Genomic DNA, 576,716 nt, shown 5'->3' with positions numbered 1-576,716 from the left:
TGACCAATCGGTGCCATTTTTGTTGTCCACCGAGATGCACTGATCCTACATCTACCTACCAAGTTTCATTTCTCTATGACTTACGGTTTAGGCTGCACAACTGTTTTTTCAGGAGAAAAAGAATAATAATAATAAGAAGAAGAAGAAAAATCTTAGCAAAAACAATGGGGTTCTACGCACCTTCGGTGCTTGAACCCTAAAAATACCTACATTACATATACATGTCTTACACATGTATTGACCATATTTGTTTTATGACAAAAAGGAAGGGCATCTTTGTTTACTTTGTGTAAGAACTTAAAGCATGACAGCAGATCCATTAATATATTGTCCAAATTGCATACTAATTACTAATACAAACTAGTCTTTATATATAAAGGTTTGTAGTATATAGTATACATACGTGTCAAACTTGATTGTACTTAAATATTCAAGATACCTACTGAGAACTTGTCAGTTATTTGAGTGTGGTTACGATAGAACAACTATTCGAAAAACTAGTGGATAACGATGTAAGTGCAGCAGCAATTAAGATCTTTGATGAGTCAATTATTAAAATATTGTTACTGAAGAGTTTTTATTAATTTGACTTTTTATCATACACTGTATACCACTGTCATGCTAAGCCAGAGTCACAGGGTGGACAATTTTAGTGAAAACTGGCATTTGATGAATACATGGGAGTCCATGAGTTGCAGACATTTTGAATTGTATATTTTAATTTTACCATAAATGTTTTACCTAAGTTTTCTAAAGGGACATTAATCCAAACATTAAAGGGTGGACAGCAAATTCTTGGATACATTTAAATAGCTTGATATTTTTATAAAAATAAATAATTAAAATGTCTAGATGATGTTAAAAAAAATACTTACCAATACTTAAATACCAACAATATCAATATTTAAATTAATCACATAAAAAAATATGCGTTAAATACTGATTAATTCAACATATTAAATCACAGACCCTACTAATCTAACCAGCACAGTGGCATCCATCTATTATTAACACATCATATCGACCCACAGACCCTAATAGTATAACCAGCACAGTGCTGTTATATACCCAAAATGTTGGGTTAGCATAGCTAGCTACTTAATGATCCGTGAACACAGCAGTTAATTACTGTTGACTGTATTTGCTTTTATTACTACACAACCATAAACCAGAAATTCAGAAGCTAAAAAATCTAACACAAATTCTATTTCACAAATGTGCATGTGAAATAAAAGTGGATATTACAGGTCTTAATTTTCTAATTTAAATAGTTTTCACCATTTGTTTGTAAGATAAAAACAGAAGCTAATTTTAGCACACAATAGGACTGCTCCAAAACAACAACAAAAAAAATCTTTTTACATTTTGGACTTCCTGAAAAGCCCAAAATAATGACATGTCCAACAACTTTAAGTTGAATTAAATTCTGAGTTGCACTAAATTCTGAGTTGATTCTGACTTGTTACCTATAATAATGTTCTATACAGTGATCTGGATGTTTAGTGTGTTGAGAATAGTGAATTGGACATGGTTTTATACACAGCAATGATGTGAGTGAATTGAATATCCAAGGGCTACTCCTGCCTTGTACTTATAGATTCCACAGAGGTCAGCACGCACCATGACCCTGACCAGTACAAAGCGGCTTAAGAGAACAGAATATGAATAAATAAATGGATGGATGAAAATGTGGAGTTTTTATTTTTGTTTAGCTACAGAGGCTGAGTTTACTACCTCTCAATTCTTCCACAGAGAATACAATGTTGTAAAGTATCTGAATGCTTTAAAATTGCTTTTTATTTGCCCAATTTAACAGGTTGGGGAAAAATAAATGCTATGGGGCATTGTGTGTTTTTTTCCAAATGTATTTTTTCAGCAAATAGTTATCACATTTAAGATTGTTTCTTGTGGTGGAAGTATACAAAAACATAATTTAAACGGGGGTGTCCAACTTTAGGACCATATAATAAAGGCCTGCTCCTGTCACTGTATAAACACAACAGCTTTTTGAGGCAAGGTGAAGGATTCTGGGGTTTTAGAACAGAAAGTCATGCAGAAATAATAATTAAAAAATAATCTTACTTTCCTCTCTGTGAGATTCTGTCAGACCTTTTTGGTCTTTTTTTAAGTACGTGTGTGCAGCTGAAGTGCAGCACTGAGACACAGAAGAGCAGGACTAAAAGCTCTGTATGTTTCACTCCTGATTGTTCTGCGTTTCTCCCCTCTGAGTGGTAATAAGTGTACTTCTGAGCGTGCTTGTTGTTCAGCACGATAGCCTTGAGTGCGTTCATTTTTTAGTCTGCGCTGTTGAAGTGCTGCTGTCTCACTAACAGCGCTCTGCATCATCTACCTGCCGTGTTCTTCACCCTGCATTGTGTCTACTGAAATATTAATCATGTTTACTTTAGGGTGGCAGAGCGTATGGGAGGAGGAGAAGAGCAGTATAGATTTCCTCCTCCTCCTTATCTTCCTCTCTGTGTCTCTCTCTTCCTGACTCTTCTCTCACACAACAGAAATGTACATCATCAAAGTTAAGCGTCAGTCTAAAAACCTTCACATCTCTTATCAGAATGGCATTTTCCTACCCAGTGGTTTCATTCACAGCTGAATGGAGTGAGCAATGAAGCCTGTTTGACTGGTAAGAATGAATATGGGTGATTCTTTAGCTGGGGCTTTTACAGCCTCTTAAAAAATATAACTTGCAATAATGTAGTGTTTATATTAGGGCTGTCAACATTATTGCATACTGTTCAGAATGTAGATTTACATTTTATTTATGCTAAAGTGTATGAACAACAGCTGATGTCCTGTTTCCTCTTGTCAAGCTGTTGAGTGTGGAATATGAAGCTACACTAGTGTTTATTTTCTCCAATAAAACACTCAGTTGAACTTAGTAACTTAACACATCACAAAATTCTAGTTTAAAAAGCCTTGAAAATACCCTGAGATTTTATAATACAGTACAAAAGGTCTAGTTTGCCAGGTGTATATCAAACTACACCATTATTGAGTCACAAAAATACAGTTAATTACCAGCATTTAAAAATAAATTTCACCCATGATTTAGTCACAAAATATTGTTATGATTAATACAATATTTTTTAAGGGATTGGTACCAATAATACAAATCAAAATGTTTATAACATTAATTATGTTATTCTTTATTTTTTATTATTTAAATTATTTTTTCGTAAGAAAAAGGGTGATTATTTGTGTTAATCACATAATTCTACTGTGATTAATTATATATTTTTAATCGACTGGAATCATTATTTTAAATGCTTTATAGTTAAGACTCATTAATGGACAAAACAAAGCATATATAGAAATTAAAAGGTAAATTTCTTTAGCTGGTGCTATGGGGTAGCTTGACTTTTTTTAGTGAGGGTGCTAATCAATACAGTTCAAATTTTCCTGCAACACTGATAAACACTCATACCCACTACCTGCTCTGCAACAGTTACAATGCCAGTCTGTGTAAAACACAAGGTGTATTATCAAGCTCGTGAGATATTGATGTATGGTTCACAGACTAGCTTACATAAGACCTAAATATAAAACCAAGGTTTGCACGTTTTGCAAGCAACAGACACAAATTCGTGCAAATTTAAACCACATATTCTGAAAACACAAACTCACCCTTTATGTTATCAACACCTTAACTAATTAATTAACATTGTTCAGTTCAATACACCCAGTGCTGTTAAAATCCAACTCTCGCGACCAGCTGGTCCTCCAGAAAAAAACAATAAGCTAACCAACCAGCATATTTTTTTCTGAATGAGCTGAATGAGTCCTCAGCTAGATTTTTTTTAGCTGGGTGATGATAAAAAATGCTATTGTTTGCCTCAAATGCGTTCTATTCATAAAAACAACATAAAAAATCATGTACTTACAATTAGACATCTTGAGGTTTAGCCAGCATGTTATGCTATTTTGGAGCCGCTTGTTTGCTCCGTCCTCTGGGTTTTCTGGGTCCAGGTCAGCATGTCTCCTTTACAGACCTTTTAACTTCACCTGAAGCCTCATGCAGGTTCTTCATCACTGTTCTTTCCTTTAGTCCAAGTCTCTGCATGTTTATTTAGTAAAAAAGCTACATTACGATATTAATAATTCTTGGCACACGCGAACACACAAAACGCGCTCAGGTTAACAGGAAATGAATGTAAGGTCAAAAGTTCAACACGTGCTGCACCAATTAAAATCACCTGTGTTTAAGTTTTTTTTTTTTTTTTTTTAAATATAACCGGGTAGTTTTGTGAATGCATTGATTAAAACATTTTGGTATTTACATACTACAAATAATATACAGCTCTGGAAAAAATGTGCTTAATAAAAAATGTGTAATTTGGAGCATTTATCTGCAAAAAATGAGAAATGGCTGAAATAACAAAAAATATGCAGAGCTTTCAGACCTCAAATAATGCAGATAAAACGAATTCATATTCATATAGTTTTACCAGTTCAGAAATCAATATTTGGTGGAATAACCCTGTTTTTTTTTAGGGAAATCACAGTTTTCATGCATCTTTTTTTTTAATCCGATTTTACCCTACTAAAAATCAAACTAAAGATGATAAAGAAATGGTTAAAAACTAGTTCTTATTTAATTTGTTTTCACTTAAAATGTCCCCTTTGTGGTTAAAGTGCAACCAGAAACAAGCAAAAAAAAACTATTGTAAACAATGAGAACATCCAGTAACTTTTAGAAAGCTTTCTCCAACATAGTTTAGGTACTGACACAATGCACCCTCAAACTTAAAAAAAAAAAAAAAACACAGCCTTAAAAACAAATAGAAAGAAATAAAATGGTGACCTTTTTGATAAACGGAGGGAGGGAGGGTTGGATAAACTCAGAGAAATTCGATTTTCATAAAACACATCGTCCTTAACTGTAAATTCGAATTAATTGATAAAATCGATTAATCACCCAGCTCTAATATATATATATACAGAATTTTACATTTTCTTGGGGTACTGTGGGGGTGCTATTGATATCCTAGGGGCGCCATTCATGAATTAAACTGTTTTATATTTACAAAGCGAGAAATCAATGTCATTTCAAAGGGTTCATTTACTTTGTCATGTTTCTTTACCTTTCCTGTATTTTCTAGAGCTCTCAACTGATGTCTCATGACACTACTGACTGACAAAGTATTGTGAAGTTTTATTTTTTTCTACAAGGAATGGACAAGCCATGTGTGCATTTGCACAGCTGTTTTTAGCAATGGGTGCTAAATCTAAAAGTAGCTGATTGCTTTCATTACATATTCTAAGACATATCCTTCCTGCTAAAACAAATCCAACTGGTCATCCAGAAAAAAACATACCATATGCTGGTCAAGAGCTAGTTAGCGAGCTAGCCTAACAGAGCATAGTGCATGATTTTTTTTTTTCCTGGTTGACCAGCTGGTCTTGAACTGGAATTTATAGCAAGGGGGGTGTATATAGAGAAATGTATATGCTTAAATTGGTTTTGTGATGATTACTATGTATTTTATAGCTTAAGAGTTAGGAAGAACTTCATAATCTTGTTTAGCTTTGGAATTAAAACTTGCCTATTACAGAGGGAACTGGCAGGCCTTCCCTCTCATTTCGCACAGAGGTCTAGGCCTCGGCATACTTCATGCGGAGACGACGTTCGCGTGGCTCTAGCGAACAATGTGACGTAATTGCGGAGAAAACGAACAGGCGCGGACGTCGCACAGGGGCTTCGTTCGCCGTGTCGTGCACATGGAAGCTGGGCGAACTCCACGGCCGAAGACACAACGCGACAAAGGCTGTGATTGGTCGTTAAAAAAGAGGCGTGCCAAGAAAACAAACATGGACGATTTTGAAGAAAGGCTGGCTGAGCAGGTACAGCGGTACCCTCACCTTTACGATTCACACGTTTTATAGTATTTCACACGTTGCCATACCGGAGCTTGTGTAGACAGAGCGCGTTGGCTTTCCGGTAACAGCAGCACCTGCAGTTGTGGAGCATGCGAGACAGGCAAAGCGAAGCCGCAGAAAGTATGCCAGCTCAAAAGCTTGCGAAAGCGCGCTTGACTTCGTGCAATGCTCACGAAATTCGTTTCGCTGGAAGTATGCCGAGGCCTTTAACCGCGCTGTATCCTACACGCTGTGTGAAATACGGTTAAACCCGAGACGTGACTAAGCTTTGTGAATGGCTTGTATTTCTGTATCAGACACAACAGCTGCTGTTTTATACAGCGTTAAACGCACAGCGTGTTTAGAGCTTTTTTTTTAAAGGTGTCGTTTTATGATCGGGATTCCGACTACAAACAGCAGAACTTCTGCTTCGTTTTGACTTACTTTGTAATTATAAATCAATGGCTTATTCTCTCGTGAACGCGGCGCGAGGAACGTGCGGCTCTTTCATATCTGCACAAAGCGAAGCCGCAGTGTGAAGGAGCGCCGCCCGCCTCGCGAGCTCAGTATCGAAGGCCGCGTTTACCGGAGGAACCATACGGCGGCTGCGGAGGTGTGTGCGCGTGCGTGCGCGCGCGAGCGATCTGCTAATTGACGAGACGCGGCGTTTGACACATATAGATGCACTATGCTTAAAACACACACGTATTATTCATATAAACACACACGCATTTCACTCTCGGTATAAGATTGATGGGTTTTTCTTTCTGCTGCCCCGTCTGCCTGAATAAATGTTACTAAGAGCACATTCATCACTCACACACACTCACACACTGGTTTTGCTATTCTTGTGAGGAACTTCCATTCACATAATAACTGTAGCTGATGTATACTAAACCTAACCATAACCTCAGCGACCAAAAGGTATTTAGTTTTATTCTTTTAGATTTTCTATTTTTTTTTTTTTTTTTTGTAAGAAGGCCAAACCAACAAAAATTATGACATTCCACTGTTTTTTTTCAGGACATTTTGGTAGTTTGTCTTTTTTTTTGTTTTACCAAAAATTAATTATTTCACTCTTAAATGTTCTAATTTAAGTTGTTTGGTCAGAAAGTCGTTCAAAAAAGTGTTCAAAAACTAACAAATTATGATATTCCACTGTATTTGTCAGCACATTTTGGTAGTTTGGCTTAAAAAAAAATAAAATAATAAAAATAATAATAAAAACAACTTTAATACTATACCTACACCTAACCTAAACCTTGATGACCAAAAGTTAATTATTTCGCTCTTTAAAATTTTCTAATTAAAGTTTTTTTGTGAGAAAGCCAAACCACCAAAATGTGTTCAAAAACAAAATAATGATATTCCGCTGTAATTTTGGTAGTTTGGCTAACCCTACCCTTTACCTCGGTGACCAAATGTAAATTATTTCACTTTATTAGATTATTAGATTTTCTAAATATATAATTTTTTTGTAACAAGCCACACTATCAAAATGTCCTCACAAACCAACAAATTATTACATTCCACTGTATTTGTCGTGACATTTTGGTAGTTTTTTTTTTTTTTTTTACAAAAAAAAAAAACTTTAATACTAGACCTACACATAACCCTAATGTTAACCTTGGTGACCAAAAGTTAAATTATTTCACTCTTTTAGATTTTTTAATTAAAGCTTTTTTCAGAGAAAGCCAAACCACCAAAATGTCCTCACAAAATTATGATCTTCCACTATGGTTGAGCTGGTCCTCAAAAAGGTAAAAAACGTGCATACACACACACATATACACACACAAGGTTGTCCATGTTAATGCATGCCCCGGTGTGTAAATGTGGCCTGTGAGGGCCTTTGACTATTTTAATATGACACACTCTATTTGTAGCTCATGTATGTAAATGTCATGCAGGGACTGAATGCTGGTTTGTCTCTTTTATAATGTGCTTGTACCCTGTATATGTGTGTGATTGAAAGGACAGGTTGTGAGTGTGTGTGTTTGTGTGTTTGCTCCTGTAAGAGCAGACAGCGTTTGAGTGCTCTCCCCTCACCCAGCTCGATTTTGTTTTATTTTATTTTTATTTTGAGTGTTTAATGTATTAAAAGGGCCGGGGTAATGAATTATAATCTTTAATGCAGCGGCCGATCGATACTCGCACAAAATAAATCAGCTTTTTACTGAGAGCGTCAAAGCCTTTAATACACTAGGGGCGAAACAGGGGGAGGGAGGGAAGTAGCGAAGGAGGAAAGGAAGTGAAGGGAGGGGTGGGTGACAAGAATTGGTGATGGAGGAAGGAGAGAGAGAGGAAAGCAAGGGGGTAGATGAGAGTGCCTGAGATGGATAATATTATTGGTGATTCTATTTAAGAGCAAGACCTCAGAGACCATATATATATTTATAATGAATATGCAAGAGGTCAGAAGGTCAGAACTCATCAGGCACGGTTAGCAGCCGTGTCACTCTCTCCTCACCCACGGCCTGCTCTGGCTTTTCAAGGACCAAATACAACACCCCATTGCCAGAGCCACAAACAACCCCCCCTGCTCTCATTTCAGGCTCAGCCAAGGCCCTTTCAACAGTAACAGTAGTAATAGGTTACCAAAGGAAACTAGTTTTTAGGGCCTTTTCTTGCATCTTACAAAGCAGCATAACCCTGAGAACAACATTAGTACAGTTTGATTTCAGTGCAATCTTCTGGCAATGTGTTAATGTAGCCTACAAACTCCGAGAAGTGTAACATTCTTTGAAACGCATTACTTTTGACTCAGTTTCGACTGCAGGCCAACAGAATGACAGCTCCTGATTGTCACTGAATTGTCAGGCACAGTATATTATCAATTCATAAACAAAGTGGTTTGCACACTGATGCATTTTGATTAATGTCACCATGACAACTGCATAATTCATGAATTGTATTAGCGTTCCATTTGTCATGTCTGAGTTATGATTCAGCCCAGGGATTGTCAAAAAATAAAACAACACAAACCCTCTTTCCTCGCACCCGGAGTGTTTTAAGACCCCCGCCTCCCCTTCTCCGCTCACTCCCCTCCCAAATGTCAGAGTCTCTAAAGTGTCAGCTGCTGCGGTGCGAGGAAGCCAGAATTAATTTGCCCTCATAAATATGTTGTTTGCATCACTTTGGGTGAGAGACAATCATATTCATATTCACTGTGCTGACACACATCCATATACAGAGAGGTGCCATGTTCACCAGCAAGCTAACAGCAGAGCATCCTGCTGCCACCTAGTGGTGACAGATTGGGATCTATTACTATTTATTATTGCATTACATTAGCTTTGACATTAAGATACAGCATGTTAATCATTGACGTTTATGCACAGAAAACAAAATGCAAAAGAAATGTACAAAAAAATATTTATTCAAGCTTTACTTAAAATACATCTGTTTTAATTTATAGTGCAAACAAGACTGTGGCAAAACCCAGCAATGCACTGGACAGTGCTCATATACGCCCATAAAATAGCCAATGTACATCATATAAATGCTGAATAAAAACAGTCAAAAAAAGTAAATAAAAAATAATTATTACTACAGTCGTACGTATCTTCTTCTTGTTCCTAATCCATGGGTTTGTCAAAGCTGGAATGGAAATCTGAAGAGGGACAGAAAAAAGTGTCTGTAATGTTAATCAGAACAGCCTGTGATCTAGAGGGGAGTTATTTATGAGCAGCAGTGTGTGGAAATCTCTGAGAGACATCTACTAACCTTCAGCTCCAGAGGAGACACGGCTAACGTCTGAGTGCTCAAGCGTAAGATTCTCTTCACTCTCACCTGAAACACCTGATTTTGATGTGGAGAAGAAATATATGTATTAATACTATATGAATTCTACTATAATGTTTATATACTGTTGATGTAGTATGCTGTCATATGTTATCTACATACATAAACTTTTTTAATTATTTCAACTAAGAAAATACTGCACTAATTTGCCAGTTTATTTAAAACTCATATTATTACAGTATTATCATCGCATATGTGCAGAAGTCACATTTCCAATATGACAAATTAAACCATACGTCATTTTTTTGGTCCTTAATACTAAAGTAAAATTTGCATTGTTCTAATTTTCCATTTCCACCAGAGCCCCAACATATCCGTTTTAAAATCATTAGGAGAACTGATAAAGTTATGTAGTTATGTATCTGTATAATATACTTGTTGTAAAATTATTTTAAGAAACACAATTCTGCTTCTTCGTTCCTCCATCCCTCGATACTGCATTTTACTGCATTTTATCAAGCAGATGTGTTTATCAATTTCACACAAAATACACAAATCAATCCAAATGTGGCTTTATTTTGTCAATATCTAGGTTTTCGTATTATATATTATTTGTGTGAACTTTCTGTACACATAAAATAAATTACATTTTTATAGTACATTCTTATTATGTCCTCTACTGCCTACCTCTCTTATCACCTCACTCTCCTCTACCCCTCCTTTTTTCTCTCCGCTATGTTTTTCTCACCTCTACCCTCCTCACTGGGTGAAGGGCTGCTGTCCTTCTCCTTCTCCCACAGTGCGGAGGACGGTGTGCGGAAGCGGCCGCGGGGCAGGGGACGCTGGTCTCCTGGACTGAAGGACTGGGACACGGCCCCCTCTCTGCCCCGGCTCATCCCCCAACCGTGTCTGGAGCCCAGCTTACGACGCGCTGACCGAACCACCACTTTGGGCTGTTCTTCTGTATCTCCCTGAGAGGACACCCTCCGCAGGGGTGTGGGGGAAACTGGTGCACTGCGGGGGTCTACCTCATGAACTAAAAGGAACAAAAGAACAGGGCACTGAAGGACATTTCTCTGAAGGGTACAAATCGTAAATAATAAAAAAGCACAATCAATACACAAATGTGACTGTAGAACTGTGCAGATAATTAAAAAACAATACATCAACCTTTTTTGGGCATTTTAATCAAATCACATATTCTTTGCTAAATATTATTACAATAGATTAAACTTTAGGGTAAATGTAACTTAAAAAAGTTTACTTTTCAAAGGTTTTATTGATTCATGTGTAATAAAAAATTTACACAGTGTAAAAGGCAGCTGGGATTTACTTTGGAATGGTTTGTGAATAACATTAACACCTGCACTGTGAAGTAGGTCACGATCATATTGAAACTAACTTGATCAAAGGGCCAGTTATGAGATATTATTTTTTTCTGCTTAGGGATTCACAATTGATTTCCATAGCTCAGTAAAGAAATTACTGTTCGCTATGGTGGCCAACCATGAATACATCTGGTCCAAGAATTCAAGTCCAATAATTAAAATTATGAGACTACTTTTAAATGCAAGCCTCTTACTGTAACAGGCTTTGTAGTATTTTATGTACTTTTACAGAGTCTGTAGTTGCCTGTTTACTGTCTGTGCTGCTCTGTGTGTGCTCTAACAGGGTTGCTGTCTCTCACTGTGCGCTGGAGAGGAGGGTGGTGCATCTCCGATGTCTGCCAGGTTCTCTATGCTGCCGGCAGCGATGAATTTGGCCTGACCTTCTCTGATTCCTTTAGGCTTTATTAGCTTCTTCATACGATCCGCAATCCAGTTGGATTTTCTGTGAGAACCAGAGACAAGTTCAAGTTGAGAGCAGAAGAAAAGAGCAAGACAACTGGGTAAAAGTTAAATGAGAAATGAGGTTAGTGGCATGTGGAAGAGTGGAAAAAGTGATGAAACAGGTTTAGATGAAATGCCCTGTAGGAACTGGTACAGCAGAGCACAGCTTTAAAACACACTCACTTGACTTGTTTGGGTGCAGGCACGCCAGGCTCCAGAACCCGATACTGATCCATTATCTTTTCTACTAACTTCTGCTTCTCCCGGCGGAGCTCATTCAATTTATCACTGAAAGACAGAGGAGGGTGAACTATTATGTGCAACAAGTGTGTTCACTGCAGAAAAAATAAGTGAGGCCTACAAAATTTGAATAGGATATTACTTTGTGGTCCTGTGTTATTACTTTATGAAGGCAAACAGGTCTGCACAGTGATTGGTAGTGATTGGTTTAAGTGTCTGATTTGAATACCTTTATTACTAAGAACTGATTTATACTGATGCCTTGTTTTGCCAACATTATTTACATAGTCATATAAACATATTGTGACCACTTCTGTGTTTCTGTTTTCCACTCATTTTTCAGCTCTATTAACCATAAAGAAGCACTTTGCAGATGCACTGGTATGAGTAGACCAGACACAGCAGTGCTGCTGGAGTTTTTAAACACCTTACTGTCACCGCTGGAAAGAAAATAGTCCACCAACCAGAAATATCCAGCCATCAGACATCCTGTGTGCAGCGTCCTGTGACCACTGATGATGGAGAGAGGGATGACTAACCAAATTCATGCAGCAACAGATGAGCTTCTGTCTCTAACACTACCAGGTAGTAGTGTCTAGTGGACCGTGAGTGGACACAGTGTTTAAAAACTCCAGCAGCACTGCTGTGTCTGATCCACTTATACAAGCACATCACACACTAACACACCTCCACCATGTCAGTTTCACTGCAGTGCTGAGAATGATGGCTATAAAATACCTGCTCTGTTTTGAACAAGGTGGTGATAAAGTGTGCAGAGAAACAAATGGACTACAGTCTGTAATTACAAAACTAGATCTCCTTTGGGGTCAGCGGAGCTGATACAATAAATGTTGTAAGCGTAAAACTCAGTGGTCTTAATATTCTATGACTGTGTACATGCCAGAGTGATAAACAGCTCTGGAGGAGAAATGAAAAAAGTGAGCATGAGTGAAAGTATTCATGTATTTGTATGACACGTACAGATACTCTCTCTGTTGGTTGTGGTGTTGATCTCTGCTCTCCAGGCTGCGCTCCATTAAGGCCCTGTTCTCTTTAGCCAGAGCCTGGTTCTGCTCCACCAGGTGCTTGTTCTCCTCTTCCATATTCCCCTTTAACTGAGTAAGAAGCTGAGACACACACACACACACACACACACACACATCCATCTTCATAATCTGCATGCATTTACATGCATATAATTATTACCATAATGTGCATAATGTCTTGGTTTTATTACCATAATGCACATTACAATCCATGTGTCACAGCATGGGGACATTTTAATGGCGTTGTTCCTAACACCTGTCACTGCTATTAATCATATAATTGGTTTTGTTTTACACCCAGTAAGATTCCTTGTCTTAGTGTCAAAGCAACACATATAACTCAGAATTCAATTTGTGCAAATGAACACGACTGCCTCATATACATTTGCTGCAACTAAAAGTTGAAAGAGTCACATGGCTTTTATAGGTTTAAGACTGCTTCATACAATCAGAACTCTAAGATGTATTAAATATATTGTAATGTATGTAAAATTGATAACTGCCTCTGTAAAGTCAGACCTGGTATTGGCTGTTGAGGCGGACGTTGTTAAGGTCCAGCTGCTGGTTCTGCTCTTTCAGTTTGCTGAGTTCACCCTCCAATCTGGTCCGCTCTAGCTGGACTGAGCTCATGTCACCGCGCAGGACTGATATCTGGGCCAATAACTCTGACTGCACCTGCTCCTTCTGCAAGTTCACATACCTGAGGAAAATCCATAACAATCAATCAGTCTCACAGTTACTCCATCTGTTGCCAAACTGAATTGCAAAAACAATCATAGGATATTAAGGATATTAAGAAGCCTACAGCATACATCAGTGTTCAACTCTTTTAAAAATAATTTGCCTTTTCTATTAAATCTAATGCTTTTCCTTATGTTTTACAGCTTAACTAATAATCACTGAGTGATTTATTGTAACTAAAAATATGGCATTTTCTTTAATGATGTAGCCAATTATGGCTAATTAAGAAGCCATTATGTCCTTGTTAGTATTTTTTTCTATGATGTAATCATAAGCTGTAATTCTGCAGACAGATAAATTATCTGAAGCTTTTAGGCTAAATATATAATGTTAGTGAATAACATGACAGCTTAAAAGCAACATGCGTGCATTGTTACATTGGACTATTATGTAGTATTATGGAATGTCACAATAAATTAAATAAGTGCATAATTACTATAAACAGTACTTGGGGAATATATATAGGAGATTTTCACAGTCTGGTAAAAATCTAAGGTTCATACAAATGAAACAAAGGAAGTCCAGTACATGTGATCTGCTCTCTGAAAGAGTACAATGTGTGGATGGTAACAATCTTTAAGGGGGTCTGTGTAGAATTGATATTAACATTATAAACTATTTGGTACAATGTTTCTTCCTGTATTTAAAGCTTGGAATACTGTCATTATTCAAAATCACTCAAAGGTTGATTCAATGTTAAATGCCATGTGCTACGCTCTTTGTGTTTCGTGTCCAAGGAATGAGCGTGTACATGTATATATTTATGTATATAACATGTATATCTTATATATTTTCTTATTTTTATTAATTAATTCATGTATTATTTACTTATATGATGGCATGATCTTTTTATTTTTCATGTTATTCAATTAATTCATTTATTTTGTGATGTGTATGTGTGCATTTTATATTCTGTTAATGTGAGCAATGGAAAAATCAAAATAATTACTCTGTCCCCCCATGTTGTTCACTAATAAAGCAAAACAAACAATAAAAAGATTTATTCAAAAATAAAAAAAGAAAGAAAGAACATTAGCCCAGTGGCTCTAGTATAGTAATTATTTAGTATATATGGTAATATGTGTTAACAAAATAATACAAGAGTATAGTATGAATCTATATCACTCATTTGCAGCCATAACTGCTTCCAAAATATCTGTGTGTCTCTGGGGCTCCTATTATGTATCATACTTTGTAACTGAATTCAAATCAGACAATTACGTTTACTGCAATAATCCTTGGTCCAAATTACATTGTTAATATTAAATACAGTGTAAACATAAGGGATGAATACATTTCCAAGGCACTATGTTTTAGTTTTCTGTTCGGTATCCAGTACAAAGCCTCAAAAGGGAAGAACTAGCCCATGACTCAGTTTCCAGTCACAGGAAACACCCCTGGCTTCCATGCTGCAGACCTGTGAGCTGCTAACCTGGGTCATGGGTTTCTCTGTGGCTATTTGCATCACATCCTGTCTTTTTTGTCTTCCTGGTAACAAAACAACTGCTCACCACACTGTGTTTATTAATGAGTTCACACTTGCCTGTCGTTCTCCATTTTCAGCCGCTCCAGATCTTTCTCTCTCTCCGCCCGCTCTTGCATTGCTCTTTCCATCCTCTCTCTCTCCAATTGTATCGCTCTGTCTGCCTCCTCCAGCTGTGCTTTGCTCTCCATCAGCTCTTTATGCCTGGACATGGACAGCACAATTAGGCAGACAGAAAGGGACAGCTTATTACAAAAGCACATTCATCCATATTCATACGCTTTTATTTCCCTGACTCCTATAAAGGGTATAATGATGGAGCTATCAGGACGTACAGCCTGAACAGTGAATTCATTAAAAGAAAGTATGCATGTTTACTTGCTTTGCCAGAGTTTGTTTTTTATATTTGCCATACCTTTTATGTATTTGCATATCCACATTGCATAAGCATATGCAAAACATGGAGATTTCTAATTGCTACTATATTGTCTAATTCTGTATAACAGGGTTAGATGTTCTCTCAGCTTTGTTATCACTCTATAATGTACAAAGAGTAGAAACAAGTGAAAATATACACTAAATAACTACAATATTAACACCACCAGCCTAATATTGTGAAGGCCCTCCTTGTGCTGCAAAAACAGCTCAGACATGGTTTAGATATTCCAAGACCTCTGTAGGTGTCCTGCTATTCGGAACCAAATTATTAGCAGCAGATCATTTAATCCTGCAAGTTGTGGGGTGGGGCCTTCATTGATTGGACTTGTTTGTCTAACACATTCCATAGGTGCTCAGTCACACTGTAATATGTGGAATTTGGAGGCTCTTTGCCATGTTCTTCAAGACACTTTCTAATCCAGCTTTGTCTAACCTTGAAATATTTGTTATGAATAAATGCGAATAAATAAATATTGTGATTATATGATGATATCATTTATTAATTGTCTGACAAAGAGAACAGCAATACTGATAAGGAAGAAGTAATAATTTATTAAAATATTTTTAAATCTCTCTCCACTCATGCTTGTACATTAGAGATGACATGGTTTTGATTTGTGTGCATGTTTTAATTTCCTCATTATTAGCAGGTCTGTAGATAACTTCCCCACCGTATTATAAGCCTTACCTGGCCTCAAGGTCCTTGTACTGTGCCTCCATACTCCGGCTGCTGCTCTTTAGCTTGCTGTATTTGTCCAGTTGTTCATCTAGCTCCGCCTCTTGTCTCTGCTGCAAAGCTGTCAATCTCTCATGGTCCCGCCTTAAAGCCTCAACCCGCACAAATGACTCTTCCCTCTCCTTCTGCCAAACTTTAGACTCCGCCTCCAGAGTGGCACAGCGCACCTCACTCTCTCTGCACCGTGCCAGCACAGAGGCATGCTGGGAGCTTAGAGAAGCCTGTTCTACCTAAAAAAGAAAGACCAAGACATGTAGAGAATGCTACAAACCAGGGGAGAGTTTAGTAAATTGCAACTGCATTGTTCTAATTTAAAAGGAATCACTGTTTCTTGTTATTTTTTAACTACCTGGAGCTTTAAAAATGGATATTGTTTTATTTTATTTTTATTTATTTTTTTACTTTTTTAATAATATATTATTAAATAAGGTGTTAATTGCATATTGTAAAGTTTTTCATGTTTTTATGTCAGTATTTTACATACTTATTGGTTATTAATATTGATATTTTTGTGTAAAATTAAGAAAATGTAAATTGGTAGTTCAGTGTCAGATCTACAGGACAGGCCAGACATGCACAGATGTAAAAATACAATGGATTTTAATGTCAGAGATGATAAACAACTGGTACAACTTAGTTAAACCTACACAACAGCAACAGGATGGCAAAATCAGACATAAGAGACACACATATACTGTAAATATTTTTTCTAACAGGTTGTAGTTGTTCTAGCAATGAAATTACCACGAAACTTTACACAAATATTTGCGAAATATATGATGTCATATGGGCCACACCTAATGATTCCTAATTCCTAATTAGAAAGACAAACTTTAACTGCCATATACAAAAATATAGGCAAGTGACATTTCAGTATTTTTAGTATTTCAATGGCCACTATTTGACAGTATTACATAGAATAACTCCTATTTCCCTATTTAAATGTAATAAAACAAGAACTCCTTACTTATACTATCAGCTTCTGCTATCAAATACAAAAAGCTCAATTAATAAAAGCTGCAAGGCAAGTCTCTGCATGCACCACACAGGAAGAGACTCTAAAAAACCTTACCTGCAGTTTTGTGTTGAGGTCCTGTAGTTTGGTGCAGTTCTCCTGCAGACAGATGGAGTGACGCTGCACTGTGTGCAGCTGTTCTCGCAGTTGAGAGCAGGCTGTTTGAGACTGGGCCAGCTGTGAAAGCAACACGTCCCGCTCTCGCAGTAGCATCCCATTCTGAGATACAACACATGGACAGGTGTCAGTATTTCACACACTGTGAAAAAAACAATTTGCTGTAGTAATAAATTTAAAATAAGAGCGCTGTCTTGGATATATATTTTAAAGTTTCCTTTAAAGTTCACAAATCAGTGGTAGTTGTATCACTGGTTGTCTAAGATTGTGCCATTCAACATACAGTTTAAAATATAACCAATATATCAATACATTATCATATCAATTTTATATATAAATGTACAAACATTTGTAAACTGGGCCTATAGTATATCCAAATGAATTGACATTACAAAAAAATCTGAAATTTGTGCAGATGTTTTCAAACTTCTTCTAAACTTCTTCCAGATCACAATAAATATGGTGTAGATGATTGGTGTGTAGGGTTGGGGCGCCTGGTTGACATAATTTGTGTCAAAGATTATGAACACATGATTTGCACAATGTGTGTCAACATGCCACAAAATGGCTGTGTCCACATAAACCAGGGGCTGTGTCTCAAATAGTGTTTTGAAAAACAGTGTACTTCCATTAAAAAGACTTGTAGTAAGGGAAGTGTAGAAAAAAGTGGTTTGAAACAACATAATGAATTTAACCAGAGCATGCTGTGCTACCACTGCTACACACAAGCATAGCAGTTTGTCAAGACAAATCCTAAAAATAATCATTGGGTGCAGCACCACTGGTGTGTAATATAGGTCAGATCTAATCATTTGTCTGATACTAAACATGTCTTAGCAACATATGCTAAATATAATTAGATAATTATAATGCAACTAGTAAAATAGTTTAGTATTTTTATCAGTTTTATCATCATTCTGTTCATCGTTCACATGATTCATGTGTTATGCAACACACCAGTTACTGCAGAGCCAGATACAAATCAAAAACACATTTTTCATATAAAAGCATATAAAATCTAAATCTAGAGCATTTTAAATGTGGTGCTTGTACTGTCATGCTAAATTTCTATCCAAATTATAAGAAGAAAAGTAATTCTATAAGATACCCCATGCAATCTTGAGTATGTATTAGATGTAAGGCAAATCACACAGATACACAGGCACACACCTCTTTCTCCAGGGTTATCAGTCTCTCACTGACAGGCTCCTGTCCCTCTCTGTTGGTATCAGCACTCTGAGGTTTCTCCATAGAGGTTTTTAAGTCCTCTGAAGCACAGAGAGAGTTGTGTCTGTCTGAGATCTGATTCACAGAGCAGATATTCGCCTCCTCATTGCTTTCTTTCTTTGGAGTTGGAGACTGCCTGTTTGGTCTAGATTCTTCTACCGTCTCTGTGGCTACATTGGATGTGGAGGAAGTTGCCTCAGACATTTCTCTGGAAAGCTTAGTTTGCAGCTGAAGTTGTGAGGTGGCCTCTTTAAGCTTGGCATCCATCTCTTTAAGAGACTGATTCAGATTGGCAATCTGATTGGACAACTGCTGGGACTGGACTCTCTCAGTGGCTAGCTCCTAAAAAAAGGGGAACATAATTAAGGGAGCTAACATTAACAGACCCATTTTTTACCATATTTTTTAATGTCATCAATGTTAATGTATGCAGGTTAGAAGCTGTAAATATAAGATATACTGCTGCTAAAAGCAGAGACAGATGAGTTTGTAAATCCAAAACAACACATATCTGCATGCACACCACCTCAGCCCCAACCCCAAAGCACATACTCCACAGACCTGTGTTATTGAGGTGATTTGTGTGTTCCTGTCAGCATTTAGGGCATTTAGCTGTTGGTTCTCCTTTTGCAGTTCCTCCAGTTTAGAGCAGGTCTCTTTAAGCTGGCTGAGTTCCTGACAGACTCGTCTACAGAAACATGAGGTGAGGGAGTTAACGACAGCGTTTAACAGTTCAGCACTACAGTGGTGCACTAAGCCCCTTATTTATTTAAGTCATGAGCATATACTGCAGTACTTGTTCAGCAAAAAACTGTTTCGCTGAGACATTATGTATGCACATAATTACGGGTCTTTTTACTCCTGAGAAGAATGTACAGTATGTAGCACTGGGAGAAAAACGTTGCTTAAATTTGACCCTTTGCAAAATTTTACTGCTTAATAAGGCTGTACATTGTAAAATATTCAGATGGGTACGTTTCACAGAGCAATTTGCTCAGCAAATTCTGCTTCTGTCAGCAATAGCGTATATAGTACCTCAAAATCATATAGCCAAACATACAACTTTTTATATTGTAAACTGCAAATTACCACTAATTACTATATGAATTTCCTGAGGCTTAATTATAAGCAGTACTTATTTATTATATTATGATACACTTTTTGTACAGTAGGCATACTGTTCAGCAAATCTAAAATAGTTTAGGCTGTAAATGACTAGGTAGGCGTAGCATCATCGACCTGATTCTTAGCTCTAAAAAGTCCCTAAAGAAAAGTCTTATCACTCTGCAGCCGACTTTGCAATGTTGCTGGGCAGTTATAAGACCAGGCTCTTATCTCTATGAATGGGGAGAAAATACATTACTCATTTAAAAAACATTTTTAAATCACTGAAAAAATCTGGAAAATTCATCCTAAACAGACTGCAGCATTTGACGTAACTACGCACACAAATATGCTTTTTTTGTTCCAGTTATGCTAATGGATGGCTTTTTTCACAACCACATCAACTCTTCTCCACCTCAAGTCAAGTCAGGTAGTTTTATTGTCAATGCTGCATATGTATAGGACATACAAAGAATTAAAATTACTTTACTCTCCTTCTCAAATGTCACGGCAAGTACAGCAAGTTAAAAATATCAACATAAAAGACTGAGAGACACTAAATGTATGAAACAACAAGGTCACAAATATAGATATACATGAGACAGGAAACACAAGACAACAGTGCAATAGTGATGAGGAGATTAAAGAGGGAATGACAGTACCATGGTAAACTGAACCTGTATAAACATTAGTGCAATATAATGGTATAAAACCTTAAGGCTGGTAAAGTGAATGAGTGCATACAGTTCTTTACATTTCACAGATTTATGGGAAATATCTATGATAAAACCAAAAAGCTGATTACTTTTTGTTAAAGGACAGGACTTTATCAATAAACAGACATTTTGTTGAGCATTACAAGAACTGCCATTCATATTTTAGGCAGTAGTCAGCATCCTCGTGTATACTAAGAAATATTGCACACACCACCATCAATTTTATCCAAAATATCAATTCTTTGCTTTGGCTTGATCTCTACCTGTGCTGGAGCTCCAGGCTGCAGGCCCTCTGGTTACCATGTTCCAGGGCTGAGGCAGTGCTCTCCAGCTGCTGTCTGAGTCTGGCCATCTCTCGCTCCCTCTGTCTCTGCTCACGCCGCTGGCTGTCCAGTTCAGACTGACACGCTTCCTTCTCTTGCTCCAACCTTGTGACCTCCAGCATGGCCTGATCGTGCCTTCTGTTCAGAGACTCTACTTCAAGACCAGACTCCTTTAGTTCAGCCTCTAACTCCTCTTCTCTTCGGCGGGCAGATTCTAAGCTCCGCCCTAAACGCTCAAGCTCAGATTTAAGAGTCTGATTGGTCAACTCCAGCTGATCACCCTTAAAGATGACAAAATATTGAAAAACATTAAGTTTTTTTATAGTTAAAGTCTTTTGGGTCCTATGTACAGAAAGATTCATGTTACATAATGTTGAGACTATTAATTAGCATCAAATGTTAGTCCTACTATCAGATATTAATTAGATGTTAATATGCATAGTTTTTAGTTTAAAAGCCATATTGAATAAAGCTGTAATGGTAAGTAATCCCACCTTGCGCACTGTGGCCCTGAGACAATCTATGGTAGCCTTGAGAGTCTCTCTTTCTCTCTCTAGTTTAGCTCTCTCGCCCTCTAACTGAGGAATTACTGCAGCCTCCATCTTCTGCAGCTCTACCTGACTGCGGAGACGCATCAGGTCCTCCTCCTGGTGCATAGATTCACACTGCAAACTCTAACACACAGACAAGCAAAGAAATGAAATCAATTATTTTAGAAATAATGGTTCACACTCTTTCTTAATTGCCTGTTTATCAGAAAAAAATGTTTGATATCTTGATTTCTAAAATCAGTAGAAAAAGAGTCCAAAGAGTAGTTTCCTATGGAGGCCCATCTTCTGATATGCTTAAGAGAAATGTTGACATAAAACACGACACACAAGCAAATGTTCTAGATTTTAATAAGGCAAAAAATCCTAAATACACATTTTTTTCAAACTAAATTGATCAACCAAATCGTGTCGTCTCCAAATTATTTCTATATAATTCTTGTTAAGATGACTGGAAGCTATAGAAGTTTATTATTCAGCAATTAACATAATCTAAACTAAATACTAAAATCTTCCTGTAGGTCTCTAAGTAATCATAAACACAGCTGCCTGGAGGCCTACATATTGAATGTTTTTATATAACAGCAACAGAACATAAATGCTTCACTTTAATACACTGTAACAAACAAAAAACAACTTCAGACACCAAACACATCTCAGATGATTTCTGCTTAGAGGAAAATTGTGCAAATGAGATGTGCTTAACTGGCTGAATACAAGATTTTTTATTTTCCTTTGGCCAAAATAAGTCTCACATTTCCTGATCATGTATGACAAGTAACTAAATTAAAATGATACAATACCTCTATCTTTTTTCTAGCTTCTGTAAGGTTCTCTGATGCTTTCCTCAGTCTCTGACTCTCAGCCTCCACAAGAAGCAGTTTCTGTTCTCCCTCCTGGGTCTTCTTGATCTGCTCCCCAAGTTTGGAGTGCAGCTCCTGAACCAGAGCTGCCTGCCGGTCTGCCTCCTCCATGGCCTTCTGGAGCTGAGCAGACAGAGTCAAGGTTTCCTGTCTGAGCTTCTCATCTAGCTCTCTCACCTCTTCTTTTTGATCTTCCGTCTGTGTGGGCTGCTGTATATCTGTCTGGCTTTTATCCTTTGCTGACCTGTCTTCTGATTTTTCTTTCTGTCTCTCAATTTCTTTCTCTCCCTCTGCTTCTCCTCTTTCTTTCCTTCCCGCTTCATCTTTAGCCTCCTCTTTTCTTTCTCTGAGTCGTACCTCTTCTCCCTCTCCTTCTTCTCTCTGCGGTCTCTTAATGTCTTCTTTTCTTTCCTCTGCTCTGCCAGCCTCCTTTATCCTTGCCATGTCTTTTCCTTCACACTCTCCTCTCAGAATCACTCTCTCCACTTTTTTGGTTGACCTCTCATTCTCTCTCTCCTTCTCTTGGAGTCTCTGGACTTTCTTCAGCTCTTCAAGGCTTGTCTTCAGAGTGGTATTTTCATTCTTCATGTTCTGAAACTGACAGTTGGAAAGAAAAAGTTCTGAAAGAAGCTGGTACCTCAACTGGGACTGCAGCCCAGAAACAGATCAAACACATTAGAAACAACTGTGTAGGCTATGCATTCTGTATACCGTTTGTACTGTGTGTTGTTTAAACTTTACTGTCTCACCTCTCTGAGTGTATTCTGGTGCTCGTCCTGCAGTTGTGTGAGTCTGTCTGTCAGTCCCTGCAGAGCCTCTTTCACCTCAGGGGAATTGGCCTGTAAGGTGACCAAAAAATAAAACAGCATATAACATCATTTATTCCCTCTAGTGGATATTTTGAAAAAAAAAAAAAAACAGCTTAGAGAGCAGTTTTTTGTGACTTATGTGACACTAAAATGACATTTGTGTCAAAAACACTGGATCTGATATTTTCAGTTCAGATTTCACAATGTACAAACAATGATTTGGAAGAAAATTATTTATTATACATATAAAACCCTTAATAAATAGGCCTAAGCTGAACACCTTAGATGGCACTGCATTCAGAGCCATCATTTAACACTAGAACCATGTGGGTTAACTTTGGCAAACTTGGATCAAGCAGTACAATACACAAAAACATTAAAAAATGCCATTTAAAATGTTACTGAGCGAAACAGAGGCATTATGTTAACCATCTAAAGAAGTGGCTTTGTGCTGTTCCCATACTGTCCCAACAGATTTTAAACAACTTATTTTAACATTGGTTGTGAAAAGGGATGATCAAATATTTACAAATTTGGATTTTAAATCTGAACTGATTTTACTAGTTACTGAATACTGGTTATTTTGACTGATTTTAAACAGCTTATTATAAAACCACTTTCTAAGCAACTGGGACTAATCTAGCCGTGCAGCTCATTACCATATCACTTTCCAATGTTATTTTAGAACACTGTGCCAAACCATCTGTAATAAACCTTTTATGTTAATGATTGGAACGTTTGTTTAAATGTATTATCCATTAAGATGGAGATGATGGCAAATAACCTTCAACCTTCCAATTACAGAGCACTCTGTAATTCATATTTGGTGACTGGTCATTTATGATTAGGCTTTGAAGAGAAAGGCTGTTATCTCAGACAGCTCTGACCCTGGATTTGTAACCCCTCACCTCCTGCTCGGCCTGCAGAAGCTCCAGTCTTCTTCTAAGCTCTGCGTTTTCATTTTCAGCTCCCAGAAGTCTCAGCGAGGATGCTTCATCCACCTCGACACTCAGGGGCTTAAGGTCCACCTCTGAGAAACAGAGAACGGTGAGAATGGAAACAGGAGATTTATGAGAAGAAAGGGACAAATTATCTAACGTCAGGAAATCTAATACACAGTATGAAGTCATGGTGCTAAATCAAGCAGTGACAGTATAGCAAAGAACACAAACTGCTTATTAACCAGGAGATGGAGGGCTCTTGAACTCCTGAAGCTCTTCATCAGACCCCAGCTCTGACTGTAGGACTCGAGAGTGAGTCATACTCCGAATGACATCAGCAGAGTGAGAGTGGCGCTTCATTTCCACCTGCAGACCCATGTTCATCTCCAACAACTCATCTACCCTCTGTCTCTCCACATCCCGCTCCTAAGCAATACATAAACACACACACATACACACACAGGAAAGGTGAACATTCCTGTGTCTTAGCCGAAAAGTGCTGCATTGTATCTACATTCACACAGTTGAACACTAAATTTAATGTTTATTTTAGGCTCTTCACACTGTTTTTATGTGATGAATATCTAACATTTATCTAAACAGTTTTCGGTGTGTAACCGAAGTGCATGCACAAAACAGCAATGCTTCACGTCACAGAAGCTATTAGTTGGTTTCAGAAGTTTACAACTTGCCTTATCAAGGAGAATCAACAATAGTGTTTAAGCTCCCTGTAAAAAGAGTACATATTTCGGCCATGGCTACATCTTTATTTTAAATTCTTTGTTTGTGTCCCTGGTTCCTTAAAATATTAGTTTTTATGTGTTTTCTCCTTAACATTAAACATTTCACACCACATCACACCAAATATAAAAAAGTCTGATATATGATTGTTCCACTGCTGAATTCTTCCCTATCTACTGTCATCCATTTTCCTCTCTACTCACATTATTTTTTTCCCTTCAATTTAACATAAAATTTGCATTAATTCTGATCCTGTTGTTTGAACTAAGTTGCATTGCCACAGTTTAAATATATACCAGATTTTAATACCACATAGGTAAAAAGGCCCAAACCAGAATTGAACATGTCAGATTCAGTGTATTTTATGCTGTTTACATTGTCACACAAATGACTTGTGTATAAACTGAAACCAGCGTATGCATCTAAATCAAGAACATTCAAAGCTATATTTGTATCAGATAACTCATGAGATACATTTAGTGTCATTTCCGGATTCACTGAGTGCCATTTCCTGAAGTTGCATCTGCTAAGAAGCTGTCAAAGACAGCAGGGAATCTGAAGAGCACTCGTACCCCCTCCATATCCATGAGTTTCTGTCGTAGTAGAAGATTGTCCTTCTCCAGCTCCCGTAGAGCAGAGCACCGTGCCCGTGCATCAGCTAGCTGCTCCTCCAGGAGAGCCTTGTTCTCCTGCAGAGAGGCACAGTACTGCTGCTGCTCCTGATATGGAAGACAGAGGTGCTTATTGGCACTGTAGCTATCAAAAGCTCATGCTTTAGTTGCTTTAGAGACATTTAGAGACAGTTTAAGCTGTGTTTGTGGAATATTTTAAATAAGAAATGAAATGTACACAATTGTCTCTAACATCAAACACAGTCAATAAATATTCTGTCTCCAAAACAGTCTGAAACAAGGAGGTAGACCTTATTTGAAGCTTCCAGATTAGCCAAATTAGTCCACATTAGTACACATCAATCCCACAGCTCCAGTAGAGAACTTAAGTCTTTAATAACACAAACATTTTGATTATGTATAAACAGTCAAGGTGAAAACAGTGTTTAAAATCTTGAAACCTTGAATAAAAATTCCAATAGAATCCTATGCATTGTTCAAAAAAATAATAATACAATATGATAAAATATTTATCTCATATGCTAATAATTGTATTAATGAGGAATGCCCAATTAATAAAGTTTCCAGCCAGGTGATTCTATAATAAATGTTTAAAAGTTTAAAGGTTGTTTAGGAGTTTCTAGATTTTGTTATAGTTGACCAGTTCCTGAGACATTGACACTGTTCCAACTATAGATTGTTCAGCCTTATTAGTTATATAGATTTTTTATAGCCTTATTAGTTATATTATTACTGTTATATAGCTTTTTGACTGGATGAATTGTTTCTGCATAGCAACAACAATTTCTGCACGCTTCAAATTTAACGATCATACAAATACACACATAAAAGTACACCCAATTATCAACACAGGGTACCACAGCAAGCACTTAGTAATACCATGGCAACCACCTGAAATGCCATAGCAACTGCCTAGCAACCACATAGCAACACTATAACAAAACCATAACAAACTGTTTCAATGAATTTATTTTTAATAATGTATTTTACTGAATATACAATTTAGCATAAATTAATGATTGCCATAAAAATATTTCTACATAACAATGTGCCTATAGTAGATTACAGTTATTCTATGCAGCCGGATGTGCATGTACCTTCAGTTGAGTGCGGTAGAGCTCCATGCTGCGCAGACGATGTGTGCAGGTTTTCAGCTCTGTCTGTAGCTGCTCTGCTCTAGCTGCTCGCTCACGCAGACAGTCCAGTTCATCACGTAGCCCTCGACTAACACGAACCTCGCCCTGCAACGCCCGGTTCTGACCCCAAACACACAGGATGAGAATCATACATATATTAAACAAATATTTTAGAGATGAGATCTTTTTCTCTAAAGAATTGCAGTAATTATCCATGAAATGACACAGCAATAGAACCTAAAAGCAATGAAACTATACAAAAACCTATATTTGTCATTGCACTGAACACACCTCACACTGTAGTTTCTTTAGTTCTTCTTCCATTGTTTGCATTTCTTGCTTATAATCCAGAATTTGATCTTCTTTATCTTCCCTGAAAAGAATTTTCAGTATTTAGCACACAAGACATACATTTATTATCTGCTTAAGATTTATTGCTTATTCACACACTCAGATACACACACACATAAGTAGCCTAAAATAAACATTTTTACTTGAATTCAAAAGGGGGGCCAAATTAACATGCATACACACACATACACACTTACAGTTCCTGTTTGAGTCGACGTAATTTTGCTTTGCTGTCTGCCAGTTGTATTGACAGTCCTTCAGGAGCGTTGTCCCAGAGTCCCGAATGGGGCACTGTTGGGGATTTTCCAGATTCACGATGCTCACACAGTTCTACAATCCTCTGTAAATCACACAATAAGGTGCAAAAGTAATTAATTTCGAGTTCATTAATAACAGTTTTAGGAAAATGAACATTATCTTATATTGTGATCTCATGCTTGATTGTATTAAAAGTAATATATACATGGATACTGGGCAAAGACAAAGAGTTGAAAAATTGAGGAATGACTACACAGACTCAAGAGTGCATTTTCAGCCCAGACAGATGTTACCCTTTAATAGTGGATATTGACCTGTGATTTTATCCCCTCCACTTAAATTGTGTGTTGACAGTTGGCACAACACTCATACACTTAAAGGTTAAGATAAGTCATGAATTAATTTACATTTCATTTTCTCCTGGAAAACCTATTTTGCCCATTGTATTGTATGTGTTTTCTGTCAAAAATTCAAAATAAAACAAAAACTGGAAGTTTTTTTAAAGGTGTAAAATTGCTACCAGTGTGGTCAAAATGCATGCATGTTTATACTGCACATAGTGAAACAAATCACTGTTCTACCTCTCGTACATGGCAAATATGAAATGTCAAAGTGTTAGATAATGTATGGTACAGAATAATGTTTCCATAACAACAGACTGTTAACGAGCAGAGTGTTCTTGTGCCAGTTTGGGAAACAGTCTGTTTTAGAGGCTTCACAGTCACTATTGCAATCCTTAACCCATAACGATGTTTATTAGGACAAGACACCTTAGCCCCAAATGTTACTAATGAAGAAATGTAGAAAAAAAACAACAGAAGCTGCAGCAAGATAATGACCCTATGAACTTCTGAGTGAAGTTAGTAGTTTGGGGCATGTTTAAAACATGTATAGTAGAATGGTAACTCTCCACTTACAGATTAAGACAGTTAATAAAAGAATATTTCAGTATTTTTTTGGAGTCTAATCTTCACATTCTTGGGCTCTATTGTACAACTGAGTATAATAATCAAAAGGTTTTGTGTTTGTTTTTACCAAGTAACGAAAAAAGAATGAATTAGAAGTATCTTTTTAATCTGTGAGTAAACAAAAAATCTCACCTCAAGATGTGCATCTCTCTGAGCCAGTAGGGTCTGAATCTGTCGGGCCAGGGAACCAAGCAGAACCTGCATATCCACTCCCTCCAGCCCACACACATCCCCGTACTGCAGCGGCAGCACAGCACTGGGGTCCTGAGTCACCTGACATAACAATAAACACAAGAATCAGGGCATCGCTATACTGCATATCTATAGTCTGTTTATACTTTACCATATATCACAGTCTGTCAAATACTAGAATGTTTTTAGCTTGAGCTGTTCTCATTTGTGTTGGCTCAAAGGCTCAAATAGCACAATGGACCCCGTTCAAATTTTAATGTTTTGTAAGAAGGCAATGCATGCCAAAAAAGCATAAATACCATATGCTGCTACAAAATGACACATGTAGTGATAAAACAAATTTAGAGTGGGACACAATCCATGTGACACCATTACCAGGAAATCATAGCTCACGAGCCATTAAGATCATCAAGGCTAAACAATGAGCTTTCATTCCCAACTCAGACTGCTTGCTCATATTTATCTAATTGGTGTTAAAGTGTTTTATGAGAAAGGGGTCAGTTGCTGAAATGTCTGCATCAGTAGCTCTGAGAATGTGGTCCAGAAATAACTGTAAATAACTGTGCTTGGGGTTTTTTTTAACATCAAGAAAAAGACTACAAGTGTGAAAAAACAGACCTTTGTAATTAAACGCTGCCAAACAACAAGTTTAAGTTTAAGTCACAATCTGTCCCAGGCTTAGATAGTATGTTAGCTGAGCTAACTTTGCTTTAGCAACAGTATGTTTACCGAATACTGACTGACCTTCTCTGTGGAAAGCAGTTACCATCTAGCTAATATGAGTTTCAACATTTACCATCTAACCAAAGTCAGGAAAATCAGTTAACATCTGGTTACATCAGTTACATTTGTCAAAACTGACCTAAAATCGGGGTGCCGAGTGGTCCAGCGGTCTAAAGCACTACCACCATAAGTGGGAGGTTGCAGGTTTGAACCCCAGTTCATGCAGCTCATTTGCCATCAGCTGCCAGCGCTCAAAGGGAGCAAAAATGGCCCTGCTCCCTCCGGGTGGGTAGATGGCGCTCTCTTCCCACATCACCTCTAGGGTGATGTCCAAACCCCGAGCTCTCCCCACATCACCTCTAGGGTGATGTCCAAACCCCGAGCGTCTGTGAGCTGATGTACCAGAGCTGAGCCGCTGCGCTTTCGTCCAAGCGAGCTGGCTACTCAGCAATGCTGCATGAGCAGCAAAAAGTAGAAATAAAATTATATTTAAAAAATGACCTAAAATCAGCTATAGTATTAACATTAGGCTAACATCAGTTTCCAGGGAGGAAGTGGAGCAGCAAGCAACTAACTAACTAACAGCAATTAACATCTAGCTAACATCAGCTACAGCATGTATACTCTAGATAACAGCAGTTACAGCAGGTAATATCTAGCTAACATCAGCTACAGCAATTAACATCTAGTCAACATCAGCTACAGCCGTTAACATCCAGCTAAAATCAATTACCGAAGGTAACATCTAACCAATATCAGATACAGCAGTTAACATTCAGACAAAATTATTAATAATCTAAAGAAGGTAACATCTAGCCAACATCAGATACAGAAAGCAACATCTAGCCAACATCAGCTACAGCAGTTAACATCTAGCTAACATTAGCTTCAGCAATTAACATCTAGCTAACATCAGCTTCAGCAGTTACCATCTAGCTGACATCAGTTACAGTTGGTAACATCTAGCCATCATCAGCTACAGCAGTTTTTAAAAATGTTTTGAACCCTAAAACTAGGTTGCACAGTAAAAAGGGGTTAGCTACAGTTTATTTCTATCTCCTGATTTCAATACTTAGATTATGGAAACTGATTAATTAAAAATGATCATGTAGCACCTTTCCACATCCCTGAACGATATTACAAATTGGATGTTGTAGGAAACAGGATAAACATTGCATAAAGTTCAGTTCTAAGCTGATTTAAAGATATGCTTAGAATTAGTGATTAAAGTAGAAGAAAGAAACAAGGAAACCAAAGACTTTGAATTTGAATTTACTAATACATTTTGAGAAATGGACTACGATAATTATGAATAAGAAATCTGAACTTGACTTGAAGCTGACACTTACCTGTGTAATGCTGTCTGAAGCCAAAGGTACAGTTGGTTTAGTAATAACAGAGAATGTCACCTTTATTCATTTATTTAGACCTGCACTGAAAATTGAATTCTGTAAACTATAGTGAATGAGTGCTCAGCACAGTGAGAGTTTATAAATAACACAGAGGACAAGACCAACCACAGATGTGATAAAATCTTTAACAACTGACCTCCTGAATGCAGAGAGCAAGAGCTGCCTGGGTTTCAATGTTGAGTGACTGGATTTGCTGGATAAAGGTTTCCTTCGTCTCACACTGCAAGAAAGGAACACACAAAAAATATCTCTGAATAGGCAACTATTATACAATAGGCAACGGAAATAACACTTTATATAAGTCTGTGTATATTTGTGTGTGGTACCTGCACAGCACATCCCAGTAATAGCAGCAGCAGCCTTCTTAGTTCCTCCACAGCACCCTCTGTTGACCACACATGAAAGAGTACAAAAGTCTAAAGAACTGTATGTTCTCAAAGGAATCTTTTGTTTTTGACACCAGATACAGACCCATGGTTTAGATATCGATTCAAAACAAGATCAAAGTCAAAAACAGATACCAAATAATTTTTCAGTATTAATTCACCTGTAAGAGGGTCTCGTCCCAAAACAGCCACATTCGGAAGAGGCATCAAAACAAGTTGCTGAAGATTTTCCTATAAATAGTGAATAAAGGATAATAGAAAGGGTTCAGTTCTGCCATATCACTTAACTCATTTACTAACCAATAAAGAATGGGCAGAAAGATGGGGTAAATTCAGTCCAAATGTTTTTCTACAGTGAAAGCAGTGAAAGTTGGAACGTAACTACACTTCATACTAAAACATTTCTTTAAACAACACTTACTGACCAATGGAAAATCCCTATAAAAAATTAATGTAAAATGTAAAAGCCTGTGATGAACATATACAACATTTGATTCTTTCATTTACAATTAACTCTGTAAACATGTAATATTAGGATGTAAAAACAAGCAGCACGGTGGCAAAAAGACATGTCCTTTAAACATGGCTGTGAAAACTGTCGTTTCGCACTCTGTTAGGACACTAGAAACAAGAAGTGAAACCACTAAGAAAAAAACAACAACTAGATGACCACAGTTCCGTTCTGATCAACTACACAAATGACTAAAAAGACACTGAACTATCATCTGATTTAACCCAGTGTTTCTGTATACAATCTAACATGTGGGTGACTCTGTTACAACATTCTATGAACAAATATCTTGAGTGTAAACAAATCCTCCAATTTTTAGCCTTGGTTTCCGGAAAGGGAAGTTACACAATTTTGAAAAACATCACTAAATTGGTTGCTAGAATAGGGATGTGGGGATCTGATTTTAACTTATACTTTAGCCCTGATAAAATCATAAGTGTTCATACCTCTTTATTTTTAATTCTTTTTTATTATATACAGTGACATATGTATAAGAACTCTGTCATTACGTGCTGAAACAAACTTCAGTGTGAATTTGTAGACTACAATAAAGCTACTAAGGGCTAAATACGTATTGATTTAGGTGACAATACCGGGTTTGATAGCTGACAATATTTTTGTACTATAGTAAACTTCATCAAACAAATTGTATTGCTTTGCAAGGTAAAGTAAGATAAAATTTAAAGGAACATCTGTGGCTAACATGAAACCCTATTTTGGGTTCTATAACTGAACATCATTCTATTGTAGATAACACAGTTTCATAGCTCTGTCACCTGGTTAAAATACACTGTTAAATGTTGTTTAAAACTGAATGCCTCTAATGTGAATTAAGGTAGGTACTAAGGGACAGTTAGGCAGTGATTACTCAGTGATTGCTTGATCAATCTTCAATTATAGCACCACATTGAATAAGACTCGTTCATCCTTACATTTTCTGTGTCCTTGAAAAAAACTCTGCAGCTCTTAATCACATACACTTAACTGCATACAGCTGCCCCCATCTGGGTTTTTAGAATGAAACAGCAACTGGAAATGAAGATGAATTAGTACGACAGGTAAGCCTATTTTGTCAAGAACATTATGTGCCTAACTTGAAAGAAGGAACTCGCAAGACCAGAGGGCACCTATCACAATGCTGTTTACTTGCTATTGCTCTACAAAATGAGCTAATTTCAAATTGAGTAGCTAAAGAAGTATCAGCAAATATGTTATTGGAAACCAAAAAAACTACCCAGCTTAGCTACAACAGCAGAGTATATTAGCCTTATAACATTACAGTATGAACAATTACTGTTTGTATTTGACAATGTACTACCCATTTATTAGGTTATTTTTTTTTTCAAAAGCAGCATCAGGTGTACCATTTATTTAAATGGCAAAAAATACAAATGTCAGTGTTGTCTGCCCCAGTGTTAGCACCGAATTGGCAATGAATGCTGTGTATGTCTGCTCATTCTTGAAGACAAGTCTGATAGAACTGATTGGAGAGAATGCAAGAACAAACAAGAACACATATAAAAAAATAGCTTGTTACCTGATAGTAGGACCTGAGGTGCCGATTAAGGATGGAGAAATTCTGAACTCGGAGTATCTTATCATCATGCACATTGTGATAGATTTGCTCTACTTTTGGATTTGGGTCACTGAAAAAAAAGAAATGAACAGGTATTAAAACTAGTGTCAACCTATACCCTTAAAGTTTACCTGTGTATAACATGTTTTGCAGCTTGTGAGGCTATAATTAATCCTATTAATAAAGCCTTCATTTTCAGTTTTAATAAGATCATCAACTCTGGCAAGTTAATATCAACAATTCTGTTTATGAAAACTGCAAGTCACCCGATGAACACTGTACACAAACAAAACACATATTCTTACTCCTGGAAAATGAGCCTGATATATCAGTTTCTCTCTGTTAATCTCAGAACACTCTTAATACTCAGTTTGTATTTGTATTCGACTGTGTGAAGAAGACTGTTTACCTCTTTAACTATTAAATAGACCATAAAGGCTTCTATTTATATAACATGTAATTATAAACTGCTGGTGTTAACTGGTGGTATAAAGGTGTTATATTGATTGGTAAAAGGCTTAAAAGCTTTTAAAGCAGCTGAACCCAAAAGAGGTCATGGTGACATATGTGACACAGACACTTAAAAGAGGATGAACATTTCTAACAGCACATTGTCCTTCATTATAACACATGAAGTCTCTAAGTGACATATAGTGAACATTCTGAGTACATTACAGAAGTGTTTGAATGTGTATTTGTTCATTTGACCTTATTAAAAGAAAATAAGTAAACAAGCTTAGCGCTTGAGATGAAACTAGCTCCTTTTAAAAGTGTGTTTTAGCTTCTACAGGTCTGTTACAATATGCTTTTTTTATTAAATGTTTTAACTGACCTGATTTTTAGGATGCCCAGAGTATGAAAAAACATTAATGAGTTGCTCACTGAATTTATCTGATTCAATTCTAAATTTGGCATCAGTATTCAGAAATGGATCTGTTCTCTTAGTGGTTAAAACCAGTATGATAAGATGTAGTGTTTTAAAGTTTGCTCATTGCAAATAACAAATGAAAAGACATTAAAAAAGACTTCTCTATTTTATAGACGTTTCTATTGTTTTGTATTGTTCTTTTACTCGCCACAGGCACGTGTCTTACATGATTCTCATGACTTCATTGAGGTAGATGCCGTCGGTGAGGCGCAGATACTGCTGCACTGCATTATGGGGGTTGGAGTTCACTTCCATGTAGTCCTGGGAGAAGGGGCCGTTTCCCTCATCATCCACCATGTCTTTAAACAGATACACCTTCACAAAAGAAGACCTTAAACTTAGTTTACAAACATTTCAATTCAAGCTTTAAACTTTAAAACTAAACTAAAACAAGCTACTTTTTGCTGGTCTTTTAATTAATAGCCACCTGAGTGCTGGTATTAACTGTACTGTAAACCCACTTAAGTCTGTTTTATGTAAAATTTGATATTTCCAAGCATTACTCAACTTTGAAAACAGATATATATTCAAAAGCAAATATACCTTTAAACATATTTTGAGATCTGGCGTATGGCACAACCTATTTGCATACTGAGTGTGTCCCCAATTTCTGACACTGACCTATTATTTATTGTAATTAACTGAATGGTTCATTATGAATGTTGTACGCTATAAGAACAAGCATCATTTTCTGATCTGGTGACTCTGTGTTGGCTATGTGCTGTACTGTTCATTTCATAGCATTGTCTTTCGTCAATTAATATTTGAGTATTTTAAATCTGTATTTGATTTAAATAAAATCAAAGAGAAAACTAAATGTAAATCTATTATTTAGCTGAGCATAACATTCAAAGTAGAATTATTATGCAAAACAATTGATATAACAACAAAAATTAAACTTAAAGTTTTTAGTCTAATTAACTATATTTTTAGTAAACATTACTTAAAAAGGCAACAAGTTTTCTCAAATAATGTAAGTAAATGTAACTTAACTTATTTAGGCTTATAGTGTGCTCTTGGGGGTCAGAAATCTAGCTAACATTATTTCCTTAGTCAGGATGAGAAGAAAAAAGACTAAAAGACTAAATATAAGTAATAGGCTAATAATTGTTACTTAAATTACTGAAATAAAGTAACATGTAAGGACATTAATAACAACTGTAGTTAGATAGAAAGATAAGTTAGGTTATATTGTTTTCAAACTAAAAAAAAAGAAAATATAAAACACATATCCTAGCTTTAGCTAACAGCTAGTTTGTGAAAAGCAAAGATTTAGATGAAGACCCTTTTCACGGTTTACCTAAGTTATCTAACGGACTTAGTTTAAGAACTGGTTACACCTAGTTAACGAGCTAACTATCACACTGGTACTTAACTAACTAGTTAATACATTTAAAAAAGTTTTAATGAGACACATACCCATGTAACAAGTGCGCTTCCCATAAATTCTTCTAACATTTCCGTAAGGTTACCGTCCATCTTACCCGAGCCTCAGCAGTCGCTTAAAATCTTAATTTCCAAACTAATTTCATATATAAAAACTTTGTGTAAGTTAGTTAACTAAAGCCTGAAGTGTATCAGCTCATGGCTCGTATTATAAAGCTAATAACTTTTCTCAGACTTTCTCGGGCTGGGTTACTAAGGTAAGTTATATCCGTTAGTTAGCACTGTGGCTGCTGCCACTGCCCTTCTCCTTTTCTGTCACGTTAGCAACACAGACACTGCGTAACCACCCCGGAATCAGCAGCGCGGAATCAGCCCGGCGGTTACACCAGCGCTGTTCCCCTCACAGCTCCTGAAACAGCTCAACCACCGCAGGGTTTCAGAGAGAGAGACAGTGTGGAGTGGGTCCAGGGGAAATACCCCCATACAGCGTGTCTACTTTCCACTCCGCGCTGTGGAAACTTATCAACCACCCAGAATTTCACGTTTTGTCACTTTTTCTAACCAGAGCTCACCTACATGAGGGACATTACGCTCCAGAGCTGTCAGTTCGAGGTGTTACAGCGGGAGGTTAGATTAGGTTATAGTTAGTCTACAGCGCCGCCGCGTGGCAACCTTGAGTAGTTGCAGTAGTTATATTAACCTCAATAGCAGCAGTCTGCTCCAATGCAACTCCTGGAGATCCACCTTAACCCATTCAGACACTGTGAGCATTGCAAAGCATGGAAGCATCCCAGCTAAGTAAAAGTGTAACCCTATTGGTTTCAAAACTATTTATTATAAAGTATAAAAGTAAAAATAGTGGCATATTGTATACCCCTCTTTTAAACATTTTCCTAAAAACAATAGTGACTATACTGCCAAGTCAAAGAAAAAGTTGCCAGCAAAAAAAAGGTCTTTCCTTGAGTCTCCGCAAGACTCTGGAACGAATAGAAACTAATAGGGTGTCGGTATGGTATAAGTTTATGCTTCTCATCCACCCACAATCAAAGTACATTTGAATACTGATGTCATTCTTACTTTGGTCCTCTAGATAGTCCCTAAAAGTATAGTAAAAGTGTAGAAATATAGTATTTAGAGACTTAAAACATTCCCTTAGTGTGATCATTATTATCATCATTAAATAAAATTGAAATGAAAAACATTTTGGTAAAAATTAAATAGACTATTTAGAAATAGACAGCAATTAAGAAAACAAAAAGATTGTAGCCAGAGAGTGTGTAATCAACCGACACAATCTTGTGGTACACCCTAGAAAATGGCAGATCCTTTGAGAAAATAATATTACTGACAATGTTGAGTAAATGATCTTGTCAGATTCCTATACTGACTTTGTCCCTTTGTAGTCTATAGTCTGTGTTTTGTGTTGTTTTTGCTTATTCTGTGTAGTCCAGGTCAACTTAACCCCTGTCTATTTATTTATTGATTTGGGTTAGAGGTGGATCTCTAGGTGTTGGTGACAACTGGCCTAAAGCTGCTCAATATGCTCTTGTATGGTTAATATCAAGACAATTTAACAGTTAAAGTAAAATATATTTTTATCTAAGAGTAAAATTGTTTAACTTGATGAAAGATCTGGTGGTGAGATCTATGTGCAGTATATACTATATACTATGTCGTAGGCTATGGGTGAATGCTTTGACAGCAGTTATGGTATTATCAGAAGGATAAAGGGATTTTATGCGTCACAACATGGGACAGCCTGCCACTGTCTCTATCAATCTGACACACTAGTCGTTTATAGACTAGCCTACATAATCCAGCTCTCTCTCTCGCTCTCTCTCACTCTATCACCCATCCCACCTATTCCAAATCACACTCTCATTCTATTTTTATCCACATGAAGGGGAAGCAAAGCCTTTACAATCAATTTGTCTGTTCGATTAGCCCTGGCTGAACTTGCAATAACCATGAAAAAGTAAATAAAAGGAATGAATAGAATGAAATAAAAGCAAGACAACTCTTTTAGACCCTCTTGAGGAAGATGAAAAGGGCTGTGGAGCCTTTATAAATTGTTTTAACAAATCACAGCATTTCATTTCAAGTTTACATGCTGGAAAAATGGACCCGGTAGCATCACAAAGCAGATACAAACTCAAATCTTTATTTGTCTCACGCTTCTTTTGCAATTGCTCTATTCTGATATCTTTATAGCCACGCATGAAGCAGAAGGAAGGACTACAAACAGCATGCAGTTTCATATACACTCTCAAAATACCAATGTAAAACATTATGGTTTACTTTACATTCATCAATACATCTTCACAGATGTTTGTGATTTAAAAGTTAACATTTGATGGGCAGGAGTATATTATCAGGACTTATTGATTTTTATATTTTAAGAGGTACTTTTTCATCAAATAATGGCAAGAAAGGTGGCATTTAAGAATTATATAACACATTAGCTGGTATTTAATAATAATATAAAATAAGTAAGAGTTGTGCATATGATTTTGTCCCGAATCATACTCTGTTTTAAACTTTTTGGTCAACCAGTCTCTAGCCTTTAACTGGCTGGTGTGGCCTCCTTCTCTCCTGCCTCTTCCTCTGTTGGCTCAGCCTGGGATGGGGCAGCATCCACCTTCACTTGGTTTAAGATGTTCTTGACCTTTTCTTTCAGCTCCATGATGGTCTCCTTTACTCCCTTTTCCAGAATGTATCCCTCTGTCTCGATCTCCACGTTCTCCTGGCCCTCTACAGCCTCCATGGATGTCTGAAGGAAGCGCAGGCTGAGCAGCACAGTCATCTACATCATGGAGAAGTGGGCAAGAGGGAGTCAAATGTCAGTGCCTTATGCATATGATTAAGTGTTGAAGTGTTTTAATAAAAAAAAAGAAAAAACTTGTGTTTTTTGCAGGGAAAAACAGTGCTCCATAGCCCTACTACAAACATGTTTTTGTTTTAAAAACGCCTTTAAATTATAGCATTATTTCATTGTAAGGCTTACTTAAGTGCAATCATGCAGAATGAAGTCCAACCGGTCATGAACATTTTAGTGGTAAAAAAAAAAAACTTTTTTTTTACTGTTGCATCTGATCTGCTCCTTAGTAGACTGACGTGGATCTCTGTAAAGCTACTTTTAAACAAAGTTAGTTGTTAAAAGCTTTATACGAATACATTCAGATTTAACGACATTAAAGATATCTATAAAGGAGCCACACATCACATTCTTTGTATATTTGAAAGAGTATCTATTAAGAATATACTCTGGTGTGAATTCCTCTGTTTAATTACACAGTGGTAATCACTGAGCAGCTACAGATGGCACCTGTGAGTCAGATCATATTATCATAATAAGATGGAGACAGAGCTGCTTTCCCACTAGAGTCGATCGATAGCTGGAGAGAGATAATTGTTTGAATGGTTGAGTCAATAACGACATTCATATTAATTAACACAACTGATGAATTTACTGATATATATTTATAGCCATGCATGAAACTACAAAAACATGCATTTTCCTATAAACTATCAGCATACTAATGTAAATCATTACGGTTTCCTTCACGTTTATCAACCTTTACAGTCTTTACAGATATTTGATAAGTCAATATACAATATTGATACTTCCATACTTCAAAATACAACAAAGTTGCTGCTGATATTTAGTTTAAATAATAGTGTACCATGTTATTTGGCATAATCAGTCAACTGTTTACCTTTTTTTCTGATCTATTCTATGATTTCAAGATTTATTATGTTTCTTTGGTTTGTGTTCCAGTGCAGACATTGTGGGGCATTATATGTATTAAAAGTTATATACTGTACACATAAAATGTCCAAAATAATTAAGGCTTTCAACTTTAAACTGAACTCAACATGTTATTTTCCTAATGTTATTTTTCTAATATTGCATATTTTTCCCTCATGTTAGGTGTAATCTACATGTTTTGTACCTGAATGAGGAAGACAGACATGACTGCAGGCCCGATTGTGTTCATCAGGCTCATGTAGTAGCTGACCAGAGCCTGACGACAGCCGCGGTTGTACAGGTTCAGCTCCTCAGACTGGTACTCATAATTGAAATGGGCTGAGTTATCCAGGAGTTGGTACTGGATGCAGGGCCTCGGGGAGGCTGGATTACAGCAACTGAACGGAACTCCATCCAACAGGTAGCGACCATCCACGTTACTCCTCACACGACTGGGCAGAAGAAAAAGTGGCAAAATAAACACAGTCAGGCAGTTAATGCTAGATATGTAAACAAGCTGTGGATGTTTTCAGACCCTTATGTGCCATTCCTAACTTTGGCATTGACTACGTATTATTTAAAAAAAATGTGATCAATAAGCTTTAAGATTATTGCTTAAAAACTTAAGTAAAACGTTCTAGGCATTCACTTTATGTTGTTTTCTTGTGGTTACATATTTCACAGCAGAGATAAATTAGCACATTGTTCTTTGTATGTTCTAAATTGATTTTTGGGGAAATCCATAGTGCTTTATAGAAGTATGTGACTATTTTGAGAGAAGATCAATGTAAATCAGTCTGCGTGGCATGTTGTCATGTGACCCTTTTGATCTGCACTTTGCAAAAACAACATTTTCATTGATTTTGAAGGCAGAAATCTGGGGCTGTCAATAATGTTTACAGGAACAAGAAGAACTGCTGGGGAATCCACTGAATACTAATACTGAATTATAATGACACTGGCTCTCTTTTCGCACTCTGTCTTTTGTTTCTTTCTCTTTCTCAATTCCTCTTTCTCTGGATTCCAATGACTTACTCTTTCACTTCTTTGGAGGTAAAGTCCAGGTAACGGTTGTTGATCCACTGCACCTCAAACCAGTCCCTGTAGTTGGTGTTGCCACAGCACTGGAACTCCATCTGGAGACGGTCAATGGTCTCCTTCTGGAAGCATCGGCCTGGTGTGTCCGTATCCTGTGGAATGATTTACCAGTCATGTCATGTTTACCAAACACAATAACTCTAGAATAAGTGGAAACTCTCCTCTGAACATTGTTCTTAATCCTAGACTTTATCTGTATTTTACATTGGTCAGCACACTACTGTGTGTGACTTTATGATGACTAAGCAACTGGTTGTTTATCTTCTCTCTCACATCCCTTTGCTACACCCCAGTAAAATTATAATTAAGGTGGTTTTCTACTTGATTTTAATGTATAATGATTCAAAACCATAATTTTTGGCTTAATTCATGGCTGCATTCTTGGCTGCTAATCATAGAAGGCTGTTTGAAAGTAAGGGGCCGATGCAACCAATGTTAGGCAAGATTTTAAGGACCCTTATTTTAATCAAAAGAATACAGTCACACGTATGTAGTTTAACATACTGCATAAGCTTGTTATCAGGATTATGTTACCTACCACAGCAAATGTTATCCAAGCTAACATACATTTTAATTAGTGGTAGCTTTTTTTAAATTTTAGTAAATACTGTATCTTAAAGTTTAAATGTTTGTTAAGTTGGGTGACATCACCACACAGCCTTGATAGACTGTTATTTTCGTGTGACCAATAGAGAAATAAGTCTTCATATCACAGCACTAACAAGAAACCGCCCTACCTCGGCTGCAGCCAGGGATTGTAAAAGCCATTGTCACATCATGATAGAGATAGTATTATTATGTACAAAAATGTATTTTGGACATTTGTTGTTGTTGTTGTCAAGGCTAAATAAATTAAGTCAGAGAAAGAATGTTTCTGGGTGCTGTTCGTAAGGAATTCACCTTGTAAAAGCGGATGCCGTTCTTCAGGCCCACCTTCAGAGACTCCTCCAGGCTGGGCTGCAGGGCATAGCTCATGATCATGGCCACCAGCAGCATGGAGGTGAATAAGAAAGAAATGCAAAAGAAAGGAATGAGGATGTTCTTCCAGCGTGGAAATCGCGAGGCATCCAGCGAGTCCTGACACACTTTGCCAGCGCAGATGTTGATGCCCACAGATGCCAGACCCACCATAATCAACAGATTGGGCACAATGTGGATGTCATTATTGTGCATCACCTACAAACAACATAAAACTTTAATGAATAATGAGTTAAATACACAGTTGCATTCATATTGAAGATTTTATTTATTTTAAAATGTCAATCCTATTGATTTTGTTGCATAGAATGATAATGGTTTTGCACATCTCCCTAATTAATGGTTTTATCTAAAAACATGACAACATAAAAAAACCTTTACATGATTACCATTTAATAGCTCTTACCTGGATTTCCAGGCAAATAATCATACATACATTTACGTAATAGATCCTTTTATTGTAACATAATAAAGATTTTACACTTCAAAAAAATGTTTTTTAATACTATAAATAAGACATTTTGCATTACATTACATTTTACATTATATTTAGCAGATGCTTTTATTCAAAGCGATTTTGCATACACTGTAGGAATGTAATAACATTTAAATTGCATTTTATTACAGTGAATTGGATCATGATTAGTATGTAAGCTTGTGGTTAACTCGTGACTTTTGGTTTGTGGCTAGCGTGTTAAATAATTTTGTGTTACATTAAATTTGAAAAAATAATAAAGTAAAGGGGCTGTGAAAGTTTAAAATTCTGCTTGTGCTGACCTAGTGACTTCCTTTTCAGGGTGTTGGAGCTTATTTCCTGCTCCTTTGCCATGTGGCCTGAAGAAATCCATTACAGCCTAGTGAGGGCTGACGGATGTGACACCACAGCTGCCTTAGTTGCAGTGCTGAGTCTGCAGACACTGGCAGTTGTTCTCACCATGTTTGCACAAAAATGAGGACATGGTGCTTCTAACTTGAGAATCATATTGCACAGACTATGACTAGTTCAGATCAAGTCTTGTTTTGCAACTCAAAATCAGAAATGCACTTTAAAGGCCTGATGATTTAACATTGTTAGCCATGTATTGGAATAGACTGAATAGTAGCTTTTACGTACAGATAAAAATAATTTAGGTAAAGTTATATTTGCAATGTTCTACACATGAAAAAATGCCATTATCACAACATATTTCTCTCAGATTCTTTTTATTATTTTAGATTTTTTTCCCTTAAATATAATGCTAAACATTTCATTAAATAAGACATGGGCCCCAGTCTGCACTGTGTTAAACTCTGTTTGTTACATCTGTTGTCTACAAAACTTGATAACAAAAAAAGAATTAAGACATGGGCCCCAAGTCAATAAACATTAAATTTGAACATCTAGTGTTATTTTCAAGCTATTTATAGATTTTTTTTTCTCCTGATGTTCTTTAGATGTATGTTTACTGTTACATACTACACAATGATACATTAAATAAGACTGATTTTCTGGTCATATATGAAGCATTTAAAAATCTTTATTTCATTAAAATGTGTTGTATGTTGAGTTAGCATGAAAAGTAATTAAGGCCTAGTACCTCTTCCCTGCGGACCAGTTCCGTCTTAAGAAAGATCCCTGTGGCAAAGGTGATGACTCCAGAGAACATGGCCACCCATGACAGGAGCCAGAGGGCCTGGGCCAAACGCACTCTCCTCTGGAAGGAGAACTTTAACTTGAGGACTGTCATACTAGAAGAAGAGCATACGGTGGGGGAAGGGAGAATTAAAGGATGAGCTGGAGAAAGTGAGACAAGTGACTGTAAACAAGAGGATTAGCCATAAGTTTAAACACCAGCAACAAAATTGGAGAAAGGTGACGCAATTATGAAACTATAACATCAGTTCTATGTTCTTATTTATCACATAACTAAAGTTAATGCACTATAATTACCTAGCCTACTTCCGAGAGGTCGACGCAAAGGATGAGAGCGGGGATTTGCAGCTTTGGGATGTAAATATGTCTGCCCTACTGCGTTCCATTCGGGAATAAACAACCACTTAAACGATAGCAAATAGAATTCAATTATTTAGAATGTAACATTTAATAGCAGGAATCAACTTCAAAACAAACAATAACCCCTTAAAATTTGAAGGCCTATTTGTAGGCCAACAGAAATACAACTTACTCTAATAACTATATTACACGTCATAGTACTGGAAAAATTATTAATACATTTTCTAAAGACCTCAGATTATAAAACTAGATTTTTAAGATTCAGGGGTTGATACAACTTTCTCCAGGATTTATAAGCAATCTCTCCATTGCTATTTCACTAAAATTCAACCAATCGCGCTACATTTTATTAAATTTGACATAGATGTTCAAATAATGGATTACCTTTAAAATTGTTCAGTTCCGTTGGTTTGGGACCCAGAGCCTACAGTACACCTCCTACAGTTCCGCAGCCATTTTGGAGAGGGCTCAGAAATATAATATAGGGCATTATTATGTCTTGGGTGCCATAATCTCTTCTCCTCAAGTCCGATCCTATTAAACTAACTCCAGCCAATAGGAATCCAGGCCAATGTCCTTTGAGCACACCTGCCCTTGGACTGCAAAGCCTAAGAGAGAGAGTGGGAGGGGTCCCAGGTATAATATAGTAGGTCTAAGTGCACTAAACTGGGAGGGAAAGAAAAAGTTGGATAACACTGGAAGTAAAAATTATTGGGGTAGAGAAAGGTAGGGAGACACTTTACCATAGTAAAAGTGTAATGTATATATGGGTAAGAGCTCAAAACGACTTCTAAATATTGACCTAGAAATATATATTTAAATGAAAGCATACATTTAAAAATATGTAAACATATATAAATGTGAAAAGTAAATGTTTTTTTATCTTTTCGTTTTAAGTAAGGCAGTAAATAAATGGCAGTACAAGCTGTGGTTGTGAGCAGTGCCATTGTATACTGATATGAATTTGATTGCATGTTTTAGTAAAAATGAATTTAAAAAAAAATGTGCAGCAACTTTACTGGCTGGTGAGAGAACATGAGGGAAAATCCCTTAGTTCACATAGTAATATGTGTAAAAAAAAAAAAAAAGGACAATTACACAAGTATTTTCCACCCAGAGTAATGATATTAAGAACATATTTTACCAGGTTTATGTACAGACATTTATTAATCAACAGTAAGGAAAAGTGTCTACATACACCAAGATACAAACACCAAAATCTCAGCCACATTTTAACATTTCACTAAATATTATGTAAATAAATGTACATCTGCATTTCTACCACTTCTACCATAAAATTGTATAAACAAACTGTAATTAGGAAAAATTGTAACATAAAAATGGACTGAAATACAGGCAAGTAAGTAGCAAAGTCACACTACATAGCTTACCAGATACCTGCACAAGAAGAAAATTTAACTAGATGCAAAACCAGTGAACTTAAGAACACCAACACAATCACATGTTTATTTATTAGAAAATATAAGGTTTGTTACGATATATAAGGTAGGTTAAGACACAAAATAACCATAAAATTATCCAAACAATGTCTGCTTTTGAATTTACAACTTACTGAAACTCTAAATTCACTATTTGTCACATTGGGTTTCCTCTTAAAGACCGGGTGTTTAGACATCTTCTTTTTCCTGTACATGTCATCTTTTTGGGATGCAAAATGTGTGCCAGACTAGGACCTTTAAATTGCATTAAATTTTTTCAGCACTTTGTATTCATTTTTATAGTCACTACAAATTTGGTAGCTGCATTTAAACTGTTTCCCACCACAATGAAAATGTTCTCTATAAGGTGGTAAAATTTAAACTCTTATTTGCTTTTTTATTTTTATTTTATTATATAGGTGCAAGCTGGAATGAGTGGATGTAATTTGGTCATATAGGTTATCAGAGTCTTAGTAAATAAGCAAATAGTAATATATTCACGTTCATAAATATAGTTGCATTTGGTAAGAGTCTTATATAGTCTCTTATATTGTTTTATGACTAAAAATCAAGTTCCAAATACAAAGAATAGATCTCCATTTTAAAATGCTTTTCTAATTATAAAAACTGTAAAGACACTTAAAAGCAAATGTCACCAGAAAGTCTTGTTAAAGAAACCTCAGGCTTTCAAATAATTTTTCAGTGAGAAATGCTAAAGATTCTAACAGTGAATGAGCTGAAAGAGAATAAGCATCATAAATGAATCATGCAAAGTGTTTACTAGATTCCATTTGATATTCACTGTTTGCCACTGTTAAAACATTCAGTGGAGCTAATCTGTTATAGAATCCTAAAAGCCCTCTGCAGGCCTCCTGGCCCAGTCCCTGCCCACATGATCTCTCTCTAACGGGCCTTCCTGCACTGGGGAAGGAATCTGGCTCATAAAATCATCCAGCATCTTCTGAGCTGAAATATAGGTGACCTCATTTGAGTCCTTTCGTGAATTAACTGAACTTGTGTCTATTCTCTGCACTCCTGCTGCTCTGTTTGTGCCTGTATCCTCCAGGCTGTATGGATTAGCTGGAACATCATTTGCCCTCCACATGCTGCCAGAGTGCATGTCTGTCTCTAAACCTAAATGATGCACTGTGACCATAGAGTCTTCCCCTTTGGACTTCTCATCTGTAATCTTTCTATAGATGGCCTGGCTAATATCAGCGACAGTAAAAGGTAAGTTTGAATCCTCAGGTTTTGGATGAAGGGTGGCCTTGTGTTCATCAACTACAGTCTTCTCTGACACTGTCCACGGGTCTTGACTTTCTGTCCATGGCAAAAATGCTGTCACATGCTGCTGTCTGTCACTTAGGCCTCTCTGAGCAGAGAAAAACCAATCAGATTCTTGCTCTTCCTCTCTCCCAGCAGGTGATTTGTTGTCCCTGAGTCCTAAGGCTCTGTTTGATTGGTCAGTGTCAGACTGAGCAGGTGAGCTGGGGGAGAGTAAGAAGCTCCTCACAGCCTCCTGAGAGTCAAAATGCTTATCCAACAGCTCCTTAATCAAACAGGGAACCTGAAAGATGGAGAAAAAGACTTAATACACCAACGATGATCTCAGAAATGAATCACAAAAAACACATTGTTTATAGCAACATTTTCTATTATTTGTGAAAAATAATAAATAAACCAGCATTAATCCGTTCAGCTGTGCAGCCTGTGTGTGTGCTCACATTGATGTTTTCCAGTGAGATGATGGTATTTTTAGCTGCATCCAGCTGCTTAGTCAGTTCCATAATCCTGTGCATGTGGTATTTTCTCTCCGAGTTCATGCTGTCCACCTAAAACCGTAACAAAAATGAATTTAAATTGTCTGGTGATGCTTAGGTGTTTCATTATGTATTACATGCTAGCATTAGAGCTGCCTGCAACATATATATTGCAATCTGTGGCCTAGAGGCAATAAAAAAATGCTTCAATTAATGGACCAATGACATTACAACATATAAGTTTGGTTTGACATATAAAAGAAGAATGGATTAACATGTTTTGTATATTTTTTCTATTTTTTTTTTCAAGATTTATATAACTATTTATATTCTTTTTCTTATTCATAAGTTTATATTAGAGCACTTTCTGTATTCATGAAGTTTGTATGTGCATATGTGTGTGTCTCACCACAGACTGAAGCTTCTGCTCTATTACAATGTTGGCCTGCTGGCAGCTAGAGTAGTTCTCCTGCAGCCTGAGAGGAAGCAAATTAATTTGAGCAGTTACCTCAGGGTTAAACTGGGCCTATAAAACATCCTTTATTTGGTCTACCATAATATTGTACTGTGCTATCATATATAAATTCTAATCTACCGGCATCTCACCTAATTTCAGCAATGGAGTAGATATATTTAGGATGTACCTGCTTGCTTGGTTAAAATAAACATCTATTACAATCTATTACAAATAAGATTGGTGACTTATGCAGTAATCAAATTATAGTTTATAAGAAAATAATAAATATATTATAACACATTATTGTCTTTAGGGATTTATGTGCCACTAAAAGCACAATGTTAGCACTTTATTATCCTGTTAATTTTCAGAATATGAATAGTAAGTTACTATAGTTATCTGGCTAACAAATCTTACCTTTTGTATTTCTCTTTAAAGCTGTTTAATTCTGCTTTGCTGCACTGAAGCTCTCCCTCCATGTTTTCAATGCAAGCTACTGCCTGCAAAAGATTTTCATGCAGCTCCTTGTTGTACTGCTCCAGTAGTCTGCAAAGCATCAGGGGATTTGGAGTTTTTGTTAGATACACAAATCCAGTTACCATTTCTATATATAAAGCACCTGTTTTGTGCTGACCATAAACATTACAGTCAATAAGAAAAGGTTTAGGTTTCCTTATAAGCCTTCATACAGATAGATTACTGCAGTGCAAAGCTCTGTGCCCAATGAGAGACTGGCAAAGGAAGATCAATTTTTAGGCCGGCTGACAGAATAGAGTAGCAGGCCACACAAAAAAGAGGAATACTCTGGAATAGGCAAAATCGATAAGGTGAAATAACACATGAGAGAGGAAAACACTCACTCAGCTCTGTCCTCGATGCTCGCTGAATCCTAGGGGGTGGAAGGGCAGGGGGCATGAGGGGAGAGAAAGATAAGCAGAACATTGATTTTCCAAGTCATCCGCTTCAGGAAAGTACATTGATTCAGACTCATCCGGTTGCACCAGCTAATGAACTCGTGGGCAGAATGGGGGTTACACTTTATCCTACGGTTCAATTTTTACGGTCAAACTAATTCAGGGAAAAGATATTGTAGCTAATTGGTCACAAGTGAGAATCTTATTGCAAACAAAATTACATGTTAGAAATGTCCAGAGTGAAAACTATTTTCTTGTTTTCTTGTTTCTATTTTCTCCGTAATACTGAATTTTGCACAATATTGCATTGCAAAATTTAATCATGAACGAACCAAAACTTTCCTTAAAAAAATGTAAATAAAATATCATTACATTAACTTAAATTGAATGTTCTATTTTTTTACATTTATACGCAAGACTTTCCTTTTTTGCACATTTGTTGTCCTTCATGTCGTGGGAAAGCTTAATTAAGTATGGACCAGAAGAAATGCTGCAAAATGGCTCCAACAACAAGTTAACAAAATATAATTTAAGTAAACATGTACTATATTTTGGAACCATAACTGTATTTATAACTGTATAGTTTCCACTGTATTTAACATCTGTAACTACCACAAAGTCAGAAAGGCACATACATATTTGCAAACTGCGAATGCAGTTCTGAAAACTCACCTTTTGGGAGTTTTTGGAGTGTCTCCTGTGTCCAGGGTGTTTGTGCTTCTGGCTGTTCTCAGAGCTGGGGCTGGTGGCTGTGGAGGACTTGCCAGAATGTGACTCAGATTCCACGCCAGAGGTTCTGGCTGGAGGTGGAGAGCCCCTGTGCTCATGTACGGTATAAGGCTGCCCAGCCAGGCCACGGCCTCCGCGGTGAGGTCCTGTGTGCTTGGCGTGATGGTGCTTCTCCTGCTGCACTGGCTCGGGACTGGTGCTGGTGCCATCAGTGTGGAGTTGGTTGTATTTTCCATGCTTCTGTTTGTGGGAGGATGTGCCTCCATGTCTGTTAGCAGGGCTGCAAAATATATTTTTTATTATATATATTATATATATATATATATATATATATATATATATATAGCCACATATATGTAGCAATAAAATATTTTGTCTGCATAAAGCATTACCTCTCAGTATTGCTGGGACGCCTCTCGTAGCTATGCTGCTGGTGCTGGAGCTGCTGTGGAGGGCTGGAAGGACTGGAAGGAGTGGCAGTGTGACGGTTACGGTTGTTTTTGCTGAGTTGAGGTTTCCTGTGTGAGTGAGAGGGCGAGTTAGAATCCATTCCTTTTCTGATCTCGTCTGATCTGGTGGGTTTAGAACTGTGCTGTTTGGTTATGGACTGAGTGCGCTCCTGTCCCGCTGTGGCTGCTTTAGTGGGCTGTCTGTGTTCCTCATGGGACATTTTGGGAGACGTTTGTGTGGGGCTCCGTGTGATTCCGAATGAGCTAAGCCTGGATGGGCTGATGACCTGCATGGTGATTTCGTCCAGAAAGGCAGAAAAATCAAGCTTTCCTTTCAGGACATCTGCTTTTACTGTCTCCACTGTGCTCTGCTTGCGTTGACCAGTCACTTGCACTCTAGTGGACAGTACCTCCATAGACTTAGATTTCCGGAAATTTCCTTGCAGCTGGCCTTCATCTTTGTTCTTCAAGATGCCTTTGCTTGGCAGCTGAATGGATGACACTGCCCTTTTAGGTCCTGCCATGCCTCTTGCTGCTGCTCCTGTGGTGCTTTCGTTGAAGGCAAGGTTTTGTCCCAGGCTGGTGGTCTTGTACAGTGGGCCTGGCTCTATTGGGTGGGCTTTTCTAACTGCCCTGAGGCTCTGCTCTAGCCTCTCCTCACTTCTGCTCTGGCCTCTACGGAGTTGGGATGGCTTCTGCCTTTGTGTCAAACCCTGGCGCTGTTTTTCAGATTTGCCAATTTTTTGTGGATGTTCCTGCTGGTGACGATGGTGCGAGAAAACTGCTGAGTCACTTTGATCAAAGTCCAGATCCTCTGATTCCTCATCTTGGAACTTATGCCTGGCTTCTGGAATGTTGGAGCAGGACAGGGAATGCTGGGGTTTGTTTTGCAGGAGGTATCTCTCATTGTCTAGACTGGGCTCCGATGTCCAAGGCGACGATGAAGAGGAAGAGGAGGAAGAGAGGCTGGATGTGGATGCTCTGGAAAGAGTGTTTTGTCGGCTGTTCTGTCCTACAGAGCTTGCGTGATTCCGATGGTAAAGGGTGTGACTTGGGTAGTCGTGTTGATGGAGGCCATGAGTATCACTGAGTCTTCTGTATTCACCCAAAGGACTTGGGCTGAAAAATGAACAGAAGGGATTATATGTTAAAGTAGGGGTTTAGCTTTTGTTTTTTTTTATATTGCAGACCTATCTGAGTAGTTTTTGAACAGTCTAAGTTACCCCCACACTCTGCAACGATATTCTCCAGCTGCAACTTCAACATTTTCTGTTTAATAAATTCTAAGACTGTTGTTATAAATTAAATGAAATATAAGCATGGATAGCAACTATATTGTTTAAATAAGAAAATTAAATAACACCGTCAACTGCAATATGTGCAGTATTGTACATTGAAATAGATTGGAAACAAATTCATAAGTTATGTCCTCATTGTTCTGCCAAAATCATAACTCACAGATACTGACAGGGTCCCTTGTGTATGCTGTATAGGGTAAAAAACTATGATATATATGATATTCGTATACCTTTGGTTGTATTGAGATAAAGAAAAAAGGCTAGGAACATACCCATGTGGTCCTCTGTATTGGTTTTGGTTGGGATGGCGGTGCTGTACATGGTGATGAAGACCATGACGTTGATGTTTCTGAAGTTTAAGCTCATCTTCTGATGATCCGCACACTGGAGTAAAATACTTTTCCATCTTCCACTGACTCTCTGCTCTTCACAGTTGACTCACAGCTCAGAGATGTCCTGTCATGGTAACATTCACACTTGCCAAACCAAAAATCTAAATCAAAATCAAGATCCAAAGTATAAAAATATTTATTTTTGTACTCTTTAATAAATCCTACATCAGAGGCTCAGACTACACACTGTAGAACTGAAACTTGCCCAATGGCCTTGAAACACTCTGGTACCCAATACCCATGACACTCTGATGTAATGATGCCACATGAGCTGAATGAGAGCGTGAGACAATTGCCCTTGTGGACAGGCAATGATGGGGACAAAATCAATTGTGCTTTGGAAAAAAGAACTCTTACATAGCATGTTTGACAGCTTGCACTCTTAATTTAATCTCCTACCTTATTTCTGAATAAGATATGTGAATATGTGAAGAAACTGAGATTTTATGAATGATTTCATACTGTTTTTGTCACTGTATAGATTTACATTATTATTTTAGCACACTTTTGAATGTGCTAACACGTCAAGCAAATCCAGATCTAAGTGACTGAAATAAAACAAAATCAACATTTTTATGTAGTCTAGTCAATGTACTGACTTGAACAGGGCCTGAAATGAGCAGTTAATACCCAAATACCTTCCAGTATGTCTGAATCTTGGCAAGCCGCACAAGAATGTGAAAAGCTGACATCAATTTATATGGTATATTAAATGAAGTTGTTGCTGCTAAAGGTACTGAAAGGGAATAAATGTTATATTGGTGGCTCACTTTGCTTCATGAATAATTGAATATTACAGAATACAGAATATTACATAATATTACTTTATTTTTAATATTTAAAGTAATATTAAAAAGAGCTCTCTCTCTCTCACTCTCACTCAGCAGGGGTTTAGAATAATGTAATTGACTCTTGCAGTTTCACTCAATTCACACCTTCCAGTCAATATCCTGTTACATAATGGGCACATTTGGTGATGTGCATGTGTTACCCTTTTGCACATAGAGCTAAAATGTGGTACATCTACAGTTTGGTGAATAAAAAAGTAATTTAATAAAAAGTCCACATTTTAACACAAATTACAGTCTTCAAGCATAACCAGTAAAACTTGTAGATAAACGTGAAAAAAGACTATGAATGCACACTCATTCACATATTCATTCTCAGTGTTAATGGAAAAAATAAATATATCTAAAATATATATATATATATATATATATATATATATATATATATATAGAGAGAGAGAGAGAGAGAGAGAGAGAGAGAGAGAGAAAATAGATGTTTAAATCCTTTTCTGGTTCATAAATGGTATTTCAATAAATAAATAAAAAATACACACACACACACACACACACACAAACACACACACGACATTACATGCCGGTCTAAACTAGTTAATGCTGGTTCACGCTGGTATGGCCTGATAAAAACCAGTTTAAGACCAGCTGGTCGTCCAGAAAAAAACATATTTTATATATAACTCTTGACCAGTATAGAGTATGCTTTTTCCCTAAATGACCAGCTAAAACTAAACTAAATTAAACTGTATTTAGCAGTGTTGGTTAACAAGCAAAATAACATTTACACACTTTACATGCTGAACTTTTGTTAGTCCTGTGTTACTGTCCTTACTCTCCTAATGTAAGCCGTTTTATAATGATTTGGAATTACAGTTTGAACTTCTAATTAACTTTATTCATCACTGTGCTTTTTGCGCCCTCTTGTGTTTGAATAGATGCTCTGCTATTTACAAAACATTCTGGTACTTTCTAGTCCCCCAGTTTTAAATTACTTGCAAATGCTAATTAGAAATGACACTGTATTTGGCAGAAAGGTACACCAAAGGTAACACCAATACAGCTTCTCCAGATATTTCCTGTTGTCCTTTTCAGTTTGTTGACACAGTTTGAGAAACAGCTCCAAATTGCTGTAGGCCTACAGCAGGGGGTGGGGCACTGAGGGCTGGAGTCCAGCAGGTTTTGGGGTTTTTCCATTCTCTAACACTCCAGCTGAATCTGTTCACACTAATCAAGTCTGATCAAGTGGGTTTTAGTAGGGAAATCAACAATCTGCATTAGTTCCCTGTTATACGTTCAATGTTTTCTATTTAAAGAACGGATCTCTATCACAGGCTTAACAACAACCAACCATTTCTCTGTAGAGATTTTTTGGTATTAATGTTTATGGTTAATAAAAAAGAAAAATCCTAGTCAAAGATAAAAACATTTTTAATTTTATGTTGGGATTTAGCATGCACAATAAATGACATACTACAGCTAATATAGTGCACTAGATCTCCAATGGTAAATAAATATTCAAATTATGATCTTTTTCTAGTCGTATTATTTCTGCTCTACATAGTTAATAATCCTGTTTAGGACCAAATTACTTCATTATTTTGAAATTTAGATCACGAGATCCCTCCGATTTTCTTCTCATGCAAAATACTCTGTGTATGTAAACTAATGTATCTATTTATCATCTATTTTAGATTGTTTATTTAGTATTTTCAGATTGTAGATAAATAAAATATAAAAGTAATACCTACTCCACAGTAATATAGCTGTATTTTATATATCTTAGAAACATTTCAGGAGTTCCTTAGTGCACTTTTTTCTTTGTGTCCAAAACCTGCTAGGGAGGATTTAGAGAAATATTTCAAAAACCACCCAACTAAAAAATTCAGTTCAAGACCAGCTGGTCAACCATAACAAAGCATACCCTACACTGAAATGCTATCTTTCTTAACCAGTATATGATATGTTTTGTGTGCATGATCAGCTGAAATGTCAAGCAGGGCAGAAAAAAAACATTATTGAGATCTACTTTACTGATCCACAAACAAATATCAGAAAATACACTAATCCTTTAGATAAGTATACTGTAAGATCCAAAGAAAGGCTTGTGTTTATTTTATTTTAACCACTTTAAATTAGAGCGTTCCCTTTAAAGATTAGTTGGCACGTTTGTAGCCACGGCCTACATGCGTCCTTCGAAACAGTCATGGAGCACGTCCAAACTCCTACAACCTCTCACTCCTACAAATCCGCTGCAACTTGTTATGGTTTATATAACATTTAAAGAACAATCTGTGAATGTGATATATATATTCAGCTAATGTGATATATATATATTCCTCATAGCTATGTATAAAACAAGTGTAGTGACCTGTATTTATCTGAATAGTAGTACAGCTTTTTCATTTCAAGATTAGATGACATTTGTAAAACTGTGAAAACAATACAAGATATACAGTAATAGTTAAAATCAATACAAATATTTACTGTATATAAAAATGACCTACTGTGTTAATATACATTACATGTGTAACGACCTGTACGTAAATAACTTAACTACAAAGAGTAACCTGTTAAGTTACAGTACTATATTTTCTCTAAAGAAACAGTCCCCTTAGGTTCTGCAGTCCTCTTTGTTTACTAGAACCCCCTCCCCCACAAAGAGCTCCTTCTTGCTCTCTGGTTCAGCAAGGAATGTGCTTGTCAATACAAAGGCTATGAGGAAGACGTGGGAGACGTGTCCGGACATGACCACGCAGCTAAATAATGTAACTACGTACGTATGATACGTAGCGTTAGCTTTTACTCTGTGTGTTTGGTACACACCACACACCCACACACACCCAGAAAACAACCTAATGACATGTTTGAGTTTGGAATGTGTATCTTGTAGAGAGTTACTGACACAGTGAAATAACAATACGTACTTTATATTAAGGTGTGTATCCCCTGACGTATTCCTGACACAATACATAACCTAACTGTAACTCTAAAATCCCTGACCAAGTGACGAAACGCTTGATTTGTCGGAACTGGTGGTTGTTGGAATATTCTGGTAGTTTCCACACTAAAGCAGAAGAATGTTTTGTTGATACCACTGAATTAACGTCCCACGCATGCGCACTGCTACACTGCAGTAAAATCGTGAAGTAGCCCCGGCTATAAAACCAGTTTAAACCGGATTGCGCAAGACCTTTTCCCCGCTAACCCATATCCATCCGCACTGCGCCTGTGACGTATGTGTTGTTTTTTGAAACCTCGAGTCATCCAGCGCTGGTTCAGTGCGGGGGAGGGGATCGACACTGAGCGCGACGACATTTATCACCAATACCCACACTGTTTCACTGTTCACTCTTTGTTTTACTGAAAACTTGGATATTCATGATTTTGTAATGTCCATATTTGACTAACATAACCACAATGTGTTTCTTTCTTCGATATTAAAGTAACATTCAAACCCATCTGTGTCCACCAAGTTTATTAAATAGAGTTATCCTGCTTCTAATTTCATTAAAAACGCTTTTAGCCACCAATGATTGGTTGTTCTATATCCTACAACACATAGTGGTGCCTTTTATAGGTGTGTAAATGATATCGACAGGCTCATATTCTAAAATTTGAAGTTTTCAGTATGTTTGCGTGTGAGTGTGACTCAGGGGACCTAGTTTTTCCAACAGCGTGGAAGGATTTTGTGACGCATCACTTGAACATAAAAGGGGCAGTCCAACACCCAACGGTACACTCTCGGGCGACGCGTCTGGTAGGAAGGGAGCGCTGCGGATGATCGGGGCCGGGTTGCTGTATCGGTATTAGTTTGATTTCTGTTTTATGTAAGCTCTTTTGAGGCAGTTTTTACTATTTAAACTTGCCTTTTTTACACATAGCTACTACGTTTATTCAGAAGACAAGTACGTGATTTTTGGGCGCTGTCCGAGAGTATTAGCTTAGTTAGATTACCCTTAATGGGTAACTTAAACGTTTTGTTTGACTAAGAGTTAGCGTAGCTAACAATCTACCTCTTGTTTTGTTTGAATACTTTTTCAAACTTTTTTTTATTATTTTTTTGTGTACTATGCCCTATATCAGCTCTTAAAAAATACAAGGCAAAACATGTTTGTCATTGACCAACGCGCTAAAGCAGAGGCAGTAGATTGTGATTTGAACAGTGTATTCGGTATGCGTAGAAAGAACGTCTCGCTGATATCAGAACACTTGCAGTGCATACTTTTTTATTTTTTGTTAGATGTTTCATGAAGTCGAAGAGATTTCTAGTCTAGGCCTAAGTTAAATGCGCAGTAGATCTGTAGCAGACAAAATGGCGCTTCGGACTAAGTGGCAAGAAAAATGGCCTCGGTCCAACATAGGAGAGCAGCTCTGCCAAGCTAATTCAGTTCTAGAGGAAGGTTTTCCTTTTTTTTCATCTAGTTTATTTGGCTGCATACGCCCAAACTAGGGCAGATTAACGTATACTTTTTTTTTTTTAACGTGTTAGAGATTTAAGATGGTGACTTGGTTTCTAACCTCAGTTACAGAGTCAGTCTAACTAGCAATGACTGACCTAGCATAAAATAGTCTAAGTTACTTAACGCTAGCTAGTGCTTCAGAAATGATTGAAACTGTCAGTAGATTACAATACCAGTAACCTAATAGCTAATTAGCCAGTAACGTTACTGTTGGTATAACCGGATATTATGTCTTTAACTGCTAGCTACACCTATAACTACTTTCTTCTATTTATTTTTTTATTCAAGCAATTTAGAAGTCTTGTGCTTAACAATAAAAAAAATAGCTATCCATTACCAAAAGCACTATTAATTATTGAAATTACTATTATTGAATATAGGGTACATTTAGGAAATTAATTTCCTATGGTAAAAAAGAGGCTATTTACAATTCTTCAACAAGATTACTGAAATGTTACGTTCCTAACTAGCCTATGGTTAAAAAAGAGGCTGTTTACAACGGTTCAACAAGACCAATTATGTAAGTGTTAATTCTTAATTATAGCCTATGGTAAACTTAAAAAAGATGGGCTATTCAACAAGATTATTGAAACGTTACATTTCTAACTGTAGCCTATGGTTAAAAAAAAGGCGATTTACAATGCTTCAACAAGACATTTGTTGAAGTATTAATTCTTAGTTGTTGCCTATGGTAAAAAAAAAAGAGGTTATTTACAATGCTTCAAGATTATTTAAATGTAACATTCCTAACTAGCCAATGGGAAAAAAATAGGCTATTTACAATAGTTCAACAAGACTATTGAAAGTTACGTTTCTAACTAGCCTGTGGTTTAAAAAAGGGGGCTATTTACAACGCTTCAACAAGACAATTTAAATGTTAGTGCTTAATTATAGCCTATGGTAAACTTAAAGTAAGATGGGCAATTCAACAAGATAGCCTATGGTAAAAAAAAAAAAAAGAGAGAGGCTATTTACAATCCTTCAACAAGATTAGTAAATTATTGCATTCCAAACTATAATCTGTGGTATAAACGATAGGCTATTTACATTTATTATTATTATTATTATTGAAATGTTACAGCCTATGATTCATTAGAGAAATTAGGCTATTAGTCTCAAAGACCATCATGAAAGGGAATCATTCTTACATAGCATATGCCTATTAAGCTATTAACATTGCTTTACCAAGTATAGCCTAAGCTTCTTAAAAAAAAAAAAACATTTAGACAGTTAACATTGCTTCATTAAGAGCATTGTTGAAATGAGTTGTTCTTAAGATAAGCCTAAAGCATTTTTGTTACTTAAAGTCTCAGGCGATAGTTAGAAGAGATTTGACTTTTTTTTTTCTTCATTAAAATCTAGCCCGACTTGGCTGAACTTCGCTAATGTGAAGTCTTTTACTTTTTTTTTCATAAGATGTAGTCTTACTGCATTTTAAGATGGCCTTATTTGTTGCTTTAATGAAGAAGTCAGTTAAAAAGAGAAATAAGTTAAAAAAAAACGGAAGAAGCTTTTTCGTTGAAAAAAAAAAAAGTTTTTGTTGAAGGAAAGTAACGTGTGCTAACGTTACCTAGCTGGCTTTTATCGCATTTGGATTGGCTAGTGAGCATCCTGGACTGTGTTCAATTCTTTAAAAAAAATCAACAAAGGAGTTTTTTTTATTTTTTTTTTTTAGTTAATCGGAGATTTTTTTCTTTTGAAGAATGGACTGAGTTTATTGGTCAAGAAATGGACTTAGTTATTAGCTTTGTCTACGGAAGGAAGAAATCGGGATCAGAGGGAACAGCCATCAGGACCAGAGGGGAGCCAGGGGAGGATCAGAGATCAGGCGAGAGGCAAGCTGGGAGGAGAAGCGGTGGTCCAGAGAGGGGAGGAGACGACAGGCAGAGAGTAGCGGCAGCACCACAGTCGGCCACAAGAGGGGGCGCACAGCTGATGTAGACCAGAGCGAGCCAAAGATGGGTATCCAGCAGCGCAGAGGGAGGGAGAGGGATTGCAAACAGTATCGAAGGGCCATCGCCATAGCATCTAAAGTCGTTAGGAGAGCGTTTGGTTTGTATTAAGGGTAGAGGTATCTGTGCAATTTTCATATAGATTTTCCTAGTTTTACTTTGTAGAACAATTTCTCGCACAGCTCTGTTCTTTCTTTTCAGGCGTGATGTGTGAGTGTGTGAAATTCCCCATCGGGTCACCCGTCCTGTTGTTGACCAAGTCTGATTGCCGCTGAGATGAGTGCCAGTTTATCAACTCTACACCCGTGCTGCGTTCAGATGTAGTCTCCCAGGCGGAAAAGGCGTCCTTTTGTTCTACTTAAAATCCAATAGGTCTATCGCAAAAGGCATTCCACGTTGAAGGTTGTTTGGAGTCGAAGTTTCCTGCGTCCCTATGCTGCACAGCTACCGCTCTACTGCACATCCAAGCTGTCCATCTTGTAATCAGCCCTGAAGTTGCGGCCTGTCGTTCGCTGGTAAAATTGAGCTATTTTGAGTTGATGCATGAGTAACATTTTGAAGGGAGTAACTATTTCCTTCTGTAAACTAAACGTATATATTTTGTAAATGCAGTCTAATTGTGGTAACTTGGTTATTGATTTGTATAGCATCTGTGGTTCCTGGGGAGGGGAGGGACAAGTGCAACCTTTTTTGGAGTGCTTCCTTTCACAGGCCCAGTTTCTCATGAGCAGTATCAGCAAAGAGATCCCCAGATGTAGTGTGGACCCCAGTAGTTTCATATTGTTTACCACAAAGTAAAGAATGTAAGGCTGCAAGTGAATCCTCTACTGTTGTGGATATTAAAAGGTACAACATATTGAACTTTTAATTTGCAACAAAGTAGCTATTGTCATTTGCAATGAGTCTGTTGACTAAGCTTACACTGTCATGTACATCTTACATTTGTACTTTGAATTTGGGGAATTTTGTGGGGGGGGTGGGGGGTGCTTTTAATCGAATCTCTTCCTAGAATTCACAGTTTGCAGAGCGGATTAGGTAGACATGGCTTGGGTAGCGCTTTTGAGGACGGAGCCTCCAGTGGATGTGGCCCTTCCTGGCAGCTAGTGCAACATGTTCGTCTGGGGTGTCAAGCCGCGAGACAGCAAAGATTCCAAAGGCCTCAAAGTAAACCAAGTTGTTCTGTAAGGTGGCAAATTCTCTGGATTGTTGAATGTGTGCTTGGTTCAATTCATGGATATTGTGAGTTGTGGGGTTATGGGGCCTGGGGACTTCTTAATTTTGACTCTTGCAGATTTAAAGACCCAAAACCTCAAAACGGGTGGTCCATCTGTTTATCGGCCCTAACGGAGCAAAGCTGCTACATACAGGCATCACGTGGTTTTAAACAATTTCAAACGGCAAGTAATTGGTATTCTTGTAAATGATTGATTGGTTTATTATTGTGCAACTAACTGTACTCCCTTTTGTGTTGCTATAATGGTAAATAAAGTTTGGGACAATCTCAATATTTAGGATGGCTATAGGCTGTTCTCCATCTTTTTGTAATGTTAAGTGATGAGGTGCTTTCATGCACAAGATCTATAAAAGATCTCAACCTATTACTTGGTGTGTCTGGTTTGCTTTCGTATCAGTAAGACTGTATTGGTCATTAAATTCTGCAGCCCTAACGTAGTTAACTGTCTTAACTTGTTTGAATCTGAGTTCTGTAATCTTCTTTATTGGTTAATAAATACATAGCATATTATGATTGAAACTGTTGGTATGTATTTGTTTTTTTGGTGTTTGGGGGGGCTGTCTTGGGTATTTTTCTTTGTGCTTTTTCAGGTGTGAATGTTGAGCTTACGGCTTTAGAATACGGATGATCCCAGTGCTTGATGGCAACTGTTTTCAAGGTGGAAAGGAAGTCAGGAAAGTCCAGTCCTACTTCACGGGAAAGTCAATGAGCAAAAGGCAAAAACTTCCCATTTTCAATTTATTGAAGAAAATTTGTTTCCTACGAATTTGAAGAATAGACACTGCCATTTGATTGCAAGTATATGGAGGCCTAACTTCCTTTTAAGAAACTGAAGTACTGATATTTGCAAGCATTTCAAAAGAGTAAAGTAAGTGTTTTCAAATGCTATAAGGGGTGGGTGTAGGGCTTGTTTCCCCTTTTTGGTCTTACAGAGTCTTAAAACCCCTGAAGAAAGCTGCCCATCCAGGAAGTGTTGTCCAGGATTCATCCAGTTCCTTGAGTTCTAACAGGCAGGACATTTGATTAAATATGTAAGGGAAGACATGCTCAGCCAAAAACCTGTGCAACTGTGCGGGTATTAAATAAAACAAAACGTGCTTTGCAAATGTATAGCATAAGGCAACTGTTGCACAACTGTGCTTCAGAATTCCAATTGATTGGTTGAGCTAAGCTGTGCAACTGTGCAGCCCTTAATTGGACATTCAGTGCAGCTGTTAAATGTTATGCAGTATCTACATGTGGGATGGGGAGGGTGCTCTGCACTTGTGTTTGTCTTCTGCAGAAATCTTGCCAGCTGTCTGGTGCAAGTTATGTGGTGTCCTCATGTGGAACGCATAATAACCAGGTGTCTGCTAATCTTTTTAAACAAATTTATCTTACAATTGCTAACTAGTAACTTCTATGAATGCTCATGATATTTCTTAACATCTTTTGGCTCTATAGCATAGTTGCTTTGCCTTTAACTTTGTAGTCTTAGATTAATCTACTAGACAAATTGTGGTGGAAGTGTTTGTGTGTAGCTTCTTTGTTTCAGATCGTCTGTCAACTCGACTCATAACACCGTCTGAATGCCTAGCTGTCTGTGGGAGCTGTTGGCCAATGAATGAGTGTCCTCACTGAATGGAGATCCGACCACCTACCTGTGCGCTTGAGCTTTGTCTGAACCTCTGAAGGCCTTCAAAGTCCTTTGTTGTGTGTGGCTGTGTTCTTGTGTGTGCGCGCGCCTCTTCCTCTTTTCCTTGCGTTTTCCCAGGTTAATTTCTTTTGGGGAACAAATTTGACTTGAGTGTGCCATCTTGGACAGCCATAACTTTGGAGCGCTGGAAAATCCAGTCACTTTCTGATCTACCTCAGGCTTGTCTTGCTGCTAATTGAGCATCACTCTGCTGCTACGTGATAATAAGGAGTTAAGTAAATCTGGTTCTTTAATCTTCTCTTGGGTACATGTAGCCTTAAAACTTATGACTGCATGCACTTTACTCAAGCACTACATTTTAAAATTAAATATGGAAGGCAGTTTGCCAAAGTACATATTTTGGGAGGGGGGTGGGGTGGGAAAACTCTTTCTTTCTCTTTTGCAGACGCTCTATCTTGATCCAACTAGAACGGCCCGTAACATGAGTGGATGGATGAATGTGGTCTGAAGTTGAAAAGGTTCTGCGTACTGGAGGATTTTACCATCTGTCGTAGTACTTAAGTGCTTTAGATTACTACTATTTTTAATTATTTGGAGTTTTTAGAGGTATTTGGGGAAGGGGGGGGGTCGTCAACTTTGCCTTTTGTTTTCTCATTGCAGCTTCAAGTTTAATAACACTTTGGAAAGCCCTTGAAGAAGAAATTGATAAGTTACAAGACTAATATCTTTTAAATTATCAAAATAAATACACTTATGAAATCGCTGTGCAGGACATGTTTGGGAAGGGGAACCTGTAGATTGTGTCTAGTTGCAGGAAAAGCAATATTGCGGACCAGAGTTGAAGTCGTTCTCATGTGCCGTGTAATGCATCTGTCGTCGACCAGGAGGATTAAATGGTGGTAACTAATTCACATTGTCAATGGATTTGAATTTGGGGAGGGGGTGGGGGGGCAATAAACTTGTTCTTTTTACTTTTACTGTTGTAGGAACGTGACTTCCAAAACTGCGCAGAGCCCCTGTCGTATATTGGTCAGAAATTAAATTTAATTTGAAAATGTATTTTCAACTGTAAGTAGATGTTTCCTGGAAACTGCAAATACAGAAAGGAATTGTTTGTCGGGGGGTGTTGGGGGAAACCTGCAGTCTTCTGTGTAGTTTCAGACAGGTGCCGAAGCTGATGGAAAAGGCCAAGAGTATTGTAGAGCAGCTGGTGTGGGGTTTTTCTTTTCCTGAGGGAACAATCCTTGGATTGTTTCTTCAGGTTTTGCTTTTTAACCTCAAATAAGAACAAAAAAAAAGCAAAAGACTCCGGTGGTGGCACTCCTGGTCTCCAGGATGGGGTTCAATTCCCTGCGGTGTCTTTGCTTTGTAAAACTGCTGCTCTACAGATTGGCTTAGTTAATCAGAAGGATAGTGTTCAAGGAAATGTTTAAGACACACACATAAATATATATGTGTGTGTGTGTGTTAGTATTATTAGTAGTATTAGTGGTGTCAAAATAAGTGTATATACTTGTATGTTTGAGGGGAGATAAAAATCAATGCAGGGTGCTGGAATAAAGAATGTATGATAAATTGGACTGTAAAATTGGGGGTGTGAGAAAAGATGAGGCGTTCCTGATTACAAATTAACAGCGTGCGTTAACTCTAACGTTGACGGCCCTTATATTACTATTAGTTGCACACTAAATGTTGTATTGTCCTGTAGTTAAACATTTTGTTCCAGATACAAATAGCTAGTACATCCAGCTTTTTTTTGTTACAATTACTGTTGGGTGCATGTTTAAAATTGAGATGTAAAACTAGTGATTGGTGCAATTAATTATTTTTTTGGCCCTGGTGTTTCTCCTCCCTGTCACAGGAAGTCGCGTTCATCTGTTTTGTACATGCACACCTGTAGTATATCATGTGATGCAGTATTTGTGGTCACTGTACTTTGGTGTGAAGTCTTGTTTGTATTTTGTCTTTACCCAGTTTTTGATTTTGTTTCTGTTTTTAGACTCTTATGGTATTTGAATTACCCTTGTCTGATTTGCTTGCCTACTGTACCTTAATAAACTTGTAATTAAGTAGTTACTTTTTACTTTTGAGGGTTTTTTTAAATAAAATGTCATTATTATAGCACATTTATTATGCACTATAGTTTATTACACTTCTGGTACAATGCCTGGCAAAAGATCACCAGGTAAGAGCCTCCCGTTGGATAATTACTTACGCATCCTGTGGTTGTGGAAAAGATGTTAATCAGTGTCAAAGGGTAAAGGTATTGGCATGCATTAACCAAGGAAAACATCTAAGCAACTGTTGAAACAGGGTAAGAAGAGAGGTGTCTGAAGTAATACACCCATTATTCCTAGTGCCTAATGTACAAGCCTGTGAGGGCAGTGTTGTAATCTGGGGATGCTGCAGGAGATCATGTCTAGATTCAGCAACGTTATGTGCCCAAAGAATGACATCAGCTGACTACCTGAATATATTGAACCACCACTTGTCCCCTAATGGCCCAAGTTAGTGCTGGACGATATGGCCAAAATTTATATCACGATATATTCCTTAATTTCGGTCGATACGATATAATTTCGAAATCGATATAAATACTTTGAAGGCCTCAGAAAAACTGCTAAGAATCCCTGCAATGGAAATCTGTACACTAATGTCTGAAATTATAAATTTAATTCTTTAAAGCCTCCTCTCACAAAAAACTGTAATACTTTATAAATAAAAAATGATCAGAATAAATCAATGCTCACTTTTATTTGCATTTAGCAAAATAAAAACATGACATCCCTGTCAAACATAAACCTATAACCTATATACAAATTACCAATATAAAAAACTTTACATTACAACAGAGGCAGAGCTTCTTATTCTTTTGTAAACATATTTAACAGATCAAAACAAAAGTGCTTCAACCAGAATAGGGAATACAAAAAGCCTTCATATATAAAGGGAACATGATATCCCTGTCAAATAAACAAACCTATATAAACTTTAAATAACTTAGATACAACATAAACTACAAAAGTGTTTAAGTCAGAATAAGGAAGATGTTGTGTGTAGTGAATCTGCTTGAGGTGGATGAACGGATGTATTACTGTTGCTGGTCGGCTCCACTCTCCAGAACAATTTGGAGCAAGCTGACACCTGAAGTTTATCAAACCTTTGAACGCCGAACCACTGAATTAGACCTGCCTCCCTCAACTATGCGCTCATTCTTAATCTAAAATGTCCTGCGATGAAAACGAGCCGGTTAGGGTCGGTTTTGTTTCATCGCGGGCGGGTTTTAGGTGCGGAGCGGAGATCCGCTCGGTTAGAGTCGGTTTCGTTTCATCGCGGGTGGGTTTTAGGTGCGGAGCTGAGATCCGCTCGGTTAGGGTCAGTTTCGTTTCATCGCGGGCGGGTTTCAGGTGCGGAGAGGAGCTGAGATCCGCTCGGTTAGGGTCGGTTTCGTTTCTTCGCGGGCGGGTTTTAGGTGCGGAGCTGAGATCCGCTCGGTTAGGGTCGGTTTCGCTTCATCGCGGGTGGGTTTCAGGTGCGGAGAGGAGCGAAGCCGAGATCCGCTCGGTTTCGCTTCATCGCGGGTTGGTTTCAGGTGCGGAGAGGAGCGCAGCCGAGATCCGCGCGGTTAGGGTCGGTTTTGCTTCATCGCGGGAGATTTTAGGTGCGGAGCAGAGAGGAGGCGACCCAGGTCTAGCCTAGCCTAGCCTATCTGGCTACGTGCCTGTATAATTGCGTCATCACGCACTGACGTAGCCCGGCTATGTTCAGGGCTGCAGTGAACTGACGCCGCTAGCCCGGTCGGAACTGCGGGGACGGGTGGCAGCACTGAGCTGTGACTGAAGTGAGGATGGACAGAAGTGATGACGGATCTGGCAGTGAGCCAGACTCGTTTGGTTGTAGGAGCGGGAATAGGGCCGGTGAGGGAGGAGAATGGCAGGTTGTGCGGTCTAAGAAGAGCAGACGTTTGTCTGAGGATAGAGATTCTAGTGGCAGTGGAGTGCGTGGAGAGACTGTGAAGCGTCGTAAGGAGGAATACCTCATTTTGATCCAGTTTGAATCTGATTCTGCTGGCGTGCTGAATCCGGTCAGGTTGACATCTGAAATTAAATCAGCTCTAGGGGATGTGGCCGGAGCTAAGGTGTTGAGAGGAGGTAAGCTTCTGATAACATGTAAGGATGAGCGTCAACGGGATAAAGCACTTAAAATGAAGTTTCTAGGGGGTAAGAAAGTGATACCGAGATTGTTTAAGGATAAGCAGAGGCTGCGAGGGGTTGTCACAGGGGTGTCATTGGATGTATCTATGGATCAGCTCAAACGTAATCTGTCTGGAGGTACTGTGATTGAGGCCGTCAGGCTTAAAGGCTTCAGGAATGGAGTTAAAGGTGATAGCCTTTCTGTAATGATTCTGTTTGATGGTGACATTTTACCGGATAGGGTTTACCTGGGATATATTAGCTTTCCAGTACGGGCTTACATCCCTCCACCTATTAGATGTTTTAACTGCCAGAGGTATGGACATGTAGCTGCAGCGTGTAGAGGAAAGAAGCGGTGTGGTGTATGTGGGGGAGATCATGAGTACGGACACTGTGCAGAGGGGGTTAAACCCAAATGTTGCAATTGTGGGGGAGATCATAAGGCTGCATATGGCGGATGTGAAGTGCGGAAAAGAGCTGCTAAAGTCCAGGAAGTTCGAGTTACGCAGGGGCTAACCTATGCTGCAGCTCTAAAGGAGGTTAATACGGTTGCTCCTCCTGAAGGCAGTGCTGTAAGATCAGCGCGCACAGTTACTGATGTTCCTAGAACCGCCCTGAGCCACCAAACGCACTGTCCTATCACTCGAGATACTCTGGTAGTTGATAAGATAAAGTTTGTTATGTTTATGGCCGATGTGGTCAACTGTACTGCCCAGACTAATAGTAGGACCGAAAGAATTAAAATCATTGTTAGATCTGCAGAAAAGTTTCTGGATATTAAAAGTTTGACTTGGGAAGTGATTAGCTCGAGTCTTGCTGGGAGGGTTCAACCTTCGCAGTCTAGTGATGGCCCGTAATGGGAATTTTAATATTACAGTGGAATGCAAGGAGTTTGATTGCTAATGGACAAGATTTTAAGAAATTTGTGATTAGTAGAAAACGTGTACCTGATATTGTGTGTGTGCAAGAGACCTGGCTTAAACCCCATTTAAGTTTTACTTTGTCAGGTTATGTAGTCATTCGAAGGGATAGGGATAAGGGTAATGGTGGAGGTGTAGCTACTTTTATTAGGGAAGGAATTGGGTTTAAAGTTAAGCACTTAAGCAGTGAGTTTGAGTCATTGGTGGTGGAGGTATGGGGCACGAGTGGGAAATTCAAGATTGTCAATATGTATAACCCGTGTGATAAACTTTCTGTAGACGTTCTGTCGAAAATGGCAGGACCAGGACAGGGTAAGGCATTGTGGTGTGGAGATTTTAATGCGCACAGCTCACTATGGGGTAGTTCTGTTACTGATGGAAATGGTCTGGCTGTTGAGGAGTTTTTAATGGAAGAGGGCCTGGTATGTTTAAATGATGGTAGGGCTACTAGGTTTAGTATGAATAGTCATACCAAGTCTGCTATTGATTTAACACTAGCTTCTTCTGATTTGGCTGGCATGAGTACTTGGGATGTGGTGCATTTTACTTCTCTGGGTAGTGACCATTATCCTATTTTTTGTGAGTTGGGTACAGAGGTTGTTACAGAACCAAGAGGATACTTGCATAGGTGGAATTTTGATAAGGCTGATTGGAACAAATTCTCTGAACTGTGTGAACTTAGATTGTTGGACTGGTCTATGTCTGGAGATGTAAATAAATGTAATGAGGAGCTGTGTGGAATTCTGTATAGAGCTGCTGAGGACTCCATACCTGTAAAGAAGTTTGGTGGTAAGAAGGCAGCAGTTCCCTGGTGGACTCCAGAATGCTCTTTAGCAGTCAGAAGGCGTAATACTGCCCTCCGTGTGGTGCGAAGAACCTTGTTGGCATCTGATCTAATTATTTATAAACAAGCTCAAGCTGTGGTCAGGAAAACTGTAAAATCTTCAAAGAAGGAGTACTGGAGGTCCTTTTGTAGTAGTATTGGGACTGACATTCCTGTGACTGAAATTTGGACTATGATTAGGAAAATGAGGGGCATTAGAAAAACTGGGACGATTCCTGTTTTACAGAAGGGAGACTGGGAAGCTGTGACTGATGTGGACAAGGCAGAAGTTCTGGCTCAAGCTTTTGTACAGGTTCATGGATCTGCAAATTTAAGTAGTGAGCTGGTGGCCTGCAGGAGTAGAGTCCTTGCACAAAACCCTGAGGTATTAAATAAGAAATTGGTGTTTGATAGTGTTTTAGATAGTGATCTTACATTACTAGAACTCAAACAAGCCATAGAGAGATCTGGCCGAACATCCCCTGGTAAAGATAATATCTGTTATGATATGTTTAAACATCTCACAGACAAATCTCTTAGTATAATTTTGGACTTTTATAATGAAGTTTGGACAGCAGGGCAACTTCCGTCAGCTTGGAAATTGGCCATAGTGGTACCAGTAGGAAAGCCAGGAAAGGACTTGTCTGATACAGCTGGTTATAGGCCTATTTCTTTAACTTCACATTTAAGTAAGCTTATGGAACGCATGATAACAGAAAGGTTGTCCTACTTTCTTGAGCGTCAGAATAGCTTTTCTCCTTATCAGAGTGGTTTTCGTAGGGGCAGAATGACAATGGACTCAATCCTAGGTTTAGAAGCGGATATCAGGAGGGCTCAGCTTTATAAAGAAGTGGTTGTTGCTGTATTTTTTGATATTGAGAAGGCTTATGATATGCTGTGGCGAGAAGGTCTGCTAATTAAGCTGTCTATGCTCGGAATCGGAGGGAGGATGTACAACTGGGTAATGGATTTTTTAATGAATAGGTCCATACAGGTCAGGGTGGGTACTTCATGTTCTAAAGTGTATTCTATTGAAAATGGGACTCCGCAAGGCAGTGTCTGTAGCCCTATTTTATTTAACATTATGATCAATGATATCTTTTCTGCGGTTAGTCCTGACATAGCAAAATCTTTGTATGCAGATGATGGGGCTCTGTGGAAGAGAGGGAGGAATCTATCCTTTGTTAAGCGAAAGATGCAGGAGGCAATTGTTGGGGTTGAACACTGGGCAAATGAATGGGGATTCAAGTTATCTGTGGCTAAATCCCAGGTCATCTATTTTTCTAAGAGATCAAAAACAAATGAACTTGGGCTTAAATTGTATGGTCAGACTCTGGAACAGGTGAAGGTAATCAAGTTTCTTGGTTTGTGGATGGACTCGAAATTGACCTGGAAGCATCACATTATGAAGATCATAGACAAATGCAAAAAAGGATTAAATGTCCTTAAATGCTTGGCGGGAAGTGACTGGGGGGCTGACCGTTCCTCTCTCCTGTGCATTTATGATGCTCTAATTAGATCGGTTTTTGACTATGGCTGCATGGCCTATAGATCAGCTGCTGAGTCTAACCTAAAATTACTCGATGTAATTCAAGCACAAGCTCTGAGATTGTGTTGTGGTGCAGTTAGATCCTCCCCAGTGGCTTCTCTACAGGTTGAAACAGGAGAAATGCCTTTGCATTTAAGAAGACTTGCATTGTCTACTGTATATTGGTCCAACCTGAAGGGGCACATAGAGAGCCATCCAGCTGTGTCTGTTCTACATGATTGCAGTGCTCCTCTTCATGGTCCCTCAAGGAGTTTTGGGTGTCTCAGAAGCTCAGAAGCAGGCGAAATGGGATTGCAGGCTCGTGCTTTCAGCAGTACTGTTCCTATATCAGTGGTACCACCTTGGCTGTTCCCATTGCCTAGGGTTGATTTTTCCCTCCTTAATAAAAAATGGAGTGATGCAGGAAGTACAGCTGTTATGGTAGAACAACATCTGGCACTTAATTATTATGGTACTCTGCAGGTGTATACTGATGGGTCAAAGGATCCTACTGTGGGTTCCACATCAGCAGCGTTTTTTGTGCCAGAATTTCATGTGGTTGTTGGTAGGCGACTGTCTGATAACCTATCTGTATTTTCCTCCGAGCTTGTCGCCATTCTTTTAGCATTGCAGTGGGCTGAGGATGTTTGCCCAATGAGGATGGTGATTTGTTCAGATTCTTTGTCTGCTTTACAAAGCATCCAGTCTGGCAAATCTAAATGTAGACAAGACCTAATTTTAGAAATATCTCAGGCATTATTTCGTTTACACATGCAGACTATTTTAGTTCAGTTTTTATGGGTTCCAGCACATGTAGGGGTGGACGGTAATGAGACTGCTGACAAAGCTGCTAAACACTGCCTGAAGCAAAATAGAAGTGATCTCAATATCCCTCTTAGCAAAGCTGAGGCAAGAGTGGTTGTAAAGCAACATGTTAGAACATTATGGCAGTCTAATTGGGAACATGAACCGAAGGGGAGGCATTTGTTTGCAATACAACCGAGAGTTGGTTTTGGAGGGAGTGGAGGGTACGGTCGGAGGCAGGAAATTGTACTAACAAGGCTCCGAATAGGTCACAGTATGCTGAATGCCTCTTTGCAAATTATACAGAAACACTCTACAGGGCTTTGTCGCCACTGTCCGCAGAGGGAAACCGTGGACCATGTTCTTTTTTGTTGCAATAAATATGCTGTACAAAGGAAGATTTTGTTTTCTTCTCTTAAAGACAAGGGTCATAAAGAATTTTCTTTGACAGGATTGCTTTCTTATGGGGCAGGGATGGGGTCGGTTCATAAACTGGTTTTTCAATATTTGAAAGCTATTGGTATATTTTGCTTTATTTAGTTTTTTTTTTTTTTTTTTTTTTTTTCCTCTCTCGTTTACTTTCTTTTAGTTTTATGTACTTATTTATGAATTTCCTTTCACCTACATTTTGTTTATTATTGGCCATGTCACTTCCCGAAATCACACTTCACACTCCTGCTCAGTAGGTGGCGGTAATGCACCTTCAGTTGGTCTGCCATCCGCCATAAACCTGAAAGAAGAAGAAGAAGAAGAACTGACGCCGCTAAAAAACGCCTGTCTGTAAATAATACATATCGATATATCACAAAAATGATATCACCGTTATTGAAACATTTCTTATCGCGATAAATACCGATATCGAAATATTGTCCAGGCCTAGCCCAAGTATATTCCTAATAGGGCTGGACCCGAATATTCGGGTATTCGGATATTCGTTCGTTGAGTAGGTATTCGGTTTTTAATTTTGGTATTCGGATATTCGTTTTTTTTCTCCTTTCCAGAGTTCCACCTCACTCTAACCACTTCTGTTTTAGCGGGTCCCGTCAGAATATCTTGCGCGCGGGACAGAACTGAACTGTTATTGGCTGGAGCGGGAGTTTAATCCAGACGATGCGGGAGCAAGAAAACTGTAATAATTGTAAAAAAAAAAAAAAAACCTAAAGAAAACTCTCAACACGCAGGATGGACCGACACACACACGCACACACCGATGGTGTTTGGACTGGGGTAAGGAACGGGACCACAGTATTCAGCGCTGCTGTTTTAATAAATATATAAGTAAATTTGAAGCATTAAATGTAGTTTATTTAATTTACATTAGGAACGTGGGGCGGGAGCGGCAGAAATGTGTATGTGGCGGGCGGGCGCGGGATTAAAAGAAGCAATTTTTTTGCGGAGCGGTAACGAGACAGAAACGCGGGAGCGTGGAAGAGTGGGTTTAAAAATCAGTCTCGCGCAGACCTCTATTATACATGATAAAAAAAAAATGCAGGCTCTTCGAAACTGATTTATATAATAAAACGTAAGGGGTAATGTGGCAACAGTAGGGGCTAAATCGGTTACAAAAGCCTGGCCTACAAAAATGATGTTTGAACGAATTTCCTCTTATCTAATATAATTTAAAATGGTTTAAAAATATAAAATAATTTCTAAGCAAACGAAATATTTAATATTGAGCTTATAGCCCAAGTGCAAAAATACAAAATCAGTAATACGGCTATGCCCTGCACAATGCTTAAACCGAAATAGACCAAGTACAATAACGTCATTAACAATGACTTTCCTCTACTCTAATATAATTTAACATGGTTTAAAAATATAAAATAATTTCTAAACAAACGAAATATTTAATATTGAGCTTATAGCCCAAGTGCAAAAATACAAAATCAGTAATATGCCCTGCACAAAACCTTTAACCGAAATAGACCAAGTACAGTTTACAATGACTGTCCTCTAATAAAATTAACAATGTTTAAGAATATAAAATACTTCCTGAACAAACGTTTTTTTTGTTTGTTTTTTTAAGCAAATAGCCTAAGTGTGAAAACACAAACAGCAATTTACTGGGCTGGCTTGCGCAGCGGAGAAACCGTGCAGCAGCAGCCTCCTAGCCTGCTTACGCAGCGGATAAGCCGCGTGTGGGGCAGCAGAAATTCCGGGATGAAAACACAAAGAAATCTGAGCTAAAAACACAGAAAAAATATGGGGGATAAAAACACCAAAAATCCGGGGTGAATATGTCTCGTCGGTCAGAGCAAATTGAACATTTTTCAGTGGATTAAAGGGGCCGTGATTTGCTTTTTTATTTTTTTTTACCTCTTTTTTTAAAAACGAATATTCGAATATTCGCTTCGAATCAGTGCCGAATATCCGGAGCTCAAAAAACGCTATTCGGGCCAGCCCTAATTCCTAAATGACAAAAGCCTATTTTTATGGGGCTTAAATCATTAGAGTGCATGGTTCAGGCAGGATGAGACATCATTTTACACATTATCACTACAGATTCCAGACCTAAACCCCCTTGAGGATCTTTCAGAGGTTAATCTCCCATCATCAGTACAAGATCTTGGGGAAAATAAATGTGATCCTTGACATAAACAAATTACATCGCAGAAGCTTTTGGAAACAATGCAGTAATCAAAGCTAAAGGCGGTTCAACCAAGTGTGTGTGTGTATGTATGTATGTGTGTATGTGTTTTTTATATATATATATATATATATATATATATATATATATATATATATATATATATATATATATATATACATACACACAGACACACACACACACACATATACAGTGGTGTGATAAAGGGTTTACCCCTTCCTGATTTTTTTTTGTCACATTTAAATGTTTCGGAACATCAAACCAATTTAAATATTAGTCAAAGACAACATGGCTAAACACAATGATATTTTTAAATGAAGGTGTTTATTATTAATGAGGAAAAAAATCCAAACCTACATGGCCCTGTGTGAAAAAGTGATTGCCCCTAAACCTAATAGCTGGTCAGGCCACCCTTAGCAGCAACAACTGCAACCAAGCGTTTGCAATCACTTGCAATGAGTCTTTTACAGTGTGTAGGAATTTTGGCTCCACTCATCTTTGCAGAATTGTTGTAATTCAGCCACATTGAAGGGTTTTCGAGCATAAACAGCCTTTTTAAGGTAGCGACAGCATCTCGATCGGATTCAGGTCAGGACTTTGACTAGGCCACTCCAAAGTCTTCATTTTGTTTTTCTTCAGCCATTCAGAGGTGGACTTGCTGGTGTGTTTTGGATCATTGTCCTGCTGCAAAACCCAAGTTCGTTTCAGCTTGAGGTCACGAACAGATGGTCGGACATTCTCCTTCAGGATCTTTTTTTTAGACAGCAAAATTCATAGTTCCATTTATCACAGCAAGTCTTACAGGCCCTGACACAGCAAAACAGACCCAGACCATCACGCTACCACCACCATGTTTTACTGTTGGTATAATGTTCGTTTTTCTGAAAGGCAGTGTTTCTTTTATGCCAGATGTACTGGGACATACACCTTCCAAATAGTTAATCTTTTGTCTCATTGGTCGACAGAATATTTTCCCAAAAGTCTTGGGGATCATCAAGATGTGTTCTGGAAAAATTGAGACGAGTTTTAATGTTATTTTTGCTCAGCCGTGGTTTTTGTCTAGGAACTCTGCCATGTTGGCCATTTTTGCCCAGTCTCTTTCTGATGGTGGAGGCATGAACACTGACCTTAACTGAGGCAGGTGAGGCCTGCATGTTTTTGTGGGTGCTTCTGTGATCTCTTGGATAAGTCGTCGCTGCGCTCTTGCGGTAATTTTGGGCGGCCGGCCACTCCTAGGAAGGTTCACCACTGTTCCATGTCTTTGCCATTTGTGGACAATGGCTCTCACTGTGGTTCCCTGGATTCCCAAAGCTTTAGAAATGTCTTTATAACCCTTTCCAGACTGATAGATCTCAATTACACTCTCTTAATTGTTCCTGAATTTCTTTGGATCTCGGCATGATGTGTAGCTTTTAAGGATCTTTTGGTGGACTTCACTTTGTCAGGCAGGTCCTATTTAAGTGATGTCTTGATTGAGAACAGGTGTGGGCAATAATCAGGCCTGGGTGTGCCTAGAGACAGTGGACTCATATGTCAGAAACCACAGTGACAGTATGTTTTAACAAGGGGGCAATCACTTTTTCACACAGGGTCATGTAGGTTTGGATTTTTTTATCCCTTAATAATAAACACCTTCACCTCTTTGACTAATATTTAAATTGGTTTAGTGTATATATATATATATATATATATAAATATATATATATACAGTTAGTGCTGGATGATATGGCCACGGTTTATTCCTTAATTTCGGTTGATACAATATAATTTCGATATCGATATAAATACTTTGAAGGCCTCAGAAAACTGTTTTATAATACTTTAGAAATAAAAAATTGTCAAAATAAATCAATGCTCAATTTTATTTATATATAGCAAAATAAAAACATGACATCCTGTCAAACATATGCCTATATAACTAACTAACTAAAAATAACTTTACATTTTTTTTTTAAAGGCAGAGCGTCTTACTCTCTTGTAAACATATTTAACAGATCAAAACAGAAGTGTTTCAACTAGGATAAAGAATACAAGAAGCCTTTATATACATAAAAGGAACATGGCATCCCTGTCAAATAAGCCTATATGCTTGATTAATTATAAATAAGACCTTCTAGAGTGGAACCAAATCCTCACCACTGAATTAGACCTCCCTCCTGCAATTAATCACTTGTGGAAGCGGCAGGGGCATTAATTTTGCATCGAAAATGTCCCGCGCTGGATCCTAGCGCACCCGCGGCTGCCCGAGCGTACCCATGGCTGACCGCTGCCCGAGCGGACCCGAGGCTAGGCTAGGCTCGGCTCGGTTCCGCTCCACTTCAGCGCGGAACATTTCAGATGCGAACCTAGCCTACCCAACCCTTGAATCCGCTCGTCCCAGCTCCGTTTGGCTCCAGTGTGAGGCATTTTAGATGCGTAGAGGTGCGGACCCGAGCCTAGCCTAGCCAAATCTAACCTAGCCTAGCCTAGCCTATCTGGCTACGTGTCTGTGTGATTACGTCATCACGCACAGACATAGCCCAGCTACGGCATCTACGGAGATTGATTGTGTTCAGCTCTGGGGCGAGCTGACGCCAGTAAAAAATGCATGTCTGTGTAAATAATACATATCGATATACCAAAAAATGATATCACTGTTATTGAAACATTTCTTATCGCGATAAATACCGATATCGAATTATTGTCCAGGCCTATACACAGTCATATGAAAAAATTTGGGCACCCCTAGTAATCTTAATAATTTTTAGTTCTAAATATTTGAGTGTTTGCAACAGCCATTTCAGTTTGATATATCTAATAACTGATGGACACAGTAATATTTCAGGATTGAAAAAGGGCGAAAGTATGGGCACCCTTATCATTTTATTGATTTGAATACTCCTAACTACTTTTTACTGACTTACTGAAGCACAAAATTGGTTTGGTAACCTCATTGAGCTTTGAACTTCATAGCCAGGTGTATCCAATCATGAGAAAAGGTATTTAGGTGGCCAATTGCAAGTTCTCCTATTTGAATCTCCTCTGAAGAGTGGCATCATGGGCTCATCAAAACAACTCTCAAATGATCTAAAAACAAAGATTGTTCAACATAGTTGTTCAGGGGAAGGATACAAAAAGTTGTCTCAGAGTTTTAACCTGTCAGTTTCCACTGTGAGGAACATAGTATGGAAATGGAAGACCACAGGGACAGTTCTTGTTAAGCCCAGAAGTGGCAGGCCAAGAAAGATATCAGAAAGGCAGAGAAGAAGAATGGTGAGAACAGTCAAGGACAATCCACAGACCACCTCCAAAGAGCTGCAGCATCGACAGAGGCGACACAGAGCTGAAATTTTCCATCTATGTAATGCTGCAGACCGGAGCCCACAGTGGGCGTGACTAAAGGGCGGAGCATGTGTCAATCATTTACACATGTGTCATCAATTACTACACTTTCGTTGTCAATCACTTTTTATTAAGCCAAACGTAGCGCGATTTAAACTTCTGAACAGCAGCTGAATGTGTATTTTTATAGTATTTTACAAAATACTATATTAACAGTTTAAACACATTTATGTGCTATTGTAGTTAGTCCTACCTATATTGATGCTTTTAAACAAAAGTAACTGAATGAAAACGTTAGAAAAGCCCTGACTTCATCAAAGATTAAAATACTCGTTTTTCTGGAATGGCACTTTCGTGTTTTTTTTCCTTTATTGCAGTAATTGCATTAAATTGTGTGTGTATATATATATATATATATATATATATATATATATATATATATATATATATATATATATATATATACACAATTTTATTTTATTTATTTATTTTATTTTATTAATAAATACAATTAAATCGTGTATATTTATGTATATATACACTGCTCAAAAAAATAAAGGGAACACTCAAATAACACAATAAAACTCCAAGTAAATCAAACTTCTGTGAAATTAAACTGTCCACTTAGGAAGCAACACTGATTGACAATCAATTTCACCTGCTGTTGTGCAAATAGAATAGACAACAGGTGGAAATTATTGGCAATTAGCAACACACACTTAATAAAGGAGTGGTTCTGCAGGTGGGGACCACAGACCACTTCTCAGAACCTATGCTGTCTGGCTGATGTTTTGGTCAGTTTGGAATGTGGGTGGTGCTTTCACACTCGTGGTAGCATGAGACGGACTCTACAACCCCCACAAGTGGCTCAGGTAGTGCAGCTCATCCAGAATGGCACATCAATGCGAGCTGTGGCAAGAAGGTTTGCTGTGTCTTTGTGCAAGAAGGAACAGGAGGAGCACTGCCAGAGCCCTGCAAAATGACCTCCAGCAGGCCACAATTGTGCATGTGTCTGCACAAACGGTTAGAAACCGACTCCATGAGGATGGTATGAGGGCCCGACGTCCACAGATGGGGGTTGTGCTCACAGCCCAACACCGTGCAGGACGCTTGGCATTTGCCAGAGAACACCAGGATTGGCAAATTCGCCACTGGCGCCTTGTGCTCTTCACAGATGAAAGCAGGTTCACACTGAGCACATGACAGACGTGACAGAGTCTGGAGACGCCGTGGAGAGCGGTCTGCTGCCTGCAACATCCTTCAGCATGACCGGTTTGGCAGTGGGTCAGTAATGGTGTGGGGTGGCATTTCTTTGGAGGGCTGCACGGGCTGCATGTGCTCACCAGAGGTAGCCTGACTGCCATTAGGTACCGAGATGAGATCCTCAGACCCCTTGTGAGACCGTATGCTGGTGCGGTTGGCCCTGGGTTCCTCCTAATGCAGGACAATGCTAGACCTCATGTGGCTGGAGTGTGTCAGCAGTTCCTGCAAGATGAAGGCATTGAAGCTATGGACTGGCCCGCCCGTTCCCCAGACCTGAATCCGATTGAGCACATCTGGGACATCATGTCTCGCTCCATCCACCAACGTCACGTTGCACCACAGACTGTCCAGGAGTTGGCGGATGCTTTAGTCCAGGTCTGGGAGGAGATCCCTCAGGAGACCATCCGCCACCTCATCAGGAGCATGCCCAGGCTTTGTAGGGAGGTCATACAGGCACGTGGAGGCCACACACAATACTGAGCCTCATTTTGACTTGTTTTAAGGACATTACATTAAAGTTGGATCAGCCTGTAGTGTGTTTTTTCACTTTAATTTTGTGTGTGGCTCCAAATCCAGGCCTCCATTGGTTAATAAATTTAATTTCCATTGATGATTTTTGTGTGATTTTGTTGTCAGCACATTCAACTTTGTACAGAACAAAGTATTCAATGAGAATATTTCATTCATTCAGATCTAGGATGTGTTATTTGAGTGTTCCCTTTATTTTTTTGAGCAGTGTATATACATACATATACACGATTTAATTGTATTTATTAATTTTATTGCAGTGATTGCATTAAATCGTGTATATGTATGTATGTGTGTATATATACTGCATTTACTTGATTTCAGATCGATACCAAAATTCCTAGTATCGCCCACCTCTAGTAGACTTTAACTATATTGTATGGAACAAAGTTTCATTTAATTCCAACACCTCCTTAATGTCAACCCGCTCCCCCTACCGACGGCTTCCACCAGCGCTGCGCCGGTTCCTGTATTTGATGTATTACTGATCGAGGGAAGGATGTGGTCTTTCTTTGCAAGAGATCCTGTTAAAGACTTTAATTACGAAATTTTACCGGAAAATCAGGATAAATCGGGAATATGGACTCTGCATCGAGGAAAACGCAAGGTACGAGTTTAGCAGTCGCGTTGTTAACAAACATTATTGATCCGACTGGTGAAGGCCGCACTGTAAATCCTCGGCCTGTATTTTACCCTACCCGGTTAGCGTTCGCATTAGCCCGCGGAACATCACTTCGAACAGCCTCATCCAGTTCTCCTGTACTCCGGTGCTTTTTCTCTTTTAAACTGTTTTAATCTCTGTTATTTCGGATTTAATTCACGATTGTGGAAGTTTCTGTGAAGGGGTCTGGCATAAAATCGCTTTAACAAATAATGCTGTTAGCTATATTTGTTATTTCTAGCCACGTAGCGTTAGCTAGGTAAGTTAGCGTAGATAGCTGGTGGCTGATGAACACCTTCGCCACGTCAGTTCGTCCACACTGGCAGCAGCAAGACGAGCTGATGTTAACCAGCCTTTCTCTATTCTCCCTAGCTAAGCTAACTAACTTATATATTTTAACATCATCATAAGAGCTGTGTCTTGGTGAACACCACTGTAGAATCCCTAGTTGGAAAACCCGGCATATTTTATGGGTTCCTGCTTATCGTGGGCTAGCTGTCAGCTAACGCATTACCCTGCAAAAACCTTTCAGTCTTAGCTTAATTAACATGGGTTAGGATACTAGCTACTGAACGTTGACACTAGCTGACTTTTTATTCAGGCATAACAAATGAGTAAAGTCTAAAAATAGGTGTTCAAGGTGGTTACGTTTGTTGACCAGCTCATCTGATCCACAAACATGATATACCTAAAATAACTAACTTAATTAGACAACCAGTATGATGACCAAGCTTAACCATTCAGGTCCGTTATCATAAACTCTGTGTACAAACAGGTTTATATAATCAAGTTAAATGCAACATTCACTATGTTCATCAAGAGCTGGTTAACTAGCCAGCTTTCTTAACATCACAGATAATGTTTCCCATGGGATACCTGCTTTTCAACCACCTTAACCATCAACCATTATATGTATAAATGTAATGATATGTATATGTAAGTGATGGACAATATCAGTAAGGTGTCCAGAGTATTCCCATTCATTACCCGGGTAGACGTGTAGGTCCTAGGGTTTAAAAATACTTCTGTATAAAAAGAAACTTTTTATTCAAGTAAAAGTACTGTTTTCAAAAATACTTGAACTATAAAAGTAGTGTAAGGGGAAAATGGCATTAAGGACAAAAGCTTAGGCTGTCTAAAGCGCTGTGAGCGGGAGGTTCGAACCCCCTGCTCATGCAGCTTTGCCATCAAGCTGCAGGAACTCAGAGGGAGCAAAATTGTCCCTGCTCCCTCCAGGTGGGTAGATGATGCTCTCTCCCCACATCACTCCTAGGTTGATGTCCACAGCACAGGGCGTCTATGAGCTGATGTACTGAGTCGCTGCTCTTTCCTCCAAGAGCGCTGTGAGCTACTGGAGCTACTGGGCAGTTCAAAAAGAGGCGGTGGCTGGCATTACATGTATCTGAGAAAGCATGTTAGTCTTCACCCTCCTGGTGTGTTGGGGCATTACTAGTGATAGGGGGAGTTCTAATGAATGGGTTGTGTAAATGGCTGTGTAGATTGGGGAGAAAACAAAAAAACAAAAAAAAAAAACACATCATCTTCATACTTTAAGGTGCAATGGATCACATATAAACCAATAGGTTGTCAGAATGGTATTTATATTTCTCATCCAACCACAGTCAAATTTACTCTATATGAATGGTGCCATTTATCTATCATATTTTTAAAATTTAAGGAGCAGAAGTAAAAAAAAATGTCTAAGAAATAATTACAGATATAAGTATAGATAACCAAAATGTCTTCTCAAGAAGGGTAACTAAGTATTTGTTCTTTATTATTTGACACCTGTGGTAGTAACTGCTGCTTTGGTCTGTTTTTTATTTTTTGTTAATTTTACTGATCATGTGTCCTTTTTCTTCATCTGTAGACAACTGGGGAGCCAGTGTCAATCTTTTTGTACGAAGTGGCCCAGGGAACAGAGGAACAGACCCAACTAGCCAAAGCTGCGTTCAAACGAATGAAGACTCTGAGGCATCCAAACATCCTGTCATACGTAGATGGACTGGAGGTGAGGAGCATTGCATAGGAATAAGGTGTAATGGAAACTGCAGTTATTACAGTTAAGGCTACTTTATTTTCCTGCATGTCTCGATAAGAATTTAAGGTTAATTAAGTCAAAATGTGTACCATGATCTGAGTATAGAAAGTGTTACACAAGAGACATGAGAGAGAAGGACTATATGAGTACTATTTGCATGCACAGACCTAGACAAAGCCGTTATATATAGATTCAAATTATATGTAAATTATAAAAAGTATGCTTGCAGATTCAAATTTGATGTGGTAGAGGAACAGTGGAGTAGCTAAAAAAGATGATCTTTTGTGAACAAGCTTGACTGAAGAAAAGTCCAGTTTAATCAACAAAGTCATGGTCCATGTGGCCCTGTGATTCCTGTCCCACTCTCAGTAAGTTTCAAGGCTCAAAGTGATTTCAATTGTCTTGAAGCCTCTATCGTTAGCTCATATAAAGGTTAAGAGGCTGCCTGTTATCTGTCTGTTAAATCTGTATATAAGATAACAAAATTATGCAATTTGTACAAACAAATTCTGGTATAATTGTTATTAATATTACTAATATTTCACAGCCACCTCCATTAACAAAAATTAACATAAAAACATTAAGTACGCCCCTCAAAAATCTCAACGTACATATAGGTGGAACAATAAATCAGGGCTATATCAGGGCTGAAAACTGGATGTAATTTTATTTACAGTGTGATTTACAGAAGATTTGTAAATCGATTTATTTTCAGTTTAGATTTATTGTCAGTTTTGGGTAGCATGTCTGCTGCCAGAGAAATTTTAATTACATATCATATTAATATCACATTTCATGAGTTCAGAAGTTATATTAATTTTTTTTAATTTTTTGTTCATGGTGATGAAGGAAAGGTTCACATGTGAAAGTGATTTTTGTTAGCATCTAAGACTTCCAACTAATATAATGTATAGATCTTGAATTTGCTCTGTGCATGAAGAGCAGTGTTTTCTTTGTTTGTTTTTTTGTTTGGGTTTTACTGGCCTTTATTTCCTTCCAAGGTTTTTAGTGGATATTTTTGTCTGTGTAGAACTTGAAGTATGAATTGACTATGATTGTTGGTGGTGTTTTCTTCTTCTTCTTCTTCTTCTTCTTCTCTCCTCCTGTAATATACACTATGTAACTATTTGTGCATGGTTATGTAAGTGTGACTAGGAGGCTGCTTACATTTCAAATCCGTCATGCCTGACTTCAAACAGATGCTTTCTGCATGACCGTCACATGTGAGTGCAGTGGTTTTCACTTTCAGGCAGGAAGTCCTCAATATTGAGATGCTGAGGCTCAATAACAGCCTTATGGTATTTACATTTTTCCTGGCAAAATATAAATATCAAATTCAGATTTATTGCCTTTTGAACGCTGTATCAGGAGTACCTTTCAGTCAGCTGTTAGTTGTGCATGAGTTGTTGCTGCCTTGAACCTGTAAAAGGTTACTTTTTATGTTCATTAACAATTGGGAATTGTTCTTTCTTTCTTTTTTTGCTTTTTTTTGCTTTAATTGCAGACGGATAAAAGCTTGTACCTGGTTACAGAGCCAGTGACTCCTCTTGCTGCACACTTGAAAGCCCGGTCAGAGAGTGGTGGTTCAGGGGAGCTTGAGATTTCATGGGGCCTTCATCAAACTGTGGTAGGTAGATCGAATAGAGAACATTGATAAGGTTCACTGTAGCCTATGTTGCCTACTGTCAACACTATGTATAATCATTGTTCAATCCTGCATATCTGTATCTTTTATGTTTTCTGTGAATTACTTGAGTATTTAATTTTCCTTCCTGGTCATTTTCCATTCAGAAAGCTCTGAGTTTTTTGGTGAATGACTGCCATCTACTCCATAACAACCTGGGAACTTGGGCAATATTTGTGGACCGAGCAGGTGAATGGAAACTAGGAGGGTTGGATCATGTGACCTCAGACCAGGGTGAACCAACATCTTTACCACCAGCTAAAGTAGTGAACCCTGACCTTGAGAAGTATGACCCCCCAGAGAGCCCCAACAGTGGAGGAGAGAAATGGTGAGACTCACAATTTTGAAAGACATGATAAGTAATGTAGCTGCTGTACGCTGCAAACAAACTGTGTATGTGTGCTGTGTAACCATCTATATGCGTGTATTTGGTGTCCACTTAGGTCAGGAGATGTGTGGAGGCTGGGTTGCTTAATTTGGGAAGTGTTTAATGGACCTCTGCCTCGTGCCTCATCTCTACGATCGCTTGGCAAGGTAACAATCAGCCCAGTTAGATGTTCAAGGCAGGTAGATACAATAGATAAAGATAAATATCACTAATCACTAAAAAGATGTCTTTAGCTTCTTGTCCAGTTCTATTTTCAAATTAAAAGCAAAATGGGACATTGTGTAAAATGCTAATAAAATCACTCAAATACACTAACTGGGGTTTTGTTTTATAAATGTATGTACTAGTTTTAAAAGTAATGAAGGCAACACTCTCCGGGAGTATTGGAACAGCAATGTATTCAGCTGTGTGTTACATTTATGTTAATGACAATGCCTAGGACCTGGAGTGCAGGTTCAGTGGAGGTTTTTGGCCTTGCTCTGTAGGAGATTAAATACTTCCAAATTCAACAGATTTGTCTTTGGGGAAGATTGTTCTCAGGGAATTTTGCAGATAAATTAACCATTATTAAAGGCTGCATTTATGGCTATATTTGCATTAACAGTGTGACAGTGTGAGTTATACTGTAGAACCTTATGATCGTAAGATAGTACGAGTTGAATATATAAGAAATGACAATCTGTTTTCTAAGTTGTTCAGGGCTACAGATAAAAAAAAACAAGGTTGCCTCCTTAGCAATAACCTTGGTACCTTGGCTGTGTCCAACTCCACACTGTTGTTCTCTCATATAATAATCAAGCAATCCCCTTTTCTGTGTTCCACAGAGAGAACTTTTCTGAGTATTGCTGAGTATTTGAAACATAGTGAAAGAGACTCAATTAATAATCGAATTTGCACCCTAATTCCAATAGACAAATAATGTCCGTAATTGTGGATTAATTAGTCAGACAGCATAAAATTGGTCTATTAAAAACATTTAGACAGTTATTGAGACCAATGTTTGTTACACATATTTCACTTAACAAATGCATTATTTAGCCCTGTGTGAAGAGTCATGTGACTGGATGGCAAAGCCGGTCAAGGGAAAACACACACAAACGCATTTGCACCAACATTAATTAATCAAAAACACTGACATTACAGTAAACTTGAGGCTTGATTGAATTGCTGCCTTTCTCACCCTGGAACTTTTTGTGGCCAGCAAAAGCTCTGCTTTAATAGCGCTTCCCTAATAACCTGCATTTCTCTGTTATTAAGCGAAAAGAGCAGGGTGGCTGCTCCACCTTCCTCCCACCACACTCTTTTGTTGTTTTTTTTATAAAAGTGGCCAACACTGTTTCTTATGTAGAATCATGCAAAAGTATTTTGAAAAGTGGTCAGTCATAACAGTGCTAATCATAACAGTGCTTTTCTGATGCATCATCTTCTTCCATGGACAGATTCCAAAGCAGCTGGTACCACATTATTGCGAGCTGGTAGGAGCAAACCCAAAGGCTCGGCCCAACCCTGCCCGGTTCCTGCAGAACTGCCGCTCCTCTGGAGGCTTTCTTAGCAACAGTTTTGTGGAAAGCAACCTCTTTCTGGAGCAGATTCAGGTAGAGACACACCTGTGTACATGTTAAACCATCGCTTACTGTACATACTATTAAGCTGGGTGCAGAACACAGCAGAACTACATTTTGAAAATATTTTGGTTAAATACTGCTCTTATACTGACTAAATATCCTAATCCTACTATTAGATAGAATTAAAAACGAAAATGCTCACATAGCTGCTTTGTGCTAGCCTTTGTGCCCTAAATCATTTAATTGTACATTTATCTCCTTTTTTTCTTGTTGCTCATGTGATTTTATGACCCTTTTCAATCGGTGTGTTCAGATTAAGGAGCCAGCAGAGAAGCAGCAGTTTTTCCAGGATCTGAGTGAAAATCTTGATTCTTTTCCTGAAGATTTCTGCAAACACAAAGTTCTGCCTCAGCTTCTCACAGCTTTTGAGTTCGGCAATGCTGGGGCTGTTGTTTTGACACCACTCTTTAAGGTAATGCATTTTTAGCATGTCGTTGATGTCAACAAAAATAACTTAAACTGGTGTAGTTTTCAAAAATAAATAGGAAAAAACAAAAAAGACTGTTCTTGTTGTTTGTGTTCAGGTAGGAAAGTATTTATCTGCTGAGGAATATCAACAGAAAATCATCCCTGTTATAGTGAAGATGTTCTCCTCCACCGACAGAGCAATGAGGATACGGCTTCTGCAGCAGGTCAGCTTTCTAACTCACTAATGAGCACATAATGGCATCTATTTGGGGTTTTTTTGTGGGTTTTTTCACCTTTTTCTGTATTTTTGTGTTTCCTACACAGATGGAACAGTTTATTCAGTATTTGAACGAGGCAGCAGTCAATTCGCAGATCTTTCCTCATGTAGTTCATGGTTTTACCGACACAAATCCAGCAATTAGAGAACAAACAGTCAAGGTAAACTCTTACTTGATTGTCATTAGACATAGTTCATAGTTCATTTTCAGCACTATATTATATATATTAGTCTCATCTAGAGCTAGTATGTAATAATATTTTCTAATAACATTTACAACCTTGTTAGTTAAGATGAAATATTGTATTTGAAAGTTTAGAGGTGTCTTAAATTGAATATTTTTCCTTTGTAGTCCATGCTTCTCCTGGCTCCTAAGCTAAATGAAACCAACTTGAATCAGGAGTTGATGCGGCATTTTGCGAGACTGCAGTCAAGAGATGATCAGGGTCCTATTCGCTGCAACACCACTGTTTGCCTGGGGAAGATTGCCCCCTATCTTAATGCTGGGGTAAGTGCTATCTACACAGATCATCATGTAGCTCAGTGTAGTTAACAGTAGGTATAACATGGTATTAAAAACAATAGTTATGATATTGGCTAAATTTGCTTAATACCAATATTAGAAAAAAGATTACTCAACAAACAAACAATGTAGAGGCACACTTCTGTACTTGTTGAACCATTGCACAAGAGAAAAACAAACAATAGATGAATTAAGAAATGATAAGATTGCTTTATAATGAAGATAATCTTCAGATGGAATAGCTTCAGCTTCAGCAGCTTTCTTATTTGCTTTTAAAAATGTTAAAATGGAGAACATTTTATGTATACTCCAATTAATCAACATTTCCAACAGTACATTTCCTGTTGTGAAAATATGTCTCACAAAAAAAAGTACATTTTTGAAAATGGCTCTACTGAGCTTTGCAAATATTAGGCTATTTGAAAAGCATAAAGCTGTGGAAATAATTTGGTGACTCTCATGTTAAATTTAATATAATTTGTGCATTAGTTAACACATTTTGAAATAATATTACCCTTGGTATATGTGTTGCATCTTTATACTGACTTAATACTGATGTTTGTTCACTATGTTGAATAGTTTTGTTATTAAAATAAACTAAAAACCCACATTTTTAAAGCTCCTATTTTTGTCTCTGTGTGCTAAATCAGTTACGTCAACGGGTGTTGACCTCTGCATTTTCTCGAGCCACTAAAGACCCATTTCCTGCATCACGGGCTGCTGGTGTGCTTGGCTTTGCTGCCACACATCATTATTACAGTGTGACTGAATGTGCCGGACGCATTCTGCCAACCCTCTGCCCCCTTACCGTGGACCCTGACAAGAATGTCAGAGACCAGGTGACTAAGCACTTTCACATATAAAATATTATATAATATATTAATTTAGGTTCAAACATTATAGGTATGTTTAAGTAACGCATGATAAATAAATAATTTAATTGATGTAAACCTGAGTGAAATGTTGGTTCCTTATGATTGATATCTGTTCCACTGTGTTTTTTTCCTGTAGGCATTTAAAGCCATTAAGAGTTTTCTGACCAAGTTGGAGACCGTTTCTGACGACCCAACCAAACTAGCTGAAATAGGTATGACATCAGCTCTGGTACATTTACATCCTTTAAATTGTTTGTCAATGTCAAATAGCTGTTTAATTTCATTACATTTTACAACATGTAGTAAAAAGATCAATATTTTTAAGTGCTGGCTGAAACATTTTTTAGTAATGATGTTAAAAGTTTTTTCAAGCTGTTTCATTATTGTTCTTCCAGAAAAGGACGTGACTGCGTCCGGACAGGCTGGTGGTTCTGCAGCAACATGGGCAGGGTGGGCAGTAACAGGCGTCTCTTCTCTTACATCCAAACTCATCCGCAATGCTCCTGCAGGCAGTGAAGGAGCAACAGCTGGAAATGCTTCTGCTGGCATACCTGCATCTGCTACAGGTGCAGCAAATGCAACAGGTAAAGGTAGATTCATACACTGGCATTTGTAGATCTCATAGGGCTCCGAGTGGTCCAGTGGTCTAAGCGCTGCCACTGTAATCAGGAGATTGCCGGTTCGGGGGGGGTTGGGTCCTAATGAGTAGATTTGGTAATGGGCCTTATAAATTGGGTAGAAAATGTGAAACAAAATTAGAAATAAAATAATTTAAAAATATTTATTTCAGTGTAGACTTTATGTATTTATCAATTGTGATCAGTACTGTCTATTACTTTTAATTATTGTTCTTTAATTAATCATTATTTTTCTCCTACTCTTCCAACAGGCCCAGAGACCAAAGCTCACACACCCACTGCTCCCCCCTCAGGTATTGTTGTTAACCAGTCAGAGGCCTCACATCCTGCAGATGAAGCCGAGGAACCAGCTGGAGATCGTTGGGATGATGAAGATTGGGGTAGTCTTGAGGTGAAGGAACAGGAATAAATTAGCTAAATAACTGCAGAAGTGTTGCATGCTTAAAATGTTTAAAAAATCTTCTGTTGCTTTTCTGCTTTGTGTTGTCAGGATCCTGAGAAAGCACAGACAGATCCAGATGATTGGAATTCTGATTGGTCCGCTATGTCTTCAACCCAGAAAAAAAGCAGTGTAAGGACACTTTGCATGCATAAGCACATATTTACTGCAGTAGTGAGCTTTGCTGAATTATGCATCTATGTTGAATCAATGCAGAGTCTATATTGTGGCTTGTGAAAATGGTTCTACAGAAAATAAGCTGCTCAACCTCTAAACAAATGCATGTTATTGCAAATGCAGGTCTATTAATGTGGCTTGATTTATTTATCTTGTAGGTGGGCCGGACTTCTTCTGGAGCCATCAAAAAGCAGAGTTCTGATTGGAGTAGCTCTGGCTGGGATGCTGACGACAGCTGGTCCAATGAGAAGGATGTAGATGGTCAAGGTCAGAGCTCACCCGCAGACGAGGGATGGGGCAATGACTGGGATGACGATGGAGCTCTTGCAGAGAGCTTCACCCCAACACCACGAAGTACTACTTCTTCTACAGCCTTCATCCCTAAAAGTGACAGCTCTGGACAGGATGGCCTACGAATGGCCAGTGACTATAACTGGGACAGTGCTGGTGGGAAAGGAACAACATCTGACCTGTTCTCCAATGTGTCCCAAAGGGCCAACCCTGCTTCTGCTATGGTGAGAGAGAAGAAGGTAGAGAAGCAAAAGTAGAGAATGGAGATGCGAGAGAGATTCCCATGAATAAAGTAGAGAATGTGAATAAAGTAAAAGAACGTGGAATTTCTCAGCCTAAGGTTGACATTGCATGGTGAAACTTTCATGTGACCTCATATATGAAACTGAATTATCTTTGTGTTGCATAATGTCCAGCCCTCTGCATAACACTTGAAACACTTGATTGAACTTAAGTAGTATGTTATGAAAAGGATAGAATATTGTGTTTTAGAATTATGTTATGCCTATTAACTGGTGACTATTTATTGTATATTTCTAGGCAGCCTGTTCCAGTTTGCTTAATAATTTTTCAGTGTATGTTGTTATTCTGTTGTGTCCTGAACAGGGTGACTTTAATTGTCCAGTTTTTAATTGTCCACCTCTCTTGGTATAAAATTATGTCTTGATATGCAAATGTAGTCTAAACACAAATCTTTTTTTTTTAAAGCAAGAGTACAATATTTGCAGATTGTTTCTTTTGAAATTTTGAACAAATAAGTTGTATGAACGCTTCAGTGTGTAATTTCGTGTGTGCATTTGTTTGTAGAAGGCTGAGGATGGCTGGGGAGCTAATCCCGCAGGTGACTGGGGAGCAGAGGAGAACTGGGAGTCACTGGATGGAGATCAGGGTCAGTTTCACTGTTTTGTACACACCACCATGTGCATTAGTCTTCATATTTATTACATGACAAGTTTCCTTGTATTTGTAAAATTTTGTAAACATTTTTGACAGTTGAAAATGTATTATTACCAGTCCATAATGTTCATGGATTTCTGTAAACATCTGATTTTTAGTTTAAACCACCCAAACATCAAAAATACAAGTGTTAAAATTAAATTAAAGTTTCTACACCGATTATTCATTTATGTAGGAGCATTTTGTAGGCCTGTAATGACTGTAGTCTGTTTCTCTTTTTATTATCCTCTTTTTACTCTCTTTTATTTGTTTGGTGGGTCATTCTAAACACTAAAGTTTCACTGGCAGGGTGCTGGCATGATTGGATTAGACACAGCAGTGCTGCTGGAGTTTATTAACCCCTATGTGTCACTGCTGTACTGAGAATAGTAAACCAACAGAGTCCTGTGCCCAGCGTCCTGTGACCACTAATGAAAGACTAGAGGATCATCAAAAAACCGTGCAGCAACAGATGAGCTACTGTCTCTAACTTTATATATACGAGATGTAGCAGCTAGGTAGGAGTAATAAAATAATAAAAAGGATTTTAAATTCGATTTATGACATAGTAATGTCATATGTAATGTTCTATAACTAAAGCATATTTATTTTGCATGTTGGCACCAGTGGTACATGATGTGTTTACAGTTCATAACTAAAAGTACTTAGTTCTGTAAAGTTATAAAACCATTAAAAAGTACCTAAAGCTTAAAAGAAAAGCACTCAAAGAAATACATTTATATTGTATCATTAGATTATGATAATTGTATGAGCAGACCTTTAGTACTGTATATTGGTTGTAGTGGAACTCTTTTTAACCTATTTTGTATTTAGCTAAGCTTTATATTGTGTTAAATTAAAAATGTTGACCCTTTTTTTTGCTAAAAGACTGGTTTTGCTTCTGTTCCATTGCAGGGCTTAGTAAAGCTGAATTAGCCAAGAAGAAGCGCGAGGAAAGAAGAAAAGAGTTGGAGGCCAAACGGGCAGAGCGGAAGGCAGCCAAAGGCCCTCTTAAACTGGGTGCACGCAAACTGGACTGAGAGAAGAAGCGTTCAGACCAGGGGCGAGGCAAGTCAGGGCGGGTGGTGAATCAGCAGAAGGACAATGGTCATTGCATGGTCTTAGGGAAACATTCCATGATCCTTGATAAGTGGAGTCAGAGGAATCAAAGCTGTCTTTTCATTGGTTGCCGGATGGGGTGGGGTAAAGGTGATCTCATAATCACCCGTTACCCACATAAGTTTGAGCAATGGACAACACGCCCTCAGCTATGGCCTTTTATATGGCCTCTGCTGTCTGAATAAAAACCACGTTTTTTTTTTACACACTGATTACAGTATCAGTTTATCACGTGCATGGACACATTTGTTGGATAATGGCACTGGGAGACTTTTTTATATTAAAAAATATATGTACTTCCACTTAGATATTGTAGTATGTGTGTATGTTGAATATACACTCGATACTGAATGCTTGAGCCCTATAATATCTAATAATGATGGAGACTCAAAATGCTTGAGTATTTAGCAGTTAAAACCCTGTCACATGATCACCATCCCTGGCAGCCCTATGTAATTTCAGTGCTTGCATGAACATCAATGTACTGTTACGAAATACAAATGACAAATCACCTCTACATGCTGTCGCAGGGCTTACAACAATGCGAGGAGTTTTCTTTTTCTTTCTTTTTGTTGCTTTGTGCCTTCTTTTTCTTTCTTTTCTTTTTAGTAGAAGTAGGGTCAGGGTTAAGAGATGCATTAATATGTTAATGATATGTATATGTTCCCTTTTTAACTTTATTTTATGACATGCCTTTGGTATGAATGTCTGTTTTTATGATCTGGTGCAATATCTTGAGGAGGGTGAATCCTGTATTACACGCACTCATGAGAATACAAAATAATACAAATAATAAAAACCTATGGGAGTCTGTCTCCACAGATGTACTGTTCTGTTTTTGCCTCTTGCTCAGCCACAGTGCAATACCCTGCTATTTTTGCCAAGCATTGTGTAAGAATCAACAAAGGTCTCCTTCAAAAATCTGTGCTAAACACACTACTAACAAAGCACTATCAAATTTACCCTAAACACATGTTCTACACCTCTTTCAGTACACATTAGAAGCTTAGTAGGAAGGGGCTACTACAGAGCAGAAAACAAAAGCATGCAAGAGAATGATTAAACTTATTTATTTTAATTTAATTTACAATAATTCAGTTTAACGTATTAAACCACACAAACACATGTCAAACAAACCAATGCAAACTTTATATTATAATGTATAAGATAAATATACTCTTATTACAAATCTACAAAAAAAAAAGTGTAATTAAAACAGTAATTGGAGTTATTAGCATATAAAATGTGGATGATGTCAGACAATGTTAACAGCCAAATGGCAGTGCAGGTTTTAATGTTTTTTTTTCCTCTTGTTTCCTTTTTCTTCTCTATGTGCATTACTGTCTTCTTTTCAGATCTGCACTCTAATTGTGAATACTTAAGGGGCAGTTAACATTTGTTTGTGCACTTCTGTGTGTTCCTTGGATTCCTGGACTACTGTATTTAAACCATATGCCTGAATATTCTTATTCTTTATTTAGGCAAAAATGTTATTCTTCAATCCAGTAATTACAATAAATTCTATCAAGATCTGCAACCTCAAAGTCTGTAGCTTGCTGTTGAGACCTGCTCATACAACTGTATATACTTCAGTGTCGCTAATAGAAGTTACAAAATTGTATTTTCTTTTGTGCTTAGTTAAAACCCAATCGAAATATACTGTTAGGTCATTTCAGTGGATATGTAAATAATGCATAGAGGCTTATTTCAGTTAAAAGGCCTCAGTGACCATGTCTTCAGCTTCTAATCTTATAGTTCATTGTGTGCTCTTCTTCTCCTTGTTCTCGGAGCCAAAAATGGATGTTGCTACTGCGAGAACTCCAAAGCCAATCATAGCGGCAACACCCACACCGACTCCGACCTCTACAGCTTTCCGCACCTGCAAATTCCATAGCAAAGCTAAGATGATGTAAACATGTACAGTAAATAACAATATTTCGAAAAAATAGTGTATTGTTTTACAGCCATAATATTTAACAAAAGATATTAATGTACTCAGCGTTCATGACGCTGTTGGATATTGTTGGTCCTGTTCTAGCAGTGATGCTAGATTTTTTTTACTGCAGCAGCACTGCTGTCAGATTTGTTTATAGCAGCACAAAACAACCCCTCCATTCCATTTTTACTGTAGAGCAGAGAATGGCCCATCAAACTAAATAAATAAAATAGTTTTGGGAGAATTTGATCCCATGATTGAGTGTTTTTGCTTTCAAATATTTCTTAAAGAGAACTGCATTGTTTTATATAAATGCAGTCAAACTGCCTCTGTACCCCTTGAAAATTAATTTTGGAATTAAGCAAGAAAGTCTAAAATATATAGCTTATATTGCAAATATATAAATTAGCTACTGCAGCGCCCAATTCTAAAATGTTTTTAGGGGGTATGAAAAAATGTTGTCTGGGACAGCTCGAACCTTGAAACCAAACATATCATATGTGTGCGGTAAGAGTTTTACCTGCCGAGACTCTGCCTTCCCATATCTCAACTCGGTGGCAAAATGCTCACAGTTCCCCCTAAACACACAGTAAGGTAGCTCCCGATACAGAAGACTGTGTGCATCCCGAAGGATGTCCTGAACAGGCCGTGGCTCATATTTGTGGTCCAGCAGGTTGTTGATGGTGTACATGTCATCACCCACCACATCCCACAGCTGCTCTTTCTTCACCACTGCCTTATCACACAGCACCGACATCATGCTGTAGGCACCGGCTTGGGCATGCTCAGCTGCAGAGAGGAGATAGGAAAACGTGACGTAAAAGAAAATGTCCTTGTTTATGTTCTGCCGTTATAATTAGCAACTACTTGTGCTGGTCTTACTGGTGCTTAGCATAATGGCGTCACTCAAGGTAAAAGTGAAAGTCATTTTAAATAACAATCTTTATGGTCAACTTCGGCACACAAATGAATGCACACTCTTGTAATATTTATGAAATCCATCCAACCAAATAATAAATATGCTCTTTTAAAAAAAAAAACATTAGGATCAAATATATAAAAAAATAACTCACAAGGTGGTGCGAGGTGGATGACGTAACCGTCTCCAATGTAGATGGCCCAGTGCTGGTATGTACCCCGGTAAATTTCGATTAGGTCTCCTGGCTCTGGCTTTTTATCAAGCTGGGAAAATGTATTAAGAATAATAAAGTAAATCTTAATTATTAATGTCTTGAGTAAACACATAGTTTAAAACTACACTATTTTATTCTTTACAAACTTAATCTGACTTATTAGGCTTCATCTGATGGAATAGCTAGCAGACTGTAGTAGTGAAAATGAAGTACAGAAATGTCTTTGAGTAAAGTAAAGAACAATAGATACACAAAAGTACTTCATTTTAAATGTTACAAGTAAAACATTTGTATTCCTTGCAGCCTTAACCCTAATGGAACATGTAGCAGACAGTAGTGGTAAAAATAAACTACAGAAATGAGTAGTAAAAAAATGTAAGTACAAACAAAGAAAAATAACTACACAAAAAATAATTTTATGTATTTAAGTATTAAGGACTTAACCACAAAAGCATTCTTTACAGCCTTAACCCTGATTGAACAGGTAGCAGAGTGCAGTGGTCAAAATGAAGAACAGAAATGTATTGGAGTAAATGTTTTAAAAGTAAAAATTAAGATCCTTTGTGAAATACTAAGTAACCTTAATGTTCTAGGTCTACTGAAATAAAGAAGAAAAATAGCTACTCAAAAGAAGTAGGTTAATAAACATTTAAATATTTTAATTTTACAAGGAAAAATACTGTAATATACCGGTATAAACAGCTCTGGGGAAAAAACAAGAAACCACTTATAAATGAGTTTCTTTTTTGGAAACCTCTGGAATATAATCAAGAGGAAGATGGATGATTACAAGCCATCAAACCAAGCTGAACTGCTTGAATTTTTGCACCAGTGGCATAAAGATATCCAAAAGTAGTGCGTAAGACTGGTGGAGGAGAACATGCCAAGATGCATGAAAACTGTGTAGAGCTGTATGTTTGGTGCAAAATGGAAAAGAATATATATAAAAAATCAGTAAAACATTACTTTAAATCTACTAAATCTACTTACCTGACTAGGTGCCATCCTGGGGCTTCTATTAGTGATATTTTTCTGGTTTTGTTTACAGTCTGAATCCTTTTAGAAACAGAAGGCAGGCTATTTAGCTTCAGTAAACAAACTGTGAAACAGGTTTTCAGTAATATCCTCTCTATTATCTTTGCCCTTGTTTACTAAGCTTGTTACTGGAGCTGCCCGTGGGAAAACTGGGCTTTATTTCAAATAAACTGAACATCAACCAACATTGTTATACATACAGCAGTCAACACAACCTTTACCAACAATTCAACAAAAACCCCAGCGACCTAACATTATCAATTACTGTTAAAAACTAAGAGTACGTCATTTATAGTTAAGTAACTGAGACTAACTGAGCGACATCAACAAAGCAGGCGCCACGCATTTCCTCTCAGACAGCAGTTGCTGTTTTAAGCCGCTAAATAGGCGAGCTAATGCATAGTCTAAATCCACTAGTATATAATCGAACACTGTAAGGTAGAGTTAAAGTCTCTGAGCTGAATTCAAGTTATATATACATACAGAAGACTGTCTTACCCCAGCCGACACGGCCAGAGCTCTGGAATGGTCTGTGTCTGTCTCTGTATCTGAGAGTCCAAACATCAAGCGTTATCAGTCAGCTGAGCTCAGAGACAGAGGACCGCCCACGTGCTCTTAAAGAGACCACTACCACATCCATACAGTGAGAGCAGTGTTCCCAGGAAATACAGAAACAGCCTGTTTAACCACGCTACAACAGTATATAAGAATATTTTTCACTTTTTGCTTTTTTAAATTTATATATTTAATCAATTTCTACAAATTATGTAATGTAATTAATAAATATTCGTTGGACATGATTTCTAGTGCATTTGAAAAAAAATATTAATATAATTGAAAAGTCACTTCATTTCAGTAATTCAGTTCAAAATGTGAAGCTCATATACATATTGACAAGGATGCCATGGCTCTCCAAACCATCACTGATTTCACACTAGAAACTTCACAATAGACCTCAATCAGCCTGGATTGTGTGCTTCTTCTTTGTCAAAGTACTATATACATACATTTACAGAAGGATAGACCCACATTATGTATTTATCAAAGATGTGGTAAATTATTTCAAGTCTTCATATAGACTGTAAAACCTAGAACTTGTGCTTTAATTTAGAATTTTTGTATAAATATTCAGTTTTATAATACTAATTGCCTCTTTGTTTTTTGTTCTGGACGACTAATGCAGTGATCTTCAATCCTATTTCTGGCTTTCTCCTCTCCAAGAACACCTGATTCAATCATCAGCTCATTAACCAGCTTTTTAAGTCTGTCAGGGTCTGTCAGGACCAGAATTTACAAACACTGGACTAATGGCTGTACTACTGTTGCACAAAAATGGTCAATAAAAATAAATAAACAGCCGACCTTTTAGACCTAATATTTTTGTTATGTGCTGTGACCATTTTACATTACAGCGTTTATTTTTAGTTACTGGGGGAGCTTGCATATTATTTAATATTATAGAGTCAAAGAAAAACATTTCACAACAGAAAAGAATGCAAATTACTTTTCTTCACTGTTTGCAATTATTACAATAATGTAGAAGTGAAACAACTGCCAAGATGACTCGGTCAGGCCACCCTAGCATTTTTAGCCCAAGAGCAGACCTCAAGATGCGTCAAGAAAAATCCTAAAATGTCATCATTACATCATTAATGCAACAGTTGATTTCAAAGGTGGAGTAAGTGGGGAAGGGAAGTAAATCTTTTCTTTCTTTTTCCCCACTGTTTCGACATAAAAAACATTTCCAAAAGAATTTCCATTTTCGTTTTAAAATAATGGCGTCATTTATTTTACTGCCTAAAAACAGATTTTGTGCTAATTATTCGTGTAAGAATTGATTCTGGGGAGACAGATTCAGTGTGCCGTTATTGTGACATGTTGGAATTCCCCTTCCCATCACACTGTGCGAGGCTGCAACTAACTGTCTATTTTTGAAGGATTAGACATTACAGTATTGTGGTACACTCTTACATAATGAGAACACATGAGCAAAGTCATCGATGCAGTGGTCAGGGAGCATACATACTGCTAAGTCATGAGTTAATAATAATAATGACACTTATTCTTGTTATTATTAGTAATAATAATGTGCAATAACATATGCCATATAATACCACCACCCCCACCAATAACAACAACAATAACAATTGATTTCTTGTAGTGTCTTCATAATTAATATTTATTGCCATTTCATATTCCAAATATTCCTCAAAATAACAGGTTATTGATATCATGTCACTTAAAAATTTATTTACCATTTATACATTTTTTAAATTCTAGATTTGTACCCCAAGCTTCTATGGGTGGGTCAAAAATTACCCACATTAATTTCCTAACTAAGCTAGCTAACATTACTGTATGTACTGTATGTGTCAGTCTTGTATATTGTGTGAATTGGTATGTGTTTCTTGTCCTCATAAAAAAATCCTATTTTATAGCTTACAAAACTATATAAAAAAAACAGTATCAGTTCAGTTGGGTCAAAAATTACCCACATTAATTTCCTAACTAAGCTAGCTAACAGTACTGTATGTAACGTTACTGTATGTGTCAGTCTTGATCGCTTTATTTATTTTCTTTAAATATTTTAAATACATATAAACGTAAACTATATATTGTTTGTAATTAAAAAGGGTATATTTATTTTTTGAGCCCAAAGCCATTGCATAATCTAATCTGTTGTCCTGTGAGCTGAAAGCTGAAGGTTATATTCTCCTGACAGAGAGCGGCGCTGCTGAGCGGAGAGCGTTAGTGTAGTTTTACTGCAGCACCACTGAGAGAGCGTGTGTGAGCTTCCGCTGCTTTATGCTGGTTCTCAGTAGTTCATTTTGCGGACTATTCGCTTATTATTGTTATTATTTGTAAATCCTGTGCAGAACTGGTTTATATACAGGTTCATACTGTTGATTGCGGGTATTCAGGCTGAGCTCATGAACGATGTCTGCCATGTTTGAGGGGAACGCGGTGTCAGCGCTGCAGACTCACTGCCACACTCCGACTAACTACAGGTCTGTATCTGATCCATGTATCTAACCTTAGATTATAGTTAATTTAGTTATAAACACAGAGACTGCAGAGCCACACGATCTAAAACATAAATGTCCAATTTTCAAAGTTCCATCAGGTAACTTACTGTAGTCTCATCAATTTACCAAAATACCATCAAACGTTACAGTACTAGTGAGTAGTGTGGACACACATCTTCTCATTTAATGTGTTTTATTTCTTTTAATGATTTTTTACATTGTAAATTTAATATTGAAGACATTGAACCTATACAGGAACACGTGAAATTATTTTATAAACAAAACAGAATATGTTTTATACTTAAGATTTGTTTAATTAGCACATTTATCTTTGAGGACAGATCTGCACACTGTTGGTATTTTAATCTCAGTGTCTTCATGAAGTAGAGTCACCTGGAATTTTTTCTCAGGATCTTGAAGGAGGTTCTGGAGGTGCTTGATAATAGTTGCTGCTTTTCCTTCATGCTGTGAAGCTCCAGCTCATCCCAAATCAGTTTAGGGGTTTAGATCAGGAGATTGTGGAGGACAAACACTCTTCTTGTTTACTGCATAATTCCATATGTGACCTTTAATTTTTTTCACATGTTTAATATTAATCTTTAGTGTAGAAAATAAATTAAATGAAGAAACAAACTGTAATCCAATGTAATTTTATAAATGTAGCAGGGCTGGGAGGTTAATCAAATTTATTTGATTTTTAAAATCATATGGCATAATGGAGATTTATGTCTTTACATATATACATATGCTTCTGTCAAAAAAACGGTAAAGACCTTTTTATATGTGGCAGTGTTTTTCATATTTTACACTTTTCCTAAACTGAAATACAAGAAGGTTCTGTTTGCACTCTGTTTAATATAAAAGCTACTAAATAAAATTTAAATAAATGTGAAGGACACAATAGCTTGCACATCACTTTAAATTGTGTTGTTTGTTTACAAATTAAAAAAAAGTTGTTATTTAAGAACTAAAAAACTAAATTGTAATCAAGATTCTCTCAAATGTTATAAGAATATCAAGATTATTATTATTATTTTTTTTTTTACAATATCGCCCAGCCCTAAAATATACATTTTGGATGATGCATGTATAATACTATGAATACAGAGAAATGTATTTCAGATCCAATCTTCTTTTAAAAGTTATTATTATTACCCTTAGATACACAAGAAACTGGACCCTACACTCTTTTTAATATTACTATACATATTACATTCCTTTTAAAATTACTGTTCCAATATTAGTAAATTAACATTTTGAAATACTTAATAGTAAGTAAAGACATACAGTCAAGCTGACTAATAAAATACAACATCTTATTTTGTATACTAAATAAAATTCTATATGTAATATTTTAGATATGCTATGCTACTTCAGACTACACCTTCAGTGGTAATAGTATCAGAAGAAAAGTTACTACAATTACTGTTCTGGATGAAATATTAATATTGTTCAATATTATCTTTTAACACTGCTCCTGCATTTCTTCTCCAGCCCCCAGGAACTGGCTTTGGAAATAAAAGCATTCATCAGTGGTATTGACCAGACGCAAGGACGTAAGCTCAGCGTTCGTGATCATGCCCGCTGCGCTGTGCGTCTCCTCCGCACTGTCCCAGCATGTCGAGGGGCAGTCTTGGAGCACTTGCGGGGTGTTTACGATGAGTATGTAGCAGCTTTTTTCCAAGACCTTGAGGCAGAAAGTGACAATGGGAGTAACGCCACTACTGGAGGGTCCAACAGTAATGTGTCAAACCTGGAGGATGTGATTAAAGAGATTCATGCAGTGCTGCTGGAGTTCATTAGATTAAACCCGAAGGCATGGGCTCCACTGGTGTCTTCCTGGGCAGTAGATTTACTCGGCCAGCTCAGCAGTAAACATGCAGGCAGAAGAGCAGCCCCTCACTCCTCCAGCCTGAACGAGCTCCTTCAGCTGTGGATGTCATGTGCAGCCACTCGATCCCTCATGGAGTGCTATTCCCAGTGTCTTGCAGCAATGTTGGCCTGGTGCCCTGATGCATGTGTGGATGCATTGTTGGATACATCTGTGCAGCACTCTCCTCATTTTGACTGGGTGGTTGCTCATATTGGCTCTGCTTTCCCAGGTACCATAATTAGCAGAGTACTGGCTTGTGGACTTAAGGACTTTTATGCACATGGGTATACTTCAGGAGACAAAGGAAGTCAGCAGCCATCAATAGACAAAAGCAGTCGAGTACCCAAAATAGGGTCTGTGGTGGGCATTCTTGGGCACTTGGCCTCCAGGCACTCTGACAGCATTAAGAAAGAGCTCCTCCGGATGTTCCAGGATAGTTTGTCTCCTCCACCACAAAATGCACCTCCCTCTTCTGGGGCTGCAGGATGGGAGAGCTCCCCTCAACTCCGCAGGGCCACTGTGCCTTTCCTGCTGCAGCTAGCTGCCCTCTCACCTACACTCCTTGGGGCTGTGTCTGCTGAACTAGTGGAGTTCCTACGACCACCTGTGCTACTCCAGCTGCAGGCTCAGTTCCAGGGAGTTCCGAGGGAGGAACTGGAGAACATGCTGGGGTTGGCAGTTCATCTAATCAGTCAGAGTCCTGCAGGAGGAGCCAGAGTGCTACGCTTTCTTGCTGACACTGCCACACCAGCCTCTGTAATCATTTCCGGGCCCACACCCTCCCCACATGATGGCGTACGTGAAGCATGTGATCGCCTGCTTCAGATGCTCCTACTGCATCTTCACAAGCTAGTCTACAATAGGCCGGAAGATGATGAGGCATATCCACGATCAGCCTCAACCTCAGCCTCCTCCTCGTCCGCAGTGTCACGCGTAATCCCATTTCTTGAGGAACTACAGACACATGTTGGTGAGCTCTGTGCCGAGACCCTTAGGTTGGAGCGGAAAAGGCACCTGTGGTTGCATCAGCTCCTGTGTCTTCTTTCTGTGTATGGTGGTCCTAGTGTGGCCACAGAAGCCCTGTGCCAGCTGCTTACCCAGGCCAGGAACCCAGAGGAACTTGCATTAGCTTCGCAGCTTCACTCACCTCTCTCCTCCTCTATCCCAGGATTGCTTCCAGCAGCCGTGGCCCGTTGCGTTGCTCAGATCCACACCCAGAACCTGAATAGTAGAGAGCTAGCACAGCTCTTGAACAACCTGGCTACAGCTGTGCAGAGTCAGGAGGAGGACAGCAAAGCTGGAAGTTCACCTCACTCATCAATGGCAGCCCAGGTTGGAACTGCTGTTTCCAGCCACCTTCATGATTTCTGTCTTTTGCTCCATCATGGTGATACAATGGTATCTAGAGCGGCTGCACGCCTTCTGTCCTGCAGCCAGCTACCAAGAGCTTGCTCACCAGCCCATCTGTTGCTCATCTCACGGGCTGCAGTGTCACATTTCTTCATAGCCCTGCGGCAGCGCGGAGAAGGATTGAAAGTTGGAGGTCAGGGTGGTGGAGAGGCAGTGGGATATTCTATGCGTTTGTTATCCCGTCTGGCAGCTTACTCTTCATTGACACTCAAGGCTGTCCTGCAGCAGCTTGTGGAAGGAGCTTTACACAAAGGCAACCGAGACCTTTTTGGGGGTCATGGAGAAAGCCCTGGTGAAGATGGACCTGTTTCACCCAGTGTAGGCCCAGATTTGGGTGTGTCACTGCTGGACATTAACTGTAAGTTTGGCACCACTGTTAACTTCTCAGGTAGTGTGTGGTCTGTGTTCCACGCTGGTGTGATCGGAAAGGGACTGAAACCTCCCCGTGCTCCATTAGTGTTTGAGCCAGAGAAGGTTAACCAGAACATGCAGACTTTGCTCGCAGTGACAGTCCAGTGTTGCAGTTCTGGTGGAGGTGGGAACAGCAGTAATGGTTTAGGAACAGGTACTGGCAATGGTCGCTACAACCAGTCTGGTGAATCGGTCTCAGACGAGCCCTCCCCCATCAATGCTGAAGCTGCCAAAGTTATTGCAGTATCTCTGGTGGAGAATGTTTGTCCGGATGTTGCAAATGGTGAACTTTCATGGCCTCCTGAGGAACACGCCAAGACCACTGTTGAACGAGACATTCATATCCGTCGATGCTTTGAAGCAAATCCTGTGTTGTTTCACCTTCTTCGAGTGGTCGCTGCTGGACGCCCAGCTCTGTGCTACTGTTCTGCTGTTCTGAGGGGTCTCCTGGCCACACTGCTTGCCCACTGGGAGGCTTCACGAGAACCTTCTGTTCTAGATTCACCGTGGCACCTCCAGGCATCTTGCCTGCTAGTGTCCTGCATGGGAGAAGGCCAGCTTCTTCCCCCAGTACTGAGCAATATCCATGAGGTCTTCCATCACCTCTCCCCATTTGAAGTCAGACTGTTATTGCTGGGGGTATGGGAATACATGCGTGGAAACAGCCCTATGCCACAGAAGTTCACATTCAGTGCAGAGAAAGGAGTGTTTTTCAGAGATTTCTCCCGGGATGGGGATGTGGCACGCTACATTGCACCGATCCACAGTGTCCTTCACAAAAACATTGACCGACTAGGGCACCTGTGTTGGAGGTTTCAAATATAGCTCTCTAATCTTTTGTAACGAGTGTATATTATTCAGACCTTAGGTTAGGTTTTTTTCTCTCTTCATATTTTTTTCGGTACTGTTAGTCAGTGTTTATCTCCAAATTCTTTTCAGGAGGTATTTTTTAGAAGTGTCAAGAGTCAAAAGAAAAATTGGATTTTTGGGAAGATTTTGACCGTAAAAATTGTAAAAGCTTTTCCAGTTGATGTTTTTTTTTGTACTGGTATATATGTATCACAATTAAACATTTACTAAAAAAATTGCATATATTTTTTGTATGCTTTTCTTTTATGTGCTCTATTCTACCCAGCATCAGATATATTGAATAAAAGGTTACATAGTTGTGAAACAATATCTGCTGGAGTTAGAGTAGTTAAATAGTAACTATTAAATAGAACTTTGAATTGGTAAAGAATCATCTTCTTCTGCAAATTTAACAGGGAACCCTCTTTATGCTCATCCTTTTCTAGCTGTGATCAGACATACCTCACTCATTTACCTTGCTGTGCACCCCTGCAGGGTCTGACCCCCACTAAAAATTGCAAGACAGGAAACATGCCTGAGGCAAAGGTTTATGCATTGTGCATGCTCAGTACATAGTAACAACCTCTGACAAGAGTCTTATAAATCTTGTCTGAGGGATTTTCAAACATTCATCCTTTCAAAACCTTTAGCTCTGTGAGATAATCTAATTCTATATGACTCCAAATAAATACAGCCAAGGCAGAGAAACAAGAATAAATGACACTCCACATTGTTGACAGAAACAAATAAAGATCTACTCCTTTGTATTACTCTTTCTTTACTTATGTATGTAATTCTTAGATTTTGCAGTCTGTTCCCTATCTTACCTATCCATTCATGCATGTCAGTTGACTTACTGTGACTTAATGTCAAGATGGCAGCGCCTGCAGAACTACCTTAAAAGTACTGTGTGTAACAACCTTGATATTAATAAACTACCTGTGCACTTTCAAAGTTCTAGTTTTAAATATCAGGGCCTCAGAGTTCTACTAGCAGAAACATTTAATAATGAAAATATAGTTTGTTGGGAGCACCTTTTGACTTAAAGCATTGTGGGTGTAGAGGAGCCCCAACCATTCAAATCCTTTAGCTATGTCAGAATTTTAACACTGATGAATATTAGGCAGTGCTGCATAATATCTACTAATGTTATAACCACTAAGCATACAGATATAAATCAGAATTTTTTTGTGTTGTTATTCAGAATTGTTTTGGAAAGATCTAGCTAAATATTTTCCAAATAAAGCAAATTACATGGTAAAAATAAAATGTAAAGATGTTATGTAAGGTCTCTACTACACAAATTACAATTTGGGAAAGGTCATGTAATGTATTTCTTCCTAAATATTATTTTTTTATAGAATCTCTTTATTGTCTCAGCAACAAAAAACGGTGTCTACTATAAAGTAGTAGTGCATCTCAAATTTCAATATCATTATAAAGTTACTTTATTTCAGTAATTCGTTTCAAAATGTAAAACTCATGTATTATATAGATGTGTTACGCACATTATGATCTATTTTAAGTGTTTATTTCTTTTATAGTTTATTTTGGCTTACAGGCAATGAAAACCCAAAAATCAGTGTCTCAGAAAATGTGAATATTATATAAGACCATTTGGTACTTATGGAAGTGTGGGCAGTGTGCCAAGTCCTGCTGGCAAATGAAATCCACATCTCCATAAAAGTTGTCACCAGAGGGAAGCATGAAGTGCTGTAAGATTTTCTGGTAAACACTGCACTGACGTTGGACTTGATCAGATGACATGGCATCTCCAAACCATCAATGACCATCAGTAATTTTTGCATTTTATTTGGTAATCAAGAGACCAGAGTCTGAAAGAGGAGTGGAGAGGCACACAGTCCAGGCTGCTTGAGGTCTAGTGTGAAGTTTCTACAATCAGTGATGGTAATTTTTCAATGATATTCTGATTTTTTGAGATCCACTAGTATATGAAGCAGTTGATTTTTGAAGAAAGAAAGAATGAAATGTGTTGTCCACATAAAGATGACCTTGTTTGTATTGGAGTTATTTGTATAGGTTGTTTTGGAAATAAATATAAAAGAAAAGGCAGTGTTAAGTAAAGGTTGTTTAAATCAGGGTATAATAACTGTATGGTGGCGGGGAGCTGTTATAGGCTGTGCGGATTGGGACGCAGCCAGTCAGTAGAGGATCCTCTGCTACCCAGCAGCCTCAGAGTAAACCAGCCCAGATCCGGGGGGCGGGGCGAACAGAGCCGCTGCAAGATGGCTGCTGCCTTCAATGAAAGGTAAAAGAAAGACCCAAAGATTTCATATTTCACTGTTTATCTGGTGTACTGTAGATCTGCTCGTTTTTCTGCGGGTGTGTCGCGCTAGTGCGGCGTCCTCCTGAGCTCCCGTATTCTCCAGCGGGTCTGTGGTTCTCTGTCAGGTGTTGAGATGGAGGAAGCCGGATGAACGCGCGGCTGCGGGATTTGTTAGCGTTAGCTAAGACGACCAGTCATCCCCGCTTTAGCGAGCTAGCCGCAGCTCCATTTTACAGCCCGGTTACAGAGCTTTCTGCTGGATGCCTTAAACTACTGTTTAATCTGTAGCGGTGTTTATTCAGCCGTAGCTCTCGCTGTTTTTAGTGGATATCTTAGTTCGAGTTCTCCTGTTTCTGCAACTCCCTCGGATCCTCCTCCTCGGATTACATTATTATCAGTGATGGCTGTCTGTAGCTAACTAGAGTTACCTTAGCGTTACATTAGCACCAACGGATTTCTGCCTGCGTGGGCAGCTTTGTAAACTAGCTCATGTACAGGTGTTACTTAAAGTATTTACCTTCATTTAACGAATATGTGATTTTTTACGCCTTTAGTTTGAGCTTAAACTGTTTAGTTTTGGTGTCTTTAGGACAGTAGGTTAACCTCTTTGTCTTCTTTTGTAGGCAGCTACAAAAAAAATCTTTGTTAATCAGCAGTGTGGAAAAGCTGGACGATATATTGTTATTTTGTTGTATCGTGGTAAATTTTCTTATCGTATCGACAATAAGCTTATCTAGGATATCAGTAGGATAGGGCTGTGAGGTTAATTGTATTAATTTGATTAATTGAATAATGTTACTGTTTTAATGCGATTAAAAAAAATGAAAATGTATTATACATCTTTACATATCTAAGCTGCTAGAGTAAATATTAGTAGGTAGACAAAAAAAAACAGTACGTAGCATTATTTTAAATGGTGCTGTTTTTCACAAAGTTATGTAAGAACTGAAAATCGTAATCGAGAATGGTTTGTATGTTTAAAGATTGTGCCCAGCCCTACACCAGTACTTACCAACCCAACTGTTGTTGTAGAAAAGAAAATGAAAGGTGGGTCAACACCCACCTCTCGTCCGGGGTAACTTACAACTCCCCTACGTGTTCGTTTGATAGAGAGAGAGTCGTAGACAGGTGGAGTGAAGTTGAAAGCAAACCAAGTATTTATTACAAAGTACTGGATCCAGGAGAACATACAAAACCAATTATTAGCTGTCCCAGTATAAGTTCTGACCCCCCTCTGATCTGACTCCATGTTTATACCCCAAATGACGTGAAACCTGATGACGTGTTTGGCCTTGACTGTATCCAGCCAGACAGTGTGGTATTGTTTCAGGAATTGGACAGCGCCGTCCTCCTCCCGCTTTGGTAGGTGAAGAACTTTGCACGCACAGAGAGAGAAAGGCCGCACTGTTCGTCCCGAAGTCTCCTTTGTATCAATCCAGTTCGTACAGAGTGCACTAGCTGATGATTGATGGCCGTTAGTCAGAGACATGCAGTGAACGAAATGCCTCAAGCATGAGCTACGCAAGTCACACAATAGATTTCATATGTTATATGTGAATGTGTTAGTGGCGCGTGGTTAGTCCGCCATATAATAGATCCTATGTGTTAGTAAATGCCTTATGTATCATGTGGGTTAATTTGTCATCATAAAGTCTGTGTTAGTCACATGCCTGATCAAACAATGTTTTACTATATATGTAAAGAATATATTGTGACTATTGGTTAATCTTCTATATAAATGCGTATAGAATACACTGTGAGTAATAAAAATGATCAAATACAATGTGAGTCTTGGTTAATGCATGTAAAATACAAGGTTTCACACAATGATTATGTAATTATAGATACTAAGTTAAGTAATCATAATTGAAAGATATTTGTCAATACACCCAAGGTATAATAAACAGTTACTCTTCACTTCACATTTCATTACAGAGTTTAAAAATCTGGTTTTAATGGATGATGCATCAAAAATTAATTAAGAATCTAGTCCATTTTGTTTGCGTGTCAAAATATGACAATTACTGTGTATAAAAATGTTCTTTAATATGTGATATTTTTGACCCCTCTCTGTCAGCGCGTGATTATGTAGACCAAGTGTGGGTGCTTTTTCTGTTCATATCAATTTTGGAATTGTATTAAAAACTATACAGTAATACAGATTTTTGCCATATTGTCCAGTCCTACAGGAAGTTTAAATTAGGTGTATAAACTAGCTATAGCTTATCAACTCAATATATACTCCATATTTATATATATAATACTCTATAATAATACTCTATAAAATTATTAAAGTAATAATAAGTGAAAATGATCCCTGCTTAAACCATGTTTTCCTTTCTCTTGTTTAGGATGGGCCTCCTATTAGGGCTCTGTGTCTTTTTTCTTCTTGGTGGTGTTTGGGCTGTGGACAGAGGAAACTTTAAAACCTGCAATCAGAGTGCCTTCTGCAAGTAAGTGTTTTTTTAATAGTCAGTAGCTTCTTGTTACAGCAGAATAATCTTATTTTAGCTAATCTGTGCCTTTAAAAACAAAACAGAAACAAAATGATATGTAACATTGTGTCACCAGGCGTCAGCGAGCACTGAAGCCAGGGCAATCTTCTTATAGAGCTTTACTGGACACTCTGGAGCTGAGTGACTCCAGACTCACTCTGCAGCTCATCAATGACAACAACAAGGTCTGTATAAATTATAGGGTTCATATGATGCTTTATTTAGTAAAACGTAATTATGAGGTCGTGAGAGCAGACAGATGTGTGATTTTCAATTAAATTGCATTATCTTTTAACTCTTTGCTCATTTTGTCGTAGTAATCTGTGTGTAGTTACAGTCAGCACAGTAAAAACAATTATTCATTGAAAATATAAAAAAAGAAAATTAACAGCTAATTTAGCAAGTACATACTACATAAACAGTGTATATAAACTCTACTTGAAAAAGGTTTAAACCCATATTTTCAGTTTGGTCACAAAATTCTGGGTACATTTAAAAGATACAAAATGCCAGAGCAAAATGGACACGCTTGTCCACAGAAATGTGCCACCAAGATTTGTTACATTTAATAAATCAAGCACAGAGACCCACTCAGTGGTAAAAATTGTACACATGCTGAGCGCTAAAATAGTCTAAATTCTGTTTTACAAATCAAGGCAGTTTTAGGATCATTTCATTTATTGAACAAATTTTGCATTTAGGTGTCTATATGTATATTTTGGCTTAAGAATAGTTTAAAATGTTAAAACCTATTTGAAAGACCCCCAGAGACTTTCATATAACACATTTCACTTCTTCATAGACAAAATGTAAAACTATCATAACACAATAAATTTCAGATTTACAACCAACATCTTTCTAATTAGGCTCTGTGTTAATCACTCTCCCTGGTGGCAGGTGCACTTGTTGCTGGAGCTGTACAGGCTGCAGGGGAACATCACTCGTGTGAAAATAAATGAGCTCAAACCCCTGAAGCCTCGTTTCGAGGTGCCAGACGTGCTGATAGGGGAGCCACCTACTGAGCCGTGAGTATCACCCAGATTGCAGTTTTTGAGCTGAAAGTGCAGTCATATTAGCCACAGTGTTTTTGGATACATCTGTTTGTAAGACACATTGACAAACATTTGTGCATCTCTGTGTGTCAGTCTCTCAGTGCTGTCCAGAGATGATAATGGCTTGGTATTGTCACTGGGGGTGGAGAGCCAGAGGCTGATAGTTAGTGCTCGTCCATTCAGACTGGACATCATGGAGGGGCCTGAAGTGCTTCTGTCTCTTAACTCCCGTGGCCTGCTAGCTTTTGAACACCTGAGGCTCCGCAAGGACACGTAAGTACTCACCCTAGAGTCTGCTGCATTAATTTACAGTGCTGAGTAAATCATTGTGTAGTATAGCAGAGTTGAATACCAACAATACAATATGTTGTATTGTTACACCCTTAGTACCTGCTAGGCATGTGCAGTAGGTTTCAACAGATAATCAATTTGACCAAGAGCGTCATAGCTTCAGTTTTTTAACCTTCTTCAACCTTTTAAGCACAGTGAATTTGGTTTGTATGCAAACAGGAAGGAACAAGGCAGTGAATTTCCTGTGACTAAATGCTGGGGTGGTGATTTGAACTGAACAGTTTGGTGAATAAAGTAGTTATCTACTTTTATTTTTTAACTTAGTAAAGTAAAATGTTTGGTTGTTTCACATAATCTAATTTTTGCCAGCTTGTTCTCATAATCCTCAGTGGGTCATTTTTGTTTTGTATTCTGTGTTCTGCTCACTGAACTGTCACTTTGTTTCTCAACCCTCTCACAATGTTTTGATTTCTCTGGTCATGGCTGCCAGCTAACATTCCCCACAAACAGCAGGGTTTAGCAGAATCTACAGCAAAAGAGCCACAGCTTCACTGTCAATCTGCAGGAAAACAATTGTAGTAAAAAAAAAAAAAGACTAGTATTTGTTTGGTGGCATTTATCAATAGTATTGTGTGATAATTCTTCTTACACATCTGTGTGTGTTTGTGTGTGTGTGTGTGTGTTTTTGTGTGTGTGTGTGTGTGTGTGTGTGTGTGTGTGTGTGTGTGTGTGTGTGTGTGTGTGTGTGTGTGTGTGTCACAGGCAAGCAGACCCAGAGAGTGCAGAAGTGAAAGAGAACGTAGATGAAGCTGAAAAGCAGGATGAGGAAGAGAAGGTTGGTGTGTGTTTGAATAGAGGGAGTGTCGCTTCTCATTATGTCTCAATTTGTGTAGTTGTTTCTCCTCTAGTTTTAAAGCTTTTGTTTAACCACCCGTACTATATTTATTTTAGCGCAGTGAATAAGAATACATGCTTAAAATTGTTAGGGGCCTTACTAGATGATCATATGAAATGGCACAATATGAAATAATATCAGGGTAAGAAATCAGCCCTGACTTGATTTTCTAGTTATCGTTTTAATAAACTTTGTACAGAATTGGCTGCTGGCCTGGAAATCTAAAGCTCCTTCATTCCCCTCATTAAATTTCACTCTTTTTTTTTGCGCAACACCAGTCATTCCATCTGTCTCTGTTTCAACAGGCAGAAGGTGGCGGGAAAGATAAAGAGGAAGACGGCCTGTGGGAGGAGACATTCAAGAGTCACACAGACAGTAAACCGAATGGTGCGTTTCTCTACAGAAAGTTACACAAAGGTCCTGCTAGAGGCAAACTGTAAAGCATTAAAATGGGACATTGAAGAGTGTAGTAGTGCTCAAAGCTAATACTGTCACTTTTACACAGATGTTTTACATTAAGATTTAGATGATTAAAATTTTATATATTTACAAATATATTATCTATGGATTAAATCCACTTAGAAGGTAACCAATGATGTAAATGTTTTTTGTAGGTTTAAGCATAACTTTTTCAGGGTTTTTTTGTTGTAGATAAAATTTGCAATTGCTATATCTGTTAAATAAAATATATAACTATATTTTTTTCTGCACAGGTCCCACAGCTGTTAGTTTAGACTTTTCCTTGCCTGGAGTAGAACATGTATATGGTATACCAGAACATGCCGACAACCTTAAACTCAAAACCACTGAGTAAGTATGCATGATTGAGTTAGTAGATTACTATAAAACAAAACATAATTTTTTAAAAATTATTTCTTAGTAGTAGTAAGAGAGTGTTCAGTGATTTGTTGAAGTGTCCATTTTCATTATCCTTTTCTCTGACTTATCTCTTTTTCCATAGTGGGGGAGAACCTTACAGGCTGTACAATCTGGATGTGTTCCAGTATGAGCTTTATAATCCTATGGCCTTATATGGAGCTGTGCCTGTAATGCTGGCGCATAACACACAGAGAACCATGGGCATCTTCTGGCTCAATGCTGCTGAGACCTGGGTGGACATCAGCTCAAACACTGCTGGCAAAGTAGGAAGATGCGACTCTACCTGTTACACCTATCTGAATGATTTTTTTTAATCTGCATAGTCTTCCCACCAAGATAGGACAGAATTTTTTACCCAATTTGTTATTTGATATATTTAAAAATCATTCAGAAACTATTTTGGCAGTTTTAATTTAATGACATTCACCAATGTTTTCTTATTTGGGATTTGTTCTGTGAGCAATTCTGCAGTTTAAAAATACATTATGAATCTAATGTGGACTTTTTACTATTTAAAATGTAAGAAGATTCACATGGTTCAAAGCTTCTAATGGTAATTACTTCACTCTTGCTTGTGTAAAGCAGTTTGATCTGTTCCATCATTGCATGCTTTAACAATGTTTTTATTATGAAAATACAAAACACAATGATGACCATCTCCTTTTCTTTTTCTTTTCTTTTTTTTCTTTTTCTTTTTATGTTTATAACAGACAGTGTTTGGGAAGATGTTGGACTTTGTCCAGGGCTCTAGTGAAACTCCTCAGACTGATGTCCGTTGGATCTCTGAGAGTGGAATTATTGATGTCTTTATCATGCTCGGACCAAAACCATCTGATGTCTTCACACAGTATGCCTCACTTACAGGTACACAGAAGGACGTGTGCTTTCTCTGAAGGCATAAAGGTGGCCGCACATTGAATGTGGGAAGCCGCGATGCGACATGCTATGCGCTGCAGCACCGTGTAGAGCCTGGCATGCGTCGCTGTGTGGTGTCTGCTCCACTGTGTGCCCTTCATTAAGAATGGTGGTTTTAAATTTTTAGATCACTTCGTTCAGTGTGCAGTTACATTTTGGCTCTCCATCAGTTCCTCAGCACTTACCTAGCAGTTCTTCAGCTTTATAAAGCCCTACTCTGAGAAACAGAGCCTAATAAACAACTGTGGCATGTTGTGACTGTGAAGGTACTTATCACCTTACCTCTTCTCTCTCTCAAACCACACATTAAAGGCACCCAGTCCTTCCCTCCTCTGACTGGTCTGGCCTATCACCAGTGTCGTTGGAACTACAATGACCAGGATGATGTTAAGGCAGTGGATGAAGGCTTTGATCAGCACGACATCCCATGTGACTTTATCTGGCTGGACATTGAGCACACAGATGGCAAGCGCTACTTTACCTGGGACCCTCACAAGTTCCCCCAGCCCAAAGATATGTTGCAGGGCATCAAGGACAAGAGGCGCAAGGTCGGTCTGCACTTGTTTTATCTGTTATTTGAAATGTGAAACAGGTTATTTAACATAACACAGTAAAACATATAGTGGATCTTTGTGTTTGACTTCACCTGACCATATATTAAAATCTTCTCATTGGCAGATGGTGGCCATCGTTGATCCTCACATTAAGGTGGACAGTGGCTACAAGATCCACAACGAGATCCGTGACAAAAACTTCTATGTCAAGAATAAAGATGGTGGAGACTATGAGGGATGGTGCTGGCCAGGTGTGAATACAGTCTGCTTCATGTCATGATGTTATTTTGATGCATCACCAAATTACCTGAAGTTCTTTGTGTGCAATTGTTCTCTTTCTCTTTTATAAACTCACAGGCAACTCTGGTTACCCAGACTTTACTAATCCAGAGATGAGAGCCTGGTGGGCCAGTATGTTTGCGTATGATCAGTATGAGGTAGGAAGGAAAATTAGGAAGGAAATTAGTTTAGCATATGGTATATATCAAAAGAAATATAGCAATAGACAGACTTGCATGTAAAAAATGCTTTCTTTTAGGTAAATGGTTTGGTCTCTTTCTGCAGGGTTCAATGGAAAATCTCTACACGTGGAATGATATGAATGAACCCTCTGTGTTTAATGGCCCGGAAGTAACTATGCACAAAGATGCGATGCATGGCCATTGGGAGCACAGAGATGTCCACAATCTCTATGGCTTGTATGTGGTAAGGCCAATCATGAATTATATGTGCTATGTGTTCTAAGTACTTGAGTGTGTTAGACATTTTTTATTGATGTTTTTTTTTTGTTGTTGTTTTTTTTTTTTTTTTTTTTATGACAAACCAAATAAAGGCAGAATACCTAAAACCTGGCAACCTTTTACCTCAATTGAAACATCTACATAGTCTAAAACTGTTTTTGATGTGCTTTTTAAAGAAAATGAAATTTTAAAATTAATTTGAGAACATTTGTTGAACACATTTTAACATACCAGACAAACAACAACAGCTCAATACGAAGGAGGGAGAGTGTGGGCATGTCACTCTAACATTCCTAACATTAGTGGAAACTGCTGTATTTTGCTGATTTTTAAATTTGACATTGTTTTGTATAAATTATTCTATTACTTGTTTTACTGGTTTATCAATCATGTTTGGCAACTGAAAATGTCACACATTCTGTGCATCCCTCTTTTGCAAATTGGTACTTTTTTATGCTGTGATCTTGTGAGCCTTTTTGGCACACCTCCTCACCACATTGTTTTCTTTCTGAGCAGCACAGGGCTACAGCTGAAGGTCAGATCCAACGTTCTGGGGGAACAGAGAGGCCCTTTGTTCTTACTAGAGCCTTCTTTGCTGGTTCACAGAGATATGGTAAGTACTGCATCATCTGTAAAGACCGATATATGGCACAAATAAGAGTAATTCCTTAAAAAGCTGAATGTTTATTCTTCACATAATGACTTTGGTGATGTTTGTGTGTAGCATTTACTGTGGGGGCCAGAAATAGAATGCACTGCTCGTTTTACACATTTTTTCTGTCTGTGTGTTTGTGTATGCAGGTGCTGTGTGGACTGGAGATAACGCAGCTGAGTGGGACCATCTGAAGATATCTGTCCCTATGTGTCTAAGCCTGGGCCTGGTGGGCATCTCTCTATGTGGAGGTCAGACAAATGTTTTATTCCTTTAAATTTTCCCTTTCCCTTTAAGTGTGTTAAAATGTTTCCATTATGCACATCCAACAAACTGATTCAGTGAATTGTATGTTTTTTATTGATTTTATTGAGATATTTATTTCACATATCAAGAGAATAATGAAATGAAGTATGTTTTATTGTGCATCACTTATTTAATGCCTCATTATTTTCAAAAATTAAAGTAAACTTTACAGGTCAAAGAGCAACATTGTTAACCTTCAGTCTGACAGCTTAGTATTTTAAGTTATTCCTGACAGTGACTATAGGAGAACTACCCAAAAGCATTATCTGTCTGTTTCTCTCTTTCTATAGCTGATGTCGGTGGTTTCTTTAAGAGCCCAAGTGCTGAATTGTTGGTCCGTTGGTACCAGACTGGTGCATATCAGCCATTCTTCCGAGCTCATGCCCACCTGGATACTCCCAGACGGGAGCCCTGGCTTTTTGGCCCAGAAAACACTGCTCTCATTCGGGAAGCCATTCGCCAGCGCTATGCTCTCTTGCCTTACTGGTATCAGCAATTCTACCAGGCACACAAGACTGGTCAGCCTGTTATGAGGTCAGAAGAAGATCCTTATAGTAATCTGAAATGTAATTTTAACTTACTTGTGAAGTTTAGTTTCTTATCACATCTACATTTTTCTTTTTGTGTGTTAGGGCACTGTGGGTTGAGTATCCTAAAGACACCGCTACTTTTACTATTGATGATGAGTTCCTGATTGGTGAGTGACTGTGTTTTATCTGTGTGTGTATTTGTGGGTCAATGTAATTGTATTAAAAAGGAATTGTATAATTGTGAGTATTTGCTCTTGTCCAATTCAGGACGAGACTTGCTGGTCCACACTGTTACTGAAGAAGGGGCACGAGGGGTAACAGCCTATCTGCCTGGCCTGGGGGAGGTAGGCATTGTTTTTTACTGCAACAGAAAAATAATGAACTTGCATAGGCTAAAGTAATGCTTGTAATGCATGACGGTTAGAGTTATCAGGGTTATCACAATACCCAGATATTTTACATTGGAAACCAAAAACAACCAAATCTCCAGATGACAGCGTGGCAAAAATTGAAACTAATTCTTTTCTGACTAAATACTCAAAACCTTTAACTATTTTCAGCTTAATCTTGTCAATCTTTAATTAAACAACAATCTAGGAAAATACAATGCAGTCAAAAGAAAATGACTGCAGCTCTAGCCACAATGTTAAATTGACCAGAGTTTGGGCTGGACTTTAAAATATTATTAGCAGGTTTACAAAAGTCTCCTCTTATTCACTCAGCATTTATACCTGTCTTTCTTTATCTTTAGGTTTGGTATGATGTGCACACATTCCAGAAACACAACGGTGCTCAGAACCTCTACATCCCCGTCACAATGAGCTCTGTATGTCCTCCTAAATATTCAAATACAGTAAATTGTCCTTGGATAATGAATGTGCAGCTTGTGTAAATTCTGCTTCTGCTTTGGTTAGATCCCGGTGTTCCAGCGTGGCGGCTCAATCATTCCGAGAAAGGTCCGAGTTCGAAGGTCATCTGAATGCATGGAGAATGATCCATACACCCTGTTTGTTGCCCTCAGCCCACAGGTAAATTAAATTAAACTTAAGATAACTATACATTGTACAACACCGTTACAGGGAACAGAATTTGGCATGGTACTAAACTATTTCGAGTTCATTTCGATCAAACAGCACATTATGTTGCATAAACAATAAACAAGCTGCATCCAATTCAAACAGTGAAAATAGGTCATTGGTATTCCATAATCAGTAGGATACATCAGCACATATTCATCAAATGTTAAGGGTTACTAAATTCTATTAGACAGTTTATGAAAAGTAATGTTAGATCTTTTTTTTTTTTTTACTCGGAGATGTTTGATAAATGAGGCCCATTGTTTTGTACAATTTATTACAGTGGATTGTGGGATTATTACAGGTTACTATATTTTCCAGACACCACTACAAAATGGCGCATCCCCTATGGTATTGCATTATATGGTGTATAAAACGCAAGTTCAGACTTGGTTATGGGTATAACCAAGAAGCCATTAGAAGCTAAGTTTGAGAAGTCCTGCAATATTTGGCTATATTAATCTTTTTATCTTTCCTAGCGAGTTGCTGAAGGTGAACTCTACATAGATGATGGTCACACCTTTAACTTCCAGACAAAGAAAGAGTTCATTCACCGGGGTCTTTCCTTTGTCAATAATGTGCTTACATCCAAGTATGTCACACACATATTTTAGTCTGTTTTACTTTAAGTCCTTTTCTCTTAGCTGATTGTGAATGGTATGAACTGAAGTTTGTCTTCTTTCACTTCAGGAACTTGTGTCCAGAGTCTAACTTCTCTACTAAATCTTGGATTGAGAAGGTTCTCATATTGGGAGCCAGTAAACCCAGTAAGGTTACTCTTAAAATGGATGGTAAGTGTCACAGTTTGTGTTTTTGTTCCCCCCCCCCCCGAGTTCTTTGTTGATCATGTGCTTTACTAATTCTCTTTTCACATAATTTTTATTCTTTCCAACAGGCAAAGAGACTTCTGTTGACTTTGAGTTTGATGCCTCCATGTCTGTGCTAACCCTTCGCAAACCAGGCATGAACGCTGGTGCAGACTGGGCTGTGGTGCTGCTGTAAGGGAACAGAAGCTTGAAGCTGTAGTTGCAGGATCCAAAAGTACTTTACATTAGTGACCAAGAACTGAATGTTTTTGAAGAAAATACAGCCATGAAATACTAGACCTATAAATGCAAGACTACTTTCAAAAACAATCATGTAACTATAAATGCATACATTGTGTGCACATGAGATTAAAAAATATGAAAAACAGTACCAGATATCAAGTCATTTATGATTCAGGGACAAAAGGAAGTGTAAACTAGTGGATGTTTCAGATTTTGTAAACGGTTGTTCAGAAGTCAGACTGATGTTTTGAAGTAAGGTTTCAGGGAGGAATGAAAATGTAATGCACTTAATTGTTACTGTTTGTTTGAATCAGCCCGATTTACTACATTATTTGTGTTTTGTAATATTTCATCCATTTTAAATATTTGGATGGTTGTAGAGGAGATAATGAAGCTGGCAGCTCTTTTTGGAACAAGATCCATGGGCTTGAAATAGTTTTAGGGGACTAAACCACTGATTTAGTGGGAATATTTGTCATTTTCTTTAATGTTATTTTCTTTAACGTTTTTCCTTTCTTTGTTTCCTAGTGGTTTTTCATTTGCAGTTAATGCAGCAAAGTGATCATGGTTTTATTGCCTCTGTAAAAGATCATGTACAATATCACAAACAGGGTTTTGTTCATTCCTGCTTTACTGCTGATGTAAAAAGCACTAGATTCCTTGGTTGCTCCAGTGAAGACCAAACTGATCTTTGTTCCCAATAAATAGTTTAATTGTGACCTTGGGGAAAACTGTATTTTTGTTTTAAACTGTTTTCAAGAGATAAAATCATTCCAGCATGATGGACCCACCAGACTGACCTGATACATTAAATGATTTGATGTTTGGGTGTTTTAAGATCGAAATAAAACAGTTGTACAATTCTCAAACATGTTGTTTTGTTCTTTTTATTAGCTTACAATACATACAGTAATATATATATTTCTATCCTGTGATTTTCAGAGATTACAGTACAGAAAACAAAAAGCATTAACAGCAAAATGCTTTACTGTTGATTGAAGCATTTGATTTAATAAAATGGAATTATTTTAGAACCACATGCAGATTTAATCTAGTCTAAATACAGTTAATGTGCAGGAAACTAAACTGACTTTTGCTGAGATGCAAGTAGCTTGTCATTTAAAAACTACTTAGTAATGACACTTTTTGCTGGGATAGTTAATTCCTCTAAATCTAAATAAAATATGAAATACAAATATATCTTAATATTTTATTATTAGTAGTGGTAGTAGCTATTTTTTAGTTGTTTAGCAGTTCTGCCAACATAAATGTTTAATATTTTGATACAGAAAATGTACCAATTTTCGCAACATATAAGAATATAAGATGTTACAGTACCAAAGACATAATTTTGAAGCTTCAGCATCAGCTCACCATCCTAGCGCCTTTACTGCCTAAAACCTGTATACTGAATATAAACTGAAATATATATATATACGTTTTCTTTCTTTATTTTTTTGTTTTTAGCAAAATACTATAATATACTTACTTACATAAAAGGAATATCATGAACAGGTGGATACTTACTATTATTATTTGAGTTTTTAGCTGTTTTGTTTCTATTCACCACCATTTACTTCCTCTAGCGGTTCACGGTAATGGTCTGATTTAATGGCTGATAAAACTGCAAAATCAGTCAGTTTATGGAGAGGCTGCACTGGCAGCCTCAGTACTAAAAGGCTGTCTGTATCTCTGGTGGCCTATTTTTTCCCCTACTTTTACTTCTACTTCACTACACATTTCCATCAGTTTAATAATACTATAATATTAAAATTATTGCAATACTTATGAACAAAATAAAATTTGAATACTTTAGTACTTCGTGTGCCGTTACAAAAAAGACTGCGACTGGGCCTTTTTACACGTCTAGTTTTATTTAAAAAAATTGTAAAATGATCGGTTTCTGAAATATTTCATATTGTTCTGCATACTGGAAATTTGTATATTTTTTCAGTATAAAAAAAATAATCAAACAATAAAATACTTTTGCTCCCATTCTCCCCATTCATTCTGCACATAATCCGGCGCGCCCCCTGGTGGTCTGTAACACACCCGGCGGGTAAACCTGTCGCACGACATTGGCGTCATTTGTTGTGAATCATGGCGGCAGAAGGTACGGAAGAACTCGGCGATAACGGGCACTTCAATCAGCCCTCAGGTTTCTCCTCTAAATACACGCTTTCTATGATATTCAGTACTTTTTTAAATGCAGAAGTATTATTGTTCTACTCGCCGCTGAACTGGTTTCTCTGTTGAACTCGAGTCATGGAGTTATTTTTGTCTGTTCGCTTCACTGAGCAAATGTGGCCAATGGCGCTGCTCTTTTCTGACTTTCTGAGACACTTCCCTCTTAAATACTGGTTTAGATCTTTATCTACAGCCCTGATACACAGATTACATTGTGATTTTACTTATTTATACATTGGTTGGGTTAATTAACTTGACCAATTAGAAGAACTAATGGCAGTATTTCAGATTTCGTTCTGAACGTATTGAGTCTCGGTACATTTAGTATAACTATACACGTGAATTTGTTTGGAAACTTAAAAATCATTTCTTTCTATGGTAAAAATGCTTATTGATAATAAATCTTATACAGTTAGAAAGCCTGTTAATTTCCCTTTAAATTCGTAGGAAACATATGTTATTTGTGGGATGGGGCAGTAAAGAAGGTAAAAACTCCCTTTTAATACGATTAATTTCAGAGGACACGTTAGACGAGCAGGCTTTTGCACATTTGAGGATATCTATGTACACAGAATTCCTTAGTGACGTGAACAGAATTTGTTCAATTTGACATTACAGGGTTTGAAGCCACTGAAGATGCTGATCTTCCTAAGCAAGATGTAGGTTTTACTGAGGAGAAAGCTGGAAGCAGAACGGAGATGGCAGAACCAGCAGCTCCCTACAGTGGCCATCTGCTGGAGGGAGAGGAGGAGGAGGAGGAGGAAGGAGAACTGCCAGTAGATTTTGATAGATTATGGAAGGTGGTGAGCGACAGCCCCCAGGACTTCAGTGGCTGGACAGATTTACTTCAGTACTGTGAACAAGAGGTGAGGAGAGAAGGCATTGTTTGTAAATGTCTTTAACAGTAAAATTCTATTTAAACTTGGATCGAGCCTGTTGTGTACTCCCAACAAAACCCACAAACTCAAATGCACAAACTGTTGCAGGGTCATATGACTGCTTCTCGGCGGGCTCTGAATGCATTCCTCGCCAGGTACCCTTTGTGCTACGGGTACTGGAAGAAGTTTGCTGATTTGGAGCGACGAGCAGGCCACAATAGCAAGGCTGAAGAGGTGTGTGGGGTGTATCTCTGTAACTGTATAGACTAGTATAATTATGGTTATAAAGGTTACATTTCAGCCCATTATTGGTTTTGCTTTACAGGTTTGTGTGCGTGGACTGAAGGCTATCCCTCTCAGTGTGGATTTGTGGATACATTACATTAACCTCCTGCTTGGAACACTCAACATGAACTTGCCTGAGTCAATACATCGAATCCGCAGGTAGAATTAGCCTCTCTTATAAAAAAAAAAAAGACCAGTATTTTTACGTGTATTTTACATTTTATACTTCTGTGTAAATTTACTCCAGCACATTTGAGGAGGCTGTGGCAGCAGCAGGCATGGACTGGCATTCGGACCGGCTGTGGGACCTGTACACTGAATGGGAGAAGGAACAGGGAGACCTGAGGGCCATGACTTCGGTCTATGACAGAGTGATGAAAGTCCCCACCCAACTCTACAACACCCACTATGAGAAGTATGAAAGCCATAGCAACTTTCTGCTGTTTCTTATTGGGGGTTTTAAGGGGTTTGATTGCACACACACAAATCCGATTACACATCCGATTACAGATTTGTGAGAATTTGTGATACTTCTTCTCACTATCGTATTTTGTGATCTTTTTTCCCTCCTTCATATATAGATGCAGCTGAATTTATCACCCAAAGCCTTATTGGTAAACTGTCAAACACCTGCAATTCAGCACTACAAAAATTCAGATCTCCAAAATATCACAATTTGGTTTTTGCTTTCACAGTCCATAAGAAAATGAATGCTATGCTAGAGCAGCTCGAAACTGATGCAAGACCAATTTTGTTTCTGTTCTCTTAGACTGAAGAGTCATTTAACTTCATATGCACTTCAGGATGTACTCAGTCCTGAAGAATACACAAAGCTACAGGCTGAGTACAAGCAGATTCAGATTCAGACCAAGAAAGAAGTATCTGATACTACAGCTAAAGAAGAAGAAGAAGAAAAAGAAGAAGAGAGACCACCAGGAGAGGAGGAGCCTGCTGACAGTGGCAGAGACTCGGTAAAGAACTTGAGTTTACTACATTTTAAAATAATGCTTGACATCTGTCAAAGCTGATTTGCATATTCGTGCTATCCAATGAAAAAATGTATCCCTAAAATATTACAGGTGAGAGAGAAACTTTCTTAGCTTCTTAGCTTTCTTAGGTTAGCTTTCTTAACTTTCTTAGCTTTTTGGAGAATATCTTTTTCTTCTATTTTCTTCTTCTGATTTCATTTTATGAGATTTGTGTATTTAAAACATTTAAAAGTGGTATTTAAGTGGATTAGTTTTGAGGGTCTGTAATATAATATTGTAATGTTGTTTAATTTTTTTCCATGTAGGAAGAGGCAGTGCAGAAGATGCAGGAGCTGCTGTTGACCAGCAGAGAAGAAATGTATCTACAGAACGAGAGTGAGGTCAGGAAGAGATGGAACTATGAAGATACGGTAAGAGTTTACATATAAAATGATATATTTTATATTTTTTACTTGTTTGCATTCTTTTTAACTATTTTCATTTCCTTGCTAACCTTTCTCTCTTTTCCTCTTTCAGATTAAAAGGCCATATTTCCATGTGAAAGCTTTAGACCGGACCCAGTTGAAAGCCTGGCAGATTTACCTGGACTGGGAGATAGCCGAGGCTGAGGCAGTACAAGATGTCCCTGAAGGAATGTCAGCAGATCAGGGAGTTTCAAAGGTCCACGAGAGAGTTGCTGGGCATGAACGGGTGCTGATCTTGTTTGAGCGATGCCTCATTGCTTGTGCACTCTATGAGGAGTGCTGGGATAAGGTGAACAGGAGAAATTTAGTGCTTAATCAAACAGTAAACATTGTGCTTTGTTTTAGTTTTCAGTTTGTATTTATTGTGTGTCTGTTACAGTATGTGCATTACCTGGAACCACGCAGTCTGGAGGAAACAAGGAATGTGTACCGAAGGGCTTGTGAAATTCACCTGCCGTACAAGCACACGTTTCACTTGCAGTGGTCAGCTTTTGAGGAAAAACATGGTGAGCAATCAATTTTATAAGGAGGTAAAAAGCTTATAAGTTTGGAAATGTTACTTGGGTTAACCTGTAGCATCCAATACAAAATCAAAGGACCACAACAATTTGTCACATATGCAGCTGTGAAGAGTGCATTTAGCATTTACTGCAAGAGTATTTAAATAAAAAAAATGTTCTATTCTATTTGTATTTCTTGCTCATTTGCTTCCTCTTTTACAGGAAATATCTTAGAGGCACAGCGCATATTAGAATCTCTAGAGCTGGCCATGCCTGGCCTGGCCATGGTGCGCCTACGGCGGGCAGGGCTAGAGAGAAGATTGGGCCGGTTGGATCGATCAGAGTCATTACTCAGGGAGGCTGTGGAACAGAATAAAGATAAACCATACCTTCATGCTTTCTTCTCTATTAAACTGGCCCGGTTCCTCCTTAAATTGGGCAAGAACCCATCCAAAGCTCGTGCTGTACTACAGGAAGCCATTGAGATCAGTCCGGTAAGGAATTAAATATTGAAAATCCATTCTATATTCTCATATGTTGATTTTACTCTTTTTAATAGGGGGTGTAATTATAAACGTATTATTCACTCAGAGAATACACAGTATGCAATGCATTCATTTAACAAACACTTTTGCCACGTGGAAACTTTACGTTTTTAGCCACTAGATTAACATGGTATTGTGGGAACTGTAGTGAATTTAGGAGCATTGCTTTATTGACACACTACAAACTGAATGACTTCAGAAGGTGCTCTTAGGCACTAAAATAAGTAAACTGTAATTTGCACACCTGTCTGTCCAAATGAAATTAAACCAGGGTTAGTCTTATGCATATTTGGTTTGTTTTGGTTGTTTGTTTTGGGTTTTACATTTGCTTCACCATCCTCATTCCAAACCCATAATGTCCGGACCGTGACATAAGTGTACCAATACACCTGTACTCATTAATATATGAGTTATATGCTGAGAAGTTCTGTGCTTGCTGTGTGCACTATAGAATACTATGCCATATGACTTATTTTTTAATCTTTTCTATGTGCAGGACAACAGTAAGCTCTATCTGAACCTGCTGGAGCTGGAAGTTTCGGGGGACCTGCGGGTCAATGGAGGAGGAGTACATCAGTGTGTTAGCAAAGCTTTAGCTGCACCTCTCTCACCAAAGACCAAAATTCTCTTCTCCCAGCGAGGCCTGCAGTTTGCAGAGGACTTTGGAACTACAGTGCAAAGGTCAGTCCTTCAGGATAAGATGAAAAAATTTAATCAATGCAAAGTACAATGGCAACTGTTTCTCAATACTTGTGTAAGAGTTTCTGCCACAAGTCTAAGTTAAATGGAGTCACAAACACCGCCTTTGAAAGTCAATATTTATGTATGTGCAGTGTGTTAAGTATCAGTGAGGAGCACCAGAAGTTATTGGATGACCTTGGTGGAAAGAAGCGAGGAGCAGAAAATGGGTAGGAGGAACAATTACTGCCTAATGATTTATTTAGTTTATACAATCCTTTGTTGATTTTGTATTTATTTATTTATTTTTTGTTCTAGTGATGACGATGACCCAGAGAAAATGAGTAAATTAGATGATGGTTCTGCTGTGTCAGCTGCTCAAGGTGTTCTACCTTCTATGCCTCCTATGACAACACCACCTCCACCTGTGATGGGTGGAGACATGAGTGGGTATGGAGGATATAGCAACTGGTATCAGGTATGCAGAGTTGACTCTTTACTTCAGATGTATTACAGATTTAGATCACTACACTGAAAAAACAGAAGACTACAAGCTACAGCTCTGGACAAATCATTTATTACATATTTCTATTTCCTTTTCCTTTTGCAGCAACAGCAGTACGGGGGATATGGTGGCTACCAAACCCCATGGAATCAGTATAACCAGTATTACCCTCCCAGCTAGTCCAGAGAAGCACTGTGGAGGCCTGGAATGATGCTAGTCAATGTTCACTCTTTTATGCACATGCCTGACAAATGTTGTGGATGTTTCACTGAACAGATGCAATGAGTTAAAGGTTAATGTACAATGGTACATTTTTATGCCCAGCATCACTTCATCCTAAATAAGGTGCTATAAGGGACTTTTGTTCTTTTTACTGTGACTCACAGTGACATTAATGTCCTTTACATTAATGTCAGCCCCAACCCCATATTTTTATTTTTTATGACTTTAGCAAACTCATTTGGAGTTTCTAGGTTTATCAGCAATGTTTAAGTGATTATAGCTGTAACCTTTTGTAATATTTTTAAATCTATTTTAGCCTTAAATTTAATGCACTGCCCAGTTATACTTGGTTTTAGGCCATACCAAAAGTAAACCTGCTTTTATTGAACAAATTAATTTTATACATTTTGTGTATATAATGATGCCACATAATCTGGCAGTGTCACTTATTTGTCACAGGGTGTACTACATCTGCAAAAGCAAAGCTTGCACATTGTACTTCTTGTTCCGGTTTGGTTTTGTACTGGAGAACGCATTGCTTTTATAAGAGGATTTTATTTCTTTTCTTTTATTTTTTTAATAGAAGGCATTTCTAACCATGCCTTTTTTAATAAGACTGCTGTATTTAGTTTAATCTCTGAATCTGTTAATGCACTGTGTAAACTGCAAGCATATTGCCCCCTTTTTCCCCTTTGCTGATGACGCAACCACAAAGAACGTGCTGGATTCATGAGGTGGCTATTTGAAGGTAGAAGAGTAGTTTCTGTGCAGGACATGATTTTTTAATGCAATTTAACATATTACTGAACACCCTTATCATTTATCATCTAGAGTCATGGCAGGCATGAAGTTAGCCCAAGATCTCCTTGAGTGTCTGATGTCAGAAGCTGATATGCAGGATACAGCTATTTCAATTATTATGCCTGAAAACAAGAACAGTGACAAATAGGCCAAATAATCAAGCCTCTTAAATAACATTACATATTACACTGAAAAAGCTTCCCTGTTTGAAGTAGGGGTGTAACGGACAATTACAGTTAGATTGCATAGGTTGCAACCTGGTTTGGGACTCGCAGCTAACTATGCTAGCTAACATGAGCATGTACCATGTGTTACGTCAGACACATTTTCCTCATCCTATCGACCATCATTTTAAGAGTTGAAATCATTTAGAAGATCAGAATGTTGCGTAAATTAATTTATTTAAAACATAACAGTGAGAGATAAAGAATAAAAAGAGATAAAACAAAATAGTATGACATTTCCCACAATACCATGCAAATATTACGATTTACAGCTTAAGGTTTCGGGGTGGCATGCACATTTGTGAAATTACAGTATTTACACAAATAGCATACCGAATCAAGACCCTGTACTGTGACTGGTGTGAACATTGTTCCGTTACACCCGTAATTTATTTCACAGGTTATGCAGAAGTTTTTAAGAAAGCATTTAATTAACTTCTGCAACTGGTTTCAGATATGGAATAGCTGTGGATTATCCTAAATCTGCTAATTTATTACTGAAAAACATTTTCAGCATCATCTTTCCAACATTTGAATTTACCATTGTGGCTTTTCTCTCTACTGGACGTGCCATCCATTTATATATACCAGCTTACAACTTCCAGGTGTATTTTATAAACTTCTAGCAAATATTTTTACTTGAATAATTTGTTTTCAGATTTCCTTTTTGTGAATAAAGATCTGATTATAAATGAGATGTTTATACATGACTGTTTATTTGGTGTTTACCAAATATGATTTAGAGCTTTTTATTTATGGACATTGACCAAAGAAATAAGTTTATTCCAAATGTATTAAAAAAGAAAGAAACTACAGTATGCTGCATTGTGATCTCTTTAAGGTTCATGTAATTTGTTAACATTTCCGTTGTTATGGTTTTATTTCAGTGGTACTCATCATGGTTTGATGACTTCAGGTTCAAATTACATAGTGTAGAAAATTAAATCAGTCCAGTGAATAATCCATTTTGGCCTGTTGGTGGAAGAACATGGATAACTAGCCGTCCTTTACTTCTTTGCAACCACTAGGACAGCAGAAGGCACCAAACCTGAGGACGAGGGATAAATGCATGATTAGAGTCATGAGCTAGGATGGATTGCTATTACCTGATTAGGATACATTAAATAAGAAGTTAAAACAAGCGGTCTTAACAAGTAATTCTGGAGCGAATTTAATCAATTGTAATCAATTAGCTGAAAATTACTCCAGAATATTAAGTGACAAGACTATATAGTATGAATGTGTGATAATGGAGATTTTTTTTTCTTGTGATATTTTGTTGAATTTTTGATTTATGATAGTAAAGCAAAAATGATAGCATTCTACTCAATACTGGAATAAGATTAATTATGTTGGGCATATATAAACTGAATCTGATATATGTCACAAAAGAGGTCAAAATTTATTTTTGAAATAATGTGACCCTGCATGTCCTGCAATGTGTATTCTGCACATTTATAAGCACACCAACAAGGCTCATTATTCTCACCTAGCTCACTCAGAGGTTTCTCCATGTCGAGGTCTGTATAGACGCGGCGTGGGTAAGGAGAGAGTAGGGTAAAGTCTTGGCTCTCAGAGCTGTTCATCTGCACGTACACCCTGACTGCTGCCAGAGGCTCCTGGGCTTTAAAAACTGTCGTCAGTGCAGAACCGTCCAGGAGCCTCACCTAACACAAGAGATGGGAGGTAAGACATACAAGTGTTTCAAATTCACACAAAATTTCTGACAAAAGTTCACACAATTTGTTTGGTTAAGGAAAATAAAAACCAATTTGTTTTAACTGTTCTAAAGGTGCGTCACTGCTAATTAATACACACATATATACTTAAGATATAGCACAGTATTTTACAGATAGACTACACTGACAGTAGATTCCCAGGTATAAATACAGACACACTGTCACAGACAGATTTTGATGCATTACCTGTATCCGACATTCATCATAGTCTTTCTTGGCTGGAGGAGGACCCTGGCTCTCAGGTGGAGACTGGGGAGTGGTGTCAGAAGTGGGAGATGACAGTGATGTACTAGAAGAGCTCCCTCCAAACTGGGAACACAGACATACAACACATCAATGGTTTAACAACATAAAAGTGTAGATTTAAAAAAGGACTTAAAGATAGTGGAGGCTTGCATACACGCCCTTAATAGGAGCTATGAACTCCCTAAAATCTGCTTCAGTATCCCTGTGGTTGAGGTACTGAAACAGCAGTTTCTCTAAGATTGCTTCAAAACAAACTTTAAATAACTTCAAATGTCTTTCTAATCAAATACCTTTCGTGCTCGTTCTTCCCGGTCACGTGCAATCTTCTCTTTGACCCTCTGCCTGGAAAACAGAAGAAAAAACATAAAAAAGCATAAGAGAAGATGAAAGTTTCAGAGGATCCTTTTTTTCTGTTTGCCATGCAGTGCGTATTTTACTTAGCCATTTTGTCCTCCATTTTCTCTCTCCTCCGATCATCAGCCAGCTTCTTCATTTCATCCTCCTGAAGCTTCTGTCGGACCTGCTGCAGCTCCTGGCCTTGCTTCCTTCTCTGCTTTTCCCTGTCCACCTCGTCCTGTCGCTCCCTCTCTCTTCTCTCCTCCTGTTTCACCCTCATCAACTCTTCAAGCCTGAAAACCCAATGGTATAATTATTTTCATGTTAATGCACTTGTAATAGTGCCACGTTATATTTTTTATTCAGCTCTGTATTAAACACCTTGCACACCCACAAGAGTGGGTGTTCACCTGAGTAATAAAAAGTATTCACAACTAGTTACTTGACACCTCTGCATACCAACCTCTTAACCTGCTCCTTCTTCTCCTCCTCAGTCATTGGTCGCTTAGAATCTCCCTCTAGTATCTCCCCATCAGGAGCTGGAATTTCACATGAAGTGAAAGTGAAACCAACAGAAAATTGTAAGGAATGTTTTCATGTTGGTTTAACTCAAAATCACATTTTACACAATGTATAGTCTTTAACTGCTGTTTTATATATGTGATTATACATATATGGGATTATATTAGACAATTTGTAATAATTGTATGTATGGAAGAGGTGCATTTAGAAGTAGACATATTTGTTTCTATACAGTAATCAGCCCACACAATTCTACAACTGAAGTGATACCAAAGTCACACATACAGATAATAGGTTCTGTTGCAGGCTGGGATGGGCTCTCTTGCTCTGGTGAGCCTAGAACATTCCCTGCTGGTGGGACGTAGGGCTCGTCTATGTCTGGATCATTCTCGTGTTCCATTAGCCTGTGGATGACAATGAAAAGAACTAAAACAAAACAGCTCTGCAACATTACTGGCTTTGACACTCACCAGTCCAAACAATCAGACTCACCAGTCCATAGCTCTCTCAATGCCCTGGTTGCCAGTATGTGCTACAGCCTTCTCCCTATGGTTATAAACAAAGCAGCAGTTAGACCACTAAATAATTGCGACTGATAATTATTTCTGTTTAGTTATAAAACAATACTTACGCTCTGTTTCTGTCGAAGCCCATCTCCAGCAGGCTTTCTAACGTTGTAAACTCCGCCATGGTTCTGAAAACACAGATTTCATTTGTACTTTGTTCACAAACAGCATAAACACACGAGGCAATGCTGACACCACTACCTGTGATTTTTAAGGGAGAAAATGAACGCAGCACACAACTATCACTGGAGTAATGGTACCTTGCTAAGCTAATGTATGAACCTGCTGACCAGTGTTCTGTTGAGTTTTGCTACCCATCGATACGTGCTTTCTAAAAGCACAGCGCATGCGCTGACCTGAATTTTTGATTATTTCTCGTGTTTTTTTTTTTAATAATAAACCTATTTTTTTGTGCATTTAAAAACTTGGACTCACTATCATTGCACGAAAGTGTAAATGGGAATTAATAATAATAAAAAATATATATAAAAGCAGTTTGTAATGACCTTTCATTGCCACATTTTTACCATGATACAGTTATTTATGCTATCCAAATATACTAACGCTACATCTACTGGGACTTCTGCTGGTAATATGCTCTAATATGGTGTTTTTATTTGAGTTTTACAGTTAAACATATACTAGGGTAGCACGGTTTAACATGGGAGCACAACTCGACAGAACACCGGTTAGCATCATGGCTAACTAGCTGGAAAATTGTGCTGGAAAAAAGAATACCAGCAAAAACGGGCAATCAAGTGTCTGTATGTGTATCTGTGGCCAAACACAGTGACTTAACCCTCAAAAAATGAGTAAAAAAATGCAGCAATCCAGCGGCTCGTTTATCTGTAGCATCTCCTATTAGCCGGCTAGCTAACCAGCTACATTATGCGCTGTCAACAGACCCTCACACTCCAGCTAAAAACGATCAGCCAGTAAAAGTTATACACTCAATTCATATGAACTGAACGTAAAAAAGTTAAGCACTAGTATGTAGGTAGGAGTACACACATGTAACAGCTTTAACATCGTATTCTAAACAATTTAAAATGCTATATTAACCATGATCAGCTAGCACACACTTACAACTGGAATCTGCACGGTCTCCCCTCCACACTGCTCTACGGAAAGCACTGCAGGACAATTCGCGCAGCAGCAACTAAGGTAAACAAACTGAACTAGACATATTGAGACTTTTGTTTTTTTTTTCTTTTGTGCTTTTAGCCAGTTTATGAAATATATTACATGTACTTTGTTCTTCATTTATATAATACCAGTTCTTTATTTCTATATTTAACTTATTTTTTTAATTCCTACATTGTTTTATATTAAAGACATGAAAACAATTAAGGGGCACATATGGAATTAACAACAAAAAAAAAAGCCTCTTCAACCTCATGACCTCCTGAAGCCACTGAGAAAATTCCAAGAGTTTGCAAATCTGTCATCGAAGCTAAATGTAGCTACCTCTAATCACAAAAGAAAGAAAACACATTGAATGAGAAGCATATATTAATCTAATTAATATATATTAATTATTATTAGGGATGTAGGAAAATATCCATATATCAAAGTGTCACAATATTTTTACAGTATATTTTTATTTAAGTATTTAATTATTAGTTTACATGTTAGGATTGGTGCCAGAAGTGGTTCGTTTAATGTTGTGTCTAAATCCCACCCACCAGATAGCAGTGCTGTACTGCAGGTTTTCAAATTCCACTGTTATCACATAAAAAGTAAACTTTTCTTTTACTAAGATTTTATAAATATGATCGTGTGTTTATACTATGAACGATTTCTAAAAGTAGATTTAATCAGTTGCTACATATCTTGCTTAGAGTGTCACAGTACATCACATTGTATACCAATATGCAGGTCTGGAAAAAAAATAGAGACCACTTCAGTTTCTGAATCAGTTTCTCTGATTTTCTATTTTCTATATTTATTTTTTATTATATCTATTTATTCTATAAACTACGAACAACATTTCTCCCAAATTCCAAGTATAATTTAGAGCATTTATTTGCAGAAAATGAGAAGGAGAAATTAGAAAATCTCTTCTGAAACTCTGGGTCCTATTTCTTTTTAGATCTATCTATCTATCTATCTATCTATCTATCTATCTATCTATCTATCTATCTATCTATCTATCTATCTATCTATCTATCTGTCCGTCCGTCCGTCCGTCCGTCCGTCCGTCCGTCCGTCCGTCCAATTATAGCCCTGTCCTAAAGCATGCTGCACACCAACTGGTGCATCCTAAATCATACAGCACACCAAGTGGCTCATCCTCATCATTTTCAGCAATAAAAGATGGATGAATAGAAATGCTCCAAAATTATTTAATAAAATATTTTACATATCTTATATCTAATAGGTGGTTAACACATAGTAGCTAATTGTGCACCTAGTAACCTGTATTGGGTAAAGTTCTATTGGTATGTGCATGAGGCTTCTTTGGACATTCTATCAGTCTGAACTGAAGGCTGTTCTGCAAAGAAAAGTGGGCTAAAAATCCACTCCAGCAATGTAAAAGAGTTATAGCAAGTGTGAAGTTTTTAGGTTTATGGAGGACAATTACTTTTTTATGAATGATACAGTTGCAATTTTTTCCTCCTTTTTTGAGTTTTCTTGTGTTTTTGTTGTGTTATGAGGATCTATATTCAAGTGCCCATCCCACTCTATAGTACCTGTTACATTAGCTATAGCTCACATTAATTCTCTGTACTGTTACATTAGCTATAGCTCATTCTCTGTACTGATTTGTTCTGTTATTTGTTTGTACTGAGCGGGTCAACCCGAGTAGGATGGGTTCCTCTGACTGAGTCTTGGTTCCTTCCAAGGTTTCTTCCTCTTAAAGGGAGTTTTTCCTTGCCACTGTGTCACCATAAAATTGGCATCTCTGTGGTGCTGCTTATAAGAGGTGTGGACCTGTTTTTCTCTGTAAAGCTGCTTTGTGACAACCTTTGTTGTAAAAAACGCAATATAAATAAAATTGAATTGAATTGAATCTATGTAAGTGACATATGAAAAATATAGAAATCATAAGGGAACAAATACTGTTTCGGAGCAAAAAGATGTGAATCCAAAAAGGTTGGGGCCCTAGATATTTTATGTCAGGCTTTTGTCAACTTTTGCCTAATTTCATGTTTTAATATGCAACCATAGTATTTTAAGCCTGCAACACCAAAAAAGTGCTAGGTCTAGTTTCAAAGAAAAAAAACAACTAAATAATGATGTGATTTCAAACAGGTGAGTGTAATCATGATTTGTTACATAAGATTCGGTCTTACTAAAGCAAAGATGAGCAGAGGATCTTTTTTAAAAAAATATTTAAACATTTAACATTTAAAGAAATGTTTCTCAAAGAAAGTAAAGGACAATGACATAAAACCAAACTATACAACTGTAATCTCATCAGTCTGATGGCTCTGCATCATGAAAGATCATTCAACAATACTAGCTGAATAAACTACATGGTAAAAGGCAAAACCTTTATCAAGCACTACAATACAGAATTACAGTTTAAACAAAACACTTTGAAACAAAACCCTTATTTTACCCATGTCCAGAAGTGAAGTCAACATCTGTGGGCTCAGAGGCATCAGGGATAGACCATCGCAGAGTAGAAAACATTGTAGTCAGATAAATCAGTATGCCAGATCTGTTTTTTTAAAGAAATTATCTTAATTAAAAACAAAAAGGACCATAGGGAGTGTTATCAGCAAAAATGTCCAGGCAATGCAAGACAATGCAAAACCACATGCTACAAAGACATTGCTATGTCTTTCTTATCCTATTGAATGCCTTAAAATGTGGTTGTAGGAAGAATGGAAAAAGAAAAAGCACTGAAACACTTCATTGCTTGGTATCATTTGGTTTCATCATCCATGCCAAAATGTATTTTACGTTTTGAGAAGGAATTATAATACTACAAAACCTTGGTACTACTTTGTCTAATTTAGGGTTGAACAATCTCTTAACATATGCTGTGGACGGACTCCTGTTCTAAAAAAAATAAATTCCTTTTCCATGTCATAAATTAAAAACAATTGGAATTCTATATTTTAATAGCACCTTGGAGGCCACAGCTTTTTGTGACGTGTGCATTGTGTGTGTAATGGGTACAGGTAAGTGCACAGGTAGGTGTGTTAGAAGGCTATATACTATGGGTGGGTTTGTTACTTATTGAGCTGGAGCGTAATAATCTACCAGATGCAGTACTCAGCAAATAGACTCAGGACGCAGATGCAGTGTCCTAGCACAGATTTTATGCTCGTCTCTATCCACCAGTCAAAGGTAAATCAAAGGTAACACACTTTATTTTACTCTTTATCCCTCTCTGTCTGTCTATAGAACCTACATGGTTGTGTATTGCCTTATTTCTGCCTGAAATCTCTTAAAAAATCAGTTACATACATCTTCATTTTTGCTTTTATTTTTAGAGCATATTATTCTAATATAATTAATGTGTTTTATATTTTTTAAATTATATCAGGTGTTAGAAGTAATAACTGTAGCTAATATCACTTATGTGTGGGCAAATCTATTACCTCAAGATTTAAAAGGTTTATTTTAAAGTAAGTTATTATTATGGATTTATTAAGTTGTATAGATTATAGAGTATTAGAAAAGCACAGACCATATTTCATTGTGAATTGTTTTGAATTGTGAATTTTGCTTTCTTAAAAATATGAATCTTGAAATCTATTAGAATATGTAGACGTTGGTTAACTGGGGTCAAAGTACCCTAAGTCATAATTGTTTTATTGTTTTCAAGGAAGAGGAAAAAGTGGGTAAAGTTCAGGGTAACTCAAAGTCCTCAACACACTGAGAAGTTCAGAAGAACCGACTGAAGAATTCACGGAGAACAGGAGATCAAATGGCTGTGGTAAAATAGGAATATATGTATTTAATTGTATTTAATCTGTTAATACACTCTCTGTCTTTTATATTGGTAATGCTTTCATAAAAATGAAATGAAGTTTTAAATGAATGTGTTCCTGGTGCTCACTGGGTGTAACAGTTCCTCCATGTGGAAGATCTCTGAGTGCCAGTGGAGAAGCTGTTACTTGCAGAGGGTCACTAAGAGCTTCACTAAGATCTGCCACCAAAACTCACAGAGAGTATCGACTGGATTATGGTTTTAAGCTCCAAATATGTATAATACTTATTTATTTTATTATATTATTACTTCATTATTTTATTTCATTTATTGTCTTTGTAATCAAACATGTAATTATGTAATTAACATTTATAAGGAATTTACTAAGAAAGGTTAATTGGTTTACAATGATTAGTAAGAAGGCACAACCCATAACATGCAACATGTAAATACTAAATACTTTTAGTATTACTAGACTTTACTCTATCACGTTAATACATTCATGACCTGTTTTGGAAGGCAAATAAAGATTTTTTCATTTCATTTTCATTTCAATCAATGTACTGTAGATGAAGAGTGGAATTCTCATTTTAATGTAATACCACCGGTAGTCTTAAGGTGGCAGTATTCAACAACAGGTGAGTACAACTAGATTATTAAATGTGCTATTGTGTCTTTATTGTATATAAGTAATTAAAAAAGTCATGAAGAAGATGTGAGTTTTCACTGTAAATGCATTTGTATTTTTGTGAACCGCAAAAAGATATTTCAAAAATATAATCAGTCAGGCAATCATAAAGAGACATTATGTTGCAAATAGAATTGGACTTTTAATATAAAAGTTGATTGAAAAGTGGAAAATTGGTTAATTAAAAAAAAGGTATTAAAGCATCGTATTACAGAAAGAAAAAAGTAGCAAGCACGTTATATTCTATTTAATACATATCCTTCCCCAAATAAAATAAACCATTAATCACTCGCTTTGTTTGTTTTTTATTAATGTGTCATATCTGTATTTTTCATAAGTATGTCTTATTTATACTTATACTGTATACTTATACAGCTAACAATACAAAGACAGACTAAAATATAGACTGAAAGAGGACAAGACAACTAAAAGAAATTAAGGGTCATTATATAATTAAAACGTTAACCCAAGAGCCCAGACCCATTTCTAAATGTTGATACTATTTTTAAAACTGAATCAGATAAATTCAGTGAGCAGTTCATTCTTGTTTTTTTTTTTATTGCAGGTAGATGAAAGTAATATATATTAAAGTTAAAATCCCGATGTAACATAAATGACAATAAACAACCATTCCATAACCTGCATTTAATTTGTTAAATGGTTAGGACAGATCTGTAAAATTAAATAATACACTTTTTTTTATCTCCAGCACTAACCCAGCACAACTACACTGTGTAAATAAGGTCAAATAAATGAACATTAACTAGGGTTCAAATGTCCTGTGATGCTCTTAGGAGGTTCAGAATGTGCCACTCAGGGACTAATTGAGTTAAAACCTAAGTAACTTTAGACATATTTTAAAACGTTTGTGAAACATGAGCTCTTTTTGTTATGATTGGGGCATGTGTGATGTGATCAAAGTTCACTATTTTAGAGTCTTGAGTGCCAGCTGTACACCAGCACGGACTACTGACGTGACACGCCATTAGAGCTTCCCCAGAGTCTAAGGTCTCATATGATTGGCTCACTTCTGAGCACGTGACTAGCGCCGGGCGTCACTATTTGTGGAAAGCTAACTAGCTAACGGCTAACAGTTCAGTAGCTTTGGATAAACAGTTTTAAACTATCTGTTTTTTTACGCTCTTTCACTATTCTTTACTGTCGCTATCATTTTCACAGGGGAAGTGGTTTAATACCGCAGTCTTTATTACCACATCTCTGCGGTATCCGCCGGGTTTTACACACTCTCACAATCCGGTGGAAACAGGCCGAGCGGAACGGAAACACGGTGTTCTGTCGAGTTTTGCTACCTTGTCAAACCGTGGTACCCTACTGTATATTTAACTGTAAGAATACAACAGAAGCACCGTATTCCATTAGAGCATGTTCCCAGCTGGTCTCTTAGTAGATGTAGCTCTATTATATTTGGATTGCCTAAATCACAGTATCATTGTAAAGGTATGGCAATGAGAGGTCATTATAAACTGCCTTTTCAATTTTCTTAGAAATAATATTTATTGTATTTATAAGTATTAATAATTTCCATGTACACGTTTGTGCAATGACAGTGAGTCCAGGTTGTTAAATACACACAAAAATAGATTTATTATATAATAAAAACACGAGAAAGAATAAAGACAAAGTGTACGTCAGAGCATGCGCAGTGCCTTTAGGAAGCACGTATCGATGGGTAGCATAACTCGACAGAACACCCGCCGTTAGCCTTCGCGCTGGGCGGTGTCAGTTCAGTTCAGGGGTGGGACCGTCTCAACTTCACAGAGCAGCTCAAGCTAGCTCACTTTATCCGCCGTGTGTGAAGGACTCCGGGCGCAGAGAGCTCACCGCTTCGCTCAGCACCGCCTTTCCAACTCCGCAGGCCAGAAAAGGATCACCTCCTGCTGTTGACCATGTTTAGCTGGTCGAAGAATAACGCGAAGAAGGACCCGGAGCTCTTCCAAAACGTGTCCGAGGGTCTGAAACGCCTCTACCGTAACAAGCTCTTCCCTCTGGAGGACACCTACCGCTTCCACGACTTCCACTCGCCGGCTCTGGAAGATGCCGATTTCGACAACAAGCCCATGGTCCTGTTGGTCGGGCAGTACTCCACCGGCAAGACCACCTTCATCCGACACCTCATGGAGCAGGATTTCCCCGGGATGCGGATAGGCCCCGAGCCCACCACCGACTCCTTCATAGCGGTTATGTATGGGGAGCAGGAGGGGGTGATTCCGGGCAATGCTCTGGTGGTGGACCCAAAGAAACCCTTCAGAAAACTCAACGCCTTTGGAAACGCTTTCCTGAACAGGTAAGATAGGTAGGACTAAGTGATTATGCGCCTTATTTTAATTTTAGTTTTAGCATCCAGTATTCATAGTTACAGTGGGGATTTCGAAACGGTGCCACTCCCATTTGATTCATTTGGTTCATACACCCCTATGTATCATTCAGTTACACGGTGCCTTCTTTAAAAGTAAACAAAAGTGTTTTACAGTTAATGTTAGCTTAATACAGCTACTTCTGTTTAAAATAATCCAGTTCAAACTCAGCTCATTGGTCATCCAGATAAAGCATACAATGTGCTGGCCAAGAGCTAGTTAACGAGCTAGCCTATCAGAATAGGATATGTTTTTTCTTCTGATTGACCAGCTGGTCCTGACCAGAGATCTGAAACCAAACCAGCGTTTCCACCCTCATGTAAAAGGTTTCAAACCAAAACTCATCAGGCCCTCCATAACAACTGTAGTAAAACTTGTTCTTAGAACATTTGCCGTCTGCCAGGCTGGAAACTACACTTTTTAACAGCTGTTCTTTTCTTTGTGTAGACTATTCGTTTGTTCAAAAAAATAAAAACGAGAGACCTAATCAACAGCAATGCAGTTCAGGTGCCTTCACAAACTCATCAGAGCGAAATTACTAAACAAATAAGTTAAATACTTGAAATTGAGAGTGTGAGCTCCCTAGTTAGAAAACTAGCTAGCTACTTCCCATCTGAGTGTGAACCCCAGCTGTTCTCCACCCTGCTTGGATTCTTCTGACTTATTATGGAGTCATAGGCCTCAAAGTCATAAGTCAGCCATGACCACCAGCCGGTTCTGACTAGTATGTTTCCTCACTCCTATCTGTGTGCACGAAGTAAGTAGTACTGGAGTGTCATGTGTAGAGCATGTCTATGACCCTTGGTTCCAGGTATTAAAAGCAATACAAAATCTGTTTTGTTGACTTTACAATAGAGAGAACAATGATTATTTAAGTTCGCAATCCAAGCTCATGTCGGATCCTTCTGAATGTACACTTACACCAGTCAACAAGAAATTGAATGGAAAACGCCCATTATTTATAAGCAAATTCACACTCTCGCTCACACTCTCGCTCTCTCTCACACTCACACAAAAGGACTGTCATATGCTTTGCAGGTGTGGCTTATATATATTGCCAGACCTTTGAAAGTGTGTGTTCTAACAGCGCACATGACCGACTCATGTTACTCTCTGAAAAATGAAAGACTTGGGCAAATGGTCCTTGGAACAACCTTGAAATGGTATACAAATTATACATCACATGGATCATCTTCAGACTTCAAAACAAGTGGGTTTTTAAAAGAACCAGCAGGAATTTCTCTGTTTTACTTTGATTAGCCTTTTACACACCTTCAAATTTGAGAGCATGCTGCACTGGAGAGGTATTTGGGTTGTGAGGTGGCCTATGTGTAATCAAGGGGATTTAACTTGGCTAGGATTAGAGCTTCTGCTTCACCATATGCTGCTTTAGATTTGAAAAGTGTAAGGCTGACTAGGCAGAATTTACTTTGTGATACCCTTACTGAGACCTGCAGATACAGAACAATGTGAAATACAAGATGTTTCCTGTTTTCTTTTTTTTTTTCTTTTTAAAAAGTTTTAAGAGTATCAGCATAAACCAACTCCATAAGCAAAGCAAGGCAGCCTTGGATGTTGTTGATCTCACCGGAACACTTTTTCCGAAAAGGTTATGTGGCTAATATCCTCTTTCGTTTTATTTTTTTGTGTCACATCCAAAAAGTGTCGGAATATGATTGGTCTAAAATCTTTGTGGAAATGACGGTGCATTTTATTGCATTGGACCTTTCCGTAAAATTGTGCTGAAGTTGTTCTTTTCCAAGCAGAACAACCTTTGTGAGTGAGGCTTTCTTGTTTTGGGTGCTGAACTTTCCCTTCCCCTGACCTTGCAAGTGACAGCCACACAGAGAGAAGTCAAAGTGACAGTTAAAGCTCAAGAGAGGTTAAGAGAGGTCAGAAGGATGGGTGATATGAAGAGTTCATGGAAAATAAGGGAAAGCAGTAATTTACTTAAAGTCAGTTTATATTTTCTGTAATTATTGTTTAGTCCTCTGCCTGTTCACGTAGGTCTGCTTCTACGTTTTGTGTTTTGCTGGAAGCTTGACTGAACATGAGCTTGCAAGCCTTCTTAATGAATACTCAGGTTCAACCCTGGGAAAGGCATACTTACACACACTAAGTGAAAGTACTTTGTTCAGTGAAATATTCACAGAGTGTGAAGGGCAACTGCCGTTTTCAAATGGTCTAAAAATAACTTTAGACGGCAGTTTATTAAGCCTTGTTTTAGTAATCGGCCTATGTCCCAAACATGTATATTTGTCCAATTAATTTATGCCCATCTTAACTTTTCTTTATCACTTACTTAAATCTGGTGGTATGACTTCTTTGCAGGATGACATTTATTTGACCTTTATTTTAATTGGTCGCTCTGTTGACCTTTATTTTGATTGGTCACCCTGTGTTGCCTTAAAAACAACCTAAAAGCTAAAACAATCCTAAATCACATTAAGTGGTAGGTGACGAACTGAGCTGTTTGTGTTTTTTTTTTTTTTTTTTTTTCCTTTTTTGCCAAATGTGGTGAGCCGTTTAGGCAGAGATAAAGAAATATTTAGTGTAGTAGGTAACACCACCACCACCAACTTTCTTGTGGCTGGGATGATTCCTTCGGTCAAACAAGCGCAAACGTGCCACTTATATAAGTTAGTATAGAAGTTAAAAAAGAAAAAATAACTTTCAATTGTAGTCATTGGAAAATAATTCATGTCATCATTAGGCATTTCTTTTTGGTCCATACATCAGTAACTTTAACGCAACTTAGAGAGCAGCTGCTGAATTTACATTATGGAAAACTAAAGAAAGAGGCATGTAAGTGATGATCTACAGAATGTCTTTCTGACAGGAGTATGCAGCAGTAGTATGCTCCAAAGCCAAGGTCTGTTTTTTATATTCTGGCCTGTCAAGCACTCTTGCTGAAGTTGAAGTACAAGGAATTTCAGAATGACGTCAGGTTTTGCGAGTAACTCTCCCCTATAAACTCACCAGCACTGATCTGCAGGATAACAGCCTGGCTGTAGGGGTTCCTGCAGTTTCTGCTAAAGAATGTGCTGGCTGAGGCTCAGGTCTTGTGACCGAGATCATCTAATGCTTTGAGCATTAGTTCAAAATGAGTAAAGAGACAGAGTGGCAGACAGAAAGTGGAAAAGGGAGGGAGGAGTTTTTTAATGAAACAATCAGTTTCTTTGTACATTGAGACTGTGGGTGTCTTCTGGTAATTCGCACTTTTTCCTCACAGCCTCAGCTGTCTCTGTTTACATAACACAAGAGAATTCTTTTAGTGCAGGAATACCTTGCCTTAGCCTGGCTGCCATTCTGAACCCATCAGTGACCTTGAAAAATAAACCTTACCTGCGTTTTTTAAACACACCTAGAGAAGTTAGAGGTTTTGTGAAACTTCCTGCTTCAGTTTCCTGTTTGGGCACACTGACAGGAAATTGTTTACATTGAACAGATGGTGAATGATGTAAACACCGAACTGAGGACACTACAGATCAGGTTTTAAATATTGTTATGAGTGGGCTTTAGTTCATTATTTTTGTTCATGTGAGACACTGTCAGTCACACAAGACTTAGTTTAGACAGAGGCCCAATTTAACTTTACACAATCTGAACAAACCTGTTTTCTCTCTCTCTTTTTCTCTCTCTTTTTCTCTCTTTTTCTCTCTCTTTTTCTCTCTCTCTCTCTTTCTCTCTTTCTTTCTCTCTTTCTTTCTCTCTCTCTCTCCTTGCAGGTTCATGTGCGCTCAGTTGAAGAACGCAGTCTTGGACAGTATTAGTATCATCGATACTCCCGGCATCCTGTCGGGGGAGAAACAGCGGATCAGCCGAGGTCAGAAACCCTGGGGACTTTTTCCTCTTGCTCTCTTTCTTTTTTACTTTCGTTCTCACACTCGCTCATCCACCCCTCCCCTCCCCCTACCTCCTATTTACTACTGCTATGACTAATTACATTACTGCAAGGCAATTCTGTGCCATACTTTACTTCAGTGTGAATACAGTGCAAATTATGACTGGTCAGTCCTACTTTGTAACAGTAAAAGTGAAAATACACAATATACACAGCATGTTGTGGATGTTGTTGGTAGGTCTAGAAAATCTGCATCAAAAAAAAAAACAAAGACTGATTATGCCCTCTTGTCTGGAGCATATAAACAATAGCCACTGTGAAGTAGCTGCAGAAACTGCAGTGGCTTTAATTTTAGTTACCATTTTTTTGTGTTTGCTGTCGTTTTTGTTTGTTCCACTTTCACAAAGCTCAAAAACATGTTACTTCTTGTGTGTAATATAAGTGTCCTGAAGTATTACAATGTTATATCTTGCCCTATCCTCTGTCATAGTGCAAAGTAGTACACACATCAAGTTGATCTTCCCCTTTTCCCTCTTTGTTTGGCTGCACCACGTGGCATGTGTTTCTGCTTTTGGAGAGAGTTCATTTAGAATTTTGACACAGAGCTGCAGTATTTTCCCCTTTCCTCTTTTCTCCCACTCGGTCATACCCAAATTACATTATTTGCACCACAACTTTGCCCTGCACCAGCTGAAGAAGAGGAAGTGGTCACAGAAATAAAGCAGAACAACAAGCCCCTGAACCCCATTATGTCGCCACATAGGACCAGACTGCTTAACCACATCTGTGATACATTCCCCTACATTAACATGAGTGTGAGAGTTGTTTATGAGAAATTAGTTATTTTAAAGGGGAAAGGCTTGCTGAAGTCCACAATATTATGCCACAGCGTGTGCACTCATGCACGTGCACATGTGCCTTATATTGCACAGCTGCCGTGTATATGTTTTCTCAGTGTGGAGATGAAACATGAACATGGAAAGCTCAGGGTTCCCTTTATCCCACAGGAAGCCTGATCTTCATGAGCCACAATTTGCTGCCCTGTTCTCTCAGACTTTCCATTCTTTCATTTGTTTTTTTTATTTATTACTTAAACATATAGAATTTGGCAGACTTTCCCAGATTGACTTGACAGTTAAATCCTGTCACAGAGGTCAGAATAGTGTTAAATTCTTATTGGAATAGGACAGTGTGCTTGTCTGGGTAGAGGGATTTTTGTGTGTTATTTTGTTAAATCATGCAGTCTGATCACGTTTTACTAATATAGTTTATTAATCTCTACCAAGACTTATGCATAAAGGTTACATCCAGAAAATGCACTGTGGTAGGACTTTCACAAATTACTTTGTGATTAGTTTGTCATTAGCTTGTGATTAGTTTTTGGCATTTTGTTTGAGCTAGAAGTTGAAGTTACGGTGTACTTTAAATTCTCTTACTGGTTCCTCAACCATTTTATACGTTTGTGCTTGACTATTGACTATTTTATCTATTTAAAAAATTTTGGAATCTATCAAAATGTGCATATCTTGCTACTGTCCAGTTTAGTTTGTTGACTATATTGTAAAGAAACTTTTGATTTATTTGAATTGAGTTATAGATAAGATAGTAATTAATTTGATCAAGTCAGGAATAGTCTTGAAGGTCAAAAAAGTTTACTTCCATATGCAAACCGCTGTTAATAATTACAATCAGACAAGCCAAGTTAGACAATAACTTCTAGTTAACAACATCCTTTAGACTAATGAAACCCAGATTCAGTTGTACCATGGAAGAAAGATGAAAAGATAGAAGAGTATGAGTAAGTAAAAACAGACTCACAAGCTGATGCTTACCACATTTTTTTTCAGATGAATTATGAAGTGTACATAAGAATTATGAACTTAAAGTTTTCTTACTCAAGATGTACCTAAATGTCAGTCAGTCACCTGACCTCAACCCAATTTAGCAGCTTTGCCCTTACTGAAAACAAAACTGAAAGCAGAAAGACCCACAAACAAACAGCAGCTGATGTCAGCCACACTAAATGCCTGGAAAAACCACTCCATGGTGGAAACAAAATACATGGGGAAGTATGTGGGGTTTTCAGCTTCAGACAGTCATTCATTGCAATGGATCGGACTCCAAATATTCCAAATACTCTTTATATTTCTAATTGATATTAGGCCTGTTATGATAACTGTTTTTTTGTGGATGGAATATTGCAATAAACGATATTTATAATTTTAAGACAATTGTGCACCACTGATATAATCATTTTAAAATAGCATAGTACTACATTGACTTTTAAAGAGCAGTAAACTTTTATTTATTAAAAATGTTCAAACATTTGGGCTCATTCACGTTAAGCTTAATTTACTCACAAATTAAACATAATGAGGTACGCAAAAACTATTGAGGTCATGCTAATTTATGTACAGTAAGTGAATTATCTAAATATCATGACCAGCCTAATTGTTTTTGCCCTATTACATTTTATTAATTCCTAATTCCTCCAGTGTTTTTGTTAAGTTCCCTTAATAAAACAAGAAAGTCCACTCCTTAACCATATACTAATTGCTTAATTTTACATCTATTTGTGGTGATATACAGAAGTACATTTACAAAAATGATGTCACTGTCTATTGTCCAGTTATATACCTGACTGTATGTGACTATAACGCTCTAATAGGGGCTGTCACAACTAACTAAAAACATTAAACTAAAGGATTAAATTCTGGGTGTATATTACTTTTAATTTAACTGCTGGATCATTTGTCATATTGCACCACTGACACCAGTTTAGCAAAAGGAAGCGTTCATGGTGATTTCCTCAGTCACATGGTGTAAGGTATTTTGACCACTGATGGAGTCTCTTGGCTTGCCGGATTATTGCACTAGTAGTATTAGTAGTGATGAAACTTGCTGAACATCTCCTGTTAGAGTGCACTGTAGTCCTGTGGGAATCCAGCTGCAGCATTGCTGACACAGGCATCAGCTGACACTGTGCATAATTAATCCTAGCTTTGCTCTCTTGTCTGACTTTCATTCAAAAGGCCCTTGTGTTTTACCGCTGCCTGGAGGTCACACTGTAGTATCATGTAGTACGGGAGTGTTTTTGTTTTTTTAATGCCCTTTAATTCTTAAGCTCCTCTTCCTTCCAAACTAAAATCCAGCAAATGTTCACATCTACCAATACTCTTTGGTACTTTGTAATTTTTACACTGCTCTTTTTCTTCCTGGTTCCTCACTGCTATCTCTGTTCCTCTAGGAGGGACTGGTCTTGTAGTTTAAAGCAGAAGTTAAAACGTAAAGCCACAATTATGTTTAGGCATAGTCTGAGCCCACAAATGTTTTTTAAAATGTAATATATTAATTTATACAAAACAAATTGAGAAATGCAGTTGAGTTTGTTATTGATTTTTTTTTTTATGTATCCTGGATATGATTTGTTTGGGCAGGTGTGAATCATATAAGTAAATCATACTTGGATCTTGACCAAAGTAACCACACCCAACTTTGAGAAAAGGTGGGTTGTTTTGGGTGAGAATAAACATGATCTGACCTTGATCTGACCCAACTATCAGATGTACTCAGCAAGTTTGCGTTTTACCTGGTGTCTTACCTAAAGGGCAATTTTTTCACTGCTCTGCTCTTATCCTTTAGTTCTAGAGGACGGGAGTCTGTCCTTTCAGTCATATAGTATTTGCTTTCGGTAAAAAGAATGTGAGACATTTCCCCTCTAAAGCCCCAATTCTTGCTTCTCTTGAAAAACCCTCATGGCTTTGACTGCTTACTTTTTTTTTTTCTAATTTTTGCTTGTCATTTTCTATATCTGTCATTGTTTTGTTCTCCATGTATCCTCTTTGTTTGTATTTAGATACCTTTATTTATTTATTATTTTATTCTTTATTATTTAATGCAAGTGATTTGGTAAATCAAAGACGAAGCTTTTTAATGACCCTGTAATTTTCAGAACAGAAACACAATCGAGAGTCAGCTTGTCTCTCTCTTGCTGTCTCTTATATACTTCTGCATATTTACAGTAAATGGAATATTTGACTACGTGGCTGTGTCCTTGGCATTGAAGACCAGCTGCAGTCTTCTTGGATCAGATGACATTGCTTCTAATCAAAACCATAATTCCTTCCCTTCCTCAATTTTTTTTCCTTTTTTTTCTTTTTTACTCGCATGGCTGGCTGCCCCCACTCCTGCTGGCTTCCCATCATTGGGGAACACAGGCTGCTTTGTTTTACAGTGCTCTGTAGGTTTCTTTTATTGTAATTTATTGTAATGCTCTGAAACCCACTGTGACTTTTTGTTTTCTTTCGGTTTTGTTTTGTTTAGTTTTTCCCCCTTGTGTAAAAGTGTGAAGTGTTCATTGTTAACATAAAATTTTACGTCATATCTACAGCCCACTCTGTCCCACTGTGTTACTACTGGTTGCCATGATATATGCTCTGATTTATTCATTTAATCTTTTTATATTCAAAACCAGAAAAAACACTTGTCTGAGTGTTGTTTTAGAATCAGCCTTTAGCTTTGTGAACAGAGAGAAGCTGGCTAAGCATCAGCACTGTTGTTTGAATCATCTGTTACTGTTGTGGGTCTGATTTAACCCTTTCCTGTCTGGGTTCCTGCAGGATATGACTTCGCTGCTGTGCTAGAGTGGTTTGCTGAACGGGTGGACCGCATTATCCTGCTCTTCGATGCCCACAAGCTAGACATCTCAGATGAATTCTCTGAGGTGATCAAGGCCTTGAAAAACCATGAAGACAAGATGCGCGTGGTACTGAACAAAGCCGACCAGATCAGCACGCAGCAGCTGATGAGGGTGTACGGTGCCCTCATGTGGTCACTAGGCAAGATCATCAACACTCCCGAGGTGGTGCGGGTCTATATCGGCTCCTTCTGGGCACAGCCTCTCCTGATAGCGGACAACAGGAAGCTGTTTGAAGCAGAAGAGCAGGATCTTTTCCGAGACATTCAGAGTCTTCCACGGAACGCTGCCCTGAGAAAGCTGAATGATCTGATCAAAAGAGCTCGTCTCGCAAAGGTAAAAGAGAATATAGTGTTGGGAATTTCACTGTGGTTGAAGCGACTGTTTGTCTGCTGTTTGTGGGAAAGATGTTTGTCACTGTCTTCTTTTTTTTTTAAAACTGAGATATCAACAAGTGCCAGCATGATTGCTCAAACATTAACCGCATTTGTCACCAGGGGAGGTGAAGCATTGCAGTGTCACTCTGTACCTCACATGCTGATAATAGAAAGAGGAAGTGAGCTGTCTGATATGTTTAAGACTCTTAAAATTTGTCTCTCTCCAGGTTCATGCTTATATCATCACCTCACTGAAAAAGGAAATGCCCAGTGTGTTTGGGAAAGATTCCAAGAAGAAAGAGCTCATTTCCAACCTTGGTGCCATCTACGAGAAGATAGAAAAGGAACACAACATCTCTCCAGGTGACTTCCCCAACCTCAAGAAGATGCAGGTAAGAATATTAAGCCTTTCTCTACATCCTAAGAAGCAATGTGGGGATACGGTACCATAGTCAATTAAAACGATTTGGAAATGAAAGTAATAGTTTAACCCATAAATTAAGCAATTATTTAATTATTTTTTATTTTATTATTATTATTTTAATCCCTGTCTGGATATCTGACCCAATATGTTTAACAGTTATTCTCAAAAAACAACTAAAAACAAATTACATAATTTAAACTTAACTATTATCTGGCGAACTGGCAAAAGGAAGCCCTTTATGTATAAACAGATAAAAACAAAACAAGCTTCTACTTTAACTTTATTAAACAAACACTAGTAATATTTTCGGTTCTTCACCAAGGAAATGATAAACCCTAAAATGAGTTACAGTTGGTCATGGTTGAACCAACCTAGATATAGTACAGTCGTACTATGACTAGGCAACCAGCTCAAACACACCATGAAACAGATTAGATTTTAATCTTTTTCTAGAATGTTGTCACTCGACTTCATTTGCTCATACTTTAGTAGTCTAAAACAGATAAGCTAACTAAGCTTTGTTTACATAAACAGTGTTTTTATTGTCATAGCCATACACAAACATCTACAGTTTGTAAACAAATGTATTAGAAAGTAATTAAAATGCTCCTTAGAGAAAGACTGGAAGGGATTTGTATGATTCTTACTCTACAGTGATAAATAGTTTATCGTCCCATCTTTTTTGGAACGTGTTACAGGCTTAAAAGACAGGAATTGATGTATATTTACATATTAAATGAAACTGATCATACAAAAAATTGCTATCTTGGGTTCATACTGTTTGTAATGAAAAAAATAACTTTAGGTTACTTAAGTTACTTATAAGTTATAAGTCAAAGTAACTGTAGAAAACTATCGTTACTTTTTCTGATTGTATATTAAAATTAAAGAACAAAATTAAAGCAGACCTTTTTAAATCAGTTATAAAGTCAGTCTATGTTGGAGCATATATTAACAGAACTATATATACTTTATATCCTTCATTAATCTATTTCTTTTAGTTCAGTCAAGTTTCTCAGACTGAATCAAACCTCTGAAAACTTTTACAGTACTTACGCTAATGAATAACTGTGCAGGCCATGGTCTTGGAACATGTTAGCTATATTAAAACATGCATTTAGGAATTCATTTGGCATGAATGAGTAAATAGATCTTATTGCTGTAACTTTCGTTTTCTAAATTGAGGCACAGCTGGAAAATAACACACAGCTGCACATTTTCCTTTCCCCATAGGAACTCCTGAATGGTCAAGACTTCAACAAATTTCCTGCCTTAAAGCCCAAACTGCTGGAGAATGTGGAAGACATGTTGGCCAACGACATCGCCAAGCTCATGACCCTCGTGCGACAGGAGGAGGCTTCCATGCCCAGCCAAATTGTAAAGGGTGGTGCCTTTGATGGAGCCATGAATGGGCCATTTGGCCACGGATATGGTGAGGGTGCCGGAGAGGGCATTGATGAGCTGGAGTGGGTGGTGGGTCGTGACAAGCCATCCTACGATGAGATCTTCTACACGCTCTCTCCTGTCAACGGCAAGGTGTCTGGTGCTGCCGCCAAGAAGGAGATGCTGAAGTCCAAGCTGCCCAACACTGTGCTCGGCAAGATCTGGACCCTGGCTGACGTGGACAAAGATGGTTACCTGGACGACGAGGAGTTTGCTCTGGCCAACCATCTGATTAAAGTGAAGCTGGAGGGATACGAGCTGCCCTCTAAGCTGCCTTCCCATCTGGTGCCCCCCTCCAAGCGTGGCCAGGAGCTGCAGTAAGACGATGATGGTCTGCTCCTTCAGCTTCACAGCTGTGGCTCTCACCTCAGGCTTCCACTCCTTCAGCCATTCCATTTATTTGTTCTAAAAGAGACCTCACCAATCCTGTTCATTTCAGTATGCCTTCTTGATTGTCCAAGGTATCATTTAGAGTAGCTGTTTCAGATGATATGTATGACTTTTTTTTTGTGCTTCTTGTACGTAGCATCAATCTTTTTTCAGTATATTCTTTTTGAGTAGGTTTTGCAACTTATCTTTCACCTGGGATCAGAGTCTTCCTTTTTTTCTGTTTGGGCCCAGTGTATCTTATTTTAACAGCATTTAGCATATAGTAGCACTGGGCCACATTTTATCTATACCGGGTCTTCAAATTGACTTCTGAAGATGGAGTGTTCGAGAATGAATATCTGGAATGGCTTCGGAAATCCAGGAACTGTACTGAAAACCTGAGCTCTGGGACGTGAAACCAAAAAGATCAAATGTGCCATTGAGAGACTGTATTAGGGTTGTATGTGTAATGGGAACAGAGATGCCACTTTCAACAGAGTTGTTCAAAAAGAGACTGCAAAAGGACTTTGGTACTAAGGCAAAGGATGACCATTTAGGGGGAAGTGTTGGTGAAATTGCTATGTGTTGTTTGGGGTGACTCATGGAAAAAACAAAAATGTGAAATAACCTCACCATTCACTTGATTAGAAACACTTACCTTGTACCTCCCACTCACTGGCCTTTTTCAGATCCACCCACATTATAGGCCAGCTATATTGGTGCACAGTTACAGAATGTGGCCCATCTGTCATTCCAGTTCCTCATATTCATCGCTGGTCAGTTTCTTACCACCAGGCTGCTGATAGCAGACACTGACATGGCAGTGAGTCAGTGACATGGCTGTGTGTTTGATGAGGTTTTTTTTTTTGGTGTGGTTTTTCACTCAAAAGAGGCTCAGTGGTCAGAAACTGGCCAGTGATGAAGGATCTGAGGATGACAAGACAGGTAGATCATGACCTACAAGCTCCAGGTTTCAGGCTTCAGTCTCTAACTGTACAGCAGCAAGTTGGTCCTAGAAGGTAGGTGTTTCTGATACATTGGCTGGTGAGTGCATATGTATATGATATTCTACAATATATCTCTGATCTTTTTTGCAGACTTAATTTATTCTTCTTAAAAATCTGTATTTTTATATTTTAGGAAATTTACAGCTATGAAATTTTCTCTTGATTTATATACCTGCCTTTATTGACTGTCATTCCAGATTTCAGTCTTTTCAGAGGTGTTGGGATTTCATATACTTTAGCTCTTCTTACATAGAATTCTGATGTTAATCTGCTGAAAAATAAAAAAATGATTAATGATAGTGTATTATTGTGCCTGACTGGTGTTTTACAAGCAGAATTTATTATTGCAGTATCCAGAGCACTGCAACTATGTGATATTCACATACTACTACTGCTACTACAGTGGGACTAACTCATTGTCAGTACTTTAGCAGCTTATCCTTCCCATCTGCTGAACCGTTGATTGGAGACAGAGCTGAGTGATACAGGAAAGTGCCACGTCATCGGCATTAAACACCTCCAAGTTCACACCCGTGCTGCATCAGATTACAGAGGCCTCTGTTGTCGATTGTTAGGGCTCTGCTTTTGTCTTGACCGCCGATTCTTGGCCTGCTTTCTTTCTGTTAGGATTCCAAAATTCCAGTGGCGGAACAGGACTGCTGTGAGGAATGTGTGCAGCAACTCTACTGTCTTTTTTCACAATCTCCTCTCCACGCTCACACACTCATGTCGAGGCATGTTTAGATGCTACTCTGCTGTTGTGATTAAACTCACCTCAGTGCTCGGAGTGTTTGCTGTGTTTGGCAGCAGGGCTGAGTGTCGTGCTGAGAGAGTAGCTTTTCCCATGCTTGTAAGTTGTTTTTTTATTGTGTGTCTCTGTGTAAGAGTGTAAGGAGACTCCTCCTGAAATGTAATACAGCATTACACTGGAGTCCCCCTTTTTTCCCTTCCTTTCATTTTTACCTTGAGAGGTTGTGTGATTCTTTGTCACATGATTAACCTTTAGTGCTCCAAGCCAGTATTTGATTAATGTTACTGTCTTCATAATAAGGCTTAGTTTTTGGAGTTGAATATGTAAGTATTAGATGTGTGTGAAATCTGCATAATTTAAATGGACGTCTTTTAATGATGTACATTCAGCTCTGGGGAAAAAAATAGGAGACCACTTTAGTTTCTGAATCAGTTTCTATGTTTTGCTATTTATAGGTGTATGTTTGTGTAAAATAAACATTGTGTTATTCTATAAACTACAGACAACATTTCTCCCAAAAAAGAAATGGCTTAAATAACAAAAAAGGTGCAGAGCTTTCAGACCTCAAATAATGCAAAGAGAACAAGTTCATATTCATAAAGTTTTAAGAGTTCAGAAATGAATATTTTGTGTAATAACCCTGTTTTTTAATCTCCGTTTTTGTGCATCTTGGCATGTTCTCCTTCACCCGTCTTACACACTGCTTTTGGATAACTTTATTCCTTTACTCCTGGTGCAAAAATTCAAGCAACTCAGCTTGGCTGATGGTTGTGATCATCCACCTTCCTCTTGATTATATTCCAGAGGTTTTAGGTTTTTGATTTAGGTAAAATAAAATAAAAAATAATTTTTAGATGGTCTCTTATTTTAATTTTATTATTAAATTAGGAGTTTATGGTGTTGCTGTTGCTACTTACTGCCTTTTTGCTAGACAAACCCATTTCTCCTTTAACATGCATCTGAAAACCTCTTTATTCTTGTATTCTTTCTAACAGCAGCACATAGGTCAGTAACTTAAATACCTCCCTCTTCCCTATATAGAGCACTTTGTGAAATAGCAGCACCTCCGCCCAAACAGTACATGATCTGACATTTCTACTTGTGCATTTATTAGTTCTGCTTTACATGCAAAAATTAATATGAAGCTAATCATGGACTTCTAATAGAAAAGGTGATTTGTTTTGGGTTATTTTTAGTTCTTTTATGTATGCACAAAAAACAAACTTTAATTGAATACAATAAAATAAAGAAGAACAACACACTGCTCAAACGTATAACCACTTCTTAGGAATTTACACCCCATTCAAAGCTACAGGCTCGCTACTTATACATCAAAGAATAATTTATACTGAATAAATGCATTCTTTGGCACGTTTTAAACACAGGGTGTTGGAAATTTTTGTGCAGCACTTTCATACTGGCCAGATAGATAAAAAATCTGGCATTGTTCAGGTGGATCTTTTCATTTGTTTCAGTGACCTCAGCATGCCAGAGCGGTGAAGCCAGTAATGGGTGTTACTCAAATTCAGGCCTAAAGCAATACGAGATTAAAGCATTTTGACTGTTCTAACACTGCCAGTTCCTCTCTCTAGCTAATGATCATTCCCTTTGTGAAGTGAATTAAGTGCACTACACTGTGCAGCACTACATAAAGGAAGAGAGTCCCCGGCAGCTTGCCCAATCAGACTGAATGTTTGCATACTATAGTTTTTATGGAAATTCCCAACCGTACGTGCAAGGATGAGCTGATAATCTTATATGAAATTCTGTCAGCCACACGCATAATCTACTGAGTACTTTTTAAGTGTAATTTACATGTATGTTTAAGCACTTCCTGGGACTAATGTGTAAAAGTAGTACATTTTGAGTACACAAATATTTTATGTCAAGTTTTATTTTGTACTGCCTAATACTGCAAACTGAATAGACATATATAGTTATATACTTGTAGCTCCCTTTTAGTTTATAAAAGCACACAGTTGTAAGAATAAACACCCAGTTTATAATATCCATCCATCCATCTTCTTATTCACTTTCTCCTGGGCCATTCACACCTGGGGACAATAAGGATGACCAATTCATCTACCACATGCATTTTTGGTAGATGGGAGGAAACCAGATTACCCTGCAGAGAGATCTGTTCAGGCGCACCAATCCCCCTCACACACAGTAACCGGAGCTGTGCAACACACACCTCTGCTAGAAAATCCAGCTCAAGACCAGCTGCTCATCCAGAAAAAAACATACCCTATACTGGTCAACAGAGCATACCAGCATAGTGTATGTTTTTTCTGGATCACCAGCTGTCCTTAAGCTGGATTTTTTTTAGCCAGGGTGTGTGTGTTGCATTTGTCATGTAACTTTATGTATATATAATTACACAGCAAGAATACTTAGTTGGTACAAGCATAGGCCACATATATTCAATATTTTCTGTACATTTGTCACCATAAGTAAAGTATACTTCAGCATAATATTTCGTCAGTATATCTTTGATTAGTACAAAGAATGTGAACTGAAAGCATGATACCTCTAGAAATAATTGCAATAAACAATATTATTTTCATTTAAAGGGGATTTTATGCCCACTAGTAATGTATTAGCATTAATATGCCATTCAAAATTCTAAAGCAATGACTTTTTAATTATAATGGAATATTCAGACATAAATATGTTTCAGTTTCCTCAATAAATAAACTACAAAATGTAAAAAAAAAAAGAAATAATCACTGTATTCAAACAAATTTAAAATTTCAGCACATTCATGTTCATAGGCTTTTTTTTAGATAAGTAAACACAATGGTAAACATTGAGGTCAACAAAAAATGTTAAGGTTATGTCCATTTATTATAAGATAAATCGATAATGTAATTATTGTGAGAGGCCTAGTTAAAACCTTCTTTAATTAACTTTCTTTTTTGTAAGGGTTGAACTCTATGGCTCAGACAGGAGATTAACTTTAGTAGTACAGCTTAAGCTTAGTTTTGGTTCCAATTGAAAATCTCCATTGAAAATGCTGTGTAGTCCAAGACTTGGCTTAATCCCCATTTTAAAAATGTTCCCTATGACACTATTTAATGTTCAGGCCAAAAAACAAAATGTGTAAAAGCATCAGTTTCACTTCCTTTTTTATTTGTTTTATTTTTTTATTTATTTTTTTATTCTCTTTCTTCTTTTCAACCAAATCAAAGCCTGTAGTGTTTCACTAATAAAAATCCTATAGGCTTATGCTTAACCTAGGTATTTGAACCCCGCCCTTTAGAGTAATAATATTAATCAGGGCAGGGGAAGACGTACCATAACATAAGATTGCTACTTCACAGCAATCTGTAAAGAGCAGCTGTTTCTGCTCTCTCAGCACTTTAGTTTACTGTAATACTTGTTGACCTCTATTATCACTTTGAGCAAGTAAAGAGCATGCTCAGTCAAATAAGACCTTCAGTGGCCCTGCATTTAGAACATCCACATGACTGTTATTAGATTGCGGCAGCCTGATTCTCTGGCAGTAGGGCGCTAGAATTGGCAGTGATGTGCTAAGTGGGGAAGGGAACAGAGGAATGAGGCTCGTAGCATTATTAGACCGCATCTAAACCACCTTCTCCTAACTGAGTAACATCACACCTGAGCTCAAAGGCCCTGTCAGCCAACTGGCACACTGACCCCTGGCCCTTATATAAGGAGATGCGATTATATAAAGCGTGTGTGTAGGAGGGCGATAGATCTGTCAGGAAGGTGTAAGGCTGAAGAATGTTATTGGCTGGCAGAGATGTGCCTCAGGCCCTTGGGCATTCAATGTTGGCCAAGCTCCCGCATAAAAACACATTCGAAATAACAATTGAATAGGCTTGATCTTAGATGTGCTGGAGTTGGAAGTGCAGTTCTGTTCAATTCACATTCATTGAATAGCACTTTTTACAAAGTATTTATTAGTTTTATGTTAGTAGTACAGGCTGTAGCTTTTTGCAGCATTTTCCCATACTTAAAAGAAATTGGACAAACTAACAAAATTCTAAATAGATTTAATTCAAAACCTTTGCATTGCTTACAGAAATCTGGGACCCACAGACATCACCAAAATGATAGGTCTAGTTTCCTCACTTGAGATGCTTTGCCATGTCTTTACTCCAGCTGCAGTAAGGTACTGCTTCTGAGCAGAAAGTTAAGCTCACTTTTATACACATTTTATAATTGATTATTTCTAATAGCAATCACATCATTCAAATAAAGTGACCCAGTTCCATTGAGAACCATACATGCCCATGCTGTAACACTTCCTCCACCATGTTTGACAGGTGATAAACGTGCGGTAAGCTTTGTATTATACATCTTTCCTTCCCTTCTGCAGCATTAAAAGTTTTAACTGTTTAAATAGATCTTTTACAGGCTTTTTTTACATGTTCTGTTCTTAAGAGTTACTGAGCTGGCCGGTGCATTCTTTTTCATGAATGAAACAAATTCCCAAACTCCTAACATATCTGCTATCTCTATGATTGTATTGTTTTTTTCTGTTTAATTATGGTTTTCTTCTCTTGCACTGGCACATTTATGTGCATACTAAGATTGAATATGTGAATTTAACACTTGGAATGATCTCCAGACTTTTTATGTTTGTTAATTTGTTATAAAATAATGAGGGATCGTGCCACACCTACTCACTTAACTGCAACAATTCTATTATTCACACCTTGATTGCTTTATTTCAAATGTGGTGATTTGGTGTAAAACTGTAAAATTGGTATCACTCTTCAAAAACCTATAGACCTGTATGAAAAGATCAGTCAATTTAAAAAGTCAACTTAAGTTTCAGTATATATTTAAGAAGAAGGAAAAGTGGTATTATGTCATCTTCAGTGGCTGGTTTCTCATGATTGCTATTGACAGAACCTCATAAATGAAATAAGCTTGTAAAGACCACCCAGACGCTCAGATAAAAGGGCAGAAGGGGTTTATTTTTAGCATTCACAATAACAGTGGAGGTAGAGTACACTACTGTCATGTTCACTGTAAACATTTTCACTGTGGTATTTGGACTCAAAATGGCTCAGGCCCCTTTAGTTCACTTTCATCAGGCCTGTTATCAGGAGACAGGCGGACAGACACAAAACAGAGAACAAAGAAGGAAAATGTTTGTCATGCAGACAGGGAACCTCTTCCTCTCTCCCGCTTCCTGTGACAGCTTGCTGAAGGATATGGACATCCCAGGACCTCTCCTTTGTTCCACTGAGGTCCCACAAACTCGGAACATCACATCCACACGGCTGTGTGTCGGAGATAAGTGCTCGAGTGACATGACTCTTTAGCTGTGCTGCAACTGTTTAACTTCTGACGAGGCACATGCTGTATTGTTTCTCTCCCATCACTGTAAACCGCATGTGAAGTAGAATTTAAGAAAATATGGGACTGGGATCAATGTTCTTTGGCAGATCTGCATAGCATTTTGATGTCCAACAGGTGGAAGGGGTCAGTCTGTGATGCAGAATAATGGAGATAATGGAGATCATAGAGATGGCTGAATGGTCCCTAAAGAGGACCCTGGGCTTATCTCAGCCGAACATGTCTTGTGAGGCGTAGGTCATGTAGAGGAAGCCATCTGGGTCTCTGTGCTGGGAGTAGATCTCTGCCATGCTGGCCGTCATGCAGCACATGCTCTTTCCTGAGATGAGCAAGAACAGAGCCTGGGATGCCTCTAGCACTATTTTATTCCTGAGAGAAAGACAGAAGATAAATTAGGGACCCTTTGAAAACATATTTAATCTTTAGCACCATGTAAAGGTTCTTTGAATCGATTTTACACCTAAAAATATATTTTTTAACTGATTTTTGCAGTGTCATGTACAATACTGTGATTCCATAAATAACTTTTCAATAGATCAGGGATCATCAATTTTCTCCACAAAGGCCAGCGTGGCTGTAGTTGTTCATTCCAAACAAGCATAAGCACACCCTGTATATTTATTAATAACTAGTTGTTTAAAAAAAACAGTTGGTTAAAGACTAGTAGTAACAAGACTAAAACAAGTAAAATCAGTTGTGCTTCTGGACCTCCATTCGACCTGTATACTCTCCATGTTGTGGTCACTCATATACCCAATAAGCAGAATTAGAACCGTGGTGAGAAATATAGAGACTCAAACATAAGTTGTGAATCATCAGAACAGAACAGCATACTGTCACTGCCAGTCTGTAACACTCTGTGTTACATAACCATCAACCCAACACCACATTTAAAAAGACCAACTAGAAACATCCAGCTCATATATTTTTTTTATACTGAATATGAAAGATTATTTTACACTGCTCTAATGTCTAATGTAACTTCATACCTCAGACAAGCACTGCTTTAGAAAGAGCTGAAAAGCACTCACCTAAGCAGACACAGAAACTGACCCATTGTGAGTTCATGAGGGACCAAGAATTTTGTTTTGTCCAGTAGAGGAAGCTGTTTCTCCTGAATGTATCGCTCTACAATAACCTGAGTTTTGAAACAGAACAGAACAGAGCAGAAGTCAGTCACAGTACTGGTCTCACAGATGTTTAGATACAGTACCAAGACAGCAAGACTTACCGGTAATTTGTTGGGGAACTTAGATCGAATTGTGCAAACCTCATCTTTTCTTGTAGCTGCATTCATAAAAAGAAGCCACATTACTTACTTTTTATTTGCAAATTTCAAATATTAGAAATTAATTATACATAAAATATTGCTTGAACAAAGATTTTGACATATTTTATGTTACATTTAGCAATAGGAATTGTGCTATAAAATGTGCCGTATCCAATGTTTTGAAGAAGATTTGCTTGCTAATCTCCACTTAGAAAAAAACAATAATGCAAAAATGTAATTTGACGTGGGTTCTACAAACTTTTTCACACAGTTATATAAGACAGTATAACAGGTAATACTGGCTCTGAATGATAAAACTGTTCTGTGCTGTTTCCCAGTAAAATGACTGTAATGAATATGTATAATTACATGTATTTTGCTTTAGAAAGAATAATAGGCTAATAAATACCATCTAAAAACTATAACAAACATATGTCATGTAATGATTTATTTGAATAACTTTTCTTTAGACTATGGTAAGCAGTAACACTATGCAGCTTACCTAGACACTTCCTTTGCTTGAAAGGCATCATTTCCATGGACCTCTCGAAAGGTGGCATGTCTGCGTGTGGTTGATGGTGTGGTGGAGGCTAAAGTGCTCTGCAGCCCGGGCTGGTGGCGAGACCCCTCGGGTAGAAGTGCGCTCAAACCCCACCTAGCAGTCAGACAGGCTGGGGTTTAAAAAGGGGGGCGAGGGGCAGAGGTGCGAAAAGAAGGAGGAGGATTCAAGGCTCTAATACGTGTAAATATGTGCTTACACATAAAATACTTCACAGCTCTGTGCTGCTGAGACAGTGCTCCTCTCTAACAACTGATCTCAGACCAGCATCTGGTAACCTCCTTCCACACTGTGCCCCTCCAGAAGTAATGACACAAAAGAGTCCCTAGTGCTAAATTATCACCTAAAGAGTCCAATTCACACCAACAGAGTGTTCACTTAAATTCCAAAGCACACACTAAATCACAGTAGGTTATATTAATTAAACCCTGGGGGTGTTTCTTTATAGCTTTGTTGTAAGGCCTGAAGAGTAGGTCAGTCAGACCAAACCTTTTTCAGAAGTCAGTGCCAGAGTACATGAACTATCCTCCGTCATACACGTCCACTATTCATTGCGCAACAACATATTGCGTTATAAATAATAAACATCACTCATGGCCCCGAAGCCTTTGGGGGATGCCTCCAGGAGCTTCAAAAATGACATATTGCAGGACTGTCAGATCAGTTAAGCAGATTAACCTACTTTAAGAGTTTTTTGCTTTAGGAAATTTTCGAAGCAACATTGCATAGTCTTCTTTTAGACTTATATATATATATATAAACAATTGTCAAGCACTGAATGAGTGCATTACAACACATTCACAAATGCCACTTAAAACTTTAATGTGCAAAACAGAAACCTTTTGTTAACCATGTCCAAAAAAAGCATAAACATTACTGGGCTCAGAGTCATCTGGGATAGATCATCACACAGTCAAAGCATGTTTTTTGTTTTTTTCTGAATTATTTATTACTCTTAAGAAGTGTTTACAGAAAGAATTGGGACAAAATATCACCTGATACACTTTATCACTTGTTATCCTCTATGCCATCTGTCCTTTTGGTGTTGTGAGATGGAATGGCAACATTACAAACTACAAGCCTGAAATGTGAGAATGGATTTAATTAAGTTGATCAGATTGATACTCGGTTTATATTGCCTACCAATATATAAAAGTCAAAGTTAATGTAAGTTGTAGTATGCATCAATTGCTTTTTTTTTAATAAAGGTAGGGTTTTTAATTCCCTTTTAAATCAGGGGTGACAGAGTAGTAGGCTAAAATGAAAATGTTTCATCAGCTCAGAACATGTGAGAGATACGACACAAATAAGACCACAGAATTAGTTATGCTATCTAGGACAGTGTTCCCCTCTCAGTCTCCCTGCACTGCATTTTTGAGCACATCTCTCCTTTATTACTGAATCAGAGTGTGAAAAAGGAATCAAATATGGAAATCTAAAACACAGTTACAAGTTTTTACCTTTATACCCTATACTGTAATAATTAGAGACTAATTAATAGACCTTTCTATATGTATATATATATATATACATATATATATATATATATATATATATATATATATATATATATATATATGTATATATATATATATATATATATATATATATATATATATATGTATATATATATATATATATATATATATATATATATATATATATAACAGATGCACCTCAAAAAATTTAATATAATTGATTTCAGAAGTCAAAAGTCAGTATATCAGAAAATTTGAATATTATATAAAGGTACTTTTGGCTGTATCATCTGCTGGTGTTAGTCCACTGTGTTATATAAAGTCCAAAGTCAGCGCAGCTTCTACCAGGCGATTTTAAAGGACCTGCTTCCGTCTGCTGACAACGTTTATGGGGATGCGGATTTCTTTTCAACAGGACACACTGCCCACACTGCCAAAAGTACCAATAGGTTTTATATAATATAATTTTCTGAGACACTGAATTTTGGGTTTTCATTGGTTGTAAGCTACAATCATCAACAATAAAATGTGTGAATATTATAATGTTTAAATCAATGCATTGACAAAGCAAAGTTTAAAAAAAAAAAAAAACAGTTGATATTTATTTATGGGTGCAGCACGCATTGAACTTTTGACCTTACGTTCATTTCCTGTTAAACTGAGCGCGTTTTGTATAACTCGTATAAGCGTTCGCCAATAGTTATTAATATCATAATCTCATAGCGTTTTTACTTCTTTAAAATCCCGAGACTCAGTCTAAATGAAACAAGTGGGAACCTGCATGAGGCTTCAGGTGAAGTTACCAGGGGCCTCATGTACTAAAGGTGCGTACGCACAAAAACATTGCGTACGCCATATTTCACGCTCACGGTCTGATGTACTAAATTTGACTTGAACGTGTGAAAGTGCGTTCCCCCACGGAAGTTTTGTTTTGGGCGTACGCCTTTTTTTTGTGCGTATGTATTGTGTTTTTGTCATTTGGCGACACTTAGAGGCGATGCATTGAAATTACAACTATTAAGATATCCTTTATGCACACATTGAAGTAAGCATTATTGGGTAAAATAAAGTAAATTAATCAGACAGTTTCATTGTCTTACAGAAATAATCGTTTAACGTGTTTCCACTTAGCCTAGATCAGGTTTGCGCTGGAGTTGTTGGAGATGCAGCGTTGGCATTACTGGAAAATACTGCTAATGGCCGAATTCATTGAGCGCGCATTTTCCGTGACCATTATGTTTTTTTGGCCCATGATGATGACTGGCTTATAAGCAGTTTTAGATTTCCAAGAGCATAAGAAAACAAGCTAAGTGTGTGACGTGTCTTTTTGGTAGGCAACTCATTTAAAGCATTTAAATGAAAGCATTTATCTTAGAATAATAAAACTTAAAACATGGGTAATTATACGCTATGCGTATATAATATTATTATTATTATTATTGTTATTATTATTAATAATAACAATAATAATAACAAATATAGCCGCAAGCGGCAATCATCGGGTTCAAGCACCAACTTGCACAATGGTGCCTACTGGAGCATTGAATGGTGATGTGTAAGAAGGTCTAATATGATTGGAGATGCCCTGTCACATTTAGAAATTATCAAGTTTTTCACCTGTTATTAATGTTGAGCAGAGGCCTTTCAACCTGATCAGTGCTTAAATTCACATGTAAATCTAGTGAACTTTGTAGGATATTCATTAAGTGAGTTAGAACTAGTCAAAAGGTGTCTACATGTTATTGGTATTGATCAGGTGGCTTCAACCAGAATGTTCACAAAGTGGTATTCAGATTGACCTTTGAACCTTTGCAGAACAAGCTGAAATGTTTGACCAAACAAGTTTAAATTAACACAAAGGAGTGAATGTTCTGATATGACATGTAATTACGAAGTTATTATAAATCTAGTTCTGAATTAAATGGCGCTTCATCAAGCACCAACTAGCACAATGGTGCCTACTAGAGCATAGGATGGTGATGTGTAAGAAGGTCTAACACAATTGGAGACATTCTGTCACATTTAAAATGATCAAAAGTCTTTCACCTGTTATTAATGTTGAGAAGAGGCACAAAGGAGTGAATGTTCTGATATGACATGTAATGTCAAGTTATTCTTAATCTAGTTCTGTATTAAATGGCGCTTCATCAGAGTGATATTGTACAGAGGTCTTTAACATTGTGAGATTACAGCAAATACTGCAGAGTTACAGCAATTTAGGTTAGAAATTCCAAGGACACACAGATTGCTTGATGCCTGGAGAGTATTGTATGTGAAATTTTCACAAATGTTTTTAATGAACATTTACCTAGAGACTCTACAGTGTGCAGCAAGACTGAAATGGAGGTGATAGGCCAAATATCCAGAGAGTAGTTTCAATATAGCTATTTTCAAACAATTAGCAATTATGAATGAACAAAGCACTTTTTAAACATAGTTGTATTGAGAAATTTGTCAGAGCCACTGTACTAAATATGGCAAAAACAATTAGATGTCAAAATAGTACAGCATGATTGACATATACTCGTTTTTTTGGAACAGCGCCCCCCAGTGGGCGGATTGTTTCAGCACTTTGCAGGTCACTACAGTGTCTCCACCTGAACATAACTGCCAAATATCATCCAGATTGGGCAACATTCAGCCTGCCAAAATGTCTGCTGAATGCTGATTGGCTGATGGTGTTCAGCCATGTTGATTGATTAAGTTGCCCTTTGAACATCCTTTAGAGGCTGTATGATAGATTCTGCATGCAAAGTTTCAACTTGCTAGGTTGCACGGTTGCTGAGAAACAGTGCTCCAAATTTACCTCTTGAAGTGAATGGGGCATATATCCGGAAGGACTAATTTGCATATGGCGGCCATATTGTTTACATATTTCAACTTTTTCTTAATGAATATTGAAGCGCATGCTCTCACGAGTGTTTTGATACCAAACATGCCAGGATTGGTCAAAATTCCTAGGACTAGTTTGCAAAAGTAGGTTTTGCATATTATGCAAATTAGCAAAAAATCTATATAGACGGAAGTGCATGGTCCAAATTGGAAAGTTGTTGGTATTGACCCAAGGAATCCATCAAAAAAAGAATTTTGAATGTAGGTCTTATGGTTTTTGAGTTATTGAGAAAATTGTGAAAAATGAATTTCCTTGTTTATAGCGCCACCACTTGACCAATCGGTGCCATTTTTGTTGTCCACCGAGATGCACTGATCCTACATCTACCTACCAAGTTTCATTTCTCTATGACTTACGGTTTAGGCTGCACAACTGTTTTTTCAGGAGAAAAAGAATAATAATAATAAATATAGCCGCAAGCGGCAATCATCGGGTTCAAGCACCAACTTGCACAATGGTGCCTACTGGAGCATTGAATGGTGATGTGTAAGAAGGTCTAATATGATTGGAGATGCCCTGTCACATTTAGAAATTATCAAGTTTTTCACCTGTTATTAATGTTGAGCAGAGGCCTTTCAACCTGATCAGTGCTTAAATTCACATGTAAATCTAGTGAACTTTGTAGGATATTCATTAAGTGAGTTAGAACTAGTCAAAAGGTGTCTACATGTTATTGGTATTGATCAGGTGGCTTCAACCAGAATGTTCACAAAGTGGTATTCAGATTGACCTTTGAACCTTTGCAGAACAAGCTGAAATGTTTGACCAAACAAGTTTAAATTAACACAAAGGAGTGAATGTTCTGATATGACATGTAATTACGAAGTTATTATAAATCTAGTTCTGAATTAAATGGCGCTTCATCAAGCACCAACTAGCACAATGGTGCCTACTAGAGCATAGGATGGTGATGTGTAAGAAGGTCTAACACAATTGGAGACATTCTGTCACATTTAAAATGATCAAAAGTCTTTCACCTGTTATTAATGTTGAGCAGAGGCACAAAGGAGTGAATGTTCTGATATGACATGTAATTATAAAGTTATTCTAAATCTAGTTCTGAATTAAATGGCGCTTCATCAGAGTGATATTGTACAGAGGTCTTTAACATTGTGAGATTACAGCAAATACTGCAGAGTTACAGCAATTTAGGTTAGAAATTCCAAGGACGCACAGATTGCTTGATGCCTGGAGAGTATTGTATGTGAAATTTTCACAAATGTTTTTAATGAACATTTACCTAGAGACTCTACAGTGTGCAGCAAGACTGAAATGGAGGTGATAGGCCAAATATCCAGAGAGTAGTTTCAATATAGCTATTTTCAAACAATTAGCAATTATGAATGAACAAAGCACTTTTTAAACATAGTTGTATTGAGAAATTTGTCAGAGCCACTGTACTAAATATGGCAAAAACAATTAGATGTCAAAATAGTACAGCATGATTGACATATACTCGTTTTTTTGGAACAGCGCCCCCCAGTGGGCGGATTGTTTCAGCACTTTGCAGGTCACTACAGTGTCTCCACCTGAACATAACTGCCAAATATCATCCAGATTGGGCAACATTCAGCCTGCCAAAATGTCTGCTGAATGCTGATTGGCTGATGGTGTTCAGCCATGTTGATTGATTAAGTTGCCCTTTGAACATCCTTTAGAGGCTGTATGATAGATTCTGCATGCAAAGTTTCAACTTGCTAGGTTGCACGGTTGCTGAGAAACAGTGCTCCAAATTTACCTCTTGAAGTGAATGGGGCATATATCCGGAAGGACTAATTTGCATATGGCGGCCATATTGTTTACATATTTCAACTTTTTCTTAATGAATATTGAAGCGCATGCTCTCACGAGTGTTTTGATACCAAACATGCCAGGATTGGTCAAAATTCCTAGGACTAGTTTGCAAAAGTAGGTTTTGCATATTATGCAAATTAGCACAAAATCTATATAGACGGAAGTGCATGGTCCAAATTGGAAAGTTGTTGGGATTGACCCAAGGAATCCATCAAAAAAAGAATTTTGAATGTAGGTCTTATGGTTTTTGAGTTATTGAGAAAATTGTGAAAAATGAATTTCCTTGTTTATAGCGCCACCACTTGACCAATCGGTGCCATCTTTGTTGTCCACCGAGATGCACTGATCCTACATCTACCTACCAAGTTTCATTTCTCTATGACTTACGGTTTAGGCTGCACAACTGTTTTTACAGGAGAAAAAGAATAATAATAATAATAATAATAATAATAATAATAATAAGAAAAATCTTAGCAAAAACAATAGGGTTCTACGCACCTTCGGTGCTTGAACCCTAATAATAATAATAAGAAGAAGAAAAATCTTAGCAAAAACAATAGGGTTCTACGCACCTTCGGTGCTTGAACCCTAATAATAATAATAATAATAATATAACATTATACTCTGCGTAATTGAGGGAGGAGTCGTGGCAAGTGTGATGCTTTCGTGCATTTGCGCTTGATTTCAAGTTGATTGTGATGTACTAAGAGAAAGTACGTGGAATTCTGCCTACGCACGGTTTGATAAATCCGGATTTTTTTGTGCGTACGGAACTTTTCAGATCTGAGCGTACGGAACATTTTAGTAGGAAGTCCACGCAAGTCTTAGTACATGAGGCCCCAGGTGTTGGGGCACCTTTAGTGATAGGGGGAGTTCAAATGAGTGGGTTGGGTAATTGGCTGTGAAAATTGGGGAGAAATGGGGAAAAAAAATATATATATATATATATATATATATATAAAAAGTGTTCTAAATCACATTAAATTAATTTCAAAGCAATGGACAGGGCCAGGTATCAATGGTTTATGAACTTATTAATTGGCTGGTTCGTTCTGGTCTATTCTGATGAACAACAGCTCTCAAATAATGTTATGTGCAACAAAATATTTAAAAAGAAAGAAAATATACGCTGTTCATTGTAATGGATGCAGAGAGGGTCTGAGAGGGGTAATGTGAAACATTGATGCACTGTTGCCAGGATACCACTTTGTGTTGGAACAGCGCCACCTGCCGTCTGAATGCAGTTACCGCGGTTCCCCTCCATGCCTGTGGAATGCACGTGTCGCATAGCAGCCGGCACAAGGGGGTGGGCTATTGTTGCTAGGTGATCAAACTCAGGTGGTCGTATTTATTTGGGTTCTGTGTGTGAGTGTAAGAGAATGAGTGAGGGTTACAAATAAACATAACGCAGCTATTTAGACAAAAACAGACTACAGGCTGTGCGATTTTAGATAATTAAGAGCTAAAGCGCAGTCTTTAACCAGCGTCTGCTCTCTGTTCGAAAACTTCTCCAGCCAATCCGCATCCAGCCCTCGCTTCGAGGCCCCGCCCTCCTAACTCCTGTCTCCGCCCCTCCCCGTTTGCAGTGTGCAACGGGCTTTTTTCGCATAACTGAATCGGGCATCATGAGCGGTAATGCGATAGCTGAGGAGGACGGTGAGGCGGGTTATGATTGAAGGTGGCCGTGCAGCTCCCCTCAGCCCAATTTGGGCACTAAGCGAAGATTGGCGGATGCTCGGCAGCAGTCTACAGTCCTTCTGCCTTTTTACAGGCGCGTGTGAATGCGAAAGTTAGCTGTTGAGTTAGCCGGAAAGCGCATTTAGCGCCTGAGAAAACCCAGCCACGGACTCTGCATTGTAATTAGGGGACAGAAATAGCTCGCAATGTGTATCCCAACACCGCGGCGTTGATGCGGCACTGACAGGCGGTGGTGGTGTGGTGCGGCGGCGGCTGCTGCTTCGCACACAGGCGGACCCAGGTAGCTAAGGTTCCCCGCTTCACCCAGAAGCGGCTGCGGCTGCGCTCCTCTCGAAAGCCGATTTTAGGCACGATGACAGGGCGCAGGAGCTGCGTGAACTCGCTGTGGTCGGGCAGCGAGCGGGTCCGCATCGGTGAGCGGCTGAAAGCCACGCTGGCTGGGATCATGGAGCTGGACCTGCTGAGGGGGCGGCAGCTGGAGCTGGTGGATACGGTTCTGGATCAGAGCGGGAAAACCGTGGTGGCCGGCGTCGCTCAGCAGCAGGGGGCAAACATCGAGAGCGTGGCCGAGGATGGCGTCTCCACAGCCCCCAGGCAACAGGTCAGCGGGGACGGGGGATTGAGGTTAACACCGGGGGGCATTATGTTCCTAAATCATTTTAACTTTGCAGCATAAACGCCTGAATGAAACATTTGTCAACCCTTTTTTTATGTGACAATGACGTCAACCCATGAATAGCCTGACACGGTACCGTGACCTAGCCAGGGCACCTTTATTTACACTGGAAGGGTGTAAGTTACATACCTGGAGAGCGCCAAAACACACATCCTCCATCCAGCGTGTCAAGGTTGAGTAAGGGTATTCTGAGCCACTGAGTGCAGTGCATATTAATTTTCCCACACAGGATTAAGCAGCTTATGTGAATGATGGTAAAAAACACAGTGCTTAGCTGAGAAGAATGATTGAGAAATTACAGAAACCTTAAACTAACGTCTTAGAACATGTGGTAAGGTGAGCTCATTCCTGTTCACATATGAAGAAAGGCTTTTCACTGGAGCTGTCCTACTGTTCCAAGTTGTGTCCATATATGTGTGTGTGTGTGTGTGTGTGTGTGTGTGTGTAAGGAGAGAAGATGAGGGGGAAGTGCTTGTCTGAATTGACAATAGGTTTAAAGATGGTCTGTGACAATGTAATGGTCAGTGAGTTTCTGTGTAAATGAAACAGATGTCAGATGGCTGTAGCCAACATCAAACACCACACAATGCAATAATTTACCCATGCTGGACAAAAGCAGTGAAGAAGTTCAGTTCAGCAATAGACTTCATTTTGAATTCATGTCACAATTTGATAATCAAATATGTAGTTATATGATCAGATCGATTTTATTTGGATCTGCTTTGTATACAATGCAATTCTACAAAGTGTCAGGGTGTAGCGGTGTGCTGATGTAAGAATATCTGAAGTTTTCATGCACATGTTTGCAGAGAAAGACTTACACTCTTACATTGCTTAAATTAAGAGATGCCCTAGAAGAACAAATTCTTCTTGGCTTGTAAGCTTGTGAAGGTAGAGATGGTGGATCAGTGTTTTTGGGGCTGATCACTAATGGTCTTTCTGCTCGATTGGCCGATCGCCAATACCTACCAAAGCTAGGCATAGGATGCCACATTAACCTTTCCAGGCAAACTTTTTTTGCCTGTTATTTAGGGCTTCTCTAATGTCCTGTCCATTGTTCTTAAGTCAATCCACATTAAAACTGTAAAAGTCTGTGAATTCCCATGCAGAACTGCATTTTGTAGCTCAAAATAGAGACACAACTGCTTTTCCACAGACGAAAACCATTTTGAGCATGATTTCTTTGGTTTTCTGCCTGTTGATGGTTAGTGGTATTAACATTATTTTTGCTAGGAACGTGCCATCAGTATGTTATTTATTCAAAAAGGGAAGGTGGAGAGTGACCTCAGAGGACTTTTTAGGCTTGGGTTTTGGTGTATCTTCTTACGGTTAGATTCCAGTCCTCCCCCTCAAATCAGTGGAGTCAAGAAGGAAATATAAGGTAGTTAATTGGGAGGAGACGGGGTAGTGAAGGTTTGCGAAGACGTGATGTACAGTTGTAAATGAGATAGGAATGGCATTTATAGGATTTTAGTTTGACAGAGAGGGGGGTTCAGGCATATTTTTTAAGCAATTATAAGCCTAAAATGAATCCAGCATTTTGCATCCCTTTAATGTTAGAATGTGGTATATCATGAATCTAAGGTTAGGTTGGGAGAAGTTAAAATGTACTTTGTTTGCAAAAGAATTTGTTTTAGTTTGACTTGATAGTTGACCAGTTTATTTGTACAAATTTTAATGAAAGATTTGGCCACAGATTTGAAGTCACATCTGTGCAGTGTTTCCTGGTATAGAACATTTTATGTTTCCTTAATTTTCTCACAATACAGTGATCAAGGAAACACACAAGTTATTTCTCATATTCATAGTTTGGGGTTTAGTGAATAATCCTTACCACCAGTTAGACATCATATCCCAAAAGTGGAGTGACTCATAGCTGTAGCTCTATAAGCCAGAAACACAAATAGCCGATTGAATAATAAAACGCACCAATCTGGGGGTGGGTATGTGCTCATGATCATGACCCTTAGTTAAGAAAAAATAAAAAACAAAGTCAGGTCTGATTGATCTGTGTCATTAAAACTGTGTACAGCTGTGAAATACAGTAATATAACAAGGTGAAATGTATTAGTCATGGCTCTGTTTGCAGCCTTTCAGCCAACGCATCTGCCATTTGCATAAACAGCACATGCTGACATGTCTTTGCTGCCCGCGTCATAGATATCACCTCTTGCCTGTTAGCTGCAGAGAGAGCGAGAGGAAAAGGGGAGCTGGGCAGTGAGATGCAGGGATGGAGGTGGAGATCAGAGAAGAGCACATGGCTGCACAAGCTTTTCAATCAGTTAACCCCCTCAGAGCTACTGGCAACTGTGCTGCTATGCCAGCTCTTTTTTTTCTTGGAAACGGAATGAGATTGAAGTTAATCAATACCTTCTTGTGAGTTTTTTGGGCAAATGATGATTAAATAAAAGGGTTTTAATAGAAAAAAATCATTCATGTTATATATTTATATAGAGATTTTTTTTTCTGAATGGTTGAAATGTACCCCAAATGTAGTTGACCAATCAAGACATGTAGTGTATTATTCCTTAGATCGACCATAAAAGCATTTTTACAAATAGGACCAATTAGACCAAAATCTATTCAAATCATTCTCAGGCATCAGATTGCACATTCATATTCTGCACACTTATGTGTTCCTGATACATGTGTGAGACTGTGGATTGAAAAATGTTTAACTTATGCTAAAATGGAACTTCCCATATATCTGGCACTGGAACTATTAGGCCCAAAATCACATTGCCATGAGCACACTGGCCAGTGTTCAGCTTTTTCACAAGAGAACACCTTACAAATTAAACAGCCATCCTTTGTGGTAACGTTTTTTTATGACATAACGCCATTCCGTTCCTTTTCGCCAGATCCAGATAGTGGTAGCTGCACTCAAAGTAGCTTGTACCAAGTAAGCATGAACTGATTTACTATTCTTGGTGTAAAGGGATGGACGATATGACCCTAAAATAATGACAATATCTCATGTATGTACATTTTTATTAATTACAGATTTGGGTAAGCAGAAATCCGTGGGATTTCGTTTTTTCCTCATATGTTTCCTTTAAAAAAAACGTATCTGCTACTGTGAATCTTCTGTCTGTCCGTCCTGCCCCAGCTGTGGGTGGTGCTGGAGAAAGAATGTCCGGATCTCAATAACTGTTTCCTGACCAAATAAAGCAACAATGGCTAAATGTCCGCACACCTCCTGTGGCATTGATATGAGAGCTCGGGTAAGTGCTCTATCATTAGATAGGAGAGATCAGACTGAAGTACCTCCCACACCTCCTCCTTATTCTCATTTTCTGTCCATTTATAATCATTAGTCTTATATAACTCCCTTCCCATGTGCCAAACTGCTCCTTTGTGAATTGATTGGTGGCTGGAAATAAGCCAGTGCTCCATGTGACAGTGCTCTCAGACCTGGATCAGGTTTCTCACGCTCGGGCTCATGCCCCTGCTCCTAACATAATCAAATAAAATGTAACTGTACACTTAGATGATGCACAGCACATGAAGCTGAAATAACTAGCAACAAAAGGCAATGTTCAGCAGATTATGAATGTGCATTTGAGTGCTCTCAGCCTAACATTATAAATGCAATAAATGTTAAACTATGTAATTGACAAAATTGAAATGAAAGAATTCATATATGAAAAAAGGATAGGTCACGAAAAACAATGCATTTACGTACACCCACCTTTTTAGCCTACAGCAGTTTAGCCCCACACATTCAGAATCCATTAACATAGATTCTTTTTAGCAGTGGCAACAGTTACACACTCTCCAGCATAAAATCAACAGCTTTGTACAGCAACAGTACATAGAGTGTTGATATACAGGCAAAGAGAAATGATTTTAAGTGGCTTTAAGTTAATTTTTACACTTTTATACATTTTAAGTCACATGTAATTTAATGTAGTACTCTTAAATGCTTGTAAAGCAGATCTTGTTTCAGTTCAAAGTTTTATAATTGAGATTTTCAGACGCTTTCTGTCATTCTGGAGCTGCAGCGGGAAACACTGATATTTGCTTGTGCATGTGAAAATCAAAAATGGCAGCTTTACAGGTAAAGGAAAACCTTTCTTAACATTCAGTGGAAGTTAATGTTAAAATGAATTCCCTGTAATTTTGGAATATTTTTGTTTGTCCACCAATCATGAAATGTGGTCAGATTAGTACTATGTCAAAAAGTTACAAATTCTAACATAACTAAACTAAACATAATTAACTATGTATAATTTAAACACAGGTCCTTACATGGTCATTTGTAGTTAACATTAACCCATTGCCTTTTTTTAAGTATATAAAGTTAACTAATAATAGTTTTGTGCAGAGATGCTGCAATATGTTTGTTTTTTTGAGAGAAGAAATGTTGTTTTGCTAGCTGAGAGAGAGAGTTAAGCAATGCTGCAGATTCGGTTGTGTGGGCGAAGTGAGACAGAGCAGGGAGAGAGAGCAGCTCAACAGTATTCTGAAGTGAAGTGGGGGTGGTAGTCATATCTAGTGCTGTGTGTGTGTGTGCTGGGGGCTTAAAATGCCTCCCTCATGCTGTTTCTCTCACTAGGCAACCCATCCCCCGCTTTCTGTCTCTCTCTCTTACTTTCTCTCTCTCTTTTACTTTCTCTCACTCTTTCCTTGCTATCAATTTCTATCTGTCCCCTCACTAAGTCTTCAACCTTCATCCTTTCCCCTGCTCCTAATCTCTCGGTCTCTCTCCGCTTCTCACTCTCTTCTGTGTTTTTCTCTCAAGTATTGAGACAGGGAAAGAGAGGAATTATGGGTAAACTGCTGGTGCAGAGATAAGCCTGGTCAAAGTTTCTCTTTCAAACCTCCCTCACCCCCCCTTCTCCTTCCATTCCTTCTTCAATGTTCTTTGTTTCGTCATCTGTCGCTCTCTCCATTCTTCCTTCATGAACACTCCCATCCCCCGGGTTTAGTTCTTCAGCTCCATGAGTCACCTGCATTGTGTGTGTAGAAGTCAGATTGGAGAAGCCGAGGACTGATCATCAGAGTTACGGGAAGTGGACAGCAGGCTATTGTTTAGGAGGGTGTTGAAGGATGGATGTCCTGGCAGAAGGAAGTTTGAGGTGTGAAGTTGCAACATTCAGTGAAGAGCCCAAGGCTAAGCTTGGATTGCGAAACTTATTGTATGATAAACTCTGCTGCGACTCTAAGTTCAGCTAAAACCCCCAAGCCAGAGTCTGTTCAAACCTGTTTATCAAAAGCTGAGGCCAAAAACTTGTGTTCTGTAATTAGGGATGCATTATAATATTAGAATCTTATCAGTGAGTAAAACATAACTGCTTTATAATTGATTGACATCATACAGATGATACTTTAAACTGATCATATATTTAGAGTACTGTTCAGACATGTGGCCAAGAAAAGATTTTATAAAGAAGTGTGCAGTTTCAGGCAGCTGAGCCCATTATTAACAAACACAAGTCTCAGTAATAAGAACATTTTTAAACTTCAGATCTCACTAGAACACCAGTTTTCCTTTTGAGTAAATTAAATGAAGTAAGTTAGTTTAAAAATAACGCTTGGTTCCAGGTTTCTCCTGGACACCTCAAGCCAGTACACAGGTGCATTCAATTCCACCAATAGCTAAGTTTACATTATTGGCCCTTTTTTCAAATCAGGGCTTAATGTTTACTAAGTCTGTGCTGATATGTGGCCTTACAGATTTTTTTTCCATTTGCTGTTTGATGACATCAGATGTGTTTTTCATTTCTGTCCAGATTTCACATTTCAGTTAACAGAGTCTAACTAAATGTACAATGGTAAACTAAGTGTTTTTTATTTTTTTTGTGCGCGGAACAGCACAAATTACACTCTGTAAATGTAAAATACAAAAAATATAAAGTAAATATAAAAAATATAAGCAAATGTGACACTTGGGTCCAGTCATTGGATCCCTATGTCATTAAACCCTTTCACTGAGCGTTTTAGTGGCCTCATGTGAGGCTACCGAACCGTGCTGAAAGTCCTGGGTCCAGCTTGGTATTTAAGCATTTTAAGATGCACGGTGTCTGTGTGGGAAAACCCATCAGCACATTTACCATTGGTGCTCAGAACCCTTGATTTTCCAGACCAGATGATCAATATAAATACTGCTAGGCTTACATGAATTATAGTGTTTAGTACTACACTATGAATACTATTAAATGTGATATTATTCAGTATATGTTATGAAATGAAAGCTAGCATCTCCTTCTTCTGAGTCTGTTTAAACTGCTGCTACAATTCAACACGCTTGGAGGACAACATTAATCACTATCTGCCAACTATGTTACATCACCTACCACATGCCTGCTGGCTGCATAATGCCATGTGATTGGGGAAGAGGAAAGGCCTTTCTGCCCACCCAGAGAGTGTAAGGCCAATTGTTCTTTCAGAGACTCCCACCCACGGTTGACTGTACTAACACTGGAGATCAAACCATAGATCACCCTATGATTGGAACAACTGTCTCATCTTTGTTTTCCATTATTAAATACAAACCCCTCATTTACTACAGCTGTCACTGAAACACTATCTAGATGGTTAATAATTTTTAGCAAACAGAGCTGAAATATAGCTGTGCAGGGTGCATGAAATATGAGTTGCCCAACATACCAAAATATTAAACAAAGTGTGTCTTGCTCATTGAAAACAATAGGTGGAAAAGTGCCTTGGTCTGCAAAAATCATGTCCAGTGTGAAACCTTCCCTCAGTTATTTTGAAGAATGCCTCATTTATTGCAGCAGATGGCCTGAAGTGATGGTGTTGCCCTTGAATACAAAACTCGAAGAAGGCAGTGGTTTGCTGCTGAAGCACTATTTTGGAGCACTGTTGTGTAAACAAAACCCATCTCCAGTGTGTGCCTTGTAATTACCACACCTCACTTGTTTTAACATGTGCTGTATCCTCTGCTTGCTCCTCTCAGACTCCATCTCCAGCTGATGCTGTGTTGCCAGGCTTTGGAGCTGTGGATGGAATCAGTTCACGTTGGTCCACTCTGTCCTGGGATATCCCGTCCGAACTTCTCTCTCCTCCCACTCCAGAGCCCACTGGCACCACTTCACTGGACTGTGACTCCAGACCCAGCTCAGGTACGGCCTTTTCATTTTGAACTTCAAAAGAGTTCAAAGGACTAAGTGGAGTCTATTGTGTGTTTCTGCAAAAGAAGCTGCTGCAGAAGAAAGGGATCTGAAAATGGTCTTTGAAAATGGCTCTGTGTTCCCTCATAGTGTGTGAATTATGTTTTAGCTTACTATAAGATATATAAACATAGCCTTAACATCAGCCATAGCTGATCTCCATATTGCCAATTATATTTTTCTTACCATTGAGAGCTAATCATTGTGAATGTGCCAGTATTCAGACTGTGTTTAAACTGTATTTGGTTACTGTTTTTAAAAATGGTGTAATTGTATTATTATGCTTTTACATATTTTGTATACCAGTAGCCTGTAATAGTCGTAAAAAGACAATAATGTTGTTTAATGTTATTAGTTCTGGGACAAAACATTGTCCAACAAAGTATCATCAGTGATAATGTGATAACTAGCTTGAGGTTGTGTAAACCCAAAGTATTACCCACTGTTTATTTTCCACTTTTTTATGATCTCAACTTCTGTGTGTTTAAATCTTCTGTGCAGCCTTTGGTAAATATTAACTCTGCCTTTTTTTTTAGCTTATACCTTAATTAACACCGGTCACTCATGAAACCATTCTTTTGTTCAGCCCATGTTCCTATGCAACCTCCCCCAACTTGTTCTGTTTTCTTTTTTTCCACAGGTTTTTACTCGGTCAGTGGGAGCTCTCTGTCAGACTCCTGTTACTCAGTGGCCAGTGAGGCAGCTCCTGGAGGGCCCGTTAAAATGGGGGGAACCTGCAGGCCTCACTCTCTGGATCATAGTACCACCCAGTGGAGGGAGGCTGAACAGCAGAGTGTACAGAGCTCAGAGGAGACAGTATCAATACAAAAAGGAGAGAGGAGACCAGCTTCTACTGGTAGAAGGACTTTTATTACCTGCTGTTTAGTTTTTAGAGTTAGTATTAAAGCCCTTTTCACACTCAAAACCTTGGATATAATCTGTAATTTTTTCCAGTGCTGTTAGGACTGTGCAATATTCACACGTAGCTTTTAAACCGTATTTTACAGTGTAGAACACATTTATACCAGTGGTGTTGCTACTGAAGGGTCTGTCTAAACTGGAAGACTGTAGATGTGTTGTAGCTGTAAAACAAAAAAGTTAATTTCAGTAAAAAAAATGTTGCAACATGTTTCATTTTACAATCTTATAATGTAGTATGAAGGAAATGGCATGTTCTGTTTAATTGTTTGGCCTTTATTTAGCACTAAATCACCAAATAATTTTAAGTGGGAGCCATCATGATGTTTACTCTGTAATGACATACAAAATGACATATTGCAAAAATGTAGAACCATTGGTGAGTTTTATGCTTTAGAATGTTGACAATTTAATCTTTAAGTGTACACATGGTCAAATGAATAATCATTCATGAATTGATCAGTGTTTCTGTTAAAACATTGACAAATAACTTTAGATCTTAAAAAACGAATTAACATGCATGACATGGAACCAATTGGAATATGTAAATCCGTGTTTTTATAGCTTTTGTTAGTGAGATTCCTTGTGTTTGCCTAAATATTATTTAGAAAGCAAAGCTAAAATGTGAATACTGCAAAATTATAATTCTATTTTAGGTCAGATTTATACTATTTTAGCATTGCCATTTACATAAACAAGACGGATGTGAGGTTTTTCTCTAAAACATGTATAAAATAAATCGTTGAAGCAGGTTAACTTGGAAATTAAAACTTATATCAACTCATCTGGACACCTCACATTAATGTTCCTCCTGGCAGCTATGATGCAGGCACTGATGTATTTCCATGCAACATGTTTTTTACTTTTCACACAAGCCTCTTGGCAATTCCCCACGAACCGTTCTAGCTCTCAAGCCAACTGATTGTTGTGTCAGCGTTATCAAGGGTTTGACCCTGGCGTGTGTTTTTATATAATCCCTATCAGTTAACTTATGATACATCATCTGGCTAACAGGGCATGTGTGAAATGGGCTTTCTAGATGTACCGAATATTCTCTATTATGTTGTTTCTGTAACCAAGGGGTGGGTAACTTTGTTCCTGCAGGGCTGGAATTCTGCTTAACTTGGTGATTTTCTTTCTCAAACACACCTGTTATAACACATCAATAACCGTCAGGTTTGGTTGGTCTGTTAGAGCAGATGGTGTGTTAGAGCAGGTAAATCAACAAACAGTGCTGGACTCTGGCCCACAGTTACTCACTCTTGCTCTTACCCAGCTGATGATGCATACCATTACGTTTCCTTGGTGTTTTCTGATGACAGCCTGATAACTTTCACTCTTCAATTATCTTTACACAGGTGAACTAGAGATCGATGGGCTCATGTTTCTGACTGGCCTCTGCTCTAATCTGGGAGGAACACAGAGGGGGTCTGTCCTTTCTACTTCCTCTACCAACTCCCAGCTGCAACTGGACCCCAAATTCTGCTCCGACTTGGTCTCAAGGAAGACAAAAGAGGTGTACCCTTATCCTAGCCCACTCCATGCTGTGGCCCTGCAGAGCCCCCTGTTCACCTCTTGCCAGGACTCCTCCCCCACCCACCGCTCCCCCAGCCCGGAGGGGGACCAGCCTGGGGAACCAGATCCTGCACAGCCCCCCGTGGGGACCCAGCCTCCACCTTCTCCATCTCTCACTCAGCTGGAACAGTACATAACCAGATTAGTGCATCAGTATCACAGCAGGGTAGCTGCTGAGGCTTCAAGTCGAGCATCTCAAAAGGCTGCTGCTGGTTCAATTCATGAAGGAGTCCACCCAAGATGTTCTTCTTCTTCCAGTTTAACTGGGGGTAATGCAACCCCATGCAAGTCTTTGCTGGGCAATTCTGCAAGAGTAAGTCTGAGCAGCATTGGCAAAAAAGCTAGTCGCAATTCAATCAACCTTGGGAACTTGCCTTCTGTTACTGGGGAGGATTTCAACATTAGTTTTCACCTCAATTTGAATTTGAACTTGAATCCAAACTTGAATAAAGCACTGAGCATTGATTCTAAAAATGTAAAAGAGCAGGTGTCTGGATCCTGTGGACATCTTGGCGCCAACCTAATCACCCCGACTGCCTCACCATCTTCATCATCAAACACAGTCACCAGCACCCCGAACTGGAGGAGCAGACCTCGCATATCCACTTGCCCTTCGACTGTCAGCCACCGTGGATCTTTGGAGATTACTGGAAAGTCCTTTGGTCCACTCAACTTCTCTAAATCACTGGATTGGAGTGGGGCTCCTCGAGAGGAGGCAGAAGGGTGTCCTCCTTCTAAAGCTTTAGAAAGTCCTGCCAAACTCAATGAAGATTCTGCAGTGGTGTGTGAGATCTCAAGAGTTTCTGGGCTGCCCAAGTCAGTAGTGGTTGGGCTAATGGAAGAAGGCGTGGAACTGGATGCGGAATCTTTCCGGAGTGAGAGAGAGAGAGGTGAAGGGTCGGCATCTCCATGTAACGCTCCTACACCTCGCTCTTCTCGTGCCTCTCTTCACTCCGCATACGGAATAGATCGGCCTGGCTTGTATTCAAGCTCAGTAGCCTCAAACCCCTGGGCAGGAAGTGGCAGCATGGAACCGGACTTCATTTCTCAGCAGCACCGGCTCCAAGTTGGTCATTCAGATTCCCATTCAACATATACAACGCAGTCGAACAGTCCTCGCTCCGATCACTCTGGTCCGACTCCTTCTCGCACTTCACCCATCTTGCCGATACCTCACAGTCACTCCGACTCTGCCTCTTCTCCTGGATCTGCCTCCCACTCAAGAGTACACTCCCCTCCTCGCCTGCTCACAAATTCACCATTTACTCCTGCCCAGCTGTCTGTGTTTCGGCGGGACTCTCCGTCCCAGTGCTCTCTCCCGCACTTCCACCCCTGTGGCTCCCCGCTGGAAGGCGGCATTAGGCCTCGCGGCGGTTCCCTTAGGCAGGATGCTGGAGCTGCGGCTGGATGGAGGTCTCAGGAGAGAGGCTGGAGGAGGAGTGGGGATGGGGAGAGGCTCTATCAAGGCAAGCATGCATCCAGAGAGCTGGTGCGAGCTTCAACAGTGAGTAGTTACTCAGGAAGAGACTATGGCAGCTGCTGGGAGGAAGACGCAACCGTTCGAACTCCAAAAAAGACTAAGTTCTGGAAAGGGTTTGAATCCCGACTTTGGGGGAAAGAGGAGGAGATGGAAAGGGACAGGGATGAGAGGGTTGGAACTTTTGGCTGGAGACATGCCTCTTTAAAAGAAACTTCAAGTAGGGTTCAGGAGCGAAAAGACAACAACTCATCTAGAAAGAAAGGGACAAGCTGGGATGGCAGAAGCTCCAGTCTCCGCTTATCCAGGAGAGCACTATTCCGGAGTGAGTCTCAGGGATTTTTGGAGCCCCGTTCTCAAAAACGTGAAGTTCGTCTTCACAACAGCCAGTGGTGTTCCTCCTTTGAGATCAGTCGAGAAGGGAGAGGTACAGAGTGTGGGCGGAATCTAGTGAGGAAAGAAGAAAAACATCACTCTTCCACTGCAAGTCTCTTCCATCTCTCTCGCTCACAGAGCCTCGAGGGAAGCAGTCACTCACTCTCTCCTCTTTCTTCTCCATCCCTATCTCCCTCTCCACCTCCATCAGCCCCTCTTACTCGTTCCAGATCATTCCGTGACCTTGGAAGGAAAGTTTTTGGCTCAATGAGGTCCCTCAGTTTCAATAAGAACCACAAGTCAAAAAAGAAAGACTAGTACGAACTGTAGGCAATCATTTTACAGTCTAAGGAACAGTTACCAGGACAAGACAAAACACTCAAGCCGCACTACAAACGAGTCGAGATCTTCAAATGAACACTGATTACCACTGATGATGTGATATTGTAGGACTGTGCAATTACGTCAAAAATGATAGTTGCAAACTGATACTGTGATAGCGATTCTTAATTGCTCTGAATACATTTCTTACAGAAACTTTAATAGGAACCCTTAAGATTGGCAGTGCACTTACAGAGCAAATAATAGATATTGTGACTTCATTTGAACACTCATTTCACGCGCTGTATAATCTAGAAATGTTTATTTGACTAAAATGCACTAGTTACAGTCTTTTGCAAGTAGTTAATTGCAAACCAAAACCATGATTCCATTTAATGTACGATAAACCCCGCCGATCCACTACATAGGCTGGAATCAGGATTATTTGTGTTAGGTTGAAAATATGGGAGGGGGGGGGGGGGGTGTCAGTACTGCCACTTTACACAACTTTGTAACAAAACAGGTATTTGGAACAGCTATTCTTTCTGCACGTTTATGTGCCACTGCATGCTACTCTGTGCTGTGTCTGTGCACTATTATATTTAGTGTGTGCCAGTGTGCTTTTTATTCTAGAAATACTTTGCACTATACACAGTGTAGTGTGTATACTGTAAGTATTTAATTACTTTACGTATATATTGCACACTTGTAGACCAAAATCACAGAAAGTACAATATGTTGCATAACTGTGTGCTCAGGACAATAAAATAAGATTATAATGTAATAATTTGAAATTATTAAAGCATTTCAGTGTTTAAAATGGCTCAATATTAATAAAGATTTAAAAATAAAATGTGATCCTGATTGGTTTTCATGTTGTTATTACACAAGCTAATGAGTTCAGTGAAACAGATTGTGACAACAGTGGGATTAAGACTTGCAACCTGCATGGCCTAAATCCCCTCACACAAACATCTGCTTGTAGGGATTTATCACAACAATTGGTCCTTATTTCTAATCTAGCCACAGATTCAACAGGTCAATCTCAGCTGTTGTTAACTGCAACAGAATTCCAAACTATGTAAAGGGACCAAAAAATATTTATTATACAAATGAAAAAAAAAAGAGTCAGAACAACCTTTCATCTGCAGACAAAACTTAAACACATAAGAAACATCCTCCTGAATAGAACCAGACTGATAACAGTTGAAGCCATAATCAGTGGACTAAAAGGCCTTTAGCTAGTGCAGTTACCATCCAAACTGCCTCTCAGTACAGTCCACTCTCTTTCACATTCAATCTTGGCTTGATTTCCATACCACAGGGCAACATATACCCGAGAATTATTTTGGTAAACATTCACCTCTTTAATCCTATCTGTTGTCTTCCTATTTCTTTTATTAAGAACACACCTTCAGAGCTCTTCATGGTTCTTTTTGGGGATTCCCATTTGCTTCTTCCTCTTCTCCTTGTTTCTGCTTGCTGAACATGCCTTTGTAGAGGGCCTTCTCCTTCTGGTAGTCTTTGCTGAGCCTCTCATCCACTCGCTGGAGCTGTTTCTTTACATTAGCATCTATGAAACATACATATTTTTTAAAGGAAGTATTGTTATTAATTTACTGTATTATTCTTAGATTTAGACTTTTGATACACCCCAGAACTCCACCAAATGTGTCTCAACTGACATCAATATTGGATTTATGTGAATACTGATTTTAAATTGTGGTTTATTGTCCTTTACAATAGTTCTAATTCTGATCCTCCAGACCTCTTAAAGCTTTTGGTATCTTCCTACCTCTGATTCATTTGCCCATTAACTTACCTACTAACATGTGGATTAAAGGTCATAGGGTCAGTTTCCTGAATAGGGATTAAGCTTAGTTGTACACCTAATTCCTGTCCAGGAAACTGCCCCTTATATATTGGTGAGGACTGCATAACCATGGCCTCTAATGCAAAATTTTAAGACATAAAGATTGACCCAACCAAACGGGATGGGGTTGTTTATTGCTACCTATCCGAAATGCAGTGGAGTTAATATCCAGGTGTGTATTTTGTCCTTATTTGGATCAAGTCACTGCAGATTAGTGTCAACAAAGTGGTCCACATACATTGGAAGGCCTTTTGAAATTAAAATATTCTTATATTACAAAATAGTGAACCTCTCAGTGCACTCAAACAGCAACCCAAACACACTGTTGAAAAATGAAAAAAAAAAGTAATTCTGAAGTGATTCCTATTAACTTGCAATGATGAAAATATGAGTCAGCTTTTTACCATTAGGTTTCCCTCTGCTGGCCTGGAGGAGGTACTGACGTGCAGTTTGAGCATCACCCAGCTCCAGTGTGGCCACTCCAGCTCTGTACAGGGCTTTAACATCTCCAGGCCTCCAGTGCAGCACCTTTAGACTGTACTCCTGCACACGTGCATAGTCTACAACTTCTCGCTGCAGTAAGCATGCTGATTAGCACAAAGAAAACACACACTTGTCACAGAATTCTGCAAAGGCAAACAATACAGGACAACTATATATACTGGAAACCCTAATGTGTTTTTAATGCATGTTAATTTATTTATTTTAATTAAATTTATCCCCCCATATTCACACCATTATTTTTACAGAGCCTGGTAATGCATTATTGGTTTCATTTATTGATGTTTAAAATATAGGTTACTTTTTATTCATGAAGGAATAGGGACTAAATCTCATAACCAGTTCTTTCTCTACCCCTCCTGGGGCAGCGGATAGAGTTATGGGGTTGATACCCAGGTTTGACAAGCTGGTGTCAGCCATGTTCCACAAACATGCTCCTTTCTTTCTGTCTGTCTGTCACTCACACGCTCAAAGCTAACTTTCCCTAAAAGGTATTTCTAATTTAAACAACAGTACATGATAAAAAAGTACATTTAAAAATTATGAGAATATTTATAGATTTTACTTAAGCTGTTTGCAATGTTTACAACACTACATATAGAATTTCATATATACTGTTAGCAGCCCAGTATCTTCCAGAGCAAAATAATGTGTAATAAAATAGTGACATCAGTTTAACAATCTTCTGCCAACACTAATGACATGCTGTAGATTTCTGGCCAGGGAACTGTCCAAGGTTCTGATGGTCTGAGTTAGATTCCACACACTCCACAGTAAGACCAAAGAGAGCAATTCTTATATATGCCCAAACATGTAGTCCTACATTAACACACAGAAAGGCTAATTTGCTGTTATCCACTTCTAACATCCATTCTAAGGTCTAGTCCTTCTTTGATAATAAATGTGTAATGAGAGATAAAGGGCAGACAGACTGTTACCAATCTCTCTTTCAATACCACATACCTGCTAGGTTGTTATAGCAGTCTATCTGTGTGCTCCTGAGAAGATCTTCTTGCTCTGGGGTGAGGGGCGGTAACTGGGGCCCAAACCCTTTCAGGGATGATGTCACATCTGAGTCAAGGCCACGAAGTATAAGCAAGGCACGATGATAACGTCCAATTGCGGGACGCATGTTCTTCTCACGATAAAACGCATTCCCCTCTGTTTTTAACCGCACAGCGTCCGTTAACTGGGCTTCCACTTTGGAGCTGTAGCCTCCAGAGGCCCCAGAGCATGAAGCTGAGCAGCTCTCCTCCTCCAGGCTTCCCTCTGCAGCAGCAGCATCTGAAGGCTGGTAAAGACAAATCTGTTAGCATGACTTAACTTTATGCCAAAATACCTGAAGCTTAAAACTGGTTTCAGAAGGTGAAATAATAAACAAAAAGGCCACAGTATACAGTGATTACCGGTACATTATTGTAAGTAAAATGTTGAATTAATATTAGCACCCATTTTCAATGTTCTTGTAGTCAAATTGTGATCCAAGCACTAAACAAAGCAGGTCAACGTGACAGTATTTCCTGTCATTTCAATTTTATCACATAACTCTTTTCTAAATATTTTAGATAATATTAGTATATATACACACAACACAATCATCTACAGTTTTTTGTTACAAAAAGAATAAAAAATAATAATTATAGTTTAATTCATCCTGTAAATCATAGTTTGACAGTGCTTTTGAAATGTGTGACCATTGTGACATCAAATGATGAATAGATTATATAATAAAGATTTAATTTTTTTTAACCTTGTCTGTTTTACTGATTTGTACTCCAACAAAATCAGATAAACACACATACTGAATTACAGATATAAACTTTAATTTATTTAATTACCTGAAAGATTGGAAACCTGTACAGATGCCCTTTAAAACTAATACAGTCATGTTACAGGACTTTTACAGGTTTAAAGATTCTAGATGACTTAAAGATATTATTACAGAATTATATACAGTAAAAATTCGAAAACACCTTCTTATGACATCATAAAATATATAAAATAAGTCATAAAAACAATTTAGGGACACATATGGAATTACACGGTAAACCAAAGAGTGTTTGTCCTCCACAATCCCCTAATGTAAAGCCTACTGAGATGGTGATTTGATGATCTGGGATGAGTTGGACCGTCAAGATGCTGAGAAAACTATTTCAGGTGACTCTGAGATGTGAAGACACTGAGATTAAAATAGCAAGAGTGTGCAGACCTGTCCTCAAAGCTAAATGTGGTACTAAGGTATGAATCATATTCTGGTTTGTTTAACACTTTCTGTTTAAAAATATAATTCTGCATGTGTTCCTCTATAGCTTTAATGTCTTCAATATTAAATTTACAATGTGAAAATATTTTAATGAGAAAGGATGTGTTCATAAAACAATAGTATCTGGTTTTCATTCACACTGTGCTCCAGCTCATCCCAAATCACCATCTCAGTTGGGTTTAGATAAGGAGGCTTTTTTTGTTTACTATGTAATCCCATATGTGTCCCTTAATTGTTTTCATGTCTTTATATTAATCTACAATGTTAAAAATAAAATTAATAAATAAACTAAATATTTAGTAACCCTGTTCTACCAATACTTACATCAGTGAGATTTGTGTGTGTGAGAGAGAGATAAATCAAACGTATACATTGCAGGGGTAGAAATACGGAAATCGTAGGTCATTCTTATAAGGGTTTTAGACTTTTGTTTGCTTCAAATACCAAAATCCAAGCGGTCGTTAAGGGCAGAAAGATCTGGAACATTCTAATGAGTAGCTGCGCACCAAGCTAGTGTTAACTAATAATACTGAATTTAAAGCTGAACACAGACACTTTAACACAGGGTTTTACCTGTGCAGATTAATTCTCTGCATTTCTGTATTAAAGGAGCGGTAGAGCAGTATCTGGAGCGCACTAAAGGGCGGTAACTAAATAAGAGAGGAGCAGTCAGTCAGTCAGTCCCACGCTGACCACCTGCCCTCACACTGAATATTAAAGATAGCAGATAAACAGCAGTAAAAGCACGCGCGCACTGCTGCACGTGTTTACCTTGTGGTCCATTGGTGTGTGTGCTGAGACGGTAAGGGAGCGGAGAGCCTCGGGAAAGGGGTTTGTTTGGGTTCTTAGTGAAAGTGGGTAAAGCACTGGGTGTTTTTTTGCTCTTCGCCTTTAGTGGAGTTATCAGTGCCGTGTGAACATATACCGCCCCCTGACGCCACTGTACTCGCTATTACAGCCAAAATATAACAATGGGCATGGCGCTGTATACAGCTCTGGAAAAATAAGAAACCACTTAAAAATGAAGAGTTTCTTTGATTTTACCAAATTGAAAACCTCTGGAATATAATCAAGAGTAAGATGGGTGATCACAAGCCCTCAAACCAAACTGAACTGCTTAAATTTTTGCACCAGGAGTGGCATAAAGTTATTCAAAAGCAGTGTGTAACACTGGTGAAAGAGAACATGCCAAGATGCATGAAAACTATGAATAAAGTCTGTATTTTTGTATTGTGTTTATATTGTATCTAAACTATTCACATAGTCCATATAGGGTAAAGAAAATATTTATTTTATCTTATAATATACACATTATTCTTTTTGCTGAAAGCCTTCTGTATCTGTCTTTGAAATTTGACGATTTGAAATTTTACAAAGTCACAACAAATTTCTTTGTTTTTTTTCTTCTCTTCGTACCATGATCTTAACATTGTTTAAAAATCTTCCTCTGAGGAACAGATGTTGTGTGGCATATTTAGCCTACATGCCTTAATCAAAACACGTTGCTTGTTGAGCCATTACGTTATATGATAATTAATGATCATAGCCAGTGTAAAGCGTATCATGATATTAAAATCCCGTATGACTCATATTCCAAATTGTTCTACATCGTGATCTAGAGCGGTTTCAGCCACACCGAATTCATTATTTAATGTACAGGAATGACTTTGCTGAGACTTTGCTTGATCTGTCACAGATAAAGCTTTATTTCTAACCGCATGATCCTGATCCGGACGCATTTAAACTGCTGAAACACACAAGTGATTATGTCTGACCCACTTTCAGGTTCAGGGTCTTTGCTGCTAAGCTTACATAACCGCTGATCTACTGGCCCAGTTATTTGGGGGAGAGGCGAGAAAGCCCCGCCCCTAATTTAACCCATCCATGCCTGTACTAAACATGCCCCTGCGGGGTGAAATGCCATAAAACCTGTTACGTTTGGTGATTAAACTTGGATAAACATCTAGCAGCACATATTTGATTGTTTTAATTGAATAGAGTTGTATTCGATGCCTATTTTTCAATTACATTATTTTTTATTGTTATATTTATTATAACTAAAACAATGATTTTTTTTTTTACATATATTAATTAACTCATAAGAACGCACTTTTTAGCTAGTCTATTTGTGTGATTGATTTAAAAAATGGATCAGGTTCAGTAAACATAGACCAAAAGAAAACATTTTAAATATAGACAATAATGGGTTCAAAGTTTGTGTAATAGACTTTAATATTGTTTTTAATATCTGAATTGCTATTTGAACCAATTATTCTGACTGATCTGGTGTTTTAGTGTGATTTTTGTGGACTGATTGCTGGAATTTTCCACACTGCATTGATTATTTGAAAGACCGAGTGTGGCAAAACGGACCAATCAAATTGAAGAACGTCACGGCGGAATGTGTGAGACTGGGCCGGGGGGCGGGGTCTCTGGTTGAACAGGGTGAGGGTGTGTGTCACGTATCGGCGGTGTCGGGCGTGGGTCCAGGTTATTAGCGCTGTAAGTTGGTAAATAAAGCCCGGCGGCCGCATGAGCAGGTGAAGCCCGAGTGCGCAGCGTGTCTCGGATCATCCACGGAGTCGATTTTAACCTGGCCGAAGACATGGAGCTGGTTCGTCGGCTGCTGCTGGCGCACTGCGCCGCCCACACCCTGTCTGTGATAGCGGGCCTGCTGGTGGTCGTGCCGCTGGCGCTGAACGGCTCGGCGTTTAAAGGGCGGTGTGCGCTGTTCAGCCGCGGCTTCTGGCGGACTGAGAACCTGAGTGTGGGCGGGCAGGCGGAGGAGGTCACGCACCTGGTGGTGCAGGAGTGGGGACCCCCGGCGGCCTGTCAGTTCGCCACATTTGTTGGGGTGTTTACCGTGCTGTACGGAGCTACGCAGAGCTGGAGGAGCCTCTTCTACCTCCACCGCCGGCATGACGAGTGAGTGACTACCAGCGACCACTTCACACCACGTAGTATTACAATAAAATAAATAGTAAAGCTTAGGGTAACATTTAACTGTTGTTAATGTAATTTTATATATAAAAAAGTCATAGATACACAAAATACATTACTGGTATTATTGTTGTTTTTGTTATGATATAACAATAATAACAATAAATCATTATACTTTTGGTAACTATATTTGGGCAACTTATGTTACATCTTTTACAGTAATAATACAGTTATACAGTTCTATTGTATGTGAAACATTAACTTGCTGTTTGTTTAGTGTTGCTAATAATGTTGATATTAGAATTCATGGCAATAGTGCTATTATTTTTGTTAATTATAATGGCAGTATAAAGTAGTGGTGTGTGCCATATTGTAACGCAAACATTTTTTAATATTGTATTACATAAATACCCTGAAATATTGTGTTATTTAATTGTATAGGCCATTAGGATCGTTTCTTTGCTGTTTGTAGCTTATTTCTCATTAAATATCTACTATAGACAGATTATCTGTCCACTATTATTTATTTTTCTACAGTCTTGGATATATGGAGTGCTCTATTAGTATCATGACATATTGGATCATTGTGCTAACCAACCTGTGCTAATAATATTTATACAAATGTATAGCAAAACTGTATGACTTTTGGTTTTACTTTAGAAGTAAAAGTAAAACTATAGTCTGTTATGTATTCTATTTATATTCTTTCAGGTTCTATTCAGTTAGATTAGATGAACGCCTCCAATGAACGTCGCCTCGCTTTGCCAAACACTCACACAAAGCAATCCAGACTGTTCTCATACAGAGTTCCCCAATGGTGGAACAAACTACCTTCCACTACCAGATCAGGAGAATCTCTCGCTATCTTTAAGAAACTCCTGAAGACAGAGCTCTTCAAAGAGCACTGACTCTCCTAACACCTCTAACAAACTAACTAATTCTAACCTCATCTCCTTCTTCCTCTTCTCTACTCCTCTATCCCATTATTTCCCTCTGACCTCCTTAAGGCCCTATCTATAGATGCTTTATTTTTAACTTCTATTATTTTTGTACTTAACCTCTTCTATTATTTGCACTTCAATATTGTAAGTCGCTTTGGACAAAAGCGTCTGCCAAATGTAATGTAATGTAATGTAGATTAGGCTTGTACACTGACATGCCAACTGTCATGGGACAGGAACTAGTTTCGTTTAGCATAACTTTTACCATGTCCTATGAAAGCTAAGGAATGCTGCACTGACATGAGGGATAAACATGTCTGGCTTTTTGCATGGAATGTGTATGTGGCAGTTACAAGGAAAGTCACTTTTCTGTTCTTACTGACATTTTCTAGCATGCTATCCCCACTCACTAGGTAACATCTCACAAATTATATACAACACCAATCAAAAGTTTTTTTTTGTTGTTTTTTTTTCCTACATTGTAAATGAATACTGAAGTCACCTAAACTATAAAGGAACAGATAAGGAAACATGTAGTAACTTAAAAGTGTTTAACAAACCAAAATACTCTGAATATTAAGATGGCACTTATCTGGGTGCTGTTAACCCTCTGAGGCTGGTAATCCTGATGAATTTATCCTGTACAACAGAAAGAACTCTTGCTCTTCCTTATCTGGGGCGGCTCAATGTGAGCCAGTTTCATCAAATATTTGATGGTCTTTGCAACTGCACTTGAGGATACTTTAAAAGCTCTTGACAATTTTTTAGATTGACTGACCTTCCTTTCCGAAAGTATTTTTTTTTCTTTACTAATTAGAGTAACTCTTGTCAATTTGGATTACAACATTACTCAAATGGGTTTATTCACGGTATATCTACTCTACCTCTTTACAAGACAACTGATGCTCTCAAACACAGCCAAGAAATTCAAGTCATTATGTCTTGGCAAGTTCAGCACAGCTGTTAACTGAAAGCCATTCCAGGTGACTCTACCTCATAAAAATTGCCAACATTTGCAAAGCTGTCACCTAAGCAGGAGGTGCTACTTTTAAGTTTTAAAATAATGACAAAACACTAAATTTAAGCTGTGTCCAAACTAGACAGATACTGTAGGTGCAGATGTTTTAAAACCATCTCATGAGGTACCACTTCTGTCCCATGAATTTTGGCATATCAGTGTTCTCTAACAGTAGATAAAAGAATGCTGATTAAACTTGTAAGTTTTTTGTTTAGTTTAAAGTTGTGTTTATATAGAATGCTACTTGCTTGCTTGTGTTTAGGAACAACAGAAGTTAAATGTCTGTCTTTCCTCTGCAGCACCTTGTTCTCAGCCTTTCTCACACTGCTGCTGAGCCTGTGTCTGCTTTTCCTTTCTGGAGGAGCCAGTGTGACCCTCACCCTCGGCCTGGTGTCCTGGTGCAACACTGTAACTGACCAGAACACTCGACCATACAGGTTAGACTCAGAGCTAGGACTATGAAAGCCTTGCTAGGGTTCTGCAGATGATATTTAGTGATTTGTGTAAAGGAAACATTGTGTTTTTATACCTTTTAACAATCAAAAACTTTTTAACTGCATAATCATTTGTGATTATGCTGTAGAAAACATGAATGCTATAAAATCCAATGATAATGTAGTACTCAGTTTTATGTTAAATGCTACTATTTTTAGTGCTTCTAACATGATTTAATAGCAGTGTATGTCTATTTCATGAAACAGGACTCAGATAATAAAATAAATCTAGTCTAGTCTGTTTGATCACTAGCTGTTTCCTTCAGTTCAGATCATTGCAGTAACAGTATAATTTCAGTCGCATATAAGAATTACACATCAACTCATGACTGTCAAAATTGACTCATGTAGCTGCTGACTTCTGACTCATTCTCTCCTCAGCTGTGCTGAGTCGCAGTCTGTGCCCCTCTATCTGGATGTGGAAACTTCCTCCTTCTACTCAGAGCTAACCTGTGCACAGGTAAAACCAGTCAAACGTTTTTCAAGTAGTTGTATAGTTGCTTCAAAATGACCTAGGTATGACTTTCATATCTACGAGGGATTTATATGATAGAAAATGCCTAAACTTCGATTTGTTATTTAAAGCTCCTCATTTAAGATCTTGAGATGCTTTGATATGGAAATTCAGTATCCAGTATGTTTGATGCATATATGTGCTGCTGCTTAAACATTTATGAAGTATAGAAACTGGAATAAAATCAGTATTTGTATGTTACAGAAAAGCAACAATCATAGTGCAAAATGTCATCCATTGTAATTTTACATTAGTAAATGTAAAATTTACTAATAAACTGTAAACTGTAAATAACATTATCTTCTAATGCAAGTTAATGTTGAAATTTTATTCCAGGGAATTCAGACTTTAGATTTTTTAAAGTAAACCAGATAAGTAGGAGTGTCTAATTGAGTGAACAGTGTTTAAACAATCCAGCAGCACTGCTTTGTCTGATCCACTGGTACCAGGACAATGCCAGCCAAATAATAGCTGCTCTTTGAATTCTTTAGTAATAATTTCTCCAACGTTTCATGTTTGCATTGGGCTCATTTTGTTTCTTCTTGTAAATTGTCAAGCACCAATGTGATTAATTTTTTTCTGAGTATGCATGTTTTTGAGAGAAGTGCTGAATCTTGTAGATGTTTCCTCATGCTCACTCTTTGCTCTGTAGATTGCTCTGTGGTCTGTGACTGCTCTGTGGCTGACTCACTCCATCCTGTCCTTCCTGAGGCTCTACCACTCCCACAGTCAGCAGATCAGTGGACCATGTCTGTCCAGAGAGAAGGAGCTCCTTCTGGGCCAGCCTCACGTAGAGTGCCCCCTTCCTTGCCAACACGCTCACTCCCCACAAACACCTGCTGTTTTCATTTAGTTGGGTAGTCAACTGATTAAGCTCTGATCCAGTGATGATCCAAATTTCTTCTGTAGTTGGTCAGGTTAGGTTAAGAGTAGGAGAACACTTAAGGCCAAAGCACGCTGACCAAAAAAAACACACCTACTAACATCCACATTCTACTGCTGGCTAATTTTTTTATTTATTTTTTATTTTAATATTTAGAAAAGAAACTGATAAACCAACTAACAAGTAAGTGGTGGAATTGAATTGAGAAATAACAATGAGTGTTTTATATGCACTCCAAAAAAGTTCATAATTTTATTATTTATGTAATCATGTAAACAGCATACTTCTGTTATCATATTTCCCAGTGCATGTATACTCAGCACATATGTGGAAACAGATCATGGTACTGGAAAAGAGCTAGCCAACTTAATAAACTTGATATATTGATTAGATTACAGACAAACGGCAATGTCTTGTATTATATAATCATAATCGACTATGATGTGCATTTAAGTGCACTTAATGTCTTCTGAGAAGGATTTTGCAAAACATTGTGACTTTGTTCTAGAAATCTAGCGTAGTTCCATTCACACTGTTCCACAACATTGTGCTAGTGCTGAATTTCCCCAGTTTACCAAACATCACATACAAATCAAGTGTTCCACCATCTTTGGCACATGTTCAGTTAGTTTATCAGTTTTTTTTTTCCAAACAAATAAAAAAAAACATCTGCCAGGACTAGAATGACTAAATTGTTTTTTATATTTTGGTCATTGGATACAGTACAAGTAAGCGTTTTCGATACAAAAGGGATAGGAAAGTTCAGCTTTTGACTGAAGCTTCTTTTAGTATTATTTTCGTATCATGTTGTTGCACTGCAAACTTTAAACACTTATTTGGTCATGCATGTCTGTGAAGTACAGTGAAAACACCTAAGAAAGAAACCTCATTATAAATTAGCTTTAAATATTGTTTACATGAAGTAGATTAAACGGGGTACTTTACACATGACTGTTGCTTATGTTTGTAATGTTCAGTTGTAATCTTTTGCACACAAAGTCAAGTTTTAAGCTAATTTTTACCTGTAGTTTTAGTAATTTAGTGTCAGTGTTGTCACTAAATGAGAGTATTCTTACTTTTTGAAGAAGGATGGGTTTAGCATCTCTCTCGCAGCCCACAGGTGAAGTATTAAGACGTCAGGAGTTATGTATGATATGAAGTAAAATGAGAAGGAAGACTAGCATGCAGCATGTGCTCAGTTCAGACTCATACTTGCTTTATGTAAAGATGCAGGGTTACACATGTCTGCATGCTCCTGAATGTACAGGTGTACTAACCCTACACACTCTCCACTGTGTGAAAGTTTTTCATATGACGCTGTTTGTGTAGATACAGCTGCTGAGGGAAACACCCAATGAATGTAATTCAGAAGGTGACTTCAATCAGAGAGGGGCTTGTAATACCACCCAGAAGGAATTTAAAGAATGTCCTTACTTCCCCTTTAACCTCTGACCTCTAAGAGATGTGGGTGGCTGTGGTGACACACGGATAGCTGAGCGAGAAACTGGAGATATTGAGTGAGAGAGAGAGAGTAGGTTTGGTGTATGTAAATGTGAATGTTGCCAATGCTAATGTTTTATACTGCTGTTTGTATCTGTATTGAACTATTTATATGAAGTTGTGACCTCTTAATGAAAAATAATAAAGCATATAAGATGACTTGCTACTAATGTGTTCTTGCATTTCTTTTCCACCAGCATATAAAATACCTTGTATGCACAAACCTCTTTTTTCTTTCTAAAATGGCAAAAATAAATAAATAAATAAATAAATAATGAAAATAAAGAGAGAAATACACCAGCATTGCATCACCTTCTGTGCTTTAAACCTCTAAACATATTTATTTTTATTAAACAATCTGATTAAAATGTGTTATTTCATAAGTGCAAATTACAACCAATAAGAAAATTGCAGACATACTCAATTCACAGTTCTGAAAAAAAGGTCACAAACTGACATTCAACTAAAAATACTGGGTTCTAAAATCTTACATTTCTTAAAAAACACAAGTGTTCGAAATGCCCAAACTGTGTTTTCTAAATTTACAGCAGGTAAAAATTAATGCAGGCATTAGTTGACATATAAAGGTTATCAACCTATTAAAGGCAACATTATTAAAAACTATACAGTGAATAACTTGTGCACAGTGTAATAAATCTTCTGTACATGCGTTAAAGGCCTGGCTGCACTAAGCTGGGTGTGCTATAATGTAATTATTTGGTACTGGTTTTTACTGTAGTCTCATACAAGACATCACATTTTAGTATTTAATGGATCAAATGAATTAACCTATGCTGCTGCCTTCATAAGTATGGGTCAAACCTGGCTAAGGACAATACTCTCTGAATTACACTTATAGCAGAGTTTTGGCACAAATGTGAGGCACATACTGCTGAATCTTTAATACTACCACATCTTTACAGCATATCTGTGCCTTTAAAATAGTATGCCTTCTACTGCCTTCTTTTAATCATTAGGTAAACACATTTTCTTCTTGGATACACATGCCCATATATTATTACATAAGCTGGGCAAAGCTTATATAGTAGATTGATTTCTCTAGAAGGTCCAGCAGCACTGTTATGTCTGATCCACATGTACCAGCACACAACACACACTAACCCAACACACCACCACCCAAATAATACCTGATCTGTGGTGGTCCTGTGGGGTCCTGACCACTGAAGAATAAGAGGAAAGGATAGAATTGTTAAGGGGTGTACAAACAAGGAGGTGATCACAATGTCTAGTAAGAATGGGTGCCCATTGAAACTAAAATACATTTTAAAGAACTGGTGTTTCTACAGTAGATTTCTGAACTATATGGGCACTGCAGTGTATCCAAGCCTTCAGTTAATATCAGCACAACATAATCTGCATACATTAATAAAAGTTCTTGCATACTAGCCAAGTAATATAAATTGAACATCACTGCTGTGCATTCTCTATAAACAGGCCTAGTATATAATGTTATAAAGTGTAAGGCCTTTTCACATTGTAAAGTTAATAATATTGCATGAAATACATTGATTATTGATTACTAATCATCTGGTAAATTCAGAAACAGATTAATGGCTTGACAAATAAGGTTAAGGTAGTTTGTCAGATGTAAGTATTGCTCCAAGACTACAGTTTAATCCCACATCAATCCACTGCAGCCGTCTTGCTACACGAGCTCAGGATTTTGTTGACGGCAGCAGCTTAAAGGGAGAATAATTTGCCTTCTGCTTTTCATTCCCTGTTTTTCTCTCCACTTCCTTCTCTTTTCTCGCGGCCTTGTTCTGTTTGTCTGTTTCCATCACAGTCCCTTGTTATAGGTCAGCACCTTGCAATCTGTTGCCATGGCGATTTCCGGCTCAAGGTGAGACGCCTCAATCTGTGAAGTGCAGAAAAGTGATTAGAAAGCAGACCTCTACCACAACCTTCATTATTCATCCCGCAAACACACACATACAGACACACACTTACAGCACCAAAATTAATGTCAACACAGGTCAGCTGTGGAAAATGGATTTTACAGCATCACTGCCTACAGGAGAGTGTTTAGAATATTTTTTTTCTTTATCCGGTATGAAGAAGGATCAGTGCAGCAGTACCTCAGACATCTGTGGGAAGAGGCTGATGGCCAGTGGAAGCGACAGGCCGAACACAGCCAGACACACCAGGCTGTGAACAGGAAGCACGAGCCTGCGATGAGCCTTTAACAGCGGATGCCTATCAGGGACAGTAGGAGCACACAAGACACAAGAATCAGGAAAAGAACCGTTGTTACACACTATGTATGAAACCTGTCAAAATAATACATAGTAAATATATTAATATACATATATAATATATAATCATGCAGTGTGACCACAGGGGGCCGCTTGAGAACACAATATAAGTGATCTGGGTGAGGTGTTACTGAATCTGTGATTGAGGTCTGTGTGTATACTGGCCTTGGAGCTCATGGTAAGGTAAATGTGAATTTTGCCACATGGATAAAACCCACTACTATCCATTTCTGAAGTTGTGTGAACATTTACCATTTCTTAATCCACAGTGTCACATTTGTAGAAGGCATTACCACCATTAATGGACAGCACAGTGGATAAAAATGAACTATTCATGTGAACAGGCAAGCAAATCTGCCAGAAATTACATCAGCATTCAATGCAGGAAGCCCCACACGCATATCCCACAGGCGAGTGCAGCATTCTTTAGCTTCTATTGGACACAGCAAAAGTTATGGGATATGATACTGGTTCTTGCTCTATGACATGTGGTATGTCAGTGTACTGTATTCCAGGGCCGTCATTAAAAATTGATAAATTGGGGGGCTGAGCTTTTTCTAGGGGGTCCAAAAGGACATAACTATTTGGGAAATTGTCTCATAGTATCAGATTTTTATTTGTTACAGACTTAATTACTGTCCATCCACTTACAAGAGTTTCAGGAGGTTTTTACAAGTGCAGTCTTAAATATGCTACTTAAATACTAAAAATAGATATTATTTCTCTATTAATGTTTTGTTAATTTTCTCTTATTTTTCCTGTGCAGCTGCCACTGTGCCACAAAGTTAAACTTAAATTTTCTCTTAAAAAATATAAAAACTGTATTTCCAAATAATTAATTACTGTGCCATTTCTATTAATTTCTTGTGTTTAATTTATCCCTTCATGATGTTCACTTACCAGTATATGTTTAATATATAAATAATGTTTTACATGCCAGAATGTGTTATATTAATATTTTAAATAATCAGTATCAACTTCTCTTTATCTCTTACAAATAAAAATACATTCTGATTACTGTCTGATAACCTGAAAATGTACAGTGCCTTACTAAAAAAACAGTTCATACAACTTTAGGGTAAGTGTGTGGGATTAAACTGCTTTAGAGTAAAGAAGCATTTACATGTAAATGTATTGTGACTGTGATTGATTACAAAAAAAAAAGCAAACCAAAAACACTGTTAATATATATATATATATATATATATGAACTGTATGAGCCGTGGAGTGAACAGTATGTTCTATCTAATGTTTTTTTATTAAGAGAAAGGAAAAATATATATAAAAATATATTCACAATATTGACAATTTATTGTAAATATGAGTGTTTACTTCTCCAGGTAGGCCATGATCATTGGTGGGAGGACAAAGATAGGCAATGGTAGGACCACTCGTGTAAAAGCTGTCTCCATCAGTGCCTGTAGTAAAAAAAAAAAAAAAAGCAAATATATATATTTTTTCCTCCATGATTTAAAATGTGTTCTTACATATTTTATTTTATAGTAAACAAGACTTGAGTACTTGAGATGCGTTGTCAATAAATAACGTTTCAAACTTAATATGTTTCTTGATATTGTAACTGTTTTTGAACGGAAATCAACATATAATTGTCATTATTTCCCAAGGATTTTGCTTTAAAATGAAGTATAATGTATTATTCTACTACAGTCATTTACACAAAGCAGAATCACATTTGCTTTTTAAAATCACTACATTACAAGACTAAATATGAATATCACATTGCTGTGATATATGAAATCTACTGTACTGTGGAATACATAGTATATTGTGGTATGTTCTATATATACTGAGGAGTGTATATGTGTACATACTGGTATGTACAGTATATTTGCTGTGCGTATCACTGACTCACTCACATGTTTGGCAGCTATTTTTGAGGAGCCCACCACATTCCCGTTGCTGTCCAGCACGTCAATTCCCTCTGAGAGCTCGTTGTGTCTCATTAGGGCCACATTACAGATGTTAGCGCTGGCTGTGAGGAAAATGTAGAGATCAGTATAAACAGCCAAAACACAACTTGTTTATATTATCTGTATAAACTGTATAGTATGAATAAAAACAGACTCTTATGTAAAGGTGCTTCCCTTATAACAAACCTCATTCCTTTAATTATTCTGAGTTAGGTTTATAATACCAAAATACAAGTATTTCAATTGTGATATTGGATTTTTGATGAACAGCTATTCTACCTATTATGCTGAGGAGCAGTCAGTCAGCAGGGGGAGCTCAACATATAGGGGGAGATCAATATAATGTGGGATGCATTTCAGCTCAGTACAGTCGGATAACGAAAATGACGGCTCACTTTGGACTGAAGCTTCAATGCCTCAGTACTGTACGCACCCACAGCAGGGAAGGGGACGAATCTCTGGATGATGAGCCGAGTGGCTGGGCTAAATTTCCTGGATTTCTTGATGAGCACGTTCAAACCCACCTACAACACAATGCACAATTTAATTAATGAGTCAAACTAATCCATATTTCTATTGTAAGTGCTCTGACTATTCACTTTAAGGAAGGCAAAAAGAAATAGTATAAATGTAAAAAATTTACAAAACTTAGAAAACACTATTGCAATATATATTATTAAAACACATATGCACATATGTGCAATAGGAGAGTTTGAAGCATTTTAGATCACATTAGAATGAATGCCAGTCAACCTAAATACAGCAAAGGTACTGTATTTGGTATGTTGTGATCTATTTAAAAAAAATAAAGCTTGGTTCCAGATTCCAGATTTCACCTGGATGCTCCCAGTCAGCATGTGGATTTGCTCGATTCAATCACCAGCTAATTTAACATCATTTAGTAGATTAACCAAATAAACACAAATAATACTAGAATGCCAAAAAACAGATTTTGTGATGTTTTAATTAAAAAAAAATACGTAAAACCACTTCTTTTTATATTTATATTTATCCTTATACTAGTGGTTTACTGGGTAAACAAGCACTAGGGCCCAATCACATTTCACCCCTTGCCCCTAGGAATAGAGTGAATTGTTAGAGTTACATCACCCTCCAAACAGAGGGTTATCAGAAATCACTACAAGGAAGCTGTACAAGCACCCAAAGAAAAGGTTCAAGTTTAGTGTTTTCTTTGTTAGAAATTGCATTAATCATTTAATTTTATTCTATAATTTCTTAATAAAAAGTCCATCTTGGTACCTATCTTAAATAGTGCAGCAGTTCTGGTATTTTCTGCTGCATTTAAGGTGGTACAGGAACATTTAAATTGGAAGAAGAATCTTCAGCTCATTATCACCAAGGAATTAAGAGTGGAAGAGAGTTAATAAATAATAATAAGTGAAATGCTGACCTTAATGTAGCTAAACATAGACCCACTAATAACCTGCTAATTTATTTTGACAATGTATCAGGCTATTGAAGAGTTGTCTCTTTTTTTTTAGGGGGAGGATTTTAACCAGGATGACACTTGAAAACAAAAGGTAGAGGAACAAATAAGAAACACAATAGGGTTTACTGTCCAGATTAAGAGCTCTCCCTCTCTTTCCTTTCTTTCTATCCGTCACAGATGCCTTAAACTTTATACACCAAAATGATTAATGTGAACAGTAATATTAAAAGCACAAACCGCAATAGAGACAGCGCTCGTGACAGCTCCCAGGTATCCCTGTATAAACCTGGAGGTTGGTGTGGGCTGCAGAAACAAACAGCAATATCAAGATAAGTTTCAGGAGCATCTGCAGCCAAGGGCGTAGGAGCGGGCTTGATATTGGGGGGGACACATTTGCCAATATGAACCCAAGCCCACCCAATAGTTTCCTAGAACAACATTTGTGGAAATTACTTTTAATTAAAAGTAAATTATTATTATAAGGTGATTTTACAACCTAAACATGTTATTCCACATTACAGCTACTGTTGTTAGAAAAATTATGCAAGCAATGTCTGAGTTATGTACATATGACAAAATTTTCAGTTATCACCTAATATTTAAAATAATATAACAGATTATTATTATTATTATTATTATTATTATTATTATTATTATTATTATGTATTGGCATGTCAATTCTGTTGTATATTTACATTTTCTCCTGCACTTTTATTTTTTTCTACTGAGAGCTCTTCTTAAGATGGTGTCCTTTTATGTAAAAGAATGTAACTTTACGTTTCATAGAGACTTTTATAAACGTCAGGATATGTGGTCTTACTGTGAAATACAAATTAACAGAAGTCACGTTACAGCAGTGTTTCTCAAACCAGTTCTTATATATTCTACTGCATATTAAAACTGTTCTGCATATTCTAGAGCTTCCTCTGGTGGATATACATGATTCATTTAGGCTCCATAGGGGGCTAAAGGATTTTAACAGGTAAACTCAGTAAATGACTGTTTATTAGCTGATCAGGTGGAAAACACTAGTTTAGGGCAGTGATCGGGGTTAAGTAACTGCTTTAAACTACCAACTTAAAGTACTGTACGAAATTTTGGCGATCATCTACATCCAGCTTCTAGATAACTAGTTAGTTAAATCAATTTTCGTTCATTATAGCTCACAGTAAGTCCTGTAATCCTAAATGAATAAACAGTTTGAAAATTAAAGTGATTAGCTGATCAGGTACAGGGAAACATTACATATATATTTTATTTTTTTCCTTTAACCCTGACTCCCAATCTAGCTAATTCCAAAGATAAGCTTACACACTAACACAGCTGCAGTTTATTAATCACAGTGGGTTTAAACTGTGTGCTGATTCAGAGACGTGTATTTTTAACCAGCTATCAGAAACATATCATCACAGTTGAAGTGGTTAGCCTATCGTTACCTTTATTTTAGTAAAATCTCCGTATATTCATCTCTGTTTTAAAATCAGCTGAAGCTGCTGCGTCCCGATCCCGCTGCTAAATCTCACAGCGAGGGGGCGGGGCTTCCCCAACAGCAAACTGCCTCTGCTCCGCGCGCCGCAAAACCAGCAAGCTGATTGGCTGTTTCTACTGAGAGGCGTGACTTAATACCTGAACCGGCTCCGTGATTGGTCCGGTCTGTCTCCTCATTAATAGTACAGCTGACCTGAGCGAACTGATATCATTTTTGGGGGGGACAAATCCACCTGTTTCTAATATTGGCATCCCCCCCGGTTCCTACGCCTATGTCTGCAGCAGACTTTGCTCCTCACTTCTGAACACACACAATCTGATTCCAGCCCAGGGCATTGACAGCCTGGGGTTGGGGAGCAGATGTAGAACAGATGTCCTGCTTCTGCTTTAAGCGGCAACTAAAGGCCACTCAAGCGGAAGTGACACAAAGCATCGCTTCACTGAAAGGCCATCTGCAATTACATTAAAACTATATTAAAACAAAAGAACTGACCTGAATGAGGTGAGTAAAGCCACCGTACCTTTGTGGCATTGCGGTTGGCGTAGTTCACACAGGCGTTATGACTCTGGTTTAACCACTGCAGCACAAACGAGAGACCATAATGTCAGAGTAGAGGACAAGGAGGAATAAGCTAATGCAGGGAAATCACAGCTAAAGAGGTCTAAATAAATCATTCAGTATTCTTATTTCCAGGGATTCCACAAAACATACTACTGGTGGCAAGAAAAAAAATGCTGATGAACTATGGTCAAATATACATTTGGCCTGTCTAACTGTTAATATTCATAATTACTGCACTTTATCACAAAGTTCAAATTAACACTGGGTAGGATCTCTCTTTGCTCTTAAAACAGCCTTAATTCTGTAGAACTTTAGAACTTTAAGCTTATTGTTATTTTAGATCATCAAGGTAAGGATTTTGCTTTGAGACAAGATCCATTATCATGTTGGAAGTAACCATTAACATATTGTTAATTCTTGTGGTCATGAAAAAATACACATGACCTCAGCATCTGAATTTAAATAGGCTGTGACATTCAAGTTGATTAATTGGTTTTAATGGTTCCAATAAAATATTTCTTACACTATACTTACACCACATTCTCCAGGCTGAGCTGCTTAAACAAGACCAGTTGAGTCCAGGGTTGATGTAGTTTTTGCCAAATTCTGGCCCTATTCTTTTTGTGTTTAATGAGAAAGTATTTCCCCTCTATACAGTTTTGGTGAGCTTGTGCACAGTGCAACCTCAGCTTTCTGTTCTTGGCACACAAAACTGCAACCCAACAAGGTCTCCAGCTGTTGTAGCCCATCTAACTTTAGATTTGAACACTAGTAGGGCTGTACGATATATAATTTAAGCATCATCACGGGCGTAAACATGAGATAACCGCAAGGCCTCCACATGACTGGGCACATGCTTGTAAACGCACGTGTCGAAAGCTGTGCACCTCAGTCCGGCGCAGTTTTGCACAGTATGTCCAGTTACAGCTGAAATCATGTTTTTAATCTCAGAAAATGCTCTTATTTACCGTTTAGAGGCCATATTAAAAGGGGGGCCAATTATTGTTGTTTTACTGTTTTCCTTGGATTTTAAGTGATTGGCTGGCTCTAAAGCACTGACTCAGATCTTGGTCGGTCTGGATCTCTGACACAAGACAGAAAATGTATAATATTATAAATTTATAATTAATCATGTAATTAATTAATATCGTGCAGCCCTAAACACTAGTTTATTAAATTTTAGAATATTATATATTTTAGAAAAATTTTAACAGCCCATCTTGCACTAAATATTATGCCATCCTAAAAACCACAGAGCTATGTTTTATTTTTTTATATTCTGATGTTTGGTGTGATTTTTTTTTGCAGCTGCTGACCTGTATCTATGCATATATTCATGCATTACATATGACATGTGTAGGTGTGCCTAATACAGTGCTTAGTGAGTGTATTTTTGGAAGGAAGACTATCTTTACCTGCCAGAACACAGTGGTTGCCAGAGTCTGGTTTGGAAGGAGTAGGCCGACCACCTGCAATGTTGTTAATTACATTATTTACTTACAGGGGGATATCCAGTTACAGCAAAGTACATTAAACACTTACAGTAATAATAACAAAAGTATGATGTAATTTTATATGAAAATATTATTATATTAATGCTAAATTATAGCTCACTGAAACAAGCAGAGAAGGTCAGGAAAGTGAACTGTCAGCAGATATTTGTTTGTTTCTTTATATATATTCTTTATAAAATACTTCAATTTATGTAGTCTGACATTCATTTTGAAGAAACATGGCATTATTATACTGTCTGGCAAGTTCGACACACTAAGAAATAATTGAAAAATATCTAAATTATGTATAGTATACTATAGTATACTATATATAATATACTTTTATTGTATTTAAAAAGGGCAACAAAGGTATCTGGGTGTGTGCTATAATAAAAACTGACAAATGTTTCATGAGAAATGTAAAACTTACAATTGGTGTTCCAAATGGGACGTAACCTATACAGAAAAAAATATACATTTATCAAAATAATAGTACAAATAATAGACTAACTAGTCACATTACTCCTAATAGCGTCAGTGCAAATTAAAGAAGACTAAATTCTGACTTGAGAACAAATATATTCATAGGAGCCACAGTTTCTTTTGTAGCAAAAATATGCTCTTTCCACACAATGTTATTGTTTAGGTGACCTGTTTTATAGTCATTTTGTAGAGTAATATACACAGTATGTCCAAAAGTATCCCTTTCTCCAGATATCACTTTTAATGAGTTACGATACACCCATTGCAGACACAGGTGTCCAATTGTGCACACAGCTGAATAATCCTAATTGAAAGCACTCTAAACTGAATGGCCCATTCAGGAACAGCCACACAGGAGTCTAAGGCCACCCCAATGGCCAGTGTCGGCTAGAGGCCAAAGTCACCCAGTTCTGTGCTGAAAAGCAGTGGAACTAATACTTCTGGGATAAATCTGATAAATCCAACATCAGTGCCTCACTCTACTAACACTCTAAATACAATGGCTAATTACAATTACAATCAAATCCTCACATAAAATGTTCCATAATTTAATGTAAAGCCTTCCTTGAATGGCATCAACAAAAGGGGAATTACTCAATTAGTAACCCTTATTATGAAAGGAACAACACTCTGTGAGCAGTTCTCCACAAACTTTTAGATACAGCATATATTGTATTTATCTTCTATTCATGATAATCCACATTAGAATCAGGTTCAATTCATGCATCACTTCTCTAGTGTAGCTGTATTATGGGATGTGTGGTTTTGAAGAATTTCAAACCAGAAATCTTTCAGCTTCCACAAATATGCCACTACCCACTTAGCTACTAACACATGCCTGCTGCAAACAATCTGGCATGCCAAATGCTCATTAGTCCCTCAGAACACTGTGCTGTTGAGCCCAGTCATGTCTAGACTGTGTCAGAGTGCTGGCAGTGTGTTCTTCACAGGCTGGAATAATTAACATTCCTCTCTCATCACAGCCATGTGTTGAAAGAGAAGGTAATATTTGTTGGAGAGATAGATAGATAGATGGATAGATTAGGGGTGATATGAGGGGAGAGAGCGTCATATACCCACCCAATTGTGCTCTCTCAGACTTTGGCTGCTGATGGCAAGCAGCATGATCTGTATTTAAATTGGCTATCCTCTGATCAATATAGTAGCACTTCTGAGCACTTTTTATACATTTTATGAAAATAATGTTTTTTTTTGTTTTTTTTTTTACTAACCGTCTAATAAAAAAATAGATAGCGTATAAAAGGAGAAAACACAGCAAACACATTTACAAACCACAATCATTCACACTAAACTGCAGCTGTACCTGACATGCGAAATGGCATGAAGATCTTCTGTCCAGTGTCAGGGTGAATAATAGCCTGCAGTGAGAGAAATGAATCTTGTGCTGTCATTGTGCTGAGCAAGATGCAATTACCCTGAACAACGAACATACACACTCTCTTCTCACCTGCTTCACTTTCTGAGCCTCCCACAGCTGAAACACACAAAAACACACAAAAAAACCATTTAGTTTAGCTCCAGAAAAATGTGTTATCTCAGCTGATGCTACACAACAAAGAGCTTAATTCAAGTATCAAAAGCTGGGATTGCCGAATTCATGCCTATTTAGAATCATGTGTGCTAAAGGGATTTTGACCTGTATGTAAAACGCTCTATGACAGTTTGGTGATCAGCTTCATAATTCTAAATGTCCTGCAATCAGCCAGGCTGTGCCTATCTTTTTCTACAAAAAAAAAAGTTCAGATCATATAGCGCTATTTTAGTTGGAATAGAATTTATTAAGATAGTGAATGAATTTGGACACCTTGTTACGTGTGTGCTCACTACTGTGTGACAGGAGATTGCGTTGCATAACGACCTGAATATCGGCCTTCCTTAGAGAAACTGCATCTCCGAAAATGTACACTGATAATTCAACACTGTTTTAAGACACTACTACAATATGACTAAACCTGAAAATTAGTGTGCTTTATACTAAATAAGGCACAGTTTTGAATACAGCTAATGTCTCAGGGAGCGCCCTCAAGATAGGTGCACTGGAGGACTTCAGCATTTACCTTGTAACTAAGTAAATCACTGAAAGTTTACTTCAGAATAAGCGGAATCAGTGGAAAGGTGTCTTTGTACTTCACCTGTTCGGCTGTTGTTCCAGGAGGGAGAGTTCCATGTTTAAAATCGTCTAGGAGTGCAACACATTCCTTCAAGCGAGCCTGAAATGAATCAGAAACACATCACACATCATAAATTGTAACATACACGCATGTTACAAATGATGACATACACAAATATACATGACATACATGTCTAGTTCTCCATAAACAATCTCATTTATAAAAAATTAATAAATCAATAAATAATTGTTTTAATGGGAGGTTAATCTTTGTAGTTTTTACTATACCACAGTTAGTTCCAATCACACAATGATCCTAGGAGTACCAATATTGCACATAACTCTTGAAGTCTTATTTTGCCACATAAACACATAATGAAGCAATGCCTATAATACAAAACATCAGGCATAATAAATCAGTAACGTTTTAATTATCCAAGTAAGACTGCTAACAAGACTTGAAATTGCTGTTCATAAATACAGCTGTGCACATTTTGCCAGAAAGAATGGGCAAAATATTGACATCTAGATATCAAAACCTGGTAGAGACATACCATAAAAGCAGCTGTATTTGCAGTGAAAGTGTAGTTTCACTACATAAAGTATTCACTCAGAGGGGCTGAATACAAATGCACAGTATTCCTTTTATATCAGTGGGATTAACCCTTGTGTGGTGTTCATATTTTTGTTACTCGTTTACTTTGTTACTTGTATTTAAATCAGCAAAAGTAAGCAATTTTACATTAAAATGCTTTACACATGCTTGCTTCACCTAAATTGCAAGCAATATAAACAGCTTACATGGTTAATATTTGCCCTTTACCTTTCTTATGTTACATTTCTTTAAAAAAGTGCTACACTTTTTATTAGTTTTTTAATAAAATGTAAAAGAAAATGAATTTAACTCAAGATATGAGTAGAAAATGTGTTTAGTTTCAGGGTGTACAGTGTGTGTTTATCGAAAATGTGTTTTGATATGTGTTTTTCACAAAAAATAAGCCAATGCCAATGAGTTTGAGTTAGAAAAATATTTTTTGGTATCATTTGATGAAAAATGAATACCTCCTAATATTTGATCTGCTGCTTTCACTCTGATAATTGGAAAAGTATGAACTGTTCTTTGACTATTATGACTGATGGGCAGAGTCTGATAATGATGCCCGATAGCTAATTACTATTTTACTTTGCAGAATAAATTATGATTATGGAACAGAGACATAACTGTTACACTAATAATGTAAGATATTGGCATTGGTGTACTGTCTTTTAATGCAGTACCTAGTGCCCGTATATCACATTATTTCATCAACCTTACGTGTACCACTGCTTAAATTACCTAAAGGGCAAACAGACTACTATCTTTTTTAAGTAGCAAATGCTGCACTGATGTAAGAGATGTACTGTATGTTTATATGTAAAGAAAGTGTGCATGTGTGTGTTTTTTTTTTTTTTTTACCTCTGATACAAAAAGAGTTCTGGGGTCGATGATGTCAACAAAGTGTCTGAACCTGCCGAGGAAGGAGCTCTGGGGGGAAAAACACATTCCATTAAAGAGGCCATCAGAAACTGCTGCTCCAACACACCTGAGGACTTGATCAGAGTCCACTAACAGCAGGACACATGCTTTAGAAAGCTACACAGTGGAGACTGCGCTATAGTAGCAGTGTTTTAAACTTCTCAGTACTAACCACAAGACATAGAGGACATTTTTACCAAGCTTTTACACATTTTACACAAACAAGCAGAGCTGCTGTATTCTGTTCAACACTGCACAAAAATATATTAACCTGCTTGTCTATATGATATAATTTTAAAACTATTGATAGTACTAGTGTCACAATTAAATAAACTGAACTTTATAATTCATATAATTGATTGACAGTAAGTAATATTTTACATTCTTGGATGTCTCTCTTGCAGTATAAGCAAGAACCTGAGGTAATAATTAAAAATAATTGTAATAAATAAAAAAAAAACATAAAAAAGACAAGGTTGAGTAAATGAAAAATACCTCTGAACATTAATTCTAAATACTTATTGAAAAAACATAATATACCCTGGATTTCAAAACTTGACAGATTTAAATGTTCAGAGGTGTTGTTTAATAAGCGTTTTGCCCTATAAAAGGCTCTCTACTTTTGGGTTGTGTTCCTTTTAGTGAGAGATCGCTGATTGCTAGACATGCCTCTACAATGCACTCAAAGACATATTGCCCAGATGTTAAGACTTTGAGGATGGGCGCATCATTGGACTAAGAAAACCAGGATGGTTGTTTCTACGAAGTGCTCACTATTTAGGTTGTTTGTCTGTCAGCCAGCATTGCCATAATTTGCAGAGGTGTCATGAAAGTGGAAACCTGGACTGCTATGGACTGGAACTGTATTGTCTTTATCACAGGATTTATTTGATTCCAGAAACCTTCTAGAAACGTCATTTTTTTAAAATGAGTGTTTTTGGGGAAAATAACCAATAGATCAAATTGTATGAACCACTAAATACATACATTTCACACTCCCAGCAGTGTTTAAGTGAGGTCAGAAACAGCCTCTGATTGCTTACTGCCACTACTGCCATTCCCTTTCTCAGTTCCTGCTTCATCTGAGCACTGATGCCAGAGGCAAACCCAGTGCCAACTGTTTCAGAGGCCCGATGGCACAGAATGCCAAGGGTTTATCTGGCACAGAACACACACACACACACACACACACACACAGTGAGGAAACGGCAGCTTCAGATCGACTGCATCTAAGACACTTGCTTCTCACGAAGTATCAGCAGAAGAAATATAAATAGCTCTCAGGGTCTCTGGAGGTGTGAGTTTCTCACTACCTTTTAACTTTCAGTATCCGGCAGGTCCAAAAGCCTGCCAAGCTCACAGCTTTCCCACTAAACTATCGCTGTTTCGGCTGTGCAGGCAGCTGCTTCAAAGCTGCTTTTTTCTGCAGTGGTATGTGTGCGGAAGTCTGCGGGAGAAGACGCTTGTTAATAATGCATGTGTTTCTCCTCTCTGGAGAATATGCCGAGCAGATCACAGAGATGCAGCCCTGCAAGAACAAAAAAACCCTGCTGTATCCTTCAGCCGCCCTCCATCCGGCTAAAAACAGAAGCACAGAGGAAGCAGCCTGGTACCTGCCTGATTACAACATAACCTGTGCTGCTGTTTGTCCAGCACTAAAGAGAGAACACAGCAGGACACTTCCTGATTCACTGATTTATAAAGGAACACCTACTGATTTACTGCACCCTGCAGAATGCTAGAAAAAAATATGAGACTACATTTAAATTGACTTACTCTGCACTGTACTGTATTTAAAAACAACAGTAGCTATACAGTGCAGTAGGGGTGGGAAATAAGGGCTATGTAGGCTTTTCATTGTGATAAATTACAAATCATCCTTCAACATAAAGGGTCTTCACATTTATTTGTGTGTCGGGATTCTGTCAGTACTTTTAGAACAACAAACAACTGAATAAATGAATGATTGAATGATTGAATGAGTGTTTGGAGTCTAGAAGTATGACTCTTGACTCCTTGGGGTGTAAGAATCCTGGGTTCGGATCTCAGATAAACCCTCATTCTGTTATGACCCAGTCTAGGGATCAGACCACAACAAGTAATGAGAATGGGACACTGTGTAAATGTATCTGGGGAGAGAGTAGGACTGGGCGATATGAATAAAATCTAATATCTTAATATGTTTTAGCTGAATGAAGGTATACAATATATATCTCAATATTTTTTCATCCTATAAGTAAATAACAAAAATACACTTTTGAGACAAAATTAAATTTTAAACAGGCACTTCTTTTAACATTCAGCTGTAGATGAACATGAGATATATTGTAGATAAGAAAAGATCAATCCGCTATGTTAATTGTGGTCAGGTTTTTATCAGTACTTCTATATATTCTATATATATTTATTCATTCTATACAGTATATGTACATGAATGAATGAAGTATGTATGAAGTTATTTCTTTTCACATAAGCCAGCTTAACAGGCTGGAGTCAGAGTACAGGGTCAGCCGGTGCAGAGAGGGTTAAAGATTTGGCTCAAGGCCCCAACAGCAGCAGCTTAGTGAACTCTGGTATCAAATACACAACCCTGAGATCAATAACCCTGTGCTCTGACTGCTGAGCCACCACAATCCAAAAAAAGACTATTACACTACATTACATTGTAAGAGTCTGCTTACAACAGAGACCAAGTATTTAACAGCATAAACACCAGTAAAAACGCAATAATAAAAAACAAACAGGTGCATGCTTTGATACATTTTTTTAATGTTAGTTGTAAATCAGACAGTTATACTGTGGTCCCGGTATAGGTGGTAATGCTTCAGCTTTAAGAGAATATCTTATCAGATGATGACACAAAGTAGTGCAATTAAGCTGAACATTGCACCTTGCTCTTAGTGCAATCCAGGAATAATGGAATAACATAAAGAACCTTAACAGACAAATAAAGCCAGGAGACTCATTACTGCAGGTTCAGAGCCCTTTGTTCTGTGTTCAGTGAATCCTATTGTTATGTGTGGATGGAGCAGTACTCAATCAATAAACCCAATCCTGATGCTTCTTTTTGAAAACAAATAATTACTCAAAAATACCCTCAATTTGTATTTTAAGCAGTAGTTGCTGCTTTTTCTTCACATTGTGTTCCAGGATTTTGGAGGGCAAATTATTTTTTTTATTTACAATGTAATTTCATACCCTGCCTGGCCAAAAGAAATGTTGCCATCTGGATTTAACTAAGCAAATGATCTGGGGTTGCTGCAGTTGGTCAGATCTAGGTTTAGCAACAGTAAGTGCTGAAAGAATGAGGTCAGCTGACTACCTGAATATACTGAATACAGATCAGGTTATTACATCAATGGATTTTTTTCTTCCCTGATGAACACGGGCATATTCCAAGATAACAATATCAGGATTCATGGGGCTGGAATTGTGAAAGAGTGATTCAGGGAGCATGAGATCATCATTTTCACACATGGATTGTTCACCACAGAGTCCAGACCTTAACTCCATTGAGAATCTTTGGGATGTGCTGGAGAAGACTCTGTGCTGCGGTCAGGCTCCACCATCATCAATTCAAGACCTTGGTGAAAAATTAATGCAAAACTGGTTTGACATAAAACTTTTGACGTTGCAGGAGCTTATCTTAAAATTATGAGTTTCTTTTGATTCTACCTAGGTGAAAACCTCTGGAATATAATCAAGAACCAAGCTAAACTGCTTACATTTTTGCACCAGGAGTGGCATAAAGTTATCCAAAAGCAGTGTGTAAGACTGGTGGAGGAGAACATGCCAATATGCATGAAAACTGTGATAAAAACAGGGTTATTACACCTAATATTGATTTCTGAACTCTTAAAACTTTATAAATATTTTTTTTGTAGCAGTATTTAAGGTCTGAAAGCTCTGCATCTTTTTTGTTATTTCAGCCATTTCTCATTTTCTGCAAATAAATGCTCTAAATGACAATATTTTTATTTGTAATGTGGGAAATTTTGTCTGTAGTTTATAGAATAAAACAACAAACAACAATGTTATTTTTTTTAAATATATACCTATAAATACAAAATCAGAGCAACTGAATCAGAAACTAAATTGGCCTCTTATTTTTTCCAGAGCTATATATATATATATATATATATATATATATATATATATATATATATATATATATATATATATATATATATATACATTCTACAGATATATCCCCCTGATTAAATCCTGCACTGTATTCCAGACTGAAGGAAGGCTGCACCCCATTATTCTTCTTCTTCAGCAGTCCAGCAGCGGCACATGTCAGGGTGTGAGGAGGAGAGTGATGGGCATGTATGATCAGGTCTCGCGCTCAGCTTTAATTTCAGACTCCGTTAATTAAAGCTGACCGTGGCGTTGCTATGGAGCCCGGGGGATTTAAATAGACATTCATTCATTTGACCGACAGTGAAGCGCTCCCAGCGCAGCCGGCGGGGAAAGATGGAGGGATAAGGACACGAGAAGCCGTTACTTTGCATTCTTTGCACTGATGTGACCCAGATTTCCAGATACAGCCTGTCTAAAACCCGGAGAACAGATCTACAACCCGGGGCTGTGTTGGGTAATAAGTCATCTCTGAACTTTTTAGTGTGCAGCTGGCAAAAATGACTTTAAGCATTGTTTTACATTATTTTATATCCAATAATCTGCTTTTACTGCAATTAAATAACAGAATAACAGAATAACAGAAAACACACACACACACTCTGCTGCAGGAGAAGAGCAGGAGCAGCGCTGTGGCTCCGGCAGCACGCGACGAGAAAGTGTGTGTAGAGGCGCACAATCACTATCAAGTCAAACTGAGTAAAAATTAAAACAGTAGAAAGTGCAACAGGATTCCCGTCCCGAGCCCTCCAAACACCCCGCACAACGCAACCCCGCACACAGCGGACCCGGGGAACTTTTACAGAGCTGATGCTCGAACCTCGACAGAGATGAGTTGTTTATCGGCGCCCACCCAACCAAACCCCACCGCTCACAAAGATGCGAGATACCGCCAAGATAAAACTCGACAGAACAGGAGATTTACCTGGTCATACTGCGGTCTCCCCAGCTGAAAAGCAGGACAAACAGCAGACTCAGCCATCCCAGCCGCGCCGGAGTGCTGTTAAATAATGAAAAGCCTCATGAAACGGAATTTTAAAGAGTCAACTCGAGCACGAAACTCGTGAAGCAATCAGCCGCAAAGGAATGTGGGAGATGTAGTTTTCCCCCCCCCATTGTCACATTCTGACTACAGCTCTGGAAAACATGAAGAGACCACAGTTTCTGAATCAGTTTCTCTGATTTTGCTATTTATAGATATATGTTTAATTAAATGAGCATTGTTGTTTTACTCTATAAACTACGGACAACATTTCTTCCAAATTCCAAATAAAAATATTGTCATTTACAGCATGTATTTGCAAAAAAGAGGAATGGCTTAAATAACAAAAAAAAGATGCAGATATATTCTGGTTTAGATGATCCTGGTTTGCACATACCTCTACACAATGGATTAAACATAACGTGTACTAGTGTAAAATCGGATGCATGTGTAATGAAAAAATAAACCTTTCTCATTCTATGGACAATATGATGGTGTTTTGCAACTTATAGGCAACACAATGTTCTATTCAGAGGTCCCAGACAGCAAATATACATTGAACCAATATATATATATTCCATTTATAATGCATTGATACAAAATTGATCACCAACGCCAGAATAATTACTTTTTGCGCACATTAATTTAAGGTTGATTGAACACTGATTAAATATTATGGTTGTATGTGTATACGACCAGAGTGGAATTTGTTCCTTCTAAGGTTTCTTCCTCTTAATGTAAGGGAGTTTTGCTTGCCAATGTGTCACCACAGTAATAATTGGCATCTGTGTGGTGCTGCTCAAAAGAGGCGTGCACCTGTTTTTTGTAAAAAGCGCGATATAAATAAAAATGTATTGAAAAAATGAATTGAATTGTTTGCATTTAACTTTACTGACAGTTAAAAGTATATCTTGCTAGTATTTTATTGATATAGCTTCTACATTCATGAATCTAATTTTTAAAGATTTCATAGACAGCAGTTGGCTTACAGTGCCACCCAGTGGACATTAATTGCTATGCACTTATTTTATTAAGCTACAGTCATTTGAACTGTTATGCTGTGCATCATTAAAACCTTTACAAATCAATACGATAGGCCAGAGTATAGATTACTTTAATAACACAGAACTTACACATTTATTTTATAGTAGATATTGAACAATGAATAATTAATACTGAGTAGTATTTATTAATCAATCAATCTTAAAAGAATTTCCAGCACTTTTTAGCTACATATGTCTGCTGCACCTGTAACATATAATCAGTTACCATAGGCAATCATTCCAGCGCTTTCTACTAAAAATGTTGAATGAATGAATGTTGATTAAGATATAACAGATATAAGCTGTTGCAAAACGATGTAATATTACGTATTTTAATTAAAACTGAATATATTTAATTAGCCTAACATTTAAGAGGTAAAATATCCCAAATAAATAAAATGTAATATTTCAGCTCATTAATATTATTGCTTTTATTTGTTTTACCTATTATAAATTATTTTACTACATACAGTACATTTAATAGTTAAATTATAATTACTTATAGAACGATTAAATTCTTCCTTATAAGTGAGAAAATCACACAGAGGAATGTAAGTCATTAAAAGTGAGAGGGAACAGAAACACATCAAAGCAACACAACACATGAAATGAGGTATTTACAACTTTATTTCTTATGTATTTTTGAAACCAAAATCACAGGAAATAAATAAGAAAAACCTGATAAAACACAAATTAAAATGCCTTGTAAATGATATCCAAGTAACAAACTGCACAGAATGAAGTGTCAGATGAATCATCTATCACAGTGCTCTATGGCATCAGCTCTAACATTCCGTAGAGTAGACCATTTCAGTAAGGCCAGCTGACAACAGGAGTGGCAAACATTTAAATATTTTCAACACTTGGAACTGTGCTGCTGATTAAAATATATAATAAAACAACCAAAGAAAAAAAATATGTTTCCAACAAATTTGACAAATAAAAACAACAATCTTTCAGTACACTTTGGGTTGTGCCAACCATAAACTTGTTCAATCTCTTCAACATTCAGTAATACCGATACAGTCATTGCATTGTAATTACGCTTCATTGCTTAGTTGCTCAATGCTTTAAATGAAAAAAAAAGGAATGAATGAATACTTTCAAACAACTGTAAGGCAATTGAACAGATGAGTGGTAATACTGCATTTAAGACAATAAAACATTAACACATTTCTTTAATATATTTAGTTTTGAACAATAGGAAGAAGTCCTTGGAAGTAAATCAGTCATCAGTTTAATTCTTGTTCAATTAGAATATATAGACTACTCTTACTGCTTAGTGAAAAAAGGAAAAAGAAGCTTGATTACTATATTTGCATATCTGCAGTGATTGGCTGTTAAAGTCAATAGCGATGTGATTTACATAACTGTGTAACTTCAGATACAATGTAGCATGTAGTATTGCATAGCTTACACCTCTAGGCCTTTTTACAGCCTTTTGTCTTTTGTGCAAGTGCTCAATAGCAATGATAAGCATGCTTCCATTTAACTGCGCTATTATGGCAAAGCTGTCTACTGTAAGCATCAACTTTTTTTGCATAATACAATATAAGGTGTCTCTGAAAGTAATCTCAGATAAAGCAGTATTTACAGGCATAAAAGTGCATAACCCAGAACTTTATTTTTAAGTCCCATGTGAGACAAAATCTTTTTTTATCTTCAGAATTAAATTACAGGATTTTTTTATTTTTGTACCAACCTGAGTATTTCTTAACTTGAACTCTAGGAAGCACACAACTGGATTATTTACCAACAATACAATGTAGACTTCCTTTTCTTTGAATTTGTGCATAAGCTCTTAAAACATGACGTTGTAGAACATTAACATTTCTGGAACCTTTACTTGTATATTTTGCTTTAATCCACAAGCACGTTCTACAGGGAACCATGGCCCAATTCTGGACTTAAAACTATTATATAACAAACATATTTTCTGGAAGACCAGAAATTTGAATTAAAAGCTCTAGTGAGGATGAAGGACTGTTGTTGAGACTTTTCTCACATATTTATCCTTCTTTGTTCAGCTTTATTCAATTAACATCTTAATATGACTTAAAATTGAAATTTTGTCAAGTGCTTGTGCCAATAACAATAAAAGCTACTGGTCTGTAGGCAGTGTTGGAAATGCACCTGTAGCATCTGACATAATATAAATTCTACAATATAACATATAGGCAACACTACTTTGGAAAAATACTGTTTTAGCATTTGTAGCATCTTCCTTTTTGCAGTTCCCAGTGCAAATAAATGATAAAGACCCTAACAGCAATGCTGTCTACAAAGGCAACATAAAGATGCAGGAGTTTGTTTCTCATTGCATTTCTTATTTGGATTAAGCATGATAAAGCCACTGCTTCAATAAGCTTTCAATGACTTTGGACCTACATGTCTAGCATTGTGCATGCAAAGCTTAAAGGAATACTCTGCCCTTGTTCAGATAAATCTCCACCAGCAGCATCAGTAGCATTTGGTTGATTATCATGGCCAATAAATTCCTTGTACTTAGAAAAGAATAGAAAACCCAATGATGCAAAACTGTACCTGCTCATTGGCTAATATAATAAGTGATTTGGAAGTTAACAGCATGCATGTCTATTTGTTAGTCCAGAAAAATGCACTGAATTGGGCTGCAGATGTAGGTAGATGGAGATTAGGATGAAAGATGCTGGAGTATTCCTTTAACTGTGTCTTGGTGAGCAGGGCAGTAAAGTGACTCAGGATGGAGGACTACGTATAGGTGAGTAATGTCCGCCGAAGCGTGCGCCTCATTTGGGCCGGGCGCGTACCTGCAGCAGGGTGGGCGTTTGCTCCATAATGCGCACTAGCAGCTTATCTATATAGTCCTCAAGATCCCGAACCTGGACCTTCATCTTCTTCAGCTCAGCTTCACGCTTCTCCAGCAGCGTGGCCTGCAGCTCAGACTCCTCCCGCTGACGCTCCGCCTCAATCTCCTGCTGCAGCAGCAGAGCTATCAGCTCCATGTTGGTCAGAGTTTGGTAATGAGCCCGAGCCTCTGACATATACACCTCCTCCACAGAGAGAAAGAGAGAGAGAGAACCCACACACACAGACCATCATTAATGGTACAGGATAAAGAGGTAGATCTGCAAGGCACTGTGGATATGTGAGTCTGGTGTTATTTAGTCTATTTGGGGCTGAAATGAAGTAACTGCATTTCTTCTGGTTTCATGCTATTTATAGTAGGCGTGATCAGTCTCAGTGTTTCTGCTGAGTGTGCTCCGTCTGCTCCTTCTGCCCATTTTGGATTTCCCCAGACACAGGAAATTGGGGACTAAACTGTGAGGCCAATTTGGCACTACCACTGAAAAGACTTTAAGTTTAGATTTAACTTTAATCTAGATCAGTTTTAGTTTAACAGTTATTGCTGGTGATGGTAAATCAATATTCGATACTCTAAAAATAATGGAAAGACAGGTAACCCATCACAGAATGTTAATTAAAAAAAGCAGCAGTCCCTAAGATTTTATATTTTAAACTGAAAGTAGTGGTTTTCCTGAGTTAGGAGAGGACAAAATATTTAATTATTGGCATTAATGTCCTGGCACAATCATCCTTACCATTACTAATATATTCATACTAAAAGCAGTGGTCTGGTAGATTTGTTTGATGTACTCGTGCATCTCAAAAAATTGGAATCTCATTGAAAAGCCACTTTATTTCAGTAATTCAGTTTAAAATATGAAACTCATATATTATATAGATGTATTACACACAGAGTGATGTATTTTAAGCGTTTATTTCTTTTGATGTTGATGATTTTGGCTTACAGCCAAAAATCACTGTTTCAGAAAATTTGAATATTATATAAGACCAACTGGTACTTTTGGCAGTGTGGGCAGTGTGCCAAGTCCTGCTGGAAAATGAAATCTGTACCTCTATAAAATTTGTCAGCAGAGCAAAGCATAAAGTGTTTTAAGACTTTGGGCTTGATATAAAACAGTGGATCAACACCAGCAGATGACATGACTTTCCAAACCACCATTGATTGTGAAAACTTCACTCTAGACCTCGAGCAGCTTGGACTTAGTCAAAACGTCTAACATTTTTCAGCTTTGCATCTCAGTTTGAATTGTGTGTTTCTATTTTTGGACTTCTAAACATGGAGGGCTGTGGTGTTGATAGGATTTTAACACCTGTCCGATCTCCTATTTTTCTCCAAGCAGGCAGTTAGATAGTTGCACCACTCAATAAATAATGCAATATGTAATATTTGACATTTTAACTCTTTTTAACTATTTTTGCCACTAACATCAATTGTTAAAAATGTTTAAATGAACATCATACTCTGTTGTGTCATAATGTAATTGAATGTAAATTTTAATTAACAGCAATCAATTAGGTAATTAGGTATACCTGAAAGACTTGGACGTAGGGCAGTATTTCTATATATTAGTGGTTATCTGATGCAGATAATAGCTAGAATAATTTTGGCATTTGGTATTGAATAACAGTTGTACTCTTGAAGTAGTTTAGAACTGTAGTAAGTAATAAATGTACTGGCCTTTACTGCACGGGCACACTGCTACTGTTAGATACATTTAGCTCTGGGCTAAATTAAATACTTGTATATTTACAAAAGTAGAAACAATAAATAAATACTAGCAAGTAGTCAGGTGTTAGCCATCTATGTCACTGTAATTTCTTGTGGTAAATTTCCTTGAGTTTAGTTGTAAACTAGTCTACAGTCCGACTGTAGCCATAGTCAGAGGAGTTGTAAAAGCTGAAGGTTAGCTGTTTCTGAGCAGCCTGCAGTACCTGTGTTTTATCCGGTTCAGCTGAGCTCTGTTGACTGGAGCGTCCTGGGTGGATGGAAGAGCGGATTTTTTCCAGCACTGATCGCCCCTCTGATTTCTTCTCTCCCTGCGCTGCTGTGTTGGTCAGGGGCTTCACTGGGTGAGGACTGCATGAACAGCAACAATACTGCAAAATCAAGCACTTAAAATACAATATTCTCCTACTGTCAGCAGAAGTTATAGAGATTAGTGAAGCTTTAAGCAAGCAACAGAAAATATGAGTAGAGACAGAAATACTTTTTACTACCAATGCACGACTGAAACAGATAGTGATAAAAAATGAGATCTGTATTGATGAGATCCGTTTTAGTGGATCTGGCCACATTGCATGACATAAATAATATAGCAATTAAATTATAAGAACAAATATTGATGTATTTTATCTTTGCCAATGGTTCACTGCAATACTAATGTAAATAAAGGTCTAAATACAAAAATGAAGCCGCTGGTTTTGTGTGCTAGGGGAAATCTGAGAGAAATCTCAGATGTCCCAATTAGTTAAATAGGTGTTTTGGACATAATCTATTGGTTGTAAAAATGATTAAAATGCATGCCATTTCCTAACTATTTTAACTCTACAGCTTTACCAATGTGTTTACAATATATTAGAAGGCATTTTGTAATTCATTACTTTAATCACTATAGCTTTTTCTGATAAAATGCCATCCTGACCTGTTCTTACTTCAACAGATATGCATGGACTGTGTTCTAAATCAACTATTTGCAATTTTCCAACAACATTCCAACAATGTTCTAGTGGTTCCAGTGTTTAAAGACTTCATTATAACTGATCACTATTTTCTGTGCATTTTACAATATTTTCTGTTATATATTTTCAGTGAATGTTCTGTGCATGTTTACAATAGGTCCACAACCCAAGAACACAATTAAAATGCTGCTGCATTTACCGACGAACCGCAGATACTGTATCGTCTTAACATGCTTCTCTATTAGATCAAGCTAGCCTTTTCTGTTTGAAAAAGTATTACGTAGAATTTTACCATTTTATCCTGCAGCGAAACAGATGCAGAAGAAGCAAAAACAAATGAGTGAAAACAGAAGAAGCAAAGAAACAGAAAAACAGCAACGGAAACAGTATCACATGCGCAAAGCTGAACATAGCATTCTAATGGGAGATGGACCAGGGTGCACCAGATTACAAAAGACTTAATTGGACTGAGATGTTGATGAAGCAGAAGAACATTTTTGGGTAGTATATCCTGCACCTGGGTACCAGACTGAAGTGTGTTTCTCAGGTGAGGGAAGGGAGTCAATACACATATGAATAGAGGTGGGAATCACTAGAGGCCCCAAGATACTATATTATCCCAATATATATATAGGTTATATGTATATATTGGTTACTTTTGAGGAGAATTATGCATCTGAGGTTAAGTAGAGGATAAAAGCTTACAACAGAATTATTACATATGCAATTATTATTATTACTACTACCACTACTGACATTTTTTTATTATCATCATTGATGTCAGTGTTCTACAACACTGGTCTAGTAATAGGCATAATACTATATGTATACAGGGGTCTCTACGTATCCATACAAATTTTTCACATAAAATATTGCAGTAGTATGATAAAACAATTATTTCTCCCACCCCTACTCATGGAGACTGAGGGCTCACCTGCTCTCCTCAGGGGGAGGGAGGCTGCTAGCTGGCTGTGCCTCCTCAGGGAAAAGCGTGTGCTGTGCAGCGACCTGTGGCTGAGCTGTGGAGGAGAAGGAGTGGGCTGTGGCTGCAGGGCTTCCTAAGCCGGGCCTCAGGGTTGTGGGGTAGGAAAGAGTGGTCAACTCAGGGTCAAGGTCAGCAACAGGGTCAAGAGCAGTGATGGGGTCAGACACAGTATCAGTCGGTGGACGAGAGAATGAAGAAGCAGAACCATGCAAAGGTTTGGTTGAGTTTCTTTCAGGGCTAGATGTGAATGGGATTGTAGAGGACTCCATTTTGGGCGAGTTTGTGGCTGAACTCGTTCTGATGCGTGCAGACCTTACTTCAGTTTTGGCTTTTAAAGGACTTTTCGAGATTCTTGGTGCTACTTGGGCGTGAAACTCCTCAAAACTGAGGTTGTTTGTCAAACATGACTTCCCTGTTCTGGAAAAAGGAACTTCACAGTTCTTTCCCTCAGTCTCCACTTCAGCTGTTCCAGTCTTAAGCTCATCATTACTCAGATAGCCTCCACCCTCGTGTGCAGTATCTAAGCCTGCATTGTGGTGCGCTGCCTCAGGTTTCGGCTGTGCCGTCGCACTGCCGTCATCGTTGTTGAGTGCAGAGGCAGTTTGTGGAGCCACAAAGCTGTCTTTGTAACCAGACCCCTCTGATTCAGCTCTCAGATTCAACTCTAAAGGAGGCTGAGGGGAGATGAGCACTGAAAAAACGTCTTTCATATCCTTCACACACTCTTTGGGGTGGGTCTTGTTCATGTCACATCCTTCTAAACTGCCACAAGGTCCTTCAAAAAAAGATGCTTGCTGTAATGTATGATATTTATCATCATCATTTGTCTCTAATGTCGTCTTTGGGGAAAACATGTCCAACTCTGTAGTCATTCTGTTAATCAAATCTTCAGGGATCCCTGGGGAAGACCTGCATACTGAAAACTCGTTCCCAGAGGGAGAATAGGCTGCAAAGTTTTGGCACTGCAGCAATGCTTTGTTGATCTCTTGTCTGTTATTAGTTGCTCCAAAGGTACCTTGGATCACATCTGAAAGTGAATTGTCAGAATCAATAAAAGCAAACTGTGAAGTATCGTTTGTGTTATTGTTGGAGTCCCGAGCAGGAAGAGCACGCGCAGTGATGTCTCCACTGGTAGCAATGTTCTCATCCCATTGTTCATAAGTTGTCTTTGGCTTCGAGTTTACCTCACAGGAGGTCTCGGGCTTTGGAAAGTTCTGAAAGGAACTGCATAGAGACTCGCTCACAGTTGTGTCACAGTCAGAGAGGCAATATGGTGTATTCGGCACAGTGCGATCACTTTCAGAGCTTCTCTGTACTCCTACATACAAACAGTTTTGACTTGAGTTTGCTGTGTCATTCCCAGCAAGTCCAAACATAGGGGCGTTTGGCACAGGTTCAGAAGCAGGACTTCTTATCAGATTAGGACCGATGCCTCCCTCAGTCAAAAAGCTCCCATCTTCTAGTTTTAAAACATTGAGATTTCCATCTGTGGGCATTTGCGGAGTAAGTGACGGCGGACACAAATTCAAATTCTGCTCCAGAGCAGCACAGTGCAAGTACATAATAGACTCTTTATTTACAGGGGAGACTCTGGTGTTTGTATCTCTAGTGTGCTGTAGTGAGGCTAAGTCAGTCTGGAAAAGCACACTCGCTTCTTTCTGGACAGCTAACTCTTGTCCGCGGTCTAGCCAGCTGTCTGAGGGCCTGTCTCGCCTCTCTCCTGCGAATGGGGTCCTTGTGAGTTTTCTTGGGGGTAAAGGAGGCAGGTCCCAGTCGGCTTGGTTAGGGTTGTCGATCATAGTGCCATTATTTGGCTGGAAATCACTCTGTTCTATTGGATTATGGCTTGGTAATGAGGATGAAAATGAGCCTGAGGATGGTCTAGTGGGAGTCCCCACTGGTGATTTCAGGCGGCTAGTAGCAAAGGCCTCAAAATCATCCGTCTCCCCTTTATTCTCAGATACAAGACGGCTTGAATTGGCATTAATATTATTTTCATTCACAATGGCTGCCTCTTCTGTCCCAGGTATTAAGGCAGGGAGGGATCTCTGTCTGGCAACACTCCGAGGTCGCTCTCTTTTGATGGAAGACATTCTGCTTGGTGAGCCCTCACTGGCTGGACTTGAGCGACCAGGCCTGGGCAGGAATCCTGGGTAATGGGCATGAGGAAGGCTAGAGTAGGACGACATTTCAGTAGGAGATTTCAAAGCCTCTTCGGCTATGAGATCCTCAAAAAACGGGTTCCTCTGCAGACGTGTAAGGAAAGGGTTAGAAGGGGAGATGGAGGTGGGTGGAGGGGAAGGGTGGGTGAATGGGTTGGAGTGATGGATGACACTAGGGGGCGACATCTGACCAGTAGCAGTATCAAGGGGGAGAGTGTCTGGTGTTGGGCCGGGAAAGCAGGGAGAGAGAGGGCAAGATGGGTCTGGGCTGCTTTCTACTTTAGGAGAGACTCCCAGCCTGTGAAGGGAAGAAGTAGTCCTCTTAGTCATATCTATGCCTATCAGGCCCATAACCCCTGACAAAGCCAGGGGGGTTATAGATTAATTATAATTATCATCTTCACCAAAGGCAACGGCTTTGGCATGTTTAAGCTGTCTTTGCAAGAATGAACTGATTCTACCAGACAGCAACACTTCTTTATCAAACTGATTAATTATGCATGTATATATTTTTAACACAAAATGTTGAATAGAGAACAGTGAAATCTCCTGAATGGCAAGTCTAAATGAAATGGGGGAGTAAACTATTACGAAACAGCAAAATGAGTCCAGTCTCCAGAAAACATGCAGCTGTACACAAAAAAAAACAACAACTCAGCAACATAAAAACAAATCTTTAAAAAATGTGACTCATTTAATAAAATAAATGGTAGACCATTAAAAATAAGTGCATGTGAGAACAATAACAATGTATAATAGAACATATTAAAGTAATGCAATACAATGGAGTCTTTGTTTTGCAAAATCACATGACTGGAAAAGTGTACAGGCTTGCAGCAAGATGAGTGAAACATTGTGAACAGCTAGACATGCTAAAAGATAAACAATCATGAAACTGTTTTATTTATTTATTTATTTATTTTTTACATTTTTATGGGTTTTAAAAATGTTCAAGACAAAGCTGTAAATTTTAAGGGTACTAGTATAAAATAGTATAGTATAGTATATAAAATTACTTTAACTCACTAAATAACTGAAATGATAGACAGCCAATAATGCATTATATAAAGCCAATAATGAGCCTAAAGGTCAAGCGCTGTCACTTACCTTGGCTTGTTCTGGGCATCACCGGAGCCAAACCAGCCACGCAGTCGTCCCTCCTGAGGGCCAGAGGCCTGCTCTGCCTTTGCAGGAAGAGAGTCACTCCTGCCACTGGAGAACAGAGTCTTCCTCAACTTCTTGCCCTTATCTGACCCCTCTGCACCCCCAGAGGCCACCACCAGTGGAGCAGTGGCTAGGATTGGTTTTCCCTCCGAAGTGGTGGCTGCCTGGGTTTGGGCTGTAGACGCCTCTGCCTCAGCCTCCTTCTTTCCTTTGTCGATCGACCAGCGTCTCCCATCGGCCTTCTGAGGGTCCTCACTTCGGCGGGTGATGTTCTGCAGAGAGCGAGAGAGCGGCGAGCACTTCTCCAGCAGGGTGCGCTTGACCGGCAAGCCACCAGGGCTTTTGGCACAGGCAGGCTCGGAGGAGTAGACATGGCTTCCATTGATGCACAAAGTGGACTTAGACAGAACCGAGTTCTGGCCTTTCAGATTCTCCACAGCCGGACAGGGCCGTGAAGCAGCTGTGATTTTACTGGCCTCATCGCTGTACGCCCGCTTGTGCGTCATCACTTTGGGGGGTAGCGGACACAGAGAGACCATAATTCAGAGAGAAAGTTACCACAGTGTAAATAAGCCATACTAAGCTAACAGGTTAAAACACATGACAGAGTTGTAAGTGTCAGTAAACAGTGAAGTTATTATCCTTAAAAAAACTTGTACATTAAAGACTAGCAGTGAAAAAAATACACTCCTCAGAATCCAAACAATTTTTAAATGTAAACAAAATAAAAACGTGGAGCCATGTCCACTCCAACTGCACAGTTCTAAACTTTAACACATTATAAGAGCAGCAGTTGGATGTTGTACCACCTCAGAGCTGTGAAATTACACTACATAAAAACAAATTTGAGTAAATTTAGATTATTTTTTTATTATTTTTTTATACAGCACTTGTCATGATCAAATGTCAAAATCAGTGTTGATTTTAAAGACCTATTCTTTAATTATCACAGAAGTGTTTTGTGGCATGGACAAAAATGGCACAAAATTGCATAGAAGAAGGGTTTACGTTTTAAAACTAAAGATTGAAACTGAATTCGACTGTAGTCAACATACAATTCACTGCATCTCACTGAGATTAAATTAGATTACGGTTCAGTATTAAATATCAGATATGATTATCAGCAGAGTATCGCCATAGCTGCACATTTCTACGGCCCACCTTTTATTTCTCCATCAGTGTCTGTACGGAATGGCTCCATCACTCTGCTGCTGTAGATGGGTGTGCTGCACAGCTCTATGGGAACGAACGGCTCCCCAGTAGAGGACGCCATGCTGCTCTCTGAGGCGAGAGATGAGCAGGAGCGTGTGTCTGAGTTCTTACGCAGTTTTCCTTTCAGGAAGAAATCCTTCACTTTGCTCCTTCGCTCATCACTGCAGTCCTCTACAACAGGAACCCCCTCACCGCCATTCTCTTGCAGAGACTGACTGGTGGAGCTGGACAGGGCGGCGTATCGGCCGGGCAGAATTGCTGAGGAGGATTCCACGTCTGCTCTCTTCTTGCCAGTGACACGGTCCTTTAGCTTGCCGAAGGCTGAGCGTGGCTTGTCTTTGACGGTCAGGTCGTACATGCTGGCGGTCATGTTGTTGCGGGTGAACTGGACAGTGACCATCAGCTCCCCACGCTCCTTCTCTTTCCTCCCTACTTTAGAGTGCAACTTCAGCCACCTGCACCACAGATACAACACACACGTTAATGCTCAAATTAATCTTATAATGATCAAAACTGGTGTATCTGTGCTGTATCTATATATTATTGTCCTGATGCACAAAACTGATTTATAGATTTTTTTGGGTGGAGCAATATTTGGATGATTGCTTTCATTTAAACTTCATTCTGCATCTTGTGCAGTTTGATGTGCAGTTTGATGGTTACTGTCTTGTCATTTGGGGAGTTTCCACAGAGTGAGAATAACATGCATGTATGGCTAAACTGGTATTTAAAGTATTAAATAAAATAGAGTAGAGAATTTCTGCTCAGGATGCATTTACTTTAAGGAGTGGAGTAGGAATTAATGGTGTGCTGCTATATAAATGTTTCAAATGTCAGATATATCCTTCAAATTCATTGAGGAATTAAGAGTATTTTACAAACTTGCAAATTATATTATTGTATCTCAATCTGTTTAATGTCCATCTATTTGTGCAAGTTTCTTCCATATATGATTAACCTATTACAGCAACTGGTGTAAACGTGCATACGCTTCAAACTTATGCAGTAAAACAGATCCAAGGTTTTAGGGGCTTGGTCACTCCTGGGCCCCTGCACTCTGGTCTCCAGTGCTTGTGCACCACCTACACTGCTGATAGCTACACCACTGCAGTGCACTACAGAGTGCATAAATGTACAAAGGAAAAAAAATCCTCTCTATATGTGACTGACCTCCCTATTTTAACAGGCCAACATGTGGATGTATTACTGCTTACACTTCTCCAGCAGCAGAAGTCTTCCCAAAATCTTGAATACTTCCACAGCAGCTAAATATAAATCACATTTCTGCCAACCAGGAGCCACTGGGCGGGATTGTCCCTGGCATGCAGCCTTTATCTAGCACAGAGCCTTTGTCCAAGAGAGGAGCAGCATTTAAACTATTTCCTCCGTTTCCGGTCTTTCACACAGCACCTCATGGGGGCATAAAACAGACACGTGCGGGGGGGCCAAGACAAACAACGAAAAAGAGAGAACGAGAGAACTAGAGAAAGAGGGGTGTGTGCTGCTCTAGTCACGATTAAAGCCAGATGTGTCTTTAGTGTTGCCTCACTCGCACTTCTCTGGCTGTTTAATGCAGGACTGTGTGTGCAGGCCCAGATCTTCCCATGTGCCTCTGCACGTGACTTCGGCAGCCAGGAACAGAGCAGGAACAGTGCAGGAACAGTGCAGGAACAGTGCAGGCCCTGACGGATCCACCGAAGTGTATTGGAACTGATGCTCACGCATTCTTGCCTTTTCCTTGTAAACACAGCACAAGCTTTCACAATAGCCGACGTGGCAGAGCCAGATATAGCTCAAGATCTAAATCACAACTCATACAAGGGGAGACATGTCCAAAACTATCCAGTAAATACTCATATTACATCTGGCCTGGTCATTTTGCTCTTTTGTAAGGCTGGTACAATTACAACAGTGGTTTTCAGTTTAGCTGGGGATGAGCTACAGCGAGAAAACGAAAAGCTTCTGCAGTTAAATATGACAATGACAATATTATTGTTGCTCTGCTCGGCTCACTGACTTCCTCCCTCGTTTTGTTTGTAAAGGCTTTAGCCCAGAGGCCCCAGTGTCCTTTTCAGCTTCCAAGGTTTTCGCAAAATACAGCTTAGTCGTCCCTCACACAGTAAAACAACATGCACATTAAAATGACCTCAACAACTGCACACATCTGCATCTAGATAAAAAGACTGTCTTAAGACCTAAACGGATTCAAAGATTGCTCACATGCAGGGACATGTAGTTGTGCGTGGTGTTTAGTAGCAGCCCAATGCTGTAATGCTCCTGGAACACACTGGCACTGCCCCCTGTAGAGCCCAGCACTATGCCAGAAAATGTACTACACACAGCTGCCTGCCAGACACTGCACAATCCGAGCTGTGCTGTGGATCAGCCTGTCAAATGGGAGCTGTCTTGTTTCTTATTCATCCTCCTCATTTCCCTATAAACGAGCACTGATTTGGTCTGTTCTCCAGGAGTTTCTTTTATAGTTTTATGCATTTGGATAAATTTAAAAAGCATAGGCTGTATGAAGTATGAACAGATTATTACAGATGATCAAAGAACTTTCCTTTCATTGTTACCTGTCCAGACATGGCTCTACACATTCTTTCACCAGTTATCAGCAGCTCACAGGAATTCAATCACTTGTGTTAAATATCTCACTTCAGCATCAACAGGCACAAACAGTGCTGTTCTTCTCGCTGCTCATACAGACTGTTCCTTCAGCATGCTTTAATACTTTGGCCAGCATACAAAACACCAAAGCTAATATGCTCTTAAAAAAAGCCTCAAACACTCTGAGGCTTATAGTTCAAAGAACTCAAACATTCTTTCAGCAAGTGTGTGAACTATAACTTGCTATCTGGTTGGTAATTCTAAAGAGTTATTTTTTATATATAGTTCCACTATATAGAGAACCTATTTGTTTAGAGTGCAGGGCTCAAATGAATCCTTTCAATCAAAGGCATCCATTACAATGGGCATTGTGTGTTTTTATTCTTTATTTACCCTCTTTAAATAAACCCTTTAATAACTATCCCTTTTTGATATTCTATTTGGACGTATGTTTACAAGCAATCCTTTAATTCCATCTATACTTGAGATTTACACACCAAGTTTTCTTTTATGTATAAAATGTACTAAACACTAGGTCTATAAATATTTGGACAGTGACACAATCTTGTGTCTACCTACAGGTTTAATTCAAGGGGTTTGAATAAAAATATCCTAAGAAACTTGTAGGAATCGCTGCCATTTTTCTACAAATTTTCTACTCATTTCAGGGGCTTTAAACAAAAGTGTGAAAACCTGGGTTTGGTGATTATTTGCCAGACATTTCCTGCCTTTAGTTGTTGCTGGTTTGGGTTTTTTTCTGCCTTTAGTGTTGTCTTAAACCATGAAATGCTACTCGATTGGGTTTAAATGGAACAAACCCCGAACAATGGAAATTCCACTTTTGTGCCTTAATAAAACTCCTGGGGTGCTTTATGTTTATAGGGTGCTGTTTGTACCAAAACAGTATGTTTTGGGTCATTGTCCATCTGTACTGTGAAGCACATTCCAATCAACCTTGCTGTGTTTGAGCAGAAAGTAAATCCCAAAACAAATCAGAATTTATCCGTCTGCTTCTGTCACATTTTCAATAAACACTAGTGACCCAGTGCCATCGAAAGTCATGCATGCACCGTGCCTCCATGTTTTACAGAGAATGTGGTGAGCTTTATGTTGAGCCATTCCAAGCCTTCTTCATACTTTCTTTTTCCATTCATCCATTCATCCAAAAAACGCTTTTCCAGAACTAGGCTGACTTCTTTACTTAGTGGTGAACACTCTGTATTTGCCCTTGTAAAATCCTTTCTTTATGGTAGACTAAGATAGTGTTCTTCACTTGGTCGGAAGTTGTGAATGGGTTTTTCTGTATCATCTAAAGGATCCTGCAATCGCCCACCACTGTTACCTTCTGTGGACATCAAGGACTTTTTAAGTTCCTAAGCTCACCACTGTACTCTTTTCCCCCAAAATGTACCAAACTGTTGATTTGGCTACTCCTTACATTTCTATTCCAAATAAAATTCTCTGATGGAATTCTATTTTCAGTCTGATGATCGGTGCCTCTTGTATTAAGAGCTCTTTTAACCACATATTGAGAGTTCACAGCAACAGCTTCTACATGCAAAAGCCACACCTAGTGCCACACCTTTACCTGTTTAACCGACGATGGATTAATGGTGGAGTGGCCTATGAAGCCCATAAAATATCTTTTAGATCGTTTGTCCCTGAAATGAGATGGCTCTGTAGAAAATTGATGTATTTCCTAAACGCTTTATAGGATATTTTTATTCAACCCAAAATCTGATCTAATCTGATCTTCAGTGGTTTCCCCTTTGTTTCAGATCCAGTTTGGTGGCATGAAACGTGTTGTCTCTGAACCATGAAGACAGTGTCACTGTCCAAATATATCATCATTAAGTAGTCATAATGACGATAAACATTACTGTAAGTTTTAAGATTTATGTTACGAGCCCAGATGGCACACAATCGACCTTTGTTGAGATGTTGTTGAAATATGGTTGAAGTTGGTCTGTTGTTGTTTCAAAGTTGAAACAACGTTGTAACAACTTTGAATGTTAAAGTGTTGGGCAAACATTGGATCAACATAATATTCTTGAACTTACAGTGATGTAAGTTTATTGTTAACACTCTGTTTACCATATGATTTTCTCATTTTAGCTACTACAGCTGGGAGAGTTTGCTACCAACTACCATCCCTGATCATCTGGAGAGTCTGACCACTGACTGTGCACTGCTGCACTGTGAACAGCAGGAATGGCTGCCATCAGTACAAGTGTAGTGAGTTTGAGCTAAGTGAGAGTGAGCTGGGTTAGTTGGCTGGATTGTGAACAAGGTGAGTGTAAACTGGGTGAGTTAGTGGGAGAGTTAACTGAGTGAGAGTGATCTGGGTAAGTTAGTGGATGAGTGAGCTGAGTGAGAGTGAGCTGGGTTAGTTAGTGGGAGAATGAGCGGGAACTGGGTTAGTTAGTAGGAGTGTGAACTGAGTGAGCATGAGCTGGGTTAGTGAGTGGAAGAGTGAGCTGAGTGAGAGTGAGCGGGGTAGTTAGTGGTAGTGCTGAGCTGAGTTAGAGGGAGCTGGGTTAGTTAGTGGTAGTGTGAGCTGAGTGAGTTAGTAGGAGTGGGAGCTGAGTGAGAGTGAGCTGGGTTAGTTAGTAACTAAGTTTGTTAGTTAGTGAGAGTGAGCTGGATTAGTTAGTTAATGAGAGAGTGAGCTGGATTAGTTAGTGGAAGAGTGAGCTAAGTGAAAGTGAGCTGGGTTAGTCAGTGGGAGAGTGAGCTGGGTTAGTGGTAGAGTGAGCTGAGTGAGAGGGGGCTGGGTTAGTGATAGTGTGAGCTGAGTGAGAGTGAGCTGGGTTAGTCAGTTCCTAAGTTTGTTAGGTAGTGAGAGAGTGAGCAGGGTGAGAGTGAGCTGGATTGTTAGTGGGAGAGTGAGCTGAGTGAGAGGGAGCTGAGTTAGTTAGGTACTATGTTAGTTAGTGAGCTGAGTGAGCAGGGTGAGAGTGAGCTGGGTTATTTAGTGGGAGAGTGAGCAGGGTGAGAGTGAGCTGGGTTATTTAGTGGGAGAGTGAGCTGGGTTAGTCAGTTACTAAGTTTGTTAGTGAGCTGAGTGAGCGTTAGCTGAGTGTGAATCTTCTCCGAGTCTAACTAGTTCTCACTTACTCGTTTCTGGGACACACTCCGTCCCGGAACGCTTTATCCAGCGGTAACACAGCCTGGCCCAGGAACACGTCCAAACCGATGAGGACTCTGTGCATGACGGTCAGGACCAGGCTGCTGCTCCCGGGCGCGTAGGCGCTGACCGAGCCCCCCTGGTCCTCCAGCAGCCCGGGCAGCAGCTCGAAGCTGCACTCCTCGTTCCACTCGGGTTCCAGGGCCTTCTCCACCAGGCCTGTGGTGTACTTATCCTTCCCCACCTGGATGACCGTGTACACGTACCGGCTCCCCTGCTTGCCCTTGGTCCGCAGACCCCGCGCGCGAATCACGGTCACATTCACGTGCGTAGGAACCCACCGCGGCTCGTCGTCGTCCAGACTGATTAGAGGCATCTCTTACAGCTGGTAGCTACTGTACTAGAACCCAGAGAACTATATAAACTATCTAAACTAGCGTCAGAATTCTTCCAGCCCTGCAGGCAAGCGCAGGCACGGACAGCTGCGCCTGCTCTCCCCCCGCACTCCCGCACCAGACCCCGGACTACGTGAGCTCGGAGCTCCGCATGACTCCCGGCGACAGGCTTAATTAGCCACCCTAAAACAGCGCGGAACGTTTAAACGACACGCTTTAAGGATGTTCCCAGAAATTACGAAGATAAAGCGTGGACGCTGCTGAGCCCGCAGCATCAAAACACAACGCACGTCTCCTCCCCTCCGCGCGCACTCTCGGTTCAGGCCTGCACGCGCACTGACCAACCCCGCTACTCCGGACACTTAAAGAGAAAGCGGGAGTGGGAGAGCAGTCAGAATATTTCCATAAATATAAATAAAAACTTTCATATAAATAGAAAATAAAGTTCCACACGCTGTTTATGGACGGTTTCATGCGAAACTTTAAACATTATATGGACTCTCCACTGTTCTCAGAGCACTGCGGCGATCACTGCGCTCCTTTCCCCCCACCCGCTTTCTGCTCCAAGTCCCGCCTCTCTAGCACTGATATTGGCCAAAATAATGAACCGTTGGACTGTTAGCCAATCACAGCGCAGGATGCGAGACAACACTGGGTAATCACAGCGCGGAGGACGTTATCAGCCCGAAAACAGGTGGAAAAATAGATGGGGTGGGGTGACATCAAACTGTGGATGTTAGCTAATCTTATCCATCTTAATTAAACCGTCCCAAACTAAACAAAAATAGCTTTATCTGGACTAATCTTTGCTCTTTTCTCTAGAGAACAAGTTATAGTCTGACAAACATAAATAAAGACAGTGCCAGAATAGCAAAAGTACCACTTATATTACACATTATTACTATTACACTTTAAGGCTTTCATTTGAGAAAATCACAGCATTTTTTAGTTAAGATAAGGAAAAAAATACACAATTTCCCTAGTCTGTGTGCACTTTGCATATATTGTACTTATATATTTGTCCATGTGTTTATTTAATTTTATATATTTGTCTTTCCAGACTGCCAAAGATATGATTTAGTCAATAACAAACGTAATGTAATATCTATAATAACCATTAAAGTTAACTGCAGGGAAAATTCCAGTACTTTCACAAAAAGCACCGCAGTGCGCCTTTGTCAACTACTGCCATCCAGTGGACTTGTATTGAAATGGCACTGCACAGTCCTAACAAATCCAGACATTAAATGAATAAGATTTAAAGATTTATAGTAACCAATTAGAACTAATTTAGTACTTTACTAAAGTACTAAAGTGCATTATCTGTATCTACTGGAGTATTGTATACTTCTTTCTTCTACTTCCACTTTTACTTCACTACATATTTTCCACAAGTTTAATATTTTTACTCTTGATACATTTGTATGTGCTGCATCGTTACTCATTATAAATTACAAATAAAATGTTACAAAAAATACCAAACCCACATTATCACTAAAGCCAGAGCGGTATATTCTGTGCACTGTCACCAGGTTTAATATTGAACTGCTCATCACTGAGCTGATCTTATAAAAAGACCTCGTTTGACTCAAGGAATTGAGTAGAAAATATTTGTACTTTCACTTAAGTGTGGTGATTAAAGAACACTTCAACATCTACACAATACTAAATACTGTACTAAAATCTGGGTCTTTAGTACTTTATACATGTCTGATTAGAATACATATGAATATGTGCTTTTTCACTTAAATAATATTTTTTACCAAAATAAGTACAAACAAAAAACAAGATTCATTCAAGGAATATTCTATTGACAATAAGGACAAACAACAGTTTATGGTTTCACAGTGTTCACAGAATTTCTAGAACAGGGTAACTAACTGAGCTACCACAGATTTACACAACCACAACAAAGTTGGCTACACACAGCAACACAGGCTTAGACAGTCCTTCTTGGCTAAGACCTCAGGAAGAGGATATAGCTCATTTTGTAGCCAATTATTCTGGCTCAAAAAATAAAATAAATAAAATAAAATGAAACAATGAAGTCAGCCAGAAGTATCAGCAGTGGTAAAGTACCAGCAGACTGGCAACAGTCAGAAATTGGCAGTATTTAAAGTTCTGAGTGGCAGACTTCAACTCTGTTTAAGGCATCTCAAAAATCCTAATGCAAAAAATGGTCTTTGTACACTGACCCCCAAATAAGTCCACTATTATATGGTTAGACTGATTAAATATATGTGCAGATGACCACACAAAGGATCAGTAGATTCATTCAGTTTTCTTTCCCTCAGCAAACACACATATATAAAACATGGGACAACAGGCATAATCTTTTTATAGGATCTCCCCAAAGGCTTGATTTAGGGCTTACTGAGCCGTCTACACACATCAGTGGCATAGCCTCACTTCCGTCTTCACAAACATGGACGAACGATTCCATCAAACACTGACCATGAAACCGATTTTACCACAACATTCAACATCTGACAACAGAATAATTGATGGCACTTTGAACTTCCTCATCTATGAATAAACTCTTTGATATGTTATCCATTGTCTATAATGACTTGTTATAATAGCACCTTCATAATATGTTATGCGTATGCACACACAGACTCTGAAAGCAGGAAGCTCCCTCCCCTATGTACAGTGAACATCATTACAATTAATACATTCATATTTATTTCTCTATCACATTTTAACTAAAATAGATTTTATTATATAGGCCCAAATCATGTAATTTATGATATGAATGTTGTGATTTGACCATTTAAGCATTTGTCTCTGCCATGTACCACACGCTCTCAACAACACACTTCTCTTAACGATGACCTGCAAGAGGATCCTCTTGGTGTTTATAAGTATGTACAATGCTACAGAAAGCAGATTGGAATATTTCAGCTCACACTGCAGAAGGGGAGAGTATATATCTGTAAAAAATGGCTACTGCTGGGTTGGTGAAAGGAAAAGGAAGGTATTGTGGAGAAAGGGAGTGTATGGAAAAGTGTACCCTTACTTTTGTTTGCTTATCTGTTTGCCTGTTTGTCTCATCAGGGGGTATTTGCCTCATTGTGGAGGGGATTTCACAGATCAGGACTTCTCAGTTTTTCACAAGGCCAAAATTGAAGCCAAAAAAGAGAAAAATGTCTGTCATTGAGGGAAAACTACTGTTAAATCATCCCTTTTGTTTAATCTGATGGCTTAGCCCAATGTTACTTAACAGAACTTTTGCTTTTCCTCTACAGCTGATCAACCAACACATATTTGGTGCCAAAATTTTACTTCAGTATTGCACTGGATAAAAAGGCAAACATGACATTTGCTTTTGTAAAATAGACAAAATCATGCTGCTGAATTGAAACAGAATTTTTGCCATTTAAATAAATACAAAATGTCATATATATGAAACCACATACATGAGTCTGCTTAAGATCTTGAACTTGAGGTGGCTCGAGGTGAGTGAAGAATTATTCATGTGGTTATTTGACTTTAATATATATTTACCACATTAGCTTTGTATCACCAGTTCATGTGTTTGAGCAGGAAGATATGGAGCATAAAATTATGTAAATATCACTGTTATATTAAAAACAAAGGTGCTGATGAGCGGTGGCATAGAAAAAGAGATTTTAATATCTCTTAGGAGATCAGAGAAATTGTTAAAGATTATGTTTTTTAAGCCTTTATGTCTAAAAGTGGATGTTGGCTCTTACTGAGAAATCATGTTGTGTGAAATTCCTTGTTCTTTGTTTATTGTGCCATCATGAATTCAACAATCGATGACATCACAGACTGAACTATTATGTCATGAAGCTACAACAGTCCAATACAGTGAGTGCTGACACTGCAAACAGTCTGCTGGTCCAAGTCCTTCTCAGAGAGATTTAGTCCCCTAGTCCGTTCTGTGAACTCTTGAGGTAGAGCTCGTCCTGGGACAGCTGTCCATCATAGCCGTCCATGTACAGACTGCTGCCACTGCTGCTGCTGCCACTGCCGCTGCTGGCCAGGAAGGTGCCAACAGCCCGGCCCTGACGTGCGTGACCCACAGCGTCACTGAACACCTTGTTAATCTGCTCCTCAGACGGCATCCACCAGTCCGGGTTTGAAGCACAGTGCATCCGGATAAACTCTGTGAAAAAAGAAAATGTATCTTTATACATTTACACATCTCCATTTAACACATGCTCTAAAGCATAGTCACAGACGGAATAAAAAGACAAATATAGGTGATACAAAGGAAAAAATGAGAGGCAAAATAAGGTAGTAGGTTAGAGAGAATTATCTACCTCAAAAGCGTTTGGTTGTAGTTTTACACTGAAAATTTTGTGCTATAAAGCTGTTAATTTGGAAGTGTTTTTTGTGACAGTGATGTTATGTAGATATTTACACTGTAGGCTGTTTACATCATGCACTGGATACCATTTTTTTAGTAGGGCTAGAGATATATACTCACTGTTTGGCCATGTGTACATGTCCTAGACCAGCTTTTATTAATCATTTTCCTGGAGGCAAAATGCAGAGAAAGCACTAATATCTGCAGATCCTGGTCCCTCCAGAACTAGAGTTGAGAGACACTATCAAAAACAACTGACTGCTTCGTGAATGTAACTGTTTACAAACAATATACTTCCCTATGTACCATGCATGTTACCAGAGGCGTCCACTAGGGGGCAGACCAGAGCAGAGCATTTAATGTAAATATGGTGACACTTAGGAAAATAATAGAGAAACATAAGGAATAGTTTAGTGCAGGCAATGAACCACCTGCATGCACACAGGAAGAGGTTTGCCTTGCAGCTGCTGGGATTTTTGCAGTGGTGCCCAGGGGACTGTTTAAAAGTCAAGTGGAAGTAAACCTGATTTTTGTCAGTGTTTCATATACAGGCCCAGATATTCAACTGCACATGAATCTAGAATAACCAGTACAATAATGTTAAATGTGTTTAAGTTTTACCCCTGATCGCTTCTGAAACTGTTTAAAGCACTGCTTTTTAACTACAAGCTACATTAGTCTTGCAGCTCTACCCTTGTAAAATAAAAGTGTATAAGTATGTTTTTTAAAATACTTAACATGAAAGAGCAGATACTTTTTGGAATGAAAATACATACTAAATCTACTATTTTGGAACAACTGATGGCAACTATATTTTACTTGAAATTAAGCTATATTTAAACACAACAAAAAAAAACATTAAATTGTGCTTTTGAGTGCTTTTATCATACAACTTCTACAAACTTTTTTAAAAACCTTTTTTAACACACTTGAAGTATATTGTAAATGAACTACCTATTGTGCATATTGATGCACATATTGTGTACACCTTAATGCTACTGAAAAAACTACACTAAAGTGCACTTTAAGCTGTATTTAATGCCACTATATATATTTTCTATTAACAAAACATACAAATTTAAACACATTGCTTAGAGTACATTTTATGGAAATACAAAGAAATTATATTTAATGTGTATTTTCATAAAGCATATTAAATAAAAATGCACTTTTAGTATTCTTTCCCTAATTTAAACATACTTTTAATGCTCTTATGTATAATTCCTTTTCACAAGGGGTAAAAACTGAAAAAATAAAGCAGCTAACTCTGGACACAACAGACTACATCAGCGATAAAGATTTTTTTTTTGTTCAACTATTTCCTTCACCCAGAGAGTGAACTACAGAATAACATATCAAATATTAAACACACTGGTGGAATGAATACACATAATTCATGCTGCACTTCTCCATGCATATTTAAAAGCAGTATTAAAGTTGGTTTGAGCTTGAGCGCTTTATTTGTCCTGCTGCTGCTGCTGCTGCTGCTGATGTGACATACCTCTCAGGCAGGTGACTTTGATGGGGTTGAGTGGCCGCCTCTCTGGTCCTTCACTCATAATCGAGCGTTTTCTCTTCCCCAAACCGCACGAGTACTTCAGTTCATCTGTACTAAAGACAAAGCGTATGAGGTAACGCAGCAGCCGGCGGCCGTCCTTCTTCGACGAGTTCACAGCCTCGTCCCACTGTTTGTTAGTGATGAAGAGAGGGTAGTTCCCCAGCAGCTGCTTACTGCCCTGAGGGGACAAGAGATTTAGTTCAGAACCTCTGAACTATTTCTCAGGTAGCATCTTAAAACACAGCTAACAAACAAACAAACATCTATTTAAAATACTGATTTGACTGGGCAACACAGGATATTCTGTCTATATTGGCAAAAAAAACAGTGATGGCACATTTACAATATTGTATAAAGATCAGTATAAATTATTATTTATAATAATTTATAACATTTCAACATTAACTAAATACAGCTAAGAAAAAAAAAACTTTGATTATATATAATTATGATATTCTCAGACCCACACATTGTGACTTACTGTGGTGTAATTAAAGATGAAAGAATACTTTTTTTGTGAAAAAGATGAGTGTGCCAAACATACTGTTTATTTTGGTAAAAAACCTTCTTCAAACATCTCTTTTACAAAAAGTGTTCTTTATGGAACTAAACAGTTGTTCAGCATTTCTCAAATTACCACTTGTGCAACCTTTATTTTTATGTTTTATTCTGTACGCAAATTGTTTTGTTTTATGTTGAATAAAGCAGCTTTTTACAAAAAACTCCACTTGACCAAAGCAGCTCAGTTATTTCATTCATTTTTGTGATCACAAAAAGAACAAGCATGAGCAGATCTAAAGATAAATGACCCTTTTAAACATTTTCCACAGAATTTGTCGCAGTCTAACCAATAGAGCTTATACTCCATAGGCCATTTCACATTCCTTAAGCAGAATATTTTTGATGATAAAGCTTCAAAAACAACAGTCAGCCATGAGGCAGCATACTGTAATGCTTTCATTTGCATTGCTTTATGTAACATTGAGTAAAAGAGCCGTTTCCACAGCCTTAATATAGCCCAGAATTTAAATGTTCTTCTCACTTCTCTTTTCAGTTTCTGGGGACTATTAAATCTGCAGTGGTCTGAATGTGACTGCACAAATGTTGGTCTACCTAGATCCTACCTAACATACTGTAGACGTCAGCTTCAAACGCTAAATCTTTTGAACAAAAAAAAAATGATACTGTTCAATTAATAAGGTTTCCTTTCCAAGGTCTAGATCATGTTTAAGCCTAGCCTAGATGAGATTTTTAAATGGTGAAATGCCTTAGACAATGCCCTTTACTGTTAGATAAGATTATTCACCTATGGGCTAGAAAAATGCATATTGTCACAGTTGAAAACGTTGTCAACCATTTTTGACAATGTTTATTGATTTATTTTCTTATTTATTTTTTTTTACATTGTGACAAAAGTTTATAAGGAAATTACTTATAAAAAAGTTCCAAAATGTTATTTTTTTCTGCGTTTTTTTTTACTGACGCAAAACAGAAGCAGAGTTACTACATGCATGCCTGCTTACATAATCTTTTTGAAACATTAAAGTATTGGCTACTAGTAAAGGGCAGCTGAATGGAATTTTTCCAGCCTCCACAATGCATAAATTAACAGTAATGTCTGAAAAGCTTGTTATTAGGAGGCATCTTCTAACAATGGGAACATTCATACACTTAAAGCACAGGCCTCAAACCCTTGGTGAAAAAAATGTGCCAACAGAACAACATTTTTTTATATTTCAATTCTCAGATATATACGTACGTGAGGAGGTGCAGCGCAAAACGCGTCTTGGTACGGCTGCAATATGCGCTCACAATCCACATTAATGATTCCAGATATTTTTTGATCTGGAGTAGAATTACACCCCTGAAGGATGTCCTGGTGGGAGAGAATTTCATTCATTAACACCACTATTTCTTTTATCAGTAAACGTGCAATGTTTTCTTTTCTCCCAAGCTCGGTGACGTCTCCACTATCTCACTGCGACATTAAACCATGCGTCACAAGCACCATTAGTAGTAGGTGGCCTTCTTAATAGTGTGCATGATTAGCTATAGCCTGAACAAACTGAACATCAGACGCACAGCGAGCGCATACTGCGGTCGCATCAGGGCACTTTTAGTGCTGCGTCTTCTCACTTACGTACATCTGCCCCAGTGTCTGGATCTCTAACCTCCGTGAGCTGCTCCTCAGTGGGGGGTGGCGTGAACTGGTTATACTGTTGCAGTACTGACTTAAAGTGATCCAGCACTGTCTGGCATGGCACTGTAAGACACACACACAAACAAACATTTAGTACTATTACAACCAAGCTGTGAAAACAATATTTATTACAATATATTGTCACTGTCCAATGAAAAACAAGTATCTTCATTTTTGTTGATTTTTAGTTTACTACATAGGTTGAACAGACAAACTCTCCCTGACACTGCGCTATCTTTTTGATAAACGGGCCAATAGAAATACTTAAAAATGACCTGAAATAAACTCTTTTTACATTGACTTTCTTTAAAAGTTTTTTCTCTCTCCTGTAAAGTTGCTGCTTTGTGGGACAGCGATGATATACACATATACATCATGACTTAATTAAAAAAATTGTAGTAGCTTTATAACACTAATGAGCATGAATGAAATTGCAGATTTAACAAAAATAAACTCTATTAGATTAGATTTTTTTTAAATACACCTTTTTTATGTTTTTTTATATACAAATGCCATTTATCCACACATACTAAGTTTATAAACTCAATTACAAGAATAACCGCTGTATCCATCTGTGGGAGAATACAATTTTAATAATATAGAACATTATAGAAGTTAGTCTGATGTTGTTACACATTACAGACATTTGACGGGATGATCTGACTACATGTAATAAATTCAATACACTACAAGTTAAAATGTTATTTTATCAAAAAGAGTGTTGTTTAAACTCCACATTCAGAACAATATATTTAGGAAAGTTGGAGGATGGTGACGTACCTGGTATGCTCTCCAGCTTATGCCGGAGCTCCTCGTTCTCCTGCTGCAGGCTCAGAACCTCCTGCTCTAGCTCTATGCAGCGTGGACAGCAGCCGACCTCCTCCTCATCATCCTCAGGCAGCGTTGAGGAAGGGTGACCATATGACTCCGAGGGTGTGGGGGAGCTCCAGCCAGCCAGGTTGTGGGGTGGTGAGCTAGGGGCGGCGGACGGGCGCTCAGGCTGGAGCCGGGAATCCACCTTTAATTGGGTAATGGTGGGCAATATGTCAGCACTGTATCAGTATCATGATAACTTCTTACAATAATCCTTTGTGAGCATATCATGCAGAAGACTTACATCTGGAACTATATTTGAGTAAGTCTCATTTATGCCCCTTACAGTTACCTGTGTGGCCTGTGCACCAGCCAGTAGATAGTTCTGCAGGGACTCTGTGAAGACCTGAAGAAGGTTTGATGTCTGCTGTTGGCCCCACTGTTCTCCACTGCGCTGGGGTGAGGTGCGGGCCAAATCCAGATCCTCTGGTTTAGGCTTTGTCTCCAGCGGCTCAGGTTCAGACTGGCAGCCGACTTCCTGCTTGATGACGGTGGAGATGATTGAGGAGGATGGGGGGCTGAGGGGTGGTGGAGGTGGAGGGGGTAACAGCCTGCTGTTACCATTCAGCAGACTGAGCACACGACTGCACTGCTGCGCAAAGGCGTCCAGGATAAGCCGGTTTTCTACAAAAAGCAAAGGGGATAGTTCTAAATCTTAACTTACCAACTTACTGTACCTGTACTGTAAAGTACCTCCCATTACACTTACTGTACACTTACTGTAATGTACCTCCCATTACACTGTATCTACTATCCTTTATTCAGTATCGATGGTACTATATTTGTGACAGACACTGAATAATGCGTGACAGTTACACAAAATAATTTATAATAGTTACTGAATTATTTATTACTGGACATTAATTACACATGAATACGATTAATTATTCAGTAATTGTATGCATTATTCATAGATATCATGAATTATTCCATAACTATAACGCATAATTTAGTAACTACCACAAAAACAATATGCAATTTAAAGATAGTAGACGGTAGGTGGGGGTCACTAAAACTTTGGTCTGACCCATTTTATTTTATTCCTGTGAGCTAAACATGAATTACATTATTTTATCCAAACTGTTGAACGGAGATGTGAATGTAACCAATCAGGCTGATCTTTGTACGCTGTGATCTATCACAGGATTGTGGAAGCAGATCAAATGCACTGCCATCTTTAAATCAGCATAGGCTACACTGTAAACTTGGATACATTGAATGTACTTAAATATTAATCATGGTGCACGTACACACAAACACACACAGAAACACACACGCTTTCTTAGATATATTTACCTTGCAGTTCCACTTACTGGCCACTTTATAAGCCCTACCTACCTTATAGTTCCACTATATACGTGTACAAATACACACTGGAGCCCATCTGTTGTTTGTCAGCCAGTAATGCCCAGTATTACTCTAGTCTTCTACTTACACTCCACCGTTTATGAGCGTCACCTACCATGTAGGTTCACTGAATACAGGTACAATAACAGACTGGGGTCCATCTGTTGAAGAACAATTTGTCAGCTGGCCCCTACCTCATTCATCATGTTTCACGTTTCTGACCACAGGGCTACTATTGACCAGATGTTATTTGGCTGGAGGGCACTTTTCAACACAGCAGTCAGTGTCACTGTGAGGCTGAGAATAGTTAACCAAAAAAAAAAAAAACTTCCAAAAGTTCTGCCAACAATGAAAGACTAGAGGATTTGTCATGCACATGGCAACAGATGGGTCTCAGTCTGTAAATGTACACCTGCAAGGTGCGGCTACAATGTAATCTTTCTTCAAAATAAAAGTGGCTACGGACATTTTACACAGACTTAACTACTAAACTTAACTTAATAAATACTTTACATTATATTAGCCTTTGGCCAGTAATTGAATTTTTTTTTCTATTTTATTTCAGTTTGTATGCACTTATCTATCATAATTAATATTAAAAAGTCGTAATATTTTTGTATATCACCACTTTCCTTCCCCTTTTAATTCTCCGCTTTTTTTTTTACCTAGGCTCAAAGTAGCTCCATACCTCATTGTTAGAATCGGGAGAGCCCTGACATTTAAAACAAGGCATAAATAACTTTAAAAGTGCACAAAAAGCTTAATAAAAACCACTGTTTACATCCTGTAGCAAAGATAAATCTCCAGGCACCACCATCATTGTACTGATAATGTCATTGTTGTATATACATTGACGCCGCATATCCTGCCTCTTGGTGTAGCAGCTGGATGCTATATTGGAGGAGACAAACATGCACCCCCAGTGCATTTATTTACACCGAGGAAGGTGTTTAATATACCTATAATAATTACAACTCTACCCATTTTTACCTGATTTTTTTACACGGTTTGGTTTGTTTCAAACAGCAGAGATGTAGTAAAGATTCACGACGCTGCCACACATTACACATACCTGCTTGCATACAGAATTACTTTGTATTATGCTCCTTAACAAAGACTGACATATGGTATGGCATATTAATAATAATTATTATTATGTCTTTGGGCTAGTCAACAAAGGTTAGTACTATTTATCATGTTTTAATACACCCAAAGTCAATTTTACACTTCTGTTCTCATTGAAGAATAAAGTTTAGAAGTGTGCACCAAAAAAGACAGGATCTCAAGAGACTGATATAATGCTTAGTTCAAAGGGTTGGTGATGTCGTCAAGAAGTGAGAATGTATGTAAAAAAAAAGAATGTTTCACAGGGTCTCTTTAATAAAAAATACACACACACAACACACTCAACAGAAGGCTATGGTTAACTGCCACATGTACAAATCACATCAAACACAACTAGCAAACATTTGAACAAGCAGAAAGAAATGCTGCCGTGTCCATCACACACGTGTATATCTGCCTGATGTACAGTAAATATATTTAAGATCACCTAGATCCTGAATTATAGTTGAGAAGTAATCACACACTAATTCCATTTCATTCTTTCACTTTTGCCACTGTAGAGTTTTTTTCCTGAATTCTTTCCAGCTCATTCTCTACAGCACGCTTGTGAGGGGCTCTAGGGTCCTCAGAAGTTTAAGCACATGTATCTATAGAGAAGAGACACAGAGTACAGTGTTGAAAATGGTCCCCACCCAAAAAACTTCTAATCACCTTGTAGTCAGAGCCTGAACAATGATGAATGGGGGTAGAGACCAGCTGACATATTATGCATGACAACAGATGGGCTACAGTATTATTGTGTGCCTGTTTAGTGCATCTATCTACAAAGCATGCATATTCTTCATATGATCTTAAAGATGGTTTGCGCTGAGGCCTTTTCCATGCAACGCTTATTTGCAAAACTAAATCTTTAAAAATAATCAATAATCCTTATGTACTCCTCACAAATTAAAAACACTCATGTATGCATAAGGTCATTTACAGTTCTAGAATATTTTCTCCACTTAGGTTTTGAATATTTTCTCCACTTATACAGGTCTAGAATATTTACTTAATTAATATTTACCCATTTACAGTTCTAGAATGTTATTCCCCATTTATGTTACTAGAATATTTCCTCCATTTACAATTCTAGAATATTTGCAGTTCTACAATATTTCTCCATATAGTCTAAGTTCACAGTTCTAGAATATTTTCTCAGTTTGCAGTTCTACAATATTTCTCCATATATTTTCAGTTTACAGTTCTAAAATATTTTCAGTTTACAGTATATTTTTTTCCATTAGCTGTTTGTTAGGTTAATGCTCTGCGTTTAGGAACCAGTTACACTAGCAAACTCCACAATTCCACACCTCATAACTTTAATGTTACCCTAATAAGCATTTACTACTAAGAATCCACAGTTATTACTGAACATGATCCTAAGATAAATAACTAGGGAATAGCTCTAGACTATTATGGATTAATCACTATAATATTTCTAACAAATCAGAACTGCATCTGCTTTGAATCTTTCTTGGTATCATGCAGTTTCACTAATTATTCTCTGCCATAATTCACTTTAACTATGACCACAAAGAAACCCTTTCAGGCTTGTTTAAGTAAATCCTGTTTAGGCTCTTTCTGGTGTCGGCTGCAGGAGGACGATGGAGTTCCCCTTTCTGTTTCTGAGCAGCGTCTGCTCTCAGGTTCTCTTCCTCACTGTAACTCTAGGACTGAGCCTCTGCCATCATCATCATCGCCTGCCTTCAGTCTGTGTGCTTGGAAGGATCTGGCTTGGAAATGTTTAAAGCTTGATGCTGCAGGCTTATTATTCATGTATTCATTTTAAGACTTATTATTCAGCAACCAGGCCAGTATGAATTATTAACTATGATAAATTATTCAGGAACTATGATGAATTATTTACATTATGAATTATTCAGGAGGCTAACTATTATGCATTATTCAGTTACTATTTTTAATTATTTACCAGAATGAATTATTCAGAGACAGTACTGAATTATTTACTATGATGAATTATTCAGTAACTACCATGTATGATTCAGTATCTACTGGAAACTGAAGTGCAGGCTGTGAAGTTAGGAAAGTGGGGCACTGAAGTGTGGGCTGTGTAGTGGGTCTGTGCAGGTTAGGCAGTATTCTGAAACACACTGTTTGCTGTGAGAAGCTGCACAATCAGAAGAAATCCATTGATCTGAAATTTGAATTCATTCACTAATTAAAACAGTGCAGTTCCTCCACACTGCCCCCGTCGCCCCCACCCCCGCTCCACCCCGGCCTGAGGCCGCACTGCCGTCTCTAATGTCTTGTGGAAGATGATTATGAATTTGTCGCTCTCACACAAAGGCACAGGGCAAGCAATTATGGGATGCGTGCAGTTGCCGTGGCAGCCGTGTGACGGGCGTCTGCAGTTGCTGAGACGTGTCTATCGGGCACGAGCAGATGTGGAGATTTATTAATATGCACAGCGTCTCTGTTTACTCCCACCGAGATGTGTTTGATAATATCCTTCCCCTCACACTCCACTCTTCCTTTCCTGTTCTCCCTCCCCCCTTTCCTCCTCTGCTTTCCTCTCCCTCTCTGTCTGTCTCTCTCTCTTTTTATGCCTCTCTTCTCCCCCTTTTCTGACTTTTCCACCCCTCTCCTCTTTCTCCCTTCAAATTCACCCTCTTTCCTTCTTTCTCCTCCCTCGCCGTCTGCATCATGCCATGCAGAGAGAGCTCCCTGAAATTTCATTAAACACAACATGCTCCGCAGAGCGAAATTTATGAGCCTCATTTGTTTTAATCACAATCTCTTGCGAGATTGGGCGAGCTCTGAAATGTAATTTTGCTTTATTGCACAGTTTCCAGAGCCTTGTTATTGGCGTGCCACGTCTCACAGAAACGCCAGCAGTTCCATCTGTGTGTCCAAAAACCAGGAACACAGCAGAACCGCTTTCATACATTACTGCTCAAACACAAGGTGAAATCGCCTGAAACAGCCTGTGGCATTTCTAACAGTTCACCAATACAGCTGATACAACACCCTAAATTAATTCACCACACATACTGTGACTTAACCAACAATGTAATCATCAGAAAAAGACCTGTCTACATTTAAATCCTTTACACCTGCAATAACAACAATTCAACCTGTTTCTGCCCTAATCTAGACCTAATCCTGTCTTATGCTGTCATTGTGGTGGACATTTATGAGTTTAAATATGTCGGCTGCTGTACTCTGAGATGCAAAACAAAAAAGATTGTTTATCACACCTGCAAAATATACATAAATAATGAGACGAGACAATTCCATGACGCAGGAGTTAAGATGGCTGACTGCAAACAGGACATTTATTTATACCTCAAAAAAAAAAAAAAAACTCCTGTTAAAGCAAGTTTGCCCAGTTTTACTCGTCTCAGTCACAGGAGACTGTAACTTAAAACTGATCCAACAGCAATACTCTTGGTTTTTATTGATTTATTTATTTGCTACCTTACAAATGCAATACAACACTTACTAGTTAAAAGAACATTAAGAAATACTAGCAAACTTACAAATGGGGTTTTCATATTTTATGCTCATTATCCAAAAAAGTAAAAAATATAAGGCTGGAAAGAGCATTCTAGATGTCTAAAATGACGTGTGATCTGTGTGTATAGCCTCTTCTACTCCTGCCTTTCCTCATTCCTCTGCCAAATGCACATTTGCGTGAATCATTAATGAGATACACAGGGCTGGTGAACGTTAGTATTACTGTGTGTGGATTTTCTACTGAAGTGTGTTCATATTCAGCTTAGAGATAAATAATGCAAAAAAAGAATTTTGGAGTGTGAAAGGTAAAATATGCTCAGTATTTGCCCATATTTCAAGGTTTTGTGTAAAAGGTTAGATATGCACATATTGGAACTGAAAAAAAAAACTAATGCTCTGATTGAGCCTGGTTCTTTAACATGTCATGTGAAGAACCAAGACCTGGGTCTATACAAAAGAGTGACACAGCACATCATTATGAAGTGTAGCCCTTAAAGGGAAAATTAGATGTTACATTAATCCTGTTGATATACATGAGGTCAGACACAGATTTCACAGTGAACTCTTTCCATTACAGTGAGCTGCTTCAACACACTGTAACAAATGTCTGCTTTAGTCAGTTGAGCAAACTGACACATTTCTCACATATATTACAGTATACTGTCTCTTTCAGAGCAGCTGCCTATACCTGCACCACCAGCAACTGGCTGTAACCTATTCTGACTCACTCTTACAAAAACACACGCACGCACACACGATATGACAATGTAGCACACATCCTTTTTACACAACTCACAACTTTCTTCAATATACAAGCCATTTACCCTTCACAATATAATATTGTGTGAACGTACATTGTCCAAGAAATGATTGCAATAGAAAATATTATTGTTATTTTAAAGCCATTTTAAACCACTGATCTAGAATGATTGAGAATATAATAGCATAACTTTTCATTAATAAGAATATTAAGACATTGGAACTGAAATCTAAACACATTTAATATCATAGTTAACTCACTGGCCCATTCAAGTCAGGTAGCAGCACCTTAATGTACTCTTGTTTTTTAAGTAAAAAGTAATGAATGATGTGATACACATATATTGGACAACAGATTGAAAAAGTAAATATTGTGCCTGGCCTATGCCTAAACATTTTGTTTTTGTGACTGCTATATTTAATGCCCAAAAATATTTTTACGCATTGTAAAATAAACCCAACGTTTTTTTTACTATAATAGCCGTGTGTTCTTCACATTACATTGGCTTCCCAGTTAAATTCACACTGAAATCACTGCTAATACTGACAAGACCTTAAAACCACAGACGAGTGAGTGCAAAAATATCTTTTTCTAGAACAAGCATTCACCCAGTGCACAGCAATCAGACTAAAGCAAGATTTCCTAACTTTAAAGAATACATTTAAATAAACTGGATAACTAAACCTTCAAGCTTAAGCCAAAAAACAAGCCTCAATTCCTGTGAAAATACCTGGGGCCTGAATGACTTAGCATAGTAATGCATAACTAAAGCCTGCATCACCTAGTACAGGTTTCTGCTATTTTTTTATGCTTAATACACATGGCTTCCCAACCCTGATGCTGGTTCAACCCTATATACAATATGGCTGCAACTCTAAGTTCTGACAGGAACTTCTGAAGTTCACAAGTACCTAACCTCTTTGCATTAAATTATCATGTGTGATAGATTAGGGCTGGAAATCTGCAGGGAAAGTAGATCAACACAAAGTAGGGTTTGGCATGTCAGACTCAATATGTATTTAGTTTAATTTGCTTGTTTTAGTGTTCTTCTGAATTAAACAAGAATACCGTCCTAATGGTTTCTAGTGTAACTGTATGATGTGTTTCTCTCTCATACATGATAAATTAAAGTACTCACTCTTAAAAGTACATAATCTTACTATATGTCAACCCACCATAAGGCATCTTACCAAAGGCCACAAGCTCCTGCTGTACCAGTGTTTAAACCAGTCTGTTGACATGCTGCTTACTGATCATGCTCTGCTTAATAATAACCTCACAACCACACGCTACATGCAACTTCTGCATCGGTCACCGTCCAACAACCCCTGCATTAAACATCCCCACACCTACATGACTTACTCAGAACCAACCACACCTCCATAATGATCGACAAATAAGACCACACATATCATTATTAAACTATACAGCACTGACTCTGGCTAGATTAACCTGGCTCACCCTCACTCTAATATATGTCTTTATTGTGGACCCAAACCCTCTGTTTAGGCGGCCTTAATTGTCCTCATTCTGAATCACTGTGATTTGCTAATTGGTAATTTAGCTCTTTTAACTGCTTATTTTCAAACACCACCGTACTCCCAATATAATAATTAAAGCAGTGCTTCATTTTAATGCTCTTTTTGAATGTGAAGCACACTATAAAACTCACCTTATCTAAAAAAAATAATAATTTAATATTTTTTAACTTGGGTTTTTACTCTAATAAAATATTATTGCAAAGATAAAAAGCTACATGTTGTTACTATTTTCCCTTTTTATGGATTTGCCAAGTATTAGCTATGTTAGCTTGAAATCGCATCAAACGAGATTATGGGAAGACATGGGATAATATGCTCAGGAGACTTGTAAACAGGTCTGTTTATTTCAGTGTACTTTTATTTTTAGCTGACTGGTTTGTTATTAGTTAAAATTTTACACCTGGTCACGTTATGTGAATATTGTATCCTGATTTAAGCCACATGCATTCACATTTGGTAGTCAAATGTGTTTCTGGTCAGCCAGACTTGTAATATGCAAATTTGCCAGTTTCACTGCAATTATAACTAGTGTTTCAAGACTCAAAGGAATGTTGATTGTTGAAGGTATCTTAGAGAGAAGACGCATTTATAATATTCCAATAAATGGATGGTCTGAAGGTTCTGAAGTGATCAGAATGATCAAATTTGTAAATTAAACGTGTCCTGGGTGTGTTTACACTTATTCAGATTTATGCTCAAGATAAATTAAGTAACCAGGTGAAAATGGGGCCTGTCACTCATTGTCACTCTAGAATTAAACTAAAGCATACACATTTTGACACCATACATGTTTTGCCTGATCTGGCATATGTGAATTAGTGATTATGTGATTCTATTTAAACCGTGCCTTAAAACTTGAAACTCAATCCAGATGACAGCTAACATAAAGTTGATTTGGTTGTGATAGCGGACTCATTCTCACTTATGTCTCAACTCTTATTCAAGCCAGCTGGCTTTAGAAATAGACGCTGGTGGAGTTGCAAATAGTTACTGTTGACCCAGAGTATTACATCTAGCTTACTAACTTGCTTAGCTAGTCAGGTAAACTAACTAATGGTTATACACATTAACTGACAATATTAACTTATGTTGGGACATGGGACTTAATGGCTTAAATCACACTTTTGCCTTGTTTATATATATAAAACATACTCAATTACCACACAGAAACCTATATCTGGAAGCAACTAGTTACATGTATTAATTTACTTGTACTTTAGTAGGATTGAATTGATATGTGTGTACTATAAGGGAAATTTGTGATCAGAAACATAGTTATCTAATTCAAATAGTAATCACATGAAAAAAATCTTAGTTGCACAGTAGTTACTGTTACATCTAGCTTACTAACTTGCTTAGTTTGTCAGGTAAGCTAACTTTTGCTCTATGCAGCAGTGAAATGGTTATACATTAACTGATGCTTGAGTTGAATTCATTTTGCAATGTCAGTTAACCTATGAACATGAAACTAAACATGTATGATAAGCTTACTAGTTGCAAATGTTTGGTGCCTGTTTAAGAAGGATGGATCAGTTGCAGGGATGCATTGATGCTGTTGGGGCATGGTGCTTCACACTTTTGTCTTATTTACATATATACAAAATACCAAATTACCAGTTAGAAACCTATAGTTGGCGGCAACTAGCTATATTTATTAATTTACTAGAAATGTATCTGATTTAAGTAAGTAGGAGGGGTGGACCAGTTGGGGATGCAGGGATGCTGTTGGGGTATGGGGCTCCATGTCAATGACATTTTTGCCTTGTTTACATATATATCAAAAACCCAATTACCAATTAAAAACATATTTATTTAGATTGGTAGCAACTAGCTTTATTTATTCATCTACTCGAACTTTAGTAGGGTCACATGGAGCACATATAAATACACTGGGCAGCCGAATGGTGGTGAACAAACTAGAACACGTTTAAGAAATATAGCTAAACTTTTCACTGTTTACTTGTTAACTGTTCTATTCACTGCTATAGGTGAGCTAGCTCTGGTTTAGGGCACTTCACGTCAGGGCACTAGACTACTCTGAAATGTTTTGCCTTCTCGCTGTCAGTTTCTGTTTTTTTACCAGCTGTATTTCTCATTCACAGTCATGCTGTTTTGAGGATAGGGATTCAAATACGACACAGAAACACACCAGTGGGTCGCAGACTCTTCACAGGACAGCCCCGTTGGGTATATTTAAACTAGCCTACTGAGTGTCGTAGTTAACTAGCTAACCTGGTCTGTTTCTGCGCGCTCTGATGATTCATAAGCCAAACTTCCTCTCGCGCGCCGGGTCTCTTACCTTGGCTGATGCCGTAGCTGCAGTCCGGAGGTTCGTGGCTAAGCTCAGTGCGGCCCGGGGGCAGGGTGACCCTCCTGCGGCTGCAGAAGAGCGGGGGTTGCGCGGGGCTTCCCGGAGCTCCGCCGACGCTGCTGGGCCTCGCGCTCGCGTCGCAGGGGAGGCGCTGCAGCTGCAGTGGGTGCTGGTGTGTGTAGAGCGGTCCGGTCGCGAGCTGCTGCTGTTGTTGTTGCACGCGCCCTGCGCCGTCCCCCACCTGCGGGATGTCCACCATGGTGGGTCTGTCTCGCCTCGCCCTTATAATCGCGCGCTTGGTCGCGAGCGTCCTGAGGGCGCTGTACGGGCTCCGCTGCCGCGCGCACACGCCGAGACCCTCGTCCGCAGACAGCATCTCCTCGTCCATGCCGCGCGCGAGCTGCTGCTGCTGTTGGTAAAGTATCTTCTTCAACGTGACGTGAGTGACGCGACACCGCTCGCGGTCCGGACGGATTGTGAACACTTCTTTCTGTCTCTCTCTCTTTTTCTCTCTCTCTCTCTTTCACTCTTTCACTCCTTCCTCACTCACTCAGACACACTCAAACACACACCACACTCTAACTCTGCGAGCAGGAGCCGGAGGAGGAGGGACTTTACTGACAGGTCACTGCTCCAATCCCCGGGCGGGATGGATGGGCGGGTGGGGGGTGCACGGTGTGGTGGGGGGCTTTTGTCTGCGCACAGAGGGAATGGAGGGAATGGGGGGCGCGAGAGGAGGGGGGAACGTCGGCAGCTGCACGCTCCGTCTGGAGCGCGGGGGCTTGCGGGGAGGGTTAGGGGGGCATCTGCACCACAGTGGGAGTGTCGAACACAAGAGGGGGTTTATGATATTAAGAGGGAAGCTGGAGGACGTCCATGTTTTTTGTCACAAAGCCTCGAGACTCCTTCACTAAACCCGAGACCCACTCTCGCCACAGTGTCAGAAATAAAGTGGCAATATGTAGGGGCCCAATCACTCCAGACTATATAGCCCATAATCAGTGTTGGGAAGGTTACTTTTAAAATGTAATCCCTTACAGATTACTGATTACATCACTCAAAATGTAATTTGTAACGTAATCAGTTACATTACTTCAAGTGAGTAACGTAATCTGATTACTTTGGATTACTTACAATATTGTCGTTTTTTTAAGCCTGAATGAATGTAGCAACCACATCTTGCATATTATTGTTTTATTTTTCCTTCCAGTTAATAGATAGAAAATACAAATAAAATAGCCTTTTCAATCACCCTATAAAAATACTTATGAAACCATTTAATCAAACAATTTTATAAAACACTTCTATAAATTGATGATAAAATCATTAAAAACCAAACAATGTAACAACAACTGTAAGCTAACTATTTGCAGGTTTGCCACTTTCTGCAGGTGGATTTTTTGCCAGGATTATCTAGGGGTGTAAATCACAAGATTCATTACGATACGATACAATACGATTATTTTAGTCAGCGATACGATAATGTAAATTTGTAATGCAAATTATGTCTTTATACGATACAATTCGGTCCAATAGGATTTAATGCGATTACAATCTGTTCCTTTTCTAAGAACTCACAAATGCAAACAAAATATAATTTGAATGTTTTATTATTAAATGTCAAATGCAGTGTAATCATAAACAGTAAACAATAATTCACTTCAACACTTTAATTTCCATTATTTAAGTTCCATTTGAGAACATCAAATGCAGAAGAAAATGTAACAAAAAAAAAAGTGCCTGTTATATTTAGAGTTTACAATGTGTGTATGGATGTTGGTGATGAATAGTCAATCATTCTCTACATTTCCTGATTCAGTAGGGTCTTGACAAACAAATTACAAAATTTGTAATTTATATCACAATGCATTGAAGAGTTACACTGCATTATATTAGGTGTCCACCAGGCGTCTCCAAAGTGTTCAAAACCTCTCCAGTAAATCTGTCTCTATACAGCCAGAGTTTGTAATATTTTTGTTTGTTTGTGATAAAATAAATGAATGTAAGTCTATTTCAGAGTAATATTAATACTTTTTGATGAAATGACAAACAAAATCACACGTATGCGCGCTGTGGGCGCACTTATGTTTAGCAGAGGGAATTTGGTGACAGCGGTTAGGCATGCCCCTCCCCCAGCCATTAGGAGACCAATCAGGGCAAATTACGTACCAATGTTTTCGTCTAAGGGTGGACTATTGGTTGAAATAGGTGTCAATCACTTTTGTGACGCTGGAGAAAGGCTATGACCTGATTTCATTGGATTGGATTGATCCAGCGCTCACGTTATTGGTTCAAAAGACGATCACTCAAGAAAAATAGTGGTTTGTGGACCAATAAAAAACACAGAATCTAGAAGAGGACATCCTTAGCTTTGTATTCACGTACAACTTTACGTGAAAATATTACATTGTGTGGTCGCTAGGAGCTTGAGAATATTACGTTTCAGCTGCGCTGAAAATAAACGCATGTTTGTGAGGAGAAGTGAGCAGGCGAATAAAGGACTTTATGGATATTTTATCTGTGATTCAGTGCTGTATTGTGGATGCTGTGATAGTAAGTGAATTTTCTATAATGTAATATGATGTTATTTTATATACTAATAATATTTTATAAGGCTATTTTGTTGGGGAGGCGTGTTCCCCATGTAAACAATGTGAAAAAACAGGCTGTTTTCAGTTGGCGATTTCTGGCGACTGGTTTCATGTAGATGGTTGTAAATTTGCATGCAGGTAGTTAAATTAGTACTAAAGAATATGAGTTGGTTATTTGGTCGGTGTATTTAGAATATTTGACGCTTATAAGCATTCTACTTTACATAGTCAGAACGGGCCCGCCGACGGGCAAGGGGGCGCTTCTGCAGGGAAAACATTCTGAGCAGGAGGTTGTGAATCATAGAATATTTTGATGTCGTGATTTATGTGAATGTGATTGCGTTTTGTCAGTGTTGGATTGGAAGACCAAAAATAGAAAAGTACCGCAATGTAATCCATTTATTTTAGCAGAGTAACTGTAATCTGATTACCATTTACTGAAGCAGTAACTGTAACGGATTACAGTTACTCATAATTTGTAATCTGATTACGTAACGCCGTTACATGTAATCCGTTACTTCCCAACACTGCCCATAATAATGCCCTACACCTATTTACTCATTCTAGTACATCACTACTATACTGTATAACTATTGATCTATCAATCTTGTGTTATTGATGGGACTGCGTTTAGACCATGTGCTAATTCAGACAAACGCCAGAGAAAGCAATAGAGGAAAGACTTACTCAGATATAGATGTAGTGTAACCAGAACAGCGTAACGTTTAAGGACAAACCCACACATAAGTTTGGATTTCTATAATTTACACTGCTTACTGTAATATTATAGGTAAATGCTGATATGTTTTTTAATCTAAAGTTAATCTTTAAATGCATGTATTATTATTATTATTATTATTATTATTATTATTATTATTATTATTATTATTATGTGTAATGTGTGAACAGATGCGTCAAGATACCGCCAGAATGCCACAGTGGTACGGTTCTCAGTAAATCTTATTACATGCCATGGCTACACTCTACACACGCATACACAGAAACTCACGCATCCACTGTACAATAATCAACATTCTTATTTGCGCAACTGCTGCACAAAACAAAGTGGCCGCTAGAGGGAGACATAACAGCACAAATGATCACACCATAACTCTACCCCATGCATAGATGTACTGAACGCAGAAATAGATTTTACACATACGTGCTGCAACTGGAAAAGAATGAAACCTTTTCTTTACTGTATGTCTCTTGCGAAGACCGCCAGACTCCATGTTCTCCAGCTAAACCAAGTTTTAGCTTTGTTTACATTAATTAATTGGCATATTAGTCCCAATTCTTGTCATGTATACAGTACAGGCCTAAACTTTGGACACACCTTCCCTTTTTAATGCGTTTCTTTATTTTCATGACTATTTACATTGTAGATTCTCACTGAAGGCATCAAAACTATGAATGAACACATGTGGAGTTATGCACATTATAAAAGACAGTAAAACTCATATAATCTATTCTGGTCTTATTTTTGAATAAGAATGACATAACACATGAGTTTTATAATTATTACTTTACGCCTAAAAAATGAGGGGGTTAAATGACTTTAAATGTACATAGTCGGACATAAGGGTGTATGTAATAGAACAACTTACAGAGATAATTCATAGTCACAGTGAACATGACTGTGGGTATAAAGCAATTAGAAAGTTTTCGTTTTTTTAGGGAACGATAAAAACGAGAATCGACACTCTAGAGAGACATGAAATGTGCGAGTGCCTCTTTCACATTTAGAATTGAATAGAATTCTTTATAGTCAGAATGCAGCTGTTATTTTCACAGTACTGTTGCTTTTGTAAACAAAAATACTATTTTGTATTAGTTTAGTACAGCAGCGCTGCGGCTGCAGAGGCCAACGAAACGTGGCGTCTCGTGTTGCTAGGCGACGTAGTAGAATGGCGTTATTCCTCCCCAATCGTCTCCTGATTGGCCCCGCCCAGTGGCCGGACTGCTTGCGGCGGGCAGGAGCACACTAGCCTATCAAAGCGGAGGAGGAGGCGGGGCTTTATGGAAAACAGGTGGGGAAGAAAATCCTGGTACTCTGTTGTTGCATAGCAACGGGAAACACTATATGATAGACATGCCATTTCTATCTGTGAAGTCGCGCCATCCATCACGTGATATAGGCCTATGCGTAGCGTGCAGGTGTTCTGTTTACATAAACAGAAATATTGTTAATATTTAAAGATTTACTGTGTATATGGAAAACGGACAGACCCTCAGGACTTTCAGCACAGCAGACTAAAGATTCTGTAAAAGTGTAAAACTCCATCTCTGCAGACACACCCTCCGAGATGCCCTGTTATATTATTATTGTTTTGCCATATTGTATACTGCTAGTTTATTTATTGTCCACAGCTAACATCTTTGCAAATTTGCAGTGCTACATTATTATATAACTGATTTCTTGCACTGTCTGTATGGCTGATATCAGTCATCTTCTCAATATGTACAGCAACTGTTGTTGTTTTACTGTTCAACTGCACTACTTCCATTACACAGACAATAAAAAACTCTAATTATATCATTTTTCGTGTATTTTTATCTATATATTTGTTTCTTATTCTTCTTTTGTTTGCTACTGAATATCCAGAATTTTCCTCTGGGATCAATAAAGTATTTATCTATCTATATGACCTGTACTGGCTCTAGCCAGTCCTCGCGTGGGAGGCGGGGCTTGTCGGAATACGGGTGGGAAACATAAACCCAACAATAACGCCCACAGGCCACTCAGCTAGCACGCGAGTGATGACGAACCCGCTGCAAAAAGCAACAAAAAGCGAGAGGAACAGAAGCAGAGCTCGAGCTCAGTTCACACTCTGTAACTCTGCACGAGAGAGACGGAGAGGCTCGAGCAAGGATTTATGTTCTGGATTTTGGAGATTTTTGGGGTCTAGATTAATTTATATTGCGGACTTTAGTGCGTTTTGATACATTTTGATGAAAACTAAGTCAGACCAGCTCCAGCAGCTCGTATGCTGTGGAATCCTAAATAAATCATTGTTTTCTTTTTAACTTTTTAAAAACTTTTATGTGCTATTTTTAATAACGTATGATATTTAACCTTGAATCGTACTCCCAGTCTTTGTGGGACGGTTTGGCTACATTTCGAACATGAGATTAGAAAGTTGTCGATTTCTTTGGACCAGACGCTGATGCTGAAGATGTGATTGAACTCCCGCACAGCCCAGCAGCTCGCTGCACCTCCACACTGTGTGTTTAACCCGGGATCGATAAACTCGGTTAGCTAAAATCGTCCTCGCTCTCTGTGAGCGCGATGGCGCGCGTGCTGCACTGCCTCGTGCTGGGATGCATGTCCTGGACTCTCGGCGCGTCCGACGCTCGGGGGGAGTACTGCCACGGGTGGCTGGACACCAGCGGAAACTACCACGAGGGCTTTCAGTGCCCCGAGCAGCTGGACACGGCGGCCGCGCGCGTGTGCTGCGGGACCTGCGCGCTGAGGTACTGCTGCGCCGCCGCAGGAGCGCGCCTCGACCAGGGCGCGTGCACGAACGACCGCGAGGCGGAAAATAGTGGATACACAGCACGTAAGATAAAAAACCCACTGTCTCCTTCCCGGTTTCTGTCTGTCTCACACACATACTCATACTGCAGCAACATTTATACATACAGCTCTGAAAAAATAAGAGACCACTTAAAAATAAAAAAAATCTCTGGAATATTATCAAGAGAAAGAACGATGATCACAAGCCATCAAACCAAACTGAACTGCTTGAATTTTTGCACCAGGAGTGGTATAAAGTTATCCAAAAGCAGTGTGCAAGATTGGTGGAGGAAAACATGCCAAGATGCACGAAAACTGTGATTAAAAACCAGGGTTATTCCACCAAAGATTGAATTCAGAACATTTAAAACTTTATGAATATGAAATTGTTTTCTTTGCATTATTTGTGGTCTGAAAGCTCTGCATCTTTTTTGTTATTTTAGCCATTTGTCATTTTCTGCAAATAAGTGCTCTAAATGAGAATATTTTTATTTAGAATTTAGTTGTCCATAGTTTATAGAATAAAACAACTATGTTCATTTTACTTAAACATATACCCATAAATAGTAAAACAAAAGAAACTGACTCAGAAACTAAAGTAGTCTCGTGTATATATATATATATATATATATATATATATATATATATATATATATATATATATATATATATATATTAATATACTCTTTTTTGAGGGTTTTTGCTATGGTTATTTTACAGACAAAACAGAATAACTATTAAACTGGAGTTTCTGTTTACTTTAAGTTCTATAAATTACTTAATTAGTTTACTATTGTAAGTAATTATTCTGCGCTGATGAACTGTAAATGTGCGTTTACGATTTATTTTTCAGTAAATAAAGTAACATGACTTTTATATGAGTATGAATTTAAGCTCTACTCTACTATGCCCACATCAGGAGCTAAAAAGTTGCCACTACACCACTAATCGGCCTCTTGGGTAAATAGTGAACCCATCATGTTTAAAGGTGTTTACCCTATACAATATACCTGTAGTGGCATTCCTTATTTATCTTTTCTTAATGATTAAACGTATGGATGAGCTTTGTTGCGCATCACATCAATTAAACGAAATTAAACACAAAATAAACGAGAATGACGTCAACATGACTCCCCTTAAACTGAGGCCTGCTCCAGAACAAGGCAAAATTAAATTTTAAAAATACCCAAGACAAGTATAAACCCATCAACAAATTACTGAGGAAATGTAGCTGCTCCTTACCTGAGGGGAAGAGATCATATTCAGCGGGCTGTACTGCAGAGTTTCAGCAGGAGCTGCTCTTCTCTAATCTGATTCAGAATTTAATCAGCTACAGCCTGCAGTTTGTCCGACATTTAAAACGCCAAATGTCGATTAAAGCTCTGATATGCGCTGTATCATAAAAAACACCACATGACGACTTTTTAATGGTTTGTATTTTAATGGTTTTCAGGACGATGTAAAAGTTAAGTACTAATGGTTCAGTTATTATTAGAACCTTTTTTTTTTACCGAATATGCTGACCCGCTCTTGTGTTCAAATTACCTGCTCTTATCTTACAGCAACTCAAGAAATTAATGAAGTAGTTGAGATCTTATGAGCTACTGGAGCACATAGGCTGCACTTCCATTATATGTATATATATATATATATATATATATATATATATATATATATATATATATATATATATATATATATATATATATATATATATGATATTTAACGTCAACTACTACTACTACTACTACTACTACTAATATTCATAATCTAACTTTTCATATTTTTTTTCTCTTCTTTGTACATGGCTAACTTTCAAACAATTCAACTTCACTTGCTATAAAGAACAGAAAGAGTGAAAGATGGTAACTGTTATTTTATAAATATATCTAAACCTATTATCTGAAGTTTGCTAGTAATAAAGAGGCAGAGTGTGTAAAATATGAGCATGTCGGTGCTTACAGCACAGTGTGTTACTGTGTTAAACTCACTAATCACTCACTACAGACAATCAAATGAAAGATCAGTAGCCCAAATAATTGCCTAAAAAATATAATTACCCCCTATTTTTTTATCTTGCAAACTGTATTATCATCATTATAATTTGTCTTATACTAATAAAATCCGAAATATCAGTTAGAAAGTTAGAAAATATGTAATGTAAAATAAGTGATTGCACAAGTACATCCCTTTACAGTGACTGACTGAATTCAACCCCTGGCAGTTGGTGCTAGAAGTCTCACAGATAGTAAAACAGAGATCAGTGTAGTATAAAGACTGCGGTCTGGAAGTTCCAGTTGCTGCTTAATCAGTATCCCAGTAAAACCATGAAGAATTGTATTGAAAATTTTAAGTCAGGGAATGGATACAAAAAAATCAGATTCATTAAACATCCACTGGAAAGTCTAATTGAATTCTGTGCATCCATCTCTCTCATCAGTGTCAGGCCGGATTAAGACTCCAGGGCTCCTAACTCTGACCCACATGCAATCAAATGCTGTGACATGAACAGACAGAGAGACAGAGGAAGATATTTTGTTTGTATTGGCATGTCGTGTGCAGTAACAGTACCCAGCACTGGGTCCTTCTGTCTAACGCGGCACATTCCCTCTGCATTAATGTAAACACTTCAGTGAAACGCCTGATGGAAGAGTTAATGACTTCTGCTTTAAAGTCGTCCACGAGCTGGCAGCTTTTCAAACTCCATAAAGGGTAATGAACACCAGATTATTAGACACTGAGATAAAACTGTCAAACATTTAAGTATTTAATGACAGTATTGTGTCACTTTGTTCATTAAAAAGACAAAGATGAGTCATGTTAATGTACATCTGCTGACTATGGATATAAAACCATAGTCAGCAGATTTATCTTATCTTTATCTAAGATTAGAGACTCTTCTGTAAAGGAGCTTTGGGCAGCACTGATTAAATACAAATTGTTATAATTATCCTGTTGAATCACAAGCCAATTATTCTATTATTAATCTCAAGTGCTAATATCTGGTGTATTGTATAGAATAATTTAATATTCAGCATTCATTAGTACTTTTGTGTTAAAGGTCTTAAAAGATATAACCAAGATTTAAAAAAAGTTGGGATGCTCTGTAAAATGTAATTAAATGTGAAAAATATATTTAGAATAAAATACACAAATCACATATTAAATACTTAGCTCGTTTCAATTGCTGAGCATCCCAACCTTTTTGGAATTCGGGTTATATATGCTACAGTAATTTCTTACTCATTTTAGTCTAAAAAGAAAATTCAGGTCAACTTTTTGGTCCTGTAAACCAGCAAGCATATTTCACATTTGTACAATGATTTTACAACTTAAAAACTTCTACAAACTTAAATTTACAAATATTGTTCCATATTTTAAAAAGTGTTTGCTTTTAAAGTTCACAGTGCATACCATATTATTTCAGTTACATCAGCATCACGTAAAAATTGTGTTTTTTTCCCTCTCTCTCTTTTAGAACCCATCTACATGCCATTCCTGATGGTGGGTTCCATCTTTGTGGCATTTGTGGTGGTTGCCTCGTTGGTGGCTGTGTACTGCTGTACGTGTCTGCGGCCCAAGCAGCCGGCCCAGCAGCCCATGCGGTTTTCTCTGCGCAGCTGCCAGGGCGAGACCATCCCCATGATCCTCACTCCCGGGGCAGCACCAGTCGGCCTGCGCACTCCCTCACGCCAGTCCAGCACGGCCACCACCAGCTCCAGCAGCGCGGGCGGGGGCAGCTCACTGAGACGCTTCTCTCTGGGCAGAACTGATACTGTCCTCCAGCAGAACCCACAGCAGCAGATCCTGCTGGCCTCGTCCTCATCCTCCAACACGGTCACTTCCCTCTCCACTGCCCAGACGATGCTGCCTCCCCCACCTCCTCCCTACTTCTCTCCACAGTGTCTGCAGACCAGCATCTCACACTCTCATCAGCACCAACACCCACACCCACACATGCACCCGCATGGCCACGGGCAGCTACAGCAGCACCACCAGGATGCCAGCTTTATCCTGTCCCAGCAGTACTTCTTTCCACTGCAGTCAGAAGCCTTCAGCGGGAGCAAGAGTTTTGCTGATTTCAGCCAGAGCTGAACCTGAACTGAGTCCAGCGGCACTGAGAACAGAAAAGAACTGGACACTGGACTCTCTGTCTGTGCCTGAACTGGACCACCATGTATCCTCTGATAGCTGACTGAGATGCTCACACACATCAGGACTTGAAGATAAGAGGTGATATTGCAACTGACCTGTTCATAATCCACGAGTGCATTATTATTATTATTAGTTTTAGCAAATGAAAAAAGGTTACACAGACTACACATATGTGGTGCTTAATTCAAAGTCCAAAAACAATTACACTTTAATTATAGTACTTACTAAATTGAAGAAGTACTAAAAACTATTCTTTTAAAACCTTTGAGGATGCACACTTGTAAAATACAGTTTAAAAATATGTTAAATAATCAGAAAAAAGTATATATTTTAAAATTCTGTATCTCAGAGACATTCCTTGATTGGCAGTGTCACGTGTCTACCGAGATATGCATTAGAAGGCATTATTATCCACAGTGGACAGTACAGTTGTAACCGGTGGAATCTGGCTATAATTGTCCTAGACTTTGCCAGGAATAACATCCACATTCAGTGCAGGAGGCTCCAAGTACATAATCACAGGACAAAATGTTTTTTTTTGTCTATTCAAATTAATGAGTAATGACACTCCATTGCTACAATACAGTGAACAGGATATTTGCAAATATTTGCATATAGCAGTGAAGTACATGTTAGGAGTTAGGGAAAGATAAAGTAGGATTTAAAACTGAAAACTGCACATTTTTATAATGAGTTTAAACTTTAACTGGGACTTTTTTTAACTTGATGTCCAGCCTCATCAGTCGCTATGAAAGAACACATTTGTGGGCGGAGCATGGGTTGGTCATTTCAGTTGTTGTGTGGTCAGCAATTGTATCACCACTCTTATTCCTGAGCAGGAGCAAACCCTGCAGGCTTAAGGCACTTCCAGCCAACGCAGAGTGATGCCTTATTTTGTAGGTAACAGTGTGGATCTCACGCGCATGAGGAAGGTGGAGAAAACGTAATGGATGACGTGATGGTTGTTGATAGATGAAGCCGCAGAGCTGCTGAAACTGGTAGAACACAGAAAGGCAGAGTGACCGAGAAACAGAGACTTCAATGTCAACTTCAAGTTGGATTTCCGGAATTTCCAGAAGTCTTACTGCCACTCCCACTCCAGATGAAAGCACCCAGACTCCTTATATGTTCTATTAAATTCATGCACTTTTCATATTTTTATATATAAATGTTTTTCTATCTTTCTGGAACAAATTAGTTCTGTGTGCCTGAAAGCAAATTCCTACACCATTGTTGGGACTGAAGAAAGAACTGTAATAATAAAGAATGAGGAATTAATCGACATGTTGGTCATTCAATGAGAAGGAAAAACTGTTCAGAAATTTCAGTCTGTTGACAATCGAAGAATGGAGGAGGGAGGAGGGTTTACTGGGTTAGAAGTGCCAATTACCGATTAACTGTGTTAAAGTTTTTTTTTTGCTACACAAGACAAGATGACCTTAACCAGTTCAGACTTTTCCCCCCACATTTTATAAATGATCACATTTATTATACATGTTCCATTTGTACATTTTCTCTTTGAAAGAATAACTACTAATGTTGAGCCATATTCCAGATCATTTCTTATCATTTCTTACTGCTCCATTTCAACACACACACAGCTACCTCTGGGATCCTAGGTTTTTTTTTTGTATGGAGTTTGTTTTTCTATGATCTGGTGCCGGGTTTTGATTTCATTTAGAATAATTAATAGAAAGCTGAAGAACTGCCATAATTGCTACAGTTTCAGGTTACGTTAACGCTCTGTCTCTCTGGTGGGTCTGTGGTGAGCGCAGTGCTCATGATGTGTTAGTGAAATGTCTGAATGTAGCATGTACATTCACATACCAACCGCAACTATTGAATGAGTATTAAATGCCTTTTCTACAGTGTTTCAAATAAAATTCAGTGCCCTTCCTTTAAAAGACTTATTTGGTGTCAATTCAAGTATGGTCATTTAATCTGCAAGAAAAGGGATTAATTATGATAAAAGATTAAAATTATGGATTTTATTATAATACAAAGTGAACGTTTACAGTATCGGTCTTGCTGATTGATACTGGGCTTTGTACACAGTCTGCAATACTAGAGAAGGAATGCATACTCTTGGGAAAAGCTCCAGTGGGAACCAAACCTACCAGTATATTAATGCTTACTGGTTACTGCCATACAGTAGAATTTCCAAACAGGAATAAACTGTTGTAACTGCAGGGCTGAGAGGAAAACGGCTCAGGCAGCCCCAGGCGACCCTTGTGAACGCTTAGATGGACAGTAAAAGCAATCTAAGCAATCTGATCATCAGCTGGCATCTGTTTATTAATGTGTGAAATGGGCTGGCATGTCCAGAGTCCTCTCCACCTTTTCCTGTTTGGTTTCTCATGGCAGTGCGTGCGGTGTGTGTCCTCTCCTGCCACATCAAGGGGAACAAAATTATCCACCACACACGAGGATGGCAAACAGGACAGCATTCCATATGGAGCTAAACATGTTTGGATTTTTGTTCATTATTTTTTTCAATTTAAATAAATAACTAGCCTTTAAAATGATTAGTTTTACAGTGCAATACTCCATTTATTAGCCTCTAGGCCTCTAAATGAATGTAAATGTTTAAGTTATACTAGGAAGCCAAGCAAACACAATGAAAAAACAAACGTTTCTGTTTTTACGGTACTGGATGATTACACACGCAATATAATAACTGCCTGAATTCTTGTAATGACTTCTGTAATGGAAATGTTTTTCATTTCCACTGCCATGTTTTAGGACGTGCAGATCCCACAGGACTCTGTTTAGATGGATGGAGCCGAGTGCAGGAACTGAGGCCAAAGCCCAGTCAACATGATTCAAATCCAAATCTTCTCATAAACAGATTTAGTGCGGGACGGGGCCGAGGCGCCGAGAGGAAGCAGAGAGAAACATCCTGCTGAAGAGCACTGAAGAACACAGCACGGCAAATAAAACAAGTGCAAACCACACAAAGGGTGAGACTTCCTGATGGACAGCCTTGTAATAGAGGAATCTCTGTTAGAATCTGCACAACTGCAGAAACCTCTCTTATTATCTTCACCTAATAGTGTCCTGATTTAAAAGTCTGACCATGTGGGGGTTTATTACATGAAATTATTTAGTGGTTTTAAAGAAATCTGTGGACACACGCTGGTCTAGACAGGAAATGGGCCATTGGAGCATAACTGCTCGGAAACAGCGAAAATTAATGTCAAATAATAGCTTTGTGTTCAAAGACTCATTACAACAACTTCTCTAATTTGGGTTGGGAGACCTTGAGATGAACTTTTCCCACATTCTGTCAGCAGCCTTTCCAGAGCAAATCTCATGACTAAGCAGAGAAAAGATACATTTAGGGGAAAAAGCTGCATTTACAGTGATCATTTGAAAATGTCCTTGAAATAAAACCCTTATTTTTCTTGGTGCAGTTAATAGAAATATCTACACAGAATAGCGAGAATGTGATACATGGAAGTGACATCCCTGCTTTCATGCTAAAAATTCCAGCTGGTCATCCAGAGAAAATATTTCCAATGCTGGTCAAGAGATAGATAGTTATATAGCTAACCTACCAGCATAGAATATATGTTTTTTCTGGATGACCAGCTGGACTTTTTAGCAGGGAAACCCCAAACAGGAATAAAGCCTAACCAAAACATAGCTGTTAAACAGGCCAATTCTGAAATCCCCAACATTTCTATAATAATTTATAAGTGTTATTAACAAGTGTGACTTTTGGAATTAGGTTGTTTTTATTCTCATTCTCCTAAATATGTCTTTTTTCTGAGATTAAGACTGTTATATTATAACTTTTGGACTGTCACTTTAAACATTTTTACATCAAATTATTAATAAAAATACACTCAATGGCACCTGATATCAGAAACAATGACAAAAAGCTTTGATTTCATCTTCAAGTTGTAAAGTTTATTTCAGTAGTCCTTTATGGCAGTAAAAGACAGAACACTTAAAATTTTGCAGTCCCAACATGCTGAACAATCATTAAACGATGAAGACAGAAAAGAAGAACAAAGAAAAAAGTTAACACAAATTAAAAAAAGTGCAATTTCTTCTTTAAAGTGTCCGGTACTAAAGAAAAATCCATGTACGACTAACATTTAAACCATTCATGCAGTCAACCACTTCCACAGACGACAGTTCGCTAAAGCAACGGTCCAACTCTTTCACTGCGGCACGTCAGAAAATAACATCCAGAGTTCAATTCAGCAAGAGCCGACAACGACCAACGACAGCGAACATTCAGAACAGAAACAACCCACTGAAAGCAGAGGTTAGAGACAGATGCACTGATGTTGTACTTTACACAAGCTGAGAAATAAAAACAACAGAAAAAGAAAAACGTGGTGATTCCTGTTCCGAGCCGAGGTACACCGTATGAGATTTTAACACAAGTGTACCAGTAGATAAATAATACTGGAAACAAACAATCCAGTTCAGAAAGACACGCCACCACTGGAGAGATTAACAGTGCAATGTGCAACGTTATCTGTCAAGCTTTAGCTCAGTGTTACCAACAAGACTCTTCTGCCCAGTACAGGCTGAAGGACTACAGACACGCACACACACACACAAACACACTTTCACACTCCCACACTCCAGCACAAACACTCTCTACATGTACAGGGCCATGCAGCATCATAGCTCACTGTGATTATAACCTGGAGTCATGCAGACGAGGAGCGAGCAGCATTACACCCACAAAGACAAAGACATGGGGATCTCACACACACACACACACACACACACACACACACACACTCATCCATTCTTCAGTCCCACACACAAAGGATTCCAGAAGTCCGCCTGAGGAAATAGCAGTTAGTCACCCAGTGGGCAAGTTAACACACACACATGCTACAGAACAGGTACACACACTTAAGACACATTCACACACACTCACACTCTCACATCCAGTCCAGCATACACTCATCACATGCACATGCAGACAACACACACAATGCACACACAACGTACAAAAACCTGCTCTCCCACAGGGAGAAGAGAACCAGCGCACAAAAAAAAGAAAAACAAAAAAATACTAGACAATAAATTAAATAAGCCTTCATTTAGTCAACAAGACGAGTGTTTTTTAGTCACGGGTTAAGATTGAGGCTCATTCTCCACCATCAACTTTCTGAAGATAGACGACAAAATAAGAAGAACGACACAACGTCTCATATACAAAGCAGATCAATCCAAAAAGTTGTACTTGTCCAATATAAAAATACAAATTCACAAAATAACTATGGAGACAAAGTCATTTTGATACTGGGTGGACCTCCAGGCTAACCCCTTCTCTTCCTCCCCCAAGCTAATGGCACTTCAGTTTTGAGGGATCAACTCTGTCTATCCTTCTCTAAGAGAATTACTAGAAGCCAACCATCTGCAACATCTAAAAGACTTCCTAACAAAGCAAACAGAACTGGCTGCCACAACAGAGAGTCCACACAGAGCTCAAACGAAGCAGCCAGGCACTGCAGAGACGACGACAGCTTGTAGCTCCTTGTGTGTTAGCGGACTAATCCTGCCTAGCTAAAATATCTGATGTACACTCTCTAACGGGGAAGAAAAGAAAAAAAAGTTCCTATTAGGCACCATTGTGATCGTTGCAGCGGTGTATGATGAGGAATGCAGAAACTGGTTGAAGGGCTATCAAAAGATATACACATGTCTTACAAATGGCACGAACCCAATGGCCTAAAAAAAAATCAGGCACAATTAACAACTAACTATTTAACAATTTAAAAAAATAATAAATTAAATTAAAACCAGTATCTGAAGGCAGGAAAAGAAATTAAGAGCATGCAAAGAAAAAAAAAACAAAAAACTAAAAAAGAGAAAATAAATACAAAGAAACAGCAACAAACATCATAAACAAAACACAAATCTGTAACATTTTAAGGTCTGCAGTGGCCAAATCAGTGCAGAGGGGAGATTCTTTAGGAAAAATGTAATACATCTGCTTAATACTGACATTTCTAAACACGTCTTCAACATTTCCTTTTTAACAGTGATTGTGTTCCTTACGGTGTTCTTTGGCGAATTCCGTTTCCACAAGATCTTCAGTACTGCTGTTGCTACACAATCAGGGATTACTGAGCAATACTATTATTCAGAGAGTTTCATACACAATCACTGATTAGGGGGGACACAATCAAAGACCACAACCACAAAGGGTCTACATCATTATTACCATCACCATTACCACCACCACCACCACCACCACTGTATTTTTGGCTTTAACAGTAAAAGTTTGAAGGATGTCAGAGGAGAAAGAATTCATAGTACTGCTTCTCAGTGTCCCTCTGTTTTATAGGGTTGATAACAGAGCCGGGCAAAAACTGCAGTCCAGCCTAAACCCCCTCAAACCCAGGCTGGACACTACTGCTCCAGTGTGACTGCTTCGAAATCTACAAATCTTCAAATCCTAATTACTGTTCCTTACTTTTTTGTTTCCCTTTCGAAGTAAAGCTCTCTCTCTACTTTTCTCTCTCTTTTGTTTCTTTGCTGTAGTTCCAGCCAGGCAACTCTGAGCTGGAGAAAGACAAACTGACAGACTTCAGCTTTTGCCAGTTTCAAAAGGTAGACTGACTGAGATTGCTGAGGCTCAGGGGGACCGGGCCTGGGGGGAGGCCGGATCTCACCACTCATTGGTCCGCTGCTTGGTGGTGTCGTAGGCCCTGATGACCTCCGATTGGGAGACCACTCCGTTCTCATCCTGGGAGAAGGCGTAGCCGTCTGCAGGAACACAAAGAAGATTTGTCAGAAGATGCAGATTACAGGAAACAAGGTAAGAAAAGGGGTTGGGACAAATCTAAAACTGTCATTCATCAGAGCTACAGTATGCTTGGGTAGGAAACACCCAATCAAACCATGCTACCACTGCTATGCCGGCACTCCAACTTACAGCATGTGACTCAGTTTGTATAGATCCAAATGAAAGGATGATGTGATTAGTTTGTTTATGGTTTATTGAGTGAATATTTTCAATTTTCAATATCTGAAAACATAAAAGACCAGAACTGAACATACTGTGATTTGTAATTTGAGATTATCTGGGTGGCATTATGTTCATCAAAGTCAAAAAGAGTCTAACACTGTGAGAACAGTGCAACAGTGGAGACATCCTTTCTTATGAATCCATATAGAGTATCCTACTGCTCGACGCTGCACGATTTTGAATCTCACAGCAGTTCAGGCACACTAAAGCTTCTAGTGCACTGCACACTTTTTAATGGGCACTGGGCACTGAGGTAGGACCCTTGACCCCTGACTCACCTTTACGTCTCAACTGACTCGGCCTCTACCTGCTGGCCTGAGAAGGGGCGCATGCAAGGGGCAGAGGAGAGCGGCGCACAGTGGGAGCGACAATGGAACATGTAAATGGTTAGACGTGACTCTGGCTTTCAGGCAACAGAGCTGCACAGCAAAATACTCACACAAACACACACTTAAACACACACACACACACACACACACACATACATCCATGCAGTGGGGAAAGGGCGAAGCTGCGGGATATAGGGCATTATGTATTAGGTTAAGGTGTGGGTCAGTAACACTGGGATAGGTTTTTGTTACATATAAATCAGAAAAAAACAGCAACTGTGATGGATTTTGAGGTGGTTTCAGGGTTAAAGTGTGTATGGCATAATCAGACTATGACTGAGCGCCTCCCATCCCCACCTAAAAACAAACAACAACAACAAAACAATGTGATGAGCAGATGAAGAAGAAAACAGAAGAAAAGCAAACAGAAAACAAGCAAACAGAAAACTACAGAAATAAAATGGCAAAAGCAAAACGGGACAAGCATGCATCAGTCGGAGCTGGACGATCTCTCAGCTTTGTGAAAGCGGGCCGGGTGAGGCGTGTGTTAGTGATTATAGATGCCTGGCTTGTCAGTGTGTGTGAAGGCACTGCAAGACTAAATGTCAGATGACAGCCATTACCAGCAGGTGTTTACATTGTCCCAGACACTAACATACGCCACTGCTTTGACTAGGAACAATCCTTCTCTCATGTTACGCCCTCAGCCAGGCAGCCTCGACTTTATGCCAACGTCATCTGGTCTGATCTGGCCTCATCTGGCCACCCGCAGCATGAGGTCATGATGCTGGCGCTTCATTTCTGCTGCTGTGAAGTCTCTGCTTCCTTCAGGAGGCTTTCTTTCTCCTCAACCTGAAGGGCTCCTGAGTGTCCCACCATTCCCACCTGCTGGTCAGTGAGTGTGTGCATATGGGCATCGATGTGTGCTTGCGTATACGCGTGCACCTGCATGTTTATACTGCAGATGGGAATGGTGGGATGCGTGCCCAGAAGACAGTCCGCACACGAGTGCGTGTGTCGCGTATGTGTGTGAGTGTGCGTGTCGGTGGCGGAGCAGAGGTGAGTCGCGGACGTACGGAGTAGATTCTGCTGCATGGAGTCGGAGCGGTACAGGCTGACTGTGCTCTTCTTGAACACGTTCTTCAGCAGCTGGGCCCTCTCTGTCAAACTGTTCACACAAACACAGACACACAAACACACAAGAAAAAAGAAGGAGAAAAAGAGAGAAAGAAGTGTGAGAGACAGACGTTACTCATTGAGCTCTGTCTGTCTCACAGGAAGAGCCAGTTCAGCAGATTACAATGCCGTCTCCCTTCTGTGGAAATGCTGGAGAAACCCAAGGCAGGTGCAGAAGATACATACTGTAGGCAGGACCACAGACCAATAACAGAGCAAGAGGAGGACATGTACACCCACTTTAACAGGACTGCATCACACTAAAGAACAACATATTTTTGATGTAGCTAATTATTTCAACATTAAACACAAAACATAACCATCATTTGAGTAGGATCAGATATTTTCTCGGAATCTTAAAGGGGACATGAAACACTAGTTAGCCTAGTTCAGCTTCGTCTTCATCCATAATCTCCACAAACAACAAGCTCTTTTATGCTAACTCTGTACCTGGGCTCTTCACCAACCAACCTTGTGACGTCACCAGTGCTGCACGGGCAACATGGCGGCGCCCTAGCGCAAACGTAACAAACATAAATATATTATAATTTAGTGTGTAAACATTTTATATAAAAAAAATCCCCCCCAAATAAATTCCATTATATTTAATCCCTTAGAAAACTTGTACAAACTTAAATGTTTCATGTCCCCTTTAAAAGCGATTAAAGATGGTCAAGATGAGTTCAAAAGCATATTAATAAGAATATCCATATGCAGGTTCCAATGCTGATCTTAGCCTAATAAGCCAGTAAGCTAGACCTTAACTCACCCCCTCACAGAACGGTCCCCTCACACTTTAGGGTAGGACTATTTGCAACCTATACAGGATAGAGCCTCCAACAGATCTTGGGTTCCGGTGTAGACTGGCCTGCTGGCCTGGGAGACCAGCCAGCATGATAAATCTCACCGTGTTTGGACCCCTGTTGACCCTGTTGTTTATCTACTGATAAAGTACAGTAGAGAGACTAAGGGAGAGTGGGGTGTCCTAGAGGATTGCTGGCACTTATTACGCACAGGGAGCAGACGTACAGTCACTATTGTCCTCCTCATCTGACTGTGGAGCTCATATTACTTAGAGCTGAATTCTTATTTCCAGCCAGAGGGCAGTGAGAAGGTGGAATATAGTTGTGTCTGCATGTGTTTCTCACCTCTTTCCATGAACCACAGCTCCAGGATCCTTAGACAGAGCCTCCAGTTCCTGGACCTCATCCACCAGTGTCTTAAAGCAAGCCTTCTTAATGCTGACACACACATATTTAGAAGAAAAACAGAAAAAGAAAGGAGAAGTATAGATTTGTACGTCCAACAACAGTCAATAGTGGGGTTTCTATTAAAAAAAGGCAGAGAAAATATCCCATAAAGTTTTTTTTATTCTAGGACAAGGTGGAAAAGCTACAACAACAGTAAAGACAAACTGAAAAAAAGTGATGAAAAATGGCTTTTGAATAAAAAATTGTAATACAGTGTATTGGTAGTAGTTGCATTCAGACTGCTGTTATGCTTATACCAAACATTTCTACACTATGCTATACTACGTGTCCAGCTTATGTAAGCAGCAGCAGTTCTCATTCATTGCCATGTGTGGCCAGTGACTGGAAACGACTGGCCCTACGGAGGGTTAAATCATGATACAATTCTTTAAAAAAAAAAAAAAAAGCTGATGAAACTCACACTTTGTAGGCCACGTCAAACACCAGAGAGGTGACAGGAATGAAGAATAGCCCCATCCAGAACACTCCAGAGTTGAACATCATATCTGCCTTAAACACAAACACACACAAAGGGGTAATGTGAGACAAAATTAGGAATATATGTGATATTGCAGACAAAAGAAATCGTGTTCATGTCTCTTACACAACACATTTCAACACAAAAAAACAGAACTGATGATATTTGAGCTAGACAGATACGTGAGCGTGCATGTGTGTGTGTGTGTAAGCAAGCCATCAAATTCCAATAATTCTATCTTAAAATACAAGCCAAACAGATATCGAAACTCTAGACAGGCGAGTGCATTTTTCAAAGCCCTTAAAATACCTGCGATCTGTGCAAGTGCTTATGTACAGTATATGTGTGTGTATCTAAGTGAGTTTATGTGTAAGAGAGAGTGAGGAAATGCACTCCAATCAGAGAGACCGAAGGACAAACAGCAGTATGAAGTCTTATTTGTGTATTAGGTAAATGTTTGCGTCACACTTCTCCAAGTCAGTGCTTGAGCTGGGAATAAGGGAGGAGAGAAATCCTTCATTCAACTCTTTTTCTGTCCTTTTTACAAATTTTATGGCAGCAGGTTTTGCCAAGTATGTATTAAAACAGGCTGAAAGGGAACTTTGGAAAAGTCCAAACTGGAACAGAAATGACTTGTTATCTTTTAAGAATTTTTTTAACTAAAACTAATTATCAGTGTGCTTTCAAATGAAGGCCAAAGTAAGGCCACTGTCAGTCCACGAGCCAAAATACACCCATGAATTAAATAAACACGGTTTGTGAAGGCATTCATCTATTTGAATTGGGTGAGAGAAGCAGCAACAAGGCATTTCACTATGAAGTAATGATATTTTAAATCTTCAAACCTTCCACATTCATCTCTCTCTAAAAATTAAAACAACATTTGGAGGAGAACACCTCTTTTCTGTTGTAAAACAGCCTAAATCACAAATCCTGCTGACAGAAGAGAGGAGAACTGCTGTTTTAGGGCTGCTGAGAGATGGCAAGCCTATGAAATAATTTCATGAACCTCAACCGTTAGAAAGACAACATGGGACAGAAATCAAGCAGCAAGAATCAGGAAGAGAAAGTAAGCGAAAGTGAGAGAGACAGAGAGAGAGAAAGAGAACGTGGGCAACAGTTCTGTGGGTTCTTCTACACAGTCAGTAGGATTCTCCACTTCGTTCTTTAGGGTGGGCCGATGTGCTCCGCCTGTTTGCTTTGGCCCTGCTGCACTGAAACTATCTGTCATTAAATGTCAAAGAGCACCGAGCCGCCCCCTCGCATCGCAATTCACACTACATGCCTGTGCCACTTGTCCAAACTCGACGGCCCCAGACAATGTCCTTCCTGTAACTGAAACCAGACCAGGGCCTAAAATGGTGCTGTGAGGAACGCCCGCATGCACCAATCAGTGTCAAAACTATCAAAGACACTCAGGTGTTCCCAAATTAGCGAAGCTGTTCGCCATTACAGCCCAATGGACTTTGATGTCTGACAAAACATACGGGGGGAGGAAGGGAAATCTCAAATGACTGGAAATCAAAATGACTTTTCCCCCTTCTTACGTCCGCACTGATCCTGACTCAACGCACGGGTCTGTTGCTAGGCGACACCTGAGAAAATTGCACCTCAAAGTGTGTTGCTAAGCGACATGTGAGAAAATTGCACGAGACATTTTCATGTCATGTGGAAATTGAGCAGCCCCTCAGGAAATATTGTTTTCTCACCAGTAATGACACTTTAATCATCTCCATTTTTGGCTAATGTAGCAGGAAATCAAATGTACTTCCCTGACTCATAGCTATTTGAAATCTAAACAAAACCAATACTGTGAATATTAGATCAAAGTCAGCAATCATAAAATGAGCCTTAAAAATAAACTTTCAGAATATTTTCTCAGGACGGTTCGAGAGAGAAACACTCCTACAAAGCAAACAGTGGAGGTGGAAAATTTACAAATTACTACGGCAGTACATTTTTAGGCAAACCTGGAACTTTTTCACAAGCTAACCGCCTTTTCCCCTCACCATTGTTTTTCAAGATATAAACGTATCGCTTAACGGGTATTTAATGGTGTGTTTATCTATGGAGAAATGTGGGTACACAGACAGTAAATCAGCACCTCAGAGAGTTTAGCGGTCTGTAGGCCTCGGCAAGACCGCAGTGAGACGGCTGTGAGTTGACTGTGGGGGAGTTTTAGGGTAAACTAATAAACTGCTCTGGCCAGCACTCGACAGCCAGACTGCGAAGGGTGTTTTGACAGAGCATCAGCTTGCTCTGTGTCTACTGAACACACACACGTACATGCATACATGTGCCAAACTGACACTCAGAGAGATAAATTCTGCTCTTGCTGTTTTGTGCTGACACACAGACCTAATCTAATAGAAATCAATGTAAAAATAATTTGGAGCATTTCTATTGGTCTAATCACCAAGAAATGTTGATCAAATGTTACAATTGATTGAAAGATTTGCATTATGACAAATAGGAAACTACAAAAGTGGAGAAGGGTATTTCGTGATAGTGACAATATGTTAATGATTAATCTATACTACAGGAGGATGCATCTTTCAAATAAGCTAAAATTGCAGACAATCAAAACAAATATTTAACTCTTAATATTTAACAAATGTAAATCATTGTGGTCAAAATAAAGGAAAATAAAATAAAAATAAAGTACTGCAAGTCAGTCTGTAGCAGTGTCCCATCAAATGTTTACCACTGAGTGTAAACAATACAGTCATGAATATTATTAATATATCTTTAAACAGTTTTATAATGTTTATTTCCCCCCCTGTTGTGTAGCTCTAATTAAAACTAATAAAACTTACAACACACATAACTTCCAGTCAGCATAAATTGAGGCAGTAAAGTCGAACTCGTACAGCTGTAGGTGAGCAAAGTGCTGAGCAGTTCTCAAGTGCCTTAACTCCGTACAACCCAGCAGCCCCCTCTTTTTCCTCTCACTGCCCACTGAAGTCAGATTACATTACATTACTGGACATTACGCTCATCCTGGCAGGAGGAGTCTGACCTTGGCATAGCTTTCAAACATTCGACCATAAATGACCTCACTTCACTGCTGTAACGAGTAAATATAATAAAATCACAGTCATTATTACTGACTGCGGCTCTGAGTAATGTGGCCAGACTTGTGTACACAAGTAACTACGCAGACCTGAAAATCTCAGAAATGTTTTGTTGTGTTGTTACTTCTGAAAGCGCTGGACTCGTCTGAATGTTTGTCAGGCTGTTCAGTGGATGGTTTTCTGCAGTGTGGATTAGTTATGCCTGGCTGTGGTAATCAACGCTGCTGAAAACAGTGGTGTTTAGCTGCTCATGCCTGGAAAAGAGATAATGTAAGTGCAGGAATGTTAATGCTGGACATTGTGATGGTAAATATGAGGCAGAACAAGCCAGGCCTGCTGGTTCAATATCAATCAGGTTTTTTTAAACTCAACACTGATGACACACTCACTTGCATGAATATCACACTTTTGCAGCCTAACACAGACACACGCGTGCACACACAAAATATCAAATTACCCAAAATACTGATAATCAATGTTGATTAGAGCTATTTCTATACAGCTGATTAATGGACTGTTTTTGCATGGTAATGTAATATGATGAATTCTATATAACTTCACTCATATGCAAACAATTTGTAACGCTTTTGAATTTGGCATTTCATCTTTACACTGTCTCAAAGTTTTACAATAAACAGACTAATAGAAATGCCAAAAATTACTTTTGATTTTCTTTGTCCAGTAAAATTGCCATTTTTGAGATACAAGGTCACTATATGGACAAAAGTATTTGGACTCCTGCTTTTCTTTTTGTTTTTTTTTTTGTTTGTTTTTTTTTCAAAATTAAGGGCAATTAAAAAATATTTTATTAGACTTTTTAATATTTTATTGAGGAAAATATCTGCGAATGAAAAAATGTATAGCCCTTATAATCAGATCAAGAGCGTGGATTACGCTGCAAGACAATGACCGTAAGCACACAAATTGTTGAACAAAAGAATTCAAAGATAAGCATAAAGTTAATGTGCTGGAATTGCCAAGCCCTGAATTTAATCAAAAGAATGTTGTGGAAGGACCTAAAGCAAACTCCAACACAACAGATCTGAAGCTGAATAAGCTAAAATTTCTCCAGGTCAATGTACAGGACTAATCTACAGTTACTAGAGACATTAGTTATTTAGTCACACCAAAAAAAATAAAAAATAAATAAATAAATTAAATACTCACAAATTTTCCTCAATATTTTTTCAGTTTCTATTTAGTTTTAGATGAAATTCATGTAGAAATATAGAAAATTCTAAAGCACCACTGCAATGTAAATATACGCTATATGTGTGACTCTGTGTGTAAGTGTTTGGCGAAAGTGAGCATAGAAATAGAAATGGTGAAAGACGGAACAGAAGAGACTAATTCCAAACAGAGCCTGAAAATCCACCAATTCCCTGATGCTGTCATTACGAAGCAGGAGAAAGAGAGGCCTCTGACCCCTCATAGCTTCCACTATGGAAAACAAACAAGTTCCATCAGAAAAGTCGTTTTCTCTCATCCCTCCATCCCTGGGCACGCAGCGTGTAGCCTCCACACACAGCCGAAAAAGCTGGAGAAGAAAGTGTGTGAAAACACGAATAACTCAACTAAACTGGCTGTGACAGTCTGCTCACAGTGGAATTATTCACTTGCTGGTAAAGAAGTGTGCGACAGCGTAACACAGCCAGCGCTTCTAGAACTGCTCTCAGTCGCTCTCTCCCTTATACACACAAATACACACACCACAGGGAGAAACGATCACAAACTCTTACATAAACACACTCTGTTCAATACTTTCAGTAGTTTTTATGTTTGTGTTGCATAATGTACCAACAAGACTACAGCAGCGAGAATGGCACATAGTGAGCTGGAGTGGGTGGCCTCTCTTTCTTTTGAGTACTTCTAACTTTCTCTCTTTCTTTTTACTAATGATTATTCTTCTCTTATCAGTTCTCACTATCTCACTTTTCTCACTACTGCTCATTCCCTCTTTTACTCATCCGTTCTGCTCAATCTCTATTTTCTCCGCACTGCTTATTCTTTCTTTCACTCATCAGTTCTGCTCACTCTCTCTTTTCTCATTACTGCTCTCTTTAACTACTGCTCATTATTTATCTCTGATATCAGTACTGCTCAGTCTCTTTCTTTTCTCACTACTCATTCTCTATAATTTATTCTTTTGATTCTCCTTCTTTCCTTACTACTGCTCAATCTCTCTCTCTGATATCAGTTCTGCACAGTCTCTCTCTTTTCTCATTACTGCTCATTCTCTTTCTTCCTACTACTTCTCAGTATCTCTCTCCCTCATCAGTTCTGCTCAGACTCTCTCTTTACTCACATCAGTTCTGCTCATTCTCTTTTCTTACAACTGCTAATAATCTCTTTCCCTCATCATTTCTGCACAGTTTCTCTTTTTACTCACTACTGCTCAGTATCTCTCTCTAATATCATTTCTGCTCAGTCTCTCTCTATTCTTACTACTGCTCAGTCTCTCTTTCACGTCTTAGTTCTGCTTAGTCTCACGAAAGAGTGAAATGATGCAAAGAGAAACCCAGATTCACAGTAAAATTATTTAAGATTTGATTGTGTTTTATTTTCACTTGGCTAATGGTATCCGCTCACAGATCGTGCATTCTGTTCACACTTCGGTCTGAGGGTCTTTACACCTGGCTTTTTATGTAGACGAGTGAAATCCTAAAGTAATCTAAATAATCAAAACCGCATGTTAATGATAGGTGTAAACAGACACTATGAGTCTCATACATTTTAACAGCAATAATTCTGTGTAAACACAGCTGATAGTGTGGGAGGTCAGTTAGCTTTTCATTAGCAGGTCTCAAATCAACACACTTTTTATATACTTTATCTCTACATCACATTCTTTCCATCACAACGGCACCATTTTTCCCACTCTTATCTTTCATCTCTCCGTTTTTCTTCACCACTGCCATGTCTGATCAGTTTTTTTCTTTTCTATCTGATGTGACAAATCGTGGAAAGTGATTAAGAGGAGCTGATGCGTGTCTTCAGGTGAATTCAACTGACAACAAACAGATCAGTGACATTCAGAAAATGCAAGAGAGAGTGAGGACAGGCATGGAGGACAAATCTTCTCTTGGTTCTGGCACCCAGGAGGTGGAATGAACTTTCAAACAGCGGAATGCATGTCTTTAAACGCAGACTCAAGCCGGCCTCTTAAAAGAGCACTTACGCAACGAGTGTATCTGCATCTAAACATCAGATATTGTGCACTTTTGTACTCTTGTATCTGGCTTTCAGTATCTTCGCTCAAGGGTGGCTTTGGACTAGTTCACGAGCTTGGAATGTTTTCTTAGTGGACAACAAAGCACTGACTGGATAAGAAAGTTTGCCAAATGCCAAAAATGTCAATGAAAAAGTGTTGTGATGGTGGTAGTACTGACAGCAGCTTGAGTTCAGGAGGCAGAAATCCAGGCTAGGCTGCATAATGTAACAGTCTTGAGGAGTCAATAAATCACAGAAAACACGTTGTGTGGTTTGAGTGATCAGATCACGATGTGTTCTACAGCTTTTCATGTGGACGAGTGAAATCCAAATGTGATCTAAATCACCAAAGCTAAACGATAAGGCCAGGTGTAAACAGGCACTGTAAGTCTCTAAATATTTTAACAGCATAATTCTGTGTGTAACAGCTGATATGTGGAAGGCGGTGAGCTTTTCAGTAGCAGGTATCACAACAAAAAATTTCAGTCAAATAATTTAACTTCCCCTTGCCTCAAATACGGTCAATAAATCAAGAGTTTTTTTTGTTTTTAATGTCCTATCTCAACTTTATTAGGTGTGCACAGAACTTATAGAGCTAATGTAGCTAATAAGAAATAAAGAGATGAGTCCCATCATATAGCAAAGCATTACTTTTTTTACTCCACTACTTCACATGTAAGAAGAAATTAGATATTTGTTTAAAATACACCTGCCTTATGAATCCCTATACACTGGACGGCTTTTTTTATTTTTTGAGTAATAGTGGGAGGAGTTTTGGTTTGTTTGCTGATTAAGTTTTCTTTCAATGGATCTTGAAAGTCAAGAAGCATAAAGTCACCAGATATAAATTAAAGATTTGAATTTAGTCATGGTAATTCCACTTGCTTCAGCATTCAAAACGAACCAAACTAAATGTCTGAGTTTGAAATATATGACAGACTACTCCTTCATAATGATAAATATTATATTTAAATATTTCAGTTCCCACATGAATGTAAATGTCAGAGTTAGTTAAAAAGCTAATTTTTATCTGTAGTCCCTGAGCAGGTTATTGAAGACTTATTGCCAGCGTCAATTGCTCAGTAAACATTACAAAACATCAACACCACCACAAAAAACACATCTCTTAATATTGTTGAAATAAAAATCTAATATTTTTTTTAATAGGCCTAATGGACTGAATCAATGCTATCCTCCATCATCAGGTTCTTTCTCAGCTGTATACTTTTGGATGATCAGTACACTTTTCTGTGTCTTCACATACTTCGGTTACTTCTGTTACGTTGATAGTAATAGCTGGCATTAGGTTACTCCTGGAGCTCCTGGGGGCACCATCTATTCTACTTCTGTACATGTAGGCAGAGAAAGAGAAGAAAAGAACGCACACGTCCTGGCTTAAAGAACAGACAGAAACAGACAGATACAACACGTGAAAGAGAAAAGAAGAGGAAGAGAAGGGAAAAGGAAGAAAGAGGTGTGGCATTCTTACGAGGCCAGCTCAAACACTACTGTGGTTTTAGGGTTGAGTGAAAAAATGTAGAGGATTAACGGGACAAGCAGGACCTGGGATCATTTTACTAGCTCTAATACAAGGCGAGCAGACCTTTAAGGGGCAATTATTATGAGCATTGTTGGGCCTATTAAGCCTTAGAGAGTGAAACTCCATGTTTGAAGCATGTGCTGGCATTCCATCAGGCCGTTAGCATGCCAGTGTTCCTAAAAGAGTCCTTTTGAAAGGGAAGATACAGCAGATACAGCTCTTAAACGGTTCTTGTTCACACAGGTGACACTAATGGGGCTTAAGAGGGTTCATTAGTAACAGTGAGGTGAGAGAGGTGCGTAAATCCTGCACGGCTCGGGGCTTGAGGGGGTGTGCAGTTTCAAAAGCTCCTATTAATCCTGATAAGCAGAAGCCTCACAACACTCTGATTAGTGTAAAGACAATACCATGCCTGAGGGGACAGGAAGGGTGGTCTGTGTGTCTTAATTCTTATATATCAGGAGCCAGGGATGGCACCAGGATAGAGAAAAGTGTGTGTGAGCGTCTGTGTGTCTCTTACCTCTCCTGACATATCCGGAGCCAGAGGGATGAGAGGCCATAGAGAGGAATAGATGCCAAAGAACACTACCCACAATCCAATGCTGCCCCAGATGGCTATATGACTGAACTGTACATGGAAAGAAAGATAAAAGAAAGAACAAAACCTCAGTGTTTCAGATGCCCTGCCTGAAAGACCGCCCATTCATAAACCTATAAATACTATACTATACTATAAATGCTAAACTGCACAGCACATATGAAAGTGATACTGTATACTGTAGAGAGAAATTAAACATATTAATCATCAGTGTCAGTGACATCTAAACCATCTCAGCAGGCCTAGTGAGGAAGAAAAAGATTAAAATACATTCTTGAATTAAAAGAACAAAAACAGTCACTTGAAAAAGGCAAATGTCACTTTCTGCCAAAAAAGTTAAACGGCTAAACAATTTATAATGCACAGTATTTTTTTTTAAAGAATGGCAAAAATAAATGTTGGCTATATAATGTAGGCAAGGGTTAAAAATGGGTCACAATTAATAAAAAAATAAATGTGTTTGTGTCTAATTATTTAGGATTTTTTAGAACATAATTTAAATTGCTTACATTTTAGGCACTAGTGAGTTCTTAGCTTATCTAAGACAGGCATGGTTAAGTTTCCCAATAATGTGCAGATGCATTTTTAGGAGATTTCACAAAACAAGAGAAAAGCATGCATTAAATGGGATATACCATTTACTTTATAAAAATATGAAAATTTTATTAAACATTGGGTTTTTTATTTTTTTTTATTTTTAAACCAGATATAAATGAGTGACATTGCTTCATGGTATGTTTTTCTTTAACAGTAACTGCTGAAACACCAGTTAGATGTACATTTTGGCACATAAGAGTATATGGAGCTGTGCTGTGTGCATTTTAAGTGTTCCAGTGCACAGGAAGGAATTCTTAGTGGGAAGCAAGCAAAATAGGATTTTGACAAATGTTCTGAAAAATGTGCAAATATGTGGACTTCCATTACATCACTACTACTACAGACACTAATAAAGAGGGAAAGGAGAGTAGGGGGTGGAATGCTTCTGTGTCAGGGACAAAGAAGTGGAGGAAGAGGGGAAATGGAGAAGAAAAGACTAGAACACTGTGGGAGATCCTTACCATGGTCCAGGAAGAAGTCTCCAACCCTGCCTTCAGACACACAGTGATCACTACGAACTGAAACAAACATACACACACACAATGTCATAAGATCACCTTATTTACTTCTATAAGACCATTTTACAAATAGCTGTTTTTTTTAGAAAATAAATGGATCCAACACTATTTAAAATGGTCCGTAAAAAAATCTAACAGATCATAAAAAATACAATCACAGCTAAAACACACAATTGTATCAGTGGATTAGTGCCACATAGCTAAAATAGCTATCACAATTGTAATTATGTTTAATACAGTCCCTTCTATGGTTAATGTATTTATTCAGAGGAACTTCTATTACGACCCATCTCTACTGTGAAAAAATAGCTATAAAAAGTGTCCTGTAGTGGTCTGGGGATGCAGCAGAGTGAAATTTATTCAGTTACATAAAGTAAAGAAGGGAAAAGTAAACCTCCCACTGCTGCAGTACCCAGGAACATTTCGCAGCAAGACTCTGAGGAGAGCCTATCAGACACAGGCTGGACACAGAGATGCTTTGTGAGGTCTCAAGAGCCTGGTCCTTTCTGAGCTGAGCATGGACACATACACAGCACTCTCACAATGGGCTCCACAAGCCCCTTCCTCAATCTCAATCTCACAACACTCACTGTGTACACCATGTTCCCCAGCAGTAGATAGTCTGGAGTCTTTCCGTTTCCAAAGACCGTGTCTGTGAGAAGAGTCAACACAAACGCTTAGTTCTTAGTAAAACACAAATTTACCCCCGTCTAAACAAATACAGATTTCTTTATACAATTGACTGATATAATTGGCTGATTACATGTATAAGGGAAAATTAAAAGCATATGCAGAATTTAAAATTTTTGGGATGGTTGTTGTTTGAAAGAGCATCACATTCCTGAACATGATTTACTATAACATCTTAAGAGACATTATAAATGGTTGGATCCTTTCTTAATATTGGTTGATTTTTATCATCCAAACATCATATCAGTCTGAAAATAGGTTACACCCACACAGTTCAGTACAAGACTCCATTAACACACACACACACACTCAACACACACACACTCAACACACAAACTTAAGATGAACTCTTCACACTGTCTAAACAGTCGGGCCAAATAGGCTATAAAGCATGTTTGATGGGACTTTCTTGAAGCCCTGCGTGGAGGTATGTGTGTGAACACTCCTATTCAACACATTAGAGATTAGACAGCTGCTGGGGAGTGGAGGCTACTGCAGATCATTAAAGGAGTCTATTACACTCACCTAATTCATAACTTAATACCATATTTGCAAATGTTAAAAAATGAGGCCAATTATCAGTTATTAATAATCAGTCGTTCAAAGTTTGCAATATTCAGCAATGGCTGAGCTTAAGCATCAGCCACAACCACAATCACAATAGCCATCACTATGATTCTCCATCTGGTCTATAGTTTAGCACACTTTATAATATATGGGTGTAAATATTTGTGAGTGAGGAGTGTGTATGGGTGTGTGAGCACACTGTGTGCTGAAAGGCTGTCAGTCAGAGCGAGAAAATGTGAGTGAAAGAGAGAGAGAGAGATCTCTGTTGCTTTGTTTAGAAAGAATCTGACTCTGTGTGGTCCAGCAGCTAGCCGGCCAAACCAGCCTCTCACCAGCTTCTCTCTCTCTCTCCCTCTCACACAAACACACACACACATATGAGCACACACACACATGAGAAAGTCATATGGATATGTGTGAGAAATAGAGAGAGTGAGGAAAAGGTAACTGCAGAACCGTAAGTGTGTGGTTGCACTACATATGTACTAGTGTGAGTGTGTGTATAAGTGTTGTAATGTGTGCCGAGTGTGCCCATATGTGCAGTAGGATCCAGTGGAACATAAGCTTCTACCATTAATGCAAAGCTCAGATGAAATGATCCACACCTTATAGAAAACCATAAACAGTAAATGCACTCTCTAACTATGTTGGTGAAGACAGCCTCTTGTGCAGCCTCTGACACAATATAACTTACTTTTAAACTTTAAAAAATGAAAGCAAAGAAAGAATTGAAACTTCATGTTAGCTATGTACAGTAGTGAAGTCAGCTTCTCTGGGCTTAGTGGCATCCGAGATGGACCATCACACAGTGGAAGTGTGTATCGTGGCCAGATTATTTAGTATTCCAGATTGTTGGACAAAAAACAAGTAAGTCCATCAATACGCTAAGCCCTTAGAGCAACATAGGCTACCCTTAAGAACACATTTTCCAGGGATGTACATGCATTTTTCAACAAGGCAATACTGAACGGCCATGCCCACACTCCCACAAGCCCCACCTTTAAAAGGTGGACTACATTAGGGATGGGCGTGATTACTCAATTTGATGAATCTTTATGTATCAACTTAGTTTAGTATTCAAATTGATCTGAATTCATACTGTAGATACTGAAATATTCATAGAGTCTGATATATTAACAGTATTGAGTAATTCATAGTGGGTATGAAAACATTTACTGTGGACACAGAATGAAAGACCAAACATGCCAGACTGTTCATAATGTCTGAATGAAAAAAAATATATGTTTCTTTTGTCCATACTGTGCTCCCAATTTCTGATTTAGAGTCGTAGAAAATAGTTTATTAATTGCCAGAAGAAAAAAAACATGTGACTCAATGCCATTTGAGGCAAGTGTGTGATTATTTAGGTATGATTTTTAACTGGATATAAACCTGCCTACTTTAGTTTCATAGCTTTAATTTAAAACTGTAGACATCAAGCTGAAGTGATTTTATATGCAATAAAGGTAAAATTCTGTACACATTTGCGTCAATAAACAGACAGGGGCAACAAAGGCATCTATCTGCAAGTGTGATTATTTGGATTAACAAGCTGACAAAGTTTTTGTGTGTGTGTGTCTGTGCTCACCATGCTGGAAGGCTTTCAGGGGGAACCAGAAGAGGATGACTGAGTGAAAGAGTCCGTTCAGACAATGAGCCCAAAAAACCTGCAGCAGAGTGGAGGAGGGGAGGGAGAGAGAGAGAGGGAGGCATGAGAAAAGCGGGTGGCCACTCTAACCCTGTTGCTGACCCCTGGCCTACTGGCTTTGTGTGCTCCTAGCACTGGGCTAAGTGGAGGGTTTGTCAGGCCTATGCACTCAATAGCCACCCTGCTGACAGACACAGTGTATACCCTATATCCTGTGAGTGGATGGAGAGAGAAAGAGAGGGGGAGAGGGAGAGAGAGCTAGAGGGGCTTCAGAGGGAACTTGTTTTTTCTTTTTTTCTCCTGCAGTTTGTTCCCTTATCAAATTTCACCAATTGGTCCTCTGTGAATTACAAAAGAGTGAAAAACACGCCTGAAAGGACACTTTTAATATAAACACAGACAGGTTACAGTAATTAAGATGGATTAACTTGCTTTTACAGCAATGAGAAAGTGTGGAAAAAATAATGCACACTTAGCTAATGGAGAAAGAGCGCTGGTCGGGGTGTGTGTAAGAGGAAGTAAGTGTGTGTGTATTCTGGGTGTTCTGTTTGAATAAACATCCTCCCTCCAAAACTACCTTGTTTTTCATTATGCACAAACGTGGCCAAGCTGAATTCTACTGGGTGATGTAGCGTGAAACAGGCGTGAAATTAGCCATGCCAGAAGTTTGGTTTCTAACAGCTCTTTCTGCTGCTGACCCCTGACCAGTACTGCATAAAAAATGCCCTAAACACATCACCATCATCATCTAAAGGGGTCATCCAAACAACACCCAATCATCGCTAAAAAAATGCCAAATTATTGTCAAAACGTCACCCAAAATCTATCCAAATTTATTTCTCATTAATCCAAACATAATTTCCCAAAAGCATTCAATCATCCAATACTCCCAACAACCCATCTTTATCCATTACTCACCCAAACCATTCAAATCCAATCCAGATCAAAAACAAATCAAATCAAATCAAATCAAATCAAATCAAATCAAACACCATATAAAACCCATTATCCAATCCTCACACTATAAGCATCTAAATCAAATAACAACCAAAACAGCCTAAAACTCAGACACATTGACCATTCCAATAAAAGTAAAGAAAAGGGTGATGAATGTGAACAGCCTGTGATCAAGATCTTTGTTTTTTTAGGCTGAACACTGAAGTATCATAAAACTCAAACTCTGAATCCTGACAAAACATTTCTAAAACAAAATGTTCCACAATACAGCAGTAGACAAGCATCTTTTCCCTGGGTGGAGAAATCAAAATATATAATAATGAACAAGACTGAGAGAGAGAAAGTAATAGAGTGAGAGAAAGAGTGAGAGAAGGAGAGACAGAGAGAGGAGGACCTATAGATTGTTTTATTTTGTTGTTTCGCTCTGGCTGTGTTCCTGCTCACCCTCTGCAGCCTGACCTGCTCACCTTTGCCACCGTCTAAGAAAACAGAGGCCAGAGGTCCAGTCCTGACACACACACACACACACACACACATACACACACACACACACACACACACAAACACACACACAGAGACACACAGAGCTCCTGCTGTCTCTCCCACTGCTTCACACAGAACAAATCATCTGCAATGCTTCAATTACACATTTAACCCAATTAGCCTCCCACCAGCTAGAGCTGTTCCCTCACACACTGCTTCCCAGCATCTCTTTATGTACCTCCCCTCACACACACACACACACATGCACACACACTCCCTGCACAATGTAGAAGAACAAAACTGTCTGAGGGTGAAGTCACATTCCAATTGTTTTCTCGATGCACACATACCCACAAACATATAATGAATGCTAATTAAATCAATAAATGTTCATAATCATTAGTCATTGAGAGGCCCCTTCTTCTCTGGGTTTTGGCAGGTTGCTAAGCATCCTGGCGTGAATGCCTGTGCGGGCTGTGCCTGGCGGAGGGGCTGAAGCTTTGTGTCTGTTAAAAAGTCTTATAAAAGATTAAATGGGGTGAATTTTCTACTGAGAGAAACATTTTTAACATCCCTCTTCTCCAAAAGCAGCAGTGGACTGATGATAAAAAGTGAGATAAAGATAGAAACTTGAGAAAAAAAAGCAGCTGTTTAGTGTATATATTTGATGGCAACTATTCTCAACCAATATTGTGTAAATGATCATGCTTTCTATTATATTTCCCCTGTGCACGTGCTACACTGTGGATCAAGAATTGGTACATGCCCACACTTTGGAAAGAGATGTTCTAGCCTTCTGGTGTCCACTACCAGGCTTTACCTCATAATAACCTCATTCACATGATAACACCTCACTACTAGAGTTGCTGAGTGTTTCCAAGCCATTCCCCAAGATAATGCCTAATGACCAATTTGCATACTGTTATCCCATTACTTTTGGCATGCTAGTGTACTAACTGCATTGTAAGTAACAGCCATGTCAACAGTCATAATAGCCAATGAGAATTAATAAAATGATAATTATGTGAGCATAGCTTAAATGTCTAAAGTTTAAATAAGACAATCATATTTAATGATATTAAATGTACAGTATCTGCAGCTGATTGTAATTTTAGGTATTTTAAGAAGTAACACGTGGTCATCTTAACGTATTCTTTAAAAAAAAATGCATTAACATTATTTACATTTTACAATAAAATTCTTTTAAAAGGCAGTTCTTCCATGTTATATGTTCAGTTAGATTACCTCAATCTATTAATATTGTTACAGTGAAGATCAATTGAATGTTTCATTGTTTAAATCTATATAAAAGACACAGGATATTATAGGATTTCCTACATTTTTTTAACCTCTTTCACCCCAAATCAGTTTTTTTTTCCCAGATTCTGCCTACACTCTTCTATCTCCTCACCCTTACTTCTGCTCTCTTCCTCCTCCTTTCAATTTCTGCTCATCTAACAACATTTCTCTTTCTCTCGGGCTCAGAGGGGGCCGGGGGGGTTATGTGTTGTGTCTAATCTGTGTCGGTGCCGTATTGAGCAGGTCTCCACGCCTGTGGAGCCGGGGCGCGGGGAGACACAGGCCAACACGCAGAGGCTGAAGAGGAGACAGCTTCATTATCAGGAGCGTGAAGCACACACACACCCACACCCACACACACACACACACTTTAATGGACAGCACACATTTGCTGGGACTAGGAGACAGCCGTGGCAACTGATTAATATAGCAGACATTTACAAAGGCCAATGAGAGAGACACAAGGTCAGACAGTTACAGACACAAACAACAGCTACAGAAAGCTGTTTATGTTGTCTCTGAGTCTTACACACAGATTCCAGATCTCACAACAGAGGAGACCTAAAATTTACTTTTACAGTGCAGCAGTTTTATTTTATACACTCTTACACAAAGATTGTACACTAACTATTTTGTGTTGGACAATATGTAATCTAAATAACTACAATAAACAATCATATTGTCATAATAGCATAGTAATGCAATTGCAGCCTTTTAAAAACCTTAATACAACACAATATATTTGTGTTAAAATACACTCATTTTGAATGCAATGAATGATAATAATAATGCAATATAATTATAGTGACAAACAAACTACTAACATGTAGTTTATTATGTGATCTAGTGTTACTAATGGGTTGAAATGTATTACTCCTTTTATATTTTTTGATATTTTGAATAAACATCATCGTGTAAAAGATATTGCTATAAGCTCTCATATGGGTATAACCACAATATGCAAATAAGAAACAAACATGCAGAATATTCCAGAAAGATCCATTAACTGTCTATCCAGCTGATAACTACTTTAATCCATACTCATTTATTTGGATTTATTTAGGGTTGTCATGAAAATGGCATTACTCAAAAATATTTTTAATGTATAGAAGTACAGAGGATTTACCTTTGTGTTGAACCCCATGGCATTCTGGGAGGTTTTGTACAGTTCTGGGTATTTTAACATGTTTTCTTTCCTGCAGGAGCGTTCAAAAATGCCCAGTGTCAGCGGGGGTAGAGCTGTAAAGATCTGCAGAACAAAAATACAAAGCATTACAAAAGGACAAAGTACAGATCAAATGAATTCACTTTAAAACAACACATGATACAATTAAAATACAATATTAATAAACATGTTCAAAGTTCATTTTATAGACCAAATCTTGATCCATGAGATCTTGCTTTCAAAAGGTTTCACGCAAATAAATCTAAAATATTAAAAGTACGACTGAATAGTGTATTTCAGGTAGATTAGGTGAAATTACTAATTGTTGAAATTCTCCAGCACTGCACAGGCTGTTTTATTCCAGACAGTGCAGCACACACACATTTTCTGTGTCTGCTTTCTCGCTGCACTCCATTGAGCATGAAACTTTCTGGCATTTATCTTATTTGGATACTCTCGCTCCATATGCGAAAGTTATCTCACATGAACATCTGCCACGATGCCCGCAGCTCGTTAGCAGATCCACTGTAAGTCTTCAGCTTTTTTTTTTTTTTTGCCGCTCAGTAAGGTTTGTGCGCAGGCAGCTGCTGAAAGAGAGGAGTAGTATAATGGAGCAGAGGGGGTCACAGGGTCAGCCCAGAATCTTTCCCACTGGTCCAGCTGCAGCTTGCTGGCTTTGGCCGCCAGGGCTGAGGGATATGCTCTGCTGGGCTCTGCTCTCACAGAGACGGGGACTTCCATTCAGGGGTGGATTCGGACCACTGCGTCCAATAGACCCCTCTGCAGCCACGGAATTCCTTCTCTTTCAGATAAAGAGAGAATGCGCCGTGCCAAGTCGTTACTGCCTCACCACACCAACAGACCATAGCAGAGAGTTGATGTGCAGTGACTCTCTAACTAACTGCTTTTTTTTACCCCCAATTCAGAAGCAAAAGCAGTATTCAAATTAACAGCTGTCGGCAGTGAATAAGCTGAGAGTTTTTGTTCGTTCTGTTCAATTTTCTTTCCTGTGGGAACAAGCCATTAGAACAAACAAACAGCAGAGCCAAAAGTTTAAACCTATACATTATTACAGTATTGTGCTAGAAGTTCATGGCGCTAAAACATGACACATTAATTAATCTCACATGTGCCCAGCACTGGACCCTGAGGCACCCCACAGTCAGCGGGGCTGCTTTCAGATAGCTCTGAACGTGTGTGTGTGTGTGTCTGAATTCAACCTGCTCCTTTATCATCCACCGCTGACCACTTTAAGGCAGCTCTTTCGGGGCACGAGCGACTGTTGTTGTAGCACATTCAGGACATAGTTCCAGGCACTGAGGGAATATGGACTTGACAAGGGCTCATAAATAAGAGGGAGATTTTCAGGATGTCGATGACACAGGACTGCAGTAAAGGAGTCGCTCTGACTGCCGCAGCTAATGAGTTTCTTGCCTCAGCACGACAGGGGAGACGCTATAACACATTTGCTCTCACAGTAAAACAAACACACACTTACCACGTTATACAGGCCGATACACCAGCGCTCAAACAGGATCTGACCAGAGAAGCCGTTCACAAAGGCAAACCAAATCTGAAAGGCAGAGCAAATATAATACTTATTTGGAATGAATACACAGAACTGACAATTAAAGTAAAATTAAAGGCACACTAGGCAATATTTTTCAGTTAATCAATGCAATTTATACAGTTGTAGATTATTAAATAGTCATATAGTAAAACAAAGGGTAAACAAAGGATCTCTTGGGCACTTTTTTGGTCTGTAGGAGAAAAAACAAAACAAACAAACAAACAAAAAAAAAAAAACACACTTGCAAGTTCAGGAGCTCTCGGCCTGCACCCATCAGCTCACAAGTCCCGGGCATCGTGAAATTCAGTATTGCTTTTACAGCAAACACTAGGGTAGCACGCTTGTTGTTAGCAGCTATAAAAATCATGATGGTTTATCATGACTGAGCTATTAAGCATACGATTTGTAGGCATGTGAGCCATCCTGAAGGTGAACTGGTTTACTGAGTTGAAAAATGTTTAAATATAAATATCTCATATCTCTTTTTCATACATACATCAGTTTTCCATCCACCAACTTTTTTTTTTTTTTTTTTTTTTTTTTACAAATTCTGAAAATGAAGACTAAAAAAAAAAAAAAGAAATATCAATGGAAACTTGATTTTTACACTGGGAGCTGTAGAAATGTTGCAACAATAAATATAAACCGTGTATTAAGCTGTAGTGCCTCTAGTGCATCTAGGAATCTGACAAACCTCAGTTTGATTCTTACAAATTGATCTACAGAATAAACACAACTACAAAATGTTGCTGCACTACACATTTCCCCACAGCCCTGTGCTCCACAGTGTCCAGCTCATAAAACTAATGGCAATTATCTTATAGCTGTAGGCACCAGCTACCCGTGCCAACTGATAACTGCTTACTCAGAACTCAGAATTTTTTTTAAACAGACTATCAGCTTTATGATTTAATGGAAAATTAATATCCAGTAAGCTCCCTCTAAAATTGTGCTTAGACCAACAGTTATCACTCACTTTGATCACCATTATTGTGGTTACCTTCATTATCTGTGGGGGCTGTGTGCACATAAACGTGTGTGAGAAAGGAAAAAAAATGTGTGGTGAGATGACCCCTGCTCCCAGCACCCCACCACTCTCTCTCTATCACTGATAGTGGACGACAGCGGCTCAGCCAGAGATTACCATCAAAGAGGCATCATATCACACACACACACACACGCACAAACCTCCCCTGGGCTGCAGCGTCATTTCCATCAAATGCTTAACATTACAATAAAAGACATGATTCAGATAATGCTCAACTGCTTTATATATATAGTATATAAAACCTCAGGAGAACTGAGGGGGAGTGGGAGGTTTTAATGGACAGCAGCCATTAGTTAATGGAAGGAGTCATTAGTTCAAAGATTAGAGAGTCGACTATTAGCAAAAGCTACAACAGATGCTGAGATGGTTCAAGCAGCTGCTACATAACTGAACAAATTGTATAGAAGAATATTTGCTTAGAGAGACAGTAATTTTACTACTGCTATCAAATCACTTAGAAGGTCTGAAGACCTCTGGAGAGGTTATGATTGAAGTACAGCATGAGTGCAGCAGATCATGTCAAAGAAAAAAAAGAGAAAAAAAAGGGAGTGGACACAGTATGGCCAGGAATGGTCACACTACAGTTGGGTGTGGGGATGGGAAAATAGGCTTTCTATCTCCTTCGTCTGCACAGTAACTGTTCCCATGGCCTTAGACTGGAGGGAAAAGATCAGAGGAGCAGATCACTGGAGTTTCCCTTATAGATCCAGCGTATGAGGCCCTGGCCTAGGAACGGTCTTCCCTGGAGGAGTCTCCCTTAAAGAAACCACAAATACAGCTCACCTATCAGTGAGACTTCTACTCCCAGTCCAGCAGTGGTGAGTTATGGTGTTGGAGGGAGAGGAGCAGGTTTAGAGGAATCAGAGAAAGCCTTGGATGTAGTGAGGTCCAAAAAAGACAGAGGGAAAGATAAGGTGCATCTAAACCATATGCCACACAGACCAGGCTTACCACTTCATAAGTCTATTAGTGAGAGCAGGCCGTGAGACAGCTCTGTCTGCATGGTACAGTTAGGGGCTGGAGATGCTGTTGAAATATTGCTGGGTTTATGATTACATCTGCAATTCAGAGCGTCAGGGATGAGCCCGGATAGATGATATATGAAGCGACTGCATAAGCAGCTGGGTATGGAACTGTGTAGCGCTGCAGTACATTGCCCTCTGTAGGTTTCAAATATGTAAAGTGCCGCAGCATGTTAAAGCAAAACTGGACTTAATGAGCGAAAAATACTCAAACATTTAAAGCTTCAAAGTTAACAGCACCGTGAACCCTTTTATCTGACAGGTCTCACTAGTGCGTGTGAAATGATGCAGGCTTCTCCACAGCTTCTAAACAACACGCACATAGCCATGCTCCTGAAAGGCAAACACTGCATCCTAATAAGTGGTTTGTGTGTGTGTGTGTGTGTGTGTGAGGCATGGGTGTTGAGCAGACACCAGGCTTGCTGTGTAGGGCTGGAGCCAGGAGGACATTTCCTCGCTTCATTTAACTCCATTATGAAAGCATGAATTGCTACAAATTCTTGATTTTGACAGAACCCCCAACCGAGGCCCCAGCATGCAACAGCAGCCCCCTACACGCACACACTCTTTTACCAGCCCCTCTTTTTCACTGGTGCGAGCCAATGCGTGAAAACGTTCCCAAAACAAATGTCTGTCGCCCTTTCTCTTCACACCCTCGGGCCAGAGAGGGAGCGGGACCCCCCCAAACCACGCCCACCCATTCCAGCTCCCCATCAGGTGCATTCTACCGTGATATTGTTTTTAAAAGAGAGCTGCAGCCCCTCACTCCCTTTTGCTCTCTTGTTCTCTCTCTCTCTCTCTCTCTCTCTCTCTCTCACACACATTCTTATTTATACACTTTTGTCATGACAATTTTATTAGTATAACACGTATAGTGTATTTTGTCCCCATTTTAGTATAAAAAGTAACCAAATGTAAAAGGTTCTTATTATTATTTTTTTTTTTTATAAAAAACAAAAAAACCTAATTTCCATTTTGTAACTAAAAAATGTTGTAAAAGTTATTTATTTATAGAACAGTTATTTATAGTTATTTATAATTTATAGAACAGTTACAAGTTCTTACTATAACGTGACGTCACAAGACAGGAGCTAGAAATGTGTCCAATGATTTGTCCATTAACACTGTAACATGAAATACTGCATTAACCTGTGGTCTATGCATGTGGGGTTTCTGCTTTGAATGAGCTTCTACAGTCAATTCTATCCATAATAAATATACAATATTTAATATAATCAACAACTACGAAGATTCATTTCTTCTTCTGTAACTTTGCTGTTGGGTAGGTAAATCAAACCAACGAAAGTTTGTCACAAACTTTCAGTACCTAAAACCACTTGGTTGTATTTCAAACACACACACACACAAACAGACACTGCAGAATTGCTAAACAGCATTGCTGTAGTTGGGGCGGTGTGTTCAGTAGCCAGTGGCTTAATGGCTGCTGCTGTGGGACCTGCGCTGGCCACCGGCCTGCAGTGTATTGTTGTGCTAAATAAAAACCTCTCTATTCATAGGCAGCAGTTAAATACGTTTGTGAGAGTGAGTGTTTTGGCCTGCTGCTCTCTCGCCTTCTCACTCAAACACACACACACATACACGCACAAACACACACTCACTCCTTCTTGAAAGAGGCACACATTGATTTCCTCATTACGACTGCAGCATTTTCCCCCCTCTCTCTCTCTTTTTTCCCTCCTTTTCTCATTCAGCACAGCTCAGCTCTGGGGTGTGGCTGGCCTCTCCCCCCCAGTGCACAATCTGAAAGACCAAGTAAGTGTATGGTATGTGTGTGTATTTCACATGAAACCTGGCTTGAGCTGTTCACAGAATATCTATCACCTAATCAAAAACAACAGCTTCAAAGAGTAACGAATTAGAGCAGGAAAATATAGAAGATAATGAGTGAGAGCAAGAGAGAGAGAGAAGAGAGAACAAGAGTGAAAGAGTGTGTGTAAAGAAGTGGGGGAGTGGGATTTGTCTTCTGTGCTCCATCAGGCCCTTGTGCTCCTTTACTATGTCCTTAAAATGCAGACGGGGCCCTCTGCTTTTCTCCCCACATAAAGAAGCTGAAAGAAAGAAAGCAGCCCAACAAGCCAGAGCTGAAGAAAGAGGGGTGCTAAATGCTCTGGCAGAGTATAGGAGAAACGCAGAAGCGGAGAGAGGGAGCCTGAGAGAGAGAGAAAGGTTGAGGAGTTGGATAATGAGGGCACCAGGCAGCCTCTTTCTGTGGGCCGGCCGCTCTGGCTTAACCAGCCTCTTGTAATTACCTCATAAATGCCACTTGTCCATCAGTTTGAGTAAGGCCTGCTGAAGACCTGTCAATCAAATGCTCAACAGTGCTGTAGGACTGAATACCAGGCAGTGTGAGAAAGTGAGCTATTGTTGATCAATAATAGCAGATAATCCCAACCCAAACCCACACTATTCTTACCACAGAGGTAAAATCTGTAAAACTTCAGTGATTGGATTGTATTATGATTTCAGTGCATCTCATAGTACAGGAGATGGGAACTTTGGTCCTGGAGGTAAAATGTCAGCTCAAACACACCTGGTTCAGCTCTCTGTTAATTACTAGCTTTAGTTGTTGTGCTACAGCAGGCACATCTGCAATTTGTGCTGGAATCTAGTCCTCAGATCCCCACCTCTGTCAGTGTTTAAGCTGTGACAGTAATTGCTTAGGTATGGTGACAATCCAAACATAGCAATGGCTTGATTATTATCCATGTAAAGCTGTCAAGCATGAAGATTTGAGTGTTTGTATATTTTGAGGAGCTTAGTATCCACAGTAAATATCCACAGTAAATCATAGTTTTACTATTAGTAATTACGGATTGGTTTGTTTCAAACTGAATCTCATTTTAGATATTTAATGTTTTGTATTGTCTTCAAGCACTGCAATAAAGAATGAAATTCACAAATGCTACTCAAAACTTGGTTGGAAGGATTTAGTATGAACCTGTACACATTGGGAATGTGTATTGTGGTCTGATTATTCAGTATAACAGACCTTTTTTAACAGCTGTTTTTAAAAACACCTGAATAACACTCGAAACACCTTATTGTACGCATGACCAGACAAAACATGAAATATTTTGGTTTGGCATTGAAATAAAAGTCTAAGTAAATCTAGAAAAATTTGCATCTTACTTTATTCGCATTTTTACCTACTGTCATTTGATTTGAGGTTGTATATTCCAAAAAAAAAAAAAAAATCTATATAAAGGTAAGGGCCTTAAATGTTCTATAAGCTAAGCAAATTCTGTTGATGCATTCATCATGGAACATTTGCACAAGTTAAGGTCATGGTTCTGAGAACGGGGTTCAGGGACTCTCATGGGTCCATGATGTATAGCCAGGGGCTCAACGATTTTATTATTTTTTTGCCTGAGCCAATCCAAACTTTAACATGAGCCAAAAAAATGAGACACTCATCACTTGGTAAATCAGCTAAATTACAAGTACAATATAGACTACATCACCAGTAACAGTGGAGCAACTTAGAGTTTCAACAATTGAAGCCACAAATACGAACAGGTTACAACTAGTTTACCAATAACCTTCATTATACCAACAAAATAAATAATGAATGAAAGTAAAACACAATCTAATGAACAGTAATAAATAGTGAGTTTGGATAATCAATGCAGATGAGCCCAAATTCTATTAAATACATAAAAAAAGTTTGTACTTAATGTGCTATACATTTAACAATTGGATTTTAACAGTTTAGCAGCATATGTTTTTTTTTTAAGTTTTAAGTCTGGGCAAATTAAGTTTATTAAATTATATGTTTGTAATTAGGATTCAAACGTCTCTGTTTATCATAATAGTTTTACATTTTATATCCTTAAAAAAATATCATTGTAGTAAGCAAAAACTTACTAGAGCCAGGCTGCAGTGTTATGGAGTCTTTTATGTGAGTGGTTTGACTTGATTTCTCTTACACACATGCACACAAACACACACACACTCCTGTAAGGTTAAAATTCACATTAACATCCTCATTCTTGTCCTTCCAGGTTACAGCCTGGGAAATGAGTAGAAGAAGAAAAAAAAAAACACGCACTCAAAGGTAAACCTATTAGCGCAACAAATGTATCTCTTTGGGCGCCCCCTGGGAAGCATGTGTCTAGGGTGTCAGGCCCTTACAAAGGCGAGGTGTTTGATACAGCAGGAGGCAGAGAAAGCGAGCAGCAAGCCTCCATTATACTCACACACCCCCTGCAGCAGGCCGGGGGATACATTTCTCAGACACAACAAAAGGTGTGCCCAGTACAGGGTCGCCTCGCCACCAGCCACCGCTCAGCACTCCTCCTTTTTAGCTGCTCAACTAGTCTGCACCTTAAAAGGAAGCATGAAGCCAAAAAAAATTATAAATAAATAAATAAATATTCAGAAAGCAAATGTTTCAGGTAGCTTCTGTTACACAATGTTGGACTGAAGGACTAAAAAATGAAGAAAAAAAATCCGATTGATAATGGCAGTGTGAACACACAAGGTTTGAGGTAAGAGATCTTAAAATTTATTTTAAAATACAGTCAAGTAAACACACACTCACACTAATGATTAATGGCTGTAAGTGGGCAGCCACTTCAGCACCTGAGAAGTTATTGGGGGGGTCGGGCGCTTTGCTTAAGGGCACCACAGCTGTGGATGCAGATCCTGGAAACCGAACCAGCAACCTTCCAGTTCTAAACTCACTTTTGAGCCACAGCTGCCCCAGGCTATTACTGCCCTTAGTGGACAGAGGCTGTTGGGATGATTCAAAATATAAATTAGAATGAAATCTTAAAAATTACTGAATATTATAATTGTATTACACTGTCCAGTTAAAATATTATGACCATCCGAATAATTCTACATACTTTGTCATTTTTTTTAAGCAACACTAATTACATTGGAGCACTCGTAGTATTTGTGGAACTCGTAGTCCTGTACTTACAAACTGCAGTCCATCTGTTTCTCCACATATTTTATTACCCTCCTTTTTCATTCATAAACGGTCAGTGTCCAGTTGTATGAAAAAACACCTCAAAACTGTCAGTTACTTCCAGTTTCTTCCTGTATAAACACAAGTAATGTCTGGATGCTTTGTGTGCTGTAATAAGGCTTCTTCTAGTCTTCTAGCTCTCCAGTTATTTCATACATTGAATGATGGTAAAATCAGTATTCTTTAATTGGCTGTTCATCACTCAAATGGTCTAGAGGTTTTTACATATTTGAAAAATCCTCCCAGGCAAACTATCGTTTACTAAAATCCAGAAAAATGTAGCCATATTCTCGGCCTCTCTGGTTTAAGGTAAGGTTAAGTAAACTGACCATTAAGAAACTTCATGCAACACCTATCAGTTTTTAAGTGATTACTTAATGGGAATTTTATAGGAATTAAACGAAACCCTAATGATGCGTATCTACTAGTGCTTTAGCCTCAACGCATGCTATTATTTTTAATGGAGAGAGTCGCTGCATGCAGTGGTGCATGCTGGGTTGTGTTGTGTTGAATTCAGCCTCACCGTCTGGTAAAAAGGTTCTGCAGGTAAAACAAAAAAGTAACACTGCAGGGATACATTTACTTTTAAACACTGCGTCCATTAGACACGCCTACCTAGCTGCTTGCTCCACCTTGTAGATGTAAGGTCAGAGAAAGAAGATAATTTTCTAGTTTGTCTCTTGTCCTTCTACAGAACACAGCTGCCTGATTGTTGGACTATTCTTAGGCCAGCAGTCACAATGAAGTGTTTAAAAACACCAGCAGTCCTGCTGGGGCTGACATATGGTTACTTACAGGTATGAGTGCAGTGCTAAGAAAGACCCACTTCCCACTATGAATTTTGGTGGTGTAAAAATGTATAATGTATATTTAGAACGGTTTTCATTTGCACTTAATTTATAATAAGCTTTACTTGGCATTGGAATAAACATTATTTGTCATTCCTGAGAGTGTTATGAACCTTATAAATATGTATCGATTAACTGAAATGTAGCCCTAGATTTAAAAATATCAGATAACTAAGTAATTATAATACACAGCACATGAGCGAGACCACATTTTCCCATGAAGTTCAAACGCAGTCTTATGTGTACTGTGTGCCGCCTCCACACATGAAGAACAAGGCAGGCCCTGATGAGAAATCCCCTTAAAGCACTAAAAGACATCAAAAGGGGACAAAGACAAGACATTGCCTGAAGTGACAAACAGCTCCTCTTTTCTCACTAGTTACGCTTTCAGAGGGAAAAGAAACAATCAGCAATTATCTAACATCCCGTCTCATTCATTCAGTCTTCAGAGCAGCTGTGTCTGTAGATGGACAGGAATCTGTGGTACTTTTAGAGATTTACTACCATGCATAAAAAGAAATGAGAGAGAAGGGGAAGACAGTGTTCGCAGAGGTCAAGTGGCACGCATTAGCAGGACGCATGGAAAAAAAGATGGATTTTTCAGGAGCTCATGTTTCTCAGCTATGTGGCTAAGTGTCTGACATGACGGATGGTCTTTTGCTCCCCTTCACAGAAGATCTGTGAATGACATCAGGCCAGCCTGGCATGGGTCAGTGCATCAAGCGGTTGCTTTAGAGGCCAGCATGATGAGTGACTGTCAGGAGATACAACAGAGCAGGTAGATTCTGCTTTTCTTTAACCTTTACCCCTATCGCCACTTGTGCACTGGAGACTTCAGAACTGCCTCAGAGCCCCTATTGCGTTTGAGTGAATAAAGCATTTGCTAAAGGAGCTGAACACCTGGCAACCGTTTATGGTCATGAACTAGCATTGGCTGTACTGTTTCTAGGTGGGTAGGTTGGCCCTTCTACTCTTACTTTCATTAATGTGCATGATGTTTACCAACTGGCTGATGTAACAAGACTGGAATTGTTAGTGTTTACCTTTAAGCACACAGAGCTATGGCTAGAAAAGTATAAGAAAACACCATATAACTCAGCTTGCTCAAGACTAGTTTAAAAAAACACAAGATTCCAAGGTGCTGACTTGCCTTTCAAAGTTTTAAAGATATCAAGGCCAAGTAATGCTCCTGTGTTGAATCTGCAGTGTAGTCTATTGACATACTACACATAGACATATACCATACAATACTGCCTGCTGTGCAACCATATGGTGTAGCCTGATGCTTAATGTTGCTGCAATGCATACTGTAGTAAGTGGTCCACTGCATTTTGCCTCTCTGACTTCACAGTTAAACTGCAGAGCATTGCAGATACACAAATGCACAAGTATAAATACTCACAACAGTATAGATCGCTTGGGTAGGCTACACCATAAACACTGTGTAGACCAAATTAAACAGTATAAATCAGCCTTTAGTCTGATCCAGCATCTGTGAAATGTGCCAATAAGTCTAATATACAGAAATTCTATCACCCAACTTGCAGGACTTGGGTGTTCCACACCTTGATCGGTTGTTTTGATGACATGAGGGGCACCTACACAATATTAGGTTGGTAGTTTTGGCTGACCAGGGCATATTTCAAATATTTCTTTATGGGATTCAGGAAATGGCTTCATTCAAAGAAAATTATCAAGTTGCTGTTCCTAGTAGTCACACATCTGATCCAGCAGCACCAGAGTTCAAGCCCTTTTCCACATCTTCCCTTCAGAAAATTCCAGCAATTCTCCTCAAGGCGTGATTCAACCAAAGCCAGTGTTGTACAGGGCTACAGATCAAACCTCTCCAGCACTTCAGGCTGATAAAGCTGCTGCTGATAGCAGCTCCTTCACTTGTCAGGTCGCTCTTGGTTATGGCTCTGAAGCCACTATCAACACCAGCCCTGCGGAGCGTCAAACGCCATCGGAGATGGATGACCTGTGGGCTTAACACCCAGAGAGAAGCGCATTCCGGACCGTCCTGCAAGACCTTTCCTTCACTAAAGGCCGAGCAGCGCCACTCAAAGACCGGGCCGCCTTCAATCTCCCAAGAACTGACACAAGAGCAACATTAATGCTTAATGCAATAAGTGGGCTGTCTACACAAGCAATGTAGGAAACACAGGACTGACATTGTTGTCTTAAACTAATAATGATTACATTTAAACCACTTAGGAAAAATCAACCATCTTTCCAATTTTCCATCGCACGCACTGGCTTTTCTAATCACTGTATGGGTCTAGTCTTACCTCAATGATGTACAACACAATGTTCTTGTAGAAGCAGTAGAGGATGCATTTAGCGACACGGTTATAGTTCCAGGCTCCATGGACCAGCAGGAGGTTCTTTAAATACTTGAACTGTTTGGGAGAGAGAGAGAAGGAAGGGAGACAAAGGAAAGAAGGAAAAAGTTGGTTTAATACTATTAACTAATTCATACTGGGTGCAATTTACATGCGTCATGTTAACATAGCTAAAAGCATTCTCTGTCCACATTTGGTTGTCCAGTAATGGATAAGTTAATATAACCTGTAAATGCCTTTATTTAGTTTAACAATTAAATAAACTCTATATTAGATGACATTTGAGCGCAGTCTTAAATAATTAACTGTCAGTTTTGATTGGCCGATTTCTCGGTTTTCGCCCTCCAGCAGTTCAACAGACTTCTTTATTACTTTCCTGAAGTTTGTTCTAGTGCAGTGCTCTGGCTCCAATTCAAGTATTCAAAGTACAGCTGCTTGCTGTCTGGATTATGGGTGTAGATTACACAATATTGTTGAAAGTAGGTAGAAAGTGCTAGTATGTTGTGCAGCATATGTCAAAAATAGACCCAGATTGTAATTCTGAGATTCTGAGATGTGTGCAGTGGCAGACACTGGTCTGTATTATCACAGTGCAGAGAGTGGCGCCTGGTGTAAGATGGGCATAAGACACTGTTCTCTTTCACAGAAGACATAGATACTACTATACACAATTACAGTTCTCGGAATAGTTCAGTTCAGTCGGAGAATAGAGCAAGGGAGTTAAAGTGAGTTCTAGCTTTTGAAATAAAGAAAGAATCTTATCAGTGTATGTCCAAAGAAAGGATGGCACGGGACCTTCTCACACACATTCCTGAGCTTTTCAGTCCCAGCGAGACTGGTTGAGGCTTCATTTGGGCTGAGAGGTGTTGAAAAGCAGAGGAAGAGAGGCTGACTTTACTGCTCTCTCGGGGTGATGCGCACAGCAACAGAGGGGAGCTGATGATCCCTGTTTATGGAGCTAACTGCACACTTCCTATCTTGTTTTATGATACTCTGATAGCAGTGAGGAACTTGTGCAGGTGCAGGAGGTTTTGCGGAGATTAGTGACGGTAATGACCCTCGCTTGGCAGTGTAAATAAATATGCCGCACGTGAAGAGAAACGTCAGCATGAACAAAGATATTAGTCATTGGCTGATTGGCAGGGAAATGAGACGAGGGGCTCAGTTCCTCCTTCGGTTATCCAATCCAACTTGAAATGTCACCAAGCAGTAAACATCATTTGTGTTACACAAACAGAAGGCCAGCTGGATGGAGCCTGGATCAGCGGGGTCGGATGTACAGGGGAGAAAGGAAAACGTTTTTTCGCAGAGAAGAAGCCAGCTGACCTCAGGAACTCTGGGAAAGGAGCTGCTGACAGACACAGAGCAGCAGATACAAATGTACAGGCATGAGCTTTCATTGTGCTGATCTTTGCAGGGCCTCAGAATGGAGCTAAGAAAAAAAAAAAAACTTTTAATGGATTTTTTTCACTGATCCAAAAGCAGTTTCTATTAGCCAAATCATAATAATGAACACAATGGGAAAAAAACAGTATCTCTGCTCTCAGGTTGCAGAAACATCTTACACAAGGCTCTTTCTGCAACAAATGTAGACCAGATATCCCTTGTAGTAGGGGTGGGTGATATGGCATGATATTTTCACAATAATAATACTCTAAATTAAAAATATATATATATCAAAAATACACTACTGAAACAAAATAAAAAATAAAATTTACCATTGCATATGATATGATATGGCACACCCCTAATTGAAATATTAAGAAAATACAAAAATTATCAGATTTGTAAAAGAAGTCAACAATCCAGAATTTTATGTTACTAATAATACTTAACATACACTTAACATCAAAGCAATAACTGAACACAAAAGGAAGTGTCTGATTGCAATGCAATTCCAAAAATGCAGCTCAAATATTCCTTAAGATTTTATGCATGATAGCAGCAGTATGCAGATGAGCACTGCCTTGTTGAAATATCACATTAAAGAGCGCTTTAAAAATGGGAGGTCACTGATTGTGTGCGCATATCAAACCATGACAACTCAAATAACAATTTGAATGCACAAGTGATTATTGTTCTGGTAAAACGGCTATTTAATGGCAAGTAAAAGCTCTTTTAGCTGATTCTGTACATAGTTCCATCATGTTCAGCACTACATACTGTCGAATTCTATTTGCTTAGAATGTAGTTTTGCTTTACTCACTATAAACAGACACGTCATGACTCTCTAGACCAGAAACATAAGCAGGAGAGCCGACCATTCAGCCGTTTCAAATACAATGTCTGACCCAGGCACTTGATACCTACATGCCACCAGCTACTGAAACTGGAAACTTTCCTCAGTCGGGCCAAAAATGAGTCTCCTGAGTAAAGTTAAAAATTACAATGTAAAAAAAAAATAAATAATAAAAAAAAATAATAATAATAATTTAAAAATAATTTGTAGGTTAAAATAACAGACCAAGCTCAAAGTAAGCTAATGCAGATTAAAGTTATGTAATGTTCAAAGGAAACGCCAGTTGACTCAAACTCTCTGATCTAGCCTTCATTCTTCAGTGCCCATATTCACCCCCATGAGGGCTGTAGTAGCGCTGGGCACTATTAGAGTAATACGATGCGGTTTAGTTAGTGAGCAGAACATCTAGCAGAGCCTGTGGCTCTCCGCAAAACACTATTGTGACAAGACACACTGTTGCAGTCAATGCATGAAATATGAAATGAAGAACAGAGGTTTGGAATGGTGATGACAGACAGATATCCACGATACATGAGATGCTGCACTTTTGTTACCGGCACAATGGTGCCTGCGCACCCACCAAACCTGCACTGTGCATTACATCACAGTGAGATTAATTAGGTTTACATAAGCTCAAATGGATTCATTTCACAGACAGCAGAGATTCGGATAACGGAACAGCGGAGCCGTGTAAACTGACCTCTCTGACCTCCTACACCCTCCCAGATTCTGCCCACCTGTTCACCTCTGACCCCCGGTTTTAACAACTGACCAAAACTATGTAATCTAGGCTTTATTCAGGAGGGGTATGGGCTGTGTCAGCACAGATAAAAGGATGATAGACTAAGAACAGATCTTGCAGCACAGAGGAAGAGAAATTAACTACAAATTTATATTCTATAAAATACAGTAGAAAACAGGTAGAAATAGCAATGCTCATGTCAAGTCATTTGAACTGTTCTAATACAGATAAATGAAAAATTCCAAAGGATCCAAAAGGAGATCCCACAGATAAAATTGCTTCACACATGTATGAAAAATGTTTATATATTTGATGCAAACAGACAGACACACAGTGCATCCAGTTTTACTCTGGTTATTATAAAGTTACTATTAAAGTTAGTATTGTATTGTTTTGTTTATTCTGCAAGATTCAGTCAATTATTGTTCAGAAACATCCTAAAAAGTAAAGCCTTGTGAATTGAGGTTAAATAGTAGTCATGTACTTTTCTTTGTACATATTGTATATTATAAATTAAGCATAAGTAGAAATCTAGAGGTCGGAAACTAACACCACTACAATTCTAAAATTCAGTTCCCATACCAGCACAGAAAAATAAATGTATTTATTATTTGTTTCCTGGGCTTCTTATGGGATGTTTTGATAGTTTGAGATACCTAGGCTTCTGAAATATGCAAATATGGAGATGAAAATATTAGAGTTTAGTTTTTTTATCTGTTTTTTTGTAAACTACAAAAATCTCACATATCACTAATTCTGTTGGGAATCTAAATCCACATTTTTTTGCAAATTTAGAAATTATTTAAAATACATTTTTATAAATAAAACTTATTTTAATTAAATAAAAACAAACTTGGTTGTCCTTAATATTAATAATTATGAAAAAAATATTAAATGAAATATGTGATCAGAAAAGTGGTCCCCAGACATTTATTTTGACATTTTATCCGAGCAAAGATAAGCCTGTCCCTTCTCATTTGCTATACTGATATATTTTCAAGAGGGCAGGTGGAATAATTACAATGTTTTTGCATAACTGTGGTGATATTTATATCAGTATAGACCTAGAAACATCATCCTCAAGTGCCAAAAGACATCCCAGTCTCCAAATGCACATTGCCTGTTAAACTTAATGTAGTAATTCCAATAGAATTAATGACATGTATGTCAGCCTCTCAAGTATTTTATAACAAGACAGAGCATTATGGGAAAACATCCATCACTGTCACACTAATCCCTCAGAGAGCGATGTGTAAACAGGGGAAAGGTTTAACAGGGTTAAACAGCCTCAACAAAGAATCCGCTTGATATAGCTGATACCAATTATCACAATAAACCTTCATCAGTTTAAAGAGGCTGATCCAAGTGAAAGCTCTTAACCGGTTCCAGGAACTGCAGGGGTGCTCTGTCCTAATGTTTCCCACCTGTGCAATAGAGTAGTCTGAAGAGTTGGCAGCCTGCAGTCCCTCGTTGCCTGAGATGCCAACACCCACGTGAGCAGTTTGGATCATGCCTACATCGTTGGCTCCATCGCCGATGGCCAGAGTGATGACCTTCACCTGCTTCTTCACCATCTCCACCACCTCAGACTTCTGCAGAGGAGAGACCCTGTACACACACAAACACACACACACACACACACACAACACATCAAACACTGTCAGTGCAGACGAGACACTGCAGATCAGCAGTCCATCACAGCTTCAGGCTGCTTCAAACACAAAAACATACAAAATTGTACCTGTTTAATTAAACATGCAGAAAAAGGGCTGCACAATATTTTATTTTAACATCATCGTAATGTGCACACACTCAATAGTCACACTGTGGAAGGTTCAATGTCCTGTGTAATATCAATTAAAAATATAAAAGAATTTTGCTTCTTTATATAAAAGAATTGCATTGCTCTCATTTTCCATGACACATATATATCTGGCCAATATTCGATACTCAAAGGGCATTACTAATATCATAAAACATGTTTGTTATGGTAAACTTGCTGTACTGTTTAATATTTCAATAAAATAATAATATTTAAATGTATTTTTTTGTAATATTGTGCAAACCTATGCAGAACCTCAACTTTGTGTGGTGCAGTGGATAACACCGCCGTCTGCCAGTAAGCTAACATGTGGGAGACTGGGGTTCAATTGCAGGTCTGTGTAACTATGCTGTACTACACCAATAAGAGTCCTTGGACAAGAATCCTAAAACATGAATCATTTTAATTAGTTAATTAATTTTATATTAATTATTCTCAGTTAATGAACTCAAGATAATAAATTTGCTCAAACTGCAAGGACTTTACAAACTTTTTTTATAAAACTATTCAATCTTTCTATACGCAATATGCAAACTAGAACAGCATATGTATAAAAAAAATTTAAATTCATCTCAATTATCCAGAACTTTTTTTTTTTTGGCTTACAAAATTAAACAAAAAGAAAGCACATAAGTGATTCCCCTCAGTTCAGGATATAAAAACACTACTTCACTACCCATCCAGTCCTTAAAAAGCCTAAATAACATTTTAGTCCTTCGGGTAAAAACGTTTTCTGTCTCGTTGTTTCTCTCTCATACAAGTTTTCTCTCATAGTGCGTTTGAAAATGTTGCTGAAGGTAAAAGGGGCTATACAAAAATACTAGATTTAAACACCTCTGATAATAAACCTAAGAAAATGATTTTAAGAGGTTAAAACAAGAACACAAATGAGATTTTAGCAGAATTGTGGTCTGCAGGTTCCGCCTGGTGGTCAGTCAGTCATGTTTTGGCTCAAGGTATGAGAGCCATGTGAAACTTTATGGTTTCCTACTTTAATAATGCACAATTTAAACTTTGCAATCAAAACTAATTCCCAAGTATTTATAAATATTCACAAATAATGCTTTTAGTTTTACATAGTTTAACTTAATTTTCTCAGACACCTAAGAGCTCTGCATAGTACTTTGTGGTACTGGTTTTACATCAAAGGGAGTTTCCTTAAACAAAACATTCTTCATATTTACATATAGTTTCTACAGGAAATGTTTATTAATATAATTAGTTTTTTTCAGGTACGTCAGGTTCAATGAAAGGTTAGACAGTAGCTACTGACTTCACCAGACATCAAAAGCACTCATGTTCACTACCAGTCCATGAGCCTTCAGGTTCCTGGGGTTCCATGAGGTGTGGATGAAATGGGGCGAGGGTTTGAACCCGACCCTCACAGAAGTCAGGGTCAAACAGGGGGGACGAGACGTGTGGTGGTGTCAGATTTGTGTCTGTGCTGGTGAAGAAGACCCAGCTTCACGTTTCTCGCTCTGGTGAGGAGACAGGCAGTCCATCACAACGGACTCAGACGGCTGCTTCTCTGGCTGCCACTGTAATCCCTGCTGACAGCAATTTTGATTTCTCCTCAGCGTTTTGGTTCTGGTCACTGGGGAAAATTCTGTCCTGTTATATGATGGATCTGTACGATCCTTTAAAAGTTCCTGAAACTTTACCTCCATGAGTTCTAGCAGTAAAGAGTATTTTTCTTTCATTAAAATGCCCACAATGGCCATGATGGTCATGGTTAAAATGGATCCCCATGTGGAACTAAGGGTGTTTTACATATGTGCTCATGGGTTTTCTATATAGAATAAACTCAACGCTGTCTTTATTTGTTACCGAGCTGTAAGAGTTTCTAAGCTAGCATTCTACACATATAGCATCGCTAAGGGCATCCCAGCTTGTTTCATAAGAGTAAAAGGTGTAAACTATATTCATATTAAAACATTTTTCTGTTTGAAATTGCAGCTGCTTCATACACAACCTACTCTAGGTATTTCATGTTTTGTTTGTTGAAATAATTAATTTACTATTATACATTAATTCCTGCATTTCAGGCCTGCAACACATTCTGAAGAAAAATAGGACAGTAAAGCATTTATCACTGTAATGATACCATTATTTCTTAAAACACTTAAAACACTTTAACACAGAGGATACCAAATGATTAAGTGTTTCAGTGTGTTATTTTATTTTAACACAAGTTTCCAGTAGCACATAAACTTTTTTTTCTCTACACATTTTCTACTGGGGGCAGGTAAGTACTCCATCAGCCATGCATTTGTAATGTGTGTTGTTGAAAAATGCATGGACATGTCTGGAAAGATTTAAAGAGCAGCATATGTACTTTTCTGTGTAAATTTAGAAATGCTCTGACATGCCCCCAAACCATGACAGACACTGGCTTTCAAACATGCTGCTGATAATAGCCTTTATGGTTCTTCATTACTCATTCCTAGTCCTAAATTGGCCTATCCCAACTTTTCTCTACGTTCAACGTTCTTCTAGGAACTCCTTTTTTGTTTATTTCATGATTGCATATGTTCCTTCATAAGTTTAATGCCTTCAATATGAATCTACAATGTATAATAAAAATAAAGAAAAAACATTAAATTAGAAGACTGTGTATAGACTCAAACAGTAATACACAAGAGGGAGTCCTATAACGTGTAATATTGGCACTGCTGTGCTGTGGTTGTAGAAATGAGGCTGCAGGCTACGGTTCCATTATCGCTGTTTATTCAAAGATTTTGAGTTAAAGAGGAGGGAAATAGGATCTGTTTGGTTATAAACACTCCGCATATTAAAATAGTTCTATTACTGCTCTGTTTGTAACTGTTGGCTGGTAAGGGCTGCTCGTTGCTAGGTTACTTGTATGTAGCAGAGTAATACATGAAGAACTTCAGTTACAGTGCATTACCGGCTAATAATCTCACTCATAAAACGCCTCTCAGTCGATCACATTGCAGGGTCGGAACTAACTGTGGTATAATGTATATTAATAAATGAAATTCAGTTGATCAGCCAATATTAAAGATATTGGGTTCATACTATGTGAAATGAAATAAAAGTCAAAGAAAAGGTAAAACGCACTTTAACACTTTTTCATTAATTTGCATTAAAATTCAGATAATTACCATTTTTGGAAAATGCCACATTCATATTTGTTTCCAAAAAAATCTATATCTATTGTAATTTGAGCTGGGACATGCAAATTATTGCACAGAGCAATATATAATCATGACCGACCACTTCACACAAAACTCCCACTGCCCTGCTACCCCAGAAATGACATCACATACCACTGTGGTTTAGGAGAACCCTTATGAGTCAGTGCTGTTGATGTCCTTGGGCAGTGTGCAAGTGTGTGTGCGTTTGTGTGTGTGTTGCTGGAGTGAGTAAAAGCAGATCAGAGCGATTACATCATGGCAGCGGCACCTGTGGTCTGTGTGCTGTTGTTGGAGAACGACACTGATTTTTAGCAGAGTCTTTTTTTTTTATGCTTCGCCGGCTACCTGAGTGCTTTCCGCTCTGTTACTGACCTGGCACACACAATGTACAATCTATACCTGTCTGATTCTGGGGTTAAAGCACTGTTGTAAAAATAGAAGTTGTTAAATTGCTGCTTTGAGGGACTGTGGAGATCTGTGTGTTGTAAAGGTTGTGACCCGGAGTGGAGATGATTTGTTCTTTAAATAAGGGAGCGACATTTCCCTCTAATTGTCCGCCAATCACTTGTTGTTTTTCCAAGTCTGGAGTAATAGCAGCTGATGCAGCCGGCCCTCGGTGGAGCAATAAGGATTATTACCATAAGAAACCCTGCCTCAATCACTGGCCCTTTAAACGCAGCCTGCAATTTTAACACCGCTTACAATTCCTCTGGTGTAAGGGAAAAAAAGTGTGTCATCAATGGAAAAGCATTTGTCACTCTAGCCCATCGTTGGGTATAACAGTTTATTTTAAGTTGAATGAGATCTGTTTATTATGCTTTAGAATGGATCTTGTTATGTTAACTGACTTTCTAAAGACTGGGGAAAGGGTGGTGCTTTTAAATTCTGAGCTCATGGATGTAATGGTAATGGTACACTTCGTCTGACTCTACAGTAATTGCCCACATTTATGTCTACTAGTACTTCCTTCCTTACCTGCAACATATGACGGCCTTGCAGGACAATGCCAGGTCCAGGAAGTACTGGCGTGCTCCAAAGGTCAGTGCGTACTTCAGCGTCTTCCCATCAATGATCAGCGCAAAGTCGTTCTCCTTATGCAGAGCATCTCCCAGCATGCCGCAGTGGTGGCTCAGAGTCTCTCTTGTCCCCTGCACACACACAAAAAACAAATCCACTGCTGTCATTTACAGTCATAAAAATGGTCAGGTCTTTCAGTGTCTCAGATTATGCAAGCAAGTCTAGTTCATTTTTATATTTACATTATTTGCAGCAGCATTAAGCAAGAAAAATCATTTTTACAACTCCTAGGCTTCCTCTACAGTCCGAGAGTGTAATACTGTAATTCACTTTCACACCACTGCCATAAATATAAATCCTGATTCGAGCTCTCCCTTGTGGACAGCAATTGTGTGCATTTTTATCATCTAAAATGAAAGAAGTAGAGTCATATTACAGGATTACAGGATATTTCAGGATTCTATACAAATATGACTCTGGTTTCGCAGTAATACGCAATTTTTATGAAGGGTCTTGTGAAGTTTCACCAAAGTCACATAGTGCAGTACCAGTGTTCTTTTTTTTTTTTTTTTTTTTTTTTTTGGCCCAACCACCACCCCCCCTCTTCGGAGGACAATTAATACTTTATTTTTATTTATTTATTTTATTTATTATTATTATTATTATTATTATTATTATTATTATTTTTTTTTTTTATATATATATATATTTTGTGTGGATATAGTTGTGGGAGTTCAGGGTTGGAAGGATCGGAGTGTGAGGTACAGGAGGGGGGTACAAGAAGAAGAAAAAGAAAAGAGAGAAAAAAAAAAAACTAAACAAAAAACAAACAAACAAACAAACAAAAAAAATAATAATAAAATAAAATAAACATAAAATAAACAAACATACATATATACACATACTCACATATCTAACTATACATATGCTTATACATATACACACATACATAAATATACATACATATTAATACATACACATAAATACATACACACACACGCACAGTTACTTCTATTCTATTGTTTTTTGCAAAAATATGTCATGTGTTACGGATTATGTCATGAAATGCCTACCACAATGGAGGCAAGAAACCGCCACCATGCCCCTGCGATCCAGAGGCAGATAGGGAAGAACCCAGTGGACCCAGACCATCCACAGCCCATTAGGAGCCCAGAAGACCCGCGGCCACACATCCCGATGGTAACCATGTGCACACCCCAGTACCAGTGTTCTAACAGATATTGCTTTCTCACTGTTACAGTTTGTAGGCCACTAAAATGATTTTAAAGCTGTTCCTTTCAGAGAAAACTTAATATGATTAAAGCCAACTGTATAATAAATTAGGCATGTAGTTAAGTAGTTACACACCATTACTGAACTGGATTACATTAGTCTTGTACTGCCAGTACAAATCTACAGAAACTCTAGAGTAATCCTGACCCTGTTTACACCTGGTCACTCTACGTAATTAGTATCCACTGTATCCTAATAACATTTTTTATACATACATTTTCCAATTCACCTTGGGATCAATAAAGTATCTATCTATTTACACATTTTAGTAAAATGCTAGTCTAGTTGGTGAGGTTAACATCTAACTGGTGTGTGGGACGGAATAGACAGATTTCAATTCTTATGTGACAATCAGTTGTTTATCTGTGAAAAGCTTTTTCTGGGCTGTGCTAAAGATGGCTGTTGTCCCAAAATTTGCAATTTTACATGCCGCCGTGGATTTCTGCAAACATAGGGAAGGCTTTGGCAGTCCATGCTGAGAAGAAAATGACTGCATGGGGAGGAGTTTGGGTTTTACTGAGAGGATATTTGGTTGTCAAATGCATTGTGGAGAGACAGATGTGCTTCACATGCAATGGCATTTTCCCTAAATGTATATCAGATCACCTCCAAAGCAGTGTGAGTGATCGGATTTGTCTGTTAACAGTTGCATTTTTATGTGGCTTGGTCTTATCCAGACATAATCCTGATACTCAAGACGAGAGCATGAAGTGACAAGGTCTACAAAGAGTCATACTTGTTTATAATAAAGCTATAATTACCTCAGACAGATCTGCTTCTACACACCTGATACATTTCTGTCCTTATTATGAGCAATGAACTATTTCTCCGATATGGACAGCTTCTTACTTGGACACACTGCTAATCCCACACTGCAACAGCAACGGGCTTTCGAACACAACCAGACCAAAGAAATACCACAAAGCCGCCGCCTTTGAAACCAGCAGTGTGTATGTCATGCTCTCTGCCAGTTCATTCAGAGCCAAAGCTGGGTTAGCCGCGGCTACAGTGTCTGCTTATGGTCTTAATGCCATAAATCTTGGGATATAGCTCTGCTAACTTTTTTTTTAATTGCTGTAAATCATGATTTTACTCTGTCTTGATGACAAAGCACAAATAAACATCTCACTGTGGGAGGGATCATTTTACAGCTTTGCACTGCGTAACATGAAGGACATCTCACGTAGCCGGAGAAAGGTCATTTTAGCATGAGACCCAATTCAGTTTATTATTAATGTAATTAGCTTCAAAGGGAGAGTCTGATGAGAGAAGAGGATAAACATACATATAGCATGCTTCATTTGGCAGAGAGCAGCACTGAACCCAGGAGTGACGGTTCGTTTGAAAGGGCCCAGCGTTTAGAACAGCTCTCACCACGAATTACAACAGCATGGGAATTTTAACTGAGACAGAACGCGTTCAGTCTCTTTCTTCTACTGTCATTTATTCCAAATGGAAATTTCACAGGAGAGGAAAAAAATTCACTGTTTTGGAAAACTTCTATTCAAAATGACTATGCTAAGTGGAGCATCTCTACTGGTCTATTCATAAAAATGTTAAAATTTAATGAAAACTAAAATCTTTGGATAAAAAATGGATAATAAAGTTTTTTTCATTACAGTAAATAAATACAACACTGGAAAAAAATAAGAGAAATTAGTTTATCTGACTTTGCTATTTATAGGTATATATTTGAGTAATATGAACATTGTTGTTTTATTCTATAAACTACGGACAACATTTCTCCCAAATTCCAAATAAATATATTGTAATTCAGAGCATTTATTTGCAGAAATGGCTAAAATAAAATATGCAGAGCTTTCAGACCTCAAATAATGCAAAGAAAACAAGTGCATATGCATACGTTTTTAAAAGTTCAGAAATCCATATTTGATGGAATAACCCTGTTTTTTAATCAGTTGTCATGCATCATGGCATGTTTTCCTCCACCAGTCTTACACATTGCTTTTGAATAGTTGTATTCCACTTCTGGTGCAAAAATGTAAGCAGTTCAGCTTGGTTTAATGGCTTGTGATCATCCATCTGAGAGAGAGAGAGTAAGCATGAACTGTGTACCTTTATAACCATAATTATTAGATCATATTCATAGTTGCAGACCCTCGATATTAAATGACCTGGGTAGGGATGGATCAATCATTTTAACCACTGTCTGACTGCACTGCAGAAATATCCAGATTCCCTGCCTCGACTCTATTGCAGATGGTTAAAGGTTTGAATATCAAAAGTGTATAATTCAGTGGAAAATATGCCTTGAAGTAGAAGTGTGTTATTGTAGGGTTTTGGGAAAGGCAGGAGCAACACTGTGGGAATGCTGCTTCTCTTTATTTACTTCCCCACTAAAGAGTCACATGATTCCTGCTCGCCACACTCTCAAATGACTGGCTGCTCGTAAATCATGGGGAATCCTGGGAGGAGAAAGAACTCATACACACCAGCACTGGGATCAGATCCAGCAGGTGTGTGGGGGTGTGTATGCAATGAAAGCGTAAAAGGACAGGGAGTGCCAAATCAAGTCATATCAAGGATTCCTCTGATCTTTAAATCTGTATGAATTGTTTTTATGCCTCATATAAAAACACAAATATTCAAGTTAGCAGGAACTGAATATTAAATTTGTCTAAGTGTGAAACACAGCCCGAACCCTACCTCACTCAAGAAAAAACACAAAAAACAGTTTTCCAATAAGTTTTACATGGCATGGAGCTTCTGAAAAGATAAAAATGCTAAAAATCATTAAATGCTTGGAAAATTCTCATTGTTACACAGTGGACTCGTCAAAAACGTCTACAAAATAGTTGTTTAAATCTAAGCTTAATGGCACCAAAAAAAAAAAAAACATTCCAATCCTTCAGTTGAGCACATAAGAAAAAAAAAAAAAAAAAATATATATATATATATATATATATATATATATATATATATATATATATATATATATATATATATATATATATATATTTTGCTGCTTTTATTATGCTCCACTGACATGCAAAAGGGATGCTAACTGCACTATGTAACTTTGGAAAGGCAGGCAGGATCATGCTCAAAAAGCTGCGTAGCATGCATAACATTCTTGTTTGAGGAAGTAGAACAAATATCAGTATTTTTTTTTACAGTCTACAAACTTATTTCACTTGCAGTGCTGATGCATCTCTTTGTAGCTCTTTCAGTTTAGTCCAGCTAAGAGTTTGCACCGCTAACCTTTTAACTGTGTAGGCAAGAACATAAAGCTGACCAATCACAGCTGCTGCTGCTGTTTGCATCACATAGCTACTCTGTAAGCTATGGTGTATGGTACATGGCTACACATAGGGTAAGCATAGGCTAGAGCATAGAATAGATGCTGAAGCATAAACTGGCCTTAAGTGGTGGTTCATAGCACTAATGCCACTCCCAACTGTAGGGAGAAAGATGCGTATTAAAACAAACAAAAACTATGCACTACTATTTTTTTTACTTATTATCATTTAATTACTATGCACATAGCAATTTTATAGTGATGTGTGTGTGTGTGTGTGTGTGTGTGTGCATATAAGGGTGTGTGAAAATCCATCCTGTTAGTTACAGAGGCTTCCTAAGTTCATACATGTGTTTAGAGCCCACAGCCACCAATAACACTGTTACACCTAACAGCTTCAGCAGACATCTCTGTTCAACTCTGTCTACAAAGCAGCCAGAATAGGGCTGGCGGGAATGTACGTGTGTGTGAGTGTGTATGAGTGAATGAGTGTGTGTTGGGGAAGCGATGCCTTGGGGCGGCGAGATTGTGCCTCAGGGACCCACCAAGACCCTCCTGGCATAACAAGACCCTGAAACCTAAGCTCAAAGGAAATATTTGGAGAGAGCAGCTTCAGGTTTCACACACACACACACACACACACACACACACACACACACGAGAAAGAGTGATCACGGGAAGATCAGCCACAGGGAGAGAAAGAGAGGAGTGTAGGAGACTGTAGATCTGAGGACTTCTTATGGATTTATGGTAACAGTCATAAAACCGTGTTTTTTTGTGTTTTTACGGATTGTGTTTAGATTTCAATTTGTTAGCGACACAGAATTGAGTGAAAACTCAAATTTCAACATCTTTCGATAGGATTTTTTGGCACAGTTATGAATTATATTACACTGAACACAAAGGCAAAAGGACCGTCTACTCATACAGAAGTAGAAAAAAATCACTATCAAATAATTCAATGACCATTAAAGCTTGTTTAAGTGTTTAATGTTTTTGTCTCTCTTATAACAACTTTTTTTCAAACAACGGCGGTTCTTACTGGAAAATCTTTAGGAGTCAATTGCAGGAAATTTAGCATTGTAAGATTCCAAGATAATAACTGCATTACAACAATTCTGGCAAAACAATTTCAGTTGGAATAATTTTCTAAAAGAGCATTTGTATTAGAATACATTTCTGTATTTTATTGTACAGTATTGTATTAGAATATTTCAGATTTTTATTATTGGAATAATATTGGTATAATTCTGGAAGAAAAGATTTCTATTGTAAAAAATTGGAACAAAGCATTTTATTACAGGTAATTTTTTTTCGTTGGAATATTTCTGGCATCAATTGTTTCTATTGTAATAAATATGGCATAACATATATAGTGTTATTTTGGCATTAAGATTTTCTGTTGGAATAATTCTGAAACAAAGCATTTCTACTAGAATAATTGTGGCATAAAAATATTAATATAATTATATAATTTGTATAATACTGATATAATACAATAACTGTACTGGGACACTTGTTTATCAAGATGCAAAAAATTCTAATTGTATAGTTAAAAACACAACACGGTCCTTAAGGTCAAATGGTAAACTTGAGGCACACCTCAATTTACTTTCCAAGAGAAAAGCAGCACATTGGGCTTTTCATAACCCTAAAAAAAAGCCTGGTGTACAAAAAAGGATGAAAAGTGAAAGAAATATGAAGCAGTTATGCTGTTACTTAATGCAACTGAACTTGTGATGTCACTTGACAGTGACTGTACAGTTTGATTAATTATTGTAAAATTAAATTGGCTATTTTATTTGTTTTATTTATAAACTACATTTATGTAACTAATTCCAACATTCCAAAATGGATGCTGTTGAATCACAGTCTGCAGATTGATGCCCCCTCAGTTTTAATGCCTTTAAACATGTGTGTGTATGTGTGTGTAAACTCTCCTTAACAGCTGTGAGCTTAAATACAGATGCAGACTCCATTCACATACTTCAGAAATCCCATCAGTGTAGACGTGCAGGCGCAGAATGAAGATCAGACTAAAGATAGCTGCAGTTCTGATGAGTGATAAACAGTCTGATTAAACAGAGCTTCCATTAGCTGGAGGTTCCTGAGCACACTCGGGGAGAGTCCCACTGAACATGTATACGCAGACGAGTATGTGTGTATATAAGTGTGTAAATTCTCATACGTTTCTGTGCTTTAATGATGTCTGTCTTCTCCTCTTTGTGTCTAAGTGTGTGTGTATGTCTGAATGAACTATGGCTTTTACTTGAATGTATTTGGTTTGTGAGCGTACAGAGGGCATCTTTTAGGATACAAAGCACCAGCCCCACAGTCACAGTTACAGTCACAACACCCTTTATAGGATGTGGCCACTTGAGAGAGACATCTGGATTCAAGTGTGTGAAAGATGGGGTTATAAACAGAGAGAAAGACATCAGCTAACTATTGTATACACATAAAACAGGGGGGTGTTAATTAAACAGAGGAATCCAACAAGCTCACACTTTTGTCTATGTTTCTTCAGGCACAGCACTTCAGTAAGGCAGTTTCAGAATCAATTAGTGAGTGATTAACTGGGTAATGCTGTGAGAAAACTACAGACTGGTTTAGAAATGTTCTCTGCTCTGGATTTTCTAGAATATTAGCTGCTCTATCCACATGTGTAATATGTAACTTCTGCATCTCACTGACTTGATAAACATTTCATAAATACAACCACCCTGAAGCACCTGCCCACTGGCTCATATTCAAGCCGTGCAGAGGAAAATTACTTTTTTACTGCCCACAGCAATTAGTAATATTCTGCTGTGGGCAGGAGAGTTTAAATTCCAAAACTGTGGCCTTTTCTGTTAAAAGGGCCCTAAACTCCAAACAATGCATCTTCTTCAAAATACTTTGAAAATACTTCTACTTTATCATTACTTACTATGCTAATGCCCCCAAATTTGCTAGTGGCAAAGCAATCAAATCTGGGGAATTAGTAAAACGCAACAATGACTATGAAAGATTATGGTGTTGTTGATATTAGATAGCAACACATCACCCCAAGATTTTGATATGGAATACAGATGCTATGTGTCAGTATCATAGGTTTGAAAAACAATAACATGATAGTTAATGGGCAAATTCACGTGTTTTCCATACAAAGTAATCCCATCACATTACACAGATAAAAAAAAACTACAGCTATATGTTTCCAGTTATATATCTCTGTGATGTCTTATTGTTTAGTTTAAAGGAAAAATCTGGTGTAAAACGGACTTGTAGTGCAGTGAAACATGATGAGCACAAACTTTTACCAAATAGCCCACTTTCATTTACCCCCAGCATTCTGAAATACAGCCCTGTTATCCCATGCTCCCACCAGGCTTCCAATGATATTGATGCAAAGAAATGCAAAGAAATCGCTATTTTCACACTATTGAGCTCAAAGTAGCTCCAAACGTCATTGATTCTGTGGAAAGGCATACATTTTAGAGATTATTTCAGCAACAGCTGGAATTCAGGCTTTTCCACAGAATTACTATTGCAATCTTTTCCCTATCCTACCAATTTGTTCATGCTCATTTGTTGACTTTTTATGACTTTATTTTTCTGAGAAATATCTTAAGGCATGTATAATCAGTGTTTTTAATAAACTACCTGTGCACTTTGACAGTTCTCTATTTTAAATGTCATTGAGTCTTGTTAATGGTATAGAAATTTTGTTAAATGTATATTTTGTTAAACAAATAAATAAGTAAGTAAATAAATAAATAAAAATAATAATAACTTTATTACACCCCAAGTGCATTTCACACAGGGTGTCTCCTTTAAGTGAAAAATGTTTTATATATTCAAAAGCACAAACTTTGGGCCTGCACAAACGTTTAGGTGGGCACTACATTTTTCAGGTATACTAGATACTACAGGGATGGGCAACTTCCATGATGGAGAGGGCCACATTTTTTTCAGCATGACCATTGGAGGGCCACATGACCTCGCACTTCAAATAATTGAATATGAAAAACGCTACAAATGATTTTCAACAAGAACAAATTTTATATGAATTTATATCTGTATGTTTACAGCACCAACATTTATCAACAACTATTTTCTGCATATTAATGCATTTTAATATGGCAAAAGACAAACCGTTTGCTTAAAAAAAGTGCAAAAAGGAAGTCCTTCATATCAAAGAACAAAAAGTTTGCTTAAAAAACTGATTGCAAATACAGTAGTTCCTCTGTGTAAAATAAGTTCATTATAACAAGTCCTTCATAAGCAACAAGGACAAAACATTTGCTTATAAAAGTGCAAAAGGCATTTGAACTCATTTATAACAAAGAACAAAAAAGATTTAAAATCTGATTGCAAATAGCTCATTCAATAATAGCAGAAAACTAGACCACAGAGGCCCAACATTTATTGAAGCTAATGAGAGAGCTGTGGTTTGGCCTGCTGGCTCACAATGGACTAGATGTCAATGTCAATTTTCGTGGTTGTTTGGCAGGCCCTCTAGCGGTCAAAAGTAGAATTACGTTTTTTTTTTTTTGTTTTTTTTTTAATTATGAAATTATGAAATTATTTTTGATCTATTCGCGGGCCGCACTGAGTTTTGACGAGGGCCGTGTGCGGCCCCCGGGCCGCCAGTTGCCCATCCCTGAGATACTAGATTCTGCAGCTGCAGGAGAATGCACGCATTAACAGTCTAGTCAAACTCATGCAGAACTCTAATTGACACACATCCCACTGACAGCCCTCAGACCCTGCCTGGTTTTCTTCCAGTCGTCTGTCTGTCCACCTGCCATCCATTCGTCTTTGCTCACTGTTCATTTAGTTAAACACGCAGATGAAAGCACGACTGACGGGAAGTGATGCTAGTTTCTGGTGGGAGCCGCTGAGAGAGCAGCTGACCTAATGCTCAGAGCTCCACTGCAGGGGGAGAACTCCTGCTTATTTGCTTTAACAGCAGTACAGACGGGCGAGCGGCCGTCGACGTTTCAGCCAAAGACCCAAAGCTTTACAGGCCTCACTCTCTCCTCTCTTTCTCTCCCTAGCTCCATCCATCATGCTAAATGACTGTTTGACAGACTGAGGGGTGTCTGTCATCACTCAGGGTCCGCCAGAGGTCTCTCCGCATGCATGTATGTACTGTATGTATGTGTGTGTGTGTGTGTGATCGCTTCCTCCATTACGTTGTGAGGTCTTAGCATCCAGCGAAAACACGAAAAAAGGCCCACCCGAAAAACTGACCTGTCTGTGTTTATATGGGTATAAACTTGTGCATGTGTTTAATATTTGCTTTGTAACACAGTAAAATATCCACTTACTGATTAGCAAACAACATTTTCACTGAAATCTTCAATATTTGTGTGTGTGTGTGGATAACATTATTGGAATATGTGAGCAATTAAATACATCCAAACTCATCACAGTGTTTGTTTATGCCACTGAGGATTTAAATAAGGCATTTGTTGTGTGAAATTAAATTCATTGTATATTACATAAATAAAACCCCACAGACCATCAGAATATAAGCAGCTCATATTATACTTCATCTTAACAAAAAAAAAATATATATATATATATATATATATATATATATATAAGCAGATTTGCTATATATGGAAATATGATGATGAGTTTGTACACTGTAAGTTTCTGTTCTGCAGATCAACTGATCGTATTGTACCCATATTGAAGCTCATGGCAAGCTGACGCAAAAAATCTGGCATTGATCAGGCATTTAACATACAAGGAACTTGCAATGGAAGGCATTACCACTCACAGTGGACAGTGCAGGGAATGTTTTATGATTGGTTACGATCGTAACCAGTGGCATTTGTTTAGAACCGTCCATGTAAACAGACAAGTGAACCAAATCCACATTAAATGCCCATTCAATACAGCAAAATAACATTCGTTTTTGGAATGGGAAACTGCACATACATTTTCAGTGGAGCGAAATCAGATCACTAAATAAATGAACAGCTGAATATGAGTCATATCTTACACTGACTGTAAAGGCCTTTTCATACCATGTAAAATTTTATAAGGCGTGAAAAACATTGTAGAACTTTACTTTTGCCTTAAACCATAAACCTGCCCTCAAAACTCACAAACAAAACACTAATCATAGATGTGTAACTTGTGTGGTTTTACAAATTGTGTTAAAGGAAAGATTGCTATTTGCCACAAGCAGCAGCCATATCCTATTCTCTACCATATTTTCAGGCTCTGAACTGCATCAGGCAGCGATTCCTACTGAAACTGCAACTGCAGACAGCACGCACAGACAGCACACTTCAGTACTTATCCTTACATCCAGCGTCTCCTCATTAATCACCAGCAGACCCATGTTCTTGGTGAGCAGCTTGCAGGAGTGTCCTACAACACAAGACAAAGCACAAGAAAAATGTGTCAGTTCTTCAGTTATCACCTTGAACTCAATGTAAAAATAAAGACACGCACATAACAGAACACAGTGCAACACAGACTACAATGATTAATGCAACACAAACCAAAACAAATTTAAACTGAAACGCTAGGAAATTGAACATATGTATATAGAAAGTGACTAAAAGAGCCAAAAATTTCGGCTACTAATAGGAGACAGTGTTGTAAGGTCTGATGTCTCAGCAGCTATATGGCTCTGTTATAAAAGCCCTAGCACTGTGAGATCCCTAGTTCAAGCCCTAGTGTGGCCACAGCCATAGGCTTTAGAGTAGCTGGTGAAGATGCCCTCCATATCCCTGAATCACTTAGTGTGACATTAGCCAGACTATTCTACTCCAAGCATGTTGAGATGTCTGAAGATACTTCATTAGTGTAAGTCTAAAAAGAGTTTTGAGGTTTCATTGTGATGGGGAAGTTTTAGCTAGAGAGTGGGATTTGGGAAATTGTAAAAATCCCAGAATATGAGAGTCTAAAATTAGTTTCCTTTCCTTGCACCTACACTGGGCCTCAAACAGCATCAAGTTTAGAGCTGCTGCAATTAATTGACAATCAATTGTGTTATGATTAAAAAAAACATTTTTAGCAGGCACTTCAACGTATAATATAATAAATGATAATGTGCTTAGATTAGGCAAAGATAGATGGCTTTCCACAGCAGCACTATATGCAATATAGATTTTTCTTTAAATATTTTATTTCCATTATTTTACGCAAAAAACACTTGCACACTGGCACATTGTTTTTGAATGTGACAATAAAACGATCTAATTTAATTTTAAATACAGTACTGCACTGCTGATGATCACATGTTGGAGTTCCCTATTTAAACCCAATTTTTTCACTAATTGATAGATTAATCAATAGAAAAACTGGTAGGCCCAACTAACAAATTTTGGCATGTAAAAATGTCAATACATTGTTAGCTACAGTAGCTACAAAACCCCCAAGCACAGAACATGTGACTTAATTTTGGGCAAAATTTGTAAAATGTAATTTTTGACCAAACAATCAGTCACAGTCAGACTGCATGGAGCCGTTTGAGTCTAGGGGTGAGACTGGCTGTCCTAATTCTTCACCCACATTCCAGTTTAAGTTTCTTTTCTGAATGAGAATCCCAGACCACAGTGAGAAGAGTGTTTTCTTAGCTGACCAATACTAAGCTTCTATCAGGATGTCTGTGAAGAGCTTTATGAGCAGATGAGCACATCCGTTTGCTGTTATACAGCCACTTACACCTTAGTTACAGCGGCTGAGGATTCCTCAGGGACTGCTGGAGTCTGAGTGTGTGTGTGGTGACAAAAGGGGACTCCCACAGGGACTATAACAGTAGGTCAGAGAAGGTAAAGGAAAAAAGCACTGCTTCTTTACACAGGTCAGTTACACAAACCTTACACTGGCCTGTGTAGTGTACTGATGCTGCCTAAAGGATAATAAAGTAGGTCACTTCACAGCAATTTCATTGTGTATTTAAGGTAAACTGAGATATAGGAGTATATAACCAGAGGAATGTAAAAGGAGATAAGAGTATAGATTTTGTTTATTTTATTTTCTTTCCATAAAGAGGTGGCCCTCAAATCTGGTTGCTTCTTCCAGAGATGATCCCTGGATCTGAATTTATCTTTTTCATTTATGGCAAACTAACAAATGCTAAAGCTAATTAGCTAGTTAACTCTCCTTGCTAACCTCACTATGCTAGCCTCGTGCAGTTTATATATTTAGGCTAGAAAACAGCTCTCTTTTGAAGAAGAAAAAGCTACCAAAAGTGATATTGAATACTTTTAATTATTCATTTATAAGTATATTTATTCATGTGTACAGCTTAAAAAGCTATTTGATGGCTACCAGCTGTCTGTCACACCATCACTGTTGCTAGAAGTATTTTAGCAGCAACTTTTTCCAGAGGAGGCTAGGTTAGCTAAAGCCTGCTTAAAATGTTGTTAAATGTGGGTAAGATGGTATAATTCATTAATTTGCATATTTGCAATGTCATCACAATATATTTACATACATCAGTCCTATCCAGTCTCTTACTGGCTATTTTTTATTTACTTAAAACAAACAAAAACATTAACATCACCAACGCAAATACCAAACAGAGCATGTGTGTTCAAACCATGTGACCTACCAGATGGTATTCTTTTAATAACGGGTATTTAAATGTGAAAAAAATATTAAATAAAATAAGTATTATAAATTATTATTTTTATTATATATTAATAGGTGTAAGTCTTCAGTACAGTGTTCCTTTTCAACAGTTGGGAGGAAAATGCAGGGTGGATTAAAGTAGTATAAGGCTCGATAGCTAGCTTGCTGGATTAGCGTCTGTGCTAGCATACTCAATAACAGTTTCCTAGCCTACCAATCACCAGCTCTGGGCTCAGCTCACTGCCACTCATGCTGCTTACGGTTCACACACTCAGAGGAATTTGAAACATCAGTAATCTGTATATTTTATACCTCATTTCAATCCTTTGAAAGTTATGTGATTGGATCCGGAACATCAACTACAAAAACAGCTTGAATTCCTTGTGGCTGTGAGGTCACAACCATCAGCAGATTTAAATATGACCACCCAATCAAGTCTAAAGCTATTCGGTCCAGCTATTCATGTTGAGGTCATGTTCAAAAAAAGTAATGTTCTTATTGAAGTTACTCTACAGCAGACTTGTAATTTCTTTAACATGTCTGTTCCTCTGTCTTACATCTCTCACCCTGTATATTTACCCTTCTCTATTGCTCTCTGAATACACTCTCTTAAAAACTCTCCAAAATCACTTTCTTACACAGGTGGAACTAAATGACGCTGGCCTCAAAGGTATTAGGAAATTTTTCACAGGCACACACAGCACAGTCTTTGTACAAGCTGGGGAAGGGGGAATGTAATTAGGGTTACACACAGTGGTCACATTAGCTGCCCTAGCTGCCCTGCACAGCAGAGAGGCTTAAACCTTCTGTAAATGCTGTAGTGTTGGGCTACTGGAGGGCATGAAGAGCTGTTTGGCTTGGCTGAAGGCTGTTTATTTGCACTTTAGAGTCTAAGAGAGCTACAGTGACACCAAGGCCAAGAGCAACAGGCCTGCTGAGGCAGAGGGCAGCTAACTTCCCCCCCACCTCTCTCGCTGACCAATGTGCGGACGTTAATCCTACATGGAAAGAGGGCAAGCAGGTACCCGGAACAACCTCAATCCAGACAGAGCAGCTGCCAACCTGCTATTAGTTTTGTCTAACCACATTCAGACTGAAATCACATTCACCACTCAGACCATTTTTATTTAATGCTAAAGACTACAGATGAGTAGTTGAGAGAACAAATAAAATACAGCGGAGGAAAGAAAACAGATGTGTACAGAACAAAAAATATATGTTTTCTTTCTTTAGTATTTCCATAGTGTGGAAAAAACACTGACATACCAAAAGAATATCAGGATGTAAATTGATCATAAAGATCATTTTACGAAATGTCAAAAAATTGCAATTACAAAAATCTGCATCTGGCTAGAGTTGTCCAGATAAAATAAATAAATAAATAAAACGATCATTTAATGCAGAAGGCCTCACCCTCACTCACACTTAAATACTATAAATGTTATTGTGAAACAATATATACTTGAGGCTGGAGGCTGCAGTTCCCTCAGTGGCTGCAAGGGGGCACTGAGGCCACAGTCAAATTCGTTCTGTATCTTCAGTTTTTCTTTAATGATCAGTTCTTTTTTTATTGTCAGACATTCTGAAATATTAATTTAAATGTGTGCCATCCAATCACAGTTCATTGCCATTTAGTTATAGTGATAAAACAGCACCACATTTCTAATTTGTGTGAGTTAGTAATAGCTACGAAGAACACTGACAAAATGAACCCATTTTATCTAAAACATATTCTTCAGTGCCACCAGCAAACCAGTCTGGTTTTTCTCTGTTTGACAACTTTCTACCTGTATGGTAGTCTAAGCTGTACTATTTGCATACATTACTCAGATGAAAGGCTAAAGTATCATGCCTGGCAGCTACTGAGCACGGCAAAGCAAAGCTCTGTGAGGATCAGCATGATCTGGTAGTGAAAGGTGAGTATCCGCCAAAGCGCTTTGTTCTGGTGGTGAAGGAGCAGTAAAAACCCTGAAAAATGACAGAGTGACTGCTTATGCAGGTTAGTGTTTCTTGAGTTGAGAAGCTGTAAAAATACTCCTCAGCAGAGTCGTGTGCGAGTGTGAGAGAGCATCAGCATGCAGCTGCTCAACACAAAGCCCTGATTGAGGTTCAGTCTGCAAGGTGGCCACAGACCGTGCTCTGTTGGGGCCTGCTCCCGGACCGCTTGCTGCAGAGAGGCATGTTTGAAGTCCAAACTCACAGCGGGTCACTGTATAGGCTAATCACACAAGCCACATCAGAGGAAGAGGGGTCAGCTACAATGGCTGAGGGGAGCTGGTCAGGGCAGATTTGTGTGTGTGTGTGTGTGTGTGTGTGTGTGTGTGTGTTACAGCTAAATTCTTTACTTCTGACTAAAAAAAAAAAATTGGCCATTATGTCCAATTCAATTATTTGTCAATATATGAGTAAAATGTAAATATGTTAATATGAGTAAAATGTTAATATATACCTAGGGTTCAATTCCCCAATTTTTTTTTTTACAGTGTAAGGAGAATCTGTTATATTCGCATCATTCCACAATTTGTTTCTGCCTTGGCGGTGATCAGTGTAAGTAAAAGAATGTTATGCATGGTTGCTACAGTGAAACATTGTCACGTTTAGGGTATTACCTTATGTTGGGCTGCCCAAGTAAAATTCGTGCCACCATCTATTTGCATACTTGGCATGTGTGTCCCCTCCATGCTCACCCTTAGTGTGTAGTCTGCCCCTCCAGGCTACTTTGCTCTAAATACTCCTATTATTCTAATATATAATATTTTTATTTTACATTATTAACAAGGTCAGCTATTTCAGTGCTGTAGGTTACAAGAGCAAGTTGTATTACCACAATGTTATATGGTCAATATGTTTGCCAGTTTTACAACAGTCACTTAATTATTTAAATATTAAAATGTTTTTTACCTTTGGTTAACTTGATGATTCAAAGTATACTTTGGGTTATTCCTACCTAATGAATTTGAGTTGTTCTAACAAAAAGTGTTTAATAGCTCATATTCAACCTAAACAATTTTTTAGCAAAGTTTACCTTCATTCATTTAAAGCAACGGTACACTTTCCTGGCTTACAGAGCACCAACTCAGAATTTTTGCACAACCATAATTTTTTCCCAAATACACATGGAATCTAAATTCAACAGAATATTTCTAACGTTAGAGTTACAACCACTGGTGAGAAATAGACTCTCTTTATAGCAGTGGCTATCAAATCAGGCCTCAGCGCATACCAGACAGACCTCAGGGCCCACCAGACGATGTTTTATCAATTGTACACCTGCACCAGTGTTCTTACGGCTTGTTTCGGGTGTGTTGGGAATGTAGGACTGGTTTAAGTCTAATGTGAGAAGGTTCTTTAAAAACACTTATAATCTTGGTCACACAGTGTCAATTTTACTGGGTAAACTTACCGATATTGATGGCCGTCTCTTGTTTGTCCCCTGTCAGGATCCAGATTTTGATGTCTGCTTTCATCAGGGTCTCAATGGTCTCAGGTACGCGATCCTGCAGCTTGTCCTCAATCGCTGTGGCTCCCAAGAGTTGTAGGTTCTACGGCAGAGATTACAGAGCAGAGCTCACTCACTAAACTCAGACCGCAGTAAAAGAACCGGTGTGGCTTTTTAAGTTGGATTAGTGGCTGCCAATCACAACTTCTGTAATAAAACACACCTGATTCAACTTAATGTTAACCAAGTTAGCATAGGTGGGTGAAGTATCTCCTTAATATGTGAAACAAAATGTGTTCATGATATTTAATCACATTTACTCATCATTCAGTAGTTGTTACTGACTTTTGCAGCATTTTAAACTGAGCCTTTCACTTTAGTTCAACATGCAAATGCATTGCTTTACATTATACAGTAGAATTCCTTTTTCAGTAAGGTAGGAAACCTCTCCTTTCTTAATGCACAGGAAACAAAAGCCTTCCCGTAATGTGCAGTGGGAGTGTGGAGTAGATGGCTATTTAACACCAAAGGAAAAGACGAAGAAGGCAGAGCTGCAGTGTGTGCTTTCCTATGGTCCGCTGACCCGGTGTACCCTCAGAGCTGGCTGCAGATGTGGGATCAGGGAAAGAGGAGGAGGCACATTTAGGAGAAACATACTCATACTCTGACCGCAAAGCACGGCTGGTAGGGTGTGGGTGTCGAAGAGAAAGAGAGACAGTGAGAGAAAAAGAGAGAGTGAGAGAACCAGAGAACAAGAGATTCATGGGCCTCATTCTAATTCCTATTTGGAATTTATAATACAAGTAAAAATCATTTAAACAGAACCACTGATGCCAGTCCTCAGTCCTGCATATTTAAATGCTTTTAAGCCAATACACCTGACCAGCACTAAAGCCAGCACTCTTATCACCCCCTGCTGGTCCAGCTCTGTAACTACATGGCACATTTTTGGTCCATGATTGATAGAGTCCATTTGTTTTAGGAAGCTTGGCAGGCTTGGTGGTGACGCTCCAGAGCCTGATTAATGAAAGTGGTCAGCCATGTTTGTCCAGCACTTTGAAGGCCCTCCTAGCCACAGGCCTGTGATGGGGCGGCCTGCTTACAGACGGCCTGTTCCTTCTCAGATGCCTCAGGTTCTCAGAAAGAGACCAATTTGCATTAATCAACCTAAAGCTCAGCGCTACAGATCTGGTTGTTGATCAGCATTCAGCACAAAAACAGATGTTACTTAGAATGTGTATCAATTCTAAAAGAGCACAGTACAGTTTTACTGAAGCCTATTTAATGTAAATTTCTTCAACAGAAACCCCTTTCAATTTTTATTTGTTTATACTCTGATTAACCTGCTCTGGGATATAACGGTTTATTTCTCTTTTGTTGAGGTAATCTGTTTAGAAGTGGGGTTTCCATTCCTGCAGGCCAGCAGCAGCAGCTTGGATCAGTGATCACAGAGTAGACAGAAATCCTAAAAGAAATATTCTACATGCCATCTGCTTTGTACCACAGAAAGTAACTTAGACATGTTAACCTGTACTGAAACAGAAAACCTGCTGACATGAAATGTACTTTATAGTGATGCAAAGCCTTTAGGATGGATTTCTACACTGGAATAGTTTAGAAAATATTAGTGCAGAACAGACAGCTCATGCTCTGTAAACAAATGTACCTGATGTAACGGTCTCCAAATATCTAGAGCCACACTCTCTAATCAACCCATCACTATAAATGGGTCTTAACGTTAGATTTTAAAATCAAACATTTTTACTATACAATTTAAGCAGATTACAGCAGAAATCATTTGTTACAGTAATGATCTTTCCCTTTTCCCTTTCCTTATCAATCATTAGCACAGTGTTTCTCAAACCTGGTCTTGGAGGCAAACTGAAATGCACATTTAGGCCAGACATACACTGTTCTATTCTAGCCCAGTTTCAATTATGAATTGGTCATATCCGACAGAATTACAGGGTCTGTCTAAATTTTAGCTCAAATAGTTGATGTTTAATGTGTAGTATGAGAAGAGAAGCAATGGCTAATTATCAGTTTAAATGAGCTTTAAACAAGCAGTTGGACAAGCAGATTTGACAAATATGAGATCTGATTTCTACTGCCTCACACCAAATAATTTTCAAACCATCGCAGACAAATTTCCAGTGTCAGGATAAAATCAAGAGAGTCTTGCTAGAGTCGAGTTGCGGTCGCGTTATCTTGATCGTTCAGTGTAAGGTGGTTTGGACTGAATGTTTAAGTCCGGCGTTTAGATAAAATCAAAAGTGCTTAATATAATCGTAAGAATTGAGACTTGGCTCACGCAAATACTGATGTGAACAATGTAACAATGAACAGAAGAGCTACGGGAAGCCGCAAGGCAAGTGCGGGAATGTTATGTTTGCGGAACTGGACATGGATAAGGAATTGAGAAATAATTTTAGAAAGAATCTAGTTGCAGTCTTGCAAATAGTGACCCTGAAAGATCTGCAGTCTTCGCAAAATCTTAGCCTGTGACAAAAAAGTCTGTAACTTGTCTTTAGATGTGAGAGGGTGTAAGACTTTAGTCCATTAAAAGTCTTTTTTATTTTTTTTATTTTTTTTTTAGAGTCGAAGTCGTTTAGTGAATGGTTAGCATAAGCTGCATGTTATACAGCAAAACATTTAGTACACGCTTACACGTGTTAGCTTCTATTCCAAGAATACTGAGCTTCAAATCCAGAAGTCTTTTATACTTTGAAAACTACATGAAAAAAATGTGGCCCCTGTGATCAACCCTACCCTACAGATAAAGAAATACGAGGAGCTAAGGTTGAAAAACACTGGAGAAATCCTTTAAACTGTACAAGAAGAGCTAGCCAGGATTCAACACAGCTACCATCTAGTCACTTAGGTCAGTACACCACGACCGCTGGGCCATCTGCCTTCAGGTTTGACTCATACGGATGTGTGTGTGTGTGTGTATGTGTGTGTGTGTGTGTTTGTGTGTGTGTACTAGGCAGTGTACTGACCTTCTCAATGAGTTCATAACTCTCCTCCAGTTTGAGAGCTCTGTTTTGTAGAGAGGTGCAGGCTCGATGATGTACCTCCAGCCACTGCTGATACAATGACTCTGATATGTCCGCTACCGCAAAGCACAGTGTACGCAAACCTGCAACACACACACACACACACACAAAAAGTAAATGCATTTTTTTTATTTTACCCTTCAAGTTTTAAGGAAAAGTCAGTTGTTTATACTGAGTAAATCAACAAACCTTTTCAAAAAGGACAAGTACTCATTTTTTGACTAGTTTTCTATTCTTCTTGCTCTTACTAAGACTATAGCCCTATCTGGATAGAATTAGTTTCTCAGGGGGTTTTGGGGTAATTTTCTGGGTTATTTTTGGGGTCCTCTGTGATATTATTCTAATCCGGAAAGATCATGTACGTGTTTTTCTCAGACAACCTCTATTTTAAGTCCTGTCCAGATCCACATTTTTATCACCGTTTAATAAAATAGCTACTTGTCCACTGCCACGCACCATAATTACACTTTGGGTGCATGTTTAGACGGAGATCTGCGTAAACACAACAGCAAATGGAAACATGGGTGCTACTTACTTTATGTCATGTGAGCAAGAGAGCCAAAAAACTCACTGGTCCACCTGTTTTTTTAATTGCAGTCCGGATGCAGGAGTTTTATCACTGAGTAGTGTAAAAAATTAATCCCGTCCGGATAGGGCTTATATTGCACAGATGTTGTGAGATGCCTGCTCATACATGGTTTCCATAGAATTAGTTAATTAAGTGGTTATCATGTTTTTGTTAAAGTAATTGTAACTATTATCAGGGAAAGACTTTCTACTAGACTCTGGAGCACTGATGTGCTCTAGGAAGTCCTATTTGTTTTGTAGCACTCCTCTAGAGGGAGTAGACAAGCTGTGAGTGTGTATTTGTACTTTATCTGTGTCAGTAATGGGTGTGAATTTAATTGACTTTATGCATTTATAAGAAGGGATGTCCACCTGTCTTTGGTCATATAGTGTTTTTGCAGAAGCTTGGGGGGGAAAGATGAGGGCTGTAATTGGATATTAATGGAGGCGTACAAACCCTGCAATTTGGCTTTAAACCACAAGGGGGCAGAATGTTCACAACATTAGAGATTGCAAGGCCCCCAGTAAGACTGCAATGCTGCAGTTCAGTCTCTCACTGCTACAATGGGTTTGAGAGAGATGGTAAGACTATTTAAACAGCTGCTATTGATAGCTAAGCCCACATTTTCAAGCAGGAATCCTTTAACAATATTAATTTTTACTGATCGAACAACAAAACAATCTGATCATACGTCACTTTGTCCCACTTCCAGATGGACTATCTGAAAATTAACCATAAATCGCAAAAAAATAAATTACAAAATTATACAAGATGCATTAGTGGGAATGTGTGCCCTCACCCTCCGTAGCAAACTGCTCCAGATGTTTGAGTGTGATATCCTTGTATCTGGAATTGTCTGCCAGGCGGTCGTAGATCACAGTGTCCTGTAGAAGAGATAGCCTGTCAGCATCACTGATTATCTCTGTGGATGAATGGCCACACTGGGTTCCTGCTCAAGCCAATCACAGAGCAGCGCGATTCAAGAGAGGTAGAATCATAGATGGGACAGGGTGTTCCACTGACATGCCAAAATTCAAGGGATAGTAGTGTGTAGACTAATAATGTAGTGTTACCTCAAGGGACAGCTTGAGGTAACACTACAGTGGTGAGGTGTTATCTTATAAATAAGGTTTAACACTAGTCAGCAAACTCATGGCAAAGTGTAAATTGTCTGGGGAAAGATATAAATGGGTGCCAGATGGACGTGTGTACTGGGAAATACAGCTCTGGAGAAAAGAGGGGAAAAAAAAAAGAGACCACAATTTCTTTGATTTGACCAAATTGAAAACCTCTGGAATATAATCAAGAGGAAGATGGATGATCAAAAGCCATCAATACAAGCTGAACTGCTTGAATTCTTGCACTAGAAGTGGAGGAGAACATGCTAAGATGCATGCAAAACTGTGATTAAAATCCAGGATAATTCCACCAAATATTGATTTCTGAACTCTTAAATCTTTATGAATATGAACGTGTTTTCTTTGCATTATTTGAGGTCTGAATGCTCTGCATTTTTTTGTTTTTATTTAGTCATTTCTTAATTTCTGTAAATAAACGCTCTAAATTAAAATATTTTTGTTTTTTGAATTTGGGAGAAATCTTGTCCATAGTATAGAATAAAACAACAATGTTTTACTCAAACATATACCTATAAATAGCAAAATCAGAGGAACTCTCTTATTTTTTTCCAGAGCTGTCCCAGAAGAACCCGGATGAACTTTAGTATACTTACTGTCTTAACTTCGCCTTACCTAACGTCTCATCAGCTACTGACTAAACTCTGGACAGATGTATATCCAGGCTGCCATGCTAAAATAAATGAAACTATACAGGACTAAGTGGACCTAATAACTGAGCTTACACTAGGCTTGTTTACCCATATTCCTCTCAACCTCTACATTGCAAGCTTTTTACAGGGGTCAACAGGTAGGCACCTCTCTTGACTTAAGGCTTTGACAGATCTGGCAGGCTTAACAATGCCTGCTTAGTGCCACCAGTTTCATGTAGACTATGTTTTCATATATGAAGTGGTTTTAAATGACATTCAAAAAGGCAGAAATGGTGGTTTCTTGTCTCAGCATTAAATGCTTAAACATGTGCAGCAAACAGCAGTGCTTTCATCAGCTTTCACTGTCTGTGAATCCAGAACGCTCTATATATTTTTGCCAGCTATAACACTAACTAAAACACACGCAAATCATACACTGCCAGCACCCAACATCGTATGTATGTGTGCACGAGTGTGTTTGCACTGCTTTTAGAAGGGTTGGAGAAAACACTCAAAAGCCGTGTTGCCACAGTCACCACCGTTTGGTAGCACTCTGTTGCCATAGCGACAGACAGACAGACACTCACGGCTCCTTTGCAGTAGAGGCGGATCTTTCCGGATGGAGTCCGCATGATGACTGACATCCTCTTCCTGGCACTGGGGGAGAAAATGACAGTCATAATCATCATCACCACATCATCATCATCACTGTAATGAGGAAAACACTACATCAATAAGACCCATTTTTAGTCTGCAACTCAACTACAAATAAAATTGCACCCAGACAAAAATGCTTGATTGGGATGCTATTCAGAATAAATAAAATGATCAATGATCAACAGACAACACAAGTGGCCCTAGATTTTATAACACACTTCAATGTGCTTTTTTAACAGGACAATGCTCATCCGCATACTCCTGCCATCTTTAGAGCTTGCCTTGAAGACACAGATACTACACACACCATTGTCAGCCTCATGGCCAGACCTATCCCCTATCACAGGACACCATTAGGAACCTCTTCAGCTCCATGTTGAGACGTCTGGCTTGTTGGGTTATACTTGTATTATACACCACTTTATGTCTAGTTCAAAATATACTTTTGAAAAATGTATTACTGCTGGTAACATTTATGTTCCTTCTGAATAGCACTGCAATCCAACAATTACTGGGTGTATTCTTTAGGATAAGTATATAAATTAACAACAAGCACATGACTGTACCTGGTGAACTCCAGGACATGCAGCAGTTCATATTTCTCCTCTTCACCAAGCTGTGAGAGAGAGAAAGAGAGAGAGAGAGAGAGAGAAAGAGAGAGGCAAATTTGTTATTCTCTGATGAAATTCCAGGAATGTCTACCCTTTAATTACTTAATGAAGGGTGAGAGAGTTCCCCATCACTGTGCCAGTGCAAACCTGAATGACTTCTCTTCTCTGCACTACTTTCAGAAACACATTGTAAGTATTGGCACATCTGCTTATTCATTGTTTCTTCCAAAGTTTAGGGTATTCAAAAAAATTGTATTTTGCTTTTGTTGGAATAACTGCCTCTACAGTCAAGGGAAGACTTGTACTAGATTTTGTAGCATTTCTGTGAGCATTTGCTTGCATTCGAAAAATGGTGCCAATAGGTTCAGGTGATGGGAGAGGGGCTACTACACAGTGTCAGACTTTTTATTTTTCTTGCTTCCTCTCTCTCTTTCCCTTGCTCTCTCTCTTCACTGCACTTTCCCTCGCTCCTTCCCTTTACATACCTCTCTATCTTGCTTTCTATTACTCATTCCCTCTTCCTCTCTCCAGTGCTCTCTCCCTTGCTCCCTCATTTACGCTGCACCCTTTCTCTTGCTTTCTTTCTCTCCTACTTCACTACTCTACTTCCCTCACTCTCCCTCCCTTGCTCACTCCCTTTTTATTGTTTTCTCTGTATCTCTGTCCCTTGCATGCTCTCCTGCTCACAATCTCCTTCCACTACTCTACCTCCCTCGCTTTTTCTTCCTGCTTCTTTATTGCTTTACACTCACTCCGGCTCTCTCTCTATCCCCTTGTTCCTTCTCCATTGTGCTCTCCCTCGTTTGCTCTGTCTCTCTCTCTCCACTGTTCTCTTTCGACCAGTCTTTCCCATGCTCTTCCTTTTGCACTCTCTCCACTGTGCTTTCTCCCTTACACTCTCTCTCTTCCTCACTCTCTTTCCTTCTTTCTCTCCCTTGCTTCCTCCATCTTCATTGCTCACTCACTCATCCTTGCACCCTCACTCTCTCTCCCTTGCTCTTTCTCTCCCTCGCTCTCTCTCTCTCTCTCCCTCACTCTCTCTCTCACTCTCGCTCTCCCCCACTTCTCTCTCTCTCGCTCAGCACAGCGCTGTATCTCTGCCCTGACAATTCAATTTAGCTCAATCTGCACACGTTAACAGCCCTGCGTGCAAAACTGTCTACAGCATCTCAGCCTGGCTGTCACTGGTCCCTGTCCCCTCTCACACGATACACCCTGTCAATCAAAAACAACAAAAGATACAACAATAAAACAAAGACAAACCAAAAGAAAGAGACAAAAACAAAAAAGGAGAAAAAAGAAGCAAAAGAAAAAAGGGGGGAGGGGATAGCACCTCATGAAGGTAATAAAGGAAAAAGAAGGACTGTGAGAGAAGGAGCAAAAGAAAGAGGGGGGTAAAGAGAAGCTCATTACAGCTCCATGGAGACCAGTGTAAAAAAACGAGAGAACTCATTTTCCCCTACATGGAATCAGTGTGTCTGAATCTTTTTGTGTCACTACCTAATCTATAACCCGAACAGCGCAGCAAATCTATCAGAAACACAGCACCAAATCAATGAGCATTATTACTACAATACCTCATCTCAGAAACGCTCCACACTTACAGATTCCATAAAGTCTTCTTTATAAAGAGAGAAAGGACTGTTCCTATAACACAACCCAATAGCTTTTACAGAACTGCAGTGGAATAGAGGGAGTGTGGGACAGACTTGCAGCAGCAGGAGGCAGAGAGGAGAAGAAGAAGTGCTGCAGTGGGTGAGTATCACTGCTCTACACTTACAGACTCCACAATGACGCTGTCCGGGGTCCTGGCCGAGAAAACAAAGCCCAGGTTCTGGGCTGCACGGACCAGAGCACCTTCATCTGTGGAGAAAGAGGGTTTCAGATTAGCATTTATGGTTTGAACACTGTGGGTGTCTTGCTTTATGAACATTCTGGTGCATGACAGAACTCTCAGAACGCCACAGTAATGCAGAATAGTGAACAGAGCTCTTGTGCAGGCCAGATAAGAGAGCATTACAGTAATCCAGCCTAGCTGACACAAAAGCATGCATTAGTTTTTTGTTGTCAGCAGAGGAGAGAATGTCACGGACCTCAGAGATATGATGGAGGTGACAGTGTGCTGTTTTGCACACTCGCTGGCCTTCAGAGATGAGGAGTGTAAACACACCAGTATATGAAAAAAAAAAATATATATACTACATTTATCAGTTGAGAAGAGCTCTGGTGAGATGTGAAGGGAGGGATTAATCCACAAATCACTAATGACGAAAAGTGATTTTTGTTTTTAATTAAGCTTAGCTTTAATTTTAAGCTTCATTTCATGTTTATAAGTAGGTTCTACTGTCAAAATCCAAAGGCATCTGTTAGTTTTGTAATATCAGAAGTTCTACATTTTTAGCACATCTCCATCTATATTAAAATGGTCTGCAAATATTATTTGAATTTTAGAACGTTTGACTACACAAAATAACCTGTTCTATGTCTAGGTCAAATGTGGGATGTGCTTCTGCTGCAGCTTCCTCATGCGGCAATATCCACTAAAACAAAACGAAAAAAAAAGGCAAAACTGATCCGAGATCAATACTCGTACTCCACAAAGATATCTCTTTCACTGTCAGGAAAAGATTCCAGCCAAGTCAGCCAGCTCTCATATGAATCGATTAATTCTGGGCAAACGTCCTTTACTCTGAAACTTGAGGAAGTCTGTAGACAATCTGATTAATCCAGTTTTAGAGGTGACCTACAACTGAAAACTGTATTTTCCTTAGCAAAGTTGAACAACAAGAGTTTGAGACAACACTGCTGTCTCATCATTAATAAGTAAATCTGGAATAAACAAAACAGGGCTATGAAACCCAATTCCAAACCAACTGGTACACCAAGATACATCAACAGTTAAGACACAGGATACATGATCTACATCTAGCCCACCTAAAACTGTGATGCTAAAAAAAGATGGTCACTTTGTAGGAATGTGGTTGTGTTGGTGATTTTATATCTACCAGACTTTGATATATAATAAAACAGGTTTTCATGTAAACTAGGTCTTGTGACTGTGCTTTTTTCTTGTGTTCGCATCCATGGATGTGTAACTCAGAAAGCAAGGGAGCTAAGTGGATCTCTATGGCTACGTTCACATTACCAGGCTAAAGTGACTCAAATCTGATTTTTTTTTCTCAATGTAGCTCAGATCTGATTTTTTTTCATAGCTGTGTGAATGTGTCAAATTAGATTTTTTCAAATCATATTTTCATATATGGTCCTAAATCAGATATGTATCCGATCCATAGACTTGCAACATGAATGTGAACGGTCAAGTCAGAATTTATGCGTCTTTAGGCTTTTATGAATGTGCTATGTACTTCTCTCTCTTATTCACACATCTCTTGGTGAAGCTGTGAGGCTATAGCTGCAAAAACAGCAAAAGCAAACTTCAGACTAGCTGTTTACTCTCCATTCCAGCAAAAGTTAATCCACAATAGAGCTGCCAACACATCCATTTCCCTTTATAAAGCTACGAATCTCTCAAACATGACAGTTTTTGTTGTTACACACGTTACACACAGATACAGGTCACTTATATTAGTGAATGTGAACTGTCAAGATATCCAAATCGGATTTGAGCAAAGTAGCTTGTAATGTAAAGGTAGCCTATGTAAGGCTTAATCCTTACATGAACGGCTATTAACATCTTTTCTCTTAAATATCAAATGTCTGCTTTATCAAAAACAAACTGAATTACCACAGAGTACAGCCAACCACTCAAAGGCACAGTGCATACTGGAGTAGCGAGTGAGTGCTAGGCTAAAAGCTAATCATAGCTGACCCTTCAGCTATCTTACTGCACGCCACACTGAAAGGAGACAAATAGAACAGCATACATTAATTTTTGTTACAGCCTAAACTAATACAATGCCAAACTCATCTGTAACATGTGGCTTCTGTAACCATAAAACGCATCATAAAAGTAAAGTCAGTGTACAAATGGATAAGCCTATATAAAATACAAGTGTAAACACACCCAAGATGCTTTTAAAACAGATACAAATATGATCATTCAAACAAACCGCTTCAGCAGGTGGTCTGAGCTGCAGGGGAGTCACATTTTAGAGCAGTGTAAACACATGCAAATCTTCAAGATGCATTCAACCACCACAACTCCTTCTAGCTCGACAAAAATGCCAATAACAATTGCTCTGCAACAAGTGAATTTGCATATTCTGTCCCACAAACTGGATTTCAGTCTGACTTGCTGAACATGTATGTGTCTAACAAGTGTAAATGCATGTGGTTAAAAAATACATAAATAATAAAAAAAAAAAGCTCATTAGGAAACAATCTTGATACTAGTCACTGGACATGACCAGGTGTGAATGTGCTCTCCTCTGAGCTGTTGCGCAATACTGATGTCTGAGAGAGATTTAGATATGTCTGTTCAATCACTGCAGTGAAAGCTACAGGAAATTACAGTAACGTTTAGAAAAAACTCATAAACCAGCCAAAAAAAAAAAAAAAAAACACAGCTCACTCACCTGGAGCAAAGCTTATAATAATCACTCTATTTGTAACAATCTGACAGATTATTTCATTCACAGAATAAATAATAAATTGATTTTTAGATTTTTCCTCATGTTTTCTTTGAGGTATGCTTGTGTGTAGGACAGCAGACCTGGAGAAGCAGCCTGATAGGTGATGGTGTCCTCGCTGCGTTCAGGCACGGCCGTGTGACAGATCGCCATCATGGTCATAAAGTCCATGATCACTGGGGCGGTGGGCTAGAAAAGACAGATACACACAGAATGACTTATTAGCAAACAGTGGATATTTCTGTGAAGATTCTGTGTTTGAGTGGGTCAAGAGACCACCAGCAGAGGACATGGCTCCCCAAACAACTACCGGTAATCACCGATTGCAGAGACCTCAAGAAGTTTGGATAAATGTACCTCTCCACTCTTCCTCCAGGCTCTGGTCCCTTGATTTCCAAATGAAATGCAAAATTTACTGATGGTCAGTAATGGTTTGTGGAGCCATGTCATCTGCTGGTCCCAACTCAGTGCAGCTTTTACCAGGACCTTTTGGAGCAGTTAATGCTTCCTCTGCTTTACGGAGATGTGGATTAGATCGAGCCGGCCCAAGCCTGTGCACTTTCTGCCCAAGCCTGCCCCGTAGTAGAACATTAAAACTGAGCTTTTTAAAACATTTTCAGGCTGTTTTAATGAGCAAAATCTGTTCAGAATTATGTTAATTTACATTGCAACACTAAAAAAAAGCATAGACCTATATATTTTTTTTATTATTAAGAACAGCTACACACAGCGCTACAAGCTAAGTGCTAAGTGGAGGAGGTCCCGTCTGCACCCAGAGCTGCTTGATTCTAACATTCTAACTTGTGCAACTTTTATTTAAAACACTGTTTGATTTGTTATTTTGCTATAGTGTGATTATCACGCCATGACTTTATTTAAAATAAATACTGCATTAAAAAACAGACACCTACATCACAGACTATTTTCTTGGGCCCGACCGACCTGGCCTGAGAAAAAGAGGTAGGAAATCTTGACCCAAACCCAGCCCAAGTTCTAAATTCAGATTTCCACACTGCCAAATGTACCAATCGGTCTTATATAATATTCGAATTATTTGAGATTTGGGTTTGAGAATTGGCTGAAAGCCATACAAAATAAACCATAATAAATTAAGCAATTAACAAAATAAACACTTGAAATGGATCACTGTGTAATGAATCTATATAATATGTTTTTTATTGAATTAAAAAAAATCAATCTTTCAAAGACATAAACAATTTTTTTTTTTAGGATATACCTGTATGTTTGCGCAAGAATATATAACAATGTTTTGCACAGTAGAACAATGCACCACTCCTGACTCTAAAGCTAAATTTTCTTGCAGGTTCTTTTTCTTGCAGTCTTTGGGAAATAGCAAAATCTCCTGTTAAGTCTATTTTAAATAATAATAAAGTGTGAAAAATCCAAAAACCACAAAATCCATACTAAACACAGACTATCAAAGCAGTTCCTCTGTAGCTTGTGTCTGAATGGTTATTTGTATGTGTGGGGCAGAATACTATTACTGTTTTCAGAGGATAACTCCATGAAATGCTGAATCAATAATCAGTTTGCACTGCAGCAGATAAACTGAATTTGATTAGATGTGCTGGCAGCGCAAACAACAATATAGGCCTTACACAAATGCTTCTTAACTTCTTAATAAATGGCACAATTGACTGTCCCCTAATAAACTGAAATAAGCTTATCAATCAGAATATGAATCTGCTATGCTGAGCTTCAAACCACAGATGGTTTTTAAATACAGATTTATTATTGTGGATCTTTGAGAATATAAATACAGGTTCTTCTGCAATGATGCATAATAAGAAAGAAAAAAGCTACGTAAAACAAAGAACAGGTATCAAAGAAATGCCTGAGTGTGTGAAGGTGGGTGGTGGTGGGGGGTAGGTAGGGTGGTCCCTGAGGGTCCTGGTGATTGAGACAACTCCCATGGTCTGTTTACTAATGCACCGAGGCACCAGACCCTTCTAAAATGCTGTGATTTAAAGTGACAGCAAATAGAAAGTTCCAGGTCAAGAGTGATTGACACTTCTGGCTTCTAAAGCCACGGGTGCTGGTGGGGGTGGGGGTGGTGGAGGTTGGGGTGGAGGGGTTCTGTACGTCAACACACACATCGTGAATGCAGAATCACCCACAATGCAGAAACAACAACATCAACAACAACAACAAAAAAAACGCAAACAGAAACACGAACACCCAAGCAGCTCTGTGAGTGGATTGAATATGAAATGCCCTGGGGAAGCTTATTTCTGTCTAAACCTCAAAGCACAGCACAGTGTGCTCTACCCAAAGACACAAAAAGCCCCCAGGGGTGCCCAACTCTTTTTAATCACATTAATTAAAGGTTTGAGTTTGAGTAAACAGGGGTTACGTGGGACAGTTTAATGCAATGCACCTGTCAAAAGAGTCTAAATTGAATACATGAGCACAGTACAGATTTTCTTTAAAAATCCTAAAACAAGGTTAAGGATTTGATATTTTTTTACACTGTATTAAAATGTTATTTTTAATACAATAAAAAAAGTGAATTTCTAACAATTACAATGCAGGTGGTTCTGCATTGTCTTATTTAAACAAAAAAAATATGTACATCCCTAGAAAATTGTACTGACAAAATTCTCTGGCTAGATAGACTCTGGATTTTGGAATTGTTTTCGATTACATTCTGGATGTTCCTTTTATTTTTTGCTCCAGATTTCACAGCATCCATTTCCTTAAAAAAAGATCCAAACATTTACCTGACCACAATACACTTTTTAAATGTGTTATGGTCCAGCCCAGATACCTTCAAGCCCTGAGAAGCACTGGTTAACTGGTGACCTGTCAGCCTTAAAAGAATTGTACTTGAAAGAGTACAAATCCCACCCCCTTTGGTGAGCAGAGATGTTTTTGTAAGAGTCTTATATCGTACTTGCCTTATCCTTCTAAAATAATAATAATTACTTTCTAAATATAATAATGGAAACAACATATGTAAGGCATTTTAATAATTAAATAAATACAATCTTTTATATACAAAATGTTTTGAATGCTGGTAGTTACCTGTATTTTTGGCAGGGGGACAGTAATAATAGTGTAGTGTTGTTTAGGCCAGGCAGACTAGATCTTTATTCCTGCATTATAATATCACAGGGCAGTTTTGATGCTTTTTGAACTAGAATATTGTAAAGTGCCAAGTTACTGAGTTCTACTGAGAGTTTTAATAGAGCTAATAGAGCTAATAAAATAAAAGCTATGAATAAGGCATCTGTTTTGCACATTTAAGTTTTAGATGGCATTTGTGAATGTGATTGTATTGTAGGGCTTTGTAAAAAATAATTCTTTGCTCATGTGCGTCTTGATGCAGTACCATTCGAGGGATCTGAGATTATGGGTGTTCATCGTAGGTTCATCTTGGGCTTTATGCACAGCAATTAATTACTAACCCTGATCTGCTCTTCTCCCAACACTTTTTGGAATGTGATGCAGACCGTTAATGCAGGAATAAAAGTAAATATCTTGGGTTTATACTAGAGCTAAAACAAAAATCTTTTGTTCTCAAGCTACAGATGACAAATATTTTAAAACTAGGTTTACCTTTTGGTTTCACTTAAATTTCTCATTTTGGGTGCAACCAGAAACAAGTTTGTAGACGAGATGGCAAAATTCTAATTTTAATCAATATAATCGATTTATCGCCCAGCTCTAGTTTGTATTTCATCTTTCTCTGATATGAGGTTGTAAAAGATACCAAAGATCCTAATAAAGCCGTAGTCCTCCTTAAACCCCTCCTTTGGATTGAACCTCATGCTAATTACTGCTGTTGACTGAGTAAACTAATCATACCCAATTCTCTCTTTATAAACACTGCCTTTCCTCTTCATGTCTTGATGTTTCCCTTTTTTAATCTGCCCTTCTCATTTCTCTCATATGAAAAGCTCTTGGATAGAGAGAGCTGGAGTGAAAGAGGGAGTGCTGTTGTTAGCAGGAAGCACCACAACAAATATGAGGAGGTATTAGTGCTGGGCAGCAGCTCATGCGGGCCAGCTGGGCTTGGCCAAACCCCTGGCTCATTGAGCACGGCTAAGCAGCCGTGAGGCCCTTACAGTACTTACATGATTGCTTTGGAGGTTTTCCAGTAGGCTGGGGTCATTAAATCCTGCCTCCTCCATCGAGTGAGAGCTGTGACTGCAGGGGGAATGAGAGAAAGAGAGAGAGAGAGAGAGAGAGAGAGAGAGTTAGACACAAATACTACATTTAATAAATAAAGAAAATGCAAGCATGACTACCGTCCTAAGACGAAAAGGGAGATCCCTGATTGGTAACCTGATTTAAACACCTCCAACTGAGATGTCATGCACCTGTTGGACCTTAACACCCAGCTGAACAAAACATGCCAGTGTGATGATTACTGTAGATGTTCCACAATTCACATTCTAATGAATTTACTGCATAATGATTATAACACTCCCTCAATCTCACTTCTAAGGATTATTAACATTAAGCACCACCACCAAAAAACCCTTAACAAAGTAAGTAATGAGGAAGATTTAACACTTAACTCCAAATTATTTCATGATTCAAGACATTTGTATCAGATTAGTTATCGCTAGAAAGCATGAGAACACGGCTATTTTCACAAACAACCTGAATTTCCACAGTGCAGCTGCAGCATTACTGGAGCAGTACTGATCTCTGCGTCAGTGATTGATGGTGTGCTGTTAATCATGCTGTTAGTGGAGTTATCTACAGCCAGATATTGAACAAGCTTCTTCTAAAGGGTCATCAACACTGCAGATATAATACTGTCCACTTCTACCACACAGGCAGCAATGTACGGTCTTAAAAAAAAAAGTTAAATAAAGAAGTTAAGGGTGCAAAAATACCTTCTTCTTTAAGACAATATTAATAGTCCAATCAATGGAAAAACAAATTGAGATTTTAGCTGGGATGTTATTTACGGTACCAAACAAATTTTTACCAGTTTGTCCTTTTGTTTTGAAGACATACTCTTATATAAAGAGCAGCTTGTGAATACTGTACAATAAAACAGTCAATTATAATTCACCTTCTTGATGAACTGGCAATACTCAGCTGGCAGTTTGCCTTCATTTTAATGAATTAGCTGGTCTCCCTTACAGTAAAGTCCGGTAAACACTGCATGGTTTTGGAAAAAGTCAAAAATGATATAAAAAGCTGAGAACAGTTCACACTTAATGTCAGGTCTCTAATAACATACAAAGATGTTTGCACTACAAAATTGTTGAAAATAACATTTAAAAACATTTGTCTTAAAAACAAAGCACATCTTCACGTCTTCTACATATGAGGCATACGTGAAGAAAAAAAAAACGTTCCTACACACAGAAATCTTGTGAATCAGCGTGATCTTACATGTGCATGCAAATGGGACATGTGTTTCCTAGAGTTTTATGAGTCTAGCATCCATTTCTGGAACACAGAATAGGTTTCCTTCCTCTCTTTTCAGCTAGACTGCTATTGGCTTCAATGTGTCCACTCATTCTGTTGTAGATCAGGGATTGTCAACTGGTCTCAGCCAGGGACCCACATTTTCTCATGGTCATTAAGTTTTTTAAAAAAAAATAGCCTTCAAAAACCTATTTAAACATACATATACATGCAAGGTGAATTTAAGAACGCGTTCGCGACCCACTTTTGGGACCGACCCACCATTTGAAAATCGCACTAGAGACATTGCTCAAAACTGTGCACAGTAAATAAGATGATCATACATAATATAAAGAATAAAGAAAAAAGAAACTTCTACTAGATTTTGCCAGTGTTTAATTTTTTTCTCAGAGAAGATTATTTATTAAAGGCATGCTTGATTTCTGTAATTGTTAATAAGCTATGCATGGTTTATTGCAATTCTTTAAAAGGTTTGAGATAATGAGCTGCACTAAAGAAGTACTTTACTAATCTAATCTAGTCACAGCCTAGCTATGATAAATGGAAACTAATTGAACTTTTACCAAAATTGGTAAACTTGCATCAGAAATTATTCATTACTGTTACACAAAAATATTGCATCTTGATTATACTGTTTTCCCCTTTCTGACAGTTCTTTACATTGTCTCACAATTGCATGATAAACAGAATGACCAACAGAAATGCTACGAAATTACTTGGAATAAAATATTATTTTCACATCGTTTTCCATTTGAAGGTCATTTTTTTCCTTCTCCTGTAAAGCTACTATTTTAGAGACGCAAGGATTTTGCATGACAGTGACAACATGTCATAATTTAAAATAACAATAAGCTGTCCTAAAGAATGATGGTGTGTGAGAATATTGGTGAATGATTGGTGAATATTAAAGTAAGGGCAGTTGGACAGCAGGAGAGACAGGAAGGCAAATCAAATCCATCACGCTCAAAAGATCACATTGTAACCCCGTGCCTAGACCAGCAGAATCCAATTTCCTGTCTCGCCGTTCCGCTAACACAGGATATGCACAGATATATTCTGCCCTCTCACACACACACACACACACACACACACACACAACAATAAAATCTCTCTCTCTCACACATACACACCAAACACACACACACCAGACACACCAAACACACAGTACCCAAGGGCAAAAGCTAAACTTTCTAGAAACATAACAGATTGCAATTAAAAGACAGGAATGTTCTGCATGCTGCGGAGAGTTAAAGAGCTTCAAGAGGCCAGGAAGCTGTGCAGGGACACATGCTTCAGTTACACAGCACAACAATTCCACACACAGCCAATGCAGCACATCCATACACAAAATTAGCCATAACATTAAAACCACCTCTCTAATATTGTGTAGACACAAACAGCTTTCTGACTCTTTTTTTTTATAGGCATGAACTCCATAAAGACCCAGGCAGCATGATCAGCTTTTTAGCAGTTTGAGAACCAGTGAGCCTGTGACCACACTGTTGCTGGTGTCCTAATTGTTTAATACACGCTAAAACTACACTGACATTCCAAAAGATAACTAGATAATCATCAATCAATGTTATTAATTTTACCTGCAAGAACATTTAATACATCTGGTCGTCATATACAGTACACTGTCAGTATCTCTCTGTTTGGGGAGTCTTACACACATTCATTTACACAACATTAATTTCTATCCAGCAGAAAGTCAACACTCTTATAGACCTAAATGGATGTGAAAGGGGAATTGACAGTTTCCTTATCTTGGTCTTGGAGGATCCCTGTCCTGTGGATTGTATCGTTTACCCTGCCCCCCAACACACCTGAGCCAGGTAATCATCAAATCTAATCTACTCCACCTGAGCTAAAAGTAGCATTTTAGAACACATATCCATTCTGCACATTTTAGTGCTTTTCCAGCCACTTTAAATCTTTAATGAGCTGTTAAATGAGCTAATTAGTAAAATCAGGTGTTTTAGTTAAGGATGAACAGATTTTTTTTAATCCAAGTTATTTGATTTTGAAACAGAGCACTGATCTTGTATTTCATTGGTGCAGTAACATCAAAGTTGTCCCTTAAGTTTTTTGTATATATATACACATTTTTAATTATTATTAAAACAACAGTATCAAAACAGCCAATTTGTAGCACAAAATGAACAATTGTTTAATTGCCATATAAATGATTTCCATTTAAAAACATGCACTTTTTTTTAAAATAAACAAACTAAAAATGTTACACAACAACAATTCTGTGATTAAGCATTACCATCAAAACATATTTTTTTAATGCTGATAGTTAAGTGCTTTTTTGAAGAGAGACAGTAAAATAGTGTAGAGTGGTTTAGGCCTGGAAGACTAGATTTGGACTAGAGTTTTTTTTACTGTATTATATATAATGGGTTAGTTTTTATGCTGTTAAAATGAGAATATTGTAATGTACTGAGTTACTGAGTTTAAATGAGAGCTTTAAAGGAGAAAATAAGCTGTAGCTGCATATGTTGCATTTTACTTGCAAAAAAGAGGAAAGCCTTCAGCAACACATCAGAGGGAGTGGTCAAATCCTCTGTGTGCATGCAGAAGAATCTGTAGTGAACTTGTGGCGTAACAGCATAACATTATATTTATTACATTAGCGATCCGGATCTTTTCCACCAGATTGGGGACATCACTAGTGTTGGGACCAATTAAACGCCTAAAATGTGCAGAGCAGTGGGCCTCCAGAACCAGGACTAAAAAACACTGCATCAAAATACAGCAGAACCTAGAGTAGAGGTGATGACAGCTGCTGGGTGTTTATAAGAAAACAGTGAATGAATTGTAATACATGGCAACATGGCACAGTCCTGCTCTGTTGCACATTCAGGAGAACAGAGGGTGGTGTTCAGGTCTGGAGAGAACAGTGTTATTGTGATTGAACGTCTCTGAGTGACTCTCAGAGGAACGCTGCACTGACCGGCCCCTGATCACACTATTGACCATCCACAGCCAAGCAGGGCAGCTGTGTCCATGGAAACAGACCCTGATGCTGATGTGGTTAGCAGCTTTTGATGGCCTCACGTCTGCTCAGCCAGTAACGAGCTTAACACAATCTGCTTCAGTAAACCACACACACCCAAACACCATGAGCATAATGTAGAACTGAGCATACAAAGCAGACACACACACACACACACACACACACAGAATCACTGAATCTGTCGCCACTGCAGCTCATTCCATCCCACCCCAGTGAGAGTGGAGTGGTCTCAGAGCAGCCTGTTCCAGCATGTGCTGTAGAGAGGAGCAGCAGCAGGATGAGAAGAGACTGGAGCGTCTGGGGAAAAGAGCGACACTCCTCCGTCCCCCTCAGAGAGACACTCACACACACACACACACACACACACACACACACACGGCCGGCTCTATTGTGCTCCTCTGCTACACATTAGCAGTGACATGAAGAAGTGTGAATTCTGCCCTGGGACAGCTGAGAGCAGAGGGAATTCTTCCAAGCTCTTCACACAGAGCCTGCTCTTCATCTGATACTGCTCTGGACCAGGCTGAACGTTCTTCCCATAATAACAGAAGCTGTTAATGCAGTTTCTCTAACTGCATGCGCTGCTGCCTGTGGCTCACCAGCACGACGACTCACTGCAGGGACAGTAGTGTTCGGCCTCTTGTACACATGAAACGACCTTCAAAAACACCATTAATTTTTTTCTTTATCTTCTTTAAATGTTTGGAGGTTGTAGAATATGTAGAAGAGAGAACAAAATGATGTTGGGATGCTACTTTGTAAAAATGTATTTTCACACATTTGTGTTCATTTGCTCTAAATCAGTTTTGTTAGTTGACAAAACCATTTCCCCTTGATTTATTTGCCTTTACAGATACCTTAAAAGGTCCTACAACAAACCATGTGAAAACATTCTCTCAGCTCACTTGTTGAGTACACCTGACAGTAGGGTGGGATCAAGGTCAGAACTTGTTTTCACTCCATCTCTCTTTGGTTTTGGTGCAGTTGTTTTTTTTTATTGCCCGGATCAGAGTGTGACATTGCTAAGAAAAACTTCTTTGCAGTATCCTCATCTCAACTGATGTAGCACTCATCATAGCTTATGGACAGATAATTTATTTATCAGCCCATTACTGTGAGTACAATATGCACATGCAAGGTAAGCTCATCTCTCAAATGAGTCCATTTGCTCAGTGTCTGAGTCAGTGTTTCAGTCCTGAATATGAATCAGATGGAAAGAATTGAACACTTAACTGAGTTTAGACAACTTAGATCTTGGAATAACCATGGCAAAAAATATTCATCATCACTGTTCACTGATAAGAGTCAATCCACCAATCAAGAAAAAAATTACACAGCTCAGTGTGACACCATGCCACAATACAGTTACACCACAAGCACAGGGCATTTCAAACACATTCCCCACAGCGCACCACGGCAAGAGCACAGGACAGAAGCAGCAGCACAGAGTCACCCACAGCGATGCTTACCCGTCCTCTTCTGCAAAACTACCATCCTCCACTTCGCATGTGTGACTGTAGAGTGAAGTAAAAAGAGTTAAAGAGATGTAAAAGTAAAGAGGAGTGAGGAACTGGTCTACTGAGCATTTCTGCCAAAGATTTATATTGGTTTAAAGTGGCAGTCTGTAAGTTTGAGGGATATGGACATTTAAAGAACTTGTAATTGCACATTATTGAAAGAGTACTTTTAATGCAGGTTAATGTAAATAAATTCATGTTTGAAATCCTATGTTTTTGAGTATACTATTTTGTGTATTTGTGAAATACTGTCAGACTGTACAGAACAGTACATTCAGCAAACCTATAACACCACTTTGTTTTTATTAATATATTAGATGTTGCAGGGATGATTGTGCCAAGATGATACCATTAATTAGAATATTTCTGAATATGTCTCCTCCTATCCTAGGAATACTACTACTTTCAATTTAACAGAATATATTTTAGGGACTGCAGTTTTAAATGAGATAATTTATTATATGTGCAAGTAGAATCTAAATAACAAATAAGAAAATGATTTGGATGGCAGAGGCAGAAATGCTTGGTAAACCTGGGATTTGTTGCTTGAGTGTTGACTCCCAAACACAGCAAAAGCAAAAAATAAGATAACAGAACTATTGGTGGGTATCATTCTGGGTATTCAACAACACAGCACAGAACATTAATGAAAGTCCACTCAAAAAATAAAGGTGCAACAAATAGTAAAATTGCTTTATAACAGACATGTGGGAGTGAAGAAGCTTTAAATTGGTGCATCAAATGAAGGTTCTTTTGGGTTTTAAAAGGTTCTTCACACCTTACAAATCTCTCCTACAAACATGGATCTTTAAGGAATCAAAAGTGGTTCAAAGAACTTTTAGTTACACATTTATTTTATAAGAGTATGAGGAAGATAGAACTTTTTTCAAAAGCAAAAAACAATAACAAGTGAAAGCAAATATGACACAGTTTGAGAAAAAAACCTACAGGATTTTACTAAGCACTACTGCAATTAAAAAGCCAGTTAAATTGCAGCTTCTGCATCTATACCATATAAAATGAACCTAAATGCCTGCAGGATCTAATGCATAGCATTTGTTACAATGAAAAGGAGTTAAAAATAAGTTTTGCCAAAATATTTGTATAACATTAATTTGCTATATCTTCCACTATTAAATCAGTACAGTCAAATTTGATCTTTTTATTTTTTCCCCCAATACAAAAATATCTTTTTCAAAAGAATTGTAACTGAATCACTGTGAGGTGAGTCACCCGTAGCTGCTCTGTGTTATTTCTGCATCTTCGCTGGGGTCCGCGCATGGCTGTGGGAGCACGAAGGGGGCTTGGCTAAGCGTAATGCGAGTGGACACTGGCCTGACCGAGTGTTTAAGAGACCAGACACGGGTCCTGTTGAGTCTTATTTAGGTGAGGGGGAAGAGATGCAGCTTTGATGTTATGAGACATGAAAGACTCAGCCAGTAGGGGAGGAACAGGACGGCACGAGGAAACGCACCGAGGCGCAATCACTTCTTTCTGTATCATAGTTCTTCACGCAACACAGTGTGTGTTCAGAATCAAGCATTAAAACCAGGTAACAGGACTAGGCACTAGGGCTGGAAATTATGACTTAAATAATTATGATACTCAATAGAAAAATGACAATATATCATACAATAAAAACCTTAATGATGTGTATATTTTTTAAATTATAAACAAGACAATTGCATGGTTCATGGTAGTTCATTGACTTAGCCAACTGAACTGAATAAGATTCTAATCTACCCAAAACATTTCCACATCAATCATTTTTTGGAATTAAAGTACACTTATTGACATGTTGTCAAGTCAGCATGTTGCTTTTCCAGGTATTGTGCCTGATATTGCCTCCCTGCCATTTTCCAAATCACAAGTTTCACAATGAAAGTAACATATTATATTGTATTTCTGTTTAGAAATAAGGCTTAATCTACAGCAGGGGTTCCTAACTTTTTAGGGTTCAAAATATTTTTGCAATTTTCACAACATGCAGAACTTTTTCTAACAATGTAACAGATCTATAACCTAATCAAAGAAACACCTTCCCATGTTCTGTAAGTGATATACAAATGATGAAACGCTGCAGAATTTACACTCAAACACCTGATCTCAAAAAGACTCATGAGTTCATGGAAATTTAGCTTCTCTTCTACGTGAAAAAAAATAGTGTCTAGTCGGAGCGATGCTGAGGCAGGGAGTGTGTGGGTGCAGCTGCACATTCTCACACAACACAGCACAAACAAGGAATAAAAGCACCGTGAACAACACTGAAGATGTCGCCATGGGAGAAATCTCTCCCTCTCTCTACGGTCTCTCTGTAATTGGCATACAAAGTCACATCAGGCTGTGCTTGGGTGGAGAAAGTGGGGCACACTGCACAGATGAGGCAGTGTTACTGGCTAATGTGCCAGGCCACACATCCTAATGCGTTTCTAATTAGTTAAAATCAAACACACAGCGCACAGGAGGCCACAGTGCAGCCCACAGATACTCAGGGGTGAAGAGATGAACAGGCTGCTTACTCCAGCCCCGAAGATCCATTCAGTAGTTATGATAAACATGATTAAATTACTGTAACTACATGTGGAAGATATACAGGTAATTCTTCAATTAGGAGTGAATTTTATGCATTCCTCCTGACCACTGAGCAGATTTAATTTAGTGTCTTTACCATTTACAATGCTGCAGCAAAAGATAATGTGTTTATATTAGGGCTATTGGGCTATTGATTGATTAAAATAAATAAAAAAACAAATTAATCAAAGTTTGCTGTGATCAATTGCTATTAATCTTGTCTTCTCAATACTGAAACATTTATTAATGAATATGTAAATGTATTAATCAAAATAATCAATGTAAGAACACAAAATGATTTTTAAAATTAACATAGGCTTTATGTTTTGCATGTGAGAGTGAGAGATAGTGTTCGTCTTACTCTCTCTCACTCACACACATACAGAGTGAGAGAGAAATAAAGGGTTAGGGTAGTTGAAATGTGGACAGGTGAGAGGTATAAGACCATGATAATTAGTTTTGAGATTTAGTCCATATTTCAAAATAAATAAAAATAAATTACCTTTTGAACTTAACAGAAGTGACAGTGTTTAAGTTTACACTACATTAAAGGTTCCAGATTATATGTGTGCATTAATTACAATACATTAGTGCAATTTAAACCTTCTTTTTCCTAAAACGAGGAAAAAAATACTGTGATACCTGATGATGTTAATTACATGTTTTCATTTTCACTATCAGTTTTTATAACTAACTGGAAATTAAAGTCAAAAACAATGTCTGTCAATCTTTAAAAATGTTTTAATTTTTGTGAAACTAATATACAAGTGTATTTCAATAAAAAAAAAAATAATTTAAAGAGCTTAATTCAAATTTAGGGTAAAATATTATCTGGTCATAATTAAACTTCGATAGATTGGTGGGATAAATTTCACTGTTGTTGCTTAGTGATTTTAGAGACCTGGATTCAGTATGATATTTTTATGGACTGTATGCTCCTGTGTTAGTAAACATTTACCTTCCATAAAATGGGCTTTAGTTATGACTGCAGGTTATATTAATGCAGTGCAACTTTTCATGCAGGTAAACAATCTTTTGTGTCAAAAGGAGTTGTAAAATTATATTAGTCCATCTCCCTATGTAAAATTAATCCTATCCAAACAGTACTTCATAACTCATTATAACACCCTCACAATGTCCTCATTTACTCTTACTTAATCAAAAGAATCAGTACTTTACTGACAGCCTATTATCACAACACACAGTTAAACTAGTCTCTGTATACTTTGTTTACGTCTCTGTCAATATTACTGTCTTAAATCACCCGTGTCACTAAAAATATGAATTTTTCTCATTGCAAGACAACTTGGTACTTTTAAAGTAAAGTATATTTAGAGAGAGAAAGAGAGCCTAATAGTCTTCAGCACAGTGTCTCTGTTTTGACAGATTGGAGGAAAATTAAAAGTGAATGAAAGTAGCAGGCGGTTCAATAGGTAACTTGCTGGATTAGCGTTTGTGCTAAAGACGAATAGAGCAACATCACAAACAGCCAAAACACACTAACAGAGAAATGAGAGCAAATTATCTGTATTTTAGAACACAGAAACATACAAGTGTTTACGGAGGTCAAAATGTGTGCCCGTTATGCAAAATGCGTACATGCTGAGAAGGATTCAAAGGAATTCAAAATGTCCCCCACTACAATAACCAACCAAACAAATGACTCATTATATCATGTACTGCTTGGTGCTGTCCTGACAAAAGAAGAAAGTGAGCTAAAAGTTTTCAGTGCAGGAAAAAAAAAGAGAAAAGAACAAACATCCTCACACAATATCTCTAAGAGACAGCACACACACACACACACACACACACACACACACACACACGTCACATCTAATGAACATTTTCACCCACAGGGGTTCTCTTCATTAATTACGATTCTACATAATTAGCAGTGTGTGGGAACATGTGTAGGCGAGTGTGTCTGAGGGTGTGCGGGATGTAACACGTCACTTCTTCCGTTGGTGTGAGGAGTGTTATGAAGGTTAACGTGGTAAATGGTGTGCACTCTCATAACGACCTATGAAGTTCAAAGGTTAGAGTGAGGCATTATATAAAAGATATGTATCTGAGGCTTCTCTAAATGCAGTGATAACACAGTTAGGAGAGGAGCTGGGACTGGCTGGTCTTCCAAGTTATAAGGAACAGCTACTTTATGATTACACTCACTGGCAAATTTATCAACATCCTTTAAATAGGAGTACATTTCACACCTATTACAAAAACTAAGGCTTACAATTACTGCACTCTTGTTGCATGTGAAACCCTGCAGGACCATTGCTGACCAAAAATTCTGGGTGAAGAATCCTTCTCATCACAGCATTAACATCAATATATCCCATATGATCTGTGGTCAGATATTTTGGTGTTCACCCAGAAAGCCTGTTTTCAACAGAATAAATCTGCTGGTTATGAATGTGGCCTAATGTTTACATTTCTGGCTGAACTGAATATGCATAATGCATTGAGTTAAGAGTGTGTTTTAACCATGGTGTTCAGAGCAACATCTGGTGGCCTTACGGTGCCATTATCAGCCCAAAGCACAAAGGAGAGTTCTCAGAAGGTAAATAAGGGAGTTTAGTAAGAGTCTGCAAAATATCTGAAACTACGGAAGGAACTGGAGGGATGAAAGGTCAGGTAGGTAGTTGAACTGGATTTTAAGATATTAATTCACATTATAAAAGGAGTTAAATATAATGTGAATGTCTTATTATATAAAATAAATTGATTTCCTCAGTATCAGCAGTACAAATTGTTTAAATGGTGTGGCTGTTTTATTTATATAATCACAAAGTTTGTGATTAGCACATAGCTAGTATATGTACTGGTCACTTAGACAATAGTCTAGTCTTTTTAGTTGAAGTTGTAGGAGTATAGTTGTAGACTGCAGCTCATTGATTTTTATGCACAATTTATGCTACATGTTACATCCCCTAGGTCCCATGGTGGTTCCCTTTAATCATAATAGATGGGAAATTGTGTGGCTGATAAACTGTGTATATGGTGCACATGCATGGTTGTAGAGCCTGATAAAAAAACTTAAGTGAGGAGCACAGTTTCACTTACAGATGAACCTGTGCGTAGATAAACCTGAGGAACTCCAGAAACATTGAGTCATGCAGGGTTACCCTAATAAAGCATCTATAAAGCAAAACCAAGTGAAGCAATACTGAAGAAATCCTGTGCTTATTTTTACACTGGCTCCTGAGAGACTGATATAGCTCCTAATTGACCACATCTCCAGTCTGTTGTTTTTTTTTTCTTTTAAGAAAGCAAAATCTAGGCCAGTCCTCACATCTTACTGCTCATTAAGACTCTCTCTCTCTCTCTCCCTCTTGGTTTTCTTCGCTCTTAAAAAAATAAAGAAAGAAAAATAATGACGTTGAGCTTGAGAAGCGTAACTGCCATTAACCTGCTGTTCTTCCTCTCCTCCTGAAGACACAGGGAGGAGGATGAGGGTGCAAAAGATGAGCCGAGGGAAGCCTGCATCAAAAGAGCTGCTGCTTATTTGAAGCTGATAAAAAAGGAGAGCATCAATATTTATGAAGGAGACACAGAGACTGCCTGTTCAGCTCGAGACTGCCGCAAAACACACACATTAGACATTAAACCGCTGGCGTAACAGAAACGTTAGAAGTACACATGCATGCAAACACGCACGTACACTTCCACATGCTGCAGATACCACGTGAGTGTGCGTGCACACACACACTCATACAGAGAAAAGAGAGATTATTATACCAACTATTTTCACATTTAGGTCTTTGTAATTGATTTTTACTGTCAGGCTTTTACAAGAGACAAGGTAGTGTTACTACCTGCTGTAAAAGGCTTGGAAACAGCTGTACACCTTGAACTTTTACAGATACAAGGTCACAAATAAAAGTACCTACAACAATAACTACGACACTAATTAAGACATCATTAAACATTACAAAATTTGCATGCTTTAGAATGTAGTAAATAGGGCTCCAATGATTAGTCGATATAATTGCCAATGTTGATTATTTAATTTTGTCGACTACAAACTTTATTGTACAAATTATCGGTAATTTATAACTGTACCGCATTGCACAAAGTGCTAGGGAAAGAAGCGTAATGCGAGATGCATAAATGGCTCACACTCAACTTATTCAACAGTATGTCTCTAAAAGTGCTCAAACACAACAGATTACATATTTATTTACTAAATATCAGTACTTTCCACTTTAAACAACATCTAGACTTTTAAATTCCTTTTTTTAAATGTCATGTTCAGCTGTTTCTATTGTTTTTAGAGGTGGATAATCGTTGAGAAATAATCGTTGGCTAATTGACTAATCGAAAAAAATCATCACCAGATTAGTCAACATCCAAACTAATAATAAGTTGCAACCCTAGTAGCAAATAAAAATTGAGACATTTAGCGAACACACTTGTTACTTGACTAGCGTCAATTAATTCTGGCACAATAACTGGTAATTAATATACACAGTGGGCAGGGGCTAAAAAAATTTAAATGTGCAACATAGGACCCTGTCAGCATCCAAAAATCTAAGTAGCACCATGTAGATAAAATAATCTTCATCCCTGATTATAATTATTTAGAACTATTATTATTAGTGGTATTTTTACCTACTCACACACTGCAGCAGTGTTCCAGTATTGTAGCTCAGATTGCAGTAATGGGTGGAATAGACATTTGACAACTAGAATACAGGTAAACTAACAGAGAAAGTAGCTATATTTAAATTGACCAAGCTTATACAGATGCTGTTTACAAAGCCTGAGCCCTCAAAGAATGAGTATAATTTACACAGCTAAAAAGCTAAATGCTCCAAAACCATTTTTTTTACAATGACAGGCTTTCACAGTTTGTTTCATCATTAGTGAAGGGTTATGTATTTTGTCAATAAATATCATTTAATAAGCTAATTTAATTATATCACATAAAATGATTAATTGGTAGTATATTCTGTCTGTATTATTCCCAGTTTCATCACTGTGAGCATCAGTGTATTAAACATGTCATGCAGTATGCATTAATCCCAGTGCAGAACTCTGTGTGAGTGAGCATTCAGCAGCAGTACTCTAAACACTGCAGCTCAGTGGAGTGCCACTCAGCCCCTCTCTGATTCATACCATTCTAATTGACAGATAATGGGATTAATTCTAGGCTGTTATAACTGCACTACTGCTGCTGAAGCTGCTGCTGCATCTTTTCGGATAGGCTGCCTGGTACCGGTAGTTTCTCTCCTCTGCTGTAGTTACGAGCTTAAAGCAAACTGTAGCTCAAAGTTAGTCAAAGAGCATTAGTATAATCACTGTAGAGCTGGTTAAGCCCTTGAGTTCCATGTTTGTTAAAACCTTAATGCAGAAACTACTGAGAATACTCGATAACTGGCAATTGCTTTAGCATTATTGTGGAGCCCCATGGAACTTATTGGGACCCATGAAACTTATGTTAATTAAGGCAATAATGCAGTTATGACACTGAGCAAGCATGGGTGAACATACAGCATGCATCTAAAAAAATTTGAATATCATTGAAAAGCTACTTTATTTCTGTAATTTAGTTCAAAATGTGAAACTCCTTGAATGTTTATTACTTAAATTGTTGATAATTATAAATCACAGCCAATCAAAACACAAAATCAGTTTCTCTGAAAATTAGAATATTATATAAGACCAATTGATACTTTTGTCAGTGTGGGCAGTGTGCCAAGTCCAGCTGGAAAATGAAATCTCCATAAAAGTTGTCAGCAGAGGGAGGCATGAAGTGCTCCCTCTGCTGACAACATTGCACCTGATAAAACACAGTGAATCAACACCAGCAGTTAATTTTGCATCTCATTTGGAAATCAAGGGACCAGTGTCTGGAGGAAGAGTGGAGAGACTCACAGTCCAAACTGCTTGAGGTCTAGTGTGAAGTTTCCAAAATCTTTTTCCTCCATAATATTTCAAATTTTGAACTGAATTACTGAAATAAAGTACTATTCAATGATATTCTAATTTTTTTAGATGAACCTGTATATATAGGGTTAATGAGTTCCCCAATGGTGGAACACACTTCCTTCCACTATCAGGAGCGTCCCCGCTGTCTTTAAGAAACTCCTGAAGACAGAGCTCTTCAAAGAGCACTTACTCTGATGACACACACACAGACACACACAGAGACACAGACACACACACACACACACAGACACACAGTGGGGATGACACCTCAAACATAAAAAAAATAACTGTCTAATGCAGCATGCCCCTCCCTCACAGCCCCTCCCATCCAGTCACATATCAGAAGCCAGAAGCCGCTCTCACATTTACATAGGGAAAATAAAGCCCTAGGCCAGAAAAATAAAAATAAAAACCAATGTTCCAAAATCCCTCTGAGTAAAGAAATGCAGAACGAAGTGCTGTGCAAGTGTGTGTGCGCGCCTGTGTGTGTGTGTGTGTTATTTATAGCAAACCTTTAGCTATGTGCAGGGAGGCATAGAAGCAGCCACTAATGAGAGAGCCTTGGACAAGACAACTAGCGTAATACACACACTCTAGTGATAATGAAGACAGTGCAGTGAGTGTGTGCATGTGTGTGTGCGTGCGCGTGTGTGTTCTTACCCGTAGGCCACGCCGGCTACAGTGCACTTCTTAAACTGCATCACATTGCAGGTCAAAGTTCCTGTTTTGTCTGAAAAGATGTATTTGACCTGTGGAAAAAGAGAGAACCATAAGAAGACACACCGGAATCAATCTGGTGGACAAAAACACTCACTTGGGCATATACTATATGGACAAAACTTTAGAGACATCTGTGTGTTCATGGTTTTTGATATTTTATCCAGCTTTTGTTGGAGTAACAGTCTCAGCAGTCCAGGGAAAGCCTTCTAATAGAAGACTGGATTTAGTGATAAGAGCATCAGTGAGGTCAGGATCTTGGATAATCACCACCCCACCTCGACCCTATTGATCCCTAAAGTATTGGATGGAGCACCATCATTTCAGAGAATGAGTTTTCACTGCTCTACAGCTCAATGATGGAGGGCACCGTAACCCCCTAGCCCAAACCTGCCACCAGGTTAAATACATGTTCAATACATCCAAGTCTATTCTTGACAAGATTTATTGCACAGGGACACAATTAGTTGTGGGTGTACATTTGCACATGTGTGTCAGCAACTGATGCAACAGGTATTCAAAAATATTTAGACATACACTGCATGATGAGACTGATTTAGCATTAATATTACTACTGCTGTGAACATACAGTTTAATACATAAGTATACCTCGGTATAACAACAGGCTTGTTTTTTGGAGTTACTGTGACTGTAAACCATTCATAAGTAATGTTGGGCTGAGGCTGCAGAGCTTTTGAAGCCTTTTGGAGGGGTGGGTTTGGGTGGGTTGTAAAGACGTGCAAACATGGGCATTAGGTGGCTCACAGCAAGGGAGCTGGAGATTGAGAGCTTACAAAAAAAACGTAGCTTTAATCATTCTAGTGACTAGGAACTAGGAACTAGTACCATGTCCTATAAACTCTGCTGTGTCCCATGAAAGCTATTGCACCCTTTAAATGACCAATGGGATGTGGGTGTGAGGCCACTAGCATTTCATGTCGATGTGATTTCTGCAGAAGTTTCTTGCCTGGTTACAATTTACAATTCTAGCCAGATGCTGCTAGTCATGATCATTACCACCCACTGCACTGTCTGCTCTGGATGGTATTTACAATAAAGTCACAATACTGGGGGTTATGGAAAATTAAATGTCGGGGACAATACAAAGTTGTACAATCGATTAGGCACCCACCATCAGACCTTGCTCCAACTCAATCCAGGTGGCCTTACTACCAGCATGATAGCCAGTGCTTAACCTCACTCACAAGATACCACCTCATAAATTATGTCTAAGTAAACAAGAATAAAAGAAGTCTGCATTTGTCTGTAAACATGTCCACGTGTTCATGCAGTACCTGGCCCAGCTCTTCATTCAGGTTGGAGGTTCGAGCCATGGCTGGAGTGTTGGTAGCTTCATAGATCATGTCAGTGTCCTGAAATAAACCATTTAACACAAACACGTTCAGGCTTGGATGAAGATCGCATCCTGGAGCACAGCTGGACCACAGCCACAGTTATTCTCACCTTCTGCTGTTCAAAGCAAAGGGAACAGACACGCACACTCACACAGACACAAGTCAGGGTACCCTGGGAAATTCTAAAAATGCACACAGGGGCTGCTCTGTGTGCCAAGAGGGCCTTGCCCCAAATCCAATTTTGTCATCTTCAAATAGGTTATTCTGACAAAGCACAGCATTTATTTTTGGTCTTTCAGGCTTTCTGAGAGCAGCTATGGAGGTTTGGAGTGAGTTCAGAAAAGCAGATTTACCTAGAATTCTTTTAAGACACATTAAAGTTTGGAACCTGTACACACTTGACATTGTGTTTCCATTAAAAAAAAAAAGTCTTAAATTTTAAATGGTGTAATCCTAACCAGATTTACAGACAAACTATGGAAATGTGATTGCAAAAAAATGTACATTAATTTTTTTTATAGAATTTTACATTATACCTATTAATAATACACATGCTGCAAAAAAAGCGCACAACTGACACATACACCAAACAACCAATGGTCGACTACTTTTATACAGATGTGCTCAAAGAAACAGAGGGCAGAGTAATGCAACTTAAAGATGACCAAAAATGACCTTCTTGGTGCAATGCAAACTTTAGTTATTACAAATATTACAAATACTGTAATTTTTCAATAATGGTTAGGCTGGTTCAATTCATGGGTGTCCAAATATGTACCAGTGAAGGTACATATTTCTATGTGTTTGTGCAAACTGCCATTGATACAAAAGTATACATTCGTTTCTATACAGTTTCACAAACACATTAAATATATTTTAGCAGATACAAAATGCTAATCATATCTTTTTAACATGTGAATGGTTTAAATTATAATTCTGAAAGTCGTTGATTCATTACGTAAAATACAGACTCATGTTCTTAGGTGGAACAAAAAACAAAAAAAAAATTGCAAATATATATTACAGGTTATGTAATAAATACGGTTTGATTTAGATACATTTGACAAAAATAAAGCAAAATAATATTATATTAAATATTATATTTAGTACTACACAATAGGATAAAAAATTTACACTGCAATTACACTGCTCTAACAACACGTATCCCACTATGTTAAGGACTTATATTGTGCGGATAAAGACTTATCTGCATTATGTTTTTGTTATTTACATTGCCATAAATGTCTACCAAATATCCAAAGAATACAATGAGGCATTCGCTGGATGTTTAAAAAGTAATTTGAAGACTGCACACTTCAGTATTTAAATTAGCAATATCCATATTACAAAGGCCAGTGATGGTATGATATTCAGTGCTGCTCTGTTGGCATTTCTGCATGGTGTACTCCCTGAATCTGTTCTATCACCTGGAAGGTAATTAAATGTACATATTTAGAGAAGCAGATGTGGATGCACTGTGTCTCAATGAAATAGTCCTTGCACCAGTAACCATTTTATGATGGTGAAAAGCTGGTTATTAAAAGTCTTCATACTCACCCAGTTGATGAAGTAAGCCTGGATGAACTTGATCACCTCCAGCGTCACCAGCAGACTGATGGGAATCAAGTTGTTGAAGAGGATGATGAAGGTGAGGAAGTTCAGGCCGAAGTTGGCCGCTCCACCGTCTGAGGCAGCGTAAGGAGAGGAAGCGGGGTGAGGAGAAAGGAGTATAGAGAGGAAAGAAGGGTAATAAGGAAGACAAAGTCAGCGCAGATGGCCACGAGAAACGTGTGCAGGAGGGGAGGGAAAAAAGCAATAATGCCAGAAGCTAACCCCATCTAATGAGCAACATTTCCACAACGTTCTGCTTGTGCGGCGCAGGGAACGTTGTGCAAATGCTGGGCCATTAGTTGAGATTTCACATCGCTTCCACCCCACCTCTCCCATCAGCCTCTAGCCACTGGATTTACAATCCCTCCAATTAGCGCCCCGTAATTCAGTTAGCCGAGCCACGGCTCGCTTCCAAAACCAATCAGTGACGACATAGCAGCAGCCTGGGCAACGAGCACGACTCCAAGCAATGAGTTCTACAAAGAACTGGGGTGAAACAGGACCAAACTTCTTCTGTGGGATATATTATGGCAAATGAAATGGAGTAGGGCTGTTTGGGTACATTACTATTGATTATATTACTCAAGCCAATTTAGGTGATTAATAAAAAAATAAGACCTTCGGTATTACCTTAAGTATTAATGTCTATGCCCATCAGGCGTTATGTTGCTTGTGTGTTTGTTTTGCTAAATAAATTTAAATAAATTAATGTTGTAGGTTAATAATAAAGCTATATTTTAACCAGCTAATTAAGCTTAATCTAGTAAATGTGACAGCCCCAGTATGGAGACACAGTAGGAGGCTGCACTGATGTGTCACACATGAGTATGGGAAAGTGAGCATTATGTGAGCATATCCTCTCCCATGCTCAGGGTCCAAACCAACCCAGTCCCACTCTATCAGAGCAGATAGGAGAGGGAGCCCTTCCCCATCACACAAAACACACATTCAGAAATGGACACTAGGAGAAAAGGGTGGAGATGATAGAGACTACTGCTATGGAGGCTGACTCTAAACACAGCGAGAGAGAGAGAGAGAGAGATAGTGGGGGGAGAGAGGAGAGATGACCAGTAGGGGTGGGAGGGAACATGATCAATTCGGATGTTTCAGAGCAAAGGAGGGGGACTCGGCCCAATGCCCACTGCCCTCTTCAGGAAAGGGTGAAAAGAGAGTGGTGACATTTAGCATCCTTTAAGTGGACTGAAGACACCAAAGGTTACAATCATCTGAAAATATAATTAGTGTGACCTTCTAAAAGATTATTCAAGATAAACTAGGGCGCTCCGCAAGGTAGACTTGTTTTGTTTTTCTTCCTAATACTTTAGTGTTGCAAAGCACACAACACACTCTGCTTTCAGATCCAGAAGAAATTGTAATGACTAAAAGTCCAGGCACACATCGCCCTCTGAAAGACTTCAACAACGTCAACATTGTTGAAGATACAATGCAAGTTACAGTGGCCAAGCATCCATTGTGAAACAGACAATGAAGCTGTCACTTCTGCTGAGTCCACTGTACTGCATGTTCTCTAAAGAAAACTGACCCTGATTGGACGAAAAAAGGGGTGAAAACTGGTAACGCTGCTGTCCTCGACGTGACAGAGTAAGTTTTGTTTTGTAGTTGGTACGGCTGCGGTCCTCAAAGCAAGACTAGGCGACTGGCATTTGATTCCACACTTGGGTAAACTCATCACGTTTACTTTAGTTTAAAAGCTGGAGATGAGTGTTAAAGACCAGAGCTGCCCCCAAGGAGCAGCAGCAAAGCTCCAGCTCTGACCCCCATAGCACCAGAGGTTGTGGTGAGGAGTTAATGAGTGTGCCGTGGGGTCAGCATTTCTCAAGACACCAGTCAGTATTAAAGGCCAGTGAGCTGTACAGAAAACACTACCTGCTATTTTTATGGTGTGGCCTTCAGTGTAGAAGGGGCTGCCATTGCAGGTGGCAGGAATGCATATGTAATCGGCGTGTCTCCCAGGCCTTTCTGCAAAAAGCTGAGCGGGTCTGTTAGGAGACGGCCTGGGACAAACGTCAGGGGCAAGACTGATGACAGAATATTGCAAGAGGTCAAAGTCAAATGAATAATTCATGATGAATAATTGCTGACCCTGCTGCTTTATGAGGTAAACCCTCTGTGGTAAACTCGAAGTGAACATCTACACTTTCAGCACACAGTGTACTCTTCACTTAACTCAAACAAAAAGGTGGTGATTCTAGAAATAAGCTGCATAAACTTTCTGAAAAGAAACTTCCTTCAGGACCAGGTTTTTTTAAATAAACTTGCAGAAAGTAATCAACATCACATACCCACTGACTGTAGATGGCTATAAATAATGGTCCCTGAGTGAGTAAATATGTTATATCAATTGCACAAGTCAATGCCACCTCTCTCTTTTTCATTCAGCATGTATGAGTGTGTGGGGTAAAAAAAAGCATTAGACCGAGTCTCCCTCCTTTAAAGGAATACAATCAATCTCCAAATGGAGGCTTGAATTATGACTGCACTGCTCCCTTCCAAGAAAGCTATGATCTATGATTACTACATTATACCCAGGCTATTGAGTTGACTTCATAAAGCAAAGCAGCAAATCTGAAAAGCGAGACAGGGCTAAGGAAGCTGTGCAGAGTGAGGAAACGTTGTTCCGCTCTCTCACTCCGCAAACAAGCAGGGAACAGCGCAGGTCATAAAACGAGCTGCAATCGATTTGGACACAAACTCTTCATATACAGGCCCAGAGAAATAAAGAGTAATGAAGTTGGTGACGCGTTAATCAGTTTGCAAGAGGCTCACAGAAAGCAGACAGTGAAATCCTTTATTCATAAAATAAATGACCTAATATCACTGTTCAGAGTGACTCGTGTTTAGTTTTTAGCTCTTTTACATAAAGAATGAGTCCATTAGCAGTCATTTAAACTGCACTGTCAGTGCACTGTCTCTAAAAACTTCAAATGCTCCAATCAGAGCATCACTGAGCTCATACGGCTTCAAGAATGGAGCCACTCTAGCAGGTCTGTTAGCAGTGCTGAAACAAAAGACTGCCCAGAACCCAGCAGGAGCAGCAGGAGGAAGAGGAAGAGCAGGGCAAGGCATTTAGAAAATGTCACTGCTCATCCCTCAGGCTCCTCCGTTAAGTAGGAAAAGATATATCATGACTACTCTTACAAAAGGTCCTGAGAGTACTCACTCCTCTACCTCAATAAGAGAAAGACTGTGTGTGTCTGTGTGTGGTGAAAGAAAGAAGGAAATAAAGGAAAGAAAGAGAGGGAGATAGATAGTGGGGAAAAAACAAACAAAGAAGATAAAGGAGAAAAAAAGAAAGAAAATAAAATAAAAAAGCAAAGGGAGAAAGAAAAAAAAAACAGAAGAGAGTTAGAAAGAGCAAGAGGAAAAAAAGAAAAGTAAGAGTAATAAAAGGTAGAAGGAGTACAAAAAATGAGTGAAATACTTGGTGGAGTGCGAAAGAGAGAGAGACAAAGAGAGAGGCAGAGACAGAAATAAGTTAGAAGAGAATGAGAGACAGACAAAGAGACAAATCAAGAATGGTGTGTTGTGTCTCATTTATTATAGAGTACAAAAAATGAGTGAAATAGTTGTTGGAGAGCGAGAAAGAGAGAAATAAGTGAGGAGAGAAGGAGAGAGAGACAGAGAGAGAGAGAGAGAGAGAGTGTGTCTCACTTATTCTAAAACATAAAAGCAAAGCAAAATACTTGCAAAGAGCTTAACGCATCACCGGGATGGGATAGAGGGGTAAACATGGCTCAGATCAGGCACTATGAGGTTCTATACAGTCACAGAGCTGGAGGGCAAAAACCTATCACTGGATCCCTGGTGTGTGCCGTCTTCTGCAATCACCCTCACAAAGTAGGGCAACCGCATAACGGCCTGGGTTTGCTCAGCAAAGCCTGAGCCTCAGCTAGGGATTAGTAAGGAGGGCTGATTCACGCATGGCCAGGGCTTTTAAATGGTTGTTACCTGGAGCTGTTAAAAAAAAAAAAAACACACACAACACGACAACAACAAAGAAAAAACAAAACAAACCAAACAGAACGTTAGAAAGGAAACAGATAACGAAAACTTCAGCAGCGTTGCGATACTCAACCATTTCCACATCCAAACAGGTGTGTATGCATTTCAACAAGTTCTTTATCTTACAGGGAAATACACTGATTCCCCTTTTTTACAGACAAATATTCACTTGTGTTGCCAATGCATATTTGTTTACATATAGCCAACACAAAAAACACTGACACTAATGCAGGTAAATAAAAGGCAACAAATGGTCAAGCAGACAGAGACATGTGGGCGGTACAGCATGAGGAGAAAGAATGGTCAGTAGGATCCTTACAGTTGAGGTCCATGTACCAGGCATCATTGCCGTACTGGTACTTCCAGATGGTCTGACCGATGGAGCACACCAAAGAGATGGCCAGCAGGCAGCCGAAGAGCACCAGGATCTGAAAGTTAGTGATGCGCTCCACGTTGGACAGCTTCAGAGGAGGCCGTGTGGAGTTCTGCAGGAGAAACACAGACAAAAGCACATGCAGAGCTTCATGTACTTGTACTTGTAGATGTACTTGTAGACATGCAAAGCCTCATCAGCCTCAAAGTCATTGACCAGTTCAACAGGTTTGTAGGAGAACACTAACTCCACTTAATTCACTTCTGATGCAACAGCTAACAAACAACTGTGAGAAGAGGGAGAGAAAGGGTGCTTGCTATGGATGTTTACCGTGTTACAATGGTATTTTATGCAGTTATTAGGGCTGGCCCGAATAGCGTTTTTTGAGCTCCGGATATTCGGCACTGATTCGAAGAGAATATTCGAATATTCGTTTTTAAAAAAAGAGGTAAAAAAACAAAAAAAAAAAAAACAAATCACGGCCCCCTTAATCCACTGAAAAATTTGCTCTGACCGACGAGACATATTCACCCCGGATTTTTGGTGTTTTTATCCCGGATTTTTGTGTTTTCACCCCATATTTTTTCTGTGTTTTTAGCCCAGATTTCTTTGTGTTTTCATCCCGGAATTTCTGCTGCCCCACACTGCTGCGTAAGCAGGCTAGGAGCGCTGCTGCTGCAAGGTTTCTCCGCTGCGCAAGCCAGCCCAGTAAATTGCTGTTTGTGTTTTCACACTTACTCTGGCTATTTGCTTAAAAAAATAAACAAAAAAAAGCGTTTGTTCAGGAAGTATTTTATATTCTTAAGCTCAATATTAAATATTTCGTTTGTTTAGAAATTATTTTATATTTTTAAACCATGTTAAATTATATTAGAGTAGAGGAAAGTCATTGTTAATGACGTTATTGTACTTGGTCTATTTCGGTTAAAGGATCGTGCAGGGCATATTACTGATTTTGTATTTTTGCACTTGGGCTATAAGCTCAATATTAAATATTTCGTTTGTTTAGAAATTATTTTATATTTTTAAACCATGTTAAATTATATTAGAGTAGAGGAAAGTCATTGTTAATGACGTTATTGTACTTGGTCTATTTCGGTTTAAGGATTGTTGCAGGGCATAGTCGTATTACTGATTTTGTATTTTTGCACTTGGGCTATAAGCTCAATATTAAATATTTCGTTTGTTTAGAAATTATTTTATATTTTTAAACCATGTTTAATTATATTAGAGTAGAGGAAATTCGTTCAGACATCATTTTTGTAGGCCAGGCTTTTGTAACCGATTTAGCCCCTACTGTTGCCACATTACCCCTTACGTTTTATTATATAAATCAGTTTCCAAGTGCCTGCATTTTTTTTATCATGTATAATGGTCTGCGCGAGACTGATTTTTTAAACCCACTCCTCCACGCTCCCGCGTTTCTGTCTCGTTACCGCTCCGCAAAAAATAGCTTCTTTTAATCCCGCGCCCGCCCGCCACATATACACTTCTGCCGCTCCCGCCCCACGTTCATAAATTAAATAAACTACATTTAGTGCTTCAAATTTACTTATATATTTATTAAAACAGCAGCGCTGAATAGTGCGGTCCCGTTCCTTACCCCAGTCCAAACACCATCGGTGTGTGCGTGTGTGTCGGTCCATCCTGCGCGTTGAGAGTTTTCTTTAGGTTTTTTTTTTTTTTTTTTTTTTTTTTACAATTATTACAGTTTTCTTAACTATTTATTAATTTGCTCCCGCATCGTCTGGATTAAACTCCCGCTCCAGCCAATAACAGTTCAGTTCTGTCCGCGCGCAAGATATTCTGACGGGACCCGCGAGAACAGAAGTGGTTAGAGTGAGGTGGAACTCTGGAAAGGAGAAAAAAAACGAATATCCGAATACCAAAATTAAAAACCGAATACCTACTCAACGAAAGAATATTCGAATACCCGAATATTCGGGTCCAGCCCTAGCAGTTATACAGTGTTTTTAAGGGGTTGCCAGTGTGTTGCTATGTGGTTCTCCGTGACATGAGAAGGGTGTCAAAACGTTTGTGCCCTATTCATTGTCCTTCTAAAAAAACACAGCATCCAATCAATTCAAATCACACAAAAAAGATCACTGTGTCAAAAACAGTCAATATCTGGCAAAAGTCTTCCAGAAATGTTTTTTTTTCCACACAAATTAATTACAGCAACAAGTATTACCTCAACTTCCACTGTAATCTGCGGAGGAAGTATGTGGCCACGTGGATCCCATTCACATGTGCCGCACCCGCAGCATCGGGACTGTGAGCGTGTTACGTACAGGGCGTGCTTGAAATTCAGAAACTCTTACAACCAAGCTGAGATGTTTACAATAAAGTAAAAAAAAAAAAGGTTTCTCTACCCAATTTCTTATGCCTTCTTTATTCCAGCACCCCACATTGGCTTTATCTCCCCTCAAACATATATGTGACTTATCATATTCTGTCTCTTCAGGTGTTTGGAATTTATTTCTTAGTCCTTCCAACACTCTGTAGCTGCAGCTGGATTGAAGATCAGGCAGCTCACCTGCATGAGCTTAGTGTCGTGTCCTGTGTAGACCACAATGCCATGCACCCACTGTGTGTTCCTCAGCTGTGCTCCTCTCAGTAGGATCTGATCTGGACCCAGTGGTACTGTGCTGGATTAGGAAATACATAACACATGTAACAGTTACAGTACGTCAGATACAGAGAGATGCAGCACAGCATGTGGCAATCCTGACCCTGTGCTAGCACTGCAGTGTAACAGCAGTGAGGATGAAGCCCTTCTTCAGAGACATTTAAGAGCAGGGACACACTAGTGTACCGCTTCTGGGTATATACCCAAATTCACTGCACAAAGATGCAATAACTCATGCTGGAACATTGCATAATGTCAGCAAAAACAAAACAACAAAAAAGAAGCATGCAAGCTACTGTACAGGGGTCACCACTGCAGAGAGAGAGCAGAGAGGGTGCTTTTTCTACGACATTCAGTCAAAACTCTGAGGAATACAAATAAGTTACTGTTATAGCACTTTTCTGCTTCAGACTAGAAAATAAAATAGGAAAATGCAAAGGAATTATTAATAACTGAGCTACTTCAGCTTATGCAAACGAATCACGTCTCCTTATTAGTATTTCAGTTTACACTATAATTCCTGTTCACACAACGTTTTTTCATAGAAAAGGAATATGATCAACCCTTAGCTGCAGTAGCAGCTTTAATCTTCTGAGAGGGCTTTGTGTGAGATGTTTGTACACTTTTGTGAGGATCTGACTGCATTCTGCCACAAGATCTTTAGAACACGAGTTTTGGTACTGACAAAAAGCACAAAGTCTGGCTTGAAAAGGGGGTGAAATATGTACAAGAAAAATGCATTGAACTGCACAATTTTGTTTAGCTGGAGGAGTGAGAAAAATAAAAAAGCATGTGAAAAGATTGTTAGGTGTCTTAAATGACACGTAATCCCTACTTTGTGCACTACTTAAAAATTAACTATCTACACTATTCCTAATTCTAAATGATCAGATGGTTCAGTCACTTCTGACACAGTGTCCAAGTAATTTGAGGCGCTGTCTTTAGTCTCTGCTTTGGGAAATATTTGTAAAATACAAAGAAAATGCTTTATTTTACCAATGAGGAGATTAAATTTAAGAAGTGAAACTGTAAATAAAAAGTGCTTATTATTTGTCCACAGTAACTAACAACTTGAAAGCTTAGGCTTTAGTTCTAGCAGTGTCTTAAGGTTTACTAAAGACGAAATGGGAAATACATGACTGAACCAATCAGAACATCCATTACTAATGAATATTGTACATTATTTTTTCTGTGATCATTAGTTTGTTATATAGACCAGCATTAATGATAAACTGCTTGTAATATGGTGTTTAATTTTTGAATTAACTTCAATAGAAAAAATATATTGACTTCCTTTGCACAATAACATTGCATGCTTAAAAGCTACCAATTTTAGAAGATATCTGTTTGATTACGTAGTTACTTGTGCTTTACTTGTTCAAGAATTGAGTCACTGAGGCATGTAAATCACTCATAGAATGGGCATGATGGGGAAGCTCTGTGTTTGCACTTTAGAGTTAATGTGATGGTAGAGGGCTGGTCTAGACAAAAAAAATCCCAGTCCAGCTCTGGCTCCTGATGTCTGACGATGAGTTGGAGAGGTAGAACTAATAATCCTAAACGTCTTAAATAGAGTTCCATCACTCCAGTGAACACAGTTCCTCTGTTTCACAGCGCAGTGCAAGAGGGCTTTACACTTAACACTGAACACTGTGCTGGCTCATGGCCAGCTGTTCCAGAGTGTCTCTTTCTATTGGTGCACAGATGAAAGCATGTTATCAGCAGAATTATATCATAAACGTCTTTATAATTGTTTTGCACATAAAAAGGATTCAAATTAATTTTACAGCATTGTATGACCTCACCTGTGTCCATCCATTCGGATATTGCCCACAAACTCATACAGGTGTCTGTTGGGACTCTCACATTCCATACGGCCAGACAGACGCATCAAGCTGTCAATGTCTTTTATCTCAGAAGTGATCTGCAGACCCTAGAAAACGCAATAAAAAAGTTCATGGGGTAATATAGTATAAATAAAAGTTTTAAAGCATTTGTCATGTCTGTCATTTTTTTAGAATCAATTATAACTTCGTATAAATTTTTCTCTGTAATTTTATAATCACCTATAGCTCTGTTCATAATTCTGGACATATAACCTTTTTCAGTTTTCATTTTTATCAGTACCAGTAGCATGAAATATAAAGAATTACTCACTTGTCTGATTTTTAAATTTGTTTCTCCATCCAGGTTTGAGGTTTCTATGTAGCACATTCCCTGAGGTTCACTATGATGGAATAAACGGCATTACACAGAAAATTAAGTGCATTATAATATATATATCAATGGTATATAAATACATTTTGTAAAACAGATCATTTCATGCTCTTAGACGCTTTGTAGCAAAGCTAGCAATAACAACACAAATATCACACAAATATTACTACAAACTGTGGTCTACTGCATGAAGGAAAAGTCTCTAAAGACAAAAAGCATTTTAGGATTTAATGGAGAACAATTTGGGTGAGCAAACAACTAAATACAAGCCTAACAAAACAAAGATGTCGTTCTCTGAACTGCTCATTCCAGTCATGTGGACCCACAGGACTGTACATTTCTGCAGTCAGCAGAGTCAGTTTATTGCTGGTCTGCACCATAAATGTGTAGTTCTAACAGAACTCCATGCATATAAGGCCAATTACTTCTATACTCAGAAAAACTGAAAAAAATAAAAATAAAAAATTAAGAAAAACAGTAGAACGCTGACACCTTTGTTTACTGTACCGTCTTGTATTGAGCTGTTTTTCAAACAAACTCCTTTGTTTTGCAACAAAGGAGAATGCAGCACACTGGCACAGCACACAAATGAGGAGTTAACAGTGAAAGCAAAAGCAGAGCAAAAACCACTAAGGATCTGAACAGTTCACTATTCTGATCACAAAAAAAAAATCAACTAAAATAACACTTAATTCAGATCAGCTTAAATGCCATTGCTTTATGCCGTAACTGAAAGGGATAACAACAGGCACTGGACCCTCCCGTTTCACAAAACACTATTTCCATAAGTTACAAAAAATAGTCTTTATTAAACTTGTATGAGCCTTTTATAGAATAATTACGATATCAGATACAGATGATTACACATACAGTGTGTTCAGAGAAAAGGCTAGATAATCAGTTAGATGTAATAATGCTGCTCATTGTGCCAACTTAGTGACAGCATGCAGTGTCACGACTGACCAGCCAGGCCATGTAAATGTAAATATATGATTCTTTCTGCTGCACATTTTCAAGAAAAAAATCTTCCTCTGTTCATATATTGGGCACAAACATTGTTAATTGTATTATATTTTGTTTTTTGATCTTATATTTGATAGTTTACCATGATTTTCTATGTGAAGGGATGGTCATCAAACCATTTTATTTCTAGTTCTGCCAAAACATTTTGATCAAAGTTGCTCTGAAAATTCTCAATTGATTGAATGAGATATTTGCCAACATGGACAGGCCAAATAACGTTCATGATTCTGAACCTGACGCTAAGCTGAAACAACACGCTAAACAGCGGTAGATCAGCTACGCTGACAAAGACATACCAACACAGGAAGCACAAGCTAAAAGAGAAGCAAAAAGAATGTGAAAAGAACAACAGCGCACCTCCACCTGTGCACTGCTCACCCCCGCACCCCCCACCCCGCTCGCTCATGCAACCCGGTGCTGTTCCTGACCTGGAGGACAATATGATGAGGTCGGCCGGGAGGTGATCTCCGTTGGAGGCTCGGACTACCTCCCCTACTGCCACCTTAAAATTACCCAGCGGTCCCAACGCACAGCGGCAAGGGTGTAGTGGAGGTGGAGGTGTTGATCAAACACAGAGGGAGAGGAAAGGGGAGGATGAAGGGAGGGAGGATCATTTGTTGGAAGTATTTAAATAAAGGGTAGAGGAAAAAGATGGACCAAAGGGGAAGAGAACGCAGACACAGACAAGGAAGAGAAACACACAGAAACAAACACACACATGTTTAATTTCAAACACAAATGTCAGACCCATGTTCAGTACTCAAAAGCCACCTGTGCCTGGCCAAGCTAACAATCCAGAGTCACTCGAATGAGAAAAAGCAGCTGCACCTACTGAATACATTAAATCAACCAGGGATCAGTGCCTGAGCTAAAGCACTGCAGCTAAAGGAGAACTGCTGCCAAATTTACCTGGTCGGCAGATGGATTTTGAGAATGAAAAGTAGAACCTCAAAACACAGAACAGACATGACCTGAGAGTATTAATCAGAAACAGAACACCTTCTGAAGGAAGTGGGGCTTTAAACAGTGCAATTAGTGAATGCACTTTCCTAAACTCTAATTACAGCCACACCTGTCACAATAATTATTGTACATTACCCTATAATATAAGAACAAATTAGTAATTATTTTAGCTGACCTCAACAATATTGCCTACTGTGTGAGGAGCTTCCATTAATGTAAAGTGGTTTTGTATTAATTAGGATTTATTTAGTTTTTTATGCTAATAATATTTCAATTCATTTCTAAATATGTATATTAAATAATAATAAATAAATGAAATATTATTTAAAAAAATAATTGCTTTAATATTATTCTGTCATTTGATACATTAATTAACTGAAACTAATCGTTTTGCACAATTATTTCTGGGAAAAAAATATATACTGCCCAAAAATAGTTATCAGAACACGTTTGATTATAGCACTAACTAATAAAAAATAAAATAATAAAATGAATTATACAAAAAAAAAAACATATAATATATTTACAATTTAATGCTCAATGCCTCACTTCCTTTTCAAAAGGTGTGCAAGTGTGAGAGAGGGGCATACAGCGTGGGCTGATTTCTGCTTATTCCAGCAGCAATATGGGCATCTCTACCTGGAGGACAGCAGTATAGCGTCTGCAGGAACGAAATCTTTTCCATTTACTTTAACTATATCCCCCACCACTACCTGTAAGAAACAGACTAGTCATCAATTTACAGGGTTACACTGAATCAGTGGGTGAATGCCTGCTGCCTAAAAAGCCCCAAAAGACAAGGAAACTAGAGTTGCTTCCAAACCTGCAAACATTTTATAAATTTATACACAATTTATACACACAGAGCTGTTTAGTAGACCTCAAACTAGAAAGGCAAGTTTAGCATTTATCATGACTATATGACATTTAATTTTCAAATTTATATATTTATATTTATATATTTATAAATTATATTTAAAAAATCGCAAGGGCGCAAGGTACGGTAAGCTGCTTCCCAGTTGCTGTGGTTTTTGTATAGAGGATTTTAATAAACCCATATAGCCATGTGACTGAATTAGGAATCACATTTTACATTGCATTGTAATATAAGTAACATTAAATCCAATATCAATTAGAATTTTCAAAATAAGTGATGAGAAATATATCAATAATCACCATGCACCCCTCCCTTTTTACAAGAGATGGGCCAATCCAATACTAGTATCGACCTCAGTCTAAACATAGTATCACCAACACAAGAGATAACCAGTTAGTACTATTAATAATAATATCATTGGTATCGTATTTTAACACCTGATTATTTTAAGCAGTACATTCTCAACATACTGATTGCACTGTTCTTTACGGATAAGCATGTAAGCTATTGCCTGACCAGATGTATTACTGTCTCTCTGACAACCACACACAAGCTGTGACCTTATTAGAGTATTTTGACCTGGGTAAAACAGAAGAAAAAGAGTGAAAGAGAGGGGTTAAAAAAAAGACATCAAATATTTCTCATTATGGGATTATATATATATATATATATATATATATATATATATATATATATATATATATATATATATATATATATATATAATATAGATAAGATATCTTCACTACATTTAAAGCTGATTTAGTTGCCAAGATATCACTGCTATCATTGCATTTCTAAGAAGAGATTAACAGTCCTCTAGCAGAAAAATCCCTCTCGCTTTCTCTCCAATATTCTTTTTTCATTCTTCTCTGCTCTCTTTCTGGCTTGCTATATAGCCAAGGGGCTGCTGGTGTGATGGACGCCATCTGCTGAGATTCAGTACCTTCTCCCAGTGAACTATCTCCCAGGCTCCATTCCTCAGCACTGAGAGAGCAAGGAAGAGAGAGAGAAAAAGTGAGAGAAGAGGAGAGAAAGAAAGAGACAGAAAGAAGAGGGAGGTGGCAGTGGAGAAAAAACAAAGAAAGACAGATTAGTTAAATACAAGCTTTATTACAAAAAAAGCAAGACACAGAATCTAATGTGGTCAATTAGAATAATCACCTTGCGTCTCTTTCTTGTTGACAACACTGTCAGCTTTGTGACGTTTCTAAAAAAAAAGAGAGAAAATACAAAAATGTTAGGTTACAAATTACATCAGCAGAGAAAAAGAGAGAGAGAGATAGACTGAGAGAGGTATACTGTATGTTTTGCTGTCTGATTAGCTCATTAGCTGAATATTATCCTGTGGTCTCTTCACCCCTGCAGAACAGGGACTGTTCATTCATTTATCCCATCGCTTATTCATTCATGAGCTGTGCAGCAGTGGGACAGTGAATGAAGAGGGAGCTACATGATATGAATACAGGAGCACAGATCATCAGAAACAGTATGAGCTCTAGAGCTGATCATAAATCAATTCAACAAAACACTGAAAATTAATATATTTCTTTTTCCTAATTTCAAATGCAGTGAATCAGCAGAAACATCAAGCTTTATTTGTTTTGTTTCACACTGGAGATAACGAGTTAAACTTCTGTGTCTGTTAAAATCATGTGTTATCAGGTGTTCTATAAAAAAAAAAAAAACACAAAAACATCAGTTCAAAAAGTCAATCGTTTTTATACTTGAATATTATTCATGTTTTGTCCACTTTTATAGACAACAGCAGGGGAATGCTTAAATTGGTTTGTGCTTGATTAAAGCATTCTTCACATTGGTGGAAAAAACATTTTGAAGATGGTTCTACATAGCACCACCAGAAGCTACTACTGCCACAAGCTAAATACAATTTTTAGTAAACATTTGTCAAACAAATGAGTGAGCAAGCTTCTTTACACACAGATCACTTATACAAAAAGTGTTCTCTACATGCCTGTGTTTCTCAAACGTTTTCTATTATGCCTCCCTTTGGAGGAAGAACATTTTTCATGGCCCCATGCCCCAAAATACATACAAAATTAGGCAAGTTTTAAGCTTTATTTTAAACTTTCTTTATAGATTTATTAAACTAATCTTTATCAAAAATATTGAAACAATATTTGTGCTTTTAAATATAAAGAACAATAAGCAAGTTAGATTTGTGCAGAAGAATGAACAAATACAGATTTTTAACACAAGCAAGCCAATTTGAGTGCAATGAACATAGAATTGCATTAGTTATTTGATATTTACAAAGCACTAAACTTCGTAATGGTGTAATGCAAACCTTTTTAATTTGCTGTTTTTTTATACCAGCTGTTAAAAAAAACCAAACAAAAAAACCCACATTGGTCTCCTTATCTCCTATCAGGTTAAGGGTTGACTGCTGTCACTTGTTTTGAAAGTACTGGCTGTTTTTCTATCTGTCCCATTCAAATCTCTCTCTGTTATTATTATTATTTTATTATTATTATTATTATTATTATTTTGAAATGCTTTATTCAAGATTATCATAAAATAAATTGTGAGCTAAGTGGACTGTTCTAAAAACGTGAAAAACAGATTACAAAATGTCCTTTATGAACACTGTTCTTCTAGAAGGCTGGAAGCTGTGTTGTGATTTATCCTGCAGCTCTAGCTCAGAAAAGGTCTGAGCGTGTGGTTTTGGATGGAGCGCTGAACTCTTCCCTCTCTCTTTCCTTTTAGAGGATTCTAATTACCACAGGTTGCCATGGGAGCATCTTTCTCTCTCTCTTTCTCTGCCTCTCTCCCTCTCGCTCTTACTGGTATGGACTCTCAGCCCCCCTGCCTGCCTGTTACAGAAGGGTTTAATGAATAGCGCTCATCACGTGTTCTCTCCACTCACTGCGCAAGAGAAGCTAAAAAGTTAGCCCCCCTCTCACAGCCCATTCATCTTCTGCCCGACACCACCGCAGTGCTGAGAAAATCTCTCTCTCCCTCGCTTCTCTCTATTCCTTTTCCTGTTTCACTGTCTCTTTTTCTTCCTTCCTCTGCAGAACTGTTCTTCTGTGTTCATTCTTTTAGTATGTGCTCCTCACGGTTGCCACATAATCAGGTAAGCACCCTATGACAGTTACAGATTAGAGATAAGACAGGTAGCACAACTGAATATGAACTGGATACAAATGACTGACTTCAATCGGTGATACTTTAAATGTGCATCCACTGCTGACAAAGACGTGCAAATGCACACACAGTGTCTATTCCCTGGACAGAAGCACTGGCAACAGAAAAGAACCATAGTCCAGCACACTAAGCGGGGAGATGCTGCCTGGCATCAGCAGCCGGAGTCCGAGAGAGCACAACTGGCCTTGCTTTTCACGGGTGGGTAGATGGTGCTCTCTACCCACATCACTCTTACTTAACGTAATGTCAATCAGCAGAGGCTTTGTTAGCTAATGTATCAGAGTGGGAGTACTGCCAATTTCTACAAACACACTGGCTATGCAGTGATGCTGCATCAGTGGATGTTTAAAAAGTGGTGTCATATAAATCCGAGGAGGCATGTGCTAGTTTTCACCCTTCTAGAGTTGAGGGTATTACAACTGATAGGGGAGTCCTAACAAGTGAGCGGGGTAACTTGCCTCCCAATTTGGGGTAAAATGAGATAAAATTAAGAATAATTATAAAACAATTAGAAATAAATTTAGATAAAATTAGAAAAAAACAGAGAAGCCTAAATAGACAACCCTATTAGCACAGCACCTAATGCCATGTTGTGGTCTTTGGAATAATGTGTAAATTCAACATATTTGTGATGAGTTTGGGAGTTACAGAATAAGCAGAATGATGAGAATCCAACATCCTGATCTTGCTAATGCTTTTTTTTTAATGAATGTATTTGTTATAAAGGGTCTGGACACATATTGAATAATACGATAGTTACTGGTTTGCATGCCAGAGGCGTTAGATCAGGGCAGTAGCAGTGTAAGTGTGTGTGTGTGTGTGTGTGTGTGTGTGTGTGTGTGTGTGTGTGTGTGTGTGTGTGTGTGTGTGTGTGTGTGTGTGTGTGTGTGTGTGTGTGTGCAGTAAATATCAGAATGGAGAATCCATCTTGATTTTTGACACATTCTGAAAGAGACATGGCAAAGTCAGATTATGATCATGGTCGCTTAATTTATTTGATTAATTATGAAACATAATTAATCGTGTTACTCACAGTGTTAGATACAGCACCAGCGAAAGACCATGCTCTGGTGACATTTACAAAAGGTTAAGTACTCAATCCTCATCCGAAAACGCATTATTGTTAGAAATGATGCTGATCTGAACCCTGTCCTGTATTTGGAAGATTCCTGTATAACTACTGTAATCCAATTCTACTGATCCAATTCTGTAATAAACCCAAATTGAGAGAAGCGTAAATTCCTCTTGACCAGAAGCTTTGCTGACACCTACGACGTTGACGCTGCTTAAAAATTTCAATCAATAAATCAATCAAAAAAAAATCTAATTTAAACGCATAAACATATCAGATAAGTCATTGTCAAAATCTACTGATCCAACACGATCAGCCACAGCATTGAACCCAGCTCCATACACCATTACATTTATCAGCCATTAAACTAAAATCACCACCGTGTTTTTACACTCCTTGGAGTTGATTTTAATGTTATGGCTTATTCCTGCATAACTATAACCCTAATTTATTCTCCTATCCTATTCTTGTGTGGTTTCTTACAGTGTCCTTTTCGATAAATGCCAAGACTGCCTCAAATTATCTACCAGTATAAAAAATATAAGCTGATCTGCTGGCATGTGAGAATCAGGACGACAGACATGAGAAGCTATGACAGCTCTTTTTTAAAGACACTGACTTAACAAATGAAAGATGTGTTTTATAGTATGGTAAAGCCTGTTTAAATACTTTGATCAAGATGCTTTTAGGGTGTTTCGTTTTTTACACCAATAATTTTTGTGGTCCGAATCAGAGTGAGTTCGTAAAATTGGAGAGCTTTCCCCCTTGGCTTGATCTGGTTTCACACAAACAAAAACCCAAATGCAACAAAATGCGTCACAACAAACCACTTATTGTTTCTGATCAGAGCTATCTGGGGCAGGAGCAGGAAAGTAAATGCAGAAAGAAGGTTCTGTGTTGCAGAATAGCACGGATTTCAGTGCAGCATGGAGCATAGGCATAGATGCCATTTGTTAATAGCTGTTGAAATAAATCAAGTTAAACTGCACCTGAACAGCAGCTTATCTTAAACAGGATGACTACATTGTATAGTTAGCTCTGGAGTTTGTTTGCGATTAGACTGCGACTCTTGAAGGTTCTCTGTGTGGTTGTTTTGATCAGCACCCAAGTGAAATCACTGTTTCACAATACCTTTAGACAGCCACCTTAGGTAAATGACTTAAGGAACCAAAGCATTGGATCAGTATCAGCTGATACTCAGTTACAATATTAGCATCAGAAAAGCAAAAAGTACAGTACAAGATTTACTTGAAAACAGAGTATATTCTGTAGAGGGGAAATAAACAGTAGTAAATTCCCTAATGTCCTTTAGTGCCAGTAAGACTTGACCTAGAGGCCACTCCTGCCCATCAGAAGAGAGTAAAAAGCGCTGTGCTGGAGAATCTGACCACAGGACCCAGAGTGAAGCTATCGAATAGCCATCCGGAGGGATCCGGAGCAGAGAAAGACTCAGCTCAGGGTCACTGCGCTGCACGGCTTCACCCTGAGCACGCTTCTCCATGGAAATTTCACAAGAGCCTTGAATGAATTTGCAACACTAATGAGATGAATATCTACATACAAAGAGAAAAGATGGCCTCGGTCTTCAAGGAGAACAAAAAAGATCAAAGACAGGTTATCTGAGCTGTCTTACTAAACGCACTGAGAGCAGAGAGAACAGCTGAGTCTAAATTATCACCAAATAATAAAAATATTATATTAAAATGTAATTGTGAACCATTATTTTAATCTAAGTCATGAGCAAAATAAATTAGATTAATACCTTGTCTACCCAACGCAGTTTTCTACAGCCCAAATTTCATTACAACCAAATTTCATTGAACCATTTAGGTTTTTGGATTTTGCAGAATTCAATGGTTTTATAAATGATGTTGAACAATTATAATCAATCCAAAGACATCTACCCATTACTTACAAGAAACATATATTCTAATATATTCTGTTGATGTGTAGACCTAAATGAGGAACTCATTGTAATGTGAATCATACATTTCAAGGCATTATAACATGATTGACTCAAATGAACTAAAATAAAAGTGGAATCTTTGGAAAAGACCAATAATATCATTGAAAACAACCAGCTAAATTCTAAGCTTATTCAATAACAAACCGATATGAAGTAACTTAAATAGATGAGTAAGAACTAGGTGCATTTTAAATGTATTATACAATAATGTCTGCCGGAATAATCATTCTAAAGTCCTCACCAGGTCCTCTATCACCTCCTTCACTGCCGCCACCACAAGGATGAAGAGCAGGGGCACAAGCGTGGTCCATCGCCCAGTTGGAGAGACATCTGGAATTTGCTAAAAACAGACATAGGAACATTTTATTTATTTACATACTTTATTTATTTACACATTAAACAAGCAAAAAGAATAGAAAACATCAAAGTTTTCACCTACTGCTAGCTTTAACTATCCACATGTATAGAGCTGGACAATTTGCCCAAAATTGATATCACAATATATTTCAGAATTTCCATCGATCTGTGGAAACATGCCAATTCCACGAGATGTTTTGGTAATTTCAAGGTAACTTTACTTAAGGAAGAATGACAAAGGATTTAAAGAAAATAGTCATGCCAACATTATATTTAGGAGATCATATACTCCTCAAATATGCCTTAATCTGAGATGTTCAGATATTTGAATATATTTTGATAAAAAGTTATATTATTCATCTATTCATTAATAGGATCTGGCTGAGGACTCATGACTCCTATTATGATGTGTAGAGTAGCATGTTATGCACAATGCTATCAGACAGATTCAACTTAGTTTAATCTGCAACGCTAGAAGACAGCACAGGCAGTCTTGGCAGTGTTTGAGCTTATTTAGATTAATCTCTGATAGTTGCTGAGTGGTTAAATGGCACTGCTGTGGTTTTAATATCTGTATCATGTGTGTAGTTTAGTTTAACGCGAGCATGTAGGTGCTGGCTCAGTGCCAGCCTCAGGTGGGTTCTTAATGGTATTAAAATGTTTGTAACATTTTCTATCACAGTATGTACTGATGTTGAATCATTGTCCAGCCCTTAATGAGGAAGATCACTGTCTACTTTCACATGCAAACATTCATCTGATGTTCAGGGACTTTGGCGTTAAAGACAAACTGTGTCCTTCATGATGGACGCGTCCCTGGAACTCTGAGCCTGATTGCGTGTGTGCATGTGTGTGTTTGGTCAACAGGAGGTGAGAAGAATGCCCCAAGGGCAGGCCATTAACCATTAAACTGACAGGCAGGGGCAGATATGTGTGAGCAGGAGTCAGCACGTACACCCACAGAACATCACTCTTCTACTGCACTCAACTGGACAGTTCTGCAGTCGGCTGCACCAGCTGAACGTAAGTAAGGTCATACATTAGGGTGTAAAGTCTATACTAAACCATATGTTGAACACAGGGCTGTGTTCTGGCATGAAACAGGCGATACATAACACATATCACGACAAAGGGTTGAAAATGTATTATATATCAATATTTGGTAAAACTAGACTTTTATTCATAAGTAAAATAAGTTACCATTTCTAAAACTGCTAGCTAACAGTTTAAACACAACATAAAATTAACTCCTGTCTGCCTACAATCTTTACTTGTAAGAAATTACATACAATTCTATAGAGTTTTTGAGAACTGATGCAGAACTGCAAAACATAAGATCATAAGATCATAATACTTAAATATATATATATTTTTTTCTCTACACCCCTATTTAAACACGGTGTAAAATTAGAGGTGTGTTGAATTTTAGTTGTGCCACAAAGACTTAAGGTGCATCATACCTAGAATTCCATAAACTAATAAAAAAATACCATTGTATAGACCTCTGCAGCCGCCAATTAGGGAAATGATCCAACTTAAAAAGGATGTTCACAGGATGTATGACACTGTGAGAAGTGATGAAGCTGATTGTTGTATTAGTCATTAATGTCAGCAACATATTATGGTTTTCAAGAAAAGTGTACTGTTTGTGTTTTATCCTTCATGTTTTTCTGTTCAGCTGCTTCTCACGCACAATTTAATATCAGAAAATGACAATAAACGGTAGCAAAGCATTTGCTAACTGAATTGAAACTAAGGGTGGGCGACATGGCCCTAAAATAATAATCACAATACTTCATAGGTTTTTCGTGATATCGATACTCTTGGCGACATGAGAAAACACAGAGCTTAAAAAAAAAATTAAGAATACATGACTGCAACAAAATGAAAATTCAATTTTATTTTATTTTATTAAAAAGAAAATCATTTTATCTGATTTGTAACATAAGTCAATCCAGAATGTCATTATACTAATACTGCACTCCAAATACCTCCATGTATCCTGGATTAAAGTAAAACAAATAATACTGGACAGATATAATCTGTCTCTAGTAGATATATAGTAGGAAATTTTCCTTTGCTAAAAACAGCAAAAAAGTAGTACCCTGATGTGATAATTAGAAGTGATATAGAGGTGATATACTCTGAAATATCGTGCCATAATATTGTTCACGACATTTTTTTGGATATTAATGCGTACGATACTATATGGAACACCCCTAATTGTAACCGCAGTGTAATTCATTGCACAACAGGGGGAAAAGCAACATCACATCGTTAAAGTTTTCGAAATTCTTTGTATAGTCTTGGGTTGATGATGTTTGAGACTGTTTGACTGGATTGACCAAATGAACTAGAGAAGAACTGAAGTCAGAGCGTGTGCAGTAGAGACAGGAGGGAAATAGGTGGCACTCATTCAAATGAACTGTACCCAGCAGGCCTGCATACCACTGTGATCTCATTTACACAAGCGGAACCACATTTTCTATTATCAGCCAAGCTGTAGCCGAACCAAATCGGTCAGTTAATACAGAGTGTGACTTTAGTCATTATACACCCTGAAATACGCTGCCCTAATATAGCCTGAAAGACTGAGAGATGGCTGAGAGAATGAGTTGAGAGCACAGACAGAGCGGCTCGTATTGGTGGGCGGACATTCAATAATAGAACAGGAAACAGAATCCTTCACTCAATCTGGAGTGAACTTACTCTGCTTTCTTACATCTCACTCCAGTGACAGCGCAGAGACCGCAGGCCAGCCAGCGACACTGAACCTCATCAGTGTGTTTTTCCTTTGTGGTGTATCAAAATATCAAAGCATGCTAGATAAAGCTACTTCTTTTCCTTTGTGATAATGCACGAACACAGCTTTACCTATCCAATAAGCCACACCTTTTCATGCAGTGGAGATATATCTTTGCCCGCTGTGCTCGCCTCAACAGCGTAGCTGCTTATTCAAGGTCACTGCACTGACAGCTGCGTAATGAAGACACAGACCACCTGTGCTTTAAAGACCTCTCTCCTCTCTAACTCTCTCTCAAGGTCACCAGTTCAGGTAGACGAGTGAACAGTCAAAGCTCACATCTGACAGCATGTTGGAGGAAAGCAGCATGCAAAGCTGGAGCTCGATCTTCATCACCATGTACTGCAATGGCACCTCCTGATTTTAAAAATAGCTAAATAAACTAGAGTAAAATATGTAGCAATAAGTTGAAGTTTAAAGCTAAAATTTGCTGTTAAACTACAATTCAAATTGAATCAGTGGAAAAGGTGACTCCCAGGAAGTTTGTGGGGTTATCTAAAGTTCATCCTATGATTAGAGTAAACTGAGCCAGACAGATGTGTATCTGTGGCGCTGAGAGCTGATGGATCACAGCTCTGGCGCGGTCTCTTACCTGCAGCAGGGCAATGAACAGGAAGAAGGAGTTGGCTGCTCTTCTGAACTGAGAGTACAGGAACCGTGGCAGGAAGGTCAGCACGTTGTACTTTGCTGTGCTGGAGAAGGAAACGAAAGAAGAGTAGAATGAGGTTACAGCATCAAGCATTACAACCAAAATGACCATGTGTTAAACACTATCTACCTGAACCTAGACCCACGTATGCTCACCCATGCCCATCCAACCACACCAATAAGCATCTATGCTATCTGATCAAACACATCACCACTGTACACAGAGATGTGTTATATTGTTTCAAACACCATAATATTATATAATTTTGTTATATTGTAAAGATGGAAAAAACAGTGATAATTGTATTTTATATTTGTTTTGGTATGGTAAGTGTGTTTTTGTTTGTATAGTTAGTTTTTGCTGTTTATTTGTTTGCACTAAATATTTCTTTTGATAAATTACATTTTATACATAAGAGTCTTGGCACATTACTGATTACAAAATTTGCTGTAACATGCCTCCTCCAACACATGTGAAGTCAGCCACTGCCTCTTTTCAAACTTCTGCAAATGTATCATTACGGAGTCGCCAGCGCACCAGTTGTGCTCTCTCGGGACTCCAGCTGCTGATGGCCAGCTGCAGGACCAGGATTCGAACCAGCATTCTCCCAATCATAGTGGCATTATATTAGTCAGTTTTGGTAAATTACTGTTTATAAAATTTGCAAATATTTACAGACCTTATGTTTCTATTTAATAAGTGGTTATATTTATACTAAATTAACATATTTAAGCTTAACTAACCAACATCGTTGCTGTAATTCATGAAATTATGTCATACTGCCAGCTGATCTACTCATCACAACTATACTGAAATAGAATGAAGTTGCTCTTCCACAAACCATGAAATTCAGTGTGAGATGTTTTTAACTAACCTTTATCATTCAGTTTTAAACCTAACATTGCTTTTCTGCCAAACTCTGTTTTAGAATTAAATATCCTCTTACAAAAAAAAAAAATGTAGTCATATTTTACACTGATCTTACACAAGCATTAAAATTCTATTCTAGCTTTTAAGTTGCTATTAAGCAGACTGTAAAAAATATATATCAGTTTCAGAGTATATACTGCTCCCCTACCAACTTTAACATTCAGTTTCATATATAAAATCCATCTATTAAACAAGCTAAAACTCTTTCAGATTTTAAAATTGCTCTTTTAAAAATAATTAAAATTCAAGTTTCACGTTATATTGATCTACTAACCTTCGGATTTAGTTTCAGTTCAGAACTCACTTTCTGATGCAAGAATACAGAATAAAGAAAACATGCTTTCAATAAAAAATCCTAATAGGGTGAATTTAGCTGCACAGTTACTGATCATACTGAGCACTGAAACCCACCAGACTTCACTTCTTTCTGCTGCCAACCAACCCCACCTAGAACAACAAAGCCTTTTATGCTGGAGACGTGTGTGGAATCACATTAAACTATGATTGGGGAAAGAAGAAAGAGAGAGCTAGATGAAGAGAGCAAGAGAGCCAGAGAGAGAGAGAGAGAGAGAGAGAGAGAGAGAGAGAGAGTGTGAGAGAGAGAGAGAGAGAGAGAGAGAGAGAGAGAGAGAGAGAGAGAAACAGAGGGTAGTAAAGCAGTGAGCTATGGTGGCAGTAGCTTGGTAGGGTCTCAGAATCAGGCTCTTGTCTGATTTACGCTCACATTAGGGTTCAGGCAGGAAGCACGGGCACTTTGGGGGTGATATATATACATATGACTCACTCTATACACCCTCACAAGCCTCTAAAAAACGAACCACACACTAGCTCTCTGCCACCTCATCTTCATCTTTATCACCGCTGTCACCAGCCTCATTCAGGTTCTGATGTGCTGCTGTGAACACGGGGGTTAAGAACTAACAACTTCACTGCTGGTAATAACTGATTTTTGTACCCAATTAAAGTTGAGGTCTGCTTTATTGTAGGGCCTATATTACTGATGGTGCTGAAGGCATGGATTTTGTCACTTACAGTGATCCTACAACACCAAATAAATTTAAGCAGTGAGTGAAGCACCACATACACATGTAAATAATGCTCTGCTTTCTGTGAGTGTGACAGTATGCTGAACAGAAGAACCTACAGCTTATTTGAACAAGAGCACTAGCAGTGCTTTTCAATTTTTTGCAACTCATAGCCCACATAACACACCATTAAACGTTCTACATAATTTCTGTGAAAGACCGTTTTTTTTAAACATTTATCCATAAACATAAAATTCATACAATAAGACTGTACATTTCACTCACTTATAAATTTAATGTAACTAGCCTGCAAATCCCCCAGTTTGCTTAGTCAGTCATGTGACTGTATTGTGCCATATCAATCAGCAAACATTAGTCAATTATTTGCAAAAATACTATCAATCACATTAAAGATTGTTGGTTTGAATCCCAGTCATGTAGCTTGCCATCATTATTATAAAAAACAATATCAATCACATCTTTACTTACCAGGAGGGTAAAGACTAGCACATGACTCCTCCAACATATGTGAAGTCAGCCACTGCCTCTTTACAAACTACTGCTTTGCATCTCAAAAATTCATCAAAGTGGCTAATTTGCTTATTCGTACATATTTTTTCTTCTTCTATATCATCAACTTCAATTTTATATTCCATTCCTAACAATTTTCACTTCACCCCTCACACAGTCTCAATGATGTGGCAACCTGTGCATATACAGTATATTGCTATGACGGTCCATACGCTACACATTTGGAAGATGGGTATTAAGTGAAAAACTGTTCCTTTAAAATTTCATGGAACACTCAACATTGAATTTAGCCATCGACAGATTTGCACACATATACACACAGGTGGATGCAAGCACATGCAGACACACCCCCTCTCTATCGCTATCTCTCTGCCACTGTGAATTAGTGACAGACAGGCAGTGAAAAGTGATAGCACCCCTCTTATGGTGCGTGTGCTTCACTGAGCCGCCTCTTAGAGATCGCTATCAGACAATAGCACACTGTAGCCAATTAGCAGCACAATGCGAGATGGAAAGTTCTGGCAGGAGCTCGCCTTACTCCCATCGCTCACTCCTTTATCTGGATCTCATCCTGCATTTGATCAGCACTGGAGCACACAGTGTATCTGTAAGTTCCAGTTGACACTGCTCAAACTCTTGCTCCTTGTTCTCCCATTCTTTATTAATATGTCTTCCCTACTATCTCTGTCTCACCTTCTCCCTCCTTCTCGCAATTTTTTCCATATGAAAATGATTAGCTGTTCATTCGGGGTGTTGTGTAGTGACCACACTAACACACCAGTTAGCTTTACGTTCATTCTAGACTGGAGAATTTATTCTACACTTTAACAAACAGAAGTTAAAAGTGATTATCTGTAGGTTTTGGAACTGCTGCTAATGCATCATTGCTGAGTAGCCAGCACACTCGGAGGAAAGAAAAGCGGTTTTAACACTCATACGCTGTGTGCTGAGCGACATCACCCTTAGGAGAAATGTGGGGAGAGAGCATCATCTACCCACCCGGACAGGGCAAGGCCAATTGTGCTCTCTCTCAGGGCTCCGGCAGCCGATGGCAAACTGGAATTCAAACCAGTGATCTCCTGATCATAGTGGCAGCGCTTTAGTTCGCTGGACCACCCGGCACCCCAAACTCTTTTGTAATGTTTGACCTGAACATATGGTTAATTGTTAAAATAACTAAAATAGACTTTAGAATTCAATTGAAAATAAGTTGTATTCTTTTATAGTCTAATTATTGGTTTGTTCCTCTCCTATCAAACACACTAAAGCAGATTAAATAGTTGTAGGTGCTTTCCAATTCCCACAGCTACCAACACGACTGATCAAATCTAAAAGCCCAATAAGCGGCGAGTGATTTTTTAACTTAATTTGAAACAAATAAGGCTTAAAAACTAGGGGTGGGCATACATCTTTCACATGTACATACACGTTTTTATGTTTAACCTGTTTGGGTATGGCAAAATCCCACTATTTTAAGTGAAACTGTTCTTACACACTGGTGTAAAAAACATGAGAAGACTCTGACACAGTGTGTCGTCATGAGGTCATATGACACAACCAGCTTAATTGCTGGTCATTTTGCGTCCACAGGAATTATTTACAGGTGCTGCATTATTCAATGGAGAGAAAGCCGTGGCCTGTTGGAACGTACACACTTCTTCTCCTCAAGTACTTGTTCAGAACAGACTGATACGTAACTCAAGTGATCCTGGGCACTACATACGGAAAGTTTGTGGAGCGCTAAATTTAAACTGTTTATTTCGATAAGTTCTCATTGAGTTTATGTTGTATTTTCATATTTCTTAAGGAAAAGAGGATTTAAGGTGCTTAAACTTCCACATAATGCAGAGATTTTAAAGCACACCTTTACTGAGAATCCACAGGCAAAATGTGAATACGCTAACTCGACTGTCTCCATGTACCATTTTACCATCATCCTATACTCTTGTATCTCCTTTTTGACACATTTTAGAATAACTGCAAGATTTATACTGTCAATAAAAAAAGAAAAATGGAGGAAGTTATGTGTGACAGTGATAAGAGACAGAATACATACAAACAAGAGTATTCTTTAGCAATACACTGACAGGCCAAAAGTCATGGGATAGGAATATGTAAGTAAAAACAACAAAAAGGAGGATTTTATGTAAAATAAAATGAGCAAGAATTTAAGATAAATATAAATGCAATAGTTAAATTTAAGTGTAAGAAATCTAATTTAAGCCAACTACTAAAAGAGTAAAACGATAAAACTTCTGATACGTTATCTTGTAAGATTGCACAAGGCCTGACAGTTAAAGCCATTACCACCCACTGCACTGTTCACTGTGGATGGTAATGATTGTGACCTGCAGCATCTGGCTAGAATTTTCCCTGCGAACAGACAAACGATTCCGGCAGAAATCTCATTATATTCAATATTGGAAACCCTACACACTTTAGCTTTCATAAAACATGGCAAAATTTATGGGACAAGATATTAGTTATTTTCTCATGGCATGTCTGTGAATACATCCATGACCCTAAAACAGTCAACTAAATTTATAAGCCAGTTTGTATTTATTTAAAAAAAAAACATAATTAAATGTTCCAGGCCATGTTTTATTCCTTCTTGATACATTGATTTTGGAAACGTTTAGCAATCTTTCTGATTTATTGAGTTATTGTATTGTATTAAAACAAATGAAACAATCAGTTAAAATGATTGAGAAGTATACAGATTGTGTTGGTTTGGTCATTTTAGTGTTAGGACAACCCTTTGTGTAACCTTGAGAGTTTACGGGAGTGTGTGTATGTGTGTGTGTTCATATATGCATGAACACACACACATGTGCATGTTTTGCAGTCTACAAGTTCATCCTGTATGCGTTGTGTGTTCAGTGTGTGTGTGTGTGATGAATATAGATACGTATGTCCTTCCTTGTGTAAAGCGCTGTGGTCAGCACTTCATGGGCAACAGCTCGGCCTGGACGCTTCGCTAGGGAAAGGTCCGAGACCCCAACAGCCTCTCCAGCTCACATTAGCATTCCAATGCGATTGAGCCAGACATCCTGCCAGCTGACCACAGCACACCTAGCCCACATACACACAATGAAAAACTCCACACACCAATAAAACAGATCACACGGCCAGTTTCACACCAGCTGAGTTATTGACAGTGCAGATACAGCAGAACAGCCAACCTCTTATCTCGGTGTTTACAAGACATTTGTAGTCAGCTTAATACAAACCAGTCCAGACACATTACTGTGTACAGTGTTTGCTGTGGGCATCTCTGGAATTTCTACAGCACTGACCACTATAATATCTCATCATGAAGGAAAGCCTATCACCTGAAGTAGGGCTGGGCAATCTTGATACTTTATTCTATAGATATTCAAAGAGTCATTTTGGTTGAACTGAACAGTTCAGCTGAACTAGATGAACTGTTATCGTTTTCGGCTCAGGTTACAAACATGACCAAATGGGTCATGCAGATTTCTCCTCTACAACATCTGGAGAATTTGATCCTTTCTCTCTAGGGAGGACAGTCAGGTGCTTGTTCAGTCCCTCATCATCATAAAATGTGACTTCTGCAAAACCTTTGAGACTGGTCTTCCTCTGTGAGTCATCAGGATTTTGTTCCAGAACACAGCACCCTAAGATGCAAGATGCAAATTTTATAAGTTATAATAAGTTATAATTTTATAAGTTATAATATATTATAAGTGTTCTCAGTTCTAGCTTTCTGTAGCTTCCTGTAGTTTCCCATAATATTAAAAACCTTTACATTGGTCTTCAAATCTAATGACAATGGTCAAACCCCTGATCCATACCAAGAGCTCTTTAAGCTTCAAGTATAGCTCAGCTTGACCCACCGTCCTCCACGACACATAAAAGATAAGTGCCTAGACTTTTCTCCGACCTGCCACAGAGGAAGGGAAATGCAATTTTCTGTCAGTACAGCCTATAAAGGGTGTTTTCAAATCTACCAATCCAGTCCAAAATTTCTGTTTGATTCAATGCAAAAATAACAGCTATGAAAGCAAACCACACCCTGGACCAAAGAAGCAAAATTTGGTCAGGAAAAAAGAAACGGCCTTGGTCCTGGAGGAGCTGGACCAACTGAACCACAGCACTCATTCTGCTGCATGACACACATGCACCTAATAGAACCGGATTCTGGCTCTATGGTAGAATCCAGCTCAACACCTGTAAAGGCCAAACTGATAACAGGCCTACATCCACCACACATCCTACTGCAAACCATTTTGAAAATTCACACTACATCATGTCATAATCACTAACTTGTGCCACTCTTCCTGTACTTGATAATGATACATTAAGTACAGGAAGAGTTAGTGATGACATGATTTAATGCGAACTTTCAAAATTATTTTTTTTTTGACATTTCTCCTCCTATGCAGAGGAAGAAGAGTGCCCCCTGAGGGCCACGTATGATCTTCCCAAACAGACATTAGATTTAAGATTACAGCTTCATTGCAACATAGGACACTTCAGACTGAAGTCCATTAATGTGTGTGTTTATGTGCTGTAAAATAAATATATAAATAACCAGGAATAAAACGGAGCTCCCCAGCCGCTCATGCAGCAGAAATGCTAACGCTAACCTGGCCTGACAGAGGATGCCCATCTAGAGCTGGCCTGTTAATGTTACTGTTTTATCCATGCACGGGGAGAGAACACACGAGAGAACAAACGAACAAGCGTGAGAGAGAGAGTCTTTCATACTACTGCATCATTTCTAAAATAAAAAATTATACTAGCAGTATCACAACTAAATTGCAGCTTGAAAGCAGGCTTCAAAGTAAGAACATAAACTCTTAACATGTTACAGTTATGGCAGAGATTTTTAAGGCAGATTTTTAATCATTCGTTATAGTGCAGAATTACTTGTAGATACAAACAGTTCTACTAGCTACTAGTTAATTTGCACTACCTTAGGGAACAGTTGGATAAAAATTAAACATTTAAACCTAATATGCAAGTGTTACATGCTTATGGTTTAATACTGTTAAGTTTAATTAATCAAGTATTTACAATGTGAATCTAGAAGGTGTACTTCATATTAGAACAAGCCTCCTATTGAATGTTAAGCAGGTTTTGTTGTCCTAGAAAATTGTCATTTTATGAATGCAAGGTTTTTGCTAACAACTGTCAAGAATTAGAAATGATGCACAAGACTAAGATTACAACACAAGCATATAATCAAACTGTGATGTTCTGATCTGCAAAATTAATCAGGCTTCTCGATATAATACTTTAAGAATGCACATGTGGACTATGTATCCACTTTCAGTTTAATACAGTACTTAACTGTATAAAATCACCAACCTAACACAAAGTCTCACACAACCTTTTTATAAAATTGTCAACTTTACTGAAAGGAAAGGTCTTATCTTTCAATTATAAAACTTTTATACAATGTGAAGAACAACGGTCAGATGACGCAAGTATTTGAATTTGCATTTTGTAAACATGTTTTTTTTTCTGATACAAAATTCAGAATTTTATATTTCTAATTTCTAATATTTCATTTAATATTTATTTATATTTAACATTAGTATATTACATTTATTAAAAAGTCAGGTAAATGTTATTCAAATATACAAAATGCTGATTCAGCTACTTGTGTCAGCTCCATATAGATTCACATTGTCAAAAAGTAAAAAGAAACTAAATGTGGAGAAACCAAACAAAAATGGAGATGCACGTTTTCAGTCTGACACAGACAAATATGCTTATGATAGAGTATTCTTTTCTTTCTTTGGAAAAGATTTATTTATTTGGGGCTTGTTTTTTAATCAGTTACACTTACTGCAGTGTAATCAGTATTAAAATTAGTACCATATATTTCCTCGTTTGCTCTTGAATAAAAGCCGTTTTGCTGTTCTGTAATACCTCTAAAATCAAGACATTTTTATCAGTGTGTGCTCGTGAACATTTTAGCACCTGTCATACACAAATTCCAGATGGTTCACACCTTAACAAATCAGTTTCTGCATGAGGAAGAGGCTGTGAGAATTAAAAATAACGTAGCAACGTTTCCACTTTCTGTTTTAGTTTTTACGCTCCATCATTGCTCTTCTCTCTATCTGAGTGTGACTAAAGTGGTGGATGCGAGTGTGCTGTAATGACAGAAGCAGCGCTGTCACGCATTGTAAACAGTGATTTAGAGAGCAAGGCAGCTGGATACCAGTCATCCATCACTCCGGTCTCTTATTTAATTTGGACACACTGAGCAACTTCATCCACCACAGCGACAAGTGCCAACAGCACTAATCTCTCTTCTTCTTTACCTCTTTATATTTATTCTCTCCATCTCCCTTTCTTCTGACCATACCTTAACATTTGACTAATTATTTTATTTTCCTTTTACTTTGCTTTCCTACCTCACTTTCTTTGTCTTCAGTCTTGCTGTCTTTTTGTCCTTTTCTTTGTTGTTGCACTTCCTACCAATTTCTCTCCCAATATTACTATTTCCTCCTCTAGCATGCTCTTGTCTCTACCTCACTCTTTATCTTTGTCTTTCTTCATGTCTTTGTCCGTCCTTCTTTTATTCCTCTCTCTCTCCTTACTGTTCTCCCTCTCTCTCTTTCTCTCTTCGTCTCTCTCTCTCTCTCTCTCTCTCTCTCTCTCTCAGCCAGGTGGAAGATGTGCTTGCTGCAGTGCGTCTGTGTGTGACACACCTACTGCCCTAGAGGCAGTAATACACCAAGAGCCCACATTGTAATCATGCTCCACATTCAACCCTGTATTTAAATACAGTAGATCAGGGAAAGCCACTGGGGCAGGATAACTGTAGCTACACCTACACATGAGAACTAAAATACACATTAGAACTAAAACACATGAGAACTAAAACACATGTAGTATGCATCTTAAGAGGACTGGCCAGTCTTCTCCAAATTCACCTCTCTGCTTTACCAGTGAAAGGTCAAGTTCAGATTGCTGTAATTACTAGCTGTTACAACACCAATGATACCATCATTCTTAAAACTGGAATAACCTGTAGCCCTTGTCTCATGGTATGAGAAAAAATAAAAGCCTCAGTGTATATAGTGTACACTCACTATACTCACACCATGAAGCAAACCCCAAAAAAATGCCCTTCCAAGTGTCCACTCAGCTGAGAAATGTGTGAAATAGTAATTCAGTCTCTATAGTAAAACATTCTTTTGACTGTGATGCCACACATTTATATGGTAAGCAGTACAGAATAAGCAAATGAAAGAAGTCAGAAATGAAAGTGAATCTGGGTTGCAAACAGAAAGCAAGGCAGTGGAGATATTTCTAAATTTTGTTTTGCCTAAACATGTCACATTTAAAAGGAATTAAGGCTAAGTTTACAATGCAGGTTAAATTGGCCAAATTCCATTGTCTTTCGTAGTATGTGACAGATAATTTTCATTGGTGTGAAAATAAAAGTTCCAATTTGGGCCACTTTAATTGCATTAGATGTTAAGCTGTCCATTAATTACAATGTATAACTGATTTCATGTATGACAAAGAAAGCGTCATGTAATAAATAACTCAAAAAATAGTTAAAATCGAGAAATAAAACAAGAAAACAAGAAACATTCTCAGTTTGCTGAGACTTACCTGACACGATTGCTGCAGAATTTGGTAAATTGGGGCTGATTGATGAATATTAGGCGAGCATCCTCCTGATCAGCTAGGGAGGTCTTCTCTGATGCATCTTCTGTCTTTTCATACCCTGAAGCAGCAAAGAGAGAAAGAAAAACACACGGTCAAGCATCAACTTTTAAAGACAAACGTTCAGCTGTTAGGATAACTTCGAGGGAACAGCTATCCATATTCACAGATATGTAGTGAGAATAGAGGTAGGTATGTTACAACAATTACATTATCGACTTATTGTGCAATCCTCCATAGCATTCCCTCAATAGTACAATATAGATATTGTATTAATATAAATATAATCAGATTTTTTATATTAAGAGCCTATTAAATTAAATACATGTGAATAAAAACTTTTTTAATTCATTTGATTTATTTTATAATTATTCTATATATTTTAATTCCAATGTCTGAATAAATTAATTTAAAGTTAATTGCTCTTTTTTGTAATTGCTTTATTATGCTATTAGGTAATTATAACATCAGTGACATAAAAGTGACAATATAAATTATCACAATTCTTTATGGGATTATAAATGGTCTAAACAAAACTGATTACAGTCACAGACTTCTACAGAGGCAAGGACAAATAAAAGGAATATATTTCTTGAAGAATTAATATTTGCTAAGTTTGTGAGATATTTACTTGAGGACAATATGTGATCTAGGGCTGTATATTACCTAAAATCCGAGGATACAATCCCGATTAAGTGATGTACTGCAATAGTTTGAATAATTCTTTTTGGAAAACTTTAATGTACATACTGCACAGTATAAAACACACAATAATACTTATCAAAAAGTAGTAAAAAAGACAATTTTCTTGCAGCAATAACAGCTATACAATATTTGTAATATTACAAAACCAATACAGTGTTTTTGAAAATTACAGTATTGCTAAATAAAATACTGCAATATTTCTATATATCCATATTTTCTTAAACTATACATTTTATTTCTAGAAAAATCTTCTTCAGATGATGCAACATTAGCCAAGGCACTGGTGTTTACCTTTAATGTCTGTTTAAAACACATCTAGTCTGTTCAGTCAGCTCAGCAAAACTTGTAATGACATGATGGGGCACAGCCTTCATTCCTCAGTGTAAACAAACATTCACCATGTTCAGTATGTAAGGGTAGTTAGTCTACTTAAGTGATTCCCTACAACATACAACCACAAGACCGAGAAGTCTCGTGAGAATTTATTTTTTTTCTTCCTTGTTTTACTCTTCCTTTACACACACATTCGTTTTATTTACTGCCTGATTCACCTGACTAACCTGAAATTCAGCAGTTATATTTAATCCTTTCCTCAAGTTGATCTGATGCAAGTTGTTGATAAGTCTGGTCTCTTGTGTTATTAATGTACAAAAATAATTTTGTAAGACAGCCTTCAATCCAATAACCAAAAGCTAATATAAAGACAACATAGAATATTTATATTCATTACAAACAAATTCTCTAAATCGAACCAAAAACAAATACTTATGTATTTAACTGTTTAAAAGTAGTATACTGGCTTGCTTCTAACACTTTCTATTCTTTATTTAAAATAAATCTTCAAGAGACACTGCACTTCACTGCATTTGAGTTTTTGTTTGAATCAAATAACAGACTGAATTTATAAGAGGTCCACACTGTTCTTTGGCATCAAGAACTGATAATACACCTTACAAAGTACACCCTGAATATCTGATCTGAGTACTCAAAGAACTTTAAAAAATATATTTTTCAGTGCTTTAGAAATGTATAATATAGTGCTTTTTTATTTGCATTGTAAGTGAAGTTTAAAGATGACCAGTTCTTTTTAAAGCTGATGAGATCACAGACCACTTTATGTTCACACCATAGCTTACTTAGAACCCTTAGAACCACAGCTATGCAGCAATGTGATCATCCAACAATTTCACCTCACTAAACCTCACTAAGAATCCACATAACAATGCTCTTGTAATCTTGTAGAAAACCAGTTGAGACTGTTAGCTCAACAAAATCAGAACAAACTAGTATCCAGTATTTTTGATTGTGGAAGAAAAAAATTAAAAATGAGTATGTGTCCTAATTTTTATGACCATATAGAGTACTCATTGATTTCCCATTAGAACATGCTGGACAAGACAAAGTGCATGCATGAAACAAAACACAAAGCAAACCTGAGCCACTTTGTTTTTACAGTACTCATGTCCAAGTGTGAAATGCCCTATAAGCTTTTGTAGGAATCATCCCAGGTTTCCTTTAAGAATGATCCTTTTGCTCCAGGTTCCAGGGGATCACCTTTTTCTTTTGAATGATCCCCCAAGGACCTTTGGGAATCTCTCAAAAAATAAAAAATAAAAACCTCACAGGTTTATACTATTCTCATTTGACTGCCTTTATCTTCTTATATTTATTAAAAATCTCTTCTTTTTTGAGATCCTAACCCCAGCATTCAGTATATGCTTAAACACGAGGCTTCCAGTGCTGAACAAGAAGAGTAAATCTCAACAAAGCAGCTTATCTTAACTTATCTTAACAGAAGCTGGCAACACCTTTATTTGCAATGTTCTACATCCCATTACCCAGGCTTCTGACGCTTACCTGTCGACATTAAGATGCTCCTAGTACAAACAAAGGTCAAAGAAAAAAAATCCAAAATCTAATACTTAATCCAGAATGCAGTTGTGAAGAGCAGTCTTTATTCAGAATTTCTTTAAATGAAGGTTTTCACGCCGCTGGCAGCATCAGCACACGAGGAAGTAGTGAGATACATGCAGAAGCGCATTGTGAGGTACGACAAGACAAACAGATTCCCCAGCATGCAAATCTATCACACTCTCTCTCACTCTCTCCAGCTTATAAACACAAACACACCTCACACCAGCCACACTGGCCCTGCCTGTGCTCTAACTAGCTTCGGCTAATAAGCACTAGCGCTAAATCTTTACTAAGAAAAGCATGTCTCTTGGCAGTCGCACGCTTGACAGAACAGGCCCATCTGCTTTACAGTCCAAGAGGAGTTTCATCTGTCACCATCCATGTGCACACCCTTTAGTTATGAAGTATAGAGTGACAAATAGATAATAGACATGAAATACTAAAGAGTAAGCATTTGAATAGCTCATCTTCTATCTCTGTCATTCAACTGCTCATGCTTCCCCGATCATCCTACTATGATCTTTGTGCAGTAAAAATCAGTAGAGATTAGGGCTGCAACGAATGATTGAGAGGACTACAGCCCATGGGAGGGGTAATGGGCACACACGTGGCTTGTTCTCAGTGTCTCCAAAAATGTAAACACACCAGAAAATGGACAAGACAACACCCATACTCAAAGTACATCAGCTCATTATACATTTGAAAATATACTGTTGTCTTTAGAGAGAGAAAGCACAGAGCGAGTTATCGCAAGCTGCAGCCAGAGTGGCCAGGTCCAGCAAAAAATGTTAAAGATTTTTGCAATACAAAATATCAAGAGTAAAAGAAGTAAATACTCATTAATAAACACAATACAGAAATAATAAACAGACTTAATGGCAATTTATATGAATAAAAAAAATGAGTTTTTAGGTATACAATTATATATACACAATTCCCTCTCAGTAAAATTATAAAAAAAACTTCCTTAAAATAGAAGTGATTGATATATTTTTTTTAATCAAAACATGGTCAAATTCAATGTAATATTGTCTGTTTATATTTACTGACTGAGGGCATGTCTGAATGATCCATTAATATTTCCTGGCTATTTTTATTTTATGACAATAATAACACACACATATACACACACATATATATATATATATGTATATGTATGTGTGTGTGTGTCTAATATATGTTAACAAGCTGTGCTTCATAAATCAAGGTCAGAAAATGTTAGACCTTATACACTTATTAAATCTTAAAAAACAGTTTCAATATTGCTCCTAACCACTTCTCTTGGTTTCTTAACTTCCCATAGCAACCATCCATATTTGCTATGACTGTGTGCGTGTGGAATCTGTATCCTCTGTCTGACAAAAATACATTTAGGCTATTTAACTTATACAAAGGTAAAAAATGAATGAGATAACGTTTGGTGACGCTGATTTCTAGCAGGAAGTAAAATAAGAATGAATGTATTTTTTTCAGATCTTAAAGTAAGCTAATCTTAAGTTAAGTGCATTATTTAAAAGAATACTATAAAATGGACCTATTAAAATATAAGCTGTATTGATAAAATGAATCATATTTACAAGATATTTTACTTAGTCAGAAAATAAGTAAATTATAGAGTACTAGCCTTCAGAAAGCTTTGGTTCATTACTTTATGTTACTGGAAACGAAGCACGTTTGCACTAAGAAACCAAAGCCTGTAAAGACAATGTCAGCCTGTAACAACACGCTCCTGCACTTTTGACCTACTCTACACCAAGCAATCTTATTGCATTAAATCATTACATCAACATCCTCCCTAAAGGAGAACTCGTCGGTTGCTTTCACTCTTAATGAGGCAGCTGGCATAATTTCAAGTCTGCAGAGCTATTTGTGGGCCTGACATTAAGACAATCAAGCTTATCTGCAGCCACTAATTCAAGGTTTTACAAGTTGGGCTTTGGCTCTCGGCCTGCAGGGGGCAACAGGCAAAACAAAAACACTTGTTCCATTTTGTTCAGTTCACTTTTGTTTTGGCTAGATTTTTTGTTAAATATTGTTAGATATTCTTGGATGCTTCGCAAGATCTATAAAATGTTTATTGTGCTGCATGCAACCCTGCAGTCAAGCTGCATATATATGCAGGTGTTTATACAGGAGTGTGTATGTTCCTTTCTTTATTCTTTATTGCTGGGAGAGAACGCAGCAGAGAAACAGAAACAGACACAGCTTGACCTCATCAAAAGCCAAACAAACAATGTTCCTCCAGTTAAAGGCCCACTGCATACCCAAAACAGGTCTATTCATTATATCAGTCAGTAAATAATTGATCAGACTTCTGATAAATAATGTAAGGACCTGCTCCCTAATTAGCAACGGATGGGAAAGTGGTTTTCGCAGCTGCCGCTTCCAACTCGACCAGCGTGGAGCAGAATCGCACAGTGTTCAGGAAAACAGAAACGCTGTGTTAACACTCAATGACTCCTCTATTGACCTAAATAAATCACCTCATACCATGATTCCTGCAGTTCGTCGCTCCTTTAGAGCCGCACAGGCCTCTGCCACCGCCCCCGCACGCACACAAACGCATTAGGGCAGCTGGAAGGCCTGTATTATGAGCACATGACAGTGAGCGCAGTTTAACATTGAGGTCATGATGGAGAGGAATTAACCCTGATTTAATTGTCAGGCCTGCAGAGTGGAGAACAGAACATCAGTAGTGACTAAGCCGTTTGTTTTCGAACAGTCGGAGAGGTGCCACACAGAACACATGTCCTCCAGCTGAGTCATTGAAGGCTAAAGCCACTCATTTTCCAGGCATCCATCCATTCATCCACTCATCTAGCCTTCTATCCCCTGATACTACAAAAAAAATGAACATGGACAACACTAATACATCAACACTTCAAGCTAGAGCGGTAGGAAAAACAAATATTTCAGCTTTAATATCCCACTTTATATTGGACAGTATCTGCAGGACAGGAGAGAACAACAAAATATCCTTACTAAATATATAAAGCATGTTAGTAAAGTTCAAACACACAAAACAGGAGGTGTTAGCCTTCTTGGTAATGTGCACCACTCTTTTAAAGTTTGACATTAGGGTCTAGTTTTGTTGTTTTCACTGGAGTGAGTCAGAAGTTGCAGGCCATGCTTTCATATCAAAAACAAAAGGAAAAAGAAACGAAAGGGAAATTACATATCAAGTGGACATGTTTCTGTTCTGAAATAAAAAGGGTGTTTTTTGACTTACCCTGTATATTTTGAGTATGCTAATATTCTACTAATATTGAAAGCACTTTAGAATTTAAATGGCAGTTCTTCAACTGGGTGGATATTATGGGCCTGGATTTCAACTTCAACAGCTGGGCCACATTCCTTCATTTATGTCCTTTGAGGCAGGAGGTTCGTAATCCTCCCTCATAGTGCTCCTCTTCTGACCATACTTTCTCTTTCACTTAGAGTCACTACAGTGACAGTTCACATGACACAAGTTTATAAAAAGCTTAAACAACTTCCTCTGACTTGGATAAAAGCTATGATGAGTCAAGTCAAGTAAAGTAGTTTTATTGTCAATAGAGGATTAAACCTGCATTACTCTCCTTCCAAAGTTACTCGAAAATAAATAAATAAAGCAATTGTAGACATACGTGAGACAAGAGACAATACAACAGTGCAATAGTGCTGGGGGATTAAAGAGAGAATGACAGTACTGGTATAAACAGAACCCTGGCTGGTAAAGTGAACAAGTGCATGCAGTTCTTAGTCACAGTTGTAGGGGGATTTTTTAGGTGGGCATGATAGCGCACGTATAAGCAGTAGTGCAGGAATGGGGTGTGCGAGTGCATAGCAGTTCCAGTACTGTGTTGATTCCAGTACTAAGTTACTTAGAGTTGTATAGACAAATATATTAAAAAATAATTCTAATTGTCTTTTTTTAGAATATATATTTTTTTAGAATGCTTGATTGCATTAAACTACTGCAGTAATGAGCACACAATATTACAACAAAGAATATATTATTGAAAAATATGCCTATAATAAATATAAATAATTGCAAAAATCTAATCTAATACAAACTATGACAAAAATCTGTTCGTTAATGACTAGGTAGAATTCAGACAAGGAAGGAGCTTAAGGCAAGATCTTACTGGGGTCACAATGTAGTCAGTCATACTGAACAATTCTCTCAGAAACAGAATTCTTTGCTCAAATGCAGACTATTTTTGCAAGCTTGGCCAATGCTGGGAATCTTGCTTGGTTATCACACCACCTCTTCACGGAATTGAAGAGGGATCTGTCCCTTGCCCGAGATAGACTACATTATCTGAGGTACAGCCTGGCAGTGGTTTGGTATCTACTCTGAAACAATTACACTGCTGCTGCTTCTTCTTGTGTGCAGAAGGTTCACATTTACTCTTACTTGTAATCCCAAAGGAGGCACCAATACAAACAGCTAAATGTTCTGGCTAAACTTCATTGCTTAACTCCTAAGTACATGTGTATATTCAGTCCCAGAACCACAGCATTTAAAGTCCAGATACTTAGCAAACCATACGTAGTGTGCCAAAACTCATGAAGCTATCAATCCAGTCAACGTTTGTCCACCTTGCCGTAAAATAGTTCATACATCCAACGCACAGCTTGTTTACATGCTGTAAACAAATGCTGGTAAAAAAAATCTTCAATATCTAGTAGGGCTGCCACAAACGATTATTTTTATAGTCGACTAATCACCGATTATTTTTTATGATTAGTCGACTAATCGGATCATACGTTAATTGAATATAAAACACAGTTTATCACAATAGAATGCAGCTGCTATTATACAACCAACATTAGATTTCAGCTATATGCTAACTAAAAATAAAAACAATTAAAATCATAGTTCATTAAACCTTTAATGAAATATGCAGCTTGTTGTAACAGACAATTATTTTACTGTTTAGCATAAAGTGTAAACAACTGTGTAAAATAAGGATAAGGCACTGGCATTTATGAAACATCTCAACCGTGAGGTTGTTTGAACTATTATGAAAAAAAAGTATATTAATAAAAAATGCCTCTCTGTCCAGATATTGTGTACATTACCGTACACAGGGCAGCGGTCTGCACAGATCTGATTGGCAGAGGAGAGCGTTTGGTGATTTTACACCACACATGAGTGATCTGTGAGTTTACTGCACCGAAAAGCACTGAAAACAGAAGCCACTGTCAGAATGAAATCCTTCTCTGTAGTTTATCGGTTTGGGACGGCATTTGTGACAACGTCTGGGTCCGGATCCGGATCGCGGTCCGCCTATTAGTGACCTCTGTTTTAAAGCTATCAAGATGAGTAAGTTAAGTACTAAGTTAACGCTCTGTTTACGCTAATTTTAGCAGCTAAATAGCAATTTAGCTTCTTCGTCATTTAATCAGCCACAACATGCCTCCTTTTCAGGTGCTCGTGCATCGCGGTTGTGCTGCCGAGGAAGGCAAGTTCTTCATTGCAGATATTGCATTGCACGCGTTTCACTTTTATTTTCTTGGTGATCCCACACTTTTGAGTTCTGTAGCGGGGTAGCCATGAAACCAGAGCCTGTCTGTATAATGTCCTGAGATGTCGTCCACTACCTACCCCGGTTTCCACTACTGCGCATGTGCGTCCAGGACAGAAAGGCAGTCGCAGCAGTTTGGAGAGAAAAAAAAACAAAAAAAAAAAAACGACTAATCGACTATTAAATTAGTCGTCGACTATTTTAATAGTCGACATAATCGTGACTAGTCGACTAATCGTGGCAGCCCTAATATCTAGCTAAGCCTCCTAAGCCCCCCACATCTCACACTTTCTTTTTGCTCCCTGCTTTTTCTTGAGGTCACACAATCATTAGCCCACAAAATATAACTTCATAATTTATTTTAAATAAAATAATGTTTATATAAACTGACCATTACAACAAAACTCAAATTAACAAATTAACTGTTGCATTGCATTACATTACCCACTACCCAACTACTTATTACATAATATCCGAAAGAACAAAATTACACATACTTGCACTCATACTCGATGCATTGCATCGTAGGATTTGTGTCCATCCTAAACGCACTCAAAAACCAACCAGTGTATTATATTTATTGTGAATGCAGTTCATCTATTCTTAGCTGCAAAATAACAGCACTTCGATTTACAACAGACACTTCCAAAATCCTGAACAGTATCAATGACAAAAGTCTGTGAAAGTTTTGATGAGAGAAAGTAAGTTATGTGTTCTGTTCTAAAATGGGAAGCAACAAATCATTGCCATTGATCTAAAATCCTTTGCTCTAAGCCTCGGCCAGCCTCCAATCCTGAAACAGCACAGATCGATTAGGAGATCATTTGTGTATGGCGCCACATCAGGGTCTCCAAAGACACTTAATGGAGCAGGACATTTTTTCCTCTATGGACTCGAGGCTTAAGGAATGCAGCAGTAGTTATGATTAATGGTTGGATAAAAGTAATATCTCAAGAATTTACAACTGAATTTACAACTATAAGAGCTGTGTGAGGGAGAATACAAAAGGGAAAAGTGAAAAATAACAAGGCTCCACACAGCAAACGAACTGACATGATAATGTTCTACATTACTAAATTATTCCCCTTCACATATACACAAAATAAATACTCTTTTAACAAATTCATGTGTGGGTATTCTGACAAACTACTACTCTTACACTCTACATTAGGTTCACTAAGGCTTACAAAACCAGCTTTTTTAGATTGAGCTTCATGTACATACACTGCATTGCCTGAACTGTAACAGTTAATTTTATTATTAACCCATTCACTCCAGCATGCCTCGCTTTGTCATCTATCAGACTGTCCCTAGGAGCGGAAAATGAGAGCAGAGAGAGAGAGAGAGAGAGAGAGAGAGAGAAAAGAAAAAGACAGACATGAATCATTAATCTAAGAGCGGTGATTCAGAATGTGCACAGTGACATGTGTGGAGGGCAAGAGCTTGAGGGGAGAGGCACCCATCAGGCCTGAGAGCCTCCATTTAATTACACTTAAGGGATTATCAACTTTAAAAACGCACACGCACGCACACACGCAAACACAGATAGTAATGTGAGGGCTGCACAAGGGATTTTCCAGCTAAGAGTGAAAGTGGGAGTCCTCAGCAGGCTGAAGGCATGCACTGGGGAAGAACAACACAATCTGCATCAGGTATGTCTCTCAAACACACACAGACACACACGTCACAGTGGATGCAGAGCCTACACAGAATCATTGTACACGAGGCAGGAATACACTCTGGACTCTGGATGCCACCAGTCTATCACAAGGTACCCACACACATTAACACACATCTAGGGCCAATTCAGCGTAGCACTCTTATACCTCTTTTCCACCAACAAAAACTGCTGGTGCTGGAGCCGGAGCCGGAGCAGGTGCCGGTTCCTGCGAACCTGCGAACCTTTTAAGGACCGGCCCGCGTTTCCACTGCTCTAAGGAGTCACTCTCTACGTATGTGAATGTGGGCGTCAACAGAAGTCTGGGGGGGGGGGTTGAAAACAGCATGGCAGAACCCAAGCTCCACCCAAACTTGTGCTGCTATCCTCAGTGGACCACTGTTAATTCAATTTTCATTAATTTAGCTGCTTCTGCTGCTCTTAGCTGTGAATGGAGGTGAGATTTGTAAACAACCGCTCGTGTCACAGGTTCGCTGGTTCCAGACCAGCAAGATCGTGGTCGTGATTCTGGTCGAGAACCTGTGATTTTGCGGTGGAAACGCAAAGAACCGCTCTGGAACCTGGCACCAGCACCGGCACCATGCCGGTGGAAAAGCGCCCTTAGAGTGGGTGAGCAAGAACTCAACAACCAACGTCCCCTGGAGCTGTCCAAAACAACCATGCCACCTCACTGTGCCTCAATAAAATCTCACAAATTTTAGTCCAAAAAGTTATGTTGGCTTATGTTTTATGACTTATGTCTTGGGATATATCCAAATCACAATGTAGAATTTCATCCAAATCATTCAGAACCATTACATATCCAACATACATACTGTCACAGTTAGACAAAGATTTTGAAAAAATAAAAAAAATAAAAAAATAATCTAATGTAATGTGAATCTGGAAAGTAATTTATATTGTTTCAGAATTTAATGATAATTGGACCAATAAATGCTCCAAAATGACTTTAAATAAACTATTTTTGCAGCAACCTTTAAATGAAAGTTAAGGATTTTTCTTCTTTTTGGAGATGATAAAGTAGTCCAATAGTTGCTCCTGTTTCTATATAACAGTTCCACTGCTACAACAACTAACCACTACAACTGCATAAGCCTTCAAGGACATAGGCAACAACGCATCACCAAATTTTATGTAAATGGATAAAAATAAGCTTGACTTTATCCAGTAGTATTTTTTAGACTGTAATTAGGAATGGGAAGAGTACAACTGTTGACTGCACTGCTGTCAAAACAGCCTACAACCATTCCACTATTCGAGTAGAAATTCTCCCTGTGGCATTGTCCCTGTGGGAGAACGCAAGGCTGGGAGGAAGTAACATTCTAAATTGGGAAAGACATTTGCCATGTGTTTTGGCCAAGCATGAAAAAAATTCAACAACAAAACGCAGTGTCATAAGCAGCCACAAAAGGAGGCCAGGCAGGAAATGCCACATTTGCTCCCTTTGCCAATACCCCCTTCCTCTCCGCCTTGGCTGAACCCGATATTGGGGAAATGGAACGGAAGCTTGACACAGATCCACCCCTTAACGCCAACCGTCAGCCCCAACAACAAGCCCACACACTCAAACACCAGCCCCTCCCCCCACCGGCCTCAATCTCTGCTTCCACGCCTTCTGACTCAAGTCACGCAAAAGCCACACAACTGTCTAATTGGTGCGCTGTTTGTACACTCATGCATAGAATTACTCAAAGCATGTCCCCTCAAATTCCCCTTTCGCTCTCTATTTCTCACTCTCATTTTCTCTCTTTTACGCACGCTCACTCTCTTCCCTCACTCCCAGCGCTATATTTAGCCCTACCCCCAGTAGTGTTATGATCATCATCTTGCGCCAGGCCACCGTGCATTCCACGCTCAGGCCATCCCAGCCCACTTATGCAATGGCCCACCCAGATGACGGAGGATAATGAAGGGCTTACAGGATTCCCTAAGGCTCTGGGCTCAGGGGAAGATTCCAACACTTAGAGATAGCGGAGGTATCCCAGCTCAAACCTGGCTCCTGTTCAGCTGCTAAAATGATAGCACTTCTTAGCTACTAATATGTCTTGACTGGCTGCTAGTCAGTAGGTCTGCTGGTGTAAACCCACATAAACAAATAGTGAGAATACTGAATTGACCCATCTATGCTCTGTCCACACATGTCTTGTGATTACTACACTTTGATTCCTGATTACACAACAAAACAACTGCTTCTGATTAATTCAAACTGTCCACCCTTTTTCATGCATACATGTGACTTATGTATTTAGTTTTTTTTATATTGAAAAATCCTGAAATGTGAATGTCAACTGGAACATTGCCAACATTCTGTAAAGTTTGCACAAACTCGCAAAAGGGCCTAAATGAAAGAATGTATTAAACCTAGCTGCTTGCACAAGCATTAAACTAATATAAAAAGGCCTAAAACAAAGTATAGTTCATATAAATGAAATATGCTAAGTTTTATAAATATCTGTAAATATAAATACTACTGCGCTCATATGTGCATCCAGTTCAGTGTTTCACAAAGCTTTAAATAAGCCTGTGCTGTAATGCAGAGTGTAAATTAGGTCTAATAAGTGAAGGAGAAACTCGCTTTGGCTTTGTCGCCCCTTGGCCATCTGTGTGTACAGTAGGCAGCAGGCGGGATGCTAATATAGGGCAGTCGGAGCAGATCTGTAGTAATTGGAGGGGTCTAGGCTGGGGTGTGGGGTGCACAGTTGAGACCTCACCTGAACCTAAGCAGAGACAGCTGGCAAGCAGGAGCACACAGCAAGACCTGGAGGTCATGACAAGGGGATCAGTGGGAGCAAGCGCCCTTCTCTCCTCCTTGATACTTTGGATCAAGTGTATTTAAAAACAGATGGATTATAAAATCTAAATATAAGGGATGTAATATAAAAAGAATAGCTTCATATTTACCTTCGAACATTTGGCTCTGGCAGTGTTATTAGTGGCATACAAACACAGGTAAAGTCTAGTAAACTTTTTAGTTTTTTTAAGGTTTATAGGGATTTACAAACAAATTCATGACCAATCAAAAAGCACCACATGCACTAATTTGGTGCACTAGCCACACCAAAAACAAAAACTCTGATGAGGAGTAATAGGACATTGGATTCAATAAAATGTTAACTAACTAAGCAGAAAGTCTTTCTAAAAAGTAACACCTACAGCAGAGAATGGAAATAAACTTGTAAAAATGTAAAACTACTGGTAAATGAAAAAGCCAATCCTAATGGCACTACTATGTATCAGCATCATTGTCTCAGCATCATTACCATATCCCATCTTTTACAATTATAGCAAAGTGAAATGCCTGAGTGGCTTTTCCATCTAATCTCAGGCTCCCTGACACATTAGGGAGCAGAACGTCCATAATTAATGGCTGCACACAGAGTGGAGTGGAAGGGGATGTGATCTCTGGGAGAGGAGACTGTGATTGATTATGTGTCCCTGTACTACACACCCCACTGAGAGCTAACTGGAGGACTGATGCAGCCAGATGAAGGGGAGGGCCATGACGTCACTCAAAGGACTCCAAAACCTTCAGAAAGCTCCAAACAGAATGTTTAGTTACATCAGAATTAATTAGTATTCACAAAGCTCTCCTCATCTTGTGAGCTTAGCTTTTAAAGGGCCATGGCCTACATCTCACAGTTTATTTTACTACTAATGTCCACTTATGATGTTACTGTGGGTTTAACCACCAGAGATTCCCGCAGTAGTGTCTAAGGCAAAGCTGCAGTGAAATGAAACAGGCCTTAAAACTAAAACCTATTAGTCACACATACAAAACAGAAAGGTCCTACCCCTTCTAGCATTGGTGTGAAACTCTACTTCACAGAAATAAACCGTAACATTATAAACTAACATGAATTTTTATTTTTTTTTTAAATAATACTATAATTGCTATATATTATATACTGCCAGTTTTGTGCAGAGATCTATGGGTCCCCATGGGTTAGGAGAGATACATCAGTTGCGTCCTTAAAAATCACCCTAAAACGTCTGCTGTATCCCTAGAGTCCTTAACTTTGGAACAAGCTATGCTTTAAAACCCAACTACGTTATCATAATGTCTTCCACCATTCCCATATTTGTTGTTGTTAGAAACATTTGACTATAAACTGCACTCTAGCGAATGTATTGCTAAACATCCATGCCAATGTAAAGGACACATTTTATGTCAAATAATTTAGGAAAATAAATTTTGCACCTAACAACTGGGGTCATACATAGATCCCATTCCCTTCCCTTATACTCTATTCTCCCACTTACTCCTTACCTTTAATAGCAACATTTTATACAAACAGGAGACCCCTAACCTCTCCTTCATAAATACAATAATTACCCACTATGCCACATAGAAATACATGAAGACTGAATGTTACAATCCTTGCCCTTGCCATTCATTTTTGTATGTAATGGTAGTATAAATGAGCTTTTACACTGCTGTACACTAAATATGCAAACATTTTTGTTACATCACATTAAAAAGCAAAGAATAAGATAGGCCTTAACAGATTTTATAGGATAACATTTTAAATGTAGACAATTTTGTCTGCTAAGTGAACACACCTACATAATGCCACACTTACTCTGATAAGGAGACATGCACTCAGAGCATGGCATTGAAAGGCATAATACGTTTGTTTACTGTCTAGACTTAATCTCCTCTAAGGGCAGAGTAATTGACAGGCAGAGACGATCATCTAAGCTTCTCCTCCGTAATAAACATGATTTAATAGGATGGCCGTCCAGTGCCTTGTCATTTAAACCTTTACTTGAACCCAGAGGACACTTTTCCATTTATCAAAGTAGCCCGTGCCTAAACTCCCTGAGAGGGGCTTTGAGTGGATTCCACTCTGTGTGTATCCATTTCACGCGGCTGTGTGTATCTCTTGAGGCCAGCCTCAGATAAAGGGCTCAGAGGTTGACACACATTTCCCAGCGTGAGCTGCTCTTAACACCCCCCTCTCGCCCCGCCCCCACGGCCTCACTGTCTCGCTCACCGCTAATTTTATTTGCCACAGGCTAGTCACGCCTAGACTAACCACAATAACCACACACCACAAAACAGAAACAAGCGACACAGAATGTCCATCCAAATAGCAGCTTTTATCTTTTTTTTATTATTTTCTTTCTCATTTTTGCTCCATTTTTCTCTTTTTACATGTTCAGTTCTGATCATGTGGCATCACTAGAGCTACAATCTACTGCCAACATCCTTTACAGCCAGGTTCCCCTGAAACTCGCTAGAGGGAAAAAGAGGAAACGAGAGGAAACTCTGACGCATGGCTCTTAAAAACCCACAGACATGAAAAAAGAAAAGGCATAAACAGTGCAAATGAATCAATAATAAGGCACTGCAAGAGAGAAAGTAAAACAAATATATACTAAAAACAAGAGGAAATGATGGAAAGCACGAAAGAGATGTGCATGGTGGATGATGGAGAGAAAAAAAAGGAGAAAGATGTAAGAAGTGTGGAAAGAGAAAAAACAGGAGGAGAAGGACAAAAAGACAGTAAGAGGAATACAGAGATTGCAAAGATGGCAAAAGCGAGGGAAAAAGAAAGAAAGAAAAAACACAGAGAGAGATAGTAGAGTGTGACTGGAGGGAAAGCCTCTGGAGGCTGGCTCAGAGGTGGCACTCCACAGCAAGGCTGGACACGGGCCAGATGTCAGGATTATTGCTTGTGTCAGCCAACAGACAGAACAATGGCACACAGGGCACAGAGTCCAGAGGGGTGCCCAGTGGAAGTGGAGAGGCCCATTCTGGTCTTGGCTGGCACACACACACACACACAAGACACACATACGCACAGAAATACGGCAGTAACATTCTCTCATTCTTACTTGTTCTAGTGATGGATAAAAAGAGTGAAGGTTTAATGTGTGTGGGAATTGTATATAGTGGTGTGATGTAATAATAATTCACTGTTAGCGTAGTATGAAATCAGTAACATTTTTCCCCAAAATTGATTTTATTTAACACAACCTGTTTTGGTCAATGTATTTCCTTCAAACTATTGCTACATAATGTATTCCATAGCGCCCCAACATGAATACAATCATGTTTTTAATCAACTGACAGCACTATTACAATCCTAAAAATCCGAAATGTGACGAAAAAGCAAACCAAAAAAATTTAATCCCTAAGCAAGTTAAATTGATTGATTGCTGATTTCTATCTTCACTTTTGGGTCAGAAAACAGGTAACCACCAGGTACTCTATCTTCTTTCTTTGTAACTCTATGCAGTTAATATGTGACAAGTTCCAGCAAGGCCAATCTAAAATTTGAACCAGTATGAACAATTTGCATTTTACATGGATTACCTGTAAGCCAATAAAGAAGACCGCTTTTGCCAAAAAAAAATGATTTCGTTATTTTTATCTGTAGATATAACACCTCTTGCCATTTATAACTGGCTTGTTTGTCTTTGAGGTAACATGGGGCTGGAGTTAAGACACGGTGTGTCGACGGTAGGAAGATTAAATGGCGGCAGTGCAGAATGACAGGAACAACAAAGCTCTTACTAAGACACAGCCTGCCATACATGACTCTGCCTGACACCCTGATCATTCAGTGAGTAAAAAAAGATATCACAGTAGGTCAGTCAGCTGACAGGGGACGAGAGAGCCACAGCAAATAAATAACAGACATGCATGACCCTACTTTTAAATACACTGCACTGCCACTTACAGAAGACAACACATAACATTACGCCCTGCATTTGGAATTACTTAAGTTCAGTGCAGTCATTAAACAAACAAATAGTACTACATCCCAGTTAAGAAAAAAAATCTACAAATCCAAGATAATGGCTATTCTTTCATTTTAGCAGACGGCAGTTTGTACCATGTAGCTGCTGAATCTTTGCAAAAGTTACTGTTGATATATTTCACTGTAAGGAAATTAAACTGGTAGACCATGGTGGAATCCTCACATTTTAGGCAACAAAAAAAGAATTGGACATTTCTGTTCCTATATCTTGTTAAGTAATGGTAGAATCTTTGCAGTTTATGAATTCTTACAGTTTGCAAACCACACATATCACATGCCTTATTCTCCTAGTTGCAGCTCAATCAGGGCAGTAACGGAGTCAATTTCAATTACTTGTTTTATTATTAATTGCTTGTTTTAGTCTTATTTTCCTTTTATTTAACTTCCCTTATTTTCATTTAAATTTTAAACTAAGGCAGTAAAGAAATAAATTATAGCACATTGAGAAAAGTGTAAATGGGGCAGAAAAAAGAAAACACATTCTACTGCAACTGACACTTTTATATGTTATTAAAATCACTGCTTTCTATTACACGTTTCAGATGCTTTTCAGTTCCTTAGAAAACAAGACTGCCATCTCACAAATATGCCCACAGCAGCTGCATTTAATGGCTCTTCCAATACAAGCCCACAATGCCCACCATTACGGTCATCTGATAGCAGGGCCGTGAGGAACAGCAGGCTGGTAATACAATACCTTTTTAAATGTCACGCAAACCCACCGCAGCAGCCTGAGATTGAAGGCGTAATCAGGAGACCTGGTGTAGAAGCTCAGGGGCTCAGCACAGACTGAAAGCACTGAGCCAAAGCGGATGAGAACGGGCCGAGAGGGCTCGAGAGCGTGTCGATAGTGCAGCACAAAAAGAGGCACGCCGTCCCCACAGAGCCACTGGCTGACCAACCATTCAATTAGAGCAGGAGGTTAAAACACAGCTGCAGGGCTTAAGCTATCGATCTCTAAATGCACAGCTAAGAGGAAATGAACACACAAAACAAAAATGACTCGTTTTAGAGGAGCAATGAGTTGGAACAAGGAAAACTTCATTACAGCCAAATGGCATAATGCTCAGCTAATGACTGACAATAGTGGGATAAACCTAAAAACACTTGGCAGTAGAAAAGAAAAATAAACAGCTAAACATGTTTCTTGTCAAAATTAAGTAAAATAACCTTTGTGCATAACCTTCGTGAAATGTGTAAATGGCAACCTATCTACTTACCTATCTATCTTAGAGTGAGCAATCCTAAGTCCTGAGGCCTGACACCACTAAAGTGTCTTTAGGATGCTGAACACACCTAATATTATGTCAAACATTTAGTCTGTCTGTTAGCATGCCTGCCAGACAGCAGGATGTGTGATTGGCCCACCTAGGGAGACCTAAAAGCTAATCTGCCAAATGCTGTGTGTACGTGTGTTTGTTTTTACATGTGTATTAGAAGCGTTCACTTCCTGTCTGTCAGTCTTCTCCTTCTAAGATTAACTGAGCTCCAAATGCATCATTCATTTATGTTGTATTAATATTTCAGTAAGCACAAGCCTAATCTGTATTCATGACGAAAGTCCATGTAGCAAACATATTTATGAGCTGATGCTCACTGGTCCTGTTAGAACATCCAGCCTTCAGTTGGGCCACTGGTGACTTGGAGTTAAAAGCTCCCTACTACCTCAGTCTGCACCAGGAAAAGGCTGGTGGTGCTGCAGGATTCAGGTCTGTGCTTCTTTAAAACATTATGGGATGCTAAAGAGCTGTGCTATTGATGGGGAGGATGGGCTGCCAGATGAAAGAAGAGAGAGGGATTATGAACAGTTCAGTATGGTGGAGGGGGCTGCAGCTTTCATGTTTCATGAATGATGGATCAGATCACATGTAGCACGTGTCTGATCTTTTCAAAAATAAGCCAAGAAAGGCCAGTGTGTACACACACACACACACAATAAGACACTGATTCACAAATAAATAATCCCCCATTCAATCTTTTCCTCTGGATTGTATCTCTTAATCTCAGATCTCAGATAAACCAGCAGACCAAAATCAATGAACACAAAAACAACCAAAACAAAGTAAGACGCTGAATACTACCTTTACAGCACTATTTCAAATTAAGTTTGTGTACCTAAATAAACCTTGCCCTATTTTTGTCTCAATACAAACACACACAACTATTTTGAACTAAATAGGGCAGAAAATAATCCTCTGGCACTGGCTAACTGTAATTAAGCCACCAGCTTGCCAACATTGCCATTGTAGTCCATTTCTAGAACACAGGCCCTGAACAAACAACAGAATTTCTACTTAAGCAGGAAACAATAGTTTGTCAGAGATTAAGCTAATATTTATTAAAGATATATAAAATAAAAACAGCACAATTCTGGGTGTAGTCTAGCACACATGATGGTTCACAGATAATGACAGCAGTATGGAACATAAATCATAAGAAACTAGAATGACACTGCTTAACACATCTGTCAAGGCCTGCCAAAATAATTATGTTAAATAATATCAATTACATGTATTCAGGTCTGGTATAATAATCAGCTTATTGTACAATAAATGGAGAAAAGCTCAATAATTTTCCTGACCTCAATAATTATTGAGAATATGGCGATAATGAGAGGACTTAATATTGTGAATTAGCCAGTACGCCAACTTTGTTTAAAAACAATTAAATTGTATCTATGATATTTAAACAATTCTACATCCAGGTTTCAATTCTTCAACATTCTTAATCATTAAAAGAGCTTTTAATTAATGTGTAATGTGTCTTAAAATGACAATAATATTGTTTATCACAACTATTTCTGTGACAGTATGTCATCTAAAAAAATATTGTGACGGGCCTATATTAAACACTAAAATGCTAAATGAAATCTTACAGCTAATAAATGGAGATTTCATACTGATTTAGTCATACCAAATTAGTACAGAATTACCTTTAATTGTATGGTATTGATATAGGAATTGAAACAAAGCTTTCTGTGGTAAACTAGTGCCCTACTGAGAACCAAAGGTGTAGGAACACACACATAGTCTGGGACCTGGCATACCTAACATACATAACCTCATACACATTTTTACTACAGAATTTAATTTGTGCAAAACCTGCAAGAGTAATAAACAAATATAAATATCAAAACAAAATACAAATTTTAGATCAGATACTCTACACTTTTCCAAAAACTATAAAGGGTGCAGCTGTAGTTATAAAAAGCATTGCAGTGAATTGCATCAACGTTTTTGATATATGGGATGGCTTGATATAAACACAGAGTTTCAGTGGCACAGCGATGTGAGAGCATAACCAAATAGATTACAGAGGCTCAAAAAGCCAAGTGCTTCACAAAGAATAACTATGAAGCCTTAGCTGAACTTTGCTAAAAGAGTGTAAATTAGTTTGTTAATTTGACACCAGTATTCATTGGAACGACCACAAACACAACTTATCACAAATACTGATGCTACAACAGAGCTTAGAACAGAGCTCATCGCATATTACTGAGCTGTATAGCCCTACACCCTTTTTGTGGTCATGTTGGAGTTTAGTTACAGAATCTAAACTCTTATTTACCTTCTGAGAACTCTCCATTGTGCTGTCAGCTGGGCAATAATGCCCCTAAAATAGGCACCCTAAAAATGCCAGACAACAGTTTGAACAATATAATTACAACTACGGATGCACAAATTCAATAGAAACCTCAAATATTGGTCCCAACATTTATATTAGTAAAATATTAACAAAAATAGCTGGATTGGGTATCAAAGAATTAGGCCGACCAATGGGACTAATCTTTTCACTGAACCTAATGCCCACAATGAAGAAACATGGAAGTACTCCAGGCTTAATAACTCATGTTCATCAGAACCTACAGATATATACATAATATAAACAGCAGAATTTTACTATCGAACCTGTCCTCTACCCGTCATCAACTATTAGTGAGTAATCCATTTTAAGAAAACTGAGAAAATCCACTTATGTTCAGATATTAAATTCCAGTTTAAATCTTACAGCAGCCATATTTACAGTTAATTTAACAAATGGAATCTGATTGGGTACAATACATTCCACAAATATTATTTAACAACTAAGAACTGAAATTATTAATTGGTGCATCCCTAGTTAAAATTGACTCAGAAATGGATTGGAATTAAAACAGTTGAATCCCAGTTTACTAAAATGTAATTGGATTGGCCCCGATGCTGAGTCACTACATTGGATTGACATCTCTAGAATAAACTACACTGCCTGGACATAAATGTAACACACTCTAATATTTGGTTGGGCCTCTAAGCAAAGTCTTCTCCAACACATCCCAAAGATTATCAATATGTTTCCGGTCTTTGCTTAGTTAAATCCAGGTGGGTTTTTTTTTGGCCAGGCAGTGTATTTTGACCCAACATAAGATGATCTGGCTCCTTGAGAAGTTTTGCATCTTGGTTATTAACTGTATATTGTAGCTATAAAATTAAGTTCTGCCATTATAAATGTGGAGAGGTGTGAGAGTGAAAGAGAAAACGTGAGCAGGAGAAAGCGTTCGTCTGTCAGTGTTGGGGAGGCAAAGAGGGCTCCTGGGGGGCAGCCGAGGTACTCATGGCTCTGGCGAAGGGATTAAACGCCACTCAGCTTTTGTGCTGCAATCGCATCAGCTAGACACAGCGCTAACAGCCACATCTGCCAGCAGGGAGCAACCTGTTGTGCTGGACTCGAGCACAGAGACAAGCACAGAGATGAGCACAGAGAGAGACAGAAAGAGAGAGAGAGACAGACAGAAAGAAAGAGAGAGACAGAAAGTGAGAGAGAGACAGAAAGTGAGAGAGAGAGTCAGAGAGCACAGAGATCAACTTATTCCCACATTTATAGTGAGTGTTGAGGAGGTTGGAGCATTCCTACCCACCTACAGTGACCATCTCTGAATAAAGGCATTTTCTAAAGAGCTTAATGTGAGGATGGAAGAAATGTCCGGCATTTATACTTGGGCAACAGAACAGCGGCTGTTTATACCTGGACAGTGTACCATCTAAAATTTCCTACTGAACTTCTTAACAAGCTCATCTATGGGCCACTTTCAAAGCCTGCATTGTGTTTTGTGCTATGAAAGACCAGAGTGGAGCAAGGTGGATGGAATCTTGCAGTGCTGCTTGCAAAATAATGCTTTTGGTGAGGAAATGGTAGAGTGTAGTGGTGTTTATTACACAGATGTTGTAACTAAATCATCCTTGCATCACTAATCCTTGCACCTCTACATGAGCAATATTAAGAGGTTTGATAAGCCATACAGAACATTGGCAAATATCCCCTTTTATCCACGACACGTGCATAGCCTCTGAAAGAGGATCCGGCATCATTAGTTGGTTACTACGCAGCTGCGGCAAAAGGGACCACGCCACAACACCAAAAAATCTTTTTCTCACAGACTTTTGCTTTAAGATGGAATATTTGTTTAATTACACAACATGAAACAAAAAGAAGAACAAGGCCAAAAAGAATCTTCTGTGATTTTTACCACCAACTGGGAAAAATGGCATAAAAATTAACTGACATCATCACAATGTCTTGCATGCTTGTTCACTGAGAAAGTGTCTTCACAAAGCAATCTGTAACAAATAAACTTGCGTTTTCAAGTTGACTGTTTAAACAGGTAGCTCATGAGCGCTCCTGTTCTGTGACAAACTGGCTGGCTGATAAAAAAACATTGACAAACAACTGTAAGCAGATCTTTGTGTTAGGTCAGTTCAAACATGTTATCCTTTGGGTCATGGTTTAATATACGTATTTGCTAAGGTGTGACTACTGTACAACCCATAGCACAAAAGCAAACAGCAGCAACTGTAGCTCCTTCTCAATGGCCTCATGCTGGATCAGCTTGTCAGAAAGTACAGTCATAGTGACAGCAGAACGCTCTCATCAGTGTTTGCATCTGCAGAGCCTTCATTTACTTCTGCACATTTTCCATTTGCTTTCCGTATCTAACCTGAGCAGAGAAACCGAGAAGAGTCTTACGCTGTCTTACACGGCTCATCAGCTCCGAGGCAGTGACAAATAAACTCTTCAGTCTCAAACATTCACGGATATCATATCGCCTGCTGCTCTCCCTGTGAAGAAGGGAGGGAGGGAAAAGGAGGGGAAAAAAAGCAGACAGTCACGACTGCAGTTCAGATCCAGGCCGAGCTGGACCATAAAACGCCTGCTCTTGATGTTATTTTGTGAAAGCGTTTGGGCGGCTCATAAAAACCCAATATCCCTGCGGTCCCTGCCAGCCTGGCCTTCCTGTCATCATCACCCTCAGTGTGGGCAACTCATCAGATCCCAATCTCTGATCTCCTCCACCTGCGCCCACACCACCTCCTCTCACAGCCACACATACACACACAGTACACAGTACACACCCACACCCAGTCAAAGCGATAAGGCTGTTTTGGCATGTCTCCCGGTTCGTCCTCCTGAAATTTTGCACTCATGTTTCCAAAGCAGAGAGGCACGTGCAGCAGTAGGCATTCACTCCGCTTCTCTTGCAGCACAACTTGGACCAGTAATCCACTTATTGCATTAGGACATACAGAAATGTGAGTGGGACATGAAAACCCACTTCCTTACAAGTATTATTTAAAGTTACTTTCCAGTAGCTTCAGTATTCACACTGTTAAAAAAAGTGTTGAGCTATGTCATATGATTCAGAGACAGCTGAAACACTAGCTTTAGATAGTGAGGAAAAAGCTAAAGATTACTGTAGTAACAGTAGCAATTAGCTTGAATTGAAATAATTCTAATATGTAGGTTTTCTGAAGGGTTCAAAAAAAATTGTGTAATGATGGTCAAATTATTTGTTTTCCACAATGAAGTCAGCGCAAAGTCTGCACAAAAATACAGAAAAATCAGATCTATATTTCACAGATAAGCAATAAAGTATGATGCAATGTTTCCCACAATTGTAAAACAAACCTTGGGAGAGTACTGGAAGAGTGTGGGAGGTCATTTAAATATATGGAAATCCAAACAGTGACTCTGTACTTTCTAAACCAAAAAAGGCATCACACAGACAAATGTTTAACATGAATTTGTTAAAGAGGCTGTGGGATAGAAACATTTGTCATTGCTTAATAAAGAGAAGTGACAGATCACAAATTTTCCACCTAACAATTTACATCTAATGAGGAGGAAACGTAATTTTTTTTGGAGTGAATGAAGTGCTGAGCACAGTGTTTACAGAGCTGTAGCCCTGTGGTGGTGTACATGATGACAGAGAAAAGGAAAGATGGAAGTGTGTGTGTGTGTGCTGATGTACTGAGCTGGTCAGGATTACTGGACCTCTTGCCAGGGTCCTGCCCTCTTCTAAGCAGAGCCAGCCTGATGCACTGCAGTGATTAAACCTCATGCAGCAAGCCAATGCATCAAGAAACTCCCCAAAACAGCTCAAGTAGCAAAGAATAATTCTGTTAAAAACATATCACACATCCTCTCTCTCTCTTTCTCTCAGGACAGCATAGGTCACAGGCCTGATCAAACACTTAGGGCTTATCGATTGCAACATGCTTAGAAATGCTTGCACAGACAAATTGGATACTTTTCCAACAAGGTAGGGGAGGATGCGAGCAATAGGGCCAGCTTGAAAGCCAGAGCCAAGAAGAAAACAGAGAACTTACTCTGAGGTGGGAAAGCTGAAAAATTGGGATAATGGAGAAAGTTGCTGCATTATTGATGGTTTTAATCACATGAGAACAGCAGCAGTCAACATTCTCCTGAAACAATGCTTTGTTGAATTATTTAGACGTCCATGAATGCAGTCTCATTCGCTTTCCGGCACAAATCCAAGAAGGGAATGCATTAGGTGACAAATCGAGCTTCACATGCTAAATGAAGGATTCATACATCATTTTTGTTTACAATCTTCAAAATACAATTCATTCCCACAAGGCTAAAATGGATGAAGGTGCTCAGTCAGGAAAATAAACTGCTTTTGCCTGTTGTACACCACTGACCACTGGCACAATGTACAAAACAGAGTCATCTAAAGCACTAAACTTAACAAAAAACTTGTCATATTTATCACGTTTGGCCCTCGAGAGAGCGGATAGCGTGCAGTCATTCTAGCCATGCCATTTCAACTGAAGTGCAGACAAACAGTGGCAGTTGGCTGGCCCAATCAATACAAATCCAACCATCTGCAACTTGCCCAAGGCTGCCATCTAACTTTCAGCCCCACATCCCTCCCTTCCACAACCACTAAGCATCAAATCACTATTTGTCTTGGCCATGCTTTGATCTGAATAGAGTAATGGAAAAGGAGAAATCCTTACCATGCCTAAATTGAACGGATGCAAATGCATTCATGCAACCTGTGGAGCACATTATATGCTGAATACATTATCTTCTGCATCACTGATACAGTTAAACCAAATATTAATACTTAAAAGACTCTAAATTTAAGCAAATGATCTTAGTAAGTAACATGATGCATCACTGTGTGGTAATAAGACATTTTGCTATTTATTATTTATAATAATCCAAAAGTAAAAGAGACTAATGGGCAATACTTTTTGTATAACATAAACTAACTAACTTGCACACAGGCCAAGTAAGAGATGTAGCTATAGGTTAACCTAAGTGCTTGTAGTGCTTGTTTTGGTAATTAGCTTGCTTAAAACTAGCTACTTAAGAGAAACACTACAAACATTTCTCATTTCACACGAAAACAAAGCTTCCTCTATTTATCAACAGAAACAACAGTTAAGCTAGTTATGCCAAACGAGTCACATAAAATAAACGAATTTAAACCACACACAAACACAAGTCCAGCTAGTTGACAATGTTTCACTATGATGTGTGAGTGTGAGAGTGTGTGTGTGCTGCTGTCTGCTCTGGGATCAGCGCCCTGCCAGTCAGTTAAGCAGCTGTTGGCTCTACTAAGCTGCCACAGACAGACAGGACCGTTACAGTAGGCGAGCTAAGCTTATCAACAACTTACTCGCTAGCGATTGAGCTAGCTCACGAGCAGCTCCACAAACTCGCCACCCGCAACAGTTTGTCGACCACAAGGAAAAACACACAACGCTAGCACACACACGGGCGCTACCAGCACTTGCCAACTGCCAGTGTTGTATGCGGCTTGAGTAGAAATTTACATTCAGGAAGGAAGGATAGCATTGCTGCTCTCCAGTCAGTGCGGTTCCTTACCTTCAGCGCGGGAGCGGAGGTCTGAAACGGTTCTCTGGACCGGCGGCATCTTGGCTCAGTTTGAACCGAGCCGAGTAACGGCACCTGTCAGCCGCAGCTCTCGCCTCTCCCTCCTCTCTCTCTCTCTCCGTCTCTCCTGTCCAGGAATTTCAGTGCGGGTCGTCGTCCGCCGACGTTCAGGCAGCCGCTTATTTCTGACAAGTGTTCATTGTTTGTGAACGAACAGCGTTAGTCCTCTTCCACTCGCCGGTTTCCCCGCGGACGCCGTTTTTCGGCCGAAAACGCGAGCGCTCGCGCGCAAGAACCGATAAAGAGCTCGAAACGGAACAGTGGGAAACCAGTGCCGCTTCACAAGTTGGAGCGTACCATTCTGAACCTGGCGGGGGAATCATGAATACGCGGTAAGCGCAGAACCGCCGTTTCGGCCCTTAAACTAATTTAATGTCTTTTGGGATGAAGACAATGTTTATTTAGTACAAGTCTTTAGCTAGGCTTTAGCTAGTGCAAATGAACTGATAGAAAACAAACAGTGAACTGAAGAATCGCCTCCCCCGGAGCGAGTCATGTGTAGACAGCTCGAGTGGAGATTCCCCGCTGCAGTTACTCATTGTTTCGAGAGGGGGATTGCAGAGGGATAGTGACAGCAGCAGCAGCAGCAACAGCATATACTGCTTCTTTATTTCTTGATTTCAGAGCCTACAGCCATCACGACCACCCCGCTCCTCTTCTCATTAACTTCCCATTAAACAATCTTTGTAAAATCCATATTCACTACAATCTGCCTTCAACAGCTAGCACGCGGTTTGCACTCTTGCTGTACTACTGTAGTCTGTAGTCCAGTTGCACTCTAATACTATTGCTATTAGGGGTCAACGATATAGCCCTCAAATAATTGCAGGGTGTTTTTACTATAACAATATTCTTGGCGATATGACAAAACATTAATATTTTTAAATTAATTTATAAGAGTATACTACTGTAACAAAACAAAATTATTAATAGTATTGTATTCTTAAAGTTTTATTGAGTGGTAAATATGAGTTTCCTACATTTAGCAAAAACAAAAAAAGCTAATATTTGTGTATTTTATACAGTAACAGTAACCAATACCCTGACTTTGAATAAAGTAAAAATAGTGTAACAAAAATAAAATAATTTAACAACAAAGATCTACCACATAACTAAAGTGCAGCATATTTAGTGCAGTTAAACATAATAAATCAAACAATTAAAAGTAAATACAGTAAATAGCAAATTAAATACAAAATATAAGACAGCTTTCAAGAATATTGCAATATCACATAAGTTGTTTTTATTTGTGACTGAATTTTGGCAATATCATTGCATACAATACAATATGACTCACAGAAAATGAGCCAAGGCCAATGAATCTTAGCTTGAAAAAAATATTATTTGTATATTTTTTAGTAAACTAAAAACTGAAAATGGGTCCCACAGACCCAAGGACCCTATAAGGGTTAAGTTTAGATCAATTCCCTGATTGCTGACGATATGAGTAGAATTGAAACTGAATGCACAATGTAATCTGACCTTATATGCACTGCTGGGGGAAAAAAACTGCATGGCATTCTTAAGATTGTCAAGTTGGTTAAACTAGTTGATCAGCTTATATTTTGCTGGTGGACCAGCGTGATCATTATGACCACACAAGACTTAAGACCAAAATTAAATGCAGCATACACAATGCTGGTCAAAAGCTTTTAACCAGCTAATTTACCAACATATGGTAAATATGTTTTCATCTGGATGACCATCTTTTCAGCCACATTGACCAAATCACCAAAGACCAGCTCAGACCATCCAAATCCAGCTTCCAGCAAAAGCTGGTCTTAAGCTGTATCTTTTAGCAGAGTGGTTACATAGATGTTAGAAGCTGGCTGTTATTATTAATATTTGAATAACTCAGTATGCAGTATTTTACTGCCGTTTTTTAGCCCAGAGGAATAAACTGTGTAACTATTACAGCACAGTTTTAATACTGCAACTCACCACATCTCTTCATAAGAGCTGAGAAATTAAATAACAAAAGCATAGCACATAGTGCACAGTCTACACCACCTGCTGGGTTTTCCCAATGCTGAGTGGAAGCTCTTATTACAGAGATCTAATGACGTTTGAAAATGCTGATTGTATTTTAATGTCATTTATTTTAGAGGAAAAATTAAAAAATGATGAATGATGATCATAAAGCAGTAGACACAAATGCAGTATTATTGTGTTTCTGGTACATTGAATAAACAATTTTAATCTCATGTGACCTAATGGCGGCATCTAATAATTCCTAACGATTTCCTTCTATCTCCCCCCTCCAAGTCGGCTTTCGCTAGTCTGCGCAGAGAGAGATTTTGGGTCTATGGCTCCTGCGGTTGCTTAGCAACAGTGACAAGAAGCCTGCCTCTTTGATTATGTGTGTGCTGGTTTTATGTTTGGGCTCATATCAGTCTAAATAATGACTCACACTCCAAATCAGCACACACACATCCACATATATGTGTGCATGTGCACAGACACACAGTGCTGCTGACAGGAGCATTCTGATTATGATTCAATTGTTCATTCATTTTTTTATCTGTCTTTCTAAGATCTGAGATCTTAAACTAAAAAAATACTTAAAAGATCATAACATGAACGTGTAAATTGCATATGTGTTCTTGATGCACTGTATAGTATCTGTTTTACAAGAGTGAACGTCAGTGGGATGAAAGAAAAATAAAAATACTATAGCATGCATTGTGTGATTATAGAAATTAAACATCAAGAAAAATTATCATCACCTTGATGCTCCTCTCTGAAGCAATACAGACAAACGTGGGATTGATCAGATCTGCCAGGGTTGTGTAGACATTGATACATTGATTCCTTCGCCTCCACGTCCACAAGGCTGCTTAGAAAGGAACAGTATTGACAGACAGGGAGCCCTCCCTCCAGAACCGTAATCACTGCTGGCAGCTTAACAAGCTGTGAATAAGCAGCACACATCTCACACAGCTCTGAACCATACATATCATTTATTTTGTAGAAGGTGTCATTATCTCACTTTTCAACATTGAAGCTGCTCTTGAAACAGCTTCTGTTCTGTGGGGTTTGGATTTCACAAGATGGTGGAAACATTCTTTTGAGGAAACATTTGGGTCCATGTTGACACGATTGCGTCAAGCTATTACTGCAGATTTTTCTGGCGCATTTGCATGTTCTATCACATCCCAAAGGGGTTCTTTTGGAGTCAAAGCTGGAGACTGTGAAGGCCACTGAAGCACATTGTACATTGAACATTGCCATCCTTGAGAAACTAGTTTGTAACGATAATTGTGTTTTGTAACATGGTGCATAATCGTTCTGGAAGTAGCTATAAGCACATGGCCATGGCTAGCAACTGTAATCAAATAATCTGCTGGTATTAAAGTGCCCAAACGGTACACCATCAGCTTCAGTAGCGAGTAATGTTATACAGCAAGCCAGGTTGGAACCATGGATTCAAGCTGTTGGGACCCATTTCCGATGGTACTATCTATGTGTCATAACAGAAATAAAGATTATCAGACCTGTCTTCTGTAACTGTCCAATGTTGATGGTCTGTGCCCACTGCAGCTTTCTGTTTATAGGTGACATGAGTAGAGCCAGGCACCGTCTTCAACTGTTGCAGCCCATCTGCATCAAGGTTACTGTAGCATTTTTTCATTTCCAACAAGATGGCCATACTACATTGACGTCTCTCGTCAACAAGCTGTTTCTATTTGCAATATTATTTATTACACCATTCGGAATAACCTCTAAAAAAAACTGAGATTATCAGATAAAGAAAATTTAGTTCTAAGATTCATTTCATACTCTGGCATTTCTTTTTTGGCATCTGATGTGCAGTATCATGTGCTTATCATCCTATAAAGAATCTAATGTAAATCACACTGCATCCAGATGAGCTTTGGCATACAAATACAAAATAGGTCTTGATTATATCCAAATTTAAGATGTATTTTAATATCCTATATAACACATAATGCTCTCTGCCTTTAAACTGAATCCAGCCTGTCAGAGACTTGCTCTGTAATGGTACAGCAGATGTGCTAATGTAATGGCACTGCAGCAGGAGACTAACAAAAGCAGTGAAAGAGTGTGTGCTGCATCCACGTCCTCCTACATGGGTCACGATTCATTCAATTGCACATGCAAATGTATGCTAATCTCCTGGTCTAATTGTTGGAGTTGTTCATGCAGATCATGAATATGCAAACAAAATCACAGATATCTGTGACAATAACTGGTATTACATAACACTAAACTAATAGCTATACATAGTACATCTTACATACCATTATTGCAATGAAACATTCATCAGATTACTTTGGAATTAGTGCAAAATGTAAAAAGTCAATATGGCTTTATTCTGCTTTTGTATGGAAAATATACAATATGGATATCCATAGCCACACCTTTGAAGTGTGTGCAGCATGTGTGGTTTTGCATTGTCTTGTTAAAAAATGAATGAACATGAGCATCTTTGGAAAATGTCATCTTGAAGGCAGCATAATGTATGTTTCTCTAAGCTCTCAATGTACCTTGCTGCGTCGATCATTGATGCTTCCACCACATACCTGTGTTGACACAACCCATAACATTACAGACCCTGGCATTTGGAGTAGTCCTTTTCAGCATTTGCTCTGGAGCACACAGATTTCCATTTCTTCTGGAATACTGATTAATCTTATCACGATATACTGTGTTTTCACTGTGTGATGGTCCAGCCCAGATGACTCTGAGTCCAGAGATGTTGATGCTGCTTCTGAACATGGCTAACATAAATCTTCAATTTTTGCACAGTAACATTTTAAAGGTCTCCTTCCACTAAAATTTACTTTTTACATACATAGTAGGTCTTCCTGAGTTGTATATGTATGCTGCATATGAAACTGTTCCTCAACCTCCATTGTCTGCAGTAGCTAAGAAAAGAAGATGTTCAGAAAAATGAGTCAATCAGGAAAAGCACCGCGTCTACGTCAACCAGTGAGTTCATCTCGGCTCGGGACCGCCCACAGGTAGCGCTAAAGCTTGTCTGCTGCAGAGCTGACACTGTCAGCTAAAGAGCTTATAGCTCTGTTTACATCAGCTAGTTAGAGTTAGCTATCATGAGTAAGTAATTATAGGTTAAAATCGGATCTCCGGTGGATTTCTCATTTTACTGAGACCTTAAATATAAACTAGAGAAGCACGGTTTGACAAGGAAGGTAGCACGACTCTACAGAACACCAGTCAAAGCGGGTGCCGTGCACGGCAGATTTTATGATATAGAGCGGACTCTGGGGCTTTGACATGGTGAAACTGCCCAAGCTCCGAATCACCAAGTCTGAGGTAGGAGTTTAGTAGCATTAGTTTAGCTGAAAGAAAAGTTATTAATGCTGTTGCGAGGTGGGGGGAAAGGCAGATAGACTTTCTCTGCTGCAGTGCTGTGAGCCAATCAGAGACGATATGTTTGCATGTATGAGTCAAAATCCTGTCTTTCTTCAGAGACCAGAGAATTCAGTGAAGTAATTAAAGCAGGGCTATACAGAAACACATTTTTTCACAAAAAACGAGTTACATGGCATTCATTCATACTAGAGATCACAACTAGACAGTTTAAAATGAATGACAAAAATTATGGAATGAGACCTTAAAGCAGCATTTTTAATGTTAATGTAATTTTAACATACTGTAGTGCATGACAAAGGTTTTCCAAAGCATCCCATTCCCCATCAGCTATAGTTGAATGATTCTTCTTAAAGCTCTTCCGTTTGAGGGTTAGGAGATCAGGGCTGTTCAGATTATGCCTGCACCCTTTACCCTATCTGTCACAGCTCCAGACTGTTGGGAGTACCAAAACAGAGAAAGTAATATAAGCACCTGTCACTCACTGCACAGTCTAATGGCACCACCTGTCCTGCTACAATGGCAACCTTTCACCACAACACAATCAGCATCACCTTTTTCCAGCGAACAACAGCTGAGGATTTGCCGGGATAATAAAGCCTGGGGGTTAGGGGACAGTGAGCTTAGCAGATATTGATCAGAGAGGCTAATTAAAACACAGACACCCTCCGTCTTTATTTAGTTCATACGCTGTAGGCGTCTGGGTGAAGAGTGTATTGCACTAGAGGGTGTGTTCCTCTGCCGTTACGCTCTGTACGGAGGCATGGCTAATACAGATATGAAGTCATATCACACTTATGCATTGTGCTTATCATGCAGTACTTTCAACATGGTGACTCATGTACTGATAGGATTAAGCCTATATTCAGTTTCACAGCATAAAAAAACATATGTGTAAAAATGAGAAAATATGTAAAACAGCACTGTGCTGGATATTACAAGGCCTGCAACAGAGAGAGAGAGAGTGAGAAAGATGACAGAAAAACCATATTGTTCCTGTAAGGGATTTATCAGTGAAATAATATGTGGATAGAATGTGTGATATAATAACACCAGTGTATAAATAATAACCAAATGTTTAAACAAAAAAGCTTTAAAAACATTAATTTACCTACACAAAATGGTCATCTAATTGTAAAATATCCACTGTAAAGATACATTTCCATACTACCTAAATCTTTCATCATTCCACGAATAAATATAACCTAATTTAATCTCCCCCTCCTGCTGCTCTGTGACTATGATATGTTGCATCACTTCTCAACAGAAATTTCAACCATCCAGACTAGAATAGAGCTGTCTTCACACCTCCACTGCTGCCAACAGCAGCCTGCTGATCAGTGAGTGACCTGCTACAGCACAGTCTGCCCCCTGCTGGAGGTTCTCCCATACTCCATTAAACTCACTCCATTTCTTACTCAAAATATTTCAGTCATTCATGTATAGATAATATATGTGACAATACTCTTTCATGAAAGTAATACATGATATGAATGCAAACAATTGAAATATGCATGCTAATCAGTTTAATCAATGTACCTTTATTTGCACTCGGTAATACATTGAGGGTAATCCTCATTTTCAACGCAGCCAAACATTTACTAAATTAAAGGGACTGAAAAATAAGTTTAAATTATAAAAACAAGCGAACAATATAAGATTTGTTAAAGAATAAATAAAATTACTCCAAATAAAAGGATATTCAGACAGTCTAAAATGTAAAACAATAAAACAAAGAGATAAATAATTAGAATAATTAAAAATAAACACAATTAAAGAAGGACTAAAATAACCCCACAATTGTAAAAAAAAGTAAATGATAGAACTAAAATAAATAATAATAATAAGTTTAAAATATATACAAAATAAAAGGAAGGAATTAATAAAATAAAAAGGTAAAAGGGCAAAAGTAAAACCAGTAATAAAATAAATAAAAGAATGAAAATAATAAAATAAATAAAATAAAAGGGCTAAATGGTAAAACATAAAATTAGATAAATAAAAAGACAAAAGAAATAAAATTAATAAAAAGATAAAAGAAAAAAAACAGGTTACAGGCTGTCTGAAGGTGGTTAGATATTAAAAGTTTAAAATTTGCAAATATGTGACATATGGTATATATTTTTTTCTCTTGTAGTTGCAGTTTAGTTAGATTTAGAGACAGAAAAAGTAAGACAAAAAATAATATTCTGCCTACATTGTCAGAAACTTGCAAGTACAGAAAAGCATTTTTTTTGTTTCAAAAATATCAGGCTTCATCCTGCCACAATCCTAGCTGGGTGAATAAATTAGCTTGTAATTTGTCTCTTTATGAAGTGTTCTTATAGTGTATTAAACTCACTAATTCTGTTTTTTTTTTCCCCAAAGTATTTCATTCAATCATTTACATTAATGTTTGAGTAATACATGATATGAAGTCAAACTATGAAAATAGTGATGCATGCTAATCAGCTGCAGATATTATACAAGCTCTGTTTCACTTGTACAGTGTTTTTAGAATTGTTTGAAGGATTTCAATTAGAAATATGCAACAATTATCTTGCAAGTACAGACAGGCATTTGCAAATGTTTTTTTATTTTTATTTTTACAAATATGAGAATCCATTCTGATACTGCTTTAGCTAGCTAGGCTAATGAATTAACTTTGCAGTTAATGACGGGTTGTCTCTTTGTAGGGATTAGTGAATAGACTATGGATTTCATAACATGTCAGATGGTGAACTTGCTTAACATTTGGACAGCTAGAGAAGAGAATGAACAGGAGTGAAAGATGGATTGATACTGAAGCAATTGTTTAATTATATCCCATATAGCAAAAGGACATTGAATCAGTGTTTATTTTTCCTGTGATAATACTTTGAAACAACACTGATCTTCGACGTCAGAATTATTTTATTTGTGCACATCGATCTTACATATGTTGTGTATTAAACATTACCTACTTTAAATATGTATCTCTTGTTTCTGTTCAGTTCTTGTAACTGCACTGTGCTCTTGTAGTGTAGAGAGACATTTAATAATAATAAATTAATTAATAGTAATATTATTATTTATGGGATGCACCTTTTATCTAAAAGCATTCATATAGATTCAGACTGTAGATTTAGAGCACAAGCATTCAAAACCTTTAAACAAACATTGATTTAATGACAGAATTGCAACAATTAAATAATGATTGTCTAAAGGTTGTTTTTCCGTCATCAACCATAAAAGAGTGTAATAAAAAATAACGTTTTTTTAACCTTCTTTGCTATTAGGAATACATCCTACATCGTGGCAATTAGATCTTGTTGATATTGAAGAAGGATGACAAACACAAACTGTGCAGCAATAGATGAGCTTCTGTCTCTGACTTTACATCTACAAGGTGGAGCAGCTATAGGTAGGAGTGTCTCATAACTGTGCACAGTGTACAGTGAGTGGACACAGTGTTTAAAAACTCCAGCAGCACTGCTGTGGCTGATCCACTTGTATTAGTGCAACACACTCTAACACTGCTCTATGGTATATAAAGTTTGGATAGTGATCGTGTGGGGTCCTGATCATTGAAGAAAAAGGTGAAATAAGGATTATAAACAGATACAGGACTACAGTGTGGACTACAGTATAATTATAAAACTATAAAGTGCTCCTATATGGTGAGTGGAACCTACAAAAAGGATAATGGGTGAGGAAACAAGGAGGTCATTTTAATGTTGTGCTTGATCTGTGTGTATAAAGGGATTATATTAGGCTTATATTAGGCTTATTAGGAAAAATTGGCAAGCATAAAGATTTGAGACACTTTGAGAAGGACAATTCTAAATCGGCTACATGATATCCCTAAACATGTAATCCTATGCAGTGATTAGTACTAGTCTACCAAAAGTGGTCCAAGGAAGGACAGTGCGTGAAGCACTTCAGACTCTTCCATGACTTCTGTAGCCAAGCTTGGTGGATTATTATTATTTGGTAAGCCTGGCATCGGTGTTCTGTTGAAAATTCCAATGATGCCCAAGATTAAGCTTTCTCACAAAAGACATCACTTTTTTCCATAGGGTTTCTTGATACATTAGAATTGAATCTTGACTTCCAGTACCAGAGGAAACAGCTCAGCTCCAGAGCAGCACTGAGTTGCTGTTTTACAGCAAATGATAATTATATGATAAATATTCCTAAATTTCCTTCGGGATAAATAAAGTATCTATCTATCTATCTATCCATCTATTTGAGTGTTTTTATTGCTTCACAAAAGTTTTGGGATTCTGTGGGGTGATGAAACCAAACTGTAACTTTTCAGACTTATGGATCTACAGTACTTTTGAAGGAGGAAGAATGAAATATAGGTTTTTTGCAATGGGTGTTGAATCATTGTTGATTGCAACTGGAAACATTGCCCTCTGCTTCCTCAGGTACACATACAAGCACTAATTGGAGTCAATGCTCTGATGCTCTAATGGAAGTTTGTTCATATGTGTCTTACTCTGACAGTGTAGGGTTATTTTAGAAGTCAGTTTATTTAGTCAAACCTCACAATTCAAATGTGTCAAATATAAATTACGCATATACTGTTTTTCATCCAAAAAAAATTTATCCAAACTACATGAGGTGGGAGCCAGGGGCTACAGATTCTAAAATATATAATTAAATCACATCACAACATTACTGCAAAGCCTGTACTAATTCCAAAGGGGATGTAAAGGGTGTATCCCCTTGCGTCCCGTAAAATCAAGCCTTGGGTTTTGGCATCAGCATATTGATGCTAGTTAGTTGAATACTGAAATATTTTTTTTTTGTACTGCCTGTGATGTTTCTTGATCAAAGCTACCAGCGGTACCAATCACTGTCCTCTCACCAACTGACAGCATCAGTCAGCACTTTCCAAACCCTTCTTTCAGCAAGAGACGCAAAAGAACGAGGCATCCCCAGAGAAGTTCATCAGCAGCGAGCCGAGGCCTCCAGCCACCAGAACTGACACTGACAATAAAGAGAAGCAACAGAAACAGGACCAGAGCAGCGTGTAATGGAGACAAGAGAGAATCACTGCAGTAATAATGAGAGATTAAAGTACCTGATCATCATTAGTACAGACACCCAGGACGGCCTGGTGAGGTCACAGCAAGCATTGGCCCCGCGACTGAATCGGTTTTAATGAGATGCAATTGGCAAGAGCCGTCTCTGAATCAGCACAGCCAGGACTGCCTCTGTCTCCACGCTGCTGGGGAAGTATGATTTGTGGGGCTTTATAATGAAATGCAGAGACATGCAAATCTTCCTGTCTGTGGAAGCAGACTCTTTGAGGGGATCTGTGTGTTTCTGTTTAAGCTGGTTAGACTGTATCAGCTAACTGCCTGTGGACTTGGCTAACTCAGATAAGCCTCTTCATAGCGGCTGTTTACTGGGGAAGTGCTTTAGGTGAGTGATACACTGCATGATAACTTCAACTTTGAACAGATGCAAGCTGCTAGAGGTTTGGATTGGTTTTGTCGCAGTTTGGCAGTTACATGGGAAACCAATACAATATAATACCTCTGATTGGCTCTGAGTGGTCCAGCTGGCTAAGCACTGCCACTATGATCAGGAGATCGCCGGTTCGAATCCTGTTCATGTACCTTGCCATAGGCTACTGGAGCCCAGAGAGAGCACAATTGGCTTTGCTTTCTCTGGGTGGGTAGATGCGCTCTCTTCCCACATCACTCCAAAGGGTGATGTCGATCATCACAGGGTGTCTGTTAGCTGATGTATCAGAATGTAGTCGCTGCGCTTTCCTCCAAGTGCGCTGTGATCGGCAATGCTGCATCAGCAGCAGTTAAAAAAAAGCGGTGACTGACCTGGAGGAGGCATGTGCTGGTCTTCACTCTCCTGGTGTTGGGGCATCACTAGTGATAGGGGGAGTCCTAATAAGGGAATTGGGTAATTGTCCATGTGAATTGGGGAGAAAATGAAAACAAAAAAAACTTTCAAGTTTGTAACGTTGACTACAATTGAAGGGAATAGTTCAGCAACATATTTTGATTAGTGGCAAATATACCATAGTGTGAGTTAATATTGTTTTCACCCAAATTCAAGCCCTGTTTGTTTAAAGATCCAGCTGCACTATGTCACGCTGTCTCTGGGTTTGTCTGTGATCTGTTTGTTTTCTTGACTGTCTGCTCTTTCAGCACATGACTCTATTTTATCTCTGTCTTGTTTCTGCCCTAGCTCCGTCTTTTTTTTAAATGTGTTTTATCCATCATTTTAATTCAATATGAGAAAAGAGGAGCTATACACATTAACAATAATTGTACAATATTACTTATTGTATAAGATTGTTGTACGCAATTGTGATGTGAGTTATAGTCCATTGAAACTTTGCTCAAAAAACACTAAGTACTAAGTATTAACTAGATATTTGAATACACATCTTTAAAACGACTAACTGTAATACACATTATATAACTAAAGGTAATGCATCAACACACTTGATTAAATTGTAAACTATAACAACAATTTTAAGCAAAGCAATTTAATTATTTTAAAAAGCAATTCGAAATGTATAAACTAATCAGAAACATTTGGAAAGGGATTCAAACCTTTTTGAAAATTTGAATCATGTAAACAGTGTTCTATATGAAAAGTCTAAAAAAGGAATTCAAACTTTTAAAAAGTGATTTAGTCATTTTCAAAAAGCTATTTAAATCTAAACATCAATCTGAATATTTATTATATTTATATTTCTTTAAAGGTTTTTTATATGATTTCAGTGAACTATATCTTATAAAACTCAGTGAATATTTCTTTACAGTTCTCTAGATTTCTGGTCTGTGCACTGAAAAAACAAACAGAGCCACACAACATTATTTCAGCCAATCAGCAAGACATTATCAGAATGTTTTACATATTATACCTTTTGATGTTAACCTAGATCAGTAATGTTACATAATATCATGCTTACAATTTCAAATAAATTCTTTATCAAAACTTGAGGCTGCACCAGTTTAGCTTGGTGTGCTTTATTAAAACTCACTTAGAGAGAATATCTATGAAAATGTGTCATAAACAGACTTTAAACATGAACTGATTGTTGTTACTTTAAAGTAGCCAAATTAAATATTGTGAAACTTAAAGATACAAAATGTGAGACAATAGGTTAGTCTATTAAATAATGAAATGCATAAAAAGCCTGCTACACTAGTGAAGACAGTGGGGTAATATCCCTCAGCTGATGACAATCTAACCAATCAGATTCATGATTTTCACTATGGGGGCGGGACCATGGCTGTCTAATCCCTTCTCATCATTCTGATGAAGGTGCTACGCATTGGTTAGTCGTAAAAACAAAGAGCATGCTGGCTTAGTTTAATTGTTAGCTAATTATCATGGAATTGCGACGGTAAATGAAACAGATATTTTGTCATACCTAATTATAAAGCCTTTTTAAAGGTTGACCTTCAATGTGAAACTAATTCACAATAATACTGGTGAGTTTTTGTTTAAACTTGTTTTGGCTGCTCTGGCGTACTCTTTGTTGAACAGCTGTACTTGTAGGAAAATAGTTGGGGAAGCATAGAAGCACAATTGTCCCTTGTGGATGCTTGATCAATTCTTCCTATGTGTAAAGCACTTTGTCATATTTATTTATTTTGTCATATGTCTAGCAACCCTTTTTCAATCATGGGGCCACCATACCTGAACTATATGATTTTAAAAAAAGTGCAATTCCCATTTAAAAAAAACCCATTCCTGTTCCTTCCCTGCGCAATTCCTGAAAAAACTGCTCAACCTAACTGGCTTTTGTACAGTTTTTTTTGGTGTATCACATAACCAGAGAGCCAATTCATCACCTGTGACAAAAAAACAGGGTGTTGGTATTAAGTGGCCTAGTATTGGTCTGCTGGGCAGAGTTAGTCAGTCAGCAGCTGCCCTGCCTCTCCTTCTCCACTGCACAGGTAGGCACGTGGAGGGAGAGACCAGCCAATGGGAGGACAGCTCACTTCCTCCATATGTCACTCATTTGTCTGTGTGCAGCAGGTGTGTAGGTGTGGGCCCGGCCCGGTCTAATCTCACTAAGTGCTGCGTGTACTCTATATAAAGGGCTGCACTGAGGCTGCGATGCACAAAACAAAAGAACTACTAACACAAAACTAAGATGATTTCATATCATGTAAACATTTAAACCGAGCTCGATAAAAAGTCTACACATGTCTCATAATTCATCTGATCCAAATCAATGCACCTCTCAAACCATTCAGAACACCCAGTCTGAATGCAGCCTTAATAGACTGTAACTGATCTATCAGCCTAGATCTGTTCCCTGTTTTTAACTAAGAAGTTCCGCTTTAATGATGGTAGATGGATGATTTCAAGCTGAGAGAGATTTCAAAGTGAGAGAATGGATGGATCTATAGATCTGTTTCAACACAACTAAGAAAGAAATAAAAAGCTTAAAGTATGATCAATATTTAAAGAGCACTATCAGTTTCCTCACGGTTGGCTTTCTCAGTAACCATAGCAGAGCTGCATGCATTATTAACATGTTAAAGGTAACACTGGCATTGAGGCTGCTGGAGTCTAGCTCAGAGTGAAGCCTTTTCTGGAGCACACACTCTTAACTGGAATACTCTGCTGGTAAACATGGAGAAATAAAGGGAATCCCTGTCTGCTTCCACACAAAACCGGAGGATTAGAGGCCAACATTCTTTGGGAAATGTGAACTATCTGGAGATTTCCAATGGAGGGCACTCTGCCATCGGAGGGCTTTGAGAAGCCCCAGAAGCGGGTGAGGTTCCGGGTGGCATCTGGGAACAGCGGGCGGGTGCTGAAGGAGATGTTTAAGGATGAGGGTCCAACAGACTCTCTGGACTCAGACTGCACCAGCAGCTCTGAGGCTGACCGATCCAGCACACCTTCCACCAGTTCGGAACTAAACGGACACCCGGGGGGCTACCTGGGCTCAGAGCTGGACGACAGTGAGAGCGAGCCTGATGACCTGCTGCTGTTTGCTGGAGGAAAAGACAAGGACAGAGTTTTCAGTACCAAACGGGTCAATATCCTCAGCAAGAACGGGACAGTGCGAGGAGTCAAGCACAAAGTCAGCGCGGGCCAAATACTGTTCGACAACCTGACTAAAGTCAGCGGGGTGAGTAATGAATAATCAGCAGGAGGTAGACGTTCAGGACTGTCAGGCCTATGGTGTCATGCAGGTCCCAGACTGACACACTGAACCACCTGAATCTTTCATTGCATTTCTCAACTGCTTCATGCTTAATCTCACAGTTAAACAGAATTTCACTTTAAACACTATCAGACCTCTTAGCTTAGTCCTGGCCTTAGTTTTACTGTCTCATACCAATCAATCTACACTACCTAATCTCATCTAATCACCAGCTAATCTACCAACCAGTTTCATAGTTGGTATGAAACTGGTTCAGCCCTAATAACAGATTGCTAAGTCTCTAGCTATGTTTCTGATGTTTAAGCCTGGGTTCATTTGTAATTATATAATATAAACATTTCAGATCAAATTCAACCAAATTACCATTAACTCATGCAGAAGCAGAATCCAGCTCATCAGTTCTCCCCAATTCCAGCAACTCAGCAGCCAAGTCTTCTAAGAATCAGTTATCATGAGTGTCCTTATGCGGGTCAGAGTGTCCTTCCTGAGCAGCGATTGGTTACAACCCCTCTCTCATGCTCTGGCTGGACAAGTGAGCTGTCTCAGAGGACAAGGTCACTGTATGATTAAACATTAATGATACATTTCTTTAAGTGTTTCAGCTAAACTAATCAGCTTAATGAATTCTCATGACTTCCACTTTCTACTCACACCAACTTTTCTTTGACGTCGGATTCGATTCAGTTTTACAAATCCATTAAAATCTAAATTAACAGATTTTAATGGATTATATATGTGGATTATATATATGTGGTGTTCTTATCTTGTGTGCAACACACCAACAGGGTGTGCAATACACTCAGCCCAAATACTGCATACACTGACATGCCAAATGTCATGGAATGGAAAGAAGAATCATGTCCCATGACTTTTTCCCACGATCCAAAAAAGTTGCAAAAAGTCGTTTGCCCTCTTGCACAGACAATTCTACCCAGACTATCATTTTCACTCATCACACTAGTTGCTGTGGGTGGAATGCCAGTCAATACATACAAAAATTACAACAAAGAAAAGAGTAAGAATTGCAGATACACTATATTGCTAAATGTATTGGTTGTCTACCTTAACATGCATATGAACTAGAGTGACATCCAATTCTTAATCATTCTTAAGATTTAATATGATGCTACCCCACCCTTTGCAGATTTAACAGCTGTAACTCTTCTTGGAAGGTTTTACACCAGGTTTAGGACTGTGTTTATGGGAATTTGTGAGGTCAGACACTGATGTAGGAAGAAGAGCTGGCTAACAGTCTGCATTCTAATTTATTCCAAATGTGTTCTATTGGATAGAGATCAGGACCAGTTCTTCACACCAAACACCATACATCTCTTTATGGACCTTGCTTTATTCACATTCATGTAAGGGGCCATTCCCAAACTGTTCCTGCAAAGTTGGGAGCATGAAATTGTCCAAAAATCTCTTTAATTGCAACCTTACAGCATAATCTTCCCTCCACCCAACTTTAGCACAATGCAGTCACCATAAGTATCCCTCTCCTGGCTGCTTCCAAATCCAGACTTGTCCATCAGGATGCCAGACAGAGAAGCGCGATTCATCCCTCATCCAGAGAACACTCCAGAGTGGCAGTGTGCTTTACCTCACTGCATCAGACACTTTGCATTGTGTTTGGTGATGTAAGGCTGGTTGAAGCTGCTCAGCCATGGAAACTCAATCCATGTAGCTCTTTACGCTCTACCAGTTCATGGCTAAGTTGCGTTCATTCCCCATTCATGTTATAATATTTGTGAGAATTGACTGTGGAATATTTAGTAGTGAGAAAATTTCACTGGACTGGAATCCTATCACAGTACCACGCTGGAATTCACTGAGCTCCTGAGAGCGACCCAGTCTTTCACTAATGTTTGTAGAAGCAGTTTGCATTCCTAGGTGATTGGTTTTATACACCTGTGGCCGTGGAAGTGACTGGAACCTGAATTCAATCATTTGAATTAACTTGGATGAACAAATACTTTTGGCAGTATAGTGCATATGAATAATTGCCTAATATTTCTGAACAATGTTAATAATATGTTATTTGCAATATTTTACAGTAGTACAGTAGTATTTTTGTCTCTTATTAAGACCACTTGACTGTTTGGCATTGCCTTGCTACCTAGCTAGGCAAGTGCCTCGCTGCTATAGTTGGCTACAGCTGCCACATCCACATCAAATAAGAATGCGTGATTTGTTTCAGAATACTGATTCAGTTGCTCACACTGTATACAGTAATGGTAACATGATCCAATTGTTTATGAGAATGCAAATCTAGTTAGTCAGAGCAGATTTATGTTTGGACATGAATTACAAATATCCAGAGATTTGATTTCTGAGTAAAATATCCTCTGTTATAAGGACGTCTACAGTGCAAATCTTCTGTATTTGGACTGTTAATAATTACACAAAAGCAGAAAGCATTATGCACTAATCTGGTGATTAGAGGTTAAATTAAGCTTTTCTGTTTACTGTATGATTCAGCCAAGCTAAATTAGCTGAAAAATCTACAAACTGCGTCTGATCTAAATGCATCCAACACTGAATTTTCTCCCTTTGTACTTTCCCTTTCTCCCTTATACTGCACTGTTTGATTTACACCGTTTCTCCAGTTGTCTGTGTGTTAGGGAATAAGAGCTTTAAATAAGAGCTAGGATGCTAATGTGGCTAGCAAATAATGGAAGTTTATACCACACCAATTAGCATCAAAAGCATGCCTAAATTACATATTTACATACATGTTTTAAACATTTAGTTAATATCAACTGAACATGGGTATATGACTCATTAAACAGGACAATGAAATTCTTATCTTTGCCGGTCTCTGAAATGTGGTTATACTCTTTATATTTATATTCCAATGATTATTTAAGTTTTATTGGTCCTTGAACACATTCTTTTTTCTTCTGGGGAGGTGTTTATTTATTTATTTATTCATTCATTAATAATAAAGAAAACATAACTTAATGTTAATGTCTGTGTGCTGTTTCGTTCTCTGTGCTGTAGCCTGAGCTGACTCTGGAGTTTGGGCGGATTGTGATCTACACCACCAGTTTTCGTGTGGTCAGGACGACGTTTGAGCGATGTGAGCTGGTGCGCAAGATCTTCCAGAACCACAGGGTGAAGTTCATGGAGAAGAACATTGCTCTGGACAGTGATTATGGAAAGGAGCTGGAGGCACGATGCAAGAGGGTCGGAGAACCCCCCTCCTTGCCTGTGGTCTTCATCGATGGACACTATCTGGGGGTCAGTGCTCTAAACAAAGCCTTTATAACCTTTTGTCCTCTTAAATACTGAAGTTCAGGAAACCCGTATTTTTTTTTGCTATTGTAAATAGCCATGTTAGTAAATGCCAAAAAGCATTTCTTGTATAAAACAGAACAATACACTACAATCTTCAAAGGTGACAAAAATGTTTCTTATAACTTTATGATTTTTTAACTTCAGTTGATTTTTAAGATCTATTAATGCAAATAATGCTCAAATGTTGGAGGACAGCCCTTCTAATTAATGCATTTAACTACTTGGAGTTGCACCAATTTCTGGCACAGATGCAGTGTGAACCCCACTTATTTAATGTTTTGTCATCAACTGCTTTTTATTTGTTTATGAACATTCATTCCTGCATTTTAGGCCTGCTATACTTTTCATTTCAGGCCTGCTATGTACTTTTGTACATAGACACTAACAATATGCAGATCAATCAATCAATAATACCGCCCCCCCCCCCCCCCCTGCTGATGTCCAACCATCTGCGTCTCACCGCTATTAGAGGCACACTGCTGCTGCAGCTCAGCCAATTAGCTCTCCCTCCTGCCCTGCCTCTAAACCCATACATCACCCAGTGCCCCGCCCAAACTACCCCTTCCATTTTTTTAGCATTTTTCATATTCAAGCTGAGGGTGGATTCAGCATAAATCAGTGGGTTTAGTTAATCCTTTAAACAAAAAAAGGATTTCTACTACCTGCCAATTAGTACATATATCATGTGTATTATGTCATGTACTTTTGCTTCATGACTTTAAAGGTTATGTTTGTGTTTTACAGGGTGCAGAAAAAATACTGGGTATGAATGAATCTGGCGAACTGCAGGATCTCCTAATCAAAATTGAGGTAAACGGAAATAAGATTGTTTTGTTAGAATCACATTTTTAAATGTGTAAAAGGAGAGATATAACGAGCACTGAAGAGCAAGGAAAGAGGGATTAGATGGTGTGAAGCTCCAGAGCTGAGAACTGTTCAGTAAAGGGTGTCAGTGTCTTAGAAGAGAGCATGAAGAACTGAATAATTCATACGTGAACTGTCATACATTTTGCATAGACATCAATAAATGTCCCATGAATAATGAATAGTAGCAATATTGATTCAATATATGAACCAGCATGCTCACTGAAACACACACACACACACTTGCAAGCCCATTCAGCAGTTGTGATTCGCTGTGACTCAGGGATACTAAGAACACCAAAGGCGATGAGCTTTCATAAACCCTGACCCCCCCCCCCCCAACCACCTTCCCAGTAACCCCCAGCTAGCTGAAAAGAGGAAATAAGACTCCAAAAGAGAATGTGGAATCAGTAAGGTAAACCGGTGATCGTTTTTCCTCTAGTATGGATTGTTAATAAATAATATTCTAGGAATCCTAGCCACAGGAAGATATTTAGAGGTGTGCAGCTTCCCTCCACTATCTTATAAGCTTTGCAGCATCACAGAAAAAAGTACATCAACCAAACAGATGATTTGAATGATCTGTTTAAGTGAGACCTGATAGATTGGACATTTCATTTCCGATGTTGTGTGAGCATTAAACATTCCTCGATCAACAGTATATCATATGTCATGAAAGGCAATACCCCCCACAGTAGACAGGGCAGTGGGTGGGGTAATGATTGTGACCTGCAGCATATGCCTAGAATTGTCTGTACAGACAAACAACTCTTGCAGGAAAAACAACTAATTCCAATGTTTAGGAAGCCCCCCTCACACATATCCAGTGAAATGTGGCATTTCAGTGTATTTGTTGACTTATTTCTTGTTTTAGTTAACTTATCTTTCAGTAAGATTAAAATGTTATCTGAACAGGAGTGTCCACACTTGCACTCCAACTTTATTTAGCTGTAGGCTGACATTTGAAATGTTTGGCTAATTAATGCATTAAAATACAATCCATCCAGTGATTATATACACAAGAAGTTTAAGTGCAATGGTCTTAGCAAGAAGGGTTTCATTTAGAACTCAAATCTAGTTGTTGCACTTGTTATGATAGTGGAATTATTTTTGGTGATACAATAAAACTGGAAAACACTTTTAACCAGGCAAAGAACCATTTAAATATTTAAACCACCCAAATGTTTCTTTAGTTTATCAGCACCAATAAACAGCACGGCTAGCTCAGGTTCAGGTACTTAACCAGCTTAGGTATGCTTTTGTTTGAGATTGATGTTTCAGCTGGCCTACAAGCATGATTAACCGGACCAAGCTAGACCACCAGTATAACCAAGCTCCACCAAGCTGGTTGACCAGCATGACTAACAAGACCAAGCTTAACCAAAAGCAAATGCAACATACAATATGCTGGTCAAGAGCTAGTGTGTTTTCACCAAGTTGTTTAGCTCTTCGTCCACCTTGTCCAGACAAACTGGGACGAGCTACCAGCAAAAGCTGGTTATGACCCAGATTTTATTTTTTAGCAGTAAAGATACTAGGTCAAAAGCAATGCTTACATGGTAATGGCATGGTAGAGTGTGGGGTCTCCATTGCTGGCCTCCACTGCTGGTTGCATGTACATCCTTACAGACTGTAGCTCATCATTGACTCTACTGGAGCAAGGTTGATGATGTTGACTATTAGAATACCTATAGCTGGAAATTCTAGTTGGTGTTGTCATTTATATTAATGCTAAGTAAGACTAATTCTTGCTGTATTGTTTGTTATTTTCTCCACAGAGGGTACAGCACCCCCACGCATGCCAGACGTGTGGAGGCTTTGCCTTTGTGCCCTGCTCTATGTGCCATGGCAGTAAGATGTCTGTCTTCAGAAACTGCTTCACAGACTCGTTCAAAGCTCTCAAGTGCACGGCATGCAACGAGAACGGCCTTCAGCCATGTCCCAGTTGCTCTCAGTAAGGTCCTCTTCAAGTGCCCCTCATTCATGCCTCGCCCTCCCACCTTCTTGGCCATGAAAGCGACAGCAGCAGATAGAGAGATGACTTGTTTTTTTTCTCCTGTGGGGATTGTGAATAAATTTTGTTTATTAAGAAAACACCATCACCACTCCATGTATGTCATTCTTTTTCAGCTTTATTTGGTTTGACAGAATATCTGAAATTACATGTCATTTTTCAGTCATTTAATATCACATCACAAGTTATTCCACAGATTACTGTTGTAAAACCGAAACACAAGATGGCAATGTGGTGGCAGTTCAGTTGTTTTCTAACCAAGAAGTCCATAGCATTCTGCTTGGTCAGATCACACTACACACACTGAGTTCACCATTACCAAGCAACCTGGTGGACAGATGATCAATTTTGACTCTTGCTAGAATTGCAGATATGCTTTAGTGGCTAACACAAAGGAAAGAGAAGGTAAAGCAAAATCTAAGTCCTGAAGAAGAGTTGAGGAACATACTGTTCACCCAAAGACAGAATAAAGAAAGATTTGAGTATGATCGTGCCATCACCTGCTATTAATGGTTGTTCCTAAAATGTATAGCTGTTAATGGAATCATAACATTCATTTTGCTTGATTTTTCCAAACACACGATAAATTCTCACTAGTACAGATACAGAATCAACCTTTAAACCTTGTACTTCTAGAATGAATTGATGAAACCTGATGAAACATAAAAGGCTGGAGTTAATCAAGACCATAGATTAAAAGTCATTTATCTGACCTGAATCCCAGTCAGCACTGATCGTATTTACTAAAGATAAAACCCACAGGCCAAAAACTGTTGAAGACAATAGACATCACCAGACATCTGGGTGCAGAAGTTGTGATTATAAATAAATGGTTGGCATTTAAAAATTCTAATTACAATCATATTAATTTGCCAGTTAGTGTAGCCCCCTTTGTAATGGGTGGGCTATACTGTAGTAGGTAACAATGTGTAGACACCTGCTGATCCAATGGTTTGCCCAAAGTCAAGGGTATTAAAAAAAGGTTGCAGATGCATCTTCTCTTCTTCAAGACATAATACCTGTTGTAAAAGTACAATTTAATCACATATATTGACGCAAGCCTTAGTGGGATACATTAGGTACTGATGATCATGTTGATCAGTTGTTCCATTCAGAGATATTAGATAATGCAGTTTAGGAAGGGCTGCATACCCATTCCCCCAACAAATATCTGTGGACAAAAATTCTACCTGTGTATAAAATTTACTGTTATTTCTATAATGTTTCCATACAGTAGAGCAATGAAAACATCCTCAAAATTTAAGAATTTCAAATCAAATCCAATGTGCAAGAGCCTAGAACCAAAAACTGTCACTGCCCAAATACTTATAGTTTAAAGTCATCCTTTTTTGCAGCACTAGAAACACACAATGGAAATAATGCCAAGCTTTAACACAAGCAGCAATGTGTCAGCAATGAACAAGAGGTCAAATGATCTGTTATTTCCATGACAGTCTCCAAAAATGTTTCGACATCTGCTCATCCAATGATTTGTTCAAAGTCAAGGTTATTAAAAAATGGGTTGCAGAAGCATCTTCTTTCCTTCAAGGGTTTTCACTAGATGTTGTAGGATAAACAGTAGGATTTAATCACATATAGTGACAAGAGCCTTAGTAGGGTAAATGAGTTACTGATGATCATGTTGAATGCACCATCCAGAGGTACTAAATAGAGCTCCATCACTTACGAGAATGCAGTTCAGGAAGAGCTGCAAAACCCTTCCCCCAACAAATACCTGTGGATAAAATTCTACCTGTGTATAAAATGGAAAATAATTTCTATAATCTTTACATACAGTAGAACAAAATCAAAGCATTCAACCTTCAAATAAAATTCATTGCGCAAGAGCCCACAGCATCACTGCCCAAATACTTACAATCTGAAGGCATCCTTGCTTTACAGCACTAGAAACACACAATGGAAACAAGGCCAAGCTTTAAAACTAGCAGCAATTTGACAGCAATGAACAATAGGTCAAATTATTTGTCATTTCCACGACAGTTTCCAAAAATGTGTAGATATCTGCTGATCCAATGATTTGTCCAAAGTCAAGGTTATTTAAAAAAAAATGGGTTGCAGAAGCATCTTCTCTTCTTTGAGGGTTTACACTAGATTTTGTAGGATGAACAGTAATCACGTATAGTGATGAGAGCCTCATGATCATGTTGAATGCTCCATCCAGAGGTACTAAATGGAGCTCCATAACTTAAGAGAATGCAGTTCAGGAAGAGCTGCACAGCCCTTCCCCCAACAAATACCTGTGGACAAAATTCTACCTGTGTATAAAATGTAAAATAATTTCTATTATCTTTACATACAGTAGAACAAATACAATTTATTGAGCAAGAGCCCACAGTCAAAATCTGTAAATGTCACTGTCCAAATACTTACAATCTGAAGGCATCCTTGCTTTGCAGCTCTAGAAACACACAATGGAAACAAGGCCAAGCTTTAACACGAGCAGCAATGTGTCAGCAATGAACAAGAGGTCAAATTATCTGTCATTTCCACGACAGCCTCCTGTCCTCAGCGCTGTACAGTATGTCCATTTCAGGCTCGCTCACTCAGACGCTGATGTGTGTGTACAGATGCTGTCATGGCCTGGCAGTCCGCCGTGTCCCAGAAACGCAGGGCTCCTTGTCTGAAGAGTGTGTTTCTGTGCTGTCATAGCCCTGTACAATGCTGCTTGATTCTGATCCCACAAGGCAGCATTGTAAAGAGGCTCAAAGCGCAGAACAGGAGCGGCGCGCGGAGAGCTGAGCGAGAGCTCCGGTTCTCACCCAGAGAAAAACTGCAGGGTTAAACAAACAGCTCCAAAAATAGGAGAGAAAAACCGCATCAAATAGGAAGGATTTAATGCTGAGGTCCGGCTGTCATTTCCAGTTTTCAGCACATAAAGCGAGCTGCATGTGAATGACGGTAGACGGGGATATAGGAGGGAACATTTCACGGTAAACAGCGCCACCTGTTGGAGTGTTTGAGAGGGGTTTAGCTTAATAACATGTTCAGAGAATCCACAGCCCCCTTCAGGTAATTAGCTAGATGTTTTTAAAAATACCAGTGTACAGAGGAAACGGACATTTAAACTGGATTAACCTTTTCGTTTTGGTGCTTTTAGTTGATTATTGATTATTTCTTTTTATTTAGACACACGTTGACTTAAGATTTTAAGCAATACACACAGCAAAAAAAAAAGATTTAAATAAATTAGAATTACATTATGATACAGACCTTGCTAACGCTAGCTATTCTAGTAGGCTTGCAGTAACATTACTGGAAGAATGAATGTCTTCAGAATTTTTTTTAAAGAAACTATTATTTTGGACTAGAATGAATGTAGAAAACCCAGAAGAATTATATGATAAAACAGCTCTACAAGAATCCACACACATATATATATATATATATATATATATATATATATATATATATATATATATATAACAGTTTGAACACATTAAACATTAAAAAAACATAGCTACTACAGCTGGAGTAATGTATACAACAGCTCTACAGAAATATTGTATTTGCCAGTAGTTACTGAACAATAGAGAATAGGAAGAATATAAGTATAGACATAAAAAACAGAGGATTAAGAGATGGAGAAAAAGTGGATGTAGATATGGATGTTGATATAGATACAAATGAATGCAGATATACATGTAGTTATAAAATTATATTTGAATGTAGATGTTGGTTAATTATATAGCTAGAGATAATGTTATATCTCTAAAGCAGCACAAGCACCTTAAGCATTCTTCTTGGCTGCTCCGCCATCTTTCAGCACGGTATATATATATGGTTCTTAACGTTTACCACAGAATCCACAGAGCCTGACGTCTCCTTTCTCGACATGAACCACAGCGACTGATCGTCTCCGTTGTAGAGGGAGAACAGACGCCGCCGAGCCGCTGCAGAAGCGCCGCACCTCGGTCTCCTCCAGCTGGGCGATCCGATCCGCCGCTACCTTCTCCTTTGGGCGGTGATTAAAGAATGGCTCTAAAAACATGCATTTTTTTCAAGTGCTAACTTCAAACTAACCAGTAGCTTCAAGGTTCAATGTCTTTTCGTCTTTCTTTTTTTGTTAAAAAATAATTGTCACCTCATCTTATACATATTTTCTCCTTCGTAGCTCCCTGAAAAACGTCACCATTTTGAGGAAAGCATGAATTTCTTGAGGTAGGGAAGGAGTTCCCATGGTATTTTAGTTTTAATGGAAAGATTTCTGAGCCAATCCAAATGTAAGTAAGGTCTATTGATGATGCAGCTGGCCAATGGCTTCTGTTCTTTTCCAATCTATTGAATCATATATTTCATACATTTGCCAAGGCTTATTTAGACAGACAGTGTGATAAATAAACGCATGTAAATAAATATGACAAAACAAAAAAGAAAGAAAGAAAATCTGAATGCTTACGGATGTTCAAACCAGGAGACAAAAAAGGGAGAAACCTTGTTTCATAAATTAATTGCAGTTTATTCTTTTAACTTCGGTTACAGGTCCATTATGCTAATCAATCATTAATAAACATTTATTAAAATATAATATAGAGGACCTGTAACAAACCTAACCCCAGTCTGAGAAAAAAAAAAAAAAAAACTTAAAGAGCTCTTGCTGAGAAAGGAGGACTTCACCCTTGAACTAAGCTCACAGAAGCCTTGGCCTTTTGGAAATGTAACATTGAGTTCCTGTCAATGAGGAGAATATGCAGTAATTAATAATACAGGTGTGATAATGTCCAGTATGTAGCACGGGTAGAGGAATTCACATTTTCCCCGTTTTTCTCCAACAGATCACTACAAGAGACATGAGCTGTTAAGCACAGATGGATGGTTTAGCTGAATCTAGAGTTTTGTATTTTTTTTAATGAACATCACTACATTCACCAGGACTGATAGAGAGAATGGCTATTTCACAGCCTGTGATTATTTACAGTGGAGAGAGAGATGCAGAATACCTGCTTTGTGTTGGGATGTTTATCGACTGATTATCATGTCGCTCCTTTAGGGTAACATGGAGAAGTGTGTATAACAGTATTTTGTTGGCATTATGTTAGTGTTCGCAGAGAGGGAGGATGATGAAATGTACAGTCTGTCTGCACATTCTTCACAGAATCAGAGGAGCTTTACACGGGTACTGGCTGTACATTACTGCTTCTTTATCTGGCGTTAGTAGGGCTGGATATTAAAATATTTTGTTTCTTCTTTTATTTAACTTCTTTAAACATTTCTAGTACCTTTGTTAATATTATAATCTACAGTAAAATGACAGTAGTATTGAAATTAATAACCTGCAAATGAGCATAATTTACACAGCCAATCACCAATCTAGATTTTTAAATTAGCATGTTTCTTGGGTGCACATTATACTGACCTCATAGGTATCGTAAGACATGGACTTTTTTAGAATGAATAATATTTAAAATTATCATTACATATTGTCTAAATTTCAGTGATGGCATACATGTGGTTTTATGCATAAATTTACTTTCACATGACTATGTACCAACCCTATTTATACCTTAGCTAAATAGTCTATTTTTGTTCCTGTGTCTTATGTAAATTAATTTTGTTCTTTAACTTCAGTATAAACAGATAATGCTATACTGATGTCAGCTAAACAAAAAAATGTGTGTAAATTTGGTTAGTTTTTTTGCACCTCAATTTCCAAATGCACACTGGTAATTCAAAAAGAAAAAAAAGTCACATTTCTGTAATGTTAACTCTTTAAAAGCTCATTTTGAACATTATATCCGTAACAGTAAAGAATTTTGATACCCAGCCCTAGGCATTAGAGTTTCCTTTAGTATTCTGGCATCACAAAACAATCTAACTCATATTATTCTTTCTGCAGGGCATCTTGGAGCAGATTGTTACAGAAATAACTTTCCATATTGGTGTTGCATTAACATGGCAAATTTGACATGAGAGATTGATATCAGCTTCATCTTTCATGTCCTGAAGCATGTAGGTTACTAAGAGCAAAAGTGGGCTAAAAAGCTGAACCTGGGTCAGCGCTCTGATATCAAAGATAAAATGAACTTAAATTAAATTTACAACAGACACATAAGTAGGCCTGTCATGGTAACTACATTATTGACTTGCTCAATATATAGACATGACTACAAATATTTTTACTGACCTCAATTTTGGCCATACTGGCTGTTTTAAGAAAGCCCATCATTTTAAGAGAGCCCATCAATGTGAAAGATGTCAAATTTGTGTATAAAAAGAGTTTTACTTATAGGATATTTGAAAACGAATCTCCTTTAAGTAAACCGCTCTTTAAAAAAAGAGTGCAATTGCTTTATTGTGCTTTTATATAGTAATTTTCCTAGTGGCATAAAATGACAATCTTGCTTGTACTGAAATAAATTCTGGGACATTATACTGTTTAAACAAAATGAGTTATCATGCCAGACCTACACAAAAGCAATGTTAAAATAAACAAACAAACAAAAAATGTAACCTGACCACTTTAGAGTAGCTCTAAACACACTAAGTTCATATGTGGCTCAGTATATCCAGCCAGCTCTTAGAAATGTAAAAACCGATCACACTTGTCTCTTAAACAAAACAAATCATCTTTGCAATAAACTGAACGATCACAACTAACAAACATCAGAGCTTCAGGGAAGTAGTGTCTGCATGTTCTATATAAGAATTCAATTCCAAAAAGCCACTGCATACATACTGACCCACATGCTTATCCACCATATCTGCTTTGCACTGTAAATAAATAGAATACTTGTGGAGTAGGAAGTGAATTTTTGTTTTGAGGACAAAGAATAAGAGACACTGGTCCTTTACTGATCCGAGTCCAGTCCTACCCATATGATCTAATGTAGCAAAGACCATTTGAGTGTGCTTTGTTTGGTGCTTCTCCAAACTCATTAACAAAACTGTTTGCAGAAGCCCACTAGGAGTTACACTCCACAAGTTCCACAATCTTTAAACAAGAGTCAAAACTGTTCAGCAGAAGAGTTTTGTCATTTGTTAAAAGTTATAAATCTTCTGAAATAACAAACCTTATGCATCATCTCAGAGTGCTGTTTTAGAATATGTCTTTTAAATACTACTAAATACATCTTTAATAGGCATGATCCTAGACCAGCACTCCTGTACATAAACCTGAGGTCAGTTCATGACTGCTTACTGAAAAATGGTCCAGTTACAGATTTCCCTCGGACCTATAGTGCATTTAGCAGCAAACCTCATTTTTGTGTTTCTGCACTGTAAGCTTATCAACAGGTTTCATGCAGTGCTGGCGAGAACTTGGATGGTGTGGGGCTGCTGAAAAGTAAGACTTCGTCTGACTGGTGGGTCCGAGCTGGGTCACTCAAAGTCCAGGTTACATTTATCATCCTTCCACTGTCCGGCAATTTATTTCTGCCCAACTGGCGCTGCCTCTCTACATAGGTCACAGCATTAGAGGATTTCCAGATCCACGTGCCGTACTTCCGGATTGCGTTGCTGTTTCCAAAACAAAAGAATGAGTCAAAACCTGCAACTTCAAGGTCAGCAACAGCAAAACACAAACTGGAATGATTCATGAATGTTTCAAATGTTAAATGTTTCAAATCTGTGGTTATAGTCAGAGCACTGCAGAAATCTGCATATTGCATAATTAAAAATTCACTGCTGAATGACTTTTACACAACTTTACAGCAGGTCAAATTAAACTGTCAAACTGTTAATTCTGATTTTTAGAATAGTTTGTGTTCTGGATTAAGCCTGGTACTGTGACAAACACTACAATCTGTTTTACTTTGTCAAAGGACAATAACAGAGAGTAAACTTCATTTTAGGTTATTTAAAGAGGCTAAATAGCATGCTCTGATTGCAGGTGATGTCTGTTGTATTCAGATCTAAATCTACTCTGACAAAGAAAACGCTGACAAAGTGTCCTTGCAAGTTAGAGGAACAGATCATTTAGAAATCCAGCAGTAGGTAAAAATGTTTATCAAGCAATCTGAGCTTATACCTTTTAGAACTTGGTTACATAAAAAAAATAAAATAGCAACAGAGAATAAATGCGTCTGTGTGTGTTACAGAGAGGAAGTGTCACAAACCTTAAGCTCTTTCTCCAGACGGTCCACTTCTGCTCCCAGTGTGTCTATAATGTTCTCTCCATGTTTCAGCATAAAAGCCTCCAGCTCCTCTGGAGTCTTCACCTGCTGAATATCCTAACCAACATATACACATCAAGTTAAGTTTCTTGATATTTCCACAGTGGATACATTATTTCCCTAAAATAACATCTTTAAAACCACTGTGATGTAACAATGACTGTAATAGAGAAAGCATCATCTATACCATGGCTACCTGTAATTCAGCATGCTAACTGCACTATATAACTTTGGTAAAGTCAACATTAAAAACAGATGGAACTAAACTCCATGAGTGGATAGATGGCACTCTCTCCCCACATCACTCCTAATGTGATGCTGGTCAGCACAGATGTCTGGTGGATCTCTGCTTGGTTGCTCTGCTTTCTTCCGAGCACACCGGCTACCCTGTGATGCTAAGTCCGCGACACCGCGTAAAGAGGTAGTGGCTTGACTGCATGTGTCTCTAATTAAAAAACGGAATGACACCTGATACATTTGCTCTTTAGACCCAAAACAATGCCAAATTGATACAGAACTGAAATCAGACAGCAGACTTGTTTGGAAACAGCGAGTGTGGAGAGTACACTATTCCAGTATTTTTGTTCTGTACGTACATGGAGGATCAGATCAATGTCCTGCTTTTCCAGATAGGAACGTGTAACCACCCGCCCGTCAAAGTCCACCTCCGCCTTGAACCTCACTGTACTTAGCCCCATGTCTGTGGCCTTCACATCATGAATTGCCCTGGAAACATAATGCAAATTGTACATACACACACATTTTATTCAGACTTAATAACAAATTATGCATTACTTTAATCATGCAAGACTGCAGGACAATTCATTTAGTGTCATTATATTATAGTGTAAATAAAAAAAATGGATGCTAACCTGACGGCAGGGTCACTTTCCAGGAACTCTGTGAGCTTCTGAAGGTGTTCGGCCCTAATGGAGCGGCCCAGCAGAGCCTCAGTGTTGGTATAAATGAGGAATGCAGAAACCGTGCCTAGAAGAGTGCCCACTCCCAGAGAACCAAGACTGTCATAATATGGATTGCCTGAATAAGAGAAAGAGCAAGATACAACAAAATCAGTATCCAATAACTCTGTAATAGGGTAAAAGCACCATACAAATGTTTGATATATGTCTGTATTTTGTATTACTGGGGTTTGATGAGCACAATGTATCAGCAAAACAGTAATGATTAAAACAACTATAAAGCAAAAAACTCCCCTCCATTTTATAACTACACTACTGGCTTTAGTATTAAATTGTGTAAGACCCCAACAGACCAAAGCCTTACAAAAGAAAGAATTAAACAGTCCTCCTCAGTTAGCCTTTAGAGACTTAAGATACCCACAATATGCATAAAAGCCTGTATGATTTACTACAATACTATTATACTGTCATTCAGTCCCCCACCCACCCAGAAAGAAAGAAACAAAAATTCATGTAATAGAGTTATATTTACCTGTAAGAGAGGTTAGACCCATACATCCGGCAGCCATAATCACTCCCAGAACAGCTGCCGCATCCTCCAGCAGGACCACATTGGTACTGGGGTCTCGACTCTGCATTACTAAAACACACGCATCCAACACAGCACACCAAACAACAAATAAACTCCAGTAATCAGACACATGCACACAGCACCAGAACGTTCAGCCTCTGTACACTAGTCAAGAGCAACAATGGTTTAGTGTGTATGAGCCTTGTTACAACACTCCTGAAGCTAATTTCATAATGTCTTGCACAAACACAGTAGCCTTGAAAAAAAAAAAAAAAAAAAAACTGCTCAACAGTTCAACCATTACACAAGACATCAAAAACAGCAATACAAATAATATCCAGGTTTAATATTTAATCCTGAACTGATTAGTTAAACAGATGGGTCTTTCATACCATATTCATAGAAGGAGATTCCTTGCTTATGAGCACCCTTCTTGATCTCATTAATGGCCACCAGCAGCGTTGCTGCAAGAAGAAACCAGAATGATATGCACAGTATATATTTTCCGTTTATATTGACCTGAAATATCCTTTCCCCTTAAGAAAAAGTAAAAAAAAATTATAAATGCAGTTACCTCCTTCAGACACCAGAGATCCAGCCAAAATACAGTATGCCTGCAACATATGAATGAATAGATATGAAAGGTAATCCACATGTAGCACATATATTATACTGCAGGTATGTAAATTAGCTATACTCTAAATGAATAATAAATAAATACTTCTAAATGAGAAGCCACAAACCCAGAGAAGCGATTCAATTGGTTGAGGATGCAGAAGTCCCATAATGCCATGGTACCAGGACAGTCCAGCACCCATCATGAATATGCCCACTCCACTGATGAGGGATGCAATGTAGCGCATGTTGGAGAAGCCATACCTTTGAGACAGGGAGAAAAAGAAAACCATGAATGATAAACTAGAGTCATTACAAAATTTTATTGTATGTTATTGTTTATTTGTAAGTGTTGCAGTGTCTGAATTCTTACGGGTGAACAGGGTCTGGGTTGCGTACAGATTGACTGATGCCCAGTGCCAGAAGAGCCTGAAGAACAGAGTGAAAATACATACAGTGTACTTAATGAAAAATCATAAAATTACTTAATAAAAATGTGCATTTAATGATTAAGTACCTAAGAAGAAGAAACATGAATGGAGGGGAAGGTAGGAAGAAAGATGCAAAAATGAGGGTGTATAATACCTGGTTACATGTATCAGCCAGGGAGTGGATGGCTTCTGAGAACATGCTGGCTGATCCAGTATACACCCACGCCAGAAGTTTAAAGAAGAAATTCAGTCCATTTCTGAGAACAGAAAAAAAACAGAATAAACCTACAGGTTCATAAGTATTCAACTAAACATTGTATGTAAATATAAATACATATGTTGCAACAGCAACTTGCTTAGCATGATACAATTTAACTGCTTGATTATAAACCATACATTTCACATCCACTACATAGCCTAGTATTAATTCCATTTAATTATTACTTTGTAGTTACACAAAATGGGTATCTAGAAAGATATAAAACAAATGAATTTTACAGAGATCTAATCTGATAGGTTCCGCATGTGAATGCACATGTTTTTAATTAAATCTTTCTTTAATCTAATAGAGAAACAGGACACAGTCACTTAGTCCCATTACGCCGTCCCATTCCCTCCTTCCTGTGGAATTATCCACTTCGTAAGGAATGCACTTCAGTTACTGAACTCACAAGTGAATTTTCAGTGTTAACTGAACAGGACCAGTTTCTAAAAAGCATCTTGATGTCATGGTGATCATCTTACCTAACTGAAAGAGTGTATGATGTCATGCTTTCATGATCTTTTAAGAATGAGATATAAATAAGATGCTTCTGGGGGAAAGCTAGCCCTTGATAGGTACATGGATTTCTGTTGTGTTTAGGCTGCACAATAAGTACATAAAGTTCATATATCATATATCAATATGTGCATGCACAATAGTCACATTTTAAACAATGCAATAGATAGTTGAGGAAAAACAAATCAAAACATCATGCAAACATGTTGAAACAGTTGAATATTGAATCTTTTTAAAAAATGCAATAAATGCATTTAGGTAAGTTAGGAAACTCACATGCAAATAGCTACCATCACCACCTTTCCTGGGCCCTGAAGAAAAGTTGCCCTCTTGCCTGACCGAGGCTGTAGAGAAAAAAAATCCTCATGTGAGATATACTACAGAAGGTAGACCATTGCTAATGAAATACATTCCTTTTTTTACCAATTAGTTAACTGAACTGAGAACTGAAATACACAGTGTTACTGCAAAGTCCAAAACTGTCTTTCATAAAAGTCAATGTGAAAAGATTTTATAGTAATTGTGTTATCTTATTTTGTCAAAACATTAAATGTTTTTCGTTTGCTGAATGAGAAATATTTTTTTACAAGCAAAAGAGAACACAAAATAGACATACTTTTGTGTTTCCCAAGAAGTCTTTGTATTCCTTCAACAATTGCTGATTTCGAAATATATCTAAGAGAGAGAAAATAAGAGATTATTATGACAAAAATAATTCATTGATCTTATTAAGTTTCACACGCTGACTTTTAAGTAAGCACACTGTATAAAGAAGTCTTTTGTAATGGTATGGCACATTAAATACATAACTGATGGTTTGTAGAAACACGGCAAGACAAGTATCATCATGTGTAATTTGACTAAATGAAGAACACATACTTTCTTGATACTGTCTCTCCACCTCACTTCTGAGTTTCCTTTCCCGTGCAAGTGCCTCCGTACTGCCCCAAACATCCAGGGCCCTACCAATCACAAGCAGGAAAAAAAAAAAAATACCTGCATAAACCTTACTTTACTTAGGAAGGTAAACTCAGTACGAATACTTTTTTTCTCGTTTTTACATACTTGGCCTCCACATCTGAACGTAGAAAGACTGTGAATGCCTCAGTGTCATCATGGGGACTGCGTCGCCGGATCTTCCTCAGCTTTTCCAGGTCACTGAACACACAAATAAAAAAAAAAGAGTCTGTTTCACAAAACATGATTTCCTGCTCAGTCACATAAATTTTGTCACAGTTTGGTTCAACCGTATAATTCTTAATGACAATCTCTTATTACACTGTGAGGACAAACTACACTGCAAACCTAACATACACTAGTAAAGACTACATTCAGGATTTCATCCTAAATGGCTCATTGAGGTATAAAAGCAGGATTTCTGATAACACAGCAAGAGTCACAAGAGTTTTGCACATTTTCTTCCGATAAAGAATTTCAGACGTTCTTAAAAACGTTACACATGGTTGTTTAAACACTTATTTATTCTGAAAAACAATTAAATAACTACCTCCAAACTACAGTAAAAATGATGACATCTCTTCATTCAAGTGAATCCTATGTCAGTCTTTAACTTGCTTGTGAGTAAACCTGAGAAAACCGGACTGCACGTTACCTGGGTTTGAGACAGAACTCGTTCATTGCCCTCACAGCAGTGATGAAGTTGTTCTGGGTGTATCTGGTACCATACTCTCTCTTTTTCAGTACAGCCCTAACTGAAAACACCAGTAAAACACAGACAGAATCACACCACAGGCCAGAATACAAAACCGCAACTAATAGTAAGAATATGACAGCAGACGCATGGCAATGAATTACCTTTTACTTGAATGCTCTCTGCTTTTGTTAGACCCTGAGGTTTGGGTTCTTGGAAAACAAAAGAACACAGTGAATTAAAAGTTCATATTCATTAAAGCTATTGGTGCGGGTTGTTTTTAGCTATATAATCACATATGAAAAGCACTTACCAGAGGGATCACCAGCAGCTATGAAGGAAATGAACAAAAAACACCAATCAGATATTACTTTACAAGGCCAGGTCAGGGTCTCTCCAAAATAAAGTCTCAACAGCTTTAAGGATATTTACTAAAATAAACACTGATGCTTTTACCAGCTGGCTCTTTGGAGGGATGTGCGGTGGAGACTTTTTCAGTGGGTTTTGCTCCTTCTGTTTCTGGTGGTATTGGTGGCCCATCTTTACCGCTGCCAGAAGTAGAATAGTACTGAACCTGAGCCCATGCCAAAGAAACTCCTCGGTGGTCAGGAAAACTAAGCCACAGGCTGTGGTCCTTGCCTCCACCCTGCCAACCTGCATATCGAACCAAATGGTGTACACTGAAATCTGAATACAAAAAGGACCAGAACATATCTAGGCATTTCCTAAAAGCCTCCTTTATCATGGAAATACAATGCTGGATAGACTGTTAAGGTGAAAAGTCTAGTGTTAGTATTAATGTATATTACAGTATTAAAGATGAGAGCAGTGCGTTTTTTAACATTGCAAACAATTTGAAATGATAGAAAGGTCACAGAGATTAGGTAAATAGTGACTTACTATAGCATGGTCGTGTTATTCTAGGGGGCAGCTGAGACAGAGGGGCTCGCTGCTGCATGTAGACCCTGCATAAGACTTGCCATGGTCTATAGGCCAGGCAGGGGAACATCCTGGCAGTGGCAAGATGGAGAGAGCAACAATGGATTCTGCTGTGGAAGCAGCACAAACAAGGCAGGATGGAGTGATTAGAAACTGCTTAGTTTTATCAGCAAGCATTCAAAAAATGTAGGGTCAGTTTCTGTAGTATTCTTGAACTACATATCATTTTAAATAGGCTTTTACACTGAAAGACAAGTATAGTCTATGACTAGGCTTCACTCCTGTACAGAAAACTGTTCCTGGCCGTTTGACTAATGTGCAGGAAGTTGTAGGTCCACCCTGCAAAAATCTGTCTCAAAACCAGCTGGTCATCCAGAAAGATAGACATGATTAAAAAGTTACCAGCACATACATCTCTGGAAAATGTTGAGACCACTTCAGTGACTGAATCAGTTTCTCTGATTTTGCTATTAATATGTTTGTGTAAAATTGAACATTGTTATGTTATTCTATAAACTACAAACCTTTCTCCCAAATTTTAAATAGAAATATTGTCAATTAAAACATTTATTTGCAGAAAATGAGAAATGGCTGAAATAACAAAAAAGATGCAGAGCGTTCAGACCTCAAATAATGCAAAGAAAACAAAACAATATTCATAAAGTTTTAAGAGTTCAGAAATTAATATTTGGTGAAATAACATTGGTTTTTAATCACAGCTTTCATGCATCTGGGCATGTTCTCCTTCACCAGTCTTACACACTGCTTTCGGATAACTTTATGCCACTCCAGGTGCAACAATTCAGTTCAGCTTGGTTTGATTGTTTGTGATGGTCAATCTTCCTCTTGATTATATTTCAATTTGGTAAATTTGGTTTTCTAAAGATGTACTATTTTTTTTTCCTGGAAGATCAGCTGATACAGTCACACAAAGAACAGAAGATACAGTCACACAAAATGACAACCCACAAAAATGTGGATACACAGTGGCCAGACTCTTTACTCACTTGTATAAAACGAATTGTCTAGTACATACTGTGTTCTAATACAACCTAGCTATCATTCTAGGACGAAGCATCTACTAGACAATTAACCTATATACAGAAATTCCCACATTGTAACCCAGTTAACTAACTTACACCTCTGACACACCTTTGGTTTACTACCTAAATTGCTAGTTATAATAGAAGAAACACTGGCTAACTGGCTAAGCTAGGTTACTAGGTAACTAATTAGCTGCCCAACCAGTGCACTACAGAGAAGTTTGGTGACCTAGCTAGCTAACTAATCTAGGTTGTTAGCAAACTAGCTAATCTAGGTTATGTTAGCTAGCTAGCTAATCTAGGTTATGTTAGCTAGCTAGCTAATCTAGATTATGTTAGCTAGCTAGCTAATCTAGATTATGTTAGCTAACCTATCTTGGTAACAGATAACTTTAATGCCTTCTCGATTAACAAAATACCTGACTAATCTTTTGTTTATTAGCTAACAAGGCTATAGTTTTGGAGAAGTGGATAGCTTAGTTAGCTATCAAAATAAGCTCCAACACTTCGTTTTCACTAAATAGACAACTTGTTAGCTAGCTAGCTAGATGTCATGAGAGATACTGCTAACCTACAGAGTCTGTTACACAGTTAGCTAACCTAGCTAGCTGGTAGATAGCTAACGTTAGCTAGTTAACTAGCTTGATAGTCAATGAACACAGAGTGGCAACTAACATAGCAAACTAGCCCAGAACTGGCACGGCACAGATTAAAGTTTTTTTTTTAATATAAATTAATATCCAAACGAAACCGGTCGGGATAATCTTCCTCCAGTTATCACGGACTTCATAAACTCTTATCGCCGCCGCTCTGACCGGTCTCTATCTCTCATGCTTCCTGTAACGTTAGCCACGCTAGCCCGCCTGCTAACGGGGAATTAATCACTAACACAGCGGCACAGAAATCACACACCAGCCCGAGAGACTGTCTCAGTATTTACCTTTATGCAGCTTCTTGCCCGCCACATATCTCAGTCCATCTCCTGTTCCTGACAGTCAGCTTGCTTACATTTCTTCCAACTCCATGAAAACATTCACGATAGAAGCGCGACCAGTCCAGTCTCGCGAGACTAGAGGATTATTAGGTCATTAGGAAACGAGACTGGGGCATTTAGGAGCAGTATGGCAGCAACTGTATCTGGTCAAATCATTGGTGAACAGTAAAATTGAGTAATACATGAATTAATCAAATAAAAAAAGGTTTACAAAGCATATTCACTGTACACCATTTTAATCACTAATTCACACATAGTTGATTGGCCAAGTGTGCCTAAAGGTTTATTGTTTAATTCTGCAGTGTAGCTACAAATATATCAAGCTTTATGTCATCAAATTAGATTTTTGATTATTTTTGTTGACTTTTTTTTGTAGACTACATTTTTGAACAACTGACAATAATTTCACCAATTATCAATGTATTGATTACTGAACTGTTGGCCAATTCAAATGAATTTAAAAACACAACATTTGGTCAGATTTGTAGATAGATGTAAAAATGTTCACAAATATATGGATTAAACCGGAACAACAGGAATTTAAAAATATTCAGTTGTCCTTGTCATGCTAAAAATTACAAGAAAAGGAAAAAAAATAACTTTCAAATCAGAGAAAGAATATTTTATTTGTTATCATTACGTTTTGATAACATTTAAAGAAACCCTGTTAGAATAACATTATGGCAAAATGTGACTGATGGCAAAAACAGAGATACAAGATTTTTGTCTGACAGCAATCACTGACAATTGGATTTGCATATTTGTTGGTGACTTGTTCTTTGGTTTGCTTAGTTTTTTTTTGTTATTGTTCAACTGTGTGAACGTGCTTGTTCTACACAAAGCAATGTAGACGCTTCTAGCCCATTCATCAGACTCTAGCTGGCTCCAGCACATTGCCTCAATATGACAAAAGGGACCTGATATTTTGGCGCCATCATGTGGTACTAGCTGATGGGTGCTTTACTTCAGAGAATGGTGACCACGTACTGAAAGTAATACAATAAACTGGGTCATTTACTGCAAGATTGTAAACAAAATATAATCTCTGGAATTACAATTCTGCAGAACATCTAATAAATTTGTAACATAAGTAAAAAACTATATAATGAAATTTAACAGATTTGTGGGAACAGAAATGTACTAAATGTACAATAGACTTCAAATTTCAATCCCAATCAGACAGATTTTCAAGTTCAACGAGCCACTCCCTCTCAACCTGAACAGACACAACACAAGGCAAAATATTAGAACAGTAATTAATCCTCTTAGTAACAATTTGGTTAGTGTAATCTACATGCATTAGATACATCACCAGATTTTTACCTTTTGATTTGTCTGGTTAGTAATGCTTTGGGAGTCTATGTCAGGTGTCAGTGATTGTTGTGAAGAGGACTGAGGGTTCATCTGGGTGTCCATACCCGCCCAGCTGCTCTCTGATGATTTCAAATCCTCATCCATGGTCCATGAAAACCATCTCTTTGAGATTACAGGAGACTCCCCTGCTTCTCTTTCAGACCTCGTACCAGAAAAGTCTGTTTGGTCACAATCATTAAAAAACATATACCAAAATGTTATTAAAGAAAAAATATGTAAATATAAAGTATAAAATGATTTTTGACTACATTTACCAGTAAATATAAAAACAGCCCAATGTTTTATATGATATCCACTTTAGACATTATCAGTTCTGTCTTGCCGTGTCCCTGTGAAATACATCTTACCCTCTTCAACATTCTCCCTGTCATTCTGCTCAGAGACAGCTGCCTCCACAGACTACACAGCAATGGCAAAACAATACATAACATGGCTAAAGCATATTGATATTCAGCCTTCTGAATTTCTGTTATATGATACATTCAAACATAGATAAGGATAAGGGATGACTAAACAGTAAATGACAAACCTTTCCTGCAGTACAATGGGAGCTGGATAAAACCCGGCTACTTATGACTCTCTGAAGCTTCTGATGCAAGGCTACAGGCAGATCAATGGTGTTCTGTACCTAAATTAGACAAAACATATATTTACTATATATTTATCACTATACACATATGTTTTACATAGTTAACAAATATTCTACTTATCTGTAAAATACTTCATAACATTCAGTCACTACTTAAGTACTAAACCGAATTGGGAATAAGAGAAAGTCCACATGACCCTAACCATGATCATGTGCCGTCCATTAGGTTTCTTTAAATAGCTGTGAAATACCTTCATGCTGTGTAAACAGGCAGAGCGAAACTCTGCATTGCTGCTGCTGCTCACAATGCTGTTTACTGAATCCACAATGACAGACATGGTAGTCTGCAGCTTCTCCCTGAACTTCGCCCAGAAACAACATACAAACAAATATAGCTATACAAACAAAAGAATCAAGTGTGCATAAACACAACCACAAAGAGGAGTGAAATATTACAGCACAAAACTGTAAGTGTGTATGTGTAGTCGAGTGTAATGGACGATGTTCACATAAAGCATCTTGCCTTCTTTCTGTTTAGAAATCCCTTGAGGGTGTTTTCCAGTAGAGACTGCAGGGCCAATCTCACTTTCTTTGCATTGCACCAAAGCACACTGTCCAGCTGCGTCTCTAAAATCTCTTCACTCGCTAATTACAATTAAAAAAGCTAATCAAACAATAGGTATTACAGAAAAATAGAACAACAAATTTAAACACTTTTTTAGAAACTGATAACAGAGTAATGAGATGTTTCATACAGATAAAGTCAAAGAGCTGAGAGTGGAAAGGGTCGCTGTGCTGAATGAGAAGTAAAACAGTGATGGTTTGCTCCACAGCAGGGACTTCAGATTTTGGATCCTCACTCACAGCCTGGCTCTGTGCAGGCTCAGTATCTGGGTGGTGCTCATCTTCTGTAGAAAACTCCACCTCATAAAACTGAGAGCCTCAACAAACAAAAGTATTTAAAGTTAAGCCCTTAAATTACCAGATCATAACACTTATTATTGTTATTCAGTACTAATATGAAAAATAATGCAACATGCATCTCTATTTTTTACAGAGCAGAAGGCTCACTTTTACAACAACAGGCATCTGTTTTTGGTTGACATTTATGTCCTTTATGTACAGTAGATGGAGCAAACTTTGAGAGCTGGTGTACTTATCTATAATTAAATAAATGTATGGTGTGTATGCAATTTACCCTGTGCAGTGTCTGTATAAGCACAGTAGACTCCAGTCAGACCTAGTTTTCTCCAAAATGGCAGATCTGCCAAGCTCTGGATGAAACTTAGCTGTGTCTGTTCCTCTACTCGCATTATGGGAATTCCACTTGGACCATATGCTAACACGTACCAAGAAGGTTGAGGAAAAAACATAAATAGATCACTGAAAGCAAGGTCATTTGCTCTTTAAGCAGACATGCACACTTATTTCTGGGCCTGGCTGACTTTACAATCATTGTAGCCATTTAATCTACTGGTAAGGAGATGCTTTTTTTACCCCCCCCCATGTGGTCATATTAGGAACTGCACAATGCAATTTACAAAGACTGCTTGTAAATAAAAAATTGCAACAGCATTTCTCTCCCTTTAATTGTTTTAATCATCTGAGTGTCAATTGGCAATGTCTAAAAGCTTAGTATAAGCATCCTAAACATGATGATTAAGTACTCTCCGAAAGAGAGATGCTATACTTGTAAATGCTTCTTGTAATTTTTTTTTTAAGGATATGTGTATATGCGATAGACGAGCTGGCCAGTTGGGATAGCGGTTCATGCAAGGTCCAAGGGTTGCCAGGCAAGTGAGACTTATCTCCCCATACAACCCAGCCTCAACAGCCTCAGAGGGAAGCAAGAGATGGAGTTTCTCCCCAAAAACCAGATGCATCTGGCAACAGGAAGGGAGGCAGCCCACAGAGAATGTACTCCTGCGGGAAAACATAAATTAACTAAAAGAAAGCAAGTTGAAATCATATTTGAATTAATAAGAAAACAAGGTTAATAAGTTAAATAATGGACATATAAACCCTGATTTTATGTTATCATATATATAAAAATTCACATATAAATAACAAAGACAATGGCAAGTGTTTACAGTTATTGCAGAAAAGGAAGAACGAACTGGATAAATGCAGCACAGTCCTTGGCAATAAAATAATCCATCAGACATCTGCTCTTGCTGCTACAAGAATAAAAAGGAGAAAGTTTAAAAATGTTAAGCATTCTATTTCAGAGCATTTTTACTGTTAAGAAATATATGTTTATATAATTGTACCTGAATATTTGTTGTTGTGTGATTTCATTCTTCTTTACTTGAAAAATTATGTCAACCTAAATTAGATAATAACAAAAACAGCTTGTTTAAGCATACATCATTTTAAATTGTCTTTAACATCTCTGGTGTCTTTGGCCAGACCTGAGAATTAACTAGACTGACTCTTTGAAGAAATCTCTCAATCTTTGATTCCACATCCTGGCTCCCTTGATCTACCTATAAGTGATTAAATTAAAAGATCAAAAAAGAACTTATTGGCACATTTTCTTTCATTTTCATGCTGATAGATGGCAAAAATACCTGGAAGGAGCAGGTGAAATGTAAAGACCCAACATTTTCTGAAAACTTGTAGAGCTCTTCTTGACAAGGACACTCACAGACAGAGATAAAGGAAGGAAGTAGCTCCAAAGCCTCTAGAAAAAAGGCCAGAAACATATACTACATGTAGCATAATCTGAGTTTCACTCTGTGTTATTTTGTCTTAGTCAGGTATCCAAGAATAAATACCTGCCATTTGTCTGTGTCTGGCAATTCTGACAAACCATTTTCCAGCAGCTGCAACTGTGAATGAAAAAAATATTTTTTTGGTATTTGTATTCTGCAAATAATGAAGTAAATGAGAAAAACATATAAGCAAAGGCTAAAGGGACTGTAATGGAGATTTAATTAATCAGATTATTCAGTACTAACTAATGTAATAGAGAATGCATTACAGCACATCATTTTAACATCTACTGTAAAGCCTTTGAAGAAAGGTATCTAGAGGCTGTTAGCACAGAAAAGTTCCTACTAAAACTCTACTAAAACATTTTTTAGACACACAATGCATGTGGTCAAAACTGTCCTTGTACCAGTGCATGTCAGCTGTGTGCCAGTGGAACTGTACTGGGTACACAGTAGAACCAGTAAGCCTCCTCCCCTCTGAGGCTTGTTGCGTTTACACAGAATCATCAGCAACCTAATAACCTGAAATAAAAGAAATTCAGTTTAAAGGGAAGGTAAAACAAGGAATTGCTTTTTAAAAAGTAATAATTTTATTATATTGTTAGTTAGCTAACTATATAACTAGCCTAACTTAACCTACATAGGTAGCGTTAATTAGGTCAGCTAAATTATTTAAAAAAACATATATGTAGTAAGCTGTCTAACTATGGGTTAGATATTTTAAGCTTAAAAAACACAATTTAATCCAATAGGTTAATAAGTCTGTCTTGTTTGCTAATGCTAGGTTTCTTGTTGCATTGTAGTATTAATACCATTGTATATGTAGGATAGCTAACTAGCTAGCTATTTACTAACTAGCCTAATTTACATAGCTAGCATTAGTCAGGTTAGCTAACTATAGAAAGAAAGCTAGCTAAAGCTAACTGTTAGCTGCTAGCTAACATTAGTCAGGTTAGCTAACTATACTTAGCTAGCAAGCTAACGCTAACGGTTAGCTAGCTACATAACTAGCCTAACTTATCCAACATAGCTAGAGTTAATTAGGTCAGCTAAATTCTTCCAGAATAAAAAACTTATATGTTAATAGCTAGCTAATTCTGGGCTAGTTTTTAAGTTTAAGAATATTACAATCTGTCTTTTTTGCTAAAGTTAACTAGCTACCTTTTGCAGTTCAGGTAACATGATTTATCTTGTTGAGGCTGAAAGTGACCCAGCAAGGATGAAGAGGCTCCAGCAGTTTTGCTGTTGAGCCGTAAAGACCAGTCTAAAAACCCCCTACATCCACTTAGAATATTGGTTCAACCCAAGTATAAACGAAGAGTGCTAAATTATCATTACAGTAGAATCAAGTATATAAAAGTAAATGTTTAACAACTGAACACAATTCAAATATATTTTCATAGTTGTGAGCTGTGTCATTATAATATATATATATATATATATATATATATATATATATATATATATATATATATATATATAATATTAGTTAAATATAAATATATAACTAAAGCTATAGTGAAAACATTATATAACCTAGCTAACCTTAGCTAAAACATTCCATACTAAAATAAAGTAAACATTAGTTACTGCAGTGAAAACATCAAGAGTTTTGCAACTAAATTTATATTTATTATTTGTGCTAAAATGTTTGTTAAAAAAAAAGTTTTAATAATCCACACATATATAATTATTTATGCAATACTCATCCAATGGGAGGCTTTTACCTATTTACTTATTTACTAATTATTCCAGGTGGTAATATTTTTTGTCCAGACAGTGTATGATGTCAGACTATCTATTAGGACAGACATGCTTTATCACTTAGTAAGGTGTGGGAATGAATTGATTAAGTAATTGCCATTAACAATTAACACATCTTTTTAATTTGTGTCCATAACTTAATTATCTCATTCCCACATTTTTCTAAGTAGTGTTTCTTTCAAATATAAGAATTTTATATCTTCATTTTTATGTGTATGTTCTAAGTCATGACAGTTACTGAACATAAAACTGGAAGATATTTTTAGCACATAAACCTCAAGCTTACCCAACCCTTTTCCTTGGTGGACCACTGTGAGAACAGTCTGTTGCTTGGTGTAGGAAACACTGAGGTAACGTTTGCTTGTTAGCTAACTAGCTAGTTATAAAACAGCAGATTCATTTACAATTTTGGCACCAAGCGCACCATACACTAACGTCCGGTAACTTAGCCACCTGTACCAGGGCTGCTAAATTAATAATAATCATTGGAAAAATGTTTGAGATGATCGACACTATCGTCGACTACAAGACTGGTTCGTGAGAACATTGTAAGCTAGCAGAGAAAAAAAAAAAAAATATATATATATATAAATATATATATATATATTTTTTTTTAATTTCAATAACAGTAAGGTTAATTTAGCTGACTATAAGTGTGCTTTAGGTAGTTAGTTAGCTAGTCTAACAACAATTTACGCCAAAAAATAGGAACAAATGCAAAATTAATCTGTAAACAAAAAAGGTTAAAAAACAGAATATGTCTTAAAGGAGTTCCTGCAGGTGCTGAACAACAGTTGCTGCTTTTCCTTCACCTTTAAGTCAGAGAATTGTGGAGGGCAAATATTTTTTTGTTTACTAAGGTCAATTCATAGTTTTAATGTCTTTAATAGTAATCTGTAAAAACTGTAGATGTAAAAAAAATGTAAATCAAATAAAGAAATATAGAAAAACATTGATCTCCAAGGTATTTTATCCATATCATTAGTTGTTCTTCACTTTGTAAAAACTGGAATTGTAAACACTTTGGTAAAAAACTTCACATAAGCAGATAGCTTTAATTTTCTAAGCTATTAGTTTGCTAAGAAAACATTATTTTTTCTTTTTTACATTATTGTTAGTATTAATACCAGTAAATGTTGTATAGGTATGGTTAGATGGCCACATACATTATCCTGTACAGGGATTAGGCCTAATTTTATAATGATTTTTAATTTTAATGGAAAATCTTTATACAAAATGCTGTCCAAGATTAGCCTTAATCCCTATCTGGGAAACTGCTCATAGTGTATTTTTCAACTGACACAGGGACCAGGGTGCACAATGCTTTAACATATATCCAGAAAAATGTAATATTTCTTATCAAACCTTAGACTGCAAAAACAGCAAAAATATCAGACCCTTTTAGGCAAATTTTATTTGATCTGCTTTGCCATCCAAGACATTATTTCAGAACAGCTGAATAATTTCAGTTCCAGTCATTTAAAATAAGACATTTTCATTTCATTTTACCCTTAATAACATGTACATTTCTTACAAGTAAGGTGCAAAGTAAACAAAATAACTGAGGACAACATAATAAAAATCCCAGTAGACTACCTTAGAACTTGTCCAGCACTAGGTGGACAGATGTAGTCATGATTCACAGTGTGTTTCCTTATTTTATATGGTCCCTATTTTAAGGCAATAACATGCCTGGTTGTTGACTCTCATCAGAACCAACAGCATTTAATCTCATCATACCGTTGTACGCAAAATGCTTAAAGCCGCTTTGCTCTGGACCATTTAAGGCAATTGAGAGCTAAATATATACAAAACAAGACATTGAGCATTTAGAAATATTCATATTATTATGATAGCCAGCAAATATAATAAAAAAAAGTCATCCAATACAAACTTGTTTTCTGTAGATTGTTATCAGATATACTGTATAATCCATACAACTCTTTTGTAATCTGAATTTACCCAGTGTTGATAAATTTAAACATTTACAGTAGATCTCCAGTGGATCTTAAAGGGCTGTATGGATTGTGACTGCAATAAGCAGGACTTTCAGAGAACTTCATTTGTTGATTTCTCAATACAAAACATAAACAAACATTTCAGAGCCAAAAAAAAAACATAACAGCGTCTATACAATATATCTTACATATGCATTCCCTGGTTTGATGCCCTTATTATACTCAATATAAGGTGCATTTCGTCAAGTGTCCCCGAGTGGCTTGCGAATAAAGAGAGAGCAAAGCCAGGTTTATCTCCCTGGAGCGTTACAGGATGACGATGAGTGTTTGGTTGCATTACATTTATATACAACCTGCAGCATCTTTCCAAATACACATAATCTAGTTGCTTCATTCTAAAATCAAGCAATAAAATAAAATGAAGAATTAGAGGATAGACCAAAGTAATCACTGAATATGAATCTGTAGTTATTGCTCTACACAAGTTCTTATTGTTTCCTTAATATACCAAACACTTAATCAATTTTCTCTGTTTTTCCAGTTATGCATAAACCTTTTTTTACATGAGGCAGCACATTACTGCGTGCAATCCACTCTCACACTGACAAGTTCTTGATGTACGCTATACGTTCATGCTCATATTGAAGGCAATATCGAGAAACAATTCCTTTGCATCTTCAGCCTGAAGCCTTAGCAATAAATAGTTATGAAACAATATGTAAAAATATGGCACATGAATACTGGAACAGCACCAAAAGAAAGTTAAATATAACAAGTTTGTTACACTTCTGGTTTGAAGTCTATTAGGCAGATGTGGTGTTGAACTTTAAAAGTCTTCATGGCCATTCCTGAAGAAGTGTAGAGTAAATGCCTGGATGTTGGACATTGTTCCAGTCTTTTAAAGAAACAATTACACAGAGGAGTAATGCCCATTGGCTTCACAAGCTTCACCATGTCTCAGCTTTTCCCACAGATTTCAGTTTGATGCCTAGAGAGTAAAGAAAATAAAGAACAAATGAGAAGATTAACATATCATATGAACCTACTAACTCTGTTGTGGAATTCTATTAAACACCATACTTATTAAGCTACTTAAGTGGATCAGATACTTGACATATACATATCAAAAAAACCTGTAACATGACAAGTGGAACTCAATTAACATGCGGAACACAATAAAATTCTTTGGCCAGTTTCCCAGACCCAGATTAGGGCTAAACTTAGATTTAAATAATCTTTAATGATGATCCATCCACACCACTACAATTATTCCATGAATAGACCTAATTCATGTCTGGAAAACTGGTCCAAATGAATATTTGTTAGTGTCCCATTTTCCAGTAAATTACCTAACATGTCCAGCGGAGGGCATCAGATTGGACTTCTCTTTCTGTAACAGCCCTGGTGACACTTGGAGGCCTCTTCTTTGCAATACCTCCTGGATAAAACAACACAAATTGACAAAGAATCACAAATCCAACCCAAGAATTGAACTTATGTTAAATGTCAATTCATGTAGTAAAAACAGTCATAATTCTAATTTAGGTGAATATTTTCCCATTTTTAGCTTTATGTGAAACAGGCTGCTTTTGATGCATGTACTGAAATATATAAAGTGCCCGTCTGAATGTTTTGTATAGAGCTTAATTCATAATGTCCAGAATGAAATGCTTCTTATAACTATATGTAGCTGTGGAGTTAATAAATGGTAGGTCTGGTAGGTGAGGGTAGGTGTGGGTTAATAAAAGAGGTCGTATATAGGAGATGAAGGACACTCACTTCTTTGACCTGAGAGGGTTTGGTAACAGGGCAGGGTGGGGGAGGTCTGCTGGGGGGGTTTGGTCTGGGTTTGGGTGTGACTGATGGTGATGGATGTGGACTGGATGTGGTCTCTGAAAGTGGACTCTGCTGTTGTAATGCGTATGCTGGGATTGGTGGAGGTTTCCCAGTGGGCCGAACAATGGAGTGTCTCGATCTTGGTGGCCCAGAAGGACTAGACCTTTGGCTAGCCTGGCAGGAGAAAATCACAACAACATGGCTTTGTTTTACAACACAATTATGTTGGCATAGAACATAAGATTTACATTTTTATAAATATGGAAATCTATTATCTGTGTACTAGCCTTATTTAAACATCCTGTGAAAATGACAAAAGAAGTGGTTATTATGCAGAGATATATTACCTGTTTCTCTGTGTCAGGCTTTTTTAGCTGGAATGTTGGGTTGGCGTGACCATTAGCAGGAGCTTTAGATTCTGGTGAACCAGGGACACTAAAGAGCAAATCAAAGTGATCAAATTTAGCATGATAAGAACAGAACAGTCTGCAGTACATAATGAATTTGTGAATGTCATAAAGAAAATCAGTAATTACTTAATGCATATCCGAGGAGGACTGTGAGCAGTCTCTTTAAGAGAATGCAGCTTCTTCTTGTAGCACCACCAAAGAAACAGGAAAGCCAATCCCAGGACAAGAAATAAAGGCAGGATCACCAGTACTGGAAGTAAGTTGGCTACAAAACCAACATCAAAAAGATGAATTACTTCACAAATACAAGAACACATAAAATCTGACAATATCAGCAATATAGTGCTTAGAGAAATGGCTTACTGTGTGTGATCACTGGGCCACTGTCTACACTGCCACCATTTCCTACTTGTTCACAGTATGGCGGTGCCCAGCCTGCATCACAGTGGCAGTTATGGTTGTTGTTGCAGAGCTACAAGAGAAGAAAGAGTGCACACTTCATCAACAGTGCCAGCATCATTATATATTTGTTCTATTTGCTAACATAGTATAAAGTAGTAAAACAGCATAGTAACCACCTTTAAATAAACAGCTTGCACAAACAACTTATTGTGGTTCAATGTGACGTAAAGAAAACTGTAATCTAGAAGCCACCAATTATAATGATCTGAATGGCATAGTTCCGATCTGAATGGCATAGTGGTCATTTCTTCATTTCTTGGTGTTTATTTCAAATCTATTGTTAGCAAAAGTAATTTTGACCAAACTGATATTTTAAAGTGTCTTTTTAAGGAGGCAGAGTATAATTCCTTAAAAAATAAGATGCAACAAATAGCTCTTTGAGCAATGACATTAAGGAACTACTGATGAAGAGATGTAAGATATGCTTAAATGTACAGATCACTGAATTTGCATAGCTATGCAGAGTAATGTACTGGATGGTCATTTGAGTGGATTGTACAAGAAGAACCATTTTGTAGGTGGCTAGGTTTAGTAGTTAGACTGAAGCTCTAGTATGTAAGAGGAGGGGCAGTGTGACATAATTAATAATTAATAAACACGTTTTGAATGACAGTTAACCTGTGCTGACCGGGTGGATAATAGTGGATAGATTTAGGGATCTGGTAGGGGCAGATTCATTTTCCCGCAATTAATATTTATTGCATGCTTTTCCCCCATGCAGGGTAGTTTTCCGGTTTTGGCCCATGTACCCTTCCTCTCTCCTGCTGCTGACATTGCCATCAGTTGGGTATAACAGGCTGACTGCACTGTGCAGCGATGTCCAAACCTGACAGGTTATTTACCAGTGTAAAGTTTCTGCACTCTTACAGATCATTTTACCAAATAGATACTTTTACAAACATGGTTCTATATGGAACCATATGGCATTGGATATAGATTTTTTTTGTTTTTGTAGTACTGTTAAATAATGTAACATATCGTCCACATCTGGAACACTAAAGATGAATCAGAGCAGTTTTTCCTCTGATTGAGCTGATAGAATGAATAGCTGATAGGTTGATGGAACGATGAAGCATTTCCCTAACATAGTGAAGCCAGGCCACACACACAGGCTAAAGGTCTGTCAGTTCTTGGCCAGAAAGATGAGAGAGAGAGTGTCCACCCACCCCATGACTATGACACTTGGCATTGCACTCATCCGCTTGCAGGAAGGATGCATTTCGACACTCTCCACCGAAACAAACCTGTTTCAAAAAGAAGATAAAAGACTACATTGTTATACAGGACACAGTTTAAAATCTGTTTTACAAAATGTCTCTCAAATGAAGTTAATGGATATAAATAAGCTTGTTCATTAATCAAACAGAAGTATTATGCACACAGTACTCACTGCATTGTCCCCACACTTGGTCCCGGTCATGACAAGCCCCAGGTCTAGTGTGTCTCCCTGGGTCTCCTCTTCTTGGTCAGGCCGGTAGACGTGTGTACCTCGGCAGAGGATCTTACGTTGGCCATCACGCACAGTGGTGTCGATCGGGACAGCATTACTTCCAATGGGTTTAGAGGCAGCACTCAGACACTGAATCTTGCCACATTTTGCATCCCTTTCACAGAAACATAATTGGGTAAGTTACACATCTTTTATTTTATTTCATTGAGTCTTTAAAACTATGCAATATGGAATCAGAAGCTGCACCATCATTTGAAGCATGTATCAGAGATTTTGCTACTGTGCTCTATTTCTTGCAAAAATATGGCAACCAATTCTGGACCATATAGAGGAAAGATAACTGTGATGTCCCCACCTATTGTCTCTTTAGTTCTGTGTAACCCTATCCAAAAATGCAGCTTTAAATCTTGAGTTCACTGCCATTTTAGGCAAGGAAGGTTGCTATGTATGTGTCAGTTTTTAGTTAAAGGCTTTTTACTGTTTCCTTATAACTGTTTGTTACAATGTCTTATTGTGTTTTCTTTCCTCTTTTCCTTTTGGTATTTGTGTGTCTTTCTTTGTATGTGTAGCACAACCTGTACCTAATTAAAATACCTAATGTCTTTGGGGTGTATTTGGAAAACCAAATCAAAAAAATAAATAAAATAAACTATGCAATATGAACTATTATTGTTGTTGTTGATGTAAACAGTGTGAAAGACCCTCACCTTTCAGTGCAGGCTCTGTATTTTCCCATCAGGTCTTTGCCACAGTTTCCAAAAGAATCTCCAGCCTCGTTCACCTTAGTGAAGCACAGATCTGGAGCAGGTCGGGCATCTGCCAACAGCCAGATTAGGTCAGTTTAGTGTAAAAAAAAAAAAAGAAAAAGGAAAATTCCTAAGCAGTCCTGTGCCCTATGACACATCTTACAAATCTGCAGCTAATCTGCATCTAAAACCTGAATCTCAAATGTCAGAGGATCCAGGAATTTGGAAAGCTTTAGAGAGGAGCAGATGGCATCACCCAGTGAACAATAGGTATCTTCACTACTTCAGCATGATTTCACTGAGCACCCACTGTACAACCACTGATGTACTAGCCAAACACAGCAGCAAAGTCTGTTCAGATTACGCTTCCCAACACAGTGCCTTTACATTACTGATGCTTTGCTATTCATATAAAAGCTATGAATAGATTTCTTCATGTTTACAATAACCAATTGCATTACTGCTTGAGAAAAGTCTGAGGAAATTATATATAAAGCTGTTTATCTTAGCAGCAAATGTTTACGTGTTGAAAATACACTAATATTGTAGTAAATACAAATAAACAGACCACATCGGCTATAAAAGTTTAATCCTTCACTAAAATAAATCAGATGAGTCTTTTAATTATAAGTTTAAACACTTAGTTTTCTCTTATTTATGTGTAGTTAAACACACTAAGATAATGCTGAGATCTAATATTTTTAATACTGTTCATGATTTATAAAAATACATTTAAAATAAATACATACATAATACGCACAGTAAGTAGTATTTTGTCAAGGATTTGGGGAGTCTCTGCAGTGACTTGCTTTTACAACTCTTTCTACCTTATAATAAGAGTCCCCTTCCACAGCTGCCATGAAATATCTGCTTTATTGCAAATCCATTGTGGTTCTGTACACAGAATAAATTACAAAGGTTGTGTCACTGTCCAAACACTTATGGATGCAACTGTATGTATGTGATTATTAATACCTTTTCCCCACAGAGAGAGGCACTGCTGCTCCAGGGTCAGGCACATGCCTGTGTAACAGTAGGCTTTGCCATGTGCACATAAGCTGCCGTCCACCAGGTAGAAATTGGCAGGGCAGGACTCGGATTTCCCATCGCAGTATTCAGGCAGGTCACAGGAGCCTGAAGGAGGGCGGCACAGCAGACCGGGACTTTTTAGCTGAGGGAAATGAGCCATAAGTTAACATGACAAAAAAGACCACGGCCATTTGTACAGGAAGTAGGTGCATATTACAAGTTCAACAGGAGGTCATAGAGTGAAAGCTTGCAATGTGAAATTACCTTGCAGTTTTCACAGCATACTCCATGAGCACATTCAGCACCTGCTTTTAGTGTGCAGTTGTTAGCATTACAACATGGACTGGAACACTCCTATTAAGACACAGAAAGAAGCAGAGAGAGAAACATAATGAGCCAATTAATAATATATTTAATAATTAATAATTAATAATCAACCTCCACTTAAATGCCAAAGCCTATTTGAGTATTGTTACTGACCATGTGCATCCCTTCATAGCCACAATTAAAGAGATTAAAATCTTCTAATGGTCATGACATGATAATGCAATATGTTACAAAGCAAGTTTCTAAAACTGGCTGCATCAACATGGCAATGAGTTCATAGTTCTTTTGTGTCTTTCACAGTGAGCAAATGAATCTGTAGGAACTGTGTGATGCATTCATGCCAACATGGACCAGAATCTAAAAATAAATTCATTCCATAATGAATTGACTATTACTATTTTAAGATAATCCTATCTCTAATAAAGTGTTCAGTGAGTGTATACTGTACATAGTATATAAACAGTAAAAGGATGATTTAATGCTCACAGTAATTAATGAACAACCGAAAAAAATCCTAAGATGTTTAAAAAAATAACACACCACATCTGAGTTAATATGTGTATATAAAGAAAAGAAAAATCCTGGGACTAATTTATAAGAAATTACACTACTGGTGTTTTCAAATGGTCTCACCTCGGCCTCTCCACAGTCACACTCCTCCCCCTCCTCCAGGTAGCCGTTGCCACAGCGCTGGCCCCCGTACATGGCCCTGGTGTTTGGGGGGTTAAACAGACATTTTCCGCCTCCTGAGCTCAGATAACGCTTCAGCTCGGCTTGGTTACAGGGGTTAAACACACGAGGGAACGGGTGCCTGTAGACATACAGTGACATAAAAAACTGCTATTACACTAGCATGGATAAGCAAGGTTCCTCTTGGTTTTTGGTTATTATTTAAATAGTTATCCTAAAAAATATAGATTTTTATATTAAATATAAATTTTCCTCCACATGGAAAAAAATAATCGAGTTAAGTCTTTTAATAAACACAAGTAGGACAGGTAGTGACTGGATTTTTCCCTTTACATCTTCACCGCATAATCTTCAGCAGCTGAATTACAAACATCAGTGGTTATTCTGGGATGTTACTGGGGATGGCTGGGGTCTCACCCTGTAGCTGCAGCCATAATGCAGCCCCCATCCTCTGGCAGGGCCTGGCAGCAGCCCTCACTGTCATGGCTCATCCCAAAGTTATGCCCCATCTCATGGGCCATAGTGGCTGCTATCCCAACTGCACTTTCAGAGTGGTCCTGGAGAGGAAGACATAGACAGAATAATTAATAACACTTGAATAATTGAGAAATGTTGAAGGATGGAAGGCACAATATAATAAAGTAAGTTGCTTACTGAGTTTACCCCTCCAGACTGGTATTCTGAACACATGGCTTTAAGTGGGGCTAGTCCAATAGTGGTGCCCTGGAATGACATACCCCTAAAAATACCAAAGAGAGCTGTTTAGATTCACAAAACATTGTACTATTTACAAAAGCCTATCTAGCACACAGAACACCCGTGACTATGCTTTGTATAAAATGCACGACTATGGAATTACATTTATTTATAAAAATTTCCCCTCTATTCCAAATGTAGCTGATCAGGCAAGACATTTGGTGTCTGAGGTTTGCTTCTTTAGGTTCACTTTGAAGAACTGCTACTGCTTGCTAATCAACAACCTAAAACATGATTTTAAAAGTAATACACTATAATTTTAATCATTTTTATAGATGCAGATAAAGATGTAATTTATCACATTAGCAAATCTCTTTGAGATTACTTCACAACTTGACAAGTAATGAAATAAGTATTTGATGATTTAGTAGTGCTAGCAATGCTAACGTATTGCTATAAACATCCATTACTTCTCAGCCACATTAGCTTTGTAGCTTGTTTTCAGTCTTGGCTTATAAACTTATATATTTTTAAAACAAGAGGAAAAGAAGTTAAATCTGAGTTTACAGAAGTTCCTTTAAATATAGTATTATTTTAACTTGTGAAAAGTGGCTGTGTTTAAAACCAGCGCTATTAAGGATGGACTGACGTGATGAGCTGTGCGTTGTCATTGGGAAGCTGTTTTAGCTGTTTCCTCCTCCAGGTTAGAAAGGCTCCGAGTGTGCTGTAGGGGTTGTCCGTCACACTGATCTTATTCTGGTCATTCCAAATCTCCAGCCAGATCAGAGCTACACGGATATTCAGTGACTTGTAATACTGAAAAATTCAAGAAATACAGTGTGTTAAAAGTTTAAATACTCATAATGACATATACTGCATGTTTCTTTTTTAACTTTTAACTTACTGATTTATCAAAGCTTATTGCTTTAGAGAATTTACAAACAAGGCTGGCAAGGATCAAATAATAGTACAATCATCATCATGGCAGTATTACACTAAAATAAAACATCTTACTCAAAAATGAGAAATAAAAAAAGAAAACATGTATTAAGAAAAGAAATACACACTTACATACATATGCATATACTTATACACACACACATACACACACACACACACACATATATATATATATATTATTTTATAATATATTATATTTTATTAATTTATTTCTTGCTAGCTGCTAAAAAAATCTGCATCAGATATCTATATGCCCCAACCAGTAGATTTCCCATATAAAGCACTAAGAATTCTTAGAAATATCCAGGGATATCATTTTGGTAATATTTTCCCACATTTCATTCCAATAACAGTGAATTTGAATGCATTCCCAAAAAAAATGGAACTGGACTCCAGGGCAGCCACAGCATGATTGTGACACACCCAGCTGCATCAATACACTAATTCTGTATGTGTAACTCAATTAATATGACAAAGTGTTGTCCCTATCAGTCTACATTTTCCATCATTTATTATTCTTGAAAATCTTTATCCTGCTTTCAAATAGCACTGCAACCCAACACTACCTTGGTGCAAATATTTTTTGCAGCTACTGCTTTGATGATGATATATACAGTAAAGCAATACACAGAGCATAACCCACCTTGTCCACATAGTTAGCTGCTTCAAGCAGTTTGGCCTTGGTCTTCTCCAGGCTGCGGCCAAGCTTCACAAACTGCAACAGAGGCAGGAAGTGGGTCAAAGTACCGTTCTGACCCCAGAGTTCTCCCAGTCACAGACACACAGGCACACATCACACAGGCGTCATTTAGGGTGCACTCCATTAGTGTGGAGCCAGATGAATGATGAAAGGAAATCGGGCTCTGTGATTATCTGATGCTGTACCACAGAGTGAGTCATCTAACAGACAGCACTTCACACTGAAACAGAAATCCAGACCCGACTCAAACTGGAGCTCGTTGTGTGGTATGAGCAGAGGATGGGAGCCAGATTTATCAAAGCTTTTTGCACACCATGCTTTATTTTTAGCATTGGTGTGGCAGAGTTGATGACTGTGGTAAATTAAGATTACTCGTTTTGTTAGAGCACAGATGGCTTTAAAGCGATTACAGTTCCCCCTTTACCATATATTTAAAGAGTCATCTACGACATGTCTGAAGTATTTTATTCTTTCTAGTTTCGCACATCCTGTCCTATATGTATGAAACCACCGGTATCGTGAATAGAGAAGCAAGGAAACACAGCTTGGCTTTGAAAAGTAGACAACTAGTGTTCCCCAAAAGCATTATTATAATATAGAGATGTGATCACTGTGAGATGTGACTTTTCATCACACACAGCAATTCAGAGAGAGTATGTCTTTCATCATGATGGTCTGTATTAATGGCTGTGCTTTTACCGCAGCGTGATCGGCCACCAGCATCAGCTCCACATACTTCATACTGCGGCTTACATCTCTCCTCTCCTGCAGGGGAAAAGGACAGGTGAAATGAGGAAGGTTAAATGAAGTGGTACAGCGATGAGTCACTGATTCTGAATATATCTGACCTGATAGTCATGATGCAAGTGGCTGTAATTTAGACATTTCCTGTACAGATATACCCACTTACAACCCTTACTGAGGAACGCGTAAATATTAATTAGCCTGCAGTGAAACAATTAGCTCTAAAGAGGAAATCTGCTAGAAATGTTGACTCTTTATAATGTAAAATGAATTATGAATCAGCCCGTAACATGAAGCCTGTTTCTTCAGTGTTATGAAGTAAATTGGAATAAAACATTGTATCAGAGGGGTGTTTGAGCCATAAGCTACTTTAAAGTGTTAAGGCAGGGAGGATAAACGTAATATTATTATTTTTCATTTGTTTTCCCTGATCCAGAGATGTTTTAAGTAGTGCCAAATGCCAGAACATTAGGAGAAAAAAAGGATATTTTAAATATATGATTATTTATTTATATGATGCTTTTTATAGCATGCTTTTTATAGCATGCTTTCATTTACCTTAAGTTTACTGACATCTGCTCCCCATTTTTATGCACACGTTTCAAAAGTGAGCCAATAAGAAAATAAATCATTTAAAAAATTAGCCAATTAAAAAAAGAATTCAGCATTTCAGAAGCCAATAATTACTGAAGTGACACCAGTTAAAATTATTGCTGACGTTAAGATAAAATGTTTTTTTAGTTGTTTAATTAATGTGTAAAGTAATTTTTTGCTTAATAATGTTTTTCACCATGATATAATGCTGTATATTTAATTCACAGGAAAATCGTAAATTAAGAGAAAACAATGCATTTTTTGTTTAAAAGTAAAGAAGAGAACTGACATCCTAGAATCAGAGATCAAAATATCTGATAATTAATGACTTTACCCTTTTGGCCTGGTGTGCCTGCGCAATCCCACCAATCAGCTCCTCCAGTCTGTGTGTGTAATTGTGGTCTGCGTGGGTATGGTTGCAGGTGCCAGTCTGTATTTTCATTCTCTCAGTGCGGAACACTGCGTGGCTCTGCGAGGATGTGTGATTGGCTAGAGGCTCGATCATGTAGGTGACACTGTGGTTCAGGCTTATCATGCCCCTGTGGATAGAAGAAAACACTAAGTTAAGACTCTACAAGAAAAGTTGAATAGATGAACTATTCTCTGTGAATAGACACACAGAATTACATAGACATTTGTATTTACAGTGATGTGAAAAACGTATTTGCCCTTTTGCAGATTTCTTTTGTTTTTGCATTTTTGTCATACTTACTTTGTTCAGATGATCAAACAAACTTTATTATCAGACCAATAAAATCTGAGAAATATGTAAAAAGCACCTTTAAATTATGATTTCATTTATTAAGGTGAAAAAAAAACTATCCAACCCAATTTGGACAGTTTCATTCAATTTCACTAACCACAAAGGCCTGATTACTGCCAGATATGTAGAATCAATCAATCACTTGAATAGAACCTGTCTGACAAAATGAAGCAGCTAGAAGATCTTAACACGCAACACATTATGCTGCGATCTGAAGAAATTCAACAAATCATTGATCATCTATCAATCTGAAAAATGTTACAAAGCCATTTCCAAAGCTTTAATACTCCAGCGGACCACAATGAGAGCTATTATTTACAAATGAAAAAAACATGGAACACTAAATTATTTCAAAAGGGCATGGATAACTCATCCAGGAGGTCACAAAAGAACCCAGAACAACAGTTAAATAACTGTAGGTCTCACTTGCCTCAGTTAAGATCAGTGTTAAGGATTCAAATAAACTGTGCTCTAAAATGAGTAGGATATGCCATTTTTAGGTTTGTTCCCATTCAAAGTAGCTAAAAGTCTATTTACACCTAATGCAACCATTATTCAATGAACATACTGTGTCTAGTGGATGACATGCTTCCAGATGATGGGAGGAGGCAGGAGAATAAAAATTCAATTGGTGGCCAACTAGTGTTTATAGCTCGTATAACTAGGTCACATAAGCAAAAACAGATTGCACTGCTCCTAGAATTTCGAGAGCAGCAGTTCCCATCCTACACACACCTAACAGATGATTGCACACACACACACACATATACAAGTATGAAAGGAATAAAAAAAAAACTTGCAGATGTGCAGTTGCTGGAAGGTGGGCGCAAACAAAATGCTATAAAATGTAAACGATCCTGCAATGCAAACACACACTCACAGACAGCAAGGAAAGCACATAAACACCACAGACATACACACACAAGATGAAAAGAAATAAATCATGAAAAAATGCTGAAATATAGACACACACTTACACACACACACACACACACACATAGACACATGAGAGTTCCTCAAGTTTAGGTTAAGTCTGCAGCTGCAAATAGCATTTGGATGGCTGTGTGTGTGAGTGTGTGTTTTGTGTGTGTGTGCGCGCATGCTCATATGTGTAATAGCCTCCTACGACCCAGGCTGAATCCTTTCATTCCTCAGCACTGAAGGACAGAAGATGCCCATTAATTTGTAAATGTATTCAACCCACCCCATCCCTAGTGATAGCAACACTGCAGTATCAGTCAATGCAAGCCTGTTCTGCCGGCGTTCGTCGCCTCAGAAGAACCCAGGCAGGAAGCTGGCTCTCCACAGGACACACACAGCATGGAACAACACTCCATACTGTCAGCCCACTCAGCACTGCACACGTCCAGCTACACTCGCATGCACTGAACCCTCTGAACTCCAACATCCTAAGAGCCTGGGTGACCCAGAAACAGCCAGTGCTCATACTACAACCCTGATTTACTGCAGGACTTGCACAAGAGTTTTGGCTCGTGGAAAAGAAGAGACATGACCGTTCAGTTCAGTCATGCAGCGAATAGTTAGAAGACTTGCACTGAACTTCTGAAGATGAATATAACCATATACAGCTCTGGAATAAATTAAGTGACCACTTCAGTTTCTGAATCAGTTTCTCTGATTTTGCTATTTATAGATTTATGTTTGAGTAAAATGAACATTGTTGTTTTATTTTATAAACTACAGACAACATTTCTCCCAAATTCCAAATAAAAACATTGTAATTTAGAGCATTTATTTGCAGAAAATGGGAAATGACTGAAATAACAAAAAAGATGCAGAGCTTTCAGACCTCAAATAATGCAAAGGAAACAAGTTCATAATTACAAAGTTTTAAGAGTCCAGAAGTCTGTATTTGGTGGAATAACCCTGTTTTTTAATCACAGTTTTCATGCATCTTGGCATGTTCTCCTCCACCAGTCTTACACACTGCTTTTGGATAAATTTATGCCCCTCCTGGTGCAAAAATTCAAGCAGTTCAGCTTGGTTTGATGGCTTGTGATCATCCATCTTTCTCTTGATTATATTCCAGATGTTTTCAATTTAGTAAAATCAAAGAAACTCATCATTTGTAAGTGGTCTCTAATTTTTTCCAGAGTTGTATATACTGGGAAGAAAAAACGTCTGTTTATTTTTCACAGTTATCTGATACTCTGTTATTGACTGATAAAAGCTTCTGACAACAAATAAATGTAAATGCACCCTACTTACTTATCTACTCTCAGAGAATGAACACCCCTCTCTCCAACACTCAAACGCTGCACACAGCTCTCCCACTCTGACCTCCAGTCCCTTCTTCTCACAGAAGTGAACTACACTTCATGGGACTTCATCATTCAGGCAGTGCAAGAGTTCATGACCAGCACATGAAGCCAAAAAACACTTTTTCTTTTACTGTGTCTCAAATTTGCTGTACATCAGCACTGTTATTTTATGACATTACGTTTCATAGCTTTAATGTCTATATACACATTTTGAGGTTAAAAACATAATTTCTCCATTTTCTTCATCAAGTTTATTTATCAACACATTATTAAGGGTTAACATAAATTGAATTAGAGCAGCAGGAGACCTAATGTCTAAAGTCTTCTTTGTCTTTAAATCTAATCTCACTGTTGTCTAGGAGAAACTATAGAGATAGTAAAGACATCTCCTCTTTGATTTTTCTTTTAACTGCAAAAAAGAACCAGATGTGCATTTGTAATGTTTTACTTGCTAACATAACTTAAATCTAGCAGTTGTTCTTTACATTCTGTCAAATCTCACTGCAAAATGGTTTAAAATAACTCTTGTTATAATTACATTTTTAGTACACTGACTTTCACTAATATTTAAGGATATTTCTTCTCTTGTAAAGCTGAATGTCCTTAAAAGCACTACAGGAAATTTAACAGCGGCGGTTATGAATACTTTAAAATAACCTGTGTGTGGGTGTGTAGAGAAGATGTGTGGGTTTACTGGAAGTTTTGAATTAGACATATTAAACCTATGAAACCCTGATTAATCTCCTGGAATTCCCCTGTAAAAATAAACCAACTAACTTTTTATATCTTATAAAAGTATAAGCAGGTTTCTGTCTAAAGAGACACGTAAAGAAACATAGATATAGTCTGAAGCCTTTTATAGAATCATTAATCATTCCATTTTGAATACATAGATAAGCATGCCATGTCATAATAAAGATTAAACTGATGGCACTGTTCTCTAAATGTGAGTTTTGTGCAGTTATATACTGGTGAAAATAAAAGTAAAATAAAGGTAACCTCAACAAAATGCATATTTTGATCAAACAAAATTGAAAATGTTTCATAGGACTATGTGTCTAACCTGAGGCCCACTTAGGAATTTTTACTTTTAAACATGTATAGGTAATTTCCTGTGGAAATGATGTTGCAATTTAGTGTGTGTGCATGTGGGTGTGTGACTTATTTACGGTATAGATATTTTGGTCCTTACCTCAGTCCATTGCATGTGCTCAAAACCACACTGGAGTCCTCCAACCCTTTAACCTCACCATGGTAATAACAGTGCTCCTGAAAACAAGCACACAAAGCAGCTTTAGATCTTCCTTATCATTAAAGACTGAGGAGTTTCTCTCCACGTCAGAAACGTCAGGAATCCACCGTGAGGTTCTCTTCTCTCAGCATTTAGACTCTGCCAGTGGTTATAAAAGCAATGATAACAACATAACTAATGGCCTCTTTCAGAGGTGTGTTGGGACTCTATCATGTGATTACCAAGACAACACAAGGTATTCGTTTGATATGAGCTAATGTTCAGAAATACCATCTGCTGTGCGTAGTTTTAAAACAGCTCCTGGACTCACCCTGTTGGATGGGATGGAGAACTGGCGGGCTCCGTTTGGACTGTACCATATTTCTTGGAAGTCGGGGGCCAACAGCTCACTTCATCAAACAAAGATCAAAAAGAACATAATGGTTGAGAATGTACAGTAAATTTAACTATATGTCTACACCTAATCCTTCGTCTGAACACTGTTAATACTGACACTCCCTCCACTTCTCGCTGAATATAAACATGTCACGACTGCTTCTACTCCTCTTCGACAGTCTGAAATAAATGCGGATTGCATCCATCAGAGACTGAAAGACCTTTTTAATTATCTAATGTGTTGTAGGAGGTTTTCTGGAGGACAAAATGGTGGAGTGTGATGTGGAGGTACTGGGATACTGCACAGCTCTTCTGTAATAGCTCCAAGCTCATAAAATATTAATTACTGCAAAACATTAGTGCAATGTAGCACTGGAAGCTATTTAACAGCATGAAAGAAAGCAGAAACATATAGAATAATTACTACAAAAATTACTGTAGGTTTTACACCAATATTAGTGGATTCAAATGATTTCCACTTTAACAAATAAAAAGATCTGTTTGTTTTATACAAAACAATAATAAAAAAAACAAAATATAATTGTTATCAAATAGCAAAAGCATGTCACAATGGATCTAAAATCGTCACACTTACGCAAAAACCTTGTATACATTACATTTTGATGTTTCTTGCTTTTACATGTAATCTGGCAAACTGTTCTTTACATTGTCTAAAAAAATCATAATAAATGGATTAATAGGGATTCATCCAAATTACTTTTACACAGAATTAATGAAATACTAAGAGATCACATCCCCGTTCACATGCATTCAATGCAGGAGGGCCACACACACTTCCAACAGTGTATGTGTGTCAGTTCAGTTTTCTTTAGCTTTTATTGGACGTGTTACTATGTCCTGTCCTTTCTGCCTTGTCAGTGTACATGTCAGGAATACCCAGGCAGGGAGACGAGGAGGCGGACACAAGTGCAGGTAGGGTGAAATCAATAAATAATAATTTAATAAATAAATAAGAAGTAATAAAGAAACAAGAAACAAGTAAACACTAAAACACGGAACAGGGAGATATATACAATGAACTAGGGAATAAACTAAATGTCTGAAAATAACCAGAAAACAAACGAGAGGAACCAGAGAACTAAAACAAACAAACTAGAGAATATAATAAAAATAAACAAACCAAACAGGGCAGGGAAATAAATACAAGGGAATAAACTAATAAACACAAAGCAGGGTTAAATACAAGGAGTTAACGGAAATAAACAAGGGACTAGAAACATAAACTGGAGATAAACAGAGAAAAACCCGAAATAAGGAGCACAGGAAACAAACTAGGAATAAACACAGAGCTAGGGTTATAGAAACGCAGAGAAACACAGAGACAAAACAACAGAGGTTAGTGCAAAGACCGACGGAGACAAAGTGGCAGAGGAGTGCTATTTATAGTAACATGAAACACACTAGAATTGGAAACACCTGGGGAAGGGGCGGAGCTACAAATGAGAAAGTGGAAAAGTGGAAAAGTACTGAGACGGGAGACACAGGGGAGCACAGGTCACGTGGGGAAGACACACAGAGACACGAGACGAGGCCAAGATGTGACAGAACATGGCTGTTAAGCACACGATTGTTGATGATACATATGTAAAGCATGTGTATGTATCTTATGTTAGTTTATAGTGTATGATTTAATAATAATAATAATAATACATGAGTGGGTTGGGTAATTGGCCGTGTAAATTGGGGAGAAAATGGCAAACAAATCGAAATAAAATTATAAAAAAAGGAAAAAAAAAAAAAGTAATATTTTATCTATGCAAAATATTTAAACTATTTTATAAATTAATTTAGACTGCATTTCTCAGTACAGAGTTTAATTGTTAATATATTAGAATAAATAAAGTGCTCCTTCTGTCTTCAAACTGTGTCAACTTTCAGCTAACATGCACTCTATGCCCGACAGTTCTCACCCACCTATTTCTCACTTACCATAATTGGCTTTGCAATTTGAATTTAAGCTGATACCAGGCCTACAGTGCTGTATTACAGTACATAGGTCACAACCTCACAGCTGCCTGGCACAGTTTTGCTGGAAGCTACATATTGGACCAGTTTATCAATTAACCACTTTTTACAGTTTTTTTAATAATGTAGATGCCAAAAGTATATAAAACTTCAGATACATGTCCACTGGGCTGGGAAGCACAACAAGTCTCTAGACAGAAAAAACTAGAAAACTACCGGTTTACATATTAGCTCTTTCTGGGAAGTAAGGTTAGAAGAAGCTATAACATTCTTCTAAACAAGCCACAATCCTATTGTTAGTAGTTAGTTTTACAAATATCTCAGTAGTATGGTTGTATCTTCAGTTTGGTAGAAAATATGTGATGTTTGTATCTTTAGTAAATAGGATTTTAGAAATATTGTGACATTACAGTGATTCCTGGCATCACAGGATTATATGAATGAAGACTTATTTTTTCCCGGTCAAACAGACAGTGCTTCATACACAGTGGGAACGATGTCAAAAATAACCAGTGACCCTCGTCCCCAGTGACCCTCCTAAATAACTGTTTAGGATTTCAGTGGCCGGGGTGGGGCCGGTGGTATGCATAGCAGTGATCTGGTGCACTGTGTGTTACATGTCTAGACATGCATACATAGGACTACTACAGTGTATGGTGTATATATACATACACACATATACTTTTATTTATTTCTTTAATTCTACAGTTATTTATTTGTAATAAAATGTCTGAAACTACACATCAAATCCCTAAAAATACCACATACACATATATAAGTTATTGTATGATAAAATGACACTAATTTACAAAAAATGCCTCAAAATGAGTTGTTGCAATCACATAAAACTTTATATGTGTGATGAAATGTACAGTTGAAAGGAGGCTCTTGTACACTGTTGGGCTGCATCTAGCCCAGAAACAAGATGAGATACACTCATACAGGTACTATATGGCATCCTGCAGCACATTTGAGGCTGCCAAAGGTGGCAACCAAGCTAAACCTATACATGCCTCAAAGGTGATGAATCTGGCAACTAGGCATATTTAGCAAGTGCTGCAAATCTGATGGAGACGTTAAAAAAAAAACTTTGTGTGCGTGGACAGGCATTTTCCGGTCCAGGATGTCCTGCACACATCACTTTGCTTCTAGTGTCCCTCAAATTACTCCTTGGGACAACCCAGATCATTACACCAAAAAATCAAGCATTAATTTTTGCACCAGGAGTAGCATAAATTTATTAAAAAGCAGTGTGTAAGACTGGTGGAGGAGAACATGCCAAGATGCATGTAAACTGTGATTAAAACCAGGGTTATTGCACCAAATATTTCTGAACTCTTAAAACATGGCGTTATCTGAAAGCTCTGCATCTTTTTTGTTATTTCAGCCATTTCTCATTTTCTGCAAATAAATGCTATAAATGACAACATTGTTGTTTGTAGTTTATAGAATAAAACAAAAATGTTCACTCTACTCAAACATATACCTATAAATGGCAAAATCAGAGAAACTGATTTAGAAACTAAACTGGTCTCCTATTTTTTTCCAGAGCTGTATAGGCAGCTTTAGCAGTCAATGATCTCTCCCCAAGAAGTACACAATAAAAAGTAGCCTCTGAGAGCTTTTTTATAGTGACAAGACCACATTTGTTACTATTTACACATGTATCTGCCTAAGAAATAACCATATTTAATAAGAGCATATTGTTGTAAACTTGTTATGATTTGTGAATTTAATTTCGCCCAAATATCTGTTATCACTTCTGAAACAGCTGCAGTTCAAAACTCTAAAGCTTAGTTACTAAACTTGAAAAAAAGATTTGTTCCATTAAGCAGATATATCCACTCTGAGCAGAGGGGATATTAATGGCTCCATCATTTATTGTGACACTGCTGCACCTCCCACACACACACACACACACACACACACACACACAGTGGGTCTGTAGGGCAGGCTGTGAGTGAACGCTGGCTGCTCAGTGTCAGCCAGCCAGGGAGGTGCACTGTCTCTGTGTGTTTATACTGGAAACTCCAACAATACACTGGAGACAGTCCAGACCCACTGGGCCGCGACCCCATGACCATCACACAGGAACACCCGTGCCGCTGCGCTTCCACAGGGTACAGGGACTACTACTGACTCACGTCCAGTCTGTCTCACTGTCTCCACTCAGCTGAGGGTTAATGTAGTCTAGACAGTTTAAAAAGGGGCACACTAGCTCTGATGTACGAGCAGTTGGCACTGTTCGCAAGCAAATCCAAACAGTTCTAAAACAAACCATAAAACGAGGCCTAGTACAGCATAAACAGTCAACTTCAGCCATCTTCAGAGACTGGCAATGAGCTTGTAGACAATTTCAACACCTGAGCACTCACTCGGCCACAGCCATAAATAGCTTTACAGCACGCTAATGTTAGCTACCCCATGATTAAATGCTAGTGGGTGAGCGCTGACAGTCAGTTGTAAGGACCTGCTGGCACAATGACAATGAATGCAGAGAAACTGCCTGGCCTTAAAAGTGCTTTAGAGTGGCTAGCTTTGCCCTTGACCTAATAAATATAGTCCCGCATGTATTCCCCATTGGCTCTGCCAAGATCTGGTACCATTCAGCATGAAAAAGTCTGAGAATTTACTGTGTATGAACAGTGTGCTGTGCACAAACACAGCAGATCCTTCCCATCTTATCTTGTCACCACTACAGCAACCCTCCATTTCCAATCAACATGGTCATTCTGCTCCTAAGGGCATGAAGACGGTTAGAGAACTAAAGGCCAGTGTGGAGGGCAGTGGGGCAGTGTGCTGCTGGAGCAGCTCTGATGTAAACCCCTCCAGCAGCAGCACTCAAACAATGGCCGTCTATTGAAGTAGTCACACCATAAACTGCTTCAAATGGAGGAGAAACAACGGCGGCTCTCAGCCGGCTGCAGAATGACCCCCAGCGGACGCTACGTCTGGCCTGGCGGGCAAACGGCCGCATCGTACACAACAATTAAGTGACATGGACGTCACTAACCTACAGGCGCAGGAACAAGACATGAGAAAGCATTGTGTGTGTGTGTGTGTGTGTGCGTGTGTGTGTGTGTGTGTGTGTGTGTGTGTGTGTGTGTGTGTGTGTGTGTGTGTGTGTGTGTGTGTGTGTGTGTGTGTGTGTTTGTGTGTGTGGTGGGGGTGGGGAAGGGGGGCGGTCTGGTGGTCTCCTTGTATTACATATTGTAGAAGTCAGGGGCTTTGTAAGGCACAACCTGGGCACCTGTGTTTAGTAAACTTATGCATTTATTAATTCTGATTCATACCAAAATATTTTGATCACATTAATCTGTGGTGAAATTTGAGATCCATTCATGATCAAATAAAGGCAGAGACACACACACACAAGTCTCAATGAAGTTAAGATATCAGTCATTGTGATTTATTGATTCAATCAGTGCTGCCTGTGGTAGCTGTAAGGCAAGCTAAGATTACAAAATAGCAACATAGACTCAAGAAGGACTGCCATTCTCACCTTTTTCTTATTTTTGGATTAATGCAGTTCAGTAATGTCACTCACATAAGACTACAGATCACAATTTCAATCTGACAGTTGATTTTTTTACATTGTGTCAAAATGTTTACACAAAAAGACCAAAAGAATGCCCTAAAATGTCTTGGAACCAAACTTTTTTTTCTGTTGACATCCATTGAGAGTTGTAAAATCACATTATTTTGGAAATAGTGTCATGTTCCGTGACTTTTGCTGCAGGATATTCATGCGTGAATTCTCCTACATTGAATGTGGATATGATTTCTATTAGAGCTGATTGTTTGTTGGCATGGACAATTCTAGCCAGATGCTGTCGGTCACAATCATTACCACCCACTGTGTTGTCCATTGTGGGTGGTAATGCCTAATCAAGTAATGTTAAATGTCTGCACAACTTCGGAAATGGAATGTGTCATTCATCTGGCACCAACTATCAGGCCTCTTCACAAACTCTGTTAATTGACATCACCTTGACATGAGCACGCTGACCAGCGTTTAACCTCACTCAAGATAACACCTCACAACTTATACAGGTATGGTCATTTCCAAGTTGTCTCCTACAGTAAGACTTCATGATCAATTTACATACTGATACGTGACTTTAGGCATTTCCTATACTATGATAGGTTATGTCTAGAGATCCTTTTAAAGCCTTTCACACAGATATAAAACCACAAGCATTACTAAAGGATGAGCTCATTAAGTTGGATGAAATGTTTAACCATATAGCTGAAGGTCGGTGTGCATGGACAGGTCAGATGACTTTCAGAGGAACTCTTTGACATTACTGACCTAGAAGCCTTGGAGGACTAACAGGAGAGACAGGAGTGTGTGTGTGTGTGTGTGTGTATGTGTATGGGTGGGGCCATCTTGTCTTACATATTGTAGAAATGCTGCTACTACTGAGCTAATGATTGACTGGGCTTGGTAAGTGACACCCTGACAGAAGCTCCAGCCAGGCAAGCACTCCCATCTCCCTAGAGAGGCACGCCATAAAGCATATGCAAGCAAAAATAGCCCACTGTATTACGGGACAAGCCTAGTAGGCTTACAGTATATTTACTAACGCTGATGGCAGCAGATTAAGAGGCTCTCCAGATAAAGCTACACACTGCGCCGTGTACCAGTTCAGTAGGAGAAGGTATTATCAGACGCAAAACCGCCCGTTAGAACCCATGCTGTTTTACAGTTTGTAACAATGCTGATCTAGAGGCAATTTTTGCAAAGTAAACAGTACAGTATATGTTATTATTCTCTGACTCGGAGACTGCTGACACTTGTCAGACCATGTAATGCAAATTACAGCAATTATTCCAAACAATCATTACTTTCATCACCATCAAATAAATGGGCCTGTTATTACTGTAACATGCTGTTGTGATCCAGCTCCAGCTGCTGACAGACAGAGGATGTGTAAAAGCAGGACTTTTAATGACAGTTTGTGAGTCTGTTGAGTCCTACAGTTCATAAACCTACAGTGCAGAGTAAGGACAGCTGAGGTCATCACGTTTCCTCAGCCCTGAAAATGTAATAGACATGAGCATCCAAAAGAGAACAGCATTGTGGGTGACTCCAACCAACACTTACCCTTTTCCCTACTGCCCTCAAGCAAAAAGTACTAGAACATCACTGCCAGACACTGCAACAGCTTTTACCACAAGGCCATTAGACTTCTTAACACTCAAGAGACTCAGAACCCTCTCCACAATCACACATACTGTAACACAACTGACATCCCATCACTCTACTTTACCTTACACATTTTCTAAGGTAATATTTGCTGCTAATTACAGTAATTTTTAAAAGTACCATGTATTTCCATTAACATAAACTCCTTCTTTCTACACTCACTTTTCATATTGTATTGAATCCACTGTGGAAGCAATTGTATGTATTCTATCTGTTTCTCTGCAAAGATTATTGTCTTCTTTTCAGTCTGTTATTCACTGGTCAGGACCCCACAGGACCAGCACAGAGCAGGTATTATTTGGGCGGTAGGTCACGGGTGACCTGCAGGTATGAGTGGATCAGACACAGCAGTGCTCTTAGAGTTTTTAAACATCATAGTGTCACTTCTGTGTCAGCAGTATCCTGTGGAAAGCATCTTGTGATCACTGATGATGCACTAGCTTCTTCATCTTCTTCTGTATCTGACTTTGTTTCTACAAGGTGGACTAGGTAGGAATGTCTAAGGAGCTGAGAGTCAAATTGATAAAATGGACGAACAGTGTAGAAGCAAAGAGGTGGTGTTAAGGCCATGTTTATTACATACCTCTGCATCTTTGTAGTTCTGTGATAGTGCTAAATTATGTCAATTATGTAAAGTAAATCCTGAAAAAGTTAGTTACGAGCCTTTCTTACAACAATGACAATATCTATAAAAACTCTGCATGGTTGACACAGACAATTAAAGCAATCTTACAGAGCTTACAAAGTTTCAGCTAGATGCTTCTATTTATTGCTGTTAAATCCATCGATTACACCTGTCAGTCTGCCTTATTTTCTTTCTTTCCACTTCTTTCCTTTACTTGTTTTTTCTTTTCTCCTACACAGTTTGTAAGCAGCACATTACTGTATCACTGCTCCAGATGAATGGGCTGATTTTGCATATAAGCAGGTCTGAGGAGCTGGAGCAGAGCCAGATGGGCGGGAGAGAGAGACTGTTTCAGACACGGCTATTTAGCATGAGCTGAAACAAAGAGTGCGGTTTAACATGAACGGTGCAGGGGGGTGGGGTGGGGTGGGGTGGTCAACATTCTCTACCAGCACTAAATGACATCACTCCGAACAGAGGAAGAGTAAAGAGAGGGAGGCTGCATTACATAGAGAGGTGAAATGAGATCAATGAACAAATTGAATGGAGGCTGTGCGAAGGACAGAGCGAGGAGGGGGTGGACAGACAAAGAGAAAAAAGATACAGTGGAGAGAGAAAGAGAGAGAGAATAAAGAAAGGAGAGAAATGGAGAGAGCAAAGGAAAGGGTGATTGAGAGAGAAAGAGAGTAAGGAAAACAGGAAGAGAGAGAGAGAAAGAGAGAGAGAGAGAGAGAGAGAGAGAGGGAGAGAAAGTATGAAACAGTGAAAGAGAGAAAGTAAGGGAGTAATAGATAGGGAGGGAGAGACTTAGAGAGAGAGAGATAGACGGAGGAAAAGGATAAGGAAAAAAGAAAAAGAAAGAGGGATTTACGAAGATTCTAAATAAAGTTTATGGCAAACTAAGGCACTTTGTGTGTGTGTGTGTGTCTGAGAGAGAGACAGAAATTGAGAGGAAGAGAGAAAGAGAGAGAGAGACAGGCCGCTATTCTCTATTTGACAGCCAGCCCCTAAGAGGGGTCACCCCAAAGCCAAACAAACCAAGCTTCAGACAAAACACAGCAAAAATGAAGATTTCAGACACAGCCAGCACGCTTTATTATCATTTCACTAACACACAAACATACACAAGAGTGAAGACGCAAAGCACTGTGGGAGGATACACAGTCTGCGCATTCCTCTTCTAAAGAGGACTGGAGAAAAAGACAGATCGAAGGTTGGAAGAAACAAATGAAGAGAGAGGAAGGGAGAGGTGGCGAGAGGTCGTTGCCCGACAGGTTAGAAAAACGTGATGTACTGTCCACATGTGGAAGCAGAGGACAACAAACAACAAAGTAAGAAGAGAAAGATAAATGGGCACTGGTTCCTCACAGAGCACCCTCCACATCTCCACAGTCTCAGAGTCTCCTGTGGGGGTGTACAGGTGATTAATTGTACGGACAAGTTTTTATGAAAGAACACCAAAAGACCAAAGAACAGCTACATCCCACTGTTTTCTATAAACTTGTGATTGTTATAAAGGTGCTTATCATGACCACAAGATTTTACTGCAAAAGAAAAGGCTTGTCTGGATTGTCTGACTAGCTTGTTACCCTGACTTTGCAGAATGCTGCAATATGCAGATGAGCTCAACATGCAGATGAACCTGACAAATTGCAGATGTTCCACATGAGCATATACTAAAATATTATCCTGCTTCATCAGAAAACTGTCTTCCCTTCAAACAAAAGTGACTGTAGGTGTAATACTTCAGTTTAAACAGCAGAGTACAAAAAGGAACATAATAGTTTGAGAACATTAGTGAAATGTCAAGAGGGTTTCTTTCCAAAAAGTTTTGGTTTAGCCGTACCCAGCCGTGCTGAAGAACATAGGAAGTGCATTTTTGAAAAATGGGAGAAAAGCAGCCAACCAACAGCATTCTTTGGCCAGCATCCTGTCACCAGCATCCTTTCACCTTTTATGTTTAAAAACTCCAGCAACACTGCTGTGCCTGAGGGAGAAGTTGCTTTGAATGAATATATTAGCCAACGTGCTTTAACACAGATTCATCCAAACAAACATGAAAGATAATGTGAGCCAAAAAGTTTTAGCAAAAAGAGGTGTTCAATACCAGGGTACTCTAGGACTGGGATGGGAAACACTGGCATATAAACATCTTCTTGACTTTTCCCTTCACTGTCCTCCTGTAGCCACACATTGTCCCCCAGCACTGGTCCAGTTTCTCACTATACATCTGAGGTGTGAGTCAGCACAGCCCTGCATGGCACCGTGGCACCAGGCCAAATGGGCTCCTCTGGGCCAGAGCTCGCCCGAAAGGCATTCATTAGGCTAAAAGCTTGGAGACAGTCAACACACTTATACACACACACACACATACACACACACACACACACGCACACACACATAGACACACAACCTGACTGAGACAGACCTAAGTTGGATTATAGCCATTAACTATAGATGCCAACAGATCCAATGCTGCTTTTTTACATTCAGGATGAGTGTGATCTCCTGCACACAGAGCATGTGCTTGAATATAAAGAAAGAAGGGCTACAGCAGAGAAAATGTGTCAAAATGTTTTCAGAGTAAAAAGATTATCCAATCTTGTTAAACTGCCACACTTACAGAAATAGCTATAATGTGTGTAAATTTAAATTGAGTAAAGTACAACAAAGTAAGTCTCTTAGTTTCAATCTTTATTCTGATGATTCAGCAAGGTACTGGACAGGGTTTGTTATATTACAAAGTCATTGCTTAATCTAGAGTATGATCTAGACCTGCCACTAATTATTCTTAACTAACTACACTTTTTAAAAATTCTATAACACTTTATATCTATAAAAAGATGAACTAGAAGGCTTTTAAAAACATTTAAAAAGGCAGCATTATGTTTTATTTGGTATTTTTGCACATCAGAAAGTGCTATTTGCAGTTTGAGCCACCACTAAAAACACAAAATACATTTCTGGACAAGCTGAGAGATACAGAACCATAATTTTAAGTGAAAGGAGCATGGGGACCGGTGAATGGGCCCATCAGGCTCTGTTTCTCACTGTAAGAGAGATCAGCACTGTTTAAAAGTCTATAATATGCATCACATATTTTCACAAACACAGGAAATTAACAACTGCTGCATCCACAAGAAAAAGCTTTAAAGGCTAGAAATGTTTCTGAGCTTGTTTTGATCAAGTTATCAAGTTTAATAGAGTTTAGTCACTATAAACCCTGATATGATGTAGAGCTATTCTTGAGTTGTGATTATCAGAAAATCTAACAACATTCTGTGATTTACTGTACAGTTCACTAAATTTCATTAGCTGGCTGCAAAATTACACCAGTACTTCACTGAGACAGATTACAAAAACAACCCTGACACACCTGAACACCCCTATTCAAATAATTAATTAATAACAAAAAAAGATCAGCAACTCATAAAACATAAAACTCATCAATGAGCAAGGAACAATTCTCTTAAACCTGAATGAAGAAACTTTTAAAGGAACCACAATTCCCCAGGGGAAATCCTTCCTCCAAAAATCAAACTTACTGAACAAACATTACTTATTTAAAAAAGAAATTCTACCACCCCATAAATCTGTCTTTGTCTCTACGTTTTTGAAACAAGCCTCAGACAATTAAGTTTAAATCAAAATCTCTTTCCTGTTTCATTAATAAAACAGCAAATCTAGTCGATATTGATGTTGAAGCCCTTTATAACAACAACTTGCTAAGAAAGACAACATGTTATGTGGTTTTATGTCTAAATATACAAGACTAGACAGAATGGGAACAACTGATCAAGAGTAATGTGATCTAGCCATACTTTAACTAAGTAGCTTTTTTTTTTTTCATTTTTCCATTCAGTAATTTTACAGCTGTCCTGCTGTTTGGCACAATAAACTGCTGTTGCTCCTGGCTATGAAACCGGAAACTCAATTAGTATGGACCACCTCCACTCAGAGACAGAGGGAGAGGCTGAGAGAGAGCAGAATGAGAGAGAGAAACACAGAGAGACATAGAGAGAGATTAAGAGAGCAGGATGAGGTATAAAGAGAAAGAGAGACAGAGAGAGGATAAGAGAAAATAAAGATTAAACTGAAAAGGAGAGAGAGAGGATGGAAGAGAATAAAGATTAAAGGGAAAGAGAGACAGAGAGAGAGACTGAGAAAGAAAGAGAGAGAGAGAGAGAGAGAGAGAATAAAGATTAGAGAGAAAGAGCGACAGAGAGAGAGGTAGAGACTGAATAAGGTTAATGGTGAAGACCGGAAAGAGAGTAGTCAGTACTACAGCACATGAATAAGTAATGGAGAACACAATGATTCTCAACTGCATTATGTTGAAAATAGCTCTGGTGCATTGATAAATGTCAGTAAATATTCTCTTTTAAAGACTCTGTTTTGTGTCTTTGCTTAAAAAACACAATTAGACATAAAATTAGAAGTCAGGTTTAATTACTTTCACTTTGCTCTTCTATTGAAATGTAACTATGCTATTAAAGCAGTGATTTTATTGCAATTTGCATAATCAATTTTGTTTACATTCAATTCACACAGATCAGTCATAACATTAAAACCATTGACCTAATACTGTGTAGTTCTCCTGCATATCACCCTTCAAAGCATGGACTCCACAAGACCTCTGAAGGGACTCTCAAGGCCTCTATGGATCAAAGACTTGATCAAATTGATTTCTGGTGAATTTGGAGGTCACAGTTCTGGTATATAGTGACCACTGCATACTGAGAAAATCCCACGAGTCTGACTGATGCTTGAAGATGCTCTGACCCAGTCATCTATCCATCACTATCTGGCCTTCATATTTTTACAATTGTCCAATTTTCCTGCTTTCCACATGTCTTACCTAAAGAACTGGCTGTTTGCTATCCTGGTGGTTTTAATGTTTTTAATGGCTACTCAGTATTCACTTTGTATCAAAAGGCTCGCTTTTTCATATTTACGGCTAAAGTGTGGGTGTTGATTTAATGGTTGTAATCAGTTAAGAGCACAGGGTGTCAATTCTGATGAACGAACGATGTTGTAAAATACTTGAGTGATTGCCAGAGAGGACAAAGAATTTCGAAATTTGGAAAACCTGGGAAAATCACGACATCCAATTTGTTTCTCCATTTCCAATATACTATTGCATACATGGTGGCCAAGGTCAAGTTGCAGCAAACCACACATACATGAATTTTTAATGCATGTTAATCGATAGGCTTTAGAATAAGAACCATTTCTAACTGCTCAAACACAATAGTACAGTATTCAAACATTAGTGTAAGCTTTAGAGACATCCTTGAATCTCTCTCATATGGTATCTATATACTGTACACTGGCAGCCAAGCCAAAACAATAGCTTAGATCTGTACATCTCTCATACACAAATGCTCAGCAGATGTTTTGGTTATATCTGTAGGGGTCAAGCTATTTTTTTGAAGGATAACCACAGAAAATCACTTGAAAATGAAATGAAGCAATGCAAGACACTGTAGAGCATATCTAATGGTGGAGTGGTTTAAGGACAGAGAAAGGCCAGGTGGTGTTAAAGTAAGTGGTGCCACGCAATCGCCACATTTAAATCCCTTTAAAAACCCAGAAATAGTCTTAGAAAAAGTGCAATGAACCACTGACTGTTTCAAATTAAAAGTGATATAAAGCATTCTTTGAGTGATATTACAGAAAAAACAAGTCTGGTTTCATAAGAAACCAAACACATGAAAGCTATACTGTATGTTTAGAGAACATTTTGAAGGTATTAAAAAGTAAACATCAATACCAATTTAAAAGTTCTTCATGAACACAGCTCTTTTGGAAGAAGTTAACAAATATGGACCCAATAGTGGTTCTTTAATGGCTTTACTGACAAATCTATCATAGTGCGTGTGGGAGGTGTGTGAGCATATATGAGAACTTTTGGGAAGCAGCTCATTTAAACAAACATTCATGCAGTACACTCACAATACTGTTAAACACTCTTAGATTTTTTTCTTTTTATATTATTTTGATATGCCATTCCATTATGACTGCCAGTAACACCATTGAGGCAAACACCCATGTAGAAAGATCTTAAAAAAACGAGTATCATTAAGAACACTGTGTACACGGTGTAGAAATTTCAATGTCTGAGGATGTTGCTCACTTTTAATATGTGGAAGTCACTTGACACACTCATTATCTTGTAAAGTAAGTGTCACATCCTTTCCTGTATGAGCTCAGAAAAACAGCGAATTTTGCGAAATATGCTAATGGTTTGCACTGCTCAACAACTACAACAATAGCAATAACATGATATATTTTAGGTTTATAATGTTTGCAATGAAATAAAAGTTAAAGTAAACAAAAAAGATGCAGAGCTTTCTGAAAATTATGTAAAGAAAAGTTCAGAAATCATATTCATACATTTTTAAAAGTTCAGAAATCAATATTTGGTGGAATAACCCTGGTTTTCAATCACAGTTTTCATGCATTTTGGCATGTTCTCCTCCACCAGTCTTACACACTGATTTTGCTTTATGCCACTCCTGGTGCAAAAAATATATATTTGAGGTTTTCAATTTGATAAAAAAAATGAAATCTTATAATTTTTAAGTGATCTCTTATTTTTTTCAGAGCTGTGGATTATTTAAATATTATTTATTAAATACAATGAAAACTCATTAAATTATAACCATTCAAAAGCTACAATCAAGGCAGTTAACGATTGTATTGAAAAGCACTGCTGTACTGGGTGGGATCCTCACAGCTCACAGTAGGGGGATCTGTAAAGATTAGGGACCATAAATCCGTCAGCAGTCCCCCTCCCTCAGACCAGCAGTCAGACGCTGTGGAGTCAGGCTCTACGTGGAGTTTCAGACCTCTATGGCTTTTCCATCTGCTAATGAGGTTTCATGGTGCAGAGTTGAGCTAAAAAGAGGATAGAGCCGCAGGGGCTTCAGCATCACCAGAGGCAACAGTGCTCTGAACTAAGCACAACAATAGAAACAACAATGGAAGCATGTATCTTCCAAAAGACCTCGACAAAGCAGGAGAATAAACAGCCTATTGTAATTTAGCCGTATCCTGATGACCATTAAAGAGCTGTGGATTAGTCAGCTGCTCTCTATTAATGGCCAACTCACACCAGGGGGATGCACAACCATGCGACACCATATGCTCAACTTCCTGTGTCCCCGAGCAGCAGGATCAGGTATCATTCCCCTGCAGCTCTGAATGACCAAACAATGAAAATACTCCCCATCAACACATGGACATCTGCTCTGGCCAAAATCAACACCACCACACCAGAATGACACACACGTACATACATACACAACATGGACAAAAGTATTGGGACACACCTGATCGTACACTATTTCTATATCTACCTGGCTTTTGTTGGAGTAACTCTCTCTACTCTCCAGGGAAGGCTTTCTGAGATAGTGAGGTCAGGATTTTAATCCCCAAAATTCCCTTCTCAAAAGTATTGGGAGGTAGCTCCATCACTCCATCAAAAAACACAGTTCCACTTCTCCACAGTTCAATTCTGGGGGCTTTAAATATTTGTGTTTGCATTTAAACACATTTGTGATAGCAATGTATGCAATTAAAATTAGCTTAATGTACTAATAAAAAAGGGAATGGACATACACTCCTCAAAAAGGTACCACACTTCAAGTGATGACAGCACTGCTTCAGTCTTCAGTATGTTCTTCTTTACACTGTTTGCCTGTTTGTATTTTAGCCTCTGATTTCACAGCCACTTCCCATTCCCCAGTGCTTTTTTCACACACCTGGTTGCCAAGTATGGAACACAATAGCAGGCAAACAGAATATGCTGCATCTCTGCATTCTTCTAAAAAGCTCCCTGACCAGAGACTGAGTAGACCACAAACAAATAATGCCAACGTGTCTAATAGATTAAGACAGCTTAGAGCCCAGAAGAACTGAAAGCTTCGCGTAGGTTCTAGCGGGAAACTCGAAATCACGCCACTTTTCTCAGCCAATCACCAACTCCCACCTGTCCTTAAAAGACCTCCCTCATACCTGTTCTCCCCTGCTTGCAGACGCTGACATACGTTTTCGGGCGCCGGTCGTTGCCGCGTGGCTTCATGGTGTTTCTGCCATTTGTCATTGCCTGCTCTCAGTTTGCCGTTTTCGCCCGTCTGCGTGGCTGCTCGTTCGTAGTTGGCTCGATTTCCTGCTCGTAGGATCCATGTTGGTTTGTATTGCTCTCTGTTCTGTCGCTGGCGTTTTGGTTGGATCCTCGCTGTGTTTGCTGTTGGCGGTCTGGGTTCCTGTTTTGCTGGATCACGTGACCGTGTCGCGCTTGCTGCTCCGATGCTTTGTCTCGGCTCGCAGCCGTGTGCTGAATCGTTCTGGTCTAGTGCTGAGGCTTTTCTCGGCGGTGTTCGGATAGTTGCTTGGTGTTTCTGCGTTTTCCACGGCTCTGTCCGGTGCCTGTGGCTGAGTTTGTACGCTTCGCTCGAGAAGTCTGGGCTGGATGGCTGTTTTTAAACCCGCTCCTGCTGGCACCCGATAGTTTTAGCCCCGCGCCCGCCCTCCGTTTTTTACGTTTCTGCCGCTCCGCACGCCTGCTTGTGTTGCTTACGTTTAGTGCTCGAAATTAACTTGGGTTTTTTATTGAACCAGCAATGTGGCGCTGATAGCCTGCTCCCTTCCTACTGTCCGCACACACACGCCCACGCCTCAGTGGAGCTGACCCTTCAGGCACTGCTTGCAAGGTGTTTCGTTCATGCAGCACCAAAACCTAATTTGATCGATGATAAATAAACTTAGTGTACTTGGTTAATCCTCGTTCGTTGTGATCTCGTTCTCGCGACGCTCCTATGGTTCGTTTATCGGTCTTGGGCTTTACTGTTGCTGAATGTTATTGATGTGTCGTTCGCAATCGATCCGGCTCAGGAGCCGACTCTTCTACGTCACCTATTGGAACCGGCTCTATTATGGGTGCCGTTTTCTCCATTTTATATACCTTCGTATTTTACACATTTGGAAGCACTGTGTTTGATATTTGTTTTGTGGCACTTTTTTGTTATGGAGTTGCTTTAATATTTTTTCATATTGGGTGATTTGTATTGACTGTTTCGTTTGTTTTAAGTTATTTTGTCGAAGTGGCGCTATTTTGTAAATTTCATAATTGGTTGTAATACGTTTTTTGTTATAAAGCATTGTTATGCAGCTGTTTTGCTCGTCGCAAGTGCCTATTGCGCTGCTTATCTCGGACCGTACCCGTTCAATTGCTTTTCTGTACTCGCTTCCGTGCTGCTTATTGTCTCGGGCCGTGCCTGCTCTACTTACTGCTTTAATGTCTCGGTTTCTGCGCTGCCTATTATCTCGGGCCGTGCCCGCTCTAATGCTTTAATGACTCGCTGTCCGCGTTGTTTACCTCGGGCCGTGCCCGCTCTAATGCTTTAATGACTCGCTGTCCGCGTTGTTTACCTCGGGCCGTGCCCGCTCTAATGCTTTGCTGTACTCGCAGCCCGCGTTGTTTCTTATCTCGGGCCGTGCCCGCTCTAATGCTTTAATGACTCGCTGTCCGCGTCGTTTACCTCGGGCCGTGCCCGCTCTAATGCTTAAATGACTCGCTGTCCGCGTTGTTTACCTCGGGCCGTGCCCGCTCTAATGCTTAAATGACTCGCTGTCCGCGTTGTTTACCTCGGGCCGTGCCCGCTCTAATGCTTTAATGACTCGCTGTCCGCGTTGTTTACCTCGGGCCGTGCCCGCTCTAATGCTTTGCTGTACTCGCAGCCCGCGTTGTTTCTTATCTCGGGCCGTGCCCGCTCTAATGGTTTACTGTACTCGCAGTCCGCGTTGTTTATTATCTCGGGCCGTGCCCGCTCTAATGCTTTGCTGTACTCGCAGTCCGCGTTGTTTATTATCTCGGGCCGTGCCCGCTCTGCTGGTTACTTTACGCGCAGTCCGCATCGTTTACTATCTCGGGCTGTGCCCGCTCTAATGCTTTACTGTACTCTCAGTTCGCGTTGTTCATAATCTCGGGCCGTGCCCGCTCTGTAATGCTTTAATGGCTCGCAGTCTGCGCGGTTTATTATCTCGGGCCGTGCCCGCTTTAATGGTTTGCTATACTCGCAGTCCGCATCGTTTATAATCTCGGGCCGTGCCCGCTCTAATGCTTTACCGTACTCGCTGTCCGCGTGGTTTATTATGTCGGGCCGTGCCCGCTCTAATGCTTTACTGGCTCGCAGTCCGCGTGGTTTATTATCTCAGGCCGTGCCAGCTCTAATGCGTAACCGTACTCGCAGTTCGCGTTGTTTATTGTCTCGGGCGTGCCCGCTCTAATGCTTTACCGTACTCGCAGTTCGCGTTGTTTATTGTCTCGGGCCGTGCCCGCTCTAATGCTTTACTGTACTCGCTGTCCGCGTTGTTTATTGTCTCAGGCCGTGCCCGCTCCGCTGCTTGATTGGACTCGTGTCCGATGCTGCTTGTATGTACAGTACTGCACAGGTTCTCGTTTACGTGATTCGTGGACTGCACTGACTCCGTACCTGGTCTAATTCTGGTGATTTGCTGCCTTTATTGGGTTAATTTTGTGTTGCCTGTGCTATGTTTTGTTTCATGATTGGCATGTACCTTTCTTGCAGAAATTCTACTTTTACGATTCCGTGTTTTAACATATTCATCAACGCCGTGGGCAGCGGTTGCTATTGCCTTAGAACTTTTTAGTGGCCGAAGTTTTGCGCATTTACCGATCACGGGTTGCTTTGTCGTACTGCTGTGCAAATTCCGTGCCTCAATGTTAAGTATCCGATCCGGTTTGTCGTTGCTTTATGTCTTATGGTTTGTGCTGATGTTAATTTCCCTGGTCCTTTGGTTTTGGGGGTGTTCTCCAAGGACAGTCTGTCCTTGGTTCTGCATTTGGTGCTTCCTGACATTTGTTTTGACATTAATTTCGCTTCCCCTGTTATATTTGCTTTGTTCGCATCATGACTTACAAGGTGTCTAATAACAATCATCAGTAAAATGTTATAGCAGTCAATGATAATGGAAAGTTTAATTCTCGGGCCGTGCCCGCCCTAATACCCACTGGACTCGTAGTCTGCGCTGCTGCGATCACGGGCCGTGCCCGCTCTATTAACCTGGACTCGTAGTCTGCGCTGCTGCGATCACGGGCCGTGCCCGCTCTATTAACCTGGACTCGTAGTCCGCGCTGCTGCGATCGCGGGCCGTGCCCGCTCTAATAACCACTGGACTCGTAGTCCGCGCTGCTGCGATCGCGGGCCGTGCCCGCTCTATTAACCCTGGACTCGTAGTCCGCGCTGCTGCGATCGCGGGCCTTGCCCGCTCTATTAACCCTGGACTCGTAGTCCGCGCTGCTGCGATCGCGGGCCGTGCCCGCTCTAATAACCACTGGACTCGTAGTCCGCGCTGCTGCGATCGCGGGCCGTGCCCGCTCTATTAACCCTGGACTCGTAGTCCGTGCTGCTGCGATCGCGGGCCGTGCCCGCTCTAATAACCACTGGACTCGTAGTCCGCGCTGCTGCGATCGCGGGCCGTGCCCGCTCTAATAACCACTGGACTCGTAGTCCGCGCTGCTGCGATCGCGGGCCCGTGCCCGCTTTAATAACCACTGGACTCGTAGTTCGCGCTGCTGCGATCGCGGGCAGTGCCCGCTCTAAATACCCACTGGACTCGTAGTCCGCGCTGCTGCAGTCGCGAGCCGTGCTCGCTCTTATACCCTCACCCATCTTGTTCGGGATACCTGATGTTTGAGTAAGTAATTTATGTACATATATATCTATTTATTTATATATCTATTTAATATATCTATTTAATTGCAAACAACTGGAGGCGGTTGTAAGATTTTTATACAGACGTCAAATGAATATACTGTTATAACGTACTGCCACGTCAGCTCGCGCTCGCTCAAATATCCTACTCCTTATGCTCCTAGATATCAACACGGGCCGTGCCCGTTCCTATGCTCATAGACTCATAGTCTGAGTTTTTCTGCACAGCGGGCCGTGCCCGCTCTTATACCCTTTGGACTCGTAGTCCGCGTTTTGCTGCACAGCGGGCCGTGCCCGCTCTTATTCCCTTTGGACTCGTAGTCCGCGTTTTGCTACGACGGCGTCCAAAAGTTGTGCCCCTCAAAGGCTTAATGTATTGTTAGTCCGCAGTGTTTTCTCATGCTGATCACGTCAACGTTACGCTTATCATACGCTTCTAAAATAGACTCAAGCAGTGTATACAAGTACTTTGTATACAACGAACCTAATAAATGTATGCTATCAAAACATGAGCGCAACTACTGTAATACACACGTACTCAGCAAATAACACTTTAATCTTGAACGCCTTATTCAAGCTTGTTTATAACTGTTTTCCTTCCAGAATACGTGAACCAGGTAAAGGATCCTCCTGTGGGTAATTATATCTTTTTATATTTTTGGGGATAGGCTCCGCCCCCGCCGTACAAGTACGGCAGGATCTGCGAGGTTCCAGACGCTGCGGACCTGGGCTTCGACGGGGCTTTCGCCAAAGACTCTATATACACTATATTCACTATTACTAATTGTCATACGTGTTTATTGGGATTAAATCTTTCTTGCTGCACTTTGTTTCTAGAGTTTTCCTGCTAGAACTGAAAGCTTCGCGTAGGTTCTAGCGGGAAACTCGAAATCACGCCACTTTTCTCAGCCAATCACCAACTCCCACCTGTCCTTAAAAGACCTCCCTCATACCTGTTCTCCCCTGCTTGCAGACGCTGACATACGTTTTCACCCTCCTCCTTCCCCACCGCCTCCAGTTCGGTCCCGCCGGTTGCCCAGGGGATAGGCTCCGCCCCCGCCGTACAAGTACGGCAGGATCTGCGAGGTTCCAGACGCTGCGGACCTGGGCTTCGACGGGGCTTTCGCCAAAGACTCTATATACACTATATTCACTATTACTAATTGTCATACGTGTTTATTGGGATTAAATCTTTCTTGCTGCACTTTGTTTCTAGAGTTTTCCTGCTAGAACTACAATTCAGATGCTGAGCTGACTCATTTTCTCCTGAATAGGTAAGCACTGGGCTCCAGCTTATCTTCTATATAGAACCATTACAATTAAAAACTGCCTGCCAGTGTGCCGATCCAATGCTCACTACCGGTATGAGTCTGATACCAGCCAAATATTTTGATCTTCATGTCAAAATTCAAAGGAAAACATAACATTTGATGTTATTTAGATCGCTCTGCATGTAGACAAATGTATTATTAACAGCTCAGTTTAAGAGAAGGAACAAATTGGAATATGACTGACATCAGCATCAGACATAAAAAAGTGCCTTTTACTGGCACTTTTATTTTAAGAGTGTGGAATTCCTTTTTAGATTAAAAAAAGCTCCCAAACGTCTCAGAAAACCCACTTCCTCTGGTGCGGTTAAAGGGGAATTCAGTATTTAAATCAGCGGCTTTGTTAATCAATGTTACACACCTCGTACACAAACACTCTTCTACAATGGTGAACAGTAATAAAGTAAATGCAATCAGTTACTGCAGTGAGTAGGATTATTTTAGTTTTGGGTGACTTATTTTCTTCTTAACTTCTACTTCTCTTTACTACGTCACTTACTAAGTCATTAATTTTGGATAATGTGTGCATAAAAACACAAAAAAAAACACAAAGGAGACTTACAAGGAGTACAGCATAAACTTTGTTTTGAACCAATTTTCACCTGTTGGACAGCTACCTAGTGCAAGCATAACATCTAGAAGTACCTCTACCTACATAACTTAAGGAATACACGGAATACATTGATGCACAATCACAAAGGAAAACACATTTGTGCATATGTGTCCAAAAGAAGGTTTTAATTAAACTTGGCTTGTTTGCAAAAAGCTATTTACAGCCACCTGGTTCTACCCAAAGGACATTGATTGCCTTCAGACTAATTAATTACATTACTTTAAAAGACTGGTGAACCAAGAGTGATTAGAGTCTTGTTCTAAAAATTATAATAATACATTAAAGCCATAATACCTCATATGATACTTGTACTTTGTACTTTGCTGGAGTAATATTTTATCTGGTATGTCTCTATATTAACTCAAGTACATGGTTTGTGTATTTCATCCATCACTGCACCTCGACTGACAGACAAATTCGATGTGATGCTATCGCTTTACACACATCAGGTACTCACTCATTCCTCTGTAGTTGAAGAACCAGCTCCACTCCCTCTGCGGTAATCTTGACTTCTGCTTCTGAAGGATGCTGATGAATACAGTTCAGAAAGTACTGGTGTTAATAGCACAATGGACAATTCCAATTCCAATTAACAGAGACTTCTTTTCACACCTTGCTATCCGTGACTGAATGTGCTGTATGTAAGTAGTGTGACAGTAAACCATGTGTTGCTATGTGCTAGTTTTTGGCAAAACCTGGCCGGAAACTGAAGGACATATATTATGACTGAAACTGGATGTAAAGCTACATGCCTTTGTGTTGATCTGGGATCTTTTGTGTCTTGCTGGGCTCAGGAACTGGGGGACAGTGAGCTCATAGCTCTCTACAGTGTTGAGGAGGCTCCAAAGCGAGTCTGAAAGCACAGAGAACAAGAGATGTCAATCCCATCAGAACTCACTACAGCATTTTCTCTCAGCCCTGCAGCTGTTAATGCTCTGTGTGAAGAGCAGAGAACAGCAGATAGTCTGCACTGTTTATTTAGCAATCCAGCCCTAGTCAATTCAGCCTCAGTCAATACACAGCACCGGCTGTAAACAATGGCTCGCTTACCTGCGCTCGCGCTAAAGGCAGTGCATTGCACGAGCAGAATAAGACAGCTGAGGTGAGGCCAGACACCGGAGCGTCCGGCACGCGGAGCAGCGCAGCCCTTTCCCATCATGCCCAGAGCGCGCAGTGGGGGGCAGGCAGCTGCACTGGGCACCGGGGGGTCCGATCAGGGAGCTTGCCCCATCCGCGCGCGCTCTCTCGTGCACAACCGCTCTGCTCTCTATCGGTACTGATGTAGCTTTGTGTGCTGACAGGAGCAGCGCGAGGCACAGCCAGCGGCTTCTCCGCGCGCTTACATCACCAGCAAGGCCACGCCCCCATAGGGTCTCCGCGCGCTATATACAGCTCTGGAAAAAATGAGACCACTTATAAATAATAAGTTTCTTTGATTTTACCAAATTAAAAAACTCTGGAATATAATTAAGAGGAAGCTGGATAATCACAAGCCATCAAACCAAACCTGCTTGAATATTTGCACCAGGAGTTAAACAGTTGTCTAAAAGCAGTGTGTAAGACTGGTGGAGGAGAACATGCCAAGATGCATGAAAACTGTGATTAAAAACAGGGTTATTCCACCAAATATTGATTTATGAATATGAACTTGTCTTTTTCGCATTATTTGAAGTCTGAATGCTCTGCATCTTTTTTTTGTTATTTCAGCGTTTTCTCATTTTCTGCAAAAAAAATGCTCTAAATGACAATATGTTTATTTGAAATTTGGAAAAAAATGTCAGTGGTTTATAGAATAAACCATCAATGTTGATTTTACTTAAACATATACCTATAAATAGCAAAATCAGAGAAACTGATTTAGAAGCTGAAGAGGTCTTTTCATTTTTCCCATTCATATAATAAAGATATATACATTTATATATTAACACTCACTCACACATAAGCACAAATAGTGCAACAACAACAATAATAATAATAACAATAATAATAATAATAACAATAATAATAATAATAACAATAATAATAATAATAATAATAATAATAATAATAATAATAATAATAATAATAATAATAATTGTGTGGAAAAACCACACAGAAACAAGGTAAACATAACATAACGTTGAATAGATGTTAACTAAAACTGATGTACACAAATAAATCTGTTCTGACACCAGAGATCAACTGTTTGCGACATTAGGAAAACTAATTTTAAAAATGACACAAATATTAGACTTGCTCATTTATTTATTGAGAAAGAAATTTAATATTACATACCTGAGAGAGATCATTTAATTTTTGCAATCAATTTGATGTCAAAAAGTCATGGAAATGTTTTGTTTAAAGAACAGAAATCTATTCATGTCTGATATTCACAACAGTTTAAAAAATGTGTCATGGAACAAACATATGAGATTTCTGTGGATTAAAAAAAAAAAGTTTTTTTTATGCTTATAAGGCTAAAGTCTCGGAACCCTCCAAGTTGCAGAATTTGTTTGGAGAAAGGAAACCCTGTGATTCTGACATAAAATCTTTTACAGTGGTTTGAATCTGTTTGCTGCATCTAGCACGAAATGGCTTGCTATCATATATGGAACAATGTACTCTGAATTATACCAGCAAATTCTAGAGGAAAATATCAGGATATATTTGAACTGAATCTCAAGAGAACATGGGTCATGCAGCAAGACAACAACCATATACATATTTTGGAACGGCCAGATCTTTTATTGGAATAAGTTCTGATCTTTATCCAATATAAATATTGTGTAAGGAGTTAGGGGAGGAAACCCACCAACAGTACAGAGTTGAATTTGTCTTGTAAAGAGAAATTAGGTAAAATTCCTTCATTTACTAGTAGTTATTGCTGGACAAGAGGGTGATATGTAATATACAAAGATTTGTAATATTTGATCATTTTCCTTGACAATAAAAGAGTTATAAGTATAATATTTTGATTCTTTTTTTCACTTTTAGGACTCACTTCAACAATAAAGTGCAAATCACTAAATGTCAGAGGCTTAAATAAGAGGCTCTTCCAAAACCCTTTCTAGCCATGTTCTGATCATCTGCAGCTAATGTGGGATTCTAACTGTAAAAGATTTATGTAGTTACGTAATAAACGTGGAAACTGACTGATGAGATTTCAACTAGCTGAATAAAGTGGAGCATATCAGAGAATATTGAGAATACTATTTACACTATTCTCTCAAATAGTGTCTTCCCAAGGATAAGAGATTGTGTATGTATTTTTTTTAGGGCAGATTTACTATTCCACTTCATTCAGATCTTTGATGTTAACACATAGCAGTTCCATTAGTATGCCTTCCATTCATCAATAGCTTTCTAGCCTGGAAACAACAGAGATGCTGCCTCACTCTCTGCCCTGGGTGGGTTTTGGCACCCTCTCTCACACAGCTGCAAATGCTGACACTGCTCATAAATGGACATCTACTGCTTCCTCCTCATAAGAAGGTCAATAGAGGGCGGGGTGTATGCGCTCATTGTGGAAGTAGTAAGGAAGCCTGGAAGTCAATGTGTTACGGATGGACTGAGGGATACAAGGAAGCTGCAAACTGACATTTGGCCATTGGAGTGCTGCTGGATCAGGTTAAAACAGAACATCATTAATTCCATCACTCCATAAACACAGTGCGGTTTGAAATCTGCTGATAGAGACCTGAAGTTAGGACTAAAGTGATTAAGAATTTAACAACATATTCATCCTTGTGTAAAAAGGCATACGGCTGTCACAACAGCACTTAAAGCTCATAATAATGTTGATTTGGAAGAATATAGAACACCCCCAGAAGACAGAATTAGCTGCATGCTGCCCTCTACTGTACACAGCTAGATTTACATAGTGAGCAGAGAAAGTAACCACTATACCAGAGTCGCTCATTCCAGGTCCAGGAGATTTACCATCCCCTAATCTCACACACCTGATCCAGGTAATTAAAGGCTTCATGGACATGCAGGCATTCTAGACTGAGACGTGACAGATCTAAAATATCCTGTGTAGCAGATCTCCAGGATCCATGTACTATGCTAATACTTACAAAATTGAAGTATCAAGAAACACATTTATACCACTAATAAAAATAAATGTATAATAAATGTGTATAAGCATGCTCTCTACAGCACAGTGGTCTTCAGTTCTGCTCCTGGAAAATTACATTTCCTGAGATTTGGGTTGTAACAGAAACCGGAATTTAATTCTCCAGAACATGGCACTGCTCTAAAAATAGGACACAGAGCCTTATTTTGTCATATGTAGCATTTGTTTATAATGCTTTCCCATATAAAATATAATAAACTGCAATGTGTTGTCAATGCATCCCCAATTTGTACAAAACACATTGCTTTGCTTTTAATTTACCACTGTATTTTTTTGTGCTTAGTTTCAGCATCAGGTCTCTATGAGATCCTTTCAATAAATATAAATTGCCAAATGTAAAGCATTTACAACTTCAACCAAGCAGACTATAGCAGAAGACATTTCACATGCTATATAAAAATGGACAAAGAAAAAAAAACAAATACAGTAGTATGTTTTTTTTTTATCAGCATTTAATTATAAGTATCATGTCAAGTACATTGTCATTCATATGTATCCATCCAGAAAATGTGCTTTGGTATTCAACAGGTCACAATTCATACTCCTTGAACAACGGTGTTTGATACTCTTTCCATTTTAATTTCATATGAAATTCATGTTAATTAACATGATCTTTTATTAAAATATACCGCAAGTGGAAAGGAGACTATCGACTCAAGCTGCCATGCCTTACGAAGGCTTATTGTGTTGGATGTACAGAATGCTTCAGCGTATTTTAGTGTGAAAAGTAGTGCTCAAATCACTGATAAATATAGCTGCAAAAATATCGGTAATTGGCTCTTGTGGTAAAAAAGGGGCAGACGAGCCCCCGAAAAACAATCCCTGAGGTTTCCAGAGGAAAAAGGTCCAAGTGTTGTCACAGTTTTGCAGATCGGTTTCAAGTCCATCAGAAATGGAAAATTTCCTGCATATATCAACATTCCGTCGTTGTGGTACAGACAGAGTCACGAATAACAATCTTTGTAAACTCATTTCTGGGGTGGGGAAAACAAAAGCAAAAACACAAAAATAAAATAAAAAACATACTGCAATAGTCAGGCAACTAAAGATGTTTTTTTTTTTTTGCCTGCAGTGAGATTTTAAGGACAAGCTATGATAAAATTCTAATAGCATATCTATTGGTCTGATGAGTTCCTGGTGAATGGAGGAGTTGTCACCTTGCTTAAACAGTGGGTAAGTACCCAGAAAACATGAGGTAGTTGAAAAGTAACAGCTAAACACAGCTTGTTGGAATGAAACAAAAAGCAAAAATCCTTATTACACATCTTAACATCCAAAAACGTAATGGTATCAGCGTTAACCCAAATTGTCTCACACTGAACAGAACAAAACAAACAAACAAGAAACAGCAGTGTTCTCACTGACCACTCGACAGGAGCAACCAAAGATTATGAACTAAACAGCTCATGCAAAAACCACCAAAACCCTGGAATCAGTGAGCAACCAAGCAATTTCTTCAAGATACTCAAAAATATTTACAATAGTTCACCAACAGTCCTTTTGGTCTCATATAAACATTAGATGTATAAATGTAATGTTCTATGCAGGAAGAAAATCTGAAAATTGACATCTTACACTAAATTAAGTAAACTGTGGCATAAGGGAAAAGGGAGAGGAAGGGAATAAACAAAAATGTAAAACTGCAAATAAACACATAAATTAGACTTACACTTAAATACGTATATTGTAAGAATATAGATTTGGTTATAGTAATACAGTATTTTAACATATTTTAACATTCATAATTTCTTTGGAACTGTACATCAATCATGCCTAAATGCCTTAAAGTCATTGGGTAAATAACCCTTGTTCCACTAATGCTTATCATATAACAAACCTTGTTCATCAGAAACCTTATATTGGTTTTTAATCTATCCGTCTCACTGTGATAAAGGCAGTGTATTTTTTTCTATTGCGTCAATCACTATGGTTTGTTAACGATTTATATCAGTTGCCAACTTATGCTGAGACACTGGAACAATCAATAAAAGGATAACAGTGTTTTGTATTGAGGAACAGGTCCAGATTGTGTAGGTGAACATAATCTCAAAGGGCTAGCATTTGCAGGTTTGGGAGGGTCAAAGCTGAGGTAGCAATGTTTGCAAACGTATTCAAGTAAACAAGAGTTTTGTTTTCTGCAGATAAAGCTCAGTAATCTACAAAGTTCTGCATTTTAACCATAAAAGACTCAGCAATAACATGAGTATTACATTCACTCTTTCAAAGTAACTGGTACCACAATGAACATTCGGTAGTTTAAATTCAGAGAAAAAGAGGTTACTTAAACTTTATGAGGTAATGTTGTTTATTAGACCAGTGAGCTTAGTTGAGAGGCTGTAATTAGTTTATTGATATAACCTAAGCGTATCCTCTCGAACCCTGGCCTAAGTTGGCGAGTTATGCATTCGCATGTGGCTAATGAGGTTTCTTTGTTGTGTAAACTTGCCCCCGCAGATTTGACACTCGTAGGGCTTTTCTCCCGAATGGACTCGCATGTGCTCGGTGAGGCGATACTGGCGTGTGAAGCGCATGCCGCACTCCTCGCAGGCGAAAGGCTTCAGGCCCAGGTGGCTGCGCATGTGGCGTGTCATGGTGCCACGTTGGGTGAACATTTTGCCACAAATGTTGCAAGGAAATGGCCGCAAGGTGTCCAGGTCTTTATGGGACTTCAGAGGGCTTTTATCTGTGGTTCCTGGGGATTCTTGTGGCAGCTCCGCAGCTGGATCTTCATCACCCTCATCTTCCTCCTTAGAGCCATCCATTTCAACATCTATATGGGATTCTACATGGTTGTTGAGGCTTTCTGAGGACGGGAACCCCTTTCCACAAGGAATACAGACATAAGGGTTGTCCCCTTGGGGTTGCTTGAGGTAGGACTCCTGTCTGTATACAAAGTTAGGGCTGGCATCGCTAGATCTTCTGTTCTCTGCCTGGTCTTGGGCATTCTCTTCACATTTGCTTTCTTTATCATCAGGCGAGTCTGATCTAAAGACAAGGTTTTGGCTTACGTGACTTCCACTCTTGATGACAGGGAAATAACCGTTGACATTGCCTTTCCTTCTGGAGCGCTCTCGGGGAGGGGTTCTTCTCCATTCCTGAGCTCCGTCAAAGGAAACCAGGCCACTGGCCTTCTCTGGTGACCTCTTCCCTTCCAGACCTGATGGGAGGCTGCTTGCAGTTGTCCTGGAAATGGAGGACTGAGAGTAAACCTGCATACTGCTCACCTCATTGCTTAGGGAAACCACGGAAAAGAGTGAAGAATTCTTCTTGGTCAGATCCAGTCCGAAGCCTGGTTTGGTATTTGGGAAAAACTTACTCTCACCGTTGTTTCTCTTCTTTGGAGGGACCATGCTCACATACACTTCAACATCTGATGAAGTGTCCTCAGGCTCGCGCTTGGGCACGATTATTTTCGAGGCGGGTGAAAAAGGCTGGCTTCTCATGCGTAAGGAGCTCTTGCCAGAGACTGACCCACCAGGCTCAAGCTTGCTGGAGCACAGACTTGCGAGGTCATGGAGCTGGAGGTAGTTAGCCACAGTGAGGAGGGAGGTCAGGTTCTGCATGCGCTCAGTTCCCTGGCACTCATCAGACAACTTGCCGGTATAAACGAAGTCCAGGATCTTCTGGAACACGTCTGGATCCACCATCTCGGAGTCAAGGTGAATGAGGTTGTCGTGGAGGACCAGGGACTTGAAGTAGCTGCTGGTGGCGGCGAGGACACTTTTGTGCGCCCGAAAGAGCGTGTTCTCCACCATAATGACAACATCACACAGAAAGCCCTTGGCGCGTTGCTGGTTGAGCTGCAGCAGCAGTTGAGTGGCATAATTTGAGACCTCCATCTCCTGCCCTTGATATTTTTCATTGAGGTGACTATAGAAGAGAAGAAACATAAAACAGTGTTTTCTGATATTAATATTTTAAATATGTAAAAATGAAACAATGAAAAATTAAAACAAATATATTTTTTAAAACTAGTATATCAAATGCCTTAAATCCAAATAATTTACAACTGAATCTCGAGCATGCATTGGCTACAAACAAGGAGCAAGGCTTGCATTGATTAAGGAAGCCCAGCGTTGGGACCAGCCCCCAACCTTTTCTGACCAACATTAAGCGTTATCCCAGCTCGCTTTACCTGAAAAAATCGGTTTCTACACCACGGTTTACGCATTTATGCATTTATATCGCAGGGTAATGAGGAAAAGGGGACATATGCATGTCAGAAAACGTAAAGTTAAGCCCACCACAGCGGGGAGGCGAAGCTAGCCGAGCCGAGGCTTTCTGAATGCGGAACTACGGCTGTAAACACTAATCGCCTACAGGCAGACAGAGCCAGAACACACTTCCCCATCTGCGATACGCTTTTTACCGCGACATGACACGCAGCCCCGCGCAGCGCAACCACGAATTACACCCTCAGACTTATAGCGGGGGACAGAAAAACACGGTACAGCTCGTTACAGCGGAGAGACCGCCAGTCCCACCTTGCCAGGCTGGTTAGTGTAGGTGGCTGCAGGAGGGGACAGCCCGAGCCCGGACCCACACGGTTCAGTCGACTCTCCCGTTTCAGCCGCTCCCGCCGCCCCCCATTCTCTCCCCCCTCTCCACCACGGCACCGCACGCGCCCCTAACACGGAGCTTTAGAACCAGACACAGGACTAAACCTAATCTCGGTATTAAAACACGTACCTTTCCAGCAAGGGCAGGGGTCCTCGTTTCTCGCGTCGTCATCAAAACGCCATCTTAGCAGCTTGTGACGTAGGCGGAGCTTCGTAACCCCTAACCCAGTTCAGAGGAACACAGAGCGCGAGCTCCATCAGACCTGAGCAGGTGAGCTCCTATAGGCCTACCTACAGCGTCACGAGCGCAGCACGCACCATACGCAAATGACACGCCCCATGCCAGTAGGCTATGTATGGAAATGTATCCCATAGTGGTTTATTCATGATCAATAAGAGTATATTGCAGGGCTGTGGGTGTGTTAGGCATGATTATTAGCTGAGTTACAGAAATAGAGGAGTGACAAATATATTTTTTTATAGAATATTCATGTACAAAAAAAATACAAAAATAAATATATATATATATATATACAGCTCTGGAAAAAATAAGAGACCACTTTTCTTTGATTTTAGCAAATTAAAAAACCTCTGGAATATAATCAAGAGGAAGATGGATGATCACAAGCCATCAAACCAAGCTGAACTGCTTGAATTTTTGCACCAGGAGAGGCATGAAGTTATACAAAAGCAGTGTGAAAGACTGGTGGAGGAGAACATGCCAAGGTGCATGAAAACTGTAATTGAAAACCAGGGTTATTCCTCCAAATATTGATTTCTAAACTCTTAAACCTGGTTTTCTTTGCATTATTTGAGCTCTAAAAGCTCTTCATCTTTTTTGTTATTTCATCCATTTCTCATTTTCTGCAAAATAAATGCTCTAAATGACAATATTTTTATTTTGAATTTGGAAGAAATGTTGTCTGTAGAATGAAAAATCACATTTTGTGGTTTAAATTTAGTCACAAGGACCAACATAACTTGACTTTTGACTTTTTGTGCTTATTTTAAGTTTTGATTGAGATCATTATTCCTAAAATAAGCAAAATAATCTTACAGTTACAATGCTTAGAAAGGTGTATGATCAGTTTTTTTTAGCTTGATTGCAATATGAGATTTAATGATAAACACCTAAAAAAAGAGCTGCAGTAACAGCAACTCAAATTGCATCTAATCCATGGAGTAACAGAATGAGCTCTTCGTGCTGCAGACTGTGATCATGTGACATAAATAGGCTGGAGGCAGAGTGAGGGAAAATCTAGAGTGAATACACCCACACCAAACTACATTTTAAGGCCATTTCACACGTATGTTTTATCAAATATGATTTTTATAAAAGCGGAACATTTACGCAACGTCTGATGTGTTTTTTGGTTTTCAGTAAATGGGACTTAATTTTCATGATCTCCTTTATTCTCTTTGATTTACTTCTCCACACAAGGTTTAATTAGCAAGTGAAGCTGTGGCTTGCAGTTCTTTGTGGAAAATGAACAGAGTAGGATACAAGACCAATAAAAGTGGCCTTTAGCCCGGAAAAAAAGTATTTTAATAGTATTTCACATCAGTATCAGGATATCCAATAGTGTTATCACACATTTTTTTCCATATCCTGTACCCCTATTAGGAGTGCATTTTCCTGTCTTTCAAAATAATTCAAAATTATAATGTAATTTATTCTGAAACACAGTCAAACTATCCCACTGATACATTAATCTCAAGCCAACCTTTGATGCTTTCAGATGAACAAAGGTGGTCCTTAATGACCCAGGCTTTGATCATATATCTTAGTTGTTGCAGGGATGGTCATCCAGGGGAAACATACCTCTCTGGGCAAGCCAGCTGATTAAGGTTAAGGTTAGTCTTAATATTAATAATTCACTGGAGGAATACACTCACAAGTTTGGGTACCCAGGGTCAGGTTTCACTTTGTTGAAAAAAGAACACATCCTCTTCAGAGAAAACACTCCAGTACATTTTACAATTGTGGAAGTTAATGTGCTGTAGAATGTTTGTTCACTTAACACCAAAAATGCAACAGAATATGTTAAATAAACTGTATTTTGTCATTCAGTTCTGACACCTTTATAATTCAGTTGGGCAATATGTTAAAAATATATAGTATTATGTTTTTCATGTTTCTGATGTGCATTACATTTATTATTTGACATGCAGATTAATTAGCAGTAGAAAAGGTTATTAAAAACTGCTGACAATTTCTTACTGGGAACTGTGATTAGGAATAGAATTTCCTTAATTTTTTTTTGCAGTTTTTTTTTTATTTACTGCTGGGCTAATAACACGCTTTGTTTAAAAAATGCACTGGTGATATCCACAGTAAAATCATCTTAATGATTTATATAAGTGAAATGGACAAAATGTCAAAAGTATGGATATGAACTGAATGTAATAATATAAGATTATTAGTTACATTGTAAATTTACCTTGACCATTATACACATTTTACTGCTAATAAAACATTTAAAATTGTATTATAAAAGACATCAGCACATAAAAAGTCCAGCGTAAAAAGGTAACCTGAGTTGTTTGTGACATTAAGTTATGTTTATAAGGCTATGCTGAATTCACTTGATCCATTATCTATAGGCCTAAATCCAGCCTAATCAGTTTATTATAGGGATTTAGCAATAATGCAGTTTTTACCAAACCAATATGGACACTAACTGTATGAAAAAATACATTTATTTAGTACAGAGACAGTGTTTCTCCACCAATTACATACTCCACACCAAATCCTATATGTACATATAAGTGCTGTAAACATGGAAAATAAAGGTATTTCTGGAACTTCTTCATTCAAACACAACAGTAGACTAAACAGTGTCAACATGAACAGTAAAACTGTTAATATAATAGTCACAGTAAAAGTAAAACACTGAATCCCCATAACATGGTTTTGCAGGAATGTTTCATATAAATGCTCTAAGTTTGCAAAAACAGTAAGGTTGAGTCTATTGTCTTGGATTACACAGCATTGTAAATTATATTCAATTATTTTACATTAAAGGAAAAATATAGTCCAGATGTCAAGATCTGTGCCAAGACAATGCAGCATTCACATTCACATCTTTAGGTAGCTTTAGTATTCTGTTAAATATAAAAGAGTGATATTAGCTTTCTGCATAAGGAACAATGTGAGGTAGTGGTCTCGTGGGTGAAGGCTAAAGAACCATGGCCTCACGGAAAGCTTCAATCCACCTGTAAATCCAAAAGGATGGCATATGTATGTTATAACATCAGATATCAATAATTAGTTTAACATTCTGTAACAGTTTTAATAATGTCTTCTTAATAAAGGGCAAGTGTACCTGTGATAGATATTACTGTCATCTGTCTTAAAGATGTAGATGAGTTTGTCTTTGTGGTAGAGCTTAAACTGCTGAGAGGATTCAGACTGATCTTCTTTAAGAGAGAAGCCCAGTAGAGGCAGACTCTCAAGAGCTGCTACATCCTGGGGAAATCAAACACATGATATTATGGTCAGTAGGAGTGGACGATATGGCACCAAAATAATAGCATGATATGTCTGGACATTTCTGCGATTACTATATTTATGGTGATATGATTAAAAAAACATTGAAAATATTTTGTAATATTTAACAATTTGAAGCATATGCTACTGCAACAATAAAAAAATAAGTGTAACAGTTTTAAAACACTTTGCTGGATGCAAAAAGAATGTGGCCGTGCCATTTAAACAATCAGGCAATCCTCATGATTGGGCATGAGACACAAGCTCAGGCTTTATTACCCTGTAGCTGGCCACCATTGCTGAGGGTGTCCAGTGCTGAAAGGCTGAAAAAGCCCCTGAATTAAAGGCATACTACTGATGATGTGTCTTGAAATTTAACTAGAATTTTTTTCCATGGCTGTGATAAAGCTCTTACCCCACTCATAACGTCAGTGTAAACTTTATGTGCATATTATCTACTGGCACAAAGGACAGTTTACCATCATGTCCTGTGTTTATTGATTTTTAACGAAACAGAAAAATCTAGAAACCTTTGTCAACACTAACATACCAAGACTGACTTTTATGTAATAATGATAATGAAACAAAATAAATAAAAGAATATACAAATAATGTAACAAAAAAGATGTACCACAAAACAGAAACTAAAGTACAGAATATTTACTGCCTGCATACAAACTGCTTACAAAAAGAATTATACGAAAAAACACCCTTAAAGCTTCAGAATAACAAAACTATACAAAACAGACTGCTTTCATAATAAAATACTGCTGTTATTATGATATGATTTTTTAAAATTGTTTATGTATATGATCATAGTGTACAATACAACATGTCACACCCCTAATGGTCAGTTTTACAAACTGCAGGGCAAAGCCACCAGAACTGATATTTAAACTCAGTTAACAATAGAAATACTGTATCTATAAATACAGGATCAGTGCTGTAGCTCTCTGAAATAATAATTAATACTATAGCACAGTTATTTCCGACCCTGCAATTTGATTGGCTGAGAGACGTTTTATGAGTGCCATTATCAGCTGGTAATGCACTGTAACCGAAAATAACCATGTATTACTCTGCCACATACAGTTAACCTAGCAACGGTGCAGCGCTTACCAGCCAAACAGCGCAGCTACAAACATAGAAGCAATGGAACTACTTTAACTCAAGGAGTGTTAATAACCAAATAGATCATATTTTCTCCTCCTCTTTTACTCAAAATCTTTTAATAATTTGTGGAACTGTGGTATAATCGCAATAATACATGAAAAACAGTGCTATAACGTGTAATACTGGCACTGCTGACCTGATCTACGGCACTTGGCCACTAGGACCGCAGCACAGCAGTGCCAGTATTACACAATAAAGCACACCTGGTAGATGATGTTCGCCTGTTTTTCACCTACCTCACTGGCAGCGTAAGTGTATAGCACCTTGTTCTTGATTACAAACCAGAGCCTCTTCCACTGTTTCTTTTTGGGCTTATTCCTCTCCAGATATCCACTCATGGACGATTCATCGGTGTTGGCTGAAACCTGCAGAATATAGTATAGTGGGGGAAGATACAGTTTAACAACCAGTTAAACCAGCTTCTCTCAACACGCTCTCTGAGCCCTGGGGAATCACTGCACTGCACTATTAGGGTGTTCCCTGCTACACTACACTTGACTGATCTAAGGATTCTTGGGATTAATCTCATCAGGCAAAATGGTTTTATTAGTAGAAACAATAAAACATTAAAGTGATTGATTTAAAGACAATAAATGATTAAATTTAAAGATCAGACAGATCATCATAGCATTAAAACGATCAACTAGAATGATTCATTAAAAAAATTCTTCTGTACCTCTTTTAGGGCTGCTGCGATCTTCCTCTGCCGTCTAAAGTGAAAGCCACCTAAAGTTTTCGCATTTGGAGATAAAATACTACTACCTGCAAGAAATAAGAAAGAAGGAGTCTTATAATGAAAGGGCATTTTTAAAAATATAAATTACACAGAAACAAACAATGTCATGCTACAAATACCTTTGATAGAGGTTAAATAATAATAAAAAAGACCTGTTAAGGGTGTGATATTAACTCTTCATTTGTTTAATATAAAAGGGAATTAGGAGAGGTAACAGGAATCAGTTTAAACATATTATGCAGGATATTCAACCTCTGACAATCATTTAGCATAGTGTTAACTATTTAAAGACAAGTATAGCATATATCACAAAATAATAATTAGCAATAGCAAATATATTTTATTGAATGAATATTAATGATTTGCATAAATAAAAGATACAAATTATACATAACTTGAGTAAGTGTATGTTCTTATGTTTTATCTATGCAAAGGGATATTTAATGTAAAATTGTCTGTTCAGAGAATAGAAAAACTTCAGTTTTAAATAATTAATTAGAAATAAAAAAGTTAAAGCTCGTAATAAAAATCAAATATTTCTTGTAAAACCATATATTATTATTTATTTATTTATTTATTTTTTTGCTGTTTTTGCGATGGACTACCAAACACTTCTATTCACTCTATAACACTTTAGCCTTACCCACTCTTATGAACACTATAATTGTTTTGTTACTGCTTGCTTTTAGCATGAGGCATAGTGCAGATTTGTCAATCAGAACAGAGGACATTAACATATCAGTCTTAGAGGCATAGTGATAAAAAAGGCCTGTTGAATTGTAATGGATAAAAATATTCATGTAAAATTTAGGTATGACTTTTAATCATGTAGCAAATAAACCAAAGCAATTAAAAGCACAGTGAATAAAATAAAAAGAACAGTGTAGGATATGGGCCCTTTAAGCAGATCCTTGCAGACTGTTGTTGCACTAAGCAGATTTATAAATAGATCTCTAGGTGTCAGACCTGAGCTGTTGTGCTGTAGAGTCTCAAAGCACTGATCACACACTCGCTCTGGATGATACTTCAAATACTCCAGAGGGTACTTGTTAGTTGAGCAGGCCTGACACACCACCTAGATCACACACAGATAAAAACACAGATAAACAGTATTACTACTATAGAGAGTTAGAAAGCCTAAATCCTGCTCTCACTGCTCAGCACCACTGTACCTTCCCACACGCTCTGCAGTGATGTCTTCTCCAGGTCAGAGTGAACTCACAGGTGCAGATCATGCACATTGTGGCCCGCAGATCTGGAATCCATATAGGGGCCTTGGAGCCCAGCTGAGCATCTACAGTGTCTTTGCCCCCCTACAGAAAGAAATAACAAATACTGTTCTTTAATGAAGTATCAAAGACATTCCCCTGACCTACTGACCTACTGTTCATCACATATATAAGGACATTTGTAATATCCCAAGTACAGAAAGCTTATCATTAACAGTTTCTCATTTATTCATGTTCTAATTAGCTAAAATCTATAAAGATATGAAATTTTTAACCTCTTCAGGGCTTCTGCTTGAACCAAATGAGATCATTTTCTTGGTGTAATCATTAATAGCAGCAGAGATGGCCTCCAGCCATTCATCTCGAGCAGTAGGAGAACTACAATAGAAGAAAGAGCATTAATGCTAATCAGGAAATCACCTCATCATCACATTTTCAGACTTAAACAATGAAAAGTCAATTTAGGTGAAAATACAGTGGAAATATACAATCCCAAACCAGAAAAAGTTGGGACAGGAAGGAACATTTCTAATGTCTTATTACATTGCAGTTAGACCTGAGATATTTCACCTTTTCTTTTGGTTGTATACATTTTTAGTATAAATATATTCCTGCATTTCCTTGCAAAATAGCTGGGAAATCAACCTTTCTTTCCACTTGGTAAAAATAAGTTTAAATTCTAAAAACAAGCAAACAATATAAGATTTAATTAAAAAGAAATAAAATAATTTAGAATAAAAGGATATGCAGACAGGCTAAAATGTAAAGCAATAAAATAAACAGATAAATAACTAGAATAATAAAATATAAACACAATTAACGAAATAGAGGACTAAAATAACACCAACATGATTAAAAGAGGTAAATGATGAAATTAAAGTAAACAAAAAGTAAAAAAAAAACGTAAAATTAGATGAATAAAAAACAAAATAAATAAAAGGTAAAAGAAAAAAATCAACTAAAACAGTTACAGGCTGTCTGAAGGTGGATAGAGATTAATAGTTTAAAATGATTTAGTGACACCAGCAAGCTGAGTTTAAGAATTTTCTGTGTACTAATAAAAAACAGCTGCAGATTGCTTATATTACTGATGCTGGTGACCTTCAGGCCCTCAGATGGCACTGCATTAAAATTATGCATGATTCTGTACTAAAAAAAAAAAAAAAATCACTGCATGGGCTTAGGAACATTCCCAGATCCACAAATACTACTTAAAGCTGCATGATGCAGAGAAAAAACAACATATCAAACCATCCTTTCCTGACAAAACTTGAAATATTGAGTTAATACTGTCTGCAAATAAATGAACGTCGAAGAAAACATAAGAAACGCTGAATTTCTATTTTATTTGCATTTTCCATACCATCTCAACTTTTTCTGATTTGGGGTTGTAATTAACACTAACAGATATGGTGATTATAAAACTAATTCTCACCTGGCAGAAAGGATAAATGATCGTTCAACGCTTTCGATGTTTAGCTCATTCTGATGCCCTTCTTGACTGGGTTTACTGACCTACACATATATATAAAAAAAAGGTTAAACAACACAAATACATCCACAGATTATAACACAATCTGGCCCAAATCATATTTACACAGAGGTCTGTAACAAATATGTTTTTTATGGCCTTTATGACCTTTTTTTAATCAGTTCTATGCTAAACTGAGCAGCAGAGGGCGCTTCAGTCAAACACTACAGCTCACCTTCATCCCAGCCAGTGAAAGCTCATTGTTCAGTTTGTACTGGCCTGTCTGGAGTGGTGTGGTGTACAGCAGGGTGTCATTAAACTGACAAAACAAAGAGAAAAAAGTTAAAACAAACTACTTCAGACAGTTTGAAGTTTTTTTCTTCTCAGACTGTGGGTTTAGGAACTAGAAAAAACAGGAACTTGAGGCTGACTGTGCCGTCAAGAGACTACATTAACAGCTAAAACCATTACAAATATCAAACAGAAAGAGGTAATGCCAAAACAATGAATCATTGTAACTGACTACAATAATATAAAATAGTACTTTTATATTTAATCATTAATGATCATTAACTCTGGAAAGATTATCTAATTGTAATAACAGAAACAGCCTTTACACAGATAAGTATACAGTATATAGTAGAAATCTTATAATTATAATCCTACATTATTTCCCATGTAAAAGAAAAGTGTATTGAGTATATATTTTTAAAGTAAAATATGAAGTATTTAAGTTAAAATATGTACTTAAATACATACTAAATGTACTATTTTGGAACAACTTATGGCAACTTGTCATTAAGCTATATTTAAACACAACATAAAGATTTAATTTTGTGTTTTTAAAAACCTTTTATAATGCACTTGAACTATATTGTAAATGTACTACTTTGCTTATTGATGCACATATTGTGCACACCTTAAATCTTTTGGAAAAAAATAGACTAGTGCAAGTGCATTTTATGCAGCATTTAATGCCACTATATATATTTTCTATCAAAACAATGTATAATTTAAATCATATTACTTAAAAATACATTTTATAGAAATAAAGAGAAAGTATATTTAATTAAGTACTGTATTTTTATAAGGTATATTATATTGAAAATGCTCTTTCAGTATTCTTTCCCTAATTTGAACATACTTTTCTTCCTATTCACAAGGGTTTACTTGTTAATAAATAAACATCAGGATTTCTATTGACATACTAGGAAGAACATCCGGGGCTGCATGACTTTTCTGGAGAGTTTCATCAGCGTCCCCTCTTTCAGTAAGGTCTAAAAGAAAAAAAAAAACATAAGAAAACAAACAAAAAAGCTTTTAGAACTCAATAGCTGCAATAGTACACACACTTTATTGTGCTCTCAATTCCAAAGAGGGCCAAATAAGGGCTTTATATTGCCATGCTCACTTTCCAAGAACACACTGACATCAGTGAACCCTAAAAGGAACTTCCCGTCTTAATAAAGTTAATAAAGTGAGTGAAGTGTTCCCCTACTGACAGCGCAGAGCTTTCACTTTAACAAGGAAGATACAGTGAACCGGAGTTTCAGGATGATTTTACAGGCTTCTAATTACCCTTCCAGGCTTTACAATCTCATGATGTCCCGTCAGGCTGTACTGCACTTGAATCAGCTTCTGAAAGTTATCCTGTCAAAAACAACAGGAGCATGTGATTCATCTCACAGCTGATTAAAAAAACAAAAATAGTCCAGAAATACTTAAAAAATTCCTTCTTACCCCTTTCCTCATGGTTTCATTGGCATGATTTGCCACATCCTTTACCAACTTCAAGGCATCTGAATAAAAGCAGGAAATGCTTACATGAAAGAAACACAGATCCAGTAACACAGATTGCTTTATAAAAGACATTGATTGACTAATGTTTAAGAGACAAACTAACTAGTTCTAACATTGCCAAAATGAAATAATGATGTTTGTTTTTACCTTGTGTGTCTTTGTAATGTGGAGAGTTTTCATTCAGATTCTTCACATAATCTGTCAAACAAGAAAATATTTTTTTGTAAACTTGTAACACAGAAATACGCATTAGTTAAAGCTAATTTAACATTATTTGCAAAAAAATGAGACATAATAAGGACAGTGGACATTAACCTTATAAAGGTTTTATACTGCTTTTAAAAGCAGTAAGTGTTGTAAAATAAATAAATAGTATTATTTATAATTGTCATTATATCAACAGCTGGATTGGTAAATCAGTGCTAAATTATGTTAAGTTAGGTAAACACATCCCACATGCTGACTGGAGGCACCCAGGAGAAACCTGGAGCTATACTTTGTTCTTCAGACTGGCTTACAAGATATAAACTAAACCATAATAACCTAAAAACTAAAACTAACTTCTTAAAAAATATAAATCCTTGTTACTTTTTACTGTTTTACTGTATATATATATATATATATATATATATATATATATATATATATATATATATATATATATATATATATAAGCAGGGTTTCCGCTAGTTTTCAATAGGGGAGGAGAAGGATCTCTGGGGAGTCTTTTGCATCCTCTGTCTAAGAGAAATGCTCAAGTAAGGTTTTTTTATGCAGGTACACATTTTTGACAAACCCCATTTATGAGAATACTGAGTAGGAAGTTATTTTCAATAAAAGACAGTATGACCCACAGGCCAAAGTGTCTCTGAGAGGATGTTGGTTTTCGAACATAATATCACTACCCTAACCCCACCCCCCTCACCCAGTGATGAAAGGAACAAACTCACCGAGCACTTTATTAGGAACACTTTACTAATACTGGGAAGGGCCTCCTTTTGCTTTTAAGCTTTTATTCTTCATGACTTTTATTCTAGGCAGAATCTGACTCTTTTTTCAATGTCCTTTAAGTTTAATCAATATTGTGTAATATAAGTCGCATAACCAAGGTCACTTTACAGAGAGAAACACACATAACAAGCAGTAAGACGAGTAAGACTGATTAATAAGTGAAGGCGTAAGAAACTATCGGTATACGTATTGTATTGAAACTTTTTTTTTATTTCAGCCATTTCTCATTTTCTGCAAATAAATGCTCTAAATGACAATATTTTTATTTGGAATTTGGGAGAAATGTTGTCTGCAGTTTAGTTAATATTTTACTATACCTATAAATAATGGTCTCTTAATTTTTTCCAGAGCTGTATCATTTTGCGTAAATACAGTATCACAATATGATGTGATATAGTAAATTGTAGCCCCTGTATCGTGATGTGATTTACAAAATGGTATCGCCAAGTCCTCACCAATACACAGTCTTAGTTACGACACATATCTTAAGATGAGATTTACAGGAAGAGCTGTCATGAAGAGATTGGGGAAGTGCATTCCAGAGTTTGACTGCCACAGCATTAAATACCCTGCCAACCACAGCAAAGAGCATAGAATGCGGTACAGAAAGCAGAATCGTGCCCAAGGCTTTAAGAGTGTATGAGGGTATGTGAAGAAAAATGTAATGGAGCAAGAACCTTAAGGTAATTTAATGTGAGGAAGTGATTTTTGTGTTTTGTAAGTGTAGGGAAGGATGCTCAAGTATTTCACAGTTCTGCTTAGAAAAGAAATCTACCTCAGAGATGCTCATTAGAGCGAAGAGGTGTTTTACATCTATTTATTTTTGAGAACAACCTGATTCTAGGTGTGAAAACATTAATGCAAGATACTCAGGAAAAGGTTTCAAGATTCTGACCAAAAATAACAGCTGTTAGTGGAAAAAAGCAAAACAGGTGGATTTGTTGTGATGCCACAGGTTCTTTGTATTAACAGCACTCTCTGTCCAAGTCATTTTCAGTCAGTTTTGTAGTGCTGAGAAGCTGGCTTTCTTCAGAAAAGAGATTATACATCTACACCAATGGCAAGCCCTTATTTTACATTTTGAGTTAAATAATGAGAAGTCAATAAAAGTCATCTAATATTTAGAAGAGGCTAAAAGACTCCTTAAGTTGACTCAGTATAGAAAACTCTGGAAGATCTGCAGCACATAGCAAGCAGATTTATTGAGATGGTTAAATGTTAAAACTGTAATCCAGCATGGTCAAAGTCCAAGCCCTTAGAAAGTTAAAAATATGCCCCAAGCAGAACAAAACAAGGAAAACAAGGATAGTAGACACAGAAAACAAGCAAAGATAACTGGCAATAAGTTATAACTGATTTATTCTGTGTTCTTTTAAACCATTATATATAACTGACGATATAAAACTGAATCATTTCTTTTAATATTAAATGAATGACATGTGTGAGTATAAAAGTATAAAAGTATACTTTAATAATTTGTATATATATTTGTCTTGTTTATTTGACATTTGGGCTACTACAAACAGTCACTCTCTGTTTAACCACAATGGCTTTTATCACTCATTGTACATGTTCCTGTAAACTATTTAAAGCCTCTAATATCTCGTACATATGATGTGCAGTACAGTGTAGGATCTTAACTGACCTGAGAGGAGCAGTTGGTACTGGGGGAGTCTCTGAACGGGTTTCAGCATGTAGTGTTTGACTGCAAGATTGGCGCAGCATGGACTGCTCTATAACAGTGAAGGGCAGAGACAGAATACGGTAAGGGATGGTAAACAAAAACAACTTTACTCCTAAACACGGTGTCACTGCATTCAGTCTAACAAAACCAACAAGAAGAGCAAACACCACAGCAAAGGGAAGCGTACACACAGGCGCACATGAACGTGATGACAAAGTAAACATGCGGGTGGAAGAACGAGTTGTGTCGGTGTTATTACCTCAAATTCCCGAACTACTTTTGCGAATGCTGGATTCTTTCTGCATTGCTCCTCCAGTAGGGCAACATTCTTGTCGAACTCACAGATGTAACTGGAATACATTTTCAGATATGGGCCCTTCTTTAAAAAGATGTCAGCTACACCAGAGTGCTCATTCCTGAGACAACAAGGAACCAGACAAGTGCAGAGGGTTTAAAACAGACATAGTATCAGAGTCTCCTGTTGTTTTAGATGCTTTACAGTAAAAGTAAAGTTGGAAAGTTGGAAATGTGTCTAATTTTAGCACAATGGAGATTATTCCCCCTTGCAGTATAGTACAGTGAGTCTAATTAGAGTAAGGAAGTCTGCCTTGTTGATCTACAGTACATTCACTTGCAATGTCTGTGTGGGGTTTATGTAAATTAGGTCTATTCTGTATTGTGTGCCTTGTTAAAGGAGCCGTCCAAGCTTATGTCTCTAGGCTGAAGAGAAAATTTGTAAATGTGTGTCTAATCTTTTGTGGCTAGGAGGCAAATGGCATATTTGCGAACATCAAAAGTATTTTTTTTTTAATATAGATTCCTAAAGGGTTTATGTTTGGAACTACAGATAAATAAAAGGTGTGACAGTGTGAGAAAGAACCTTTTTATTATATATATACATATTATACACCATCATCTCACTGCAGTCAGACAAAATAATATTTATGTGAAAAATAACCTTTTTTCACTCAAATGCACTGTGGCCAATGTTCTACTATAATGCTGGTATGTATTAAATGTTTCTGTGAAGTGTGCAATGCCTTTCAGACGTATATCTTTTGACCAGCATCAATAAAGCTAAAAAACAGAATAACAGAATAAGAAAAGTACGCTCATTTTTATCCCCTGTATAAGAAAATAAAAGTGCAGTCTTTATACCAGTTGGCCACACGTTCCTCCAGCTCCCTCAGTAAGTTACTGTTCAGCTCATACAGTTGTGGCAGGGAAAACAGGATCTGGTTCAGAATCCGATCATCAATCACAGCTTTCCCACCCTGACTGGCATCCTCCACTGCTTTCCGGAATTTCTGGAAAACAGAAAGTCATTAAACCCAAGCAATGTTACTAAAGGCTTGTTGTCTTAAACCTTATAATAGCTAATAATGAATTCCACATTTTTCCACAGAGTTCACATACGTAAGGTATGAGATTAGATTAGATACATTAGTTCATGTCCATGTTTGGTGTTGAAGGGTACAAATGCATATTTACGGTTTTGGCATGGATAACTATGGTTTTATTATTATTATTATTTTTTTGTGGGGGGGGGGTGGTTAAATCCACAGTTGTTTCTTTCCCTGTTATATGCAGCTGCAGTCTAGCACAGTGATATATTGAGAGGTTCGGGCAGAGTAATTATAATTATATTAGAGTAAATGTAATTCTATTAGAGTAGACAAAAGTCATTGTAAATTATGTTATTGTATTTGATCTATTTCAATTTAATGAGTGTGCCGTGCATAGCTTATTGTTGTTTTATGTGTTTTGCACTAAGGCTGTGTTTTAAATAAATACATTTGTTTGTTCTTAGACATTGTTAATTATATTCGAGTAGACAGGGTTCTTAATAAAGATTTTTATTAAATAATAAGTCCATACTTCTTCAGGCTTGCAGTGTTTAATTAACAGCATTCCAAACAGATTTCGTGCATTCGAACAGCCCGAAAATGTTTTTTTAAAAAGCTCAGTTTTAAGGCTCTACTTACTAAAAAAAAATGTCTTGTTTAAATCGGGCTCGGGCTCACAAAAACAGTTTATGGGCCAGGTCGGGCTCGGGCAGAACGTGCACAGACTCGGGCCGGGGAGAAAACGTAATAAAATTTGCACTAAACAAGAAAAGCACTAATGTGCGAATCAAGAACCTGCTGAAGCACTTGGTGCATGTCAGTGACATTTACAGTAACGGATAGTAAGTTGTCCTGAAGCGTTTAAAGTTAAGGAATTTAGGTTCTTCCCTCAAGGTGTGTTTGCAAGCTGTGACTTTTTTCTTTTTTGTTTTCCTTGAGGGGATTTAAACTTGACCCGGAAATTGTGTGCTAAATATAATGTTCAATTTATCAAAATTAAAATAGTGTAACATTTTGGTTATTTGAGCAGGATCACACCTCCATTATTCAATAAGTTTTTAGATAAAAAAAGTTTCTGGTGCAGGGATATATTCTATTTTTTTTTATTTATTATTATTTTATTTTTATTTTTTTCTCTTCAATAGAATGCTAGCAAGAAGTTCACCAACAAGAGTGATTTATTTATTTATTTATTTATTTATTCTGCTGCATTATTGTGTGGTCTGACAGAGTCCAGCGAGAGGATTAAAAGCCATGTGACCACTGCCAGAGTCTATTTACTGCGGGAGCACTGTGTACTCAGGTTTTACATTAATTTTGTAAAACAGAGGCATTACATAACCATGACCAGCTTCAAATAATCTCAGAAAAGAGTGCTCAGATAAGGAGCATGTTCAGCACTGGACCTGATGCAAACTTACTATATGGAGAAGCTTCAACACCTCCACAAACCTGCCAAGAGAAATGATACAGCATTAGTTAAAATCAAGCACAGAGTGGAGCCTGACTGATGTATATATTCTGTAGTGATTTTAATCTGGTCAAGTCAGTTGTCAGTCATTATATAGTAAAGAGCAAACTATGATTACTATGTCCAATTTTTTTATTTCCAAATCACAAAAGGGCTCCAAGACTCCTAGAATTGTTATTAGATTGGTTCATGTTGATCATAGTGGTGTTTGGTGTATAAACATGATTACAGACTGTACTTTAATAAATGTAAGCTGTCTATGACTGTCGGCCTCAAAATATTGCTGTATACTAAGGCGATTTTTAATTAATCAATTAATACATCAGTCAGGCCCCACTTCACGACGACTGTACTGTCTTTTCTAGTAAGCATGCAAAAACTCACACTTTCTCAGAACTCATGATCTCTCTGGCTATATGAGCCAGCTTGGTGTTCTTGGCGTCGTTCTGAAATAGAAAGTCAAAACAGCTTTTTGTGAGCTTCAGACCTGTACTGAGCTGAGAATCGAAGACCATAACAAAACCCTGAGAGATAAGCAAACCCACCGTACCTGACTCTGATCTTTGTCAGAGTATGAATTGCTATCTTCTTCTACCTCTGAGCCGCTATCAATTTCCTCCTCATCTGAGCTTAGAATGTCTTCATATACATTACTGCAGGGAATAGAGGAAGATAAGAAGAGTGTGAAACTGTGGCGATGGCAGGAAATGAATGTGAACACACAGTACACTGGAACTAAGAGAGGAATGTAAGATTATAATAGCAGAAAGTTACATTTAATTAACATTTTCAGCAAACATTAATTAGAAAAAAATATGCAGTACGTAATCAATGTGGCCACAGTAAATGCAATGCTGAAATAATAAAGAAAATTATACTTGTAATAATTACAGGTTTCCATTGACTGCGACTAGGGACAACTCATATAGTCTAGTATGAAAGGTATTTACTAATCAGTTCAGCAGATACTAGCATGAGTAACAATACATATTTTGAAGCCTACCAAAGATTTGTCTGAGAATTCTGTAACTTGTTTTTGTTTGTTTTTTACTACATTATTAGTCTTAATCAATTTCCTTTTACTAGCTAGGACTCCCCTATCACACAATTCCACCAGTACTACGAGTTTAAAAGCTAGCATGTGTTTCCTCCTAATCACATGAAGCAAGCAATCAGATCTTTCTGAGTTGCTGCTGATGTGACATCATTGGACAGCTGATCAGACATGAAGTGAATTGCCAGATTGCTTAACACATGTGCTGTTGTTAGATCCCAGTTTTATGATTGCATAAAATAAAAATAAACTTTTTATTCAGATTTTAGAGATATCACAGTTTGTTTCTTATTCTATGGCAGTTATTTTTAATAAAAAAATAAAATCAATTACAATATATCACCCTGCTTACAGTATCTCTATATATTACAATTAACTGAATCATAACCCCTGTATGTAGGTATCGTAGTGCCAAGTTCTTGCCAATACACAGTCCTACTGACTAGCATAGTGCTAAAGCACCTTCGGTTTAAAAATGTGGATCCAATGTTTAGACAGCTCCACCACTTTTTCCACCACTTTATTAAAAGAACAGAAAGGTAAACACTCTACAGTAAAATTGAGGTTGAATGTAATCAACACACAGACACTGGTTTACTGCCTGTCAGAGGGGTGCGACACACAAACATAACTGACATATTTCTGCCTTTGTTCTGAGAGCTCACAAAATATGTCTCCTGCTTGAGTTTAGACTTCCATTTCAGCAGTCCTGAAGACATGAATAATAAATCATACATACAGACTAGAGCTGCACAACACTCTTTACCGCAATGTGCGCATTCACAACAGTCTCAACAAAAACAAACCCTAATTAAATGTTATAACATTATGACACAATTCTCATTTTGACATACCAATGATATACTGCCAATATCATTCATTTTATGTATGGATACACAGAATGCATTTCTTAACATTGTGACATATTGTCTTCTGATGACTACGGGGTAAAATTCTGTCCATATTCAGAAAAAGAAATAACAATTGCAATGTCAGTTTTTGCCAATACCGTGCAGCTAATGCTGATGCATCTAAAAAACTGTTTATGTCTAAAATATCAATAGGCTAAAAAACTCTTAGTCTTCAACTTGAACTGGAAAGTGCTGATTCAGTGGAATCAAATTTTAAAAGGTTAAAATTGATAATAACAATAGTATGCGTTCTATTTTAGTAAGTGTGAGATTACAGATTTACCAAAAAACTCTTCTGGTCACATTTAATATGAACTTCACTATGCTTTGTCATTTTATTGGATTTATATTTATAAATTTATACACTATCTAAATACTAAACCCTATTTTTGGATGGTCTTGCTAAGTTGATTGAAGACTCTTGTTTGTGTTTTTCAATCTGTATATTCCAAGCAGAGACTAAGACTAAGACTAGATGACTACATTTTGAACAGAGATTTTCTATTTAAAGGAATATATAGTCTACGACTAAGCTTAATTGCTTAATCCCTGTCCAGGAAATTTACCTGTTATGTGCTTTTTTAAATGTGTTTATCTGCCTTCCAAAACAGCCTATGTTTACTTTCTGACCTTGACCCATGAAACAATGGCAATTTTAATGTCAATATATTTTAAAGCAATACTTTGTTACCTTTCATTGAAGTATTCACTTTCTTCAGGGGAAATTGGTTCTTCGTACAGGTTCTCTGTGGATAATTGCCTCTGTTGGATTCCCTGAGGTTGTTGGGTCTGTGTCGCTGCTTTTCCACTAGAATGAGAATCTAGAATATCTGAAATATTCTGATAGAGATGTTCATGTTTTATTTTTTCCTGAAAATCTTCTCCGTCCACACTCTGTTCTCTGACTAGGTGACGTCTGTACTCTGGGATTTGTATATTGGCTTCATTTTGGGTGTTGCTGTTCTGCCTATCCTCCTTTACTGAGTCCTCACTCTTGACCACAGGGCTACCATGGGCCTGCTTTTTCTTGGTCTTTTTAACTGGAAGGTCAAGTTCCATCACCTTCTGGTAGGATGATTTCTTCAGAAGACTATCTGCTGGGCTGAAAGACTTAGCTTTAGGCTTCAGACTAGTGCCAGGTCTTTTGTCTGGTGTGCTGTTAGGCTCCTGTTTTCCAGAGTTTTGATTGGCTTTACCTCTAGATTTTCCTTTAGCAGGGAGGGGTGGATCCATTTTCACAGGACTGATATTACTCTCAATGACCTCTTCCTCAGACATGATGATGTTTCCTTCTGGTTTCTTGTGGACTTCTTTTGTCATTACGGTTTTTGGCTTTGAATCTGGGCCTTCTCTGTCATCCCTTGATTGCTGCGTCTTTAAAGCATGCCCTGGGAGTCCACCATGATGTATGTCTTTGCCCTGTATTTTTTCTTTAGCAGGGGTCCTCCACCGTGGAACCACATTGTCACCTTGGGTTTCAACATATACTTTTTTGGGTTTATTCTCCCTTGGAGGGATAGTAGGTGGCCTTTCCTTCAGAGACACAACTGGTGAGCTTTGCATCAGTTTTACAGCTGTAAGCGTTGCCTCAGTAGCGCCTTCCTCTGAGAAGATATCAGCATTGTCCAGTCGCCCAGCACTGCTGATCTTTGGTTTATTCTGCACTGGTGGCAATGGTGGAGCTTTTCTTACTGGTGTCATACCAGAGTATGAACTGCCATTTTGTCTACCAGTAGAATACCCATGAGGCTTTTTGTTTAATACAGCTTGCCCTGATCCAGTGACAGTAGCTGGTGCCTCATAAGAACTGCCAAGACTGCCTTGAGTTTTTTTTGTTAAATGTTTGTCCAAAGCTACTGATCCATTAGCCACAGATGAGCCTTGTACTGAGTCCTTAGGAGGATTGATCAGCCCTTGACCATGATTTGTTGTAGTCTTGTGCAGAGGTTTAGTCTGAGCTCGGGGAGTGGGACTTTTGGATCCTTCTGGTTTGTTGTTTTGACGTGGTTCAATACGATTTCCATGCTGGATGGGTCTTCTGCTGTTTTCCTTAGGTGAGCAGCCATGACACTTCCCTTCGGCACAATCACAAGTTGGAATGACATAATCCCATTCTGGCTGCCTCAACTCCAAACTAGGTCCATTTCTGGAATTTAGTAAACCCACATGCTTAAGGACATCAGACTTTTGTTGCAAACTTTCTTGATGCTCACTGTCAGATGCTACGGACTTGGACTCTGGTGGAGGTGCAGAAGTTTTAGAACTACATGGTTTAGGTGCAACAGCAGGTTTCACAGTGTTCTTTACAGGGTAGGAAACATCCAGGTCAAGTGCTTGTTTTGAAGCAGGCAGAATTGTTTTTGGTGGTGGAAGCACCCTTGGCTTAGGGGCCACAGGCGGCTTCTCTACATTCCCTAAGTGTACACAGAAAACAAAGACAACTGTGAAAGTCAAGAAGTGTTAACCAAAAGTGTGAGAAACAATGGCTTTTTTCAAAACACATTTTTGAAGGCTTGCAGTAACAGAATGACGCAATGTCTACAACGTCCAGTTGCGTATGAATGTTGGTCAGTTCCTTTTTTCAGAGTAATTCATCTCCAAACAGGAAATTATTTTTCAGTCAGGGCTTAAAAGCTTACAAAAGCAAAACTTGCTATGTGTAAAAACATAAGTAATGTTTCACTGACATGCAGATATAGGTATATAGGTCTTTTGTTGCAATGTGAAACCTCTTATCTACAGAATCATAACATTTCATGAACAGAACCAAAATCTAGGGTGCATAGGGCCCTTTATTTTATAAACTGAACCAGTACCAGTCAAAAGTGTGTAATCACCTCTTCTCATTCAATGGGTTTTATTTATTTTTATGATTTGATTTTTTACATTGAAAATTTAATACTGAAGACTCTTGAAGGAGTTCCTGGAGGTGCTGAACAAAAGTTTCTGCTGTTCCTTCACACTCGTCCCAAATCACCTAATGATCGCAGCTGATCAGGTTTTGATGAGGGGATTGTAAAGGACAAACACTTTTACTGTTTGCTACATAAATCCATACGGGTCCTTTAATTGTTTTATGTGTTTAATATTAATCTACAATGTAGAAAATAAATTAAGGATAAGAATGATAGAAAACACTGAATGAGATGGTGATGGTGTGTCCACACTATTGACTGATACTGAAGTTGAACTAAAAATACCTAGGCCATTCTTCATACAGCAGGACATTTTATGATTTTTTTATGGTAGAGTTTATTAGACTCTCAGCTCCAGTCATGAACTCGTGAGACTATAAAGTCAGTACTAATGACTTTTGTTTGTGGGAAATAAGACTAAATGAAAAAGAGACATATAAAGTCACCAGAACTGATTTAAAGTGTTAAAACTAGTGTTATTGGATTTGTAGCTTTAACTGTAAATGTAGCTTTAATGATCGCTCACCTGTCCTCTCCATAGCAGCGTAGCTCCTCTTCCTACTCACCTACACTCCCCTCATTACAGCACTGTTTCTCTATTTATCCAACTCATGATACATAAATCCCATTTAGTCAGAGCCGCGGTGAAGTTCAGCTCAGTCTCTCAGCCCGCTCCAGTTCCAGTACGAGAAAAACAATGTTAAGCTTCCAGTTTTGCTGAACATGGTGCCGGTAGGCGGGGAGAATTCCTAACAACAATAATCCCTTTGAAATTTGCGCATACTATCTTTCCGTTCAGCGCACCCGTATTGCGGCAGTCCCCGCCCACCGCGCCACTATTGGCCAGTCTCCCGCGTACGTGTGCGCATGGAGGAGAGCGCAGCTGCAGCACGTTCTACATTTAGAAGTGCATTTAAAGTGCATTTCTGAATCAATTTATCTGATTTTGCTATTTATTGGTATATGTTTAAGTAAAATGAACATTGTTGTTTTATTTTATAAACTACGGACAACATTTCTCCCAAACTCCAAATAAATATTTTCATTTTAGAGCATTTATTTGCAGAAAATGAGAAAAGGCTGGAAAAAAAAGATGCAGAACCTTCAGACCTCAAATAATGCAAAGAAAACAAGTTCATATTCATAAAGTTTTAAGAGTTCAGAAATCAATATTTGGTGGAATAACATGCATCTTGGCATGTTCTCCTCCACCAGTCTTTTGGATAACTTTACGCTACACCTGGCGCAAAAAATCAAGCAGTTCAGCTTGGTTTGATGGCTTGTGATCATCCATCTTCCTCTTGATTATATTAAATTTTCAATTTGGTAAAATCAAAGAAACTTTTTTAAATGGTCTCTTGATTTTTTCCAGAGCTGCATATCCTACGAATAAGAGAATTGTAAAATTTTATAATATTGATTTTGAATGCTCTTTTTGTCAATCATAATGTGAATCAATCTCACACCTTTTTATTGTTCCATTGTATTTAAACTCTGGGGAGACTTTGCTTATTTGAGGAAAACCAACATCTCTGTGAATCTAAAGCTTGGTGATATAATATACTTTTGTTCATACACTGACCTAGATATGGAGTATATTTTTTATATTTTCATTTTATTGAGTAAATACTATATTCACCAATGTAAATACAAAATGTGATATATGTTTACTGGACTTTACTTTAATATTAAAATCTAATATGAAATGTCTAAAAACTGTAAGAATTTGTAATGAGCTTTCACTGTACTTTTGTTAATATTTTTTTCTCTTTAGGTTTTCCCCCTTTTCTCCCTAATGTCTATTTTCATGCTGTATTCTATTGTGGTTTCTTTTTATTAACTTGACATTTTAATGAAGAAAAGAGTAGATTTTACATTTACTTTCTTAATATTTTAACAATATCGTAGATCCTTGTAGACCTTTACATTCGCTGTTTTCTAATAGATTTCTAATAGAGAGGAGAATACCAACTCAAGAGTCTCTTCCGATTGAGTCCAAAATGAATGGTTTTATATGGAGCAATTGAGCAAAATAACAGTTTATAAATGTGTATTTTTTAATGGATGTGATAGTTACTCATTTAAATGTGCGTTTAGCTCCATTAACTCCATTTATTTTGGACTGACTCGCGGGCCCCATCTAGCGGTCTGCAGTGATGTTTTGATATAACGATATAGGTAGAAAGTGGTGAGTAGCCCCTCTATTAACCGGCTCTGTTTTTATATTGTTTAAAGCACGAGGGAAACTAAAAATATGTCAGAGACGTACTGAAGCCACTGAAAGAAAATGAAAGCACTCAGTCCCAGCCATGTGTGACGTAAAGTTTAGTCATGTAGACTTTTATTTTATTGAGGGGAAATTCTAAAGGTTAATGCCACCCCAGCTGAACGCGTATATCTACCAGTTAGCTGTTTATACCCAGGTAACACGAGGACCTTCGGACTCGGATAGCGAATCCTCCTTTCTAAGCAAGACAACATGAAGAGCAAGTCAGCATTTCCTTCATTTCAGACTGAGTCCGTTTTTTGCAGTCGTGCTGGATTGGAATTCACTGGTAGGCCAAGCCATGAACATCACATACTGTAAGTAATCATGTCCCACTGTAGAAGTTCATTTCAGCTGAGCTCATTGTAAAAATGTAGAGACACACTTGTATGAAGTGATTTTTTTTGCCAAACTGTTTATGCAAAAACAATAAAATGCACAATCAAAATTTTAAGAATCGAAAGGGAAAAGTGTATGTTGCAAATTCAAAAGCCTTGCTACTCTTACAGCTGCAAAAAAAACAACAATTCTATATTAATACTCTGTCAATTGCTATTCACGAACGATCATGCACTAGACTTCAGGGAGCTTCAGGTAAAACAATTAATATGTGGTCAGATTTTATCGACAATTTTAGAACGTTTTTGTAACATTCTTCTTCTATTTAAATTACAATAATATATTGGTTTTTGTGTTTTTCTTTTCCCTATATTCTCAGTTCAGCATAATGATGTTTATATTTCTATTGTTATAATACTGTATATGTAGACTATATATGTGTTTCACATTATCCACTGTACTGACCTCTCCCACTGCTCACCTTTTCATTAAACAAAAAGTTGTTTGCGAAAAAAGAGAACTATAGCAAATATATATTTGTAAATATACTTGGTTACTTTATTATTCTTTGAAGTGATTTGAAAATTATTTTAGCTTGGATTTGGCCAGTTTTTAGTTTCATTTTTGTGTTGTTGTTTTTTTTTTATTTTGCTGCTAAAGACTTTTGCTTCTGGAATCTCTTATTTGCTTCTGCTTATTTATTTATTTTTACAAATTTGTACAAGTATGTTACTACAAAAGTCCTGTATAAATCTAATAATAACTCACCACAACACCGGCTAATTTGATATACCAAGCACACAATTCAAATACATAATGCAAATTTAATACAATTTTCTTTCTAAAAGTTGCTCACACTTTTTTTATTTCATAAAAAGTGGCCTTTAAAGGTGGTTGCAGTGTCATCTGCTGTAACAAAAATGCTCCCATAACAAACCAAAACAAATATCATATACAAATGAATGATGTCTATATAGAACATCTATAGAACAGTATATTGGCAGCATTACCTAAATCCAGTTTAGGCTCAGTCTGTGTTTAGGAAGTCTTTCCCTTTGGGGTGCAAACAGTCAGCTCAGCTCGTAATGAAGTAGAAAAGGCAGCTAAGTAAACACCAGGCTGTACAAAGAATGTCTGGATAAAGTCTCATTCAGAGAGCCTGCATCCACAGCAACTGATTGTCTGGGTCCAGGCTGTAGGTGTGCCGCTCAGCAGAGGGAGAACCAATACTGAAGCATTAATCCTCTTCATACTGCTGTGCCAGTTTACGTAGCTTGTCCACTAACACTAAAGAAAGAGAAAGACACAGAACCTCTGATTATTAAGGGAGGAAAAGCAGCAGAACAATTAACAATGTAGCTTTAAACCTTCCAACCAGATATGAAATTTCCAGTGCCTTTGGGGTGAAAGCTATTAATGAAGCTTTTCTTGTGTGTGAAAATGTGTTTGCCATGATCAAACGTGAAACATGCACAAATTTAATCCACAGACACTTTTTTTTAATTGCACTTTAGATCTTTGTGTTGATCAGGGTGTGCAAATCGATCAAATTTGGGGAAGAGTTTATCCACAACATGCCTGACTCTAATGGTTAGGTTACCCTATAATGCAGGCTTTTATAAAATTGGACCAAGGCTAGGATTCCTAAAAGACCATAGTACAAAGATGATTTTTTAAGTGGTCAAACAAGCATTACACTGAACCCTCTCTCTAACTATTAATCTTAACATTAATAATATACTTCTGGTAAATGTGGACCAGGTGTGTGATATCAGATTTTAACTCTACAGGTTGGTAGATCACTTAGAGCACTTGAAGTATGTGTAAACAATAGGGCAGTCTATTGAATACATTTAAGAAATAATACAAGAAAGGCACTGATTTACCGCCACAGAAGATTATTACAGCCATGACAATACCTCACCCTACAGCACAAACCTCAAGTGTATTATTAAAATAAATAGGACAGAAGAAACAATGGTTTGTTTATCAACAGTCCTTCAGTCATAATGATCGAGGACCAGGTCATCATCTTTCTTCCCCTTTTTCTATTCTTATGTTGTCTGACCACAACATCATCATATCACTGCACTGTGGTTAGCTATCTGTCCCACTCATCTCCATGCTGACATATCCCTCCATGCAGCATTTTTTGCCCTACCTCCTGCATCAGGCCTCTGAAAGGGATTGTAGGAGCGGCAGGCGTTAATGAGGTTTTTAAGCTCCCTCGGGCAGTCATCTGGTAGTGGCTCCATTATCTTCTGCTTACAAACTTTCTCATAGATCTCATGGCGGGACTTGCAGTCTGGGTAGAAAACAAAAATAATGAGTGAGGCGAAGTGTAGTATTAGTTATTAGTTATTCATTATGAAGTAAAATTAAGGAATTGATGTTACTTACCTTTAAAAGGGACTTCTCGTGTTGCAATTTCCCACAGGACTATGCCAAAACTGGAAAAAGCACATCAGTCAGTCATCCCTATCAGTCAGTAAGATTGAGATGTATTTCTATACTGTGGCATACAAGCAACTGAAGATTAATCATAACAACAATCATACAGTGCCCTTCTTGCCAATGGGTGAATCGTGAGTTTGTACATCTGATTTCAGTTCCAGAATATCTTTACAGCTGAAACTGACTAACTAGCTGATTTTGGCATAGCCATAAAGACAGCCATAAAGACATTGGTAATATTCTTTTTACCTACATGCACTTTATTCAATTTGCCAGTATTAAAACAACACGTTTGGTGTTAAATTGTAACTGGCAACTTTACTGTGAAAATTTTAGCACACTCTCATTAGAGAGTGCAAACAAATCTACTTCATTAGGAACAAGTAAGGATTATCCTCTGGACAGGGAATCAATTCATGGGTCCCACACACCCACACAACCACACTCACCACACACACCTAGGGCCAATATATCATAGCCATTTCAACTGCATTAGCAGACATTAATGGTTCTATGCCTGTTTAAATTCTTCTTCTTTATGATAGAAATTACATTTTATATGGTTATTAAAATTACGGCTTTACAAGCGATTTAAAATAGCAACCCAATGGGTTCCAATGTTGTTTCAAGATTTTTTTTTAATGTTATATAATGTAGAACCTTTGTAGAGTGTAATCTAATGTAGAGTGTTTGAATACTGACCTGTAGATCTCGCAGGCCTTGTCATATGTATGGTTGATGTTTTCCTGCTGTTGTGGAGAGGTGTAGATCATTGAGCTGCTGTTCTTACTGTTACTCCTTTTAAGTGACGTTGCTGTTTTTGCCAGCTCAAAGCCACCCAGCTAAAACACACACAGACACACACACACACACAAATTACTTTTGGAAACAGGGTTTAATAAATTAAAAGGAAGCAGAAAACTTGGTTATAACAAATACAAAGTCACAGATACAAAGTCATGCTCACAGTATTGGTGACACCAACTTTCACAAGCATACTGTGGTGTCAATAATCACAGTACAGATATTACTGTTATATATTGTCCACATCCTTGTTTCTACATTTATTGTTCATGTTTTCATATCCTTTTCAGCTACTTACCGTTTGTAGTTCTGTAATTTAGACTGTAGTCCTTCTGTTTCTCTGCATACTTTATTAACCTCCTTTTTAACCTGTTCTTCAATAGTCAAACAGGACCAACACAGAGCAGGTATTATTTGAATGGTGTGTTCTCAGCATTCTGAGCACTGCATTGACACTGACCTGGTGATGTTGTGTGTTAGTGTTTGTTGCGCTGGGATGAGTGGATCAGACACAGCAGTGCTGCTGGAGTTTTTAAACACTGCATTTACTCACTTTATTAGTGTGTCCTGCCTAGCTGCTCTATCATGTAGGTATAAACTCAGGGACACAAGCTAATCTGTTTGTAATTGTGTGACAGACGGTTTGACATTTACTGTACGATTAAGTCAAAATGTTTACTTTGACTGTGGCTCTGTAAACAAACAGAACTTTGTATTTTTTGTTGTTTAAATTTAAAATAACCAAATATTAGACATTATGGTAGCCAAGTAAACATGTGATCTTCTGGACCAGGGGTGTCCAAACTTTTTTTGTTGGGGGCCAGAAGGAGAAATATATTTGAAGTCATGGGCCACAATCTGTAATAAAACAAATAATGAAATATACCACTTTAAATAATACTTTTTTCCTGATTATTTCATTTACACACAATTTTACTTGACTTACTATCTTTATCTTTGACAGTGTTGTGTAAACTAAGATTTTTCTAATTGATGTTTAATTTCATGATGTCTTTTAATATTAAACTCCTTAATTACGGCAACTTTTAGACTCTTTGGCCCGTTTTTCTGCGCTAGAAATGTGCACCCTCTCCACATTTAGACTCTTTGGCTCGTTTTTCTGCGCTAGAAATGCGCACCCTCTCCGCTTTTAGACTCTTTGTCTCGTTTCTGACACCTAGCGTTCAAACTTTGAATCTCACATTATAAAAACCTGCTTAACAGCGGGCCAACTTTCATTCTATTTCTAAAATACCTCGCGGGCCGCTCCAAAAAAGGAAACAGGTCGCAAATGGCCTGCGGGCCGTAGTTTGGACACCCCTGTTCTGGACTAATTGCATAGTTTAGCAAATCCCTGGCTAATCCTTAATAATACCGTGTACCACAGTATTGTTTCGCAACGGTGATAAAAAAACGGATACCACCCAACACTACCACACCACCTTAAAATAATACCACTCAAAAATGTGGTGGATCTTTAAGGATGCTGATCATTAAAGAACAGGGTGAAAGGAGGATAATAAACTATACAGAGAAACAGGACTAATAGTATTTTTATATTGATATATCATATTTTTATCTGACTTAAGTTGACATATTAAAAAATGTGAAACTATGCATTATAATGTGTACATTAATAATAAAAAAAATAGACAACAGTACCTTTACTCTGTAGCCAGCAGCCACCAGAAATCCGCTGCTGGTGATGCAGCCATGCACCTTAAAGTTTTCCTCAGTCTGGTGCAGCCTGCAGTAGGACAAGAAGAGCCAGTCTTAAGGATACAACAAATATCAACAACTCTAATTCCCTGATTTACTGCTGATTTACACTTTTTAATACCTATACATTCAAGACCAAATACCATAGACCATAAAAAATAAGAGATGACCTAAAAATGAGGAGTTTCTTTGATTTTACCAAATTGAAAACATCTGGAATATAATCAAGAGGGAGATGGATGATCACAAGCCATCAAACCAAACTGAACTGCTTGAATTTTTGCACCAGGAGTGGCATAAAGTTATCCAAAAGCAGTGTGTAAGACTGGTGGAGGAGAGCATGTCAAGATGCATGAACACTGATTAAAAACCAGGTTTGTTCCACCAAATATTGATTTCTTTACACTTAAAACTTTGTAAATATTAACTTGTTTGTTGTTTTTGTTTTTTTTTGCATTATTTGAGTTTTGAAAGCTCTGCATCTTTTTGTTATTTCAGCCATTTCTCATTTTCTGCAAATAAATGCTCTAAATAACAATATTTTTATTTGGAATTTTTGAGAAATGTTGTCTGTAGTTTATAGAATAAAATCACCAGATATGAAAACAGGTCTGGACCTGTAAAGCCCTTGAGCTGCGTCCAGACACATTTGGATCTTTCTGTCCCAGAGCAGTCTGCTGGAACTGTCCAGCACTTGCCTCAGAGAGCCCTTCTCACAGAACTCCATCACTATCAGAAAGTTTGGGTTTGGTCCTGCAGGACAAAAGCAAAACAGATTGCAAATAAATGTCAATGATCGGCAAAACACCATAATACAGACTAAAATACTAACAGTTACACACAAATCATACAAGAAAATTAAGTATTGATGAAACAACTATTATTGACAAGCTATACAAATACATATTAAAACAATACAAGATTAATTGTGAGAAGAATTCGAATATTAACCTACCATTCTCATCTTGGACACAGATCCCGAACATTCGTAGGATATTTGGTGACTCAAAGCACTTCATGGTTTCCACCTCTTTGTTAAAAATGCACCTCACTTGGCTGTGAAGAATGGAGAGAGGACACTTTTGAGCGTTGGTCACTCATGGAGTTGAAAGTGTATTTTTGACTCATTAATCATAAACTTCAAAGATGGTCTGAGTAGTTACTGTACCTTGGGCTGATGCTCACAGGATATGTGTATCTCTTGACAACTACAATGAACTTGTTGTACTCCCCCTTGTACAGCTCAGAATTGCAGCACTTCATGATTGGCTCTTTGGGATGGTCGTAGGTGATCTCCTCTGGCCTGATCTCTCTGATGGCCTGCAGATGAATGCTGGGTCTTCTCACTAACAAATGCAGAAAATATTATAATACACTTATTTCTGTTAAGTTATGAACCAAATAATGGTCAAATCTCTGGAAAAAGGTTTTTCTGTGTTAATTCTGCGTTTAGCACTTACATGAATCCAGGATGTGCTTGATGTCCTGAATGTCTTTGTTAGTTTGATCTATTTTCGTGTTCACAGAGTCCACGCTCACCTTGGTCTCATGATTCTCCTCTGCTAGTAACTGGAGCACTGTGCAATTAAAAAGGGTATTTTCAGGATATTTCACCTAAACTATATATATATATATATATATATATATATATATATATATATATATATATATATATATATATATATATATGGTGACGTAATATGGGGCTTTATATGATGTATGGAAAATAAAACAACTTACAAACACATCCTGCATATAAAAAATAAAGCTGACATATCGTTATCCTTTCTAGGCTATTAGAACATCTGTTCTGATTGGCTGCCCTGTATTGCACCCCATTTAGAAATCAATATGTATCCAGTGCTCTTCATTACTTCAGTACAAATGATTAGATTAAACTGATGTGAATCAAATGAATGTTCAATCATATGTGACTGTGATGAAATTCTATAATTAAATTGACTGAAACGTATGTTATGATGAAAGCCTAATAAGAAGTTATGGTAGACTCACAGTTTCGGAGCTCCTCACTGTCACTTTTTGAGTCTTCTTCATCCTCTTTTATTCTCCTGGCCTCTTGGAACACTTCCTCCATCCTCTTCCTCTGCTCCACCTGCAGTGCCAGTGAGAGAAGCTGGGCAGCATCGTTCAAGCTCTTATTCAGACAGCCGAAATCTTCACCAAGGTCATAGGCCTTCACAATGCGCTTGAGACAGCTGGACGAGGCGTATTTCTTCACCATGTCTTCCGCCTTCTCAAGGGTCCGCTTGAGCTCCTGCAGGCCTTTCTGTACCAGCTCCGGCTCTCTGCCCAGACCCTGCTCCTTCACTGCCTTCACCATCATAGCCAGTTCAGACACACGCTTAGCCAGCCGCCTACATCTCTTCTTGTTGGCTTTCACCTCCTCACACAGGGAGTATAACTTCTCCGCTAAGCCCAGGATGGGGTCTATGAGATCCATGGCTGTGAGAGCAAACAAAACAAAAAAATTAGGTAACACTTTATAATACTGTTCCATAGTTAATAGGTAACTAAGCAGGAACTAAGCAGTAACTAATTAATAGTGCTGCATTAACACCTAAATATTTTCTATTAACTACCAGGGAGTACTGAATAATTACTTAGTAGATAGTACTGAACTAATGATTATAATAGTTCACTAATAACTCCACAATAATTACTGAGACTTACATATCTCCCAGAGAACTACTTACTAATAATGTCTCCTTTATAATAACTATTCATTAATTACTGCTCAAATCAACATTAACTACTGAAAACCCTTACATACCACCTGGGGAACTATAGATCTAAATCAGTCTACACAAACAATTCATATCAGTGGTGATATTAAAGGCATATTTGAGTGACACCATTTGTAGTAGTAGTAACCTTAATTACCTTATTATCATCATTATCTTCCAAATATTAGCAACATATAGTAAAATACTACAGTGTGTCGTAATCTGCTTAAACCCCATTTTTGAAAGAAAACAAAAACTTTATAACGTAATATTATTACATAGTAGACATTATTTATGTTCTCCAGAAGACTCTAAGACTGACTATACTCAATTTTGTTTTAATGGTCACTGCTTTAATTTTCAGCACCAACCTTATAAACGTTCATCTTTAGCCTTGCAGTCTCACAGACTTTTAGTGCGCATTATTAGGGTAATTACGGTAATTCCACAGCGCCGGACCCTAGCCTCTATCAGTGTGTTTATCTGCTGCTGCAGGTTATTCTATCAGTGGTGATATTAAAGTCAGTGACACCACTTATCATATATTAACCTTACTTACCTTAGTATGCTCAATATCTTCCCAATGTTAGATACACTGAAATGTGCAGTAGTCTGCTTAACCCCCATTTTTTGTAATGTTCTGTCAGTGTGTTACAGGTGTTTATTCTAAACCTGTGCTCCACTTCAGTCCTCCTGGAGATGTGCTCAGTAGAAGTGATGGCTCACATACAGCTTTACTGTAGGTTGTGTCCTACATCCTTATTCTGGAGGAAATCATGTTTAAATGAATAAATATTTGTGTTAGATAACGAACTAGGCATCCCTGTGTTCTTCATAGATAATTAATAAGGGGTCCCTGTCTTCTTTTTTCGGGAGTTAACAGCAGCACATGGTAACCCATTACTAATGACTGAGGAGTTACTGTGTTCTTCTTTAGGAGAATTTTTTGACTACATTTAAAAAAAAAAAAAGCCCAGGACTCTTTGTAAAAAAATCTTCTTGTAGGTTGAAACAGTCTTGTTCCTTAAAACAGATAAAACAGTTAAAACAAAGGGCAAAAAATAACCTTTAAAGACCACTTTGTTTTATAATGATGCCACGCAATAAAATGTATTGCAATATACTAAATACTAAAAAAAGGAAACATCTTAAGAACCGCCCTTAAGGAACCTCTTCATGTAAAAATATCTCACAAATTATGTGAGCTGCTTCTATGGATTTCATTTCACACTGTTTATATTTGGGAATATATATTACTTTGTTTTCGTTTACATATTTGGTGGCTTCTTAACTCTCTGTATTAAAAGAAAATGTAAAGAGAAACTGAACTATAGTGGTGTTAACTTATTCAAGTGGAAGTATATGGAGCCACAAATAAAACCTACTTAAGTTAAAGTTCATCAACATTTCATCATATTCTTTTACAGCACATAATCAGTAGTTCTCTTCCTCACATAATGATTGATTAATATAGTTATAAGAAGGACATTTTTTAATGATAGGAATGAGTAAAATCTCCTGGCAGTAGTTTATGAAAACATTTTTTTTCAGCTGGCTTTATTCGACTTAAATACACATTCTAAATAAATATTTTAAGTTTTGACTTAAATAATCCAGTACATTTTATTTCTACCACAAAGAGGATTAGTCTTGTAGAAGAATACATAAGCAGTAAAGCACATTTAAAGTTAGGCCCAAAAATATTTTGAAATGAAACCACTGAAATGTAATTGAAGTTTAGACTTTCAGGTTTAATTCAGTGAGTTTAACAAAAATATCCTGTGAAACGTTTAGGAATTCTAGCATTTTTCTGTTCATCTGTACTGTGAAGTACTGTCCAATAAACATTGCTGTGTTTGGTTGAATCTGAGCAGAAAGTAAATCCCTGAACACTTCAGGATTCATCCTTTTGAATCACATCTTCAATAAACTCTAATGACCCAGTGCCACTGGAAGTCATGCTTTCCCCGTGCCTCCACAATGTTTTACAGAGGATGTAGTGAGCTTTATGTTGAGTCATTCTGAACCTTCTTCATACTTTTTTCTTCCCATCATTCCAGTACAGGTTTATCTTAGTTTCACCTGTCCAAAGAAAGTTGTTCCAGAACTGGGCTGACTTCTTTACATGTTTTTGGTAAAGTCTACTCTGGTCATTCTAATAATGATTTGAACCCTCTGTATTTGCTCTCAGGAAGTCTTCTACATATGGTAGACTAAGATTCTGATAGACCAACTTCCTGGAGAGTTTTCTTCATTTGAGTGTTGTTGGATGTTGGTAATGGTTTTTTTTTCTTCAACATGGAAAGGATCCACTACTGTTATTTTCTGTGGACGTGCAGGCCTGAGTTCCTGAGCTTACCACTGCGCTCTTTTTTTCCCCAGAATGTTCCCCAAAACTTTTTCCCCAACAATGGATTTATTTAATTTTTTCAGCCTAATGATGATCTGTTTCACTTCTATTGAGAGCTTTTTAACTACTTGCCACATATGGTTTCAACTTAAATCTGCTCAAATCTTTAAGATTTTGTTACTGTCTAAATATTCTTGGTCCTAACTGTACTGACATTTATCAGCTGTTCTACTACATTATGAGGGAAAACACATTGTATCGCATTGTTTCAAAAAAACCTATCTGATGGGACTAACTAAAAACAGATGCATTGAGAATGATTCATTCATTCTGTGGCTTGAGTGCACTAAATTCAGAACTGTAGCTTTAAGAAGGCTGGTTAAGTGAGAGAGGAAGTGAAACTTGCCTGTAGTTATTGAGTTGCAGATGATTTTAAAGGGAATGACCAATATTGCATTTAGAACACTGTTCTTCCTAAAGTCTTTATGCTTTATCATGTCCTTAACAATCTACATACATGAGAGATGTAGAAGTATAACACAGCAACAATAGGACTGAAATGCTTTAGGGAGAGCATACACCTTTTAATGCCAGAACTACTTTCAGTTTCTAAATAGAAGTAGAAATCTAAAGAGATTTAGTTCTGTCTAATCTGTAGTTTCACCAGCTTTATCTACTGTAAGAAAATAATCTATGATAATACACATGTTTCTGCTGGACAAAGAGCCCTGAGCAAATTCTGTAGTTAATCTTCTCTGTGCTTTTTAGTTTTTCTTATGCTTTTACTGGGAGATGCAACCGGTTTTATCTAACTCAGTCTCACTAACTTTTGATGTCTCTAGGAAAACAATCCGTCATCACATACCACTGTATTCCATCAGTAAGTAATCATGTAGCTTATAAACAGCAGACACTGTTATAGGCTATATTTTGACCTATCAGTTTTGAAATGTTAAAGGGTTATCTCTGTGAATCACAACCTCTGTAAATTACATTAGCCTCTTAAAGTCTAATCTGGGAAGATGATCAGAGAAGATGAGTTTAAGGCCTCCAACATGCCGTGGGAAATGCTGTTAAGAACATTAAGAACATGAAAGAAAAACAGTACTTACTCTGCTCTGCTTCTTGTACTTCTTTCCTCAGCAGACGAAAACTACAATCTAAACTAAACAGAGGAACTGAAGCCACGCCTGTGTGCCTATAGTCAAAAGCTCCTCCCATTACTGCACTACTACTAGGCAGTAACATGAGTAATCATTACACTACTGACATTCCACTACATACATGTACAGAATAGACAGACTAGAAAACCATTTAAAAAGCTATTTTTTCTATGTGTTAATGACATAAATACAAATAACATAAATACAGTACATATAATTTTATTTGGTACATTTATTGATATGGTTGTTACAAGAACACAGGTTTGGTGTCTGATCTCAGGTGTTGGGTGGTAGTTTTGCAAATGGTTAAGCTAACACTTTTCTTTATTTCTATCTATTCAAAGTTTATTTTTTCCATACTGGCCAAACAAAGAGCATTGCACATTTTTTCTCCCACAATACAGTATATATTAACATTCCTATTAGACTCCCCCCCCCCCCCCCCCCCCAAACATTGCAAGTCTGTATATGTTATTGAAAAAAAGGGTTGGTCCACTCTGTAGATTGTATCAAGCTTACTGGGTACAGCTTCATTTCAAATGTAATCACAGCTCACTTTTCTTTTATGAATTTAAGGATTAAAAGTTGATCGTACATATGTGTGCTATAGTCATGTGTGCTATAGTCATCTGAAACAGATACATTTTATGTTAAAATACTCAACCATCAATCCATTTTAGTTAGTCCCTCTATCTGCTACTGAAGAATAGTGGTGATAATGGTTTGTGACATATTGTGTATTTCATCACTGTCCAATAAAAACAAAATGAACAGACAAACTGTCACTTAAACTGTGCCGAAATGTCTTGATGAATGGATAGAAATACTTCAAATACTTCTGACCTGAAATAAACTTTTTTTATATTGACTTTTGTATTATATTGACAAGTTTTAGTTTTTTCTCTCTCCTGTAAAGTTGCTGTTTTGGAGATACATGTTTTTCATTGGACAGCGACGATTTGTCATTTGTTCCTTGCATTATGTTTAAGTTTTATAAAGAACCAATAGAAATTGGAATAAGTTATTTTTATGCTGACTCCCATTAAATGTTAAGTTTTTAGTTAAGTTAAAAGTTAAAAGGCTTTTGATGACAGAAAATAAATGATTATCACAGAATGATTATTGGATTTGTCTGTGTTTTATTCAATGAAATTTCAGTTCCTTACTAAGTACAGAAGAACTATTGTCTGTGGTAATCAACCACATGCTACAGATGGGCAGAAAGAAATTAGGTGAAACATTTCTTTAAACTAGCTGTCAGAGAATACAGCTCATGATTCAATCTAAAATGGTCACAGGTTCCAAAATGTTGCACAGCTTACTGAGTACCGATGACCACACATTTTTTCTTTCTTCCTTCCTATTTTGTTCTTAAGCAATACGCTGTGGTATGGTGTGGTGTGTGTGTGTGTGTGTAAGTGGGGGGTGTTTTTTTCTGTCTCAGCAGCGAGGCCGGTCACTGTCTGTCCGAAACAACCTCTTGAGGATGAAGAGCTGGAGGTATCCGGACATGACGATCACTATGCTTTGAAGAATGGACCAGGTGTAGACGTAGTTGGACTTGGACTGAAGCAGGTAGTAGTCAGCCCCTCTTCGCATTCGTGCCACGTTATAGAAGCGCCACATGTGCTGGATTCGAAGTCGTAGCTTGTTGGAAATGCCCTAGGCAGAGAAATAGGTGTCCAGAGCAAATATTAGAACTAGGAATAAAATGTGCAGCTTTAAAATTATTATTTAACATTTATTTATATGATTTTTATTCTATTTTCTCCCCAATTTATATGCTCAATTAACCAACCCTCTCAGGACGGTGAAGACTAGCACATGCCTCCTCTGACATGTAAAGTCAGTCACTGCCTCTTTTTGAACTGCTGCTGATTGCTGAGCAGCATCACAGCGAGCTTGGAGGAAAGCGCAGCGACTCTGTTCCGATACATCAGCTCACAGATGCCTTGTGCTGAGTGACATCACCCTAGGAGTGATGTGAGGAAAGAGTGCCATCTACCCACCCAGAGAGAACAAGGCCACTTGTGCTCTCTCAGGGCTCCAGCTGCTTATGGCAAGCTACATTAACCAGATTCAAAGCAATCTTCCAATCATAGTGGCAATGTTGAGCCCAACGGAACAAACGAAACCCACAAGTCTGAAATTATTAATTGAAAAATGTAAATTAAACAGAGTACAATTTAGAATTTCTAATTCTCAAACCTTTATGTTGGACAGAGTGCTGTTTAGAATCTTTTCTTCCATTTCATTCTCCCTCAGGACCTCAGCATCCTCCTCATAGTACACCCCAAAGTTTAGAAAGAGTCGCATTTCACCAAAACGGTTGTGATAGTTGGCAAAGCACATCTGATAAAAGCCTGATAATTGTAAACAAAATATACAGACATACATAGTAAAAAAGCATTGTGTAACAGCAACAGTATAATTAGTAATATATAAAAATATATACAGCTCTAGACAAAAATACTTAAAACCACTTAAAAATTGTAAGTTTCTTTGATTTTACCAAATTAAAAAAACTCTCTATCCCTATCCAAAAGCAGTATGTAAGACTGGTGGAGGAGAACAAGCCAAGATGCATGAAAACTGTAAATAAAAACCAGGGTTATTTCACCAAATATCGATTTCTGAACTTTTAAAACTTTATGAATATGATTTTATTTTTGTATTATTTGAGGTCTAAAAGCTCTGCATCTTTTTTGTTATTTCAGCCATTTCTCATTTTCTGCAAATAAATGCTCTAAATGACAATATTTGTATTTGGAAGAAATGTTGTCTGTAGTTTATAGAATAAAACAACAATGTGTGTTTTATTCAAACATATACCTATAAATAGCATTTAATTTATATATTTTCGGATATTTAAATGGATATGCACAACATTCCAACGTAAATGCAGCTAATTTACATCTTCAGATTAATGTGTTTAATATGTCTCCACACATCTGGAGACATGGTCATCTGGTCATGTGGTCACACTCATAGTTTTGCACAAAAGTTTATATTTTTCTGTCTAGTTAAAACTACTCTAAGATAACAGATACATTGTCATCCTATTAGAAAGATTTACTTCACCTGTCTCCTTGACTTGGAAGTTCATCTGGCCCTTAGTATCATCAGTGAAGGTCATAAGGGTGCCCTTAGGAGAGAAAAGGGACACAGCTACGTGTTGGTCTGCAATCATCCCAGACACCCACAGAACCTGCAGACACAGCACATAATATAACATCTCCTCAAAACAGTGTTATAATTATACAGTGTGTAAATGCTGGAATATAAATAAATATTTGTTGCAATGGCCTTTCAGTATAACATCTATTACTGAATTAGCCATAAAGTTAAAGCCTGCCTAATAATGTGAAGCTCCCCCTCATGCCACCAAAACAGCTCTAACCAGCCAAGCCAAAAGCCCTATCCGGGGGGATAAGTTTCTCAGGAGGACGTCTGTGACAAATAATTCAAACTTCTACTCAGTGATAAAACTCTTGCATTTGGGCTGCAATTGAAAAAACATAAAGACCAGTGAGATTTTTGGCTTTCTCGGTCACATGACATCGCATTCAGTAGCTCCTCCATTTCCACTCGTTCTTGTGTTTACGTGGCTCTCCATGAAAACGTGTGCCCAAAATGTAATTACAGTGCGTGGCAGTGGATAAATAGCTGTTTTATTAAACGTGAGGAGACAAAACTCAGAGATGTGCATCTGGACAGGACTTAAATTACCTGAGGACCACTGAGTTCAGCGAAAAACAGTAGAAACTAATCCCGTCCAGATAGGGCTAAAGACTTCCCAAAATAAAAAATTAACTGAATCGAAATAAATGATATTAGGCATGAGAACAATGTAATATTTTTTTGCATTATGAAACAGCAATGCAGCATGACATTGCACAATCTGGGATATTATTATTTTGCATGTGCATATTGCAATGACGATGCGAAACAATATGTTGTACAACCCTAGTTCACAGAAGCAAGTACAGTATTTGAACATGATAAAATATAATTACATACTAAGTAAAAGAGTGACTTTTTCTGTGTTCAGAAGGCCATTAATTATAATAGTTCAGCTTTGAAGAAGAGGCAGTTCATTGTGTGCGGGTGTCGAGATTCAGTTTTTTAGTGCTGCGTCGTAATAAAGATTTGTAATCTTACAGCACAGTGGAAAAAAAAAGCATATCAGATAAGTGAATGGCACAGTAGCTGTGATAAGCAGCAGAAGAAGGAGAAACAATGCAAGGTCATTCACTGTGATAAAAAGGTTTTCTTGTCTGCTTATTACATTATGATCATTCTCCAAAAACCTGGACAATTTGTTTCAAAATCAAACTGAGGGGAGTCCGCTGAAGGGGAACAAATAAAACAATTTCAGCTCACCATGTAAGTCAGGTAAAAGCGTCCATCCTGTCGAGCGAAGTGCCAGTAGCACTGTGACTCTGTGCCAGACAACTTAAGGGCAAAGTCATAGTGATCTGCCCACTGTAAGAAGCGCTGACCTTTACGATGCTCATCTTCTGCAGTATCCTGACTCCCACTCTGATGTGCCAAAATGAGCAGGATGAGGAGGATTAAAGCATTCATCTCTTAGAATCACATCACACACAAACACACACACAGCCCTGGTTTGGTTCAATGATGTGTGGGGCAGTATTAAACCTATCTACAGACTGGTGTGACATAAAGGGGCTGGGAAATGATTAACTTAGACCAAACGCTGACCACGCAGCTCCCAGCAAATCTATCAGTGTACATTAATTATGAAAATAGATCAATTAAAACAACCAGTAGGATATCTTCATTAACAACCAAATCTTCAGCTAAAGCATGCATGTAGTTTAATTATTACATTTGATAATATTTGGCATATACAGCTCTGGGGAAAAAATTAAGTGACCATTTCCTTTTCTGAGTCAGTTTCTCTGATTTTGCTGATAGCTGCTTGGTTTTAGAACATGTGTGATGTATTATTGGTTATGTATATGTTATATCACGTGCAAGTGCAACACGCCATTTACACCAGCTTCTTTAACTGAGCTGTAGTTCAAAGTTCTTAATGAACATTGGCTGTGTAAGTAAAGATAAGAGTAACTTAATTATTTAAGTTAAAGTAAATGCATTTATAGACTGTTTCTATTGCATTAAGACCTTTAGCATAGCATTACTATTTATTATTATTATTATTATTATTATAGATACTATTATTGATACTGCTATTATTGATTATTGCTATCATTATTGCTTCTATTGTTACTATTGCTGCTATTGGTTTTTTTATTATTGCTATTAATATTAATGACTAATTATTCATAGGATTTTTTTTATTCATTTATTGAGTTATTGGTACATTTATTGAAATTTGCTTTATTTAATTATTTGCCTTTTACTTTATTTTCTGTATGATTGTTTAACTTTTGTGGTAGTTACTTTGAGATTTACTTTTGGATTTCAATGTTACTTGTCTAAAACTTAAATGTCTATTTTTCTTTTGGGGTTTAATTCTGTGCACTTTAAGTTGGTTTTTGATTATTAAATTGCTATTTTATCTTTTGTATAAATAAAGAGAACGCCAGGTTTTTGCAAATGATGACTTCTGTGTCCGTCTCTCTTGTTTTTAAGGGACACGGACGTTTGTACCGTGCCCCAGGTTTCCCCTAGGCCTGAGGCCGGTAACACTATTTATAGGTTTATGTTTCAGTTAAATGGACAACGTTTTTCCCAAATTCCAAATAAAAATATTTTCATTTAAAGCATTGATTTGCAGAAAATGAGAAATGGCTGAAATAACAAAAAAGATGCAGAGCTTTCAGACCTCAAATAATGCAAAGAAAACAAGTTCATATTCATAAAGTTTAAAGAGATCATAAAACAATATTTAGTGGAATAACCCTGGTTTTTAATCACAGTTTTTTAATGCATCTTGGCATGTTCTCCTCCACCAGTCTTACACACTGCTTTTGGATAACTTTATACCACTCCTGGTGCAAAAATTCAAGCAGCTAGTAAAATCAAAGAAATTCATCATTTTTAAGTGCTCTCTTATTTTCTCCAAAGCTGTAGATGTAGATATATTCAACATATGGCCAAACGCCCTGGGACACCTGTTCATTTACTGTTTCTTTCGAAATCAAGGTTTTTTTTTAAACCCAATTTTGTTGCAGTAACTGTTTTTACTGTTCAAGAAAGGCTCTGTACTAGATTTAGCATATATGATGGTGATTAAAAATAGTGCGAGTGTAAAGAACCAAAAACCTTTTTTTCTAGAACAGTATATTAAAATGTATGTTTTACTTGTAATATTTTCATTTAGAGCTTCAAGGTAGTACTAAAATCCACCTTTTCTTGTTCTTTTGAAAATACAATAGGTCTCTCTGAGTTGTATATACATGCTGCACATGGAGGTTTATTTTTGGACCTGTATGAATATTCATTAGCAAGAGCTGAAATCCTATCGTTTCTCCCTGCCCATTCGTCCACCGGACTAAATCAGCATTATAGCGGATCACTTTTTTCATTCATCATTCACACTAGATACTACAGCTAGACTAAAATTAATGAAAAAACAATGGAATGAGACCTTTAAACAAATACATGCAGTTATATTGTTCGGCTAGTTGGTCTTCATTCAAGACTAATTCTGATATCTCTGGATCACATGGTACTTTTTCATTTTTAAAGAGTGTCCAGTTATAATATATTGTAGCAGAAATCAAAATCCAAGCAGTGAGAAATGAGCTGATGATGAGCTTTATTCATGTGTGTAGAGTATACATGTGTGATAGGAAGAGTGACAATAGAGTCACTTAAAGGTCATTTAACATTCATCAGAGCAAGGCTATCTTTGATGTCCTCGAGTACTTCAGGAGCATGGGGAGGAGAGGTCAGCAGCGGGGCTTGTCTGTCTCTGTGGTGGGCTTGGTCTCAAAAAGCTTCTTGAGGAAGAAGAGCTGTAGGTATCCGGCCATGACGATGACGAAGCTCTGGACAGTTGACCAGGTGCTGATGTAGTTGCCGTTGGATTGCAGCAGGTAGTAATCTGTCCCTCTTCTCATTCTCTCAAAGTTATAAAAACGCCACATGTGAAACACATGGGCCTGCACTCGGACGGAGCTTATCTGTGTAAATATTAGACAGTAGCAATGAAAAGGATTTGTAAGAGCTGGAGTTAAACAGTGCAGTGAAGTTTTAGTATTTATTTAACTTGCTGAACTCGTGTTTCTGTAAAATACTTCTCTATGGTTAAACACAAGTGTGGTTTAATGCTTACCTCAATAGTAGTGAGTGTACTGTTTAATTCCTTCTTCTCTTCCTCTTTCTTAATCTCCTCTTTCTCTTTCTGATTTCTGACATCCCCTGAATCTTCATAGTACACACCAAAGTTCAGAAAAATCTGCATGCTGCCAAAGCGATTGTGGAAGTTGCTGAAGCACATCTGATAGAAACCTGGAATTAAACATCCAAGAGCTTTAAACAAAAGCTCTACAAAATGAACTATAAATAAACCTAGTTGTTTGCTGTATTTTCCTTTCAATGAAAAATACCATTGAAAATACTGTATAGTATCTATTACGTCTGTTCATTTTTCTTTTTTCTTTTAGAGTGTGGTTCAACACTTATGTTGAACTTATGTAACTCTCACAACTGAATTAGAGCCTAACATTAGATTATACATAGGTGTGACTGAGTAATCTACAGCTGTAATTGAGGCCTAATCCTGCACATATTCCCTTTAAACGCTGTAGCCTAGGTCTACAATTTGTCCCTCATACACCCCACCACTAGAGTTACACAAGTAAAGACCATGTCAACTTTTTTAAATTAAACAAACCTAATGTAAGATACATTCTGAGCTTTGTAGTTTTCTTTAACTTCACCAGTGCAGTAACACAATGATATGTTTCCTCTCACTCACCAGTCTCTTTAGTGGTGAAAGCGATCTCACCCCTGGCGTCGTCCACTGAGCCCACAACAAGGCCACTCGGAGCATTAACAATGACGGAGAGATGCCTGTCCACAGCCACTCCGGTCACCCACTGAACCTAAACACACATTACATACACAATCCTCAATTTGCTTTTTTAATTCAGGTGATAAAACACACTTAAACTGGCCATACATGATCAGACACACTACCACACAAAAGGGAGATACCCTAAGACAGTGAGACGTGAAGCTATTTACAGTATATATGCAGTAGCTGTTAATGTGTTAAAAAATTAAGGAATACAAAACAAATAAACACAAAAACTAAACGTGAAAAAAATGACTGAACACATTTTGACAGGTTTTGACAGGTTTCATTATTTTGAAACGTTTTTTTTTTTTTTTTTTTTTTTTTTTTTTTTACCCAATGCTTAAATTAAAAAACTAAACATTTTCACTTTTTCTTCAAACACCAAAATCCTCTTTTTGGCCACTAGGACAAATGTTCGGTGTATCTGTATTTTGTAATAGAAAACGAGGGTTAAGATCCTTTCAATTATCATAAAAGGTTAATACATTCTATTACAAACATGAATATTTATGAAAGCAAAAGTGGTTATTTTTTGTCCTTGATCATTAAAGCTTTGGCACACTTATATCAGCAGCCAAACCTTCTAACCAGCATATCAAAAACTCTACATTATTTTGATGGTTTACTGTAGAAATGTTTATTTGCCTGCCTTGTGTAATGTTATTTAGTGTTTTTACTGGTAGAAAAATACTTCCAAGATAATCTGTTTTAAAACAGTTTCATGGTAGTATACGACTTTTGGTGAAAACTGTACTTAATAAGAGACTACTTAAAAATGATGAGTTTTTTTTTTATTTTAACAAATTGAAAACCATCAAAACCAAGCTGAACTGCTTGCATTTTTGCACCAGGAGTGGCATAAAATTATTTAAAAGCAGTGTGTAAGACTGGTGGAGGAAACATGCCAAGATTAATGAAAACTGTGATTAAAAACCAGGATTATTCCACCAAATATTAATTTCTGAACTTTTTTTGCATTATTTGAGGTCTGAAAGCTCTGCATCTTTTTGGTTATTTCAGCCGTTTCTAAATTTCTGCAAATAAATGCTCTGAATGACAGTACTTTTATTTGGAATTTGGGAGAAATGTTGTCCATAGTTTATAGAATAAAACAATGTTTACTTTATTTAAACATGTAACTACGAATATCAAAATCAGAGACACTGATTCAGAAGCATAAGTGGTCTCTTAATTAGTTTCAAAGCTGTATGTATAGAATGAATATTACATGTATAGACAGTGTAAATTGTTTGAACAACCTCAGGTGTGGTTTTCCTTAGTAACTACACATATGGTAGAGATGCCATTTCACTGAATTCACTTTTCTACTCTGCAATAAAATTCTGCTCTATTCTAAAATTCTAATCTATTTTAAATCCACCTTATTAACCATGTATGCATACTTTACTCTAATAATTAATATTGTGGCATCTTTATAACTTCCCAGCTGCCACATTATCCACAGACAAGACTCTACAACATCAGCAACTGAACACGTTAACCTCAGCAGTGAACACAACATACAACTTTGTCAGAGCTGTTAAAATAGTAACCATATGATCATATTACCATAAAGTGGAGGTAGAAGTGTTCTCCTAGGTGAGCAAAATGCCAGAAACAGTCGAGGCCTGCAGCTGGGAGCACAATGGCAAAGTCATACTGATCTGCTCCCCAAAACAACTCCTGATCAGTAATATCAGGCCGCAGGTCCTTCACTGCTCCAGCGCAGTGCCATCCCAACATCAGCAGAAGAACAGCAGAACAAGCCTTCCCTAACATTGCAGAGCTGCAGGGTTTAGTGAGCAGTTTATTGAATGAAGAAGCCTGAACTTCTGAAGCACCAGATCATCACTCTGAACCCCTAGCAGATTATTAACTCTGACCCTTATGGTGAGGCTCTCAGAGTGTGTGCAGCCTTTAGGGATGGGAAAATCCATGTCTGACACAGGTGCTTCCGGCTTATCCCGCCAGACCACACTTTAACCTGTTAATACACTTCACAATATTAAGATAAGGCTGGTCAAAATAACTGATATAATGCTTAAAAATAGCTTAATAATACAATTACACCCTTTTAAAGAGCAGTAAATATTTAACAATTAATCAAATTTAGGCATTAAAATTAAAGTAATAATATTAAAACATGCTGGTGGCACAGTGGCTTAGTGGTTCGCCTCCCAGCACTGGGGTCTTGGGTTCAAGTCTCTATCTGGGTGGAGTTTTCATGTTGTCCCTGTTTCTGTCCAGGGACTCTGGTTTCCTCCCACAATACAAAAACATAGAGATCAGGTAAATTGACTACCCTGAATTGCCCAGAAAAAAAATTATACTTTAAATTAATTTGTATACGTGTGCATGGGTGTATGTACTGTATATATATATAAAATGTGCGTATGACTGTGTGTCTAAATATGGATTGGCACTCTGTCCTGGGTAAATACTGTAGTGCCCGATGCAATCCTCAGGGTTGTTTCCGGTTGAGAGTATGCTGTGCACTATTGACTGCTGCTTTTTACCAGTGTGTGGATAAGTGCTGAGTATGAATGGTTGTACGTAAAATGTGCAAAATTCTTTTTAGAAAGGCCATATATAAGTGTAACTTCATTCACATTGTTAAAGATCTTAAAATAAAAAAAATATTTAAATCAAGTAATACCACTGTTTTACCACAATGCACCAAGTCATTCACATTAATGAGATCTTACTATATGAGCAATATTGAGGTCAGCAACAATAATTGATGTCAATATGTTGTATGATAACTTGATAATGTAACTATTATCACAGGCCCAATTGGGATACCAACACAGACTGTTTTTGTAAGCTAAAATGTAAGCTACAAATTTGGGGGAATTTCATTCAATCTAATATAAAAGAGTTACTTATTGCATGTTTATTGGCGTTTGTATGGGGTGAACACTGCATTACAACACATAGAAAAATACAGTAGATGCTACAATGGGTGTTTTCCAGTTAGTACAGCAGCCCAAACTCATGCCAATGATGTATGAGATGATGAAATTTAGTACTTCAAAAACTTTTTCAAATAAAACTGAAACTAAAACTATGACGCAATATGACTTCAATAAGTCTATGGAAGTATGGCAAGAGTTTCCCAGGATTCCCATTCTTTTATTAGAAAGGGGTTTTCCAGGAAACTTTCCATGACAAATGGCAGATGTTGCGTAAGAAAGGTCCATGTAAGCTGCGGACATGACCAAAACACGCACAACCACACACACACACACACAGACACACACACACACACACACACACACACACACACACACACACACACACACACACATACACACACACACACACACACACACAATCATTTAAACCCTTTCCTGACACCATTTACCATCCTCTGATCACGTTGTACAGAAATAGCTACAGTCATGTAAACATGAACATAAATAAAAACATTGACATTTGGGCTTTATTTGAACATTATAGAGAAACAAAGCTTACATAACTGAACAAATCAAACTTGTAAACCTAAGTTGTAATGAACATATAATGAACATTAATATCAATTTCTTGTGAATAAAAGTTCACCCCCACATTTATTACTGCTTAAAATGTCTACAATTAGAATCAGCATGATTAGATTGGAAATTAGAAGTGGCTGCCTTTTTAAACCTCAGACATTAGTTGGAGGAATGGATAAGTCAAAGCCCAGATCTTAATTCTATTGAGATGGTGTAGGAACCCCTTTAACCAATACATAACTTAAAGTGAATTCTGCATGAAGGAAAGGGAAAAACTTTCTCCCAGTTGACGTTGGAGACTGAGAGATGGATATAGGAAATGTCTAATTGAAAATATTTTGTGCCCTAGCTTTTTCTCTCATTTTGGTTTATTACAATGTACAACTTATGTTAGAATTGAAGTTATCCCTTTTTCACATGATTGTAAAAGTTAACGTAACATGCAGCAAGATGCTGGTGTTTATTTAATCACCATATAGAGTTTGACACTGCAGCATACCGTATAACATATACTGTAAAATTTGTTTAAGCAGCTGGAACCTGCACTGCCTGCTGAGGAAAGAATAAGCTAAAACACAACAATCTCTGCTGTTTAATGGCGTAACACTTTTCCAAGGCTTACTAGAATATAGTTTATTTCTAGAACATAGTTTCATAGTTTATATTTTTTTCCTTGGTGTTTTGCATACCTGGTAAAGCTTTTCCAGGATGTGTGGAAACTCTGTGTTCCACACCACAATGTGGATTTAAGAGGTAGTTTACAGTGACTGTGACCACATGAGGTGAGGTATACCCTTAGAAACAGTGTGCAAATTAAGGGCTTGGAAATTCACCCTAAAAAAAATATGAACACACAATCTCACTTTTGATAAACATCTAATTAATTTCTGTTTAAAACTGATTCTCTATTATTCACATCCTGGTACTATTTACTTTTAGTTGTGTCTAATGCCCTGAAGCTTGCATCATTTTAGCAACACAGATACACTAAACAAAGCACAACACAACAAATGCAATATTAATAAATAATTACAAAAAAAGTAAATATTACAATAATTAAAAACAATATATATATGTATAAAAATTTCTTTAAAAAAGACTGCAAAACCATTTTCCCCCTAAACTCTGCCTTTAACCAATAAGAAAAACAACCTTGATGTAAAGGTCTTCGCTGAGCAGAGAAATGTCTTAAGATATCTCATATTTCTTCCTATATGAGACACTATATTGACAAAAGTATTGGAATACATTCCAAAATCAAGGATTAATAAAAAAAAAAGAGAGAGAGGGCGAGAGAGAGAGAGAATGCTGTTGGGTGAACACCACCCCTCCACACCCCCATCTCCCAAACTCATTCCAAAATTATTGGATGGAGCACAGTCATTCCAGGGAACACATTTCCACTGCTCCACAGCTCAGTGCTTACGGCTTTAAAACCAAATGTCCATAAGCTGCCAATAGATTCATGTTTATCTGCTCCACAGAGTCCTATTCTATTGGCAATATTTCTCTACAGGGACTAGAGAAGCTGTGTGTGTGTTCATTTGTATATCTGTGTCAACACTGGGTACAACTTAATGCAGCTGAATGCATTCATTAAAAGCGGTGTCCACAAACAGTTGGACATTTAGCTAGCGTACACTTCTCATCTTCTCACTGTAACCTTGATGCAGAGGCAGCCAGAGGCAGGGGAAGGTCCATTCTGTTCACCAGCAGCAACATTAGTGCTCACGGTGTGTCTGTGTGTGTGTGTGTTCGTGTCAGACAGCAAATTCAGGTCCAGCCTTCAGTGTGTTTGAGGTGATGAGTTTTCTCAGTCTGAGTCCAGCAAAAGGGTTGATCCAGAGTAAAGATGGCTGACCTCCAAACACGGTCTTCATGCTCTCCCAACGTCTGCCTCTGTGAAGCTTCTCACTCCTCAGACGTTCAGCCACCTAGAACACAAACAGCAATACACATACGTGGATTGATCTTATAATACACCGGCATCTTTCTGCTCTTAGTATTATTGTATAATAAACAGAAGGATTTATAACATTTTATATTATATATTATATTATATATTATATTCTCTCCCTCTCTCTTTCCCTCTGCTGGCTAGTTGCTGGCTACGGGCCCCTAAGGTGATATGTTAAAAAAAAAAAAGAAAAACTCTGGCCACGACTTAAGGCGTGGGAACGAGATATTTACGTCATGGGGATGACTTATTAAGGCGTGGGAATGAGATAATTAAGTCATGGGGATGACTTATTAAGACGTAGGATAATTAAACCAAGGGGACCGTGGAAATAAAATAAGTCCAGGTCATTTAATTTGTCCCCACGACTTAATTACCTCATTCCCGTGCCTTCATAAGTCATCCCCACGACTTAAATATCTCTTCCTCATGCCCTAATAATTCGTCCCCACACTAACTTATTTTCTTCCCACACGTTAAGAAGTCGTCCACACGCCTTAATAATTCAGCCCCCTACTACTTAATTATCTTGTACCCCTGCCTTAATAAGTCGTGAACATGCATTATTATTTTTTTATATAATGTCACCTTAGGGGCCCTGTAGTTAGCAGTTAAACAGTCTTAAAGGATATAAATATTGAAGCCTGGGGGGTTATTTGATATTACATGTGTGTGGTGTTCAGGTTCATCAGTTCAGTCTGTACTGCATACAGTTAAACACAGGGAGACTTAATCTGCAATTTTTTTGTTCTTGCTTTTCCTGTAAAGTGTTTCATATATTTATTTATTGGAATTGATTTCAGCTCAGTAAGGCTTGTAAATGTTTCTAATGATGAATATAAACATACATTATTAATCATATTTAATAAAAAATAAAGGTAAACGGAAAATTGCTAAATCAAACCATTCCCATTTGCACAAATGCTTCCTATTTAATTAATTACACACATTAAACAGGCAACAGCTTGAGAGAGTGTCTCACCATCTCATCACTGCAGATGGACTGGATCTGTGTGCTGAACATCACCGCAGTGAAGGTGAGGAAGAGGATAGCCTCCAAGAACAGGAAGATTATCAGCAGCACAGCCACAGGAGGAGAAAAGTCACTACATTCTGCAGAGGTTAAACAAAAAAAAAAAAAAAAGTGGAGGTCAGTTATTGAAAAGTTGCAGATTTTTATATTATATATTTCATAAGGATATTGCTTAACTGTCAACAAACACGGATATAAAATGGCATACAGAACATGTGCGGTACATTAATCTGCATAATGCACTGACTCACCAGTCCAATCGTCCCTGACGCATGTGAAGAACTGAATCATACTCAGGACCAGAGCATGTGTGGAGATCATGGCTATGTACATCTACAGAAAAGGGAAAGTTGACAGAGGATGAGATTTACAGTAATACAAAGTCCAGTCAGATTATTATTATCACTTTCTTGTCCATTTTTCAGCTCCACTCTGTGTATAGGAGCATGTTCTAATTGCAAAAAATTAATATCATTCTGAATGAAGGATAATAAAGTATGAAGAGAAACAGAAGAAAAGTGCTTCTCTGAGAAAAGCGCAGCGACTCGGTTACGATACATCAGCCTTTTGCTGAGCGACTTCATTCTATTCAATCTACCCACCCAGAGAGAGCAAGGCCAGTTGTGCTCTCTCAAGGCTCTGGTAACAGATTGCAAGCTACATGAACAGGATTCGAATCAGCAATGTGAACTTACAGAAATGTGAAGAGTCCTCCTCAAATTGTATTGTCTAGCTCAATCCAGTCATTCAGCTTTGTTCTTTTTTACACTCAGGCAATTAATAATCATAATGTAAACAGAATGTCGATATTACAGATAATTGTACAGTGAATAATGTAATTGTTGAGTTCATTAGGTCACAGAATTTGATTTAGTATTAAAATATCTGCTGTCATCACTATTAGCAATATGATGCTTTAAATCCTACTGTGAAGAGAACAAAAAAGCGCTGGTTATTTTCTCCCACGCAGTTGTTCACCCAAGGACAGTGGTGGTCCATCTTACGAATACACCGCTTACAAATACTGCAGACAAACAGACAAAAAAGGCTTCACACAGGGTGATCATAATACATTGGACTAGATAGGAAGGATACACTTGGCTCTTCTAATGTCAATCATTTATTGAAAAAAATAAATACCACCTCCCTTTGTTGCTGTTCTGTCGCTGTTTTTCTTATCTGCAGTGATGTGCTCTGTCTAAATACCACCTCCCTTTGTTGCTGTTCTGTCGCTGTTTTTCTTACCTGCAGTGATGTGCTCTGTCTGGTTTGATGCTGCAGCATTTTGGGCACTTGTACAGGGTTTCTCCTGGTTTCAGCTGCAAGCTGTTAAGGTACTCCTTAGTGGCATTGCCCTTGGGGATTGCTCCCTGGAGGAAAATTAAAATTAGACACAAAGGGATCTGATTCCCTTGCCCAGATTAAGCTTAATCATGGACTAAATGCTTTGTGTAATTCACAATTAATGTTACAACTCAGGTATTTAGGAAAAATGCAAAGGGGTGTTTGACCATCAATGATACTATAATAGCAATAAAAGGAAACAAATAAAATTGACAACACGTTTCTTAAAAATAAAAGGCATAATCATTTAATTTCCCCCATTTCATAGGTTAGGTCTCTGACAAATTACGGTAGGCCCAGTCCTTCCCAGGCCTGCTCATGGCTTCACAATTTAACCATATGCTGCAAACACTGGGGTGCAATTGTTTTTAGAGATACTAAACATATTAATAATTCTTAATTGAGGCTTTCCAGAAATGCTACCAAAACTTGCTTGAAAAAAAAAAAAATCTTACCGGGTCAGTGAGCATGGTGCGCAGGTGGGAGGTCAGTGCCAGGACTGCCAGACTATTAAAGATCACCCCATTGACCACAGCATATGCCACACTTTTAGAGGGCAGCAGCATAACAAAGGTGACCACAAAGTCTGCGTAAAGCACCAGGAACCAGGTGATGAAGGCACAGACCATTCCACAGCCATCCTGAATAAACCATATCCGAGCAGTGACTTCCCTTAAAGAGCCTGTACCAGCAACCCTCTCCAGCAGGGGGTGCTGCTGCTGCTGCTCCTCAACACGCAGTCTGTGAGACTGCATCCTGACGGAAAGAGAAAAACAAAGGAAAAATGGGATGATGTGGAGGAAGGTCAGAAAAAACACTTCATACTTTATAATTATAGTGTCACACAGATTCCTAATTGTCTGATACTCAAGACAATTAGACAAAAAAAAAAACACCAGGAAATAAGAAAGAGAGCTGGGTAAAATGGCCCTAAAATAATTGTAGGATATTTCAGGGACTGTTTGTTATAACAATATGACAAAACACTTACAAATCGAATTAAAAATAAATAATAGAACATAAAACACTGACCAGAGTAAAATGGTCATTTTTTTGTATGCAGAATATGTAGTGAATGCATATGAGCTGCAAGTATAAACAAACAATTATACAAAAGTACAATTTTACATTAAATAGCAAAATAAATATAAAATATTCTGTTTACAAGAAAAAATACTGCTACTATACTACTAAATATTATAACAATATTATCCAGTATGATATGATCTATGCACACCCCTAATAAAAACATATTTTTGTTCCAATTTACAAGTGCAAAAACGTGATGTCTTCTCATGTGAAATAAATGTGGTTTTGTAATTATATGTCACATGTGAAACTACAGTACATACGAAATTTGTAAGGATGTGTTTACTTATACATGAAACACTAAATATTCACTGCTGAGTAATTAACAGTTAAAAGAAATTAATTGAAAACAAAACATTTATACAATTTTACACAAAATAACATTGCTGCTAAACAGGATAATGGGTTAAAGGCTTAAATGTGACCTTTTCTGACCCACTCTGTGTGCAAATACTACATACCTCACTGTAGTCTCCACATCTGTTTAAAAAGTAGCTTCATAGCTGGTCAATTAAACCTCTGTGGACTCCAAATGTGTTGTCCAACTACTAAAAAAAAGAACAAAATTATTAAAAGTATGGGTGTTGAGCAGGCAAAATAATAATAATAATAATAATAATAATAATAATAATAAAAAGCTAATCAGGACTAATTATAGATAAATTATGCTTTTAGGTAATATAGATATAATTATCCCCAATATTATTATTGGGGAGCATATTTTACGTAAAAGCATTGATGTGCGTGTAGAAGAGCTCAGTCCAACCATTGAAAAACTTTAAATAAACGTTGATTCAATGTCAGAAATTCAACACTAACCCAGGGCTGTGAGGTAAACCAAAGCATTCGCGTTTATTCAATGTTCCTATCTCTCAGGAGCATGCACTTCCAGTCATTATTGAATGCATATCATTATTTTTTGGGATAAAATAAGCTAGTGTTAATGTGACATTCGTGCTTTGTTCGTTGTCCATCAGACTGACCCAGAAACCTATTGTTGCTATGCTTCTCTGTCTGTTGTAATTCACAATATAACACAACATTATATCACACTGTGATACAACGTGGATGCACATTAATATTTAAAGCATTGTTTACATTAATCACAGTCAACAAACTGACATATATAGCTAAACACGCGTTCAGCCTTTGCTTTGTATCCACACGTCTACCCCAATCACTGTAAACATCATTCCAGTACCAGCAGACAGTTAGCTATAGCTAGCTTAGCTAGATAAACTTGCCCATAAATATGGACCAAATTCAGGGATTTCCGTCATAACACCGTGCAGCCTTCATTCTGTTTAATCCGCTATACCTGAACGGACTTACCGCTAAGCTAGGATACAGCTATTCCTGCGCATTTCTGATAAATAAATGAATGAAATATGAAGTCAGCCTGCTCCGCACTGTGTAGCCATCTTTCCACCATCCTCCGCCCTGTCCGCAAAACACATTGTAGTTTTTTGATAGGCTCGAATCGTGCATTAACTCCCACTGTACACTACATTTCCCATAATGCCCGCTCTAGCACAGCGTTTCCTGGTGCCTACCAGCTGATTTATAAGTAACTTTTTTTTTTTCTTTTTTTTTTCGAAAATTAAAATAATATTATCCTGAAGGAAAAGTAAAAACAAGAGAGGACATGCGGACATACAGTATGTGTTATAAATGCGGTTTTGTATTCACATGTCACATGTGAAACTACAGTATATGTAATATGTGTAAAGGTATGTTTACTTATAAATAAAACATCAAGTAATTGTTGCTGTGTAATTAGTGTAAAAATAAATTAATCGAAAAAAACATTTACACAATTTTACACACGACAGAAATGTAACAAAATAGCTTTAGACAAACGTGTTAGTTTGATTTACGGGATAATTTGTTAATGTAAACTTAATTGGGGTAATATAAACTACATTTCCCATAGCGTACCTGCTGATTTGAAGTAACCATTTGGATTTTTTTTTTAAACTTAAAACAGTATCATCCTGTACGAAATTATATATGCCCCCCCCGCCCCCCACAATAAGAAACGTGTTTTTTTTTTTAATTATAAGTGAAAACATGAGATGACATGCGAACATACAGTATGTAAAATGAATGTGAAATAAAAGTGGTTTTGTATTCACATGTAACATGTAAAACTACAGAATGTGTGAAATTTGTAATGATGTGTTCGTTTATGAATATATCATCAAGAACTTGCCTGTGTGTAATTAGTGTATGAATAAATTAATATATTTTTTTTTCCCTACGACAGAAATGTAACAAAATATTTACTTACGTCCAAAGCTGTTAGTTTGATATACGGAATAATGGGTTAATGTAAACTTTAAATAAATAAACTACATTTCCCATAATGCCTCGCTCTAGCGCAGCGTTTCCTGGAGTGTTCCAGCTGATTCATAAGTAACCAGTTGTCCTTCTTTTACCCAGTTCTCTACTACAGTGACTGGAGATAAGCAGATCTGACCTTGCTATAAAGCAGCGCCCCGAACTTATCGATCAATGACCCGACAGTCCTAGGTGAGAGTCCCTCCTGCCAGCTGCCTGATATACAGAATGGAGCTAAAGAAGAGGGTGATAGAGCGATTACAGAAGTGCACTGCTGAGGGAGAGCAGTATCTGCGTTTACCTGAACTGCAGAAAGCTTCAGTACTCATTCCTCTGTTCTTCAGAGGAGGAGATCTTCATGTGCTGATGACGGTGCGCTCCATTGAAGTGAGTGAACTTTACTCACGCTTAGACCAGTTCTGCCTGTTTCAGCTCTTCAGCAGCAGCTTCGTGTAGAGTCTTGTACTTTCAGTTCTTTCAGTTTCATAGTAAAATAGATTAAATTATTTAGTTCTGCTGCTTGTGGCTGTAGTTCTGTTGATTGTGCCAAGAAAACTGCACTCTTCACACCTGAATGTTTTGTTGTGTTTGTGTTTGTGAATGTTTTGTTGGTTGAGTAAAACTCAACAAGTTAATATTAAAGACATGAAAACAATTAAAGGACACATATGGAATTACACAGTAAAAAAAGTGTTAATTCTCCACAATCCCCTGACCTAAACCCAACTGAGATGGTTATTTGGGATGAGCTGGAGCACAGTGTGAAGGAGAACTAGATACTATTGTTCAGCACCTCTACAAAATCCTTCGAAGAAAACTATTCCAGGTGACTCTATCTCATAAAGACACTGAGAATAAAATACCAAGTGTGCAGATCTGTACTCAAAGCTAAATGTTGCTTCTTAGAAGAATCTAAAGTTTTGTTCATAGAATACGTCAGCATGTGTTTCTGTATAGCTTTGAAGTATTCAATATTAAATTTACAATGTAAAATTGTAAAAGAAAATAAACATAATGAATGAGAAGAGGTTTGTCAACTACTAGCTGGTACTGTATGTCCAGAAGGCCTTTTGTCCTGTTGTCATGGTGTGGGGGTGCATTTTTGTACAGTGGACAATTACCTTCAATTTTAATTACAGTAAATGTGACAGCTCAATGTTACATTAATAACGTCCTGCAAAAAGTGACCTTTCCTGAACACACACTCAGGTGCCCTTTTTAATCAGGACAATGCTCTTGCAGTTGAATTACTTCTGACAGGTTTCTTTCAAAATAAAGCATAATATAAACAATGCAAGTATACAGAGACCATACAAGGTTTAAACAACCTTGTTTTGTATTATATATATATAAATATATATATATATATATATATATATATATATATATATATATATATATATATATATATATATATATATATATATTAGATCTGAGACAATCTGTTGCTGAATATATTTCATCCTGCTTAAATCTGTTTACACATTGTTTTTCATAAAGTTGTGCAAGTGAACTTTAATAGGTTAAGGACCCACTGTAAAATTTCAGGTTTAATGAACTGCCTGAATCATCTGTTTCTGTTTTACCAGCTCAAACACAATGCAGGGGAGGTGTGTTTTCCAGGGGGAAAGTCTGACAGAAATGATACAGATGAAATTCACACTGCTTTGAGGGAGGCAGAGGAGGAGATCGGTCTTCCTCCTGATGGAGTAGAAGTGGTCTGCAGATTTACTCCAATTTTGAATCAGGTACATTTTCCTATGTAAAGTAATCTGACTTCTGACTTAGGCTACTTTATTTAAAAAGTAGTAGGCAAAATGCTACTTTGGGTGTATTTATTTATGAAGTGTATTTAACTAGGCTGTTTTTTGGATAACAAGATGCGTATAAAAAACTGTCCTGTACTGTGCCTTACTCAAAATGCAATCCAGGCTGAAACACCCCTTATAACCTCAGTATGAATGGCTGGTGTTGCTGTAGATTCCAAACAGATTTATTATTTATTTTTTTTATACTTTTTTTTTTATAAGTTACAGTATCTAAACTATGTTGACTATATATTTTACATAAAGTCCTGACTCACAGTCCATAAATGGCAGGAGAATTTGGAAATTATGTTTTAAATAATTTTCAATTCTCATAGAAATGTGTACATATATTTGTGTTTTTTTGTAGTATGCAGAAAATTAAAACACGCACCTGATAATGTGTTTGGTTTGATAACTTTTTTTTTTAATGTTTAACTGACGTGAAGACTGACGTGAAAATATCTTGCGTCTCATATGTCATGTAACATTCTCCACAGAGGGGGCTTCTGGTGACCCCAGTGGTGGGTTTCATCAGCGAGTCTTTCAGCGCTCGGCCGAACCCCGCTGAAGTGAGTGATGTGTTCTCTGTTCCTGTGGAGTTTTTCCTGAAGGATGCTAATCACACTGCCTATCCTGTAGCCAACATTAGTGGCATGACTCACAGTTTCATCTACACTGACCCCGTTACGGACAAGATCCATCAGATCTGGGGACTAACAGCCAGTCTGTCCATTCTGATGGCTGTTCTGGTCTTTGATAGGAAGCCTGAGTTTGAGGTTGGTTTTGATGTTGAAAACGCCATTGTTAAGTTTCGAATGGAGCTTGAACACAGGATAAGCAAGTTATGATCAGCAAGGTTTATGGAAAAGCTTTCCAGGCATATAAAAAGTATGAATGTAATTAATATATGATTTTGTATTTTGTATGTAAAATAATACTAAACTGTGTTCAGTTACTGTCTAATTAGTGATTTAACGACATGACCCAAAAAACATGACCCTTACAGATTGCCCCTTACCGTATTCGACATACTTTATATACTGTGAGCTACGCTGAAAAGCAAAGCTTGTTTTTCAGCCAACACCCAAGTAGATGCCTTCAATTCCAGCACCAGCTCACCTGATTTACCATCATTGATCTCTGATTTACCAACCAAGCTGTTGATATGATGAGAACTATAAATAATACTAGACTGCCATGAGGAGATTTTTAAAATGTTTTAATGAACACAGTAATGTAAAATCGTAAATTTTTGTATGCAAAAAAACAGTTACTGCCCAGAAAATGAATTTTCACAGGTGCCTAAAATGTTTTACCCAGTACTGTATTTCTTTTTAAACAAAAGCTTATAATTGCTTAATTTTAATTTTTTCTAGGAAGTTTTTTTTTGAGTTGCAGATATACACTACCATAGCAGTGAGTAAGTAACAGTTTATGCTAGAACTGCAGTATCATCTGCAAAATTAAACAAATGGCATTTTAATCTTTGAGTGTGGATAAAACTGGTTCATGTTGTAAATATTGTGCAACATCATACTATAAATACTATGAATACTGCAGCGACATCACTCTTTTGTGTGAGTGGAGAGCAGAAAAAACAGCATGTGTGAGAGTCTCTCATGCCACTCAACTGATACATCACAAACAGTTTGCCTTACAATAAATGTCCCTAATGCAAACCAAAAAAAAGTTAAAAAAAAAAAAAAAAAAGTCACTAATAACAAATAAAGCAGTAAAACATCTGAAAGATAAGATTAGTGTCTTACATTTGTCTTCCTTTTTTTCGTCTTTGCTGAGTGGAAAAATGATCCAATTTAGAATTAAGTGTTTTGTGATTTGTTACAGCACTGCGTTTAATATGAACACCAGATCAATGAGAGGTCATAATGCCTTGGCTTTCTAGGAATTAAAAAACTGTTTACTCTGTGTATTAGACCCTAGGACTCACTGCACAACCAAAACATAAGAAACAACTTAGTCAACTTCTCTAAATGACTCTTTCAAATAAAACCTAAATTAATATAAAAAATAATTCAGTCTGTCTTCTTTTTTCAGCATTACTTTATATTGTGTGCTTTTGTTATTTTACTGTTGCTAGTAATTCTTTGATGTGTTCATGTTTGCAATATAGTTTAAAACCTTCATCATAACAGAAATGTTAAAGTGACACCCTGGCAGTGTGTTGTTGGTCAGCGCTGGCTCTGGGAGGTAGCAGGTGGACTCCAGCCAGCCAATCTCTGCTTCATCAGTGAGCAGAGCTGTCTCAGCAGCTTCCTTCCAATGGATGCATAACTATTCATCACTTTCTGTGGCGTCTCAGCTGCAGCACACCGAAACAAATTTGCTTTAACTCCTCAGTGAAAAATGCTTCAGCTGTTTTTTATGGACATAAAAAGAGGGTGCTGTAAATCTGCCCAGAGTAAATTACTGGGGATGTGGGTTTACAGTGTGTGAATGCGCATTTGGGTTTACTGGCCATTAGAGGGCACAGTACTGCTGCAGTAACAGTTTTGATACTATTATATATATATATATATAGGTTATATATATACAGGTTATTATGTAGATACAGGTTCTGTAAATTTTACTGCAAATTTAATGTATTTTATGTACTATATTTTAAAATTGTCCTGTGTGCTGATTATACACATATGGCATACTTTCCCAAAGCATTGCAGCATTAAGATTTTTTTTTATATCATATTTCATTTTAACGTGACCATTTTGACCTTAGTGTACATATAAAAGGGTCAGCCTTTTTTTTATATCCTTTTAAAAAGATGAAGTGTGATAGTATCTAAAGAAAACAAGCAGGGGTGTAAAAGAAATTGTGTTTGGGTGAAACATGGTAGAGTAAAAAATCTACATTTAGTTTTAGTATGTGTGAAAGTGTGTGTGATATGTAAAAGTATTAAAATAAAAATAGTGAGCCCTGGTGCAGAGACTGATCAGTTGACTTGGTCTTTGCACAAAGCTGTATAATATGAAGTTGTGGTAAAATTTAGGTGACATGGTAGAAGGGCATATATATGGTACCCTGTGATGGACTGGTGTCCTGTCAGGGGGGTATTCCTGCCCTGTGCTCAATAATTGTGGGTTTAGGCTCCAGAACCAGCGTCACTCTGACCATGAAGGAGATGAGTGTGTGTGAGTCATTACAGTTTACACTGATATGATTAGAGGGGAATTGGTTCAGCAGTTAATGTTGACAGGGTTATGGGATTGATACCTGGGCTTGGCAAGCTGCCACTGTTGAGGAGGGCCCTTGACCCTCACTGCTCATTGTATAAAATTATATGTGTGTGTATTTGTGTCTTACCAGTGTATATGTTTGTTTTCTGCAATATAGTAAATATGGTTGTTCAGTCCTGTGTTTTGTTGGATGTTTTTATAGAAACTGAAAAATCTAATTAATTGGATCCAAAGAGAGTTTGATAAAGTTGTTTTTTGTTGTGTCACTTGTGGACAGATTGCCCATTAAGTATAAATGTTCACATTTCAAACAGTTTTGAATATTTTGACATAGAACCATTTCAAAATTGATTCCTTCTTACCTTCCTTCTTACCTTCATAAGATAACAGGTAAATTTTCAACATCAATTAAAGCACTGATCATAATCTTTTCAAGTTTTAAATCTGATGATTTTTTTAAGTTACTGAAACAGCAATGTCTTTCTATTTCCAAATTAATCCAACTATTATGAGTTTGATTCAACCCTTTTAGTCTGTTGCCATTGGCAGCTTCTTTTTTATTGGTTTCTGTCACAATCTGTTTGCATACTGGGTGTGTCCAACAGTTTCTGACCCTCACCATCAGTGTGTAGTGATTCCCCCTGGTCTACTTTAGAAATAAAGATAGAAATAAGTTCTCCTTCAGTTGTTTTAATTTATGCTAACTCAAGTTTTCATTCCCTATTGCTTAAAAAATTTGAGCAAACAGGCTGCCTTAAAAAAGCTAAGTAAACTCAACTTATCCGGTCTTACAATATAACAAGAATAAAAAAAAAAACTTCCCCTTTAGTTGTAATAACTTAAATTATGCTAACTTAAGTTTTAATTACCCATTACTTAACTTTTTTAAGTCAACTGGTTTCCTTAAATCTTTTAAGTAAATTCAACTTATCTGGGCTTACAGTGTACTCTTGTAATAGACTAATGTATTTTTTATTTACTTTACTTACTTTACTTATTTTCCACTATAGATGAGTAATATATTGCATTTTAAAAATATATTAGCATAACCATGAGCCATATAGCATAGGCTTTAGTTTACAATTATGTGAAGTGTTAAATGTATTCTGATAAAGAGTTAGAGAGGTGAAACTAGGGAGGAACAGTTTTTACATCAGCTGATGTGGAGACGCATAATATTCCAGTGTTAAATTTAACTCTGTTATTGTTAACGAAACGCTGGATATTTCGCTGACAGATGCTCCACTGCATTCCTTTCTCCACGAGCACTCGAGGTTTGGCCAGCATCGGTTTGTTGATGTTCTAATATTATCTTGGTAGATAGTGAACAGTAAATGAACTCTGACTCTGTGGCTTTGCTTTGGTTTCTTCACAGACAGGTTGGAAAAGTTTCTATTTTTGGAGTTAATGTTGTGTCTACTCAGTGTCAGCTTTTATGTCATGTTTGATCATGTTGCCAGATTGCAGTCCAGCACTGGCCCTCAGTGAGCAGGAGTGTGTGTATGACTGATTGCACCATTCAAGCTTAACTTAAGTTTGAGCAGAGTGAAACTGTGATTCCCTTTCTGCCTTTGGTCTCCACTGTGCAATTATTTGTTTGATGGAAACAAAGGCAAGTTAGGAATAATAGAAACTAAAAAGCTAATACTACATGTGCTGTGTATCTGTTGCACAGCAATATAGCACAAGAATGAGCACTTTAGCACCAGACCAACACACAGTCACCTTCATCAACACAAAGTAAAGCTAACTTACTCTTACACAGGGGCGGATCTAGCCATTTTGGGGCCCTAGGCAAAATATAAACAAGGACCATTCATAAGAACACACACATAAACCAAATAACTAGAGATGGAACGATCGATCGGCAGTGTATCGGCCGATTTCAGCCAAAAATCGGCGATCGGCAGATATTCTTCTGATTTTAGCCGATCTGATTCAGGAGTTTAGGGTTTAGCAGTTAATCTGAGCTGTGTGTGGATGAAACTGGTGAAACCGGTGAAACTGCTCGCTTACAGGAAGCTGCAGTTCCTCATCCAACCACTAGTCGGAGCAGCAGCAGCAGCACAAGCCCCGCTGTCAGAGCTACAGCCCAGCCACGGGCTACAGGGCTCAGCTCAGCCAGTTTATTTATTTATTTATTTTTTTATATATACAGTTTTCTTAAGATCATCTGTGTTTTAACCCCACTAAACGGATAATACAGTTCATCTTTCAGCCCAAGCAGCTAACAGCAGCAGTTTAGAGCAGCCGTCACGGAGTCACTGCTCGGATTACATTAAAAACAGGTCAGTTAGCGCGCTGCTAACCTCATGATGTTTATAACTACGGAGTTTAGTGGACACACCACGGCTGCAAGGTTAGACTGTTGAAGGCTACTGAAGACTATTAAAGGCTATTGGAGGCTATTGAAAGAGTTATTGGGGGCAGAAATCAGTAAAGGCTGGTTAGATTAGTGATTCACCTCCTCGTCCTTTGCTGCGGTGAAACTGTGACTAGCGCTGTCACAGTGATGTTTATTAACGTCAATAAAACAGATTTTGTCAGGTATTGTCTAATAAATATTTACACACAACTTATATCTCTAATAAAAAGCGTTTATTTTTGGCCAGTAACACTCTTTCTTGTGTTTATTTACTATCAGTGTAAATTACCAGTGTTTGCTTTGGCGTGGATGTAATTCGAGGAAACACGTTGCGTCGCACATTGCTATGTCGTCATATTATGGACTAGTTCAATGCAAGCAACGGAGGGGGGTATGTGTGTTTGGACAATTAGTATTTAGACATTAATTCGGTATTCTGCTGATATTTCTGTTGTTTTGTTTTTTAATAGAAATATGTTTTTCTTTACTTACATAAGTAACAAATTAACATTGTTTTTGGTGTATTTACTGTAGCTTGGATGGTCAGATTTCGGGGCCCCTATGGAGGACAGATTTGGTCGAGGCAAATGGCTAGGTTTGCCTAATTAAAGAACCGCCTCTACAGTGTACAACACTAAAGCCTTGCAGCTACCCAGTCTATAAAATACAAATGCACAACCAAGAAAAGGTAGAACATACACCAATATGGTGCGAATACATGGTGCTAGGAGCTAACTGGAATTTTTTTTTTTTAAATAACATTTGTGAAAGTGTCTTGGTGTATACAGTTTCCAGGTTTAAGGTCTTTAAACTCATTTTATTTTGTTGTACTGGCCAGTAATTTTATTTAACATACTAAAACCGTTATCAGATATCAGTTGACCGCAATAACTTAATAGAGTGTACAACCCAATGGGTACATTTTGCAGTTGGGGTTGGATCTTTGCCTGCCGGGAGACGGGCGGCAGTGGTGGGTCTGCGTGACGTCACCCGCCAGCCACTTTTTCATCGACCCGGCAGTGCCAGGCACGTACCCGGCAGTACTAAAAACTGACAGGGGGCTTGCTGACAGTACGCCGGCAGTTTTAAAAACTGTCAGGGAGCTTCCTGACAGTACGCCGGCAGTTTTAAAAACTGTCAGGGAGCTTCCTGACAGTACGCCGGCAGTTTTAAAAACTGTCAGGGAGCTTCCTGACAGTACGCCGGCACTACTAAAAACTGTCAGGGGGCTAGCTGACAGTACGCCGGCAGTTTTAAAAAATGTCAGGGAGCTTCCTGACAGTACGCCGGCACTACTAAAAACTGTCAGGGAGCTTCCTGACAGTACGCCGGCAGTTTTAAAAACTGTCAGGGAGCTTCCTGACAGTACGCCGGCACTACTAAAAACTGTCAGGGAGCTTCCTGACAGTACGCCGGCAGTTTTAAAAACTGTCAGGGAGCTTCCTGACAGTACGCCGGCAGTTTTAAAAACGGTCAGGGAGCTTCCTGACAGTACGCCGGCACTACTAAAAACTGTCAGGGAGCTTGCTGACAGTATGCCGGCAGTTTTAAAAACTGTCAGGTAGCTTCCTGACAGTATGCCGGCACTGCTAAAAACTGTCAAGGAGCTTCCTGACAGTACGCCGGCAGTTTTAAAAACGGTCAGGGAGCTTCCTGACAGTACGCCGGCACTACTAAAAACTGTCAGGGAGCTTCCTGACAGTACGCCGGCAGTTTTAAAAAATGTCAGGGAGCTTCCTGACAGTACGCCGGCACTACTAAAAACTGTCAGGGAGCTTCCTGACAGTACGCCGGCAGTTTTAAAAACTGTCAGGGAGCTTCCTGACAGTACGCCGGCACTACTAAAAACTGTCAGGGGGCTAGCTGACAGTACGCCGGCAGTTTTAAAAAATGTCAGGGAGCTTCCTGACAGTACGCCGGCACTACTAAAAACTGTCAGGGAGCTTCCTGACAGTACGCCGGCAGTTTTAAAAACTGTCAGGGAGCTTCCTGACAGTACGCCGGCACTACTAAAAACTGTCAGGGAGCTTCCTGACAGTACGCCGGCAGTTTTAAAAACTGTCAGGGAGCTTCCTGACAGTACGCCGGCAGTTTTAAAAACGGTCAGGGAGCTTCCTGACAGTACGCCGGCACTACTAAAAACTGTCAGGGAGCTTGCTGACAGTATGCCGGCAGTTTTAAAAACTGTCAGGTAGCTTCCTGACAGTATGCCGGCACTGCTAAAAACTGTCAAGGAGCTTCCTGACAGTACGCCGGCAGTTTTAAAAACGGTCAGGGAGCTTCCTGACAGTACGCCGGCACTACTAAAAACTGTCAGGGAGCTTCCTGACAGTACGCCGGCACTACTAAAAACTGTCAGGGAGCTTGCTGACAGTATGCCGGCAGTTTTAAAAACTGTCAGGTAGCTTCCTGACAGTATGCCGGCACTGCTAAAAACTGTCAGGGAGCTTCCTGACAGTACGCCGGCAGTATTAAAAACTGCCAGGGAGCTTCCTGACAGTAGGGGGCTTTCTCACAGTACGCCGGCACTATTAAAAACTGTCAGGGAGCTTCCTGACAGTACGCCGGCAGTTTTAAAAACTGTCAGGGAGCTTGCTGACAGTAAGCCGGCAGTTTTAAAAACTGTCAAGGAGCTAGCCTAGGATGGACTCTTTCATATGGGAGTGGACCTGTTTTGGCATTATGGAAAAATCATGAGAAATTTAATTTTAAGCATGAATAATACAAATAAATAAATAATATAAAATAAACAATACAGTGAAATTTGCCCAAACTTGCAGGAGTCAAAGCCTAGGACAGACTCTTTCAAATGGTAATGGAACTGTGTTGGCATTATGGGAAAATCATGAGAAATGTCATTTTAAGCATAAATAAAAAAAAAAAAAAAATTATATAAAATAAACAAAACAGTGAAATTTCCCCAAATTTGCAGGAGTCATAGCCTAGGATGGACTCTTTCAAATGGTAGTGGACCTGGTTTGGCATTATGGGAAAATCACAAGAAATTTAATTTTAAATATGCATATACTATATATATGTTTATATCTATATATTTTTGTAATTAATATAAAATAAACAAAACTGTGAAATTTGCCCAAACTCGCAGGAGTCATGGCCTAGGACATACTCTTTCAAATGGCAGTGGACCTGTTTTGGCATTATGGGAAAATCATGGAAAAAAACATATTTTAAGTATAAATAAAAAATAATAAAATTTATATAAAATAAACAAAACAGTGAAATTTGCCCAAACTCGCAGGAGTCATAGCCTAGGACAGATTCTTTCAAATGGTAGTGGATCTATTTTGGCATTATGGGAAAATCATGAGAAATTTAATTTTAAACATGAATAAAAAAAACAATAATAATAATAATAATAATAATAATAATAATAATAATAATAATAATAATAATAATAATAATAATAATATAAAATAAAAAATACAGTGAAATTTGCCCTAACTTGCAGAGGTGACAGCCTATGTTGTACTCTTTCAAATGGTAGTGGACCAGTTTTGGCATTATGGGAAAATCATGAAAATTTTTATTTTAAACACGCATACAATTTTTTTTATTAATATAAAATAAACCATACAGTGAAAATTGCCCACACTTGCAGAAGTGATAGTCTAGGATGGACTCTTTTACAAGGTACTGGATCTGTTTTGGTTTTTTGGGAAACTCATGAGAAATTTAATTTGAAGCATGGATTGAAAAAAGTAATATTAATATAAAACTCTCTCTCTCTCTCTTAAACACTGATGGGATATTATATCAAATAGATAATGTACTGCACAAAATATACAGTGAGGTGAGTTATTTTAATCCGTTTTTTCTCGTTTCTGGGCTTAATGTATGAATTAATGAATAATTAAGCCCAATTAATTCTGAATTAATATAATAGACTGAAACGTGTCGGTCTCCCGTTCTCTGTGTTTTTTAAGCGTGCTCTCCGCCTGCGCGGCTGTTTACCGTAAAATCGCACGTATACGCGCATCTAAATTTAAAGCCCGGATGACTTGACTGAGAATTTCCGAAGCGCGGATAGCTTGACTCCGGTCTTACTGTCAGCAAGCTCCATGACAGTTTTTAAAACTGCCGGTGTACTGTCAGCTAGCCCCCTGACAGTTTTTAATACTACCGGTGTACTGTCAGCTAGCCCCCTGACAGTTTTTAATACTACCGGTGTACTGTCAGCTAGCCCCCTGACAGTTTTTAATACTACCGGTGTACTGTCAGCTAGCCCCCTGACAGTTTTTAGTAGTGCCGGCGTACTGTCATGAAGCTACCTGACAGTTTTTAGTACTGCCGGGTACGTGCCTGACACTGCCGGGTCGATGAAAAAGTGGCTGGCGGGTGACGTCACGAAGACCCACCACTGCCGCCCGTCTCCCGTCAGGCAGAGATCCAACCCCCTCTCACATTTTGTGTATCTGGTGAATATTGTTTTCAAATTTTGTTCTATATATAAAGTGTATTTGTGTCTGAGGCCTAGAGCAGAGCCTGTGTCTTGCTCTCTGCAGTGAGTATTTGGGACATTTTGTTTGAGGATGTACTCACCCAGAGCCTAACTCACTGTTTGCCAGAACTTACTTCATTATCCAGTCCCAGCAGGCTGAGGGCTTAGCGCCTGCTGTCCCTGAGGCCGTTTCACACATGAGGTCTTCTGGCATCCCCACTGGGAAAACTTCTATTTGCTATTTTTAGCCCAACAAAACCAGCCTTTGTTCCCTTTATCAGGACCCTCCGGACTCGTTTCACTTTTTCTCCTCTCTGTCAAGGTCAATATCGGTGGAGGAATGTTTTGCTGCAGAGGGATTTGGTGGGATTGGTTAGACAAAGTGACCATGAACGTCTGATTGAGTTCCCTAAGGGACGCCAAGACTGTGAGAAAACAAGACTACAGTTGATGCCAGGGGAAAATGTGCTCAGTGTGAGAGAGTATGGTATTAGAAATATTTGCCTAGGACCAATAAACAGTAATGCTATAAGATATAAGACATCATGTGAGGTATAATTAATAAGGGTTGTTTTTAGATGCTTTGTAGATTACCAGATTATTGTTAGCCAACATTTACTTTAAATATTTGTAAAAACCACTGAACATGAAACTAGGAGTGGATTCCCAGAAAAATCTCCATTTAAAATCCAAAATGTGTTGCTGTCCAAGACTATGTTTAATCATTGTCAATGAAATTGCAAATGCATAGACGCATAAATGCATAGACCTAAATGATAATCGTATGGTCTAAATAATAAATTGTCTTATTAAGATGTTCCTTAATAGACATTTCACAGCATTTCAATAGAATTTAACCTCTGTACTGAACCCATTCATTGCATTGAACATGCACTCAGCTACCTCAGCGCTCAGGGAGCAATTAGGGGGTTAGGTGTTCTGCTCAGGGTTACCACAGGCATAAATGTTCTGTGAGTGTTTCACCTCTGCCCCCACGTTCTTTCCTACTGTTTAATTGGATCAAACCATCAACTTTCCACCAACTGATGCAAAGCCCTTATTGGCTGCCTTTCTTGTGGCAAAAAGTGATTGAGTGCCCGCTGGTGCCCCTTCTTCCAATAAATTAAGATGTGCTCTAAATAATGTGAATAATTTGAAAGTGAGTGCCCATTCCTGTAAAGAAAATGCGATACAATGCCGTGCAGTTTAGGGTTCTCTTACAGGAAAACAAAAAAAAAAAACATGATAGAGAATGGAAAAGCACCCAACCAGTGGAGTGAATGTGATTCAGTGCTGTAAAAGATGCGGCCATGTTTGTGAGAATGAGGAGAAATTTCCTAATCTTTATGCAGTCACTGGATTAAATTTGATATGGTGCCCTATAGGTACCTTCAGAATACACAGGAGAAAGAGCATTAGGTCATAAAAGACAAAGTAAGTTGTTGTCAATGATGGTAAAGTAAGTTTTCAGTTTTAGCCACACCCCTTCCAGAATGCTCAGATGGTGTTGGTTGCTTAATGCAGTCTGAGATGTAACCCTGGTAAAAAGAAAATATGCTTAGGCTAATAACTTAGTGGTTAGCATGTTTGCCTCTCAGCACTGAGGTCTTGGGTTCAAGTCCCTCTCTGAGTGAGGTTTCCATGTTCTCCACATGAGTTTTGTCTGGGGACTCTGGTTCCCACTGTCCAAAAACGTGGAGATCAAGATGCTCTAAATTGCCCAGAAAATTTGTATGTATGTGTGTGAATATGAGTATGGTGGTATGCTCAGATATGCATCTGTGCTGGGTCAGCTCCTCATTGGCCGATTCAGGCGGACGGTCATTTCCAGTTGAGAATACGATGTGCATGGTTGGACGACACTTCTCATGGTGTGTGGATGAGTGCTTGTGTGTAAATTGTAGTGTTTCTTGGTTGTCTAGAAATCATTAGATCGGGCCCAAAAAATCCAGTATGATATTTTAAACATATAGTCTTAGTGCAAAACATAAAACAACACTAAAACTACACACAGACAAGAGGAGGAGCTGACGTGAGTTTTACAGCTGTGATTATAACATTCTAACTTGTGCAACATTTTATTTAAAACAAAGTTTGATTTGTTATCATGCCATAGGTTAATATAAAATAAAACGCATTAAAATACGGAGCCCGGCCCTAGAAAAATGGTGAGAAATAAGGTCAAGGCGAGTTCGGGCAGAGAATCTAAGCTCTAAACTTAATTCATTTAAATGTGCCCTACATGAAGTCTAAGGAAGACAGGCCTGCAGACAAATGTGAAACAATAGAAGTGATTTACAAAAAGAAATCAACATAAATAATCAATTAAAAACAGATTTTAGTATTTTAAATAAAGTATTTAGTTCATAAATTAAAAAAAAATACTGTAAATATCAGGATTACACTGGTTTTGAAAATCAGATTGTGTCTTTTTAAATAGTACAGAAAACAGGGTCGGACCCATCTTTTAATGGTTAAACCATTTTTCATTATTGTTAAAGAGTACACAGTGATCAAAATCTGCATTCTGCATAGTAACTGCATAACTAGGTCATATGCAAAGATTTGGACACCTATTCATATATAATATGTTATGTTCAACTTTTTTGCTAATTTTGACAGTAGGAAAAACAAATAAAATCACACAGTCCCTGTGCTTGCCTTATTTAGATTTTCACCTAATGTCTGCTCATTTCTGTCCAGAGAATCAGACACATGGGTGTCCACATTTGCTTCTTAGCACTTACAGAGTAATGAATCATACTATTAATAACTGAATAGTAAGCCTAGGGTTCAAAGGCTCAAGTAAGTATATGAGAGGGAATGCATCCAAATACTGGCTGCACATTTTCTGCTAGTGAAACCTTCTTTAGGTGTGATTTATTAGCTTTTGTACCTGCTTAAAATCTGACAGAGCATTTTCCCTCCCTTATGTGAGGTCATTACAGCACATTCTTCCAAAACGGTAGAAAATATTGATTCTTTTGTGTCTGAGGCTTCATATTTAACACTGCATTCTCTGTAAGCAGTTATGCAATCAATAAAAATGATGTGATCTTTAACTTGAACATGCTGCCTGAATATAGTTTCTGAAGATCCTCAGCTTTCTGCTTTCTATCCATGGCCCAGACCATCATGAGAGCCTGTGTGTTTCCTTCACACTCCTATTGCATTTTTACTTGTTTAATTAAAGTGATCAAACCTGATTTAGCATTGTTTAACAGTAGTTGTTTAACATCAGATGAACAGATCATTTGCATGGGGTTTATCCTTTGTAAGGTAATGTTTTGATGCGGAGAGTCAGGGCTGGTACTGAACATTTCAGACTATCTTTAAAATGTTCATCTTGAGACTGAGCACTCGAGTGCAGGCATGCCACAGCACTGTGCTCAAGTGTGCTTATAAAACAGTGGCTGAATAAACAGACTGTAGGTTCAGCTGGCATGTGTGGGTGGAAGTACAGCTCAGTACCATTTGGTGTGTTTTTGTGTTGAGCTTGTCTTCTTTTTTCTTTTTGGCCAATATTGTTGTATCTTTAGAATTTACAATCTATTGTATGATTTATCTGTATCCTTTTATTATTGCCTGTATAAAAAAGCAACATATTTTAAAAAGTCAATACCCTACATTTCTTTTTTTTTCTTTTTTCTCCACCTGAGACTACTTATGGAACCAGAAACCAGTTATACCTCAGTTTACATAATTGTATTCACATTTTACAATCTTGGAATTAGAAATTGGAATAGACCTCTATATGCACACTCTCGCACCTTATCAACTCTTTGGTTAGTTTTCTGTGCTACAACTGCACAGCGGCTGGTAGAGATATGGAGACTTCAGAAGGGCTCATTCAAAGTGAAACTAGAGCGTGTTGGTTGTTGAAGTGAAGTTTCTGACTGAGTGCTCTCTCTCCCTCTGACTAAACAAAACCTGGAATCGGATTCATACGCTCCGCATCACACCCGCCCAGTTTAAAATGATTTTTCCACATGCCCGGTACAATTACCCATTCTCACCAGAGAGGGCCCTAAATCCCAAAACCTACGGACATCAGCTTTAGTTATTTCATATGAATCAATCTGAAACTAAAGCAATTCTCAATTTGACTTCCTTGTCACATGGCCGTCAGTTGCTACATGTCCATAGCTTCATTTATTTAAAAACAAGGTTTATATTTCTACACAATTCAGAATGCCAATTGTCTAATACCCATTCATATGAACTCCTCCTATTAACTACTCCTAGTAATGCTCCAACACTCAAGACTAAGGTGAAGACCAGCACACGCCTCCTCTGAGACATGTGAAGTCAGCCACCATCTCTTTTTGAACTTCCTCTGGTGCAGCATCACTGAGTATCCAATGTGATCAGGGAAGGGTGCGACTCCCCAGCTACAATACAACAGCTAACAGATGCCTGAGCTGACCATCATCACACTGCAGGAGGAAATGCCATCAGCCCACCCCTGAGAAAGCAACTGTGCTATCTTGGACACTTGGCTGCTGATGGAAAGCAGCATGATCCAGGAATGGAATCAGTGGTTCTTGTTTCATAGTAACAGTAACTTATTACTTTCATGGTTCTAGATGGAATATTGACCCCTCAAACCTACAAATTCTTCCTTGCCTGATCAAAGGGTTCTTCAGATCAGTAGAAAAGCTTTTAAAGGCACCTCTGTAGAGACCTATTCAGAAGTGATTCCACTATCAGGCCAGTGTTTTTTCAGCATTAAATTGAACTCTTTTTGCTTAGAGTAAAATCAGCAAGGTTTAAGGAGTACTTTGTGTTCGGTCTAATTAAAGAACGCTGTTTCTTTGCACAATGCGTCTCCATTTGATGCCATTAGAGCAGGACCACGGTCGTGACTCATTCACTGTCTGTGTGAGCCACTTTCCGTGAAGCAGTCGGGGGTGAATATTGAATCATTTGCCGTCTTGATAACTGCAAACCTCTTCTGAGCCTATTCAGATGAATGTTAAAATGAACTGATTATGTGGCACTGCATTTCCAGGCAACCGAAAAGCCTGCTTTTGCATCTGCCACGAAGCTGCCATGTGGGTTTAAAGCAGCTCTGCTATTATATGAATTCTGCCTGTCACTCTCACTCAAGGACACATTGAACACTGAATGGTAGCAGTATCTTAGCATTAGAAGTCATAGCAAATACAAATGCACATTTACAGTTGTTTTAACACCTGCTGTATAGTAGCATATGGTCAGGTCACCATTTGTATGTATTTAGGGAAAAAACTCATTGAATTCTGTTTTAAGCAACAATATTCTGTTTTAAGCTTATAGCAATCTGTCACATGATATTTGTTACTGTGTAATTATAGATAATATATGTACAATAAATTTGATCAGACATTAGACTGGAAAACGCTAGTCACTATAGCTGTGTTTCAATACCTAGACTGCAGCTGCTACATCATAGGAGGCTGTTCCAAACTGAAGGGTCCTTTATATACAGCCAAGAAATGCAGCAGATGTTCTGAGAGATCTGAAGGATGAAACTGATGTATCCTTGGTGGCCCCTGGTTATCCACAATTCACTGCTCGTGTACAATGCGAAAAGGAAAAAAGAAAAACAGCACCTCGAAAACTGAGTGAAAAACATGGCAAGCTAAGCCTCTGTAGCAGACATACCAACCATACAAAAATTCATAATACAATATTTTTTGTAAATATATTATTATAGTAAATATATTATATACCATTTCATGGGACAGCACTGAAGATATGACGCTTGATGATACAATCTAAAGTAGTCAGTGTTCAGCTTGTATAACAGTGTAAATTTAAAAGTAACTCAACCCACAGTAATTAAAGCCCAACCCCTAGCATCTTTAAATCTATAAAATCACTGCACAGCTTCTACCACTGGGTGAACCTTTTTATCCCCTACTTAGTTAAATGTATGCTGCAGAATATCCAGGCTTAATTCTCCAGACTCCTTAACACTTTCTTCTCTCGAGTGGAGAAATGTGCCACACAGTCCTTTATACAGTCCGACTGAACTCTAAGGAACTGCAACATTAGCACTGTTCTCCACTTTCATTCACTGCACCACACCTACTGATTTCAGTACACTGTCAAATGCTCTGAAAATAATTGCAAATAAATTATTTGCAAAAACGTTCTACACTGATTTCTTGAAGGCTAATAAATTTGAAACAAAACACATGAAATGTTTATGTAATATATTTTATTGATTTCATATTGTGTTTTGTGTAGGTTATTTCATGGTGTTTGGTTTGTGTGTGTTAAATAGTGTTTTGAATAGTTTGACTGTGTTGGGTGTTTCCTTGGCCAGACGCTTGAGAGAATCAACAGTGTGGCTTGTACATTTCACAGGCCCGCTACAGTTAGTCTTCATAGTGGTTGGGATATTTGCTGAGTTGGCCATGTCTCTCTGTACTGTATTTTATGACTCTAAGGACTTTTGGGCCTTTTTTCTTATTTATAAAGTATTTTTTTTTTGCACAGACATGGGATTTTAGGTTCTGCCCACCTGCTGAGGAACTGCTGTGCTGTGTATGTATATGTATGTGTATGTGTGTGTATGTGCGTGTGTTGTTTATGTACAGTGTATTTAAGTTTCATCCCAAGTGATTATTATATAGTGCTTTGAAGAGTTTGCAGAGTATTGTTTGCATTTATTTTTTACTCTTATGTTTGTCTCTTGTTATGTGTAGCGCTGTCTTCTAAAGAATTTAATTTCATTACAGTATAACACTACTCAGTACTATTAAAATATAAAATGAATGAAAATATATATATTTTTCATATATTATGTAATCACAGGAAAAAAACATTTAAAAATGAACACCTTCCTTGATTCCCTTCTGACGCAGATATTAAACTGTGCAAACTGGCAGCAGCTGCTGTGATTGGTCCACTTAACCTTGCTTTTCTATCTTCTGGTTTTAAGTGCAGTGCAACTAGAGTTTCTGTAGACTACAGCTGAGAGAGAGAACTGTGGAAGACGATATTGGATATTGGAAGTACTGCTATGGGAATGGCAAAATTCATTTGAATTTAAATAAATAACAAAAAGTTATACATGCAGTTAGTTTAGATTAATTAACCACAGACCATGTAATTAATTAGATAACATTTTGTTAAATAGACTAACTCATATATGTTTCATAAAGCATAAAACCACATGAAATAAACAAAATGCCTTTATTAGTAGGTCGCCACTGTCGCACTGAGATGATGATATTTGGTTGCACTGGACTCCAGAAGTACACCATATTGAGGCTTACATTTTTAAACAGGGATGGTTTTAGTATCTAGTGTTATGGTAAGTGTTTCATAGCCTCCTCTGTGTGCTTTTAACTGAACATTCACTGAATACTCTGATGGACTCCTGCTGCTTGGCCCCACAGCAGGCTGCATTTTGTGCATACAATCATCCTTCCTCGACTTCTAATATTAGTATTTTTATGTGTTGTGAATGAATGGCCATATGTTGCACTGCAGTGAAAATAATCATGATGCAAGAAAATGATTGTACTGAATGTCTATCGTCACCGTTCCCAAGTAAATACGTCAATACGGTGAAAGTAAGACTGTAACCATCGCAACATCACAAAGAACAAAAAGCACATGGCTCAGCATCACTCACTCAGTTATACAACTACAGGGTAATAAGCTGGAGTTTCTGAGTGACCGGGTAGATGTCCGTTGCTACCCTTATGTTATCCTGGATTCTGCTCCAAGCTCTTTCTGCCTGGGTGTCTTTAATTAACACCTGAGTTCTCTCTTCCCCCGGCAGCCATGCTGGAGAGTGGTGGTTGCCAGGAGCTTGAATAGAGGCGGAAACCAATTACTGCAGGAGCCTGAGCCTGTCATTCACCTCACTGCATTTATCATTAGCATTTCACTGTGTGCGCGCGTGTGTGTGTGTGTCTGTCCTGAGTCCTGACCATGTAGGAACAACAGAGGAGAAAAAAATTACAAGACCAACAAAACAGTCTCAAGCGCTTTTAATAAAAAGCTGCATTTTTTTTTTTAACTAAAAGGACCAAAACTATTTACTATTCACAGTTCACTATACTTGACTTTTGTTCTGAATCTAAGATTTATTACATATACACTTTAAGCAATTATTAGGCAGTTATATACCTCCACTTATGCATGTAATTTTCTTATAAGCCTTTGCGTGGTAGCAGTGCAGTGTATAATATAGTAAAATAGGTATAGGGCAGCTTCAGGTTGTATTCACATCAATCATCAGAATGAATAGGGGAATATCAATGATTTTTAAGTGTGAAATGACTCTCGGTGAATTATAATGCTACATCACCTTACCTTGACCAATCAACAGCTTCCACCTGTCTTTAAAATACTTCTGATCATACCTGTCTTCCAGCTTTCAGAAGCAAACGAGAAAGTTTAAAACCAGGGCTGGTAATAGGGCCTATTTCAAAGACATTTAACTTAAAATAAAATACTTTTTCTTCAGATATTGTTTCTGATCAAATTGTCAAGATTCGGTCTACATTATTTTTTTTATCTTTCATATACTCTCCTCTGAAATATTTTAGCACAACAACAGTCTTAGGGGTTTACTTCTAATAGTTACAAGATAAAAACAAACATCCAGTGAAGGACAGTTCTGTTGATGGTGAGAATGGTAAAACTGATTTTATAACTCAGATAACCACTCTACTTTGTTGTGATTAGCACAAAAGTATGTTGGGTTCCTAATATGTCAGCCACAATCAAACAAAGCTGAGGCTGCAGTGGGCACAAGCTCTTCGAATCTGGACAGTTACAGAAGATATGCCTGGTTTCTGCTGAGACACACAGATGGTAGGGTCAGAATTTGACAGCAAAAGCCTGAATCCATAGACCCAACCTGGGTTGTATCAACAGACCAGGCTGGTGAAGGTGATGGTGTAATGTCAGAATTGTTGCTGACCATGTGAATTCCTTCATGACCACAATTTACCCATCCTCCAATGACTATCTCCAGCATTTGTGAGCAAAGAAGGACATACTTGGTCCTACTATTAGTATTGTATTGTTATTGAATAGGTCAGTGAGGTCAGTTCTGCTGTAAAGGTACAGTATAATGTGTATGTACTATTGCTTTTGCAGTATATATGTGTATGTGTAGTATATAGCATGGCATGCCACATGTTTCAGAAATTATTTATCATGTCCAATTACTTTTGATATGTTTCAAGCTATAAAATATTGCACTTACCTGCAGGGTACTATAATATTATTGATTGATACTTACATACCTGCACAACACAAATTAGTAATAATGTTTAATATGTGTGTGTAACGTACAGTATACATGCCCATTTTGTATGCCTGTTTGTGTTAAATACCCTGGATTTTAGTCTAATTTTGCTACAAAGTGTTTTGCATAAAATTCCAAAACTTCAGACGAAAGTGTTTGATGTTCCCCTATTATGCAGCTCGTCCTGCTTATCTCTGCAGGGCATAATTGGCTCTCTGAGCAAATCAGCACCTTTTGTTGTTATCCGTTTTGGCTGCTTTGTTTCAACGTCAGCAGGGAGCCAAATTAAGGTGCTGTCGTCTGAATACATTCTTGTCATCTAAAGAGGGTAACAGTAATTTCTATGCAAAGCTAGCATGGCACGTAGACGAAACACACACACACACACACACACACACTATTTTCAACTGCTGTATGTCTGTCTTTGCTTGAACATGTTCAAAAGTGTCTGTTGTAAATGAATGAGAGAGAGCTGAAGAACAAGTGAGTCAGCGAGAGAGAGAGAGAGAGAGAGAGAGAGAGGGAGGGAGGGAGCGAGAGAGGGAGGGAGGGAAAGAGAGAAAGAATCAACAAAGGAAAGATTGTGTAGGAAATTAGCTGCCATATATTATCCTGCCTGTCACTATTGTTCTATCACGGCTGAACATAAACGCTTTCCTTTTTCTTTTTTCTTTTTTAGAATATGTGAAAGTTCAAGACAAACAAACCCAAAAATTATTAAGTTCTTGTAAAAAGGAAAATAAGCTATTTCTATATTGAAGAGATTTGTATCTGTAGACATTGTTGAAGTTTTAAAAAGCACTATTCATTCCCCAGTCCATAGATTGCATTTAGAATTCACCACAAGTCACTATTAATAATTCATTTAAATATACAGTATCTACCTGTTAAGCTTTAGCAATGTAGCTTCAACCTTTCATAAGAAGTGTTTCTATCTCTCAAGAAACAATATAGGACAGTCAATCAAACCCAATATATTTACATATATCAGTCTTAAAAGAACAATTTGTGCTAAAGGTGGGGAAGTGTGTAAAATGGTTACCACAGTCCACAATTTAAAAACCATGGACAGAGTTGTCTACCCCTTTGCAGATGTAAAGCTCACACGAGTTGCCAGGTGCAAGACTAGATCATGAACTTTTGCACTGGTAAGTGACAATGAGTCATAAAATAAGTGGATTGGGTAATTAATATGTTTGCAGTGTTTTTTTGTTTGTACCTTATAAACTAACTTAGGTGGATTGTATATAACTCTGTATATAACGGCTAGCGAGCTTGACGCACTGCTGGTTATATTATCCAAAGCTATCTAAATGTGTAATCACAAAAAAACCAACTGCTCAGACAATATAGAAGCTTGGGGTTACTAATAACATACTGATCAGTTTAACAGAAATGCAGCTCAGTGGATAGCCATTCAAAATTGTTGTCCTTCAGGGCCCTAAGCTTAACACGCGCCCTGCAAATATTTATATATATTTACTCCATCCCTGGGCTGTTTAAAAGAGTCTTTTTAGGTTTGGTAGCATCTCTTTGTGCTGCAGTTTTGGTTCCAATATACTTGCTTGCTTCCATGGCTGCAGCATGCTTTGTTAGCCTGCAATGGTGTTCTATACCTGGCAACCTGGGGTGTGGAAAAAGGACTGGGCAGTGGGAGGGAGCAGATGCAAAAAACACAGATAGATTTCTACTCTTTAATGGATAATTCAATTTACGTATTGTCTGATAACACATACTCATAATTTTGTGAAGTAGTATAGAAAATATAACATGGGCACTTTAATATGAGCAGTGTTTGATTCTTAAAAATAAAGAGAAGTCAGTTCAAAGAAATTTGACTACATGAACACACAAAAGATAAATGTGCCCTTTATTATAGGGTTTTTGTAATCAACATATATTATACTGAACTTCCTGTTTCTGATACACAAGAGTTTGGATTGTACATATGTATGGATCACTATATACATCTGTTATTGGTGTAACATTACACAAGGATGCTTTATTTATTTCCCCACAGGGACATTTGAATCATTTCATTTTGAACGTTAGCCTTTAAATCTCACACATCATTACCTCAGGCCATTCGCCCCTCATCTCTCCACGTGCAGCTGCTGAATGATGATTAGCTTGGTTGGTAAATGCTATTCATTCTGCACCACCGGCAGAGCATGGTTTATGTCCAGCTGCCCACCGGCTAAATGGACGTGAAGGTCAAACTGCTAATGTGTGTGACGCAGAGAGGAAGTGTGTTGGAAATAGAGATTGTGAATAGAAATGTATGTGTGAGCAAAGTCACGGCCAAAGAATACACTGTAATGCTCAAATCAGAAACAGGCAGGTTAAAAGAGATTTAACTGCACTTTTACAAATAATCATTTAAAAATGGCTTCTTTGGGGTGCTAGAGTTTCAGTGAATGGTTGTTTAACGAAGGGCTTCTCAAACTTCCCCATGGCTTCCCCATATAAAAAAAATTCAATCCAGAGCCACATTTAAATAAACCTTATAAGGAGAAATGAAATATATTGTATTTGAATGTTGTAAACAGAACCCCTAGAACTAAAAAAAGATTTAGGGCCCTATTTTAGTGATCTTTGATTTAGTGATCAGCTTAATTTAGAGCAGTGTGTCAGTGTGCCTTTGTGCCTTTCGAAATGCACAAAAAGCATGTACTAATTCTGTAAATTATCCATGGGTATGTTTAGAGCATAATGTGAAATAACCCTATCAGCATGTCACTTGCCATGCCATTTAAGAGACATGTGTGCAGATTGGGCAAAGGAAACGGATTTGCTCATTCACGCTGTGAAGGTGCACAAGCAGGTCATTAATGGGAACAGCAATGCTATTTTATATAGGATTCTGTTCATAGCAAAGGTAAAAGTTGGGTCTGTGCACTGCTGTGTGTCCTTGTGTGTGTAACGAGTCGGGCGGTATGTGTGTGTATGTACAG

The 576,716-nt window shown here is 38.2% G+C and overlaps 29 protein-coding genes and 1 long non-coding RNA gene across 48 annotated transcripts; 10 read left to right on the top strand and 20 right to left on the bottom strand.

Moving 5' to 3' along the window:
- Positions 1-9,229: 9,229 nt before the first annotated feature.
- On the bottom strand, positions 9,230-35,399 carry ccdc88b (coiled-coil domain containing 88B). The gene is made up of 29 exons (XM_007246384.4): positions 35,025-35,399; positions 33,772-33,920; positions 32,639-32,747; positions 30,752-30,821; positions 30,531-30,589; positions 30,341-30,424; positions 28,010-28,150; positions 26,849-26,991; positions 26,592-26,673; positions 26,262-26,420; positions 25,105-25,251; positions 24,034-24,217; positions 23,759-23,880; positions 22,791-22,880; positions 21,982-22,638; positions 21,125-21,304; positions 20,571-20,911; positions 19,049-19,175; positions 18,431-18,829; positions 17,201-17,362; positions 16,081-16,358; positions 15,015-15,158; positions 13,250-13,430; positions 12,666-12,811; positions 11,628-11,732; positions 11,303-11,445; positions 10,364-10,651; positions 9,598-9,672; positions 9,230-9,484 (listed from the first exon to the last, which is right to left on the bottom strand). The coding sequence occupies exons 1-29, from the start codon at positions 35,082-35,084 to the stop codon at positions 9,450-9,452; spliced, it is 4,860 nt and encodes a 1,619-aa protein (XP_007246446.3). The 5' UTR covers positions 35,085-35,399; the 3' UTR covers positions 9,230-9,449.
- A 1,732-nt stretch (positions 35,400-37,131) lies between these two features.
- On the bottom strand, positions 37,132-43,301 carry rom1b (retinal outer segment membrane protein 1b). The gene is made up of 6 exons (XM_007246383.4): positions 43,193-43,301; positions 42,393-42,543; positions 40,738-41,013; positions 39,775-39,929; positions 38,945-39,191; positions 37,132-37,794 (listed from the first exon to the last, which is right to left on the bottom strand). The coding sequence occupies exons 2-6, from the start codon at positions 42,540-42,542 to the stop codon at positions 37,555-37,557; spliced, it is 1,068 nt and encodes a 355-aa protein (XP_007246445.1). The 5' UTR covers position 42,543; positions 43,193-43,301; the 3' UTR covers positions 37,132-37,554.
- Positions 43,302-43,930: 629 nt separating this feature from the next.
- si:ch211-276i12.4 (hornerin) lies at positions 43,931-54,191 on the bottom strand. 3 transcript variants are annotated; one of them, XM_022684072.2, is made up of 9 exons: positions 53,974-54,191; positions 50,127-50,330; positions 48,500-49,675; positions 48,051-48,387; positions 47,325-47,353; positions 46,882-47,010; positions 46,417-46,483; positions 45,972-46,079; positions 43,931-45,814 (listed from the first exon to the last, which is right to left on the bottom strand). In XM_022684072.2, exons 2-9 carry the CDS (start codon positions 50,258-50,260, stop codon positions 45,098-45,100), a joined length of 2,697 nt encoding a protein of 898 aa, XP_022539793.2. In that variant the 5' UTR covers positions 50,261-50,330; positions 53,974-54,191; the 3' UTR covers positions 43,931-45,097. The 3 variants fall into 3 exon arrangements, with proteins under 3 accessions (XP_022539793.2, XP_022539794.2, XP_007246444.3); XM_022684073.2 differs by having other exon boundaries at positions 50,127-50,310; XM_007246382.4 differs by lacking the exon at positions 53,974-54,191 and having other exon boundaries at positions 50,127-50,561.
- Positions 54,192-76,755: 22,564 nt separating this feature from the next.
- scyl1 (SCY1-like, kinase-like 1) lies at positions 76,756-89,228 on the top strand. 2 transcript variants are annotated; one of them, XM_022684074.2, is made up of 18 exons: positions 76,756-76,926; positions 78,851-78,991; positions 80,526-80,648; positions 80,813-81,033; positions 81,149-81,239; positions 82,533-82,688; positions 82,972-83,130; positions 83,243-83,350; positions 83,451-83,564; positions 83,756-83,911; positions 84,577-84,765; positions 84,938-85,013; positions 85,197-85,385; positions 85,691-85,830; positions 85,930-86,010; positions 86,214-86,570; positions 87,157-87,235; positions 88,198-89,228. In XM_022684074.2, the coding sequence occupies exons 1-18, from the start codon at positions 76,819-76,821 to the stop codon at positions 88,320-88,322; spliced, it is 2,613 nt and encodes an 870-aa protein (XP_022539795.2). In that variant the 5' UTR covers positions 76,756-76,818; the 3' UTR covers positions 88,323-89,228. The 2 variants fall into 2 exon arrangements, with proteins under 2 accessions (XP_022539795.2, XP_007246440.2); XM_007246378.4 differs by having other exon boundaries at positions 87,154-87,235.
- A 227-nt stretch (positions 89,229-89,455) lies between these two features.
- On the bottom strand, positions 89,456-93,113 carry LOC103037815 (phospholipase A and acyltransferase 4). Of its 2 annotated transcripts, none has more exons than XM_007246380.4 (5): positions 93,004-93,113; positions 92,461-92,526; positions 91,411-91,519; positions 90,858-91,126; positions 89,456-90,280 (listed from the first exon to the last, which is right to left on the bottom strand). In XM_007246380.4, exons 1-5 carry the CDS (start codon positions 93,067-93,069, stop codon positions 90,158-90,160), a joined length of 633 nt encoding a protein of 210 aa, XP_007246442.1. In that variant the 5' UTR covers positions 93,070-93,113; the 3' UTR covers positions 89,456-90,157. The 2 variants fall into 2 exon arrangements, with proteins under 2 accessions (XP_007246442.1, XP_007246441.1); XM_007246379.4 differs by having other exon boundaries at positions 92,989-93,091.
- A 2,142-nt stretch (positions 93,114-95,255) lies between these two features.
- ints5 (integrator complex subunit 5) lies at positions 95,256-100,313 on the top strand. Its single transcript, XM_007246381.4, has 2 exons — positions 95,256-95,513; positions 97,026-100,313. Exons 1-2 carry the CDS (start codon positions 95,443-95,445, stop codon positions 100,048-100,050), a joined length of 3,096 nt encoding a protein of 1,031 aa, XP_007246443.3. The 5' UTR covers positions 95,256-95,442; the 3' UTR covers positions 100,051-100,313.
- A 1,860-nt stretch (positions 100,314-102,173) lies between these two features.
- ganabb (glucosidase II alpha subunit b) lies at positions 102,174-114,664 on the top strand. 2 transcript variants are annotated; one of them, XM_007246377.4, is made up of 24 exons: positions 102,174-102,343; positions 104,713-104,814; positions 104,933-105,041; positions 105,754-105,881; positions 106,002-106,181; positions 106,962-107,034; positions 107,400-107,481; positions 107,808-107,904; positions 108,056-108,236; positions 108,684-108,837; positions 109,201-109,436; positions 109,567-109,693; positions 109,800-109,879; positions 110,007-110,147; positions 110,699-110,795; positions 110,984-111,085; positions 111,431-111,674; positions 111,773-111,837; positions 111,938-112,014; positions 112,422-112,496; positions 112,585-112,698; positions 113,226-113,338; positions 113,437-113,537; positions 113,642-114,664. In XM_007246377.4, exons 1-24 carry the CDS (start codon positions 102,189-102,191, stop codon positions 113,746-113,748), a joined length of 2,940 nt encoding a protein of 979 aa, XP_007246439.2. In that variant the 5' UTR covers positions 102,174-102,188; the 3' UTR covers positions 113,749-114,664. The 2 variants fall into 2 exon arrangements, with proteins under 2 accessions (XP_007246439.2, XP_049339758.1); XM_049483801.1 differs by lacking the exon at positions 102,174-102,343 and adding an exon at positions 103,606-103,723.
- A 1,172-nt stretch (positions 114,665-115,836) lies between these two features.
- Positions 115,837-122,768, top strand: si:ch211-114c17.1 (pre-mRNA-processing factor 39). Of its 2 annotated transcripts, none has more exons than XM_007246374.4 (14): positions 115,837-115,953; positions 116,601-116,848; positions 116,969-117,094; positions 117,186-117,304; positions 117,393-117,560; positions 117,915-118,116; positions 118,440-118,544; positions 118,651-118,887; positions 118,978-119,104; positions 119,321-119,592; positions 120,140-120,324; positions 120,477-120,551; positions 120,640-120,799; positions 120,932-122,768. In XM_007246374.4, exons 1-14 carry the CDS (start codon positions 115,896-115,898, stop codon positions 121,004-121,006), a joined length of 2,157 nt encoding a protein of 718 aa, XP_007246436.3. In that variant the 5' UTR covers positions 115,837-115,895; the 3' UTR covers positions 121,007-122,768. The 2 variants fall into 2 exon arrangements, with proteins under 2 accessions (XP_007246436.3, XP_049339986.1); XM_049484029.1 differs by having other exon boundaries at positions 115,863-115,908.
- On the bottom strand, positions 122,234-126,643 carry ubxn1 (UBX domain protein 1). Its single transcript, XM_007246376.4, has 10 exons — positions 126,569-126,643; positions 125,548-125,610; positions 125,409-125,462; positions 125,202-125,320; positions 124,858-124,933; positions 124,496-124,687; positions 124,349-124,400; positions 123,999-124,121; positions 123,563-123,740; positions 122,234-123,121 (listed from the first exon to the last, which is right to left on the bottom strand). Exons 2-10 carry the CDS (start codon positions 125,604-125,606, stop codon positions 123,081-123,083), a joined length of 894 nt encoding a protein of 297 aa, XP_007246438.2. The 5' UTR covers positions 125,607-125,610; positions 126,569-126,643; the 3' UTR covers positions 122,234-123,080.
- Positions 126,644-132,759: 6,116 nt separating this feature from the next.
- On the top strand, positions 132,760-145,895 carry ehd1a (EH-domain containing 1a). The gene is made up of 5 exons (XM_007246373.4): positions 132,760-133,363; positions 137,162-137,259; positions 141,897-142,309; positions 142,578-142,742; positions 144,008-145,895. The coding sequence occupies exons 1-5, from the start codon at positions 132,966-132,968 to the stop codon at positions 144,536-144,538; spliced, it is 1,605 nt and encodes a 534-aa protein (XP_007246435.2). The 5' UTR covers positions 132,760-132,965; the 3' UTR covers positions 144,539-145,895.
- Positions 145,896-151,272: 5,377 nt separating this feature from the next.
- On the bottom strand, positions 151,273-153,616 carry map1lc3cl (microtubule-associated protein 1 light chain 3 gamma, like). The gene is made up of 4 exons (XM_007246372.4): positions 153,451-153,616; positions 152,910-152,965; positions 152,710-152,816; positions 151,273-152,047 (listed from the first exon to the last, which is right to left on the bottom strand). Exons 1-4 carry the CDS (start codon positions 153,506-153,508, stop codon positions 151,888-151,890), a joined length of 381 nt encoding a protein of 126 aa, XP_007246434.1. The 5' UTR covers positions 153,509-153,616; the 3' UTR covers positions 151,273-151,887.
- A 7,642-nt stretch (positions 153,617-161,258) lies between these two features.
- si:ch211-168f7.5 (uncharacterized) lies at positions 161,259-174,706 on the top strand. The gene is made up of 4 exons (XM_007246371.4): positions 161,259-161,971; positions 168,969-169,134; positions 169,823-170,038; positions 171,459-174,706. Exons 1-4 carry the CDS (start codon positions 161,723-161,725, stop codon positions 173,843-173,845), a joined length of 3,018 nt encoding a protein of 1,005 aa, XP_007246433.2. The 5' UTR covers positions 161,259-161,722; the 3' UTR covers positions 173,846-174,706.
- A 224-nt stretch (positions 174,707-174,930) lies between these two features.
- Positions 174,931-179,394, bottom strand: ttc9c (tetratricopeptide repeat domain 9C). Its single transcript, XM_007246370.4, has 4 exons — positions 179,257-179,394; positions 177,186-177,513; positions 176,126-176,308; positions 174,931-175,421 (listed from the first exon to the last, which is right to left on the bottom strand). Exons 1-4 carry the CDS (start codon positions 179,266-179,268, stop codon positions 175,273-175,275), a joined length of 672 nt encoding a protein of 223 aa, XP_007246432.1. The 5' UTR covers positions 179,269-179,394; the 3' UTR covers positions 174,931-175,272.
- A 1,513-nt stretch (positions 179,395-180,907) lies between these two features.
- On the top strand, positions 180,908-186,941 carry zgc:153018 (Transmembrane protein 179-like). The gene is made up of 4 exons (XM_007246363.4): positions 180,908-181,410; positions 183,684-183,821; positions 184,260-184,338; positions 185,045-186,941. Exons 1-4 carry the CDS (start codon positions 181,091-181,093, stop codon positions 185,243-185,245), a joined length of 738 nt encoding a protein of 245 aa, XP_007246425.1. The 5' UTR covers positions 180,908-181,090; the 3' UTR covers positions 185,246-186,941.
- Positions 186,942-187,078: 137 nt separating this feature from the next.
- Positions 187,079-205,347, bottom strand: sfxn5b (sideroflexin 5b). Of its 2 annotated transcripts, XM_007246364.4 has the most exons (14): positions 205,168-205,343; positions 200,043-200,111; positions 198,609-198,686; positions 197,924-197,950; positions 197,780-197,834; positions 196,403-196,428; positions 195,895-195,948; positions 194,439-194,495; positions 192,667-192,732; positions 191,413-191,503; positions 190,926-191,041; positions 190,381-190,466; positions 188,872-188,989; positions 187,079-188,651 (listed from the first exon to the last, which is right to left on the bottom strand). In XM_007246364.4, exons 1-14 carry the CDS (start codon positions 205,222-205,224, stop codon positions 188,574-188,576), a joined length of 978 nt encoding a protein of 325 aa, XP_007246426.2. In that variant the 5' UTR covers positions 205,225-205,343; the 3' UTR covers positions 187,079-188,573. The 2 variants fall into 2 exon arrangements, 1 of the variants encoding a protein (XP_007246426.2); XR_007440951.1 differs by lacking the exons at positions 187,079-188,651; positions 188,872-188,989 and having other exon boundaries at positions 191,375-191,503; positions 205,168-205,347.
- Positions 205,348-206,871: 1,524 nt separating this feature from the next.
- On the bottom strand, positions 206,872-224,003 carry LOC103033813 (rab11 family-interacting protein 1). Of its 2 annotated transcripts, none has more exons than XM_007246366.4 (6): positions 223,044-224,003; positions 217,266-217,771; positions 216,048-216,612; positions 212,728-215,238; positions 211,047-211,191; positions 206,872-209,296 (listed from the first exon to the last, which is right to left on the bottom strand). In XM_007246366.4, the coding sequence occupies exons 1-6, from the start codon at positions 223,427-223,429 to the stop codon at positions 209,036-209,038; spliced, it is 4,374 nt and encodes a 1,457-aa protein (XP_007246428.3). In that variant the 5' UTR covers positions 223,430-224,003; the 3' UTR covers positions 206,872-209,035. The 2 variants fall into 2 exon arrangements, with proteins under 2 accessions (XP_007246428.3, XP_007246427.3); XM_007246365.4 differs by having other exon boundaries at positions 206,872-209,299; positions 223,044-224,001.
- Positions 224,004-225,238: 1,235 nt separating this feature from the next.
- On the bottom strand, positions 225,239-243,574 carry LOC103034355 (BEN domain-containing protein 4). 2 transcript variants are annotated; one of them, XM_007246367.4, is made up of 7 exons: positions 242,947-243,574; positions 232,708-233,039; positions 232,323-232,560; positions 231,487-231,605; positions 231,102-231,218; positions 229,286-229,520; positions 225,239-227,580 (listed from the first exon to the last, which is right to left on the bottom strand). In XM_007246367.4, exons 1-7 carry the CDS (start codon positions 243,344-243,346, stop codon positions 227,336-227,338), a joined length of 1,686 nt encoding a protein of 561 aa, XP_007246429.2. In that variant the 5' UTR covers positions 243,347-243,574; the 3' UTR covers positions 225,239-227,335. The 2 variants fall into 2 exon arrangements, with proteins under 2 accessions (XP_007246429.2, XP_007246431.2); XM_007246369.4 differs by lacking the exon at positions 231,102-231,218 and having other exon boundaries at positions 231,514-231,605.
- Positions 243,575-248,286: 4,712 nt separating this feature from the next.
- Positions 248,287-255,131, top strand: shisa3 (shisa family member 3). The gene is made up of 2 exons (XM_007234352.4): positions 248,287-249,109; positions 252,545-255,131. Exons 1-2 carry the CDS (start codon positions 248,839-248,841, stop codon positions 253,159-253,161), a joined length of 888 nt encoding a protein of 295 aa, XP_007234414.3. The 5' UTR covers positions 248,287-248,838; the 3' UTR covers positions 253,162-255,131.
- A 2,049-nt stretch (positions 255,132-257,180) lies between these two features.
- On the bottom strand, positions 257,181-408,916 carry atp8a1 (ATPase phospholipid transporting 8A1). 9 transcript variants are annotated; one of them, XR_007441035.1, is made up of 38 exons: positions 408,583-408,915; positions 382,781-382,895; positions 372,636-372,735; positions 369,125-369,223; positions 363,842-363,887; positions 363,624-363,664; positions 361,266-361,339; positions 359,755-359,824; positions 359,403-359,530; positions 357,505-357,616; positions 354,915-355,080; positions 350,519-350,646; positions 348,902-348,979; positions 347,550-347,638; positions 338,337-338,381; positions 332,531-332,603; positions 328,517-328,622; positions 325,625-325,707; positions 323,800-323,849; positions 323,164-323,233; positions 321,608-321,692; positions 320,184-320,323; positions 317,149-317,287; positions 311,467-311,531; positions 300,566-300,738; positions 296,035-296,218; positions 291,576-291,686; positions 281,305-281,379; positions 279,768-279,890; positions 275,843-275,921; positions 273,588-273,649; positions 272,941-272,997; positions 271,805-271,912; positions 263,404-263,492; positions 262,881-262,973; positions 261,633-261,724; positions 260,506-260,913; positions 257,181-259,965 (listed from the first exon to the last, which is right to left on the bottom strand). XR_007441035.1 is itself a non-coding variant. In XM_049484490.1 (37 exons), the coding sequence occupies exons 1-37, from the start codon at positions 408,629-408,631 to the stop codon at positions 259,868-259,870; spliced, it is 3,495 nt and encodes a 1,164-aa protein (XP_049340447.1). In that variant the 5' UTR covers positions 408,632-408,915; the 3' UTR covers positions 257,181-259,867. The 9 variants fall into 9 exon arrangements, 8 of the variants coding, with proteins under 8 accessions (XP_049340447.1, XP_049340448.1, XP_049340449.1 ...); XM_049484490.1 differs by lacking the exon at positions 260,506-260,913; XM_049484492.1 differs by having other exon boundaries at positions 259,873-260,913.
- A 12,706-nt stretch (positions 408,917-421,622) lies between these two features.
- On the top strand, positions 421,623-429,390 carry grxcr1a (glutaredoxin and cysteine rich domain containing 1 a). Its single transcript, XM_022684087.2, has 4 exons — positions 421,623-423,103; positions 426,140-426,379; positions 427,181-427,246; positions 429,079-429,390. The coding sequence occupies exons 1-4, from the start codon at positions 422,696-422,698 to the stop codon at positions 429,256-429,258; spliced, it is 894 nt and encodes a 297-aa protein (XP_022539808.1). The 5' UTR covers positions 421,623-422,695; the 3' UTR covers positions 429,259-429,390.
- A 22-nt stretch (positions 429,391-429,412) lies between these two features.
- Positions 429,413-432,711, bottom strand: LOC125804840 (uncharacterized). Its single transcript, XR_007441036.1, has 2 exons — positions 431,591-432,711; positions 429,413-431,067 (listed from the first exon to the last, which is right to left on the bottom strand). It is a non-coding gene; the product is annotated as an uncharacterized LOC125804840 (long non-coding RNA).
- Positions 432,712-433,767: 1,056 nt separating this feature from the next.
- Positions 433,768-451,259, bottom strand: slc30a9 (solute carrier family 30 member 9). The gene is made up of 35 exons (XM_049484409.1): positions 451,224-451,259; positions 450,470-450,584; positions 450,126-450,179; positions 449,919-450,031; positions 449,760-449,834; positions 449,619-449,674; positions 449,466-449,525; positions 449,076-449,271; positions 448,547-448,694; positions 448,104-448,289; positions 447,872-447,993; positions 447,600-447,710; positions 447,289-447,387; positions 447,107-447,158; positions 446,709-446,917; positions 446,567-446,601; positions 443,310-443,458; positions 442,866-443,063; positions 442,723-442,740; positions 442,574-442,621; positions 442,371-442,470; positions 441,824-441,916; positions 441,638-441,720; positions 441,375-441,433; positions 441,035-441,102; positions 440,135-440,237; positions 439,923-439,978; positions 439,678-439,813; positions 439,509-439,548; positions 439,327-439,398; positions 438,896-439,003; positions 438,316-438,481; positions 438,040-438,169; positions 437,387-437,500; positions 433,768-436,787 (listed from the first exon to the last, which is right to left on the bottom strand). The coding sequence occupies exons 1-35, from the start codon at positions 451,242-451,244 to the stop codon at positions 436,743-436,745; spliced, it is 3,438 nt and encodes a 1,145-aa protein (XP_049340366.1). The 5' UTR covers positions 451,245-451,259; the 3' UTR covers positions 433,768-436,742.
- A 1,963-nt stretch (positions 451,260-453,222) lies between these two features.
- On the bottom strand, positions 453,223-491,900 carry adam19b (ADAM metallopeptidase domain 19b). The gene is made up of 23 exons (XM_007234335.4): positions 491,653-491,900; positions 491,355-491,455; positions 491,060-491,130; positions 469,036-469,114; positions 468,666-468,742; positions 464,763-464,967; positions 463,790-463,855; positions 463,034-463,105; positions 462,080-462,246; positions 461,389-461,473; positions 461,152-461,291; positions 460,678-460,855; positions 459,982-460,071; positions 459,664-459,859; positions 458,650-458,758; positions 457,883-458,096; positions 457,659-457,736; positions 456,394-456,502; positions 456,157-456,295; positions 455,968-456,055; positions 455,564-455,794; positions 455,134-455,222; positions 453,223-454,772 (listed from the first exon to the last, which is right to left on the bottom strand). Exons 1-23 carry the CDS (start codon positions 491,759-491,761, stop codon positions 454,742-454,744), a joined length of 2,724 nt encoding a protein of 907 aa, XP_007234397.2. The 5' UTR covers positions 491,762-491,900; the 3' UTR covers positions 453,223-454,741.
- Positions 491,901-495,599: 3,699 nt separating this feature from the next.
- Positions 495,600-499,304, bottom strand: hic1l (hypermethylated in cancer 1 like). Its single transcript, XM_007234334.4, has 2 exons — positions 499,201-499,304; positions 495,600-498,586 (listed from the first exon to the last, which is right to left on the bottom strand). Exon 2 carries the CDS (start codon positions 498,553-498,555, stop codon positions 497,101-497,103), a length of 1,455 nt encoding a protein of 484 aa, XP_007234396.1. The 5' UTR covers positions 498,556-498,586; positions 499,201-499,304; the 3' UTR covers positions 495,600-497,100.
- A 2,653-nt stretch (positions 499,305-501,957) lies between these two features.
- On the bottom strand, positions 501,958-520,341 carry LOC103024376 (FYVE, RhoGEF and PH domain-containing protein 6). The gene is made up of 21 exons (XM_007234332.4): positions 520,093-520,341; positions 517,343-519,065; positions 515,237-515,339; positions 515,071-515,132; positions 514,637-514,667; positions 513,028-513,176; positions 512,129-512,285; positions 511,831-511,918; positions 509,322-509,372; positions 509,115-509,173; positions 508,953-509,024; positions 508,583-508,651; positions 507,610-507,693; positions 507,339-507,418; positions 506,179-506,281; positions 505,847-505,987; positions 505,641-505,749; positions 504,615-504,700; positions 504,175-504,303; positions 502,602-502,744; positions 501,958-502,491 (listed from the first exon to the last, which is right to left on the bottom strand). The coding sequence occupies exons 1-21, from the start codon at positions 520,103-520,105 to the stop codon at positions 502,455-502,457; spliced, it is 3,489 nt and encodes a 1,162-aa protein (XP_007234394.3). The 5' UTR covers positions 520,106-520,341; the 3' UTR covers positions 501,958-502,454.
- Positions 520,342-522,227: 1,886 nt separating this feature from the next.
- On the bottom strand, positions 522,228-533,411 carry LOC103030498 (mixed lineage kinase domain-like protein). The gene is made up of 11 exons (XM_022684123.2): positions 533,355-533,411; positions 529,162-529,611; positions 528,609-528,725; positions 528,317-528,494; positions 528,104-528,204; positions 527,766-527,901; positions 527,092-527,176; positions 525,328-525,467; positions 524,572-524,621; positions 524,333-524,476; positions 522,228-523,458 (listed from the first exon to the last, which is right to left on the bottom strand). The coding sequence occupies exons 2-11, from the start codon at positions 529,607-529,609 to the stop codon at positions 523,409-523,411; spliced, it is 1,449 nt and encodes a 482-aa protein (XP_022539844.2). The 5' UTR covers positions 529,610-529,611; positions 533,355-533,411; the 3' UTR covers positions 522,228-523,408.
- Positions 533,412-533,847: 436 nt separating this feature from the next.
- On the bottom strand, positions 533,848-538,208 carry LOC111195796 (transmembrane emp24 domain-containing protein 6-like). Its single transcript, XM_022684135.2, has 4 exons — positions 537,789-538,208; positions 536,487-536,613; positions 535,614-535,768; positions 533,848-535,067 (listed from the first exon to the last, which is right to left on the bottom strand). Exons 1-4 carry the CDS (start codon positions 537,990-537,992, stop codon positions 534,846-534,848), a joined length of 708 nt encoding a protein of 235 aa, XP_022539856.1. The 5' UTR covers positions 537,993-538,208; the 3' UTR covers positions 533,848-534,845.
- Positions 538,209-540,139: 1,931 nt separating this feature from the next.
- Positions 540,140-543,365, bottom strand: tmed6 (transmembrane p24 trafficking protein 6). Its single transcript, XM_007234331.4, has 4 exons — positions 542,992-543,365; positions 541,321-541,447; positions 540,676-540,851; positions 540,140-540,523 (listed from the first exon to the last, which is right to left on the bottom strand). The coding sequence occupies exons 1-4, from the start codon at positions 543,199-543,201 to the stop codon at positions 540,290-540,292; spliced, it is 747 nt and encodes a 248-aa protein (XP_007234393.2). The 5' UTR covers positions 543,202-543,365; the 3' UTR covers positions 540,140-540,289.
- Positions 543,366-544,300: 935 nt separating this feature from the next.
- On the bottom strand, positions 544,301-551,803 carry LOC103023530 (palmitoyltransferase ZDHHC7). Of its 2 annotated transcripts, none has more exons than XM_007234329.4 (8): positions 551,672-551,803; positions 550,801-550,887; positions 549,706-550,006; positions 549,152-549,276; positions 548,834-548,930; positions 548,158-548,239; positions 547,856-547,986; positions 544,301-546,850 (listed from the first exon to the last, which is right to left on the bottom strand). In XM_007234329.4, exons 3-8 carry the CDS (start codon positions 550,003-550,005, stop codon positions 546,677-546,679), a joined length of 909 nt encoding a protein of 302 aa, XP_007234391.1. In that variant the 5' UTR covers position 550,006; positions 550,801-550,887; positions 551,672-551,803; the 3' UTR covers positions 544,301-546,676. The 2 variants fall into 2 exon arrangements, with proteins under 2 accessions (XP_007234391.1, XP_007234392.1); XM_007234330.4 differs by having other exon boundaries at positions 550,801-550,884.
- A 930-nt stretch (positions 551,804-552,733) lies between these two features.
- Positions 552,734-555,465, top strand: nudt7 (nudix (nucleoside diphosphate linked moiety X)-type motif 7). Its single transcript, XM_007234328.4, has 3 exons — positions 552,734-553,066; positions 554,269-554,427; positions 554,985-555,465. Exons 1-3 carry the CDS (start codon positions 552,908-552,910, stop codon positions 555,333-555,335), a joined length of 669 nt encoding a protein of 222 aa, XP_007234390.3. The 5' UTR covers positions 552,734-552,907; the 3' UTR covers positions 555,336-555,465.
- The last annotated feature ends 21,251 nt before the right edge of the window (positions 555,466-576,716 follow it).

Source organism: Astyanax mexicanus, chromosome 10 (assembly GCF_023375975.1).
Source record: "Astyanax mexicanus isolate ESR-SI-001 chromosome 10, AstMex3_surface, whole genome shotgun sequence".
NCBI lineage: Eukaryota > Metazoa > Chordata > Actinopteri > Characiformes > Acestrorhamphidae > Astyanax > Astyanax mexicanus.
This window is presented reverse-complemented; position numbering and strand designations above follow the sequence as displayed.

What these genes read in the sequence shown, in the direction of transcription:
- LOC103024376 (XM_007234332.4), bottom strand. An exon ending in CTGACAAAGATCAGAGTCAG is followed by an intron (nt 515,133 to 515,236) that starts GTACGGTGGGTT and finishes TTTCTATTTCAG; the next exon opens with AACGACGCCAAGAACACCAA. An exon ending in TTTCACTGGCTGGGATGAAG is followed by an intron (nt 507,419 to 507,609) that starts GTGAGCTGTAGT and finishes ATATATGTGTAG; the next exon opens with GTCAGTAAACCCAGTCAAGA.
- nudt7 (XM_007234328.4), top strand. Translation starts at nt 552,908, where the DNA reads ATGGAGCTAAAGAAGAGGGTGATAGAGCGATTACAGAAGTGCACTGCT. An exon ending in TGACGGTGCGCTCCATTGAA is followed by an intron (nt 553,067 to 554,268) that starts GTGAGTGAACTT and finishes CTGTTTTACCAG; the next exon opens with CTCAAACACAATGCAGGGGA. An exon ending in TTACTCCAATTTTGAATCAG is followed by an intron (nt 554,428 to 554,984) that starts GTACATTTTCCT and finishes CATTCTCCACAG; the next exon opens with AGGGGGCTTCTGGTGACCCC.
- si:ch211-168f7.5 (XM_007246371.4), top strand. Translation starts at nt 161,723, where the DNA reads ATGACAGGGCGCAGGAGCTGCGTGAACTCGCTGTGGTCGGGCAGCGAG. An exon ending in CCACAGCCCCCAGGCAACAG is followed by an intron (nt 161,972 to 168,968) that starts GTCAGCGGGGAC and finishes TGCTCCTCTCAG; the next exon opens with ACTCCATCTCCAGCTGATGC. An exon ending in TGACTCCAGACCCAGCTCAG is followed by an intron (nt 169,135 to 169,822) that starts GTACGGCCTTTT and finishes TTTTTTCCACAG; the next exon opens with GTTTTTACTCGGTCAGTGGG.
- LOC103030498 (XM_022684123.2), bottom strand. Translation starts at nt 529,609, where the DNA reads ATGGATCTCATAGACCCCATCCTGGGCTTAGCGGAGAAGTTATACTCC. An exon ending in AAGGCCTGCGAGATCTACAG is followed by an intron (nt 524,622 to 525,327) that starts GTCAGTATTCAA and finishes TGCTTTTTCCAG; the next exon opens with TTTTGGCATAGTCCTGTGGG. An exon ending in ACGAGAAGTCCCTTTTAAAG is followed by an intron (nt 524,477 to 524,571) that starts GTAAGTAACATC and finishes TTTTCTACCCAG; the next exon opens with ACTGCAAGTCCCGCCATGAG.
- atp8a1 (XM_049484487.1), bottom strand. Translation starts at nt 408,631, where the DNA reads ATGCCGCCGGTCCAGAGAACCGTTTCAGACCTCCGCTCCCGCGCTGAA. An exon ending in AGTTTTGCAGAAGAGGACGG is followed by an intron (nt 332,604 to 338,336) that starts GTAAGCATCGCT and finishes TTCCCCCTGCAG; the next exon opens with TCACAGCTCTCACTCGATGG. An exon ending in TGGGGAACATGGTGTACACA is followed by an intron (nt 272,998 to 273,587) that starts GTGAGTGTTGTG and finishes TGTTTGTTTCAG; the next exon opens with TTCGTAGTGATCACTGTGTG.
- zgc:153018 (XM_007246363.4), top strand. Translation starts at nt 181,091, where the DNA reads ATGGAGCTGGTTCGTCGGCTGCTGCTGGCGCACTGCGCCGCCCACACC. An exon ending in CAGAACACTCGACCATACAG is followed by an intron (nt 183,822 to 184,259) that starts GTTAGACTCAGA and finishes TTCTCTCCTCAG; the next exon opens with CTGTGCTGAGTCGCAGTCTG. An exon ending in CAGAGCTAACCTGTGCACAG is followed by an intron (nt 184,339 to 185,044) that starts GTAAAACCAGTC and finishes TTTGCTCTGTAG; the next exon opens with ATTGCTCTGTGGTCTGTGAC.
- ehd1a (XM_007246373.4), top strand. Translation starts at nt 132,966, where the DNA reads ATGTTTAGCTGGTCGAAGAATAACGCGAAGAAGGACCCGGAGCTCTTC. An exon ending in GAAACAGCGGATCAGCCGAG is followed by an intron (nt 137,260 to 141,896) that starts GTCAGAAACCCT and finishes GGGTTCCTGCAG; the next exon opens with GATATGACTTCGCTGCTGTG. An exon ending in AAAGAGCTCGTCTCGCAAAG is followed by an intron (nt 142,310 to 142,577) that starts GTAAAAGAGAAT and finishes GTCTCTCTCCAG; the next exon opens with GTTCATGCTTATATCATCAC.
- ttc9c (XM_007246370.4), bottom strand. An exon ending in CTGCTATAACAACCTAGCAG is followed by an intron (nt 176,309 to 177,185) that starts GTATGTGGTATT and finishes TGTGCTAATCAG; the next exon opens with CATGCTTACTGCAGCGAGAA. An exon ending in CAGCAGAGGGAAACCTAATG is followed by an intron (nt 175,422 to 176,125) that starts GTAAAAAGCTGA and finishes TATGTTTCATAG; the next exon opens with ATGCTAATGTAAAGAAACAG.
- map1lc3cl (XM_007246372.4), bottom strand. Translation starts at nt 153,508, where the DNA reads ATGCCACCTTTCGAGAGGTCCATGGAAATGATGCCTTTCAAGCAAAGG. An exon ending in CAAGCAAAGGAAGTGTCTAG is followed by an intron (nt 152,966 to 153,450) that starts GTAAGCTGCATA and finishes TTATGAATGCAG; the next exon opens with CTACAAGAAAAGATGAGGTT. An exon ending in CAGTTTCTGTGTCTGCTTAG is followed by an intron (nt 152,048 to 152,709) that starts GTGAGTGCTTTT and finishes TCTTTCTCTCAG; the next exon opens with GAATAAAATAGTGCTAGAGG.
- LOC103034355 (XM_007246367.4), bottom strand. Translation starts at nt 243,346, where the DNA reads ATGGACGAGGAGATGCTGTCTGCGGACGAGGGTCTCGGCGTGTGCGCG. An exon ending in CAGCTACGGCATCAGCCAAG is followed by an intron (nt 233,040 to 242,946) that starts GTAAGAGACCCG and finishes TGCTTTTTGTAG; the next exon opens with AAAACCGGCTTATCCTGGAC. An exon ending in TAAGCTGGAGAGCATACCAG is followed by an intron (nt 231,606 to 232,322) that starts GTACGTCACCAT and finishes TGTGTCTTACAG; the next exon opens with TGCCATGCCAGACAGTGCTG.
- scyl1 (XM_007246378.4), top strand. Translation starts at nt 76,819, where the DNA reads ATGTGGTCTTTCTTTGCAAGAGATCCTGTTAAAGACTTTAATTACGAA. An exon ending in ACAAGAATGTCAGAGACCAG is followed by an intron (nt 84,766 to 84,937) that starts GTGACTAAGCAC and finishes TTTTTCCTGTAG; the next exon opens with GCATTTAAAGCCATTAAGAG. An exon ending in CCAACCCTGCTTCTGCTATG is followed by an intron (nt 86,571 to 87,153) that starts GTGAGAGAGAAG and finishes ATTTGTTTGTAG; the next exon opens with AAGGCTGAGGATGGCTGGGG.
- LOC103033813 (XM_007246365.4), bottom strand. Translation starts at nt 223,429, where the DNA reads ATGCCTCTAATCAGTCTGGACGACGACGAGCCGCGGTGGGTTCCTACG. An exon ending in GGAGTGTGTCCCAGAAACGA is followed by an intron (nt 217,772 to 223,043) that starts GTAAGTGAGAAC and finishes TCTGTGGTGCAG; the next exon opens with GTGGCTGAAGTTGCACTCTA. An exon ending in CTGAACCGGATAAAACACAG is followed by an intron (nt 209,300 to 211,046) that starts GTACTGCAGGCT and finishes CTCTCTGTGGAG; the next exon opens with GAGGTGTATATGTCAGAGGC.
- LOC103037815 (XM_007246379.4), bottom strand. Translation starts at nt 93,069, where the DNA reads ATGTTTGGACTCTCAGATACAGAGACAGACACAGACCATTCCAGAGCT. An exon ending in CCAGGATGGCACCTAGTCAG is followed by an intron (nt 91,520 to 92,460) that starts GTAAGTAGATTT and finishes ACATTTTCCCAG; the next exon opens with CTTGATAAAAAGCCAGAGCC. An exon ending in CATCCACCTCGCACCACCTT is followed by an intron (nt 91,127 to 91,410) that starts GTGAGTTATTTT and finishes TCCTCTCTGCAG; the next exon opens with CTGAGCATGCCCAAGCCGGT.
- LOC111195796 (XM_022684135.2), bottom strand. Translation starts at nt 537,992, where the DNA reads ATGAATGCTTTAATCCTCCTCATCCTGCTCATTTTGGCACATCAGAGT. An exon ending in GCTTTTACCTGACTTACATG is followed by an intron (nt 536,614 to 537,788) that starts GTGAGCTGAAAT and finishes CTGTGTCTGCAG; the next exon opens with GTTCTGTGGGTGTCTGGGAT. An exon ending in GCACTCTGTCCAACATAAAG is followed by an intron (nt 535,068 to 535,613) that starts GTTTGAGAATTA and finishes TTCTCTGCCTAG; the next exon opens with GGCATTTCCAACAAGCTACG.
- adam19b (XM_007234335.4), bottom strand. Translation starts at nt 491,761, where the DNA reads ATGATGGGAAAGGGCTGCGCTGCTCCGCGTGCCGGACGCTCCGGTGTC. An exon ending in CCAAGTGTCATAGTCATGGG is followed by an intron (nt 456,503 to 457,658) that starts GTGGGTGGACAC and finishes CTTCTCTTGTAG; the next exon opens with CTCTGCAACAACAACCATAA. An exon ending in AACCCTCTCAGGTCAAAGAA is followed by an intron (nt 455,223 to 455,563) that starts GTGAGTGTCCTT and finishes TGTTTTATCCAG; the next exon opens with GAGGTATTGCAAAGAAGAGG.
- rom1b (XM_007246383.4), bottom strand. Translation starts at nt 42,542, where the DNA reads ATGACAGTCCTCAAGTTAAAGTTCTCCTTCCAGAGGAGAGTGCGTTTG. An exon ending in ACGGCATCCGCTTTTACAAG is followed by an intron (nt 39,930 to 40,737) that starts GTGAATTCCTTA and finishes ATCATTCCACAG; the next exon opens with GATACGGACACACCAGGCCG. An exon ending in TGTCTGTCTTCCTCATTCAG is followed by an intron (nt 37,795 to 38,944) that starts GTACAAAACATG and finishes TCCATGATGTAG; the next exon opens with ATGACTGTGCTGCTCAGCCT.
- tmed6 (XM_007234331.4), bottom strand. Translation starts at nt 543,201, where the DNA reads ATGTTAGGGAAGGCTTGTTCTGCTGTTCTTCTGCTGATGTTGGGATGG. An exon ending in ACTTCTACCTCCACTTTATG is followed by an intron (nt 541,448 to 542,991) that starts GTAATATGATCA and finishes ATGTGTGTTTAG; the next exon opens with GTTCAGTGGGTGACCGGAGT. An exon ending in GTACACTCACTACTATTGAG is followed by an intron (nt 540,524 to 540,675) that starts GTAAGCATTAAA and finishes ATATTTACACAG; the next exon opens with ATAAGCTCCGTCCGAGTGCA.
- sfxn5b (XM_007246364.4), bottom strand. Translation starts at nt 205,224, where the DNA reads ATGGCTGAGTCTGCTGTTTGTCCTGCTTTTCAGCTGGGGAGACCGCAG. An exon ending in GAACTCTTTTTGTATCAGAG is followed by an intron (nt 198,687 to 200,042) that starts GTAAAAAAAAAA and finishes GATTCATTTCAG; the next exon opens with GCTCGCTTGAAGGAATGTGT. An exon ending in CTGGAACAACAGCCGAACAG is followed by an intron (nt 197,951 to 198,608) that starts GTGAAGTACAAA and finishes TGTGTGTTTCAG; the next exon opens with CTGTGGGAGGCTCAGAAAGT.
- si:ch211-114c17.1 (XM_007246374.4), top strand. Translation starts at nt 115,896, where the DNA reads ATGGCGGCAGAAGGTACGGAAGAACTCGGCGATAACGGGCACTTCAAT. An exon ending in ACAATAGCAAGGCTGAAGAG is followed by an intron (nt 117,095 to 117,185) that starts GTGTGTGGGGTG and finishes TTTGCTTTACAG; the next exon opens with GTTTGTGTGCGTGGACTGAA. An exon ending in GATATAGCAACTGGTATCAG is followed by an intron (nt 120,800 to 120,931) that starts GTATGCAGAGTT and finishes TTCCTTTTGCAG; the next exon opens with CAACAGCAGTACGGGGGATA.
- si:ch211-276i12.4 (XM_022684072.2), bottom strand. Translation starts at nt 50,260, where the DNA reads ATGGAAAAGTATTTTACTCCAGTGTGCGGATCATCAGAAGATGAGCTT. An exon ending in ACTCCAAAAACTCCCAAAAG is followed by an intron (nt 47,354 to 48,050) that starts GTGAGTTTTCAG and finishes TCCACCCCCTAG; the next exon opens with GATTCAGCGAGCATCGAGGA. An exon ending in TCTCACTGGAAAACATCAAT is followed by an intron (nt 45,815 to 45,971) that starts GTGAGCACACAC and finishes TCCATCTTTCAG; the next exon opens with GTTCCCTGTTTGATTAAGGA.
- ubxn1 (XM_007246376.4), bottom strand. Translation starts at nt 125,606, where the DNA reads ATGGCGGAGTTTACAACGTTAGAAAGCCTGCTGGAGATGGGCTTCGAC. An exon ending in ATGGAGGACAAAATGGCTAA is followed by an intron (nt 124,401 to 124,495) that starts GTAAAATACGCA and finishes TCTGTTTTCCAG; the next exon opens with GCAGAGGGTCAAAGAGAAGA. An exon ending in ATGATGAATGTCGGATACAG is followed by an intron (nt 123,741 to 123,998) that starts GTAATGCATCAA and finishes CTCTTGTGTTAG; the next exon opens with GTGAGGCTCCTGGACGGTTC.
- ganabb (XM_007246377.4), top strand. Translation starts at nt 102,189, where the DNA reads ATGGTGGCGGGGAGCTGTTATAGGCTGTGCGGATTGGGACGCAGCCAG. An exon ending in CTGAGGCTCCGCAAGGACAC is followed by an intron (nt 106,182 to 106,961) that starts GTAAGTACTCAC and finishes TGTGTGTCACAG; the next exon opens with GCAAGCAGACCCAGAGAGTG. An exon ending in TGATGATGAGTTCCTGATTG is followed by an intron (nt 111,838 to 111,937) that starts GTGAGTGACTGT and finishes TGTCCAATTCAG; the next exon opens with GACGAGACTTGCTGGTCCAC.
- ccdc88b (XM_007246384.4), bottom strand. Translation starts at nt 35,084, where the DNA reads ATGGACGGTAACCTTACGGAAATGTTAGAAGAATTTATGGGAAGCGCA. An exon ending in TAAAGAAACTACAGTGTGAG is followed by an intron (nt 26,421 to 26,591) that starts GTGTGTTCAGTG and finishes GTTTGGGGTCAG; the next exon opens with AACCGGGCGTTGCAGGGCGA. An exon ending in TGTCTCCTCTGGAGCTGAAG is followed by an intron (nt 9,485 to 9,597) that starts GTTAGTAGATGT and finishes GTCCCTCTTCAG; the next exon opens with ATTTCCATTCCAGCTTTGAC.
- grxcr1a (XM_022684087.2), top strand. Translation starts at nt 422,696, where the DNA reads ATGGAGGGCACTCTGCCATCGGAGGGCTTTGAGAAGCCCCAGAAGCGG. An exon ending in TCGATGGACACTATCTGGGG is followed by an intron (nt 426,380 to 427,180) that starts GTCAGTGCTCTA and finishes TGTGTTTTACAG; the next exon opens with GGTGCAGAAAAAATACTGGG. An exon ending in ATCTCCTAATCAAAATTGAG is followed by an intron (nt 427,247 to 429,078) that starts GTAAACGGAAAT and finishes TTTTCTCCACAG; the next exon opens with AGGGTACAGCACCCCCACGC.
- shisa3 (XM_007234352.4), top strand. Translation starts at nt 248,839, where the DNA reads ATGGCGCGCGTGCTGCACTGCCTCGTGCTGGGATGCATGTCCTGGACT. An exon ending in AAATAGTGGATACACAGCAC is followed by an intron (nt 249,110 to 252,544) that starts GTAAGATAAAAA and finishes TCTCTCTTTTAG; the next exon opens with AACCCATCTACATGCCATTC.
- LOC103023530 (XM_007234329.4), bottom strand. Translation starts at nt 550,005, where the DNA reads ATGCAGTCTCACAGACTGCGTGTTGAGGAGCAGCAGCAGCAGCACCCC. An exon ending in GCTTTTTTGTTCTCTTCACA is followed by an intron (nt 548,240 to 548,833) that starts GTAGGATTTAAA and finishes CCTTTTCTGTAG; the next exon opens with ATGTACATAGCCATGATCTC. An exon ending in CGTCAGGGACGATTGGACTG is followed by an intron (nt 547,987 to 548,157) that starts GTGAGTCAGTGC and finishes TAACCTCTGCAG; the next exon opens with AATGTAGTGACTTTTCTCCT.
- slc30a9 (XM_049484409.1), bottom strand. Translation starts at nt 451,244, where the DNA reads ATGTTACCTGAACTGCAAAAG. An exon ending in TCAGTCTAGTTAATTCTCAG is followed by an intron (nt 449,675 to 449,759) that starts GTCTGGCCAAAG and finishes TATCTAATTTAG; the next exon opens with GTTGACATAATTTTTCAAGT. An exon ending in GTCTGGAGAAAGAGCTTAAG is followed by an intron (nt 436,788 to 437,386) that starts GTTTGTGACACT and finishes TTTTGGAAACAG; the next exon opens with CAACGCAATCCGGAAGTACG.
- hic1l (XM_007234334.4), bottom strand. Translation starts at nt 498,555, where the DNA reads ATGGAGGTCTCAAATTATGCCACTCAACTGCTGCTGCAGCTCAACCAG.
- ints5 (XM_007246381.4), top strand. Translation starts at nt 95,443, where the DNA reads ATGTCTGCCATGTTTGAGGGGAACGCGGTGTCAGCGCTGCAGACTCAC. An exon ending in CACACTCCGACTAACTACAG is followed by an intron (nt 95,514 to 97,025) that starts GTCTGTATCTGA and finishes TTTCTTCTCCAG; the next exon opens with CCCCCAGGAACTGGCTTTGG.